Source organism: Parasteatoda tepidariorum, chromosome 8 (genome assembly GCF_982258835.1).
Source record: "Parasteatoda tepidariorum strain Cologne lab strain chromosome 8, Ptep-v5.0, whole genome shotgun sequence".
Classification (NCBI taxonomy): Eukaryota; Metazoa; Arthropoda; class Arachnida; order Araneae; family Theridiidae; genus Parasteatoda; species Parasteatoda tepidariorum.
In genome coordinates this window covers 31,872,897-32,449,612 of record NC_141762.1, presented here as the reverse complement: position 1 = coordinate 32,449,612, position 576,716 = coordinate 31,872,897, and the positions used below count along the sequence as shown (strand labels likewise).

Genomic DNA, 576,716 nt, shown 5'->3' with positions numbered 1-576,716 from the left:
GTAATGGTTTGTAAACATAAGATTATTTATTTTCAGTTGTTACAATCATCCCTTTACTTATTGTTACAATCGTCCCCAAGACGCCATTTCAGCTTCATTTGTTAAAAACAATGCTAGTTAATTAACAAAACTAATATTTTTTAAATGTTAATTAAGGTGTCCACTTACATATTCGGTTAATAATTTTTATTTGTTTAAACAAAATTACTTTGTTACAATATAATATTCTAATACCAAAAAAAGTACTTACGTAGCATGAAAATATCTTTTGTGATGTAACTCTTTCAAAAGTACATAAAAATGGTTGCCAGCAGGGGTGTATTATTAAGTACACCTTGTGCGCCACCTAGGAACCAAATCTAGAACCCGACACTCGAAATTTTTGCTCTGTTACAATCGTACCCTGTTACAATTTACCCCACTCTCCCCTACTATTGAAATTGGAAATTATTATATCATGAAGTTTCAAGGCTATGGGTATTATATAAAGCTTCTTAGCTCTCCTTGGACTATGGTATGGACTATGGTGATTAGAGCATATCCTTCTATGAACCCAAAGTTCCTAGGTTAGAATCATGCAGTCAGCCAATGAACATGTCTCTCACACATTCATCATTCCTCATCAATTTTGAAACTATGCTCAACTATGAGTATATGCTGTTTTAATTTTGAATACATGTGGTTTTCAAATTCGATTATTATTTGCTTCGGAGCTAGTTTGTCACCCATTTTTGCATGATTTTAAGAAACCCTTTTTCTCAGTGCCGTCATTGCTGTCATTTTAATTAAACTTTTTTCATTCCTTGTAATGAATTATTATTTAAATATTTTACCTGTTGCTGAACAAATTATAATTTTCAATTGTATTCATTGAAATATTCAGAACCCAAATACTTTGATAAGGGTATTTATGATTTTTAAAAAAAGTACATAGTGCTAACTATTTTGTTTCAAAAGATCAATACAAAACAATCATATGTCTTTTTAATGCTATACATATCCTCCCAGCGCCTTTGCAAATGTTTTATCGTTGAAGGGATTACTTTCTTACTGTCCGCCTATCCTGAAAACTCCTCCAGACACTAGACTCGTGTGCTGTAGCAATTATGGTATTAAGGTAAATAACTGCAACTAAGCTTGTGAGTGTGACCATTTCAAGTTGGATTAAGCGGTAAAAATCATGATATTTTATCGATTCCTACCAAATAGAAATGGTTTTACTCTTGCTTCCATAACAACACACAATCTCAGATTTTTCGGGGGAGGAGTTCTCATGGTAGCCGAACAGTACGTGTTCCACAATCCTGAAATACTGTGGTGATGTTTTTTTTTTTTTTTTTTGCTTTTTTCAGTATTTTCTTCTTGCTTTGAATCAAACTTCGTTAACATCTTCATCGTGTATTCTCAGCCCAACTTAGCTATTTGCTCATCGTGTATTCTTTCTCTTAGCTGTTTGCTTGTTGACTTAGCTATTAGCTGTTAGCGTTGTGATTTTATACTCAGTCTATATATAGGAAAGAATTCGTCTGAGTGCGTGTGCATCTGTATACATCTACATGTTGGATTGCTGGTATACCGTACGACATTCAGCATGAAGCTAAATTAGTTCGATTGTAAACAAAATACAAAACCTGGCTTTCGATTTTTCTTCCAATTATATTTTAGTTCAGAGACATTTAAAATATGAAATTTCATCATTACTATTGTTTTAAGTCAAACTATAGACGATTCAGTTTTGTCGAATATTTTAAATATAATATCAAAGATCTTTGCTAGCTAAACAATTATGCTCATAATGTGTGACAGAGTGAGATAGTACAAGAGTTACATCACTGGCTTTTTTATCACTGGCAATGGGTTCGGTTCCTGGCTGTGAATGAGTATTGGTTCTCTTCTATATATATATATTTTTTTTCCTCCTGAAATTCTTTGCAGTGAATATTAAGTTTGCAAAGGAATTACTCACTCCAGAATTACCAGTTTTTAAGGTGCAAATTTTCGGAAATATTTTTTACTGAGCACAGGGAATTGAGAGATTTTACTTTGCAACACACAATCTAATATTTTTTGTAGAAAGGAGTTTCTCGTGTTAGCCGAATAGTAAGTGTTTCACAATCCTGAAATACTATGGTAAAGTTTTTTTGTTAATTTCATTATTTTTTTCTTGCTTTAAATCAAACTTAGTTTGCATCTTCATCGCGTATTCTAAATGCAACATAATCTTATTATTTAACATTTTAGTCATTTTTGATACCAATAAATACTAAGCAAAACCGAGTTTTAGGCCTAATTCTAATAAAAGCTGTTACGTTTTCAATAAATCAAGTTATTGTATCTACAATTTCCTATATTGATATTTAAATCTTCATGCATCCTGCAAATGCTTTCAGCACACAACTTGAAAGTTTATTCCATCAATTTAAAATCTGAATATGCATGTGAAAAATTATGAATTCCAAAACTTTAATTCCGCTATAACTTTACCACTTATTCGATTCCAATTTATCTCATCTCAACACAATAATGTCTCTAACTGATTAATTCTACTACATTTGATTTCCATTAAATAACGTTTCAAATATTCAAATGAAGTATTGATAATTTAACGATATTAATCAAATGTTGAGTCCATTTATTTGACTCGGTAATGATTTTACCTTAAAAGATGTATTTAAGCAGATATTTCATTAAATCAGTACTTAATGAAATGCATTTGAATCAATCGATGTTTAATATTTATGTTTAAAATCATAAAAATACAGATAATTTGCATTTCTCATATATAACATTTTAGTTTTTCAACATATATTACCAAATGTTAAATATCCCTAATAAAAACATAAATTTTTTTTAAGGTTAGAATGAGGTTGTGTGTACTGATGTGTTAAGGTTTGTATGAAGTTTATTTGAAATTGATTTCAAAAGCAATATTAAAACAGCAACCTCCTCACGAGGTTTATAAAAGGTGTAGGAAGTTGTTTTATTCACATTTTAGGATGCTTTGAAGTTGATAAAAATCTACCTTAGAACAACCAGCTTAGAGAGATTGTTTTTTACTCAAACGTGTTATTTTTTCGCCACTTTAAGCAAATTAATATGTTTGAGAAGTGAATAATTTCACCAGATTTCGTTATAAAGTATTACAGAGCTATAAATGATTGATGTTGATTTAAAAAGGTATAAATAAGGTTGAAATTGAAATTTATTGATGAGGTTATTTTTGGTGCGAAACATAACCTAATTTTCTACCTTAGGTATATTTTTTTACACCTTTCAACATCAAAACAACAAATGCTTTGTTTTTTTTTTTGTAAGGGATATTTTTGTAAAAAATTTAGATATATAATATTTCGTATCTTTGCGGACAACTCTTCAAGGTAATTTATGCTATCATAGTATTTATACATTTTAATTAAAGTTACTTTACAAAAAGTATACGTAAAGATAACGCAATTTTTATTTTTATTACTTAAGAACTTAAAAACTCCTGTTATAAAAAATCATTTTTTTATTGATCGCAAAACATAACCTAATTTTCTACCTTCGTATATTTTTTCTACACCTTTCAACCTCAAAACAACAAATGGATTTTTTTTCTGTAAGGGACCATTTTGTAAAAAATTTAGATATATAATATTTTGTATCTTTGCGGACAACTCTTCAAGGTAATTTATGCTATCATCATAGTATTTATACATTTTAATTACAGTTACTTTACAAAAAGTATACGTAAAGATAAAGCAATTTTTATATTTATTAGTTAAGTACTTAAAAACACCTGTTATAAAAAAATTATTTTTTATTGATCGCAAAACATAACCTAATTTTCTACCTTCGGTATATTTTTTTACACCTTTCAACCTCAAAACAACAAATGGTTTGTTTTTTTTTTTTTTTTTGCTTTGTAAAAAATTTAGATATATAATATTTTGTATCTTTGCGGACAACTCTTCAAGGTAATTTATGCTATCATCACAGTATTGATACATTTTAATTACTTTACAAAAAAGTATACGTAAAGATAAAGCAATATTTATTTTTATTAGTTAAGTACTTAAAAACTTCTTTTATAAAAAATTAATTTTTTTATTGATCTCGCTTAACTGAGACATGAACCTTAAATTTTCCGCTCCTTGCGATCATGCATTTGCAGAGTTTCTATATATTTAGCGTGTTTAAAACTAAAGACTGTATAGTTCAAAGGTTACGGTAAAGAATGATAGTGGAATAAGTTTCCACTATGTCTCCTTCAAATCTCGCTTTATTACGTAATCAAGTTAACTGTATCGAGTTAAGTTTCGTTTTGTTTATCTGCCAAGAAACACGTTAATATCCCAAAGTCATTTAAGTATATATCTTAAACTTTTAGTACATTTCTAAACTTGTTTAGAAGCAATAATTTACCCAAATACTTACCCAAAAATTTTATGTAAAAATTAGCAGTTCTTTTTGCATATAATAACATACAATAAATGCTTATGGTTTCACTCACCAACTAGATGTCTGGATTTAAGGCTAAAGTGAACTCTTAATAAGTTTTTCTTAAGAAATATGTTGCATTGCTGTAACCTGCAGGGATTGCTTATATTTAGAGAGAGAATATTTAAAAAATAATTTGATACATAATTTCTGCTTTACCATGAAAAATTTAAATTTTTAAAAAAAACTGTCGATTTATTTTTAAATTTAAATAAGCTCCTTGAGGTAAATTTTTCTTAAAATTTAAAGATTATTTGTTAACTTCAACTCGATTTACATTTCTCTTCAAATTGTTGGGAAAAATGTACAAATTTTTCTACGGAGTAAAAAAAGCAAATTTCGTCAAGAAAAAAAACAAAAACAAAAACAAAACAAAAAAGCATGAAAATCATCCTTTTATGAACGTTTAGGAACATTAGAATAACTATAAAATATATTGTGGCACCTTATTTTGAAAATTGTTTCTCTACAAGATTTTTTTTTTTTTAATTTTTTTTTCTTTTCTTTTTTTTTTTTTTTAAATTGATCTGGAGAGTGAGTCAAAAAAGTTTGATGGAATAGTCCAAAAAATTACAGCGCATGGCACTATTTCAATTTCAAGTTCGATGCAAAACTTTTGTTTTGAGAAACACTACACAAAACACTCACATTAACAAGTTTTTGTAATAAAAAAGAAAAATAACTCTAATATGATTTTAATAATTAATCCACTTAATTAATATAAAATGTTCAAAATTAGAAAATCGATTTTTCGAGAGATTCTCACGATTTTGGGAGTTCACTGTAGCCTTAATATGGAATCCAGATCAGAAGGGAGAATGTGGCGTTACTACCACTATAAATATTAAATACCATTTCACTAGTATATAAAACATGTTAACTTGATTCTTTCTTGAGGAACCTTTTGATAGATGAAGGTTGACATAGTTGATAATTAAACTCCTCAAGAAAACAGATGGAGAACATTCCCGGAAATAAAACTCTCACTTTTGATGATTCAGCAATCTTTAAGCTGTATTTCGCTAATTTTGAGTATCCTTTTGTCATGAAATCACGTGATTTGTGATCTAACTCTCAAATATAGAACGAAAATGTTTCTGCGATTTGAACTACGTCATTGTGGGAGATTGTTAACTAGAATTACAAAACTGGAATTTAGACTAGATCATCGAAAATTAAGTGAGAAAACAAGCCGAACGGCCAGGGTGGTGGTTTAGGAGTTGACCTCGTACCAGGAAGATCCCAGGTTCGAATCCCACATCGACTACAAAATTCATCTCTCTGTTTTATTTGTCCTTCTTGTTTTGTTTGGATAACATTGATCCATCTATATGATGTTCTGGATAAAGCAATTTTTCGAAAAGTTAGATACATACGTCAGGCGCTATTTTTTATTTATTTATTTTATTTTTTTTGGAAGAAAATAGAATGACGAAATATTTCTTTAATTTTGACGAAATTTTTTTCTCGGAGCAAATACTATCAAGCAGTTTCGGCAAGAACGAAGAAAAATTCATGAAATTTTAGCATCCATTTTTTACACTGAATCGTATAGGCCGAGATGGCTGTAACATTCCAGAAATATTTCACAAAATGAATTTTTATATCACTCTAAGTTTGAGTACTATACATACTTTGAATAGCTATGTTTAGTTATCGAAGAATGAGAAAGAATGTATTTAAATTATTTTAAGATTCTGTTTTGATCAAGATAACTCGTCGATGCATCCTATTTTAATTCTAAGGGATCATGCGTCCTAAACCTATAAAAGAATTTTAGATGTAGGGACACTACGAATTTTTAAAGTTACTAAACTCAAGTTTAATTTTAAAAAATTTAAATAGCGTCGTTTCATAAATAATTAGAAAAAATATTTTTTTAGGATAGTTATTAATATTTTTGAGTCGGCTGAAATTTTCTAAAATTAAGTAAGCCTTTTTAATAAAACATAAAAGTATGAATTAAGATTTAAATTTTTATATTCTAGCAAACATATATCTGAATATTTCAGCATAAATAGTATAAACTTTACATATAGTTTTTGACATATTGCCACATTATGATATATATTGTTATATTTGATACAATAACTGAAAAAATAATTTAGTTTTTTTACAAAACACTATTTGTATTCCAGTGCTTGTTCTCCATATGTTTCAGACACATTTTCAATTCACTTCCAGCAAATATGTCGATATTTCATTTACTATAGAAAAGAAGTATCGAAAAACAGAATAGTCGATTTTACAATATCAAATATAGTAAAAAAGTTTGTTTTAGTTGCTGTCGTCTAAGAAATATTGAAATACACTTTTCTCTTAACAAATACTAACTAAATATAAAACTACATACCAATAAATATAAAACTACATTAGACTATAACTAAACATGCAAAAAATAAAGTATGAATAAAATTTTATAACATTTTTTCCCTTTTTTTTACCACAATAAATTAGATTCTTATTAATATGATATATGATTTCTTAATATGATTTTTCAACTTTTTTAATCCCAATATCCTGTTGCTATAATAAATGCTCAATTTCTTGATTTCTCTAATACTCTACATTGGCACTTTGATAAATAAAACTCTCACTTATGAAAATTCACGAATATTCGAGCAGTGTTTTGGTATTTTTTTAAAAAAAAAACGAAATCACCTGCTTTTTGACAAAACGTGAGTTTTTAAATTTTTGAAAAAACTTCCTCAATAGTCATACAGCAAGCATGTATGTTTAGTACAACATTAACCCTTTTCAAGGCCGTGGTAAGTATACTTACCACCACGTTTTACTACTTTTAATTTAGGTTTCCATTTTTCAATAACTTCAGCTTTCTTGAAGTGAGTTTGAATAAAATTGGTAACCATTTGTCACTTTTAAAAAACGTATAAAAGTTTTAAATACATAATTCCTTCTGAAGTTTGTAGCATTTAAGGAATTTATTTTATAGATAAAGAAAAATAAAAGTCAGTAAGTTCCTAATAGGTCATGTTAAATATATTTACCACCAAAAAAATGACATTTTTATAAACTAAATGAGTTTTTTTTATATATATCAATTACTGTTCTTAAAACAATTTCAATTCCAAAAATGCTTTAATTTACCTTTACTAGAAATAAAGGGCCCGTTAAAGGGTTAAGCAAACATGTTTGTTTAGTACAATTACTAGACACTCGGTTGCCCGTCAGCTCATTTGTTCGACTGGTATGTTTACTCAATAGCTCATTTTTCTCGACAGGTACGTTTGCCCAACAGTTCATTTTCCCGACATATGCATTTGACAGTGTGCCTGACAGCTCATTTTCTCAACAGTGAAAAGAAAATAAATAAAAAATAGATTTAAAAAACCTGAACAATTAAAATATGCAAAATACAAAAAATACAAAGAGAAGTACAGAAAGAATTTTAAAAAATGATAAAACAAAAAGAAGAAAAAATAAAATGGATTAAAAAATCGAATAAAAAAAGCAAGCAAAAGTAAATAAATCAAAATTTTTAAAAAAAAATAATAAATAAAAAGATTTTTTAAAAAAATAATAAATCAAAGGAATTTTTTTTTTTAAATTAATGCTTCCCGGAATTAAATATAATCCAACACACACACAATTAATCCAACAAACACACAATTAAGTCCAACACACACACGCACGCACATTCGAAAGCTGAGAGAGAGGTTTGGATCATAAAGAATTGCTTCTTAAACAGTCATAAAAAATCGCTTGCTCTTTCTTGCAATAGGTAGCCCAGCCTAAATTATGAGGTTAAACATTAGCCAACAGAGATTCTTATAGTCATTTCCATTACACGCCAATCTTGTTGGACTTGCGTACCAGTCGGTAAGAGGAATAGTCGGGATAATGTCCATGTCGGGCAATTAAATTGTCTGGAGAATATACTGTGATGCCACAATTGGCGTACACATATTTATTTTCTATCTTTTAAAATATCTTTCATTACTTAAGCTGATTTTTTTATTAATAGAATTATATTTAAAATAAATCACAAACTTAATCTTTTTAAAACAAACATAAAATATTTATTTCTTCTCTTCCAGATCAATGTAACGGATACTTTCTTTTTATTTCATTATTATGCAGACATATTAATTCACTGTCGCCTCTAATCGAAAACAAAAATCTATTTATAACTTTTTATTCTAATTTTCCAACGGCTAAATGTTTCGGTTGCATGGTTGTAATATTTCACATAAATTTGTTGGCGACTCGTGATCGCCAAGGTATTCTTTTAAACCCATATTGATATGCTGATTGGCTTTGTTTTGGCTATGCTATATTTTAATAAATCGCCAATTTTGGATCTCCTACCCATGCTTCTGTGTCCTTTGGGAACAAATTACATGTACTTTTTAATTTGGCTTTTGATTAGGCAGGTCGTGGGGATTTGTCTCCCATGGCCTGACCTATTTTAATAGATATTACTATGCAAAACTTATTAAACTGAAATTCTTATGAATGATATTCTGTAACTCGAGCTCTGCAAATATACTAGTAAATAAAAGCCTTTTTTATTAATTCTAATCTGGCTCAACTATTATTTTCATCATCCCCTGATTTCTGCATTAATCTTCAGTTTATCAATATCTCCAACTACTCCTCACCACCTGAATATTCCATCATCACTGAAAATACATCCCAATATAAATGACCCACTGAATCATTCTTTTTCACCAAATATACATATCGGGCAAATATATTGTCGAGAAAATGTAAATGTCAGAAAAATGAATTGTCCAGCAGACGTATTTGTTGGGCAATAGAGCTGTCGGGAAAGCGGAACCGGGCATTTGTGTCCGGCAAATTACTGGGTCCGAGTTTATATTGTTTGTCTCAATTTGATTTCACTTCCAATGAAAATATTACAATAAAATACAATCCCTACAACAATATTTAGCTTTTATTCTGCCGGAATAGTAGCTTAGATTAATGTCCTTAGAAAAATATGATAACTTTTTGTTCATAGGAAAAATATGGTAGCTATTTGTTACTTGCTGGGCAATAGAGCTGTCGGGAAAACGGAATCTGGCATTTCTTTCCTGCAAACGACTGTGTCCGAATTTATATTGTTTGTCTCAATTTGGTTCCATTCGCATTGAAAATATTGCCTCAAAATACAGTCTCTACCACAATATTTAGCTATTAGTATACCGGAATAGTAGATAAGATTAACGTCCTTAGAAGAATATGGTATTTCTTTGTTCTTCCATTATCTTTTCATCCAATCTCGACAAAATCGTTTGTAAAAAAATTTCAAATGTGAACAAAATCTCTTGCACATTGATTCTAATATAAACAAAATCACACAGAGAGATTATCATGTATTAGACATGATTTTGTTATGATGCATCGCTAAGCGGTAACCAAAATATTAAATTATTAATCGTAACGTATTTTTTAATGTTTAATGCAAAAATAATTCTGAAGGAAACTAAGCAAATAGCTTCAAGATAAATCTTAAAATACCAAAATATGAAAAGAGAAGGTCAAGTTTAACTAAAAAATTAATTAATTCAAACTAAAAATAACAGTCATTAAAATCTGTTTCGATATCGTGAAAGTGTAAAAAAATAATTTTACTTCAATTGATATCGAAAATTATCCAGAATATATACAATAGTTTTATTAAATTGGAAATAAAAGTAATGTCTTTTTAATGATCAGGTTAAACTTATTAAATTTTTTGCACTGTAAAGATTTATAAAAAATTCACGTGAATCAAATAGATTTTATTTTCGCATGATTTCTTTTGACGTTGAAATATTTTATGTCTGTTTTCTTTCAATTACTAGATGATTTTATGATTCTCCTCTGAATTCATAGAACGACAAATCCGAACTTTTTTTCAAACTTACTAATTAATTTGTTTTAATTTTTTTTTACCTTGTATTTTATTCTAAAATTCTTCAATTTTCTATTATTTTCTCTTGTGCGAAAAATAACTTTTATTATTCACTCTCTATTATTTTCATCTTAAGGTAGCATAATAAATTTATGTTTGTGTAATCTTTCTATAAATTTAAACTTTCTTTTTGATTAATTAATAACAATAAAACTAAAAGATAAACTAACAGGCTACATTTTATCTTATAATTTATCTAGCATAAAGAGACATAGTTTTAGTTTTATTAGTTGTAGACAAGTTGTAATTTTATTGAAATCTAAACTTTTGAAAAAAATAATTTCCATAATAATAGAAAAACAAATGCTGACACTATGTTACTGTACTAAACTACATAGAAGATGTCCTACACTCGGTGTTTCTTAATGTCTGCCCTTTGTAAATACTTTTTTTTTAAATACTCATAATGAAAGAAGTAAAACACTATGCAATCGATATCACAAAGTAATATTTCTGGAGGGAAAATGTTTCTAAAATTTAACCAGTAAAGGAGGGATTTAAAAGTTCAGAAACCAATTTACTTGTCTACTGAGACTTTAATGCATTCGCGTTTGGCTTAGAACTTCTATCCTTTTTCATTCTTCACAAAAAATCGAAAAATATATATTGCGCTCTAACTCATTATCCGTCTGCCACTTAGAATATTACATGCTTCACTTACTTTTTTTCCTTTCCTCCAGATGTGGACACGTACCTATGTTTGCGAAACCCTTACCCGTATAGTTCACGCCTGGCTACCAGTACAGCTCGCCACAACCCCAGGAGCGAGCCTGATCAGCGGGTATTTATTAAAATAAAATTGCATAATACATAGATAATTTTTTCAATAAAATTTACGACATTGAAAAGTCTTGCAAATGACAAAGATGTGCATCATATTTGTTTAAACATTAAACAATAAATTACGTAAAAAGAACAATTAATGAAACAAATTTTTTTATGTACATAAAATAATTAAAAAAGAGAAATAAAAGGGGAAAAAATGGAAAAAGTGTACATGAATGAAATGTATCATGTAGTGCTTCACTTACTGTGATAATAGGTTCCATTGTTATTGTGGTAAAAGGTATCTAATTAACTAATATCGGGTCTTTAGTAATAGTTATTATACTGCCCGCTGATACAAAATTGTAAAAAAAATTTGCATAAATAAAATGCCTTACATATTGTATACTTTTTATGCATTTACAATTTTACTTTATATCGAGTACCATTACTTATGCAAAACTCGACCTAAGTATACTAATAAGCTAGTAAGCAAACAAAGGGTGCTCATATTACGAAGCGATTTGAAAAATACTGCAACACCAATTCTGGGAGTTAGTGAATTATCAAAATTATCTGCTCTTACGCACTGGGTCGGATTAAGAGGGGGGTACTGGGGATTTAGCCTCAGGTCCCCAAATCTTTTAGGACCCACTAAAAGGGATCTCTAAAGTTCATTAATGTAAAATTAAATTTTGCAATTTTCTAAATTAAATATTAAATCTTTCCGATCAACGAACGACAGTGACAGAGCCGCGGTGGCCTCAGGGATAGAGCGCTCGCCTCCCAATGAGGTAACCCAGGTTCGATCCCAGCGTTGGCTACTCGATTTAAATTCTCCGCCCTGCTTGCTTGTTACTTACATAGACGTATCATGTGTTAGAATCCCCTTGTCGTGGTTTTCTTGGTTTTCCTGTCTATGTAACGCCTGCGGGTTAGTTGCATCATAAAAGTCCTCCCCGAAGGCAAGTTTTTCTCGATGTTTGGCCCAAAAGTTTCCTTTTCTTCTGGCTTGGGTTCAAAACTACAAGGCTATGGAATTGAACATTGATAGTCACTCAGAATCTGATTGGCTGTTCAACTCTGGCTATGAAACAAAAGAAAACAAGAAAGAGAAGCGATTCCAGTAGACAAAGTTTTATAATCTTCCATTAGAATCATTGAAATTTTATTGTATTTCTTAAGTGTAAAATTCGCAGAGTAGAAAAAAATTATATTTGTTCATGTTATTTCCTTCTGCTTCTCACTCAATCTGCAACTATCTACGAAACAGTTTCAATTTCCTTGAATCTTGGTTGGCAAATGTGTAATAAATTTAGTAAGAACGAAAAATTCTAATTTTTTGCTTTTAATTTCTTAAATTTATATGTTTGCTGCTTAAATTTTGTCTGTTGTTCTTACAATTACTTAATATTTATAACTTCATGCTGGAGGTTTTTGCTGACATCGAAACATACTCGATTCTAAATGTTTATTGTAATTATTTTTGTAAAAAATTAAATACTTCGAAAAGTAACTTTCTGAATATAGATATGTTTCGGATAATTTGTTATAGGTTTGACTCCAAGGTTCTCATTGTCCTCGGGCCCCATCAGGCCTTTATCTAACCCTGCCTATACAATCTATTATAGTAATATGGAACATTAAATTTTCCCCGATTTGGAAAAACCAGATCCTTAAAAAAGGAATAAACGAATGACACTGCATTTTTTGATTGCTAGATTATTTTTTTTTCAAATCTCAAAATATTAATGGGCAATTCCATATGTGACGGAATGACATTTTGACTTGCAAAATAACAATTAATTGAAGTTTCTATGTATCTAATTTCAAATATAAAAAAATTCGCATGCATATCACTATTATTGGCATAATGCGCTTCATAAACTAAAAAAACATGATTTTCTATCTTTTTTACTTTTAATTTTACGAACTTCTTATTTGCGTGACGGAATGACATTTTGGCAACCAAGCTTTTGGCATGCCGCTTAGAACTGGTAGTTTCTGCGAATTTTTCAGTTATTATTTTTCTGAACTATTTTATATTTTTAGTATAGTGTGTAAGCAATGAAAAATGTGAATTTAGAAAATTAACCTCAGGTTGGCTAGCAGTTATTAACATCTATTTGCTGTGACGGAATGACCGTGACGGAATGACAAAGAGTTTAGTAGAAGAAAGCCTTCATTTAAAAAATGTTTTATTAATATGTAAATGATAAACAGAATGTAACAGATAAGCAGGATTAATATTTATGTAAGAATTAGTAAAACTTTCATCAGTTTGAAAATTAGGTTGTCTCTGAAGAGGTTTTTTATCTAACTTGCCAATGTCACATTTTATCTTCGTTCTCAGGAAATTTATGCATTATTAAGACATGTGACGGAATGACGTAAAAGAAGTTACATTTATTTTATATATTAAACTTAAAATGTTTACATTTTGTTCTATATGCATATTTTTATCAAAATATTGCAAAAGAAAGATACATTTCTTTTATTTTATAAGTATTTTTCAGGAAAACAATTTGAGCACAAATGTGAACAATTCACTTGTCAGCCATGTGATTACCTTTGAATGCTGCCAGAATCAAAAAATTTAAAATTATCAAAAATGAAACGGCACTATGTAGACTTTGGCTATTTTTGAACATATTTTTAAAATTAAAATATGCAATTCATAAAAAAAAATTTCACTTCAAAAATTTCACTTTCACCTAATATAATAAGTATGAATTTTTGTATGTTAACATTTTCTCTCATTTTCAATCGCGCAACATAATAAATCCAGTTAACAATGTAAACAATGATAAGAACTAAAATAAAAATCTTAATGCACTTAAAATGTATAAAAACCAAATTACATGTAGAGATTATGTTTTACGGGCCAGAAATGTTTTTAATATGAAGACAAATTTAAAAAACAGCTGTGTTTATCTTAAAATGGTTTTAAACGTATTAGAAAATCTAAAAGGAGAGTACTCCAGAAAAAAAAGAGTTTACTAAAGATAAACGAAGTAGCTTTTAAACAAATTAAGCTTCCGATAAAATATTCAGGAAGTAAAAGGAAGTACAGAAATAAATATAAAAAAATGAGTAAGAAAATTATAATAACAAAATTTTCAAAACAACAAACAGGCTTAAACTGAAAAAAAAACTTAAATAAAGTACTATAAACATAAGAAGTGTAAGAACAAAAAAAAGATTAATTAAAAATTCATGAATCAATGAGTGAGAAAAACTTCTTGTTTTTAAAAAATTGTAAGAAAAAAAACATGTATTTTTATCTCTTTTTTACGAATTAAACGAATAATGCTGTTTGGCTGATTATGTGATGTATTTTTTTTTTTTACTAAAAAATAAATAAAACAACGCAATGGCAATTACTCGGAAAAATAAGTTTAACAAGCATTTATATTTTATGCATTAATTAAATGTTAAAGCCATTTACTTAATTTTAACTAATAAATAAAACTAAGTAATTACATCAGATATAAATTAAACTAGTTCAGAATCGTAAAATTTTATTGTATTTTAATAATTACTTATGCTCCGCAGATAAAAAAAAGTGATTGCTTTATGAATAAAAACTTTTAAACGCGTTTTGAATAGGATATAGTGTAATCAAAAAATTTTAAACAGTGCTAACTATTAGAACGATAAATTTAAATAAAAATTTAAATAAGAAGAAAATGTAAAAAATATTGATGTAACTTTATCAAAGTTAATATTTATCAGTCTTCCTTCTTTTCCTTCTTCCTTCAAAATTGCTTTCTAAAGAAATTTAAAAAGAAAGGCGCTTTGAAATAAATTTATGTATTTTATAGAAAGCGAAGAATGATTTACTGCTTGCTTTCATAAATTTTGAGGCGTTGTTTTTGTTTCGAAAATATTGTTTCAATATCAATTTGTTTCAAATAAAATTCAAATATAGCTAGCTCTGTAGTTTTAAAATTGTTTCTAAATTATTTGTTACCTAACCCTAACAAACACCATTTATTTCTTGACAACTTGTTTGAAATAAAGGTATTGTGAAGTAAAAATTTTTAAAAGTGAGCAAATGTTAAATTTCAACATATTTTTAAACTTTATACCTGAGCATTGAGATTTTCATATGAAGTTTTGGAAGATGTATATTATAAATATTTTTCTACTAAACTTAATGAGCAACGAATTTCACATTTTAAAAAAAAACTTCGATCACGATTTGAAAGAATAATTTCGCACTATGCATAAATTTAATATTTAAATATCTTGTAGAAAAGGTTGACCTGACATTTGTTTAGAAAATTCTGATTAATTAGCAGGTTTGTTTTAGTCTGAATTCTTTCTATATACGGTTTCCCGGCATTACTAGGACAAACTTTAGATGGAAATAGAGGACATCATAAACTTCAGCTTTATATAGCAACCCATAATTAGAAATGTCTTCGTTCGCTACTAAGAGGTGTTGCTGACAAGTTAGATTAGGCATAGTGGACTATTTCCCTGGCCACCATGCTCTCCTGATTTAAGCCACGTTGATTTCCTTCTTTAGGGAGCATTTCAAAATTCTGTATACACAGCACCTGTGGATTCCAAGGGGGATCTGGTTGTGAAAATCGTCTACGATGCTGCAGATATCCAACAAAATCCAGGAGTACTTCAGCGAGTCCGTCAATCAATGGCCCGATGTTGTAACGCATATGCAATGCTAGGAATGGTGGAAACTTTGAACATCTTTTGTGGCATTTTAATATATTTATTACAGCACATGTAATATATTTGAACAAAAACTATTTCAGATGGTCTCAGTCTTCCGTCTCTTTGTTTCTTGCACTTATCATATTACTTTTCCATGACGTTTCCGTCCATGAGTTGCTGTGCAATTCTAAATCCTTGCGATGTCCCCCCACTTCCCTTTTTTTTTGTAACCGTCGTTGAACAACCGACCCACAATTTTTGGGCTTACGACTACTAATGTTCAACTCCGTAGACTTGTAATTTTTAACCTAATCCAGAAGACAAGGGAACTCCTGAATTAAGAATTGTGAGAAAATTTGCCTTCGTTGAGGACTTTTTGATGGAACTTACGTAGAGAGGACGAACACGAGAACCTCCAACAGTTAGTCTGACAGCAAAGGGACTTTAAGCCATGATCCGTCTACCATAGAGGATATTTTACGTCAGCACTGTGATCGATGCAAGCCGGATGCCGATTCATATCGACCAGCCATCGCTGGATTCGAACCCTGTTCCCCTTATAGGAAGGCGAACGCTCTATCCCTTGAGCCATCGTGGCTCCGGCAGTTCTCTTTGAAGTTTGTCCCAACAGTCTTGGGACACCCTGTATACTTGTTATTAGATTTTAATTATTTTTCATATTATACTTTTACATCACCTTTTTTTTTGTATGTCTAGTAAACTATGGAACTCTTATTAAATAATAAAGTTGTTAGAATCTAAACATTCTACCTATTAATAGTTACAAGGAATTGAAATTCCTGTTCTAGTTTTACCTCAACTTGCTATTCTTTAAATTTTCCGATTTACTTTTTTCCCTAACTGGATATCTGAATAACCTATAGAAAAATATATATCACCGGAATCTGATTTATGAAACCACCTCAGACAAAAATAAGTCAATTTTGAATGAATTCGATGGACCATTTCTATGAGAGTAGTATTTCACTGAAAAAAAAGAGACTTCTTTTCTTTTGAATCTCAGTTTTGTATTTTTATGCATATAGATCCATCTCTGAATTTCTGCCTTGTATGAAAAATAAAATCTGGAAGAGTATAGGGAAACCTGAGACTGAGAGGATCTAAAAAGGACTAGTTGTGAAAACAACATTTTATTCAAATAAAATATTGCTACTTCTATTCAAATAAAAATTTAGTGCAAATAAAATACCTTGTAAGAGAAGTTTACAGAGAATAAAATATTCTTCCGATGCATATTCTTTTGAAAGATCATGTCCCATACCCTAAATTTCCCGAAATTGTACAGCGCGCAAAGTGAAAAACGGATTCCCCTGAATAGCTTTTGATCCAATGATCGGATCTTCACGTTCTGGAACTCAATCTCGAAGGTTCGAGGGTGTGGCCTCAAATATGCTAAGTAATTAGTGCAGACGATATTTTAAGCTAGGAATCAGACACAAAAAAGTACTTTCTTGGAATAAACATACCTTTTTATTCAATGCATTCAGATTTCTGACTCTCAAAATATAAGGGGTAACTGGTATCTGGAAAACATGGTCGCAATAATTTGATCAGGAGAGCAGTCCAAAGTTTAGAACTCTTAATGTTAGTTTTACTTTTCGTGTATTTTACCATATCTTAACTTTTTAAGCGAAATGCACACAATTATAAAATTCGTTTATCCGAAGATAATTCCGTGTAAAAAATAGCGATTAATGAATAATTATTATGTTTTAATTATTTTATTTATTAATAGTCGAAGCAAAATTTGAATTGTAAGGTATACAATTTTTAACTTCATTTTAGAGGAGGTAATTTTATATGACAAAATGCAGAATTTAAACGAAATCTGTCAAACAGTTCCGGAGAAATCGAAATTTAGAAATACGACTTTTTTAAATACTTTTGAAGATTTTTAAGTATTAAATAGGGAAGTACGACCTATATTTGTACTTATAGTATCAGTAATTCTAATGTTTTCAAGTTGGAGATGAAATAATACCTATTTAAAGTTCAAATAAAATATCAACGCAGCTGAAAACTACTGTTAAGTTATTGATACTTAAAACTTGCATTAGGTAACAACAACTCTGATCTAACGTTAGATTACCGTTTCTAAAAGCTACAATTTGGCTACCGTTACTGAAAGCTACCAATAGGTTAACCGTTACTGGAAGCTACAGTTATGCTACCGTTACTGAAAACTTCCGTAAAGTTACCGTAATTGAAAGATAATTTTCTAAAAATCAAAAGTATAATATAGTAACTAATAAAATGTAATTAAAATATTCTAAATATGTTGCTGTTGTAATAGGCCATTAAGGCAAGAAGCGTGATTTTTCTTGTTTTTCTGTAGCGCCATTTATGGCTAAAAATTCAACTTCTACCGCACCCGCTTATAGGGCAGAACCAATCCATTCATTCATCCTCAGACTGTAATTTTGACCTGAACCAGAGAATGAGCAATCTCCAATTCTATATCCCCAGAGGTGCTGAAATATGCATTCTGAACATGTTCCTTTGCATATATATTTTTCTGCAATGTAAACATTTAGCTATCGCATATCAATATTAAAATATTTTAGGAATTTTGAAGTTTTCGTTTTTTACATCCAATTTAATTGCATAACACATCTTTACTATCAGGTAAGCACACTATCTAATATATATCCAGTAACATTTGCAGTCATGAGTGAGAGGATGAGTTTGATCAGTGATAAGAGGGGATAAATTTGATTACTACAGTGCCGGAAAAAAATATAAAGTCGCTGTAGAAAGAGGTGAAACGTAAACAGAAAGAACATATGGTTTCACTGTTTCATTTTATAATATAGCCATAGATCACAGCATAATAAAATCAAAAGCAAAACGAAATTAATAGCAAAATACATTTCACATTACTTTATGTGTCATAATTAGATTTCCACAAAAGTAAGTTGGAAAAAGAATAAAATGGGTACAATCATTACTTGAGTAAGCAATGTGAGATCCTATGTTTTTCGATTACATTTATCAATCTCTCATTCGGATGGACTCAGAAAGGGTTCGTAAAATGCTGGTATCAATATTGTTCCAAGACATCTTGATTGCGTCAATTAAATCCGACCTGGTCATGAATTATTGGCCAGATCTGTGAACGTGCTTTACTGATGTGCCCTAAAGGTTTTCTTCCGGAATTAGATATGGGTTATGAGATGTACACTCAAGGGATTTAACCTCATTTGTATAGGATTTAATTGGATGTGAAATATGAACTGCCGCATTGTCCTGTTGGAAGGTCCGGTCTCAGATGCTGACGTTATAAAGAGAGCAACAGACAATAAATTATCTCCTAATATATCTTGATACATAATTCATTCCAGTTTGTATAAGTATAATTGAAGTACCACCTGCTGCAAAAGCAGTCCTAACCATAATGGTCACACCACCAAATTGATATTTGGAAAATAAGTGTGATTTAGTCCGTAAGCGAGACCAAAAATATTGACAGCCATCTGATACATCAAATTAAACTTCTTTTCTTCAGCAAAGACCACATCACTGCAATTCGTACCTTTAAGATGTTTCCTTGCGAATGCTAAATACGCACACAAATAAGTTCTTACCGTCCGGTTGTTGCATGGTAACTGCATTTGATTTTTAATTTGTGCAGATGACAGCTTATTACCATGAAGATCAAGCTTCCAGCTTCGTCTTTTTTGCCTTGATCATTTTTTTTGCCATTCAATACGCTGTTTACTTCCATAGTTTTCAGGAATCCTGATGTGCAGCCTTCCTATTTTCCTTACAATTTGAGAACCACTCTAGCTAATTTCTTTCAAAGCTAAAATTCTACCTCGTTCTCCTTCCGTTAAATGAGTTCCTCTTGGCATTGCATTGTACCAAAATCTGCTTTTATACAACTCTGATTTGCTTCTTGTACCGGTGCAAACCGCTTTCTCGTATGTTTTATGCCTGAGAATGACGTTATTAGATTCGATTTTGTACTTTTTTTCTAAGTTGTTTTTCATTGATTATGTCCATTTTGCTGTGATTTAAATAGTATGCGGAATAAAAATAAAATTGTTATACAATGCAAATAAGGCTCTACATTTGCAAGTAGAAAATAAAATTGCTAATTCAGCCATAACAGTGGTATTTTATATTTGGTGACTTTTAGCTCGACTTAATACTTTTTCCAGCACTATTGTACCAGAGGACGAGTTGGATCATTTGTGCTATACAATGATTTTAATGAGTTGTGCTCGGGAGGATAAATTTAGTTTATTGTGAGTCAAAGTAAAAAATTATAAGTATTATAAGTTAGGGAATAAGGGTTAACTACATTTCTTTATTACTTATATATTTATTTTTTATAGAATTAAAAGCAAAAATTGTTTAGAATATTTTTGTTCAAAATATAAAAGAAAAATGATTTGTAAAGATATAAGGAATGCATAAGTCTATCTAGAATAAACAAGAAATGACTTAGATTCCTTGAGAATAATATATTGTAGAAGTTGAACCTAAATTTCTAAGACTATCAGCTTTTCACAAAATACAATATTTTATATTTATTCTGAGCTGTTTTTCTGTAAAGGAGGCATATAAAAATTGCAATATAGGAAACTAGAATTACTCACAAACTCTAGTGGAAAAACATATGTACTTTTCCCACAATCCCTGTGATTCAAAAATGAAAAAAGGAAGTTCTTAGGATGTATATTGCAGTTCGTTGTATTTCGGAATCTTCAAAATTTTAGAACAGAAGTAAGACTAGAATACTGAAAAAAAGCATTACCGATACATATATTTTGTTTGGAATGTATCTATTTATCACTTTGAAATAAGCGAAAATGGATTTAGCGTTGGCAATTTTTCCCTAAAAATTTGTTTTGAACTTTAAAATAAAGTTTATTATTTGCGTTAAAGAACTTTTCGCATATTATTTGCACTTCTTATGTACTTTACTTGATATATTAAAAAATTTAATATCTTTAATTCAGCGTGAAGTATTGTGTATCTTTGTATGTTTTCATTAAAGGATATAAAACATTATTAATCATTTAAATACATTACTCCAAACTGGAATAAGGTAACTAAAAATTGAGTGATATTGAAAATTCGGTGTATCAATAACCATTTTATTTTCAGCATTTTACTAAAAAAAATAACTGTGCAGCATTTTAAAAGTTATATTATAGATAGTATAGTATAGTATAGTATAGTATAGTATAGTATAGTATAGTATAGTATAGTATAGTATAGTATAGTAATAGTTATATTAGATTATATTATATTATATTATATTACATTACATTACATTACATTACATTACATTACATTACATTACATTACATTACATTACATTACATTACATTACATTACATTATATTATATTATATTATAGTTATATTGTATTGTATTCTTTTGTATTATATTATGACGCCCGGTGGCTGAGCGGTAGAGCTTCTCGCTGTCGTGCCACAGGTCCCTGGTTCGATCCTCGGGCCGGGCAATGCTGACTCAGCCTTTCATCCGTTTAGTGGGTCGATAAATGAATACCAAGCATGCTTTATTTCATTTACAACACTGGTGGTTCCACGTTCGGCTAACCACCTGACCGGAACATCTGCTCATGCATCCCAGAGCCCAAGGTCGAGAAGACTGAGATGGGCACAGTAGGCCTTGGCCCTCAAGGGCTGTCGCGCCGCTGAGTTTAGCTTTATATTATATTATATTATATTATATTATATTATATTATATTATATTATATTATATTATATTATATTATATTATATTATATTATATTATATTATATTATATTATATTATATTATATTATATTATATTATATTATATTATATTATATCATATATATTATTTAACAACGAACAAAAAAAATTTGAATTGTAAGGTAGGCAATTTTTTACATCATATTAAGAAAAATAACTTAAATGATAAAATTCTAAATTTGAGCTCAATCAATTTATTTGTTTCGGAGTGATAAATTTTAAAAAAATATATTCAAAATTCAATTCAAGGATATCTATTCTAACGATTTCATTTAATTTTAGTATCTCGTCATATAAAATTACATTATTTAAAATGATGTAAAAAATTTTATATCCCAGAGTTCAAAATATTTTCGACCATTATTAAATAAAATGTTAAAAAATAATTGAAAGTTATATTTTTATGGAATTTCTTTTGGATAAACAAATTTTAGAATTGTGTTCCAAAATTTTTCTACTCATTTAAAAAAAAAATTTGAGATATGGTGAAATGCGCAAAAAGTAAAATAAGCATTTTAGGATCCAAATTTTAGACCGATCTTCTGACCAACTATTTTCCAGATTTGCGGTTAAGGGGTAGCTATGTCTGGAATATGAGAGGGGCTCCTCCATTTTGAGGATCAGAATGCATAAAAAAAAAGTATGTTTATTCAGAAACGGTATGTTTCTGTGTCTGTTTTCGTAACATTTTCCAATTTAAGAACAGAAAAAGTTTTCTTATTGGGAAATATTAACCTTTTTAGCATTAAAGCAAAATAACTTATTTCAATGCAGTACGCTCTACGAATTGATTGATTGATCGTGTTATGATTGTTCAGATGAACATTTGAGAAATTACAGGCTTTGCGTGCAACAACGTAACGTTTGCTCCTAAAAAATTTACTTTAGCATATTTTGCTTAGGATTCAAATATTTTACTATTTTATTTAATGATAAATCTCACTTACCTAAACAACAATAAAATGTAAAAATTTTAGTTATAAAGGTAATATTTAGTTTCTGACAGTCTTACCCGAGAATAATTATGCACTTTTTAAGAAACTCACGGTAGCTATTAAATAATATTCGATTTATTCATGTGCTTTGCTTGAATAGTAAGAACTAGTACTAGGATTATGATGCATGAATTAGAATGCTTACTTGCTAATTTCTTACACTGTTCGAAATTTCTCGGAAAAAAAGTTTAAATTACAATTTATTTAATTGTTATTTTGCCATATTCAAACAAAACAGTCAAGTAACCATAACTAAGATGGTATTCGAACTGTTAACTATGAGGGAAACCGTTTATTGACAGCTTTCACCTAATACGGTTAAGCAACCAGTTGATGCTATAAAGAATCTTATGGCATCAACTAGGCCCTCTTAATGGATACACTTAGTTTCCTTACAGATGGATACATATCATATTATAGAAGAGAGTACTAATCTATCAATTTCATGACCGACAGAACGGAGGTTAGAGTTCCTGTGTAGAAAACTCAATATTCCCTCCATACCCTTAAGCACATGAATTTTCCAGTCTCCCGCACTCCCTAATTCGTGACCCTGGACTATTAGAATACGATACTAGCATACACGTATAGATGGTTGTGCCATACAGCTGCAATAGGTGAAATAACCAGATTTCTTACAATAGGTGAAATAACCAGAAAACTAATTAAACCCCAACTTAACCACAACCTGACTCTAATGTCCTAATGAAATAGCAAACTATAATGACCAGTTAGATTTCTTTTTTTTTTTTTTGGTTTTGAAACCATGTTAGTTGTAAATAGTTAAAAAAAAACGTAAAATTTTGTATTCATAGTATTTTAACCATAGTAATCGTAATCGGTTTCACAAACGTAAAGGTAAAAAATGCTCTTTACCATAAACTTAACGATTATTGGGATGGACAGACTGCTTGCTGCCGGTTCTTTACCGTAACAGTGTAGTTTTGCCATTATATAAAAATGTTCACTTTAAAATCTTTCCTATAATTCTCATCGTCGATATAAAAGTTCCGTCACATTTTTTTTTAAATTAGGTTTGCCACATTTTCTTCTAAATATGTTTTTAAATCTTAGAATATTAAAATTCTATAAATGAACTTTGTTAAATTTTAAAAACGAATGATTTTAATGTATAACTATTCGTAAAAATAATAATAATAATAAATAATAACTACGTAGAAAATTGAAAATCTTTTTTCTTCTATGGTTCTACTACTGATCATTTTGCCATTTCAGTAAAACTTCCTTAGCCTGGAAATCAATACTACCTGTATACCAAGAAAATACTTTAAAACACTCAAATTCTGCTTTTTACGGTTAGTTCAAAATTTGATAAGATTTCATTTTTTAAAAAAACAGGCAAGAGATTCATTTTAGTAATTATTTTAATGAAGATACAGCAACAACATAAATTATACAATATGCAAAGAAAAGTGGTTTACATAATAAGGTCATTAAATGCTTAAAATTTCAAAAGAATTCAAACCACAGAACGATAAAAAAAACAAAGGATCGGCAACAATGAAGAACAAAGGAATGCTGATTCTATCAAAAAGGACTTATATTCCTTTTCTCCTGAATCTCTTCTTTTGTGATCACTTTGACCTGAGAATAAAAATAAATTTCGCTTACTTTAACGCCAACGAGAAAATTAAAGATCAAAGAAAATTTGGAGAAAAATAAAACCACTTATGATAAATCTTATGCACTCTAAAAAAAATTCCAAATCAAATTGCGGTGTAGAGTACCGGCAGTTTAGGCGAATCATCTGCTACCTTAAAATCCATTTTTACCACAGAATATAAAATAGTAATTTTCACAGTAATATTATTTAATTGGTGATCTCAAGGGAATTGTTACTCTAAAAATTACGATATATCATATTTTTTTGCTCTGCAATATATTCCGGTAAAATCAGATTTCAGGGTCGTATCGAATCTTAAGAAATACTTACAACAGGGTGTCACTTTTATTTTGGAATATTCTTATGTTCTTGCTGAAAACAGGAAAAATAGCCTTAAAGGGAGTGTTTCTAATAATGAGAAATTGAGATAAAACTATTTGGAAAATGGAAGATTTCATCTTTAGTAAAAGCTCCTAGTTCTCAGTGTAAGAAATACCCTCTGCTACACTTTAATCCTAATGTTAGGCCTAACCCTAATATTAACCCTAATGATAGGCTCAGCCCATTCACTCACTCTGTGCCTAATGAAATAAATAAATAAAAATAATTACATTTACTCACAAAATTGGTAATACAGGGTGCACCAAGTACTTAAACCAAGATCCAGGTAACTTTAAAAAAAGGATCAGGGAGAATTTAATCATTTCCGAATTGCATAATACAATAACAATTTCATTAGTTCAGACAATTTTTCGTATGAAGATATCAAGACTAATTAAATTTCAGAAAATTCTGTAGTTAAGTGATTCCACAAAAAAAGAGAACAAAACATAAAAAATAAATAAAAATTTCATACAAAGATCTATAACACTTGACAGTTAAAGGTTCAAATGGATAGAACTTCAAGTAGTTTTTCTCTTGAGGGGCAAAAGTGTGTCAAACATTGGTGCTCTGAGAGTCTTAGGATGTTCAGTTGAAACCGTTATTTTAGCATCAAATTTAAGCCTCGAAATTTCATTTTAACCTGTTAATCAACTACACTTTGATCAAGTTACTAACTTTTCTCAGTTTTCTCAGTTTAGTGAAATAGACAGTGTTTTTGTTTAAGAAATAAATAGTTGGTTGCATAAAATAGCTATCCCACACGTGACAGAAAAATAGATTTTTCCCAGTAGCAACTAAATGAAATATCATTATGTTTACAAATTTTATTCTTAAGCATTTTATTGCTTCTATTTTATTCTATAATTGTCGTTGAAGAGCCGAACGAATTTTTAGTTTAAGACTACTAACGTTCAACTCCGTAGCTCTGAAGTTTTGAACCCAATCCAGAGGACAAGTGTACTTCAGGATCAGGTATTGGGGCAAAATTTGTCACAGTGGATGAGTTTTTAATGGCACTATCCCGCAATTGCGTTACATGGAAACAAAAACCACGAAAACTTCCATGGTTAGCTAAACCGCAAGGAAACTCTAACCGATGATACGTCTTCCACTGCTGATATTTTACGGGAGGCACTGTGGTTGGTGCGAGTGAATGTGCATCGACCAGAGAATTTCGTTGAAAATTGGAATATTTTCGAAAACAAACAAAAATTTTGAAAAATGCATTTTGATCGATTGCACAACAACACCAGTGCATGATCCCGCATTTATTATCCGCAAAAGTCATATATCAGGAATATGATTGTGGCTGGAAAAACAAGTTACAAACAATATTTTTTTTCCACACGCCCTTAGTAAGACCATCAGCTCTAACCCAAACCATTTCAACCATTGGCTCTAAGCCTAACAAGACCTTGGTTGTACCTTATACTACACTAATACTTGAAAACTTGTAAAAGATACTAGTTGAAAATTTATAAAAATATCATTGCTTTAAACCTCATAAAAATACTATTGTTTGAAATATCGTAAATACTATTACTTGAAGCCTTATAAAAAGAAATACTACTACTTGAAACCTTCTAAAAATACTATTACTTGAAACCTTATAAAAATACCATAACTTGAAATCGCAAAGCAAAAATTGTAGTTTTAATAGTTGAAGTCTTACAGAAAAATATAGTTACTGATCAATTATACATTTAAAAATTGAAATTTTTATAAAACACTAAAAATTTGGAAACATTTTTCTCATGCCTAGTTCAATTTAATAAATACATGATAAAAAATAAGCAGAATTAAATTAAAATAATAAATAACGCTCGTCTACTAACTGTGTTTATTACGAAATATCGATCTGTTTTCAAACTTTGAAAGTAATATGTCGTAGTAGTAAAGTAATCTTGAATATTACTTTTTTTTAGTAATTTCAAGTTCTTGAAAATAATATTTTTTTTATAATTTAATATAAAAAACGATTTTTAATTATAATTAATGAATTTATTTTTCATTCTTTACAACAGATATATTACAGGCAGGGGCAGATATTAAAAAAAGAAGCAAGGTTTGAAGGAATTAGAGAACAAAGAAAAAAATCCTTAGTTTCCAGAATTAAATAAGAAAGAAATTGAACTTCATGATGGTAAGAACTTTATATTTTCGAAAATGACAATAGTCCTAAAAATTGAAAATTAGTTTCCATTTTATGAAAATTGCTTAAAATTTTTATATTTTAAAGTTTAAAACTTCATTAAGTAATGTTTTATAAAGAAAATACACTAAAATATGTTCACACGTGACCGTGAAATGATCGAGATTATAATATTAATTCACTCTGTCTTCTCATATAACAGGTTGACTGTACAAGAAATCGGTTTATCTTTTTGCATAACAAGTTCACTACACAAAAATTCTGTTTATCTTTCCGTATAACAGGTTTGCTACATAAAAACTGTATTTATCTTTTCACATAACAGATTTACTACAGAATCTCGGTATGAATCAGATGGAACATTTCTAAAAATGTAGTCTGCTTTTTTTATCCAACTCGTTGTATTGTGATTTATTTTGCTTAAGTTAACCTTAGTTTTTTATTACCTTTTTATGAGCATCCGTAAAGTAAGGGAAAAAATCTGCAATCCATGTTACACTTTGTATCAAGGGATAGGAGGACAAATTTGATGACAATTTTTCAAGATATCAAACACTTCTACATTTTTATTTTTTCAAAATGTAATATGTTTCTCGAAATATCTTAACTTGCTTTCCTTTTAACGTTTACAGAGCCATCTGTGAACCAATATTCAAAAGCATTGAATTCCTATTGTTATGCTTTTTTCTGGAAAATCCAAGTCCGTAATAAAAAAAAACGGATTCTTACTGATTGGAGATACTTGGATTCGAGATCATACTTCACTCCCTTATAAGTAGACGATTTTTTATCGGTGTGTATTGAGGTATTTTGGCCATCTGGTCCGTGCTGGGCTTCAAAGTTTAATAATCTTAGTTAGATTTAATCATAAAACCGATTGCCCCAGAATCATTTCGCACTTCACTCTTTCTTAACTTAATTCTATGTTAATGAGTACTTAATTTCAAAAATGTTCTCAATTGAATTCTAATAATCTCAGCAACACCATAAACTTTGAATTCGGCTCTAGTGAAACTATTTTATTATTAATATTTTTTTTGTTCGTCACCTCAATGACGGTGATATATCGGTGATATTTATCAATCGGTGATATTTATCAACATATTGTCATATCACCTCAATGACGGTGATATGACAATATGTTGTTTGTGCTCAAAGTTCAGTATTCAACCAATTAAACCTATAAATAAAATTCATTAGCGGCTAATGTATAAAAGGTGAGCTTCTGAAAATGGCAACGGTATGAAAGTCATTTGCTGAAAAACAGATGAAAATATAAATACGCTGTTTTCTGCGTATCTCTTAGAAAACAATTATATCCTCCACAATCTCAAAGCTTGATACGAAGAAAAAATTCCACCGATTGCACTTCAAATTAAATAAAAACTATTACACAATGTTTTCAAAACTATCACCATTCGGAAAAACAATATGCTGGAGTTGTAGGACAAAAATAAATGAATACATACGCATTTATTCTTGTTGGAGTATTCTGAGATTCTACAGGAAATATTGTTATTTAGTTTGTATAATCAGAACCCTCATCTGCTGATGAAATTCGCAACTAATTTTTAAGTTTGATTAAAACAAGCAAAACTCAGCAAACAGTGCATAATTATAACCTTCTGTTTTATTTTTTTATATATATATTGAAAACAGATAATATGCAAACTCGCCTTCGTTTTTAATCTAAAAACACAAAGAATTCTACTATTTTCTAAACATGTTAAACAGAGATGACACAAAACTTGAGACAAGAAAATTCTTTTGCTGGATGAAAATTACATCGTATGTGATTGCTCCCTGATTTTACTTGCAAATTCCAGACGCGCAATAGCAGCACGTTATTCTAACCCAAGTCTGCAGTCTAGAACTTCCCCAAACAATATTACATTTGCTTTTCTTTTCTGGGCTTCAACTTATTTCTCAGATCATTTTTAAAATTAACCACATATTACTCGAATAATGAAACGATAATCATTAGCAATGTCATTGAAATCATCCCACAGTGCAAGAAGTTTTAACTGCAGCAGTTATTGCAACAATACTGCTTTTACTTTTTTTAAATGCAGAGAACAATTCATATAACAGAATTTATCGATCGCGAACTGGCAACAATCAAAGACAGGAGATTGCTGAATTTGTAGATTTTTTTTCTTCCTCATTTCAGCAGCTTTTCTTTGTGATTGCGTAAGCCTGCATAAAAAGCGATCTTGCGTAAATAAGCGCTAAAGAGAATGATAGAAGAGAAAATCGAGAGGAAAAAAGATTACTTTAAAAATAACAGCCTTGCACAGCTTCACTAGAATCTTTACAGTCTAAAAGGTGCTACAAAATTTCCCAAGAATTTCGCTTTTTGCATTTACAGCAACAAGCTATGAATTTTTTTCCCTTTCAACCTATTTTTCCTTTCGGCAGATTTATTTTACGGTTCTCGTAAAAATTCCAGCATAGCTATTGGATATTTTTTTTTGTTCTTTTGGGAGTTTGCTTTCGTTTTACGGTTGTTGTGTTTACCTGTTAAAGATACAAGGTTAAAAGGAAACAAATATTTTAGCTGACTTATTTGCTCTCTGAAATATACTTTACAATGGTTGAAGATAAGATCCAAGAATGCTTTGCACACGTTTTACCAGTTCTAATCTATGAATTGCTTATCGTAATTATTCGTCTTTTCGCAATTACCTATATTAACTTTTTATTTTTATAAGCATGGAAAATATGATCATTACTAATAACAATTCCTTTCTGATTTTCAGTGTTCCTAACAATATTATTGTTAATTAAACTGCATTAAATCTGCATCATAATTAATTTATTTACCTATTGAATATTTATGCAAAATTTCAAAAGGAAAAAGGATAAGATATAGTCTATGTAAAGATGATTATTCTTTAACGAAGTTTTCTTATTTTGTAAACTTGAATACGAGAATTAAGGTACAAAAAGTTTAGACATAAAATATATTAGTATTTTTTTCCTTATTATTATTATTACTTTGTAATTTAAAAGTTTAGTTTGAATGCCAAAATGATAAAATATACAGGTGACTCATGATATATAGGGGTTCTAAAGATACATTAATTTTCAAAGCATGAACAGAAACTTTAAATTTTCAAAATAGTTTGAAAGTTAAACTATGAACTGTAATTTGAATGGCAATAATGTGTCAAGTTCAATCATGTTCCCGTTCAAGTTGATCTATAGTAATGTGTGATCAAGTTTAAAAAATTTAACTAACTCCAATCATAGTTCAGCAGAAATGACATATGGGAAGATTTAGGTCAGGTCAACTTTATTGCAGACAATATTGGGTAACTATAGATCATCAAAGCTATTTTTAAACAAAAAAATTTGGCTTAATAATTAAATTTTGCCAACTTTATTTCAGACAACACTCAAATCACCATTTATTTTCAGAACAATTTTTAAACAATAACATTTGGCTTACAAATTAAATTTTGGGTCAGGTCAACTTTATTTTAAACAATATTCGGATAACTGTATATCTTCAGAGCAATTTTTAAGCATTAAATTTTGACGTAAACAAAGTATTTTCATAATTAAAAAAAAGATAATATAAAAACAAGTAATACTATAATTAAAAGCGAATGCATATTTTGTTATTATTTACAATGCTATACTAAATCAACATCTTTATCTTTGTCGTAGAAAGTAAATATCTGTACATACGAAAGGGGAATATCTTTTATTAAGTTAACTTTTAGATAATCTAAAGTGATTAAAACTCAACTGGAGCTCTAAGCCTGATGGCAGTAAATATTTTTTTTCCAATTGCTGCGCATGAAACTTTATTAAATCACTCCAATAAAAATTTTGTTTAATAGCCATCGTTAAACAACCGACCGAATATTTTTGGGTTTGCGAAAACTAATGTTCAACTCCAGAGACTTGTAATTCTGATCCCAATCCAGATCTCTTGGATCAAATATTGAGAAAAATTTGCCTTCGTGGAGGACTTTTTGATGAAAATAACCCGCATTTGAGCTTCATGGGGATGAAAACCACGAAAACCTCCCACGGTTAGTCGGGCGGCAAGGGTATTCTAGCCAATGATCAATCAACAACTGGGGATATTTTACGTCAGCACGTCTAGTTGGTGCGAAAAGGGTGCAGAATTCGCATAGACCAGTCATCCATGAGATTCGAACCCAGTTCACCTCATAAAAGACGACTATTCCTTGAGCCACCTTGGCTTCAATCAATATTTTGTCAACTTTTCGAAATTAATAAAGTAACAGGCACAAACTTAAAAGAAGGAAAATAGTTTTTTTCTACATATTAAAAGAGAAGCAGCGGCCATCGTCGTTGCTGCAACCAGTTGTTTCAGAAAATTTTCACAGGAGTGTGTTTCTTACTCTGAAACTCAAAAACTGCTGGATTTAAGAGATGAAAATTTTGCATGCCTTTAAAAATGTTAACAAGCAACAGCGAGAAAAGGGAGCAACCCATGTATAAAAGCTAATATCATGACTTTTTATTCCGTTAAAATAAAAAAAATCTTTATAGTTACGTTTAGATATCTTATTAAATTTTTTATCTATTCTAAATGCCCTTCATATAAATAAAATATTTTAAAGGCAAAATATATTGCTTGGTAAATTTCATAATATTACAATTTATATAATTTATAATTATTCGCAATTTTTATTTTTTGACTATTTTTAATTCTCATTGCGATTATTTGAAATGTTTGTGTCTTGTTGTCTAACTTATACGAATTCATACCTACTATTGGAGCAATTAAATTATTCCTTTAATTTAAGTTTATATTATGGACAAATTTTTTTATGCCTGAACGAAATTTAAATTTCGGTAAAATAAAATATTCATTCATCTATTTTGATATGAAAAGGCAAGAATATATTAAACATTTGAATTTATTTTTATCATACATATCATGTACAAAACAGTATTATTTTTTTATTTCCTATACATTTTACAAAAACAATATCAATATATGCAAATCTTAAAAAGTTTCTTACAAAAATTAATTAAATTAACAATGCACAAAGTCTGCTTTGGGATAGAAATAACTCAATGTGACTTTCATGTAAATAAATAAAGAGTTATTTTGATGACAAAAATAACAAAATATAAATTTATCTTACAAAGTCCAACTTTTATCTACGACAATCAATAAAATAAAACATACATGAATGCAAAAAAAAACAGTTTCAAATAAAATTTTGCCTTAAATTATTTATATCAAATAAAAATTTAAAAGTAAAAACTTTAAAGTATTTTAAATAAAAAGTTAGGACATATGCTTGAGACAGAAACATAATAAATATGACTAGAAAAAAAAGGATACGAGAAAAAGAAGAAACTTTTTTCAATGTGCATTTTGGAAAACATTTAATTAACAATTTTTCAACAAAAAGAAAATTTATTCAACCATGAATAAAACAATTGGTTAAATATATTTTTTATCTATTGTAAGTTTATAAACAACATTTATTTACATGTTAGCTTTAAAAAATGCTCTTAATTGAAAATGATTTTTATTTGTTTCAAACAACTTTAATTAAAAAATATCGAAAGTTAACTCATCTATTAGCTGAATAAACTTACTTTTTATACGACAGTTGTATTTTTAAATTTATTTAATTTACAAATCATTAGCTTTTATCGTGAATCAGACTTTTGAGGAACGGAAACTAAAAGAATTCACTTTATTCTCTTGGCTTAAGAATTCTCTCAAATTATGAAATCATAACATTTAATTTTGTTGTTAGAGCTAAAACCGATGTCTAGTTTTCTTTACGAGACTTTTCTCTTAAATTGTTTGAGGGAATCGAAAAAAGCATACGTTGTTAAGAATCAATTTTATTTCTGTGCTACTTACAAATAATTAAAAATACTAGGTAAACTTCAAAAGGACTTTTTTAATAATGTTTGTTGGCATTTGTCTTATTTAGTTTGTAATTCAATTGTTGATTGCTTGCTTTGTTTACTTTAGTTTGTCTACTGTTACCTTATTTTACTTCATAATTTCCCTTATCATAAAGTAAAATTAAACATTCGAACAAGACATTTTTCTACTAAATTTATCTTACACGGAGAAATAAATATTTTTAAACTTACCAAACTATTATTTCTGTTAAAAAAATTTAAACTTCTGGTTAATAAAACCAATATATGTTGAATAATAAAACCAATATAATAAAACCAATATAATAAAACCAATAATAAAACGAAAGTATGTTGTGAGGATGTGGTTGCTGGAACATCTGGTTTTCAAAATTATAATGCGCACTACCATACATTTAGTAAAAATTACAAAATGCCATTTTAATGCCATGCCCCGATGTATTATGATAAAATGTGCAAATTTAACCACATTTACTAAATTTTATCTAATATAATCAAACCATATGTTAATTTTGCCAAAGCACTTTGGTAAAAATGGCCGATTTTTCTGATGTTTCCATAGAGGCAGAAGTAAGTTTAATTTTACCATATTCTGCTAGTTTTGACCATGCTATTTTCTCAGAGAAGTGAAATTAGAGAATATTCAGCTGTGAAATTAGAGAATATTCAGCAATTAAAGTAGAGTGTTAAATGAAAAAGGCATGAATTAGGGTAAAAGAGAAAGAATTAGAATAAAGGTAAATATAGAGTAAAATGGGGTACTAATATTTTTATACTATTAGTTAAAAAGCATTAAATGAATTTGTATTTGATTGATTGGCATTAGGTTACATTTTCTCTTATTGTGCGTGATACTTAATTTTATGTCAGAATAATATTTATGTTTGGAAAGAAAAAATCTAACTCATTGAACAGTGCATTACAACAGTATTAAAATAAATAAAAAATATTTTAACTCGAAATCTTAAATATTTCATTGAAGAATTCTTAATTTAACATCATAACCACAATGTATGTGCTTTGCGTATTTTAATTAAACTGACTTCATCCCTATCTATTGGTCTCTTTGTTTTAACGGTAACTACACAAAATGACATAATGCTTCATTCAAGTCAATCTAGAAGAGTATTGTGCGGACTGTATTGAAACAAATAAAACAATACATTCTATAAAACTCTTACTTTTTATTTTATTCAACATTATGTAACTATATAATAGCAACATTAAATTTGCTAGCAACAGCTTTACACATTTAATCCTACATAGTATAGTATTGTAGGGACAATTTAAAAAAGAATGCAACAATCCTTTTTACCTCAAAAGAAAATTATTACCGCTGTATTGAAGAAATCATATTTTGGATAATAATTACAGGGTCAATTGTACTTTTTTAACTTCACAAAATGACATCACATTTCCCCCATTTATCCCGACTTAATAGGGGATTATGTAGCACAAATAAATCAAGTAAACAAAAGTTTTTAGACAGATTTGTAAAACTTAGTTATCATTAATTAAACATTATATAATTCAATAATAGTAAATGTTAAAAAAAATAATCCTAATACTAAATCTGTAAGATATTACTTGATTAAAGACTTCATTTTCTTCAAAATTAAACAATTTGGAAATAACAGTTGACATGTGCTCAGGAACAGGAACCTATTTTCAAGACCTTCCACGTGTAAGTGAGAAGAAACAAAGGTAATTTGAAATATAAAACATAAACTTACAAACAAAAATGGAAAAATTAAGGTAAGAAACAAAACTTGAAAAACCACAGTAGCCGAGAGAAGAAAAGGATGAAAAAAAGAACAAGAAAAACCACAGTAGCAGAAAGAGGCAATTCAGAGAAAAATGCATTTCCAAGCTCTATGGAGAGGAATTAATGTTGTTAACAAAGGAATCAGCATTCATGTGGAAAAAAAACATGATTCCAGAGCATTAAGATGAGCTGATGTAACTGGGGTGGAAATAGTTCTGGCATTGTCTAAATTGAATTTGTGCCCGAAATTCCAACAATGTGTCGCAATTGATGATTTTTCAAATTCTTGATAACTGACATATCTATCATGTTCCTTCAGTTAAAATTTTAAATGTTATATTTTTTTAATCAATTAATGTTAAGAATTGTTAGAATCTTCATACTAAAGCTTGACTAATATGCCTTTATAATAAAATATCTCTGAGACCAATTGCAATATTGCAATTTCCATAAGCGAGGCGAACTGTAAAAGTAAATTTATTCCCTTAATTCATAATGATCGATAAAGGGAACGCACTTTAATTGTAATGAATAAAATATATCGTTAAAAAGACTTCGAGAATAAAGATTAATTATTCCGACACTGTTTCGTACTTTTTCATAAAATGCTATGAATAAAGTTCCTTATAAAGAATATTCCTCCTCGATTCTTGAATAGAAAGTCAACTAATTATTCATATGTCTTTTGTTTCCCAGCAATTTCCATATAAATTAGTTTTCAAAAAACGTATCTTTCGTATTATGAAAAACTGCGTTCATAAAATACACCCAAAACTTAATGAAAGAACAGTGAAGAGTGAAAAGCGAATCCAAAATCTAATTTCACGAACCCTAGACAGGAGGAAAACAAAAGATTAGAGCCATAAAAAGACACAAGCAAATTTAACGTCAAGTAAACAAGATTTCGGAAAGCATAACCTTTCCTGAAAATAATAACATAAGACAGTAAATCAGTTGTGTAACTGGGAAAGATTCTATCTAGAGAAAGTTAGAGATTATGGGACTCTAGTTCGCCTCTTATTATTTCAAGATAAGGAAAATTTCTTAAGAATCTTCTAAAGTTGCGATGTAGAAAATATGATTTGTTGTTATTAGTATTTTGTATCATCAAATAATAAAGGATGTTCTAAAAGAAAGCCTTTCTTTTTCCGAAACATGAATTCATTTTAAAATGGAATTTGGGAGAAAATAGATATTAAATTTGTTACTTTACTTGTTGCCGATGTTCAGTTTATTTTTTCAGTATTTTTGAGAATAGCAATAAGAGAAGGTTGCAAATATATTAATATTACTTTCATTTAAATTTTTTTAATTATATTATGATAGACTAATATTAATCCTTTCTTTAAAAATTATAGATTAGAATAAATAGATTAGCAGAAAAATATTATCAGAATACTTTCTTAAGCACAGAATCTTTCCATGTTCACCTTTCATTATTTCACGTTAAGGAAAATTTCTGAAGAATCTTCGCAAGTTGCATAACATTCATTTAAAAAAGTTACTTATATTTTACTTAATTACAACAGATTATCCTAATTAATAATAATTTTTTAAAAAAAATTATAGATTAAAAAAATTAATAAGAAGATGATTAAAACTCTTTTCTGAAAATAATAACATAAGATATTTAAATAGATGTGTAGCTGGAAAAGGTTTTATAACATAACATAAAACAATAAATCAGTTGAGTAACTGAGAAAAATTCTATATAGAGAAAGTTAAAGATTATGGGACTTAAGTTCACCTCTTATTATTTCAAGCTGATGAAAATATCTCAAAAATCTTCTTAAATTGCGCTGTAGAAAATATGATTTGTTGTTATTAGTGTTTTCTGTCATTAAATAATAAAAGATATTTTGAAAGAAGCACTTCCTTTTTCCGAAACAGGAATTCATTTTTAAATGAAAGCTTGTCACAAATTGATACTGAATTCGCTACTTGTTGGCGATGATCAGTTTTATTTTATTCTGTATTTTTGTGAGTGGCAGAAACAGAAGGTAACAAATATTAATGCTAGTTCCAATTATTTTTTTTAATTTTTATTAAGTTATATTAACTTGTTCAAATTTATTATATTTCTTTTTTTATATTATAGATTATAATAAATATAGTAATAAAAAGTATTATTAGAATCCTTTACTGAAGTTCATATCATAAGACAATAAATCAGCTGTGAATCTGAAAAAGATTCTATCCAGATAACGTAAGAGATTATGGGACTTTCTAGTTCCCCTCTTATTATTTAAAGATAAACAAAACTTCTTAAAAATCTTCTTAAGTTACTTTATAGAAAATGTTATTTGTTGTTATTAGTATTTTGTACCTTCAAATAATAAAAGGTACTATAAAAGAAACCCTTTCATTTTTTTCAAAAATGAATTCGTTTTAAAATAAAATCTGAGAACAAATTGGTTCTAAATTTGTAATTTGTTGACAATGTTCAGTTTGTTTTTTCAGTATTTTTGTGAGTAGTAAGAACAGAAAGTTACAAATATTTTTGTAATTTTAATTTAAAAAGTTTATTTATTTTTATTTAATTATGATAGATAGCTCTAATTAATCATAATCTTTTTTTAAAAAATTATAGATTGGAATAAATAGATGTAAAAAAAATATTATTAGAATCCCTTGCTGAAAATAGTAATATAATGTATTAAAATATTTGTGTATATGGGAAAAATTAAATTGATTGAAAGTTAGAGATTAATGGCGCTCTGGTTTCCCTCACATGATTTAAAGATAAGTGACATTTCTTAAGTTTAAGAATTGTCTGAAGTTGCGTTGCAAAAAGTAAGATTTGTTGTAGTTAGTAATTTCTCTAACATCAAATAATAAAACATATTTGAAACGAAACCCTTTCCTTTCTGAAACCTAAGTTATTTTACAATAAAAACAAGAGGCAAATAGATATTAAATTATGAGAGAGTATCATAATTAACCATAATCATTTCCCCAAAAAACAGATTATCATAAATGAATTATCAGAAAAATATTATCTTAATCATTTTCTGAAAATATTATTACAATTCTTTGCTGAAAATAATAACATGATATAGAAAATTAGTTGTGCTATTGAGAAACATTCTATCAAGAGATAGTTACAGGTTTAAAATCTCAAGTTCTCCCCTCATTATTTCAAGATAAGAAAAATTTCTTCGGAATCTTTTGATATTATGTTGTGTTAAGTTTGGTTTATTATTAATATTTTCCATTATAAAATTAGAAAGATACTTCAAAAGAAACCTGGACTTATTATGAAATAAAATTTAAAAGCAAATACATATAAAATTGCCAAACTGCTCCAGATCAAATTACTCCATAAAGTACCAGTCCTTTTGGGTGCATCGTACGAAAACCCATTTTTTTCACTAAAATATTATACTATAATTTTTACAGAAATATTTATTTACTAAGAGTAATTCTCTGATTTTATTGTAATTAATACTTTAATATTAATTCGGTATATCAAAATTTTTTTTCATAATTTTTTTTTCATTTTACGACAAAAAGTACCGGCACCCTGAATGCTTGTAAATTTTTTACGCTCATTTATTCAGTGCACTTGTTTATGATGTTCAGTTTATAGTATATTTGCCTCTAGGAATGACAGAGAAATAAAATGAAAAAAATTTTAAAAATTTATTTTTTACTTCATTTTGATATATTATTTGAAATATCTTTCATAACCATTGGATTCCTTCCAAGCTCTTAATAAGTTATTAAATTTTAAAAGAATAATTAAGATAAAAGCAAAATTGAAAATATATATATACATATATATATACCACACCAGGAAGCAGGAGCAGGGGAGTCATCCCCTCTTATGAGGATCAAAATTGCAATGGCATGTCTTCAGATCCAGCTCACCAATAGCCCATTGTATGATATATATATATATATATATATATATATATATATATATATATATATATATATATATATATATATATATATATATATATATATATATATATATATATATATTCATTTCAGATGGTGAGGAACATTTCCCCCTTTGAGGTGGCGATGTTTTAATATTTGGCGATGCCAATTAATTTTATTTCAAAATAAGATTTGTTAATTCTTATAAACGTTTACCCAATATCTCGCCTCATCCATTTTTTTCATAGGGTTGTTATAGACTCCGCGGTGGCTCAGCAGATAGAGCGTACGCCTCCTAATGAGGTGAACTGTGTTCGAATACCAGCGATGGCTGGTGGATACGAATTCCGCACCCGATTTGCACTGACTACAGTGATGACGTTAAATATCCCCAGAGGTGGACGCATTATGGGTTAGATTCCGCTTGCCGTCATGGGGTTCAGGTTTTCCGGTGGGTCGTGGTTTTCCTCTCTGTGTAACGTAAGTGCGGGTTAGTTCCATCAAAGAGTCTTCTCCACGAAGGCAAATTTCTCCCAATACTTGACCCAGAAATTCCCTTGTCTTGTGGATTGTGTTCAAAATTAAAAGGCTGGAGAGTTGAACATTGGTAGTCGTAACTCAAAAATTGGGTCGGCTGTTCGAGGAGGGTTATAAAGTAAAGGTGTATTATACTCAATTTTCTACTGATACCATGAGTAGCATTTTTACTTACAAAATATTTATCATATATGTGGAAAAACCCAGGTTATAAAAAGCGACTTATTTGATATTTGTCTATTATTTATAAACACTGTCTTTATTAACAATAATCGAATAATCGGATAATAATAACTAATCACGGACCTGTGTGCTATAACCTGATATATCCAATACTTTTTTAAGGTCAAGTGCTATTGCTTTACATCAATTACATGGATGTTTTCCCTAATGCACCATAACTAATAATCATCGTTTATTAATGATAAAAAAGCCAGGAAAAGGAAAATTTCTGCTTCATAAAAATTTTTTTATTGAAGAAAAAAAGTTTTTCAACGCTAACTCAAAGAAAAAATGTGCGCTTGTAAGTCAAAATACAATAAAATAGTAAATTATTAATAACTTGATAGTTTAAATTTTCCTTTACGCTCTTCTAAAGCAACTCAAACAATGTTTTCGTACCAAAGCATTACATGAATTTCGATTTAACACTTAATGGTATTAATACTTATTTTTGAAGTCGTCTTTTTAACAGTTAAATATTATGAAGTTTTATACCCTTTTAAACAAACATTCAAAACAATAAACTATTCTGAATTTTAGCTTATAAAGAATGAATGCTTACTTTTTCCACCAAATATTCAAAACAATATAAATTAAATTTCATTTTGAATAGAACTCACACCCATAAATCATAAAAATTTAAATTTTCTTCGGAATAGTTTAGAACTTAAAGATAGGTTCTAGTTGAGAAGTTTTGCTTAAAGCTTAACTATATTCTTCAGAATATATTTGCATTTACGAATCAGAATAATTTAAAATGAACTGAGCTATTCAAAATGTGAAAACACACATCCCCAATTGAGTACTTCCGAGTTACTAAAATTTAACATCATTGCCAAAATCATAAATATTCCAAATGAAAACTTTAAAAAAAAAGAATTTAGAAACCGATTTTATTTTAGATAAGCAATTTCTGCACTTGCCGCTTCATTATGCAACAAACTCCCACATTATTGTTTACCATTAATAGAGAAAATATTTTTCCCGTTTTCGGTATATGAAATAGAAGAAATTCCTTATCATTCCCTCTTCTCCAATTCTCTTCTTTCTCGACTTTAACGAGGCGGGGCATTTGCCGAAGCATCGATGATCCAAACTGATGATGCTGCACCATCCCAAAGATCATCCCTTTCCTCTTCTTCCTCTTTCCTTTTGAATCTAGAATCGAAAAGAAGTGCAAGAGCAAGAAGGTACTGAGGAGTAACGATGTTAGAGGTGGGGCGGTAGGGGGTAGAAAGGACACGTTTGCTTACGTCAGCAATACAACCAATCGTTGCTTTTTCCAAAGGAAAACTTTGTGCGGGAGGAAGCCAAAAAGAAAGACTTTATTCTTTGCTTTTCTTCCATTGCAAAGACTTGAGGTTGTAGGAAGCTTGTGTGGGGAGGGTCGAACGATAGATTTTGGGGTGGGAAATCTTTTTATCGGTTGCATTTTAATGAGATTGATCAATTAATTAACTGCTTCGGTGACTACGGTGGTGGTAGAGGTAATTACAGAAAATCATTGGATGTTTGAAGTAGGTTATTGTGGAAACATTTTTAGATTGTGGGGCATTTTTGAAATTCATATAGACTCCTTTTTTTAATGTTGTTTATGAAATTAGGCAAAGGTACTCAATTTTGGTGATCAGTGAAATGTGAGATATTCATTTTTAATTTAAAGGTCCGTTGCAAATGAAGTTTGTAAATTTATAGGGTAAAATAAAATTCTGTGGAAATTTTGTCAAACTTTTGCAATTAATTTCCTGTTTATTTTGAACTGCGCCTTTGACGATAGATTTTATTTTCACAGGCATTTTCTTATTTTAAATATATGTGTCGGAGATGAATATATTTCAAATTGTCTTTATCTTCAATTTCGCATCGGTGATAAATTATTTTTTCCTAATAAGCTATATTTTCTGAATGCAAATAATACGATTTTATTTTAACAAATTGAAAAAATTCATGTACTTTGTTGATGAATATGATAGTGATAGAAGAAATAAATTAGGTATAAAACAATTCAAAATTTAATAATCCATTTGAAACACCATACACAAAAAAAAACATAGTTTTAAGAAGTATGAAACTGTTCGGGAAAGCAAAAAGCAATGTCGTCTCAGTGCTTTTCGACATCGGTTCATTTTGTACCTTAAAGTCGTGCCAAGGACACTTCGAGGTTAGATTGACTTGTTGACTCGTAAATAATTTAATCCTCAATTTCGTTTTTACAATTTTTAGTGAAATTGCCAACTAAGACAAGAAGACCTACCTATCCAGTATTATATACTATTTGAATTTCCCAAGAGAAATTTGAAACAGTTGCTAACCATTTCGTTTTAGATGTTTACCCAAGTGCATTAGATATTCGTAAATTTCAGAGTAGGTTGTTTTTTAATACGGCTATTTTGATTCAATAAATCAGGAAGACGAATTCTGTAAGAAATAAGGAATAAATGAATTAGAATGGAAGGTATCACCTCACCCCCTGTACTCGTCTGATATTGCGCCATCAGATTTCTTGTTTCAATCACTATAATATTTTGTAAGTGGTAAAAATATAAGTTTGGGTCATGTCCAAATTTCCATCTTAAGATAATTTAATTGAAAACCAATGTATATCAATCCGGCGTTAATCATTTGTACACTAGATGACAGAAGATTTTTGATAGCGAGAAAGTGTACATTACTTATATTTACCCATCCTTCTCTGTGCTCAGTGGCACATAAGGCCCATAACTTCTTGCAACCGCTCACTAGATCAACAACACAGAATCTCACTTCAGACCAGCTCTACTATCCTGTCTGTTTTCGTTTTTCTCTTACCTGCCTCCTCCATGTTGACATAGGTCTGCCTCTTTTTCTTTTTCCTTCTGGTGCTCACGTTGAGGCTACTGGTGATATTTTTATGGAATTCATTCTTACAATGCGACCAATACATTTCCATTTTTTTATATTAAGGGTGATTGGTTCCTGTTAGATTTTACAGAAGAGGTCTGAATTACATATGATTTGAGGCCAGAATATTTGTAGATTTTTTTAAGCATTTGCTTTAAAACTGTTTAGTTTTTTTTCTGTAGTTTTATTAATTTCCATGTTTCTGATCCATATAATCCGTACCCTTTCCCTTAAATAATAATAAAAAACAAAATAAAACAAACCCTTGAAAAGAATAAAACGCAATCCTAATCTTTGAATATTAATTTTAGTCTTTTAGCATTAAATCATCTATGTCAAACCTTCGTTTACTTTTTGAAGCAATATTGTACTTTCAAAATTCTTGTTCCTGTTTCTGCATCTGTATTCCTCCTGTCCTATTAACTATTGCATCAAGACGCGTAAATTTGTCCACACTTTCTATTTCTCCATTTTCAATTTTAATTCCGTTTAGGGTCTTCCATCTATTTGCATAGCTTAGGTTTTATTTTTATGTATTTTAAATCCAGCATTTCATGTATGTTTTTTTAAATAGTTGTTTTGAATTGCCGATATTCAAATATCCTTGCAAATAAGACATTTCTATGAGCAAAATCTAAATCTTCTAATATTGTATTAAATCCTATCTCTGCAATTTGGCTTGGAAGTCTCATTATCCAATCAATTATTATTATGAACAGTAACCCTAACATCCCAGACCCTTGTTTAACCCCCGTCTCAATGCTACTATCAAACCTAGAGACTCTATCAGATTTCTGGTTACTTCACAAAACTTTGAATCCCTGCAAAATTCTTATATGATATTTATAAATTTGAAATGCCATGTAACTCTAAACTGCACCACCATAATAGCATCTTTCCATAAGCATAATTGAAAGCTTTTTGAGATTAAATAAAATTCGTGTACAATAATGTGTGAAATTAGTGATTTTGTTCAATAATATTCATTAAAGTAAATACTTGTTAAAATGTACCTGAACCATCTAAAAAATGGAACAGGAGGACAGCTTAATTGGTTTAAAATAAAACTTTTTAAAAATTTGTGTTAAAAAAACATCTCTTACAGAGACTTAAGGTATTTTTGAGGTTTATTTGAGTTTGTTTCGCGGTGTCAAGGTTGATGTGAGTTTTAATCGAAGTTGATTTCAAAAGCAATCTTAAAAAATCAACCTCCCAACAAGTATAATCAAGGTGTATGAGGTTGTTTTATTCACAATTGAGGTTGTTTTGAGGTTGATGGAAATCTACTTCAGAGCATCCAGCTTAGGAAGGTTTTTTTGAACTGTACGGATTATTTTTCTACACTTCAAGCAAATACGAATATTTGAGGTTGATTTTGTGAGATGTGAATGAGGTTGAAATTGAGGTTTATTAATGAGGTTATTTTTGCTGAAAAACATAACCTAAATTTTTACCTCATGTGTATTTTTTTTGTATCTGTCAACTTCAAAACAACCTCAAATACACCTTATTTTTTAAGGAATTACTTTTCGGTTCTCTCAATGCCTAAAAAAAAAGTTTTAAGTTTTAAGTCTTAAGATTTGATATACATTTATTGGTGCCCAATCTCATTTTACAGCTGCTTTTTAAGTACTCATTTTACCTAAAGCAATTTGAGTCATTTCTTGAAAAGCAAACTAAAACAAAAACTATACATTTCAGTTTCACAATAATCTGTCTTTTAAACCATTCATAAAATAAAATGCATCATATCATCTCTCCATAAATAGAGTCAAAAGAGTTTTGAAAGTCAAGAAAATTCATGAACTTTGACTTTGAACTTTGTCCTACAACTAGTAAATATTTGTTGAAGTTCTTTTACACTACCTAAAAATTGGAAGAGGGAAAAATAATTTGTTTGAAACAAAAACTTTTAAAAAATTTACATGTTAAAAAAAAACATTATTTTTCGTTTCTCTCAATGTTTAAAAAAGTGATTTTAAACTTTTAAGTCTTAAAACTTGACATACATTTATTGGTGCCCAAACTCATTTTACAACTTTTTTTGGAAATACACGTTTTACCCAAAGCAATTTAAGTCATTACTCGAAAAGCAAACTAAAACTGTCACCATTTCAGTCTTATAATAATCTGTCTTATAAACCATTCATAAAGATATATAATATTTTATTAAATAAAAGGTAGTCAGAAGTACAATATTATTTTAAAGAAAAAAAACTCATAAAATGTTAATGGTATCTTACAGATCTCAAAGCTATGAAGCAAAGAGAGTTTCATAACATTCACACTTACTCATATCACATTTTTTCCTTCCATTTTGCCAAAAAGAAATCTGACACAAAAAAATAACAGTAAACTAGCCAAGCATGTTCACTTAAGCTTTCAAAAACACAAACACAACGTCGCCGTTTTTCGTCCAAAATACAACACTCGGCTCTCTGAAAATGACAGTCTCTTCGTAAAACACTTGTCATGTCCTACATGATTTAAAACTTTAACTTAACGTTAAAGGCAAGGGAAAAGAGAATATAAAAAAAAATCTCAAAGAGAAAAAGTTTGCTTTCATCTAAATATTTTATGCTGCTTCTGAAAGCCTGTTGTTGGCGTACTTTTAAGAAAGTGAAAAGGGATGGGATTTATGCACATTTTTTTCTTCCGATTTTGCTTTTTTTTCGCCAAAGAGAGGCAGTTCTATGTATAATCCATGTTCTTCATAAGAAATGGCATAGAAATTTTCCTCTTGTATGTCCAAACATTAATTCAGAATTATATGTTTTACGCTGGGGTGATGACGGGGCAATATGATGTATGGGAATACGAAGTAGGGGTAAAAGAGACTAATATTTCAAATTTTTTGTTTCCTTTTTTGTCAGATTTGCTGACCGCGCGTACGTGGTACTGTAGCAAATTTATTAATTCTTTTTATTTATTTATTTTTTTTGTTCGCTACATTTTCGAACGTCTTTAGAGGGGGAGGTTATAATTTTTGCATTTATTTCCTGCTTACGGAAGGGTCAGTTCCATAAATAAGTGTGGAATTTAATTGAGTATGGTTATGAGAGTTTCTATTTTATTCATGGGTCTGGATTTTGATTGTTAGGTGATAAATGTTAAGACAGTTTCCCATCGGTTAAATAATTCATGAGGATTCGATTTGGAAGTATGAAAACAAAATAGGCTTCCTTCATACATATTGCATGACAAGAAATTTTAACTTCGGATTTACTTTTTTTTATTTCACAGATGCTTATCATTTCTAGTCTTGGAATTTAGAAATAGTTTTATATAAAAATATTAAGATTGTAATCCAGCATTTGAAGTTTTTAGTCCCTCTTGAGTTTAACATTAAAAAAAACAATTTTTTTTATATATTAAATAGCCTATTGATCGACACTTGCTTTTATTTTTTACTCAGTTTTAGCCATTGGTTTTTCATATCTATCTTTTAGCTACAATAATTTCATTGAATGGTACTTAAGTATTCTCTTCATTGTTGGAAAATTTTGTCAGGTGTATTCGGGGGGAGGGGGGAAGAATAATCAGTTTTTTTTTCCTTTCATCTTACTCGTTATTGATGCAGCTTAACTGTTTGACAGTGAATTTTAATTAATTTCTGATTAATAGTTAACGTTGGATTCATTACTGTTTTCATTATTATACGCGTTGAATTCTGTCTTGGAATATCGATTCCTGAAAAATTACACTTTTTCAATTATTATTATTATTTTCACTTTTTGATTAAAAAAGAGATCAAGTTCATCAGAAAAATTCAAAAAATACTTCATGATTACCAGATTTGAGGAATCAATTGCTTTCAGAAAAAAAGCCATTTTAAACACCATTGTAAGGGACACTTACAGACCCACCTGTAGCTTTTGAAGTTTTTAAGAAAATTGGTTCATGTTTGCAAAAACTTTTTCTTCTGATTTTATTAAATACTATATGTTTTGAAAGAGCCGAATTCGTTAATGAAATTAGAACGCTTGATCCCCATTATTAAAACTTTTTTTGTCATCTATAATATGATTTCATAATATGATATTATAAAGTAGTATTGCAATGAATGGTATAATGATAAAAATTTTAAATATATATTATGCAATATAAATTCTGAAACAAAGAAAAAAGAGTATAAATGTATGTTGCAATAATAAAAATGCTAAATATCTGTTAGAATGATTAAAATTTTAAATATATACCACAATAATAAAAAGACTAACACTAGGGAACAAATTTTTGATGCAAATACTTGATCTTGCCTAATTCGGGTGCAGGAAAATCAATTCTGCTTATAAAGTTACATATTTTTTAAATGACATTTTAAGTCTATTTTTTGCAGACAGAGTGTTATATTAAAATTGCTTTGGAACCCATGACCAGAAATGTCATCATACGCGTCTAACGGTGGTTTCTTATTATAATATGTTCAGAAGCATACGAAGAAACAGTGCATAATAAAAAAGCGCTCGTAGCGGCGTATAACGATATTTTTGGTCATGGATTCCTATGCAATTTTAATCCTGATGATGTGCCAAAACTCTCTTAGTAGTTAGTGGCAACTATTACGCTACCTCTTGTTTTACATGACGATTTTAAACCTATACATTTTAACACAAAAAAACTTTTTTTTTTTAAATTTTATTTAAAAAAGCTGTAGCTTAGTGAGAAAAAACCTAAAGCAAATTTCAAATCACCGACGGAAAAATCTCCAAGATCCGTTAAACAATCGCTTCCAACATAAAACAAACAAAAACTTCCTTCCTCACTGTTAGTAAACACAATAATAAAAGTTTTAAACATACGTGGATTACAATCATTCAAATTCAAAAAGCAAGTTGTAGTAATAAATATTTTATACAAAATTGAAAGATTAAAACATTATATATTAAACATGTTTAAATTTAATGGTCTTTGTACGGGCTATACAGATTGTCTATTTTAAATATTTCAAGTTTCTAGATATAATAATTTAAAATTCACAATGAGAAGACATTATTTAAATCAACTATTAATACAACTCTGTTGAAACTTTATTTCAGAAACACGTAATTCAAACAACCAATACACGAGTTAACTAACTTGTGACCGAATACACAACTCAAACTGAAAGTGACTACATAAACTAAAGCATTCAGCAGCACTCACTCGTTTTCAGCCATGCCAGGCATTTCAAGTTCTGATTTGTAACACAATTGCAGTTTTCCCTAATTCAACCAATATCGGAAAGCATATGCGTCGCGAATCTATTCGAGTGAATGGGTGATGTTGAGATAGCTTGAGGTATGTATCATTTGGCACGAAATGTCAACACCATATCTTTGGTTCATGAGTCCCGACCTGGAAATTGTCACATTAGGCGACAGCGCGACAATCGCATTTATTATTTCAAGTTAGAATATTCCAAGTTTGTTGTGTTGATTGTTTTGGAGATTTTATGTCATGTTTAACTTTTGCCTTGACCTTTATGCATCTACCCTCACTATCTTGAATTTCAAGTTGAAATTAGGTTGTGTTTTCTTGTTATTTTTTGTACTTGAGAAACTTATGATTACATAATATTAGACTGCTCATTGCCTTTCAAAAAATGCAGAAAGTAAAAGTCACTTGATTAGATTCGGTGAAATAGCGCTTGATAATTTTTAGAACTTCTTCCTCAAGAGCAATAAAATAATGCGCTTTGTGGTTTTGAGTTAGTAATTTAAAACTACGCGTTTCTCAGTTTTTATATTTTTAATATCTAATTTCATTACAGATTAAACTGATGAAAACCAATTTGGATGATGCTAAAAATACTTTTAACGTTCATTGCATAAATCCAAAATTTCTTTCCAATATCAAAAAGCTAAAAGCAAGCAACTATGTACTATTTAACTACGCATTCAAAAATTTTGATTGCAGAGTTGCATTAGGCATAATTTTGTCACAAAAAATAGGAAATCTAAAATATCGCACGCTTTATATCTTAAATTGTGTTTGGATGGCAATCTTGAATTTTATATATGTATTTCAAAAGATACTGCCGGTATAGCTTGTTTGACAGAGGGCTGGACTCATGTTTGTGAGAACGGGAGTTGGAATCCATCCGGTCGAAGACTACCCGTCTAGTAAATGGTAACTGTTGCATGTTAAATCTGTCTGGTCAAAAAATATACCTCTGGGGGTGCTGAATTGGAGATTCATCGTTCTCTCGTCAAAATTTTGATCTGTGGATGAATGAGTGGGTGTATAAAGGGTTCGCTCTGTAAACAGGTGTGATGTATGGGTGTGGTAGAAGTCGAATTCTGTGCCATAGATGGCGCCACTGGAAAACAAGAACAATCGCACCCCCTCTGCCTTAATGACCGACAACAACGGTAACAAAAGATACTGCCAAATGAAATAAATATCTATGATGAGCTTATTTGTGAAAATTAAATAAAAAATTATTAAAAGCATATTTAGAATTTTTTCCTTCCATAGAAAGATGAGTTCTATCGGGAGAAGAAGCCTTCTTAAATATAAAGAATAGTTTCTAATTATGAAAAAATGCCTAGGGATTCTTATCTTAAATGTAATTAAATGAATTTGATTGCGTTGGGTATCTTGCATGAAGCAATAGAAATATAATAAAAAGATGAGTATACCAGTGATTCTCAACCTTCTTTGTAACTGAAAACCTATTCACGCCTTATCAAATCAATGGCAGACCACATAGCTAAAATGAAAAGAAATCTGTATAGTCTCTGTTCTATATGCTAATTTAATAGGGTAAATATTAAAGTTACGTTGACCTATATACATACATATTTATGAAAGTAGTAAAATTAAATTACATGTTAAATAAAATGAAATATTGAATATAAAGTATTGTTGACTCACTTCCTCTAATATTATCTTATCGTTGCTTCTGAAAGAGAATGGAAACATCCGTTCATATGAAACTACAATACTCTTTTGAAAAATATTTAAATAAGAACACTCATATTTTATAATTAACAAAGCCAAGTTTTAGGCATTCACAAAGCACATGGAAAATGTTCAACTTATTTTCATCATTACCCTAGAACCTGCATTGGAATGAATTTACCTACGAGAAGGTCATTTTCACAACACACTAACCTAAATAAGTGTTACATGGAGAGGAAAACCATAAAACCCCCACACTATGTCCAACAATCAAGGAATTATAACCAAAGTTTCATCTACAATTAAGAGTATTTTTCTGTGGAGGTGCAGATATGAACGAACCAGCATTATTTGGGTTTCGAATCTGGGTCGTCTCATTTGGGTGGAAAGGGGTGACTGCTTCATCTACTGAGCTATTAAATAAAATTTTATTTAAAATCTCGAAATTAGATAAACTATTTACTAAATAAAAAATATTTTCCGTGTGCAAATTGATCTGTAATGCCTTCTTAATAAATATTTCTATAATTGTAAGATGGGAATCAAAAATTAATCAAATCAAGGATTGCAAAGGGATTACTGTTAAAAAAAACGATGCAGGGATTAAAATCATCAAAAAAACTAGACAGGGTGAAAGCATTTGCTTTTCGTTTAGTTTTTTTTCCTCAAGTAAGCGTTCTGAATATTTTTCAAATGAAGGCAGCATTACGAAAAAAATTTAAAAAAACTCGAATCTTTGAAAAAAAAAAGTATCGAAGCTACCCATGCGTTAAAAAAAATTTTACTCAAACTGAATACAAATTAAAGATCTGCAAACCATTTTTATTTTCTTTTTATGTGTTTGATAAAATAAAAATAAGAAACTCACTTAAATGGATTAACTCTTAACGATTTTATTATTTTCAAGGAAGTCAAAAGTGCCTATTTTATTCAATAAAATTATATAAGAAAGGTGTATGTGCAATATATGTTTTCATTTTTTATTATTTTTTCTTTGCTTGAAATTTTAAACTCTACATGTGCTTTATATGTCCATATAACTCTGACTCCATTTTGTACACAATATTAAAAAATATTTTATCACAGAGCACACAAACCACGTGTATTAACAAAGAGCATAAATAGCTAAGCTAAGAGTACGAAATACAAATACATATATTTGAATAATGCTGACCTCTATTTTAAAATAAACTATCTCCAGTCACATTAAAAATAGTCTTTTGCAGCCATCTAGTGTGTTAAATAAGAAATAAAAATACCAGGGCACAAGAGATGGATATATTTAAAACTTTTTGGTGCATTTCTTTTGAATGCTCCCGCCGGAAATATCACGGGCAAGAGAAATAGAAGACGAGAACTCACCTCATGATCTTGTGGGGAACGAAAGGAGATTAAGATCTAATTAATAATTCTCATTCATCACAAAGATATCCAATATTACAAAATACTCCATTTAAATATTTCCATTTTCGATTCCGTGTTTCATATCATAAAAAGTATACATTTTTAGAAGAAAAAAAAATTAAAAATCATGAAATTTATTTTTAAAAAAATTCTTATTTTTCACAACACGTGGTTTTTTAATTATTAATCCTGATCCTAAAACCATTGTTGTTATATACATTCTTTGGGACAAAAAAAAATATTTTTCAAAACAATGTATTGCAAGAGACATTTTTAATTAAATGAGATAAAATATTTTAATTAACAACTACATAAATGCTTAATACATTATATTTAGTTAAAGAAATATTTTCTAAATACTTAGCTAATACCCGAAAAAAATTATATTTCACCATCAAAAATAAGTTAATTTCTAAGATTATTTTTTTAAGTTTATAGTTCCTTTTTATTAATGTGCCCTTAGTTTGCGATTGTAGTACTACGTGAAATAAATTTTTTCAGTTAAGTATAAGGTCTCATTTTTTAGATGTTGTTACATGATGTATTGAGATAATAAAGCGAAGAATTTTTTTATGGTGCTTTTAAAAACATTGTAAGCACAGTTAATAACATTTTTTTTTACTAAAACATAATTTTATTTTCTTGTGTTTGATCAAAACAGTTTTTTTTTAAAGTCAAAATGTTAGTGCTCTACAATTTGTTGAAAAAAAAAAGTTGACTTTGTTTTAAATAATTACATTGAAGACAATATTTTCCTTCCAATGAATTAGCAGCCAATATTTTTCTATATCAAATTAAAAAAGGTTTGGCGAAGTAAAATAGATTTTAAAAAACCTGCATGCGTACGTTATGTTTTACAAATTGTAATATAAGGTCATGTGAATGAACTTATATTACAATGCCCACGAAGGGAATTTTCGGTTGGGTGTACAAAGCGCAAAAAAAGTGAACCCACTGAGTAACGTTTGATCTAATGATCGGATTTACACGTATATGGACTCAATTTTAATGATTCTATGGCCTAACCTTGGATATGCCAATTTATTATTGCAGACAATAAAAAAGAAGAAATTAACATAAAGGGGTCCAAATGTTTGACTGTCCTCCTGCCTAAACTATTGGGACCATTTTTTCCAGATTTCATCACCCCCCCCCCTCAATATTTTCAAAGTCAAGAAAGTAAATACATGGAAAAAAGGAGTGTTTATTCAGCAGAATTACATTCTTGTGTCTGATTTTATATATTGAAACATCGTCTGTTCTAATTTTTTAGTTCAGTTAAGATAAGCAATCATTAAGATTGAATCCCAGAGCAGTACATGAAATTCAGATTATTTAATTAAAAACTATTCAGGGTATCCGTAATTTTTTTCACACTGCTCATGAAAAAAATGTGAAAAAAACCCTGTCGATATAAAGCATCATCAATTTTATGCAAAAAGTACTTTTGTAGACATTAATGCTGGGGAAAAAAACGCTTCGTACGCGCTTTCTTATGGTTTTCTCTACTATGACAAGACGAAACGTTCTTAGAAGGAAAAAAAAAGTTTAATTTGTTAACCCAAAAATAATATTGATTTCCAAAAATTTCTTTTAAGCTTTGAATATTAAAAATAAAGGTCATTTGTTGTTTATATTTTGAATATCGTATGAACACGCTGCAGTGAAAAAAAAAATCTTATTTAACACACCATAGTGTAACAAAAATCATATCATATTAACACACTACATTGAACAACCAAGTATACGTTTTAACCATCTTGCTTTTAGTATTAATGCACAAAAGGTATATTTGAGTAACAAATAGATGATGCTCTACAGCTTTGTAATACCTTTTTTTCTTAACTTGTACAGTTTTTGGAGTTTTCTGTACGAAAAACACTAACTTCGCAATTTCCCACTAGGTATAAATAGTTTTATCTTATAGCTGCATATTAGGCGTTCATTAAGTCTCCAATATTAGTAAGCTGTATCGGCGTATAACAACTTCAGTACACTACGATGGGTAAGAGAGAATTCCAATTTAAGTAAGCAAGTCACGGTAGCCGATTGATACGAATTCAGCTCCCGGTTCGGATCCACCACGGTGCTGACGCAAAATATCCTTAGCGGCAGACGGATCGTGAATTGAAATCCCTTGCCTTCTGACTAACAGTGGGAACTTTTCTTCGCTTTTTTCTCTGAGTAATGCAAATGTGGATGAGTTCCATAAAAAAGTCCAGCACTTAGGCTAGTTTATCCCAATGCTTGATCTATGAGTTCCCTTGTTTTCTGGGTTAGGTTCAAAATTACAAGGCTGCGGAGATGAATAATAACAATAAACTCAGAATCGGATAGGCGCCGGTTAAAGAACAAAATTTGAGTTTTCACTCTGTATATAGTTACGTAAATAAGGTTAAAATTTATTCATTGGTATAGGAGTATTTTTATTTTTCGCTAAAAAATCTTTAGAAACAGAATAGAAAAGACATATTATAAAATATTTCATAGCATAGATTACGGTTTAAATTACAGTATTTGAGAAATTAGTTACTTGATACCAAATAGGATAATATATACAGTTTAAATCAACTGATTACTTATCCAAAATCATGAAGCATTTGAACGTTGGAACTGGCAGGAAAGTGAAACGGATGCTTTTCAGTGCATGTCATGCATGATTACACAATTATAATTGGTAAACTATGCATGTAATTTGTATTCTATCTCTAAATAGTTTGAATATTTTGGTTTAAAATACGCAAAAATATGTAATATTTCTTTATTGCTACTCACTCGATAAATTTGTAACGTAATTTTAATTTCATGCAACACAAAATGCTATGTTTTACACCGTAAAATTTAATCTTCAATTAAGTATAATATTTTAAAAGCTATTATTTCTAAAACGAAGGTAACAAAGTAAAATTCTTGATTAAATATTACTCATATTTGATGCAAAAATCATTATAAATATTTTTAAACACATAACGCAAATTTATTAGTTTTGGGTTTTCATGCAAATTTTTTTATTCGAGGACATTTACAAATACGTATTTTTTCAACTTATAAACTAAAATGAGAATGCAGAAAATCTTAAAATGTGATTTATAAAAGGACAATTGTCGAGCGGTAAAATATTTCTTGAATAAAGTTGTGTATTTAAACATAATTAAAAGCAAATATGATGCTTTTAACTTTAAATTTAAAAATTATTCGATAGGATTTTAAAATTAGAAAATTAATTACCAACGCGAAAAAAATACATAAACATTTTTCACAAATGAAAGAATTTAAGAATGTTTCCCATCCAGAGACATAAAATTCCAATAAAAATAATAATTTTTAATTAGCACATAATGATGCACTTAATATTTTTTGAAAAAGTAAATGAATTCAAAGAAAATTCTATAATGTACGATTTTATAACTAGTTTTTATTAACTATTATAATTATAACTATAATTTTTTATTTATTGACTTTGATAAGTGTTCAAACAAACAAATAAACTTTAAAAAAAGTTAATGAAGCAAACATTTGAGAAAACAAATGAACGAATGATTTTTATACCAAAAGAAGTATGTTTCTCTTTGTGATGCTTGTAAAATAAAGCTGAGACACCATAAAAAGCATAATCTTTATGACATACACTGTTAAAAAATTTTCATCCTAAAATTATGGTAAAATAAACGGCACCAGTCTGTTCATCCAATTAATAGTAAAGTTTACGATAAAAATTATTTTTTACCTTTACAATTTTGAAACCGTTTAAAATAATTATGGTTAAGAACCATCAATACAAAACTATGCGGTTTTTTTATCATTTACAACTGTCATGATTTCAAAATTACAAAAAAGAAATATAATTGGTTATTGGATTTGGTTATTGGTTATTATTCATAAGGTAGGTATTTGATTTTAGTATGTTTAGAAATAGTAGTTAAAATTCATTATTATGTGTCATTAATAAAACCAATGAAAGATACTAAACGATTTATTTTTTATCGAAACAAAACAATAAAATCTCTTTATTTAAATTGCAATAAAAATACATAATCAAAATTGCAATGATAGTAATGAACATTAAATTGTTTAATGATCGCAAATCCATACGTAGGTGGGGAGAACATTGAACATAGAAACTGTGAAAATTATATATGTTAACTGAGAAACTAAGCATAAGAAAAAAAGTGTTTGGATATATATTTCATATCTATGAATAAGAACTATAAAAATTATGAACATTTTCACAAATATAAATATAAAAATATGAAATAATCATAACATTAAAATAGGAGAACTATAAACATAAAAGTAAGAAAAACATGGACTGGAAAAAAAAGTATAAAATCATTAATTTTATGTATAGGAAAAATGGTTGGAAATTTACAGCCAATTATACGAAGAAAATATTTTATTAAATATATTATTAAATATATAAAAAAGTATGTTTATTCTAAACTTATATGAAACTAAAAGTGCTATAGCTGCAAAAGAATATAAAAAGCTGAATTTCCAAAAACTCAATATATAAAAGTAAACACAGCAGGTGGAAAAAAAAAGATAACAAATCATGTTTTCAAAACATCATATGCAGATAGTGTAATATCCATTTTTATGCATCATCTTATAAAATAAGTTCAGCTTCCAATACATTCTTTCAAAATATTTGTGGACTGAATAAAAAAGATTTTAACTGCATTTCGTTGAACCTCAAATAGCATCAAATCCTGAAATGATGGAAAGTTTTCAATATATATGATTCCTATTTTAAACAAACTACACACAATAGAGTTTTTCTTTCATTTCATTTTATCAATTCACGTTTCACACGTAACGTAAGAGACTGAACCTTATATCACATTTATACACAAACAACTGAACTTTGAGTGACGTGTAATATATAAGCAAGAAAGGGATTTCTTTTGAGGAATACTGATAAAAGAGGGGAAAAAAGTCTTGCCTAACAGGGAAGATTCTTATTTGATGAGGATAAATATTGAATCTTGCGCTGTTTATTGACAAAAGAGAGCTTGCAAGAAAACTTGGACTTTACCAGAAATCTCGCACTATTTGTGTCAACACAGAGAATCAAGCATGAACTAGCTTCTATTTTTGTACAATTTGAAAAGAGTTTTATATAAAAATGTTTCATTCTATCTTATATTAATCCGATCATTAAATAATATGAAATTTAATAGTTTTTATCGATGCTTCAGACGTAATAAGAGAAAAAAAGTTTTTATCTATAATACTTCAGACGTAATAAGAGAAAAATAGTATTTATCGATAATACTTCAGATGTAATAAGAGAAAAATAGTTTTTATCGATAATACTTCAGATGTAATAAGAGAAAAATAGTTTTTATCGATAATACTTAAGACGTAATAAGAGAAAAATAGTTTTTATCGATAATACTCCAGACGTAATAAGAGAAAAATATTTTTTATCGATAATACTTCAGGCGTAATAAGAGAAAAAGATTTTTATCGATATTACCTCAGACGTAATAAGAGAAAAATAGTTTTTATCGATAATACTCCAGACGTAATAAGAGAAAAATAGTTTTTATCGGTAATACTTCAGACGTAAAAAGAGAAAAAATTTTTTCATCGATAATACTTCAGACGTAATAGGAGAAAAATTGTTTTTATCGATAATACTTCAGACGTAATAAGAGAAAAATAGTTTTTATTGATAATACTTCAGACGTAATAAGAGAAAAATAGTTTTTATCGATAATACTTCAGACGTAATAAGAGAAAAATAGTCTTTATCGATAATACTTCAGACGTAATAAGAGAAAAATAGTTTTTATAATTAGAATTGTATTTATTATTATTATTGGTTCTTATTACTGATTATTGATTTGGTTACTTATTATTGTTATTATTTTTTTTTTGCTCCAGCAAATTATATGTCATTACATAAAATAATTAACTAAATTAAAACACAAAATAATTAATATATTGCGATTTCCTGCAGTATTTGAATATTACCTTCTAGATTCAAAAAATAATTTTTTTAATGTATAATTGACTACAGTGAAGGACAAACAATGGGAATGGATAACAGTGGGATAAAAGCTACACAAATACAGAAATATGAGTTCTCGAAACTATAATGAATTTCTTTCTTCAGTGTCAGAACACAGAATGAAAGAGTGAAGCAGATAGATGCTGGAAAATTTTTACACAAAATAAGACAACAAAAAAGAGATTAAACTCTGGTGGTAGCGGATGGTAGGGGGTACAACATTGACACATTTAATCGTTATTTTCACTACCCAAAAGTTGAATCCTTTTTTCCTTGTCATGACTAGTTTCTATTTTCTCCACAATCTCTGTTTATCTCTATTATTCTGTGGTCTGACACTGAATAAGTTGCTTCATTATAGTACAAAAACGATCGTACGTCTTTTTTTATTCATTATTTATACTTTTTTTTTGGTTGTTTTAATTTTATTTACATACGACACTAGTTAGATCTTTTTTAATTGGTTTATCGTACCGATTCAAACTTTTATTGCCAAAATTATCAGTTTATTCTGAAAACTAAAAACGTGAATGCACAGTGCGCAAAATAAAAAAAATGGACCACCCTGATTAATTTTTGATCTAATGAATTCATTAAATTTAAATTCTGGGACTCAATGGTTCGAGGGAGTGACTTCAAATATGCTAATTATTTAGAGCAAACGATATTTTAAGTTATAAAATCAGACACAAAAACGTTTTTTCTCTGAATAAACATACCTTTTTTTCGAGGGATTCGGATTTCTGAACTTCAAAATATAGGGTGTAGCTGCAATCTGGGAAATATGGTCCCCACAGTTTGGTCAAAGCTTGTTCCTTATTTTTATTTCTTATTTCTCTACATCTTGAGAGCATTTTAAGCAAATCCAAAAGTCTTTGCACACAATTATGAAACTCGCTTATCCAAAGTTAATTCGATATAAAATATAACTTTAGGGAAAAATTTATTATGTTTTTATAATTTTATTTATTAGTTGTCAAACTGCGAGGTATACAATTTTTGCATAATTTTCAAGACTGTAATTTCATAAAACAAAGTGCAAAAGTTTAGCAAAACACATCAATTTCGCTCAAATTTTGCTTCAATTTGAAAAAATTACACTACATGAAAATGATGTGAAATTTATCTACTTTAAAGTTCAAAATTTTCCCCTCCATTGTTATATAAAATAATAAAAAGGAATAAATATTTACTAAGAAATTATATTTTATATGGAATTATATTCAGTTAAAGGAATTTTAAAGCTAAGAACAAAAATTTTTCAATTCACTTGAAAAGTTCTCGAGATATGGTGAAATACATAAAAAATAAAATTAACACTAAGGATTCCAAACTTGGAGCGCTCTCTCGATCAAACTATGGGGACCATATTTCCCAGATTGCGGCTATCCCCTGATTTTGAGGGTCATAAATCAGAATCCAGCAGAAAAGAAAGGTATGTTTATTTCGAGAAAGTGTCCATCGTCTCTTGAAAATTTACGTTGCTCGTTAAGAATGAAGCTATGGATTTTAATTTGGATTCCAACATAAAATCTGGTAGCAATAAACCTACATCTTATTCAGGTTTCCATTTGAAAAGTTAATAAATTAGGAAAATGTGTTACCCTCTTAGGCCTTTTTTTATTCGCAGTTCATTTATTTCTTCCTTTTTTCATCTTTTTCTTTCTATTTAGTTCATTTTCCTGTTTCAGTTCATTATTTATTTCCTCCGCTAACTCAATTCCAAACTATCAACTTTTCTTTCTTTCACAGCTAAATGAGAGAAGAAAATACTTTACGAAACGCGAAATTAATGAAAATGATAAATGCGAAACTATGATAATGAAAATCATTAGATTGCTCTATAAGTATGAAACTATGATGGTGCAACCTGATCGTAGAAAACTGTGAAAAGGAAACTGCGAACAGAAACATTATATGCGAATAGAAACATGATATGCGAATAGAAACATGATATGCGAATAGAAACATGACATGACAATGAATATATTATGAAACGATGAATACGAAGCTATGATAATGAAAACCATAAGTATGATCTATAAGAATGAAACTATGATGGCGCAAGCTGGTTATGGAATACTAGTTAAAAGAAAACTTTGAATATAAAGCAATGATAGTGTAAAGTATGAATGCATTATGAATCAAAGAAGACTCCGCATATGAAACTATAAAGCTCGTGAAAATACACACAGAAATAAAAAAAGATAAAAGCTATAACCATTCAACCATGAAAATTAATATTAAAATAATTATGACTAAAAGTATTAAATTAAGATATCCGAAAATTTGAAATTTGGGAAAAATAAACGTGCAAATATGAAATCATATCTAATAAAAAATTATAATATCAAATTCTAATAATTAAAACTATAAACATGAAACTGTGAACTTATTTTATGGTGTGTTTATCAATATATCTACGCATAGTATGATAGATTTATGCATAGAAAATATATCTTTATTATCTATATTATATAAAACGCTAATACGTACGTATGCATCAATAAAACCGATGATATTTCTTTTCTCGCGTTGGCAACAGTTTTCATTTTTAATTGATATGCTTCGGCGTGCAAGAGCACGTAGTGAGCATCATATGGCTAATCTATATTATATAAAACGCTAATACGTTTTAATTGATAGGCTTCGGCGCGCAAGAGCACGTAGTGAGCATCATATGGCTAATCTATATTATATAAAACGCTAATACGTTTTAATTGATAGACTTCGGCACGCAAGAGCACATAGTGAGCATGATATGGCTAATCGGGTGAATTCTCACCGAATTATCAAAATTATCTTCATCGAAGCCGATGCTTTACATCCGGCTTTCAGTACTATTTCATATTGTTTTACAACACATGGTTTTAGCCCTCTGGTGGGAAAGACTTTAAAACAAAACTTACAACAGTTACTTTTCTCAACAACTGAAATTTAGAATAGTGTGATTAAAGAAAAATATGTGAACTGTTTGCAATTTCAAATTAATATTGAAATGCACAGGTTTAGAATTTTCTACAGTGAAAAGTTTTCGGAACTTCAGTGTTCAAAAAAGTATACGAAGGCTAGACGTTAAGAACGTATCTAATGAGCGAGCAAAGCGAGCATCGGATTGCGAAGCAATCCGAAATGAACTGCGAAAGCAGTTCCGGGGGTTGGTGAGCGCCAGCGAGCAGGGGGCGAAGCCTCCTAGTACATAATATATTCTATAATACATTTATGATACAATATATATTACATATAAAATAATTAAGATGCAGTATGTATTATAATATATTTATTATAATATATTTATGACACAATATGTATTTTCTCATTGGTTATACAATTTGTAAATATATAATAAATATCTTAATCACTATGGGTTTTCAAAGTTTAAGCAAATAAGGATGAAAGGAAAGGATGGATGGATGGAAAGGATGAATTTCTTAATTTATGTTTTTATTTAATTAAATATCATTTAAATAAGGATTTAGTTAAAAATCATTAATTTAGTTAAAATGGTTTACAGTTTCAGATTTTCTAATTATCGTGACCTTTTTCTCATTGGCTCATTGGCTTCTGATTATTGAAGTATTATTAAGTACTATGATAACCATTTATTATGCAATTGTACTGTATAATTTTTGTCATGTAATAATTTTTATAATATATTTTCGTTTGGTTCGATCTGGGGTTTCAGTAAATATTGTCACAAGACCGGGATGGTTGGTAGGGTACTGGGCCCATGTCCCAGAGGTCCTGAGTTCGATCCCCACCAGCCGAAGATTCCCCATGTAGTAAACGGTGACTAATGCACATTAAATCTGTCCAGTTTTTCTCCAAGTTCCCTAGACAAATCATACCTCTGGGGGTACTGATCTAAGATTTTCCTTGTCTTCTGGATTGGTTCAAAATTACAAACCTACGGAGTTAAACAGTAGTAGTCGTAAATCCAAAATTGGGTCGGTTATTCAACGAAAGTTATAAAATATATTTTCATGTATTACTTATGTATGAATTTGCATAATTTTTTACTGGTAAATAATTATAATAAGTATATATATTTATTAAATAGTGTGTATAATAAATGGACATCTAAGTGTTGCTCCAGCTTCTTATCTTCAGCATTTGAATTAAATTTAAAATAGTAATTTATAATTTTAAAAATTTGAACTTCAAATTTTGCAACATACAAAAGTGTTTATAAAGCAAAAGTTTATTCCCCTTATCTTGAAAAAAAAAATGAACTGGCATCTAGTCTAGCATGTATTTTCCTGTTTATTATATTTATCTTTTTTGTAAAAGAAGTAAAAAGAAAAAGATCAATAGACTTCAACTTCGAAAAGCGTAAAGGAAATAAAAAATGAACAAATCAAAGTTGGAAATATGAAGCAGCTGCAAAGATCTATTGGAGTGTATATTTTCCCAAATTTTATTTTTTTATCATTTTTTCACTCTCTCGATTTTCCTGTTCCCGTTTTACTGAAGAATCTCTACTGCCAAAAAAGATGAAGAAACGTGACCACCGATTCATAGAATTCCGCATGGATTTCGAAACGGATGCATGAATAGTCTAGAATCATGAATCCCAAAATGCTCCGTCACAACTATGAAATTTTCTTTAGTTTTCAGAGTAACAAAAAACCTTCTTATGTAGAGACTGCTTACATCAGCTTCTAAAGAATGATACACAACGCTTTTGGAGAGCTCTTATTTCTCGAAACAATGCGTTAAATCATCATATCATAATTCTCGTTTACGAAATAACTGCTATTGAGAAATTCCATTATTTATAGCGCGTTTTTAGCTCTTAAACGAAAATATTTCTTCAGTTCTTTTATATATTGAAAGAGCTTTTAAATTGTGTTTGTTTGTTTGTTTTCGAATGCTTATTTTGTTTTAGAGCGAACGATCACGATTCCGTGGGGTTGTTCAAGTTTTCCCCAAGGAGTGTTTTTTACTTACGAAGTAAAACATTTCTTTGAGTTTCATAATATTTATAGCATAAAATAAAACATTCAGTATATTGCAAAATATTATATCATTTCATCATAAATCTCTCTTATTTTGAAAAGAAGAAAAGCTTATTTAATACATTATAAAGTAATCACATGTTACATATTACTTTAAATGCAATATTTTTGAATAAGATATATAGTTATTATCTTACAATTAATTTTACGATTATATATATATATATATATATATATATATATATATATATATATATATATATATATATATATATATATATATATATATATATATATATATATATATATATATATATATATATATATATATATATATATATATATATATATACAAATAACATAAACATAAAATAATATAAAATTGATAACTATTAATGGGAAAAACCAAAAGTCTTCCTCAAGACACATCTTTTGGTATAATTTCATGCGATATTTCTGAATAAAGAACAATTATCCTAAGAAAAATATTATTTTTTGTGGTGACAAAGAAAGTCTTCATTGCTTTTTCATGTCGGCAGTGTGAAAGTTAAATATTGATTTAAATATATATATTTAAATATTAGCTGTCATTGTTTGTCATTTATTTCAATAAAAATTTTTATTACTTCAATTACTTATTTACGTTTTTGCTTTAAACTCGGTTAATAGGTATAACTTATCAATGTCACAAATTTAAATTTGAAATGTTGCGAGCGGGGCCTAGTTTTGCATAACACATAATCATCTCCTCATAAAAATAATATGACACATTTTCATATTGTACCAGAGTTTGAGTATAATGTAATCTAGTAATGAACTGAAGTACATCAAGAGCCTATCCAAAAACAATACGAAGAAATGGCTTATAGTAAAATTTGAAAATATATCGCTTTTACCTGCAAGGATTACATGTATTTCCCAAACCTCTTTCAAAAAAGGGGTTTATTTATTTGAGTACTTTAGGAAAGTGAATAATTCGTATAATTCTTGAATAAGTAACTTGTTTAACAATAAATAACTCGTATAGTTTTCTGTTCATAAAAGAAAAATAATAAAGATCCTTTAATTATAAAAATATAGATAGAATATAAGAAATATAAAGAAAAAAGAATTTAATGTACTTGTTTTAAAAAGGGAGTATATAAGAAGTATAATGAGTAGAAAATGGTTTCCTTACGTAAAAGAATTCTGTATACAAAAGAAATCCTATACCTAAGCAGAATACCGCATATAATCAGAAATTGTATATCTCTGTATACTTACTGTATGCTGTATATCTTTGTATACTTTACTACTATTAGCTGTATACTACTGTATACTTAATATTATAATACTGTAAAGATTTAAAGTGTCAAATTATTTTTTTGTTATTAAATTCTTCTGAAAATTCCACATTTAATCATGCTATTGCTTATCTCATTTAGTATTGCTATCGTTATCAGGAGAAAGAGCATCTTTTAATTAAAATTTTGTAATATTATTATTATTATTTTATTTGCAAAGCACTCACTATTTCGCATATTACATGATATCTTACTCTCGATTAGTTTAGTTACTCTCAACTTATAATTTGTTTTTAATAAATAAGTGCAAAACATATTTAGATTTCTTTTATTTGACTGGAAATTTTCGGGGGAAGTGAAATCCTTTTAATCCATGGCTATACAACAAAAGCCTATTTAAAGCACAATATTTCTCAAAAAAAGATTCACTTTTGATTTTACTATTACGTTTAAAAAGTTTGAATATTATTTATAAAAGTGTATTTAAATCACATTCAACTTATACGTACACTACTGTTACTTTATTTTAACACATCTCTGTAAAACATCTTTTTACTAATAAAACTTACTTCCTTACTAACCAATAAAATATTCCAAATTTATAAAGGTAATAGTTTCTAAAGGGTATTATTTTCAAGACAAAATTCTGTTTTGGTCCTTAAATTATGCAATAAAATATGTGCTTTGTTTGAAAAAATATTACATTCATGCTATAGTTTAATAGCCTGAGCATGTCTCAAAAAACTTAAATAATGAACAGACTAAATTAGTTTAATTAAGTTAATTAGCGAAAGTGTATTCTAAGAAATATAAACCATTTTAACCAAATATATTAATGGCATAAAAACTAACAAAAAATCCCAACAAACGAATTATTTCATTGTGTGCTCTCGGAAAATAAATAGTTAAAGCATGCATTTCTCAATTTTATATATTTTATGAATTCGTGAAAAATTACTAACTTAAAAAATGAAACAACATTATAAGCTAATTTTGGTGCTGAAAAATTAGGAAAATAATGTTGTTAATAATCTGCTATTGCAAAACTTAATTTGAAAAAACATTTTTTTTAAATTATAATGGTTTTTTATATTCTTAAGAAAATAAAAATATCTTCTTAAAAATAAAACAACACCTTAAGTTCATGTGTTGATTGTGGATCAAAAGCAAAAGGTATGAAGATAATATTAATAATAAACTGTTTTTTTTAATTAATTTGAAACACACATTGTATTTCTAAATTTAAAATATTTTGTGTTTTCTTACAAATACTTATATACTAAAAAGAAATAAAGCATTATATACGTAAAAAAAATAAAGCATCATCTGCAAAAAAAAACTGAAAATCTTATAAATTATCTGCTTTAGAAAAAAATAACTCCAAAAATCCATTTTTCTGAATTTAAAATATTTTGTTATACATTTTTAAAGTACCCACTTATGCGAAAATAAAATTGCCTCGTAAGTTATTTTCGGACCAAATTTAACATACACAAGAAGTGAATATTATTAATATTATTTAAAGAACTAGTTTCAGATACGTGTTGTTATAAATAACTTCTAGAAGTTTTTTAACATATGGCAAATGCATATAATTATTTCCAGAAAAATAGCTAAAAGGCTATTTTTCTCTCAACTCAACCAACGTCTACAATTATGCTGTCAAAATCAACTAGCTTGATTAGACATTACATGAGGGGTAAAATCTTAACGCAACAAAGCGCGCTTCCATGAACAAAGAAAAAATACATATTGGAATAACAAATAGAAAAGATGACAAAAAAATTGTCTTCGTAAATTCCGGAGCCTAGCTTCTGATAGTTGCTTCCAAAACTGCAATTACAGTCTGTTGTTTACTAACGCTGACATAGATTAATTCGAAAGCAGAATTGGCCATGCTTCTGCCTATTCAACCCACAAAAGTCGACGTATCGGTTTAATTAAAGGCCGTCGATGTAAGAGATTTGGTAATTTCTGTTTTCTATAAAATGGTTCCACATTTTTCAGTAAGAGATATTTCAATTTTTTTCTATTTTTTCTTTTTTTTTTGCTTTTGAAATTAACTCAAAACGGAAAGAATTTGTAAGATTTTAATTGGTTGCTATTTATTGCCAATTAAATGCTGCTTGTTATTTTTGTCATATTCATATCTGCGAAAAAATACATTATAAATTATCTGCATTAGAGAAAATTGATTATATAAACACAATTTAAAATATTTTTAGTGTATTCTTTATATACTGAATGAAAAATAAAACCACATTATAAGCTAACTTCTAACTCAGTTCAAAATACACAGAAAAGTGAATATTATTAATAATACTTAAAAGAACTAGTTTCAGTGACTTAGTGTTATAAATAACTTCTAGGTAGTTTCTTTAGCTAGTGCATAGAATTATTTCCAGAAAAATTCAAATATTCAACTGAAAAGCTATTTTTCCTTCAATACAACCAACATCTACAACTATGCTGTCAAAATCAACGAGCTTGATTAGGCATAACATAAGGAGTAAAATCTTAACGTAGCAAAGCACGCTTCCATAAACAAAATAAAAAAATACATATCGGAAGAGCAAATAGAAAAGATGAGATAAAAATTTTCTTCTTAAATTCCAGAGCCTAGCCTCCAATACTTGGTTCTAAAACTGCAATTACAGTCTGTTGTTTACTAACGCTGACATAGATTAATTCGAAAACAGAATGGGTTATGCTTCTGCCTATTCAACCCACAAAAGTCGATGTATCGGTTTAATTAAAGGTCGCCGATGTAAAAGATTTGGTAATTTCTGTTTTTACATAAAATGGTTCCACATTTTTTATCACGAAGTATTTGTCTTTTTTTCGCTTTTGAAATTAACTCAAACTGAAAGAGTTTATAAGATTTTTATTGATTGCTATTTTTTGCCAATTAACTGTTGCTTGTTATTTTTGTCACTTTTGGTTTATTTTCTATTCAATTATTTTTTATGTTAGATATAATGTTACATAACGAAGTAGAAATAATTAAGAATAGTGGAGGGAAGGTTTAGTTTAGCAAGATTTAATGAATGCAAAATCGATATATAAGAGAGAATAAAGTTTTATTTTATGTTTATAAAACTTTTTACCTATGTTTAAAAATATTGCTAATAATTATTCAAATTTTATAGTAAATGTTTGCGTATATGGTTTGAAATTTTTTATCGTATTGAATTAAAATATAATTCAAATTTTCTTCGCTCATAAAGTTCTATGTCATTATTACATAGAGAAAAAAAAATTCTTTTTGAATTACCATACTGCAGGGGATGACATTTCTGGTAAAAATCATAATTCTGGAGAATGCAATCAAAATCTGCACTATTTAAACTATTAATTTGGTAATTTTTCCCTGCATTTGGTAACTTTTTGCCGGAATTTCTGATTTTCAAAATTATAGTTCTTATCACGACACATTTAGTAAAAAATGCAAAACTAAAAAGTAAATATGACCAAATAAATAGTATTTATGTCATACTCTAAGGTTTCTTGATAAAAATACCACATATTACCCCATTTACCAAATTTTATCATATATTACGAAATTATATTTTATTGTAAATTTAAATAAAATCATAACCAAAATGCTTCGGTTCCTAACTTTTTGGTGTTCCTATTAGTACAGAAACACGGTAAATTTTACCATTCAGTTTTGACCATATTTTATTTCGCAGTGTATCGTGCTTCTTAAACTTGATTTCACAATACCATAGTTCAACTTAAACAGAAACATGATTCAATTTAGCACCTTATTACAGCAAATTTATATTACCTTTTGGTTCGAGATATCAAAATTATGGTTAAAGCCAAACAGATTTTTTATAGCGCAAAAATAGTTTTCATACTAGTTAAAGTTTGATACTTTAGTTAAATGAAGCTATCTATAGTATACTCATAATTCTCTTCTAGATTATAATTCTCATAATTCTCTTCTAGATTTATAAAGTTTAAAGCAAAAATAAACTATAATGCATAGATGAACATCAGCCCAAAGCTGACACACTGAGAAAAAAAATTATAGTCAAAACTACAAGAATATGATAAAATTTAACATGTTTCTGGCTCAATGGGAAGACCAAAAGGTAATTTTTATTCGATTCATCGATACTTCGATAATTTTTATCGAAGCACTTTTGCTATGATTTTGGTAAAATTGAAAATGAAATATGGTTATATACTGTGTGGTAAAATTTTGTAAATGCGGTAAAATTTCTCAATTTTTTAATGGTACTCAGTGCATGGCACACAAGTCATTTTCCCATTAAATTTACTTTTCCGTTTGTATTTTTTACTAAATGTGTAGTAATAAGAACTGTAATTTTGAAACCAGAATTTTTAATAAACCATTAAAATGTGAACGGCAAAACAACCAAATGAATTTTTTAAATACCGTATATTTTGAGTTTTTATCAGAAATGTTCTTACCATACAATACGGTAAGTTTACCAGAAATTTTTCTCGAAGCAGTGACTATTCCATATTTTTACAAATTTTATAAGTATTCAATATGTGGACAATTGGTCCTCACAAATATTTATTCTCAGCAATAAACATTTGCCACGCTTCTAAAATACACTTATAATTAGCATGAAAATGTATCATGAGCTTAAGTCTGGAAAATATGATGGCCACAGTAGAAGAGGAATAATAGTTTAAGCTGCATGGCCAATCCTGAGATACGGTGAATTTTGGTTGAGATCATTTCTTTTCCGATATCTGCTTTCAATGAATTGTGTATTCTTTTGCGTAAGGATTTACATTATAAGAAGCTACGTTTTTTTTAATTAATGATCTGAACTGAGAATCAAGAATTCACAATCGAATGCATGAGGGACCGGTTAGAAAGACATGACTGGTTGCTATATTTAGTGAAAAGATTAGTTTTGCTGTTATCATTTAGTATTATAATTGGTAGAAGCAATTGTATATATAAGAAAATTTTAAAATTAGAAATATAATTAAAACCTGATGGAATTAACGTAAAGGCTCTCTACAGAATGCATTCCATTACGACAAAGGTATTAATTTATAATAAAAATTACTTTTTATAATGCTCCAATACCTCTAAAAACGAAATAACCATGTAATTGTAAATCAATTTAGAATGAAAGTAGAAAAAAAAAAGTCAATAAACTTACCGCTATAAGGTAAAATAAAAAAATGAGTTAAAAAAGGATGAAAGAAGAAAAAGTAAAGTAAACTAAAAAGTAAAAAAATTAAGTTTGTGTTTTTAGCTGACATTGTATAAAATAATTGGTAAAAATATAGCAATTGAAATTTCTGTGCTGCCACCTATGAAAAAAAAACACTTTAAGAAAAATATTTTAAAAAACTTTACAGACATAAATCCAGAATAAGATAAAGAGTTTATAAAAATCAAAAAAGCATAATATTTAGTAAAAGCCATTCAAAAAAATTTTAATAGCTGAAAAAAACGTTAAATTGTATTTAAAACCATAAAAGAAAAACATATAAATAAAGATAACATACGTAGAAAGCCGTTTAAAGACTTCAATTTTCATTTATACATTCCTTCATAGCAGTCAGTAAAATCTACACACGTTATTTGTACACGCGTTATCGGTAATAATAAATTATTTATAATTTTGTTAAATTTGACTTAAAACAATGAAGAAGAAAAATTATTAATAATTAGATCTGTTTAAAAATTATCAGTCTCCCTTGAAACACATTTTCCCCTAGTATTTTTTCTGTAAAATCTAAGGACTTGATTAGTAATTATATTTAAAAAAACCTTCATAGCTAAGAAAGAATTAAAATCGATACACTTATTAAATGGAAAGTTAAAATCATCTCTCTTGTCAAAAAGTTTAAAGGAAATTGGTTCATCTTCATTAATTTTCGACTTGAGTATGTTTTTTAAGCTAGTTTTCTTAAAATTTTGAACATTAGTTTTGTTAAGTATTATTTCATTTGGATAAATTTGTGCAGCTAAAAATCACAATAATCAAAATTAATGGCCGTAAGTTCATCAATAAACCTGAGAATGAAGTAATTTGTAGGTAGATTAAAACTATCAAATGACTTAACGAGTCTATATTCTTGGAGAAAAAGTATAATATTGAAAACATTAATACTAAAATTATTGCTTACAGGTATGCCATAAATTTGTTAAATAAGATATTCATTAAATAGTATATAATTGAGTTAAAATGATTAAGCTAATATGAATAGGTTAATATAATTAAGTTAATATAATTACATTAGTATAATTACATTAATATAATTACGTTAATATGATTACGATAATATGATTAGGTTAATGTAATTAGGTTAACCTTATTGGAAGGCGAACGCTCTATATCCTGAGGCGCCGCTACTCCATTTATGATATTAGTTATTCATAACTAATTCATAGGCCTGGATAGTCTGGTTGGTAGGGCATAGGGCGCATGTCAAAGATATCGTGAGTTCTGTTCCCGCATGTCGAATACTCCCCGTGTAGTAAATGGTGACTGGTACGCGTTAAATCAATTGGGACACAAAGTGTTCCCATAACAAATCGTACCTCTAGAGGTAATGAATTGAAGATTGATCGCTCTCTGGTTCAGGTCAAAATTTATGAATGAATCTAGCCCTATAAACGAGCTGTGAAGTACGTGCGTCTGAATTCGTGTTCTTGGACATAGATGGCGCCACTGAAGAACAAGAAGCGCACCCTCTGCCTTAAATTCGCTTCGTTTTTACCCAGCAAGCTTGATAGTATTGACAAGTGGTATTCGAAACAATAATAACAGCATAACTAATACATAAATCAAAAATCAGATCAATACTAACTAGCTCTTTTGACAACAACACCCTAAAAAAAGATGCATATACAAAGTCACGGCATCTCAATCATCCTTACTTAAAAATTTAATGTGCGTGCTCAAAACAAAATGATAAAATCTGAGAGTAACAATTTCCTCCAAGCACAGCTTTACTCTCATTTATCAAAAGAAACATAACTCTAAAAAAAAATTTCTTTTCCAGACAACGCTTCCCCCTCAAAACACTCAGTGATTTTTTTTTTTTTTAAGTCATTATAATTTGTTGTTTGAGGGAGAAAGTGAAAATATTGAAGCTTGTTTTTCAGTAACACGCCATTGAAGATGCCGTGCCCTCAAAATTAAACTCATACATCATTTGCTGTTTAAAAGGAAATTCATCTTGAAATGAAAAAAATTACAGGGAAATATTTTTTCCGTTAACTTTACTTTCCTGTCATTTTGATTGGATTACAATAAAGCCTCGATAACAAAAGCCAACAACAACATTTTTTTTCTGAAACTTTCGTAAGCATTTATTATTTAAATTTTGTAATGTTGAATTAAAATATTAACACACTTAATGATCTAATTTTTAAAACATTCCATTCATACTTTAAGAAATAAAAAATTAACCAGATTTTGCCGATTAAGTTGTTAATTACCAATCCTAATCAGTTAACAGACATTTCAACGGACTTATCATCATCTTGTTTTCTTGAAACAGATATTACAGATTAAATTGCGAATTACCAATCCCAGTCAGTTAAAAGACGACATTTCAACGGACATAACATGATCTTGCTTTCTTGAAACGATATTACAGATTAAATTGCGAATTACCAATCCGAGTCAGTTAAAAGACGACATTTCAACGGACATATCATGATCTTGTTTTCTTAAAACAGATATTACAGATTAAATTGTGAATTACAACTTCCAGTCAGTTAAAAGACGACATTTCAACGGACATATCATGATCTTGTTTTCATGAAGCAGATATTACAGATTAAATTGTGAATTACCAATCCTAGTCAGTTAAAAGACGACATTTCAATGGACATATAATGATCTTGTTTTCTTAAAACAGATATTACAGATTAAATTGTGAATTACAATTTCCAGTCAGTTAAAAAACGAAATTTCAACGGACATATCATGATCTTGTTTTCATGAAGCAGATATTACAGATTAAATTGTGAATTACCAATCCTAGTCAGTTAAAAGACGACATTTCAATGGACATATCTTGATCTTGTTTTCTTAAAACAGATATTACAGATTAAATTGTGAATTACCAATCCCAGTCAGTTAAAAGATGACATTTCAACGGACATATCATGATCTTGTTTTCTTAAAACAGATATTACAGATTAAATTGTGAATTACAATTTCCAGTCAGTTAAAAGACGACATTTCAACGGACATATCATGATCTTGTTTTCAGGAAGCAGATATTACAGATTAAATTGTGAATTACCAATCCTAGTCAGTTAAAAGACGACATTTCAATGGACATATCTTGATCTTGTTTTCTTAAAACAGATATTACAGATTAAATTGTGAATTACAATTTCCAGTCAGTTAAAAGACGACATTTCAACGGACATATCATGATCTTGTTTTCAGGAAGCAGATATTACAGATTAAATTGTGAATTACCAATCCTAGTCAGTTAAAAGACGACATTTCAATGGACGTATAATGATCTTGTTTTCTTAAAACATATATTACAGATTAAATTGTGAATTACAATTTCCAGTCAGTTAAAAGACGACATTTCAACGGACATATCATGATCTTGTTTTCTTAAAACAGATATTACAGATTAAATTGTGAATTACAATTTTAAGTCAGTTAAAAGACGACATTTCAACGGACATATCATGATCTTGTTTTCATGAAACAGATATTACAGATTAAATTGTGAATTACCAATCCTAGTCAGTTAAAAGACGACATTTCAATGGACATATCTTGATCTTGTTTTCTTAAAACAGATATTACAGATCAAATTGTGAATTACCAATCCCAGTCAGTTAAAAGACGATATTTCAACGGACATATCATGATCTTGTTTTCTTAAAACAGATATTACAGATTAAATTGTCAATTACAATTTCCAGTCAGTTAAAAGACGACATTTCAACGGACATATCATGATCTTGTTTTCATGAAGCAGATATTACAGATTAAATTGTGAATTACCAATCCTAGTCAGTTAAAAGACGACATTTCAATGGACATATAATGATCTTGTTTTCATGAAGCAGATATTACAGATTAAATTGTGAATTACAATTTCCAGTCAGTTAAAAGACGACATTTCAACGGGCATATCATGATCTTGTTTTCATGAAACAGATATTACAGATTAAATTGTGAATTACCAATCCTAGTCAGTTAAAAGACGACATTTCAATGGACATATCATGATCTTGTTTTCTTAAAACAGATATTACAGATTAAATTGTGAATTACCAATCCCAGTCAGTTAAAAGACGACATTTCAACAAACATATCATGATCTTGCTTTCTTGAAACAGATATTACAGATTAAATTGTGAATTACCAATCCTAGTCAGTCAAAAGACGGCATTTCAATGAGCATATCGTGATCTTGTTTTCTTACTAATCATATTTCATTCAAACATTTAATTTAACTTTTATAAATTTCTCTTTTATTATTTGTGCTACGTAATCAAACTGTGACTATTGTCACTTGTTCAAATTGCGTAATCAAACTGTTATTATTGTCCAATGTGCAAATTACGTATTCGAACTGCCACTGTTGTCACTTGTTAAAATTTCGTATTCAAACTCTGTCGATTTTGACTTGTTCAATTTAACACCTTTTAACTAAGATATAAAAAATATAATACCTATACCCTCTTTGCTCAATATTCTTGCATAATAAATTTTTTTAATGAAATAGAACTTGCAGATTCAAATTCAAAAACACCAAATTTAAATTTATAATGAAATTCATTTCATTCATTTTTTTTTCCTGTTTAACTCTTTTTTACGCCAATTTAGCTCTTTTATCGTTATTGTTGTTTTTCTTCAATTTTGTTTCAAGAATCTTTATCTCATTAAGATTCTAGGTTTAAAAAAATTATTTAAAAAATCCATATAAAAACGTAAATTTGAAGATTTATCTGGAAGAACGGTATACGGCACTCCTATAAATTTGTTGAACTTATTGCAATAAAAACCCATCCGAAAACAGCAGTAAAGAACATTTTGATTTAAAAATGTCACTTTTTGTGAAAGTGCAGCGTGAACGAGTTTAAATGATGCATCATTAAAACTCGTATGATGCATCATTTTACCTGTCTATATCTCGTATGATGCATCATTTTACTCGTCTCATCGAACTAAATTTATAATTTAGTTCGATTTTCTATTAAATATTTGCGTATAGTTTTTCATTCTACTATTTACATCGCTCTTAACATACAAGCAGAAGTTATTTTACGAACTAAGATTAAGTGCAGGTGTTTTTTTTATTAGCAATTTAATTTTTAATAATAAACATAATATTACATGCATTAACTAAACTTGTATAAAAAAAAATAGATATAAATTTCTACAATTATTAACTCTAGTTTTTCCGATGTAACCATGCAAATTTTTAAAAAAAATATTATTACTAAAAAAGATTTAGTATATTTTAATAATCTGAACTCTTATTCATATTCTTTTGAGAGAGAAATCTATCAGCTTCCTTAAATTTTTTAAGAAAAAATGTATTATGAATTATTTTCTAAATGCGTAACATAAACAGAAAATATAATTAAAACCATGAGCACATAGAAGTATCAAAGCAACTAGCTTCTATTCTTGGAATGAAAATAAACGAATAGTTTCAAAAACAATCTCTTCAAAAAGAATTAATTGGTCTAAGCCCTGATTTCTAAAGAAACACTTCAAAAACAGATAAGAAAAAAATAAATTCTTTGTTTGCGAAGAAAGAAATATCGGAAATCTTTGGAAATTCAGTTACTTCTTACGAGAAACAATCGGTCTAAAGCTACTTCTTTTTGTGAAATAGTGGTATCTATTCTAAAGCTTATACAGTTCTTATAAGAGTTTACAAGAAACTAATAAGTTATAACTTACAAGCTATTGTGATTTTTTTGCAGTTTTTTATATGGAGTTCGACAATTCAAAACTTGTTTAACATTTAAAAATGAGAACTAAAATTATACCTTAACAATCTATATTTATATAAACGATTTATCTTACTTTCCCTTTCTTAAAATCACCACAATAATGAGGAGCTTGTTTTAACTGTTACAAAATAAAACTTCCGTAAAGCTTGTATCTGAGCCATGTATTTCGATCTAAGACTCATATTTTGAATTTACGATCTCTTTCTTGGAAGAACTAAAACAATTGTACAATTTTAAATGGGCAGTTCTACAAGATCAAAACTTGTACTTACGTCAACAGTTCAAAAATAATTAAAACTTATATCTGAACCATATATTTTTTATCGAAAATATATATCTTGAAATTTATGTTCAAAACTTTTAATGGCTAGGCCTAATGAGTTAAAATCGTCTTTAGCATTCGCTGTCCTCAGGACCCTTGAATAAATGGTTCTGGATTTGAAACGAGACGTACACTCAGACACGTATCCTCCACCTAGATACATGAACTCTTCCTTTTATTATTATAAATGAGACTCATCAACCCATTTAAGAAACGAGTGTATCCTCCACCAAGATGCATGAACTCTTCCTTTTATTATTATAAATGAGACTCATTAACCCATTTAAGAAACGAGTGTATCCTCCACCTAGATGCATGAACTCTTTCCTTTATTATTATAAATGAGACTCATCAACCCATTTAAGAAACGAGTGTATCCTCCACCTAGACACATGAACTCTTCCTTTTATTATTATAAATGAGACTCATCAACCCATTTAAGAAACGAGTGTATCCTCCACCTAGATGCATGAACTCTTCCTTTTATTATTATAAATGAGACTCATCCACTCATTTAAGAAACGAGTGTATCCTCCACCTAGATACATGATCTCTTCCTTTTATTATTATAAATGAGACTCATCAACCCATTTAAGAAACGAGTGTATCCTCTACCTAGATACATGAACTCTTCCTTTTATTATTATAAATGAGACTCATCAGCCCATTTAAGAAACGAGTGTATCCTCCACCTAGATGCATGAACTCTTCCTTTTATTATTATAAATGAGACTCATCAGCCCATTTAAGAAACGAGTGTATCCTCCACCTAGATGCATGAACTCTTCCTTTTATTATTATAAATGAGACTCATCAACCCATTTAAGAAGCGAGTGTATCCTCCACCTAGATGCATGAACTCTTCCTTTCATTATTATAAATGAGACTCATCCACACATTTAAGAAACGAGTGTATCCTCCACCTAGATACATGAACTCTTCCTTTTATTATTATAAATGAGACTCATCAACCCATTTAAGAAACGAGTGTATCCTCCACCAAGATGCATGAACTCTTCCTTTTATTATTATAAATGAGACTCATCAACCCATTTAAGAAACGAGTGTATCCTCCACCTAGATGCATGAACTCTTCCTTTTATTATTATAAATGAGACTCATCCACACATTTGAGAAACGAGTGTATCCTCCACCTAGATGCATGAACTCTTCCTTTTATTATTATAAATGAGACTCATCAACCCATTTAAAAAACGAGTGTATCCTCCGCCTAGATGCATGAACTCTTCTTTTTATTATTATAAATGAGACTCATCAACCCATTTAAGAAACGAGTGTATCCTCCACCAAGATGCATGAACTCTTCCTTTTATTATTATAAATGAGACTCATCAACCCATTTAAGAAACGAGTGTATCCTCCACCTAGATACATGAACTCTTCCTTTTATTATTATAAATGAGACTCATCAACCCATTTAAGAAACGAGTGTATCCTCCACCTAGATACATGAACTCTTCCTTTTATTATTATAAATGAGACTCATCAGCCCATTTAAGAAACGAGTGTATCCTCCATCTAGATCATGGGTCGCCAAACTTTTTTGATCATCGACCCCTATATAATTTTTCGAAATCTCCATCGACCCCCATAAAAGTAATTTTCTGTTAATTAAGATAAAACTCTATTAGATACTGTGTTTGTACATTCATTTTATGATTTAAACATTTATTAAAGTAATAGTACATTGTGTAAGAATAGTTTTATGAAAAATATATTAATCTTGAAATTTAAATAGTACCTTAATATTTATTAAATAATAAGTAATTATAAATAAGTAGAAATAATAAGTAAAGTAACTACAGATTTATTGCTTCTTAAGCAATGAGATGAGTGTGCCTGGTGTGTTTTTGCAAGGTTCGCTATATTGGGTTCAAAATTGGTCAATTTTAATTTTAAATCCCCTCGTAACTCCACATTTAATTCATTTCTGTACTTAGTTAAAATTAAAATTACGTGACTGAAATCGGCTTCAACCATATAGGAACTTGGAAAAATATAGGATTGGAAAAATATAGGAAATCTTGGATATAAATATTTTTGCATTATATTTATATTTGTTCGAAATTTACTTATTGTTAAATTTTTAAAAAGCGTCTTTGCTTCAAGATCCGATAATAATTCAGCAAACTCATCTTGCAGGTTGATGTCCACGTTTTTGATGATGAGTTTATTAATTTATGTTCTATAAAGAAACTGATATTAAGTCAATTATAAAAAGAAATCAAAAATTTTACATACTCAATTAGATATGTGTGATTTACGTGTTAAGAACTGTTTTTTCTTTGACCCCCAATCGACCCTTCCGATTCGGATCGACCCCCATTCGACCCCCTGGCTCAGATCGACCCCCACTTTTGTTAAATAGACCCCTGGGGGTCTATATAGACCACTTTGGCGACCTCTGATCTAGATGCATGAACTCTTCCTTTTATTATTTTAAATGAGACTCATTAAACCAATGTAAGAAACTGGCATTTTTTAAAAATAATCACAATTTTCTTATCTTTAAACTAAGGTTTTGGTTTTTTTTCTTATTTTAAAGTATTCTAAATTTGCAATTTTTTTCAGAAAAGCTACAATTGAAATCAAATTATACGCACATTTCGTATATTTGATCACCAAATTAAGTCATTTTATATCTATCAATTTTCCAGCAATCAGATTCAAAACACTTAAAGTTATTTCATAATATAGATTTTAAAAAATTCAGATCCAAAAATTGCAACAACATTATCAGTTACTGTTAACAAATAAATATAAAATAATGACTTACATTCCTATTTATTTGGAAGAAAATATAATGAAATATTACACTCTTTTAATGGTGAATTATGATGAATGAATTTAGTGTTTAACTTGTTACAAATAAATGAATGAATTTACTGTTTTACTGAAAAATAATTATGAATGAATTTACTGTTTAATCCATTAATGAATTTATTGATTTTCTTATTTAAACGTTAAATAAAATATGCCGAATGAATTTTCAGTTTCACTGGAGAATAGAATGTGATTAGTAAATTTACTTCTTAAACGGTACATAAATATTTATTTTTTCGAATTTTAGAGGAGAATAAATTATGAATTAATTTATTGTTTCACTGGGGAATAAAATAGGATGAATTTACTATATTTCAAATTAAGAAATTTTAAAAATTAATTTTTTATAAAGAAAGTTATAGATAAAATATTCTAAAAAAATGTCGACAAAATTTTCACTCCGAATATTTCTTACCACACCACAAATCATACTTTTTTGCATAAAAACAGACTTTACATTTTTATATTTTAAACTGCCTTCCTTAAAAATACTAACAAATTTCTATTTTATACATTTATTTTTCTTTCCAAATAAATTAGCTACATTCTACTTGCAGTTAAAGGATTAAAAAGCTATTTTAGAAACTGTATATTTCACTTTCAGAACAACGTACAAAACTCGATAGCATATATAAAAAAAAGAAGCGTAATAGTAAAAAAATATATATATATCTCCCTTATCTTAAATTACTCTTCTTTTTAAAGACATAGAGGATTTCTTTAAGCAGTTAACAATGGCCATCTAACTTTTTTCTACAGTTGATTTATAAGCTTTTAAAGTGGTGAAAAACTATCCTGTCAGATATTAGAACAGAGCAAATTACGTATTAAATCCGCTCGCCAAATTGGCTGGCTTTAATGTCACCAAGAGCCATCTTCAATCGCTTCATCCTATGATCATTAGCCAAAGTGAAACAAAACGAAATGGTTATTGCGTTCGTTAAAGGTATTAAAAATACTCCCCTGTAGAAATTTAAGGCTTCATATTTTCTGACATGTTACCTTTAGTGGATAGAAAAAAGTTCCGTGAATAATTAAATGCTTTAGAGTCTTCACATTTTATAGCACGATTGTTAACACCTTTGGAGTTTTGTAGCTTTTTAAAGAATTTCCAATTAAATTATTTTTGAACTAATTTCGTGAATCGAAAGTAATTTTCCGCTCTTTAAGTTCATTAGCTTCGTCTCCAAAAAGAATGCGAATTTGAATCTGAATTTGTCTCTTTCTTTAATTATTTCGTTAGAAAAAGAGCAATTTCCGTTCGTATCAATTTATTTTCAGTTTTAGAAAGAAAAGAAGATTAATATGTCCAGTTACAGGGCCAAGAAAATTAAGCCTAGTAATTCGTAACATACAACGTCCAGTGACTGAGTGGTAGCTCTTCGCGATCCCATGCCACAGGTCCTGGGTTCGATCCTCGGGCAGGGCAAGGTAGACTTAGCCTTTCATCCCTTCAATGGGTCAATAAAATGAGTATCAAGAATGCTTGGGGATTAAACACATGGGATTCCGAAATTGAGCTAACCACCCATCCTGAACATCTGCTTCTGCACCCAGAGCACGAGGTCATAAAACCTGAAATAGGTGCTGAAGGCCATGGCCCTCCATGGACTGTAGCACTGAGTTTCGTAATTAGTGGCTTAATAATCTACATCAAGAAAATTTATGAGTCGCCTAACAGAAACAATTATCGTATCACATTAGTCTAAAAATTCAAATACAAGATAAATACCAGTTTTTTGAATTGGATGGGGAGAGTAAATAATCAATAATTGCCAGCTTATAAAGGTCAAAATTTACCAATACTGTATTGGTACCTGTATTAGTATATTTGATACCTATTATAACCCCGCCAATTACCACAGTGCCTGTAGTACCTATTACCAAACTTATTTAAGCAAGTGTATATAATAAAATAGCAAGTTTTCATTGTTCCTCTAAACTCTAAACGAATAAGCAACTTTCCTTAAATTATTTTTTTCTTTTCTGTACATTACCTACTTGCTCTATTTCAATTACCGTTGATTTTAAATTATTTAGTTCGATGGAAACATGTTTAAAAGTAAATAAATTAGTACGTGGCTCCAAATAGCTTTAGAAATACTAATTCGGTGACCTAACCTTCCCATGGCATACACGTTGGTTATTTGGGATTACCTAACATAACAAATAAAAAAATATTTGTATATTAAAAAACTTGGGGGAAATTCCATTTTCGATTAAATAAAACTGTAAGCTTGCAAAATCCCTATCATCGTTTAAATATTTGATAAAACAGTATCATATACAGCTTAGTTTGAGAATGGCTAATGCCGAACTAATTTGGCAAGCTAATTTTTAAATGACTTTCAGGATCTGTACAAAATTGCCTGATGCAGGCACTGTTCAGATTTTAAAACGCAAACACAAGCAATTCCAAAATCCACGCAAACTTTCCGTTTGCTAGTATTGATTGCCATCTTACAGCCAGACCAATTTAGGGTTCACGGTATTGTAATTTTGAACCTAACTCAGAAAACTTTTGAACTTTTCGATGGAGCTAACCCGTATTTGCGTTGAAAGGAGAGGAAAGGAGAGAAACCGCCCTTGGTTAGCCTGACGTTAGGAGACTTAAACCCATGATCAGTCTACCACTGAGGATATTTGTCGTCTGCCCAGTAGTCGGTGCGTCTCCATGATTTAATCTAATAATTATAATTGATAAAAGAATTTGTCTTTTGCTTCACTTAATCTAAACCTTTCAGAATATGAAATCTTTGAATGGATTCGAAACGCATTCCAGATGAGTAAGATTTTATAACGAATTTTAACTTGCATACTTTACGAACTGTAAGAATATCTAACTAAAGTTCTCTGCTTATGTTTCTTTTAATATTATTTCATCGGACTTAATTTATATCACCATTTTCTCATCGTTACCTTGAACCGAGCTTATATCTGAATCCTGCTTTTGAGAAAATAATATTTGCTATCAATCCAACCCAATCAGTTATAAATTATAAAATAGAAGCTGCATAATATACACTCAACTTAGTACATAATATACACACAACTTAGAACATAATATGCACTCAACTTGGAGCGTAATATGCACTCAACTTGGAACAAACTAAATCCAAGCATTTTAAAAAAAATATCTTCGTTAATTAAATTAACGGAAGCATAAGAATTAAAAAAAATTCTCTGTGATTTAATCGTCTCTTACTTTAATTGGTAAAGGAATTTGTCTTTTGCTTCACTTATCCTAAACATTACAGAAAATGAAACCTTTGAATGGATTCAAAACGCGTTACAGATGAACAAGCTTTTTTAACGACTTTAAACTTAACAATGCAACAGTAAGAACATATAACTAAAGTTAAATAGATTTAAAAAGAAAAAAAATACCATTCAATGGAAAGAGCTGACGACTGAGCAGCGTTAAAAACAAAAAAATTATTGTTTTCAATTTCCCCTTCATTCCACGCGTTCCATCGATGGTTCTTTAAATAGCATTTATTTTTTTTCCAAATGCTCAGAATTTACCAATTAAATATCTTGCTTAGATAATGAAAGATAAAATGGCGGAGCATGCGACAGTCATTCTATGACTGAAATCGTGACTGAAAGAAAGCTCAATCAGTGGAAACAATTCACACCCCCAAAACAGAAATTCGAATCAATAAATTTTTTATCTCCATGGAAAGGGGGTTGTTTCATTGGGCGAAAAAGTCTCTTTTGTTTAATTAAGCATGGCCACCCAAGTACCGTAAAATTACCCGTAACCGTCACAACCCTAGGAACATTTACAGCCCCCTGCCGAAAGTTAAATGAAAATACAAGGTTTTCGTTGAAAGGTTCTAAATTCACCATCATTATTATCGCTTCTCTTTCCTTACACTTGCGTTTGTAATGAGTCACGTGACTTTGATTCTGAATTGTTACACACACTACGCGGACATAGCTTTAAAGTTTTAAAGCCAGACATTTTATCCTTTTTTCACTTTTATGTATTGGCGGATGTATTTTCTCCCCACACACACTCTCCTACTCTCGCTCCTTGTTTTAAATTGTAAAACTTTGTAAGGCTATTTTTTCCCCCTGCGTAGCTTTTACTTATAACTCCTCCCCCTCTCACCTTCCTCCACTTACATAGCCGGAAATTAAATGTTTTTATCTAGCAAGATTAAATTCCAACACTGCCCGAAAGAGCAGAATTTTTTTTTTCTATTCCTGCTAGAGTTTTAAAAGAAATTGCGGGAATAGCTAAGCGTGTAAAAATGAATTAGAAGGAAAAAAAAAGTTTTTTTCTTTTTTTTTTTTTAGTATTTAGTGCAGCGTGAGGTGCTGCTTTTTTTTTTTTTTTTTTTATCCAGCCAAGAAACCGTTTTTCGAGTTCGATGGTTTCGGGAAATGCAAATACCATGGTCTAATTAACAAATATTGGAGTAAAGGACGGTAAAAAAAAGTTAAAATAGACAGTGAACCACTTTGATGTTATTTTTTTTCTTTGCCGCTGGGTTATAAAACGTGCCTTAATAAGCAGGAACTTTTTAGATGCAGACTATTTCTTTGCTTTATCGTTTAAAGCGCTGGAGAAATCCAGATAATCTACTCAAAGATAAATTCATTTAAATGAATGATTTATTTAAACTCCGTTATTTTTTCTTTGTCGTAATAATTATTGTTTAAGTACTTGATAAAAAAAAGTGGTGTAGCTTTGTTTCAAACAATTAAGAAAATTAAACTGATTGCATCTTTATTTATTTATTTTTTCACAAAATACTTAACATCTCTATACACGAGGAAGAATATTAGTTTTACATTGTTCGAATATTTTTTATAACAAATATTATGTTACTCCAAATATTTTTTTAATATTTTGGAACTTTATATTATTCTAAATATTTTGTTATACCATATGTTTTAATTCAAAATAATTTGTTATTCCAAATATATGGTTGGTCCAAAAAAATTGCTATTCCATACAATATGTTCTTTCAAAGATTTCGCAGTTCTAGATATTTTGTTTTTTCAAAGAGAATGTATTCCAAAAATTTGATAATCCAATTATTTCGTGGTTTCAAGTGCCTTTTTATTCCAAATTTATTCTTATTCCAAATATTTCGTTGTTCCACAGATTTTGATATTCCAAATACTTTTTATTATGCTATTTGAAATTATACTATTCAAATTCAAATTATTATTATTATGCTTTTTCAAACATTGTTTAATTCAAAAATTATGTTATTCTAAATGTTTTGCTTTGATTTTTTTCTTTTTTTCAAAAATTATTTTATTCCAAATAGTTTGGTATTGACACTTCTAATTTTTTCCCTTTGATACCTTTGAGTCATATTGTTTAAAGTGCATATAATATGAGATAAATTTATTTTAATGAATAATTAAGTTTTACTCGTTTATTTCCAGAATAGTTATTATAAATGAATAGAATAGAATAATTATTGTTAGTTTTTAAAATTATTGTTATTAATAAAAAAAAGTTTCTTACATAAAAAAAATCTCAAACGAATAAGCGAGATTTGCGTTTTTTAATTGATTTCGCATTGTTTATTTTTCTTTTTCAAGATATGTTTTGAATGTTCCAACACACTGCTATATACCATTTAAATATTCTTTTTATTTCATACATTATGTTATTCCAAAATTTTGTGGTTCCTAATAATTTATTATTCTAACGCTATTATTTTTAAAAATATAAATTTTTTCCAAATATCTTAATTTATATATTTTTTTCCAAATTTTTTTTGATTCTAAGCATATTGTGGACCCAAATTCTTTGTTTTACCAAATAATTTATAAATGCAAAAAATTCTTATCTTAAGTAATCTATTGTCCTAGAAAATTAGTCATTCTGAATATACATATTAATTCGAGAATCATGCTATTCCTAATATTTTACATTACCAAATATATGTTTTTCCGGATATTTGGTATTCTAAATAATTAGTTGCTTTTAATTTTGTTATTTCAAGTAATGGAATAATGTACGATGAAAAATTAAAATTAGACAATGAGATACTTCAGTATTATATAGTTTTCTTTTCATGGCCATTGGAATCCATAGCGTGCTTTAACAGAGACTTTTTAAGAAAAAGCTTTTATTATGTAATTATATTTTTAAGCAAAAGAACAAGATAATCTTCTCAAAGATAAAGATAAATGAATCATTTATTTATATCTTGCTACTTTTGCATATTAGTTAAAGTACTAGGCTTAAAGAAAAAGTTGTATTTGTTGGTTTCTAACATTTAAGCGAAATTATTTTGGTGTTGCGAACATTGTACTGTTTTGTAATGTTAAATAATTGTTTATATATGCGTATTTAATTCAAATTATTATTTTGCTTAAATTATTCTGTGGAACCAAATACATTGTTTTATCAAATACTTAACTTATTTTATATTTTTCACATATTTCCTTCGGTTTTTTCTGTATCAATAACTATTTCAGAACTATAAAGAAAATAAAAGTGGTGCATTTAAGATCGAACAATTAAAATAAATGGGTTTTAGCCTATTGTTAAAAATATTTTATTATTCCGAACAAATTATTGTTTCGAACAATTTTATTATTTCACATATTTTATTATTTCAACTGGTTAGTTATTCCAAATAATTTATTTAAATTAATATATTTAACATAATTCTTAATTCAAAATTTATTTTAAAATAAAACATTTTGAATAATTATTTAAAACATTATTTAAAATAAATCCTGTTTAAAATATTCAAAATATTTTATTATTCAAGATATTTTGTGTGTTAAGATATTTTTACAGCACATACCTTAAACTATTTCAACACAATTAAGACGTAACGCATTGTGAATGGTTCATATATCACCATTTCTTATAATCTGAAATATTCTCACTACTCAAATTTCTCTCTGAATTTTATAATTTAATTTGTCATTCTAATTGGTGTTCCCGTTTATTAACGTATAAAGCCACAGTAAGTATGCTTACAACCTATTTCATTAGTTTTTAAATGTCAATGGTTATCTATTTTTTCACCTACAATATATCTACGAAGAATAGAAAAAAGAACAAGAAAAAGCATGGAAGAGCTTTGTTTACATAAATTTGGGTAACAGTAAATGGTAGCGCAGCCTTAAGAAGCTTCTATTTTATCCCGGGTGCCCCGCATTCCTTCTAGTATGTATCATTTCTAAAGTTTCCATTTTCTCCTCTGCGTTATACATTCCTTCATTTGATCATTTTTGAAGCATTTATTTTCTCCAGTATATTATGCATTCCGTCATTTGATCATTTATAAAGCTTTTATTTTTCCCCTCTGCGTTATACATTCCTTCATGTTCCCATTTCATCATTTTTTAAGCATTTATTTTCTCCAGTTCATTATGCATTCCTTCATTTGATCATTTTTGAAGCATTTATTTTCTCCAGTATATTATGCCTTCCGTCATTTGATCATTTCTAAAGCTTCTATTTTCCCCCTCTGCGTTATACATTCCTACATTTCATCATTTTTGAAGCATTTATTTTCTCCAATTCATTATGCATTCCTTCATTTGATCATTTTTGAAGCATTTATTTTCTCCAGTATATTATGCACTCCGTCATTTGATCATTTCAGAAGCTTCTATTTTCCCCCTCTGCGTTATACATTCCTTCATTTTATCATTTTTGAAGCATTTATTTTCTCCAGTTCATTATGCATTCCTTCATTTAATCATTTTTGAAGCATTTATTTTCTCCAGTATATTATGCACTCCGTCATTTGATCATTTCTAAAGCTTCTATTTTCCCCCTCTGCGTTAGACATTCCTTCATTTAATCATTTTTGAAGCATTTATTTTCTCCAGTATATTATGCAGTCCGTCATTTGATCATTTCTGAAGCTTCTATTTCCCCACGTGCGTTATGCATTCTGGATCATCTCTCGTCTTGTTAATTTATAGTTATAAACAGAAAATTGATAAATTTGGTAATTTATAATCACCGAAATTAATCTATTACCGATTCTTTACAGTAGGTTAAATTTTTAAAATCAAACCCATCTTCCCACCACTAAAAAGGTCTTAAAAATAAATTTGACTTTGTGTAATAAGCTCAATAAATTTATTTTTATAAAGCAATCTCAATCCAAAAAATATATTAATATAACATCACTGGTTAAAAATGGTCTTATAAAGATTTAAAATAAATCGCATCCTTTAACTGCTATGAATCTAGCTACCAGAAATTCTCTGAGGGCCGGGATAGCCAGGTCGGTAGGGCACTGGAACCATCTCTAAGAGTTCGTGGGTTCGAACCCCGCCGGTCGAAGAATCCCCGTATAGTAAAACAGTGACTGATGCATGCTAAATCTGTCGAGTCGCAAATTCCTCGATGCTCCCAAAAAAAGAAATATTTATGGAAACCCATATATTTATGGGTTATGAAGAAATATTTATGGGTTTCCAAAAAAAGAAAAGATATATTTTCCCGCCCGTTTATAGGGTGTAACAATGTGTCTGTCCTATAAACGTGTGTGACATATGGGTGTGGCAGAAGTCAAATTCTCGGCCATAGATGGCGCCACTGGAAAACAAGAACGCACCCCTTTGCATTAACAGGCATACGTCAACAACAAAACCAGAAATTCCATTCAAATTTGAAAAAAATTTATTTTGCTAAAATAAAAGTCAGCTAAGTTGAAATTATGGTAATACAGTGGAATGTTTCTCACAATTCTAAAGAATCAAAGTTTTTATTTCCTATTCCTAAATTATTCTCCGAACTGTGTATTTCTATTTGAAGATCTTATATGTGCAGCGTTCTCTTTTCAGATGCCTCTATGCCCTTATTTTATCTTTTTATATAATTTATACTTTTAAGCCATCCTTTCAAATATAAGATTGATTCGTATCTTATCATTTCCTCTGATGTGATGTTTTCGGATTACCGAACTTTCTCTCTAAATTCAATCTGTCATTCTCATGGGACATACCGTCCATTCTTGCCCATTGAAAAATGGGCTAAGAAGAAGAAGAAAAAAAATCCATTTGAAACACATCAGAAATAAAAGTTGAAATTTTCTGATGGGAAAAAAAAAACTTTAAAGGCTCTGCAGAAACTTTTTCCCCCCCAAAGATATTCCAAAAAAAACGGAAGAAACTTAGTCGGATTTTCACTCTTCTTTTCATCCCTGTTTTGTTGCATGAAAAGGCCTTCTTTTCACACGTTTTCATTTCAAAGAAAATTTCCAGAGGGAGTAGCTGGGAGGATGTATTTGGCTTCTTTTTTGGAGTTTTTTTTTCCCTCAACACACCCTGAGCAAAAGTTGTATATACCCTTCTTCTCCTGGAAAGTTAGATATATCGATTTGGGACCGGAAAAGTAGTTGAAGACGCTTTGATAGTAGTCTTCTGAAGCTCGTAGTAGTCAGCCTGAGAAGGCCATTGTTTAAAGACAACTGCCAGTCGAAAAGAAAACTTTGTTCTCTACGGGAAAAGGGTCTTCAGTGCCAGAACAATGAATAACTTTTCCTTTTATTTGGCGTTAGTACTTTAGTGTTTCTTTTTCGAGAATAACAATGGACGCCATTTCTCTGAAATAAATCACTTTTGAAAAGGGCAATAGATTGACAAGAAACTATCGATAGCTGGCGGAGAAAAAGAGAGAATTAAACCGAACGCTTTTATTTTCTTAGTACTGGCATTAAAAAGCAACTTTGTGTTTGAACAATGTCGCGAATTTTCTAAACTGTAAAAAATAACGACAAGGCTTCCAAGTAAACAAAATACCAAGAAATGGACAATTGGTAGCAGAAGTTACATTAATTGCTTTTTGTGTCATTTTTTAAAGCCTAGTATCCTTATCTAGACTGCACTTTATTTTTACTTTTACTTTAGTCTTAAGGAAGATACGAATACAGATATAAGAATTAAAAAAAATAAAAGAGCATTTTCATGAACTAAAAAGTTAATGAATATTAAGATGTTAAAATGTAGGGAGGTGCACTATCTGTGAAGAGGTGCCAATGACATGCAAAACTTTTCAGTATATTTTGTTCCTCAGTTTTCGCGTAATGTAGCCAATTCCACATTAAGAAGACAATTCTCGCAAAATTACCGCTTTGTCTGGTAAATACATTGCTGTTTTTTAACAACATACTTCCGATTTTAAAAAATACGTTATATATATCATTCATTTGGTAATTTTTCTGTTGGAATAGTTTTTGCTTACCGGAAATTCTAGTTTTCAGAATTATTACCACACATTTAGTAAAAAATACGAAACTGAAAAGTAAATTTAACAAAATAAATGCTTTTTATGTCGTGTTCCAAATTATCCTTATAAAATTACCAAATTTTACATCATTAAACAAATTTTGTCACAAATTATAAAATTATATTTTATTGTTAAATTTATCAAAGTCATTACCAATGCGCTTCAGTAAAAGTTTTTTGGTGTTTCCAGAAACACATTAAATTTTTCCACGTAGTTTTGACCATTTTTTTTCTTGGTGCTTGATTTATTTCATTTTTTGACCGTTGTTGAGCAGCCAACCCTATTTTGAGTTTGCGACTATCAATCTCCAACTCATCAGTACGGTTCAACTCGGTAGCCTTGTAATTTTGAACCCAATCCAGAAGACAAGGGAACTCCTGGATCGAGTATTGGGAGAAATTTGCCTTCGTGGAGGACTTTCTGATGGAGCTAACCCGCATTTGCGTTACATGGAGAGAAAAAACACGAGAACCTCCCACCGTTAGCCTGACGGCAAGGGGAATGGGAATCTAACCTATGATCCGTCTACCACAGAGGATATTTCACGTCAACACTGCGGTCGGTGCAAACCGGATGCGGAATTATGTGCATGTTTTGTAAAATTAAAATATCTACTCGAATCTGTATAAAGTGGACCCTATTAAAACAATAACATGCATGCAGAAGTGAGGCTTCCCTTTCTCATTGATCGAATTCAAGAACAGAGAACTAAAATGAACTGAAATGAAGAAGCATGAGTTATAACAAATAAATTTGTTTGTTGTTCGTAAAACTTCTTGCATCATTTAATTATAAGACGTAGCTCAGTTCTTAAATGCAATTTGCTTCATAATTTTATAACACTTGTAATATCTAAATTCTATTTATTTTAATGTAAAATAATTAGTCTATATATTTCTCTTATTTATTGACTCGGGTATTATATTCTCGTGTGCTATAAACTCGAGTATTTCTCCATCTATCGGCAGCACTATAGTTATTTTTCATTTTTTTGGCCTAAAGTAATAATATAAATAGTGTTAAAAACTTAGTTATGCATTAAGAATTTATTTAGATTAATTTGTCGGTTGTCTTAAGTAATAATTTATATAGTTTCGAATAGTTAATTATCTATTCAGATTAATTTTATATTCTCATAGAAAAATCTTAGTTTTGAAATAATTATTAAGATTTAGTATTGATCCTTACTAAAAGTGCGTTAGAAATTTTAAACATAAACGGTGCTATGATGCCGCATACTGTTATACCACTAATTGGTGACGAAGCTTGCCTTTCACAGGCAATAGCATATATATATATATATATATATATATATATATATATATATATATATATATATATATATATATATATATATATATATATATATATATATATATATATATATATATATATATATATATATATTATATATATATATATATATATATATATATATATATATATATATATATATATATATATATATATATATATATATATATATATATATATATATATATATATATATATATATATATATATATATATATATATATATATATATATATATATATATATATATATATATATATATAGCATACAGATCCGATCTACGAAGCATTCATCCTACCACGTGATGATATCAAGGACAATACACCTACGTTCTTTTGTTCCTTTACTTTCACACCATATAGTTGGAATATCTGACTCGTGAAGGATGCCAGTGGAAATTGTAGCTAATTTACTTATTTTTGTTAATTCAACATTTTATTAAGTTTAGCACGTCTTCTTTATTTTTTGAAACCCTCTGTTCACCCCCTTTATTCCACACATATATATATATATATATATATATATATATATATATATATATATATATATATATATATATATATATATATATATATATATATATATATATATATATATATATATATATATATATATATATATATATATATATGGGGACGGCAAGAGTGGTCGTCTTTGAAAATAAAAAGAGGCACTGTTCTTTAACAAAAACATATATTGAAGAGAAATTTACATAAACACGGACGATTAACAATCACATAAATAACACAAAAAATAATAAATGAGTAAGAGTTTGTCGTTACGATCTTTCATAATCATAACTCCTCTTTGGAGTCCATATACGTCTTTTTCGCTTAGTTCCAAACCGCGCTCTCATCGGAGGGGAATTGCTTCCTTGTCATGCGCACAGGGATCAGCTTGCGGCTTACATTGACTGGCGGGACTTCACTTCTAGCTTACGGCTTTCAGTGTACAGGAAATGGCACCACATATATATATTATATATACCATGCTCAAGTTATAGGCTCGAAAAACAGATTGAGAAAGTAGTGCAGCTGGTAACAAAGCATTCGGATGAGTTTTATATCTCACGACAGAAATGGAAACAATTTTAATTTCTGCTGCCTACTATGTTGAAATGCCCCTTACTTATTCTTACGATGATTTGCTTGTGTGATTTAATGACTACCGGAGAGATTTTAAATTATTAGTAAAAGTAAAAAATAGAGAAGTGAAGTAACTATTACTACAATTATTAAACATCAATTCACTAGAATATAGCGCATGCTAACTCGACCCAATCTTGGGATATCTTTTGATGGATGAAGGTTGGCATTGACAAAAACTCCCTCCTCACATTGGTGACCAGGACGTGATTCTATCAGAGATAAAATTTTACGTAGGGAATACTGTAGCGTGTATACCACTACGATAATTCAATTCCAAATCATTAATATATAAAACATGTTAACTCGCTTCTTTGATGAGGTACCTTCTGATCGATGAAAGTTGACATTGTCGATTACTCCTCTAACCACAGATATCCTTGACAATATCGCTGATATCTTTTAAAAATAGATAAAATTGAAATTAAAGTACTTCAATTCGATCAAAGCCGCGAGCAACAGCTAGACGGTAAAAAAATTTGTTAATATATTGTTTAAAACTAGTTAAGGTGTGAAGATTGCAGGAGAGGTTGAAAAATTAAAATATTTAAATACAGTTGTGCTGTATATTGGGCCTGGTTACTATTTAAGTTTACTATATAATTCTGACAGGTTGCAATAGCTGATCGTCTGAGGCGGCTAGTCATAAATTAAATTGCAGAAGAGTTAAATTTCTGAAGACAAATTTAGTTGATTACAGTTCGTAAATCCTTTGTTTACCTCTAATCTTTATATTATAAACCCTCAGAATAATTTTATATAATTTTTTTTTTAATTTTAAAATAATTTGCTGTCTGTTACGTGTAAATATATTGAGCCAATCAAATTATTTTTCTAATGTCCAATAATGGTAAAATGTCTTTAACAAAAGAAAACCTTCGGAAATTGAGCATAACTTATTGGAATTACGGTTGCAGTTTTTTAAGCAAAAATAAAAATAAAAATCGAAACTGAAGAAAACTTCTCTTACGTGACAGCACGCAGATCACGCTCGATTCATGAAAATTGCATGAGAAGAAATCCTCTCCTTGGTTCTTAAGAGTTAAAAATCTTCCACGGGTTGTAATCGGAAAATTCAACCAATCCCTGTTCGTTTAAAATTGTAATAGTTATTCACCGCATTTTTTTCTCAGTTGAAATAGTTACAATTTTAGCACCCATAAATTGCAATAAAAAAATGTGGGAATCTAACAGAATGCTGAACTTCAGATCTCCTCTCTTTCGAACGTTTTTCTTCAATCGTCTGCTCTTGAAAAAGGGTTACAGAAATAACGAATTTAAAGCGTTCCTTTTTTCCACGTACATGAAAATAGTGGAATGATGCCAACTGTTTCACCCGAACGGTAACTGATATTGTTTTTTGCATTAGTCTCGTTAAGTTTTTTGTTGTTTTCTTTAGATTCGGAAAGAGAAATAAATGAAAAAACGAAAAGTGTATTAGAGAAACCTTTGAAAAATGGCTTTAAATTTTTTTAAGGTTTATTTCAGGAAAGAAACTCCCAGACGAAAAAATAACTTAATACAAAACGGAATGCTATAATGGTTTTTGAAATAAATTGAAATAATTTCATTTCAAATTTATAGGTGAAAGAGGAAGACGATTACATTAATTTTAAATCGTATGTGAATGTTTTTAAAACAAAATTACATGGAAATGTTGTTTTTAAATTTCCCATATCTTAGATTGTAGAAAGTTTGTTTAATATGTACTATCTATCATCTTTTCATATAAATTCATTATGCTACTGTGATGCTAAATTTTTCTCTGAAAGACACCATAATCATCATTGCATCTTTTAAAAGTTTTTAATAAAAAAATTTAAATCTCGTCTTCTTTATTTATTTAAAAATAATTTAGATCGTTTGATTTAAAAAGTAACAATATGTTGAAATGCTTCAATTATGAAACAACCAAAGTAATTTCGCAAATAATGTTGTTTTTAAATATTTTTAAGTATTAAAAAACTATTTAATGTTATTTAAAAATAGGTTAAACATAACGTTAAGCTTTCATAAAAAAATTATTTTATTGACAAATTTAACCTTATTTTTTTGAGTTAAATAAGATCAATAAAAATTTAATTCTAGCCTTTTATAACTAAAAACAACTAAAAGCAGTCTTGTAACTAAAAACAGTGATAGAAATATAAATAATTAGACGTGACAGCTTTTATAAATAAAAGTTTATGTTGCATTTCCCAAGTTGATCTATGTAAACTCTTCTTATAACTGAATATTTGAATTTCGACTTATTAAAACCATAATAAATTGAATGCAACTGTTACTCGGAACCTCATCGTAGTGACTAGAATGATGAAAATCGAATTAAAACTGGACGATTGAAAATAAGGCGATGGCTTAAGCCGACCTTCGTGTTAGTTAAGAAGTTGGTGTTGTACAAGGAAGTCCACAGATTCGAATCTCGATTCGGGCATGAATGCAGTTTATCTCTCTGTTCTATCTGTCCTTCTTCTGTTGGGGTGTTATTGATGCACCTACGTGGTGCCCACGATAAAATGATTGTCAAAAGAGCTGGAGCAGTATGCGCTGCAATTTTGAATTTTTTTTTTTCGAAAAAAATTATAATGACGAGGAAAAAAATAGCCTGACGAAATTCGTTTTCTCAAAAAAGTGATGATTGTTATTTGGTGATTTTGACGAATTTTTGCTCAAAGCAAACATCAGGCAATAGTTTCGTCAAAATCGAAGTAAGTTTCGTGATATTTGAAGATGCAATTTTTTACAGGGCGTATGTAATTCATATAATTTTCAAAATCCAAATTCGAAAGTATTGTTTCGTCAAAATGACTGTGGTATACTCACCGTTAAAATTCAAAAAAACTACGGGCATAAATTTTTTTCTTTCAGCACTGTTAACATAAGGACTAAAAGAGAAAGAAATGGAAATGAAAGAATAAAAGTAAAGCTTTTTGTGTGTGTTTTTACTTAGATAGTTAAAAATATATATATATATATTTGTTATTTTTTATAATCCTTCCGTTAATTTATATTTGTCTTTATTTCTGTTATTTTATATTCTTATTGTTTTTACATTCGACATTACTAAGAAAAAATTCGATAAAATCAATTTTGTTGATACGTAAATGACTAAATAATCTTCAATTCAACATTTCATCACTGAGTCAATCATGTCTAAACTTATTTAGGTGAGTCAAAAAACGCTAGAGACTACGTATTTAGTGTTGAAAATAAATTTGAATAATTAGATTTTTAAAAAAAAATTTAAAAAACACAATAACGGCATTCTTGAAAAATTATTTAAAAAAATAACTTTTGAGCCTTTTTCTCAAGTCTGGATTGATTGTTTTTTATAAACACTAGTATTTTGTTGCTTAGTTTCTCTATTGAAACATTTTTTTCCTATTAGCTATATAATACACGAATTGAAAATTCTGATAAAATTACCTTACTGTATGGTAAAGATATCTCTGATGAAGAAGCCGTAATTCCGGTAAGTAAAAACAAAATATGCGGTATTTAAACCATTTATTTGGTAATTTTATCGTACATATGATAACGGTTAAACAAAAATTTCGAAATTATAATTCTGATTACCATGCATTTAATAAGAAATATAACTCTGAAAAGTAAATTTTTATGATAAAGTTACCAAATTATATCACCTCTAATAAAACCATATTTTATTGTTAATTTTACCAAAATCATTCCCAAAGTACTTCAGTAAAAATTGCAAACCTTTTTGGTGTTTCCATAGAGTCGGAAACACAGTCAGTTTTACCATATTCTAGTAGTTTTGACTATACTTTTTTCTCAGAGCAGTATCTAATATTTAATATTTAGACTAATCAAATAATTATTTTTTTAAATATTTTCACTTTTTAAAAATATTTATTATATTGAACTATCACTTTTATTGGGGAAGGTATTATGAATAATAAATCGTTAATAAATGTATCGTTAAATATTAAATTATAATTTTAATAATTTAATTTTTAAATAAATTTTATATTTTAGATTACTATTATGCTATATAGAAATTATTGCTGCTTCGTACAAAATGTGGATATAAATTCTCATTACGTTGATATTTTATGCAAGAAACTTTGAAAATATGAACAATAATCGTAAGTTGGGCTGTAGCTTTTAAACATCATAGCGTAACCCTCAAATTTAGATCGTAGAAAAGTGCGACGAGCTCTCTGCTTTAACTTATAGCTTTGTATATCCATTAATGAAACTTATTGTTGACCTCAAATATATATGCATGATTAAATAAAATAGTTTTGATAAAAGCTGCTAAGCAGATTATTTCGTGCCTAGTTTCTGACATCCTACAATCCAAATCGTTTGCAATATTTATTCTTTCTTTTTATGTCATTTTCCCAAAGAATATTAGGCTACAGCTTAGGTGACATTCTATATTAACAAAGCTGAGTTGTTTTTCAACGCTTGCACACATTTATTTATTTTTCTCGTCTAAATTTTTTCAAAAGAATAGTCTTCTTCTAACAGTACACTTCCTTTTTTTAACAAAAAAATTAAAGCCAATGCACTCTCTGGATCTGTTCGATTTTTCGAGTAAAGCTATCTTTCTTGAAAATCCACGGTCCCAGAAAGGATCATCGCAAATCGATAGAAAAATGTCAGCTACACAGTAAAAGAGTTCAATAAAGAGTAGAATGAAATACAATGGCTAGATAGAATGAAAAGAATAATAAAAAAAATTTCTTTCGCGGCGACAGATCGAAAATCAATCCACCGGAAATTTGAATGCATAATTTTGCGTATTATTTTCTTTGTTTACGAAAAAGAAAAGCTGAAAGCTTAGACGTGTAATTAAGTTAAATGAACCAAAAGTAAGGAAATTTAACAATTCACATGATCTCACTTAATAGCTACTCGTGAATAGTTATAAAATCTTTTTCTTCGAAATAGCTTTATTTTATGAAATGAATAGTTTCATTTTATTTCTGCACTATAAACAAATAAAAACTGTTTAAACTATGTTATAAAATTCAGTTAATTAAGTTAAAATAATCGAATGCAAAGAAATTTAACAATTCATGTGATCCCACCTAATACTCACTCACTATTCATTGTACTCGTAAAGAGTTAAGTAAAATCCATTTCTTCTAGATGAATAGCTTTATTTTATTTCTATGGTGCAGGCATACCAGGTTGGATGAAAACTAGCTAAATTGTGTTACAAATTTAAGTTAAATTAACCGAATGCAGATAAATTTAACAATTCATATGATCCCACCTAATACTCAGTATTCATTGTACTCGTAAGGAGTTAAGTAAAACCTATTTCTTCTAGATGAATAGCTTTATTTTATTTCTATGGTGCAGGCATACCAGGTTGGATGAAGACTAACTAAATTGTGTTACAAATTTAAGTTAAATTAACCGAAGGCAGATAAATTTAACAATTCATATGATCCCACCTAATACTCAGTATTCATTGTACTCGTAAGGAGTTAAGTAAAACCTATTTCTTCTAGATGAATAGCTTTATTTTATTTCTATGGTGCAGGCATACCAGGTTGGATGAAGACTAACTAAATTGTGTTACAAATTTAAGTTAAATTAACCGAAGGCAGATAAATTTAACAATTCATATGATCCCACCTAATACTCAGTATTCATTGTACTCGTAAGGAGTTAAGTAAAACCTATTTCTTCTAGATGAATAGCTTTATTTTATTTCTATGGTGCAGGCATACCAGGTTGGATGAAGACTAACTAAATTGTGTTACAAATTTAAGTTAAATTAACCGAAGGCTGATAAATTTAACAATTCATATGATCCCACCTAATACTCAGTATTCATTGTACTCGTAAGGAGCTTAGTAAAATCCATTTCTTTTTTATGAATAGCTTTTTTTTTCTATGATGCAGGCATACCACGTTGGAGGAAAACTATTTAAATCGTGTTATAAAATTAAGTTGAATTAACCTACTATTTACTTTACGCGTGAATAGTTAAGTAAAATCTATTTCTTCTTAATTAATAGCGTAATTTTATTTCTGCACAACAGGCATACCTTGTAAGGTGAAAACTACTTAAATTGCGCTATAAGTTTAAGTTAATTAAATTAAATAAATGGAACTCGAAGAAATTTAACAATTTATATGATCGAGCAGTGATGTCTCAGGTGATAGAGCATTCGTCTATAGAATTTATATGAACACAAGGTTAATTGAAATCTAACAATCAAGATCGTATTTATTCGTAACAAGATTCGATCGTAACAAGATCGTATTTATTATCTACTGGTGCATGACTGTGTTAATTCTTCAAAATAGCTATTTATTTTTTTTTTGCATTGCGAGCATGTTTTTTAGGATGAAAATGATAAGTTTCGTAATATAAAATGAAATATATGAAACTAAATATACTAAGTAAAAAATGACCCAGAAGAAACTTGTTACAAACGTTTTCCTGTCTCTATGAACTACAATAAGTGTGCTCTTATACATTGCTGTTTTATTGCAACACAAAAATACAATCGTATTTTGGATTGTGTACCTATGATTGAAGTTTGTGGTACTTTTTGTTGAGCGAAAAGTTGTTACAAACGTTTTTTTGTCTCTGTGAACTATATTTGTGCTCTTATACCAAAAAACAAATATACATTTGCTTTTTGAATTATGCATCCATATGCGATGTTTATGATATTTCTCGTTTCTCGAAAACTTGTTACAAACGATCACTTGTCTCAATGTGCTACATTACTGCTGGTCTTATACATTGCTCTTATACTAAAAAACAAAAATATATATTTTTTTAATTGTGCATCCATATGTGATTTTTATGATATTTCTTGTTTGTTACGCAAAAACTTGTTACAAACGATCACTTGTCTCTATGAACAACATTACTTGTGCTCTTATACATTGCTCGTATATTGAAAACAATGAACTTTTGTATTTTTTAAATTGTGCATTCATATGTGATGTTTATGGTACTTCTTGTTGCTCGGAAACTTGTTACCAACGATTGCTTGTCTTTATGTGCTACATTACTTGTGCAATTACACATTGCTGTTCGATCGCAACACAATAATACAGTTGGGGTTTCTTTTCGGAGGGGAGGGTGTATCACTGCTTGATGTTATTAGTACGACTTGCTGTGTTGAAACTTAATACAAAATATTTGTTTGTCTATGTGGACTAAATCAATTTTGCTCGTATACATTCTTACACATGTGGATTGTGTACATGTGCTTGATGTTGATGATACTACTGAGATGTGCAAACTTGTCACGAAATATGATCCCCCGCTATTCTTATCTTGTTATTATTATCTTGTTCTCTTATCTTGTTATTCTGCTGCACTCAAATCGTTCTTGGAATTGTTTATTTATATTCACTCAGTTAAAAGAAACAAAAGCTTGCATTATAATTACACAGGGTATATGCTTTTACTTCAACACCTTTTTACAAGCGTATAAGGTTTTCTTTTCTATTTCTTAAGTTAGCTTATCTGTAAACTTCATGCGAAATCAATTAAACAAAAGAAGCTAAAAAATCTGAAAGAAACACATCAAACCTGACGATGTCAAACAGATGTTTCCACTGACGTCACAAAAACTGTTTGCATCACGTGACCACAGAATCTCCGTTGCCAGATATAGACACTGAACCTGAGAGTTATTTTAAGTGTCTCGTTTTTCCATTCGCTTTTTAAGGTGGAGTTTAAGGCGGAATGAGGACTCGAATTACTCACAGACAAATGGAGTGAATGTTTCCAACATATGAACAATGATGAGCTCATATAATTAGCATTTTAATCGTTTCTCTACCTTTTCCTCTTTCATCATACCTCCTGCATTTTTTTTTATGAATTTTTTTTTTACCTATAGTGACTCACTAGGAGAAAAACTCCGTAATTTATCTTATTTCTAGTTCAAGTTCTTCTGAGAATAGAAGCATTTCTTTGCAGGTGATGAGAAAACAAGCAAAATACAAGTTCATTCACTTTTGAGTTATCAAAGATATCAACAAAAGTATATTCTTATCGTTTTAGTATAATTAGTGTATAATTATACTTTTTAACTAGTTTGAAAATCATCCTTTATTTGATAAGATGCATCGATAGTTCTTTCGTTAAAATTTATTTGCATGTAAAATTGATAAAATGAATCAAAGTTACCTACATATGCTCTATTCAATTTGTTTCAAATTAATTATAATTTTCTATTACTTTTACATCATGCTTTAAATTTTGATAAGATACCATTGATTACAAAACTCAATTGGGTATAATATAGCCTACGTCACAGGTTGTGTTGTTCCTACTAAATTTAACCCATGAACGGCATTTTCTGCGAGCCTAACTTCAAGCCACAAATAAACAAACGAAGTGTTCGATCGTTTAAATAGCTGCTCGCCAGATTTTATTGCATTATAAAGAAAAGTTATTGAAACTAAATACAACTAAGTAAACAACAACAACTAAAACAAATAACAACAACTACTAATAACAATAACTAAATAAACAACAACTAAATTCCATTCGTTTAGCATTGCGTCATATGTTGTTCCTACTAAATCGAAGTAGTTGTGTTTTTTTCATATTATACCCAATTAATAATATTAAATATAAACTTTGACTGCATTGTTAAGAAGTACTGGAGAGCTAGAAGCCTAATGACCTAATAGTCAATGGCTGTTATATGTTTAATAAATGATAAATATATATTGATTTGTAATCCACTAAAATTTATGAAATTTAAGCAAAATATCAATAAAAACCTATTTTTTGTTCACATTTCAGATTCCTAAAGAGCTATAAAAAGATACCAAAGCTAGATAGATTATTATTTATTTTACAATGGCTATATTTTTCGACTAGTTTTTAAATCATGTTTTGATTTCTAACCTGCAAAATTAACCTACTTGTATATTTAAATGTACTAAAAAGTGAAACTTATACCGTAAACCGGGGCGAGTCTACCCATTTTTTCAGTTTGTCAACTTTCAAGTGGTCAAACTTTTGTTAATATTAAAGAAAAAAGGCTTTTAATAGGTGTTTCGGAATTGCTATTTATCCCTCTTTAAAGCTGTGAAATCGATTTTAGAAAATATTAACAGTTACGCTGTTATTGTATATTTTTATAGAACTGCTGACAAATCTCTCGCATGGGGCGAGTCTACCCATTCTACTAAAATGAATGTTAATATTGTAAATAATCAAATTTTACTATTAAATTGTTATTTTAGTTACTATATAGGATATTTATGAAGGAAAATTCATAACTTTATTATATATTCCATTTTTTTATTCATAAAATAACACAAATTGAGTATTTGATCGATTATCACATTTTGATCACAGTTTTGTTTTTATAATCATTAACATTATAAAATAACATTTTTTTCTGATTATTGTTGATGAAAATAAATTAAATTTAATATAAATTTACAATTAAATAATTAATAAATAATAATAATTAAAGATTATTAACAAAATCGAAATTCAAACATTGGGAATCATGAAAAATCCTTTTCCCATTCTTTTGGAAGGTGTGATTTTTCATACAATGTTTTCTCGTTGAATGAGCTCTCGTAAAATTGAAATATAAAAATCTTGTAATATAAAAATTGAAAAAATAGGAAAAATAAACATATTTTATATTTACATTTATATTTAACCTATAAATTTTTTTATTAATGATAAATTTATCAGTGCAGAATTAAAATAATATACTCAAATTCATTTAAAATGACTTAATTTTAATATAAACAAAGTTCTAAATTATCTTATTATGCTTTATTAAAACTAAATACGAATGGGTAGACTCGCCCCGCGAATTCTGGCTTTTTGTTTACAACAGCAAAACTTACATTCTTTTTGTTTTTTTTCATATAAAATTAATATAATCTTAGTCTTAGATAAGTTTATCACTTAACCAAAGTGAAAAGAGTAATAATAATAATATACTTACGGAGCACCAACTAAAAGCTTGCTGATTTTCAATACAAATCTCTCAAAAGACGTTTGAACAGGTCGGTTAAAAAGACACCAAATAAATAAAAACGGATCAAACTACTACAGCGCCCTCTTCCTTAGAGTCTGAACTAAGTCCTCCGTCGGTAAAAAATTTTTTATTTGCAATTTAAAATAGTGAAAATTAAATAAAACTGAAATGGGTAGACTCGCTTCTGTATAGGTAGACTCGCCCCGGTTTACGGTACAATAATATCGTATGAGTTCCTTCAAACACTGGTACAAATTTCGAAAATAATTTGAATAAAATTTCGTTCATAAAGATAGATATTAAGCGAACTAGTATGCGCTTGTCACGTGTCTGAAAGTATCTCATTTCGCAAGATCTACACAAGTGTACAAAAAATTATTCAATTATTCAGTGAAATTAATGCACAGAATCGTCAAGATTTCAGTAGGAAGCATTAAAAATAACTCATTTCAACATTAGCTTAAATGAAATTTATAATTAAATTATAACAAAAAGGTTGCAACAAACATGTAAAAATAAGTGTTCTTGAAATTACTGCACGAATTGGGGTAAACGTACAAAAAATATCTCATTTCAGCCTGAACTTAAATGAAAAGCGCAGTTAAATGATAACACAAAAAGGTTGCAGCAAACGAAAAGAAATATTTTTCTTGAAATTAATTTACGAACTTAGTAAGAATTGGCTTAAATGCATGAATCATTTCAATCTCAGTATAAATACAAAGTATAATTGCAAGATTAGGATGATAGATTACAACAAATGAACAAAAAATGCGTTCATTGAAATTAATTCACAAATTCATCCAGATTTCATGTTTTTTATTTCATTTAATTTCATTTTATTCTATTTTATTTTATTTTATTTTATTTTATTTTATAACCGTCATTGAACTACCGACCTAATTTCGAGTTTATGGCTACTAATGTTCAACTCCGTAAACTTCTAATTTTGAACTCAAATTAGAAGACAAGGGAACTCCGGGATTAAGTTTTGGAAGGAATTTGTCTTCATGGAAGACTTTTTGAAGGAACAAACCTGCGTTTACGCTACATGAACAGGAAAACATCGAACATTTTCCCCAGTTAGCTTGATGGCGGCAAGCAGACTCTAACCAATGATTTGTTTACCACTGAGGATATTTTGCATCAGAACTTTGGTCGGTGAGAGTCGGATGCGGAATTCTTAGCAGCCATCGTTGATATTCGAATTCAGGTCACCTCATTGTGAGACGAGCTTTCTGTTCTCTGAACTACCACCGGTGAGATTTCTCGTTTGATCTAATTTCAGCACTAACTTTAAAAAAATGTAACTGAATGCTAACACTATTATTTTTGCTTGAGAGACACAAAATTTTCCAATGTGGATTTTGAAAGATGCATACCAGTATATAGTAATAACTTTGTATTATGGTGTTTACAAAACATAATTCTCTTTTCGTTAATAAAATTTACACAAAATTCTTATATCGTTTGTTTGAAAATTATTAGTGTTGAAAAACTGAAACAAAACCAAATAAGATAAGGTACTGCTGAGAACTACATAAGAAGAAAACTCAACTAAAATGTAACATTTAGGGAAGTGTAAACATTACCAAACAAGCCTGACAAAACAAAAATAATAAAGTAACAAATTGCATAATAACGCCCAGAAACAAATATGTAAACATACATTCATAAAGATAAAAATAAAAAATAAAAAAACTCAAATAATTATTCTATTTAAATCCGTATCCAATACATTGCTAGCTCATTAAAAAGTCCACAGATTTTACCTAAATGGAACATTTCAGAACAACTGCTTCAACAATTTTCAATCAGTGGAAAGTAAGTGAAAAGCATAAATTATCTCGCTTGCAAACTTCTTTCAATTTTGAACTCAAACAAAGCAAACAACTACTCTATTAACGTGTATACATAAAGTTGAAACTAAAGATTGAGTTAAAACCTTTCAAGTTGAAAGGAGGTCGCAAAAATAAATTTTATGAAAGGGTTCTATGAGCGTGTGAAACGAGCAGAAGAGTACTTGTCATATGTCAAAATGCATTTTGTTCTAGAACATGACGAACCGTGACAGATATCTAAAATGTCTCTCAGAAAATAAATGCAGGGAGTGATCAAGGTTTATGGGGGCGTTAAGATGTTGGCTTTCCTATTGTTCCATGGGATAAAACAGAGCATTGCAATTTATTCTACCAGAAAGAATCAAGTGCTTCAGTTTGATTTTTAAGATTACTGAATAAACTCTGAAATTTTCCTCAATGTTAAATATTTCACCCTAATTTTAAAATTTAGGTTTAATTATTTCTGCATGGGTCTGCCAAAATCATAACTATCGATGGGTTAGCTGCAATCAATAGGTACCGTAACGTTTAGATGATTACAAAAATAGAATTGCCATTATTTTCGGGAATTTCGGTTATGCTTGTGGCAATTGCGTTACATGGAGAGGAAAACCACAAGAACTTAGCCAGATGGCAAGGAAATTCTAATCTATAATCTGTCTACCAATGAGGATATTTCACTCCAGCCCTGTGATCTGTGCGAGCTGGGAGCAAAATTCGTATCAACTAGCCACCGTTGGGATTCAAACCTGGGTCAATTCATAGAGAGGTGAACTCTCTATCCCCTTATTAAAAATAATACTGTCATATAGCGAACTTACAACAGTGTGTTTTGTAATCACCACCCTTAAAAGTTATTTTCGAAATCTTAATCAATATGAAGTCAAAAAGTGTACACATTAAAGATCCCCAATTAATATTTAAGCAGGAAATAAATAAATATGCAATTGAAATCTGCATTGGAATAATTAGAAAACGCTGGACGAAAACATCATCAAAACCAGTTTGATTGCCTGTTAAAACTTGGAGGTGTTTCTAATGAACTCCGTTTATTTCATCTCTTTATTTCTTCCACCTACCAAACAGATTTTGATGTTTTTAATTCAGTTTTCCTCAGTGGTGATAGTGCTTTTGTTTTTTCCTTGTATAAATGTTAGTATGCAGCCCCTATATTGTGCATTTTCACTTCAATTTTAAAAGGGTTCCTAGAATATATAAGAGTGATCATCACAGAACGAGTTGTATAGTTTAAATGAATTGGAAATAAAACTGTACAAAATAAATTTGAAAAAAAAAACTGTTTTTTGAATAATGAAATATATTTTGCTATTGAAAGATTGTCACTAACAATAAGAAATATTCAATAGTATCTATTGAGTGTGGATACAGGTTTTAAATGGAAATGTGAGAATTTATAAATAAAAAAAGAGTTTGTCAGCTGTCGGAATTTATTTCGCAATGCTGATGGTAAAGGCTGACAGGCTTCAAAAGAGTATTCTCTGAAATCAGTGAAGGTCACCAGATGTCTGTCAAATGCGAATAAGACATTGTTAAACATATTTTTTGAACAAATATTTCACTTTTTATCACATTTTCCGTATTTGATGTTCGTATACGATATTTTCTTAATTCTATTTTTTTCCAAGTTTAAATAAGTATTATATAAGTTTAAGTATTAAGTTTATTGTTTAGTTAAACTAATTATCATCCCCCGAATAATAACATATTTTAGAAACAGTCGTTCAAATGCAATTACTCTCCTGTAGACATTGCATTAACTAAAAATTGTCTTCTTCTTCTTGGGCACTACAGCCTATGACAGGCCAAGACCGTCCCAATAAGTTTTTGCCATCTTGATCTATTCTGTGCCATGGCCTTCCAGTTAGTTATTCCTATTATCTTTAGGTCCCTCTCAACTGCGTTCAGCCACCTAGTCGGTGGACGACCCCCTTTTCTTGTACCTTCTGGTTTAAAAAGAGTTACTTTTTTGCGAGGTTTTGGTGTTCAGATTCATAAAGGTGTCCCAGCCATCGAATGCGATTAGCCTTAATAGCATGAACTATGTCTGGTTGTTTATACCTTTTATATAACTCATGATTGTAAAGGGTGCACCATTTGTTAAAAAATTGCCTACTCACTGCAATTATTGCTATTGTTGATTTAATTTCTTAATGGAAAAAATACAAAGAAAATGGGAATTAGGTACTTGCAATTTGAGAAGTGAAGTGATTATGCCTAACCATGTGATTTAAATCAGATTTAATTGATTGCTTATAAGCGACGTCACACGTGTGTGCTGAACCTGATTGACTTTTGAATCGACAATTGCCACGATTTGCTTACGATGACGTCACTTGCAGGTATTCAATTATCTGCCTTAACTTGGATATTCAATAGGTCCTTTAAAGATATAAATTAAGTTATGTTGCTGTAAATCGTACAAGTTCAAGACAACTGAGTTTTTTTCGTTCATCGTATCTTTTATGTGATGTTTAATTCAATTTTGTGTGCTAATGTATGAACTTTTAATAGATGATTCAATGTTTTTAATTTCACTTTACTTTCCTGTCTATGGTTCTTTTTTTCTATACTTTTAAATGACCATGATGCGTGGTTATTTGCTCACTTCTGCAGAAATAAAACTTCATATGTTGCTGTATTTTTTGCAAGCAACGTGGCTTTTTTTCTGCAAGAGATAGTTACATGTCAACAAAAATAGGCATTAAAAACTCAGTAAACAGTTTAAAAATAATAAAAATAAAAATAGCATGTAAGAAATAACAAATTAATAAACGCCAAAAAAAACTTGAAAGTAATAAAATTTTAATGAAACATTTCATCTGAATACTAAAAATGTGTAACGAACATGATAAACACATAAACAAGCAGATTTATTCCAAAAAATAAGGTCAGGTAGTGAACTGCTCGTAAAGACGCGTCTTCTAGCAGAACATTGAAGTTGAGCATCATTGGTTGCAGTCAGAGAGTGGATGGATGACCACTTTGATCAGCCTGCCTGCGGTTTGCATGGTATATCGGTCCTCTTTAAACTGCTTTACCCTAAAGTGCTCGACTTTACCCGCAGATCGCCAGGCTGCCGAACAGGGGAGAGAATCCCCTCATCAGAGGATCAAAATTGTGATGGCATATCTTTGAATCATCCTCAGGGATATTTCCTAGACAGTCACCATTATTAGCCCATTGTGCAGGTCTAGTACTACGTAAATTAGCTACTAAAGTGATTTTGATACCAGGTTGGGTGTAATTACGATTTTAGTGTTGTTTTTTTTAAATAGTCCTTTTATAACTTTGTAGAACTGATCAACTACACGTGAACAAACTGCACTAAAGAAAAATATATAAACACTTAAGGCCTGTATATGCGATCAAAGCTCTTAGACGAAGATTGATTGAAATTGATGGAAGCTTGTTTTGCTTGAAGCATGGATCGTGTAAACGATCATACAAATTCTAGGTTCGAGTCCTCAGATGATAGTAGAGCACGTTCTACTTTCCATCCACGTTTTTCTTCCCTTAACCAATCAGCTTCTGAAGTTTTGTGACGCCAACAAGCAAGCATCAGATTATTCCATTTTGTTGTCCGTTTTCATATATTTTAATCCAAATACATTAATCTGTTATGGTCTATTTTTGTCATTATGGTTTTATTTGAATTTATTTAATAATTTTGAATTCATGCAAGTATGATTTTAGAATTTTGAATATGAACAATGCGCATGCGCAGGTTTTTCATCCGACCAATCAGTGACATACAAGAACTTGAATAGTGTCGACGAATCTTTCAATTTCTTGGAGAAAGAAATCCTTCCAAGTTATCGGATTCAAGAACTTGGACCGTGTAAACAGGCCTTAAGTCTCTAAAGTAAATTAATTATTTACAACCAAATCGTCTTTTACCGATTCCACGAGAAGTTGTTTGCCCCGCCTAGTTCATTTCGTATCTGCTTGAATTTTCAATCGAATTCTGCTTGAATTTGAATTTCGAATTTCTCTTCTGTAGGGATGAACTCATATTCGTTTCACAAGCTGCCACGACTACTACTACTCCAAAAACTAAGTGAAAAACTCAGTTAAAAGCACAAAAACAGAAAGGTTAATCTTACATTTACTTTATAAATATGCAGTGAACATCTTGCTCTAGAAGATAAGTTGAAAATATATGAAAGTAAAAAGCCTCTTTGAAAAAGATAACCTTTCATTTACTTTCTAAACAACATGGATTGATTTTTTTAGATTTCTTGTTTACACAACAAAATAAAATAAAAAATATTATGAAATACTCTTTGTTGAAATTTATAAGATTAGAAAACATCTTCTTTTCGTACCCTGAGTTATATTACAGTCTCAGTAGTAAACAGACTCCAGTAAGCAAACACTTTGTTTGAAATTGAGTTTTTAGCTGAAAAAGCTCTGACTTTTTTTTTTCTCATCATGTCCATTGTAGATAAAAAGAAAACATCTTGAACATCCCCAGAGCCCCTATACCTAATCATGATGTCACGTACACTTTCCATTTATCTATTCATACCACGAAAATCCCTTGTTGACCGTTGCTTGATGCGTTGTTATGGCAACGGTCCTATGGAAGAAGCGACGCAGTAATTGATAAGTTTTCTTAGGATTCTTTAGCTATTGTCGCAGAAAGGTTCCATCTGTATCCTGATTTATCGCCCTTTCTGGCTCTAAAGAGAGACAGTAGTTATCGGTTACAGCGAAATTTTTGAGATCTTAAATTAAACTTATCGGTTTTATTTTTAGGAGAGAAAAATGGTTTTTGTTAAGGAATTTTTTTCTTCGTACATTTGAAAAGAATTCTGTTGATTAATTGTTGTTCTTTGTGTAGAAAGCATTTGACTTTTTGAAATAATAACATGGAGAAAGCAGATATGATGCTTATAAAAGAAATGGTGAATATTAATGGAAAATATTCCCTATAATTTTTCATCCGAATTACTTGAACGAAGAAGAAAATAACTAGAAACTTTTTATTTATGTACCTTTTGCTTAAGTTTTAAAAAAAAGTAGTAATGGATCATTGGTATACATACACTATAAATTACATAAAATAATCATTACGAACATAACTTATATAGGTTGGTGGTTCAAATTATTTTAAATATCTTGAAAATATCTTTAGCCTTTTTTTCCTTGCTTTATAATAGTCGCTATATTTGAATAAAAGTATATTTTAGTTATGAAAGATTTAAGGAATCAATTTTTTTTAAACTTTGTACAGAGAAACACATGTATGTGTTTAAAAAAATTTATTTGAAATATTCAAACGAATTAAGTAATTCAGTTTTTTACCAGTTTCAAAATTCCTTTTTTTTCAATTTTTTTCTAGTTATTTATCTTGTTGTTAGTTGTTTACTTTTTTTTTTAATTTATTTTTTTAAATGGAAGAGAAATTGTCGGCATGGATTTTTTTCATAAAATAAAATATAAATCCATAATTATTATAGCCATTAAATGTAAAACTTCTGAAAGTTTTTTAGTAAAAGAATGTTCTACTGATTTATATTCAGTTGTAATGTCTTTAGGATTATACACAAATTATTTGATCATTAGATATTTAAAGTTAAGAATATAAAACCAAAAAATTAATTATTTCATTGACTTATCCAAATAATATCTTTATAACATAATTATAATATACGACACACTCAACTTTTTACTACGTAACTTTTAAGATATTGATTACGAGACACACATGCAGTGGAAATACATTAATTTCATATAAAAAAAAAGATTACCTAGCATAAAGAGCCACAAATAAACAATTAAAAAATGAACTGAAATAAATTTTAAGCGAAACTCACTTTTGATTAAAAAGAACCATAAGTTAGCGAAATTCTCTATAATTACATTTTATAAATGAAGGGAAAAAAATTATTTGCAGTTCAAAAGCTGCAATTTCGTATAATGTTAACAAATAGAAGCATTTGCCTCCCAAAGAGGTAACACAGGTTCGAATTCCGCCCGGTTGCTAGTTGATACGAATTCTGCTTCGGCTCGCACGGACCACAGTGCTAACGTGAAATATCCTCAATGGTAGACCGATCATGGCTTAGAATCCCCTCGACATTGGCTTTCCCTTTCGTGACTTTCCTCTCCGTGTAACGCCAAAGCGAGTTAGTTCCATTAAAAAGTTCTCCACAAAGGTTAGTTTATCCCAAAGCTTGATCCTTGTCTTTTGGGTTGGGTACGAAATTATAAGGGTACGGAGTTGAACTGTAATAGTTGTAAACTCAGAATTGGATCGGCTGTTCAAGAGCGGTTATAAAATATAAAATTATATGAGAAAAATCATTTATCGCATCATTTACTTGAAAGGCATTAATTATAACTTTTAAAAAATGTATGTTTTATAAAATTTTGTGTTTTGTATATTAGCACTAGTGAGATATAAATTTTGTGTGATATATCATACACAATATTTTTCATCGTTTAGCCACATAACATTTTACGTCACATTAATACTATTTTTAATTATAATTATTCCTATGTTTTATATACTCATTTTGGCACAAATTTTAATTTAGTATTCTATTTAAATTTAGTATAAAGAATTTAGTATAAATAAAATATTTCATTAATTGACTTTTTTGTATCACATAAACAAATGTTTGTTATTCCTACTTAATAAGCTTGATTAAATTTGAACAGCAGAAATATTTACATATAAGACACAAAAAGCACTGTCTTTGCTCTGATTAAATAACAAAAAAAAAATCTGACTCTAATTAAATTCTACTATTTCGTTTCTTGTTATTCTTTTTAAAAAATTTTAAAAATAATTGCTAATAACATTTGACATCGTACTGTTTTCCTTTCCATTTTAAAAAATAAAACAAAAAATAATTAATCACAACTGAGAGATGTCGTGAACGCTTCCATTTTAATGTAACAAAAGCAGTGCCCATTTCTAGAAAATCATTAATCATCTTATTTATTTGTTAAACATTTCGCCATTTTGCAATTGACAAGCAAGTCTTGTTTCGTGTTTTTTTGCTAAAGCATTAAATTACTTTTACTTTGAAGATCAAAATTTGTATGTTATTAAAATTAAGAGTCGGATTACTAATTTGGAGTTTGTTACAAAAAAAATTATTTTGTGATGCTAATTCAACTCAGTTCTTTAAATTTATTAATTTTCAGAGATATCTTCTTACGCCAAATGTTTATTCTGTTTAAATCATTCTCTTTATTATGCTATATGAGGGTACAAATTTTATGACTTTAAAATATAATTTTTTAACCAGATAAAATTAAATTTGCTAAACTTAATATATTGAACGCTAATTTTTTTGCGTTCCGTTTGATACTTTTTAATCAAATTAAAACAAGATTATGTAAATGAAGGTTGAATTATTTTGTTTCCTGGTAGGGAAACAGTATTGAAAATTTGATAACTTTATATCATAAGTCACAAAAATTAGTAATCACCTGATTCGTTTTTCCAAAAGAGAAGCATTTTTATGCCCAACATTTTTATAGAGAGATTTTATATTTGCTAAAAAACTTTAAAATGCTGTTATCAAAGTTTTATATTGTAGTATTTATTTCGTCCAAAATTTTTGACGTTGGCAAAACAGCTTAAGGCTGGTTATCACTTTAATTATAAGCGAATTAAAAACTTTCATTCAAATTGTAGTTTTTCCAATAAAGTTTTATTTACCATACTATAACTTTACCATTTATCAAATCATTTTACGGTTATTTTCTATACTTGCACTTCTTTTTAACACTTATTTTATTGTTTCCAACATCTTATGAATGAAACTGTGATTTATTGTAAAATAAATATACTAGTGTTTATTATCTTTCTTTGGATATAATTTTTTAGTAAGTTAAGCAGCCAAACATTTTTAAAGGGATGGGTCCTTATAGTTTTAAACATTTCTACCCTTAAATAAGATTTTAATAGGCTAAGGTAAAAATGGTTTCAGCAAACAGACTTTTCTTCATAACAAGGCACGAAAGTCGTTTTGACTTAGGGGACAGAGTGCATGCTTCCCAATGAAGGGACCCAGGTTCAAATTTCAGCTTTGATTGATCATGCGAATTCTGCTCCTGGCTCGCACCGTGCACGGTGTTGACATAAAGTATCCATATTTGGTGTGAGTACAGATTTACTTCGAAACTTTTGCAACGAAAACTTGTACACATATTGCAGATTTAATTTGCTACTTTTACTGGGTAAAGTTGATTTTCTGTGTTAAAAAATCGTGGTGACTACGGATTTCTTTCCTAACATTTACTGTAAGAACTTGTTTTTGTATGATAAAAAAACATTCTGACTAGGGATTTTCTTTCCAATTTTTACGGTAAAAATTTCAGTGAAAATTGCGAACCACCGTTGTAACTACAGAGTTTTTCTTTACTTTCCAAAAAAAAATTTTTTGGTGTAGTAAAAAGACATTGGACTATTAGCAAACAAAAAAGCAGAGAATAAAACTGATTTGAGATAGTTCAAGTAACTAATTCAAACTAAATTCTTTTAATGACTTAAGTTCAGATTTGTTATTTTTCATCAACAAATAAATATTTGATATTTTTTGACACAATTGTGGCCATTAACATTTCTTCACACTTTTATTCATTGCTGTATAGGTTTTAATATATCTTCAACTACTATTCGTCAAAACTCCTTCATAGGGTATCAAAGGACTCAAAAGGGTAGTTTATAACCTAAAAGGGTAGTTTATAACTTAACAGTATATAGATAGTTTATAAGTATAGTTTATAAACTAACTTAATAATATAATCAAATTATAAATTTTCAAATTATGCCAACTTAAGTAATATCACTATGAATTAAAAATTGTAAATAGCTGTTAAATAAAATCTCCTATGTTTCCTTGCTGCGGGACAATCAGGAGGTTCTTTCAGTTAGGTTCGCCTTGTGATTGCCAGACAATACTTTGTTTCTTTTTGAATTGTCAGAAAATTGAAAATCGTTGTTCATTAGTTGGATAAAATGAGTTGCATGCTTGTAATCAATCAATGAAGATTGTCTATTGTTTTCCATTTCGCATTATTCAATCATATTTATGTAACTTATAAATACAAATATTTTTTGAAACTACAGTTATTAAAAAAAGTACCAACCGTTTACATTTCACCACCAGTTGCAACCTGCTAAATCTAGTTATTTAGATAAATAGCAGTTTCTGAAAGGTTTAACATTGAACGTTAAAAATGTTTTAACAATTTTAAAAAATAAAATTTTTTGTGAAAATGTAAAGTTGATCTTACAAGAAAACAAAACTTTTTAACTCCAGCTTTTTAATTCACTTTGTATTTTATTTTATTTATACTTTATAACCGTAGTTGAACAACCGACCCAATTTCGTGGGTTTACGACGACTAATATTCAAATCCGCATTCTTGTAATTTTGATCCCAATTCTGAAGACAAGTGAACTCCTTTATCAAGTATAGGAAGAAATTTGCCTTCTTGCAGAATTTTTTGATGGAACTAACCTACATTTGCGTTGCATGGAGAGAAAAACCACGAAAACCTCCCACGGTTAGCCTGACGCAAAGGTATTCTAACCCATGATCCATCTACCACTGAGGATATTTTTACTAACTTTCTTTATTCACTTTGTACTTTATTTTATTTATACTTTATAACCGTCGTTGAACAGCAGCCCAATTTTGTGGGTTTACGACGACTAATATTCAAATCCGCATCCTTGCAATTTTGAACCCAATCCTGAAGACAAGTGAACTCCTTTATCAAGTATTGAAAAATATTTGCCTTCGTCTAGGACTTTTTGATGGAACTAACCCACATTTGCGTTGCATGGAGAGGAAAACCACGAAAACCTCTCACGGTTAGCCTGACGCAAAGGGACTCTAACCCATGATCCATCCACCACTGAGGATATTTTACTGGAGCACCGGATGCGGAAAACTAAATTTCGATATTTTTTAAATCCCTATTTGATTAATGAACATTTTTTTAGAAAGTACTCAACACTGCTTCTATATTAGCTATTTTTTTATTTGTGAGCTCATTTGTTGTTAAACAAATATTTTTATTCCTTCCATTTTTTGCATTAAAGTAAAATATTTTACCTTAGGACAATTACAATTTCTAAGAATTTCATGACGGCATTAGCATTATTTTTATTTTTAATTATGGCTTTAGCTAACAGATGATGTCTCAGCAAAATTTAGTTCCCAAAGAATTCAAATAGTGTTTTGGTGAGGAAAAAAAAAACGAAATTTCATCCCTTAAAAGTAGTTTTTTTTATTATTTTACTTACATTTTTCGAATATATATTCATAAAACTATATTATTTAGCAGACCAGATCTTTAAATGTTCTAGTTATCAGAATACAGTGATAGTTCATTTAGAGGGACAATAATTTTGATTTCCTTTAAAATATGTACCTCGGAAAAATAAAGCATGTTGACACTTAAGGACATATTTCGAGGGGAAAAAACACTCTATTTTAAATAAATTAAATATCTTTTGCTACTGGACTATGTATTTTAATTTTTTTCAGTTATTTAAGTAATTAAAATTTTATAGTTCATAATTATTTTTTTAGTTTATTGTACTATTACAGTATTTTTATCACATTATTCAATTTACATAACTTGGATTTCGAAGCAATATATTTGTTCTATGAAATACATTGTTCTATGACATGCATCAAATATCTGTTGTTGTTTTTTTTTTATCAAACAATTAGCTTCCGTAGCCTATAACCAAAAGCTCTCATCAGTTTAAGTAAATATTTAAATAAATTTAATTTATTTAAGAAGTACTTGTAGACAATTTTCATCCTCCTTTCTCTTCACCTCTGAATTATAATTATAAAATATAACTATATTAGTATATCTATATTAACTATATATTATAACTATAGTAACTAAATTATAATAAATAACTTGCTTTTCCAAATAGGTGGCTTGATATTTGGAGGACGTGGTGTTAGCATTAAATATTCCTGAGGAAATAAAGGACATAGGAAATTATACAAAAAAAAATATTTTTGTGCGGTTATAAACAAAATACGTCAAGAAATGCTTCTTTTATGATTCTTTAAATAAGAATTATACATCACATTTTGCTAATTTAGTTCAAAATTTGATTACAATATTTCTATTATTTAATTCAATTGACATATTATGTTTTTCGAAATCATATAGGGAAGAGTCGGGTACCCCCACCCACAGTCAAATTCATATGTATAGAATATTTTTTCAAGTCAATGGGCCATCGGACATTAATTGTTGTGTTAAAGGTTGATTATTTTCAAAGTCTCAAGTATTTATGCAACTGTTAACATGGTAAACAATAGTTTTGAAAATATGTTGAATACAGTAGTCATGGAATTAAGAAAAATTGGTTGAATGTTTTGATTAAACTTCATTTTAATACTAAAAAAATAATTTTTTCTATACATACAGCATTAAAGTATGTAGTCTTAAGTTTAATTTGCACAAAGAAAGAAGTTTGTATGTAAAAAATTGTTCGAGTAATTACAAATTTACAAAAAAAATTGGATTTCGGGTAGCCGCGCTCACATGAATGTCGGGTATCACCGCCCAATTTTATTTCGTCGATAAATGTACGGTTGCAAAGATTATTATTTTATTGCTTCAAATTTGAATGTTATATGCATTTTTAACAACAAATATGTATATGTTTTAATATTATATGAAACATAAATTTATATATTTAAAAATGAAAAATTAAATATTTTTAAAATGTAATTGATATATCCAAATTAAATTTAATATCAGGAAATCATAAATATTATGATAAGCTATTTGCTTACTTATTTATTTTCACTTATTTGTGAATGAATCAATCTACAGAAGCATTTGAATGCAATCAAAATACAAAGTGAATTTGTAATTTTATAAGAAGTATTTTATATTAAGTTTATAAGAAGAGATCAATCAAATAAGTTTATATTGAAAAACAACTATTGTTATTAATTATTGTTACTTAAATTAAATTATTTTCGTTAAATATTTAATATAAATATATATTAATATTATAATATATTAATATACATTAATAATGATAAAAAGTATGACATTTGTTGTTATTAAATGATAGAATTCACTAAAAGTATATAAATATGTAATAAATAAAATAATTTTGAGATAAAAATGATAAATGAGGTTTATCTATTGTCAATACATTGGTCATTCTCATTTACACCTGAAAAAATAGCCAAAAAAACACAAATTTTGTAACTGGGCGGGGCTACCCGACACATTTTGAAAAGAGCTGAAAAACACTATTTTTTTAAGTTTAACTATTCTTTTTTTGGTTTATTCTTTTTGCATTGTTTAATTAGATGATAAAACAATAGAAACATACAAAAATGTTGATTATTACTCAGTATTATACAGAAATATAAGCAATACTCCTTAAGTGAGCGGGGCTACCCGACTCTCCCCTACTTGTTCTGTAAAATACAACTTCAATGCATGGATTTGGCCCAATATCTGTTTTTTTCTTCCTTCAAACGATTAGTTTCTGTAGCCTATATCCAAAAAAAACTATTTAGTTTAAATAGATAGTTTAATAAATTTATTTATTAAAAAATAGGTATTTATAGAAGGTTGCAATTTTCATTTTCCTTTGTCCTCCTCCCTTAAAATATAATAATGAATTTGCATTATAATGCAGGTGACATTGTGCTAACATTAAATATTCATGTGGCAATAAATGATATAGGAAATTATACAAAAAATACTTTTGGACAATAATGAACAAAACACATAAAAATCATTTGTTACAGTTCTTTAATTAAAGATAATACCTTTAATTATTTTCTGCACCACTTAGTAAAATTTCTTTAAAAACATAATGTGTATTATTTAAAAAAAGATACAATTATATTTTATAACAAAATTCGAGAAACAAAAATCTAACCAAAAAGCAATAAATAGGTGTTTGTAAATAATTTTAAAAATAAATAATCCCACAACTTCAAAATTACAAATTAAAGTATTCAAAGCAAAATTTTTGAAAAACTCTGAAGCTATTTTAACACCATATGGTGTAAATGAGTTTGAAATGTTGTTTTATTAATTTTTATCTTTCTAGACATATTTCCTCTTTCTGGTGAAGAGAAAAAAGACAGATGAAAGACAGTTTTCTACAAAAATTCTCTCTTTTCTCTCTGTTCTAATATCAAAAAAAATCAATTAACATATTCATTGGCGTGATGAAATTCAGGAGAAAGAAATTGGAATTAGTTTCTCGCCAAATTTAGTTTATCAACTGTCAAACGATAAGTTTAAAGGAAAAAGCCAGACAAAAGAAAATTTATTTAAAATGAATTATTAGATTTGCAAAACAATTTTGCTTCAAATGAAGTGTGAAATATTCTAGATTCTTTTTTCTTTTTCTTCTTTTTTATTCTCATAAAGTAGTCCCTAGTTGAGTATTATCTATTGAGCTTTGTCTGTAATAAATTAAATTAAATTACTAAATAGAAGCGAGGAAGGTTTTTAAAAATTTGAACTTACATCGCAGTTTGTTTAAGACAGCTTTATATCATAAAATTGTATGGAGCAAATCTTCTAAAAGAATTCTGCTTTAGAAAAAATAAGATTTGGAATGGTTAAATTACGTTTATCACTACAATATTAATATGAAAACACTATAAATTATTTAGTACCATATTTGTGCATTTTTGCTTACCTTAAATTATAGGAAAACGAAAAGAAACTAAACATTCAAAATACCATACATAAGTTCAGGAACGGGTGAAAAAAATAAAAACAAGAAACTAAAAACAAAAAACTAAGATCCTCATAATTACTTACACAATGTTAATGCGATGTATTATCTCATTTGCGATATATTTCTCTTGTTCTAAACAGAAAAAACAAAATAAAAACAACACTGCATAAAATATAAAAGAGCGCACCTTAATAACTTTTGATTTAACAGTCGGATTTTTATATACTTAGACTCAATCTTAATAGTTCGGGGTCGTTAAATGTGCTAATTAATTTGTACAGACGATATTTTAAGTTACAAAAATGAGATTCAAAGTTGTAATTTTTCTGAATGAACACATATTTTTTCTAAATTTTTGGATTTTTTAACCCTCAAAATATGGGGATAGCTGCAATCAGAAAATTATGGTATCAATAGTTTTAGCATGTCAGCTGTCAAAAATTTGGGTCCCTTATTCTTAATATAACTTATTGCATATGTCGTCATATCTCGTGAACTAATTAAGCAAGTAAAAAAAAATTACTCAAAATTATAAAACTTGTTTTTCATCGCATGCCAACCGGCCTGTGTAGGGGTCAGGAAACTAGCCTTTCATCAGAAAGGTTCTGAGTCAGAATCCCGGGCAAGGCATAGGTGTTCTTTCATTCTCTGTACTATCAGTCCTAACTAAGGAGCAACGTTGGCCCACCTAACATGGTGCCCTTGTAAGAGTGGCCAACAAATCTGCCCTTCAGGTAATTCCCCAGGTGGGCATTGGGGAAAAAAAGTTTTTCATCGCATAAATAGTAATTTGTGATCAGTAACGAGTAATTTTTTTCATAAAATACATATTACGGATGATCTATCCAATACAACCAACATATCATCCATAGCTGCAATATGAAATTCACTGACCACACTGTAAATAAAAACTGTAGTATTGCTAAAAAATCTCTAGGAAGATTGGAATTCATGAGTATTTCTAATAATCCACACCGTTTCTTTGTAATTAGTATTACAGGATTAAACTTTGTAAAGAACACATATAAACTTCATTCCAAGCAACTGTTAGTAGCATTACTGACGATTTCCCTCTATGTTTACCAAGAAGCATTCACTAAAGAATCATCAGTAAATACACAAGAAAAGACCTGTAATGCTTCTACGAAACCCTTAGTAGATCCTAAAATACTTCAAATCAAAAATCAGAATAATACTTTGCAAGTTTATTTTATTTATTGCTACACAAACACTTGCAGGTCTAAACACTCAATTACATAAGTACTGCTTATATGCCTTAGTCAAGCTAAACAACAGATTGCACAATCCGAAGAAAGACAGTTCAAAAATAAATCCAGGGTTGCGCCAGGATTCGAACTCACTACCTCCACGCTATAGAGCGTTTGGCAGGCGATACTGCTATACCAGATCAGCCCTGTTAAATCCTGTATTTTAAAAAAACAGAAACTCTTTTAGTTTTTTTGAAATAAAAGTGTAAGTTAAGAATAAGGAGAGGAAAAGTCTTAGATGCGTCATAAAAAAATTTTCATGTCGTAAAAAAAGCAAAAAATGCTGGTTGCCTACATATTGAGTTACAAGCTATTCCGAGATATTATTCGATATTCTAGGAGATAGCTAAGATACGAGTTATCACGAGATAAGATGCGAGATACTACGAGATAAGAATCGAGATACTACGAGATAAGATACAAGCTATTCCAAGATATTGAGTTACAAGCTATTGCGAGACATTCTAGTGACTAATGAGAAATATGCAAAAATACTAAACAATTTCTAAAAAATTGTAAGCAAAATTTTTGTACTGTGCAGTATTTCAGCGTTTTAGCGCTTCATATTTTCAGTTTCAAAGGCGATCAATCATCCTCGTATATCATGTTAACGTTACTGGCAAAATTTATGTTTCTATTTGTTGTCGTTATTGTCGCGGGCCATTAAGGCGCAGGGGATGCGATTGTTCTTGTTTTCCAGTGGCGCCATCTGTGGCCAAGAATTTGACTTCTGTCACACCCGTTTGTTGGGAGGACCCATTCATCCATCCACAGTTCGTAATTTTGACCTGAACCAGAGAACGATCAATCTCCAATCCAGTATCCCCAGAGGTATTATTTGTAGTGGAAACATAGAGGACTTTGTGACCCGAGAGATTTAACGTGCATGTCTAAAGTAAATATAGCAGTACAGAGCAAGGGACTATTTTTTTTAAGTTTTCTAGCTGTAACAAACTTCAATCAATTTACGAAATACGGCACAAATTGTAACAAATGGGAATATTTTCAATTTTATTCCAGTAACGTTTTGATCAAAAAGTTTATTTTAAGTTGAACCGCGTGAGTTTACTATGGGATTTTTCGCTAAACCTGACGGGGTCATTCTTGCAGAAATTTACAAACCAATGACCCATCTTTAGACGTTTCCATTTCAAAAAACGTAGTGATAAAGCTATATTTTACGTTAAATGATCTCTTTTTATTGCCTCCTGCTCTCAACTAACAGAAGATTGTTCTTCAACGTTGTCTAAAAAAACAATATCAGGTCGAATCAAGCTGAAGGACATAGAATTTATTCTCTCACATAGACGAAAAAGTAAAAAGAAACACGAAAAAGCATCGCCACCAGACTGTGCGACAGTTTTAGGCGCCGTAAAGGTCACAAAATGTGGGAACTTGAAATGGTTGAAATTTTATGGATTTAGTATAAAAGTTTCCTTTTTTTTTTAAATATAAAAAAGGAAATGTCCACCTAGATTTTTCCTGAAAGGGGCTCATTCTAAAAAGAACTTTTCTTCCACAAAAGCCGTCACAAAGATTCGACTTCTTGAATCTGATTTCCTGATGGCCGTGATATAGAAGAGATAGGCCATAATACGGCACCATTCTTATTGATGAGTTCGTATTCCAAAAACGATATTTTTATGACTTTCTTTCGGATGTCATTCCTCATCAGAATTTAATATTAACCGTGAATTAAAGAAACTCCGAATCATTCAATGGCTTTGTTCTTTTTAGAATAATTCCATAATGCCATCCTCTCCCTTTTTCTTTTATCTCTTCGGTATGATTCAAGATTCACTATTCTATTACAAAACTTTCAAAACAGTACAGCTTTTCTGTATAGGTTGATTAACAGGGTAAAAGAAAACATCAAATAATTGGATAAGAAAAATAGTTTTCAAATTGCAATTAAGAAATACGTTTACCAAAATACGAGAACATTTAAGGAGACAATGAATAATTTATATTTGCTCGAAAATCTATTTAACCAGTTTGAACTGGTTTGTTGGAAGCAACCGTCTTACTCTCCTCTATGAATTTTCGGTCCTTCTTCCAAAAAACTCCGAAGTTTTCAAATCCCATAAAAATAATTCTGGTGATGATATGTCTGGACTATTAGGTAAAACCCAAGTTCATCTTCAAAGCTAGTAATTTTATTTAATAACCGTCGTTGAAACGAATAATTTGTATTTGCTCGAAATTCTATTTAACCAGTTTGAACTGGTTTGTTGGAAGCAACCGTCTTACTCTCCTCTATGAATTTTCGGTCCTTCTTCCAAAAACTCCGAAGTTTTCAAATCCCATAAAAATTATTCTGATGATGATATGTCTGGACTATTAGGTAAAACCCAAGTTCATCTTCAAAGCTAGTAATTTTATTTAATAACCGTCGTTGAAACGAATAATTTGTATTTGCTCGAAATTCTATTTAACCAGTTTGAACTGGTTTGTTGGAAGCAACCGTCTTACTCTCCTCTATGAATTTTCGGTTCTTCTTCCAAAAACTCCGAAGTTTTCAAATCCCATAAAAATAATTCTGGTGATGATATGTCTGGACTATTAGGTAAAACCCAAGTTCATCTTCAAAGCTAGTAATTTTATTTAATAACCGTCGTTGAAACGAATAATTTGTATTTGCTCGAAATTCTATTCAACGAGTTTGAACTGGTTTGTTGGAAGCAATCGTCTTACTCTCCTCTATGATTTTTTGGTCCTTCTTCCAAAAAACTCCGAAGTTTTCAAATCCCATAAAAATTATTCTGATGATGATATGTCTGGACTATTAGGTAAAACCCAAGTTCATCTTCAAAGCTAGTAATTTTATTTAATAACCGTCGTTGAACAGCAGATCCAAATTAGAGTTTACGACTACCACTGTTCGATTCTATAGCCAATCCAGAAGACAAGAAAACTCCTGTATCAAATATTGGAAGAAAATTGTCTTCATGTAAGAGTTTTTGATAGAACTAACCCGTATTTGCGTTCCATGGAGAAGAAAATCACGAAAACCTCCCAAGGTTAGCCAAACGTCAAGGAGACTCTAACCCGTGATCCATCTACCGCTGAGGATATTTTACGTTATAAAGGCTGTTCATTGAGACACCTTTGCGATAATTTGATTGCCATAGTGACTTATGAAAATGTTAACAATAAATTGAGATAACATTAGGAATTCACTGTATCGACAAATATAAATTCTGTTCCTAAATGCCATCAGCACACAGATTTCACCAGAGAGAGACTTTTTGTGAAAAAAATCCTTGACAGAGAATCTGCTCCTTGCTGCTCGCGATTAGTTTGAATTAAAATTGGCCCATTTTAGCGAGCAAAAAAAGATTACTCTTAAAAAATTACTAGAATCTCTGAATTAGTTTTTTTTTTTTCATGTCCTGTTTGAAAACGTGCTAAATTTAACGCACTTGCTCCAGTTCGACTAAAACTAACCTGAAGAGTTGTTCAGCTAAGAGACTCAGTGTAACATGAAAATTGTCCTGTACATTCGTACTTTCGGTACATTCAGTATCCTAGTATTTTTCAAAATTTCCAAAAAACTTATTTTTAAGTACCTTTGTATAAACCTATTGCTTATAATTTTTTTTCTTTGACTTGTCTAAAAATAATGATTTCTAGCCAATAGATTTTAATAATAATTCTGATAAATAGAAATTAATTTAGTAATAATTCTGAAAAATAAATCTAAAAAATTTTGTTAAATGGAAATTAACAAGTAGTAAATATTATAAAATTCTGAATAAAAATACCAATTTCGAATTCCTTCTACACCAATTAAATCATGTTGGATAGACTGTGAATCGATGGTGATAAAATAAAGAGGAAAAAACAGGAATTGGATTTTCCCAGTATTTTTGTTACTAACAACAACATCCCAACTATTCATATCATTTTTAATGAAATTGTTTTTTTTTCGATAATTCATATTTGAAATATATTTTCTGACAATTTAATTTTTAATTGTTCCTCTAGAAGATATGTAACCAAAATGTTTCAAAAGAGTTACCGTAACATTTCCATCCACTTCCTAAAGCATTGAAATACCATTTTTTATGTAATCCATTCAGGAAACTTAACATGTAAATTTCTTGAACTTATTTTTGCTGCAATAGAAACAATAATATATTCCAAAACAATATTTCATATAGACAAGACATGGTTTTTACAGCAAAAGTATATTCTAAATGCACTAGAAAATACACTATTACATTAAACAATCAAAGCATTAGTAATTGTAGCAAAAACTCTCGAACGGAAAAAAAATTAATTTTGCAGAGTTTATGTTTTTTCTGTTGTTTTCTAATTTTATCGCCATTAAAATTAATTATTTCCAATATTATTTTTTCATCAGTTCCTCTTGCAATAGTAATTGATTTATGAATGGTTCATAATATACTTAATCTGAATATCTAAATTGTTGTATGTGAGCATTATTAATTAAAGCTTGTGACCACATTATTAATAATTTCCATATAGAACTGCCAAATTGGTTTGATATATGTATGTTCCATATCAAATCGATATAATCTCTGCATGTGTTGTAGATCCTGACACAAACAGCTTTAGTTTGAATATTATAATAATGCGCCCTTTGATATAATTATCACTCAATATTTTTTATGATAAACATTTCATTTCTTTACCTAATTAACATTCATTGAAACAATCAAACTTACAACTTAAAAGCAAACGAAATTTTGAACACTACTGCTTGTTTCATCAATATCAGTTCGCTTTGTACGATTAAATTTGTTTTCGCAGGTAGTGTTCGCATGCCTTAAATTAATGAATTAAAATCGAGCACTGCAAGATCAATAAGTTTCTTAAAGATAGTAACAAGCATTCTGATAGTTCCAGCTCAAGTGATGCGTTGTCATGACAACGCAGGAACGGAAAGATTACTTTATTAACCATTTAAGTGCTGATGAACGTACATTTTCCAAATTGCTTCTTAAAACTCTTGTGAAAAGTGGTTCTTTGGGCTAGGTTATGCAAAGAAGAGAATGTTTCAAACAGCAAACAGGTTGATTAAAATTTATTTATTACTTTTCCAGTTCGAAAGAAGCGGGATCTTGGAGAGAAGGTCCTTTGGGGAACGCGAGGAGCCCCCTCGAAAGCTCAAGTTTAATTATTTGCTTGAGAACAAATGTCGTCTGCTGTTGTAAGTGCGAAATGTTCTAAAAGGAAGGATCAGGGCTTCAGAATATTCCACACTAATTGGGTGATTGTCTCATTAAAGCTGATCCCAAACGAAAAGCTATTCTTCTGGGCTGATTAAGAATTGGTCGTGAATGTACGATTTTAAGGCGGTTAATTTTTTTTTTAAATGTTCTAGTTAATTAGAATTTTACTGACAGAAATATCTTAAGCCAATCAAATTGTACTTAAAATGTAAAGGAATTACTTTTAAGATATTACATTTTTTATATTTCGTTTGAAACGTTAATTGCATCAAAGAAATGTGATCAAATCTTTCACAATTAGCCTCATGCTTTTTGATTCATTAGTAATTAAAACATAAGAAATTTACAAGATTATTCAAAAGTTAAATCAGCACCAATCAAAAATCAACAATTGCAAATCAAATATAAAGACACGAGAGAAATTAATTTTTCGGCAATGAATAAATAACTATTTAAAGCAAAAAAAGTGAGAAATATCTGAAAAAAGCTCTTAGAATTGCAATAAGTTTTAAACAAATTGGAATTTTGAAAAAGAAAAAAAAAACCTCATGTTAATTTTATAAATGAAAATTGCAATTTCAGCACGTTACATATTAACTCGATAGTTGTACTTCTACGGTCTGTAGAATGGTTTACGTGGTCTTTTTCACTTCAAATTTAACAGTTTATAATTCACTAACTAACAAGGGAAACTAGGGAAGTGTGACTCGTCAATTTTGAAATTAACTAGTAGGATGTATGCCTTATGAAGAATAATTTTAGGGGGCAACATTCGTTTCGGCCCATAAAGGGTCCTATGAGAGATAAAAAATAATTAAGTATGTAGAAAAATCGGTATTTCATTACTTCAATGCAGACTATTAGTTATTGTAATTATCTTATACTTCAATTAATTTTATGGTGCTTTCACGTACTATATAATGCATATTTATTGTCAAAATTGATTTCGAAAATTTTATATATCTGTAGTTTTTCAGAAAAAAAATTTAAAAAAATTGGCATTTTTAAAAAAAAAAAAAATTTGGCTTCAAACTTTTCAAATTTTTTTTTTCAAAAAATTTTCCAATATTTAAACTAGTAAACAGTAATAAATTTCATTTATATGAGAGTCGAAATATAATACGCATTTTCCCAAACTGATGGAATTTTTTCATATTTAATGTGTATCCAAAAATGTGATTTATAAAAAAAAAATTTTTTTTTCATATTGTTAGATCTTGCAAAAAAATCTGAAATAATTTATGTGATTGCATAAAATTAAATTGCATTTATAAAAATGTTTTCAAATTTGTTTGGCGGGAAATTTGAACTTAAAAAATGTTGAATATTTCAATTCGATTTTTTTCATAAAAGATCAACTGTACTGTATACACAAAATTTGAAGTGATATGTCACTAAGTGGAAAATCCGTTGATATCTATGTCCTGTGAATTGTTCAATATTTTGTCAAAACATTGCTATCTTTATAATATTATTTTTATATCTGATATCCTAGCTAATTTTTGAAATATTTAACTTTAAAAGTTGGCATTAGCTAGGATATCAGGTATAAAGATAATTGTATGAATAATATTTCAAAAATAGCAATGTTTTGACAAAATATTGAACAATTCACAGGACAATTTTTTTTAATAATATTTTAATTTTTTGGCAAAAAATTTAAATTTTTTTGAAACTTTTTTTTTTCTTTCATTTTTTTTACCAGTTGTGCAATAAAAAAAATTAAGAAAAAAAATGTGTCTATTAAAGCGACAAATACTTAAAAATTTTGTTTATATAGTACGGTTGACCTTTCAAGAAAAAAAGAAAATCATTGAAAACTGAAATATTTTTTTAAGTTCAAATTCCCCACCAAACAAATTTGAAAACATTTTTATAAATGCAATTTAATTTTATGCAATCACATAAATTATTTCAGATTTTTTTGCAAGATCTAACAATATGAAATTTTTTTTTTTTTTTATAAATCACATTTTTGGATACACATTAAATATGAAAAAATTCAATCAGTTTGGGAAAATGCGTATTATATTTCGACTCTCATATAAATGAAATTTATTACTGTTTACTAGTTTTAATATTAGAAAAGTTTTTGAAAAAAAAAATTTAAAAAATTTGATGCCAAATTTTTTTTTTTTAAAAATGCCAATTTTTTTTTTTTTTTTTTTTTTTTTTTTTTTTTTTTTTTTTTTTTTTTTAAACTACAGATATATATAATTTTTGAAATCAATTTTGACAATAAATATGCATTATATAGTACGTGAAAGCACCATAAAATTAATTGGAGTATAAGATAATTACAATAACTAATAGTCTGCATTGAAGTAATGAAATACCGATTTTTCTACATACTTAATTATTTTTTATCTCTCATAGGACCCTCTATGGGCCGAAACGAATGTTGCCCCCTAAAATTATTCCTCATAAGGCATACATCCCACTAGCTTAATTCAAAATTGGCGAGTCACACTTCCCTAGTTTCCCTTGTAAGTATCAAATGTTATTTTTTTTCTTTATGCCATCGTTTTCCTGACACATTTTTCTACAGAACATCGTATTTTCTAAGTCTGATAAATCAAATTCTGTGCTATAAAACAAAATATAACGTAAAGAAAAACAGTGTAAAAGAATTTTTTCTAAAGCTTTTAAAATTGAAATAACTTTCGAACAAACTGGAAAACGGAAGAAAAAAAATTGTGTTACGTTTATCAACAAGCATGGCCCTTTCAGCATGCCGAATTTCAAGTCTGTGGTTTAATTCCTGCCGCCAGCTTGGAGTTTTTTTATTTAGCATTTTAATTCAAGAATTAATAAGAATAAATAATTCTCGAACTAATAAGTAAATGTTAAAGTTTCTTATTCTATCGTAATGTCTGCATAATTTTGCATACTTTAGTAATTTCGAATTTCCAAGTCTTATAATTTTTACACAGCAAAAGAAAATGAAACGTTAATTTTACCATTCAAAACAGTGGCGACGATGACCCTTATGATTCTTTGATATAGAAAGACAAAGTAAAATTTAATTAGAAAAATTTCATTATAGATGAATCAACCTACTTAAAATTACATGCATCATTACTTACATTACATGTATACGTTATATACACATTACATGCATACATTATTTACAATCATCAAAGTGAAGAAAATTAAGAGAAAGCTTAAAAAACTTATTTGTTAGTAATGCACTTCAGGAAGAAGATGATATAAAATTCCTTTAAATGGTTTAAAATACGAAGTAAACAAATAAAGTTTCAAAGTTTTGATTTCTAAATATTTAAAATTTAAATTTTATTTGGGAAATCTGTTTTTTGCTCATTGATTTATTCTAACAACTATTTCACTCAAACTCAAAGCAATTTATTCTATATATAGGCAACCATTTTGGATTTCTTTTCAACGCAAGCATGAAATACGAGATTTGCTGTTCGAGTGAGGATTTTTTTTTACGGATTTCATAAGTATATGGTAACATTGATGATTGCATTGAAGTCCAAAACGCTCCTCGCATATCGAAATAACCCCCTTATCACACATAAACATTCTATTACAATATCCTTACCGAACTGTCATAGATTGTTCTCTTTCGCCGAACATTGATCTATCCTCAATGTCGCCTCAGGCTTACAAGCCAAATGAATTCCCAGACGCGGAATTGTTTATTGACGGTGGAATCGCCATTTTTTTCTCTACCCATGCAGAAAAAGGGTAAAGAACAAAGAAAGAGACTCCTGAGAAAGGAATGCATTGAAAGGAAGTTTGGATTCCAAAAAGATAGATGATGGTAAAGAAAGATGATAAAGAAGTCCTGCCGAGGTTGTGTTATGTCTGAATAATACGGCGACTGTTGTGGTCATCCTATTTTTGGAATGTCTAAGATCGATGGAAATACATAGCCACAGGAGTTAGTCATGTACCATAATATTATTTTTATAACCCAGAACTCGGAATAACTTTTCTGGATGCAATAGTCTCCTAGAGATGGATTTATTCAATACGTATTTGTACGAACGATTATTAATTTGAGGTAGACCCATACTTTAATCAACCAACATCAGCTTTTTCTCATTTATAACCAACCAAATCAATAATTACCTACACATTTGTTGGTTAATAATTACTTTATTTAGGTTGTCTAAAACGAAATTCAGTAGGCTGTCTTAAAAATTGTATTACCTTCTCGCAAAAAATCCTACTTCTTTGCCAATTGATTTTGAAACAGTTTTCGTATAAACTAACTGTTTCGTGAAGTTCGGGTGTATATATGTCTCAGTCATAAAATATTGGAATATGAAATCCTAAAAATATAGTTCAGAGCTTTTAAACATGATATTTAGTAGTACTTTATTTACGTCGAGCTAGAGCTGTTCAATGGGCTATTGGTGATGGTCTAAGTACATCCTTAAGGATGACCTGAAGACACGCCATCGCAATTTTGGTCCTCTGCAGAGGGGATGGTTCCTCCGCTCTAGTAGCCTGACGATCTGCGTGCGAAGTTGAGAACAGTAACTGCTGTATAAACTCGTTCAATTTTATTCCATGTTCTTTTTCGTCTTTCTCTTAGTTTGTTGACTGAGAAAGTAAATGAACTGATATATATTGTAACTGATGTGATAGTACTTCAAAGCTCTTTCGTCTTTAAATAAAAAATAAAAGATTAATTTTATTTTTTTAAACTATTTATACTATCTTGCTAAAAAGAATTGCCTGGACTTCAAAGTGAACAAACTGCTTAAGTGTTTGGGGGAAAAAATATGAATGAAACTTTTTTTTAAATCGCAACTATGGCATGATTTTACCACCTAGATGAAAATTATTAGAATCAATGAATAATTCTAAATTTTTGCATATTATATGAGTCTAAACGATATTTACCCAAAACTGAGACTTTTGTTGATGTTAGCATTTTGAGCTATTTTTAAAATTACCATACAGTGTTGTAGATAAAAATAAATAAGACTTAATCTAACAGCTATGAATAACTGTTAAAAACTCACATTAATTATAAAATCAGCATACGATTAGCAATAAAAAATTATTACATATGGTAACAGATCTTTTGAAAATCTGCTTTGGTTCATCACAGTAAACAATAAAATTTTCAGTTTAATAAAGCATTTATTATGGTCAGAAAATAGAAGAATTTATTTTAACTTTGAAGTAATACCATAGAACTAAACGTTTGACGCCTGTGAATCCCAAATAACTTTTTTAAATTACATTAAAATTTTGCTATGCATCTCTCAATGTTTCATATTGTACAGTCGTATAAATTTAAAATGTTCAATAAGCATTTTTCTAAACAACTTTTTCTTCAAAAATCGAGAATGAATTTCTTTCTTTGTCCATCTTTACAACTAATACTCTACATAAAAGGTGAAAAATAAAAAAAATTCACCTTACCGATAAAAAAATTACCCCATACTCATATTTTAAAATTTATTATTTTTTCACAAAATAAAAAATAAATAAAAAATAACGTGACACCATTATCCCCAAAATAGCAATTATCTCTAGATTTAAAATCTTGGTTAACCCTCAATCCCATTTACAAAATAACACTCGAGAGGGAAAGTTTTCCCGACTTCTAATGTGCACAGGGGAAACATATCAGACATTTCAATCCGAGGGATTATTATTCCCCAACCTTTGAAGTGCAGATGACATGAAAAATGGCGACAGCAGAGGAATATCCCAGAATCACAATTAACCAAATCGATTTCATTCCCTTCCAATCCCTTTAGCACAATTCAAATGCAGTCTTTATCTTTCCCCTAACAATACATCGTTACTTCTAACTAAAGGAATATTTCGAGAAACAAGGGCTTTTTCCCATAAAAGCAAGTCAATTAAGAAACTCCGTTAAGCTAAGGACGCAGAGAATCGGGAATTAAATGCCAGACTCTTATTCCGGTAGTTCTTGAAATTCAATGACGTTCTTTATCGCCAAACTCCCTGTTGGTCCATCAGTTGTGTACCAATGGTCATTTAGGCGTAGAACAATGGGATAGAGGCAAGAAATAAATGCTGGAAATGTTGGTATGAAGGCATTGCGGGGGTGGGTTGAAATGGGAAGATTTATGTCGTTGGGCGCCGGGCATTGCTTAGAGAAAATGAAGTGAGGACCACAGCTGGCGAGTTCTAACAATGATTGGCACTCTCCCCGGAGGATGGAAGAGAGAAATCGATGAATATGGCAACCCTGGTTTGATTTCAGAAGAAAAAAGTTGGCTACTCTTTGGCGATATGATGGACCTTTAAATAAATTGCTTTCGCTTTTATTCTTTAATTAATACTTTAATTATGATACTTTTTTATATAATTTATGTATCTTCACAAGGACTCAAAGCTTAATTGTTTAGGATAGGTGTCAGGAATTATAATTATATAAACTAGAAAACATCCAGTTTTTCAAATTACTTTTTAAAAAATCAATCAAAGCACCATATGTTTATAGTATTTCCTATCGGACCAAGTTTTAGTTTAAAGTAAATCAAAATTAAATTCTCAATTTTAAATGCTTGTTACACTTTACCCAAAGAACATTAAACATCTTCACCAAATCTGATGAGGCAACTTTAACGAAAAAAGATAATTGTATTCGGAACCGGAATAGAGCGTGCACGAGTGAGCTTTTTGCTCCAAACTCTACGGGTTTTAATAGGCAGAGAATTCTCAATGGGAATCTTCAATTTTATGATTAACATACTGTGCGGGGAAAAAACGGTTCACTCGGAATAACTTTTGATTTAGTGATTGGATTTTCTCTTACTAGGACTCAATTTTTATGGTTCATGGAAGTGACTTAAAATTATTTAATTATTTAGTGCAGACATTTTAAATACCGAAATCAAACACAAAAACTTACTTTCTCAGGAGAAACATACCTTTTCTTCGACGGAGTTCGATTTCTGACCCTCAAAATATTGAGGATAACCACAATCAGGAAAATATAATCCTAATAATTTGGTCAGGAGAGCAATCTAAAGTTTAAACGCCTTAATCTTAATTTTACTCCTTGCACAGTTGTCATAAATCGAGAACTTTTCCAACGAATCAAAAACTTTCTACACACAGTTATAAAAATCGTTTATCCGAAGAAAATTTTATGAAAAAATAGTTTTTAATAATTATTTTTAATTTTATTTTATTCAATAATGGTGAAAAAAATGTTTTAATTGTTAGGTATACTAATTTTCACATCATTTTAAAGAAGGAAATTTTATAAGGTGAAATGCAAAATTTAAGAGAAAAAGGCAAAATAATTTCTGAGAAATCGAATTTTGAAATTACAACTTTTTAAAAATTCGATTTTTCAGGAACTATTCGACCATCTACTAACTCTTCTTCCTATCTTTGCAGTATCCTATTCCTCGCTTCAGAACCTTAATGCTGCAAGATGAATAAATTCACAATGAATCTGTAAACTTTATGAAATCTAGCAATTTCTTAACAGATTTATATTAAATATAGAACAATGTCATGCTCTGCATACTTTCGAAGGTCTGGAACAATATAATGAAGAGTTCGTTTTTTGGTGAAAAGCATCACGATTTCAATTTGTTAAGCACTATCCTGAAAATGATACTAAAGAACAGTTTGAGGTGAAAATTACGCATTTGTAAAATGTCTGACTAATCACTATTTTCCCTAAGTTCTTAGTATTTTTTCTACGAAATATTATTTACACTGGGGAATAGCTTATTTTCTTGTTGTTGTTTTTTTCCTACTTTATTTTGCATGAGATTTTTCTTATACGATTTTTAATACTTTCGTATAGCTGATTCCAAAACTCCAATCGGTTTTTCTCCAAGCTACAGTTTTTTTTAATAACGTTTTTTGTCTCTTTCTTTTTGTCGAAATTTACAAATTTAAAAATGTTCTCTATAACAGGGGGACGCATAAATGTTGTGACAAAGTACTGCGCGAGTGAGTTAGGGCACATCATCAGGATTGAAATTAGGAAACCCTTGCCCGGAAATGTCATCATACGCCGTTAGGAGTGCTTCCCTACAATGAACTACTTCTTCTGAACAGGTTATAATAGGGAAAAGCTCTTATCCACGTGCGATGACTTTGTGGCGAATAAAATCATCGCCAAGCCGACAACAATAATAATGCAACCCTAGAACAGAACTGCTGAACGTCTTTTGCAGTGTGGCGGCGTGCTCGTATAGAAATATGAATAAAGTTTTGTTTTCTTCCAAGAATGTAATGTTTTCCTTTCAAGAGTAAAATGCTCATTTGATTAAATCCTTGGACGATCTAATATTGATAATTAACTAATTATTCCATAATGGTGACCTGGATGTGATATGAGCTTGCCAACATTGATGGAGGGTCCACATTAAACAGTTGATTTGCTTCAAATTTGTTTGTTTGTAATTTCAGATTTGAAATCCAAACTCACGAATTAGGCAAGATCCAGTATTTATATAAATGCAACAAAAAATTTGTTCCGTTTTTAACCCTAAATCTTGATGATGATACTAAAAATAGTTTTAAATAAGAACGCAAATTATTTAATAGGCCAGTTATTTTAACGTACCATGTAAGTTTTTGTCTTGCAGAAGTATACAAATATGTTTTCTTATAAAGTTATTTCTAACACGAAACTCCGAACAAAAATAAGTGTTCGTCAACAATATGAATTTTCATCTCTGGCATAAAAACATTAAAGGAAAGAAATAAACATTCCAGACCTAAAACTGCATTTGAAGTAAAATGGGTTGATCATAAATGTTGTGTGGTGGAATGGCTTTCACGCTCAAAGAGACAATAACTGGAAAACATCAAGAACATCTGTGGCAGTGAACAGTCAACTCTATTGCCCTTACATTGTTGCCATTTGCATACAAAAAACATAGCGTTTGGTGGCTTCAAAAGTAAGCTGCATAGTGCTATATTTTATGTTATGAGCATGCAAGATCTGAGCACGAAACACAAAAGAAAAGTTTTCAAACTTTTTTATTACATTAGAGATTTTACTGAACATTGCAGGTTTCAAATGCCCCGTGTTAATTTTAATTGAATTGTTGATCACAAAAAAGCAAAAATTTCAAATGATTTAGTTTGTTAAATTTGAGTTGCAGATTCTGAGTGTTTCTACTTCTTCTTCTTTCTTTACGGACTAAAACTTCAAATGTTCTGTATTAGTTCTAATTGTTTTTCTGTTTCTTTTCTTTAACAAAATGGATCGCCATAGTAAATGTTTTGCACAAATTTTAATTGAATTGCTAATTTCTTTTTCCTTTTTCATATTGAGCTATAATTTGAAAAGTTCTTTTTTTCTGTGTGTTTACTCAGTTTATTTGTCTGTTCTTGTCTCGGAAAGCTGCTTTGAAACTCATATAACTGTTAAAGGACATTCCGTTCTAAAATTTGGACCTCGACTACGAGGAGCAATTTTAGTCCCTGATCCAAACAATCATTTAAGAATTTTAATAATTCCATTTGGAAGAAAGATTTGAAAAATGATTTTATTTAACAAAATAGGCCATCATTGTAAATGATTTGCATAAATTTTAATTGATTTGCTATTTTTTTTTTCTTTCTCATATTGAGACAAAATTTGAAAACTTCTTTCCGTTTTTGTGTGTGAGTGTTTGCTCAGTATTTTGTCTGCTCCTGTCTAGGAAAACTGCGAAAAAAATTTATGATTTTTCTTTCTTTAGAGAATAATTATAAGCATTAAAAACATAAACAAGACAACCCTCTTCACCTTTACACATTACAATAACGCACCTATACAGCCCAATTCGTGCACCAGTCGTCCAGATATCTTCCACAGAGTCCAGTAGACCTCATATGGATAAATACTAGACGTTTTTCTATAGATCAAATTAGTATAGTCCAGTAGATCTATAGATCCCATAGTCTATAGATCCCATAGTCTATAGATCCCATAGTCCTGTAGATCTGAGATTATTCATCGTGGTTGAGATAGATAAGGTACGCTGTAAATATTGCAGGACACTGATAAAAGGATCATAAAAAAACATCCAATTGACTGCCATTATTGCATTACGTTGACATGCATACGTCGCATTACATCCATGTATTACGTTGGTTTTTACGTTTTCTACGTTAGTTTTTAAACTATACATAACAAGGAAGTTCATCTTAGCTTAGCATATTTAAAAAGAAACATTAAAATAACTTTTAAATGAAGTTTACCTATACTTTAATTTACGAGAATAATTTCGAACATAAAAATGCACTCTATGAAGTTTCTGTAATAAGTCTCATTACTTTTTATTATCCTTAAAAAAAATAGTGATCGATGAAAAAAAAATTTTCTTGCTAAATATTACTCTAAAATCTCATTTAAATAACTCTAAGGCGTTCTATTCTTAATCTTAAAATTACAAATTATTCACTACTTTCTAAAATTTCTTAGGTTTCTATTTGACACCTTTTAACATGTTATGCTTCAAATAAGAATTTTAAAAAAACTTTTTGAACAAGCTTCATTAAAAACAAATTGTCAAAAAATCTAATATTATGCTTACCTTGTAACAATGTCTAGAAGAGCTTGTTAAGGAACATTTTGTTTGCTGCATCCTGAAACAATTTTTCTCGCCTTAAATCGAGATTTGATGAGAAAAATAAAAATAATATTAAAAAAATATACATCACTCCATCCTGATACTTAACCCCGAACAAAAAGCTTTAGCCTCGGCACTCTTGACATTGATTTATAATCTCTCTGATGATATAGGGCGATTATTGATTTTATAATGGAGTTTCTGACGATAAATTTGATATCTTTTAGGTATCAAAAAACAATTCTTGTAAAATGAACCTAAAGTAACAGCTATTTTTAACCGTGGATTCATTCATATAAAACTGAATCCTTCAATATTTTAATGTGTAAAAAGATTATGATGTTACATAATTAAAAAATTCATATGAATTAGAATTTTTTTTATCATTTAATTGGTCAAAAATAGTATGGAGTTATATAATTAATGAAATTCATATAAAAATGAATTCTTCAATATTTTAACTGTTGAAAACACATACTCCTTACTTTTGACCATAAATTATATTCTTTTTGATAATATATGTGACGATTATTGATTTTATAATGGATTTTCTGACGTTAAATTTAATGATTTTAATGTATCCAAAACATATTTTGTAAAATGAATCTGAAGAAACAATTGTTTTTTACCGCGGATTGATTCATATAAAACTAAACCCTCCAATATTTTAATTTATGAAAATATAATGACGTTACCTAATTTAAAAATTAATATTAAATTGATCCTTTAACATTTTATTTGTTAAAAATAGCGTTATATAATTAAATATTTCGTATGAAAATGAATTCTTTAATATTTTAATTGGTTAAAACACTAATACATACTCCGTACTCTTGAGGTTAATTTTCATTCTTTTTGATAATATAGAGCAGTTATTGATTTTAAAATGGAGTTTCTGACGTTAAATTTAATATATTTTATGTATCGAAAACTACTTCCTGTAAAATGTAGCTAAAGTAACAACTATTTCTAACAGTGGATTTACTCAAATAAAACTGAATTCTTCAAAATTTTAATTCGTAAAAATATTATGACGTTACATAACTGAAAAATTTATAAAAAATAAATTCATATAAAATAAATATATAAAATAAATTCTTTAAGAATTTAATTGGTTAAAATAGTACATTGCATTATTAAAAAATTCATATATAAATGAATTCTTTAATATTTTAATTGGTTAAAACGCTAATACATTCTCCATACTCTTGACAATTTATATTTTTTTTTGATAATATAGGTCTATTAATGATAAATTCGATATCTTTAGTGTAACAAAAAAAGATTTTGTATAATGAACTTAAAGTAAAAACTATTTTTAACCTTCAAATTAATTTTTAACCTAAGATTCATTTGTATAAAACTGGATTTTTCAATATTTCAATTTGTGAAAATGTAATTGAATTAAAAAAATTCGTATAAAAATGAATTCCTTAGTATTTCAACTGTTAAAAATACTACCACATACTCAGTAGGCTTGGCATTGTTTAATAATCTTTTTTGCTAATGTAGCACGATTCTTGATTTCATATTGCAGTTTATGATGATAAGTCATGTTTTTTAAGTGTTAGTAAACAATTTTTAAAAAATAAACTTAAAGTAAACGATATTTTTTTAACCTTTTATTATTTTTATTTTCTTTTTAAACTTAAAAACTTTTAAAAGTCTTCTATTGTTTAAAGAAATTATGCAAATATTTTCCCTCCAAATGATGTAAAAATATGTTTTTCTCCAGATTAGATTTGATTTCGTTCTTGCCATAAATTGAAGTTCAATGGGATGTCGAAACCTTAAAGGCTTTTTCATTTTCTCTGATTTTTACAGCTTTAAAAAAGATTTCTTGTATTTTCTATTAAAATTTAACTATTCGAATTTTGGAATATAAATATTCATATTTTACTTATATTTAAGAAAATTTTAAAACCTATTTAGATTTTTTTATAATATTTATAAAAAAATGACAAGAAGGAAAAATAATAACTTTAAATTTATATTTTTGCAATTTTATTAATCTTTAAAAGCAAAAGCGCTGGAAAAATTTTAAATTTTTGATGCGCTTGGTGCTTTAATTTTAAAACGATATTATCGATTGCACAAGTATGAAATACCCTTTAGATTCAATTCTCTGTTTCCTGCTCAATTCAATAGATGGCAGCACTTAATTTTATTTCTTACTTTAAGAAAAAGAAAGTCAACATTCCATACATGTTGTGTTCTTCTATCTATGCATTCTTAAATTCAATGTTGAATCGTGACTAAAACCTTTTTTAAATTAATATTATTTCTTTTAAGAGCTATATTTAAGTAGATATATTTTAATAATTGCTATCATCTACTTTAAATATATACCACTTTTATTTAATGCCTTTGAGAAGACATTTTGTTGATTCTCTAAAAAGTGTTGATGATTAATAGCAGCCATTTGATCACAAACGGAAACGGTTGATAAGTCTTTTTTTTTTTTTTTTTTTCTTTTTTTTAAGTAATATTTATAAGCTGCTGTAAACCATGTACTACCTAATACATATTTTTTTCAACTTTTTTTTGAAAAAAAAGAACAGTGTCAAACGAAGTGTCATTCTCCAATTTAAATTGATTTTTCATACAAGTAAATAGTATCGATTAGGGTAAGAAGTATTTTTTTATTTTGTCCGTTCATGGAAATATTTGTAATAGAAATATTTCGGTCATTTAGACATTAGTAACAAATATAATTGATCACTAAAATTAATCAACTATAAGATTAATCAACTAATTTAGAGGGGATAATTTATGGATGTTAATTTAATAATATAATTAATCGATTAGCAATCACGATAAAGAAATTTTTTTTTTAATTGTCTATCATATTAAACACCAAATAAGGCATATGAAATTTAATTTAACAAACAAGATACTTTTAATTTTCAAAAAATCTTTACATTTAAAAACATTATTAAATGTTAAAAGAATAATTTCTCTTTGAAAAATAATAATGATTGACAGTGATATCCTCATTGATATTCTTTCTTATCCACTAGAATAAAGTTTATGTGTGGTTTTAAGCAGTCAAAATGTATTCAAGATTTTTTGTATAAAATTGATTTTAATTTGTTTTGAAAAAATTTTTTAACCGTTTGAAAGTGCTCACTGTGCTATTCACTTTACTAAAAATGTAAATGGAATTCATTTTATTTCAAATTGATTGAAGCCTTTACCTTAGGAATTTTAATTAAAGGCGGAATGTTTGGACAAAAAAAAAAGGCAACAAGAACAATACGAGTGAATTTTCCCCCGAAATCAAACGGCGAAACAATGATTAGAAGGTCAAATTCAGCATTTTTCCCCATTTATAGTTATCAAATCGTTTGCACATTTGATTACAAATTAAAAGATGCGAAAAACAAACAAAAGGAAAGCCATTCCAACTTTTTTTCTTTTTTTTTTTTTTTGCTTATTTACGTGTGAAATTTCGTTCTCGATTCAATAATCAATGAATATGTAAGTTAGGTAAGCTTTGATCTCGCAAAGATTTTATGTTCGAAAAGATTCTTTGCTCTACTTCCTAGCACACTTGTATTATGTTTATTATTCAGTTCATTGTTAGATATTTCGATGCAGTTTCTTTTTAAATAAGAGGGTTGCTATTTATATTTCTGGCCTTGGCAACAGTAAGTGTTGCTAGGCGACCGCAGACGATTTTAATCGAAAGTTTGATATTTTTAAACATAAATTCAGCTGACGATTTACCATTATAGCTTCATTTGTGTTGTTGACAGTAAATTGAAAAGTTCTTCTCTTTCAAAAAATGGAATTGAATCGTGAACATTTTCGTGCCATTATTTTTCATAACTTTCGACGTGGATTGTCAAGACAAGAGTGCTTCGATGAACTTAATTCTTTATTCAGCGATAAAGCGCCATCCTACAGCACTGTAAAACATTGGTATAACGAATTTAATCGTGGTCGATGTTCGATCCAGGACGAATCCCGTGCAGGTCGTCCAAAATCCGTTGTTGTGCCAGAAAAGATCGATGCTGTGCGTGAACTGATAAAGCAAGATCGTCATGTGACATACCGTGAGATAGAGGCGTCTTTGGACATTAGTATGGCTAGCATCAATAAGATATTTCATGAACATTTGAGCGTAAAAAAAATTTGTTCGCGTTGGATCCCGCATAATCTGACAAACGCTCAAAAAAAGGCTCGTGTCGATTGGTGCAAGGAAATGGTGGAAAAATAGGTTCAAGGTACATCAAATGCTATGTATAATATCTACACAGGTGACGAATCATGGATCTATACCAGAGTTGGCCGTTGATTACAGTAATCGATTACAACTGTAATTGATTACAGATAATTACAGCTATGTAATCAATTACTTGTAATCACGATTACAAGTAATCAATTACTTGTAATCGTGATTACAACTTTCAAAAAATTTGATTACAGCTGTAATCATGATTACAATTTTGATTACAGTAATCAATTACTTGTAATCACGATTACAAGTAATCAATTACTTGTAATCGTGATTACAACTTTCAAAAAATTTTGATTACAGCTGTAATCATGATTACAATTTTGATTACAGTAATCAATTACTTGTAATCATGATTACAAGTAATTGCGATTACAAGTAATCACAACAAAAACGATTACAAGTAATTATGATTACAAGTAATCAAAATATATGATTACATGTAATCATGATTACATGTAATTTGATTACATGTAATTGTGATTACTTGTAATCAAATTATACGATTACAAGTCATTACGATTGTATACTATAGTCAAATTTTTTATGTAAGTATTCATGTGTTTACATATTTTTATGTACATAGAATGTACGCACGCATGAACGTACAATTTGCGATTCCTATACATACAATGTATGCACAAACGTTGTTTGTACGTACTATATTCATAATTATATTGTAATATACTTAATGCAATGCGCATATGCTTAGTACATATAATTATGCATTTATGATACATGTACGCATGTATGTTAGTTTGTACAAAAAGGCAATATTTTGTATCTTTGTATACATAGACAATGTATGTATGAACGTATATGAAAATAATGTTTATGCGTTTGCATGCTTTTATGCACTTAAGTGCATATATTGTATAAATTTACGATAATAGCACGTATATACAATGTACGTTTGTATATAAAATTGTACGTATTTGCGTACAATATGTAAAAATGTTATTTAAAGGTACAATATATGCACATAGTTGCGTAAATAAAATGCGTACATGTATACATGCATATTTATATGTACATCGATATATGTGCACGCAAAGTATGTACTTATGTACAACTTACGTATGTACTTGTATAACTACATACTTTGTTAATACTTATGCGCATGTAATGCATGGATGTACAAAAAAATAGTTACATGCACAATGTATGCATGTGCATACAACGTATACATGTACATAATTACAAGTTATGTACAAATACGTGTGTACATTTAAATATATGTAATTACAATATACACATACATTGTGCATACATTAAAAAAATTTATATGAGTAAAGTTATTAAAAAAAATTTTAAAATTATTCTAAGGTATATGAAACTCGACCTCATATTTTTTAGAAAGCAAACGATAATTTTATTTGGAATTTCTAAATATTAATTCCACACATAAAATTTACCGTTTTTCTTACCATTTAAAAAATTTCTATGAATCATGCATTATGTTATAAAAAAAATAAATCTGTATTGTCAAACATTTCATAAAAATACCTGAAAATAATTTTTTATTCAGAGAATTTCAAAATGATATAGAACAATTAAAGCTGAAAACTAAATTTAAATATCGTTTGATTTTGTCATTTAACTTGCTTGAGTCATTAAAAGTTAACTTACATGCATTTTATTTATTGCATTGTACACATATTTAGACATAAATGTAATGTACATATGTATACGTGTAATGTATGTACGCATGTACAATGTATGTACATACATTCATGTATTGTACGTGCATATATAGTACATATGGACATGCATACATGGAACATACGTGTATTGTACATGTGTGGATACATTCATTGTACATATATACATTGCACCATATGCATAGATAGGGATAGCATGCATGTACACATGTAAAATTTGTACGAAAGAATTATGCCCAATATATTTATGCACATACGTACTGTATATGTACACACATATGTACATTATATGAACATTATATGTTCATTTCATCATATGTACATTATATGAATATACATCTGTACGCTATATGTATGTACATCTGTACGCTATATGTATATACATCTGTACAATATATGCATCTCAAATGTGTGTACGTACGTTATGCATGTCGAATGCATGTATGAATATATGTGAAATATAAATACGCCCAATGTATGTACAATAGTTCACAAATGTATTATGCATATTTGGATACTTACATTGAGCATGAACATATTATGTACATGTACATAAATACACTGGACATGCATATCATGTACATGTATACATACATATATTGTACATCCTACAGATATACCTATATTGTACATGCATACATATATTGTACTGTTCATAAATAAATTGCACATACATGCATGGGACATGCATTGTACAGACAATGTATGTATGTTCGTACAAACACAAGTACTTGTATATACATGCGTACATGAACATAGATATACATTTTACATACACAAATATTTGCATAAAATGCATATATTCATTGTGTATAAATGTACATGTATACATGTACAGTGTATGTACATGTGTGTGATACTAAAATGTCTGAACATATGCACTAGATAAAATCATATGTACATACATTTCAGTTACATTCATTTGTACGTATACAAATACGTACAAAATGCAGTACATGTTAATACGTGCAAAATGTATCTTTATAAAATACATTCTACTATCTACTGTAAAATATAATCATTTATAAGAATACAATAGTCTTGTAATCGTGTAATTAGATTACATGTAATCATGATTACATGTAATCAAATTACATGTAATCAAATTACATGTAATCAAATTACATGTAATCATATATTTTGATTACTTGTAATCATAATTACTTGTAATCATTTTTGTTGTGATTACTTGTAATCACAATTACTTGGAATCATGATTACAAGTAATTGATTACTGTAATCAAAACTGTAATCATGATTACAGCTGTAATCAAACTTTGTAATCACGATTACAAGTAATTGATTACTGTAATCAATATTGTAATCATGATTACAGCTGTAATCAAAATTTTTGAAAATTGTAATCATGATTACAAGTAATTGATTACTGTAATCAAAAAATGTAATCGATTACATTTTTGGCCAACTCTGATCTATACATATGAGCCGGAAACAAAACAGCAATCAACTTTCTTTCTTTCCTTCCAGACGCGGATACGTACATAGGTTAGTAAAACCCTTACCCGTATAATCCGCGTCTGGCAACTACTTCCAGCCAACCTCAATCAATTTAGAGTTTCAAAAGAAAGGAGGTTAAAATTTTGTTTACAAATATACAGAAATATTACTTTGTTTGCAAATAGACAGAAATATTAATTATAGTTTAAACAATATATATATGACATATAGAAAGTGACAATAAATGAATTTTGGAAAGTAAATTAATATAAGGGAGAAAAAAAAGGGTAATAAAAAAAAATATTTATATATTTAGTTCTCCAACAGCAATCAACTGTATGGATCTTCCAATATGAGGCAAAACCAACAAAAGTTGTTCGAGGAAGAAGCACATTGAAACAAATGATTGCCTGTTTCTTCGGCATTAACGGTCATGTGGCAACAGTGGCGTTAGAGCAACGCAGGACGGTCAATTCTGAATGGTACAAAACCATTTGTTTGCCAGAAGTCATCGGAGAAATTCGAAAAAAGCAGAAGAACAGGCGAATCATTCTTCATCATGACAATGCGAGCTCTCACACATCGACTCAAACAAAGGCATTTCTGACGGAGCGAAAGATCGAACTGATGGGTCATCCGCCGTACATCCCCGATTTGGCACCCAATGACTTCTTTTTATTCCCACATATCAGAAATAAATTACGTGGACAACGATTTTCGACCCCCGAAGAAGCGGTTGATGCATTCAAAACGCATGTTTTGGAGTTACCTCAATCGGACTGGAAAAAGTGCTTTGAAAATTTGTTCAAACGCATGCAAAAGTGTATTGATCATCATGGAGAATATTTTGAAAAACAATAAAACCAATTTCGATCCTACATATTTGTTTTTTCATTATTAGGCCAGAAATATAAATAGCAACCCTCGTATTTGTATTTAATTGATAAGATAAAGAAAAAATCAACAAAAAGAAATTATGCACTCTTTGTTATGAGTACAAAAAAAAATACTTTTTTGATTCTTACGTTTATTTTATTATACAAAATTTTAACTTCCATTCATTATCTAATTTTTTAAAAATGGATATACTTTTTGGCTGCATATTTTTTAACAAAAATTATTATACATATTATTTTTTTTCTAACAGAAAGTGCATTCAAAATGTTTGCCTAATAAATCGTATAAAAATTTTGAACGTTCGAAATTGGACACTTTATACTCCTTCTACATGTTAACTACGCCTGTAAAAAGAAATTTATTTTATTTTAGATTGACTGAAGCATTTACTCAGGGAATTTTAATTAAAGGCGGAATGTTGGAATGAAAGAAAAAAACAGCAACAAAAAACAATAAGAGAGAATTTTCCCTCAAAATCAAAGAGTGTAACATTGATTTCAAAGTCAAATTCAGCTTCTTTTTTTTCACCATTTATATAGCAATCAAATCGTTTCCGCTTTTGATTAAAAATTAAAAGATACGAAAAAGCAACAAAAGGAAAGCCATTTCCTTCATTTGGTTTCTTAGGTGAGTGAAATTTGGTTCTAGATTCAATAATCAAAGAATATGTTAGTAAGGATAGCTTTGATCTCTCAATGATTTTATGTTCAAAAAGATTCTTTGCTTTACTTCATTACACACTTTTGTTTTGTTTAATATTCAGTTTATTGTTAGGTATTTCAACTCTGTTTCGTTTCAATTTTTTGAATATTAATAATGCAAAAAAGAAAATATTAATAAAAAGAAATTAAGCACTGAATGTTATCAGCATAAAAAAAAAAATGCTTTTCTGAATCTTACGTTAATTTTATTATTCAAATTTTTAACATCTATAAATAATCTAATCTTTTAACTATACATTATGCATAGGTATACTTTTTGGATTGCCAATTTTTTGACAAGTATTATTTGTTATCTTTTTCTTTTGGCAAAAAGAGCATTCAAGATTTTTTCTTAATAAGCTGTTTTTTAATTCCGTTTAAGTTTAAAACGTTTAAATTTAAAACTTTCAAAAGTGAGCTTTCCTTTGCAACTATGCATGTAATCTACACATATATTTGGATTTTATTTTATTACCGATTGATTGAAGCATTTACCAAGAGAATTTTAATTAAAGGAGGAATGTTTGGGAAAAAAATGAAAAAAATAGTATTCTAAAACAATTAAAGAGAATTTTCCCTCAAAATCAAAAAGCTGTACTTTGATTAGAAAGTCAAATTCAGTAATTTTTTTCCCATTTTATAACAATAAATCGTTTGCGCGCTTGATTAAAAATTAAAAGATAGGACAAAGCAACAAAAGTAAAGCCATTTCCTTTATTTAGTTATTTACGTGAATGAAATCTCGTTCTTGATTTAATAATCAAAGAATTTGTTAGGAAGACTAGCTTTGATCTCGCAAAGATTTTATGCTCAAAAAGATTCTTTGCTTCACTTCATTACATACTTGTGTTTAATATTCAGTTCATCGATCTCACATTTTATGTATTTCAACGTAGTTTCTTTTCAATTCGCGATCGCAACGAACTATAGGGGGCGTTGTTGTATGAGACTAATACCTGCGATTTCTATATGAACAGTCATTCAGTTACTCTAGAGACGTCGTTAATGTAGCACGTAGCATTACAACGTTCCTTCTTTATTGTGGTTAATTAAATTTAAAAAAGAAAAATGCTTGATATTCTTTCTTATGCAAACGAAAACAAAAGGGTATCTCTTTTTATTAAAAAAGGAATATCCAAAACGCATCGGAAAAATATTTGTACATTAACAGAAAAAAATATGTATATTCTTATAACAGTTAAATTCTTATAACAGTTAATGCCCGAGAAATAGTACTACTAAATTTAATGATATAACATGAAAGGCCCATTTAAACTTTACATTCTATAGTTTTAAGAATCATATTACTTCAAAAATTAAAATGAACGAAAAGTATACATAAGCCTCATAATTTGATGAAATTTAATTTTGTAAACAAAGTTTTTTGACAACAATTTTTATCAAAAAATTTCAAGTTTCAATAAAAATCATTATTTAGAAACTAAGAAACGTAAAATAAAGAATGCTGACGAAACAAAAACAAAAAAACAATTCTTTTTTGTCGCAATTTTTAGCGCTACGAAAATTCGTCTTTGGGATTTGCCAAAAACAAAACAAGATGCAATTTTACTTTTTCAGGAGGGAAATATTTTGCCAAAAAAACGAAAATGTACCAATTCCCACAACATGAAACTTTATCTTGGTAAACGTACGTTTTGGAAATGTTATTTCATTTGGAATCTTATTTATCAGAGTTCATATGGCGATATGATTGTTTTGAATCTATATCGGCTCATTTTCCACCGAAATCCGATTGACTATTTTCATTTTAAATAAAGTGTTTTATTTTATAAATTGTCGCAAAAATTTTAAGTGTAGATTGGCGGCACTTAAAAACCGCCAAATCTGTAGCGGCGGTAGCGTTAATACGTAAGTACCGAATTTTTATTCCATACTTTCCTGAATCATATTACTTCAAACATTGGAATATACAAGAAGTATACATAAACACATAATGTTATACCATTTAATTTTTCAAAAAAAGTATTTTGAGAACAATTTTTATCAAAAAATTATAAACTAAAAAACGAAAAATAAAGAATTCTTAGGATGAAAAAACGATTTTAAGAATTCTTTGCATTGAAATAAAAACTTTCATATTGTTTCTTTTTTTATTATTCTTATAGTTCTTAATCAGACGTAAAAAACCATTCTGTAGAGAACCATCATCAAATGAAAAAAAAATATTTACAAGCAAATTTTTTATTGTAAAAATCACTGCACTTACCTGATTTATAATTCCCGGAGAATTCCAAAATGATAAGTTCCTTGTTTGAAAACTTTATTCTCAAATAATAAATACATAGTTTATCCCTTCATTACTTTTAGACAACATACTACACAGCAAAATTTTATAATTGATATGAATTTGAATATGTAGCTAAAAACAGAATATTTGTAGCTAATAACAGAAAAACAGAATTCTAGTTGAACTTATTCTTTCAAAACTAAAAAATACTTACCAAGAAAACGATTAAAATTAATTAAGAATCAGCACAAATGGCACTATTTCAAGTAACTTGGATAATTTTTTATTGTTGTTTTCCGAATTATATGGATACAGGAATCTATACTATTCTATAACGAAGAAGAATATGCTATAACTATTACAATTCTGTATGTTCTGAATTCATATTTATTCACTGGAATGACGAAAGCAATGTTGACTTCACTTTAATTCGTAATGAATTGAAGACAAAAGAAATGCATTTTACCTTAATACACACATCTGTAACAGTATCCGAAATCGGAAGTCATCAGTTGCAAGTTTGTTGATAATAGAAATTAAAAATTATTGAGGAATTTTTCTTCAAATGTTTGGCGTGTTCTGTTCCTGAAAGATTTACTAATATTCTGGAGATTTTTTTCAAGTTCTTCGGCCTTTTCCTTAGGGAAATTTTGCTTCTTATTTGCTACTAAAAAATGGCGTCTGATTCAGTCAATGATTTCGATGGGACTAAATGAAAGCGTGATAAATTAATGTCTGATATTTACAGGCTCCCGCTAGACGGCGTACTCGAGCGTTGCGATCGCGAATTAAATAAACGTAAATGATACAAAAAATGAAAATACAATAAAAAGAAACGATGCACGCTGCGGTATAAGTAGGAAAGTAAAATTATATTTTTGCATCTTAGGTTTATTTTATGATTTAAATTTTTAATGTCTACAAATAATTTAATTTTTTAAATATACATTATGCACGAATATACTTTTTTGGCTTGCTATTTTTTTAACGAACATTTTTAGTTATATTTTGCTTTTGGCAGATGAATCAAGATTTGATTTTGAAGTGCAATCAAGATTTATTTTTCAGATAAATTGATTTTTAATTTTGTTTAAAAAGTTTAAAACGTTCAAAAGTGTTCTCTGTGCAGCTCCTCTACATGGAATTTATTTTATTTCAAATTGATTGAAGCCTTTACTTAAAGAATTTTAATTAAAGGTAGAATGTCTTTAAAGAAGAACAAAATAGTTACATAAAGCCATGAAAGGAAGTGTTTTAATTTTTTTGTTCACATTCAAAAATTTATCAATAATCAAATTGAGGAAATTTCGATGATGAATAACTGTTTCTCTTAGATCTAAATAACTGCAAATAAGAGCAAATTTTGAAAAATTTTGCTTGGAATTGAACCGTGTTTGGATAACGCAAAAAAAGGCACCCAAGTTTTATTGCTGTATTTCATAACCATAAATTATTAAAATGCAAATTATAATATTTTTCACTTTTTTTTTATGTTAACTACCATTTTTTTTCTTCAGAAAGTCCCTATGGTTTCAGATCTAGCTATACACTATTCTAAATTTCTCGTAAAAAAATGCTGAATAGCAATTTATTTAATTGTTATTTTACCATTTGCAAACAAAACAGTCTAATAACTATAAATAAGATGGTTACAAACTGTTAACTGTGAGAAACACCGTTTATCAACTGCTTTCACCTATTACGGTTAAACAACCAGAATTTTTTATCGCACTAACTAGACCCACCTAATAAAGCCACTTGGTTCCTTGCAGATGGGTACATACTATAGCGGATAGGATTAATCTGACATTCTCATAACCGTCAGAACTAGGGTTATGATCCCAGCGTTGACACCACAATATTTCCTCCATTTCCTTCCCCACATCAAGAATTTCCAGTGTCCTACACTCCTCAATTTGTGACCCTAGGCTGTTTGAACGCGATACTCTCATTACCGCACCATAAAGCTGCTAAACTATCTCCAATGTCTACTTAAATTTCCTTTTTACGATTTTGAAACCATGCTAGTTGTAAATGGTAAAAAAAACGTATAGTTTTGTATTTCTGGTTTTTTTTTAACAATAATAGTTGTAAACGGTTTCAAAACAGTGAAGGTACAAAATGTTCTTTATCGTTAACTTCAAGATTAATTGGATTGGCATACTGCTGCCGGTAATTTAACCATAATTTTAGAATGAAAATTCGAACAGTGTAGATACTTGTATCAATATTTCAAAGTAGGTTAACAAAAACTTTCCTTTGACATATTGCAAGAATGAATACTTGTATCAATATTTCAAAGTGGGTTAAAAAAAATTTGACATATTGCAAGAATGAATACTTGTATCAATATTTCAAAGTAGGTTAAAAAAAAATTTCCTTTGACATATTGCAAGAATGAATACTTGTATCAATATTTCAAAGTAGGTTAAAAAAAACTTTCCTTTGACATATTGCAAGAATGAATACTTGTATCAATATTTCAAAGTAGGTTAACAAAAACTTTCCTTTGACATATTGCAAGAATGAATACTTGTATCAATATTTCAAAGTAGGTTAACAAAAACTTTCCTTTGACATATTGCAAGAATGAATACTTGTATCAATATTTCAAAGTAGGTTAAAAAAAAATTTCCTTTGACATATTGCAAGAATGAATACCTGTATCAATATTTCAAAGTAGGTTAAAAAAAACTTTCCTTTGACATATTGCAAGAATGAATACTTGTATCAATATTTCAAAGTAGGTTAGAAAAAATTATTTTTTACTTTGACATGTTGCAAGAATGGAATAACTATGCTACTAATTTTTATTTTTTTTAATGTTAAATTAAATAGTACCAATTTATTATTCTATCCTCCTTTATTCCATGCTTTGTTGCTAGTGAACTTAAATCTCATTATTCCTTCAAATTTAAAATCACTGAATAAATACAAGATTATACATTATCCTTAAGCTCAAAATAATTCACGATAACTACATACTTTGTTACAAAATTACGAATAAAACTCTCAAAATAAGATGGATTTCAATTTGAAAAAATTATCCCAACTTCTAAACTTACTAAGTGCAATAATCCCTGTTTATGCGTTTCTCTTAGAAACAGAGTTTCGTATGAATAAATAAATGCACGAAACTTTCTTAGGAAAGAAATTTATGAAGACAAATTTCTTTTTTTCCAAAAAAAAAGCTGTAATTGAAAAATTTTAATCTTAAGTTAGACATTGAGAGTTACTTTAGAGTAAAATTTTAAAAATGTTGCTAAAAACTGAACTTAATTTTTTTGATAAAAACTGAATAAATAAGCTTAGCGAGAGAAAAAATTTATATTTTAATTTAAAACATATTTATTTTGAACTAAAAAATAGTTTTTAAACTATATATTTATTATTATCTAAGTAATTAGCTGTACTAATTTTAATTACCTTCGCATAGCTGAGTGAAGAATGAAGTTTTAATGAGCTTTAATGAAGTTCTACAAGATGAGAAATTAAAAGCGATGAATTTGAATGAAATTTAAGTGAAGGTTATGAATTCCAACATTGTTAAAATTATTTGGGTTCCGGGAAATAGAACATTTTCAAATTGTTTAAGAGAGCAATCTTGATAAAAAAACACCGTGATTTCCAAGTAATAATCATTAAAATGATTCGGTGTATTGTACTGCCATCTAGTGAAAGTCCGGGAAACTTTGGCAGCATCTGTTTGCAAACAATAGTAAAGAACAGTTTTATATTAAAAAAAAAGTAACTTTTCAACGCAATGCTCCATGTCTTTATATAGTAAATAAGAAACTTTCTTAAGTAAATAAGAAACTTTCTTAAGTAAATATGCATTGTATAAGAGGAAATGTATTTAAAGACTTTAGCCAGATGCTTTGTAATTTTGAAAACAAAAATAAATTAATAAAAAACTACTGAACGAAGATAAGGGTCACGAACAAATTTTCAAAAAAAAAATTAATAAATAAATAAAAAAAACATATATATATATATATTACAACATAAATATGTAATTTCAAGACCACTCTTTTGTCACGTTAAACATATTTGTGTCACACTTAACACTTTCATCAAAATAACTCATACATGCCATATAATGGTAAGTATTAGGGAGAAATTTTCAACACAAGTTATTGCAATAATTCAGTTTGTTGGAAAAAACGGGAATGGAATGTTTGATAAATTTATAAATTTTTGTAGATGAAACAAACTTTCGGTCACAAGAATCGTTAAAATATATACGCAATTTAGTTACATTTTATATTTTGGTGAAAATACCATTAGTTCTACTGTTTGATTCACAGAAATTTATGATAAATTCCCTTAATTTTAGTAAAACGTATGGTACACTGTTGCAGTAAACTCATGAAAAAAAATGTTTATTATTATTATATATATTTATTTATTCATTCTTTTCAAATTAATTCGCTCTCTTAGATGTAAAAATGTATAAATCATGTAAAAATAACTGTGTTTCTAACAGATGGAGGGGCAACTATCAGAATTATCTCAATAACATCGTATTTTTGTAATAACAAAAAAAAAAAAAAAAAATCATATTAGAACTTGCACTCAGACTCTCTGACTTGAGCACTCTAATTAGTGGAGGGGTAATCATTGTCTAACTAGAGATGACCAGTCAGAGGCTGAACTAGATCAGTGTTCAATTCCTTTATCATTCTATCAATTTCAGTTTGTACTATTCCTATTGAAGATTCATATTCCTGTCCCAATATAAACATATTCCTATTGGTTGCATTTGTAATTGATTGATCATCGATTGATTTCCTGTAGACAGATAAGTGAAGTGACGTCAGCTTACACATCTCTATAGCATAGTATTTTAGCAAAAGAGCAAAAAACTCATATCTAACTTGCAAACAATACCTCAGCTTTCCTCTGGGCTAATTAAATCATCATTTCCAGATTTTAAGCGAAACAACATAAAACTGTGAAAAAGAGAAAAGAATAATAAAATTAATTAATTGAAAAACACTGCTTTAATGAACAAGTAATTGCTTTAATAAAAGTACGTAGATTCAAATTAAATTTAACTTCCATTTAATTGTATACCTCTGCTTTTATAAAAATAAAAGTTCTCGTTTGAAATTCTTGTTGAAAAATACTGCAGTATTCTATATTAATTATGACAAATAATTTTATTATTGCAAAAGTACATCTGAATCGATGAAAGATAATTTTGATTCTAATGGACATTTCCGTTTATTGTAAAAATATATCAATACTAATGAAAATCGCTGTTATTCTAACCAGTGGATGGGTTCGCTATCGGAATCTCATTGTTCTGATTATTAAATTAACTTAAATGAGAGAAGCGAATGATGAGAGATACGTCCTACGACCTCTCTGTGAATCAAAAGTCGATTTAGACTAATTAAATCACATTAACTTTTAAAGTTGATTTCGAAGACGAGCGTTGTTAACTCGACCAAATCGTTTGGCCATTTAATTTGGATGTTCTATAAAGAGGGATGGATGGAGTGAGTGCGAAGCTGGGACGAGCTCATTTGCCATTAATCAAATTGACAGGCACGGCATCATTTTCTCATTAACTTCGCCCCTAGGGAGAGATTTCTGGACGGAATTGAAATGTAATTCCACTCTTTTTGTCAATTCCAGAATGGCAACATGTAGAGAGATTCGATAATGGAATCTTGCTACCCTTCTGCGTAGCAGATTCTAAATGAACATTTGTCGAAAGACAATGTGGTTGGAGGACTTCGTGGGGGTGAGGGCGGAATTTGAATATCAAAAAGAATGATCCCAGAACTCATTTTTACTTTGTCGAAATCGGTATTCTTTAATCTTTAAATTTCTAAGATCTGTTTCATGCAAAAGACACGGTTTAAAAAGGTTAAAAAGCAAGAATGTAATCTATATTTTTTCATAACACGTTTGACTAAATCAAATCAATATACCATAAATCATTTTGCTACATTTTTAGGACTAAAATGAGAAAACTGTTTTGGTGGAATGAAATGGGTGTTTTGAAATTTGTAATTATTTACTAAGCTTATGATTGTAATTATTTACTAAGATTATGATAAGCTCTCGAACTCCTTTTAAAATTTTCTGCATCCTCCACCTGATGATTATAACGACATTCGTAGAAAATATTTAAGTCCAAAAATATTATAATGGTGTTATATTATCTCGTGCAAATTAGATAATGTTTGCTGAATTTGTGATGTTAAACCTTGGCAAACAAAATATACAAATGACTAATCCTTAATTCTGGTGGCCAAGTGCTAAACTGTCCCAGGGTCTGACTGGGAGTTAGGGACGCTGAGGGCACTTGAACTAGGGGTCCCTTGAAACAATGAAAAGTCCTTAATTATTTGAAAATGTCAATAAAGCTTTATTGATTTCATTTAATAACTTGATTTACATAATTTATAGGAAATTTAAAACGTTCGATAATAAGTTGAATATTTTATTTTTAATTAATTACTTTTTAGTCAACATAGTTTATTTTCGAATTTATTAAAAAAAAGGAGTCTTTTAAGATCATAAATTAACTATTTTTAAAAAAATAATATGCATTCATAATATGCTAAATATATAATATAAAGGGAATTTTAGTGATTCTTATTGTCATCAAAATACAAAAACTTTATTACGCTAATGGTCAGCAATATTTTCCATTTATGATTGACATTAAATGAACATGAATTTGAAATGTTTTTTATTATGTTAACTGATAATTTCATCTAATAACAGACAAGTAAATTCATTATTGATAATTAAAAGGATTTTTAATTAATTTAAAAAAGAAGTTCCGAATAAAAATAAATTTATAATTTTTGATCAAAAAAAAAGAAGAGAAAAAACTTTAAAACTAATTACTATAAACTATGCTCGCATTTTGCATTAATAATACTTATTGAAATATTGAAGCAAGCATTAAATTGCGTAAAAATAGGGATTTTTTAGAGAGAGAGAGAGAAAATGAAGAAAAATCTCTATTTCAATAAAGTTTTTTTTCTAAGAAAACTTACTTAATGTTGGGAAATTTACTTAAATGTTCAAAAACCAGGAGAATTTTTGCTATACTGGTAGACAAGGAGAAACTGGCAAAATCCAGTAGTCCAAAACAAGTGAGGAAAAATGCGAATAGGAAGAAAAGAAGAAAGAAATACAAAAGAATTTATTGTTTAGATTTCTCCCCATTTTTAAAAAAAATTTATAAAACATTATAAAATTTACTAACTTTATTAACATTATTTTATTAACATTATTAAACATTTAACATTATTTTCTTAACATTATTATGAAATTTATTAACTTTAAAGTTTTTCTTAAAAATATATATGGGGGGGGGGGTCCATCCTACCTGTATTGTATGAATAACGCAAAATTAGTTGCGAATGATGTAATTTTTTTTTTCAAGAAGTTTAAGCTCATCAATTTTTTTTTAAAAAATTAGAGTTGATAAAGCGGTGTAGATTTTATATTGCATTCAATTTTATGTCTAATATTAAACAGAAATTAATTTTTTTTCCTATGCTCGCCTGGGGAATGACTTACATAATACAGGCATCTAAAGGGCAGATTTGTTGGCCACTTTTCCAGGGGCACCATATTAGGTGGGCCACCGTTGCGCTCTCAGTATAGACAGATAGTACAGAAAATGAAAGAACATTCATGCCTTGCCCGGTATTCTAACCCAGAACCTTTCTGATGCAAGACCAGTTCCCTGACCTTGCTGAACGACTTTTAATGGTGCTCCTTTGTTGCAAGCGTTTTGCAAATGGGATCGCGCTTTTTATACTCACAAGCTTGCTAACTCAGAATTTTATGCACATCATGCCGCAATATTAAGAATGCTTATGTTTCATAATTCATCATGACGAAGTTGAAGTATCATTTTGCTAAGAAGTATTTTTCCTTCTTTCATTTTTAGGTAAGGGGGTGATAAAGGCCCCTTGGTTTCAAACATTTTGCAGGCTGGGTCCCGGTTTGTACAGTGTGACAAAAAAAAAGAAAAAAAACGGACAGTCCCGAATAGTTTTCCATCTAATGATCGAATCTTCATGTTCCAGAACTCAATCTTAATGCTTCGAGAGAGTGGCCAAAAATGCTAATTAATTAGTGCAGACGATATTTTAAGTTACGAAATCGACACAAAAACATACTTTCTCTAAATAAACATACCTTTTTTGAACGGATTCGGGTTTCTGACCCCCAATATATGGGGGCAGTCGCAATCTGGGAAATATGGTCCCCGTAGTTTGGTTTGGAGAGCGATAAAAAGTTTGGACCCTGTAATGTTAATTTTGCATTTTGTGTAGCCATATCTCGAGAACTTTTAAGGCGAATTGTAAAATTGTTTCACGAAATTATAAAATTCGTTCATCCAAAGATGTAAAAGTGTTCATCCAAAATTCATCCATGCAAAAAAATAAATTTCAATAAATATTTAAAAAATTTTATTTAGTAATAGTCGGAAAAAAATTTAATTATAAGGTATACAATTTTTTACATCACTTTAAAGTACGTAATTTTACGTGGCAAAATACATTCCTGAGAAATCGAATTTTAAATATACGACTTTTTTAAAATTTGATTTCTCAGGAACTATTCAACCGATTTCGCTAAATTTTGTGTTTTGCCTTCCAAAATTACAAACTTTAAAATGACGTAAAAAGTTTTATTTATACCTAACAATTCAAAATTTCTTCTACTGTTATTAAATAAAATAATAAAAAATAGTAAATGTTGACGAAAATTTATTTTTTGCATGGAATTATCTTTGAATAAACGAATTTTATATTTGTATGCAAAACATTTTTAATTCGCATAAAGAAATTTTCGAGATCGGCGAACTTAGCGAAAATAACATTAAAGGATTTATTAAGATCCCTATCAGCAAATCAAAAGTTATTCAGGATGGTCGTTTTTTTTCCGCGCACTCTACAACTAAAAACTTGTTAATTCAGAATTTAATGCACATTATGCCGTATTACTAAGTATGTTTTTGTTTCATAATTCATCATTGCAAAGTTGAAGTATCATTTTGGATGGAAGTATTTTTCCTTTTCTCATTTTTAGAGGAGAGGATTTTCTTACATAGACCATTTTTTGCAGTCCGGTATTAACGGGTAAGCTGACCATCTATCTACACTTAAGAACGCACAATATAAATTTATCCTAAGGGCCAAACCATAAGAATCATTATTTAATTTTGGGAAAAAGTCTTTTGTGTCCAACCAACTTTTGAAATTTAATTAAAGTTATTCATCCCGAAAAAAAAATTTTTTTTAAAGCTTTTTTATTTTTTTTACCTTTTCACAAGTTAAGATCATTGACTTATTTGACCTTCTTAAAAAGTCTAAAAGGGTGCCACTGTTTATGAATCAATACGCTCTAATTTTGAATTTGCGCAATTATTCCCAAGGAATGAGAAATATATATACGGAACACCTTTGTAAATGTTGATTAAAGATTTGGACTTTCACGTACTAAGATGGTATTTCAATGATTCCTTAACTATAATAATTAGCTCGTACAAACGTCGGTTTAAGTTACAAAATCAGACTTGGTTCTAAGTTCCAGCAGGAGAAATCAGACTTGGTCCTAATAGTTCCAGCAGGAGAGAGGTTAAAAATTTTAGCCCCTTAAATAATTACATCACTTTTTACACACGGAATAAAATCAAAGTGTCGTATTTTTGAATTTGCATCTCGCAAGAACTTTTTGACCGATTACGTTCAAATTTTTAATTCTCTTCATTAGTTCCGAAGACATGATGGGATACGCTAACAATAAATATACCTTCACTTTCACTTCTCTAAGGCCAAAACTACAGCAACCCTCCATATTTTGAAGGTAAAGAATATGAATTCGACAAAAAAAAGGGCATTTTAAGTCCTACTACGTATAAGCCTTATAATTATCCTAAAAGATTTTTTTTTCATGCTGGCACTGAAAATATCATTAGAGATGCTTATGTTAACCATTAAAATTTTTTGGATTGTCATTTTGTAAGGTTTTTTCTCATTGTAAATTTTCAAAATTGGGTATACTATAGCCTACGTCACAGGATGTGTTATTCCTACTAAATTTAACTAAAAAACAGCATTTTCTGCAAACCTGATTTTTAGCAACAAGTAAACATTACATGAAGTGTGCTGTTATAAGTCGCTACTCGGCAGGTTGGAATTGTATTAGTCTAGTTCCTTTTGAAATATGAATTTAGTAAACATATTTAGAACTCAGCTTATTAATTAAACTAAAAGGTAAATGTTATTCCTAGTAAGTAGAAGTAGTTGTGTTTTTTTCATATTATACCCAATTATCAAAATAAAACCTTAGGAAATGGGCATATTAAAAACTCGTAACCTCGAATCAGATAGATAATGCTCGCAGGTCTTAGTTTCGAAATCCTTATCCTAAAAACTCATACAACAATATTACTTTCCCTTTGAAAATCAATTTGAATCATTTTGAAATCAATTTACGAAGAAAACTTTGTAAATTGCATGAAATAAATAGCAATCACTATAATCATAAACGATATCTTTATAGGAGATTGATGACTTAAAATGTGTGTTAACTTGTGTGTCAGATATGTAGTAGTAAATAAGTAGTAAAAAGTACACAATTTTTAAAATAGAAACTTTTATTGAAAAATCATGAGCAAATGATAAAGAATAAAAATCATACAAACAGTAAAATAATGTGTTTAAATTTAAAATCAAAAAATTTATATGGTATAATATAACAACTATTTTCTACTCCATACAAAACTTGAGTAACACATAAGCAATGAAGTAAAAATAAAAAATAGTAATAAGATAGAAATAGAAAAAAAAATAGTAATAAGACTTACAATTTCTTCGGTGTTATAGGTAAATATTATTGGAATCAGCCAGTTTATAGTAGCACAATAACTTTTTGTTCCAATTTTGTTTTTTTGCGTTAACAAGGTTTTTAACTCCAACTCAAAGAAATCGTACTTTTTAAGCATAAAGCTTATATTTTAATTTTAACCAATAATTATTATTAAACCTTTAATTTTAACCTACCAATAATAATTATAATTAAACCTTTAATTATAATTAATTAAACTTTTAATTATAATTAAAGCTTTAATTATTCGTAAAATTCAATTCAAATGTGATATAGAAAAATTGTCAAATTTGGAAATTAAAATAAGTCTTTGTAGAAATTATTTTACTTCTAAGAACTTTTTTGCTAAAATCTTCAAAAATGTAGAGTTAAAACAAAATTTTTACAAAATATATTATTCATAAATTCGCACTTCTTTATTATTTTTCTTATCGATTTAACAATCTCTTGATAAATGTATTTATTTTATTTTATCGTATGAGCTTTTTTTTTAATTTAAAAATAATATTAAATTTTTATGAACTTTTTTAACAATAAATAAATAAAACTGAAAACTGGTACTAGTTACCAAAATAATCACGAAATCACATTTATAAGTTATTACTGAATTGTGTAGCTAAATTCTGAGCTTACAACTTATATTAAAATCTGGAAATAAAATTTACTGTAGTTAAAGTTAAAAAAGAAAAAAAGTGTATCCAATACTAATGAATGCTTTTGTTAAGAAAAAATTTTTTTTTAATAAAGCCATGCTTTTCTAATGTCATCTGTTAAATAACCAGACCATCAAAAGTGAGAAGGGAGTTGTAAATGCTCTTTGATTTTGGCACATGGTACTATTAGACCAAAATTAAAATGTTTGACCTCTTTATACACCAATGGCCAGCTTATTTGATTTCGGCACATTCGATTATTAATCCTTAACTAGAATCCTTGTCGTTTTAGTACTTCAATGGTCAACCTGATTACATGCTGAAAAATTAACGATAAGAAAAACGTATCCGATAAATGCATTTTGCAGCAAAAAATAAATAAATAAAAACTAATTTTATAAAGTCATGCTTTTCTAATGTTATCTCTTCGGTAACTGGACCATCAAAAATGGGACAAGCCGGGAGTTGCAATGATCTTTGATTTTGGCTCGTGGTATTATTAGACCAAAATTAAAATATTTGATCTCTTTATACACCAATGGCCAGCTTATTTATTTCGGCACATTCGATTATTAATCCATAACTAGAATCCTTGGAGTTTTAGTACTTCAATAGTCAACCTGATTACATGCCGAAAAATTGACGATAAGAAAAACGTATCCCATAAATGCATTTTGCAGCAAAAAAATAAATAAATAAATAAATCTAAACGAATTTTATAAAGTCATGCTTTTCTAATGTCATCTCCTAGGTAACCGGACCATCAAAAACAGGACGAGCCGGGGATCTCTATGATCTTTGATTTTGGCTCGTGGTATTATTAGACCAAAATTAAAATGTTTGATCTCTTTATACACCAATGGCCAACTTATTTGATTTCGGCACATTCGATTATTAATCCTTAACTAGAATCCTTGGCGTTAGTACTACAATAGTCAACCTGACTACATGCTGAAAAATTGACAATGAGAAAAACGTATCCGATAAATGCATTTTGCAGCAAAAAAATAAATAAAAACTAATGTTATAAAGTCATGCTTTTCTAATGTCATCTCTTAGGTAACCGGACCATCAAAAACAGGACGAGCCGGGGGTTGCAATGATCTTTGATATCGGCCCATGGTATTGTTAGACCAAAACTAAAAGATTTGACCTCTTTGTACACCAATGGCCAGCTAGAATACATGCTGAAAATCCATGCACTTTAAATCCACACAAAATTCATGCATAAATATCGAGAACGAGCTGCTAAATACGTGTTGGCATGCCATTAGGTAATCAACGCTCAATATTCAGATTAATCTAACAACTATCTAGTTTAATTTCAGCTACAAGTTAAAAAAACTTTTACATGCATTTTTTAAAGGTACGTATATATATATATATATATATATATATATATATATATATATATATATATATATATATATATATATATATATAAAATAGCTGTAAGCGTTACAATAAACAGGAAAGGTAACTAAGAAATTATACTTTTGGATAGTTCATAAAAAATTAATAGATTATTACATTTTAAAAATAATCAAAGATATTAGGTATAAAAATTTAAACAAATCAATGATAATCAGTCCATCACAATTATTTACACACGAAACACATCTTTAACATAAATTAAAATAACATTAATAAAGCCATATTTTTATTTGAAATCACCTATGTCACACTTATTTATAATAACCTAGATAATATAAAATTTTAAGAAACAATAAAATGACTATCTTTAAAAAACGATATTTAAAAAACGAAAAAAAAAAAAGTATATTAAATTTTTTTTTCATAACAAAATTTTACGAGCACGTAAACGAAAATTTATTTTAAAATTATCTGAATAAATCGAAATCAACATGAAATATTGATATCTAATGTTGTTACCATCTAATTTCCTTCATTTCTAATTAAATAAATATCCTTCCGCATTATAATCCGTACAAATCACTATTCTTAGAGAAAGAAGCATAAATATTTATTATCTAATGCCATAGATTCAGGATTCCTTTCCTCCAGCAGAAAGTGACATATATTGTAACCAACTACTCAATAACTGCCAAATGTAAGTAGTTCCCCATCTTCAAAGCGTGTTTTCATTTTATAGAACACGCCAAACCAAGCCTTCTTTCTAAGAAAAAAAGTTACCACTTTTTTCGTGTTTCGCCAAGCTAATTTTATTAATTTTGTTATATTACTAGCAGGGCATTCTTTTACTTGCCCAAAACACAGTGACACGTAATTAGGAAGAAAGGCCGGGGCGCACGCAAGAGAACAGCTGTAATTAAAACGCATCCATCACCTAGTAAGGGGCGGCGTAAAAACAGGGCGCACACTAAATGCAAACTGTAATTAAGTGCCGGGGCCACCGGACTGATGGGGAACGCGTTAAAACAATAGATGACTTGAAATAGCAAAGAAAAGGGTAAAAAAATAAAAAGAAATAGGGATAATGGGAAAGAGCTACTGTTCCTGTTCTTTTCAGCCTGTTTTACGTGACACATAACTCCTGATTGCTTACAGGCACGTAAGAAATTGAAAGTTAGAGTTTAAGAAAATAATAAGCTGGAAAAATGGTGTAAAAATTGTTTTAAGTTATTAAATACAAATGTTGTAACTTATGAACTGAGGAATTTATCTTCTCTGTTTTAAAAACGGTTCTCAGTAAATTTCGTAAGCAAAGTTTAAAGGAATAAGTTTAGAAAAAAATCGATTTCCAGAATTTTGTATGTTTTTAGGTTAGAAATAAATCTATATTTTAAATGTTATTATTTAATGTCAGCAATAAAATGTTGAAGCAATATCTTGCTGACATTAAATATGTACTTGTATTCAAAATTAAATATTGTATAAGTATTTTTGCGCACGTCTATTTAGCACGCATTTTGTCAGATAAAAAAAGTATTGCAATCGCTTTTTAAAAAAAATTTTGCTCAGTACTAACTCTCTATATAAAAAAGATGATTCTCTAAATTTAAAATAACATTCAATATAGGTAAACCATTGTAACACTCTCCATTTTATATATTGTGATAAATCACTTCGACGTGAATTTTGAACATCCATCTTGAACAGATTATAACCAGTAATTTTTCACTGAACACCCCATAACTAAATAGAAAATATTCTTAGTAATTTGAAAGACTCTCGAATATTTTGAAGAGTAATGTACAGGATGTAAATGCAAAACTCTATAAAACAATAAGTTACCTTGCAATAATTTTTACAAAATGTTCTCTAAACCTTCATCAGTTAGTTACAAAATGTACATATATTGTTCTAGTTTTCTCAAAAATCCGCAAAGACTTTTAATAATAGATAAAATATAAATACTGGATTTCTCAAGGAAGCCAATGGTGTTTTTAATAACCTTCTGTGATGTTGTTCCTAGCACATTTTCTACCTCTTTTATTTTACCAATTACTCAATTAAGCACTTTTACTTGGTTAACTTCTATTGTAATAATTTAATTTTTTTTCTCTATGCAAGCTGTAAGCTAATTCTCTCCTCTTGATACCTTCCGGTTTCATTCTTTGAATGCATCCAGTATTTTCGAGATGTCAACAAACGGAAATATCCGTTTGAAAAATGTACAATATTTTTTTTCCAGAACTTTCTTTTGTTTGACTATAAATAGATGATTGATTTGTCGTTGGAAGAGAGAAATGATTATAAAAATAGATTACAAATGTGATTGGCAGGTTAATGAAACTGTAACAGATGCTGATTGATTTTTTTTAAGTCCTGCTTCTGAATTTGTAAAGCATTGCAACTCCCAGTTAATATTTTTTTTATGCTCATGTGATTAAAAAAAAAATAAAGAAGATTAATATGAAAAGCATCAAAGTCATATGTCAATTTACTACAAATTTTGCATTTTGCGATGTATTTAAAATTTTGTATTTTTATCATCTCTTCGTCTTTTATGGTCTACACATTGCTTGACTACTATTATTCCGTTAGAATTTGATGGTATATAACCTTATATTGAAGTTGCAAAGAAAACAGAATACTTATCCTGACACACAATAACTCCTCTAATACATCCACTTAGTGCGAACAATATAATAATAAAACTTGCATCGTTACTCATCCATTAACTATGAATAATTGAAAAAATTAATTAGACCAATGCCAAGAGCAAGAAAAATAAATCATTTGTCTGTCGGATTGGTGCTCGGGTCTTTCTAATTAATAAACAAACACTATCTTCTTCCAATACGAAATTTTAATTTATTCATAGATTTCTTAGTGGATTATTTTTTTTGTTGTTATTCTTCCTTATTACATAATAAGAAACTGGCAGAAGTTCCTAAATAAAATTGTCAGTTTTCCTTTTAGTCCAACTTCATTCTTTCTTCTTTTTTTTTGTAAATTGCAAGTTTTAATTACCATTACAATACCAGCGAACCATAAAAAGTTCAGATGCTTATTCCAGAAAATGCAATAAAAAGTTAAGTGGTTTTCCGCCAATAGAATAAAAAACAAACCACCAAAATCTAATTTTTGATTGACATTATGGCTTTAACAAAGCAAAACGAAAAAATGCACAAGAAATTTCTTTTTATCTGCTAAGTTGGAAGTTTTTTCGGAGAAATATCAGTAATTGAAATCAGTGGCAAGTAATTACTTTTCGGATATGAGATTAAAATTCTGGAGTCAGTGCTTTTTTCCAATTAAAAGATAAGGAGAGTGAAATTTCTCTTTTTTTTCCTTTGAGAAGTAAAAATAAAACGATACTTTAATTTTCAAAAACATTTTTAATGGGTAAAATGTATTTGATATTCGAATGTTTTTCTTGAATTCGTATTTAAAGTAATACATATATTACACTTCCAGTTTAAGTCTTTTATAATGTGTAATAAAATATTAAACTAAAATTTTATTATAAAGAAAAAAAATTCAATTTCTATCACTAAGTCTTCGAAAGTTTAAACTTTCAGTTAGTAGCCAGTGGCTGGTAGACTCTAATATGTAAGTAGTGTAAGAGCATATATATTGTAAAATAAGAATGGCAACAGTGGTTATGTTTAGTTTGCGATAGAAAAATTTGTAGTACATCGATACGAAATGTACGTGAATGTAGTAAGTTACGAGTACACTTATATTATCAGTAAATATTTGTTTTTGTTTTCAATTGAGAATTTATTATTGTTAAATTAACTACATACTAAGACAACAGTATAAAGTGACCACACGTCCCGATTTTGGCGGGACAGTCCCGCTTTTTGGTGGACTGTCCCGCGTCCCGCCGATTTTTAAACATGTCCCGCTTTTTAGAAAATATCTGAATTTCTTATTTTAAATGTACTGTAAAAATATATTCCTATTATTTATTAAGTATTATGGTGAATATAAAGAAATAAAAAATACATAAAAAACACATAAAATGCTTGCAGAGTGAACTAAATTAGGCAATGTACCAAGTTAGATTTACTCGGTGGTGTGCGATCATCGTTTCGGCTTAATTTAGATAAGTGCGGACTGCCGTTAGACAGTGCGGTTTGTTGTTTTCAATTTGACGTTCGGTTTGACTCATTATTTGATTGACAAAGGTTGAGCAATAGTCGCCACAAAGTAAAGGTCAATAAGGTAAAATTTAATACTCTTTTTTAGCCTTTGTAATAATTTTTTTATTTATTTCTAGTAATTACCCACAAAATAAAAGATGAGTAAAAAAAGAGGATGCAAATTTAATGAAGAGCTAAGCAGAGAATTTCCATTTATTAAAAGTACCAAAATAGATTATATGGTACGGTGTGATAAACGCAATGCTGAATTTTCGGTCTCACATGGTGGAAAAAACGATATTACTAAACATCTAGCGACAAAGAGGCACACAAAAGATTTTTTAATAATGCCGCTTCCTCATCTAAAATGGAACAGTTTTTTCGCAGTGCTAGCTTTAGCAACACGGAAAAACAGCTAGCATTAGCGGAAGGGCTATTTGCTTTCCGCACCGTAAACCACAATCAAAGTTTCAGATCAATGGATTGTACGTCGCAAGTGATCAAAACATTATACGACAAAAAATATGCATGTGCAAGGACAAAAACCGAAGCAATTATTTGTAATGTTTTTTCACCATATCCGTTTTCACAATTGCAGAAAGAATTAGAAAAATGCGCATTTATATCCATATATTCTGATGCTTCCAACCACAAAGATTTAAAATTATTTCCCACAAGTGTTAGATTTTTTGATCCAGAAACAGGAATTAAAATTAGAATATTAGATTTTGTTTCATTGCCTGATGAAACTTCACAAATAATTTTTGATTTAATAAGTACTATTTTAAAAAAGAATAATTTAAACAATAAAATTATTGCCCATTGTGCTGATAACACTAACGTAAATTTTGGTGGAAAAGCTAGAAGAGGCATCAATAACGTTTTTACGAAACTTAACGAACATTTGAAGCAAAAAAATATTGGAGTAGGTTGTGCAGCGCGCATTCTATACCTATATACTATTCAAACAGCATCTGACTTACTTCCAGTTGATGTTGAAAATATTTTTGCAACCATTTATTCGTATTTATATATATATATTGTGCGTGTTGAAAGTTTGACTAAATTGTAATTCTCATTTCATCCCATTTGTCCCGCTTTGTCTCAATAAAAATGTGGTCACTTTACAACAGTAGGCACTTTTTCTCAAACCTAATGAGTCGATGGCCGATATCAATAGCTCCTTTTCATGTAATAGATATAATAGCAACTTTTTACAAACCATACTTTTTTTTCTCAGATTAAATTATATATTTTTTAAAATATTCATATTAGAAATAATTTTCGTCGCTAAAAAGTTATGTAAACAATAAAAAATTAAATAAATATGCGACACATTTTAGTGAAACATATTGAGTTTAAAAAATTTAATGTAAAAATATTAATAGGGGGAGAGCAAAATTATTTAATGTATACAATATAATTTTGAAATATGCGAATTGAAAAAGAACTCTTCTTCCACTTGAATCTTTCCATCAGAAATTAATAGATTCCGAAGGATCGAACTTTTGATTGGAGACATTAGACATTTTAATGAAATTTCTGTTTTCCAGAGTTTTTCTGTATTGATGTACTTTTATCATTAAACTTTTTTTTTAAAGAATGTAACCAGTTGTCTATGTCTATATAATTTATGTCGCCACTTCTTTTTGTTAACTCGCCATGTGGCTACATATCAAATAAGAACCGATACCTGATACAATTAAAAAAAAATTACCGATACACATAAAGAATGTTCATATTGTGCACCTTTTTACTTAATTTGTCTACAAGTTTGCATTGTAATTGTTTAAAACTAGCCTTACTTAAGTTTTAGCGAATAAATCCTCATTATTTTTCAGGAAAATGTTACGACCATTACTGGATTAAAGAAACAAAATGCACATATTTGATTGTCATATACTAGAATAAATAAAAATAAAAGGTAAGAGCTTATGACACAATCTCACATTCGTATCATATCATAAAATAAAAGGTACAATTAATTTAACTACATTCAATTTCGATTATAGTTTTTAAGAACTGATTTCAATTTCGGGAAATTTTAAGAACCGGTTAGGAACAAATGAAATTGGCCGAATTCCATCACTGTACATGAATATACGGTAGTATATACGGTACATGAATATACGGTATGGTAGCAAAAATTTTCTAACAAGAATTAAAATTTAAATTTTTTATTGAAAATACATTTAATACAGCAAATATTATTCATAAAAATAAAACCTTGGAAATTATAATATAACTACCGATTTAGTAAAATTTTGTATAAATGTCACATCTAGTATGCGCCAGCCTTATCAGCTCCCGCGGTTAAGGTTATGGCATTTTCTATGTTCCTTAGTTGCAACAGTTACTTTTTCTAATCGAAGGCAGTCATGGAAAAAAAAATGGAGTTGGAACGATATTTTAGCACGAATTTTGACAATGTTAGACTAAGACAGACATTTGCATTGTATCACTGTTTTTATCTTTCCATTTCGTCGTTAAAGCTCATTCTTGTAAAACTGCGTAGTTAACATACCGAACTTTTATAAAATGTATTTTTCTTTATTCTGTCTAGCGCCACCTTTTATATGCTAAAAGTATTGTCTTAACTCAATTCTAAGTTTTTTATTGTAGTGATCTTACTTCGATGAAAAAAATATAGATTTTTTCCATTTGATAATTTAGAAATTATATAACCAATAAAACCGTATTTATTTTTAATAAGTGCCAATAGTAGTAATCTCTATAATATTTAGAAGCAACGCTTTTCTTCAAGTAATTTATTGCTTTTTAGATTTTTGAGTTTATTTCTTTCATACATCTACTAATTTATTAATATGTAACTACGCAACTCTCACAGATATTAAAAAAAATTAAATATTTTTTTCACATTTATCTGCTTTTAATGTTGGCGGATTTTTTTTCTAATATAATACTTAAGAAAAATATATTACACTAATTTTTTTTAATACTTTCGATAACTGAATTTATCTTTAACTATCATTTCTTTTTTAAATTATACTTATCAATTTTAAATAGTTACATGAAACTTTTTTTAAGCATTTACACTCACTTTATATACAAAAACAACTCTTTTAAGTTTCACATGGTATCTTTTACGACTTTTTTATTCTTCGAAAAACCAAATGCAATGCTTAATTTTCAAAGATAGGAAGCTTTTTTACTCTTCTTTATTGCAACAAATTACGAAAAATTAAAACCTTTATCTAATGTATGCAAATACAAAATCCTTAGATATGTCTTAAAATTTTCAGAAGAGATTTGTAGCCAATTACCATATTTTCCACTTCTTTCTAGAAAAGCCAAATCCTCCTTTGCTTAAATACATTTTATTTATTCATTTATTTACTTTTTTTTTTGCTCCTCCCGCCTATCTGGATTTACTTTTTTTATAAATTAAACTTTTTCTTGTTAACGTCGCCAGCGGAGAATGAGATAAGGAATTTGCATAACATCATCTTGACATTAATTTCGGTTTTTAGAAGGGTAAGGCAAAGGAAAAAGGAGCAAAATTATATATCTACACTTTTCTGCCCGCTTGTATTTCTTGCCCCAGCTTTGGCGGATTTGACGAAATTGGCGAATAAATTATAAGAAACTTCAACGTTGAAACAAGCCGGAGAAAGTAATTGCTGCCGAAAAGAAATTGTTTTTCTGAGTTAATGCTTGTTTTTAGAAGAAATGGGAATAGGATTTTAGAAAGTGGTTCAGCCTTTTTCTGCCTCTTTACGCAGGGAACTATGTATTATAAAAACATTATGAATTCTAGAAGTTTGAGAATCACTTTTGGAAGCGGGGTTTGTTGTTAGTCATATAATCGAACAATTTTTCTTTTTATATATATATATATCAGAAAAGTATAAGTGGAAAAATGAGAAAATTTAATATTTGAAAGAGTAAGATAAATCGAAATTTTGTATTACGTAAGAAAATAAAAATACATCTTCGTAACAAAATATTTACTGAAACTGCACCGGATTTAACATAATAATAAACAATAGTCAATGAAAAAGTTTCATTTTTAATCTACTTCTTCGCTAAAAATCCGAAGGAATGATACAAAAATAATAATTAACAATAGTCAATAAAAAGTTTCATTTTTTAACTACTTCTTCGCTAAAAATCCGAAGGAATGATACAAAAATGATAATTAACAATAGTCAATAAAAAGCTTCATTTTAAACTACTTCTTTGCTAAATATCCGAAGGAATGATACAAAAATTAGATTCTCTGATTAATTTAGACGCAAAAGGTATACTCTAGTTTGAAATGCTTAATTTTTACCAACAATATTAATATGCATTTCCAATTATTTTTATAAAAATACCAATAGTACAAAAATATCAACAATACTAAAACGAAGTTTAAACTGTTTTGAAAGAATTTCATTTTCAGATATGTCTGTTTAAAAAGAATAATTAACACAGGGCTGTATGGAATAGAATCTGTAGAACAAGCCAGGGCCCACTAAGGGCTGTAGAGTAATAGAAGAAGATGTAAACACCATACAATTCCTTTATTTTTGATTTAAAGACTATGAAGAAATAAAAGCAGAAAATTCAGTTTTGCTTTTCATCTACGAGTTGCACACAAAAAGAAAATTTTCTATAAATAGAAAAATGGAATAAACAGAGAAATCTCTGTTACATGAAAAACAGGATACAGAAGACACAGTGCAGGACGTAAGATGGAAATGTAGCATGACAGGAATCAACAGAAAGAGAATCATTCGATGCTAAAACGTCGTAAATAATTATCATCAAGTAATTTTTTCAAGTTAACTTTTTTATAAATTTATATCCAGGAAAAAAGATAAGTTCACTATAACGAACGAAGGAAAAAACAGAAAATAAAAGTAAATTTCAGTTCAACGCAATACGAAAGAAGAAGTGCATGATCTAAGATAAAAAATCAATATTTCAAGATTCCAGCAGATAAACCAAACCAGAACCAGTAGATGAAAAAACAACAATATCAGGAAAAGAGATGAAAAGGCAGTAATATTATTGTGTAAAGTTAACTCTTAAAATATGGGACTAGAAGCCTTACAGTCTTAGGAGCTACGCATAGAGTTTACAAATTATAACATAAAAAATTGTATCCTATTCCTTAAAGTAAAACCACCCAAAATAAAAATTTATGCTAAAGATAAAGTCCTAACTGAAAAACTACATTTTATGTTTTTAAGGGCCAAAAGTGTGATAGAAAAATTTATGCCCCTAAGAAATATATCCTATTTCTTCAAATAAAAGTGCCCAAAATGAAATTCTGCAACATGAAAAATCAGGCACTGAAGAAGTATATCATGTCTTTAAGCAAAAATACCCAAAATTAAACCATGCAACAGGAAAAATCTTGTACTGAAATTGAAAAATTATATCTTTAGTACTCAATTTGAAATTATGCAATAGCAAAACTTTTTATGCGCCAAACGTATGAAAGAAAAAGTAATTCACTAAAAAACCATATTCTAAGTTTTTAAATAAAAGCACCCAAAATAAAATTAAACAGCAGATAAAATCGTGCACTAAAAAACTAAATCATATGGTAATAACGCTGTTTTTCGAAGCTCTGTCGCCAAGGAAAGTAAAAAAAAAAACATGCCTTCTTAAGTGCCTTTCACTTGAAGCAATGCGATGATTTTAAACTATATATAAAATCTTGACGTGAAGTCTGGCTTTAGAACGGACAAATAACTTCAATTGAAAATTTTTATGAGCCCAGGTAATGCAGCATTGGAGTAAGTTTTTAAACATTACACCACAAATGCTTTTCATTTTCACAAAACTGTGACTTTTCTCCTAATTGACATTTTGCGCCATTTTCAAAACAAGCGTAGACAGCGCTGGCTTTAGATAGGCTAAACTTGACCTAACAGTCATAAGTAACAGCTGCAAACTTAAAGCAGTTATAAAAATAGCATATTATTCCCAAAAAAGCATCATTTCATATTACGACGGAGCCTTCGAAAAACAGCCTTAATTAAAAGTACCCAAAATGTAATTATAATTAAGCAGTAGGAAAAAATCTTACGCAATAGCAAAGTAAAACATTTATAGTCGTATAAAAGGATATAAGGTAAACAAAAATAGAAACGTGCATCACAATGGCAACTGATCCGATGATTACTCTGAGGTCAACGCCTTTATTTGTGTATGGATGATGAGGATGAATCACTCCGTCAACACTCCATACTTCTTTACATTCCATACGACTCTTTAAGAAGATATGGGAAGTAAGGAAGCACGGAATCCAGACAGAGGACTTCCAGCTTCTGGAACACAGGACATCTGAAAGAAAAAAAAACATAATGTAGAAAAATATTGTTACTATTTAATATTAAATGTTTTTATTTTAAGCCTTTTGGCCAAAGAAAATAAAAATAAAATAAGCCCTAGTTTAAGTGCCTTACACTTGAGTCTAGCGGCAAAACTATAATTAAAACTATATTTACTATCATGCAGTAAAGAATAATTTTGGCTTTAGAGCCGACTAATTGGTAAAATATAATGAAAAATTCTCAATTTTTGAAAATTTTTAAAAGCCCAACTAATGCAGTGTTAGAAATATTACAACAAATATACATATTTTGTAAAAATTACTAACGCTTTTCATTTTACAAAAATTGTGACTCTTTTTTCACGGTGAAGTTATGCGCCATTTCCGGAATCGGTTAAACTTGACCTAAAAGTCATAACTTAACAGTCGAGTTCAGATCCTAACAGTCAAGTTTTGTTTATCTTAATTATGACTTGCATGGGTCATAACTAAAAAAAACTAATTTTGACCAACAGTCATGAATAGCTTTTACAAACTCGCAGCAATTTTGAAAATACAGCATAATATTTTTTAAAAAAAAAAGTAATTTCCAATTCTGTTCAGATTATAGATACTGATATAATTCAGTTCAAAATAATATCTATCGGATAGAGCCTTCGAAATAGGGCCTTAAAAGGAAAACTTAATAAAAATGATTTACATATGATTAACATCTAAAAATGTTTACTATCACTGTTAGAAATTTACCAAACGCTATGATATCAAACTTACCCGTTGAATATATATATAGATAGATAGATAGATATATAGCAGTTTTCAACAAAATTTTAAAACAAAAATTTTCTAATTATTTTTGAGTTGCTCCAAAAATTTTATCTAACCCTAATATATATAATTCTCTTACGTGGCTCCCAAATTTTGGCTGCATTTCTTTTCCGCCGGTGGCAAAGTTTGCTTTGTTTTGTTTACGTTACTATTTCTCTTACACGGCGAATCGACCAATGATTGCCGCTAAAAATGTCACATGCCAAATCTAGCTGAGGTGGCTCAACAGATAGCGTTTTTAAAAACGGTGACTGAAATAATCAGAGAGCATCAGCTGCAGCAATCTCATACTATTAAGCTAGGCAGAAGTGAGTAGACTTTGTCGATAGATCTCTATTTTAGTATTTTGTCGAAAGCGCTTTTTTTTCGCGAATTCATATATTACGAGTTTATTTGACGATTTTTGATTTATATCACGAATTATACTATAGCACATTTCTAATAGGTTTAACGAATTACAAGTCATTTATTTGAATTCAAATTTATTTTAATGACTTAGTATTTACTAAAAAGATGTAATTTTTTTTAAAAAAAAGTTTTTATATGGATTTGAATGATTGTTTTGAATTCTTAGAATTTTGTGCATTTGCAATGTATCTAAGTTAGTAGCGAGTGAAGCGAACTTGTTTTGCGAAGCAAACCATTTAAGATTGCGTAGCAATTTTCGGGGGTTGGCGAGATATAGCGAACAGGGGGTGCAGCCCACTAGTTTTATTTAATACTTTTAAAGTTATAGCAAAAAAACTTCAGACAAAAAAAAAAAAAAATTTTATAAAATTGTTCATATCTCCATAAATATTTTAACGGAGTTTATAAAATTTTATGCAGTTATTGAAAATAACCCCCAAAGTAACCGATCCATGTTTCAAGCTTATTGCTTGATTTTCTAACATAGGGTGTTCAAAAATACTTGTTTTCTTTCGTAATTTATTGTCTGTCCCTCAAACCTCTTAAAGCTTGAAACCTTATTGCTAAATATGAAAAATCGCATGAATTAAACACCTCCAAAGTTACAAAATAATTTTCGAACTATTTCTTGAGAAATTTAAAAAGTGTCAAAAACTGCAAGTGTCTCTTCCTTTATTGTAGAGATACATATATATAAGTTAAAAATATAGAGAAAAAAAACATGGAAAAATATTTAAAAGAGAAATCTAATTTCTCTTTTAAATGTTTTTTTCCGTGTTCTCTCTATATTTTTTTAACTTATTTTATGAGTTCTATGTACTTGCAGCTTATGCGCAATAAACAATAAAAGCAAATTAGTACTTTTGTTAATTTTCATCGTTTATTTATCTTTTCGTTTATTATTATAATTATTATTACATGTATTTATATAGTCAGGAATTATCTATAAACTATTTGGTGAACCCCCCTTTCAAATATTGTCACCCAGAAACGTGTTTGCCTAAAAGTCAAGAGAATCTGGGATTTTTCCAATAAGATCTCTAAAATTCATAATCGTTTCACAATGACTTTTTTTCTTACAATCATAACTATTTTGTTAGCTTACTTTTTTAAAAAATGAAGCATTCAGATTTAAAAAAAAAAAATAACGTTGAATATTGTTTGTAATGAAAAGTAATAAAACTATGTCCCATCCTATACTCTATACTATACAGTACCATTTGTTAATTGGATTTAAAATCAATTAATCATTGCATAAAAATTAATAAATCAGTAATGTCGGTAAACAAATGTTTTTCAACTCCCAAAGACTTAAATAGGCACGTTTAATTTTTAATAATTAGTGTTTTTTTTTAGGAATTACCGGGTTATACTTATGTTACTTAACTACTCAAAGCATACACTTAATAGAATAATATTAATTTTGAATTATTCAATTTACAGACTAATACCATATCAGCACAAAATCAGAATTTACAGCATTACGGTAATGTAAATAAATCAACTCATTAAAAACCTACACTCTTTTGTCTCAGTAGTCACTTTAGCGAATTTTAGATAAACTATGATGAATGCATGCTAACATAGTTCGCAGTGGACAAACTTATGTGACAAATAAAGGGAAAATCCAAAATACATTATTGTAAAAGGATGGACGAGATTTTAGAATTATTCGAAGTAGACGATGAATCACGTCATTCGTTTTCAAGTCTATTTATAATGGTACCCTTTTAGCATTGTCACTCAGCGCGATTACTTCCGCCCCCCTTTTCTAGTAATCACATGTAGTCTAGTAATCACATGTAAAACTTTTAAAGCTAACATAAAATCGGATGTAACTTTATTTATAATGGAAGAAAAGAGATAGTCATAATTTTAATGGAAGTTACAAATATATAGGCTGTGTAAATGAGTTTTATACGTATAACTAATTTGCACAGCCTATATAAATTCTAAATATCTGTTCGATGATAAATTAAAACAGAAATAATATGTGTTCAGAAAGATCTTGATTCTTATTGTTGTACAAATGGCGCCCTAAACTGTTATGATTTTTATTCAATTCTCATATACCTAGATACATAAAATGTCTGATAAATAGAATTGTCACAGGCAAATAGTCGTTTAAAAAGTTACGTAAAAGAATACGTTGAAAAGCACTAATGTTTTTATACATTCTGTAAAATTTCTCTTCATTTAACATATTTTTACACTAGAAATTTTCCGACTGATTTTGGTATGAATCTGTTACGTTTGTAGTGTGATAAAAAGCGTCACCTACGTTGCGTTTTTGATTTAATTAAAAGCACCCTTTTCATTGTGTTCACTAAGTTTAGTTACCCACTAATGGCAACCTAGTTAGAAAAAGATTAAGTTTTAGTTTAAAAAAAGATGTTTTCTACTATTGAAAAATAAAAGGAGTTTGTAAGGATATTATTGGGATTTCGTTTTGTTATATCAAACTGAAACAACCTAAATACGATGAGGAACAAAACTGAGAAATTATATAAATGACTCAGTAATAAGTAATCAATTCACACTATTGCAAGTTTCAGTCACAAAACACCTACAGAATTCCTATCTATCCATTTTTATAAATCCTTATAAATTCTATACTTAGGGACCAATAATTCCATCGTTTGGACACCAAGTCTATCATACGTCAAAATTTACTATAATAACCAAACAACCAATATACAGTACACTATAATTACAAAAAAAGCTTTTTTTTATTGCCATTAGCGAAAGCGATTGTTTTAAAAATTTTACACTAGAATGTAAAAACAGTGAGTAAAATTAATGCAATTATACTTGCTATGATTTATGAGTTTTGTTATTTCACTAATTAACTTACATATTTTGGCGTTATTTTATGCAATTAAAATATAATTAAATATACTGAGAAAGTTTTAACTAATGACAGATGTGCCGTTTCATATAAGAAATTTCTTTTCGGAATTCTAAAGTTAATAATAATAATAATAAACCTCAAAACTAGACACATTCTGAATTTTAAAAAAATAATAATAAATTGAAACATTCTCGATGTGAACATTTTGCTATTTTTATCATTTTCTAATAAAAATTTTAAAATATCAGTACAGCATTTGACTATGTCAAAATCCAATCTACATTAAAAGATTAATCTTAAACAAAGACACGCCTTGATTTTAATAGTTCGTGGATATTACGTAACATTAGATAAATATTTAGGTGCTTTTGTCGGTATGCAATGTATAAGAAAAGCGTTTCAGTCTGCATTCAATTTTAATTGAAATATCAAAACCGGAAAAACTACACGGCATATCTATTACAATTCAAATGAGCTGTTATAAAAAAAAGTTTTTTTATTTTTATTATTATTATTATTAAAAATTTCATTTGAAAACTTCGGAATCAATGGTCAAAGGGGTGCTAAGCGAGTCAGTTATACTGTCATAAGGGGCAATTCAACCATTTCGAATTAAAATTAATAAGTAAAACTTACAATTTCCTTCAATTAAATTTTCACAATTTTACATTGAAAGAAGCCACAATTGAAATTGTTAAGGTTTTCTTTAGTTCAAAAATGCCCATTACAAATTCTTAAGAAACGAGAAAAACAGAGAATGAAAATGAAACTATGCACTAAAATAATATTTTTCAATGTTGCAAAAGATGCAATCAAGATCACCCCAAATTTAGCCCTCATGTAAATAAATTGTCTGCCTTCTTATCGGTGAAAACCTAACGCCACCCCTTGTTCCAGATATTACTAAACCATACAATCAATCGCATCTTGTTAGACACTCTCTGGATTTCCATTAAATTAATGATCAGATTGACAAATCAGGAAACAATAAATCATTCACACCGTACATCTTCAGTAAATAACACTTAAAGAAAGACCGGATCAGTTGTGAAGAATAAAAAAAAGAAAAATGTTAGCCAATAAGGCCGTCGGGAAACAAACGATCGAAATGACGTCACCTAGTCACATGCATGATCATTTCTAATTACAACCCCAGACCTTAACTCTACCAACTATAATCAATAACACCACAACTCACTCCACTACATTCAAAGATACGAGCCGTACATGTCATCCAAGTACGTGAAAGGAACAATTTGTTACATTGGATCATCTTCGAGTTTGTTGTCATCTTTTATCCCTAACTTTGGCGGGGAATGATTCTAACGGGTAGACGGCGATTTATATGAAGCTTTTCACAACAAAAGATCGCACCAAAAGTTCCAAACGGGGATTTACTAGCGAAAATATCAATCATTTTTGTGGAACACTAGGCTTTCTATCTTTTAAGACAGTTTCACACCAGGAAGATTGGCGAGAAAACTTACCTGCAAAATGAATGTGTTATGCTAGAAAGTTCAGAATATTAGTTATAGAAAAGAAGCTGCATTGCAGGAGAAAAAATTATTGATCTATCATTTTCAGGCAATGAAAAAAAAGTAATATATTTTGCAATGCAGTCACGTTTCTTTTTTAAAAAATCCCCTCAGATTTGAAATCATTTTGAAGACATCTTCAGAAAAATCTATCGCATGCTATCTTTTTTTCCTTAAAATAAATATTTTAAAAAAAAATTATTAAACTTTTGCGATGAAGAAATGTCATATATTTATTTTATCCTTATTTCAATAAATCCGATGTAGACAGAAAGATAGAAATTTGTTTTAAGAAGAAGCAAATTCCTAAATCTGAACTTCGTTCAATTTATTTGAAGTTTAGATTGAATTCAACCAATAAAACTCAAACCAATTATTTTAAATTAGTAATATTTTTAAGAAATAATAAGGTCATTATTATAAGTAATTTACAACTTATATCATTCAAGTAACTGCGCAAAAAGTGAAAAACACATATATTTATTGTTAATATACATTAAAGTATTTTATATTCTAAGAATATATACTAAGAATCAAAAATATCTGATATTCAATCATACTATAGTGTAAGCTAAGAAAGTATATAAAATATTAGATTTTTAAAGCAAGATGAGACTGAGAAAAAAAAAACGGCCAAAACTAGAGTATAATATAATTAACTGGCTCTGTGGGGAAAAAAACGCTCGGTAATTTTTAATAAAGGGCTTTGTAATGATTTTAATAAACTAAACAATAAAATATGGTTTTATAATATGTGATTAAATTTGATATGTGCTAAAATGTGATAATTTTATCACGATACCTTCAATCATGGCATAAACACCATTGATATGGTTAAATTTAATTTTCACCTTAGTATTTTTTACTATATGTGTGCTAATAAAAGCTATAATTTTGAGACACAGAGTTGCAGGTTTCGGTTCATCTGAACGGAAAAATTATCAAATGAATAACTTAAATATCGTATTTTCTAGTTTTTAATTTAAGAATTATGGTTTTTATTAGCAGAAATTGCATTACCATGCAGTGTGGTAATTTTACCAAAACTGTTTTCCCTGAGTATGAATATGCAACTAAAAATAAATAGATAAAATTATTAGAACAAATTCTTTTTCTGTTTTATGTCTTGATAATTTTCAGAGTATTTTTTTACCAAGAATTCGTTGTTTTCAAGCAAAATTTGAGAATTAAATTTTACTGAGTTAGAACTTTATTAAATTATTATAATAATCATTAAAAGCGCTATGAATAATTATTAAAAGCTCTTAAAATTTTTTAAAAGGTAATACAGTTTAGTAAAAACAAGAAGTAAATAATTTTAATTTACTTAAAATTATTAAAATGGTATAATCATAATTAAAAAAATGAAATGATTTTATATAAGTAAAAATAATTTATAAAGAAATTTGTTGTGTCATTCAGCCTTTCTGTAAATTAATTTACCCACTGCCATTACAAAAGGAAAACATCATTTAGGGATTTTTTTTTAAATTATTTTATTTATTTAAAGTAAAAGTAAGTAAATAAAAATTTTTACATTTTTTAATAACTAATTATTTACAATTATCCCTCCGATTTGATTTGAAACCAAATTAAAATTAAATTAATTTAGATTTTTAATTAAAAATTCAAAACTTTATATCATTTTAACAATTGTAAAATACATTTTAATTCACATCTATTTTATGTAACCTTGAAACAAACAGTTATGAAAATAATAAAGTTTTTTTAAGAGATTAAGTAATTTTTTATACCTAATGTATAGCAAAAAAATACACCAGAAATGCAATATCTGAAGAATTTAAAAATTATTAACTGATTTTTTGAATCAATATTATTTATTTTGATAAAAAGTTATTCTCAGTAAGCAAACATAAAATGTTTACATCTTTTAAAACCGAATATTTTTAATTACTCCTCAAATTTGATTTTAAAGTAAAATAAAATTAAAATAATTCAGATTTTATTTAAAAATTTAGAACTCATATCAAACACAAAGTTAAAATTAACAATCGTATTATATAAACTTAATTCCCATGTTCATCAAATAACTTCGAAACTAACAGTTGTGATAATAACTTAGTTAATTTATTTCAATGGTAAAATAAATTTTTCTTAACCCAACTTAACTTGAGAAGCACCAGAAATGTAAGAACTGGAGAAAATAAAAAGTATAATATATTTGATTCTTAAATTATTTTGATCGCTGTATAAACTAATAAAATACTATTAAGTCACGGTGAAATTCATAAAATTGAACATTAAAAATTTACTTCCCCTAAAATTTATCAACGAAAAATGCCATTCACAAAAAAATAAAAAACAATAATAAACTAAAAGGTAATAAAATAGCAAAATTATAGTATAACTGATACATTTTTTATACGAAATATGAAGATTTATATGAATCAATGAAAAAATTAAAAGATGAAGATAACACAAAGGTAATGCATCAATTTTAAAAAGTTATGCAATAAGAGTGCAAAAAAACTGTTTAAACAAATAAAAATCTGAATCAATTTCACACCCTTTATTTAAAATTATTTGTTTTAAGATTTTCTAACATAACTAGTCATACACTATTGTTGGGGGTGTCGGAACTGATCAATATTTATAGGTAAAGAAGAATATTTTAAAAAGTAAAATGTAAAGAAAATTTATGTTACTTATAATATTACTTTAAATAATATTTTATTCTGAAATATTTTGGTCATTTATGAAATAACAAAAGAGAAAGAATTTCTGTACATTTTACTGAATCCTAAATCTTCACAAAATTGAAAATTGTGCTAAGAAATATGCACTGCCACATCAAAAATGCAGTTGCATAAATAAAGCTTGGACAGTCCATAACAAACTCCTTGATACTTGTACAAGCGTTTGATACTTGATTCTTTTATATTATTTTCATTAATTTATTATTTTTAATGTTAGTCTGACATACATATTAAAAAATTTGGAAACACAAAAAATTAAATATTTTTACTATTTTTTAACAAATTTTTAGAAAATGTCTAAGTTAGTATTTCACAAATAATTCCGAAAAAGCATTAGACATAGCCACCAAACCAAGTTTAATATCAGTTCTTGAAATGCTGTTTTTATCTGTTTAAGTGTTATTTATTTCGTTTCAAACATAATACAATAATTTTACTATGAAAGCTGACACTTAACTTCGAAGATATCCAGTGTTTTCATCATAGAAAAAAAATGGGTGAGAATTTCTCACCCTTTCTCAAAAACAGGGTGAGATTTCAGAAAGTTAAGTGAGATTTCTAAAAACTGAAAAAATACAAATAGACTTGGAAAAAAAAATTTTTTTTGTTATAATACATTTTTAACGTCTTCTATTTTTTAAAGCATTGAATATTTTTGCTGCATCATCATAGAAGATTTTGCCTTTACTAGGTATTTGTCCATCTTACATTAGCGCATAAAAAAATTTGAACGTCTTACATGAAAAACCATACCTACAGTAAACACGTGGTTGCAGAGAAATGTGTTCTGAAAGGGGTTCCGTGGTTCGGAGGGGTTGTGTTCTGTTGTTCGAAAAAGTTCTGAACAATGCCTACTGGTAAATAGGGAAGCTGGATAACGGGGCAAGTGTTGAAAATAATGAAGATCCAGGAAGAAAAGTGAAACGGATTTTATTCTAAATGACATAATTCGAAGCTTTTTCCAAAATGCGAGAAATTCGCGAATTTTGAAATTGATTTATAGAATGCGCGAATTTCTCGCGGCAATCATTTTTTAATGCGAGAAAAGAAAAAAATATGCGAGATTCTCGCGTTCTCGCGCTGTAGTGAAAACACTGGATATCTGAAACTTTTAAAAATACTCATCATTCATTTGAAATCGAATGTTTTTATAATACATATTTTTTTTTTCAAATTTAAGCAATAAATAGTATGGCTAGCTGCCTGCAGTTACAATCTTTGTGCTACTGCAATAGACCAACAATACTGCATGCACCCTTTACGAAATTTTTATACATTTTCAATTTCAAAATAAAACACCGCACATTTCGTGAAAACAAAAAAAGATTCGCCAAGTTTTTTTTAACTGATATAATATTCTTTAATCTGATAAAATTTAAAACGTAAAAAGTTAACTTACCGAAAAAAAAGTTATCGAAAAATATCCTATAACTGAGGAACGAGTCCACCAACTCTAAACCTAAGTCCGGATCGCGTTGAGGTACATTACTTGTGAATCCAATGTTTCATAAAGCAAAGACGAGAAACAATCAAGAACCAAACCAGCTCGACACTTCAACCTCGAATCCGGAGCAAAACTGACTATCAGGCTCCGTTTCTTGAACGCATCGGGAACATGAGAACCCATACAGTCCATATATGGAGCCAGACATCAGCCAGTGTAGAAGACGTTCCAGTCTGCAATACGAGATTCCCGGTTGGGGCATGCTACTTTTAGTTACTTCTTGCGAAAAAGTTTCTCTATAAATAACCATCTTTCCGGTCCATCCTCGGCTACAGGAAAACAGAGCATAAGCATTTTCCCCCCATAATGTCTCCAGATGAACCTGCTGCAGGGGATGGGGACCCCTCTCCAGAACCAAAATGGATTTTTACTTAGCACATCTGGTTTCACTTCTTTATTTATCGTCTTTCCCTCAAGATGGAATTCTTTGCGTGGGTGAGGGAGGCCGTGGAAAAAAAAAGTCATAACTGGCCTCATCAAAAACAGCTGGGACTAGCATTTTTTTTTATATCTTCTTCCTTTTTCCTTCTTTTGGGGGAAGAATTTGATGGCAAAAATGGAAAAAGTCGACAAGGGAAAGGCTTCAGATTACAAGAGTTCAACTGGTATCTTCTAAAAAGGAAAGCAGGGGGTACAGAGTCCCCGTTTTTCCCTTTTACAGCTGAAACAGTGAGTCACTCATTTAATGAGTACTCATACAGCATTTGCACCCAAAATAGGTATTATGATTCAAAACTAGAAGTTTTAACTCTTCACTCATGACGTACCTGATAGTTAAAGATAACGTTTAGTACAAGAGGCAGATAAAACATCATTCTATTTTTAAAACCTGCCTATACCTTATCTCAAGTATGATATTTGTCATTCGATACTTCTGTTATCTTCACAAAGTCGATATTTATGTTATCAATACAAAGTAAAATTTTGGTATATTTTAAATCAGTTTACTTTAGTATCAAAATAAGCTAAATACGACAGCACGTGCGTGTAAAACCTTGCCAAGACTAGGTGTATTCTGGTCTTGGCAAGTTCTCTTTAACCTCCTGAGATCGAAGAAACAACATTAATATTAAGTTTTAAAAAAGGGCAGAAAAAACGGGTTTTAGTTGAAAATATATAGTTCAGCAGAAAGTAAACTTATAGATTCGATAAAAAAAACGTTCCTAAAACAATGCAGTTGATTAAATTTAATTGCAGTTTTTCCTATTATTTCTTATGGTTACATTAAAAAAATATCTTTCCATTGTTAGCATTTTTTGCATATGGTAGGTTATTTTTATATTGTATTTCTTCAGATTTCGGACATGAGACAAAAGTTATAAGACTAAAATAATAAAATATATATAAGTGTCGTGAAACTTTCTGAAAAGTTATTTTAATCTAATTTCTTACCTTCCAAATAATTTTTCGTTGTAATTAAAAGCTCCGACCAGCAATGATAAAACCAATTATATTTTTACATAGACAACCGATTTGTGAATGTATAAAAAAAGAAAAAAATCATTAAGTAATATTTCTTAAGCAAAGTTGTCGAATTTAAACCAGACCGAAAAAAAGCCGTAATTTTTTTAGTTAAAAAACACTAAAAAAAATAATAATAAAAGCCGGCTTTGATTAAAACACAATATTTTTCAGAAGCTGAAAAAATAAAGAAAGCGTAATAATGTTAATTGATTACAATCGTGTGAATGGATGATAGGAACAGGATGGTACAGTACTTACAAAACTTACTCGTCAGAAGAAACAATATTAAGTTTTAAACAACTTAAAATTATAATCGATTTCTCAACTTTGACTATAAATATATTTTTAATATTTCAGAAATTAAAGGGAACATAATATTGTTGAATAAATACTGTCGTGGGAATGGATGATAGTAACAAGATGGAATAGTATTTACAAAACTTGTTCGTCTGAGGAAACAACTTTATTACTAATTAAACAACTTAGAATAATAATAAATTACTCAACTTTGACTACCAAATATATTTTTAATATTTCAGAAACTAAAGGGAGCATAATGTTTATTAATTATAGTCGTGTGAATGAATGATAGGAACAAGATGGAACAGTAGTTGCAGAAACAACTTTAATATTAGTTTTTAAACAACTTAGAATTATATTCAATTTCTCCACTTTGATTACCAAATATACTTTTAATATTATTTTGGGCGAATCTTACAGTCGTACATAAAATTATTGATAGAAAGAAGATTTAGCACAATCTTTTGAAAAATGTTTATTCTGGAATAATTTAAAGCATATCTCGGATGTTCTAGAACAAAACTGTAATATATTTAGATTGATTCTGGGTTGGTTCTAATGGGATGAATTGTATCTCTAAAAATACTGACATTTAAGCTAAATATAATAAATGGACCTAGGTAAAAATAGAAAATAAACTTCAATTTCGAAAAAATTTCTAATACAAATTTGAGAAGAAAAATAATCCGTATAAAAAAATTAATCTCTGCAATAAAAGTTTAAACTAGCACAAATATCTTAAATTTTAATTTTAAATTCTTTATTTTTGATGATTCAGCAAATATTTCAGCAGATTTTATAGTTTCAACTAGGACTGTGGTGGCTTAGTCGAAGAAAATTTTGCAGGATTTGGAGTAAGATAAATTTACTCAATTTCGACTGAGGTTGGTTATATTTTATAATTTTATAACTGTCGTTGAACAGCCAACTCAATTTTTATGGGTTTACGACTACTAATGTTCAACTGTAGCCTTGTAATTTTGAACCCAATTCAGAAGACAAGGGAACTCCTAGATCGAGTATTGGGAGAAATTTTGCCTTCATAGAGGACTTTTTGATGGAGCTAACTCGCATTTGCGTTACATGGAGAGGGAGACCACGAGAACCTCTCCCACGGTTTAGCCAGACGACAAGGGGACTCTAGCCCATGATCTGTCTACTACTGAGGATATTTCACGTCAACACTTTGGTCGGTGCAAGCCGGATGCGGAATTCGTACGTTGGGAGGGTCGGGGATTAGCGTGGTTGGTAGGGCGCAAGGCCCATGCGCAAGAAGTCATGTGTTCGATCCCCGCCGGTCGAAGAATCACTGAGTACAAAATGGTGCCCGCTTAATCTGTCAGAGTCACAAAGTCCTCCAATTACCCATTACAAATCAATGCACCAGGAGGTACTGGATCGAAGATTGATTCTGCGGATGGATGGATAGTGTGTGAATGTGTCCTCCCTAAAAAACAGACTGCGACGTATGTCAGTGGCAGAAAACAAATTCTTGATCACAGATGGCGTCACTTGAAAACAAGAAAAAGCTCATCCCACTGACTTAAAATAGACTTGTCAGTATTGACAAATAACATAAAACAACATCATGTTGGGAAAAAGTATAAATTTTTTTTTTTAGATCTAATGAAAATTATTATAACCAAAAATATTATATGAATGAATGTTATGTATTTTTTTTCATTTATCACAAACTTAATTAATTAGCACATTTTTTAGCCCATGTTTAATTGAGCTATTACAGAAGAACCCAGGAAATTATTGAAACTAATAAAATTTCGAAAATAAATAAATTATTAATAACTATAGTTCCATTTTAAATTAAAAGACAAATATAGTTCGATCAGGAGATTCGGTCCTAAGTTTGGACTTTTTAATAATTTTACTTTTTGCGTAATTCGCCATATCTCGGAAATTTTTTAAGCAAATCAAAAAAAATTGAGCACAACTAAATTGAACTCAATATATTATCTAAAGATAATTCCGTGCAAAAATAAATTTTTAATAATTATACATTATTTTTATTATTTCATTTAATAATAGTCAAAAAAATTGTGAATTCTAAAGTACACAAATTATTTAATTTTTTTAAATAATGTAATTTTATAGGGCAAAATACTAAATTGGAACGAAATCGGTCAAGTAATTCCCGAGAAATCGAACTTTCAAAAAAGTTGTACACAAAAAGCAAAACTAACATTAAGGGATCCAAACCTTGGACCGTTCTCCTGACCAAACTATTGAGACTATATTTCCAAGATTGCAGCTTCCCCTTACAGCTTGAGGATCAGAAATTCAAATCCATAGAAAAAGAAAAAAGATATGTTTATTCAGAGAAAGTATTTTCTAGCCATAAACAAAAGATAGAAATATATATTTTAAAATTAACAATTACTTAGCAACAATATTAATAAATTCCTGGATAGTCGAAAATTTAAATAACCGACACCACAGATCTAGTTTCAAAATGATCAACATATATTTAAAACCCAAAAAGGATGGTAAAATCTATTTTTACCGGAGCAGCTACGGATTTTACGAAATAACAAAAGATTTTTCCTGCGGCTAGAAAATTTTATCCATTAATATTTCATTCTTTGTCTAGAAAATTCTATTCTCGCTACTTTTATATCTAAATAATTATCACATACAAATAAAAGAGCAATTAATGAGTTGATATATTTTCATAAATAAAGCGAAATTTTTCAAAAAAATACTGTTACTTTCAAAAATATCTGTTTTAATTCTATACCACTAAAAATTTAATTTCACGAAAAACGTTTAAGTTGGGAGTAGGAATTTTTTTTATTAAACTAGTAATCAAAAATACAAATATTCTTAAAAAAAAGAAAGACAAAAAAAATTATTAATATTCAAAATAAAAATTCCGGAGAGATTTGTCTAATTTGAAGTGATTTTGATAATAAACTACATCGAAAGTCTTGTGAATAAATAAAAACACTATTCATTTTTCTTCAATCATAGAACCACAGTCATTTCAATTATATAAATTTACTTTTCAATAAAAATAGAACTAGTAAAGTAGTCACCGAGATCTGCATTAAAGATAAAAGAATTGGAATATTTATAATTGTCAAAAAAAAAAAAGTAAAAAATTAACAATCACAAAAGTTTATATCAAGACTGAGCTATTATTGCTCTTAGCTATCATTATACAGATCTTTTTAACAACATGAACTTCCATATTGGAGAGGGGACTATTGTCAATCTTACACCCTGGAAAATGATATAATGGCAGCCAAAATCTTACTTTTTTTCTAGATGCGCCCTCCCTACGATACCCGCAAGTATTGGGGATGATAGTTTTTTTTTTTTTTTTAAATATGTTTTTAGTGAATAAAAGTAATTTAATGTGCGCGTCACAACGAAATACCTGACCTAGTAGCATGCGCATCATAGGTTCCCATCTCTGTTCTAAACCCTATAAAAACAAGGTTTGTTGGGTTCATGTTCTTCTGTGGAAACATTCAGAAGAGAATATTTCAGCTTTAAAAATTTTCTGCAAAATGCATTTTGAATCTTCAGTTTACAATAGCAATATACTAATTGAAATCCCAAATAATTTTAAACCATTATTTGTTTCCTGTTTAGAGAACGCGATTTAATTCCTAACTTGAACGATGCACTTTTAAAAAGAAACTCATAAAAATAAGTACCGAAATGTTATTTCACAATGCATGGTAGCTTTAACTTAAGTTTTCAATTAAACAAACAAATATTTTTAAGAATATTAATTATTAAGCATTGTATTAATACAAAACTAAATAACTAAACATTGTATTAATACAGAACTTAATACAAACTAAATTACTTTACTAAATTATTGTAAATTACATTAGTATTTGAGTTAGATCATAATATATTGAAGAGCTTTAACTGTTTGTTTGTTTTTTCCCCTTAATCTTAAATTTAAAACTACATGCACCAACAACTTTTTTGTCAACACATACTGTGGAAGAAAGTATCTAAAATTTGGTCCTCGGCGTATCGTAACTTTTCCAAGATGTTTCAATTTAAAAGACATTTGTATTTTCAGATAAAAGAATGTTTTTAATATTAGCAAAAAATCCTCAATATTAAATTTATGTTTATAAGTAAATTTCCTAGTTGTAATTTTTTAACTTTCATTTAATATGCGGCATTTATAGTGAGGAACTGTATGCAAATGAGCCGTGATAGCACAATCCTTAAGATAATAAGCTGTTGAAGTGTAGCACCGGGGTTCTGTCCTCGGTAACGGCCTAGAGCTTTCCCACGCTGAGAAAAAAAAAGTATGGTCAAAACTACTAGAATATGGTTGAAGCTTACTTACCGTGTTGCTGGCTTTAAGGGAAACACCAAAAAACTCTTTTTTTACAGGAACACTGATAAGGATTTTGGTAAAATAAACAATGAAATATGGTTTTATAAATTTTTGTCCATTTTTAAAGCAAAATTAAATTTGGTAAGTGTAGTAAGATTTAAAATTTTTATCATGATACCTTAGACCATGGCGTAAAAACTATTTAATCATTTACTAACTTTACTTTTCAATTTCGTAGTTTTTACTAAATGTGTGATAATACGAACTATAATTTTTAAAACCCAGCTTTTCGATAAACCGTTACCATATGAATGGAAAAATTACGAAATGAATGTTGAATACAGTATATATTGGTCTTCATTACCAGAATTTTTTCTCCGTGCATCTTTAGATGTATTGTTACCAGGTTGTATGAAAAGTTAATGCGAACCTTCATGCCTATAGTCATGAAATGGGAAGCCTTATCATCCCACTTTCTGTATCGGAATGCTTTACTTTATCAACAAATAATATTAGTTGAATATTTTTTATATAATTCTTTTTTCACAAAACAACAAAAATAAACAAACAACTATATGCAACGCTATGATATTTAAACTTTAGTATAACGCAATGCTATAAATATATGCTGAAACGCAAAGCTGTTTGATAAATCCTTTTTGACAAATAACAACAAGATATCTAATATTTCAAGTCATGACATTTAAAAACTTCCTTACCAAATAAAATAATTAAACTTTTCTAAAAATAAAATTTCTAGGAAAACGGTCTCATACTCGCCCTTTGGCTACTTTTCAAGACGTTCTTGGAAAGTATACAATCAAACTTGGCAAGAAAACAGTTAAAAAGATTGAATGCTGCCCGTCTTTCGAAAATTTGGTGAATTTTATCACTTGTCTGAAGTGCCTATGGAATTCTGTTTAAATAGAAAATGGTTCCGCCATGCAAAAACCAATACAGCTTTTTTTTTTTAAATCGAAAAAGCTTGTAATGTTTGCCAACAAATATATCCCTATGTTTTCTGTCTCACTATGTCATGTTGAGCTTCACCTTCAGAGATGTTGATAGTTGATGGTTTAGAACAAACGTGAAACTTTACCCGGTGATTAGTCTTATCACGCAAAACGTGACAAACCCTTATATAAATAAACATGCTCTCTTCTGGCAAAATAACCTAAATACAAAATAATAGTGAAAACAAAGGTAGGTTTTGATGGAAGAGTAAAGTGTCTGCAAGCCGACAAACGAAAAACAAATGACTCTAAGATAAAACAAAATCATGAATAAGACCAGCAAGCAAAACAAAACTTTACACTGTTCACTTGGCTTAAAACCAAGCATAACGTAACACAGACAATTTGAACCAAATAGTTAGAATTCGAAACGAATTCGTTTAATAAAATCTAACCATTGGAAGGCAACTTTTCATGAAAATGGAGGCTCGTAGGACAAAAGCAGCAATCTAATTAGGTAATAGGTACTGAGTATTCAATTTTTGACGGGGATCAACTTCTCCATCGGCCATCTTGGAATTTAAAGCGGTCTTTTGGAATTGGAATTAATAAATATATTACGAATATCTCAGTTACTAAATAAACCCTAGCAACAATTTCATCTAGGCCCAAGTTTGGTTCAATATGGGTCTTATAAGAATATGCACCGAGGGACCAATATTTGGATGTCTAGATTTTTCCATATTGGTCCTAGAATGTCCTCAGGGGTCTGTTTAGAAGAAATTTGGGTCCGTTAACGGACCCTTCACAAAATATCTTTTCATAAAAACGGACCCTTCACAAAATATTTTAACTTAAAAACGGACCCTTCAAAAAATATTTTAACTTAAAAACGGACCCTTCACAAAATGATTTTTCTTTTAATCGGACCCTTCACAAATTTGTAATTATTCTTCATTATTATTTTGTTAATCGAATAAACCCTTTCCAGGGCAGAAAACAAGAAGGATGGATGTAAACGAATTAAGTTTTGTCTTTGGCAGACGATTCTTCCATTATTCGTTCGAAATTAATATTCTGCGTTCAGCAGTATAGGCTAAATACCAAATATTTGTATGTTGCATCTCTAATTTAGAAGCAGCAACTGTTGTTTATTTTTTTAAATTTTATTTTTTTAATTATAATTTTACAGTGTTAAGCATAATCTTGTATGTCTTTACAATTTAAAAACTCCTCGAAAAAATTTTTTTTTGCAATAACGGACCCTATTTGCACAAATTTGTAAAAGCGGACCCTGGTTGAAAGAATGTGAGTAATTTTTTCACAATTTCACGAAAAACGGACCTTTCACAAAATGTCTGGACAGACCCTTGGTCCTGGATAGGTCGAAAATAGGGCCTATATTGGCTGAACAATGAACGAAAAATATCGAGTGAATCTGACAATTTTGTATCGGACCGATATTGGTTGTAAAATTTTTATGAATTATGGGGTGAATCGGACAATTATATACATAGGACCAATATCGAAAAAAATAACGGCCCTTTGAACCCTTATTTGAGCCAAGATTCGTAAATATTGGTCCGATGAGGACCCAAGATATCTTGCCGCTAGGATACATATTTGTAATCAGAAAATACAAAGACACAATTTTTAAATGTACCTGACTATGCATTGATAGACTTATAAAAGTAACAAACTACATTTTGTGAAAGGTCCGTTTTTCGTGAAATTGTGAAAAAATTACTCACATTCTTTCAACCAGGGTCCGCTTTTACAAATTTGTGCAAATAGGGTCCGTTATTGCAAAAAAAAAATTTTTCGAGGAGTTTTTAAATTGTAAAGATTATGCTCAACACTGTAAAATTATAATTAAAAAAATTAAATTTTAAAAAATAAACAATTGCTGCTTCTAAATTAGAGATGCAACATGCAAATATTTGGTATTTAGCCTATACTGCTGAACGCAGAATATTAATTTCGGACGAATAATGGAAGAATTGTCTGCCGAAGACAAGACTTAATTCGTTTACATCCATCTTTCTTGTTTTCTGCCCTGGAAAGGGTTTATTCGATTAAAAAAATAATAATGAAGATAATCAAATTTGTGAAGGGTCCGATTAAAAGATAAATCATTTTGTGAAGGGTCCGTTTTTAAGTTAAAATATTTTGTGAAGGGTCCGTTTTTAAGTTAAAATATTTTGTGAAGGGTCCGTTTTTATGAAAAGATATTTTGTGAGGTGTCCGTTAACGGACCCAAATTTCTTCTAAACAGACCCCTGCACCAATTAATTGATTAACAAATTTTACAATCGTAAGTTAAAAGATAGTTTTCAATACTAGTACTATTACTAATCATATGTTTTTCATTTGTAAAATATTTAAGCATTCAAAAGATACATGAAAAACAATATATACCATGGATAGCCAATCCACAACACGCGTGCTACAATCTTGTACAGGGAAATTTGAAGATTGGCCCGCAAAAATGTATTGAAAAATAATGAAAAAATGATTAGAAAATTAATGCCGCTTTCAGGAAATTTAACAAAATCCGAAGAAAAAAGAATCAATTACTTAAATGATTTTGGAAATGTGTACCTACAAAATATTTTTCCAAGCTAAGACAACTCGACTACAGCATATTAATTGTGATTGTTTTCTATTATTAACACGATGAAAATTAAAGGATCTCATAAAATTAACTGATATGTACCTAAAATCCAAAATGGTGTTTTTATCCACAAGAACTAATCCTAATTCAAATGACTTGATGAAAAAAATTTCAAAAAAACATGAATTATTTATTGTTTTAACATTATTCAGAACTCGATGTTTTAAATTATTCCTATTTAATTTCTGTAAAACATAATTCATTGAACCTTTTTTATTAACTATAAAAACCCAATTTTATTCTTTGAATTTAGTTATTTTGCTATTTTTTTAATTTAAAACTATGTAGACTTAAATTAAAAAAACGTACAATTTAGGTAAAAAATTCCACAGCCAACTTATAAAGAACATTTTTTTTTCTTCCGAAAGCGGCACTCCCCGGCCTATTAAAGTTGGAAATCAAGCAAATGCATAATTATACATTTAAAATACAAATACAAAATAAAAAAATTTATTTTAAAATCCCATACAAACCATAAACAGGATTATAATCCTGTATATCACGTACAGAATTAAATTAATACACTACTAGAAGAGGAATCTATTCAGGGCTTGCCAAGATTCAGGGACTAATCACTAAGATTCATCATATCAATATTCCGATTAACCTATTAAACTTACAAGTTACGAGAACTCAAAATAGTTAAGAGAAGCCAAAATTTTGAAATTTATAAAAAATTAATTTCAAATTTTTCAGCAAACATTTTTTTTTTAGTGATTATAATAACTCTCTGAATTTAACAGAGTTAATTAATATTTATAACTAAGAGAAACACGTTGGAAAAACTTCTAATTTATGCAGTAACAAAATTGGATTTGTTTAATTCCGAATTTAAAGTGCGAACTTTTTTATTTCATTTGGCGAAAGAACTTGAATAAACAGTCTTAATGTTGAAAAAGTTTAAAAGTAAAAAGTTTTAAAGAAAGAAAATTAATCCTTACTTTTCTTTCCTATGAAACTTTAATTTTCCGGGGTACAAAAAATATTAAACAATTCTTGACAAAAAATATTAAACAATTCCTGATTTCTACCGAAATCTATATATATATTTCTCTTACACAAAAAAAAGCCTCATTACAACTCCCCGAATGGCAACGTTAGAAAATCAACCAATGATTGCCGCTAAATATGTCACGTGTCAAATCTAGCTGAGGTGGTTCAACATATAGCGCTTCTAAAAACGGAAAGTGAAATAACAATTCAGCTCTGGCAATCTCATACTATTAAGCTAGGCAGAAGTGAGTAGTCTTTGTTGATAAATCTCTATTTTAGTATTTTGTCGAAAGCGCTTTTTTTCACGAATTTATATACTATTAGGAATTTATTTGACGTTTTTTTGATTTATATCACGAATTTATTTGTTTTATTATTGTTATTAGTTATTCATTGAAAAATGAGTCTCAGTCAATGAGTCTTTATTTGAATTCAAATTTATTTTAATGACTTAGTACTTACTAAAAAGACAACAACAATTACAAATTTTTTTTTAAAAAAAAGTTGTTACTTGGATTTGAATGATTGTTTTGAATTCTTAGAATTTTGTGCATTTGCAATGTACGTAAGTTAGCAGCGAGCGAAGCGAACTTGGTTTGCGAAGCAAACCATATAAGATTGCGTAGCAATTTTCGGGTGTTGGCGAGCGATAGCGGGCAGGGGGCGCAGCCCACTAGTTTTAAACTAATTCTTTAACAACAAATGTTATCAATCATAAGTTTAAAAATATTATGAAAAATATTATTTCATACGTAAAAATATATATATATATATTTCCCAAAATTTCAATTAACAAATTAGCGAAAGCGTAGTTACAAGATTAACCGAAATCAACTTAATAATATTTATAAACTTATAAGGTACAACTTATACACGTCATAACTATGACTAAATCTGAAATAACACGTAACTTAAATAAATATGATGAGACATAATTGGGAAAATTAGATCAATACTCATTTCCTAACGTATAATAACTTCATTCTCGAAATACTCGCGACATAGCAATTTAATTTCAACATTCGAAAGTAAGGACTGTCATTAACTAAAGGCCAAGTTGTTTATGAAGGTGAAATGCCTGAAAATTATGGTATTAATTTTATAATTATTATGGTAGAACCATTTTTATCGTTTGACTTAGATTTTACGGGGCAAAGTGGTTAATGGGCGTCACCGTAAAAGAAATTATTTACAACATTATTATCGTCTGCCTTAATTAATTACCACAAGTTAATCTTCAAACCACGTTACTTTGCACATAAAAATTTTACCATTAGTTCAAAAGTTATTCAGGGTATAGCTTTTTTAATTTACGTACCATACACCATTTATTTTAATTCCATTCAAAATTACCAACAACCTAGATATAATGCATGAAATAATTCTCCAATTTGTTTTCAAAACAATGAAGCACTTAAGCTCAGGCACTAGAAAGAAATGGTCATCAGGCACAAATGAAATGGTCTCAGCCTGAGAGTCCCAAACGTAAGCTGTAAGGAGTTTTCAAGCTCATGATAAAGTTTACATGAAATTGTTTATTACCTTAAAACTTATCAAATGCATAAAAACTTAAAAGTTTTAAAATTTTAAATAATAGTATCAAGTACATACAATTGAGCTATTAATCGATGTCATGATCCAAAAATTGTTATCTTATACGATGCATTTTATAACTTCACGAGTTTTAGCCTTACATCTTGCAAGAATTGGAACATTATCTGACATTCTAAATCTCCGGCTGGTTCTCAAAATAAATCCTATCGGATCATTTTGAGCTCAGTCCTATTGATTAGCAGGCTAAATAAATCCCGTGAAGCATTTATGTATTTACATTGTAATTATATAAATGCTGTGAATATAATGTGATGAGTGGTTAGTATAAAAAACCTGGCAGATCCTAGGCTTTACCGGTAAAATTTAGGATTCACCTAAGTGGCTTATGAAAGTCAAAAGTATGTTTTTATATGATTCCATTTTGGACTTTTACCCAGCAAGCCATTTTGAACTTATCGAGCTTGAATAAGCTTGCACACACAAATTCCATCGTGACAATTTTCTGTTCCTACCTCTCCTGATTTACGACATTTACAGTCTAGCTTCGAGTGAACTCAAGCAAATATCAATGTGTTAATTGATGGAAAATTTTAAAATAAAAGGGCCTGACATTAATTGATCGAAAATGAATCCAAAATCAGCAGCGGTTAGTACAACGGTTGTTTAGATTGATTTAGTTCTAGCTCTTACGATAGTTCTAAATTTGGTAAATTGAAATCGTTAAATAGAATAAACCAATTTACGTATTGCAAAGAAAATGATTTAAACATCAAATAAGTTGGAACAAAAGAAATCAGTATGCGCGAAGTACTAAAGAACCTTTCTTTAGTCTAGGGACAAGGGCTCAGAAGTATAGTAAGAAAATGTGTTAGTGCAAATCAGCTGATCTACTTTGAAACACAAAATGCCATAACAGTGTACCATAACAATGAGCTCGATGTAACACGTAGTAAGAAGTATTCAAGTAGTAAGTATTAAAAAACATACATTTTTCTTATTTTTTTATATTTCATTTTTTTTTTTCTAAGCTGTAAAATGTAATTTTTTTTAACCATTGCCAACATTATTTTTAAAAATTTTTGATATCTTTTCAGCAGTTATTCAGTAGAGAGAATTATGCCTTAGTTTTGGTTCTTCACATGGGATCTTATTTGTAGAATTTCATAAATATGGCATTGTTTTTTTCATTATTATAATTATTATCTTTTGTACATCGTTGAAAAATAATTACAAGACATTTACATCAACATTATCCTAAATCATACTTTATTTCAATTAGAAAATTAAAATGTGTTTTAACCTTTTTGGGACACAACACACTATACCCACTTTATCTGCGAATGGAAAATCCTATAAGTAATTCCTCGTTTCGGGCTTTTACCAAAAGGAGTTGGTACTTTAAGTTTTACCGCAAAGGCTTAATAAAAGTCCGAAATGGAATCATGATAAAGCATACTGTATATTAATTGGCGGAAAAAATATTCCCCTCCCAGTACAATATAAAACTCTCCTTTGACTTAATATTCAACTCGCACATTTGATTCTTCAAGTTAATAAGTTTGGATTTTGGATTCTATAATTGCCATTGAAGATTTAACTTTATAGTTACATACATATAATATTAATTGTATAATAAATAATATTAGTTATATAATAGTTACATAATATATAACATATAATATTAGTTATTGCTGATAAAGCAGTTCATCAAGAGTCAACAAGTATAAATTAAATTTAACAAATGTTTTATAAAATAAAGATAATAAAATAATGGTATTAAATGATGATTGAAAAAAAAAATAGGTAAACTTTAATAACCTTGCCTGTTATTCAAGTAAAAATTTAGTAGCTTTAAATTAAAAATTAAGAAGAAAAATAAATTTTTTTCCTAACTTACTTGCGAATTCATGGGATAGAAGTTTAATGTACATTTTAACAATCATGGGTACAATTGTGAAATAATCTAGAAATTAATTTATCACTAACAAACTTTCACAACCACGTAATCAATATTCACCAACAGAGGAAGTACGCATCTCGAAAATTACTATTAAAATGATAATCAAATTAAAAATTATACAAAAATTTATTAAATTTATTATTTAAAATTTTTCAATTCACTTAATAAATATTAGCAATAGCAAAAATAAATTTTGTTTCTAAATCATTTGCAAATTTATTGGAGAAACGTTTAATGTACATTTTAACAATCATGGGCCATGGGTACAATTATGAAATTATCTAGAAATTAATTTATCTCTCACAAACTTTCATAACAATACAATCTATATTCACTAACATGGGAATACGCATCTCGGAAATTCTTATTAAAAGGCAAATCAATATAAAATTTTTACAAAAACTTATAAACTTAATATTAAAAATTCATCATAAAAATAAATTTTGTTTCTAAATCATTTGTAAATTCATGGATAAAAGTTCACTTTACATTTTAACAACCGTGAATAAATTGTGAAAGATATTCTAGAAACTAATTTATCACTCACAAACTTTCACAACAACGTAATCAATATTCACTAAAAAGGGAAGTACGCAACTCGAAAGTTCCTATTAAAACAAAGTTAAGCTTACATTAAAGAGCATGTTTGAAAACCTTGGATAAAAATATATATCAGCCACCAGATCTACCTCTAGATTAAAATATATGTCCCAATAAAATTTCAGTCCATTTACTTTTAAACTAACAAAAACTTTCAAGCTGATATGCATTTGTGGTGTAGACTTTTCGTAAAATATTGTGAAATAAAGGCGAGGCAGAAGTTGCTTTCTTCGATTAATTTAACTAATTGGTTTACGACTTCTCAAGCATGCTTTAAAATAAACATTTACCTGAAATGCAGGGACGAATGATTTTAAATTTTCTTTTCTAATAAAAGGTTGATAATTATATAATATGCTTTATTCAGTTTTTAAATTAAATTAATTTTTCTAAATAAATTTTAATTTTTTAAAACAAAAAAATTAGCTGGTATTTATTTTTTTTATTTCGTAATTAAAATAGATGTATAATTTTAAAAATTTAATTTAAATCTAAATTAAAATTCTGCACTTTTTTTTAATTACAAAACAACTAAAATTTTCTTTTTTAACTAAGATATATAGTTTTTAAAAAATATATTGGTAATTTCAAATTTAAATTAAAATTTTGTAATTTTTATAAAAAAAAATAATAATTTAAATAAATAACTTTATTAACTTTTTTTTTAATAGGAATTTTCCAGAATCATACTTTTCTTGTAAGTAGTATATATTAGTATATAGTGGTAGTACTATTAGTGTTTACTAGGAAAGCTGTTCCCAAACGGTATTCCGCGGTACATTAGGGTTCCGTGGAAGGGTCAGTTAGGTTCTGAGGATTAAAACTTTTTTTTTTAAACCAGTAATGAATTTTGAAATTCGCAATTAAATTTATGGACAATAAATAAATAAATTATTTATTTAATGTTATGGTTATTGTTATGGAATGTAAATAAAATGTCAGAGAACAAAGAAATGGTAATTGATAAAAAAAAAATTGAATCAATTATGAAAAAGACGTGCATATTAGTTAAATCTGCACTAGTATTCCGCATCGAACTTTTTAATTCAAAATAAAACAAAGTCATCAGTAACGAAATACACTTTCCTAATTAGCATTCTCTAACATTCATGATAATTATTTTTCTATTTCGAAAACTTAATTAAAAGCTAACTTTAAAAACTAGGGTGACAATTTTTTTTTAAAGATGATAAAGCGATGACAGCTTGAAAATAATTGGATTTAAATTAAATATTTGCGAAATGGTTGGTTGCCATCTTTTAATTAATTTGATGCATAATGCAAGTGAACATCGGGGTTCGCCTAAAGAAGGTCGACAATTTAGGGAACTACAGCCGAAAAAAATTGAGAACTACTAGGAATGCAACGAATATTCGGTTACTATTCGGTCCTGCTTTGGCAAACATTTGGTTTGGGCGTTAGTTATTCTAAAATATCTAAGGTTTATTAATTAAATTTAATTTATTCGTATAATCATGGTAAATTATTTCATCATGAAATATTAGATTTCTTTTAAATTAATTCCTTTTAACTAAATTTTAATAATCTACATAACTGGACATTTTACAAGTACGATTAAAAATAATGCCTAATCGAAGGCCGACAATTCTGTTGTAATTCGGCATCCCGTCAAAATCTCTATTTGGAGCATGCTAAGAGTTTATTAACTAAAAGAAAAATATAATTATTTTCCTGATTTAGCATTAAATTTCAAAATAATACATATTTTCAATCAAATTGTAATTCAAAGACAAAATATTCGTATTTGGAAGTTATACGTCATTTCACGATTTGAAAATCATATCACACGTACGTATCTGTAAAAATTTATCGATAACTTTATCATAAGGCCCGATAAGATTATAAAATATTCACTCCTTCCTCCCAATTGAAAATAATTAAAAAAAATTAAAAAAAGCTCTTACCTTTCTAAAAGAATTTAGATATATCCACGATTTGTGCTGCAAATAGTAACAACTAACGACAGCAGAAAAATTTCCCAGAACATTTTGTTCCATCAGATATATCTAAAAACTGACCTCAAACTACAACTACATGCAACGTCATCCCACAGAGATGAGATGCACAATGATCTTTCTTAACGGTTCTTATGTCCCTCCCAACCTTGACGTTCTTTATTTCGAAATTTGTCCATCCCCCTCCTGATCATTTTTTCTTCTTCCAGAGCATCCCAACGGATGGACAGACATCAACCCGATGTTGTCTGTTTTCACTTCCTCCCTTTCACCCCCCCTTACGTCCAGATGTGACTCTTCCTTCCTGGCACATACCAGCTACTGTGACTCCCAAGATGGTGACCCTTGACCCTTACCCCTGTCCCAGGGTCACGTCTGTCTGTCAACTCTTCTCTGATGTCGTCAAGCTGTTCAGTGTGTCAATATTTGGCATGTTTTCACTAGTTGGCGGAAAGAAAGATTTTGTTTGTTCAATCTTGGAGATCAACATCAATAAATTAGAAATACTTTTGGAATACATATCACTATATCACCAATCCCGAAGTAATGGATAAAAATGAGATAGAGAGTCCAGTAGTTTAATAATTTGCTTCGGTTGGATAAAAATGTAAAATACATATTTTGGTCATCTTATGTACATATTTATAAGTAAAAATATGGTTCTTAAAAAATGAACTGTGCAATTGCAAATATTAATGAATTTATTATTAGCTTTATAATTTATTATTAGCTTAATAATTTATTATAACAAAAAGTACTAAGTTGTTAACTTTTTTTTTCAATGAAAAATAATGGAGAATCAATTTTCAAAATCGAAAAAAATAATTGATATCGAAACTCTCCAAACACGCGATATTTAAGTCGAAATATAGAATGAAAATAGACTATCAAGTTCTGAATCACTGCCCATTATTCGAATCTTACAACTTCAATTCACAAAGGCAAAAGACAAATTACTGTGCAATTGCAAATATTAATGAATTAATTATTAGTTACAAATAGTACTAAGAGGTTAACTTTTTTTTTCAAAGAAAAATGATGGGGAAACAATTTTCAAAATAGAAAAAATAATTGATATCGAAACCCTCTAAACAGGCGATGTTTTAGTAGAAATATAGAATGAAAATAGACAATCAAGTTCTGTATCACGGCCCATTATTTGAACCTCACAACTTCAATTCACAACTGCAAAAGACAACGCTTTTATAATTACCCGTTTTCAAAATGTGCCTAATTTTCAAATTTCGAATTAATTATGCGGAATTAACTGTCAAAATATAAAAAAATAAATGATAACGAAACCCTCTAAACATGGGATATTTAAATCGAAATATAGAATGAGAATAAGACAATCAAGTTCTGTATCATGGCCCATTATTCGAACATTACAACTTCAATTCACAAAGGCAAAAGACAAATCTTTTCTAATTACCTATCCGCATGAAAGAGTTTCCTTTCTTACTTTAATCCATATAATGACTTTATCAAGACGGGTCTTTTCCTGGAAAAAGGAGGCATGTTATAGGGGGGGTAGGCACAAGGACCTCAATCGAACCGCTTTTATCGTCGGCAATGAATAATTAAAACTAATGAGTTCGCTGTTGCTTAATTAAGAAAATGTTCGAAGTTGCAAAAGTACGTCATAAAGGCGCGGAAAGCCACTTATTTCTTCGGGAAATTTATTCCCGAATATGGAGAGAATTTGACAGCCTCAGTTGAAAATATAACTTTTTTCCCCTATCTTTGTTCTATCTTATTGAGAATTTTTTTTAAATATTGTGTAATAAAGGCGATGTAGAAGTTACTTTCTTTGATTAATTTAACTAATTGGTTAGCAATTTTTCAAACATGCTTTTAACAATGTTTATTTAGAAATAAGTAAAACAGAAGATGCTATTGGTTCAAAATACAATAGCAGCAAAATAACTCGGGCTCTCATTGAACCAATATTCACGAATCTTGGCTCAATCATTTTCCGATATGGGCCCTATTTAAAATTGTCTGATTCACCCGATATTTTACATAAAATTTTAAACCAATATCCATACTAAGCAGAGATGATTGTGCTTCGGAAAAAATCCGGATTTTTCGCTAACTGCGATCCGGAGGTTTCCGGAAATCCAATGTCCAGAAGTTTCAAGAAATAACCGATCATATTTTTGTACAAAAATTCTTGTATATTTTATTTAAAAATATTAGAACTAGAATTTATACTTGGCCTCTTTCATTTGTATATATTTTTTCTGGTAGAATAATAAATTTGATTAGATGTAAAAGTAAACTTATACATAATTATTCATTTAAATTGTGCTGCATATAATTTATTTGGAATTTCATGTTTTGAAAATATCAATGATTTAAATTTATAAAGACATTAATTTTTTGAAAGTAAAAGAGAAGGATGCGTCATTAATTATTTTACTCATGAAATTTTCAGGATTTTTGAGTTGGGCTCACAATTACCCCTGATACTATATTTAATAGTCAGATTCACCCTATGTTTTATATTCATTATTCACCAAATATAAGCCATTCTTGGATCAATATTAAAAAATCTAAACATCCCAATATGCATCTTTCGATGCATATTCTTATAAGACCCATATTGAACCCAAGGGGGGTCAAGGTATTGGTTTAAATAATGGAAACTTTCAATCATAAAAAGTAGCGAATGTAACATTGCATATAACATAGATAAAATTATTTTATTAAAACATAAAAAAGTTTTGTAAATATCACAATACCACATAGGATATATTCCCAGTAATAACAGAAATGACTAAAAAGATTCAATTAAAAAACATCAATTCAGCATAGGCTTTAGTGATTGAAAATACAAATCGAATCAACCATTTTTCGAATCTTACTTCCATTCCTTTCAAAAAATTTCAAATCAATGGAAAGTATTCAACTTATTCAACAATTCCGCAGATTAGAGTCTCCAAATATATTAACGAATGTTATTTGAATCAACAGATTAGAAAAATCATTTATTCGAACTAGTGACATAACAGCTTTTATTGGATTAAACAGAATCACGTTTTGTTTGAATGAACGGATAGGAATTACTGATTAGAAAAGAAAAAAAAAACTAATTTGAATTTGACTCATAAAGGAACTACTATTATTTTTCAACGAATCAAAGAGGTCAATTTCTACGGAAGAACAAATACAGAAAATTATGAAATAAGGGCATTGATATAATAATTTTTATAAATTTAGACAGAATAAATTTTACCAGCGCACTTACAACTAGTCCAACACATAAAATTTTCAAACATATACTAATTGGTAGAATAGCTAGAGGACGTCCAAAACTTCGATAACCAGACGTGGATTTCAAAACAATGGGTATTAAACTGGCAAGATCTGGCAACAAGGAAGAATGCATGGAGAAGCGTTATGAAGAAGGCCAAGGCCAGCCCTGTCTGTTGTGCTAACGATAAGGATAGAAACTACTCCCGCGTTTCAAATCACCAGTTTTAATTTTTTTCTTCATCGTTTTAGAGCAATTTATAAATTAACTTTAAATGTACTTTTTTTAAATGCGATTTTTTTATTGAAAAAAGTACCCTTTACATAACATTTTTAAATCCAGCAAAACATTATAGTCAAATATGTAAATTAATGGAAATATGCAATAAATAAGACATATTATTTTTTACACTTAAAATTTAGCCTAATAATGAGACAATTTAGTTTGTAGATAGAATACTTTCTATTTAAAACAAGTTTTTTTTCTTCTTTTTTTATAATTAATGATATAAGGGACATTGTTTTTAAAAAATAAAAATAAAATACAGGTCAATAGCACTATTACGCAATAACATTTTGAAACAATTATAAAACAGAATTTTGAAACAGTTTGAAATATTATCTGTTTATTTATTTTAAATTATTCGGATTCAAACAGCGTTTATGGTAGAAATGAGATTTTTTGGGTGGTCATTAAAAAAAAGTTAGTGAACCAATCTGATTTAAACTTACTTTAAAAAAAAAAAAGAACAAAATAAATTTTTAAAAATTGCTTTTTTTTAAGTAGAATAAAACGAAGAAAATAATTCTATTTTTGTCAGTTCAAAAACGTAAAACGTAGGGCGTAGATAATATCAAATGCTTTAATCATATTCATGGAGGCAATAATCTCCAATGAATTTTAAATAATGAAGCCTGTAAAAAAATTACATTGAAAAAAAAAAAAAAAAAAAACTTCAAGTTCAATTTGTGAATTGTTAGCGACTTGTTTACTTTTTCTGGCAAAAAATTTTTATAGTACCAAAAACGTGCTTGCGTAATATTTGAGCACCGCGTATTATTTGGTAGTTGAGTAATATTATTGAGCAAACTGTGGACAAGTTATGTGAAAAAGACTCTCAGACGAAGGTTTATTGGTGGAGAGGGATGGTCAGAAAGTTCTGTAAGAAATGGTTGGATCGATTATTTTCATTATTTTCTTACGTTGCATGAAATGGAATTTTTTTATACCTAATCTACATTTAAATTGCTTAATAAAAATCTAAATATTAAACTATTAAAAAGCTATAAGAAAAAAAAATTTTAAACGATGAATAAAAAAGAAATTAAATAACTGGAAAAATCGTTCCAAAATGGTAAAGAAAATGGTAAAATGGAATGAAGGAAATTTAATGAAAAATTAATGAAGCCAAAAAGAAGGAAAAAAAAGAAAATCTCATTTAGATATTAGATTTCAGTTAAATGTTTATCAATTAGTCAATAAAAATTTTAATCTATGTAATACTAAATATGCCCTTTTACACTTAGTGCAGTCCCTAAGCAATAGGGTAGTTTCCACCAATGCCTTCTATGGTAAAATGAGTTTTTTTTATTTATTAATTTAACAACGTTGATTTTCTCTTAACTACATTATTTATTGCAATTCTAACAATCATTTACGGATATATGAATTTTTTTAGTTAAATTGTGATCTAATTTTTGATATGTAATAAAAAGATTTATTTTATTGTTTAGTATATTTTTTCGTTGAAATGGGGAAAAAACATGGAATATGTGAAATTTTAATTTTTTCTGCTCGTATTCAGAAAATGTAAAAAATAAAAATGGCTTTTTTATTTAAATACAAAAATTTCAAATGCGCTTCATTGGGCAATGCGAATTTTCTTTCAGATTGTTTGAAAGGAACTGGCTTCTCGTTTTAAAAGATAAAAATACCTTTCTTAAAATACAATATAATATTTTAAAAAAATAATAAACATAAAATTAATAATACATTAAAAAATAAAAAATATCACAATAAATTTTCTATTTCAAAAATTGTTTAAACTCAATCCTAAAATTTATAATCTCATTAATTACTGAAAGGAAAGTAAATAAATTAATTCAATAAGCAGATTTAATGAACAAGTACAGATTAAGTTATTGAATTAAAAAGTGGACATTAAAAAAAATTATATTTTTTAAAAAATTAATTTAATAAAGGAGTATAAAACTTACTTCCTTATGAAAGGTTATAAAATAAAATTATCCTTCCTTTCGAGGTTGCCTTGTGGACCGCAATGTCCATTTAAGTTGAAACAAAGTTTTTGAACTCGTGTTTATAAAATATAATCAAAAGAAAATGGTCCTAAAAAGTTCATCCGATAACATGCAGATTATAACTGTACAGTTTTACGTTAGGGGTAAAGGGCAACGAATGTTACTGTTACCGAATACATGACGTCACTGATGGGTGTCATGTGATCACTTGATCTTAATTGATCATCTCGTCATCGGAATTAATATAGTGTGGTAACCCAACGCTGATTCCGTTGATGAGAAAGACTCACTGTCTGTTCTTTTTTCATTTGATGTTGTTCTCATTATTCTTTTAGTAACAGATAGAATGTAATGTACGCGTAATCTACATTCGTTGGCTGAGAAAAATTGGCGATGTTTGGAAGTGGCAAACCTCTTCCAGAACGCGACTGGAAAAAAAAGAACTAAGAAAAAGTTCTAAGTGGGTGACTCATTGAAATTTTTTATTTTCTTTCCCTTCTGCTTATTTTGTTCTGTTTGGGGGAAAGTGTTTTCTATGAAGGCCTTTGTACACAGGAGGCAACCATTATACACGAAAGGGAAGAGAGTTTATTAGAATTTGTTGAGAACATTTCGGAGGAATAATTGAGCAAATCATTTTTTTGTCTTTATTTTCATTCACCTCAGACATTAAACTCTTAACTATGTGTACCCCTCATTAACACCACACCATTACACCATCATATTAAGAACTCATATAACAGTAAAACACTCAACATATTTCTTAACAAAAAAAGTACGAAGAAATGCATCGAAAATAATAGCATGGATGTATAAAGAACCGGAAAAAAGCACATTCTTAACAATTATGTGAATTTAATATAATTAAATAACTATTCTAATGTAATTAGATACTTTTTTAAAAATCTAGACACAGTTGATGCAATTAGATTTTTTTTTTAAATTTAGACATGCAAATGATAATTGAAATTTTTAATCTCCTACAAAGGTATAATCACATAAAAATATATCTATTAACAATGGTCTAGTGATAATCTAGTAATAAGTTTATACCTTAACAAAAAAGGTGAAGAAATGTCATTTCTAGTAAATCGTGGCATTTGTCGATTCAGAATTCAATCAGGTTCGACACACATGCGTGACGTCAATCACCGGTATCCAATTAAATATGATTTAAATCACGTGGCGGCTAGGCATAATCCTTTATTTTTTTCTCGAGTTGGGTAGGTACTTTATTTACGTCACACTAGAGCTGCATAATGGGCTATTGGCGACGGTCTGGGAGACATCCCTGAGGATGATCCGAAGACATGCCATCGCAATTTTGATCCTATGCAGAGGGGATGGCTCCCCTGCTTTGACACCCCGGAAGTCGAGCACTTTACGGTAGAACAGTTTAACAAATACCGATACCGCGCACTCTCAGTCCCTATGCAGGCTGATCAAAGTGGTCACAAACCCGCTTGCTAACCGCAGCCAGTGATGCACTGGGAACCGTGTCTTTACGATCAATCCACTGCGAAACTTTTCGAGTTGTTCAATTCGGACACTTCACTTTTTTTTAATTAAATTGAAATTTTTAATTATTTAACTTTAAAATGTGGAAAATTCCTTACCAAACACTTCAATGTTATCTTTGTTAAATGATTTCTGAGATAATGTTTAATCACATTCGAATTGCAATTACATTTGAATCGGACTCAGCTCATCTTTTCGATTTTAAAATGAAGATTGCTTTTCCTACTGTTTTTAGGTGGTGTGGGGGGGGAGAGAAAACTTTTCCAGGGTTTTTTTAGATTTTCTTTTTCTTTTTTTTTAATTACGGATACAGCGCAAGCACAATTATCATGTTTTTATTTTTAAAAACTATAGATATTTTCATACACTTCACAGCTCCTTTAGTTTTAATGTGAAAATGTGTTTAGTTTTAATGTATTCTTATCAAAAATTTGAGAGATTTTTCATAGAGTTTTTCTTATATTAACCAGATCGCTAGACTTATTTCTTATTCTTATTTGTAAGTAAATTTTCGAGCTAGCACAAGGATATGGCCATCCGCCATATTTACAAAAATTCATTTTCCCTTATTTATTTCGAAAACACAAATGAAATTATCAACGCATATTACTTTGTTTAAATTTCTATTTTATTTGAAGCAACTGAATTGTAAAGCTCCGAGGATAGGGGAGCAGTAAACGGCAGAGGTCCCAGACTTTAATGTAATTAGAATAAAATATTAAAATAATATCAAAACATAAAAATTGGATTATTGAATAAAACTAAGAGAAAAGAAAGCGAATGAGGCTCTTAAAATTTACGAGAAAAAATAATACGAGAAAAAAAATTAATCCAAACGACGAATTATCAATAGTAATTTTATAATAGTCATATTATTTCATCTGTTTATATACCGGTTTTATATTATTTATTGAATTATTATTACTTATTATGTATATTCAACTGGAAAAATAACGCATTAAGTCACATTTACTTTTTTAAATTCGACCTTTTTAAATTATTCGTTCAGCAAACTTCTTATTTATAAATAATTTGCTATTCTATTTTTTAATTAAAAAAATTTTAACTACTGAAATTATATTTTTATTTTATAGCACGATTTTCGGAATACCTATTTTAGTTACATCCGGTATTCGACGAGATTTACCGATTATTAAATTATGCTTGAAAATTATTATGCGTGACAATTAATGTCTTATGCTGTGAATTAGTTTTTTTTTTCTTCTTTTCTTATGTTAATTTACAAAGGGCTCTTTATTCATTACTTATTATCTAGAATTAAAGTAAAGCATTCCTGCAAAAACCTTAAGTGTCGGGGTTCATAGAAGGCTCCACAATGTGGCGATTGCTGATTGTGATAAAGTAGTCAGCACAGGCAACTTTCACTGCCGCATCTGCTTGACAAGAATAATTAAGTTTAAAGTATGTAGTTAAATCAGTAATATATTAATGGAAAAAATTAACACTGAAAATATTAGCATCAAAGTAATGTTTTATTGATACTAATGAATTACATACTTATTAAAAAGTCAATCAAACTAGAAATTGGCAAGATGGATATTTAGCCCCTCCCAAAATTATAAGTTCGCGGCGCCCCTGATAAGCGATAGAGTTAGGAGAAAAAGTAAGGTTTTGCAGAAGCTCTTATGGGAAGACTGTTAATTCTCACCTAAAATTAATATATGTAACTTAAAAATGTTTATTAATTTTCTAGAGATTCGCAAGTTCGCTTAACGTGAATAAATTATTGAAAGAATCAAATTGAATGAATGAAAATATAGGGCTGAGAAAAATATTAGATTAGAACCCATGAATTCAACACGCAAAGAGAAATAGTTAGATGATGTAACAAATAATCTAACTATAATGGAAATTATAAACTTGAAATGCAAGGCTAAGATAGGTTTGGAATCAATATGTTCAACAAGCCAAGGCACACAGTGGGAGTGCCATAAAAGAAATTATTGAAAAACAATTTTCTTGACTATTGATTGTTATTTTTTTAAAAAATGATTTTTATTTTAATCTTCTGAAATAAACGGAATTCGATACGTATAGTGTGCATACCCGGACAACATTCGAATTTTTTTTTCATAATTATGTTATAAATCGTATTTGATAACTTATGAAAAAAGTCCAATTTGAATATCTTGAAAATTTAAAAAAAAAAAAATATAGCAATTTTCTAAGTTGTTCTTGTTAATTTGTAAAAAAAAGCTTTGAATAATAAGGGTTTTTCTACAAATTTAATTTAGTACTATTAAACAGTACTTGTTAAAAATGGCATCTGAATTATATAGGACATCACCCTATAAAATTATGTTTTATTTCCATATGTCATTACATTTTGTTGCTCGGATCATCATTTTAGGTTATTATCATTTGTCATAAAATTTTGTTATATGACACAAAATGAAATTTGTGAAAAAACCCTTAACATTTCGCACTTTCAATGAAAAAGTACAAAAGCTGGTTAGTAATTTGCTACAAACTCTTTACATTTTCAAGATATTCAAGTCGGACTTTTTTCATAAGTTATCAAACATGGTTCAAAAAATTTTTTTAAAAAAATTTAATTTACACAGAAGAGCCATTACATTATGACCACCCTGCTAGTAACATGTAGGGCCACTTTCAGTCCTCAAAACTGCTAGTACCCGCCGTAGCATTGATTCCACAAAGTTCTGATAGATAGTCTGAGGTATTTGGTACCAAGCGCTCACCAACTGGTCCTGCAATTCCCTCACATTGCGAGGCGGTAGCGTGGCAGCACGAATTTGATTTTCCAAGTAGGACCACAAATGCTCTATTGGATTAAGGTCAGGTGAATTTGGGGGCCAAGACATGACTTGAAAGTCACTGGAATGTTCCTCGACGATTCGACCCTTATGACATGGTACATTATCCTGTTGGTAAACACCATCCCCCGCAAGAAAAACTGTTGCCATGAATGGGTAAATCTGGTCTGCAACTATGTTCAAGTAGCTTACAGACGTCAGGGATTGTTCTTTGAGGATTATGGATCCTAATGTGCCCCATGAAAACATTGTTCCTGGGCGAGAAACCATGAAAATCTGGGCGAGCCCATTGTTATGGATGGAGAGTGTTCATAATGTAATGGCTCTTCGGTGTAAATGTTCTCCGCGCATAATCAACGTAATTGAAATAAGTTAGAAGCTTATCGCGGCATTTTTTGGCCTAGGGTTTTCAAAAACATTATTTTTTTCTTTTGTAATTTATTGCCGGTATCTCAAACCTCTAAAAACTTCAAACTTTATTGTTATGTATGAGAAATTATATGATTTAAACACTTCTAAACTTTTAAAGTAATTCTCTAAGTATTTCTTGAGAAATGTGAAAAAAATGAGTTAGTATAGAAGTGCTTCAATTTTTTTTTTTTTTTTTTTTTTGCCCACCCCCTGTATTTACATATGTAATTGATAATAGTAGAGAGATTTACATTATTTACAATTTGAGAGTAGAGAAAATTGGTGTAGACAATGTTTATTGAAGATATAATATGTAATTGATATGGACCTCCCTTATTCCAAGTTATATTTTACAATTTTTATTATGAAGCTTTCAATTTTTTTATTTTTCAAAATTTAGCTATGTGTGCATTGTAAATTTTCCCTTTTCTTAAAATTATAAGTTGAAAGTCATATAAATGCGGTAAATAAAGAGCAACGTATTTGGCAGGGGTGGCCAAACTGCGGCTCGTGAGCCACATGCGGCTCTTTGAAGGATTATTTATGGCTCTCGATAAATGTTGCCGAATTCCCTTTTCATTTTTGTGCTATTATATTTTAAAAAATTATTATCGTTCCGTATGTGTTTCAAAATGCCTTTTAAATTACTAACAACAGATATGAAAGACTAAGTGCAACGTTGTAACAAGTTGTTTCCGTCCAAGTTAAGAATAATATGACTCATCGAAAACTGCGTGATCGAACATGAGCAGTGGCGTAATTGTCCGTAATCGACCGACTCCAGACCGAGTTCTACGATCTACCAATAATTTATTCCTTTTTTTCTGTAGAAAAAGTAAGCTAGAAGGAATATTGACGGAATTCCGAAATAGATTTCAAGACTTGAAATATTTTAAATCGTCTCTTGATTTTTTTCGGAATCCATTTGAAATTAACATATTTCAAGGTGAGTGTTGTTCATTTCCAATATAATTATGACCCAAATAGCATCTGGAGAATTAGAATTAATAGAGATGCAAGAAGATCAAGCTCTACAATTAAAATATAAGTCGACGTCGATTGCTGAATTTTGGAAATGTGTAACAGAATAGCTGTATCCTGAATTAAAAGAGGCTGCTTGGCGAGTTATTTCAAGATTCGGAACAACGTACTTAAGTGAATAATTTTATTCCACTTTAAAATTCGTGAAATCCAAACACCGATCAGTATTAACTAACTAGCATCTTAAAGAATTACTAAGGAGTGTTGTCCCCAATTATTCACCAAACTTTAAAGAATTATCAAGAGAAGTGAAATAAAAGTGTTTAATTTTTAATACTTAAATTCAATACACATATTTTGTACTTTTATTTATATGTTTTCAATAAATATGATTCCTGTAAAGAAAAAATTTAATACCTTTTTTGCATACCTTTTAAATACGTATTTAATTGCGGCTCGCGGCAAATTTCAAATTTTGAAAAATGGCTCGACTATCAAGGAGCTTAGCCACCCCTGGTATATAGCGTTAAGGTGCCCGCGTGTTCTATCTTTCTAGTTTTCCTTGTGTGGTAAAATTAATAATTTCATTAATGAGTTTAATCTTTGATAATTGTAGGTAAAACTATAGAATTTTAGGTGTTTGGTTAAATGTGCTAGAATTTTTAAAAATTTGTATTAAATTAGTCTAATAAAAAAAAAGAAACAACAACGAAGGAGTTGAGGAGTCTCAGCTCGCAAAGGTCTTTTAAAATATCATTTTCTTTATATACATTGAGTTATTTCATATATAAAACAAAATTTAATAAAAAATAAATATACCGGATATTGCATAAAAGTATCCTTAATCTGAATTTTTAGAATGTCTGCAAAAAAATTAAACAAAAACTGCATGGATTTAGGTTTCCAAATAAATATTTGCTATAATAAATTGTTAGCTACCTTCCGTTTTACATTTCAAATCAATTTTACTTCTCAATCACGTCTGGCAAGTCTTGAAAATGGGCGTCTATTTTTGAGAGCTTGAAACATATCAGTTATTATTTCCAATTTGCATATTTTTGAAAGGAATGAAGTTTTTAACCAAGCAAATAAGAAGGGCTCAAATATTAAATCTTGTATTTTAGACATATATTCTCTCGACCGGCCAAAATAATAAAAATCAAACAAAGAAACCTTTGATTTGAAATGCCATCTTGGAAGATGTGCAAAAAAAACTAATGATAACACTTTTGAAGATAAAATTTCATCCCCCATGCTATCAAAACACCGGAATATCTTTTAATATTTGGTGGGGATCCGTTTTAAGTCAAGAATGATGGAGCAGGAATTCTAAATTAAACGAATGAATGAGTCAGTGACCCTTTCCTGAGCCAAAGGGATGATGAAGGGGTCGAATAAGGTTCTTTCCGTTTCGGATTTCATTCTGAGATCTTCTCTCCTGGGGATGCCTTTCTTGGAGAAAGGAGTTGTATTTTTGGTCTGGTCTATTAATGAGTAAGGAATATGGAGGTGTAAAGAGAGATATGACTCAGACACGGCGCTGTTAGGATCACTGGATCAAGGAACATCATCATAATACTAGAGACAATATTAATAAATTTATTGTTTTAGATTCATCCTGTACTACTCTAATTTATCCTATAGTATTTTTGGTCCGTTTTTTTTTCGTTTTTTTTTAATGAGGGTCGAATGTGGAAGTGTAATGATTTGAGAGGAAAGAGGGAGAGATTTGACTCAGTCATGGCGCCAAAATACAGTTTAGTTCTGGGTACAGTAATAATAAATTTATTATTAATGTACAAAATTATTATTAATGTACAAAATTAATGTAAAAAATTCTATCCATTTTCTGAGTTGTTTTTGTTAATTTGTAAAAAAAGCTTTGAACAATAAGGGGTTTTCCACAAATTTATTCTAGTACTATTAAACAAGATTTATTAAAAATGGCATCAGCATTATATAGGACCTCGCCCTATAAAATTTTGTTTTATTTCCATATACCATCACATTTTGTTGCCCGGATCATCATTTTAGGTTATCATTTTTCATGAAATTTTTTTATGTCATGCAAAATGAAATTTGTGAGGAACCCCTTAACATTTCGAACATTCTATGAAAAAGTACAAAAGCTGCTTAGTAATTTGCTACAAACTATTTACAATTGTTTGATTGAATTTATCATATAATACTTAAATTTTTCGTATACTATTTTTTGTTTGTTTCATTAAAAAGTATAGTGTAAAGGAGAAAGAAAAAGATGGGACTCTGTCCTGGTGCTGTTAGAACTGCTGTAATCTATTTATATATATTTCTCTTATGTAGCACCACGACTTCGGGTATTTCTCTGGCAACACTATACTTATTATTCATTTTGTTAGGCGGTTTTAATAGTTTCAGCAGCGTTAAATAGTTCGTTATACGTTAAGAATTTATTTAGTATGATTTTGCATTTTTATAAAAATAAGACCTTAGTTACGAAACAATTATTAAGATTTATTTTTGATACTTTCTGAAATAGCTGTAGAAGTTGCACACATACACAGTGCCATGGTGCCGCATACAGTCATACCAATTATAGGTGACGAAGCTTTGAGCAACATCATACATATTATACGAAGTTATATGGTTCGAGATTAGGGGGAGGATAGGAGTACAGCAGCACGTAATGGAGTATTGGGATGGGTTTTCTATCTTATTTCACTAAGATTGGAATAATTTTAATACTTTTGCGGCTTATTATGATGGAATGTGTACGGTAGTTTGTGTGATATAATGGTTACCGGACAGATTTTAAACTATTACTAAAATTCAATTCATAAGGAACTTTTACAATATCGCTGACATTTCTTGAAAAGTGAAAATTTAAATCAAAGTACTTTAAGAAATTTGGTTAATATTTCGTTCAAATACGATTTTGTTGCGATATGACTTAATTTCATAAAAAAACACTGTTTACCTATAGTATGTATGTATGTATTACCTATAGTAGTATGTATAGTTCCCTGCTCGTAAGGGAACACCTTCGGTTTTGGAAAAAATTATCACTTTAATGTTAAGTTTGTTGGACTGTTGTGAAGTAAACGCACTAAAAAATAGAATTTATGTCCGAAAACAATAGGTTTCGCAATGCAAATATGTAAAATGAACCTTTGGAGTTTGTTGCCTCATTTTGCTAGAGTGACACTAGTAGATAGTTTTTTTTCTTCTTTTTGCTAGAAACTTATAAATTTATGAAATTAATCTCTAAATTGCCCAAAAGTTTTAGACACTATTTTAAATATCGATTTTTTAAAAAGTTACAATTTGAATGCAAGGTTTTTACTACCATTTTATAAATTTACACACAAATAATTCTTATGTTCGAAAATTTTGACTTTTACTGCCCAAATTGGTAAAATTTTATTTGAAAGTGCCCCCCTTTGACACTATAATTTAATATTCGGTTTCATAAACCACTATTTTGATTACGGATTCTAGAAAAAATAATAGTTCGAATGCGCAGTACAGTTTGTTTTACAATTTCATGGATACACTTGTAAATGGATTTTAATCCGAAAAGCATTGTTTTCAAGGTACTAATTTCAAGGCAACATGTAGGTTTTACATTAAAAAATTGTAAAACGGATTACAAAAGTGTCCTTTTGTGGCATTTAAGTTCAGACGCGTTTTCATAAAACAGCCATATTTTGACTGCAGATTTAGGAAAATGCTGCAATTCAAATGCTATTTTTGTTCAACTATTTTATATATTAACACTTGTAGATAGATTTTCTGCCCGAAATTGATAGGTTTACCCATGCAAATTGGTAAAAGGAATTTATAAAGTGTCCCTTGAAACGATATAAGTTTAAACACTTTTCATTAAAGTACACTTTTTTTACTATTAAATTTGTATATTTTTTGACTAGTAAATAGATTTTACCTCCGAAATTTATCTTGCTAAGCAAATTTCTGGGAAAGTTATAAAATTAGATCCCTTTTCATAAAAGAGCAACATTTTCACTGTCAGTATTGGAAACAGTTACAATTGTAATGTAAAGCTTGTTGAACCATATTATAGATAGACTCTAGTAGAGAGTGATTTTGCGCAAATGATGTAAAATATGTCTCTTATAACGTCATAAATTTCGATTAATAAAAAATAAATTTTAAAAAAATACTATTTTGTTCAACAATTTTGGAAAAAATTACAATTTTAATGCAAATTTTGTGTATTTTACAGACTATATTACTAGTAGATATATCACTTGTAGTTGTTACGTCGTAAAATTGTAGGTTTCATCTGGCAAATTAATAAAATGAATCACAAAATGTACCTTTTAGCGTTTAAAGTTATGACTCACTTTCATAAAAGAGCACTTGGCCGTCGATTTTGGAAGAAAATAATAATTTGAATGCTAAGTATGTAGGGAAGATTTAAAGAGGAACATGTAGACAAATTTTGTGTCTAAAAATTATAGGTTTTGCAATTGTAATTTATAAAAGAAATATCTAATGTGTCCCATGTTTGGCAATAATTTTATACTCGTTTCCATAAAAATATACCAGTTTGATTGTTGATTTCGGAAAAAGTTACAATTTTAATGCAAAGTTTTGTGTATCATTTTGTAGAGGAACACTAGTAGATGTTTCGTTTTAAAATTGTAGATTTAATTGGACAAATTTGTAAAATTAATCTCTAAAATTTACCTTTTAGCATTATAAGTTATGACTCACTTTCACAAAAGAAAAACACTTGGCTGTCGACTCGAATACAAAGTATGTAGAGCAATTTTAACGATAGCACTAGTAGATACATAGATTTTATGTCTAAAAATTATAGGTTTCGCTATGACAATTTGTAAAAGAACTATCTGATATCTTATGGGTAATTATTTTTTACTTGTTTTCATAAAATACACTTTTTTGATTGTTGAATTTGAAAAAAGTTAAATTTTAACGCTAAGCTTGGTGAACCATTTTATAGATGTACTCTAGCAAATAATTTTCATGCCCGAAAATTATTGCTTTCAGGATACAAATTTTTTAAATAAATAACTAAGATATCCCTTGTAACGATATCATTTTAGACTCATGTTTATTAAAGGATACTATTTCGACTGTCGATTTTGATAAAAGTAAAAACTTCCCAAAGCAAGAGGTTATCTAAGGTTATCAGAGCGTTCCAAGTAACCTCTCCGCTGGTACCATAATTTCAGCTATTCATACACATTTTTAAAATACTTTTAAAAAAAGAAGAAAAAAAGGAATATTTAACGATATTTAAGCGAGGGATAAAACATTAATGCTATTAAAATAACACAAAGCACTATTACGGAAAATGGGTGTACCGATCATTGAAACCTGCTTGATTGCCACTAGAAAATTTTTCTAGTAATCATCTCTGGATTACTCTGCAAATCAAGCATGTTTTGGTGTTCCGTATATCTAGTTTCCTCAACTGTTATATTTACAAAAATGAATGTCAAAATCAGAAATTCGAATCCTGATGATTCGTCACTTAATACTTAGAGACCCATAAAGTCTGTGCTTTATTTTTTCGCTAAGAATTCTCAAAAATATACATTAAGGGTAGACTTTAAGGAACACCTGATTCAGCAATTCCACAGACACAGAGTAAGTTCTTGTAAAGAGCTTCGTTTGATCCTACTATAAATAAAATTAATTTTGAATTAATTAGATTAAAGTGGAATTGGACGGGGGACTTGAGATTAAATAGCAAGTTTATGAAGAGATTTGTGAAGCATTGGAAGAAACAAAAAAAGTAATCATTTTCAATTTATACTAGTAGTATACAGGGGGATATGAGGGACGGAAGTGACGTCACAGTCAACCGGAGCTTATTTCTGCCCCAGCCGGAAGTTGCTTATTTCTGCCAGCCCATAAACCGGAAGTGACACATTTCTGCCCGCCCATGAACCGGAAGTTGCTTATTTCTGCCCGCTTGCTTATTTCTGCCCGCCTCAAAATCGAAACTTCGTCTGCAGCGTCATGGGGAGCTTATTTCTTTTTTTCTTAAGCCTAATATATTTTTAGTTTCGGTTTCTGTTTTTAATTTAGTTTCGTTTTTTTAAATATTATTTAATTTATTAGTTTTTTTGAGGGTGGCAACACTTATTATTTTTAATATTAGTTTTTAAGGATGGCAACACTTGTTAACTTTCTTATTTGGGGGAGATATTGTATATTATGAAGTTATGACGTCATCTTTTATGACATAATGAATAAATGATATCTTACTTTTACTCTAGTGGCGCCATCTATGTGAGAATTTTAGAAATAAAATAACTTTAAATCTATTTTAATATTTAATTCTGTTTTTAATATTATTTATTAAATATAATTAAGGCTGAGGATCGAACTCACGCCATCAAAAAGCCTTCGTGGGTCAGTAGTTGGAGATCATAACCACTGACCCACGAAGGCTTTTTGATGGCGTGAGTTCGATCCTCAGCTTTAATTATATTTAATAAATAATATTAAAAACAGAATTAAATATTAAAATAGATTTAAAGTTATTTTATTTCTAAAATTCTCACATAGATGGCGCCACTAGAGTAAAAGTATGATATCATTTATTCATTATGTCATAAAAGATGACGTCATAACTTCATAATATACAATATCTCCCCCAAATAACAAAGTTAACAAGTGTTGCCATCCTTAAAAACTAATATTAAAAATAATAAGTGTTGCCACCCTCAAAAAAACTAATAAATTAAATAATATTTAAAAAAATGAAACTAAATTAAAAACAGAAACCGAAACTAAAAATATATTAGGCTTAAGAAAAAAAGAAATAAGCTCCCCATGACGCTGCAGACGAAGTTTCGATTTTGAGGCGGGCAGAAATAAGCAAGCGGGCAGAAATAAGTCACTTCCGGTTTATGGGCTGGCTGAAATAAGCAACTTCCGGCTGGGGCAGATATAAGCTCCGGTTGACTGTGACGTCACTTCCGTCCCTCATATCCCCCTGTATACTACTGATACTGTCATGAGTTAGGTATTGCTATTACAGACAATAAACAAATATACGTGTAATGATTAAACAAACATTTAAATTTTTAAACAAATAGTGAATATTGTATTAATTGTTGAACATTAAGATGAAACATAATGAAATCATAAATTTGTAGAAGTTATTATGAAATCATAAATTTGTAGAAGTTATTATTTATATTCAATAAAATTGTTTCTTTTCTTAGAACAAGTTTTCGTGCTTTAACATGAAACCGTAGTCACGTTGGGATTCATTGTTAAAAATTTTAACAGTAAATTTTTTTTATTTTATTGCATCTAGAATTAATACTCATTCACTTCCTATTCAAGAGTTATTTGTATTTATGCCTTCACAAACGCACTTACACAAATAAAAAGATAGTGTGATAAATGTGTGCATTTTAATTCTAGAACTCGTGCGAGGAATATAATTTGTTAATTTTTTCGTTAGACTCCTTAAAAAATTAAAACTTTTAATTAATTTATTGATTTGTGTAATTTAAAAATACAAATCGCAATATAGTTGGCAGTTCTTTTCTCAGAGGATGCATACAGTTTCAGTTTCTTCATACAAAAGCATTTAGTTTATCAAAACATTAGAAATATATCAAGTAATTTATAAAATTAAGGAAAATGCGTTACTACTTATAATTAACATTTTTAATTAATTTAATATAAAATGCAAAATTCCTTTGTAAAATATGTATTCCTTCGTAAAATATGCAATTTAAAAAAGCAGCTCTCACTACCTCATATAATGACAATGGAACAAATGAAATATAAAGAAAAAAATTAACTTTTTCTACTGACGACAGTCTTTAGATAGTATTCAGACGAAAGCAGTGAGCTCAATTTTATTGGCTGTCATTAATTTACAGAAAACAATTTTATGGTGCAATACGTTATACTAAAATTTAAGGGAATAACAGCCTATTACATATTGTGCAAGATCTGGGTGTCAGATATTTTTTTATTGAGCGCCAAATATAATTAGCTGTCAGATTCGGTATTACATACCATAATACCAATTTCTTTTTCAGCATAATTGGCAAAACTTTGAGATCCTATTTTTTTTATGATAAAAATATAGTTCTTTTTAACTTTAGTCTCCAAATATTATTTGACTGCTTTCGTGAACTGCTTTTGCTGAATTCTAAATGAAATGGTAATTTCTAAAATAATCTGGCCTCATAATAAATGAACTTAAATACATATTTTTTTCTGTCTTTCTTTTTTTCATTCTTTTTTTTTTTTTAGTTTGAAACTTGTTTATTGGTCACTTAAATTTGGAAAAAAAAGGAAGAAAAAAGTTCTTATGCCTGAATGAATAAACTGAATACAAGGCTAATTAGTGTTACTGAAAAAGAAAAGGAGAGAAAATTATTTTATACATTGTTATTATTTTTTTGCCTGAAAACATCTTTAGGTTGATTAATTTCACAGTTTTGTGTAAAACAGGTTATCAATGTACAATTCTTATGCCTGTATGAATAAAATTGAATACGAGGCCAAAAAAAGGTATTGCTAAAAAAAGGGGGGAAAGAACATTTTATGCATTTTTTTTTCTCCCGAAATTATGTTTAGGTCGACAAGTTTCACATTTCTATAAAAAGCAAGTTATTGATATGTAACTATTATGCCAGTATGAATAAAACTGCATACAAGGCTAATAAGTGCTATTAAAAGAGGGGGGAAAGCATTTTATTTACGTTTATTTTAAAAAAAATTCATTGAATCATCGTTAGGTCGACAAATTAAAAATAAACAGACTATCGAAATGCAACCATAATTAATAACGTAGTAATTGATATCTAATAATATAAAATAGTTATATTTTTCTCTTTTCATTTAGAAATTTATAATAATCTTTTAAATTTAGCGTTAAACTACCTCCGCCTTTAGATTTTTCGCTTCATTTTCATTCTTATTCAAATCCGAATGGAAAAAAAAAGTTCTGTGTGTTATTTGGATAGAAAAAGTTGTACTGCCTAATTTCTTTTTAAGTTGTAAACGAAAGTGGTCATAGTATAACTAATCGTTCTTATTGTGCATTAACTTTTCATGTAACACTTATTTAAAATTTGACTCACATGTCTATGGGTCTCTAATTGTCAAAAGACTAAATTAATGATTAATCTTTCTTGGGCCAAAACTGAAATTTTAGTCACCCGGGCATTCCTTTAAAATGTCACATTTATCCTCCTGTAAACATTCTTTTTTCTATTATCAACCATTTATCTATCCATATTATTATCAACCATCTATCTATCTTATCTACGCATGCTTACCTTTACAGTAGAAAACTCAGGACTAACCAGAGAAGTTGATACCGACGAAGCACGAGGATAAAAGGAGTACTTGCGCTGATCCAAGGCGGAACCGAGATTTTACGGACCCCAGAGTATAAAAAATTTATTGCGAAACTCTCTTAAAATTTTACTAAAAAAAATAATAACTAGTAAACACTATATCTTTTTGTGAGAAATTTTGGTCCGGTCCTAAGCTGCCATGCCCTGAGACAACCCCTTCTTGAGTATGGTCTTGCACTTGTAAAGGAAAATGCACAATAATTTTCTTTCAAATACCCTTAGGTGTTACCAATATTTAGTACAGTCCGCAAGAAAAAAAAGTCGCTCTTAATAACTTGTGTTCTAATGATCATATTTTCATGAACGAAACGAAAATCTTAAGGGTTAAAAGGAGTGATCTCATTTATGTTGATTAATTAATACGGAAGATATTTTAAGCTACGAAATCAGACACAAAAACTTTCTTTATCTGAATAATCATACCTTTTCTTTTCTATTCTTGCTATCAAAATATGGGTTGATACACTCTGAAAAATGAGATTCCAAAAATATTTAGGCAGAATTGTGGCATAAAATTTTGAAGTCCTTATTGCTAATTTCACTTTTTGCGTATATTTCGACATTTCTCGTGAAATTGAGCGAATCTAAAATTTTTTGCACAATGTCTTAAATTTGTTTAGACAAAAATAATCCCTTGCTCACCCTTGAACCATTAAGATTGGCAGTTAGTCAGTGAGAACCTGATCATTAGAACAAACAGATAATACAGTTCAGAAAAAATCGTAAGAACTTCTATATATTTTTAGTTGCCTTAAAAGTTTATGTGAAATTCATTATTCTAAAGTAACTTTTTCTTTTGAATTTTTTAATTATTATTTAGAACTCTAATAAGCGAATTGTTATTTCTAACAATCAGTTGAACAATTTGCCATAACCAGCAGTTATTTTTCCCTGTAAATTTCAGAATTAAAAATATGCATTAAAAAAGACGTTTCAAACTCAGATGACTAATGGGGTTGAGTTCCTTTATTCCACAACTACATTGTAACTATCTCCTAGCAGATGTAATTATAAAATCTGAGGATTTAGTCGCATAAAAATTAATGGACACGTCACTTTGAAAAAAAAATCATCTTATTATGTTACTGACGTTTTACATAAACGAAAGCGATATTTCTTTAGAAGTAAACCACAGTCTTAACTGTGACCAGTGTAGCTCGCTTCAATTCGCAACATTGGTATCGTCTGCGGGATAAACTAAACTAAAATATCACAGAACGCGGCTGTCGCGAAATATAGAACAAGAAGCAACTGTGAAAGACAGATCCAATTTTTACCGCGTTTCCTGTCTGTCGGAATCATCTCTTTTTCCTCCCTCCCCAACAGACCGTTCGACGACCGGATGTTATTTGGGAGAACTTTTCGTCTTATTTTAGATACCCCCAGTCCTCAAAGATGTACAAGAAACATACACATTTAAAGATAATGGAAAAGCACGTGTGTCTTTAAAATTTAAGAATTTTTTTTTTCCTTCCATTTCATCAATTCTTCAAACAAACAGATGATGAACTCTCCCCAACCAATATTATAAGAAAAATGTTTTTAGATTCTTTGATTTTGGCTTTGAGATCTAAGAAAAAATAAGTTTTTAAATAAAAGGAAAGCTCGATTTTAAAGCAAAAAAATAAAAAATAGGTAATTTTTTAAAGACTACGAAAAGGCATGCTTGTTACTTTTAAAGATTTTGATATTATATATTTTATTTAAAAAATATCACTGCTTCAATTAAATCAAAAATGTGTTTCCCGGAGCCGATATTTCAAAAATATTTGATTTTTTTTTTTTTTTTGTCCTTTAATTTTGACCTTGAGATCTAAGAAAAAATTAGCTTTTAAGTAAAGGGAAAGCTCGGTTTCAAAATTTTTAAGCAAATATTTAGAAGAAAAATAATTTATAATTTAAAGACTATGAAAAGGCATATGCGTTTTTAAAGATTTTGATATTAGGTTTAAGTAAAAAATATCATTACTGCTTCAATTAAACCGAAAATGCGTTCCCCAGGATCTTTTTGAATGCTTAAAAATTTGAGTAAATATTATTTACAAAATTAGGGTAAACTAACCAGTGAATGAACACTTAAGCTTTGCTTGCCTTTTAAAAAATCATAATAATTTCAAAATTCGTAATTTTAGTTAAATGACAGTGTCAACATATTTGTTACTAATTGCAAACTATGTAAAAAAATTGTAGAGAACTTAAATAATATTGTTTTAAAGTTTTGGAGGTTCAAATAACAAGTAGTAAGAAGACCAAGTGAAGGAACAGATCTTACCAGTGAATGAACACCCAGTAAGGGAACACTTAATTTTGGTTATTTTTAATGCTCTTTATGAATTCATAAGCCATACAAAAATTTAAAAACGAGTCTATTCTTGAAATTATAACATATCAATACTTGGAAAATGTTAACTTTTTTTCGCAGTCATGAATTGAAAATTAAAGTGTCAACATATTAACACATATTGTTCATTCACTGCGAAATCTATGCCCAGTAAAAGAACATGCCTGTTCCCTCACTGGTTAGAAGTTACTTTTCGTATTTTTAACATACTTTTGATGCGGAACATCACTAAAGGTGCAAGAAAATTAAAGTTTATCTTTTATTTTCATTAACTTAGAAAAAAAAACCAGTAAAGGAACACTTGTTCCTTCACTGGTTTTTCATCGTTTGGTGATCCAGTGAATAAACACCCCCTTATCTCAGTACTTTATTACGTTATGATGCTTAAAAAAAATGAATCGTAACTTCAATAACTATATTTTGAATTCTCTTTTTCACAGTGAGAAAAATAAAACTATTACATGCCATTAATTCCACTTCAAACATATAAATACAAACACTCATCTTATAATTTTTTCAACGAAGCAAGTTGCTGCAGAGATAATAACAAATTCAAAAATTTTTCCAGGGAAGTCTATTTGACCTGGTAATCCAAAGCATTGCTAGATGACTTCCTATTGTTTGGTAGTAAACTATTGTTACCAATCAATCTAAAGAACTTTCAAACTCTTATTTTTAATCAATATATATGAAATGTTCCTTCACTGGATAGTGTTCCTTCACTGGTTAGTTTACCCTACATAAAATAAAAAAATTCAAAATTATATTTTGTTTAATTTCATCATCTCCTGTAGTAAACGGATGATATGCTCTTCCCCAACCGATATAAGGAGTAAGTTTTTTCGATTGTTTTAAGATCTAAGAACAAATTAGTTTTGAATATAAGGAATGTTGGATTTTAAAGCAAATATTTTTTTTAAAAGAAATAACATTTTAAAGATTATGGAAAGGCATACGTGTCGATAAAACTTTTGATAATATATTTTCTATTAAAAAAATTATCACTGCTACAATCAAGGGCGCCGGCAGAACAATATAAAAGGGGGTGCAACCCTCTAGCAAACTACCCCACCCCCAAAAAAAATATTCTGTTATTACATTTTGTTTTGTTATTACATATACTACTTCCATCTGTTAATTTTTTTACGATACATTTCTTCATTGTTAACAAGATATTTAAAAAAAAATTACGAATTTCTTGTGCTTGCAAATTTTGCCATGATAAACTGTATTGATGGCGCTGACATAGCTACTGACTTTGAAACACAAATAACTACAAATAGTAGTTTCGTATACTAACGTGTTTGTGCACGCTTAATATTGATATTTATTGTGTTGATGAAGTTTTACAGTTGTGAGAAGTCAGTTTGTGTCATACACCTTTGTTAAAAAAAATAACTAATAGAAAATAAAATATATTACTTATATTTTAATAAATGAAATTTTAAAATATAGCTTAGATATCTGCCAAGTTTATGCATGCTCAGTGTGCATAAGAAGAGAATTAAAGACGACTCAAAATTCATTGAAAAAGTTATAAACAGATTCGGACAGCAAATAAGACGATTACAATTCTTGTTTGATTAAGCAATTTTTAAATTGTTATGTATCAATGATTACTTAATTATTTGTTTTTGAATAAATATATTTTTAATAAACTTTTTTTATAACAAAATTGTTTTTCTGTATCTCTTTAATTGTTTTTTTCTTCAAAAAAAAGCTAGAGGAGTGCAAGTGCACCCTTTTGCACCCCACTGCCGGCACCCTTGGCTACAATTAAACCGAAAATGTGTATTTCGGAAAATTTAAGTAAATATTAGTTACAAAATTATACTAGAGAAATATTTAAAAATATATGATCATTAATATTAACATTATCATTAACTAAAATAAAATAAAAATTCCCGGAAGTTAAAAAATCTCTTTATTTACATATCTTTAATTTTTCAACTAATTTTCTTCCTTTATTCGGAAATAAGAACTTCAAAAGTAAGAAATCGTGTTATATTTTCGGGTAAAAAATTACCGAAGCATCATAGTTCACAGTCAAATTGTAATATTAAGTGTCAAATTGTTATAAGTTTAGAGTTAGTTTCATGTTACGTAATAAGAAATTATAAGTGTATGTTCCTGAAAAGTCTATAACCTTGAAATTAATATTTCCGGAAATAATTTTGTGTTGTAAATATATTTTTAAGATATTTTTGAAATGTATTTATTTGTATTATAATGCATTTAATTATATTTTTAATCATATTTGTTTAATAGAGAGAATTGACAAAACAAATCTTTTTATTTCAACTTTAAAAAATATAATAATAAATAGAAAGATTTGCTTTATTACAAAAGAAAAGAAACTCCTCTAAAAAATGAAAAATTAAAATTGGGTTTCAAATAATTTGTTTATTTATTTAAAAAAAAAAGTGGCAAGAAGAATTTTGGAATAATTATGTTCGTTGGAACTCGAGCATATATCTAATATTTTAAAACTGATAAATTTATTGTGAAAATAAGATAAAAAAAGAAATAAAATCAAAAATCAACTTCATTCTTTCTCTAGAACGTAAGAGGAACCGTTATCGATTTTGTTGCCATCTAGTGAACACATATTTAACTAAATCTATGTTCCAAAGACGAAGAAGAAATATGAGGAGTTAAAAAAATTATAATTGAATTAATAAATTAGTAAATGTAATCATTAGCAATGTATATCAATCGTGAATAAAACATATTATTATAAACAAAATTTGTTGTTGATAATCAATCCTATTGCGACAAATTTTTATGAAACATATTTTACAACCTTTTTTCATTATTTTTTATTAATTTAGGTCAATATAAGTGAAAAATATTATATTTGGCATTTTAGTAATTTATGGTTATGAAATACTGCTCGAAACACCGGAGTCTTTGGTCTTTTGTTCGTGAAAGATAAAATCTTCCAAACACGGATCATTTCCAAATAATAATTTTTCAATTTGCACTTATTTGTAGCTATTCTGCTCTAAGAAAAAAAATATTCATCATTGAAGTTTCTTTAAAATACAAAACCAATTATCGAAAAATGTTTGAATATGAATTAAATAAAAAAAAGAATTTCAAACTACTTTCTTGGATTTTATATTTTAGAACAAATTTAATTCCGATAATCTAACAGATTAACTATTAAAGGTTAACTATTAATGTTACTCTAAGCTTAAATATTAACTTGGTGATTGATTAATAACCTGAAACGAAAGAAAAATAACGAAATTCTAAATTTTTTTTAAATTTTTTATAATTTTAAACTATTTTTCCAAACTTTGATTATCAAGTATTTCAAAATTATTCTTAATTTTATTTAAATATTTAATCTATTACTGGACAAACTTTACCAAAAAAACTTCACTTTCTCATGAGAACAATCAGTTAAATTCTCAGTTAATTTAGTTAGTTAAAAGTGAGATAAATAATTTTAAATTTATTGTATTAGGATATCGTATTATCATGTCCCATAAAAAAAGAATCAGTATTTGGAATAATTCGAGGAAATCCTGTTTATTTGCGTACTATATTTTTTTCAGAAATTTTTCGACTATCATTTTTTTTACTGCTGGTTGTTTATTATTAAGCAAAGGTATTTATTATTAAAAGGTATAGATTTTTTTTTTATGTGTTTTCTCGTTTTTGCATTTTTTGTTCATGGCAGCATCGCAATCTCCTAGAAATAAAGTATCATGCTCCAAATTATTTTTCAGTTAATAATCACATTTAAGTTCAATTTCTTACCAGAATGTGAGCTAACGTATACCTAAACTAATCACTCTACTACCTAAAAAATGTAATTTTTCGCTCAACCTACAAATAAAACTTGATGGTCTACCAAAAAATTAAAATTTTTCAAAAATCATCGTTACTCAAGTAGCTAAGAAGATTTATGTATTACACATTAAAATTTCGGAACAATACAATGCAAATAAAGTAAGGAATTCTGATTGGTTTACTGATTCTCATTATAGAAAGTTTAAAATAACACCCTTTAATTAAATTCGTTATAAATAATTATATATAATATAATTATATTACTGTTCGTTTAATTGTTATATTATACATTATTTAATCCGTGCTACTGTTCCCACATGGACTTGCGTCTTTACACCAGTTTATCGTCGCCGGCACGTTAGGATATTATGCAAATCCGTTTTATTAAATACTTTTATTAAATTAATTTTCTCAACCAAATTTTAAAAAACTCTTAATCTCTATTTCAGTTATTATTATTTTAATTAGTGAAAGTTAAGTACATAAATTGTTTAGCAAAAGTCAATAAATTAATAAGATTTTACTTGAAATAAAGACTTTGTATTTGTTGAAAAAATTATCCTTAAACAAAATGAGAAAAAAGGTATGGGCCAAAAATATCGCCGAAAGAAAGTTTCAGTTTAGGAAACATAAAAATGCTCGTGTAATTGATTCGACAATGTAAAAGTACTGGGGTCACAAAGTAGCTGAAAAAACCATTAAAAAAGTTAAAGAAAAATAGTTAAGCAAAAAAAAAAAAAAAAATAACATTAATGGAGTCAAATTATTGTTTGGATAAGGGGGCAAGTTATCAAAATTTGACTAATCAGTATTGAGGAAAATGTAATTAAAATCATCGAAATCAGTTTGATTGAAAGATGAAATTTGAAGGAACATGAAAGTTCTTTATTAATCGTCTTTTCCTTCCTCTCAGTTCTTTTCCGTTATCAAATCGGTTTTGATTTTTGTATTCTGAATTTTTTCGTTTATGATTAGTTAAATTTTAATAACTGATTTCTGGTTTCTCCTCTTAAATATCAATGTGATACCCATATTGTATACATATTTCTTACTTCATATTTGTCAAAGGATTTTTAAATACATATTTTAGGAAATGATTTCGGAACACTTTATTCATTTTAAAATTTTTATTAAAATAAACGATTTTGTGGTTTGACTTGAGGACCCCATTATGTTACAAAAAAAAAAAAAAAAAGAGAAGAAGCATGCAACTGTTTTCTTTATGAAAAGTTGAAAGATTAATAATACAGTTAAGATTGCTAAAAATCATCAAACCTTAGACTTCTAAAATAAAAGTTCCAACTGTGGAAAGCTGTTTAAGAAAAAACCTCCTCTTAGTAAGAGATAAAAAACTACTTGACTTGACGAGTTTTGGTGGTACGTTGTAACTGAAATGAAATAACTTAAATATTGATAACTGGACAAATGCGGCGATGTTCTCTGTGTATATTTTTTTTCCCTAAATGGAAATAAAACAAGTTTGAGACGATAACATTTAATCGGTTTTATGCACAAATATTGATTAATTTGTGCAGTGCGTCAAAATAAAAACGGACCACCCTGAATAACTTTTGATCTAATGATCGGATCTTCACGTTCTGGGACTCATTCTGAGTAGATGAAATGGGTGACATCAAATATGCTAATTAATTGATGTAGTCGATATTTTCAGTTGCGAAATCGGGCACAAAAACATACTTTCTCTGAATGAACAGACCATTTTTTTCAACAGATTTTGATTTCAGACACCTAAAATATAGGGAATAGCCACAATCTGGGAAGTATGGTCCTCATGGTTTGGTCAGGAGAGTGATCCAAAGTATCCATATAATATTGATTTTACTTTTTGCATATTTCGTCTTATCTAGATAATTTTTTTAATTTTACACACAGTTATAAAATTCGTTTTTCCAATATAATTCCGTGTAAAAAGTAAATTTTAGTAAGTATTAATTAATTTATTCAATAATAGTAAAAAAAAATTTGAATTGTAAGGTATAAAGTGTTTTACGTCATTTTAAAGTATGTTATTTTGCATGGTTAAATACAAAATTTGGGCAAAATGGGCTGAATAGTCCCTGAGAAACAAAAACTATTCAACCTGTTTTGCCCTAGTAATTATATTTTGCTATGTAAAATTACATACTTTAAAATGGCGTAAAAATTGTATACTTTACAATTCAAAATCTTTCGACTTTTATTTGATTAAATTAAAAATATTTACTAAAATGCATTTCTTGCATGGAAATTACCCTTAAAAAAAACGAGTTTAAGAATTGAGTGCAAAAATTTGAAAACAAGGTATTTTTATTTAGAGAAAGTACGTTTCGGTATCCGATTAAATTAAAAATATTTACTAAAATGCATTTCTTGCATGGAAATTACCTTTAAAAAAAACGAGTTTAAGAATTGCGTGCAAAAATTTGAAAACAAGGTATTTTTATTTAGAGAAAGTACGTTTCGGTATCCGATTAAATTAAAAATATTTACTAAAATGCATTTCTTGCATGGAAATTACCTTTAAAAAAAAACGAGTTTAAGAATTGTGTGCAAAAATTTGAAAACAAGGTATTTTTATTTAGAGAAAGTACGTTTCGGTATCCGATTAAATTAAAAATATTTACTGAAATGCATTTCTTGCATGGAAATTACCTTTAAAAAAAAAATGAGTTTAAGAATTGTGTGCAAAAATTTGAAAACAAGGTATTTTTATTTAGAGAAAGTACGTTTCGGTATCCGATTAAATTAAAAATATTTACTAAAATGCATTTCTTGCATGGAAATTACCTTTAAAAAAAAACGAGTTTAAGAATTGTGTGCAAAATTTTGAAAACAAGGTATTTTTATTTAGAGAAAGTACGTTTCGGTATCCGATTAAATTAAAAATATTTACTAAAATGCATTTCTTGCATGGAAATTACCTTTAAAAAAAAAAAACGAGTTTAAGAATTGTGTGCAAAAATTTGAAAACAAGGTATTTTTATTTAGAGAAAGTACGTTTCGGTATCCGATTAAATTAAAAATATTTACTAAAATGCATTTCTTGCATGGAAATTACCTTTAAAAAAAAACGAGTTTAAGAATTGTGTGCAAAAATTTGAAAACAAGGTATTTTTATTTAGAGAAAGTACGTTTCGGTATCCGATTAAATTAAAAATATTTACTGAAATGCATTTCTTGCATGGAAATTACCTTTAAAAAAAAACGAGTTTAAGAATTGTGTGCAAAAATTTGAAAACAAGGTATTTTTATTTAAAGTACGTTTCGGTATCCGATTTCGTAACTTAAGATATCGTCTGCTCTAATTAAATAGCTTATTTGAAGTCATCCTCTCTATCTATTAAGAATAAATCTTAGAACGTGAAGATCCGAAAGAAAAAGTTATTCCGGGTAGTCCGTTTTTTTGTTTTTTTTTTTTGTTTGGGGGGGGGGTGCACTGTACATTGATTACCTTGTACCTATATATGCATCAAATATTGCTATATGGTGAAATTGTCTAGCATTGCTATATAGTGTTTGCAGTGTATGCTTTCCCTAAATCGTTGGAAGCAAAAATGAGTCAACAGAGCTTTGTCAAGACTTTTTTGTGCAACAAAAAATTCAGTTTTTTTCTCCTTTTTTTAAAAAAAAAATCTCTGACATTGCTATTTTGAGGCTATCTTGACAAGTAAGCCCGTGCTCCACGCATTTTTTTGGTCCCTAAAAACATTTAGATATTGTTTATCTTGTATTTTGTGAATTAAAAGTAAACAAATCCGAGTTGATAAGATAAACAGTTTAGAAAAAAAAAATTATACTTAGCTAAAAGCCAAAAATTCTATTTTTTTATACATAATAAAAGCCATTTTATCATTGCAACTTTTGAGCTCGATTGTCTCGTGTTCGGTATCACTCGATTCAACATTAAAAAATTGTATCAGATACAAAAACATTAAATTGCCATATTTATTTTGCTCTCCCATTCATGTGAATTTGTACAAATTTTTGCAGCTTACTAAGAGAAGGGTGCTTAATTCTTTGAAACAGAGTAGAACGTTTGTTTTTAGAGTCCAGGTTTAAACAATATTTTTATTGTACTGGATAAATATATAATACAAAATGATCGAGTACTTTATCATACATCAACTACCGTAGACCAGGATATCTAAAAAGGTCAACGTTTAATCAATGGGAAAAACTATTCTGGTGATCTAGAGCATTGTGATTATTAGTACTGATTCTAATTTAGAACATAGGCCATGCTTGGAATTCCTTGTATTCTTTTTCTTATCGCTTTTTCTTTTGTTCACGGAAAAAGATCATTTATATCCTGTTTGTTCTTTCATGAAGGATATTGTCTTATCATCAAAGCTTTCGTTTTAGACTCCGTTACTGATAAGTGGAAGCATTTATAAAGAAAAAAAAAGCTTCAAATACTTTTTATAATTACATTTATAATACTTTATTTATCTCTGTTTTTGTTGTACGTTACACGATATTAAATTATAATGAAATAAACTAAATTTGTGTTCTTTTTCTTTCTTTTTTTAAATATTGAAACAGTTTTATCCGTTTCATTATGTAACATAATTCTGCTTTTTCGTTTCTGCAGTTGTATAATTGATTTTCGATTTCTCACAGCTATATTTTATTTTCTAAAAAATTATTTGAAAGTTTATTTTAATAAATTGGAAAAAATATTTAAATCCCCTTTAGATATTAATAAAAATAATCTTTTATGGTACGCTTAAATTCCTTTTTTTTTTTTTTTACCATTATAGCCATCCGAGCGTTATTCAAATAGAAAGTGTTATGTAGAAATGAAGCTTTCGTACAATGCATCAAAACAAGGGAGGAAAAGAAGAAAAGAAAAAACGAACCACTCTGAATAACTTTTGATCTAATGATCGAATATTCATGCTCTGGGACTCAATCTTAATTGTACGAGAGAGTGACCTTAAATATGCTAATTAATTAGTGCAAATTATTTTTTTAAAGTTACGAAATCAGACACGCATTTTCTCTGAATAAACATACCTCTTTTTTCGAACGAATTCAGATTTCTAACTCCCTAGTTATAGGGGTAACAGCAATCTGGGAAATATGATCCCCATAGCTTTGTCAAGACAGCGATTCAAAGTTTGGACCCCTTAATGTTAATTTCATTTTTGCGTTTTTCGCCAAATCTCCAGAATTTTTCGAACGAATTTAAAACATTTTGCACACAACTATAAAATTCGTAAAAAAAAATAAATTTTAGCAAATATTTAGTATTTTTTATTATTTTATTTAATCACGGTAAAAAATTTTTTTATTGTAAAGCATGCGATATCATTGTGCTTGGCCAAGTGCAAAATTTAAGCGAAATAAGTTAAATAGTTCCTGTGAAATCGACTTTTAAAAATGTTGTCTATTTATTGACAGATTTCCTGTCATTAATGCATGTTTCAAATGCAGAATAGAGTTCTAATAATTTCTTCGTTTCTCATTGTCCTTTATTTCATAAATATCAAGTAATTATAAAGAAAATATTTATTAATTTAAACTTCACATCTTTAAAGGAATGCAAAGAAACTGAACGGTAGCGAAAGTGTGTTAATTATAACATTGTTTGAGTTTATTATGCTCTATGAGGTGCAAAATTTTACAGAATTTCCAACTATTTTGGAAAATGAAAAAGCCATGATAAAAAATTTCTTGATAAAAGTCTCATCGTTTTAAATAAGGATGAAGCGGTTTCACACGCTGTTTCCGAGAAAGGCCTACTCTTACTTTATATCTTTCCATTTCCAAAATTGTTTTCTTTCTCAAATCTTTCGGATCACCTGTAATAATTAATGCATTTACTATTCAATAATTTCAAAATAAATTGAAAAAAAATTTCAAGAAAGGAATTGTAAAGAAAAGTAAGTTTAAAATATTTCATTGCAATACTAAACAGCACAAAAATCTAATAACTTAAAATAAACTATGGCAAACTCAATGTTATATTTTAAACTACACAAGATAAAATCTTACCGAAGGCTAAATTTTAACTGCTCTGTAGACTGAATTTGACTCAAAAACAAATAAAAGAAGATGTATTGAGCAACCAGCTAACAGGCATACGCCCACTAAATTAAAAAATAAATTTTAGTAGGTCAAATGAAGTTAGTAGTTTTTAAGTTGGTCTTAAGGGTAGTTCTTGAGGTATATATTTAGTTGGTTCTAAAGGTATGTCCTAAAGAAAATTATAAAATGGTTGAATGAAAATGAAAATCTTTTATCAAAATACTTTTGTGTGGTTTTAGAGGACCAAGGCATTATTATTTCAAAATTGTTCTCAATTTTTTTTTACTCTATAACTGGACAAACTTCACTTTATCATGAGAATAATAATTAAAAAGTCTCATTTTAACTTATGTAGTGAAAAGTGAGATAAATAGTTTTAAATTTATTCTATAAGGATATCGTATTATCATATCAAATAAAAAAAGAATCAGTACTTGGAATAATTCGAGGAAATCCTCCTTTTCTGTGTACTATATTTTTTTAGAAATTTTTCGACCATTATTATCATTTTTACTGATGACTCTTTATTATTAAACAAAGGAAAAGCTTATTGATATGAGTGAAAATAAATGCAAAGAAGCCTTTACGCATTTCTCTGAGCTCAGTAAACTTAATAAACATAAATCAATTAACTTTAAAATCTACTTATTGGTTAACTCCTTATGATTTTTATTGAATTAATTAATGGATGCGAGGGATTTATGACTTTATAAAAATTAAAAAAAGAACAAGATATAATTTTTGTGGTTAACTGTTTTATTTTATCCCATTCAACCCTAAAATGTATTATCAGTAAGTATAGATAAAGTATCGAAATTAAATAAAATATCTTGGCGTCCTAACTAGCAAAAATTTGTAGTTTCTTTCAAATAATCGCAAAATTAAGGTTAATTATTTCATAATTTTAATTTCTAATGACTTAGATGTCGTTGATATTTATAGAGTAAATTACATTCAACAATATAGTAATACTGGTGATTATTTTGCGAAATTTTAATGACTCTTGCTTAAATCATAAAGGATGTATTTAACTTTCATACAACTTTCATAAAAATGTAGTCACAATCAAGTCACTTGGTCAGCAACTGTGAAGGGATGAGAGAATCTGGTTTCAATGCATATTATTTGATAAAATTTTCATTAAACACCTCGAAGTATATCCTTGTAAAAGGTATGAACTTTTAGATAAATAAAATTCGAAAAACATTTCATACTTCATAATTCCTTCAAATAGATATTGTAAACAAAATATGAAACAATGAAATCATAAACTTTGATTTAGCAATAAAAGTAATTGGAAATCATCGATGTACTTTTGATGTAATTAATGTATTTAAAAACATTAACGTATTTTTGACAGCTCTAAAATGTAAGGAAATAGTCCATTCTGTTTTACAGTAAAGCTTATTTCTTTAAATCATGTTGCTCTTTTTAATAAGTAGATCTATTTTTCTGTCAATTTATGATAAAGGGAAAAAATTAAAATCTAGAGCAGAAATTTGCTTTTCACAATGTATTAAGAATTTAGGAAAAAGTTTATAATATTCGTTATCAATCGGTTATTGATACAATCGATTTTACTCTTAGAAAAATCATTGCAAACTTGAACCATAATATTGGTACTTGGGGTATCAAATTATTGAGGAAAGTCACTGTAACCTTAATACGATGATAAGGGGAAGCTTGTTCCCGTTTAGGATACAATACCGTATATATGGAGTATATATGGAATAACTGAGCTGGGATTAACTTATGCAATTATATATGGTTCAATTTAGCATCTTATTTGGCTTGCAGTAAAGTCTCTCAATAGTATATAGCTCCCCAATGCTTATAAAATTTCATCTTAGTAAAAAAAAAAGGAAAAATATATGTCTTTAGGAACCTCAATTCTGATTCCATTAAATTATCAACTTGACCATCTTTGAAAAACAAGTAAATTAAAAGATTAAATTTAAACTTAATTGGAATTAAAAATAAAGGCTTACTATTGGCCACTTCAGCATGGAATGTTTCTTCATCAACTACATTCTTCTGATTAGGCACAAGTTGATCTTCAATAGGTTTTGATCTTGGAGCATCCGAATGAGTAGTAGGCAGGTAAATTTTACCTGGTGAATTAATTGGTTTAATAGCTGAGTCAACAACTGATTCATGTTCATGTTTAGCAAATAAAGCTCTTCTTTTATTTGGTACTGTTGTTAACGGTTTTAAAATTCTGTTGGTTCCAGGATTGCTATTTTTGAAAGTATCAGGATCTTTATTTTCATTATCACTCTTGGCTTGATTTAGCAAAATAAATGCGTTTAAGTCTGCAAATTTCTCAAAGGATTCGTTTAACATATCAGTTTGGCATGCAGCATGCTTCTCTTTAGGTTCTATAACGGAATCTATCATTAATGGATCATTCATTGTCGATTTTTTATTTAAAAAATACTTGGAAGTCTGCGGAAAACTCTGTAGTGATTGAGCTTCAGAAAAATTTGCTATTTCGTATTTTTTGGAGAAGTCAAGCATCTTGTTGAATGGATAGCTTAAATCAGATTTTACTTTCCCAAAACTATGGAGAGACATCGCACTAGAAGACAAGTTATAACACGTGTTCGAAATTACTGAACTTTTTGAAATCATCATTATTAGCGAATTTCTCTCAGTGATTGAATTCTTATTGTTGTTTTTCGATGACATTAATCCAAAATGTAAACTATTTTCTTCATAATGCCTTTTGGAACTTTTGGTTTTTGATTCCGAGACATATGTCTTCTCTAATGAATTAAACCTAGCATTGTTAGAATAGCTTTTGCAGTTACGATTTAATTTAGTTTTGCGGATTTTTGCTTTTTTCTCCATTAGACGGCGATACTTTTTAATTATCTTCTCAGAGAGTAATTTAGCATCATTGCATAATCTACTGATGTTAACTCTTCTATATTTAAAGACTATGTTTCTTCTGTTTAGTTGGAAGGCTAGTAATGAGGTATTACTTTTCATAAGCATTTTTTTATTCGAACTAACAAAGCCTTTAGGATGTTTCATTTGGTTATGACCTGAGCTTGTTTTATCTTCTATTTTTCTGCAGAGAATAAGGGTTTTTTGTGCTGTGGTACCTTTTTGAGGAGTGATATCTTTTTGAGGAGTGGGATCTTTTTGAAGAATGGGATCTTTGCAAGGAGTGCTATCTATTCGAGAAGTGCTATCATGAAAACCGTATTGCTTGCATAGATTTAAATTATGTATTTGTTGACAAAATGCATCTTCAGTAACTTTATTCATAGAAACCTCTTGAAGGCTACTATCTCCACAGCTTCCGTTAAAAAATTTATGCTTTGATATAACTCTGTTTCTGAAAGCGGAATGATAACCTGAGTTTCCTAATTTCATAGAAACTGCGTAATCGAACTTCTTTATTATTGAGTCGTTAAAACATTCAGGTGAATACGTTAATGCTTTTGCATTTTCTATCAAAAAAGTGTTATTTATTGTATTATTGAATATTTTAATTGTTGTAAGTGTTTCTTTTAATTCAACCAATTCAACTCGGAATTTCTTGCAAACAAATGACCCTACAAGCATTTTGCTTAGAGAAAAAAAATTTTCTTTAAAAGGTACATTTTGTGGTAAAACGTTCTTTAACCATAACAAAAAAATTGCAATCAAACTTCGATAATCAAGACAGTAATTCGTAGCTTTTTTAATGTAATTCTTATTTAAATCTAAAATGACATTAAAAGGAGCATCAAACTTTTGTTTATCTTTTGAAAGAATATTGACATTTTCAGAAAAAATATTTTGATTGCTAAAATTATCAAAAAATGGAAAGAGATTTGAAAATATATTTATATTGTCGTTAAAAATTGAAATCTCTTCGTTGCTTGCTTCATTTAAGTCTAATGAAAATATCTGACCATAATTGCCTTTCTGTTTAACTCTAATCATACTTTGATCAGAAATTTTTTCAAATATACTACATACATGTAATGGAACACATTCCAAACTTTGGATTTTAGTTTGAGCATTACTCGACATGTTTTGTGCCAAAGCTAGTAGTTCATTTGAAAAATTTTTCATTTTTTTAATGCTAGGATCAGCACAAATGATGGTGTTACATAGATTTTTATCACTCAAATTATAATTTCTCAACTGGTGGCTTTTCTGGAAAAATGAGTGAAAAAAATTCTGCAATGTTTCCACTTTTAGTTCTTGCAATGGTTTCGAATCACTATTTAGAGTGGACTTCAAATTTATCTCTTTTGAACAAAAATGCATTATACCTTGATGGCTGTCTTGTGAAGTATGGTATATTTTCTGAGAACTATTAATGTTTAATGAAGGACAACTAGGTATTTCTTCAAGTTTCTTTAATAGTTTCAAAAAAAATTGTCTACGCTCTTCGAATTCATTTATGCCAAACAAATTCATTATGTTATTTTATTTTCCTATACAAATAAATGAGAAGTATTATAACCATTTAATGAACTTTATATAAATACACATTGACTATAGGCTATAGATTTCCTCAAGAAGTAAAATAAATTTACAACTCAACTGGATACAATACACATCTTTAATTTTTTTTTTTTAGGTTTAATTCATTTCACATTATTAAATCTCTGTGGAAAAATGTGTTTTATTGAATAATTCCAGATATTCTAATATTTTCCATAATCTATTGAATATTTGATATCATAGAAAGTATTAGAATAGCTTACATTTTATTAGAAAAAAAAAACTATTTTGCCAGAATACTGCATGGTTTTAATGCTGATTTTATCAAACCAGTAAAATGTCACAGGATCTTGCGTTTAGTTTTCAACTGTTAGTTCTTCAACTTCATTTCAAATTCATATATATATATATGTATATATATATATATATAATACATATATCGAACACATTTAATTGTTACTTTTACCAAAATCATTACAAAAGCTCTTCGGTAAAAATTAGCGAACGTTTTGGTGTTCTCATAGTCAGAAAAGCCGTAATTTTTACTACATTCTGATAGTTTTAATCATACTTTTTTTCACAGTGCATCAACCAGAGTTTTAAAATCTGTAGTTTAAATGTTCGACTCTAATTCCGACACTCCTAACTTTTCTAAGAGCCCAGCTCCAATTAATGCTCCATACACCTTGATTATACTCCTTGGAAATTTGATTCTTTAAAGTTGTTTTTGAAGTCAACTACAAATAAGCCTTAAATTTACCCTAACACCTCAAAGAAACTTCAAATGAACGCAAAAACATCTTAAATTTTTCTAAGGGATATTTCCCACATTGCGGCTACCCCTTATACTTTGGAGGTCAGAAATCCGAATCCAAGCAACCAACCAATTAACAACCAAGTAGCTCTTAGGTATACTTTAACAGCCTTGGACGATTTTATTCTATAAAACCTAATTTTTAACTCGCATGATTAGAAAATCATTATTTAACAAAAAATATCGATTTTCTTGTGCTTATACAATTTTTACACGCCTTAAACCAATAGTTCTTACTTAATCTCAATATTTTAAAGTAAGGACTTGTTTAATATTGTACCTAGCAGAGAGGTTGGTGTGGAAAATGATGGGAATGAAAAAAGCAGTCCTTATAAGACTCCAAAAATTTATGACTAGAATCTTTCCCGAAAATACGGGAATTTTCAACACTCAATTACAGCACGACTAACCGGCTACAACAGATGATAGGCCGTGAAGCATCAGAACATTATGGCAGTCACAAACAGACTATAGTTTGTCTAAGCTAAGAACTCCTCCCACCACAAAATCTGAAGCCTTCTGGTGCTATGGAAACAAGTATGGCGTATTTTAGGGACTAACTCTAGGACTAACACAATAGACCGAAGAGATTCCCTTTCTCTCGACGAAACCACTCCAAAACAGTGACCCCGCACCCCTACTTGAAATAGTTATACCTCGTTACCATGCTCACTACCACAGATCCAGACGAATGTCTGGAGGACTTCTTATTTTAAACGAACTATAATGTTCTCTTTACTTCTACAACTAAACTTTCTGTGAAACCCCGGAACTTTCGACATGATTCGACACGATTCTCGCATAACTTCGTGAAAATTGGTCCTATTGCTTGGAAACTCGAATTTTCCAGTACTATAATTTTGTCACCAAAATGTTCTCCAATTATCGCTAAGTCGGCAAATCGGCAAAAATGTCGCCAAACAGAGTTTTTTTTCAATTTTTTTTATATATAAGAAATGCATTAAGCATTATTTTCTCTCTAAATTATGTTAGAATTAACGTGATTTCCTGTCTAATTTTCTAATTAAACTGTTTATTTAGGGTCCGTCTGAGATATTTAGCCTAATAACAAAAGAATATTTACAAAATCATTCACATATTTTCAAATTCGTTACAATATACATTTTTTTCAACATTAATTTTAAGCATGTGAATAAAATCATCATGTCGTTCCTATTTTTTCCGATAGAATATTTTTTGATTTTGAAATATCCTGACACAATGAGATATTTTAAGAAATAGAAAAATCCTTAAATTTCTATATTATTAAAAAGTATTTTTAAAATCTTAATGCATGTATAATAATAATAAATACATATCAGACAAGTATACAAAATATTTTTAAAATATAATTTAACAACTACACGTCAAATGAATACAATTTAATAAATGTTTATAAACTAAATATAATGAAAAGTGAAGGACTCTTTTTAGTTTTTACAAACTTAAGCTGTTAGCTTTTGCATATAACTGCTGGATATTAAATCAATGGTATAATTTCCATCACCTAAAACTAGTTTATAAGATAAAGCATACATACAGTAAAAAGTAAAAGTTGAAAATTATAATCAATCTTCATCAGCATTTATATTCTCTTTATCGAAAACTTTTAATCATTCAAACCATTCACAACTTTATGACAATTTTTACTACGCTTATACAAGACTAATAAAATTCATTTGAGATTTAAGTATTTCGCTTACGTAATAAATGAAAAAGAAAATGCAATGAAATAATTGAAATATAAATCATAAATTTACCTATTTAAAGCAAGAAATTTTCAATTTTGAAAAATGTAGCTACTGTTTAAGTTCTTTTTTGCTTTAAAAATTATCTTCTGCCGCTAAATAAACATTTCTTATAAGTATAATTTTTAAATAAAGATCAAACGATAAAGAAATATCGATATTTTAATTATAACAATATGATTATTTAATTATCGAATTTTTTTATGCATTAAATATGTGTTACTATTTGCATTTCTTGTTTATCACTTAATGTCCATTTCTATTCCAGAGTTTAATCAGTGTTAGAACAAGGTTCAACTAGCTCGTAATTTGAGTGCTTTTAAAACGCTAGTGCTGATAACTTTCACCAACATTTTTGAACCAGTTGTCGTTTGTAAATTCCTAAATTGTTTAAACGTTACATGATTTCAAAAGAACGAATTAAAAGCAGTTTTTTTATAGAAATGATTATCAATGCACAGTTTTTATTATATTTTTTGACAGCAGATTTAATTTAATTTCTTTATCGGAATTTTATTGAGACTTATTGTGATATGTCAATCTCGTTAATTTAAAAAAAATATATAGAAAATAAATTTGTTGTTTCTAATGTTCTATATTCAATGTGCTGAATTAACATGGAATAATAAAGATAAAAGTAAAAACAGAGACCACTTTATCAAAATTTTTAAAATTTAGCTACAAAAACTCAAAATCGATATTTTATAAATGTTACTAGTGTTTTTTAATAGACTTAAAAATTATTTAAAAAGAATAATGAATTTCATAATTAATTGTGTTTACAAACAAAACAAACAACTTGTGTCAAAACAATAAAAGCTATGATTTAAATTGCAATTTTAGCGGCTTGACTTTTAAAAAAAATCTTCCTAGCTCTTATTTATTATAAGCGCTTAGGATTGTTTTTTAAATTTAAAACAGCAATTATTTATAAGAAACTATAGATACTTTCATGAATATAAAGACATATCAATTTATACAGTAGAGTCATGCGTTATTTACTATAGAGCAGTTATGGCATAGAGTAGTTATATTGACCAAAATAATTGTTACAAGTTACAAATTTATTGCTACATAGTTGACGTAGGGGGTTTAAAAACACCATTTTCGGTTTGTACTTTATTGTTGGTCCCTCAAACCTGTGAAAACCCTTAACTTCAATGATAAGTATGAGAAATCGCATATACTAAACATTTCTAAATATTTAAAATGATTCACTAAGTATTTTTTGAGAAAGATCAAAAATTAAGTTAGTATAGAAGTGTTTCCATTATTTTGTCCAACCCGTTGCCTTATAGATTGTTTATTTTTTAAATCCTTTAATAAAAGTTACTGGACAATTTATAAGTTTCGAGTATTTTTTTTTTCAACTGATGTGGTGATCAACAGTTGCTAATGACAAGTCAACTGTAGCTAATGACTTTATGCCTATTTTTTTTTTTTTTTTTTTAAGTATTTTGTGTAGGGAGAGTAATTTATTAAAAAATTTAAATTTATACTGTTACTTGGATTATTTCTCACAAAATTTGCTTAATATTTATGATCAAATATTTGATAATGCAAAGTATTTTTGCTACTTTAATGTGTGTACATACATATAAGTTTCCTTAATTTAGTAAATGTGTTTTTGTATTGAGAAAATAAAGCCCTCATAATTTTAGAGTGACAAAAAATTTATAATTTTCTTTGTATCTTTTCCATTACTTTATTAGAAGAGCATAAATTGAATAAAAAAAAGAGTTAATGGTAAAATAAATAGACCAATTATTCAGTTATAGAATTGAATAAACGAAAGTTATAAAATTGTGAATGGAAAGTTACAAGATGAGCAAGCAATGAAACTAATGAAGCATATCATGAAAGAATAAGTAAAAAGCATTATAAATGATAAAACAAATAATAAAACAAATTAAAAACAGATAAATAATTTCAGATATGCACAAATAACAGTGATGATAGAAAAAGCATAGGAAAATAAAGGAATTTTCCACAAAAAATTTAGAACACATTAAAAATTTTGCCTCCACGGTAACAATTGATGTTATAATAATTGATGTTATAAGAAAATAACTCGCAATAAGAAAATAATTCGAAAATAACTTTCGTGTAGTTAAAAATTAACTACACGAAAACAGTAGTAATTTGTAAATAGTATTGGATTTGTTTCTTTATGTCATGGCTTTATTGAAGAATATTTTTTTTTTTTTAATCTTCATTATAGTTGGCTTCATATAGTTGTACTTGACGAAAACATTTTCCTCATGTTTCTAAGATTTGAGATTAAAATTACTCTTAGGTTATTCCTTAAAAAACATTCTTCCTTCTTTGAAGAGCGACGTATTATTTTCTCGTCATTCGAATTTTTCACATCTAAAACGAGAATAAAATCTTTACCTAACTGAGGTAACAAGCAACTTTTAAAAATGTCCATGATGGCGAAGATTTGTTTACAATTTTTATGAGTGCTAGTGTTATATTGAGGAGGGCAAAGGGTTGCCTCACAGTGAGGATTACCAGATAAGGCTAGGAAACAGTAGCCTAATAAAACCGCATCGAGTAAAAGTGCCCGAGAGTCAACAATGCGGAAAATCGCGAGCGGGCATGGTTTTCGGAACAAAACTCGTCGACTATGGTGTAAAGTTATAGGTTATTGAAGCACTCGTACCTTCATTCACTAATTTTTACGCCATAATTCATGATCTCACTAAGCAAAACATCCTCGAAAAAATATGTATAAGGGTGGGAACAGAATAAAGAAATGTACTGATATTAATGTTAAAGCTAATTTACATAATCAAATAAAATACTTTAGAATGAAACATCTGTCTATCCATCCTTTGAATGAATATGAATCCATCCTTTTTAATATCTAGAATCTAATTAAAAATTAATTATAACTCAAACCAGAGGCAGGGCCTGACTAAGGTGTGTTGAATGCATTAATGAGGATTTCAAAGCTCTGAAAATGAACAACTGAAGCACCTTGACAAGGAGAAGTACAGACTGGAAAAAGATCCCTTGCCCCACGAATGGCAATCGAGTCAATAAAAAGGAAAGAGCCGTGATGGCTCAGGGGATTAAACGTTCGCCTTCTAATGAGGTGAACCGGGTTCAAATCCCAGCGATGACTGGTAGAATACGTATTCCGTATCCGGCTTGCACACACCACAATGCTGGCATGAAATATCCTCAGTGGTGAACTGATCATGATTTAAATAACCTTTGCTGTCAGGCAAACCCTGAGAGGTTTTCGTGGTTTTCCTTTTCATGTAACGCAAACGAGGGTTCATTCCATCAAAAAAGTTTTCCACGAAGACGAATTTCGTCCTATGCTTGATCCATGAGTTCCTTTGTCTTAAGGACTGGGTTCAAAATTACAAGGCTAAGGAGTTGAACACTAGTTGGCTGTTCAACGACGGCTATAAAATAAAAAGGAAGGGGTTTTTTAAGAACATTTTAAAATACTTGCTCTCTTTCTTTTATTATACCCGACTAATATCGTTGCTTTTATTACAAGATTATAGCAATAACCACACATAAACATTTTCAAAAATGTTAGTATTAGTAATGGCAACAACACGTTGGAAATTATACTTAAAATTCAGGATCTTCATCCCATGCCAGCTTCACACACCAGTTTGCACATTTGGAACACAATCATTTGGCTATAGGTAATCTCTTAAGTTAGATATTTTTAAAGATAAAATTTCAAGGCAGAAATATTAATGCAAGATTTTATTTGCTTTTTTTTTATACCAATTTTATATGCTAAATATTTGACTTAAAAATAAAAATAAAACTATTTTTATTGTTTTTAATATTTTTAAAACTATGCTTTTAAATTCGCTGTTTCTCTGCTGGCCGTTCACACCGTTTCTGTTTGATTTACAGGTTTGTTTGTTTGTTTTAAATCATTGTTCTCCAATATCGCAGATTTTAAACTAGTCTTACAAAGTATAGTATAAATTAGTTTAATGAAATATAGCTTGATTGTTTAGTTAGAGTACTTTTTTTTTAATTTGAAGTTTATAATTTAATTTTTTTAGCACTACAGTAACTAGGGATACATTTTAAACATAAAATATACGAATGGGGATTTTATTGCTGAAATTGAGCTTTTTATCCAAAGAGATCCCATTCCTATTACACCATTCCTGATTTGGTTATGTTCTCGAGCATTCTCCGGGCCCCGCATGATAGTCGCATATGCTATTGCATGTCAATGCCAGTCACTCACACGCGAGTAATTATCCTTAGTTAGTTAGTAATTAGCCTTAGTAATTTCTAAACATTCACACTCGTGTCTAGAGCAATCGCATGCAATGTGAATGCACTTTCGCCAGTACTTTCGCAAGTGCATTTTTAGAAGCATACTTACCGAATTCCATGAGCGATAACAGCGCTCCCTGCTTTTACTGCTGCGAATAAAGTTGGTTAATATTTTTTAGCTTTAGCACTGAACTTCTTTAAATTGTGTTGAGTGGCAACAATCAGGTAATAATGCGAGGAAGTTGATTTCGAAATTTGTTTATATTTCTAATATTAAAATTTTTTTAAATATACAATTAAATAATTCAGTCCAATATCAAGAAATTTCAAATTGTTCTATATATTTTTTGTAAGTGAATTGTATAAATTACATACATTTATTTAAAAGCATTTAACTTATTTAGATCCTACGCATACTGATTTAGTTAAATTTGTTATTTATTAGTACCTTTTATTTCAGCTTGAGAGACTATTATTGTGTATCAAAAATGGGGCCTCGAGTAATAGCCAAGACTCAATATTTCGATTTTAATCGAGATAAGCTGTATGGTGATGAACGAATGAAATTTATATTGGTTAAAGACACCACTGATTTTCCAGGATTTAATCTTTTCAAAACAATTTTGAATTTATATTGCAAATCTGATCTAAGTATATCTTTACTATGCCTTGATGGTCCTGCTAAGGATATTATTTCTGGTCTTAATTTCAACCAAGATAAGTTTGTTGTCAATGATGAGTTTTTAACTTTATGGAACAATAAACAACCAATAAGCGTGACATATTTTGATAAGCTTTTAAAGCATGAGGGTTTATTATGTATTTATTCACTAACTTCATTAATTATACAAGAAAGTTCGGATGGAATTTATAGATTCTTATATAAATTGCTGAATGAGAATTCTAAATTGCAAGTTTTGGCGCTGGTGCATGAAGATGTTCATTCTAATAAAGAAATAGCAATTTTTGATAATCTGGCCACATCAGTTATCGATGCAAGTTTTTCGGATGATTACAATAAGTTTTTGATTACTACATCCACTACTAATAAAGCTTATGGTCAAATCATTTATGATTATGAAGTGTCGCCAACAAATTTTACATTTATATCCGTGAATGAAGTCCTGAAACACAGTGCGAAACCTATGGCCAAGAAACCAGATCCAACTGCTAATCTCACATTTAATCTGAACTTAAATGAGAAGGAGAAAAAAGCAAGGGGACAACTTCAAATGCCATATACGAAAACTGAAGTAATGGAAAGTATTACAACTCAAGATTTGGAAGATTTTTATGAAGAAGAAGATCCAGATGATGATTTAGGATATTTAGAAGCTGTGTGAAAATGCATCGAAAATAAAACTTAAGGATGTCTCGAAATATTTATTTTTGAAATATAAAATTGATAATAATTTTAAGAATTAATGTTGACAGCTGTAATATTTTTAATCTATGCTTCCATTATGTAGGTACATATACTCTCATTTAAACTTGGGGAGACTCATAAATTTCAAATGAAATTGAGTGTCAAACAATTTTTTTTGTTAGTTACTGTAATGACTGCTTGACCAATTTAAAATATTGCTTTAAGACTAACAAACATATTTTGTTATGGGGGAAATTTCCGTATCGTGATCTGTGGCAGAATAATCGCTAATTCTTAGCAACTTCCGGGCAGCACCCCCTCGAGAACTGAAGGAAACATCACAAAAAGGGTATAACTCGTAGCTACCCTTGGGCAAGCATCTACATAAAAAAATATTTGCAAGTCTAAAATCTATTTGGTGCCTTGGCGATTGCAGTTAGCGTGACAGATCGCAATGCGGAAATATCCCCTTCTACTGCTAAAATTAGGAATTATACCAAATTTTTAAGGCTTATATCAAAGCAATTCTTTAAATGTGTGTAGCTTTTATAGATTAGAAAAAAATTCTTCCTCTATATATGTCGTTTTTTTATGCTTTACTGAAGAATTATTTTAAATTTTCAAATATAAAGTTGAATTCCAGACTTATTCAAATTATTACTTTATTGTATAACTAGCACTTTTATATATAAAGAAATATATTTTAATTCATTTTTTTTCATTATTTATTTATTGGTGGTCTGTACTTGCTGCTTAGAACCAAGTAGCTAACTATAAATGTGTAACACATAAATTTTTATTTTCAAATCAAAAACATTTTATTTTATTCTTATCTTACACTATCACTTTAAGTTGCATATTTTAGTACATGTATTATTTATTAATGTAAAATCATGGCCTATTTAAAAAGAGTTTTATTTTTCTGTTTGATTTAGCCCTCTTCAGCTTTAGCATTAATACTTTTAATATTCTTGGTAGTTTCTAACAGCAGCTGTTTTTATATGTATATATTTTTTAAAATGAATATTAAAATGAAATTATTTATTTTATATTACTATGCTTTATCTCTTTAAACTTATTCCAACTATCTTTGTTCGATATTCCATTGTACTAAGCAAATTAGAAGCTACTTAGCAAGAAAGACTTAATATTCAGCAATTTAATTCAATTAATATGGTGTTACGTTTAAAGTAATTAAACTCATAGGTTTATTACAAGAAAAAATAATAGCATGATAGTCAATTTGTATCAGCAAACCCATTAAAATGTGGAAATAAATTTGTGGGCTGTGAAAAATAAAATCTGTTAGTGAAACTTACAGGGTTGGGTTTTTGCCGTCAAAAACTGGTTTTTGACATGACAGTGGTAAAAACCGTGTTTTTACCGGTAAAAACCGTCAAAAACCTACTTTTTCTTTAATTTATGGCATATAGCGAACAATATATTATTTTCACTTAATTGCCTTAATAAATGAATGTTGTAAATGATTGCTATTGATTTTGCAACTATATACGTACATGTATTCTTATAGAAGGATATACATTCATACAGAAATATTGTAACATACTTATTGAAAATAGTGATACTTAACTTTTATCATTATAGCTTGATTTGCAAAGGATTCAAAATTTTGCACATCTTAATTGTTAGAAATAAACAAACAAACAAAAATACTTGGAACTATTAATAAATTCAAGAACTAAAAAGAAGAATTTGCAATTTGGCATTTTTTAAATATTAGAAATAAGCTAAACAAAACTTGCAACTTCTAACAAACTCTAAGTCAGGAATGACTTGACATTCCTCAGTAATGTAATATGCCAAACAAAATGATGCTTGGAAATTTTGAAAATTTTGTTTAGTATCCTAATATTTTACTTCAAATAGTATGATTTGATATAATCATGTTGGGAAAATGCAAAAATCTGTTCTTAAATATCTCTTAACAACTTTTTTTCTAATTTTATTGCCCAAAAATGAATTAATTTTAAATCATAAGCAGTTAAACTCAAATTAAAATACAGTTTTATCAAAACAATGGGTTTTTGACAGAGGGGTTTTTGACATGACGGTAAAAACCATGGTAAAAACCGTCATGTGTCAAAAACTTGCCAACCCTGAACTTATGTATTCACCGTTAAGAATTGTATTGTTACTATCAGGGCTCGCGCTAAGGACTTCAAATTAATAGCCAGTAAATTAGCCAAATTTCAAAATTCTTAGCCAATGGCAAATGTTAAAAAAAATTTTATGTTTTTTTTTTTTTTTTTTGTGGGAAACTTCAAATCAACATACAAATTTACTATGAATTGAATTATTTTCTGAAATGCAAATTTAAATCGAGAGTCATTTTGCAGTTGGTGAGAAGTAAATGAGCAATGAATGGGAGAGAGAGAATGAAAAATGCAGGTGTTTTACCGTCTTTGTGATAGATTTGAATTAATTTATGATAATTTATAAGATATGAATAGTAATATAAGGATATACACCTTAAAAACATTAAGTTATTGTCGCATTATTGCATATGTTATTATCAAGAGAAAACATATATTTTCTGCAACAATAGTTGGATGATAATATCTATCTTACTACCATTTAATTACTGTAATCAATTAAAAATACAGTTTTTTTAAAAAATTCTTATTGATGTTTTTTTTTTTTTTTTTTTTTTTTTTACACGGTTGAGGGAAATATATATATATTTGATATATTTGCTGTAGAAAAAAGTCATTCACCAACACTTCTGCCAAACAAAATTTTTTTCGCCGAATTTATAATCTTATCGCGGGCCCTGTTTGTGCATGGAATAACTATTCAGAGATTCCGCTATACTTCAGTCCCTAGGACTACTCGTTATATTCCTGAACAAGAAGAGTTATATTTAGGCAATAATAATTTTGTCTGCATAAATCTGCTGGTGCCTTATTATTTTCTCATACTGAAAAATTACAGTTCCAAATATGGTGCGTAATAATTTATTTTTCACATCCTCTCTAAGATTTTTAGCAGAGTTGATGTGTTATATTGCATAGGTGGAATCACTGCTATTCAGAAGTCATTTATTGAATTGTTTTGTTATATTTCTTATTGATTTAATACCTTCTTTTTTGCATGTTGTTAACCTATATAAATATATGGTTCACTTACAGTTTCCAAATTGTTAAGAAGTTTTTATCTTGTTTCTTTTGCTTTTGTAAAATTTAGTTTGCAATAAACAGATTTTTCAAAAAAATGATTATGTTTTTTAGAGTGTAGTCAGTTATTTTAATTAAGTTCATTTTAAACCCTTTGATGGTCCTGCATGTACGAAGTTGTGTTTTAAAAAGCAGTCTCTCCTGTATAGCAAACTAACCAGTTTTTATCACATAAATGGCTATGGAAAAGTTGTATAAAAGATAAATATTTTCTGAAATTAGTAAAGGTGCCAGAGGGCTATTAATATTTTGATAATTTAATTTTTTTTTTATATATGTAAAACTACTGAGAATACACTCTAAATTGTGACAGAGGCATCCTTTTTAAATGTTTTTTATCAACTGACAAAATGAAATAATTGTGCTAAAAGTAAACTTTGCCTATTATGTAGTATATGCTATTTTATAAAAGAGCTTTTTTCTATTAGTTATTATGCTTTCTGATAGCTTTGTTATTAAATTACTAGAAGCTATTATAATCATATCTAAATGTTGAAAAGAGAATCAATTTAAGCCTGTTTAATTCACTTTGTGTTAATTGTTATATTTTTAAATATAATCATTTTCTAAGAAAAGAAATTTTTATGCATACAAATGCTATTACAAGCATTTCATTTTATATATTAAACATGACATCAAAATTTCATTCCTTTTAAATTAGTTTTTCTTGAATTTTATCTGTGATAATCCTGTATTTTCTACATAGTTTTTTTTTTTTAATATATTATGGATTTGTTAAAATTTCAAGTTAAAGATACGTTTACTTCCTTTTTCCTGATTAGTTTCGTTCTAAACTCAAATATTTTTACAAAAGATTATAAAAAATATTTATATTTTTAAAATTTAGTGCTCTCTCATCTTTAAAAAAAAAGAAAGAAAAGAAATTGTATTTAAGAACTTATGATATAAAAATCTAATTTTGTGTACCATAACTATTAAGTGTAACGTAATTGTCAGAACTATTTCAATATAATAAACATAATTGTTATTACCAACAGTGTTTATTTTTAATAATTTAATATAAAAAAAAGCGCACGAGCCTTGAATAAAAGAAGTTTTTTCATCCTATAGGTAGCATAAGGTGTTATTTCTTATTTGTTTTTAGTTCAATTACAATGGGGTATGATTTTGTAAACCCATAATTGACCCAGTTCAAGTCATGAATAAAACCTTGTAATGTGATCATATCATATAATTATGGCACAGCATAACAATGTGCAAGAGTCGAATAGGTAAAAATATGGGACCATTAAAAATTTTCTCAGTTTTTAACATATTGAGCTAAATAACAATGAAAAAAAGTTCATATACTGTCCTTGTTAATACTTAAAATAGCAGTCTTTTACAGTTTTCTTTATTGTGAAAGCTCTTAAATTACCTGGATAGCGATTAAATTTTATATATCTATATTTTTTATTAACCAAGGAGTGTATTACAGAGAATTTTTTTATTCTCCATCTTAGTTTACAGTACCTATTGATCAGCTTATTTAAATTCTATATGTTATTTAAGTTTTATGTGGCATAACTGATAACTTCTCATTTTCCATTTAAATCCAATATTTAATCAATTTTTTTAATGATGTTTGCCATTTAATTATTTTCTTGAAAATTCTTTCACGTAAGGATTTGAAATGAAAATAATTAAATAATTTTATTTGTTAAAAAATTACCTTTTAAGTTTGTATATTTTTTTTCTTCAAAACTACTGTACTTGAGAAGTTAAAGTCTTCTAGTTATTTTTAAACAAATACTACATTTATGGGTTTTGTGGTGCAATGAGGGGAATAGCTATCTTCTCCAAATCACTTTAAAAATTTATTTTAAACTTAATGACTGTCTTTGTGATTGTTGTTTTTTTATTTTTACTTGTACTGTTCTCAATTGAACTTAAGGTATATTTGCTTATTGAATTTAGTGATAGAAGATACATAGTAATGCACATTTTCTGGTTACTTTAATACCTAAATTCATGCAAGAGCTTCAATAGTTAAAATTATTACTTCTTTATGCATGCATATTTTGAAAAATCTTAGCTAACTTTCCTCTATCTATGACTTTCACTTCTTTAATTCAAATTAATTTTACTATTATGTAATTTGCTTGAATTTTTTTTTTTTTTTTTTTTTTTGTCTCTTTTATATCAATACTTTTTATTTCTTTTGTAGGATTATAAAATCTTGAATGGGAAATCTTCTAAGGTTATTATCACGGGATGATTCTCCAAAGTATGATGTTTTTGTTGACTTCGAAAGTAAGCCAATTTTGTAATAATGAAATTAATCATACAATATTATTGCAGCATGTTTATTATTCAAACAGAATTTCATTTAAGAAGGATTAAAATTCTTTTATGGATCAGTTACGAAATTCTTAATAAAATATTGAAATTAAAAAAAATTTATTAAAAACTGCAATGTTAGACAACTTTTCCCATACCAAATCTTATTTTGCAAAAAGGTCTCGAAGAAAATATTTCTTACAGTATTGAGCATAAATTGAAACATAAAAAAAAGGTTTTGAAACATGAAAAATGTATGCCTCTAATTTAAATTTAAAAAATAAATTGTTTATTTATTTACTTTTTTGAATTGCATTTAAAGATCAAATTTTGTATTTAAAGATTTCTAATTCAAGTACCCAAAATTTTATCCAATTTCAAGGCTGATTGTGCTCCGGATAAAATCCGGTTTTTTCGCTAACAGTGATCCAGAAGTTTCAGAAAATCGAAGGTCCAGACGCTTAAAAAAATCATTAATCACAGAAGTTTCCGGAAATCAAATTTTCAAAGGTGGAACTTAAAAACACAGTTTATTTTATTTGTTTGTAAGGGAGGGCCAGATACTTTATAAGCTTATATTCATGATTAATATTAATTTTTTATCAGTAAATAGTTATTATAATCATAAACTGAAGAAAGTAAGACATTTGTAAATTTTAATTTCTTCTCCTAGTCATCATGGGTATGTATAAATGGTATAGGTGTGTGTAAAATTTTAAACATATTTTAAGTAAACTAAGAAATATTGAGAAAAAGGAAAAAAACCTTGTTTAAATTTTTTTTTTTAATTTTTCAATTTAAATTGTTTTTTTTAACTCAATAAATTTTCCGGAATTTTGACTTGGGCTCACAATTACCCCTCCTATTGTTATGCTAGTTAATTTAAAGACAAAATGAATTAAAATATTTAAAAATAGTTCGATATATGTAAAAGGCATACTCTTCTCTTGAAGTTTTATGATTTATGAAGATTGTTCTGTTCTGCATAATAAATTGCTAAATTTTATTACTAACCAATTTTTAAAAAAAAATTTCTCCTTATGTAGATGCTCAACCGACACAAATGGAAGAGGAAACTTATCGACTAGTTCATGATGTCCTTCAACATTCCAAAAGAATACTTATTGAGCTTCAACTATATCAGGGAGCAGGCAATGCAATTAGAGAGGTTAATTAAATATTTCGTTATTTATTATGTACTTTTATTTAATTGGTATTTCTACATTCTAGGGAACACTTAAAATTAAGCCAAATGTAACATTAAACATTGTAGAAATTGTCACCCAGTTTGTGAATCGAAAAGAAATAGATTGCTAAATAATTGATTACTGTTTATACTTCAGTAATTGCTTATATCTATTGTATAAAACTCCTGATTCTTATGGAAATCTGTAGTTCTCAATCAATTTATTCAGAATTTTGTATTCATGCCATAAGACCTCCCATTCAAAAGCAAATGCCTATTAAAAACAGTTCCTACAAGATTATCATTAAGACCATTGTTCGAATTCAAATTGAATTATTTTTGCTTTCAATTCATTTTTGGTTTATGTTGATAATTTACTAAGTGAAACTCTTTTTCAGAGTCTTTTAATAGATCTAGATTCACATCCCCTTATTGTAATCATTCTGAATGTGAACACTAACACATGACATGTAACTATCTTAATATTAAAATGTGTATCTTATATACTTAAAATTCAGTATTATGAATTCCTTTTTTTCTTTTCTTTCATATTAGCTCTTCTATAATTAAAAAGGAAAATTTATATTAGATTTTGGGAATGGAAGTATAAAAAATTCTGTTTATCACTGAGATGATAAATATCTCTCTTCACAATAAGAAATAGTATAGAAGTGTGATCTAAAATATTAATCAAATAGTATGCATATCAAATCAAACACATACTGGGTGTTCATATTACAATGAATTTTATCCACCTGGAAAAAAATCAGGAAATTTAATTGACCTTTTGAGTGTTAGTTCCCGCTTTTCCCAAACTTTTAAAGCTGCAAGATTAAGTCCATCAAAAAACTGGCTCTTTTCATGTTATACATTGGGAGAGTAGTGCATTGTAAAAAAAATTCCATGCAATTTCATCCAGGGGGTCAACACTTGGAGGGTTAAAATACCCAAAGAGTCAGGGAAAATTAGGTAATTTAATTTTAGGGTACCTTAAAGTCTAGCACCATAAAGGTCAGCACCTTAAAGTATTCTTTAAAAAAAAAATTCCAACAATTTTTAAAAAAAAATTCTTTGTTCTCCTAAAAAGTGTAAGTACAAAGTTCCATATCGGTTTACGAGGAACATCTATTTTCGGGATACATTTTAACTAGCAAAATAAATCTTCAAAAAAAAGTAAAGATTCCATTTTTATTTTGATAAATGCATTTTAAGAGTTGTTATGGGAAAGAAAGAACAGCAAAAAAAGAATAAACTTCATTAAGAGGAATAAACTGAGCATTAATGAAGCTGAATATTTATAATGTTGGAAAGAAACACCTGCACCCAGTCTTTGTTTTAGTTTAAACTATAAATGTAAAAAAGAAAAACAGGAGAAAATGTTTCCTCAATCATAAAAAAGAAACATTGAAACCATGTCCTCCAAAAAAGAAAATTAGTTTTAAAAATAGGAATTAAAGCTGTCATTTACTCCATTTTTCCCACAAAAAAAAAAAGTTTTATTGATGTTCTATTTTAGCAGTAAACTATTTTGTATTAACCCAAATTTCTCCTAAAATATCCCTGAAAAGTAATGCTTTTTGTCAATTTTTGTTGTATGTATTAATCATTTTAGCGCATCAAAAAATTTAATAAATAATACATAACAGTTATAGCAACATTTATGTAGTGTTAATATTGATAACAATTGATTATTGTTAATGAATAAAAGTATATTTTATTAAAAATATTAATAGAACAGCCTACTATGATGTGATAGTATTTCGAGTAGGCATACCACCGTATAAATGAACTCATATATAAAGTATAAATGAACTCATCCTGGGTTACCTCTGACACTGTTATTTTTTTAATGTGTTTTCTATTGTTTATAATTGAATTAATGAGTCTAAAAACAGATCTCTACTGGGAAATTCACTTTAGTTTACCTGTTTTTGAACTCATCAATTCAATTTAATTATTTCTTTAAAGTACAAAATAAGATCTGTTGTTTGCAGGCAATTGCAAAACCTCACAATGAAGAACTTCAATTGAGAGCTTGGGAAGCTGTTATACCATTAGTTCTTAAATTAAGAGAGTTCTATGAGTTTTCTCAAAAATTAGGTAGTTGTTACACTTTTTTTTTTTTTGGTTATTATTATTATTATTATTTGTGTGTTTTAAATATTATTATAAGATAATTAATTTTATATCTCTTACACAAGTTGTTGTATCTTTTTAAACAGAATACTTTTGGCTTTTTAGTTATTGTTTTTCATATTAAAAATTGTCTTTAAATGAAATAAAAATTATAAGCATTTACAGTTTTAATTTTTAGTAATCTTATTAATTTCACTAAAATATATTTAAAAAACATGTAATGAACTTTCACATTTTTATATTACTGGCTATTTATAATAAAATGCTAAGTACGGTAGTTATCGTTGAACATCAAATAATTTGAATGATGTTTGTGTCTTAATGCTATTGAGAACCTATTAACCAATATTTACTATATACAAATTTTCTTTTAACCACAATTTTTATTTAGGGACAAACACATAATTTTGCTTGATTAAAAAATATTCATATAATATTTTAGACATTTTTATGAGAAATTTTCTGTGTAAAATTAAATTTTTAAAATATTGCAAAATGTCTTTTTCTATAATGTTGAGTTTTAAGTAAATACTAATTATTGTAATAATTAATTTTTATTCACACAGCAGAGTTTCATTATTAAGAAAAAAATATTGTAAATGATCTTATAATAGATATGGAATAGCATAATGTGGCTGTACAATTATTACATTAGCTATTTTGAAAATATTTTACATTTTTCAAATTTATTAGCTATATAAAATTTTAAGTGAAAAAGAAGTCTCTTAGAATATTAAAGAGTTTGACTTAGAAATTGAAACATATTGCAGATTCAACTTCTTTGTACAAAATGTTTATTTTGAAGAAAAAAAAAAGCTTTTAATGTTTTTCTTTGTATTTTTGATTTCATTAAAATTTTTATTATTTTCTTTGAAAAATATATATATATCCCAATTTGGTTGCAGTTTCTTATTTAAAAATTTCATCTTCAAGTAAAATTTTTCCTTTTTTGGAAATGCACACCTTTTATATTATGACACGTTACCAGGAACCTGGAGCCAAAAGCAATTTCCCAGGTAATTGTTCTGCTCCCTGATAATAAGTTTAATCTATTTTAATATATATCTAATATATACATTTTTTATTTAATTTTAATGTATATTTATATGCACTTACAAGTTTCAGTTTTTATTTAGAAATTTTTTTTAAAAAAAACATTAACATAGTTATTAGCTTATCCAAAAAATCCAAATTTAATTAAATTTACAGTTGAGTTATTTATTCTTTTTTAAGAAAAGAATTGAATGTAATAAATGCTCCTTTGTATTAAATCATAATTTTATTATAAATGTATTTTAATGCCGAAAATAGTCTTTCTACAGCAACTTGCCTTACAGGCAATGCCTTTAAAATGTGGCAGGCCTCTTGAATATCTGTAGGATACAATGAAATTGCTGAAGCATGGAAAATTTAGAGCTCCAAAGAAAACGCCACTCAGGGTCTCGATTTCTTATTGACAGATGTATCATTTTATTTCACACTACAATTTCTTATTTTTAGAACTATCTTTTTGTCTTTATTTCTCAATTAACCTTTTTTTTTTAACTAAAAGAAATGTGTTGTTCTAGATGCCATAGTTCCTCGTATTTTGTGGGAGCTGAGTTCAGGGCCTTTGACACCCACTGAGCACTTAAAGATGCAGCAAGCACTTGTTAAACAATTTGCTGAAGTTTTGGATTTTGTGCTAACTTTTGATGACCTTAAAGTAATGTAGTATTTATTATTTTGATGTTTGATATTTCTTTTACATTGTGTATTTTTGTCCAATGTTATGAACTTTTTACTTTTCTGAAAACTTAGTCTCGTTATTGGTATTATTTTTGCATCAATTCATCAATTAAAGCATTTTTTATTGTATTATTTATTAAATATTAAGTTGTTTACATTATTTGATTTTACCATTTACTTTTAAAGTAATTCAATTTCCAAACCTTCCACCATCTATCATTAATGATGGCAAAGTTAAAAATTCTTTTAACGTTCAATAAATTAAGGTCTTAATATTACTCTTAAGTCCAAATAAATCTCTTTAAATTTAATAATAAAATGAAATAATTTTTTTTCAGTGTGTAGAAGCTCTTATTTCTAAATTTGTAAACCTTATACAATGGAAATAAAATTATGTGATATAACCTTTTAACTAAAAATTTTTACCCCCCTTGTTAACAACACTGACTGTCAAAAATTAGTGCAAAATCATGCAAAGTAAAATGGGTGATTCATGTCAATTTTTCAATAAAATAAATCCAATTCTTTTGATCTCTCACACCAGTTTTTTCTAATTTTGTCTTTTTTCTGTTGCATAATTTTTAACCTTTGCATAAAATCTTTCTTATTTATATTTTATCAATCTAAAGTAATATTTATACTGTTACAGATGACGAATCCTGCTATTCAAAATGATTTTAGCTATTACAGAAGAACTGTAAACAGGCTTCGTTTAGCTAATCAGGTTTGCATCTTTAACTTAACTAATTTATATTAAAGTTCAGGATAAGATTTTTCTGCTTATTTTATTTTTTTGTTTTTCTGCATATTTATTTGTTATTGTTGTTCTTTACATTTTTTTTCATATTATTTCTTCCTTAACAACATTATTAACTTGTCCCCAGCTATGCTCACAATTGACTCAATATAGGTCCTATAAGAACGTGCACTGAGGGACCAGTATTGAGATATCTAGATTTTTTAATATTGGTCCTTCAATGGTCTATATTGGCTGAATAATGAATATTAAATTTTGAGTGAATCTGACAATTCTGTGTAGAGCAATATTGGTTGTAAAATATCGGATGAATAGGACAATTCTATGTGGGGCCAATATCCTTATTGAGCCAAGATTTGTAAATTTTGGTCATAAAGTTTAAACAATTTAAGAAAACGGATTGCAATTAAACAATTTAAAAACAATTATTTTATTATTGTAAGTTTATTATTTTATTCTCATTAAACTTGCTATTATATTGATTGTTTCCTCGACTTTGTACTGGAAAGTTACAAGCTAACAAATAATTGTTTGTTATATTAATTAAATTTTTTTTATTCTTAAATGCAAAATTTCTGAGGGTATATTTCTCTTCAGTTTTTTATGTTCCAGATAACTGGAAAATTTTTTACATTTTTAGTAATTTAATACACATGTTTGTCTAGTTGTCATAAGAATTTGCAAAAATTGTAGTTAATTGTAAAAATATAGTAGAGGTATTACATTATTAATAATTTAGTACATATATTTACTTTAGACAGCAACAAATTATATGTATTATTTATCAGTCAAACAGAAATTGTCAACTAAATATTTAAATTCAGCAATACATTTTTTTTAGAAATGTTTAATCATTTCTTATTCTTACAATAAATCATTATTCGGTAGTGTGTGCAGGGTGCATACAGATTCCTTATACTCCTTAGAAACTCCTTGAAAATAAAAAAGTCTCCAAGGAGTACTTGGAACTACTTAGATTTCTAAATTAGTTCTTAGAAACTCCTTGGATTATTGCGTTGCATAGATGAACTTACTAAGTCCGCTGATGAATATGCTGTCCAAGCAGGGAAACTAAATGATATGACTTAGCTGTCAAAATCTAATAGTTTAAGAAAAACTTCAAAAGAAGAAAAAATCGAATTGCAAGAGTTAGAAGAAAAAAATAACAGCAAATAATTTTAATTTCGCGTGTTACAAGCGAACTTAATTAATAATTTACTGTGATTTTTTTTTTTTTTTTGTATAAAAGGCCTTAGATTTTCTTGTGTATTCAAATTTAAAAATATAAGATTGGTAGATTTTTATGTTAATCTTTAACATATGTACTTTAACAAAAGTTATTAAAGTATTTGAAACTCAAAAATGTATTTTTAACAAGATTTATTGAAATATTTGAAACTGAAAAATGTATTTATGTGTAAAAGTGATAACTTTATTTATTTTTCTCAATGAAGTTTGAAAAAATCAAAGTTTATTTCAAAAGGGCTAGAAAAAATATGCAAAATATACATTTTTGCATGTTCCTTATAATAACTGCTTTTTAATTTAAAAAAACTGTCTAGTTATCTTTTACACAAAATTTTTAAATTTTTGATAAGTCCTTAAAATTTTGGACTCCTTGGATACTCCTTGGATTTCTTCTTCTGATCTCTGTATGAATATATATATACAGTCGGACCTCTATTTAACGAAGTCGCTAAATCCCGAAAAAAAGTTCGTTATATGGAAAATTCGTTAAATAGAAAATCATCTTTTGAAATACTTACACAACGTGGAATAGGTTTTAAATTCATGGATACTAGAAATAATTAAAATTGCAATTGATGCACCTTTATCTTGTAATTTTTTCTTTAATAGTCAGGCACTTTCGCTTCGACATTTTGCAGCCGTAAGAAAAGCAACAAGCAGCACTCTGATCCGCAATCTTAAAACAGGAGCTCTACCGAGTGAACAACGAGAAAGTTGAAAGTTTTTCTAGAAAGGAAGTGAACAGTGGGGGTGGAGAATAGGATAGGACATTTCAATAAGGGACCAGGGACCACACACTTTGTTGACCCATTCCTTTATCTTCTCTGCTCATTTCCTATTCAAGGAATTTGACCCTTTCCCCCCTTTTCTAGTGGGATTGCATTTCCTGTATGAAATGCAAACAAAAAGGGAAAGGAATTTTACTGCTTTCTCTAAAAGTTAAGGGGATGCGAAAATCAGTTCAAAGTTATTTCCCCCATAAAATGCGTTAACTAGTTAATAATTTTCTCAAATAGTTTGGGACATGGGGAAAGTAGATCCAAAAAAAAAAAAAAAATTCGTTAAATAGAAAATTCACTTCGCTATTTAGAAGTTATTTAACGAAGAAATTTCCAAAATGTTCCAAAATTCCATGAAAAAATTCGCAAAATAGAGAAATTCGTAAAATGGAAGTTCGTTAAGTAGAAGTCCGACTGTAATTCACTTTAATTTTTTCATTTTCCATATATTAATGTTTATTGTGCACTTGTGCGTGTCAAAAGTATTTTATTATGTATAATCTTTAATTACACAGGTTTCTAGAAAATTTGGAGAGTTCTTAGACTTTTTTTTTAAATGTTTCTTTGAGTTTTTAGTTTAAGTAAAGAAAGTAAATTCATAGTTAAGTAAATTATTTTTATTTATTTATAAATTTTTTAAAGCCTTTATAATATAACATGAGAGTTAAATACTTATGAAAGGCATGCATGGGTGCAAAAGTACAAGTTAGTTTTACTGGTTTTTCTAAGCGTCCAGAAATTGTCAAAGAGTGGGGATTTTTTTTTTTACAAAAACCTGATAAGAATATTGTAACAATAAGTTTGTATGATAAAAAAAACCAAAGAAATACAATATTTTACTTTAAATTCTATCTTAGAATTGAATTATAAATGATGATCGAAATATAAATAGTGTGAATGTAAATTGGCACATAAATTTCATTTTATTTCTTATAAATGAAATTCTTCTTCTTAATTATGTGCTATATAATTCATATAGGATCCCACAGATGATGAATTAGAAGTACCAAATGAACTGGCAAATCGAATGTCTTTGTTTTATGCACATGCTACTCCAATGTTAAAAGTATTAAGTGATGCAACCACCAGATTTGTTGCAGAAAATAAAGATTTACCCATTGAAAACACTACTGAAACTCTGGGAACCATGGCAAAAGTTTGCCAAAGAATGATTGAAAATCCGTGAGTTAAAAAATAAGCATATATTGTGGAATTTGATTTGAACTATTCATTATTTGTTTGACCTTTTGTTTATATTTTTAAGCTTAAGACAATCTTATGATAAGTTTTCCAAAATATACATTTTTGCATTAAATTGTTTTTTGATATTTTGTCCAGTTTATATACTCAAGTATCTTGAATTTCTACCACATAACATCACATTACACAAAAACATCTTATTGCGCACATGGAGTGTTGATTTTCACCAGAATCGCCTTCATGAGCAATTGAAATTATAACTTATCATTCTATTTGCCCAAGTTTTTCATTTGTTAGAAAGAATTTTGAAAATATCCAATATCAAGTCAACAAAAAATACAAATGTATTTTGCAATAATAATATTTCATGATCTATTAACAATAATGTTTTATAAAAAATACTGGATTCCCACAGTTCTTAAAAAACCCGTCGAAACTGGTTAATTTTTATTTTAGAAAATAAGGACCCTTGAACTTTCAAACAAACAACTTAACCTTTTCAACAACTTAAATTTTTTGGTTCAAGATTTTTAAAATCCTCAATTTTTAAATATCATTAGTTGATGGAAGAAATTTTTTTAGTCTTATAAAATATTTAAAACAAAAATATCAACGTTCTTTTTGTCTAGAATGAGATTCTGCATGAAGAATAGAGCATTTTAAGAGAGAAGTAGGGGGTGTGAGTAAGGGCCTACCCTGCAAGCAAAGGGACGAAATCCTGTCCTTACTGTTGTCCTTTTATTGAAATATTCTTCTATCTAAAATGAGACTCATGAAATATTAGAATAGGGTGTGGGGGTACTGCAAGTTGAAGACATGCCTTCTTTTTGGCAATTTCGAGGTACCTTTCATTGACCTAAGATATCAAAAGATTTCAGGAAATTCAATCCTACTGGTAGTGCAAGTTATGGAAAAGAAAAAATTTTTGAATTACAGAAAAAATTTTTGAACTCCTGTCCATAACGAAAACAACCATTTCTAAAAAATTCATGGAATATTTCAAGGTGCAAAAATATTAATTTTTAAAAATTAGTAACTTCCCGATTGTGCTAAAACAGTTCCATTATAAATACAATTATATCAGTACTTGCAATAATATTGAAATTGTGTTTAAAAAGCTAAATAATTAGTACTGTCACTGAGGGTATATGCATATTTGATGATAAATAATTATTATTCTATTTTAATCATCCCTAATTGTTTAAAAAAATCATTTTATTTTTTCAACAAGAAACAAAGTCCTTAAAACTCCTTAATTTTTGCTTTGATAAAAGAGTGGAAACTCTTTAAAATAGTTTATTTTGTTAATCTTAGTATTTATTATTTTTTTTTTTTTAATGCTTGTTGTTTCTATATTCCTTTTAGAGAGTTTTGTTCCAGATTTCATCGAGAAGACACGATACTTTTTATTCTTAGAGTCATGGTTGGATTAATTATTCTATATGACCACGTACATCCGGTTGGCGCATTCAGTAGAAATGCTCATATAGATGTAATGTATTAATTTATTTTACTGTGCTTCAATTAAATACATTTTATTAGTTTAAACCTTTGCATTATAATATATTGCAGCAGATAAATGTTTCAAACTCTAATCTTGATAAATTATCAAATTAAACTTATGGGAATGTGTACTGATTTAGCAACTGTATAACCAGTAGTACTGTAAATTTAACTGCGAAAAAAAAAATTTCCTTTATAAAAAAATATATGTATGAATTTATTGACTAAATGTACTTTTTTATTAGGTTTTGGGATTTTTATGTAAAAATTTGTGTCTAGTTATGCAAAACATTAAGTTATGGTTCTAAATTTTATGATTATTTGTTATTAAGTGTTTATAAATACCAAGTTGTAAGTCTTTCTTCTAAGCATAATAATAATCTTATAGTACCCTAATAATAATATTGCAATTATATGTAATTTTATGAAATAATTAATAATAAAGAAAAGAATATTAAATTGTTTATTTACCGAGTCTGAATATTGTATTTAGTTAGAAACAATCCTTTATATTAAACTGAAACATTCTATAAAATTAAATATTCAAGACCAATGCTTAAATCTTTATGAGTCATAGAGTTCAAGCTAAATGTTAAAAATCCTAGACAGTCTTGTTGAAACTTGTTTATCTTGTGTTTTCTTAATGAGTTCAAAGTTGAAAAAGTTTATTATTGTTATCGAAACACTTTATTTCAGGACAAAAATATTTTTATTTATATTTTAATTATACTTTTAGGTTAAGGGATGCATCAAAGTGTTAAAGGATCATCCTACAAATGTTGTTGAAGGTCTTTTGAATGCATTAAGGTAGGTTGGTTTGTTTTTTGCATTTTCTTTGAATTTTCAGGAGTGCAAAAATTGCTATTCCTGTATTAAAACAGTTGCTAATTTTGTTAAAATTCTCAAAAAATATTAAAGCTTTCTAATGCAAAGTAACCTTCTGCTTTAATCACTAATTAAACTTCAAATGCCAATTTTGCTGTTGAAAATTTCATGATGAAATGAAACTAATATTTATTTTTTTTAACCTCATTTCTGTTGCTATTTCATTTTATTTTTATTTTTTCAGAAATAAATTAATTGAAATGTTACCTTTTTCTTATATAACTACTTTATAAAGTTCTGCTAGAACCATTTTTATTTTCAACTTTTTTTTTATCTTGTTATAGACAAAAACAACATTATTTATTGTTTTAATTTTTTAACCAGTAAAATTTTTTTATTGAGTGACTTTTCTCTTATTTATTTTTATTTTTTAAGAGATTAACAAAGAAATAAATAATCTATATTATATAAAACGCTAATACATATGTATCAATAAAACCAATGATATTTCTTTTCTCGCATTGGCAACAGTTTTCATTTTTAATTGATGGGCTTCGGCACGCAAGAGCATGTAGTTAGCATCATATGGCTAATCTATATTATATAAAACGCTAATACATATGTATCAATAAAACCAATGATATTTCTTTTCTCGCATTGGCAACAGTTTTCATTTTTAATTGATGGGCTTCGGCACGCAAGAGCACGTAGTTAGCACCATATGGCTAATCTATATTATATAAAACGCTAATATGTTTTACACAATGAAAAATGTAGCTAGCGAAAATGCAATACTGTCATTTCAGTCTAATACATTTACTTTTTCTGTTAAAAAGTCTTTCTGTATTTAAATTTATCTTAAAATTTTATTCTACTTGTTACTGTGTATTGCTGTAGAATAATTTATAACTCAAAAAGTGTTTTTGCATAACATATTTTAAGCATGAAAAAAATTTCAAATTAAGGATTAGTCATTTGTTAGCTCAAATCTTGTATTTCTTTTCCTCACTGTATTATTTTAATTTATAAAGATATTTCAAATAAAAGATATTACAGAAGAATATCTCCCCCAATATTATATAATAAGGCTGATTAATAAACACTAGTTAGAATTAGTTATTGTTTGAAATACCTAATTTTTTTTTAAAAAAAATGCAATAAACAAATGAGCATTAAAAAAAACTAAGCTTGGGGAAGAATTTTCTATCTAACAATAATTTTTTCCCTCGACCACATAACAATTTTTAATGGTTCGAATTGAGCATTTGAAATATACTATTTGTGATAACCATTAACTAACTAAAAATAAAATCATACTTTCCCTGATTGTTAATAAGTAATATTGTGGGCATATATTTTAAATTTAAATGACCACACACTTTTGTATAGTAAATATCATTACAGTGAAACCTGTGTAAATTGACGATTGTTGTTAATTTTTCCATGAATGATGATAGTGAAACGGGTGATCTATTTATCGAAGAGAATGAATCAGTTTTGTTTAAAATAATTTCTTACATCAGCATTCATATTTCCAATCAAAATATTGATAAATGTAATGAATTTTTTTAATTACTTTAAAACGTTGCTTGCTTTAAAACGTAATTAACTGCTGAAAGAACTACAATTTATTACACAAACTTAATATTAAATTGATATATTAAAAAAAATATGCTTATTTGTTTCTTTAGCATTCCTGTTTTTTATTATCAAGTATTTTTTTTTTTAATATTTAGACACATGAACTTATGGAATTCGAAAACTTAATGTTATATCTTTATTTTATAATTTTAAATTATTTTTGTTTTGCTTACAAAATTAATTTTTTGCAGATGTGGGATCTCGTTACATAAAAATATTTTTCTGGTCAATGTGTGAAAGGCTTACAATAGCATTTTATAATATTTTTACTCATATTTAACTAATTTCTATATTCAACATACAACATCAGATCACTGAGGTTTTACTATCTTTTATTTTATGAAATTTAAATTCTGTTCTTGATTATGGAGGTCACTTTGGATAGGTGATCAACTTACAAAAGTGGCCAATTTGTTTGACAACATTCTATTGCTATGATTAAGCATAGTTTTGTATTCTACTTCATGCCTATTACCCGAAAGTTTGATCAGTGTGAAATGCCTCTAAGCAATTTTATTGTTGAAAATATTAATATTGTAGGTATGTTTGAAAATCCTAACACAGATTTGACGCTTTATCTTTAAATTCTGTTTCCATATGGTACATTTTTTTTTAAAATTTCACCTCATATTTTTTATGTTTAAATTAAATGTCTTTTGTTATTGTCTCTTTTCTAAATTTGCATTATAATGTTTTTTAAATGACATAGGTATACTACAAAGCATTTAAATGATGAGGCAACACCTCGGCATATAAAGAGCTTACTAGTCTGAGGAAAACTCTTTCCCCCTACCCTTTTATGTGATTCCATGTGGATTTTGAAAAGTATTCTACTACTTTAGGAAAAGTATTTACTCACACATTTTAGAATATTAAGTTTATCAGATTTTTAAATTAAAAGGAAGATAATTACTTTGCTTACTGTTTATTCTTTATTATATTTGTGATCATTGCTGTATTTTTTGACTTGTATATTTTTTTTTATGTATTTCATCACTACTTCCAATATATTTCATCATGTATATGTCTCAGAGCTATGTTTTATTTTTTAAGAAAAAAAATCATGATTATAAAACTGACATTTTTTAATAGTCTTACATGAATGAAATATTAATTGAAATTCATCATATTTATCTTCTACTTAAAGGTATTAAGTCATTTGGTACAACTACGAAACTTATGATGCAACACTGATTAGAAGTTAATTTCTCTCTTCATTTAGTTTAAATATAAAAATTGATTATTTAGCACTAGTCTTCTTAGACAAAAAATTTGCCTAAATATGGCATATATTTGGCATAAGTATGGCACTTGTTTGCCTAAGTGTGGCACATTGTCTTTCAAAAAGCATTTGTGATCTATGAATATTCAACCAAAATTAATTTGATTAGTATCTGTCCAAAATTAAAAAAATGTTTGACTTAAATTTTTATTAGTATATACACATTTAGCGTTATTAATTCTAGAATTATTTTTTATCCATTTCTATGGCTTCCTCTTTCTAATTTGTAAAAAATTGTATTTTAATTGTTAATGAAGAAATAGATTTTCAAGAAACGTTTTCCTGTTTACTGATACCGGTGAAATATGAAGTTTGAAGTCATTGTTGTAAAATATATTCCAGATTTAATGAAACTCAGATAAATGGCCATTATTGTATGAAATTAGTAAAATGTCTCTTATGAAGAAATTATATTGTACTCTTTATATATTATGAAGTAATATTGTATTTTTATGAATAATACTTTCCTCAAAATCTGTGTCTAAAGTTTAGTTTTTTATAACTAGAATCAGCTCTTTAAAATCAAAGTTAGTTTAATTCATATCTTTTGCCACGTGTCATTTTTTAAAAAAAATTATAGATGCATTTTAAAGCTTGTACAGGAATAAATACAAAATATTTTTTTTACTATTAGAAATAATAGTTAAATGATTTTGTTGAAAGAGATATAAAACAGTAATAAGCAGTGAAGTTTTTCATTTAATGTGATATTTATGTTTGTTACTTTATATTCTAACTTTAAATTAAAATGTTGTGGTACTATATTGCTTTTTATTGTAATATAACTGTTGAAATTAGGCGAATTTTTTAAAAGAAATTTTTTATTGTTTAACATGAACATTTCTTTTTATAGAAAAAATTTAGTTTTCAGGGCCAATAGTTTAGGTTGAACTGTGTTAAAGATTATTATTTCATTATTCAGCATCTTTCTAGTCATACACAGTTATTGTAAGCAGTAAAGTATAGTAAATTTTTTTAGGAGTGCAAAATATTTTATATAATTTCTTATGTTATTTTTCTTGACTAATATTTTCCATTATAGTTGATTGCTTTATTTTAATTAACTGCCTGAAAATTACTTACGTGTATTTTAAATTATTATGAATAAAAATAATTCTGCAAAACTTTTCTCACATATTTAAACTAAAATAATCCAAACAGGCTTTATCTTAAAACTATTTTTCTTCTTTTATTACTCTTTTAAAAAAATGCATTAAGTGGTGCATTTTACTGCATAAATCGTCACTAAGTGCTTAAGAAATTATTACTACTTTTTTTTTTTTACTGAAATAATCACAAGGTACACTAGTCAGCTAATGATGATTTTGGGAGACTGATTCTAAACGCAATATTTAATCTTGTTTCTTTAAGAAAAATCATAACTAATTTATTTATTGTCTACAAATTTGCTAAGTAAATTCAATCTTATTATTTTGCGATTCTATTGTTTGTTTTCAATTAAAATTAGCAACAAAAAAAAAGACTATTTCTTGTTTTAATAATCATATTTTCATGTATTTATTACTCAGGAGTCTGTCTAGGTTTTTCTGAAAGGTACCTATTTTGTGAAAGTTTAGACATATTTGTGAAAAATTAAAAATTATGTTTCTAAATCAACACAAAAATATGGATTTACTGTTTCTTAAGGGAAACAAAAGTAACATTTTAAGAAAAAGTATTTTGTGAAACTACTGTTTTTCCTCAAATTGAATTTGTGAAACTGCCGTTTTTTCTAAAGTTGAATTTGTGAAGGTACCGCTAAGCGGTAGTAAATTCGGCCTGGACAGACCCCTGTTACTAATGTTAATTGTTTGAAAGACAGACTTCAAATATGTGCTAACCATCTAAATGCTCTAGTTAATTCATGTCATGTAACTAACCATTACTAAGGTTATGAAATCAAACATAAAATATTCTTTCTGTAAACAAACCTTTTTCTGACAAATTTGAGTTTTTGACCATTAAATTATTTGAGTTGCCCCAATATGTTTAAACAGTAATTGTAGAAAATTTGATTCTCTTAATGATAATTTCACTGTTGGCATATTTCTGAAACTTTTTCAGCTATTCAAAAAATTGTTGCTCACTATTAATTGATGGTCAAAAAAAATTTAGATTCTATAGTATATAAATTTCTACATTAAAATATAAGGTTCAAAATACAAAATTTGTGTAAAATTGTCTAATACACTATTTTGTTTAAATTTTGTGTTTAATATAGTTTTAAATGTTTAAATTCATTGTTTAAAATATTACATTATTTAAAATTTGTATACCTTGCTATTCAAAATTTTTTGTATGTGTAAAAGTTTTATAACTATATACACAAAGTTCTCAAGATGTGGCTAAATACATAAAAGCATTAAGTCCTCCAAGCTTGTTTTCTCTGAACTTAAACTTTTGAACCATATCTTCAGTATTGTAGTTACTCTCCATATTTTGATAAGTACTAGTACAAATCTGTTGGAAAAAAATGCAGATTTATTTAGAATGACTGATTTCTTAATTAATAATTTTCAATTAGTTCACTCTAATAAGTTAGCATATTTTAAGTCAAACCTTTGAACCATTAAGATTAGTTTTTATTTCTTGAAAATCTGATCAATGAAACAAATTTATTTTAGATTATTGTTGTTATTATTATTATCTTTTGGTTTACGTTATTTATATTGTAAATAAATAGGTAAATTTTATTTGTATAAAAGAAATGTAAAATTATTAGCACTTTATTATACATTTGTTTTAAGTCAAATAAATATTTTTATGTTTAAATTTTATTTAAAGATCAATTGTTAACTATTTTTTAATTTGAAAATTCAGAGATTATTTTTTGTGTTCCATACTTCTTTTTTTTTATTTCTTGTACAAATCTTATTTAAAAATAATAGGCAACATTTGAAGCCTTGCTGCTAGAAAATTAATTCAATTTGAGACAGAAAAAAAAGAAATTAGGAAAAAAATTAAAAATTTATACATATTTTTTTTTAAAGTTAGTTTTGGTGCAAAGTAACAGTGGAGTTAGTGATATAAAACAGATTTGAAATTGTTTATAGAAAAAATATTAATTTATTTAAAATCGTCTTAACATTTTTTCTCTTCCAATTATAGTACTTTTTTTTTAAGAATTTCTCATAGTCTAAAGTACCTAATTATCTGATATTTTGTGTAATTTAGTCTGGTATTTTTCTAGTAACAAGTCTCCAGTAATTTGTTGTTTTTAGATCATTCTGTATTTAGCAGCTTAATAAAAAAAATCTATATAAAAGTGTATTTATGATATACTTGTTATCTTGTTCAAAAAATTTTTTTTGCGTTGAGGTTTTAATTTAATTGTGATTAAGCCTATTAAATAAATAGTTTTTAAAGAAGCAATAATGTATGCTCATAATGTCAAGTGCTTGTAATGTTTTTATGTTAATTAGCAATATTATTCTGTTTCAAAATAAAAATTATATTAATTATATTTTGAAAACCGAAACTATAAATATCTATATCTTTGTCCTTTAAATTGAAGGGGAAAAAAAATTGTATATATAATTCTAATTATCATTCCAAAATTCATTTTTTTATTCGTTTATTTTAAAAGGACGTTTTGATAAATTTTTTTAAAGCTGTAATTAATTATGGCTCTGATCTCAAGTTAGCAATAGTCTGCTTGAGTGATACAGTAATTTTAATTTAGTTTTACAGTAGATTGCCTAAAAATAATAATTTATGTAAATTGTTTTATTAATTAGTTATTAGCCCTGATGTTCGAAGTTTACCATGCTTTTTGTTCCTCATTCAATAATGAGCATGAAGTAAATATCATGACATCATAAGCAAATCATGACAAATATCATGTAAAATGAATATCAAATAGTTTTATTATTATTAATATTATGATCTTGTGTATTGGAATTAAAATTAGCTTGTACCAATCAAGTATCTTGTGGCTATAAGTCTTAGTAAACTTCATTTAATGCAGTCTTTTCTTAAACTCTAAATTGAAGAAAAAAGCAAATTTTGTAGTTTTTAAAATTATATTGATTATATAAATCTTTTACTTATATAAGATATTATACACAACTACAAGAGTAAAAAAAGTAAATTGAAATATACTTTTTTTTTGTTCATTAAACAAAGATTGTTACTTTTTTCATTATAAACTTGATTATGTCTTAAACTACCATTCATTCATTTGAAAGGTTTGCATTTCACTGTGCAAATGTTACATTGATGCATTGAAAACAACATGTATTACTATGAACATCTGTTATCTCTTTTTATTTTTTATAAAATATATCTATACTTTGTGCCAAATAATTGATAATTTTGTCAGATTTCTATTTAATAGTTTTCAAATTCTTTTCTAAGAGCTTTTTGTTTCTAATCTAGTTTAGGTACAAGTTCTAAGGTTCCAAATAAAAATAGATAGTTACTCATTACAATTTTGAGTATTTCTTATTTAAAACTTTTAATGCTTCTATAGGCGACAAACTCACTTTAATACTTGATCGGATATTTGTTTCCTAACTTAAAAGTTTTTATTTTGAAAATTCTTAATGGCCAGTAATTTTTTTATTTTGAAGTTTATGCATTAAATATTTAGGTTTTTATTTAATTACCTTAAAAAGTGTTTCTTTTTCCTTCCTTCTTTTCTATATAGAAAAAAGATTTTTTTTTCTATTTCTTTTATAAAAAAATGCATGATTTTTAAAACAAAACTATTGTAGTTATTTTTGTGTGATTCCATTTTTCTGTTCAATAACATAAGCTTAAAAGTTTTTGATTTGTTTTCTTCTGCGCTTCCATGTTTTAAAAATCTTATAGAACGAATAATTTAAATCTATGTACAATAATTTCATTTGGTGCAACATTTGGTTTTGTTCATTTCATATAATTTTTTTTTACAAGAGCTCTCTAGCTTATTTTATAATGCCAGTATTATTTAAATCTATGAGCTTACTGTTATTTGACTAAAATCTCTTCAAGAGTTTGATGCATTGCACTTAGATACTCTAAATCTCATTACTATAAATTTTGTCACATATAAATTATTCAATACTTATTTTTACACTTTTTTATGGCAAATATTAGTTAAAAATTCAGTGGTGATTCCAATCACACCAAAGTATTATTCAATGTGATATGCTTCTTAGCCATTCTTATTATTGACAAATTATATAATTTAAGAATCGGAAAGGAAAATATGTGTATTTAGCTCTTAGAATTGCTGTTTATTATTATTATTTAAGTATCGTTTTGCAATAATAACCTTAATAGTAAAGTAACTGACTTTAATAACTTTTATATTAAGATATGTCGTAAAAAGATGTTTCCACTGTAGTTTTACTATTACAAAGTATTCATTCCACTAATTAAGAGTTTGGTAAATGTGTCATTAAAAGTCAATTGCAAAAGTGTTCATTATTTTTTAAATATTAGACTGTTCTTAAAAAGTTAAACCCATATTTATGTTTAGTTTTAAATATATATATTTATGGAGGTTTTTTTAAAAATATTTTATGAAAATTTGACATATTTTGACCATTAAATCACAAAAAAAAATTAGACCCTTTCCTGTGTATGTAATTGAAGTTCTTGCCTTTGTATATTCAACACTTTTGCAGGACATTAACGTTTGAACCCAAATTTAACTCAAGAAAAGCCATTAGAATTGTGGTCATCAAATATGCATGTCCAAAATTAAGCAGTCTTCTTAATAATTAAATGTTTCAAAATTTAAAGTAATTGATTAAAAACTATAATTTAAAAGAAGAACTTACTTTCTGAAAGGGTTGAATAAGACCACCATTAATATAATTTAAAAAAAATATTTTTTTAAATTTATTTCTACAGGAGTTGAATAACTATTCTTGGTATGGGGTAAAAAAAAGTTTTTAAATACATAATTATGTTAAATTTTTTATACATATTTGTTGCTTTTTGCAGTTTAACCATAAGTAATTATAACAGTTTAAGATTAAGAAAATAAGTTTAATTAATAAAAAGAAAGATTAACTTCATTCGGTATTTGGCACTTTAAGTAATACTATTAATCACAACCAACACATAATAGTCAAAATAAACTATAATCAAGAGAGTTTGCACTTTAATACTTGACTTTAATTTTTTTATTTCAATTACTAATGCCTTAGTTATTAATATTTATCAAAGCACATAACAAAAGGGTATTTTTTAAAAAAATAATAATAACATGCGACTTCTGATAGTTTTCTAACTATTTGTTCGGTGACCTTACCCCACATTGATGCCTATGCTAACCTGACAATGAATCAAAAAAACCGTTTTTGATTATGGAGGGCTGAATGCTAGCAGCCACTGCTTATTTTATATTTTAATTAATTGAAGAACTGTAGCTTTCATAATGGTGCTTGATGTTCAACATATGAAAAAAAAATTATGTTTTAAATACCCTTCCGGAATAAATTGAAAATTTTTAGGATCAGTGGTGCTCTTATGCATCTACTTTCCATATTTCAGGGTTCTAGCAGAGACAATTCCAAAGTTATAGGAGAGATGCACACTCACAAACTTTTTATTTTCATTTTCATACATATTTAAGACATTTCACAATGATGCACATGTTTCTCAAATTTAAAATTACATGTTCTAAAAACAGTATATAAGCTTTTTTTATAATTGCAAAGAGACAAAAAAAAAAAACTCTAAATTTAAACAAAAATATCTTATGCAAAACAAAAAAATCTGTTATTATAATGCACACTGTTTTATTTAAAATTATAGTCATGATAATTGAAAATTAAAAAAGTTATTGTGTTTGTATGCATAATTTTTTCCTTCATACTCATGTCAATTCAAAATGTGGTGTATCTTTCATATTTATAAATGTTTTAAGTTATTCTTTTAGTACTATGTTCTAAAATAAACGTAACAGCATTAATGTTAAATTAGGTAAAAATGTTTTTAACAAATCAATTTTTTTAGACTTTTACTGTGCTTTTCTCTCTTATATGAAGATATTTGACGCCTGCATCATATGAGCTGACACTCATAAATGCTCATTAGAATCACATTAGTTTTGTTATCAAACATTATCTGTTATCCTTTTTTATGAAAAAAAATAATAATGTATGCATATGTATTCTAATTGTTTCATTTTCATCCAGTTCCTTTTTAACAATGTGGTTTAATATCAATTTTTTTTTTAAATATTTGCCTTTAAAAACAATTTAATTGCATCTAATCACTTAAAAAATTTTACCTGTTTATGATTTAACATAGGAAAGAAGAGTCAAGGAATTTTTTTCAATAATGGAACTTTGCTACTTAAGACAGTACCAGTATTTTCTTATATGTTTTTCATAAAATTGTTTATACATTTAAATTTTTATCACTTACATACAGAACATTGTTTAAAAAATTTCAAAACCAGATGTCATGTCTTATATTCATTTTAAAACATTGAAAGTTATCAGAACACGTTTTCAAAATATTAAAAGTTATTTATAATGTAGAACATATTTAAAGATTATTAAATTTGTGTTAATATATTCCTAATTATGGTCTTATAAACTAAGAAAGATATTTATTTAACTTGTATGCAATTGGATTGAAATTAGATTTTTTTCCTGTTATTACCGATTTAAAGAGAAATAATTCAATTGTTTAATTAATACACTTTTATTTAAAATATTTGTAAATAACTAAAACCTGTTATGATGCTTCAACTTTATGTAAGACTTCGTAAATATGCTAGAATAGTTAAAAAACACATTCATTGTGGTTTTAAAAGTGGTAGTATAATCTTTTATAACAATGTCTTTTAGTAGTTTACAAACCAGTATTGTTTTTGATAAAGAGGTTTATACAAATTTAATATCACAAGTAGATTCTAGAATTGACATTTTGCTCAACTGTGTAGTTCACACACACATTTCTATAAAGACGTAACACATGACAAATAATGTTTTCAGAATTTTTGTAAGCAAGTAGTTTCATTCTCAAATCCTTTTCTAAGATATCTTTAAAGACCAATGTGAGCCTGCTAAACTCTTAAGCTTATTTTTTCAATTGTTATCAGTTGTTATAAATGAAATTAAATGTATATGTCGACTCAAAAGAAACTGTTTGATTAATTCCCAAATTAACCCACTGGTGGTATAGCAAATGGGTGAAATTGAGGGAATGTTTCTCCCCAATGCACTATTTCCCCATCTAATAAAACCGGTTTTTCTATGTGAGGAAGACTTCACGTTGAAATGAGACTTTTTACGTGCAGAACTGTCAGTGAGTTAATGTAATGATTTTCAAAATGTTGTGTTTTAAAATCTGCAGTTTTTCAGTATTTTATTAAAGTTTAGCAAATTTAATTTTTGCAATGTAAACATTTTTAGTTTCTGCAAAAAAAAAAAAAAAAAAATTTTTTTAATAAGTAAAATTTTTTTTTTAATTGGTGCCAAATTAAAGCTATTTAACTAAGTACCTCCAAAATTTTATGATTTGCCAAAATATTTGCGTACGACCAACAAAAACTGTATGCTGACATATATTATGTTTTCAGGCTTGTGAGTTTTAATTATTTTGAAAAATAATATATATTTTAAGAAAATTTTTTTTGTTTTGAATATTTTTTAAGAAAAGATATTTTTTGATTTCTGCGGAAAAAAAGGGTTTTGTTCATCAATTCAAATACGCCAGTGTGTTTAAAGCAATCATCTCCAAATTTTCTGCGTTTAAAGTTGATTCGCACAAACTCATCAATATATCTTAAAATATATTAATAATTAACATCTCTGTTATTTTATTAATTTTTATTGAAATTCAAAAATACGTCTGATTCTGTAAAAACAAATGAACCTGTAAGGGTCCACTGTCTACTTATGTTACTCTCAAGATTTCATTGTTTTTTTTTAAATAAGAATAAAATACTCAAATTAAAACATTTTTATATTATAAAATGAATGTTTTTGGTATAACTAAATTTATGGAATATTTGTCACAATATTGTGTCTTATCTGTCAGAAAGTCCTAATTGAGCCTTTTCTGACTCGGGGTCTAATAAGTTTTAACTCGAAATACAACTTGCATTTTGTCTGTGCAAGTGAGTCAGAAAGTCTTACTTGAGTCTATCTGACTAAGGCCTGCATAGGTTTTAACTGATAATATAACTTATCCTTTACCGTCGTTCAAAGTGTAATGATGTTCCTTTTAGAATTGCCTGAAGCTTCAACACTGCCTGTTAAAATTTTTGTACAAGATGTCATAATTGTCATGCAGCCTTATTTTTTGTAACCAATCTAGTTTTACAGTGACAATTTATATATTATATTTTAAGCAGTTTTTCCCCCCTTTTAAATTTTTTCATACTGCAATAATATTTTTTATAAGAAAGCATCTGCTTTGCATTTCCCCCACTTTTTTGCATTTCACTGCGAGAAGTTTTTATGAAATGTCATCTTAATCATCTCATGGAGGTGTCTGTTTCAAAACATTCCATTTGTAGATTTTTGTAACAGGTTAGAAGTTACACCAATTGCTTTTGTAAAATGCGTGTATTGATGTTGATATGCATTGCTGTTAAATTAGTCTTTGCCGTTCGCTCAGATATTTGCTGTAATTCCCTATTGATTATGTCTAGTCTTATATCTATTGAACATGTTTTTTGAAAATAAAGATATTTAAATGTATTTCGCAGTTTGGATTACTTTTTTTTCCTTTTGAAAAACCCATTTAAGAGAACCATAATGCAAGGAAACTTTTTCAGTTTTTAAAATTAAAATTTTTAGGAGTTAGGACAAGCTCTTAGAGAAGATAATAGTCTGCCTATCAGTTAGCTTAACAGCTTGTCAGGATGACAAAAGTTGTGTTATAAAAACCTGCAAAGGTTCAACATTCACAATGCGAGTGATGCGAAGCTTCTTAACTGTTTGGGTGAGAATGTAAATGTTTGCCTCATAAGTGAAGTGAGCCCCGCAGCAAGGAAAGAGGTTCTACTATTTCGATTACGTAATAAGCTCTGATTTGTGTATGTTTAAAGAAAGAAAAACCTTGTTACACGCTTCAGAACTAGTTTTTGTTTTTATTCATATCAAGGATCAAGTAGCGTTATTAGGATAATATTTACGTCTCAGCTTTAAGCTCCGTTAACAGTTAACTTAGCTATGTCACAAAATGAAAATTTGACTAGTTGTCCATTCATATGAATTCTAGCTGTTTGCTCAGCATTGCACCTGTACTTCTTCCCCCCTTTTTTTTTGTTAAAAATTTTTGTTTTTCAATATAACTTCATCTAATGCGATTATGATAGTTTCAGCCACTTCTTGGTATCTCATAACTCCAAAATTTGAACTTATTAGATACCCAGTATCCTAGATGACAATTTATTATTTTAATCTACGTATAATATTTGAAAGGCCCCCACTCATTGACTCATCACTAATTTTGCACTTGCCTACAAAATCAACCACATGGCAGTGAGTAGTTGGTGAGATTGAAATCTATATAATGGTCGTTGCACCACTTTTGTCATTTTTGCCGCAAGGGAGTCCTCTTGGAGTGTACGACAGAACCACTCTGACTCGAAGATTTCCCAACAGTAATTTGTTGATTACTTGATTTGAGGAAAACCGCCCATGGCTAGTCTGACAGCAAGAGTAATCTGACCCATGATCTGTCAACCACTGAAGATATTTTACATGCACGATATTTTGAAGATCATGCGGTAAGAGAAAATGTATGGTCGCCTCCGTCTGCAGGACAATTTTTAAAAAAATTGCCAGTCGCCACCAGTTTGCTATTTTTTTGTGCATTTTATTCTTCTATGTGCATTTATTGTTTTATTTATTTTTTTTTTGCAATAAATACAGAATTATGAATATTTTAAAAATTTCTTATTCTTCGCTTGCTCGCACCGACCACAGTGCTAACGTAAAATATTCTCAGTGGTAGACGGTTCATTGGTTAGAGTTTCCTTGCCGTTAGACTAACCGTAGGAGGTTTCGGTGGTTTTCCTCTCCATGTAACGCGATACAGGTTAGATCCATCAAAAAAAGTCCTCCACGAAGGCAAATTTTTCCCAATACTTGATCCAGAAGTTCCCTTGTCTTCTGGATTGGGTTCAAAATTACAAGGTTACGGAGTTGAACATTAGTAGTATACCCAAAAAAATGGGTCGGCTGATCAACGGCGGTTATAAAATTTAACGCTTAGTTTTATATTAGTTAAACGTCTTTTTATATTAGTTGACGCAAAGTTAGTTTGCATTAAATTATTTACTGCACTGCTTCAATCGAGCCTAAAGCTACCTCTTAATAAAAGGAGAAAATATTTTTAAAGAAGTTGTTTTTCCAAAAATAAAAAAAAATGTCAGAGGACAAGGAGCGCGTGAGGGAAAAAAGAAATAACGCCATTTCTTTATAACTGTATACGGATAGGAAAAAGTTGAATTGCACCAATCTTGAACGTAAACAGGATCATCACCTGGAATAGTAAATAAAATTTACTGCGATTGTTCACAAGGTTAAAAATGTCTACTGTCGAGGAAAAATTAGCAAAAGGTAACTTAAAAGTTAACAATCTGTAGTATGACAATTTGTTTTCTTCTCTGCATTAATGTTATGAAATCCTCTTAACTTCCAGGAGAAAAAAGCAAAACTATGAGTCTGAATATAGATTCATTCAACGATTTTACAAAGAAAAATTATATTCGTTAAAAACAAGATGTTGAAATCCTTCACCTATTTAACGATTTTTAAAATGGACGTAAATATCATGTGTTTGAAACGGTTTGTTCCTTACAGCTATTTTTGAATGATACATAATTTCTCTGTTAGTTTTTAGGTTGTTTTATGAGGAAAGTTTCGCTTTAGCGCTACCATCATCATCAAAATGTGAGAAACGTATATGGTGTGTTTTTGAAGTACCCCTTTGAGAGAATTGTCATAATGTTTTAAAAATTAACAAAAATGCTGTCACGCATAAGTAATTCGTATACGATGCATATTATGTGAACCTGCTCTCATATTAGAAAGAACCAAATGTAGCAGGCAAAAAAAATTTCCGTAATAATTTCGGCAGTTTATTAAAAGTGTTGAAAGTATATTTTTTATAGTATATAATTTCAAATAAACTCTAAATTTTGAACTAAATATATAAGTTTATGCCTTGTGTTGGAATATCACCTGACAAACTTGATCATGACTCTTTAAATGGCACTATTTTTTGCCAAGATTGAAATAATTATGGTACTTATATGTTTCGTGGTCATATTCGTGTCTATGGTCATTTCGTGGTTATATGTAAATCTTACTCCCAAAGTACCACCATTAGGTACTTATTAAGAGATACTTGTACGAATATTTTTAAAGATTCAACTACGAACTGTACTCTTCATTTAGTGTTGTTAAACACCATTTATCTTTGTGCAGGTATAATTTTTTTTAAATACGTACTATATTTCAGTTTTTCTGTAGCTTTATCTGACAAATAAAATGCTAGAATTTTTTTTCACAAGGGAAGCTACAATTTTAAAATGTTTTATACGTGTCTGTTAGTCTCGAATAAATTAATATTTAAATTTAGAGACCACATTGAAGAAACTAATTTTTAGCTGTTTGCCTTAATTATCTTAAAAAATTTAATTTATTATTATTTATCATAAAACATGTTTACTTCTGATTATTTTTTGCCCTTTGCATGGTTCGAGGGTAAGGAGCTAATATAACTGGAAATACAGCACTGAAGGTTTAAACATTCCAGCCATTCATACTTACGCTTAAATTTACTTATTAACTTATCCTCTAGATCAGTGTCTCCCAAACTTATGACTTTTGTGTACCCTTTCTAAATTTTTCGTAACGCTGTGCACCACTATTTAAAAATAAATGTATTTTTTACTATAAAAAAATTTCACAAAAGTTAAAAATCACAACTGTCTGTTGACACCACTAATTATTAACTCTGCAGAAAATAGCCAATTGAATAATACGTAATTGTAAATTTTCATGTCTAGCTTTGTTTTTAAATGAAATTTTTGAAATGTTCGTTTATTGCAAGATATCTAGCATAAGAACGCGTACCCCCACTGAACTGCTCCCGCACCCCTGGGGGTACTCGTACCACACTTTGGGAAACACTGCTCTAGTACTCAAATACTCAAAATGCCATTGCATCCATTTAAAATAATGCATACCTTACAAATAAACATAAATTGCATTCTTAGCCGTCATTAAAAAATATATGCGAAAGGCTTCATGCAATGTAACGATAAACCACATTTCAAGATCAAATTACTCTGAGGCGTTTTTGGAGAAAAACATTAAAATTACCAATTGAGCAATAAACTGTACTGTACTAGAGACTTGTAGGTTACCTGGAAACAGTACTAAAAGAAGCGAATTGTAAAAAATCTCACCCTTGGACAAAAGAAATGTGCATTCACTGCATTAATTTATAATCTGTTTCATTTAATTGATTTCAGGTCGATTAGAATTTATGCCGAAAGTATTTGAAGATTCCTTGCGTTCACCGAATTTAACGGAAGGTCCTGCAAACGAGACAAAATCTCAATGTTATTGGCGACGTATGTTTGAGGAATGTTTCTGTGTCAAAAAATGGTAAGTTGGTGCACATGGATACATCAATTAAAAGCGGCAAGCGATTATTAGAACCAGCTTGAAGTTTCATCAAATAATTAAATGAGTTAAGACGTTTTTCAGATTCATTTTACTTTCTTCAAGAGTGATTGAACAAATATTATAACGTTTCTAATTCATTTTCGCTTAAATATTAATGGGTTATCTCTTTTGACTGTTCAAACTTGACTCAATTAACAAGGATTCAAAAACACATAAAAGAGTTTATTACAATCCAAGTACATTGAAGATTCGTTATTTTTTCCCGCTACATTGATATCTCCATTTCATAATTTAAATAAAAGAAAGAAATTTCGTGTAGACTGGGTGGGCAGTTTATTTAAATCCTTAAAAATTAAATTTATTTTAATATACCATGAAGCAGCATGTTAATTTTTAATTAATCATTTTTCCCTTATACCATGGTTAAAGATGATCTGACTCGGGCTCGGCAGTGACGACAAAATTTCTTTCATACGAGTACCTGAGGGGTATAATTGGGTATTTGCACTTCAAGATGAAGATCATGGATGCCCACACATGTGATCTATGACGTCAGCGCCAGCTAATAATTTATAAGAAAAATGTAGTGTTGAAGTCGAGCTAAGTTTTTCCACATAAGTCAGAAGGTTAATTAACTTCTAAGTTAATTAAATGTGCCGTATCGCACATCGAATTTTTAAAAATATAATTTTTTCTCGTCTATGTCTTTTACTAAACTTAGATTTACTATTTGTTTATGCATTTCATTGTAACCGTGATATATTTTTGTTTTGTGTATCTGTCAACTTTGATTCATAATTAGACTGTTTGTGTTCTATAATGCTTCGTGTTAAGTAAGAAATATGTTGTGAAAGAATTGAAATCTTTGTGAAAAATTATGGAATGCGTCACTTAAGAAAATTGATACTTGACGGACTTGGCTTACTCGAAATAAAATGGAAAGAATTGTTACTAACGTAAACAAATGCCACGTTTCAACAACCAATCAGGATCGAGATACCCTCTCTACGTCACTTTCAGGTATCCCATTGCGCTTTATAATCGTGAATTCATTTTATTTACTCGTATATTTTCTTGATGATTGTGTAACGAATGCTCGATTATTGTACCAATTTATCTTTATTTATTGCATTGCTGAGTCGAAAATAACGTTTAAAATAGTTGCTTTGTCTTATGGGCATTTAAAAAATGCTGAGCAAAATGTTTTATATTTATATTTTTGAATTGAACGAATATTTTTAAAACAGTATTCAAATGTTTACTATCATATCGAAAAATTATCATATATACTAATTATTATGTTTTAATTACATCTTGATTTAAAAACAGTATTCAAATGTTTACTATGTTATCTAAAATTTATCATCTTTCTTAATTATTATGTTTAATTACATCTTGATTTTTATTTCGTTATTAATTGAATTTTTAACTAAAATTTTTTTTTCCTTCAACAGAGTTAATGAACTCGTCTAACTAACACGTTCAGTACCAGCAGATTTCTTTGTTATCTAAATGTGATGATAAAAAATTATTTAGTGAAAAAATTATTTTGACCTCGTATTTCAGGAAGAAGAAAGACGAGAACAACGATTTAGTTGCATATAATCCTAATTTCTGTCCCGAATATGGTGAAAATATGAAGCATTGATGCACAAATAAATAAGTTACATACTTTAATATTTTTAAAGGTTGGTCCCGATTGTTGAATAAAATTACTTAGTCTGAAACCTGATTTTCATGATTGTCTTTAACCATTTTCGTTGAAAATTTTTTTATAATGTTATTTTGTTTCGTTGGAAATTTTGTTCGCATATAACACACTTATATAAAAAAATTAATGAATAAAAAAATCATTGTACGCTTTGATTCAATTACTTTTGCAACTTATCTGTTGTGAAATTATTATCCCTTTGATAGGAAATTGTATTGATGGTCAGAACAATTACTGAAAATGAAGGATAATAAAAAAGTGTCAAATTGGCCATCGAAATGCGGTGGCGTAGAGCAGAACTCTCTACCTATGGCAACACTTCGCATGTTTTCACCATTTGCGTGTGGAGAGTCATAGAAGAAGGAAGTACGTTAGCTTCTGTCTTGATTTCTATATAGATTGAAATATTTTAAGCTGGGAAACTATATGAAACTGAAAACTACATTAAACATAATTCTTTCATAATTCATCGTGGAAATTTTAAAAAATATTTTCATCAATTAAAAATGAAAAATATTAAGAAAAGGAAAAAAATATTGTAGTACATGCATATGCAACTGAAAAGAGGAGGTGAGGGAAGGAGGAAGTGCCAAAGGCAAGGAACTGGTTTTATCGCCAGATGGCGTATTCGAGCGTTGCAATCGCCTTTGGATGGGTGGTCTAATGTGAGCAATGGATGGGTGGTCTAATGCAAACAATAACAAGCGCCTTAAGCCTATCCTCTCCTCTTTTACTCAGATGTATGGGAATGTATTACAATGTTTACCCCTTTCATATTTCTTGTTTTGTTTTAGATTGTTAGAAACATTTTTTAAAATTTTCACGACGCCTACTTTAAAAACTATGTTTGAAGCGGTTTAGAATAATGTAAGCATAGTTTTTAAATTTCATAAATAATTAGAAGATTAAAAATTTTCAATATATTAGAAATAAAGAACGAAACTAGCGCACTTCCAACTCTTTCCTATTGTGCAGCTCTAGCGCGACGTAAATTAAGTTCCTACCTACCTAGTACTTCCTACTCCTATAACTATCCACACGACAACCGCAATGATGAAAGCATGCGAGGTGTTACGATAAAGGCCATTTGCATTAGTTAGAAGCCAGTAGTGTTTTTAGGGAAAGTGTAAGACGCCCTGAATACGTCACATACGAAGATAATACACGAAATGCGGAGCAACGCAGAGACTCACCGGCTCTCCTTTGTCCTATTTCATTTTAGTGACATAATTTTTTATGTATGCAATAAATTTCGACACTTAAGTTCATACTTTTAGTTACCTATAAGTTTAACAGCCATTTTTTTAATATATTTGTTAAAAAATCTATTCCTATAATAGGGTGTATCCAGGGTAAATTTACTACTGTATAGCGGTACCTTCACAAATTCAAATTTTGGAAAACCGGTAGTTTCTCAAAATACTTTTAAAAAAGCAAGTTCTCATGCGAACCCCATTCTCGTTGCAATCTATGGAAAAGAGGAGCTTTTTTGCCAGCTGTCTTTCACGAAAAGGTAGCACGTGTTAGGTCAGATAGTGCAATGTGGTACTGGTCACTTACGCTGTATCAAAACGAGATTTCCCTGAGTTTTTTAAATTGAAACAACGAACTTTACAGGATGTCAAAATTCGAACATTATTCTAATTATTTTGCACATTATCTTAAACACTATTGCAAATTTATTCTAACAGACCTTTATTTTTTATGAAATTTTTTTTTCTCTGTATAGCATAAATCATTTTCATATACTTTTGCTATTATTAAGAGTAATTATTTTATAATTATTTCTTCCTTGAATTTTGCTTTAGCAGGAGAAATATGTCAGTAACAAATCAGCTTGTAAACAAAAGATGTTTATCAGAACATACTTTGTTATTGAATTACAAAATTGAATAATATGACGAAAAACCAATCATAACAGTATGCGAATTTACTTAACTTAATTAAAAAATTTAATTAATCCAAAAAGTATAAAAATAATTTTATGAAAAAGTCTAAACAAAACAGATTTTTTAAAAACACCTGACGAAAATGGAAAATTTACTCGAAAGTGGGAATTTTTTGACGTAATGCGTGTTAGACGCATGTTTCTCTAGGCCAATAATGATGACTCTTTCCTTCCGAGATGCCAACATGAACCTGATTGACGGATTTCTAGCAGGCAAATAGATTTTACTAATCAGGTTCTCCCTCACACCTCTGAATTTGCATACGCGATTTTTTCGCATTCACTGTGCTTGATCTTATAGGACAGAAGTTTTGCTGCCTGCCACCTGTAGTCCATTTGATGTAAGGATTGGCGATCGAAACGTGCTACAGGTGGTACAAAGCAGAACCCTCTAACTAAGGCAGCAACACTTTGCAAGCTTTCACCATTAACATACGGAGAGTCATAGCAGAAGAAAGTACGTTAGTTTCTTTCTTGAGTTTCAAAATAGATTAAAAACATTTAAGTTTGGCAACCATATGGAACTAAAAACTAGTATATTGAACATAGTTCTAAAAAAAAGTCAAGAAAATTTAAAAAAATATCTTTCACACTGAAATACGTAAAATATAAGGAAAGAGGAAAATATCGCCGGCGTTCTCATACAACTAAAAAAAGAGGAGGAGAGAGAAAGGGTGAGGACATGGAATTGGTCTTTCTCCCAGATGGCGTACTCGAGCGTTGCGATCGCAAATGTTCCTTCACCCGCGTATAGTGAGAGCAGAGATAGCAACTGCTAATGAATTCTTATTAGTTGCTATAATCATGTGATGCAAAGAAAACCAATGGGAGACTAGATCGCTATTGATATTCAGAAATTAGAACTTTGGTTGGCTAACTTCTTGCAAAGCGCTGCGACGTTTTCTAAATAAGGAAATACAAATAATAGTTATTTTGCTTCTCACTAGAGGACACTGCATGAATGAAGTAATAATTTTTTTTTATCAATCGCGACTGGCTGTTTTGCTCGTAATCAGTGCGAGTGCGAAATCGACTACGAGAATCGTACCGAACCAAACAACTGGGAGGAAAACGAGTATTTTTTTCCGAACTGAACTGTTTAGTGCTCAAGTGTTTATAAATATTTCTATTTAGGATACACATTTCTTCATCGAAAAATTAATAACTTTTAATCGAATCTAGATTGGTAAGTTTCAAGAGTTTTGTTTTGAATTCGTATTAGATTATTTTTGTACTAAACTTAGTTGCCGAATGAACTTCTTTTATTTACGAAATAATTTTGATATATTCGTTGAAATCGGTGTAAAATAACTTATGAAGATGAGTTTGGTTTATCATTTTATTCTTTTTAAAGTAGATAATAATGATAATTGTCCTCCACAGTTATGAAATGAAAAAGAAAACGATTGTTTTTTATTGTCTGTTTTTTGTTTACCTCTGCTACGATCAATGTCAATGCTGAGAGAGCTCTCTTAGGATTTATCCGGAAAGTTTTGTGTTGTGAATTTTTTGTAAATCAATTTTTTTATTTGATATATGAGGTTTACTTTGAGCATTTAAATATAAGGGGAGAATCAAGTTTATAATTGATTCAAATTATTGTTAAAATGTTTAGTAAATTTCTGTCTAAGACTGCTCATTATAATTATGTATTTTTAAATATATATTAGAATTTGAAGATGAAAATAGATAAAATCTTTTGATTTTCGTTTATTTTTTTAAAAATTTATCTAGGTTGTAAGCTATTGTTTGGTGAAACAAATACTTAATTTTACAGGTAAAAAAGATTTTGTGATGCACTCAATTTAAATATAAAGACTTGAAATAGGCTTGATTTTTAAAATTGTCATGCTCATTAATTGTTTGAACACTCTTTAATAAGTTTTAAATACCTTATAAAATCACAGATATCAATTTTGTCAGCATATTTTGATTTTTTAAAATTTATGATTAATGTTTTTTCTTTGTTTGTTGTTGCTTAACGTTCAAGCCCTAAAGTAGTAAACAAGTTGTTAACTTATGTGATTACGGAGCATTAAATAGAATTACTGAAAGCCATAGAAAAAGTGAAAAAATATGGTTCTGTTCTTATCAATCTTTTTTTTTTTTTGGCAAAAATTGAACCCTGTATATAAGAATAATCTTAATGAAAAAATTAAATAAAATCTGAGGTTTTGATTTCTTGCTTTCAGTCAAAACTGGCTAAATATTTTTATTGTATTGTATGAATATTATACAGCAGCGGTTCTTAGCTTTTTTTGGGCTTCGGAACCCTAAATAATCAACTTTCTTTCAGCAGAACCTCTACTTTATAAATAAAGTTTGTTAAGGTTAATATGATTGTTATAATCTATAAAAGATAGTTTTTAAATATTTAACTAAAGGTATTAAGATTTTTAATTGTTTTATCATCGATAATCTTAAATTATGTTGTATGACCAACAGTTGAATTGGCTAATCTTTGCGTTATATTTAAAGGTAGTTATGAATTTGCTTTTGGTGTACATTCATAGGCTGACAGTAAATAAGTAAAGAAAAATTATGGTTTACTTCCAAGTAAAAACTTAAAAGAACTGCGTGTAAATGATTATTTGGGGAAAATATATTTTATTGTTATAGATATTAGTTATTTTATTTTGATTTGAAAAGCGTTATGGGAAATACTAATAAAATATTTTATAAATGCTAGTTTTTTTCATTAATTTTATAATATATTGTTATTAGAAATATTATGTTTTCTTTTAAAATATGCTATTTCTATTTCTTTGGCATTTCATAAAGGGAACCGAAAGTATAAATAAATTATGAATTAAAGGTTGGAATTAAATGTAATCTGAGATGCCAAAGATCATCTCTGATTATAAAAAGTATTAATTTGTGGAATCCAACTTTTCCACGGAATAACTGTGCTCCGCCGAACACCAATTGGAAACATTTGTTGTAGAGGATGTTTAGGGGGGTGGGAGGCTGAAATAATAATAGTGGAAAAATAGGGAATATTTCCGTATCATGATCTGTTGTGCCAACTACAATCGTCAAGGGGCCAAATAGATTTTAAACTTGCAAATTTTTCAAAAAATAAATATGGAAATGTTTTCCCGGGGATGGCTATGAGTTATACCTTTCGAGTTAGTCCCTGTCTGTGTTTTTTTTTTATTTTTTTAGTTTCTCGCAGGTCACTGCCCGGAAGTATCCAAGACTTGGCGATTAATCTGCCGCAGATCACGATATGGAAATCTCCGCGAAAAATAATTTGGAGTGGAAAATTAGCTGGAGGAAAAATGGGAACAGAGCTATGGTAAAGTAAATGATAGGCAATGAGAAACAGGCCATTTGCCTAAGACACTGCATTACTAGGTGTGCAAGTTATATAAAATTACGTTAAAATTGAGACTATTATTTTTAAAAATTATTTTTAGTTAGTGATAATTTTAAAAATTTGTTTTCTAGTTAGAGCATTTATAGATAATTACCTAAACATAGTTCTTGAATTTAGTGGTCTTCATATTTTTAGGAGCCGTGAACAAAATAAAATATTCATAGAAATCAAAAACCTAAAATTAGAAAATAAAATGTATTTAAGTATATTTAGCTGATTATTTAAGAAAGCTCTTTAATGAAAAGATTTCTATTTAGTAGGATCTTGCATCTTATAAATCATTAATACAATTTAAGTGATGATATAAATTTTAAAATAAAAATGCAATAAAAAAAATATTAAGTCTGTTCTTAAGAAGGAAATTAAAGAAGAAAATCCTAAATAAGTAATTTATATGCATAATTTATATCAATTTTTGAAAAAAACAAACGGTTGATTAGTTTTTAGAAAGGAAAGATTGATTGAAGGACTGTGCAATGGCTGTTTTTTATTGATTATTTTTTTCTAATTTAATGCTGTAAATATCCTTAAAAAGTTTTCTGTTTGCATATTATTATTTGTGTATTGGAACTTTTCATTTCTCCAAACTCTCATTAGCAAACTTAGATGAAATGAAAAACTTTCTGCAAGCACTATCTCAATCAAAAAGCTTTCTGTTAGCAATTTATTGACTCTTGTAACTTTCGTTGTTTGTTGCCACCTAGTTTTGAATCACTGATTTTTTTAAAAGTGTTATAAAGCTCTATATTAATAATTACAACAGCAATTATTTTTTTAAATTTAGCAGTTTTCCGAGAATATAAAACTAATTATTGACTTGTCACGTTTTACCTTATACTTAACTTTCTTCATGTATTTAAATTTCAGTTAGAAATATTTCAAAAATGAAAACGTTTGACAAAATATTTTTATATAAATCAACTTTAAATTTTTCTACTATTAAGTAATCTTGCTTTCTTTGCTCTATTCATTTTACAATTACAATATATATTATAGAACAAAAAATATTAATGGTGAATTTTTTTCCACAAGAATGCTAAAGCATTTGTGTTCATACGATTGTGTAGCTATATTATGCATAACTGCTCATATGATATTTATATGGCTTAAATAATTTTTATCCTTTCAATCACATTCTTGGTCATAAAATGATCAAAAAGCGATAAACATTTAGAGGGGGCATACATAGAAAATTGATGGTGGTCAAGAAAATATTCAGAAATATTTTAATAAAATAAATATTTAAGCATCTAACATTAAGTTTGTTAACTGAAACTGTTTTAAAAATTCACAGAAAAATTAAAATTTGTGAAGGTGTTTGTTTCAATAACTTTTTATTGTATTCTTTATTCTACTAAATTTTTTAGTTTAATTAAAAGGAAATTTAACAAAAATGTATTAATAATTAAAAATATTATTCATTTATTTTCTCTGTGGATTAAACAAAATATATAAAACTTAGAGCTTAGATTTTTCTGTTATGTTCTGTTACATGTCATGTAAAAAATTATTTGTTTCCCTACTTGTATACATGAAAAGGGTGTATAATGCTGAATAATTCCTAATGATTTGAATTAATTTATAATTCAAAGCTGTAATTTTTTGTTTATGATTTTTTAAATATTAAACGGAATTGAGGCTAAATAGATATTAAAAACAATCTCTCAATTTGGTTCTTTTTGTTACTAATGAGCCAGCATTGACTATACTACTTCATAAATTGTTGTTGTTGTTCATTTACGTCGCACTAGAGCTGCACAATGGGCTATTGGCGACGGTCTAGGAAACATCCCTGAGGATGATCCGAAGACATGCCATCACAATTTTGATCCTCTGCAGAGAGGATGGCACCCCCTCTTCGGTAGCCCGACGACCTGCACGCGAAGTCGAGCACTTTACGGTAGAACAGTTTAACGAGGACCAATATCGCACACCCTCGATCCCTACGCAGGCTGATCCAAGTGGTCACCCACCTGCACACTGACCGTAGCCAGTGATGCTTGACTTCGGTGATCTGCTGAGAACCGTGTCTTAACGATCAGTCCACTGCGGGACACTTCATAAATGCCAACTTTAATTTTGTTACCATTATGATTTTTAAAATATTCTTAAAAATAATTCATTAACTTTAGAAATATTAATTACTTATTACCCATTGATTAGTTTTTGTAAATTTTAATATACAGATGAGCTAATTAATAAATGCATTTATATTTAAGTATTAAAATTGGTTTTACAACTGGATAATAACCATTTCTTAAATTTATAAAATGTTACATAACAAAATTGGTTTAGATATTGTGTTACCGTTGCAACAATTCTTTAGTATAATAAGTACAGGAGACCACAGTGATTTAGTTAAAATTCGAGGATGAAAAGCTCAGTAAAAGAAAGTTCTAAATCACATTATTAGAAAAATTGAAATTTTATTTTAATCTCATTTAACTAAACAGGATTGAGTCATTAAACTGAGCCATTTAATTGACTGAGTCATAAAATTTCTGTGGATAATTAAGTGTCAGTCTTTGAGTGGAAGACTGCTCCAAGTGCATTTGGCAACTAATAATCAACAATTTTAGAAACCCTGTTTTTTTGTCCTATACTGTAAACATTATGATGCTAATAGTTCATATAAGTTTCCAAGTTTTACATATTTCAAAAAATGGAAGTTTGTAGACAGGCTATAGGTAAAGGTCAAAATATAACCTGCATTTTTTCACACTGAAAACTAAAAATGCACGTTCACAATTCCTCCCAAATATAATGGTCATTTTTAAACCTTTTTTTTATGAAATATTTTTGGCTAAAGCTGTTTAATTTCTTCGTTTTATAATTGAAGAGCTTGATTTACGGCAATATAGGAAAAAGCAATTTTTTTTAAAGGTGAAATTTTTTACATATAATATTTCCTTAGTATTTTTTCCCGATAGGTGCGTAACACATTTCCAAAAGTTTACAATTGACTCCCCCCCCCCCTCAAAAAAGCACAATATACAAAAATATCCTCTCGCCTTTATCTTTGTTTTCCATTCTGAAACTGTTTCGAATAATTTAAGATGTGGATTATTATTGTGTTTCTGGTCTTTCAATTTATTAAAACGTTAATTTTAATCGTATAAATTACCTACCTTTTTTATGAGTGAACGTGTTTATTAATCACATTTCTTTCCGAAAGCGTTAATATAACATCTATATATTCATATATTTAATAGACTGTTGTTATTCTGATACATAATATGTAAATGATTTAGAGAAGTACGTCTAATTTTAAATAGCTCCTCTAAGAGAGCTTTTTTTTGACTAATAGTTATCCTTAAAGGAAATTAACGTCTAGACGTTATGACGCCAGTTCTATCTTGAATATATCTTAGCGGGGGAAAAAAAATTCAATCAAGGAGAATCAATTACTATTACAATGTTGCTATAGGCAAATTATTAACTGTCCGACAAAGACCGATCTTTTGTGTAGTGAAGTGAATAAATAGTCAGCTAATCGAAAACAGAATGTTATTTTACACAGGACACAAAATTAATAGTTTTTCTTAATTTTTATTATTATTTTTTTTAAAATTACTATAATTATCTCATGTCTGAATTATTTTTCTGAGAGAGTTAAAAGTTTGCGACTAATTCAAACGACTCTTAACGCTAACTGAAGGTTTTTATTTTCTGTTCTTGAAATAAATAAACAAATTTATAATATGAAATATTAATTTTTTTTGACACGATTTCTTCATTGACAAGCGCATATAAGTGCTATTGTTGAATCTTATAATATTTTTAAGTGCGACTCTTCATCATCATTAATGAATTGTCAAATTATGTAAAAATTCAATTAAGAATCAGGGGTCTGTTTAGAAGAAATTTGGGTCCGTTAACTGACTTCACAAAATATTTTTACTTAAAAACGGACCCTTTACAAAATAATTTTATCTTTTAATCGGACGCTTCACAAATTTGTTTATCTTCATTATTGTTTTGTTAATCAATAAACCCTTCCCAGGAGGGGGGGGGGGGGAGAAAGACAGATGTAAACGAACTAAATTTCGTCTTCGGCATACGCTTCTTCCTTTATTCGTCCGAAATGAATATTCTACGTTCAGCAGTATAGGCTAAATACCAAATATTTGTATGTTGCATCGCTAATTTAGTAGCTGCAATTGCTGTTTAATTTTTAAATTTTAATTATAATTTTACAGTGTTGAGCATAATCTTGATGTCTTTACAATTTAAAAACTCCTTGAAAAAGTTTTTTTGCAATAACGGACTATTCCTATTTGCACAAATTCACAAAAGCGGACCCTGGTTGAAAGAATGTGACTTAACGTTTATTTTATATTCACAAATTGCGAGTAATTTTTTCACAATTTTACAAAAACGGACCTTTCACAAAATGTCTGGACAGACCCCTGAGAATTTTCTAGGGTTTGATTAGGCTACTGTTTTTTATTTTTACTATATTTACCTTTCTATTGCCGGTGTTGCATAATATACTATAAAAATTTTTTTTGCTGACGAACGTATATGAAGGAAGATTCATAATTTGATTGTAAAAATATGTAATATTTATAATAGTGATTCTTCGTAATGGGAAGATTCCGAAAATGGCTTCATCTAATTACGTTATGTGCCAATTAAGTATTAGTAGTTGATTTTGTTACGTTAAGTAGTAAGTAGTTGATTTTTTTAAAAATCTTTTTATAGTATTCATGTTTCCTTTTTTATTTGATTTTGAAAACATCAAATTTTGTTCTTGTCGAGACAATGGCTTTTTTTTTCGTTGACAAGCGTATATGATGGTTCATAAGAATGTTAAAATACGTGATACTTGTAAATGTAATATTCAATTGTGATTAAATTTCTTCTGTGCATTTATTTCAATCTCTCGGAATTGAGTCCTACTTCTAAGAATGTAAGGGCAATCAAGTTACTTGCAATACGGTAATGTTCGTTATCTTTAAGGCAGATCAAAGGCATGTTTCAGTGTGTATTTTCCTTTTCTTATATTTGCTCTGATAAAAATGGAGTTATATTTGAAGGATTACTTGTAAATAATCAGGGCTTTACTTGTTAATGTAATAAATAATAAAAAAGAATTAGACACTAGCATAATTAAAATAATGTGTTGAATGTTGTCCTGAATAATTATACTTACAATTATAATAGTTAATTTTACGCATTTAATATTTTTCTGCTGGCGTTATTTATTTAAAAATTGAATTTATAGTTATTCGTTATAAAAATTGAATTCAGTGAATTTAATTTTCGGAGTTCAGAATTATTACTTAAACTATGTAAACTAAGTAATTTTTGTTAATAACCCACCCATTCTTGCGCTATTAATGTACGTTGCTATTTTTATAAAAATGGTTGAACATAATTTTTATCATTTTCGAATTTATCGACTAGTTATTTTCAGTTTTGGTGTATAAAATCCGTTGCGAATTGATTCATATATTTTTACAATCGTGTTTATATATATATATATATATATATATATATATATATATATATATATATATATATATATATATATATATATATATATATATATATATATATATATCATTTCCTTTTTTTTTACTCTATAAATTTTTTTCCAGATTCATCCATAATAAAGGTGTTGGTTTCTTCAACTTTTGAATGTTGTATTTTTTTATTCAATTCTGCAAATAACAGCTATTGAATAAGAAAATATCAGTTCGCTGAGAATAAGAAAGTATGCATAACGCATATAAGCTGTGTGTTTATGCATTTCACGTAATAAGATGCGTTCCCCTTTATTAACTCCGGAACGATTATAACTTATGGTTAGCCACACCCTTATTTATCCTCTTACCTGTTGTGTATATTGATTGATGACCTAATTCTGGCCTATCTTTTGAATGAAAAAAAAGAGAAAATAGTATTTTTTTCTTCCTGTCAAGGAGAGCCCTTCTACCTCTTAAAGCGATTATGTCATTTTGAAGAGATTAATAAAGCATGTCCTTTTCCTTTTTTTTTTTCTAAAATTAATGTAGTGAGAGCAGTCAGGTTTAATTGCATATCAAGCAGTATTTTAGCACTTTATATTCTATTTTTTTTAAATGCTTTTTATTTTGTATTGATTTATTAGAAAATAATTTAACCTTCAAGCTGAGGTTAATCGAAAATTCACGTTTCCGGGATATAAAGAGTGCCACCAGGATTTTCTCAATGTGAGGACAAAATTCAATTCAATAATACCCATTTTGCTGTTCTCCCCAAGTAAATGTCTTATTTTTCTCCAAATTTGGTGATGAAAATATATGTTTTTCTTTATTAAATTCCATTTTCCCGGATAGCAAGACCTGCATCCAGGGATCTGTCCAGACATTTTGTGAAAGGTCCGTTTTTCGTGAAATTGTGAAAAAATTACTCACATTCTTTCAACCAGGATCCGCTTTTATGAATTTGTGCAAATAGGGTCCGTTATTGCAAAAAAAAACTTTTTCAAGGAGTTTTTAAATTGTAAAGACATACAAGATTTTGCTCAACACTGTAAAATTATAATTAAAAAAATTTTATTTTAAAAAATAAACAACAATTGCTGCTTCTAAATTAGAGATGCAACATACAAATATTTGGTATTTAGCCTAAACTGCTGAACGCAGAATATTAATTTTGGACGAATAATGGAAGAATCGTCTGCCGAAGACAAAACTTAATTCGTTTGCATCCATCTTTCTTGTTTTCTGCCCTGGAAAGGGTTTATTCGATTAACAAAATAATGAAGGTAAACAAATTTGTGAAGGGTCCGATTAAAAGAAAAATCATTTTGTGAAGGGTCCGTTTTTAAGTTAAAATATTTTGTGAAGGGTCCGTTTTTATGAAAAGATATTTCGTGAAGGGCCCGTTTTTATGAAAAGATATTTTGTGAAGGGTCCGTTAACGGACCCAAATTTCTTCTAAACAGACCCCTGGCATCCATTAGTTTGTGTCGTTTAAGATCTATTTTAAGAAAAGTGATTAAATGTTTGATTTTGATATTGTATAAATTTATAAGGAGAAGGGGGATCAATCTCAATGGGTCCCAAAATTGTTTCTTATGCTATAACCTCAGAGTATTTTGACTGGCGACCCTAATAATTGTTTTGTCGTATACTACACTACCCAAGCCGCAACAATGACTGATTGTTGACGATCTTGCATTGTTTATGAATCATGTGTTCGAGTTTAGAAGAATTCGTGGTTTACATCTTGTTTAAAAACTGGTGTGGTTTAGTTTTAATTGAAAGACTTTTCTTGATTAGTAACATAGGAATTCATTTGTCTTCTGAGATTTTAAAATTCGAAGGAATGTGTGGTGAACATTATTACCTTAAATCAGGGGTCTGTTTAGAAGAAATTTGGGTCCGTTAACGGACCCTTCACAAAATATCTTTTCATAAAAACGGACCCTTCGCAACAAAATATTTTAACTTAAAAACGGACCCTTCACAAAATGATTTTTCTTTTAATCGGACCCTTTTTTATCTTTATTATTGTTTTGTTAATCGAATAAACCGTTCCCAGGGGCGAAAACAAGAAAGACAGATGTAAACGAATTAAGTTTTGTCTTCGGCAGACGCTTCTTCCTTTATTCGTCCGAAATGAACATTTTGCGTTCAGCTGTATAGGCTAAATACCAAATATTTGTATGTTGCATCGCTAATTTTGAAGCAGCAATTGCTGTTTATTTTTGAAAATTTAATTTTTTTTAATTATAATTTTACAGTGCTGAGCATAATCTTGTATCTATTTACAATTTAAAAACTCCTTTAAAAAGTTTTTCGCAATAATCGGACCTTATTTGCACAAATTCATAAAAGCAGGACCCTGGTTGAAAGAATGCGACTTAACGCTTATTTTATATTCACAAATTACGAGTAATTTTTGCGCAATTTTACTAAAACTGGACCTTTTACAAAATGTCTGGACAGACCCCTGCTTAAATTCAACTGCTTAGATACTTTTTCTTCGAAAGTCTGAAAATGGTAATTTATGATGAAATGACATAATTATAAATTTAGCTTTAAATTTGTGATATTGCTCCAATTTTCTTTCTGTGGCTTGGTGAAAATTATAGGTAACTTGGATAACTATAAACGAATTGGTTAAACTTTTTTTTTTACTAAAAATATTTTTGTCAATTGGTTAAAACCGTATGATTTAAAAGATTTTACGGTTACCGTATGATTAAAAGATTACATATTTCTCACTAAAGGGTTTTGAGTTTGAACTTTAACGTGGGATAAATAAACTTCACAAGTTTTTTTTTTTTTTTTTTTTTTTTTTTTGTCATGGAACGCGAATTGTTTTTAATGAAGGAAAAATAGACAGAATCATTAATTTATACAAAGCAAAACGAATGGAACTGTGAATTTTTCTAACGGAAAAATAAATTATGAATTGAATTTTTAAATTTGAATGTGAATTTTGTGAAGGAAATAGTTTATAAAAGTGGGTATAGTTAACTTTTTCAATTTTTCTTTCAATTAACCTTGATTTTTAAATGACAATTTTTTTTAAAAACTAACCAGGGTTTTCATGAGTCTGTAATTCTGATCTAGAAGAAAAAATCTCAAAATCTCCAGAACATTTTTTTCCCTTCCTTTTTTACTATAGGATGCATCTTTAACTTTTAGATTTATAATACGAAGTAGAATTAGATTCGTAATTTTGCGAGTAAAAGTATGTAAAGTTAGTTACTAAATATTGTAAAATTTCAATGTTTTTTTTTTCCTTCAATTTTTCTTACTACCATTAAATTCTAAGACCTTCGGAAACCTACCTATCATTCTGGCAGAAATAGTGCTTAATACAAATAGTTTCTCCTTATATTTAAAAAAAAAATTTTTTTTTTTGAAAAATTAAAAATAAACATATTTTTCATTGCTAGTTCATTGTCGGGTTATGAGCTGTTTTAGCAGAATGTAATTGCATTGTTCGGCTCAATTTAAAGTTTTGAAATAAAACAATGGAGAGCTATAATTTATGCTGTTACATAAATTATCAGGCGAGTAAACTGATCTCTACTACGCACGTCATAAATTCCGAAAATATTCTTCATCTCATTCCCATTTAACAACTTATAACTTGATAAATGTGAGCAGTATGAATCTTTGAGATAAGTTACTTGAAATTCTGATTAAGGAACCCCATAAAAAAAGACCTCGCTGCTTTTATTTTTGATAAGAGATTTGATAGAATGAAAGGAAAGAAAGCCAAAACAGATGTGGTTTTTAGGCTTCAAAAAACTTATTCCTTTAATTGGTTAACAAGGTTGAAATTATTTACAGACAGTTGTCTCTTGTCTGTGTAAAAGTGATAAAATTAGATGTTCAATATATTAGACCTGCGGTTCCAGTTATTTTCGACTATGGAACTGTAAATGAGCGACCTTCATTTTGTGGTACCCCGAGACTTAATGAATACATTTCACTAGCAATATTAAATATATAATAATCAAAGATTGACTGTTAACAGGGGACTCTTCAAAAAATATCTTTTCATAAAAACGGACCCTTCACAAAATAATTTATCTTTTAATCGGACCCTTCACAGATTTGTTTATCTTCATTATTGTTTTGTTAATCGAATAAGCCCTTCTCAGGAAGGGGGGGGGATGAGAAAGACAAATGTAAACGAACTAAATTTTGTCTTCTGCAGACGCTTCTTCCTTTAATCGTTCGAAATGAATATTCTGAGTTCAGCAGTATAGACTGAATACCAAATATTTGTATGTTGCATCGCTAATTTAGTAGCAGCAATTGCTGTTTATTTTTTAAAATTTAATTTTTTTAATTATAATTTTACAGTGTTGACTCCTTGAAAAAGTTTTTTTGCTATAACGGACCCTATTTGCACGAATTGACAAAAGCGAACCTTGGTTGAAAGAATGTGACTTAACGTTTATTTTATATTCACAAATTACGAGTAATTTTTTCACAATTTTACTAAAACGGACCTTTCACAAATGTCTGGACAGACCCTTGGTTAATTATTTTGAAAAAATTTATTGAGAGAAGTTTTATGAATTATTTTGAAAATATTTAATGAATGAATGAAATTTTTTCTTCGTATCGTTCTTACTATTCTTCTAATTGAGTTTCATGTCAGAAAGTTAAGGTTTGAAGCGGCATCTACTCTAGTTCATAATTTGATTTTAGTGTATCCATAAACTGAAAATAAAAGAGCTGAAATATGGTTTTCACTAAAATAAAAACGAAAATTGACAGAAATGAATGTCGTAAATGGTTGTTAACATACTTTTTCAATGTTTTTTTCTATTTGATTTCTATTCATTGTTCATTCAATTTATTGTTACTAGAAGAAAAATTTTTTAAGTGTTACTTTTTTTTTCATAAGTATTTTACTTAAATAACTTAATATAAATAATGGAAATATTAATTAAATAGTGGATGAAAGTGGTAATTAAGTTTGTGGTTATGAACTTTATTGCAACAAATAGTACGTAATACCAAATATGGACGTTAATTTTAACCCTTTCGCGCCTAACGGGACACATACGTCCCAAGCAAATTTCAAAAAAACTCTTTTGGGACTGAAACGCTTCTCTGTCTGATGGGAGACTTTCCCACCAGTCCTGCCAATATTTTTGAAGGTATTTTCATTCACAGAACATGGATGGCTCTACAGTACATAATGCTGCCCTACTCGCAGTTTATGCTACCAAAATTGTTCCGTTGTAAGAAAAAAAAAAAAAAAAAAAAAAAACGTCGCGAAAGGGTTTTTAAGTTAAGAAATAGTGAATGAAAGATTTTATTGTAGAAAAACAGCCTTCAACGAAAATGTAGTTTTTCAATATATTATTATCTTTTTTTCAAGAATTTTGACCAATTCATGTCCATGTTCATTATTGTCTTGAAACGGACCGCCAAGTTTTATGTTTAAATTCCGTTATTTCTCGCTTACCGCTCTATTACAAAATGCTATTCGTAACACATGGATGGGCTCTGTGAATAAACTATGCTAAACGCTTAAAAGGTTTTAACCATTAACCTCACGTGATTTATTTTCCTTTTAATAAATGCTATTGTTTTATATCTTTCATTGTGACTTCCTGTACGAATTCTAAACATTTCGGAAAATCGTTTTAAGACTGACTACTTTTATGCCTTCGTTTGTTTGTCTGAATGTTTAAGACATTTGATAGTCAAACACTCCTTCATTCACAATTTCTTTATGCTAATATTAACTTTCTTATTTCGTACTATTTACTTTCTATTGCTGTGAAGTAGTTCATAACCTCCTCTAAGTTCATAACTCCCCAAGTATTTTGGTATGTTTTATCTTGCATTTGTAATTTTGTTTATCATTTTGTAATTTTGCATTTTAAATTGATTCACGAATAAACAAGTTTTTTAGATTTTGATTGAGATATTTAAATTTTTTTTTAAAGTAAGTTTACGATTACATATTGTATGACGACTACGAATGGATAATACACCGTGCAATATCAATATTATTTAGACGTCGTTATAATGATTGTTGGAAAAAGTATTCTCAAGATATGTCGTGTCTTACTGTGAATGATGTATAGTATCATATTCGACTGCTATAACTATCGAATACGACAATATTGTAGTTATTATCACTAATGATAATTATCGAATAGAATATTATCGCGATAATTATAGACGGCGAATCGAATAAGATGAATGTCATCGATGATTTTACTTGATATTATCCTGAGTGTTGATAAATTTTATTTTTGGTCAAAAAAATTGATAAATTATGGTAAATATTATGTAAATGGAAAACATCATAATTTATCGATGTTTCACATCAATATATTTTGATATTAAAATTCAGATAGTACCTAACATTCATGGAAACATAAATGTTTTTTTGTTCAAAAAAGTTTTTTTTTTTAAATTTAGATTATGGCAACAGTTCGTAAATATTCTCGAGCAGCCTGTTTCTTCCTACTAGAGATGAGTTCGGGCTCGTTTTTGGAGGGCCGAGCTTTAAGATACATAGGATTATTTAGAGCTCGAGCCTGCCCGAACCTGATATATACATCAGATAAAGGGCAAATTTTGCTGTTTCGTCACTTGGCCTTTGATGTCTAAACAAGGGCAATAGCAAATTAAAACTTTTTCTATCGCTAACCTGTAAAAAAAGGAAAAAAAAAAAAAAAAGCATGGAGGAACTAACTGACTGAAATTCCAAGATTACTAAATGGTTGAAAAAGAAAATCAAAATCTTAATCTAAATAAAAGTCATTTGACAATTAGCTCTAGCCTCACAAAGAAAAAGCATCGAACAGAAGTAGCAGATCACAGTAAATTTTTATACCTTATAAATTTTACAATTTTCGTGCTCAATACTTTGTTATAAGTAGTAAAAAGTTTATGAACATTTTATCAGGAATCTGAATCCACCCGAGCCCGAAACCTATTTTCAGCACGGGCTAAACCTATCTCCTCTACTTCCTACTTTTTATTTATTTATTTATCTTTAATATAAAAACGTATTGTTTAAGGTGAAATGCTCGCTTACCACAACCTTAAGTTGAGCAACGAATTTTTTTATTGATACAAAGATTAGAATTCTTAAGCTTAAACATTTATCGTTATAAGATAAAAGTTTTTATGAATCATTGCTCTGGAATTTTTTTATGTTATTCACAATATCTCTTTCATTTTCTTATTTTTGATGTTTTTTAAATTTTTTTTTTTTTTTCACGAAATATTTCTTAACACTTAGTTTTATTTTGAATTGGCGTAGCTTTTGGATTTCCCTTCCTCGCGATTTCATCTTCAATATATCTTCAGACTTAAAAACAAGCCAGTATAATAATCGAAGCATTAAAAATAAATAAATCATTAAAAATAAATAAAACATGAAAAATAATGCCAATTATTTTTATACTAGATATTTTTTGTTGGAATTGCGTTCAATATAATTGCAGCACAGTAGAAACGACCTACTCAGGAAAATTTACAATATTTCCTGCTCAAAAGATATATTGTTCTTTCTAAATTTGTAATTTATTATTATAGTTTTTTTAGTAGTTTATGGTTAATTTTTATTAGAGGTAAAAAAAATTCATAAATAAAGCTGGAATTTTGATGTTTTTAATATACGTATATTTTTTTAAATGATCTTAAAAATAGAATAAAAATGGTCCTAAAAACTTGCTTGAAATACAAAATAATTTCTTATAATTTAACAAAAATTCCAAAATGAAGCTCCACCCCCCCCTCTTTAAATTAATACATACTTATGTAGTAAAAGAAATCGAGACTTAAAAGAATCGAGAATTATGTAGTAAACGAAATCCCTGAGGTTTGAAATTGGTGAAAGTGGGACTAAAAGACTAGAATGAAATAAAATAGTAATGCACGAGGGGATGTTCATTAATAATGTCACATTTCACCCTACTCTTCTTGTTACATATTACATTATGTGTTAAATCATTCTATTTTCCAATAAATGTTCATTTAAACAGTTTTTCATTCCGATACAAAGCACTACGCTGTGTTGGATCATATTTCAAATTTTAAATATGTAGTTTAATTACGTTGCCAAGATTTCCGTATCGTGATCGCGGAATTATCGCGAAGTCTTGATAACTTTCGGGAAGCTGCCCGTGTGGAACTAAGGAAAAAAAAAAACACATTACAGGAGGGACTAACTTGTAAAGTACAACAAGTAGCCCACGCCAGGCAAACCTCTTAAGTTTTATTTATTTTAATGTGCAAGTTCAAATTCCATTTGGCCCTTGTCAATTGTAATTGGCGTGAAAAATGTCGATACTGAAATATCTTCATTACATTTGTAAGCATAACAATAATATTAATGATTACATGTACATTTGTAAGCATAACAGTAATATTAATGATTACATGTACATTTGTAAGCATAACAATAATATTAATGATTGCATGTACATTTGTAAGCATAACAATAATATTGATTACATGTACATTTGTAAGCATAACAGTAATATTAATGATTACATGTGTACTTTTGTGAGGAAAAGTAATGTAATAAGCTTTATAATAATTTTTAATATTCTGATTTTAAATGTTTTTATTCTAACAAAAATCTGTTTGGTCAAATTTCATGTTACACCCTCCTTCCTTATGTTATTATTTCACTAACCCCCTAAAGCGCAACATCATTTGTGGACAGCTTCGTAAGTGTAAAAATTAATTCCGAAATTGTACAAAAATGCCGTAAAACGGAAACAAATACTCTATTCTAAATTGAAGTATCTTAAAATCTCATAAAATACCATGCAAAAAAAAAAAATGCTAATGTCTTGAAAATCTGTTTCTTTGCTTTAATTATACGAAATTCTTCCTGTTGTTTGATAATATATATAATCAAACGAACTAGCTGATTCACAGATGGTCCCAGGCTGGGAATGAGAAATAACATACACAATTTCTCAATTACAATTTTTTTTTATTCCCATTTCTGTGTTCAGCAGGGAAAGAAGAGGACTTTTATTATTTTTAAGAGCAGTTCAAAAGCTTCCTACGTGTGAACTTCAACTCCATAAATGTTGGCGTTTTCTGTTCGTATTTGGATTGAGTGGTGTGCAGCACGGGCTTCGAAGAGTCTGTTCCGCCTTTGTGTGGTAATTTTGACATGGCTGCGCAAAAAAGAACAAAGAAATCATTTGTATGTTATGGTAGCAGTCAGGAACAGCTTTAAACACGTGGACAGGACGCTTTTTTCCTCCACTTTTTTTTATCTCACTTTTTTTTACTGTTTTTATTTTCTGTAAACGTTACCAGCGCGCTCTCTGAGACCGTTAAATCTTCTTGAATCTCTGCTTGTCTTATGCTTCTGTGCGATTGTTATTTTTTTAATGTTTATTTTTTTCCTCTTGGACATCAAGTAATTGTTTAAAGTCTTATTGCAGCTGTTAAGGCTTTCGGGTATTTTTCTTTCCTTTGCGTAGGAAGCCAAACTAATTTACTTCCCCAGTCTCGATTTACTGGTATGGATTCAGTGCCGTTAAGCATAAAATAACTTGTGTACTGTAATTTCCGTAAAAAAAAATACTGCATTTGTTTAAAAAAAAAAAAAAAACTTATCGGTGTTGAAACAGCATTATAAGTTAAATTTTAATGAAGCCTGTTAAGTTTTTCTTAACATTTATTGCATGGTTAGCTTTTCCAATATAATTTTTTTTTCTATAAAGAAAAAGACAAATTAGAATCGATAATTTAATCAAACTTTTTATTTTATGTTTAGTATAATATATATGTTAATATAATATGTTTGATAATGCTTGACTATACGTCAAATACAAATAGGTTAATTTTGAACAGAATATATTTTATATATTTATTTTATGTTTATTATTTAATATGTTTTATTTATTAATATATATTTTTTATATTATAATGAAAATATAACTGTGACTAGAGACAATTACAATATTGACTTTAAGCATTTTAAGATGAATAAGTTTATAATCTTTTCCTTACTTTTTGTTGTAAAATGTAGTTTTGTTGTAAATATTTCCAATTTAATTTTTTTTGTATAAGGAAAAAGACAAATTAAAATCGATAATTGAATCAAACTTTTTATTTTATGTTTAGTATAATATATATGTTAATATAATATGTTTGATAATGCTTGGCTATACAAATAGGTTAATTTTGAACAGAATATATAAAATATATTTATTATATATATATTATTTAATACATTTTATTTATTAATATATATTCTATATATTATAATGAAAATATAACTGTGACTAGAGACAATATTGACTTTAAGCATTTAAAGATGAATAAGTTTATAATCTTTTCCTTACTTTTTGTTGTTGTAAAATCAGTGCTGTTTTATTATTTGCATTTTTTTCTCAAACTTTTTTACTGAAAGATTTTATTCTTACCAAAAGTGGCGTTCGTGCCTTTATTTAAGTAAATATTTATTTTCTTTTTAATAGTTTTTTTTCTTCAAGATGTTACATTTTATTTATTTAATGTTCTTGGTGTGTGCAGGCCTTGGATAGTGCCACTTTCACCTTCCAGCAGTCCTGAATGAGTTAATACATTTAAACATTAAACAATTATTTTACCGTTTTAAATGAATACTATTACTCCTGTTATTTAATACCTTCACTGACTGCATCTTCTTTCTTGTAGTTTTACATAACTCTGATCAAGGCATTAAAAAAAATCATGTTTATTTTTCGGGAGCTTAGATTAAACCAGTTGTCTTAAAATTTACACCTGGAAGCGGTTTAAGCTTTAGTGAACATTTAAAAGTATTTTAATTAGAGCTTATTTTGATATAAATTGAGCTTAAATACTTAGTTTAAATTTTGTAAAAAAGGATTTAAAAAAAAAATACATTCTGTGTTTGTTGTTCTGAGATAGGAATTAGGATTGTTATAACGAATACTAAGCAAAGACTTCTAAAGATTCAATATATATCAACAAGGAATCTTACCTTGTTTCGGCTTCTTGTTCTGCCTTCACCTAGTATTCTCTTCCAAAGGTCTTGGGCTGTAGATAACTAATACACTTAGGCTGAAAAATACTTCGCACAAAACGTTTAAGAATTAAATTTAATAATTAAGCATGATAAAAAAAAGGGAAAGCTATATACAGATGAAAAGAGTTGTACGTTGTTCATAACAAATTCTAAGCTATACCACGCTCGTGGAGAAAAAGTTCGTAATTGAATGTTTCTGTATTTGTCCGCTAGGGGGGGATCGCGGCATTCTCAACACTCCCCTCCTTGAGTTCAGTAGAGTGACTAACTGAACTCAAACAAAAAGTCACAGCATCAGGGTTCAAATCGATCAGGAACACGCACTTGTCTTCCAGCACGAGTTTGCAGAGGCGCACACTGAGGTGGAGCTTGCTTCTTTAGTTGTTCAGTCAATTTTTCTTCAGTTGTTTTGTTGACTTCAAGAGGACAAAGTTTTTTCAAAGGACGGATTATGATTCCGGATTTGGTTCGCAGCTTAGCAGTTCGGGCATGTCCATCTTTACTTGGCAAAATCTTTAAAATACGCCCGAGAGGCCACTGAATTCTGCTTACATTGTCATTCCAAATTATCACTATGTCCCCAACTTGCAGAGCTTCTGAAGTTTTGGTCTTTGAAGAAGTTTCTCGAAGTTGACCAAGATATTCCGTTCTGAATCTCTTTCGAAGATTTTGACAGATTTCATTTCTGTATGCAAGTCGTTTTTTGAATTTTTCTTGATCTAAAATATCGAAATCTGCAACACCCACCTGTCTTATTTCTTGAAGGAACATCATTGGTGTTATTGGTGATAGCTCCTCCGCATCATCGGACACATAAGTCAGAGGGCGTGAATTCATTACACTCTCACAGTCACAGAGAACTGTTACCATTTCCTCGTAATTCAACGATGTTCTACCCAGAACCTTTCTTAGGATTCTCTTCATCATGCCAATTAAACGTTCCCAAAATCCCCCATACCAAGGGGCAGACGGGGGAATGAAATTCCAGGTAATTGATGACAGATTGGATTCAGTCTTTAGCTTTTCCCAATCAATGCTTTTTAGAAGGTTCTGTGTTCCAACGAAATTAGTTCCATTATCTGTGTAGACAACTGACGGTCTTCCCCTTCGTGAGATAAATCTTCGAAGTCCCAAAATTAAGTTTTCAGTAGAGAGGGATGATAAGAGTTCTAAGTGAACAGCCCGAAATATAGCACAAGTCACCATCAAGATCCAAGTTTTTTGACCATCTTTCAGAATGAGGGGACCAGCCAGGTCAGCACCTACAATTTCAAAGATTGCTGCATCCTTCACTCTATCTGCTGGCAAAAGACCATCTGGTACATTGGGAGGTTTAGAATGAAAACGTTTGCAGATGACACAAGATTTTATGGCATTTCTTATAGTTTTTCGACTTTTCAAGATCCAAAATTCTTCACGTAATGTAGACATCAGTAATTGAATTCCACAATGTCCTAATTGCTTATGTTTGCAATAAATCAGATTTTTAACCACAGTATAATCTGAGGGAAGAACTATTGGAAGACGGAAATTAAAATCATCTTCTCTCATAAATACCTTAGTTTTAATTCTGATCAGTCCTTCATCATCAATAATTGTTTTCAAAGAATTCAGTCTCTTATTTCCATCGTTGGCAAAAGCATCCTTTTGGACACATTTCAGAATTATTTTCTCAGCATTTTTCAATTCTTTATTGTTGAGTTCTCCAATGGTTCTGTCATTTTCTCTTTTCTTTGAATTTTCAGTGAATCGAAAAATCCATCCGGTTATTCTCAACAATTTCAAATAAGATGAGTAGGGGAGAGTGGTGTCAATTGTAACATTTTTTACTTAACTATTTTTAACTAACAAAAAATCCAATATATTATTAGTATTAATTGACAGACGAGTAAAGTAGACTATCCTCTACTAGAAAGGAAATTAAATACCTGATTTCAAATATTATTATATTAGTTATTAACAATTTTTGACAGTCGTGCACTTGTTACAATTGTCCCCACTTACGGGGTCAATTGCAACAGTTCATAAATTCAACTAAAACATAGTTAATTATACATATTATCATAGTTGTGATATATTTTATTATTGATCAAAACAGTAGTGATATTTTAGGAGTAAAAATAATAATGAGCAGAGACCTAAAGGGTTAAACTTTTAACTTTAAGGGGTTAAAAATTTTAATTTATGCTGTGAAAGGTGACAAATAAAATAATGCACATGCAACATTATATAAATGCTATAGGAAACTATCGGTGGTTCTTAAAGAGTTAAGTAATAGTTTGTAAACATAAGATTATTTATTTTCAGCTGTTACAATCGTCCCTTTACTTATTGTTACAATTGTCCCCAAGACGCCATTTCAGCTTCATTTGTTAAAAACAATGCTAGTTAATTAGCAAAACTAATCTTTTTTTTTTATTGAAATGTTAATTAAGGTGTCCACTTACATATTCGGTTACTAATTTTTATTTGTTTAAACAAAATTACTTTGTTACAATAAAATATTCTAATACCAAAAAAAGTACTTGCGTGACGTGAAAATATCTTTTGTGATGTAACTCTTTCAAAAGTGTATAAAAATGGTTGCCATCAGGGGTGTACATGTAGATTTGTTAAATACACCTTGTGCACCACCTAGGAACCAAATCTAGAACCCGACACTCGAAATTTTTGCTCTGTTACAATCGTACCCTGTTACAATTGACCCCACTCTCCCCTACTTGTTGTAAAATTTTTCACTCTCCTTTATGTTAGTAGCAGTAACTATAGTCTTTCTTTTTTCTGCATTGATTGTATCGATATTTGGCAATATTTCGCTCTTTGGCCACCTTTCTTCAGGTTCTTTTAGAAAATCAGGACCATTCCACCATTCAGACTGCAGAAGAGTTTTTGCTGAGCAACCACGTGATGGTAAATCAGCGATGTTTTTCTTTCCAGGAACAAATTTCCATGAATTCGGGCAAGATAATCTTCGGATTTCTCTGACTCTATTTTCCACATATGTACCCCATGGTAAGTCAGTTCTAATCCAATATAAGGTATCCATGGAGTCGCTCCAGTAGTGAGTTTCTACATCTTCGAGTTTCAGATCCTTTTTGACGGATTCTGCTAACCTTGCTCCAATGCAACATGCCAAAAGCTCTAGACGAGGGATAGTTATGTTCTTTAACGGAGCTACTCGGGATCGAGCCTGGACTAACTGACAGGTTACATCGCTCTCAACTTTAACTCTAAGGAAAACACAGGTGGCATAGGATTTTTTGCAAGCATTGCAGAAAACATGCAAGGATAAACTTCCTGAATGGAGTATGAACTCACTCAATCTTCGGGGTATTTTCACGTTTTGCAGTTCAAAAAGTTGATTTTTCCACTTATGAAACTCTTTAACAATATTATCAGGCAACTTACAGTCCCATGAAACTTTGATTTTCCAGCACTCTTGTAAAATTATCTTCGGAATCAAGGTTAATGGTGCAGTAAATCCAATTGGATCAAAAGGCTTGTGAGCTAATGAGAGAATACTTCGTTTCGTTACAGGTTCATCCTTAAATTCCAATTTTCTTAAATCACAAGTTAAAGTATCTTCTTCTGTATTCCATAGCAATCCTAGCACAGGTACTTCTTTTATATTCAAAGTTTCAAACGGAAATTCGTCTTTTTCAGCAATGCTAGTGGAATAGCTGTTGTTACACCATCCTCTAAGATCAAATTTGGCTGATGCGAGTAGTTTACAAGATTCATTTCGAAAATAGTCCAGTTCTTGAGGAGAATCGACACTGGTGACGCAGTTGTCCACATACATCGAGTTCTTTAGTTTAGTGGCTAGATCTTTAAGATGCGCAGGGGCTTGTTCTAAGTGATGGTCTAGAGTTGCAGCTAAAAGAAACGGGCTACAGTTTATCCCAAAAACAACCCTGCAATGACGATAAATGATCTCTTTTCTATGATCTCCTTCTTTCCACCATATGAAACGCAAATAGTCTCTGTCCCGCTCATGTAATGATATTTGCAAAAATGCTTTCCGAATATCAGCGATGACTCCTATTTTTCCAACCCTGAAGCGATTCAAAACTGAGGGAATTAATTCAATTAAATTAGGGCCTTTTTCAATACAGTCATTAATGGAAACAGAGTTTCGAGTGCGAGCTGAGCCGTCAAAAACGGGTCTACATTTCGTAGTAGATTGTTCTTTAAATACAGCCCTATGTGGTAAATAACTAACATTCGATGTTGAAGAGGCTTCAGGTTCGCCGACTCTCTCAATAATCCCTTCAGATTCCCATTCATCAAAAACCCTTTCATAATCTTTAAGTTTGTCAATTGATTTTAAAGATCTTATCGTGTTCTTTAATCTTTTTTCTGTCAAGGATTTATTATCGGCAAGAGGTATGTGTCCATCTAACCACGGAAGGCAAACTTTATACCTCCCGTCATGATCCATCGTTACAGTTTCTTTAAAGTGTTTTAGGGCAAGATCCTGTAATTCTTCTCTAGATCGTTTTTCACAAGGATCAACAATTCCCAATGTATCTAAATCCCATAAATCTGTGATTTTTGCATCATTAACATGAAGGGATAGAACCAAAAGCGAACTATCAAATTTATCATGATTGGTTGACTTTCCCATTACAGTCCACCCTAGATTGGTCTTTACTGCCACTAATCCACAAGAGAGATGTTCTATACGATCTGTTATAAGCTTTCTTGCAACGTCGGCCCCCAATAGTAAATGTATTTCGTTCAAATTCCTTTCATGTAAACATTCCTTACTTTTTGGGGAAATATCACTCAAAAATATACCCTTTGACTCTAGATCTTTTAGCAACTCAAAATTATTAGCCCTGGGAATATTCGCACAGATTTTCTTTTGATCCATAGCAACTAACTCACAACTATATTTTCTATCGATACTACTTAACTGCAAAGCGAATCGATTATGCAATTCTGTTGATTGAGATCCTCCAAAAAGTCCATGAGTAATTTCTTCTTCACCCAATTTTTCTAATCCCATTCTTTCAGCTACAAATTTACTAATGTAACTCTTTTGGCTGCCTGAATCATAAATTCCCCGGATAAAGTGTTCTTTACCTTTATTGTGTATACGTACAATCAATGTTTGCAAATATACAGTTTCAGATGATGTTTGATTCGTTAGTACATTATCTTCAGAATTAGGACTATTTTTATCTTTTATATCATGGTCAAATTTAGAAAAGCACAAGACAGTTTGATGTTTACCTTGGCATCTACTGCACACAACCTTAAAACGGCAAAAGCGTGCAATATGGCCTTTATTTTCTAAACATTTAAAACAAATCCCCTTCTTTAACAAAATATCTTTTTTCTCTTCAACGGATAACTTATTATTAGCATATTCACATACGGAACTCTCATGTTTTGAGGAGTCGCAAAAACCGCATAATTTTTTATTCATGTTTTCATTTATTTCAGAAGAGATTAATTCTGAAGCGGAAATGAATTTATTTTTATTTTCTGATTTATTATATTTGAATCGAGTATCGGGAATATTTTGCTTACGGCTGGTAGAAAATGATTCAGAGAAGCGGCGGGGTCGAAGGTCATCCGCTTGATTCATTATTGCAGATCGCTCTCTAGAATTTAACTCTTTGGAGAGAAAGCTCAAAAGTTCTTTTATATCTGATTCAGTTTCACTTTCACGTCTGTTATATTCTAAGACTAAATCAGGCTGTAAAATTTTAATGAGAATGGGGCATAAAACATTTCCGTAATTTTTACAGACTAATCCTAAAGATTCTAAACTTCTTATTTGTGTATTTATGTTATCATAAAATTTTCGGAAAGAAATTACATCTCGTGAGTTCTTTAATGGTTGCATATTTATGATATTATTCATGTGGGCGTTAATAAGAATATCTGTTCGAGCAAATCTTTCTTTTAATAATTTGACTGCCGTGTCATATGTTTCTTCAGAAATAGAAAAACCTTCTATTGTATTCAGAGCAGTTCCACCCAAATGAGCTTTTAAGTAATTAAACTTATCAATTTTATCAAGAGTGTCATTGTTATGAATGGCCGACTCAAAACTGTTCCAAAATGTCAGCCATTGTTTAAACTCGCCGTAAAATTTGGGAATGCTTAATTTTGGGAGTTTAATTCGAATACTTTCTTTTTGTTCACTTTTATAATTTGTAGACTCATCAAGTCCTAAAGACTCCTTATTTTTAGATTTTTCAATCGATATGGTTTCGTTTAATTCCTGAATTTTCTTGGTAGCGCGGAATTTACAACGAACAACTATTTCACTGTACTCTTCCGATTTCAAATATTCGTCTTCAAACTCTTCTGGTGTAAACAAAACTTCTAATTCTTTGTTAATCGATTCAAGTGATTCATTTTTGTTTAGAAGAAAATGCAAACACTCTTCTAAAACACTGATATCTGACACTTCTGTTTTAAGTTCAGTTTCTAATACATTCAGTGCTTTAGTAACAGACGATCTAAGCAAACCTCTTTTTTTCTTTAAAATTGTTACCCGTTCCTCCATTGTTTATTTTTTCAATTTAGTGACAATTTATATTTTTCAGTTCAATTGAATAAGTGTTCAAATTAAAAAAGTTAACTACGTCCCAGCAGGGGATGCCATATAACGAATACTAAGCAAAGACTTCTAAAGATTCAATATATATCAACAAGGAATCTTACCTTGTTTCGGCTTCTTGTTCTGCCTTCACCTAGTATTCTCTTCCAAAGGTCTTGGGCTGTAGATAACTAATACACTTAGGCTGAAAAATACTTCGCACAAAACGTTTAAGAATTAAATTTAATAATTAAGCATGATAAAAAAAAGGGAAAGCTATATACAGATGAAAAGAGTTGTACGTTGTTCATAACAAATTCTAAGCTATACCACGCTCGTGGAGAAAAAGTTCGTAATTGAATGTTTCTGTATTTGTCCGCTAGGGGGGGATCGCGGCATTCTCAACAATTGTGTTTGCTGGTTGGGCATGTGTCTTATTTACTTTCATAACATTTTCATTGTTGATTTTTCAATGCCGAAAATACAGTTATATACCGAAGATTTTTTTGTTGGTAATACGCTTAGTGTATAATTTCTTTTTAATAGTTGATCATATATTAGTAACTTTCTTTCTTTAAACATTAAATTTAACTGTGGTGAAAATAAAATGTGCTTAAAATAAATAAATAAATAGATAAAAAAAAATTAAATATTTTTTTTTTTTAATGAAGCTTTAAAAGTATTCTTTTTATTTTATAATTTCTTTACTTTCTTTGCAAAATTTTATTTTACTTAAAAAAAAAGAAAAAAAGAAAAGAGTCCGACTTGTGTGATAAGCCTCTTTTTTTGTGTGTATGTTTTGGATAAACGTAAAGCAGTTAATTCAAGGGGTGACAACCTTGTTATGTAGCTGATGAGTCAGTAAGCGTCGACGGCAAGAGATGAAATCAATTAAGGGGTCATTGAGGTGAACAATTAAGGAAAAAAATCGTTTACTACAAAAGTTCTCAGTGCTAAGTACTTAAATCTTTAATGAATTATTTAATAAGTCCGAACAAGAAATTTTTTATTTTAAGGATTTTTTAAAACTAGGAAAACAATTGGTGTTATTTATTGAACACGAATATTTGAAATCGTAATTTTCATAAATTGTTACTTGGGTGAAATGAAGTAAATAATGCCGAGAAACTGAAGCGGCGTAGATATTACTTGATTAAAAACTTCATTTGCTTCAAGAATATACAAAGTGGAAATAACAATCGGCTTGTTTAAAGTACTCAAAAACCGGCACTGTGGCCCTTGCTAGATCTCGGGGGGTTTAAAATAAGGGAAAAAGCTTAGTGCCAAATATTTTATTAGTACACATATAGCACACGGACAAACAAACATAAATTTAATTAATTAAGAAAAGAGAAATAAAAGGAAGGTCCATTCAGTTCGATGTCTGAGCATCCACTGCCTTGTACATGGTGGCGCTGTTGTAGCTTAGTTATGCGGTTGCTACAGTCTCCCCCTCTGGCTCCGACGACGTCCCGGCGAGGAGACAGAAAGAGCAACACTTGGGTTTGGATTTTGGGAAAGGGTATTAATTTGGGGTCTTTTTGGTCGACCTCGCTTACGAAGCGGATATATTGGCTGAGTGTCAGTATCAGGAGTTTGAACGTAAGGACTCAAGGAAGAGGTATGATAAGTTCCGACACAAACATTGGGTTCATTAGGAGTTGAAACTTCATAACTTGTTGGTGAACGTTGGGAAAGTATAATATAAGGACCGTCACGACGAGGTGCAAATTTAGCTGATTTTTTGTTTAGCTTTGTTACTTACAGGGTGTGAAGCAACCCACACGCGATCACCAGGTGCATATTGAGCAACTTGTCTTTTTCTTTTATCGGCATATATTTTTCTTCGATCTTGCTTCTTTTCAATAAAATCCTTAATTTGTGTCGAATATTTCGAAAATCTTTTTAAGTATGGTGTAATTTCTGCAACAAAATTGTCATTGTGAATAACTGGTCTAAGGTCATGTTTTATGTCATCGAGAGTTCGTAGTTCTCTGCCGAACTGCAGAAATGCTGCAGTTTGTCCTGTAGTTTCGCACTTTGTAGTATTAAGCGCAAAACGTATGATAGGAAGTTTCTCTGACCACATGGCATGATCATCACCCACAAGAATAGAAAGTCTGGGTTTCAAATCTCGATTCTTGCGTTCAACTGGATTGGCTTGTGGATAATATACAGGAGTTAGTATTTGTGTAATGTCAAGTAAATAACAAAGTTGTTGGAGTACGGCACTTACGAACTGAGTTCCATTATCACTAATAAGTCTACGGGGAAGGCCATAGCGTAGAAAAACTTCTTCTAAAAGTGTCATGGCACATTCTCGAGCAGTGGCAGATTTGAGAGAAAATAGTTCAACCCATTTTGTAGTTGGGTCTTCGATAATGAAAATCCATTTTTTACCGTCAGCGGTTTCAGGCAAGGGACCGAAAAGATCGATCGACAATGTTTCGAATCTTTGGGAATAAATTGGAGTTCTTAGAAGACCGGCTGGTTTTTGGTTACTTGGTTTGTATCTATTGCAATCTTTACAGTTTTTAACATAATCCGTGATGTACTTGCGCATTCCAGGAAAGTAATATCTGGTTGAAATTCTGTGAAATGTGCCCTCTGCACCATAGTGTCCTGCGGTTGGGGCATCATGATGTTCCTTCATCACTCTTTCTCGTTCGTGAATGGGGACGACTAACTGCGCTTCTTCTGAATCAGAATCTGGAGCGTAACGGTATAAGACACCTTGGTTCATGACATAACCTCTTTGAGTCCAATTTGCAAAATTTTCGTCTCTTGAACCACTTTCAAAGCTGTCTATTATTTTCTTCACATCTTCATCCTTCAACTGTTCTGCTCGAACATCACTGGCTCTTTTAGATGGTAAGTCCACGATGATTGTACAGATTTCACAGGTCGCTTTTTCATGCACACAATTAGGACGGGAAAGCATATCCGCAATGACATTCGCTTTACCAGGGATGTATTCAACTTTTAAGTTGTAGGATTGTAGCTGTAATGCCCATCTTGCAAGACGACCTGTAGGGGATTTAAGGCTCAGAAGCCATTTCAAGGGTTGGTGATCAGATGCCACAGTAACTTCCGCTCCTTCGATATATCCTCTAAACTTTTCGAGTGCCCAGACCACAGCAAGTGCTTCCCTTTCAGTTGTGGAATAATTTCGTTCTGCTGGGGTTAGCAAACGGCTTGCATACTCTAACGGATGCTCATCTGGACCGTGTCCCTGAAGAAGAACAGCACCTAATGCATAATTGGATGCATCGGATCGTATGACAAAAGGTTGTGACTCATCAAGTTGCTTGAGAACTGGTGGAGAAATTAAACATTTCTTAAGGAATTCAAATGCAGACTGTTCCTCTTTACCCCACTTCCACGTGGTCCGCTTTTTGGTAAGATTGCTCAAAGGACAAGAAATCGCAGCAAATTGAGGAATGAATCTTCGATACCAGCTGCATGTTTGCAAAAAGGATTGAATCTGTTTCACATTCTTTGGTGGCGGGATACTAGCAATGGCCTCAACTTTGGCAGGGTCTACTTCGATACCGGAGTTGGTAATATAATGTCCGAGGTATTTGACTTTGGAACAAGAGAAATTGCACTTTTCTCGGTTAGCATACAAGTTGAATTGTTGAAGACGTTCAAACACTAAACGTAGATCTTCGAGATGATCTTCAAGTGTGGGTGACATTACTATGATATCATCTAAATAAGCAAGGGTGTTTACCTTTAAGCCATTTCGAAAAATGTCCATAAGCCTCTGAAATGTTGCAGGGGCATTCTTTAGACCAAAGGGCATTCTTTTGAATCGGAAAACCCCAAACTGGCATACAAAGGCAGTTTTATCTTTGTCTGGTTGATGCATGTTTATCTGATAGTAACCGGAACTCAAGTCAATAGTTGACATGTATGATGTATGTTTGGCTTTATGGAGAAGGTCGTCCATACGAGGTAATGGGTATGGATCTGCTTTGGTGACCGCATTAAGCTTGCGGTAATCGATGCAGAAACGGAATTCTCCATTTGGTTTTGGAATGAGAACTGCAGGTGAGGCATATGGAGAGTCACATTCCTCGATAACTCCTGTAGCAAGGAGTTTTTCAATTTCTTTTCTTAAGATTTCTTTTCTGGCAGGAGAGAGTCTATAGGGTGTCGATGCAACTGGAGCTGCATTTCCTGTTTCGATTCGGTGTTCGATATATGGTGTAGCATCTCCCCCTGGACGGAAGATATGCTCGTAGTCATTCAATAAAGCATTGAGTCGTCTTCTCTGGTTAGAGTTAAGATTTTTCCCTTCATGTGGTTGAAGAAAAGTAGAATTCTTTGCCTTACTGGTCTCAACAGAGTCGGTACACTGTTCTGTAACCCCTGTTTGGAGTGGAAAACTTCCTGCTGGTATAGCGTTATTCGTAACTTCATAGAAATGGTCTTCAGCTTCTGGCAGACTTTTGCAGAGATTCGCAGGGGTAGCGTCATCCACAATTCCAGATGGATGATTTTTGACTTCCGGTTGAAGTACATCGGGATTTTCTGAAATATCGAGTTTCACAAATGGGAAAGTTTTATATGGCCTATTACTGAAGTACCACGAGTGTTGTTTGAGATTTAGAACAATTCCTGCTTTTTCTATAAAGTCAATTCCAAGCAGAGTATTATTTCTTTGGGCCTCCGGAATGGCGAAAATTGGCATTGAAAATCTTCTTCTTTCCAGATAGATATTTACATAGGTTTTGAAAACTTCCTTTTTTGGCTGGCTACCGTCGGCCAGAGTCATGGTAAGGTTTAACTTTTCGAAACGAGTCCCTTGTTCTCTAAGGAGGTGATAGAGGCTTTCACCAGCTATGGTATGAGTTGCAGCAGTATCTGCGTATGCTGTACCCCACATTCCATTGATGTTTACTTCGAGGATTGCCATCTGGCTGGATGTTAACAGACTGTTCAGCTGAATGCTATGGAAACGAGTTGAAATCTTCTTTTCAGTTTTAGGACAATTTGGACAGTTCGACTTGATAAATCCTGGCGTGCCACAATTATAGCAGTAAACAGAGGAGTGTTCTTCTTGCTTGGGCTTCTCGAATTTTCTGACCAAGACCTCTTTCTTCGCAGAGTTGAATCTGGGATAGTCTTCTCTTGCTTTTGTGAATGGTCTCTTAGTGGTAACCACTGGTCCTTCTCTTTTTGTTTTATGACGAAGATTGTCGTATGCGTCTAATTTTTCAACAAGTTCAATTGGCGAGATGATTTCACTCCAATCATCCAAAAAATGTTCCTTGAAGTCTGGTGGACATTTCTTTTTTATCTGATCAGTTATTATGAGTTCTTTTAGCTTTTCAAACGTATTAACTTTAACCTCCTTAATCCAATTTTCGAAATAGCTTCGAAGTTCAAAATAAAAATCATTCCATGTGCAATCAGGGTTTTTCTTATGAGTTGCAAATGACTGTCGAAAACGCTCGGCACTTAACTTGAATCTTTTCAGTAAGATATCTTTTATAAAGTTGTAATCTTGAGCTTTTTCATCTGGTTCTCGAGCGATGATCTTTGCAACGTCACTGGGCAGGACTCCTACCAAATATGCAACCCACTGATTTTCTGGAACTTTTAGAAACTTTAGTTGCCTTTCAAAGAGATTGAGAAACAATGACATGTCATCCTCTTTTGCATTAAAGTTGGGGATCAACTTTTTCAATTCAAGTTTTGGTGAATCGGCGTTCAGAACGGGTGATGCCGGTGAAAGTGAAGACAACTTTTGAGCTTCAAGTTGCAGCTTAAGAGTTTCAAGTTCATGAGCTCTTGCTTTTTCTATTCTCTCATCTTCAATTTCTTTTTCTTTGACGATTCGCTCCTGCTCCATTTCCCTTTGTTTAGAGATTTGAGCTTGCTCATTTGCCTTTTGTGTAGCGATATCTTGTAATTCAGATGCCTTTTCAAAGGAAATTCTCTCTTCTATTAAAGTGGTTAATAAATTTTTTGTTAACTCTTCGTCGTATCCCTCAGACTCGACAATTAAGTCCTTTAGTTGGATGACTTTTAGATTTTCACCTACATTCAAACCCAATTCTTGTGCCAATCGTCGTAAGTCTTCCTTTCGACCTTTCGCAAGGTAAGCCATTTTGTAGAATAGTTCGAAATTTTCGTAATAGTTGTAATGTCTATTAAAGTTTCATATTCTAAATAACAGTTTGTAAAAGTTCGTGTTTTTATAGTGTCCTATAAATCCTAATATAAGTACCACCTATTTATTTTAAAATCAGTTAAAATACCTCAAATTAAATTTACCTTCACTTCCAATTTGATATAGGAAATTTTAATATGAAAACATGTAATAAATTCACATTGTCTGAAGAGTTTTAAAATTGCAAAAATGTTTAAAAAATATTGTATTTACCACATAAAATACTACCACATAAAATATTCAATGATAGAAATAACTTACAACGATGAATTAAAATTCTATGATGAATAATATTATTCTAAAATGAATAACATTATTTTTAACTGTAGTAACAAATCAACCTTCACTTTTATGAACGAATACTGATTCAAGATAATTTATTATAAAATTATTCATTCTTAAACACAGAAAACACTACTATACGAAAATAAAACTAAAATAAAAGTTCTAATAATCTTCTTTAAAAGCTAAACAAGATTGCAAAATAATAAATCTCTATTCTGAAGATTCAAAAAAAAATAATCATTAAAAGAAGCAATAGAGAACATGGCTTGAAAACCAAATCATAATACTTCAACTGTTTTATAAAATTTATAACTTTTGAAACATACTACACTTACTTATTTTGTAAAAATTAAACAGTGTGTAAATATGTAAAATATCTTTGTTCAAAAAAATATAAAGTTCAATTTAATAGATGACACTAAATGTTTACATCATAACACGTATCTTTTTTTCTTATAATTATTAAATATAAGCACAAAAAAAATACAGAACTGATTTTTTCTTTTAATACTTTTGAGGAATCAAAATATCCAATTTATTTCAACAAATGTTACGAGAGCTTAGCATTAGTGACATCTTAAACCACCAAATAAAATAAAATAAAATACTCATTTTATAAACGTTCTATTGGGATAACATTTTTTCAAAACACATAAATAAGCTATTCTCATTTATCCATGAATTAAATAGTATTTTTAATCCACAACTTCCTGGTTGGAATGAATTACTAATATACTTTTTAAGAATGATTGCGTAGGCGATTGAAAGTGAAACTTTCTAACTTTACGTCGCCATCTTTAATAAACATTCAATAAATATAAAAATGTTTTATAAAACTAAATATTTGCTTTTATCACTTTCATGAAACAAAATAAATCAGTTGTTACCTAACTTAACTAAAATTATAGAATTCGGGGTGAATTCTTAAATACTTTTTATGATTAAAATAATGCACTTATATTCAGAAATACGTAAACAAATCTCAATCGTGCAAAAGCAACTGTGCAATAACAACAAAATAAAGCTCGGATGAGCTTTCGCAATTTACTATCTTATTTTTCTTCAAAGTAATACACATATTATAGAGCTTTGGATAAGCTCTTTAGAAAGTACTAAATATCAGGGTTGTAAAAAACCCGGGTTTTTGTAGAAAAACCCAACCCGGGTGGGTTTTTCTGGGTTTTATTGGGCTTTTCTGGGTTCTATTGGGCTTTTCTGGGTTTTTCATGTTTTTATGATAGGGTTTTCAAAAGAGAGGGCAGGGATAAGTACCTTATTTTAAAAAAACTTATTTTAATATTAATAATTAAGTTTAATTTATAAATTGACTTCATATAGATAATTAATATAAATAAATTGATGTGAAAGTCTGAAAAAAGTTTCTTCATATATCATGATACAAAATGTTATATGTACTCACATACGTCACACATTTGAAACTTATTTTAACACAGGATTACTTTTTTTTATATTTTAATCTTAAAAAATGTTAGGGGAAATTTTTTTATTTGCATAGAAAGCGAATCAATGGCCATACAGTCAAATCTAGCCAGCAAGGTGACTCTCCAGTCTCCAACACAATCAGTTTCTTCACTGTAGATTAATTATTTTTTAGGCTAGATTACATATATATTTCAATAGAATAGCTCTTTCATATAACAGGGGATGAAAAAAGAAATCAATCTTAGAAAAACCCGGTAAAACCCACTTTAGGGTGGGTTTTACCGGGTTTTTCAGAGTGGGTTATACCCAGTAAAACCCGGGCGGGTTTTATTGGGCAGGTGGGTTTTTTGCAACCCTGCTAAATATATATAATTCAAATAAGACATTAGTTTTTTGATAATCATCAACATAAGTTTCCCTTACGATAACATTGTATAAACACTCTTTTATGAAGAAAAATTCAATGCTTAAATATTGAGAATGCAGTTTCTAAGCTTTTGCACAATATATACACTTTAAAACATAACACTAATATTTTCATTAAGTTTCAATAGTTTGTAAATATTTAACTTAATATTTTACTGTAAAAAGTATACTTATCAACGGATGCGGGACTCCGTACAGTATCTTTATGAAAACCAGTACCACTGGTACATATCAAATCGTATGATTTCTTGCAGGAAAAGGATTTTCCAAAAACAATGATGAACGGGAAAGGGTTTCCCTGGTTTTCTACCTGAAAAATTATTGAGCAGACGCTCAGACTATTTCGAACAGAAGACGTTGGGCGCCAGTGTGGCCCTTGCTAGATCTCGGGGGGTTTAAAATAAGGGAAAAAGCTTAGTGCCAAATATTTTATTAGTACACATATAGCACACGGACAAACAAACATAAATTTAATTAATTAAGAAAAGAGAAATAAAAGGAAGGTCCATTCAGTTCGATGTCTGAGCATCCACTGCCTTGTACATGGTGGCGCTGTTGTAGCTTAGTTATGCGGTTGCTACAGCACTCATTTTCAAGACTTGTCAGACTTGAAGAAAAAGTTATTTGAAATATAAAATGTTTCATATATTTCTAATCATTTTTGTTTTTTCTCATTCACGTTTGGCAAATCTTGAAAAACGGCTCCTGTTTTTTGAGTGCTTGAAACACGTCGACTGTTATTTCCAATTTGTATATTTTTGAATGTTGCCTTGGAGTGTTGCTCATGTATTATTAACGTTACTTCATTTATTCATTAACAATGTTACTTCATTAACAAAATATAGAATTTTCAAAGTATAGATTTTAAAAAATGTTTTAATTTACAAAAAGCTTTTTGTTGCTGTTTCGACAAATATTTCAGCAATTTATTTTTTAAATCGTTTTTGCTGTTCATTTATGCATTTTAATTATGAAAGAAATTGTTGCCTGGCATGTCATTGTTTCTTAAAAACTCTTTAATTTCTCTTTTGTTGATCTTTTTAAAAAAAAGCATAAAATTAAACCTTTCTTTTTTAATTTTGATCTCATTCTCAAATTCTAATGCTTTATTATGAACTACTATGATGTGTTATTGGCCAAAAAGGAGAGTGGGGGGGGGATTCGCACCTTTGAAGCGGAGCCAATTTGATGTGGTTATTAATTATTTAAGATAGCTAATCACTGTGTCAAGTAAAATTTCCCTACACAAACAAGGGAATCTCCTTTGTTTTTAACTTTTTTTCCCCTCCTTACTTATAACTACCTCTACGCGCCCAAGTGACATTTTTGAATCAGATTCCTAGGCATTTTGCCCGCTTTCTCACCTATCTGTTGAACAATCGTGTTGTGACGGTTTTGCTGTGTGTCACTGTGTATGTTTTCTTTTTTAACGGTAAGATTAAGAAGGCAGTTGATCTTTATCTATTGGAAACAGCAAATGTGAAGTTTCAGGTAGCTTCAAAACATTCGTCCAAAATTTATTTGTTTTTCGATTTTTTTATTTTTTTATTATTTATTTTTCTCCTTATATATATGCAAAATACTGTTTTACTATTATAGCATTATTTGCCAATTTAAAAATTTCTAATTTTAAAATAATGTTTTCTAACTCTTAGCGGCATTTGATAACTTTGGACAAAATAAGCCATTCGCAAACCCTCTCCTATTTTAGGTGCTAGGTAATATTTGAACTACGTCATTTAAATAATTGTTTAAATATTTAATAATTTAACATATTTTAACTCCTTCTCATTTTTAATATTTTTTTTTACATTTAATGAATAATCAGAGGTCTGTTTTGAAGAAATTTGGGTCTGTTAACGGACCTTTCAGAAAATATCTTTTCATAAAAACGGACCCTTCACAAAACAATTTATCTTTTAATCGAACCCTTCACAAATTTGTTTATCTTCATTATTGTTTTGTTGATCGAATAAACCCTTCCCGGGGGGGGGGTGAAGAAAGACGGTTCCAGACAAACTAAGTTTCCCGAAGTTTAAATTCCAAATGTAGTATTCTAAGAAAATATTCCTACTTTTAAAAACATCGTGTGCGCATTCTTATTAATATTAAATCATATTTTTTTATAAATAAATAATTGATCAATTTATATTTATTCATAAAATTAATTAATTAAACATTATGCAAATAAAAATTAATTTCTGGCAATTTTTTAAATAAAATATTATAAGTTTAAAAATTGTTTAAGTTTACTTAATGCGTAACACATTAAAAGTGAGTATAGGCTAAATACCAAATATTTGTATGTTGTATCTCTAATTTAGTATCAGCAATTGCTGTTTATTTTTGAAAATTTAATTTTTTTAATTATAGTTTTACAGTGTTGAGCATAATCTTGTATCCATTTACAATTTAAAAACTCCTTGAATAAGTTTTTTGCAATAACCGGACCCTATTTGCACAAATTCACAAAAGAGGACCCTGGTTGAAAGAATGTGACTTAACGTTTATTTTATATATTCACAAATTACGCGTAATTTTTTCACAATTTTACAAAAACGGACCTTTCACAAAATGTCTGGACAGACCCCTGCTATTCAAAATTTCTCCTATTTTAAAATTATTGCTCTCTTCTTTTATATGTTGAATCGTAACTACTGTGAAGTGTACCATAACCCACGAAAATTAGTCCAAACCCCATACGCCTAATTATATTGTTACTATTGGCATTGAAGTTCATAACGTGGGATGTGTTGATCATTGTGCTTTATGCGGTCAAGGGGCAACAATCATTCTGCATGCACGAGCGATTGAACTACATCTCTGCTGCAGAAGTCAAGGACGGTCAAAGAACAGAATTCGTGATTTTTACTTGTTAAGATGTTTTTCTGCCCACTCCTTCTATTTTAAAATATTGAATAGGAAAAATTGTTGATGAATCAATGCCATCTGTTTTTTTATTATTTGCATTTCCCTGATGAGTCTGGTCGTGTACGTTTTCTTTCTTGGTTTGTTTCGATGAGAGCATTGTTATGTCATACGTTATTTTTAAGTCTACGTTTTCTTAAATTTATTTACTCGGTTTTTATAAGTGCATTAGACAAAGAGATTCCTCGCGTTCTTGAGTATCATATCCTGTTTTATCTTTTGTTGTTGTATTGCGAATCTGATTGTTTAATTTTCTTTAAAAAATATTGTATACATAAAATTAAGAGTATGAATATATTTTATTTATTTATTTATTATTTTTTTTTTGCTTTGCCTTTTCTATTTTTTTTTGAAACGTTTACCTGTGTTATTCAAGCTTGAATTTACTTGTTTAACATAAGACAAAAATATTGTAGTTGAAAATATGAATATTTATTTTTTATTTTTTGAAACATTGCGTTCTGTTTATTAAACCACATTTTATAGATTTAAGGATAAACATATCAAAACAATTAATTACAGCAACATTCATTAATAAAATTAATAATAAGAAAAAAGGCGATTTACTTATCCTCCACCTTATTTAAATAAGTTTACTGCCGCAGAGGTGCGCTCGTAGTGACCTTGTATAAGCTTGGGAGAGAAACTTAGTTTTTATCCCATGCTTTGAGCGAAAAAAAAAAAATTCACATTCTGTGAAATTTACAAACATTATTGCTGTACAGCAATTTTAACTCAGAAACTATATTGATATCTTATTTTTTTTCTTCTTCAAAAATGGTACTAAAAGTTCTGAAGTTTGAGAAAACGATTCTATTAAGTAAATTTTTACAGAATCGTTTTCTATTTTAAATTTTTGTTTTGGTATAAATAAGGCACTTGAAGTGTCTTTATTGCTGTTATAATTTTTTTTTAATTGATCGCTTAAGTTCATCGCTTAGAAAATGATAGTAAAATTTTTAGCATGTTACTTAAGGAAAATATAAAAAAAGATTTCCTTTCCCAAGACTTTAACTTAAATATGAGACAACAGCTTTTATTTAATCGTTTTCTCAAATGCAGTATAAATTGATATAAATATATTCGTCCAGACATAGAACTCAAACTATTTTACGAACGTTCACTAATAGCTCTGTCTCGTTATAATAACTTCTCCAATATTGATATCTTCTTAAAATTTCGTGCTCTGTTAGCTCAGTGACTGATTAAGTGCATTAAGAAAGTGCAAGTGTATTTTTTTATCTTGTTGTTCGTAATGAAAATGAATTTTCAGTCTCTGAATGTGCTCCGTGAAATTAATTTCCGTTGAGGAGTTCTTATTTTAGCTCCGTCGTGATAAGCATGAAAAAGAGCCGGTTTGTGTTACTTCATATCTTGAATAAATGCATTCATTCCATTTCTTTTGAAGAACAGCTAGTGTTCTTTCACTCATATGGTCGCTTTTTAATTTATTTTTTATTATGAATGCTTGGCTTTAAAATTATGTTTTACTATAAAATTGTATTTGCTTTGGTATTAAGTGAAATTAAAATATTGTTTTTGAAATAGATGTAGTGATACTATGATATTTAGAAAACAGAATTTGTGTTTTCAATTTAAATTATTAATAAAATACAACTGGACGGTTTTTTGTTTATTTTATAATAATTCATGATATTTATTGAAATATGAGAAATTTTCGTATTTAAATTTATTGAAAAAGGTTATAATGCGTCTGTTCTGCGACACGGTGCTTTTAAGCGCGCTTGAAGTTTCCTCAACGTTTGAGAAGTTAATCATTTAACGGCTAACGGTTTACTGGCTTAACGGTTGCGACATTTTTTAGTTTATGATAATTCTTTTATCAATATTGTAAATATTTCTTTCAGAAAATTAAACTACAATAAAAGAGTTAATCTTAATGAATAATAAAATGCAAGTCTTAATGAATAATAAAATGCAATTCACGTCTTAAACAAACTTAAGGAACATTCCTATTGTGTGTGGTTTAATTGTTCTAATTTTAATGCACCAATCAAATTATTAATTTCTAAGTGTATAATTTATATGAATTTTTATTTTGATGAAAAAGTGACAAATCTTTTGTCAGTGCAACGTTGGAAAATATTTTGTATTAAAATGAAAAGTTTGTTACTAAGTCATGAGTTTTACGCAAAATCGTTTAATTAAAGCAAAAAGAGAAGCCAAGAATATTTTCACTCCTCTGTTAAAATGAAAACCGATTGAACTTTTTAATTAGTTTTCGAACAGCAACATTAAAACAATTTGGAGCAGTCTCCATAAGTTCCGTTTTTTAATTATTTCTGTTTGTCACCAGCTGAATGATAGCAGTCTTTTATAATACTGCCTAAACGTTAGGGAAAAAAAATAATTTTTTTTCTCTCAATTATGAAATATTAAATTCTTTTGTTATTTAACAGCAATCCTGTGATAATTATTATGTGGCTCGATTTTTGCTTAATCTGTGTGATCAATTTCTAGACGATTAAAGTTGAAGCAACAACTGAGTAGCTTATCTTGTAAAATTTTGCTTAGCAACATAAACTTTCATACATTTGTAATTAAGTAATCTTTTGTATTACAACATAATTTTGTAATATTTTTTCAATTTATTGGGAGATAAAATAAATTCATAAGATAACATATTTTCAGTTTCTTTTCCTTAGATAAGGAATAATGGCTGCGTTGGAACTTTTCTGATATCAGAGCAATTTATGTGATGTGTGGTTTTTGAAATATTCCCTAATCTCGCTCTTAAAACCTATATATATATATTTTGTTTTGTTTCTATCATACGAATTTTTTTCTACGCTTTGAGACTCGGTTATCATTCTGTCGGGGTTGCATTCCGTGTGAAACGTTTGTTTTTAATATGGTTTGAGCTTAGAAGGAAAATAGTAATTTTCCACATATCTCCTTAGATTTTTCCGAAAATTGACTAAATAGGGTTTCAAGTCTAAAAATTTTTTTATCTTAATTTTTGTATTAAAATTTTTAATTAGAAGTTTAGTGCTTTTAATTGAAATAGTATGAAAATATCTGAATCTAAAAAAACCTATTTGTAGTATTTTCTATACTGTGCGCTATTTCAAATCCTCTATGTGATGAAAAATAAAGCAGTTTTATTTGTTTTTACTGCTAATAATAAAATAACACTACAAAAATTCGTAAGATAGTAAAAATTTTTAAAACATTTCTTTCATTAGTAATATTAGTTGACTTTAAAGCTAAACTGATGAAAGACTGCATTGGGGGAGAAAAGGGTTTGTAATAGTTAAATTTTTTTCCCAGTGACACTTAAGGAAATATATTTTTCAGTTTAACTGCTTATCAAAACTTGATTAATTTCCATGTTAAAAAGTCATTGTTACGTGATATCTTTTAAATGCAATTTAAAAATAATAAACTATTTTATTGTTTCACGCAATTCTACTTATTCTTTTATTTTCTAGATATTAATAATTATCTGTTTCAACTAAATACACCATATCCTATTATAGTATTTATTAACTTTGCTTTTTTCCCCCCAAAGCTGTTTCTCCTAGAAAAATTGGTTTTGAAAGAAGCCACGGCCCAAAAATAAACTCGAAGCAGCTATACTTTTGAACTGTATGCATCATTTTGCCTGGGTCTCTAAACGGACAAATAGCGTAAATATTGAAATTAAAATTAAAAAAAAATTGCGATATTTTTTTTATTTTGATGAAAATTAATAAAATCAATGAATCATTTCTGCAAATTTTTATGAGACCAGACAATAGAGTGACTTTTCAAACATCAAAATATCAGAAAACAAGTTTTTCAGTTTCACAAAACTGCGGGTTTTCTTCATTAGCTTGCGCCACTTTCATAAATACTTTAAAGAGCGCTGGTTAAAAATTAACACAACCTAACCTAACAGTCACGAGTAACAGTTGCAAATTCTCAACAGTTTTAAAATAGCATATTATACTTTAAAAAGTGTTGTTACACTAGGCCAGTGTTTTCCAAACTTAAGACTATACCCTTTCTAAATTTTTCGTAACGCTTTGTACCACTAATTAAAAAATGAATACATTTTTTACTATAAAAAAAATTGCACAAAAGTAAAAATCACAACTGGCTGTTGACATAGCTAATTATTAACTGTTAACTCTGCAAAAAATAGCCAATAGAAAAATACGTAATCGTAAATTTTCATTGCTAGCTTTGTTTCTAAGTAATTTTTTTTTTGAAATTTTCGTTTGTTGCAAGATATTTCGCATAAGAACGCGTACCCCCTCTAAACTATTCCCGTACCCCTGGGGGTACGCGTACCAAACTTTGGGAAACACTGCACTAGGTGATAGAGCCTTTGAAGAACACTGTTCATTTAAAATGTATGAATGATATTAATAAATGAATGAAAATGAATTCTGAAATTTATTTTATGTAGGATTTTTTAAACTTCTTTAGTAGGATAGTAAGAATAAATATAATACGATGAAAGCATGGTATAAATTTTGTAATAGTGATATTTTTCATCTGTATAGTTAGGCCGAAGTTACTTATCTGTGTATTTGACGTTCCTAGATGCCAGACGACTCATTGTCACTGATTTGATATTTGAATAGACAGCAGAATGAAATGAGAAACATCTCGTAATTAGGGTTATTACAGAGATTTGTTAAAAAAAAAAAAATATTCATTTAAAATTCTGCATTTTATTCACGTGAAAAGCTAACGATTTTGATGACGATAATTAACCAACCACTCTCTGTTATTTAATTTAAATTATGATTAAATGTGACATGTTATTGTGTTGCTGAAACCGGAAATAATAGCGTGAATAGCAATTAGGAATTACACTTCTTAAATTGTAATGGTAGCAGACAGTTTAATTTCTTCCTTATAAAAAACTGGCACAAGTGCTTCAATTTCTGAGGAGTCATCTTTCGAGGCTTCTTTTTTCCCTCTTATTTTTATTCCTATTTTTTTTTTTAATTTTCTTTTTTTTAATATATTTTTTTTTGAAAATAAAACTCAATCACATCTCTGGGGCTGTGTAAATATTGCGCAAGCATCTAGGGAGTTGGCGAATTTTTCTCAAGGGATGAAGATAAATACGATCGATGTTTTCGAATGACATTAAAATCACCTTGTTTTCAGATTTTTTTTTTTTTTAAAAGTATGAAAAAAATTTGGAAAACAATTACACTTAGAAAAATTTTAATTTAGAAGTATAAGTTAAATTTGAGAAGTCCAGCATTTCAGAAGTCAAGAGTTAAAAAAAGATTTCTAAAGAATATTCTACGTAAAATTTTATGAACTCAAATAAAACGTAAATTTTGTTTTTAAGTAAAGTAATTTTTTTTTGAAAAAATTAATTCCTGAAATTGGATTAATATTGTGAAAATCGAAGTTAAAACGAAAAACAAGGATTGCGATTTTCTTAGGAAGGCATTGAAATGGTTTTGCCATTTGCTTATTTTTTAATTTTTTTATTTTTACTCGGGGGGGGGGGGAGGGGTCCACAATCGCCAAAAACATTGCTTGTATATATTTTATATTGTGGATTTTAAATTTGATTTATGTAAAAATAAATAAATATATGTAACAATAAATAAATAAAGCATCTGGGCACGTGGAGCAACATCTCGAAGACAAATATTGGTTTTCAGACTTCGTCTTATTTGCTAGGGAAGTGTTTTTAAAAGGTTAAAATATTAAATTTATATCTTTGGGGATAGGTACTATAATTGCTAAAAATTATCCCCTTCCCCAATTTTTTTCTGTTTTAAATTATATCCTCTTTTTATTTTACGACTTAATTCCAAAAAATACTTGACAATTTAATTTACTGGTCCTGATTTACCTATATTTTGATTTAAATTATTCCAGAAAAATAAATATTCCTCTATTTCTCAACCTCGATCAGTTCTGTTTTAAAATACACACTTACATTTGAATCGAATGACATTTCGATTTATGTTCTAAAAATAACGTCATCTCTTCTCGGCAATAAATGAATTGCGTCTGTGCTTACGTAAAAGAATGGAAAAAAGATTTCTGAGGTGTTTCATAAAAAATAATCTTATCTTTTTATTGAACAAATATGTCAGTTTATCCTTTTATTTTCAAACATACAGCTGCAAGACAGGTTTAGTGAAGTCGCTTTTCGAAATGGTGCAATTTTCAACTTTTCTGTTTTTTTATTATTCCAAAGCGTTGATGCCCTTATTAAGGGATACTATTTCCAGTGTTGATACTCACCTGTAACAGCTTATCTGCTACTTTTATTACCTGTAACGATATCAAACAAGCTGTCATGTTTATCGAGGTTTAGAATTTTTCCTTTTCTTATCTCTATGTTTTCGTCTTTAGTTTAGAAATTTTTTTTTAGATATGAAAGTCTAATGACTGATATCTGAAATTTTTTTTCTAATTTTCTTTTAGGTTAAAAACTATTTGTGTTAATAGTAGTTAATTATTTTTTCCCTTAGAAAACAGATTTAAGTTCACTTAATGGTGATATATAGTGGTAGTATTAAGCCCTTGTTTATTTTTCTTAAAATTAGCACCAACTTTTTCTCTTTTGTTATATAACTGTCCATTACAAAAAAAAAAGAAAAAAAAAGTTTTGATATTATTTAACGTTTTAACTAAGTTTACTTTAAAATTTTTGTTATTTTGCAAGCTATTGCTTTGAAATAATTGCTACAAGTTATATCGTGGCAAAAAGTTAATAAAATTAATTTTAACAAAAATGAAAGAAATTTCATTAAAATATTTTAGTATAATTCATTTCTTGAAAGTCGTGAAGAAGTCCAGAATTTAAAGTCATGATCGCGTGCTTTAGGCTATTATCAAAATTTTCTTCAGACACGTTCATATTTGCTGTTGAATACATTCTCAATGTGAAAAATTCGATTCTATGCAATCTCATGTAAGTTAGATGAACACCTTCTTTTCAGTTGGACGAGGTTGGAAAATATATATTTTTTAAAAAAAAGCGATTAAAGTTCGAAGATTCATTTGTGCTTGGATGTTGTTGAAGTCTATATTGGTCGCTATAACTGCTCTCAAAGTTAGCCTGTTTTTCGAAACATAACGCATTCTCTTTCTCACCATATGCTTTTGGAAAATGGAAAAAAAGAAGTATTTTTTGGAAAAGTTGTGGTTATCCATGGTGCGTAGCCTTTTTAAAAAGTGCTTGAAGGTGCTTTTTTCATTGGGTATTTTTAAGAAGTGCTTGATATTCCGAAAAAGAGATTTTTTTTCTTTACCATGTCGATTTTCAGCACGTATTATCCAAAAGCGTGGTTTTCACTTAGTTCTAATAAACGTTTTCACAATTCATTCGACCACAATCCATTTCTGCCTATCGTCGGTTCAAAGCGCATGAAAGCGCCTATCATTTTACATGTTTGATGAAATACTTGCGAGTCCGCATATGCGTCTACTGAGCCGAGTTTGGTGAGAGTTTGTTAATCTATATAGTGCTTAAAAATAATTTTTAAGTGCTTAAAAAGTACTTCAAAGGTGCTTATTTTTTGTTGAAATATTTGGCTACGAACCCTGGTTATCGTTTACATGACTCTCGAACCGTTATCAAAATTTTCTACGGACACGCTCAAGTTTGCTGCTTATTTGTTGACCAATATGGAGAATTTGATCTAAAATTTTGTAAAACCCAAAAGGAAACTAAAAGAATAGTTTCTTACTGAGAGATCAGTCGTACAAGGTTAGAATTGATGGGAAGAGCTTGCGAAGAATTGTTGGGAAGATCCTGAAGAACGCGATTAGTTTAAACTTGATTTTTCAAAACTCTTTCAAAAAAAAAGAAAAAAAAAGCCCGTTTTGAGTACCTTACACTTAGAATTTAGAACAAAGCTATCATTTTACTCTATATATGTCGTCTTGCCTTGAAGAATGATGTGGGCTTTAGAACGGATAAAATACTTAAATATTTTAAAGTTATTAAACTTAAAAAAAGAATAATTTGGCGACATTTTTCCACCGAAATAAAGTCAAAATCACTGCTTTATTTTCGGTTTTACAAATTTCTTCGAGTCCAAATAACACAGCATTGGAGTAAGTTTTTAAATATTAAAAATTTAGGCGTTTCTTCGCAATGACATTTTACGCCATTTTCAGTATAAGCATTAATGCTGTTTTTCGAAGCTGTGTCACCAAAGAAAATAAAAAAGCTATAGTTTAAGTGCCCTACACTTGAAGCAATACCATGATTTTAAACTATCTACATAATTTTGCCTTAAAGAATTATCTGAGCTTTAGAACAGCCAAATAACTTGAATATTTTAAAAGTAATTAAACTTTTATAAAATTCGCTTATTTGGTGACATAATACATTTGGTTATGCAGCATTGGAGTAAGTTATTAAAAATTAGACCTAACGCTTTTCATTTTCACAAAGCTGTACCTTTTTTCCATATTGACGTTTTGTGCCATTTTCAAAACAAGCGTAAGCTACGCTGCCTATAGATAGGCTAAATTTGATCTAACAGTCATGAGTACAGTTGCATGGAGGAGTTATAAAAGTAGCATATTATTCGCAAAAAAGCACAATTACATATTACGACGGAGTAATATGTAATGACAATTACATATTACTGTAGATAGGCTAAACTTGACGTAACAGTCATGAGCAACTGTTGGAAGCTCACAGCAGTTTTGAAAATAGCATGTTGCAAAAAAGCACAATTTCATATGACGACTGAGCCTTCGAAAAACAGCCTAGATTCGCATGTGCTTGGATGATAAACAAGTCGGTTGCTGTAACTCTTCATAAGTTCGAATTTGGAAAATAATTTTAATGTCTTATTTTACATACTTTGTTTTTAGAAAATGCAAAAATGGAAATTCAGTTTTTAATGTCTGCCTTCTTTTTAACTATGCAATATTTCAAGTCTCTCTCTCTTTTTATTTCCAGTTGGCGATGCATTTAGTCTGCATAAAATGAAAATTAGTTTGATATGTTCTTAGCATATTGGTTGCATTTGGCCTTTTCTTTTTCTTCTCTTGTTTTATGTAGCTTTTCTTTGTGGGAGGGAGAAAAAAAATCTTCTGTAGTTTTTATGCTGTAATTTTCTGCACCAAAAACAAGTCACATTGCCTACTTTACTCACTCTGTATGCTTTCCAAACATTAAAAGAGAAGAAAATTTCTGTTTTCTTTCACATTTCCTTCACCCTTTCACGCTCTTTATTTCTCAATTTCGCTTCCTCCTCAAAAGAATGCGGCAACATAGTGACACTCTCTACCTTGTTAATTGGAAATTATGTACGCAAGAAGCTATAAATCTCACTCTTTTTTAACTTTCTTAACCCTGAGATCGTATTTACTCTGCCCTATTCTTAGATCTGGGTGATTGTAGATTTCAAAAAATTAGAAATTATGATTATGATGAAAGTCGTAAAAGAATGAATAAGAGCATGCTTGCGAGATAGGAATAACATCAAATTACCTTATTAAAAATGGTAATGAAAAGACGTTGAATTGATTTAGATCAAATTTGCATAAGGTTAATTGATTTTTTTTAACCTCTTTATCTCTGGAGACGAAGTTATTTGGCACCTTGCCATGAGATGTGATTCAACTGTCTAAAATGTATTCAATTTGCAGTAATAATGACATTTTTTAAGGATTAAACTGATCTTAAATTTTCTAGGTTCAGAATATAGTTGTGTTTTTTGCCTTAAAATTTAAATAAATAAATAAATAAAAAAAAAACTGAAATTGAGTTATGTGAATTTTTTTTACTATCACTGTAGTATTGCCATTGGGAAAACCAATGACCATGAATCTTGATTAGTCTAGGTTCTATTAAAATGAGCATAATAATTTTAATTCTAATTTTCAACTTTGACTTTTCTTGTTGTCTTAAACTTCTTTTTATTTCCTGAATTTTTTTAAAAAAAATTTACTCATTTTTTTAATTATGAAAATAATTTTTTCTCATCTGAGGATTAAGTGCAAAACGAGAGATTTCTTGTTTTTTAAATTTATTCCTTTTTTTTTCCTCCAAAAGAAAAACCCATTTTGATTCTTTCATACCTCTGGCATCTTAAGCTATTACTTTTATTTTTTAGCAAATTTGCCTTAATTTCTGAAATAGGTTTCTGTTGTGACGCAAGTGGGGACCTCGCTAATAAACAATTTACGATAATTAGACACTTCGAAAGATATTCGTCCTTGGCCAATCTTTTTATTTATCTGATTAGTTTTTTATTGCTTTTTTTATTTAAAGGTTTGCGTCAAACCGTCGTTTCTGTTTGCAAGGGAGAGATTTATTTGAAATTTAACCAGTAATGTAGCAATTATAGTGAGGGGCATAAGTCAAGTTGTGAGATTATGAGTATTATTCGACACAAAATAATACATAATTATATCAGATTGGTAACTTACTTTGCTGCAACATGTAGTTCGAAAGAACATATAATTAAATCATAAATGAAATTTCATTTTTGCAGATGAAACCAATAACATTACATGGGAAAATGAAACTGTAGCATCAAAATGAAACAGCAAATATTCTACATATATGAAACAGCATCTATCATTTTCTGTATGAAACTGCAAAATACAAAACAAATGGTACATATAAAAATGTAAAACTTTCTATTTATAGGATGAACAATATACGATAATTATGAAAAAACGAAACGCTTTCAAAAGTAGGCAATTGCAAAACAAGAAGTAATACAACATTTGAAAATGAAAGAAATTAGGCATGTTAAAATAGATTCTAAAATAAAAACTTGTGTGTTGTGATCCAAGCAACATTCAGAGGTTGATGAAAATAATGGAAAAAACTTCCATACTTATTCTATGTAAACCATTTTTCTTTTAGCTACGAATGTTTCGGATGATTTTACATGGAAAAGCTGTTATATCAATTTGAAAGGCCATGCTTAAAGCTTTTAGAAATGGTGTCCTTTTTACCCATGCAAAAATTAGAGCGGCCAAAATGAGCTTAGAAAGTTAAAAGCTGATTTCCGTTTTCAATACCACTATATTTAAAAAAAAAGCATTCTTATAAATATTGCAATCCTATAAAATGATTTCAGAACTACTGATATTAAAGCTAGAAAGTTATTGAATTGGGAAGCTATTAGCTTCCAACGCTCATCTGGTTGATCTTATCTTAGCATGGGTAAAAATGCCATCATTTCTAAAAGTTAAAGCATGATCTTTCGATTTGATCCAACAGTTTTGCCATGTAAAATCTTCCGAAACATTCGTTGCTAAAAGAAAAATGGTTTAGATAGAATTTGTATTGAAGTGTTTCCATTATTTTGATCTATACCTGTAACTCAAGGCCCTGAAAGCCTAGTTGGTAGGGCACTGGGCTCATGTTCAAGAGGTCGTGGGTTCGATCCCCGCCGGCTGAAGACATTTGTGATGGTGACTGATGCACGTTGAATCTGTCAAGTCACTAAGTCCTCCATGTTGCCATAACAAATCATACCTCTGGGGGTACTGACTGGTCCAGGAGTATTTCCTGTCTTCTGGACTGGTTCAAAATTACAAGGGTACGGAGTTGAATAATAGTTGACGTAAACCCAAAATTGGCTCTGCTGTTCAATGGCGGTTATAAAATAAAAATACCTGTAACTGATCTATTATTATTATTATTATGTTTTGAATCTCTTCGAGTTAGTTTACGTTTTCCACCTTTAATTAGATATGAACTCAAAGCTCTCCATGATCTTTGTTTTGTTTGATTTCCCTATTATTTCTGTGTTTTACTCAATTTATAATGTTGGATTTCGTTACATTGTTTATACTATAATAATTTTGTGCTTGAATTGGGGCTGTTTAGACACCTCCATTAAATATTAATTCCATTTTCAAGAATTCACTGTATCGTGCACATAATAACATTTGTGTTTGAATTTGCTTTGTATAGTCTCTTCCATTAAATATTACTTCTATTTTTAATCGTAATTTTTTTTTTAGATGTTCTTGCATTTCAAAGTTGAACCTATAATTGTCATATACTATGAATTTAATTATTGATTTTATACATGGTGCAAAAATTTACAATATTACAATTATGAATAATCGTAAAGGCTGTTGTCATGTATTAATTGTTTTCAAAAAAATCTAATACATATAAAAAAAATTAAATATTGATTATTTTTTTTAACAATTGCTTGTAAAACATACATAAGCATAAGATTTGATAGCGTAATTTATATTTTATGCAATTTCCCCCTTATTCTGCAAACCGTACTATCTTAGAGCTACTTTAACTCATCTCCTCATAGCAATGTTTGTTCATGTTACCCTTATAATTAAGTTATTAGCAATCAGAAATCAGTCAAGGGTGTAAATAGTCATCACCACCTACCTATCAAGGCAGGCAACACGAGTTAAATTGAGTTTATTCAAGTCCCCACTGTAATGGTACGTTGCTATTTTTTTCAATTTTAAGAAAGTTCTTTCGCCGAAAGCCAAGAACATTTATATTTTCAGATAGGAATGAATCTTAAAGCTCTTATATTGAAACGTGATGTAGTACCTGCATTAGAAATAAAGAGTTGACTGGATGAAGATTCTAAGTGATATTTTAATAGTTCTCATATTGAAAATTTAAGTTCTTGTATTGAGGTGCAATGTACTTCTGCATTAGAAATTAATGAAGAGCTGTGCAGATGAAGATTCTCAGTGATATTTTAATAAATTAACTTTAAATTAATACGTTGACTGACAATAGGAAATAAAGATTATGCCTTGCCTTTGTATTTTTAATTTTTACAATAGACAATTCCTTGTTTTTGCTGCAAAATGCACAAACTCTCTGACATTCTGAAAACACTTTTAAGATTTTCTTTTCTGTATTGAGTATGAAATTGAGCGAAGTGTATGAAATTTATACACTTCGCTAAGTACGTAATATTATGTAGTTATATAATACTAAAATATGATCTTTTCCCGAGAAATCTCTATTTTTTTTTTCTTTCGAAAATGCTACTTAGTTTCTTCATACACGAAGCTCTTTAATTGTGAATTATTGCAACTATTTTTTTTATAAAGTCTATTAATAAATCTCCCCACCCCTCAATTTTTTTTCTCCAGAAAATATATTTTATTTCTATTCATTACAGTTTGTAAAATACCTGAATTTGAGTATCCCGCAAACTTCTGCAAAGGGAGTATGTTTCACTGGCAAAAAATATAATATTGAAACGTGTGCTGAATAATGATATTAAACAGAGTTGTTATGTTAAATAATGATATTAAACAGAGTTAAATATTTTTTTTAATGGGAAGCAACATGTAGACCTTCAATGCTATTCTATATGGATTGATGACTCACATATATAACCAGGAATGAATAAAAAGGATGTTTTTGTATGTTAGTTTTCTTGAAAACGCTTTTAAAAATGCTTTAGTATGCGGTTATCAATAATATAAAAAAAAGCCTCTTTTCATCCTCGTCACTGCTTTCGCATAATGGTTCGTTTAAAACAGTATAAAGAATGCTAAGTAGCGTGGGGAAGATGTATTTCATCAGTTAAATAAATCCATTTCCTTCTTCCTAAGGAGTTTGAATTTTCAAAGCAAGTTTTGCTAAGATAAAAACAAAATATTTCTTAAAAATAATTATGTAGTATTTCGTAAAAGGTTGAGGCAAATGGACGTTGAACTCCCGCTTACTGAGAATAAATCAACGCTCTATTTTCTAAAATAAACAACCGCTTTATCTTAATGAACGTTTATTGAAATTTTTTTAAATATTTTTATTGATTAAAATGCTTCACAAATGTATTTATAATGTTGATTTTTGATTAGATTATATTCCACGTTTTAAAAATGAGAATAAATATTTAGGTAATTAATAAGATACATTATATGAATCAGAATATCTATGTGCTAATCAAAATATGGGTGCATTTTGAGTTTGTGTTATCTTTTCTTATTACTTTTTAATAGTTATATATTTTTTCAAAATATTGCCAAAATATATTTATTACTGGAACTTGTAACAGTCATTTCTAACAATCTTATACACACAGCAGCGACATCTTGTTGGTATCATTGTCAGACAACAAATCTTAAAACAAATATTACCCATAAGTCCTACTTATAACCATAACTATTTTTTTCATGTTTACAGTAATGCGATTAGAAAAAAGTGTTACCAACAATTATTCTTTCATCCATTAACTCTCTGAAATCTTGTTGCTTCAGATAATAATTAATTTTCACGATTATCAACTGGCGGCCCGCGAAACCTTTTTTTATGGCCCGCGAACTAAAATATATTCGTTGTCGTTTTTTTGCGGACAATTTTCGTAAAAAATCTATATCGATTTAAAAAAATGCTTTTCTTTCGTTTAAGAATACCTAATTTAAGAATACCTGCAAAAAAATTTATCTCTCAGGTTTTGCACCCAAGAAAATATTTATTTTGATACAAAAATAATCGTGCATGTTGCTCTTTCTAATTTCGTTTTTCTTTTCTATTTTGTGAATATAATTCATCATGTGCGTATCAGAAATTTTCTCGAAGGAATTCTCCCATTTAACTTTTTGAAACTACTCATTTTGGACGAAATTATTAACATTTTTAAATTTTAAAAAAGCATAAAAAGAGGGAAAGAATATCTTGTTTTATTTAAATTCCTTGAATTGAATATCGCATGAGCAGAAAGAAAAAAAAAATAATTTCAGGTGCTCGAGAATTTTTTTGTTGTTGCTATAATTCCTAATAAGTCGAAAAAAAACTGTTAATTAGTCACAGAATTGAATTTAAAAGAAAAAAAAATCTTGTCACTAAGTTTCTGATTAAGAAAAGATTCAAAATGATACGTAACAAGCATTATTTGTAATTCTTGTTATTTCGCTTTTTGACATTAAAAAAACTTTGATAAAAATCTGACAGTAATATTTAATGTTCCTTCAAACATAAGAGTCCGATATAAAATTTTAAAAATGTTGCGGCCCGCCATTTGACTGGTGTTTTTAATTGCGGTTCCCGGCCGCATGTAAGTTGGAAACCACTGCTTTAGATTGTAAGCTATCTGGCCATAAGTTTTCGGGCACTTATGGCCAGATAGGTGGTGTGGGGTCGTTTTTTACGGTTTGGCCTGAATACCTTTGTTTCTGTGCTTGCTTTTGTTTGCACATGAAATCTGAGATATGTGTGTGTGGACATGGCTGCTTTTTCCTAGATAACTGCTCCATTCACTCTTCGAAACTTGTGCAGCCATGGTTTATGAAAAGAGTCCACTAACTAGAGTGCCTCGATTTTAATTACATAGAACACTTATGGGACAAATTAGAACTCAGATTACGTAGACAGTCAAATCGACTCTACTCACTGTCGGCACTCACTTCAGATGTGATGGTTATTTAATTCTATGGCCACCTATAAAAAAAATAGTAGATAGTAAAGATGAGACGGGCTCAGCCTGAGTCCGAACCCTGGCTCGTTTACCCAAAAAAGAGGTTTCGGGCAAGCTCGGATTCATGATAAAATATTCATTAATTTTTTTTTACAACTTTTAAACTAACTTTTGTTTTTGTTATTAAACATTACACAATTTATAATTTATAAGGTATAAAAATTGCAACGATCTGCTTATTTTATGCGTTACTTTTTCTTAGTGAGGCTAACTGTGAAATGACTTTCATTTAGCTTAATATTTTGATTTTCTTTTTTAATTTTTGTTTTAGTCATCTTGAATTTTCAGTTAGTTCAGTTTTTCTCTTCACGTTTCCTTTCACAGATTAGTGATAGAAAAGTTTTTAATTAACTAATTTCCTTGTGTTTAGACATCAAAAGCCGAGTGACGAGATAGCAACATTTGACCTTTATCCAAAGTATATCTCTTTCTTAATCAGGTGGGCTCCGCCTCTAAGTAATCCTATGTATCTCAGGATCAGGTGAATTCCGTCTCTAAGTAACCCTATGTATTTCGGGATCAGGTGAATTCCTCCGCTAAGTAAACCTATGTATCTCGGGATCCAATTAAAATTCTTCGGGCATGGGCGGACTCGAACCTCCAAATCGAACCTGAGCTTATCTCTAGTAGGTAGTCTATCCAGACGTGTGCAGGCCTGTCATGGATGCAAAAGAGGGTCCAACGTTATATTAATATATGCTATAGTACTCTCAGAGTTCGGACCACAGGTTGTCCGTGCAATTTTGGCTAGATAGTGTATTTCGTGCTACGATGTTAGTTGTTTACATGCCTACTTAAGTAATTCTGATTTTTCTAAACGTGATTTTGTAAGAAAAAAAGTATTGCATAGAAGGCATATTTTTGAAACACACTTTGTCGCTTTAACTTAATCTATAATAAAATATTTAAACAGAAAAGTTTCTTTAAAATTTTTTTTTGATTAACTGTCAAAATATGTACAGTAGATCACCGATTATACGGAACAGTGTGGAGGGACTTAAGCCGACGCGACCCTGATAATTGGACAGCTTTAAAAAATGGCTATTAGATTGCTTTTAAGTAATTTCCCGTCACACTTTTTCCAGGCTCACTAGGAAGGAACTATCATTTTCGTAGTTAAGTTACCCTTTTCCGTGTTATTGTTTCTTGTAATAAATTGAATACTCTGTAATCTTAACACTGACTCATCAAGTTTCTTTCGTTTACACTTAAAAAGAGAGAGAGTGTGGAATGAGTGGAAACATGTTGGGGTCAGGAAACTTCGGATAGATGGTTACTGTGGTCTACCATTATGATCGAATTGCCTGTTCTCAAATTTCTTATTTTTTTGTCTTTTCTAAAGCTTTCTAATGTATATCTTAGCGCCATTAACATTTCGAAGGGGAAAAGATTGCTAATAATAAATGTATTTTTGTACCAAGGACATTTATTTTTCAACTACATGTCTACTAATTATTCTTGATATATTAGTGTGAAGAAAAAATATTAAACATTTAAATTGAATTTTCAATTTTGCAACTACTTTTATCAACTAATGCAGGAATGGGCAAACTTTTTTGGTCGAGGGGCCAAAAATCAAGAAAAAAAAATGTTTGGTGGGCCAAGTAAAAACTTCAAAATTTAAGAAAAAAAGGTGACATACAAGTTTTAATTTAAATATTTAGTGAGATGAAGGAAATTGCGATTTCATTTTTAAAAGTTCCTTACATTAAGGTTGGAAGTGAGATGTGCTTATTTTAAGGAACAAGGCTAAATGCTTTGCTGTTATTCTACTTCTGAAATGATTTTTTCTAAGGTTCATAGTTGAAAAGTCTTGCTCACATATATAAGATTAAGCAAACATGCACTGATTTTCTGAGCATGAAATACTAAATTTCGGAAACTAGCTTTTGGTAATGATTTGTAAAACTTTGGAATACTATTTAGAAACGACTGCTTCAGATGATTGTCCGCTTCAGATGATTGTCAGATGGATTGTCCGCTCTTTGGAGCGTAAAATGCGCAGTCTGCCAAATGTGAAGTGCAATTTAACTATATTAGATTCCATAAGTCAGCTCCTCGAGAGAGACAAGCGCTAGTTGGAGCCAATCTACGGCTATTCTATAAAGAACTTTTGCTTTCAACATTTTACAATTGAAGCTGTCTGAGCTAACTATTTCCATCAATTTATGTTTTGTAGAACAAAAATAGAGAACGCAAAAACTTCATCAGTACTTTGTTGAAAAAGGAAAAATAGAAATAATTTTAAACATAGTCGACAAGAAAATGGATGTATATTGTTTATATTTGCCACTGATCGGCAAATAAAAATTCTATCCGCTGGCCGGTTAAAATCTTCCAGAGGGCCACAGTTGGCCCGCGGACCGTAGTTTGCCCATCCCTGAACTAATGTCTAGCTCGCAGTTTTTCAATTGTATTTTGTTTACAAATATCAAATATTTCAAACTCCAATAGAAAATCATATTGAAAAAGTAAAGTTACAAAATTTTTGGTCATAATTTTAAGAAAATATGAGATTCCAAGTAAAAGCATTTTTGCAGTTGCATAATTGGATTTTCAAGCGTGGCATTTTTTCTTCTTCTGGATACTGCAAAAAAAAAAAAAAAAAAAAAAAAGAAAAAGAAAAAGAAAAACATTGAAAAATATAGACCTGGAAATTTTAATTATCAGTTAATAGCCATTGGCTGGTTGACTCAAATAATTTAATAGCCACTTTTTCCTCAAAAGTAATGAATCATTGACTGATACAAATAAGTTCTTTTCATTTCATGACCTCTTTTTGCTTTGTGTTGCTTAGATTACATTTTATTATTTAAAAAAAAAAAAAAAAACTATTCTAGAAATAATCTACGGCTATAAAAAGTTACTTCAACAATAAAAATAATATAAGTATGTTACAAAATTTAGTTAAACATACTGATTTGATTTCATCGTGCAAGAAAATTTGTACAAATAAAAAAAAATTGAAATAAAGAGGGAGAGAAAAAAAAAAGAAACGATGGGAAAAAGTGACCGGCTGTTTATTTAATTTAAGTCGCCACTTTTTTTTGTTGACTTGCCACGTAGCGAGTGGCAAGTGATTATTTTCAGGTATATCCGCGTGGTCATTAATTAAGTTTTACAGAAAGAAATTATTTATAACTAAAAAATAACAATTCCGCCAATTTTATGATGCATTTTTTTTTAATCCTTATGAAAAACAGTTCGGCATTAATGAATTTTTAAAAAATTTCTTCTTCCTTTTTTTTCACTTTTTACTGCATAATGTAACTTTTAATTTATCCCTCTATATATTTTTGTTTCCTTCTGGCCGTTTCCTATAAGTGAGATTTATGTTTTAATAGTTTTTTTTTTCAATAAAGAAATAATTATTCTCAGAATTTAAATTTTTTTGCATTGAAAACAGAGAATAAAGGGTCAAAATTTTTTCTTTTGAATATCAGGAAAAAAAAAAAAAAATTCGGTGGACATTTTTAATAATAAAAGTGTATTTCCACGTATTTCAAGATATTTTATTTACATTTGTTATTTTCTACATTGTAGTAAAGGTATTGTCGCCACTTTTCAACTTGAAGGATTCTATCCTTAGTGGCGACTTGAATCCACGCAGCTTCAGATCGATGGGTATCAGCTTGTATGGGAAGTAAAGGCGGTCTGTGCGCAATGCTAATCATATTACTCAATCATGCCGCTAGACATGAAATAGTGGAGTTTTTACTTCCAAAAACCCTGACCCCCTTTGGCTGTTGTGGGAATGCCTTACTTATAATGTAAATTAAAAATTTATTTTTGTGAAAGTTAACCCTCAACTATTTTATTTTTTAATGTTCGTCTTTTAAAAGGAATATGTTAAGTAATTTTTCCCCTCACCAAATGTTATTATGTATCATGTGGTATATCCAGCAATTTGTATTCGCTCTGTTAATGTCCAGGTGTTTAGAATAGAATGATCGCTTTCACGCATTTCTGATTATGATACATATAAAAAAAATTCATTGGTGCGAATAATTTGCAGGAACTAGGGCAAGAATACTTACAATAAAAATGTTATGCGAATAGTTTCCAAAAGAGTTGTGCAGTTTGGGGAGTTAAAATAATAGTCCGCTGTCATTTGTTTCCTGCTGGCTGTCGTCAGTTTCCGGTAATCAATAGATCCCTCTTATTTTTTGCTTTCTTCGCATTTTTCTGGCTGCTGGAATAGTCGGTCTTTTATCAGCATTTAAACTGTACGTGATCCTGCGGGATATATTTGATTTCAAGCGATTGCCTGAAAGCTATAGAACTTTCTGCTGTACAAATTGTTTTGTTGAGTAGCGTCAACTGTCGTCTGCTATTTCTTATATTACTAGAGTTTAGTTGGTGATAATTTAAGTTCGTAAGTTAACTGTGGACCGAATATTTTTTTACTGCATATTTACTAAGATGTTTTTTCTTGCTATGAGAGATCTGTTTTTAATCTTCATTAGTTTTATTTATATTAATTTATGTATCTAAAAAAATATTTTATGATCCTAAAGTTTTTTCTAAATAAATCGTTTTTTAAAAATTTTTTTTTTTATAAATTGTAATTATATTTTTAAAAATATTTAACTTTATATTACATTAGTTAAAGCGATTTTTCTGTTATTTATTTGATTAGCTTAGAAAACAGTTTCAGTTCTAGAATGAGTCTGAAACGATACTTCTTTTGCTTGAAATATAAATGATAAATTTGGAAAAATATTATTTATAGAACTTTAACAACAATAATAAAAAAAAGTACATTAAATAAAAAGAGTTATTTCTTCTGAATAAAAAGATGTTTTTTTCTTCCCACTTATATCTGATTTCATTTTTTTATTCTTTATTATTTTTATTTTGGAAATTTTTTTTTATTTTGCTGATTCTCATTTAAAAAATGCATTTTAAATTCTTGGATGTCGTAGGAGTGCAATTTGCAAATTAAAATACTGAATCGCAATAGCTCTAAGAATTTTCCCTCATAAGAAAAAAAAAAATATCGTGTCTGCTAAATATTTGGAGAATGATTGATTATTTTTTTTCTCTTTCGTGATTTTAACTTTGCTGAATTTAAATGGATGATGATTCATAAAAGTTTCCTTTATTAGCCCGGAATATTGAGCGGGACTTTCACAGAGAGTTCTAATTATTGAAAGGGACATACGTACACCCCCTTCCCTGGCAAACAACGCCCATGTCTAAATTAGAAAGCTAGAAGAACTATTGCTTAATTATTGCTTATTATTAAAATTGCTTAAGGTTTAAGCTGCACCACAGATTCTATATATTTTATCCTTGTTCTTTTAGATTATTTAAGTGCCATATAAAGTTAAAATTTTAAATTGTTGGAATATATATTTTATTGTTTTTTGTAGGTTGGAGTGAATAATTAACTCAAGATGAAAATATGACCTCTCTAGGTGTTTGGAAGGTGTCAAATCCCTTTCCTCTTACTTTACCTAAACCTGGATTTGAAAATAGAAGTTTTATTGATGTAGCTTCCACCTCCAAAGTGAGCATTTAGCACTAAATTTTATTTAATCTTTTTTTATGCATGTCGTCTTATTCTAGATAGGTATAGCCTTCAGAACTGACAGTTTTTTACTGATGAAGGAAGGCATAATCCACAATAGTTTAATAAAAATAACAAAATATATTTCTAAATATTGAATTCATAATTCTACATAAGCTGTTAGTAATTAGTGTGAAATAAATTACAGCAATGGCATTATAAGAAGTTTTTATTTTTATGGATTTTTTTGAATGCAAATTAAGAAGAAAGGGAAAATTTAGTGCAATTATTTTATATGGATTTTTTAATTGAAAAAATCGATCTGTAAAATTAATTTTTAGATTTTTTTTTAGTCTATTATTCAGTAGTTTTTTTTTTTTTTTTTTTTTTTGCAAGGAATTTGATTCATACCTTTGCCTCATTTTAGTGCATTAAAAAGTTTAAAATATGTTATGATTTATTTTGAATAACATTTCAGTTATAATTATATTTATAAAATTTAACTATTTATAAACTGTAGTTCTTGAAGCATCTTTAAAAATGTGAATAAAATAAGAAAATATCATTTGAATAAAAAAAATTTTTTGGTAAAAAAAAAAAAAAAAAAATCAAAATTCTTGTAATTTTTAAATAAATGCTTAAATTGTATTTGTTTAGAAAACATTTAGGTTAAAGAAATTTTAATTTATAAAAAATTAAAATGTTGATAGATTAAATTACTTTTGACACCTCTAAATTTTAGTTATAATTTGAAATTAGTTGGAAAATCTTTTATTTAATTTCTTCCAACTTATGGTTTCAAGGCACAGTTGTCAGCATTTGGTGCCTATGGGTTGCGGGTAGTGCACCATTGCCATTGAAATATTTGGTAGTTCTTTCTTCACAAAGAAAAAGGCATAATATATTAATTAAAAAAAACATTCACAATCTATTGGATAAATATTCTTTAGTGATAACCACCAAGATGTCAGAGTTACATTAACCTCAGCAAAATCTGTAAACTTAATATAATTTCATCAAACATATCAAGAAAAAAAAACCTCAACATATACTTTAATTGAAGTGACCAAACCTGTCTATTATGTGGTTACATTCTAAATGTGTGTGTGTGTGTATAACAATATGAAAAGCTAGTTTTATTTCGACCCGTTTGAAACAATTTTTGAACTGGTTCGAAAATAAAGTGGATTTTTGCCTGTCCTGAAAAACATATATATTTTCAGATTTGAAGCTTATTGTTAATGATTTTCTTTATTTGAAACTGATTTTGTGCATCAATGTTTTATCTGTTATTAGGATGCTCTGGCTATCTCTGAAAGTGGAGGCTCACTAAAAGTACAAACTGATGGTCCTCATCTTGTCAGTTTAGGTAGTGGAAGACTTAGTACAGCAGTAACTATTCATCCTTTACCTGAAGGTGAGTGAATACTCAATCCTAATCACTTTAAAAACTAACTATGCTGAAATTAAAACTATTTCTTTTTGGAACAAAGACTTCTGTTAATCTAAGTTAATTAAAGTGCTTGGTAGAAGAACATGCTAAGTTATGTCAATAAAACAGTTTTCAATGGACCACCAAATTAATGATGCCTCTATATATTCTAAAGCTAATTTTCTCGATTGAATTCAACATGCTGTGTTCGACAATTATGTTATCGTTGAGGTTTTAATTAGAATATTCTCTAATTTGTTTTAAACATTTAGAGATTTCAAATCCCAGATAAACGAACTTGTCTCAAATTGACCCCTTACATGTTTTGCAAAGTCTGGATGTTGCTATAAAACTTTTATGTCTTTAAACATTACAAATATAAATTTAATGATGTAACCATGTTTTAATGAAAGTTTAGAAGTATTTAACTTTTGCTATTCTGATTGTTTGCTAAACATATTATTACTATTTTTGAAGCAAGAAATAAAAAGGTTTGCTAATTTATTTTTTTATAAAATAAAATTTTTTACATATTTCTAAATTTTTCTGTTGAAAAATAATTTTTTATTACTTTATATGGACTACTTACATCTTTTATTTTTAAATAAATAGTTTAATTACAGGATGGTTTTAAAATTTTTTAGCTAAAAACTTTTTTATTCTTTTTACACTATGAGCATTAGTATAGGTTCTTTCTAAACATTCAGCTGGTGATTTTCTGCTTCAATATACTACCCATGTTATTTAATCTGAAAGTGAATTTAAATTTAAATTTAGCATAAAATTTTCGTACATTTTTACCCAACTTTTCAACAATTAAAGGAAAAAAAAATTAGAAAATGCAAAAGAGTTGAATTTTTTGATACTCAAATTGGAGCTTCTGCATTTTTGAATTTCAATGCTTTATTATCTATATTTTCATGACAAGTATATTGATCTTAGTTTTGAAGAACAATTATGCATTTTCCTATGCAAGTTGTGTAGTTTCATCACATTATTTTTTCGCCAATATCAAAGGTTAACCATTAACCATTCTAGGCTCTATGTGTTCATCATTAATTAAATGTCAAACCCTTTAAGAGAAGCAACTTGTTAGATTTGCAGTTGTAATATGAATTAAGGTAAAACAGAGTATCAGCGAAGAGTACATCTTCTGCTTTGTGAATCATTTATATTGTCCCTCTGTGAGGAAGTTAAACCCATTGTTTGTTATTCCATACTGTGAAGGCAATAAAATCATTTTCACAATTTGGTTTAACAATTTAAGTTTATGGGTTATCTTTTTAATTAATAAAAAGCTACGTGCACTATTAAAGGAAAATTAATCTAATTTTAAATGTTTGAATGCTACTTCATGTATTTGCATTGTACTGAAATAAAACTAATGATTACAGGGCGTGTTTATGTTGGCTGTCCTGATGTACATCCTCCGAAAGATGTTGTCATCAATGGTTTTGGTATAGAAAAAGACCATTGTTTTATTGACAACAACAATGGGCTTGTGACAATATATCCTCAAGATGGAGAAGTTTCTATTGATGGTGTCGTTGTTAACAAACCCACTTGTCTTTCTCAAGGTAAATAATCAAGAAAGCTCATTTTGCAGAAATTTTTTTTTTTAATAAAAAGTTTGCAGTATAAGACTTTTAAAACCCTTAATATGTGATTATTTTTTTGTAACTAGGAATTTTTTCTTACAGATTTCTGGTTCTTAAAATGTACATTTTTTATCTTTCAATTATGTTTTTGCTTATTGTGTTCTGTGAAAAAATTGTTGCATGCTATTTAATGTCTGTGAGATGAAGATTAAAAATTCTTCAGAAGTTCTTTTTTTTCTCTTCATTTGAGTACAATACTTGTTTTTAAACTTTAAAACCAATTTAAATAATATGTGTGATGGTTTTTATATCCACATTAAACAAAATAATTTTTTTTTTCCTAAGTCAGTCAGTACTTACAAACACATAAATATTTTCATTTAAATGTCATTACCAATTGATTAAAAAAACTTTTGTGAAATATATTTAATTATACTTATGATGCTTTAGTTTCTAAATCTGTTACTTATTTCTAATTATTTTATTGTTATTACATTGTGAAAGTGGGAAAAATTCTAAATATTAAACTAGTTGACTTCATAAGGATAATATTTCCCTTACGTAATATTCAAAGAACATGTTTTGAATTTTAATTATTTAATCAATGTCCCCCAATAATTAAGCATTCCATTCTTTTGGTTTAAATCTTTTTTTTTTTTTCTTTCTGCATGTCATAATTAAAAAAAAAAATGCAATTTTAGATCTTGTGCAGATTTTATAAAAATGTATACTTAACTAGAAATTTTACCATAAGAAAATTTTTTCTAAACTTAACATTATACTCATAATTTGTTTTCAAAGTATTGATAAAGCTAAGATAATCTCAATTTCTTAAAATTGCATATGCATTTTTAGTGAAGGGAGGTCATTATTTTTATTAATATTATATTTTTATATATTTATTATTTTCTTTTAGTTAAAAATATTTTAAAATCTGAAACCTTGAGCAAAGTATTACTTTTATACAGTATTTTTTTAGCAGCTCACATTTAAAGTGTTATAAAGAAAGAAAATAAAATCAGAATAATAACTGTCTGTATCAGAATAATAACACTTTGAATTCTGCTGCTAACCTATAATCATATTCTACTCATTTTTCTTCATTTTAATAATGTATTTCTTTCTCCCTCCTTTTTTTTAAAAAAAAAGGAAAGAAAGGAAGAAAAAAAACTGAGATCAAATGAAATTTTGTGCTATTCTTAATTTACATTTAAAATAAAAATCTACCTTTAAATTGTTAGAACAGTTAATGAAATAAATAATTATTAGTACAATTGAACAAATAGAAAAATATATGCAAGAGTAATAATTTAAAACATCTTTATGACAAACGAAGTTAGTGCATGAGTGCAAAATGTGGATTAAAAAAGTTTCTTTTAATCATTTATTTGTGGTTTCAAATTAGCTTTTTGGTATAATTTCATTCTATTTTAAGTATAACAATAATATTTGTTTTATAGGATGTATGCTTTGTCTAGGACGTTCAAATTTTTTTCGGTTTAATAATCCTAAAGAAGCTCATTTAATGAAGCAGGCTTCGCCAACACCAAGAAAACTACAAGTTTCATCTGGATTTGTTCCTGGTAAATACTATTGCATGTTGTTGTAAAATTTACTTTAATCATGCGAATAATAATATTTTAAACCATTGTAGAATTAATTTTTATTGTGCTAGTAATAATATGTACTTCTTGTTTATTTGTCATTTTTTAAGATTGCAAATGTAATCTTTATGCTTAAACATTTTAATTTAAATTTAACTAAACTATTTTTGTTTGTAAAATCAAGGCTTCAATAATGTAATGGTTTGCTATATGTTTATATAATATTAATATTTCCGAATTTTTAAAAATATATTTAAGTAAACAATGTGTAAAAAGGAAAAGCAATGTTATAAATTATTATATGTGATATTTAACTTGGTACATCTTCTTTCAAACAATGCATGGATTATTTAGCATTTCTTTTTTTTAATTGGATTTTTATTGTGGATTTGTTTTATAAGTCTTAAGCATACATGTAACAGTTAATTTACTTTGCATAAATACTCATAATTTGCAATATGTATTTTTTCTAATAACCATTAAATTTTAAAAATATGATAAATATTGTATATTTATCAAATTTACTAGTTTATGTTTATATTCGCCGTAAATTATTAATGAATTTGATAAAAACATGTGACTGAAACAAAATGTGTCTAGTGTTAACATCCTCTAGGTATTGTACTGTTAGCTCAGAGTTTTCCCTAAGTGTTTTTTGAAGGGCAGCTCGCCTTTCTGTCCTATGATGCTCCCTATTAGCCCTTTTTGTAAAAATAAGCTGCCATCCTATAAAAACACAGCCTTTTTTTCAGTAAAAAACAATTTATTGTTTAAATAATACTTACAAGCATTGTTTAAATAATACTTAATTCTGATTACTATTACAAATATTTATTTTGTCAGAATTATTTTCAACTGGTTAAATTTTTATAGGTTTCTCTTTCAAGGTATACTAGAGAATTAAGTGACTTTAAAATTTTTTAATTATTATTAAATATTTTTTTTTAAATAAAGGATGTCTTGAAATTTTTATTTTCTCATAATTTTTTGCTTAAATTTAAGAAAAAAACTTTCAAGTTATTTATCAAGAGTCATTTCTTTTTTAGTTAACTTGTTTTGACAAAAATTTGTGCATAGTGATTACCTTTTAACATGCCTTTAAGTATTTTTATAGACTGCAAATTTTTCTCTTATTTTAATAATTAGTGAGAATCACTTTTTGAAATACTGGCATGAAATAGTATAGGAAGGTAATTTAAAAATTGCTAAGTATCAAATTCGGTTATTACATAATATTACACATTTTGATAAATTTTTATGATGTTAAGTGAGTGCCCTTTTCTGTGAGAAAACGCCCTGCCCTTTTTATTCCTGGGGAGAACACTGGATTGTGTGAAACTGGATGGTAAAGTATGAAATAATTGTTATTTCAATTTACTTTGCATAAGCATTCTGTAATGCATTTGAAAATTATATACAATAACCATGTAATTATACACATGGTGCCTAGCGTGTTAAAAAAGTTGTTAAAGGTGCTTATTTTTGATTTTTAAAAGCCCTTAAAGGTGCTTTTTTCATTTGGTGTTTTTAAAAAGTGCTTAATTTTCCCCTTTTCAAAATGAAATTTTACCATGTTGATTTTCGCTATGAATTATGCAAAAAGACACAGTTCACATTGTTTTTAACCTTTTCACAATTAATTCAACCCCAATCGATTTCAATGTATTGTCAGTCCATAACGTATGAAAACGCCATTCGTTTTACATGATTCAAAATTTCATGATTTTTGACAATTGTCAAAAACAATGCCGAAAGGGTGTTTTTTTTTTACATGACGGTTAAAACAAAATAAAACTGTCAATTGTCAAAAGCTTTCCTACCCTGCCTAATTATGATATTTTTTAAAGTGCTTAAAAATATTTTTTGAGTGCTTGAAAAGTGCTTAAAAGTGCTTCTTTTTTGTTGCATCACTTTATTGCATTTACTGGAACTTATAAGTACATAAAAAAAATTGTCTATTTTATGGTTGCTATTGCTTTTTAATTGTTTTATTTATATAATTTGAAAAAAAAGTCCAATGCCATTATTATAATTCCTATTTTACTGTATCCCATTTAATTTTTTTTTCAAAATTAAAATTCATAATTTATGATAAACTTTTAAAAGTATTTATATTTATTTGTAAGAACTCTCCATTGTAAGTAATATTTTTTTGCTTAACTCTTTTAAGGGGTTCAAGTGTGTGTAACAGTTCTAAAAATAGATGATCTGATTATGATTATGTAATACAAATTTAAATTGTGCATGGATAGGAGTGTATAAATGTAATTTTAAAATCTACAAAAATTTTAATTAAAAAAATTTTGGGCACTAAATTGTGCACTATGCTTTATGTGAATTCTTTCTCTCGAAATGTGCATTCAATGAAAGAGGTTAAGCCATCAATTTTCGTTGAAAATATAAAGAACTAATAATTTTCTTTTCATTTACAAAATCAATGAACATGATAAATGAACCACATCAATGAGCATCAATGAATATTTTCAATGAACACAATTATTAAGTAATTTTTTTGAATAAAGTTTCCAAGCTTAAATCTTTAAAAACAGTTCTTACTTTAATCTGTATATTGATGCCTGTAAATTTTTAAAAACAGCTTTACATTAAAAAAAAATCAATTAGATGTGTAATTTTTAATTAGTCCTTTGAGTTAAAAAAATTTGGATATGACTAAAATCCTAGGGCCGTTATTGTGTGCTGGTTTGTGAGCATCTATTTTTCTGTATCTTTCTTAATTTTTGTTATATCAATATAATATTTATGATTTATTATTTTGGATAGGTAAGAAATTTTATATATATAAGTAAGAAATTTTTTTTAATGTCTATATTTATATTTATTTTACACACATATCCCCTCCTAAAATTTAAGATTAAAATCTCTAATACTACTTTTAGAACAAATGCCTTATGCTGATTTTATCTTGTTACTGTTATTATTTTTAGAGTTTCAGTTTTGCTGACTTTTCTCATTGTTAAAGTCTTGTGTTTAAAGATTAAATCATTTTTGACAGGTTTCTCTCAGTGTGACAATGAATATCTTTCAAAAATGGATTTGTTGGAAGTTTTCCAATTTTTTTTTTAAACTTTTAAATTACTAATTATTGGTGAACTTTATGAACACACAAGTTTAAGTTGTTGGATCGTTTTTATGGGATCCTTTTTACAAAGACATTAATTGAATTGGATGTTAAAAATTTTGTTTTATATTTTTCTCTTAGTTGAATTCCTTACTTTGTTGTATCAAGTAAAGTATATTATAGAGAGAGATTTCTGCCTCATAAGAAAAGGAAAAATCATGGACAATTTTTTAGAAAGTTTTGTTATTTTTTCCCCAAAATTTTGAGCCCATCATTCTAATAATATTTATGCAAAGTTAGAAATTTTCATTCCATATTTTTAAATAATTCAAAGTTTTAGTGCTTTAAATTTCTTCTAAAAAATTATCTAGAAATATTTTTAATCTGGAATTTTTAAAAAAAATTTGAAATGAGCAAATATGTTAATTTTTATTTAAGAATTGAATAGAGTTTACTCTATATGAAGCAGCAAAAGTTAATATCATGTATCTGTGTTTGAATTTATGTCTTTCACAATTACTATAAATCTTTTTTTACATTAATTCTATTATTTTTCAGTGGAATCAGTTTCTAATCAGTTACCTTCATTCAACGGAAACCGTTCCCTTGTTGACCAGTACATTGATAGTATAGATTACGTTGAAAAAGTATCAAAGTTTGAATATATGTCACACAGTCAACCACCTGCCATAACATCACAAGACACTCCAAAGTACTTTGTTAAAGAGGGAATTCGAATCCTCCACTCTGCACCTCCTGTAATGCGGATGCATAAAAACTTCTCTTCTGAAAACAGCATCAAAAATCCTAGTCCCGTATCTAGAATCTACAGTCCTCTGTTAACAAAGCCTGGTTTTTCTACTCCTCCTCCATATCCGCCTCGTTCAACTCCTAAAGTGACTATGTCTCCTAAAACCAAGAGATTATATTCCAAAACTCCTGATCCTGTCATGATGGGTCGGGATTCTCCAGCTACTGTCTGGTCTGGGCGTTGTACTCCTACATCTCCTGGATGTAGGAGCCATCATGTTAGTGTGGAAAACTTAAAGGCATGTGAAATTGAGCTGCAAGAACAACATCGTAAGGTAATAATTTTAATTTAAAATTTTCCACTTTTTGTTAGTTTTCAGTCATATGCAGTGGTTGGAAAAACTACATTATTTTTGTAGTTTATTTCAACTACAGTTACTTTGTTACAAATGTAGTTAACTATAACTACTTTTTTTTAAAAAATGTAGTGACTATTTGCTTACTTTTGAAATGTAGTAAGTACTCCATTACTTTTGGAAGACAATCTTTGTTGAAGAAATTAATTAGCACGTATTATTCGAAAAAGAGTAACTGAAATAAAATTAAAATTTTTTACTATTCAAAATAATGAAATTATGAATTTTTGAACGTAACATAATAAAAAATTAAATCTATTTAAGAATTTAAATAACGAAACATACCATAAATAAAACTAATTTCAATTTATTGAAATTTGTGGCTGTTTGTGCCATAATGTTTTAGAATTTCATTTTTATTTATTTAATATAGAAAAATCCTAAAATTTTCTATACATGTAACATAGAAAGATTGCACAATATTATGTATACAATTTCTATTATTCTAAAATAAACTTTTTTTTTTTTAACTTTCTTATTGGCAGTTATGCAAAAATATTTTATCTTCAAATATTTGCCAAAAATTGATGAAAAAGGGCGTAAATTCAGGCATTAAAAGTATTAAAATTGATAGTTATATGCATTCTGACATCCCTGTGAGTGAAGATAAATTTCACTAACCAATTTGAATCTTGGATTCTTGCAATTTTGAATATATATAATTTATTTTATGAGACTAAAGTATTTTTCTATTGTTATTTTTATGCAATAATTATTTTCAGTGTTCTGTTATAATTACTTTTGTGAAAGTTTTAATTTCAAAATCCTCATGTTACAAATTTCAACAAATTTGTTAAAAATCGTTATAAAAATTTGATTTTCACTAAAATTTTTTGTTTTTACAGCATTTAAAAATTCAATTTTTGTTAATGAAGAAAAAAATTAATGCCATACAACTACAATTTTTTAAAAATTTACTTTTCTTTTTTTTCTTCATAAATGTTTGTGTTTGCTGAGTGCAATATTTTTTAATATCATGACTCTCAATTAACTCTTTTGAGGTTTAAATTTTCTTCCTCTTTGTATTTTCTATTATGACAATTTTAAGAAACCTTTATTTATTTTTTTTTTTTTTGCCCTCCTTACTTTGTTTTATTGTTTTGAACGAAATACAAAATTGATTAATATATTATTACATTTTTTCGTATTTAAACCCCCTATTTCTTTTTTATTATTTATTTATTTATTTTTTTGCTCAATGCTTAGGATATATTTTTCAAAATCCATATAAAATAAATGAAACTATGCTTGAATTTTTTCTGAGAATTGTTTATTTTTTTAGGCTGTTCAAGAGAGGCTTAGAGATCAAGAACAGGAAAAGCAAGAAAGGTTGCGCTTAGAAGAAATTTTGAATCTGTGTGCTGAGTACGAAGAACAGTCACAGCGAGAAAGAAACTCTAAACTAAAAGGTCACATTGACAATAAAGAGGCAGCTTCTTCATCTTCATCAGGAGAATTTAGCTCAGTGTCAACTGATTCATCAGTTCCTGCTTCTACCAATTCTTCTAACAATTCCCATGCTCCCAGTTCTAAGTCAGACTCTAATGTTGAAGGTTATTCTTCAGAAGATTCTAGATACAATGGTGCTCCAAAATATCCTACCCTTCCTTCTCCAAGGATCCAGAACCAATCTACACCTATTAGCCTAAACCTAAAAAATGTTCCCATTTATGCTCCATCAAGTGGCTATCACACTGTACCAAACAGAATTAAGACCAATGGATCATTGCCACGTGATCGTGGTAAAAATCAAATTTCTCCTACCAGTGATTCTTCGACATATGTTGCCAATAGCTCTTTAGACTGTGTTAATGGTAGTAATGGTGCCACTTTGTTTGTCAATCATAAAGCTTTGAATTCTGCCTCATCGGAAGATGAGCTATGTGCTATATTGGGGAACAGTTCTATGACTAAGCAAAGTCCTAGTAATGAGCATGGTCCTAGCAGCCCATGCATGGGTACTACCTTTCTTACATATCCACATTCACCAAGAAATCGTATTAAAACTGTTGCAGGCCACCATGAAAAGCCACCCGAAGTTTACGAGAATAAGCATGCAGTTAACAGTCTTGCTGCTAGGAAAGATTTGACTTTGACTCTTCCTTCTACGGAACCTCTTCCTCAGAATCTTATTCATTCAGGAACTTATACTAATGCCAATTTTCAGTCTCAGAGTCATGTGAGTATTTTATTTATTAGCAGTTTATTTATTAGTTTATTCATTTTTGATTTATTTGTTTTTATTGTAAGATTTCGGTGTGAATTAAAGGTGGCAAGTAAAATTCCAACGTAAATAAATAAATTAAAAACGAAACTAATCATCAACAACGTTTTATAAAAATACAAAGACATAAATTTACGTACCTACATCATGAAGTCAAATTAGAAGAATGTAAATTTTATGCGACTCATCCATTAACTATTTGTTGTTAGTAATTAAACTGCTCATTTGCGAATTGTTAAATTTTTTTTTCTTTTTGCATTATGAAGTAAAATATTTTTTAATGGAATTCTTTTTAAAATATGATTTGTCCTGATTATTTCCTTTATTATAAGTTATAAAATACAAATTTTAGTATAATAATGTAATGTTCTGTTTGTCATAACATATTTACATCAAATTTTGATCCTTTTAACTATTTTAATTTTTATCTTATTGCTTTTAAAAAATATAAGAACTTTAATTAATCACCTCTCTTAAAGTAGGTTATTTGTCAAAAAATTGATTATTGGCAAGATTTCAATGTATTTACATGTTTAAGAAAAATTGTCAACAAATATGATCAATCTGCTTATTCTTCATATGTGATATTAATAAAATTTTCTGATATATTTGTAATTTAAAATTTTTAAATGAAATTTTAAAATTTTTCCTGTCTTAGAATTTTTTTTAAAAATTATAGTAATGTTAATATTTGCTTTATAATTAAAATCTGATATTCTTTTTCTTTGCAGATGGGTATAGACATAGACGAAGAAATCAATAAGCTTCACAAAGAGAAACAAGGTTGCTTGCAAAATGTTAATGGCATCAAACATAAAGTCTCCGATTTGAAAGAATGCAAGAATGAAGTACTTAATGGGGTAATACACACCTTAACACTTTTATTTAATTCAAGAAATATTTTAAATTTTACTGCATATTTTTTTAAAATTATTGATTGATTTGGAAAGCGGAATGAAAATTTTTAATATGAAGTTATAGTTATTAAAAAAATAATAATAAAATAAAGTGTTGAACAGGATATTAGAGAGCGATAGATATGTTTCTAAATTGCTTAATTAGATTGTATTTAAATTATTGCCTGCATTAAGGAAAAAAAGTCTTATTAATAATGTTTACTAATCAGAAATATCTACCGATAGAGCCTAGTGCATGATTTAAGTGGGAAAAGGTGTTAAATTGTGTTCATCAAACATTTTGTGCTGAATCATTTTCCTTGCTAAAAATTAGTTTAAATAGACCATTGACTCAGATTGTAAGTTAATTGTGTAATTTGATGAAAGGTATAGTAGCTTTAGAAATTTTATTTGGTTTTTCATTTAGCAAGAGAAAGAAATTTCATTGAATTTTATATTGATGAATTTTAACTGAGGATGTACTTTTTACTTAATAAAATTTTTGTTGACAGTTATGCTGTTAATAATGCGGAGTAGTTCTTGAGATTGAAAACTATACTTTGATGCATACCTATTTTATATTAGAATTTAAATATATACTGGATAATTTATAGTACTTAAATAAATTTTAAATGCCTTAATTTTTAATTTTTTTAATGTTAATTCATGTACTAAAGCATATTAGAGACTTTCATTTTATTCCTCAAATGTTTTCATTTCATTTGTAAGGCAATTTTATTCCTGCATGCAAGTCAAAATCAAATTTTTGATTTTTTTTTTCTTTTTTTTTTTAAATTTAGTGTAATATTATGAAACACAGAATGTGTTTTAAATTTTTTTTTAGAAAGGGAAAAATCTTTTATGTCTTAAATATCGTTCCATTATTATATTTATTTTTATTTTCATTATTTTGAAATTGTTATTTCATAATAATATATAAGAACTATGATTTTTTTTCAAAAATATATTCAAAATATATTTCTCAAATTCATTATATTATTATTGTTATATTATTATCTATAGGTACATTTGAATGTTTTCGTTCAGTTAATATTAAACATTGTTATTAACTTGTTTAGTTAATATCAAGATATATCTATTTTAAATACTTAAATGTAATTTGATTTCTATGTAAAATTAATTTTTTGTTTCTAAGAATCTTCTTATTGATAAAATATTTCAACCATGTCTAAATTAAAATTTTAAATTTTATTATAACATTTCAGCTTCAGTTAGAGTTTGATTTACTTGCTGGGGAGTTAAAAGATAAAGAGATAATGCAAATATCAGAAGGAACTAAGCTTGCTGACTTTCAAAATCAAAAGTTAATAATGGAAAAGAAATGTGAAATTGCACAACAAGAAGTAAGATCTTTTTGTTTCATTTTCTATTATGGGTTTGTTTTTAGGCATGTAAATAATAAAATAAAATGAAAGTTTTAAAAACCACTCTATTAAAAAAAGAATGAGGAGCAAATTCTTTTTGACAGACAGAAAAACATAGAACAGTTTTGAAGATGAGAAAATTTTGATGTTTAAAGAAGTTAATTATAAAAGTGCTACATTCCACCTTTTTTTCCTCAAAGCTGACTTAAAATTTTTTTCAAAAATTTATAAATTGTATCTATTAAATTTTTCATTTTATATAATTTTTTCGTTTCAGTTTTATGACAATTAATTTATGGACAAAAGTGGAAAGTGCTCTAAACTTTGTTTCTAGATAAGTCTTGCTTGTAGCACTCATTAAACAATTATAATTTATATTGACCTTTGGCACAGATCTCAAGTTCAAATTTGAGCTAACTTGTCTGAAAGTGGCAAAAAATTTCATTTGACTCTAAATTTCTATTTGTTATAATATAATGGATAAGTTTTGCATATAGTAATTGTCAGAAAATGATTGAAACTTGTATTGTCACCAGACACAGAGCTCCAGTGAAGATTTGAGCACTCAAGTTACTCAAAAAGTAATCAGAGTTTTGAGTACAAGATAAGATTTCACCTTCACAAAAACAAAAAATTTGTATAGTATATACAAGATTGTATATAAAGTAACATAAGACAAAGTAATAAGGAAGTCAGATTATACTTTTTATATGGTGTCTATTTTCCTAAAGTGTTGATATTATGCATACTGTTGAATTTTTTAAAGACACCAATGTTTAACCCAAATTTTCGCTTGTAAGAATGAAAACAGATTCCTTTTCATGATATCTTGAGAATGATAATTTTATTTCTTAATTTGAACACAAAAACAAACTTCTTCCATTTAAGTTGAAATAAATATTGCACCTAAGGAAAACAAATTCCCTATAGTGATCTTTGCAATGACCGTCCTCCGTGTAAAAAGTTTATTGCTTTTCTGAAACTGAACAAGAGAGGGTAGTACGTTTGTTCTTGATGCTGAAGTAGGGGTAGCCTATGGTTCATATCTATCTGCAATTAGTAATATCACCAACTGAGAATATGAGAGGGCATAAACCATTGATTGTGCAGTGAGTGGTGCTGTCCTAGAGAGTAACCGAGGGGTAGAAGAAGAGAATAACATTCTTTCCTTGCTGATAGTGAAATATTTTTGCAGTTATCATTCTTTTATAAGTGCTTCATTTGATTGCTAACTTGTTTTGGTTCTAGATGAGTATTATAATAATATTATAACTATAATCATTGTTGAACAGCCAACCCAATTTTATGGGTTTACGACTTCTAATGCTCAACTCCATATCCTTGTAATTTTGAACCCAATCCAGAAGACAAGGGAACTCCTGGATCGAGTATTGGGAGAAATTTGCCTACGTGGAGGACTTTTTGATGGAGCTAACCCGCATTTGTGTTACATGGAGAGGAAGACCTCGAGAACCTCCCACAGTTAGTCTGACGGCAAGGGGACTATAACCCATGATCCGTCTACCACTGAGGATATTACGCATCAGCACTTTGGTCGGTGCAAGCCGCATGCAGAATTCGTATCAATTGGGATTCGAACCCGGTTCGCCTCTTTGGAAGGCGAACACTCTATCCCCTGAGCCATCGCAGCTCTGTGAAGATGAGTAGTGAAAAGTCTATTAGTTTTAAAATCAAAAAGATTTTATATGATGTTAGTGATGGAATTTGTTTTTAAAAAAAATTATAATTTCAGCAAAGTAAAGACTTGTATAATCAATCAATTCAAGTAAAATCAATTTTGAACGAATGTTAAAGAGGTAGATCAGTATGCTTACTATATCAGCTGTGTATCTCTGTGAGTATGGGATTGTGTGTTTGTAAGGTGATTTACATCTTTGTATAAAAATACTGATTAACTGAAATGACCATAATTTTTTTTTCTGTACAGATATCATTTCAGTTATGTGATATCTTTGCTTTGTTGGTTTATGCTTATATTGGTTAATATATAAGGTTAAGAAGGCTCAAGCTAAAAACAGACTATTAACTAACCTAATATTTATGAATTTCTATCTCTCATCAGCTGCCATAACCACATCACATTTATTTTGTTATGTGATGTTCTTAGACACTAGTTATAATGAATAAAAAATTATGACAATATTTTATTAACTTCTCTGTTATGTGTTGTTACTAAATACTAGAGTGCATTTTTTGAAATTAACGCAGTTATAGTTATGTTATTTTAAATGGTGACATGGAAAATTATTTTGACACGCTCAAATTTTTACCTTAATCTTATTTTAATATTATTAATTTTTGTCACCATTCCAAGACAAATATTATTTAAATTCTTAATGTTAATTTTGTCAATACATCTGATGTTTTTTTTTTCTATTTTGCAGTTGGAGTCTGCTAAATCAAAAGTGAGACAACAAGAAAAACTGGTTGAAGATTTACAGAATGAACTGTTGTGTATTCAGCACAAGTCCTTGCATGAGTCAGAAATAAGTTCAAAATTAAATGAATTGAAAGCTCAGTCAGAGCTATTAGATATTGAAAGAAAAGCATTTGAAGACTTGGAATTTCAGCAACTTGAATCCCAAGCTCATGAAGAAGATGAACGAGAACTATTGAACCAAGAACTTGAGTGTTGTAAAGAAACTATTGCTCAAAGACAAGTATGCAATTTACTAAAACATGTTTCTTTGATGTACTTTTCATTTGATTTATAGGCTTTTTGAAAATATATGCATTTTTTTATATTCTATAAGGTTAAACTATTCATTGTTTTATGACAGCTAATTTATTAATTTTATTGATTGATATCTAAACAATGAGTGATATTTAACACAAGGATTACTCCGAAACGTAGTTCTTCTCTTTATTTAGCATATAAGTTCTGTGCATGATAGTTTTTTTTGAATTACATTATTTTCATATTGCCTTTCAAACTTGCTTCTAAAAATCTATTTTGTGCTAATTGAATAAACAAAAAAGGTTTCTCCAGAGATAAATTAAAGAAGTGAATGTGGCAAGCTTTTTAAAACTCTAATAAAGCTGTAGTTTCTTTTGTCAGAAGTTTATCAAAATGTGTTGGTAGGAATAAATACTGTGAAAAAATTAGTAATCAGTAAAATAAATTATTATTTTGTCAAGAAAGTTTTCTTTTACACAATTTAACTTTGAAATACACTTGAATTGAAGGCTGGGACACTTTGTGCAAGTGTTGCTTTTTAATTTATACTTTTTCAAAATCATATTTCAGTTTTAGCAGTAATTTATTTGAACGATTTTTTTATTAACAAATAAAGTTACTTTTATAGTTTAATCTTTTTCCTTAAAAAATATATATTGCATATTGGCAAGGTCTTACAAGTTGTTTCTCCATTTTTTCCCCAACTTTCTTGGCCTGATATTTAAAATGCATTTTTGACATTATGATTATTATATTTTAGATTGAGCTTAGTGAAATATCAAAACAAATGCAAGCTATATCATCTCAAATAGAAGAGGAAAAATTAAAATGTGAGAATCAATTGAAAATATTTACTGATGAGCTTCGACAGGTAAGCAAAAAACTAAGTTCTGTTAGATTAAGCTTTTTTTGTGTTTAATTTTTGTAGAAGAGGTGTAAACGAGAGGTATTGACAACTGATTAAAGAATCAATCTTGAAATAAGTTATGTCTGCCTGAATGTAAAATAAAGGACACTTCTCAAAAATCAGTTGTAATTAATGTGATAATTTTAAAACTGGTTTTTCATTGTATCTGTAGTTTTATGTGGGACTCTACACATTTCTGTAGAAACCTTATTTTCACTGGATACAACAGCCCTTAAAAATTTTATTACTTAGAGCGTACGGCATATCGAGTTGACGAAAGAACTGATTTAGAGGACGGATCAAAAGTCGTTTGTAGACGAATCTCACATAAGCACAAATAGCTTATCTATGTTATTAATGTTAATAATAACATATATAAGCCTGTATATAATTTTTATTTCATAATTTCTTTCCTTATTTAAACTTAAGTGTATTATTATTTATCATGTTTTATTATTTCTAAAACTATTTCAAAATAATTTTTTAGTTTCGTTTTGTAAACATTAAAAAAACAGCATTTTGTAGCGATTCAGAAAACCGGAAAAATCAGTTATCCGGAATCGCGATGGTCCCGATCGTTCCGGATAATCGGTTCTCTACTGTATAAGTCATTGTTATTCTGAAATATATTTAGCTTTTAATTTTTTTCACTTTCTATGGTTAGTACTAAATTAATCATGAAATTGGTACTGATACTAATCGAATAATTTAGATAGCTTCAATCATAAAATTTTAAAAATATGCCTGCAGCGAAACAGCAAAACTTTTCAGTTTGTTGTATGGGTTGGAAATCCTTTTTTTCATTGAGGTAAAACTAGTTTGCTCAAACTTTTCTCGCATTTAATTAAACAACTTACACAATTTTTTGACTTGATAATAAGCATAAAAAGTGCTTTTTTTGGCAGAAAAGAAAAGGTAAAAAAAACTTAATGAGTTTATAAATCACATAGAACTTTTATTTTTTGAAATCACTCTATTTACAGATTTCACTTTCTCAGAAATGAATTGAAAACAAAGCTGGTGCTTCATTTATTAAACCTTTAATCATGATAGTACTAATTAATACTGATTACTCTTATTATATTTATAATTAGATAATAATGATTACTCTTATTATAATATAATAATGATTACTCTTATTATAATATAATAATGATTACTCTTATTATATTTTTAATTAAAATAACATTAAAATTTTATTTCAGATATATTAAGATATTTTTTAAAAGAAATTTCTTGGTTAATGTAAATTATAAATAGTTTTTATAATCCTACAATTATAAAAATGATGTAGTTTAATTTTCACTATTTTAGTTATATTAAATGAACATATTGAAATAAATAATAAATTCTGCTTTTTTTTCCGAATAAGATTGTTACATAATTTGAGTACAAATAAATTGAGTCATTTCCAAAATTTGTGAGTGGGATTCTTAAAAGTTGCCTATTAATAAATTAAAGTTTATTCTTTATTAAGGTTGCAATTACAATTACACCCTGTATGAATTAACCTGAAACTCTAGTTTATGCTGTCATTCTTCTATTTTCACACAGAAGGTTTAATTATTGTTTTACTTTCAATAATTTTTTGAATTAAACGTTAACATTATTTATTATTAGTTTCTTTTCTTTACATATTTTATAATTATTTTTTACAAATTTTCTGTGTCCTTTTAGGAGGTGATGAATTTGGAGCTTATAAATAGCAAATTGAAAGCTTTAGCTGATATGAAGCCTAGTGCTACTCCTTTTTCTAGTCCAGGTAGTAGTCCCCGAACTTCAGACTCAGAAATTGAGGTAATTTTGATCATAATGTGTTATTTTATTTTTATCAAAAAAATTGTTTTATATTCTTCTATCATAATGTAATTGTAACTAGGGATCAATTTCTGTTCCATTTTTGTTTGAAAAATACATTTGTGTTTAGTTTCAATTCAGTTTGACTAATAAGTGAAATGTATTCTTTAAAAAAATTTCCTTTTTAATTTATTGTATTATAATGTTTACTTTTTGCAACATATGTTTAAACTCTTTTTTGTTTTCTGATTAAGTTTCTTATATTTATGCATTGTTTTTGGGCTGTAAAAATTATTTCATCTTTTCTTTTCTCAACTTAAGCTGTATACTGTTAGGAACTCCAGTTTTACCATTTTCATTATTTTTTATTGTAGCTCATTCATTAAATGTATACAGTCAAACGTCAGTCCATGATTCTTCCATCTTTTGTTTATTGAATGCATCATTTTGTGTTATCGCTCCCTCCACAAATCCTTATAACGTTAATACTTCTGATTAGATCGTTTTTTAAACTAGAAAATTTCCGCATCTATCGATCAAAAATTTGACTGATAGTTGAAAAAAAAAAGGTTATTTTATTTGAAAATCATCATACATTCCAGTGTGTATAGTCTTGTTTAACTGGTACCATCACAAATATTAATCTAAGAGTGTTAATAATGCCCGCTTAGATCATTTTTGAAACTTGAAGATTCCGGCATCTATCATTCAGAAATTTGATTGACATTAAAAATATTGAAGTTAGTTCATTTTGAGAAGAAAGAAGGAAAGTTTTGGTGATTAATAATGAAGAAAATGAGGATGTGTTACAATCTAGAAAAAATGCTTCTAACATTATGTTAGATGTTTATGCATCAGTTAATGAAAATGTAGTATTGTGATGTTGGTTAAAAAAATTGCCACAGAAAGTGCAAAATAATGAAAATGAATTTAGTTGAGCAGAACCACAACTAGTGACTTTAAAAAAAAGTCTAAAGTTTTTTAAACAATGAGAAACTTAAACTGTATTCTCACTAATTTGAAGAAAATCAACAGCAATCTGTTACAAGCGTCAGATATGTTTTGTTTGCGTTGTTAAGAAACGGGTGTGTTTGAAGCAATATTCCTAAGAAAATAAATGTTTCTTCATCTTCTTTTGACATGAATGGCAAGCATCTGTGAAACTGTTCTGCTCTCCAAGGGGTGCACACTTTTTCATATACCATGACCCTCTCCACCCCTCTTTTTTGTATTAGATTGCAAGATTTATTGTGTTTGGTAAAGCAAAAATATGGACATAATAATTTTTTTTTTGCGTTAATATTTTTATAATACATAATATTTTTAATTATTAATTTTTTTAAATATTTTTATTATACATACATAAATTTTCAATTAATTACACCTAAGCAGTTTTGATATAAAATTTGTCTCATACTGAATTTCATTTGATATACCATTTATAAGTTTTTCATTTAGTGTTGGTTCTGACAATTTCTCTAAGATTCAAAATAGCTTGGAACATGTATAACACAAAAATGTTTGTTAAAAATGAATTAAAGTTGACATAAGAAGAAAGGCTTATCAGATCTGTAATTCGTGAAAGAAAGTAATAAGTATAAATAAGACTTTTATGTTCTAATATATATATACAGTGGAACCTGTCTAAATTGACCACCCTCGGGACCAAGTCAAATGGTCACTATATAGAGGTGGTCACTTTACGAAGACTCTTTAAAAAGGACTCTTGAAATAAAACTGGTAGAAAATGGTCACCTTACTCAGGCGTTCACTTTACCCAGGTGGTCACTTTTACAGGTTCCACTGTATATATATATATATATATATATATATATATATATATATATATATATATATATATATATATATATATATATATATTACTAGAGAAAATCAGAAATTAAATTTTTATATTTCAAGAGTTCTTATTTAATTTAGAGGTTATACATTAAATGCTTATACATTTTTCCCCAAATACCTTTTGAATTAAATATTTAAAATAATTAAAGAGCTAACATTGCTTGTTACGATTATCAATTGGTTATAATTTTTACTTCGTTATGAATTAAATGCCCTTATATTTTTCATTATTTGCTATTAATCTCTGAAATTTAATATCTATTCCTCTTAATTAAAATTAGTTTGTATTTTTTTTATCATGTAAATTTTTATTGCGTTGAAGACTTTTAAATTCCCATTTTAATAATTCTAAGACTGTTCATTGTTTATACTATTATACGGTGATATATTGAAATTATCTTTTTAAAATAGAAAATGCCCCCTATGAGTCTATATAATTTTTATTATCATAAATTTATATTTTGGTTACTTAATTTTTGGTACAGTAGTCTCCGCTTAATACAATTGCTTTGAAACACAATGATTTTGATAATATTAACCAATTGATAACAATAAGGAAAATTAGATCAATTTATGAATTTTATATTAATGAAAACAGTATTTTTCCATGTCCTGCAATGCTGAAAGCAACCAATTCTTGCAGCATATTCTTTGCCCATTTGAACCCGCTAAATTTTTAACTTTTTGTTGCATAAGCCTTCCATTTTCTGGAGCCTTCTTGAACATTTTTGAACTGCTGTATAAGATCCTTTTTGAACTTGTTTTGACAATTAAAACAATTTTTGAAAATAAATGAAAGCATTGATGACCTTAAACGATATATTGATCTCACAAAGCAATGATTTTAACATACAAATAAATAGAGAAAATTCAGGCAGTGATTTTGATAGCAGTAACTGATTGATAACATTATCTACCATGACATTAAGCTGAGACTACTGCATATAGTTTTACTATTGGAAGTTATATTGCTTTACTAAAACTTATAACTGTTTTGCATTGGAAGTGTAATGTAAGTGAAAATTAAAAATTTTCTTTAGAATTGCTATAAAAATTCTATGTTTTGCATTTATAGATTTCATTTTTTTCAAGTGTGTAATTTTATTATATGAATGTATTATTTTACAGGGCCAAAGAAATGGGGTTTATAATATGCAGTCTCACCTAACTATAGAAGGTAAAATGTTTTTTTTTTTAAGCATCTTGTTAAGAAAAACTGTAAGAAAATTAAGAATTTCAAAATATTTCTTTTTAAATAAAATTTTTACCATTATTATTTTTCTTGTGCATTAAATTAACAAAAATAAAGTAAAATAAATAAGTTTTAATTTAGTTACTCCGAAACAGATATGAAATCCAAACAAAGTTAGATGTATTTCACACCTTCAGATGTAAAAGTGCACCACTGAAAAAAATCACTATGCTAGTAATTTTCATTATAATAGATTACCTAACACAAAAGAAGTTTCAAATTTGGCATACAATTGCTCATAAACTAATATTTGCATCAGTAAAAATTTGAACAGAATGTTCTTTTATTTTTATAAGTAAATGAAAATTTCATACTGCTTTATTGAATGATATTTGCATTATGAGAGCAAAAATCACATAAATTAGAAATTTCTAAAACTGCAATTACAGTTACTTATTATTTTTTTAAAAATATAGATAGAATTGTTTTTAAAATTGCTGTTATGAGAGAGAGAAAAAAATAAATCTATGACATTTATTTTTATTTTTGCGATTTTCACATTTTTGATACACATACAATTGGATTCATTTTGAATCATATTTCTAATAAGTTTATTATTATTTAATTGACATTATTTTGTGAAGCTTAGATTTTATTATTTATTAACAAATTTTGCTTTAAAAATTTTAGTTTTTACTAACATTTAGCGATTAAAAGAATTTATTTAATTATAATTGATTTTAAATTCTCAGTATTAATTCTATTTTTGTTAATTCAATATTAAATTTTTGTACATTTCTTCTAGATAACAGTTTAACAAGACGACAGTCAGATCGCAGTGATAATTGTAATAGCTTTCATAGCTTTGAATCTGAATCATCTAGTCTCACAAGTTCTGACACTGGGGGAGAGAAGTATGTTGAATTTTAATGTCCTCTTTTATACATTAAGATATAATTTTTTTTAATAAATTGCATCAAAATTTGTCAATAATAATAATATGTCAATAATAATAATCTGTATGTAGAAAGAGCTAACATAATCGTTAAAAAAAAAGGGCTGAACATGTTAAATTCTCATAGAAACAATAATGAAATACAACAAAAATTTTAGTAATTCATGTAATGAAAATGGTATATTACACTCAACAAATTTGTCCAACAAATAAAGTTCAAAGAGCATGTCTTGAAGTGGCAATGTAATCCTGTTTTAATTGCTTTGGCAGTGGATAAAAGTATATTTAAATATTTAAATAAATGTTACAAATTTAATTAGTTGTAGATTTATAATCATTTCCTTTTATTCAAACAACCAAAATACAGATTGTTGGTGCGCTTTTTATTTTGGACCTAACTCAAAATCCATATTTAAGCGTATGCATATTTAAGTGTTTTATATATATTTACTATCATTCATGTGCTTAACGCTTCTTGCATTTTTTAAAATTTAGTCTTCTATCAAAAGACTTTAAAGGTCTACTTTGTCTTTATATGCAAGATAGCCTTTTGCAGGCCTAAGTTGCTTTAACTACATGCAATAATATCCCATGTTTCCTATCCATGGCGAGTGGTCTCCTATTTTTTTACTTTCACAGACACTTAAGTTTTTTAAAGTGTCATCTAGTTGGCGATCTTCTGGCCTGAGATCCCATAGGATTTTTTAAAATGGCTATTTTAACTGCATTACTTTCTGGTCTTCTCCTGGTATGGCCAAGCCATCTTAACCTAATGCTAAGTATTCTACAGTTCTTTTTAAATGGTTGCCTTGGGTCTTATAAATTTATAATTGTGGTTGTAAATATGAGTTAATGCTTGTATCATTTCTCATTTTTTAAATACCATTTAATTGCTTAGAGATATGAATGCGAAAAGATCATCTGAAACTTTAAATTTGTGTTATGGTTTTTTTTAATGAGAATTCTGAACTTAACTAATAAGTAATGACATAGTTATAGTTATATTGTTTAACTCAGGTAAACTGAGGTTTCTATAGTAAGTTTTGTCACCTTATATTTTATATTTGTATTCTTTGTTTTATTTTTAAATAGTAATATAATTTGATGCAATATTTTGTTGCTAACATTTCTACTTTCCAAAAACATTTTTCAAATGATTTGTTTTTTGACATGTAAATATCAATATTATCAAAAAATCAATCCTCTTGTCAAATTTTAAAAAAAACTTTCATTTAAATAAAAAAAATGCATTTTTTAATAAATTTGCTTCCCATAAAAATGCGTTCTTAATTCTATTTTAAATACATTTTTTAAAAATTTCCCTTTAACTCCTTCTGTTCCCTAGTTTTCTTCTTTAATATGCTACTACTAAAAGCTTAAAAAGTTAAATATGAGAAACACTTTAATAACTCTAAGTAGTACTTGAAGCAGAAAAAAAAAAAAGGAATATATATATCTATACATATACACCCCTAGTTATCAAAATTTCAATAAATTGAAAGTACTTTCTATATGTGGGCTTTGTTTAAATAGTGGATTAGTTCCATTTTAGCTCATTTTGAGATGCCGAGTCTTGAAGTCTAATAAGTGCATTGTTTTCCCTTCTTTTTTCTGATTTATGATGCTCTGTGTTTGGTAGCAGAAATAAATATTTGCTATACTAATTTTAAAATAAGTTAGAAAGTACAGGAATGAAAATAAATATTAGGCTAACTCCTTTCTTTATTAATAAGTAAAGTTGGATTACAATTAAAACAAGGCATTTATTTACACGAGAAACTAAATCTTCAATAATAATAATAAATTTTTTTCTTAAGTAATGTACTATAAGCATATTTTACAAATTTTATTAAAAATAAACACAAAATGTAAATTTTTATACAGTAATGAGAAAATCATGTTATTTACTTAGAATAAAGTGTTTAAATTAGAAAAAAATACATGAATGGGGGCCCCCTGACAGAATTAAGGTGACACAGCGACATTGTTGCAGAACGTTACAGAGTTCTTTTCTGCAGACATAATAAATTTTTTTTCTCTAAATTTATATTTAAAATATGCCTTTTTCGCACATAAGAGGGGAAAGAAATGTTCATGATTTTTCTATTCTTATTTGTGAAAAAGAAAGAATAATGGAGTAAAAAATTTCTTTTCTGCAGAAATGTTTGTAAGATTTTTTTCTCCGTAATTATATTCAAAAGGTGCCTTTTTCGCGCATCAGAGGGGAAGGAAATAAAGATATTTAGGAATATGAAAAATAAGGAATGAAGTAAAAAAATGTTGGCTTGCTTTTCTACCAAAATTTTCACAAGATTTTTTTCCCTCCAAAACTATTATATAACAAAAATTTCTCTTAAATTTTCAAAAGATTCCTTTTACACGTATCAGAGAGAAAAGAAATGTCTTTGTAACATGTATATTTGTCATTATGATAAGTATCTTACAGTAAGATATTAGTGCTAGAGAGGTTTGTCGCAGAAAGCCCAAAAAAATTCTGCCACTGGGTATGGGGGTAAATTTTTTATGTAGAAAATGTCTAGAGGACTAAGTAACTTCTGGTGATTATCATTGTATTCCTAAATATTATTTAAATCCTTTGTTTACAATGATAATCTGATAGAAAATTAAAAAATAAATGAATATTTTCATTTATTTTTTAAATTTGCATTTGAATTATTGAAATAAACAAAACATTAATAAACTTAACAGAATTTCAACGTAAATTTTTTTTTCAATGTCAATGTTATTACACAGTGAAGGATTTTAATATTATCCTAAGCTATTAAAAAATAAATTGTAAACATCTTGGTTATAATTTTTTTTTCTGGAATTTTACTTTATTTAGAATTTAGAAAAAGAAAACTATCAATGTGGTATGTTTCCCCCCCCCCCCCCCCCACAAATTTAATCAGAAAGTGCCTGTGGATTCTTCATTTCTCGTATTTATCTTTGTTAAATCAATCATGAAAGGATATATTACAAACAAGCTTATATAATTTTTTTATTTTATTTTTGTTTTGTTTTTTGTGTTGCATTGTTATTTATGTCATACTTTGTGAGCCAAAACTGGTGTTTCTCCAAGCAGCAAAAAAATTAGTCTTTAAATGTGAAATTTAATGTTAATTTATTGCAAATACTCCCTGAAATGGAAATACTGCAAAAATTCAGCTAGTCAGATCAAACTAGTCAAAGAAAGTTATTTTAACTAGAAGGATCTAGATTGCTGCTTGTCCAAATTTTAAAATATTAAAAATTTTCACTAACATTGAAAGTTTTCTAATGTTACATTAAAGGGATTGAGAGATCAATGCTATGATTTAATAAATTTTTTTAGTAATGATTGAGAAATCAACTGAACTTGTTAAATTAATATACATATTTGCAAACAACGGAAGACAACCAGTTTCAAAATGCCTCACTCAAGCTCTAAGAATTGTTTAAAAATTTTAGCAAAGAATTGGGAAGAAAAAAAAAGCAAGCATGTTTATATTGTGATAATTAAAATTTTTTTGATATGTTTTGCAATTGCCTTTCTTTTTCATTTTATTTATTATTATTATTATTTTTGGTTGAAAGTTAGGCTTCTCCTAAGAAATCTGAAATGATCTAAATTCGGATATCTTAGGATCTATTTGTTGAGGGTAAAGGGATACTGTTTTTTTAGGGAAAAAAATTAAAAAAGAGTGAAAAAATTCCAGTTAAAGAGAAAAGTCTGTACCTTTAGAATAATTTAGTAGTAACATATCTTTTCTAAGTTATCAGAATGAATTGGTAGTGTACATACCTTTTCTAAGTCCTTAATGTCAGAAGATCTCTAATTAAAGTTAATTTTATTTGCTGTACTTAAAGAATTTTGAAATTTTCTATATCTAACTATTGATGAACTATTTATCTTAATTGTGGATTTCAGGCAATATCATACTTTTAATATTTCATTTTTGGAAGAAATCATCCAATTAATTGAAAAAAATCTGTTTTGCCTATACAATGTTTAAAACCAGTTTACGATAAAAACAATCTAGTTGTAGCTGCCATTATCTTAAGCTGCCATTACCTAAGTGCTCAAATTTGATTTTGTTGGGGTGGAAACTAGAATGCTAAATTATTGATTATATCAGGGATGAGATTCTTCCGCGGATTCGCGGATTTCCGCTTTTTTTTCCAGATTTTTCCATTTTTCCAGCTAATTTCCGCTGAAATATTTTTTTGCACAAGTTAAAATATTTTATGAGGAATTTAATTTTCCGCGGATCGAAATTATTGAAGTTTTCATTCCTCCCTCTGAAATTTCTCTAAAAATCAATTCCTTGGGATAAAACTGGTTGACCTTTATACAGGGATGAGATTTTTTTCCCTTTTGTCTCTCGAATTTCAGCCTTTTTATCACCCGAAATTCAGCCTTTTTTTTACCCGCTTTTTTGTGAAAATTCAGTCGTTGAAGTAAAATAATTATATTTATTTTCGATTTTCAAAGAGAAACAGAAAATTCAAACTACGTCCTAGCTGCTAACCCTTCCGCATTTTTACTTATATTAGCTATTTTCTCCGATTTCATGCACAGAAAATAAGATTTTCCGTATTTTTTATCCGTCGGCGGGATAGCTCGTATTTTCGTAATTCAGACGTCACTGCTTCTTGTATTCTGGAATGAAAGCAAACAAAAAAAGAGAAAAAAAAAGTAGAGGTGGATTTGCAGTGAAAATATTTATTTGCTCATTCAATTGATCTTGTAAATTTTTATTTATTAAGTCTAAACAAAAAACAATACAAACAAGCCTTTTAGAAATCCCAAGTCCAGACTCTGCAAATATTTCGATTTTTATTCACGCGATTTTAATATCAATCATCGATTTTCGTATGTACCTGATTTAAAAGTTGCACATTGCAGTTCTTATTTACGCTTTTTAAATATCGTACATTATGACTCGTATTTATGAGATTTAAAAATCCAATATCGTGTTTTGTATTTATGCATTTTTAAAATTGCGATTTTATTATCAAACATCGATTTTCGTATTTACCTGATTTAAAACCAATATTCAAGCGATTCCAGCGATTCGTATTCAGGCGATTTAAATATTGTACATTGCGATTCTTATTTACGAGATTTAAAAAACCAATATCGCGATTTGTATTTACGAGCTTTTAAAACCTTATGTAGCTACGCGAGCTTAAAATCCAATGTCGTGATTCGTTTTTGCGGTTGTAATATCGCGCGATTTTAAAATTATGCATCGTGATCTAAAAATTACGCATCATGATTTGTATTTTCGAATTTTTTAAATTCGATGTAGAGTTTCATATTCTCGTGATTTAAAAACCTCATATCAGGATTTATAATCACATGGTTTACAAGTTTAAAAATCGCACTTTTTTGTCAAATTTTCGTATGTATATATATATATTCTAGGATTTCCTCCTTTTTACTTTCTGACTACTCTCATCCCTGTTATATGAGGGAATAAAAAACTCAAATGTTCTATAAGTAGTTTGAGATTACTAATTTGATTAACTTGTCTTAAAATTTGCCTCTTGGGATGCTCTGTTGCATACAGGAAGGAGATTAGAATGTTCAATTATTGAATCCTCAGAATTTGTGTGGTATGTTTCTTCTTCTAAATTGCTTCAAATTCAATACTTTTAAATTGATCTTTTAATTGAATCAATTACCATAACCATCATTTCACAAGAAATTAAGCGAACTCACTTTTTATTGATGCTGAAAGGTAAAAAATGTATGTTGCCCTATTATTGTTCAAGGTAACTTAAATTTTTAGTTTTTATGACAATTTGGCAAAAAAAAAAATTTTATTTTTGAATGGTTGTAATCCTTTGTTAAATTTAGCATTACCGAAAAAGTTATTAATAAAAAAGAAATTATCTTATAAAAAAAGCAATAATATTTAAAATATATTAAATGATTTTCGTGTTTCCTGGTGTATAAGTCAAAATTTCAAGTGTCCAAAAGTTGCAAAAATCAGGGGGTTAACTTATACACCATTAATAAAGGTGGATATTTGTTGATCGTGAATTTTGGATGCATTATAAACAAAGAGATAGATATGATCTGTATCAATTTACCCCTTTAAAAAATTATATTTAATATGTTATGTACAATTAATTTTGCATTTTCTCTCATGTTTTTTTGATTTATAAAGGTTTCTATTAGAAACAGTTCTTAAAATTACATTCAGAAAAAATAAGAAAAGTTAAGATAATTTATTCAAGATTATTTCAATATTTTTAACTGGAGAAATTATCTTAGACTTAACAATTTTTAAAGTTTTTTTTTACTGATTGACTTACGCATGATATACCAGAAATTTGCTATCTTGTAGTCAAAAATAGGGGATTGACTTTGTACTGGTTTGTTGGGTAAATATTTAAAAAAAGTTAAACATACAATTGAAGCAAAAAAAAAAAAAAAAAAAAAAAGTCATACAGCAATTTAAATAATAAAAAAATCATTAACCAGCTATTCATTGAGTCATTAGCTCTCGTATAATATATTTTGTAATTACCAATAAATCTGATCCTAGGTTTTTGCATCTGGATACATGAACTAGTTCATGTATCCAATTGTATTATGCAATAGAGTTCTGAGTTGCATGTGGACATTCTGGACAATTTTGCTCTTCTATCTCTGGCAATGTTTAGGGAATGGCCTGTTCCTTTTCCAGCAGAACTCCGCATCATTCACACATCGAGGCTTGCACAATCATGGTTTCACAAAATGGGTGTACAAAAACTAAATTGTCTTTCTCAGAACTTTAAAAAGTAGCTACGCTTTGATCTAAATTCCATAAAACACCTTTGGGTCGAATTAGAACGCAGATTATAACTACGCACTTCAGCTGCTATGGACACCTAGAAATCAATTTCTATGACTATCTATCTAACACTGATAGAAATTTTTGCCAGGCTATTATCGATGCAAAAAAGAGACCAGCTTCACATTAAAATATGCCTAAAGATTCCCTAAGTTCAAATTTGATGTTCAGTTGGCTATGTAGTGTAACTGTGCGTTAAAAAGCAACTTTTTATTCATTTATTCTTTTTTTTTACCCCCAGCTTACGGAATTATAATTTAGTTGTAGTAAGTTAAAAAAGAATTCTGACGTCAATTACCTGGCTCAAATGCTAAGAGTGAGAACAAATTATGTGCTTAGATAAAATTACTATGTTGTTAATGGTTGTTTTATTGGACGACAGTTAAACTTTGTAAAACGAACATCAAAAATAATAAATCTATCATTCAGAAACCTGGTTCATGGACGCACATAAAAACCGACCAGCTATCTTTAAAAGAAAAGTTTTGATAAGTATTCTGGATACAGTGAATGTCAATGGTACATAAACTTGATATAATAGGGAACTGTGCAAGCTTTATAGAAAGGCAGATATTATTAATCACCTTAACCCTTTGACGCAGAATATTTTTCATACTATTTTCATTTTTTTGTATTAACTAAAGTCTAAAAAGTAAAAAATATTATATTTACCATTTTAATAATTTATGGTTATGAAATACAGCATGAAACACCAGTGTTTTTCTTTGTAGAATCTTCCAAATACGGCTCACTTCCAAAGAATAATTTTTTCAAATTTGCACTTGTTTGCAGTTATTTGGATCTAAGAGAAACAAATATTCACCATTGAAATTTCTTTAATTTGAAATATCAGTTATTGATAAATTTTTGATTATGAATGAAAATTTTTTTTTCAAACTACTTTTTTTTTTCGATGTATGTTTTAGTTCAAGTGTAATTCCGATAATCACATTTTTTTACTAACTATTAGATGAGTTTTTAAAAATAAAAAATACCAAAATGTATTTTTGCTTGTAGTTAGAGCTTCCGAAAATATATATACATAAGGGACATCAGTGTCCCATCTACGTCATAGGCTTTAAGTAAAGCGCATCAAATTTGCTAGACGCATCTGACGAATACATCCATCAACCTTAACCTCCAGAATTTCTAATTTTAAACAATTTAGGAACCCAATTTAAGGCATGTTTAAACTGAGGTGAGTAGACTACATTAATGAGGATTTAAAAGCACTAAGAGTAAACAAACTGGAACATGCTAGCAAGGGGAAGAGTATAACGGCCACAAAGGACTGTCGAGTCAATTAAAAAGAAAAATTGATTTTTGAAAAAAATTTTAAGATTACTTACTCTTTGTTTTTTTTCACCCGACTATAATCGTTGTTTTTAATGCAAGATTATAGTTACAAGGACCTATAAACTTCCTCAAAAAGTTTATTGTTGGCAATAACACGTTGGAAATTATTTTAAAGTCCCCTGCTTGTTTCACTCATCACCTTCCACTTTTGTAACGTAATCATTTGTCTGTGGATAATCTCTTAACTAAAATGTCTTAAAATAGATGCATAAAATTGTAAGGCTGGAATATTAATGTTCTAAGATTTAGTTTGCTTGTCTTCAATTCCAGTTTTATGCGCCGGGGAAAAAAAAAGAAAACTGCACGTATCTTAATAGTTGAAATGCAAAAATATTCTGAGAAAGGCTTTGACCCACAAAGGGCTGTCAAATCACTAAAGAAGTTAATTAAAACATTCAGTTAATAGATATTTTAGTCATTAATGTAACCTAAAAAAAAGAGGAAAGTGCAATTAAACTGTTTTTTTAAGCAATTGTAATATGCAGCTTTTTTTAAAAACTTTTTAGTTATTTTTTACTATTTAATAATGCTCATATTCCCTAAATTTAAACTCAGTGTAAATTAGGGGTTATTAATTAAGGTAACAATAAAAAACTGTAATAAAATTAGTTTATTTAAAATTAAAAAAAAGACGTTTCTACCAAAAGGAAACTACTATTTCGCTAATAAAATATACATTATTTTGTCAGTAAATGTTTCCTGAAATAATATCGACGTTTATTACAAAAAAAAAAGTTATCTAAGAAATATTTCACTTCCTACTCAACTGTGAAATTGGATTCTCGTTTTATGTTCCATTGAATCCTTAATTTCTCTTTTCCATTTCGGCTAGATCGTATGATAACATAATCTGAACCCTTCCCATATTTTTTTTCTCCCTTTCATAGCACCAGAAAATGTTAGGTGCTTATGATTTTTTTCTTCTTCTCCTTTCTTGTTTTAATCCAGGGGTCCCTATAAAGTTCAGTTGATAAAGCAATGCCTCATTTATATAAGTTATTACGTCTCTCTCATATCTGGAAAAAACAGAGTTTGGGTTTCTTCTTTAGATAATGCAATATTTCGGTGTTAAATATTCTTAAAAACGTTACACAGTATATATATTTTTTTGTTTTGTTCAAGTATTGCAAAATAGATGATAAAATTAGATATAATAAAATAAATGTTAAGTCTTGCTTAAGTGGTGATAAAGAAGATTTAAGATATCATTTAAGTAATGTAAGATTTCTCAAAGCGTTATTGTTTTTAAAATAAAATAGTTTTTGCTATATTTTAACTAGTTATAAAATGAAATGAAAAGTAATGAATTAAAAGTAACGGAAAACATAATTTTATAGTATTTGTTTTATTTTATTATTTATTGGCTTATTGTATTGTAATTAAGATATTTTTTATTTATGAAATACAAGATCGATAAAATTCAATAAATTAGAAATTAAAGTATAATTCCGTACCGTGTAAAATTGTTTCCGCTCTTTTGAGTAAGACTAGCAATTGCCAATTTTTTTCAGCCACGCTCAATTCCCAATAAGGTGACCTAGATTAGAATCCCAGCAATGACTGTTGAATACAGATTCTGCACCCGGTTCGCACCGAGCACAGTGCTGACATAAAATATCCTCAGTGGTAAACGGATCATGGGTTAGAGTCCCTTTGCTGTCAGGCTAACCGTAGTAGATTTTAAGGGTTTTCCTCTATGAAAATGAGGGTTAATTCCATTAAAAGTTCAATGCAAATTTTTCTCAATACTTGATCCAAGTGCTCCCTTGTCTTCTGGATTGAGCTCAAAATAACACGGCTACGTAGTTGATTTTAGGTAGCCGCAGGGATACCGACTGCTCCGCTTTCTGCAAAAGTTATAATAAATTGGTAGCAAATTAAGCAATAAAACTTGTAGAGTAAGAGTAAATGCGCCTACTCTTTCAAAGTGTCGCAGCAATTAAGTTGCATTTCATATCATACTTTGAATCTTTGATACGTAGTGGTGGAAAAATTACTTAAAATAAAAAATACTAAATTAAAAATAATTTAAATTTCGTTACGATTAGAAAATATTTTTTTACAGAGCGAGCAAGTTGGCATCGCTCTAGCCATAATCTCAAAAATTGGGTCGGCTGTTTAACGTTGGTTATTAAATAAAATGTTAATTGCCCGGGATACACTTGCCCGAAATTTCCTTTGGTTGCTTTTTTTATTATTGTAAAGTGAAATTACCCGGTATTCCTTATGCAGACATTTTTCTTAGCGGGAAATTCGTAGCCACTTCTGTTTACTTTAATGAATGTTCCAATTGAATGAATGTTATTAAAAAAAAAGTACTGTAGTGACAAATACTTTTTTTAATGAATTTTGTTTTTAGAAACATGTTTTATTTTCAATTTATAGTTCTGAAATTTGAAAAATAAATTGCACCTACTGTGTTTTTGTCTCTGAAAAATGCAAGCATAGTGCATGCTGTACTTTCCCCCATCTGCAAAATGAATGAAAAATCCACTCCCGTTGGAAGTAATCCTGTAATTGAAGGGTCAAACTTAAAACGATGCTGGTTATGGAATAAAGCATTACATTTCAGTTATTTTAAAATGTTGTTTACTTAATGCGTGACAGACTAATTTTGTAATATTTTAAATTAATTGAAACATTGATATGCCACTCTTATAAGTCATTCTAAATCGGTGGAATGACGAAAAGAATGAGATTAAAAATTGAGCATTTTACTCATTTTAAAATAAAAATACTGTGGTTTTTCTAATTCATGATAGATCAATTGGGCAATTGATTATTATTAACTTTCTTTTGTTTTCTCTTGGTTTATTTTGTTACTACCATTTTTAAATTATTTTGAAATTTTTACTTTTTAATCTTCAATCCACTGAGGTCATATGACAGACCAACGGCAATTACCTACTGACTATATATTGAAAATATTATAAATAATAATGACGCTATCTCTCACAAATAATTTTTAACCGATTTCTTAATTTTAATTTAGCATTAAGAAAATTCATAGATAATGTTATGATTTTTGAAATTTTTTTTTTAAGTTAAAGCTTATAAAATAAAGTAATTAAGATATTTATGAATGTTTTGAATAAAACTGAGTTATTTTGATAACGAATTTTAATTTTAATTTATTATTAAGTTCTTCTCTTTAACCATTTGAAGTACTAACAGGTTGTGAATATTCTTAAATCACATAAATATTTGATTTTTAATAAATTCCATCGTGCTCACAATTCATTAACTTCTTTCAATACACCTGCATTTTTTAGTCACGATTTATTCGATAAAATCTATCATACATCAAAACGCTTTTTATCGTGATGGGAACCTTATCAGAACCACCTGTTGTCGTGAATAGTGTTTCCTTTATTTATTAAGTATTTTAAAAGAACAAAAAATTTTCGTTTTAATGCATAATAATGATTTAATGTTTTGTTTGTTCTGATTAAATGTTTTGTTTAGATTTATATTCCACATAGCAGTCATGTTGTTCAATATTTTAAAATTCTCTGAACGCTTCAAATGTTTATGTTCTTGTTATATTTTAGTTAATTTGGAGTACACAACCTCTTTTGCAAGAGGGCCGGATGAAAAAAAAAAAAGGAAGTTTTTCGTGCCGTAAAGAATTTAGCTTTTATTACAATTAATGAGAACTAAACTATTCCTAAGTGCAAATAAAAACAATATCTATTGATGTTAAGAGTAAGTAAATATTAAGTCTTGCAAACTTTGAAATAAAATCAAAATGTAACTAGGTTTTCAACTTCCTCTGAGGAAAAATTAATTTTACTATAATTTTTACAGTGTAATACAATTAACTTATATGTTCAGTTTTTAAACAAGTATTTGAAATGTATTTAGTTGGGTCATGTTTTAATTCTTAAAAATGCCTTAAGAAAAAAAATCTGTTAAAAATTCTAGTTTTTTTGATTTTTTAAATAAGACATTTGAATTTTTTAAAGTTATTTTTTTTAAAATTTTGAAGCAGTTTGAAAGACATTTATAATGTTTCTCATAGTAATTATGTAATTTTTTTCAATAAGTTTTTAGTTGAAAACAGGGGCCCGTATTGACCATTCAAAGGTTTGCATTTGGCCCCCGGAATGTAGCTTTGGCACACCTATATTAAGTATTACGTCATTAATTTTACTATGCATTTATTTGTTTATTTTTTAAAGTTAATCCGTATCATTTGAAAACTTGTCAGAGTTTGATCCAGATGAAATTCAGATAATACTAATTTAAATAAATAATTTGGCATAAGTGGATTTTATAACACAAAATGTTCATGGCTGTAAAAGAGGAGGATATAAATTTGTTTGTGAAGAAAGTGTTGACGCAATTTCTATATTTATATTAAAAATAAAGGACAATGATTATGTCAATTAAGAAAATGACTTTCATCAACACGTCGCTGTGACACTTCATGAGTACGCTGAGGTCAAAACCCATCTGATCGTCATTAAGTCTTTTATTTAAGGCCCACATAATAAGGAAGTTACTTAAATTTAAGCTGATTCAGGACATAAGCATCATCAGTATTACGTGTTGTAAATGAAAGACACGCAAACAAGAAAAAAGAAAGTAATTATAATTGTTGTTTTTATAAATTTTTTTTAAATTTTTTTATTATTATTGAATTTTCGTGTTTCTTTATCGAAATTCTCTTTACACATATATTATTTAAAAAACAATCCAAGGAATAAAATTGTGTGTTATGTTCTATTAAATTTGTAATTATTATACAGGACGCATAATAATTACAAATTTTCTACGGGTACCGTCGAAAATTAAATACTCTCACTATTAAAAATATATATTATTTTTTATGACGATTAATCTTACTTTACCATCAAAAATTGCAAAAAAGAAATAAATAAAAAATAAAATAAATCAAATAAATAAATAAACTTCTATTAATTAATTATTAAATTATGTATAAAGCCTTTACAATGACACAAAAATTATTTTACATATGAAATTATCGCATTACATTTAAACAGCGTGTGAAATAACTTTTTCTGCAGGACTTACATGTTGACCCTTAATGGACAAATGCCGCCTTACAGTCGACACTGTACTATTACTTACTGGGTTCAATGTCGCCTATATCACGGCAGTCTCTCACTTGCATTGTTATAATAACAATTAACTTGTAATTAGTTTTATAATTGATATTGTAGTTTTACCCAATTATTGATATTTACTGATAATTATTTAATGGATAATTGATATTGTAATTGGGAATAACTACTATATCAATTACAGTTATGTGAACTTAAGTTATTACTTCCGGAGACCGTTAAGGGTTAATAGTTATGCTTCAATCTCTGCAGAACATAAATTATAAATAGTTCTGAGACTTTCGTCCAAGTTATGAGCAATTTCTGCTTTGGGGGTACTATGATTTTTTTAAATCTAAATGACGCTAAAAAATTGAGCCAAAGGATTGGTTTGTCAAAACGAGAAACTAGTAATGATTAAAAATATTTAAGCTTTTTTATGGTTTTGTTTATGAATAATAAATTTTTTTGGAAATTTTTTTAATTAATTTTAAAATTATTAATTAATTTTTTAAACTTCAAGTCATCATAGAATTTTTATATTTACAAATTTGTCAATAAAATTTAAGCTTCATTAATGATAAATGAAGTAATGAGTAGAATTTGAAAATGTGTAAATGATTATTATTTCTATTTCTTTTAAAATTGCCTTAGTTACTAAAATGTAATGAATAAGAAACATTTTTTTTTTATAATATAAAATATTAATAATAAACTTAAAATTACTTAGTAGTATTTATAGTTATCTCGTTATATTTGTTTTTAGATTGTGAAAGCATTTGTGATGATATAGTTTGAGAAAAAATTTTTTTGATAAAATTACAAGATTATGAAATTTATTAGATTTATCTTTATTTCGACTTAGAGGAAGTAAATTATCGATGCGATATTTTAAATTTTCATTTCTCAAATTTATATAGAATGTGTATGTTGATTTCTCATTTTAAAAAGATTTTATAAAATGTTTTATGAATAAGCGCATTCCATTATCTTTTTATTTTTCTAGTTTATGTGTTGTATTGTAATTTATTTCAAAAGTTGTGAGTCAGAACTGAAATTTCTGCCAACAACTAAAGAAAATGTGTTTAAGGCCTTTAATGAACAAGGTTGTTGTCATTTTACGTGTAGCAAACAAATTATTTGTCAAACTGACCTTTATTAAATGGAACTTACTTTTATTTGACCTAGACATCGTTGAATGTTTTCATTTTCAGTTTTATTTGTTTCATGAATGTTATACCTGCAATAATTCCTATTTTTCTGTTTCTATATTGAACTATTTCCATTTTAAGCCTTTATTTAGCTTTCTTTTTAAGTATAAAATTATATTTATCCACCTAAATAGTTTAATTTTTATCGATTAAAAATATTAAAATTTATTTCTGTTTGTATGCGTTTTCAAAGCGATTGTCTGAGTTAAATTATAATTGGATTCGCTCTCAATGGTCAGAGTTTTTAATTGCAATGGAAAATTGTTAGAAAGATAAGAAATTTTATTCAAGTAAATTTTGTTCATTTTTATGACATGAAAGTGTTCTGGATTTTGTTTCATAATCAGAATGTGAAGAAAATACTTTTAAGAAAATATCCTACAATGTACAAAAAAATGCTAAAAATTAAAATTCAGAATTTTTTGTGTGATAAAATTAAGAATAACTGAAAAAAAGTAATTGAATTTAATTAGTTGGATTTTTTTTATTGAAAATATTTTATCGCATTTGTGAGTTCACTTTCTTCGAAACTACATATTTCTAAGTAGAAATCGCATTTTTCTGCCACTATTTAAAGTGCGAGTCTCAAGAGGTTAATACGGAAAATAAAATAAGCTGTGAATGATGGTATTTTTAATGGCGAAAGCAAAATCGCATTTCTGACTTTTTTTTAAAATTTTTTCGTTTTATCCATTTTAACAGTGCTTAGTTTCAAGTGGTTGAAGTGCGTTTAAAAATGGCGTGTTTGACATTTTGATGTATTGTGTAAAAAAGTGCTTTTGATTGATACTCTGTGGTTGCTTGTTCGGTTTACGGAAAGTGAAAAATAAAAATGCAGAAGTAAAAATCATATTGGTTTTACTGTTATTTTCATCTTTATCAGCTCTTAAAGATTAATCCTTTCCTTATTAAGAAATTATTTTTTTTATTTTTTTGAACACTGCTGAAATAATTGAAGCTGTGAAATTGTTTCCTTTAATTTCAGTTAAATTACATAATTCTTCGTTCGTTATTGTACTTTTTTAAACCGTTAATTATATATAATCATATTTTCTTGAATTAAATTAACTTTTAAATTGTACGTATGAGTAATTAAATGTTGCTGTAAAAATTATTTGTTTCTCCTTAAAGTGTGTTGGTGTGTTTAATTTTATTTAAAAGTAAAATTAAAATAATATTCTTGAATGTTAGAAAAGGACTTCCTAAGTGAGTTGGTTCCCATAGCATTTTTTTATTATTTAGAATTAAAAGAAAATAATTTTGATAGTTCGAAAATGATTTTATAAGTACGTTGGTGCATTGTATTTTATTAAAAAAAAATAATTTTAAGTTACAGAAATTAGAAAATGATTCAATCATTTATAATCAATTGTCTGATTTTTGTCCTCTCCTTTTTCTTTTAATTTCTAAGTTGATGGCATGCAATTAGCTTAAAAATAGTTGTTTGAGAAGAATTTGTGAAAAAAAAGTATTATAAAGTGTTGGCAATCTTATATTTTATCTATAAAAAAAAAAAAATAAATAAAAAAAAAATTCAAAAATGGTTTCTTAAGTGCATTTGTATGTTATATTTTGTTAAAAAAAATAAATATTTAAATTTAAGAATTAGAAAACGTGCCGTTTAAACGTTATTTAAAATATGTGCCGTTTATAGAATTTTATTTCTGCATTTTTTCCTCTTTGTTTTGATGTATTATTATTTTTTATTTAAAAAAGTTAACATTCGCCCAGACGTTTTTTTTACTAAGCATTGCATTATCAAACCCGAATTAAACATATCACAGAAAATCTTAGAAGTTTTTCTAATCATTCAAGTTCTTATTTGAAAATTTTAGATTAAGAATGTTTATCACTTTGAAGTGAAGTAATTGCGCAAACCGGCACTTTCAATCTCACCCATTTCTTTTATTTCAATTGTACTGAAATAAATAAGATTTTATTTGTTTAAAATTTTTTTTTCTTGTTATTTATTTCTGTTATCACTTATCATTATTTTGCGAATTTCTGCACCCTGGATTTGGGTGCAATGTGCTCATGTTTTTTTTAAGTCAAAAATTTCTAAACTAAATATTTTTTTCTTAATTTTTTCTATTGTTTTTTAATTGTGTATTGGGTAGACGTTTCAAGTTAAAAAGCTTTTTGTTTCCTGAAGTACTTTCATCTTGGCATTCTTGTAACTCGCGTCTATTCTCACTATTCTTCGGCTTAAAACGCCTGCTGACATATCATTTTCATCCGAAATCACGACCTTCAACTTCTCTTTTATAACTTCCCTGTTCTTATGAGTGACCACTTGAGATCTTAATTATTTCCTTCTTTCTATCCACGCTCCCCGACTCAAACAACATCCCCTCCCTCTTACATCTAATACTTACTAATATAGCTAGAATAACACTACTTAGTGCTATAGATGGTTCAGATTTATGATATTCAGCATCCTCTTCAGAAATTGAACGAGATAATGAACTCTTTCACAAAGCCTTTTCAATGTCACTTATTGTAGTTAAATTTCTGAATGATATTAACAAAGAAAACTATTTCAACCGGTTTAGTTTTTTTTCTTTTTTAAATAATTGTGAGATTAGTTCAGAAATTGAAGAATGCATGTTATTGTACCCTTCCAATTGTTTCCCATCCCTCCCTTCCCTGCGGCAGGGGTGGCCACGGATTAGAATTACTTGAAGTGACGGGTGTTTCTAGCCGCGCCAGCCGCTTAGGGTGGGCCATTTTTAATGGGATCCGAGTTGCTTTTCCGTCCTCTTGGTGATTTACTAACTTGAATATTTCAAGCTGTGACTTCGTTCGGAAAAGGTGGGTGTTTGTGGAGGCTGTTGGTGTTGAATGATGTGTGCGATTCTGTTATTGTTGGTGTAGTGTTTTTGTTTTATACTGACTATGACTCTCTTGTGTTGCAGTGGACGAAGAACGGAAGATAAAATTAAAACTAGTGATAGGACAATTGAACCGAATAAGGTAAGTTTTTTATTTTTTTTAAAAAATACTGTTTTTAATTTTTGTTTTACAATGATTGATGTTTGAACAAGTTTTTGAAAACTCTTTCTTTTTAACTTTTTATTTTAATAACGAAAAAAAAAAAAATACTATTTACCGGACTTTAACGAATCTTTAGGAGAACTGATATTTCGGGTTCAAAGGGCAATTATTGCTTTCAAGTTTATTTTGTACTCTCGCACGTATTATTTTAAATTAGGCTTAATTCAGTATCTAAAATATAATAAACTAGAAAAAAAAGTTTAAAAAAATGTCATGTTTTTATATTTCTTTTTATTTTATCCAGGAAATTTTTCCAGGGGTTAAAACCCTTTTTGTAAATTATTTTTACGTTGTTTCATTGCATAAAAATTTTAATATTTGGTTTAAATATTAGTCACACCTTCTGTAAAAGAAGTATGCTTTCTATGCTCTGGCTGTATATGGACTTATGAGTTGTCTGTAAACGCCATTTATTTACATTAAATGAAAACAACTGATCTAACAGAAGCTATTTTCGCTTTCCATAAAAAGAAATAGATACTACCTATAACACAAATAAGATAATATTAAAAACATAAGCTAATATAAAGATATAAGAAGATGTAAAGAACATAAATTATCGAATTTATAAGATTCGAAATTTTCATTTGAATTATCTGCTTTTAAAAAAAAGATTGTTATTCTATTTAAATTTGTCGACAAATGTATTAAAAATCTTGCAGTTATACTTGTTTAACTGGATAAAAAAAATTAAATTTGAAAAATTTAGATTTAAATTTGAAGTTGATTTCGTCAAAAAATAGTAATATTTTATTAAAACAAATGTAATTTAGTCTATTAAATAAGTCAGTGGAATTGACTGGTCAATTTTGTTTATCATTAAATGTTACAAAACTTGGTATTATTAACTCTTTCACACAAAATTCTGAAATTAAAAAAAATATGTAAAATTACGTCCGGAATTTAAATTATTAGAACTTGTTCCGACATTTTGTATAATCAATAATTGCCTAAAGGTAAAAAATTTGACTTAATGAGCTTTAGTGTCACCCTCAACATATAGAATTTGGGAAGGACTGTGACTATATTCAGCATTCTCTGTTGAAAACAATTTTATATTTATTTAAGTATAAATCGATATTTAATTTCAATTTTTTAATTGAGCGCAGTTCAGTTTTGTCAATTAGTTTATTGTAAGTTTATTGCTTGATCGATATCAAAAAAGTACAAGGATGGTAATTCCACTTTTAAAATATAGTGAGTGCATTGGAAAGAAAACAATTTTTTACATCGGGGGGAGGAGAAAGTTACATCTATCTTGTGCTTTTCACGACAACCACTTATAAAGTCGTCTTCACGAAATATATGACTTACAGAAAGAAAGAAAAATTGTATTGGCCATGAATTTATCTTAAAAAAACTTTGGCATCATATTTTGTTACTTTGCATTTTAGTAATACACATTGCCAAAAAAAATAGAAAAAAAGAAAAAAGCAAAACTTGACATAAATTTTATTTTTCTATTGTCTGCAAAGTTATCGGTTGATAGTCCCCTTCCGTAAATCATCTTGGCGATCGAATGACAGCTTGCAGTTTCTGATATCCTTAAGTCTGGAAAAGAGGGTTCTGTAATAACAAGTGGTTGCGCCATGACTCATTTCGTCCAGGATGATTTGACATACGGTTATCGAGGTTCACGCATGGCATCTACGTATGGTTCCCATGGCAACGCGGTGGAACAGGAAGATCTTTATAGGATAGACTTCCCATCCTTTTGGGATGATTTCAAAGGGAACGAGAGATGGGTATCGGTTTTGGGGACCATGAAAGCGAAGCCATATTTGTGAATACAGTTATGATGGACGTCTAATATCGTCTCGTAGGGTGATGATATTGAATATTTGTGATCGTATTATTATTGCATGTCTGGTTGGTAGCTTTCCAAAAAAGGGATGGGTGGGTGTTTGTTTATTATTTTGTTGAAGAAATTATCCTTCCGCTCCTTAATTTCAATACATCTATTTTTTAAATTTTTATTTTATTTTGAATGAACACACAAAGTTATTAACTCTCACAGAACATTATTTTTATCCAAGCTAAATAAAATTCAGAATTTTCTGTGAAATCTCCCCTTGATCAAAATAATCTCTTTTATTTTATAACCGCCGTTGAACAGTCTACGCAATTTTGGATTACGACTGCTAATGTTCAAGTCCTTAGCCTTGTGATTTTGAATCCTATCCAGAAGACAAGGATACTCCTGGATCAAGTAATGGGCCGAAATTTGCCTTCGTGGAGGACTTTTCGATGGAACTAACTCGCATTTTCGTTTCATGGATAGGAAAATCTCCCACGGTTAACCTGACGGCTAGGGGGGCTCGATCCGATTACCACTGAGGATATTTTAAGTCAGCATCGACCAGCCATCCCTTCGATTCGAACCATGTTCGTTCACTTCATTGGAAAGCGAACGCCCTATTCCCTGAGCCAAAAGTGATCCCACTTTGTTCGTTGTGATTTGTTTGCTCAAAGTTTTGGATCCTATGTTATTCAAGTTGCACTGAATCATCCCCCTCTCAAGATTTAGCTTGTAACGTCTCTTTTTCGACTGATTTACGTATTATCATGTGTATTTTACATAATAGGATGCATTAATCATTTTTTGGACAAAGGGCTAAAATATATTTTTTAATATTTTTCTTACGGCCAATGTTTAATACAGAAATGAATAAAAGTAGTTTACCAAGCAAGTGTTAATGTATAGTAGTTTACCAAGCAAGTGTATATTGTATTATTTTGCATTGCATGTTTTTGATGAAAAATTGAGAAAAAAAAAGTGTTGAGAATAATAAGCGGCAGTGTAAGCATTAAACTAAGGATATTTTCGGAAGCATGTAATCAACTGAATGTTTAAAAAAACAGCGTTTGAGAATTCTTTTTTTTAGTCATTATATCGTCGCAGATATTTTTGTTATAAAAATTGGGATTTTTTAATAAAAATATAAAATATTTTTCTTCAATTAAAAGAATAATGATGATTATATTCTTTCAAATTACATCGTTAATGCATAAAGCGTGTGCTTTTTATTAACTCTTAAAAAAGTCACGTAATTTTCATTTCCTAAATAGATACAATAGATATGGGTGTTTCAACATTTTAAACACAACGATCATTTTTTTCGAATTTGAGTCAATGTAGTAACCCAATTTATACTCGCCATTTTTTCATGGATTTGACTGCTCACTTTCTTTCCAAAAGGAGTTATGAGTTATAATGAACAATTAAATATTAAAAAAAGTTATGAAATAATAACGAACATATTATTAATAATAAAAACAGCAGTGTCTTTGTATGAATGTGATTATTTACACTAGATGATTCATATCGACCATCTTTAATATATATATATATATATATATATATATATATATATATATATATATATATATATATATGGGTTCAAAATTATTTTTAAACAAGTTAAAAGCAAAAGCGATGTTATTACCTGACAAATGACAGAAAGGCGGGAAAACATAAAAATCAATGTTATTATCGGTGATAACTTGAAAGTGTTTCCAGCAATAAATTTTTAATCCTGTTTCTTGCGGCAATCAAACTAGTTTTGAGCCATGGTGGCTCAGGGGATAGAGCGCTCGCCCCCCAATGAGGTGACCCGGGTTCGATCCCGGCGATAACTGTTCGATTTGAATTCTGCACCCGGCTCGCATCGACCACAGTGCCGACGTAAAATATCCTCAGTGGTAGACGGATCATGGGTTAGAGTCCCCTTCCCGACAAGCTAACCGTGAGCGGTTTTCGTGATTATCCTCTCCATGTAACGCGAATGCGGGTTAGTTCCATCAAAAAGTCCTCCATGAAGGCAGAATTTTTCCTAATGCTTGATCCAGGAGTTAATCTCAATACTAATCTCAATACTTGTCTTCCGGATGGGGCTCAAAATTACAAGGTCACGGAGTTGAACATTAGTAGCCGTAAACCTAAATTGGGTCGACTGTTCAGCGACGGTTATAAAATAAAATAAAACTAATTTAGGTGTGTCGTGCACCCCCTTTCATAACTGTGCATTCGTAAAATTTTAATTGCGTTTTTGATTTTTCCTGGCATTAATATAATATTAACTTGCGACTTTCATGAGTCATATTTTTTTTTTTTTTTTTTTTTTTGGTATTTAACAAAAATTCAAAATTATACATTAAGTGTAATCTGTTATTTTTAGATACCAAAGAGTTATTAAAATACCTCTATCAGAGGATTTGTTTTTCTCAGATAAACACAACACCCACGATTAAATTTAAAGATTTTTTTGAATGAAATTATGATTATATTTTATACCTTATACCACCTGACAAAATATTTCTAAAATTTTTTTTTATTTTTTTTATTATCATTGTAAAATTTTTGTTTTGTCATGCATATTATTTTCAATCTTAAAACTGCAATTGTTTGTTTGGAGTTTACACTTCGTTGAATTGGCAGGCTTTTAAGTTTCTTTTCACACTTCATTGAATTAACAGACTTATAATTTTTTTTTATCTTGTTCGGATAAGTCCAGATATTTCGAAGTAAAAGCAATTACGATACAAATTTCGAAATAACAAAAAAGAAACCGCTGCCAATGACGCTGTTTTCGGTGTTCAATTTAACGTTACATTTTGCATTGTTGCGCTATAACTAAAAGACTTAGAATTTTGAAATTACTAAGGTGTGTAGGAAAGTGTATAAGAATAAAAAAGAATAACATTCGATAATTTGTTCGAGAATTAACTAACTCGTTGAAAAAAATACCATACGGTCCGCTCTACAGGTCGCAGGAATGCATCTACAGACTTGAAATTTGTCACGTTGAAAGAGCCACGATTTAAACTAAACACGGAGTTTGTTTTTCAAAATTCTAATTTGTTCGAAAGTTATTAAAATTTTAAATGCTGTTTTGTGAATTTTTTTTTATCATTTGTTTTTTTTACGGTACATTTTGCTTTGCTGCTCGAAATCTATAAGGCTTAGAAACTTGAAATTACGACGATGTGTCGAAAAGTGTATAATGAGTCCGGTGGAATAAAAAAATAAATTACGATTTGATTATTGGTTCAAGAATATTAATTGTTAAACTTGTAGTATAAAAAATAATAAAAAAAATCTTAGTTTACTGTCCGTTGAAATTCAACTACAGTTGAGTTGTTGATATAGGACCATTTCGTATTATAATTTTATCAGAGTTTTTTTTTTTAAAAAAAAATTCCCATTTGTTCGAAAGTTATTGCATGTTTAATGTCAATCAAAAGTAGCAAGGAAAAAAAAAAAGTACGTTTTTTTCTCCCCCCCCCCCCCAGATATAAATCTTATCATTTATAATGAAATTTTCCCAAATAAAATGAAAATAAGAACCTAAGAGCGATAAGAACTATTTCCTTTCAGAATTGTTTAAAGTTTCGTCAACGAGTAAAATTCCATTTCCTTTATTTCTTCTTTTTGAGTCACACAATCTATGTTCTTAAGGTTTACTTTTTATTTTTTTTTTTCAAATTCAGGGAATTGTTTATTTAGTAATCATTAATATATTTACAAAATGTTCTTACAGAAAGCTAAAATAATTGTGTATTTTGAAACCTAAGTGTTGTTCGGTGTTTATGTGGAAAATATTGATGTTTAAGAAGAAATAAACAATCATGAATGAGATTCAATTACATGGGTGGCTACTGGATTTTTCCAGTTTCTACTGGTTTAATTAAAATTCTCCTGGTTTTTGTCCATTTTAGAATGTTCCCTAAAATTGAGTGTGTTTCTTAAAAAAATCCCAATTGAAATAGAATTTTTGTACAGATTATTGCTTGCTTGCTTTAATATTTAAATAAGTTTTACTAATATATAACGAAGCGAACCTCATTTATAGAAATCAGTTCAATTCTTTTTTTGTTTGTTTGTTATAAATTGTTCAGTTTATTTTTATTCAGAGCTCTCTCTTTAAATTAATTAAAAAAAATCAACTATCTTTGATGAATTAAATGCCTTTCAATATTCGAAATTATGAGTATACATAATACATAACAATTCAAGTATGTTTAATGTCAATCATAACTGGAAAATATTGCAATTTTTCTATTTTAATGACTGCAAAAATCCCTTAAATTCTCTATGCGTTAAATATTTAGAACATTATGCAACAATTATCATGAAATTTATGTTTCGTTAAATATAACCTATCCATGTTGTCATATGATACTAGGAAAGAAGTATATCTTTATTGGAAAAGGACATTTTATTTCTTTGAGAATAACGACTACGCGGTAATCTTCTGCTTACGTAAATGTATAGTTAAAAATGGGGGATGGTGTTTGCGGATGATGGTTAAGTAGGGTTTTATGTCATCATTTAAACCTCACCCTTATCACTCTTGGATATAAGTTTTAATATCCGCGTAAGTCTTTTTAATGAAAAAAATAAAATGAATTAAGCACATTTTTGCTTGGTCATCAATATTAACCACTTGACATTGACGAGGAAAGGGAGACATTTTGGATTTCATCCAAAGTTTAATCCAGTTTTACTCTTAACTTTGGGGTGTTATTACTTTCGATTTCTTTAAAAAACTCTTAATGAAAAGATTAAATAATGTTTTCGTTTGCAGTTAGTTTTGAAACTATGTATTATATCTCGAAATCTGCATGATTTCGGGTAAGTCATTTGGTATACGACTTAATTCGTTTTGTGTTAGTGATAAAGTGAAATTAATGCGATTTTCAGAAAGTGTTAATTAAAAACAAGAATATATATACATAAAAATGTTTGAAGCATTTTAAAGTAAAATCTGACTGCGTTGTTTTAATAAAATGCATTTCAAAAAACAAAAATTATTTAAAAATTATTTAAAGAGGTCCTAAACTTAACTTTTTACCGTCACTGTACTATTGATTAAAATATAATATTGCTGTATCGTAAAAAATGCATTTTCATTTAATTTTTATTATTTATAATTGCCGTTTCTTGCAAATACCAAATTTAGAATAGTCAGTGTCGGATCCATCGGGGGGGGGGGTAATAGGGGTCACGACCCCCCCCCCAAAAAAATTGATTTTTTTTAAAAAAAAAAAATTGAATTTTTTTTTAATAGTTTACGAAAGAAATAAAATATTTAAAAAAATTATTTAAGGGGGTATAAGGGGGAATCTGAGTCTTTGACCCCCCTCCCCCCCGAGGAAAGATTTCTGTATCCGCTCTTGAGAATAGTATACGTTTTATGGTGTCATAGTCTTCATAATTCAGATTTGCAAAATCGTTTATTATAAATTTCGCCTGTTGTAGATATTTCTTAACCATTCTAGGGGAAATAGTATGAATTTTAATTACATTAACTCTTTAAAAATAAAATAAAGATTTTAATAAATAAATAATTGAATTTTATTGTGGTTAGGTTAAAAATTGTTTTTGAGTGAGAAAACTCGTTATACTTCATTCAATAAAGCGAGAAAACGCGTTATACTTCATTCGTTTTTATTTCGCAAAATTGTAGGTCGCTTTTCCTTGTTGTTAAAATTACCTCAGTTGTTTACATACGTCACATCCGTACAACCTTGAAGGTTTTAAAGATTAAATAATAGCTTTATGAAATCCTGAAAGAGGAAAATGAAATATAAAAAAACAACAACTTTAAAATCGTTTCAACTTCTCGCCTATGTCCTTATCACTTTTTATTTTCTACTCACTCTTTCTTCCAGAGAATTTATTTTTAACCTTCATAGATTTCAACTCGCCAGAATCACGCATTTAGTGATCGTTGCAGGTGTAGTTACTCGAACTTCACTAAACTTTCTCGTAATAAAATCGATAAAAATTTATGTCTATTAACTCTCTTATTGATTGAATGAAACAGTAACATACTTTTTGTTCAAACGTTGGCTGATTTAGAGTAGGAAATATGCCAAGTGAACGTATGGATGTTTCAGTCTGTTACGTAAATCAAGACTCAATTATTTGGACTTCGTACTTAGTGTGGGATGTGTGTTAGCCTTTTTTGATTGAGTCCTTTGAAGAGTTAGGATGAATAATGTATTGTGATCATATGTGTTTATTTTTGAAGCAGCAGGTGTGTTGGAACATTTTATAAAAATATTGTTTGTAGATGTAGATTTTCTTTTGTAGAATTGTTAAATTTTTTTTAATAAGTTTATCCCTATAAATATATATTATCTTCCATTTCTTGTTTGTTTCGCATTTTATTTTAATTATCATAATTTGTTCCACCGGCATTCTTTTAATGTATATCATCACTATTTCTGAGTGATGTTATTTATAAAAAATTATTTTGTAGAATTAAATTCCATTTTATCATATTTGGAAATTAAATTTATGTTAATTTGCATTTTTTTTTCTTTTTTCTAAAATTTTTTCTTCATATTTGAAAACGGGTATAGGCGGTATCAACGCTTAAACGTTCCTTCACAGTGCTTATTTTGTTTTTAGGTTATTGTCAAAAGTTGTTTATTATTTTTTAAAAAAATATTTTTTGTAGTATTCTTGGATTTTATCAATTCTGCTTAAATTGTGAAATTAAGTGCTTTATTATTGAGTCAAGATCAGTGTTTTATAATTTTATAGTTAAATTGTTGAATAGTGTGTGTCATATTGCTATACTTTTTTATTTACTGGCTAATTTTTTTTATTGGAGATTTTATTTTAGATCTGCAGGTCTAGATTATCATTTCGTTAGTTTTTTTTATCCGATAACAATATTATTCATTTTATTCTAAAGAAACATCGTCTCATGCACTCTTATTTATGTCAGTATTTACTTGAATTATGAAATCGATTAATAATTTTTTCCACTTCACTTTGAAATCAGTTTCTTTTGTAACAATTTTATTTTCTGCTTTATATATATTTTTGTAACAAAGTTTTACATAAAAGTAATCTATAGATATTTATTTTTATAGCGTTTTACAGTCTTGTTATACTGTTTAATAATTTGGTATATTTTTTTTAAAGCTTCACCTAATTAATAAATTGTATGTTTCTATAATGATTAAAATATTTAAAAATTTATTGTTTCACTGTTGACAGAATTTAGATTTTAATAATTTTTTCATTTTTTACTGTTGTGTTAGAATTTGAAAATTTGGATACTTCAAAAGTTTCATCGTATTATTTTTTAAAAATTTAAATTGTTTAAAATAGGTTGTTTCATGAATGAATAAATCAGTTTAGACTGTTTTGTCTTTTAAATGAAGGATATAAGTGTTTAGCAACGCCTTTACAATAAACTACCAATTAGTTAGTAATTATTTACAATATTTTTAATAATTTCCTTTCCTTTAACTGTTAAGTTACATCCCTAAATGTTTATAGAACTTTCCTGTCTGAGATTTCCCTCCTTTACCGCAGATTGATTTCTAAGTAAACCAGTTTATTTGGCTGAAAAGCAAACTATATCCAACTTTCAAAACTTTTCACAGAAGGTAGTTGCAAAGAAGGGAATTTGGCTTTCAGAGGCTGCGGAGAATTAAGTTTTTATAAGGATTGATAATAATTATTTTTGTTGTAATTAGAACAATATTAAAAGAGATTCAAAAATTTTAAAACCTAAGCATGTTAAATGATGACAAGCGCTGTTCACACTGAGCGTTCGGTTTATGAGTCATAGCTGCTCTTCTTTATTTTGCTGAAGCTTTCTGCAGTTACATCCCCTTATTAATGTTTTTTGAAGAAAAAGAAATTCTAAAGTTTTGCACATTGTTTCTTTTAATAAAATTATACTATACTAGGTTTTCAACATCCTCTAGGATAATTTTACTGTTTTTATTGTAATTGTACTTAAATTATTCGTACATCTCTTAATTTTTTTATATAATTTTTTTATAATTCATAAACATTCGTTTTCTGCATGTTTTAGAGAAAATTTTCATTAAGAAAGTAAATATTATTGAAATGGTGTAAATCTTTTGACACCTTAATTTAGTATTTTTAACCCTTTCTTTTTACAATTTAGTTTTCCCCCCAAAGTTTTTTGATATTTGTTTGAAAAGCTTTTATAAAATTTCTTTTGTTACTAATGCCAGTTGCCAGTACCAGCAAGCCTGTTACGGACGATTCAAGCGATTTTAAGGCAGAGGATACGTTTTTTTGTTTTTCAGTGGCATAATATATGGACAGGAATACAACTTCAGCCACACACACATCACAGCCCGTTTTATAGGGATTACCCATTCATTCATACACAGATTGTAATTTTGTCCTGAACCAGAGAACGATCAATCTCCAATTTAGTACCCCCTGAGGTATTGATTTGTTGTGGGAACTGGGAAAATTCTGTGACCCCGCCGGATTTAACGTGCCCCAGTCACCATTTAAAACACGACCAGCGGGATTTGAACTCATAGTATCACGAACATAAGCCAAGCCTCCTACTAACCTAAATTTCTGATGCTATTTTACAATCAAGCACAGTATTCAGCTGCTAGCTATGGTTGTACACCCCAATCCCTAAACTATCCTAAACTAAGGTCCTATCCAGAATTCTGATTCGGCTAAAATCTAGTTTCCTATCTAAACAATTAAAAATCCAGGCAGTTAAAACTTTATTTGCTTATACATTTTAAAATGATTGTTGTTTCTATGGCAGAATCTATTTAAACTGTTTTGCTTTTTAAATTTATAATATGCTATGATATGTTTAATTATGTTCTAACAGAATTTATCTTTTAATGTACATTTGCAATTATTGATTATATCGAATTATATAATATTGAATAAGTTTATAACTATATTTTAAAGGTCCTTCAGAGAGAACGTGCCATACAAGCAACATTTCAAGAACAAACACTTTTAGTTAATCATCACCATCAAAATGGAAACTTTGAAGTCAAGTTAAGAGATAAACCTAGGTCCCAGGTAGGTTTAAAAAATATATATGTATATTTTCCTCGTTTTCTTGCTTGAAGAATCAATCAAATTCCTTTAAGCACTGGCAAATCTTGGAAGCAATTACTTAGCCTTTTGAAAATGTAATTTTCCATTAATTTTTGAGTAATGCTGCCAGTATCTTTATGTATAATTGTGCATTAATATCTCAAAATATGCTATAAAATTGGCATCTCTATTTCCATTTGAGTATTTTTCTTTCTGATTGAGTCACATGTTTGCCTCTTATATACAATAACTTATACTCATTTTATATTTCTGTTTTCGAAATAAAATTGAATATTGATGTAAAAATGAAGTATTGTTTCATAAAATTGTAACTTTTTTATTACCTAAAAATTTATTACCTATGTTTACACAGACTCTATAAAATTAATACAATATTTCTTTTTATTTTATTGATTTTTTTAGCCCTCAACAAAGAATAATTATGTTAATTTACATGATCTTTTTAATATGAAGTTATATCTTTATTTTACTTCATACTGTATAAGTTAAGAAATATTACTAATACTATTTATATTCATCTTTTTAGATGCATCACATTTATATGCACACAAAAATATGTATAATATAGGTCTACTTTCAAGATGTCAAGTTCTATATTCTGATATGTCTTATACAACTTCTAAATAATTTTTTAAGTTTTTATTTGTACCCTACTACCAATAAGAGGAAAAAAAAGAAAACTTTGTATGCTTGCTAATGCTGATAATTTAAAAAAAAGTTTTTTTTTTTAAGGTACAATAGTAAAATTGTTTTTATCCTTAATTTTGGCAATTTGTGCCTAGTTACGCAAACCTGTAACCAAAAAAGTGTTCAGAAAGGTATAACTTTTTGGTGGATATTATTTAAGGGAAAAACTTAATGTTTTTATCTTGACTATGAAGTATCGTTTCTAATGTGTTTTATTGCGTTGAAATGATCGAAGTCCAAAGGAGACTATCTAAATGTTTTGAAGTTATTAATGTTTTATGTACTAGAAAACAGAGTTGTACTCATCTGACATTGCCACCTAAACAAATGAGGAATTGTTTCTTATGTACTTTTTTATGTTAAGTCAAATAAAATCAAAATTAAGAGCAAGTTTTTTTAAACGTAAGGGGAAACTTGACATTTTTTTATTTTTTTGAGTACACTAACCATTTTGTGTTCCACTACTTCCACTCTAATTATTAGGACTTTATTATTAGAACTTTCAGTTGACTTAGCATGGAAGAGATTAAAAGCCATTCAAAAATATTCGAAATAAGACTATTTTTTTTCTTTCAATTTCTGGTTATTGTGTTGATCGAGTAATAGTTTAAAGCAGAGATTCTTAAATTGTGGGTCATGATCCCAAATGAGGTCACCAAAAAATTACAGAGATTCTGATATTTTTTTTAACTCAACTAGTGACCTTTTAAGTGGCTACACTTTATGGACAGACTATAGTTAATGTTAGAATTTATTTTTATAATTGTATTATTTTTAAAAGTCCATAACTTATTTTTAATTTTTACACTGATCCATGTCTTGAAATTAAAGTTAATGTCATAAAATTGCATTATTATACTACGGTGCAAACAGTTTCCCTTCTGCGAATATCGGATTTGTGCAATGCTTATGGAGTTTCACAAAATTTTCATAAATATTATGGATTCCTCACAACAAAAAGTTTAAGAAACCATAGTCAGGGGTCTGTCCTGGGCAAATTTACTACCGTTTAGCACTACTTTCACAAATTCAACTTTGGGAAAAATGGTAGTTTCATAAAATGCTTTTAAAAAAGCAAGTTCTATGATTCTCTTCCCCACCTCTTAAAATTTTATTTTTGTATCCCTCTTAAAATTTTATTTATTAAATGATGACAAGTTCCTACTCGCACTGAGTGTTTGTTCAGTTCATGGGTCATAGCTCCCAACTCTGCTCTTGTAATGTATCATTTACTGCATTATGATTCAAATCTTCTGTATTTTGAAACTTATGTATATATATATGTATGTATATATATATGTATGTATATATATATGTATGTATATATATATGTATGTATATATATATGTATGTATATATATATGTATGTATATATATATATGTATGTATATACACTGGTTATCATAAATTAAGGAAAAATCACAAAAATAGCGATAACTCTTTCAAAAGTAAGCCAAACCGTGCAAAATTTGCATATGTTGTCCACTAAGAGTAGCTGAGTAAAATTGCAATATGCAAATTAGTGGCGCTGCACTCGGCTTACGTCATCTGCCTGGAGCATAAAAGTCCAAGTTTGAGAGAAAGCACACAAATTTTACTGTGATTGCGACATTGAAAATCTGAGATAGCCAATTCGTAATAATGACCTCTAGGCATCATTTGCCTGAAGAACTACGATGGAGAGCCATCGGGAGACTAGAGGCAGGGCAGAGTCAATCAGAAGTGGCCAGATGGCTAAATGTGAGTCCATCTGTGGTTCATAGACTTTGGAGGCAATTTCAAACCACAGATTCGGCATCTAGGAGGTTCAGTCAAGGACGGCCAACTGTTACGACCAGTGCCGATGACCGATATTTGACATTAAGTGCACGCAGGAATAGAACCGCTACTCCGACACATCTTAGATCCTCTCTTGCTGCAGCCACCGGAAGGTTGGTGTCAACGTCAACTGTGCGCAGAAGGCTCCACGAAGGTGGTCTGTATGCGAGACGACCAGCCATTTGCGTGCCGCTCACATCACGCCATAGGAGAGACCGTTTGCAGTGGGCCCGACAACATGTCCACTGGACGTCAGATCAATGGAGGCCTGTTCTCTTTACGGATGAGTCCAGGTTTAGTCTAGAAAGTGACAGTAGACGTTATTTGATATGGAGAGAACCTGGGACCCGTTATCATCCATCAAACATCCGTGAAAGAGATGCATACGGAAGAGGCAGTGTCTGTGTTTGGGGAGGCATATCCTTAGGAGGGCGCACATACCTCCATGTCTTTCCAAGGGGAACCGTGAATGCTCAGGTTTATCGAGACAACATCCTTGATGCTTATGTGCGCCCATATGCCGGGGCAATTGGTGATTGCTTCCTGTTACAGGACGATAATGCAAGACCACACAGAGCTCGCATTGTTGATGATTATCTTCAACAGGAAACAATTACTCGCATGGAGTGGCCAGCTCGATCCCCGGACTTGAATCCTATCGAGCACGTTTGGGATGCTCTAGGGAGGCGTGTATCTGCCATCAATCCGCCCCCTCAGACCCTTGCCACGCTTGCAACTGCTTTACAAGAGCAATGGCTCTCACTTCCTATTGAACTGATAGACCGCATAATTGAAAGCATCACACATCGCTGTTTGTGCTGTATTGCTTCTAGAGGCAATCATATTCCATATTAAAGGTACTTTTTCTATTGCAAACCGATACTTCCAATTTGTTTATTTTATACATGTGCTAATTTCTATACTACTATTAATGTCTGATAATTTCTTTTTATGTTGTTTAATACCTTACTATGTGTTGTATATTGTGGGTAAGTTTCATAAAATTCCATGTGTAATTTCTTGAGTTATCGCGATTTTTGTGAATTTTCCTTAATTTATGATAACCAGTGTATATATGTATGTATCTTTAGATGGAGTATTGCAAACATTATGAGTGGGATATTTACATCAGGTTTCCCCCTTTGCAGGGATTGTTTGGGGTCGGCCCAGCTTTATCTAGCCATTGAAAATATGAAAAAGACCCGCAATTTTGCCTGTCCTGAGTTTTTAAAATGAGATTCTGAGAGGGCGTGGTTGCAAGTATCTTCTTATCTGAATGAAACGTCATTCAATTTATAAAATTTAGAGGTTTTGATTCGCTAAAAGTATCTCGCCACTCTGACGGTGGGAACTTTCTGGGACTATCTTCATTTGACGAATTATTACCCATTAACTTCAGAAAATATCTTTTATTTGGCCTTATCTGGTTCATCTTGACTTTTTATGGCTCTTTGTGAGAGACCGACTTCTACATCTTAAACTTGATAAGAAACATATGTTTTCAGCTTACCAGTTAATATAGAATGACTCGTATATATATATGTATGTATATATATATATATATATATATATATATATATATATATATATATATATATATATACTTTTGTTACTCTCCTCTACCTCACTCAAATAATGACCCCTTGAATTTTTGCTGTGCATCAGCCTAATTTATGTTGTAGAGTCACAAATTAATGCAAAATATAAGACATTAAGCAACTGTATGCACAAGGGATCACAATCACATTTCTTACTATTTTGGATTTATTTGAAACATTTGTGTTAAAACTTTTATGTTTCATTTGTAAAATACAATATTCCAATAACCGTATTGTTGATTCTTCGAATAAAAATTGTAAATGCATAAAACTTCTGCAACTTTGTAGCAAAACCAAACACGGATTAACTGGACATTTCCTGTATTTTAAGAAATGGGGCTGGCAGATACGATGAGTGTTCAGTAAACTGATAGTAATGTAGTTACAAAATAAATAAGAGCAAGTTAGTACGTTGCCAATTAATGTCGTAATTATATATGTAGAAAATATTTTTGAATTAATCACTACTTTGACTGTAATTTTTATTGCTTATGTTTTTATCCTATTTTAATCTGTGAATATTTGTTTCTCTTTCTTAGCGTCCACTTACTCGTTATCTTCCTATAAGAAATTCTGAATTTGATTTGCGCCAGCATATAGAAACAGCTGGACATCAAATTGAACTTTGTATCCATATTCACTTAACATCCACTTCTTGTCATGGTTATCTTCATAAGTTAGGTGGAACCTGGAAAACCTGGCGAAAGCGATGGTTTGTCTTTGACCGCATTCAAAAGGCTTTGTTATATTATAGTGACAAGGGCGAGACTAAACTTAAAGGAGGTGTTAATTTTCAAGTAAGTGCAAAATATAATTTTTTTTGTTAGTTTAAATATTTTTGCTAAAATATTTGGCAAAGAAGTTTGTTGTCTTAATGATTCTTTTTAAAAATTCAATCTATTTTTGTTTCTTAAAATATTGCAAGATTGTTATAACTTATTAACAGGTGTACCTGTTTTTGGATTTTTCATATAATCTTTCTGTGTTAAAAATCTAGGATGATTTTTTTCGCAAATATTGCGGAATACCAGGAATCAAAAATGTATAAACCGCCGAAATTTTCATTGAGTTCTGAAATCTAAAATGTATATTTCTAAACTTTTTTTTTGTGTTGGTAGATTATTGCTGGTATCCGCTAACATTGCGATTCTTATTCACACGATTTTAATTTCAAAAATCTATTTTAGTATTTACGTTTCATATTCACACTTTTTTTTAAAACTCAATATCGCGTTTCGTATTCACACATTTGTAATATCAAACATCTATTTTCATCTGTGATTTAAAAGCTGCGCATTGTTAGTCATATTATGTTTTATTGCCCAGTTATCTAATTTGAACTAAATTATTTGATTCCAGGTTATTTAAAAATATACGCATGCAATGTGAATTTAGGCAAACTTCTCAATTTCTTTACATTTTGTTTGTAAACTTAACATTGGATACCTTTTCAGTTTAAAAATCAGTTTATCAAGTTTAAAAATCTGCCCAAAAACTAATGAGCTTATAATGATAGAATTAATACCGTTATTGTTGTGTTAACTCTAAATTATTGAATTTTTAGGCTATTGAGGAAGTATATGTGGATCATTTACATTCGGTAAAAAGTCCAAATCCTCAATCTACATTTTGTGTTAAAACTTACGATAGAGTTTATTATTTGATGGCTCCAACTCCTGAAGCAATGAGAATCTGGGTCGATGTTATTTTTACTGGAGCTGAAGGTTATCATGATTTTCTTGGAGAAATTGAATGAACATGAAAAAGTACCAAGATTTTTTTTAAATAAAAGGTAAGAGAGTTATTATTTAAAAAAAATATATTTTGTTCTTCTCTTTAGAAATGTGAAATGATACACTTGGTATGGCCCAACCAATCATTAAATAACGAAAGATATATATATATATATATATATATATATATATATATATATATATATATATATATATATATATAATACATTCAACATTTTATACTAATGTCAAGCTTCAGAAACTTTCAATAAGTCTATAAAATGATATTGCTCTAAATGTTCAATCACTCTAGATTTACATTACGTAAGTTAGACCTAGCATAATATGTGACTTAATGATTGTATTTGTTAAAAACTAAGTGGCAATCTTTGTGATTTGAGAGGCCCATATTACATAAATTGCTCCGAGGAACAAAGTTTTTGTTTTAATTATACAAATGCTTGATCTTGCCTGATTCAAGTGTCGTGATTTCAAATCTGAAGTTAGTTTTGCTCCTGAACCTACAGATTCTTTTTTTAAAATGAAATTTCTAGTCTTAATTTTTGTCTAAATGTACAAGTATAAAATTGTTATATGTAACGTAAATGTTGCAACACATATCTAAGAGAATTAGGGAATATCATCAGAATTAAAATTGCAGGAGAGAACCCCATGACTAAATATGTAGTCATATGCGGATAGGGATGCTTCTCTATTATGACATGATCGGAAGCATTCAAAGAAACTGTTTATAATAGAAAGTGCCTCCAGCGGCCTATGACAATATACTTTTTCGACCAATTTTCTTCGACTAAACTATTTGACCAATTTTGTATTTTGCCATTTAAAACTGCATTTTTTAAAATGAGGTAAAAAAATAACCTACCATAAAATTTAATTTTTTTCACTATTATTAAATTAAATTAAAAATAATAAATATATATTAAGAGCTATATTTTGGGATCAAAATCCATCGCAAGAAAAAGCCATGTTTATTCATCTGCACTAAATAATTAACATATATGAGATCACCCCTTCGACCCATTAGGATTGAGTCCCAGAATGCGGAAATTTGAATCTCCCTGTGTGGTAAATGGTGCATGTTAAATCTGTGGGGTTGCTAAGTCCTCCACACTCCCATAACAAATTATACCTCCAGGGATACTGAATTTGAGATTGATCGTTCTTTAGTTTTGGTCAAAATTACGATCTGTTGATGAATGAATGTGTCTGCCCTATGAATGGGCTATGATGTGCGTGTGTGGCTGAAGTCTTATTTTTGGCCATAGATGGCTCCACTAAAAAACAAGAAACATACCCTCTGTGCTAAATTTGCTTGATTTCATCAAGCAGTCTTGCTAGCATTGGCAAGTGGTATTAGAAACAGCACAAAAACAGATGTTTAGGCATATCTGTTTATTTCCAGGGTTTAATCTAAGACACAAAAAACTGGAGTAGCAAGTGAGCATATTAAACTGACAAAAGGTTTTGCCTCTCAAATTTTCCATTTGAGTAGCATTTCACTATTTCTTCAAAAAAGTGTATTTTGAGTCATTAAATCAATAATGGTTATTAAACATTTTGTTAATTATTAAAACAGCACTTTACTGGATTAGGTAGAATGAAATTTTACCACTTTACATAAGCTTTGTATGTATGCTTTTTATGATGCTCTGAGTCAAATTTTAGCTGTCTTGAGCCAACAAAACTGAGCCTGCCTAATTTAATTTGAAATAATGTTATTGTATATGAAGGCTTATGTAATTCCCTTCAAAAATGTGCTTGCAACTTTCTAAGCCTTTTGAAAGAATTAGAACATTAACATTTCTCTTGCTTGAAAGTGATTTCTTTTAAATTTAAAAGTTTATAATTTCTAAACAATAACGGATAAAATTTTAAGAATTAGATCTGAATTGAGGATGCCAAAACATTTAAATTGTTAGGAGTGCCTTGTTAGTGTGATGTAAATAGTCCAGGAAAAGAAATAATATATTCATATGAATACTACTTTGAAAATATTATTCATGAGCATTTTTAGATAAATTTTTTCATAGTGTGAATTCATGAAAGGGATTTTCCTTATCTTCAGATTTGTGTTTACATCATTAATGGGGTAAGCACTTAATGGTAAATTTCTTTGAGGATTTAGGATTGGTCAATTTATAAGCCCAATTTATAAATCTGTGTAATGTTATTAGACTATATTTTTTTCAATAAAAAGTTTTTGCTAACTCATAAATAAGCAAGGATAGCTAATTCCTACGTACATTAGTAAGTAGTACATTATTTATGTCGCACTAGAGCTGCATGATGGGCTATTGTGGACAGTCTGGGAAACATCCCTAAATTTGATCTGAGGAATGCCATCACAATTTTAATCCTCTACAGCGAGGGGATGGTTCTCCTGTAGTCAGTAGAGCCCTTTACGGTAAAACAGTTTAACAAGAATGGGTAATGTTTACCCTAGGTCCCTCTGCACATTGACCGTTGCCAGTGATGCTAGACTTCTGTGATGTATGGGGAACCATGTTTTAACAATCAGTTCATTGTGGGACAATTAAGGATATTTTGAAGTCAGCATTTGGTCAGTGTTGGATGAGAGCACAATTTGTATCCACAAGTCACCACTGGGATTTGAACCTGGCTCAATCCCCTCAGCCATCTCAGCTTGATATTTTATAAGTGCTCAATAATTTGGTTTTGGAAGTCTACAATTGTGTAATAATTTTTTTATTATAATATGTTATTAATACACATGTATTCACACGTGAGTTTACACATTATTTGATTTTTGTTTTTGACTTGAAATGAAATTTTTTAGTCAAGGCAGTTTTTAATGCTAATTTCATTTATTACTTTTTTACAGGAGCAACATTAAGCTTGATTATATTCAAGTAAGTGGATGTAATTGATTCTTACGCTATGATATAATGAATCTTGCGGTGTCATTCAGGTGAAGTGTTTTGAAAATGGTGTGAAAAATGTTCCTTTGAGTGCTCGTTCTTGTTGATGTTGCAAAAACAAAGATGTATCAGTGTTGTTTATGTTGTACAGTTTGTTTCCAAAATTAATGTCAGTTATACATAATTCCTCTAAATACATTCATTTATTTCCTTCCTTAATAATCCTATGTTTGTTTTTAACAATTGTTTTTGTGTAAAAAACAGTAGTTAAGCATTTGCATGAAGTTATATGTATTCTTTTACTTATTTAAACTAAATATATCTTAATTTTAATAGTATATTTATCCTCTAAGTGTTGTATCAGTTAAGTAGTTGTTAAAAGCATTATGGTGCATATTTTAAAATAGTGATATTTACTATGAATATTGAACATTTTTTTTATCATATAATTTTTCAAAATTATCTACGAAATATTGTTTATTTTATTTTATATAAATCATTGAAGCATTTCCGTTAAGGTTAAATTATTATAGATTGTTAAGATCATTACATATGTGTATTCAGATTTTTTCTATTAAAAAAATACCTGAATCTTTTAAATTTGGAATGTAATTTCAGTTATGTTAGTAATGTCGATAAAAAGAGCAATTAATGTGTAACTAAATTTATAGTAAATTGAAATCTTCTACAAGTTTTTAATGACGGAATTTTTAAGCTACTTATTGCAATGTAAAGAGATAAATAATCAAAAAATACTTTTAAATTTTAACTAAAAAAAGGAAATTTCTAACTGTATAATTTTAGGATCTAAGAATATTTTCTAAAATAATAATTGTATATATTTTGTATGCTTGTTATAGTTTAACGTTTATTTCAATGTCTTGCCAGTATGTTTCTCCTAATTTTTACAGGAAACTATTCTGTAAAAGTTGATTTTTTTAAATTTGTTTATGGGGAAGAAGGACACTTATTTTTATTTCTTGAGGCATTATTATTTGTATATTTATAATATACACCATTAATAAAAAAACATAAAAACTAATTTATAATTGAAAATGCAGAATAAATTATGAAATAAATTCTGACAACTGCGTGTAATATTTCAGTATATTTCTTTTTGTTACAATTATAAACACGCAAGCATGTTAATTTTAAACTGTAATTCTTGTCATTTTAAAATTTTTGATTTTGAATAACAAAATACTGTTTGAAAAATAGTATATGCTTTCAGTACGTTAAATCATTCTAATAATGATTGATATTTTAACAGTTTTTACATTTTAACAATTTTTTCATATTTAAATTTTGTGAATTTTTTTTATCTCCTAAAAATATAATTATAGAAAGTATAAAACATCTTATAAAATTCATATTTTTTGTAACAAGTTTGTAAATTGGAACTCATTGTAAAAAAATTTCATAAATACTTACAATTTAATCTATAAAATGTATGTAATTTGTTTATTGTTATTTTCACCATCAGGAAGAAGAAAATTCCATAACAGTTGTTACAATTTTTACAATATTACCGAAACTCTAACTTGAAAAATGTTAATATATGAGAAGAAATCACTAGTAAATCTTCATGTTTGTAATTATCTATGAAATAATGCCACTAGTAAATCTCTATGACATCAATTATAACGTGCAAAGTCGCTATTAAATTTCTGTGTTTATAATTCAATAAGGGATAAAGGCACTAGTAAATTTTGATGTTTATAATTCAATAAAGGATTAAAGCACTAGTAAATTTCTATGTTTATAGTTCAGTATGGGAAAAAAAGTCACTTGTAAATCAAATTTGTTCAAAGTGACAATCTGTTTAGCAACAGTGGAATATTGCTTGACGAGTTTTTAGAATTAAGTGTGTATATAGTGTAGAGTATTAAAAGAGCTTGGCTATGATAATGACATATCATTTGATTTTTTTTCTCAAAGCTCAATGCACTTTTTCAATATTGTGAAAAATTAGTAAAATTTTCACTGCCTTTTTCATTCTTGTATTTTTATAATGTTAAAATATGATGGATTTCATAATTTGAAATATGCATAGGTGCTAAATGAAGAAACTGAAAACATCTTATTGTTTAAATTCCTGCATAGTTATGCAGTATGTTTAAATAGAGCACTAGTTTGTGAGTGATAGTTTTTTAGAGAAATGTTTCTAATTTTTGTTTCTGATCACTGAAAAATCGGAGGTGTTAAAATTGCTTAAATAGTAATTTAAATGATCAAATTGTGCCTAGATGAATAAAAGTTTTATATGGGCTACATTAATTTACTCAGTACTTCTGGTAATGACCTAAATATTTTTAATCTCTAAATTTTTATTATGCCAATTCAAGGTTTTAATTTTGCTAATACTTTCATTAATCAAATTTATACTGTGAAGCTGAAATTTTATGGAAAGATAACTTGGAATGTTAATATTAAAAAGATTTAGTTTATTTTGTGTTTTATTAATTACCAATAATAAACATTATACAATGTGATATGAAATAACCCATATTGTTGGCCATTTTTTATACTAATATTTTTAATTTGCTATGTTTCCTACTGTCACCACATTTTTCTAAGCATTTTTTTTATTATTATCTTTCCTTCAAATATTTTTGATAGAAAGTGACCATTCTCTTATAATTCCACTGATAATTTTTGCACGTCTTATTCACAGATTAAAGAAATAAAGTGTGCTATTATAGCTGTAGTTATTTTGTTATGATTGAAGTTGTTTATAACTATATGTAAATGTTTTTTTCGAAACCCACATCATTTAAGTCTCAAGCTGTTACCATTTATAAATTTAACTTAAATATCTTAAATTTATATTTGAAATCAATGTTTGAACTTTTTTTTTCTATCTTGTTTTTAATTTAGTTAGTTTTGAAATTTTGTATTAGTTTGTATTACATTTTAATTTGACCTTTTAATGCAATGTATTTTATTCCTTTGAAAATCTCTCAGTATTTCATTTTTTCTAGTGCTTTTTCTCTATAAATTCGAATTTTATTAGCTAATATGTACATATTGTGTCTTAGCCACCAATTGTATCTGATATTAATTTGAATGTATTACTGTATTGAAGTGTATATAATAATTATAATGTTCAGTCTGTTACGTAGTATATTTTTGAAATAAAAGATACACTGTGTTGTGTACTGTTGGTTATAAATAATTATATGAGAAGATAACTTTGGGAAAGTTTAAAAAAAATTAACTTTTTTTAATGTCTTTTGTCCATTTTGACGCATCTGTTTAATTTTCTAATAATGTGTTCTATTATTTCTCATTTTTTTAAATATCTAAATATGTTTCTTTAAATAATTGCTTTAGTTTAAAATTAAACAAGAAAAAAAATCTGGTAAATTCTATTGGTGCAAGTAAAAAATAGCCAAAATTAAATCTTAAAATAAAGATCAATTGAATATTACTGCAATAGAATAAAATTTAGCATTTAATTTTGTCTAGATGTTTGATCTAAGTTTTCTGTCATATTTATGAGTGCCAGCAGTAGTTTTGTATTTCTTATGTGCAAAAAAACAAATTTGATGGAATTTGTAGTTGAAATATGTAACTCAGACTTCACACTGCTGAATTCTATTTTGTTGCAGAGGAAATTTTCATCTATAAATATTTTTTTAAAAATTATTGCATAATTTGAATTCTTTTAAAAAATGAATAAAATATTTTGTGTGCACTTGAGTGCTAATTCTAAGTCATTGAAATATATAATTTCAAAATTTTAGAAGACCAGTATTCTTCTTTTCACATGTTATTCATTTAATCAGTGCAGCTGTATTCATTATGTATGTGTCACTGTTTACATCATTCATTTCCATTTGTAGCATTTTTTTTGTTTTGTTTTTATTGAAATAAACAAGTCTGAAATAACTTTTTCTATTTAGTCTTTATTTCATAAACAATTTTGTATAAAAATAAAATAGAATTTCCTCCTTTTTTTCTCTTCCAAATAGAAGAATATTTTATAGATGATGTATGTTTTTCTAATGTTATGAGTCAGGAGGCTTCGGAATCAGTGCATCTTTTGGGTGAAAAAGATGCCCCATTGTTAGTGTGAAATTCAGGGGAACTCTTGATCCTAAAGTTTCATCTAGTTCCTAAAAATATGTGGTCAATGTTGATTTAAAAGATTTTGGGTATATTCAGTTGAGGTAAAAGGATTAAATATCTTGTGTTGAGCATGATCTAATAATAATATAAAGGTACTACTTGATTTCCACATTGATCACTGTTAAAACGACGTCAAGAATAAAGCCAAGAATTATTCGCATTTAGTTTGCACCTTCTATATCTCCGCTATTGTTTTCAATATTAAATCAAAAGGCTTGTCTTTCCCATAGGATTTTCGCTAAATGAATTTCGCAAGATAAGACTAGGAGATGAACTCTTTATCGTTTGTTCCCAACATAAAAAAGGCCCCTTTTTTTATTGACAACTTTTCACATTGCACTCCCATAAACTTTCCTCAAGTTTCGTTTTGTGTCCATTTATGCATACCTCTCTTTCCCGGAAAAACGAAATGGAATCTTTCTCAGTCCTCGCTAAATTAAAAATCGTTCAAATTTTTCTCCAATGTTTAAATTGGAACAAAAAATAAATTATATCACGTAGTTTGAATTGTGAGCCTAAATGGAAGTGAAAGTGTGTATGGTTACTGTTAATTTGGCTACTTTTGACTTTTAAAAAAATTTTTTTTTTACATGATTTGTTAGTTTATCTTGGCCACCATGAAAATCAAGTAGTATCTATATGAATAATTTTGCATATCTACATAATAGGGAAGAACATTTTAAGTAATATGAGTTAGCTCTATGTTAATGGAACAGAAACTCGTTTGATATAGTCATAGTATTTAAACGTATCTAATTTGTATCCCTTTTGGATTTATTTAAATTTATTTTTTCTTTTACATTATTTGGTAGTTAATCGCGGTCGCAATGAAAATCGAGTTCTAGTACCTATATAAATAATTTTGCTCATTTATGTATTTGAGAACATTTTAAATGATATGAGTTACTCTATGTTAAAAGGACAAACTCTTTCGATATAGTTGTAGTACTTAAAAGAATCTTGAATGCATAGCCCTTTTGGCTGTTTAAAAAAAAAAAATTTTTTTTTTAAATATGATTTAATAATTTATCGCGGTCGCCAAGAAAATCAAGTTGAACCTATATAAATAATTTTGCAAATTTACATATTTGGGAAGAACATTTTAAGTGATATGAGTTACTCTATGTTAACGGTACAGAAACTCTTTTGTTATAGTTGTATTTAATAGAATCTTTAATGTGTAGAACTTGAAAAAAAAATCATTTTGAAAAGAACTTTAAGTGATTTGTGTGTTTTAGCTCATGCTATGATTCTGAGATGAATAATAATGTATATCTTCATAAGATTATAGAAAAAAAATATTTTGTAATTAAACCCCTATTTATTTAATTTTACTTAATTTCTGTGCACTAAGTTAAAATTTTAGTTTAAAAAAATTTTGATAATTATTATAGAAGATTAGATTTAGATAGATTAAAAGTTTTTATTAAAGGTTAAAAAAAAATAAATAAATGTGAATAGTGGTGAAAATGAGAATAACAAGCCTGAAGTGAATGACATTTCACTACTCTCATAATTTTTTTGCTCACTATAAGCTTATTAAAAATCACAATTATCCTATTTGTTCACTATTCCTCTATTTATAAGACCGTTGTTCCGTTAAAATCATCCAAATACAGCTCAAAAAATTCGGTGAAATTATCTATAACTATTTAATACATTTTATAAAGATGTATAAAAACATTTTATTTTATTATACTTGTGAAAATAAACGGGTAAACAAATTTAGAAAAAAGCTTTACAATATATATTTGAAATTAATTAATTTAATTTAAATTTATCAAGAGATAATTAGCAAATTTATCTAAAATTTGCATCTTAAAAAAGGTAACTGCCAATTTATAATAATTATCAAATAGTCTTACCTCAACACTGGTTATTGTTGATTTTCTCATACCATGCACCAAACACAAGCCCCTGTAACTAATGTCTTTTATGTCTATCCATCCATCAATGGTACGAGAATGGTATTGGTACTTTTCTTGTCTTAGCAAAATTAGTACCACTCTTGGTCGTGATTCTGGTTCATCCTAAAAAGAATTTTAAAACATTCATTTTATTTTGTATATGTGCCAAATCCCTATATTAAAATTGAGTGAAATTACAAATTCCAGTTTATTAGATAACTATGGCAGTTTCCAACCCACCACACAATTAAAATTCGTAGTGCTAGTTTTTATTTTGAAACTAAAGTGTTTAGTTTCACATTAGGATACTTTTCACCAAAGTTAATGCTTATATATTTAGATCAGGGCTCGGAAAAACTCAGAAATTTTGCCCGTCCCCGAGGACGGCTTGTCCAACAATGCACCCGTCATCCGTTGAAACTAACCCGTCGCTTTTAAATAAATAAAAATGTAATTTTCTTCTATTTATTACAAACATTTATATAAATTGCACAATGAATTAGTCGTTACTAGGATTACACTATACAGTAATAAAGGAAATACTAGGTTACTAATAGTAACCTAGTATTTCTTTTATGAAATAATTAAATGACAAGGGTCAAGTTATCCGAGGGTACTGCGTTTTTTAAATGAATCAAATATGACGTTTGCCAGTTGCACAATCAAGCCAATGATTTACAGGGGTTTCTGAACAAAAATCTGAAATGGGTTTTCCATTTAGGTGGTTGTTCATAATTGCTTTTAAAGCTTCTTTTTTAAGACCAGTACGTATTGTGTTTTTTTTTGTAAGTTTATTGCTGCAAAGCCCCTTTCAACCGCTGCAGTACTCCCAGACAGAGAAAACATCAATATATGCGCAGTATGTTGCTGTATTGTGGGTCATTTTGCTGCCTTGTAACTTACAAGACTCTTGTAAGATAACAAAAATTGAAAATGTATCACGAACATTAACGGGAAAATGGCCGTCCGCGCGGACGTCGGATTCGAGAAATTCGTTGTCCTCGGAGAATTTTTGACCGTCGAGGACGGGCTGTTTTTCGAGCCCTGATTTAGATGCCTGTAAAATTATACTATTATTGACTTCCATTTTTGGAAAAAAATTACAATTAAAAACAAATGCAAGGCCATAATCTGAGAGAAAAGATTTTTTTCCCACCTTAATGTTAGCAAAAACACGAGTAGTTTTTCTCAATGCACTATTAAATGGCAACACTCGCCCAAATGGTTAGTACATTTTAAACGGTTAATTAGGACTTATTTTAAAAATTTTAATTTCTAACTATTTTCCTTGAACATTGAATGAAACACAATAATGATTTAAATACATATTTATATAAATGACATTCACCATTGATCCTTTTCAACTAATAAATGAATAAATACGTGTACGCTAATGTAATTATATAGATTATTAATATAGATTATTTTCTATGTTTACGGTAAATTTCATATGACATCAAATAACAGGAGTAAATAAAAATATGTCAGAAACAATTTTTACGAATGATAGAACTAAATATAATATTTGGAATTGATTAGAAAATTTCATGTTTCGCTACAAATACACAATGGGAAAATATTTCAAAACATTATCATAAATTCATGCAATACAGTCTTCGTTCACTAATTTTCATTGAAATGAAGTAGAAAAACTTAATTTTAAAGCTGTGACTTACTAAGATTTGATATTTATTCATACTACAAATGTAATCGTACAAAAAAAAAAGGTAGATACATTAAATTATGAATCGAATAGTGTCAAATTTACTGTACAAAATCAAATGTATGTTCTTTAAGATAGAGGTCGCAAGGGCCTGCTGGGCTAAGAGAAACGTTTAGAATATAATTGTGATGGCGTCAGAGTGGTTTGTTCTTAAGCATTATAGTTCATGATTACATCTTAAAAATGAACTTAAAGAAATATTTATCTATTAAAAAAAAAAAAAATTATCGTACATTTAAATATAGGCCATTTTTTACTCCAAACAAAATAGTTTGAAACTCAGAAGCAAAATATATATATAATTTTAAAGTTGGACATGAATATAAAATATTTTTGAAAGTAATATTTATAGTCTGCATATTTTTTAAACGAATTTTCAAGTCTCTATTGTTATTACATAGTATGCCACTTTCTCCCAGAAGTGAATTCTTTAATTTTGACATTAACTGCTGTTTTTAGAGACATTTACTCGAGAATTTTTATTTATTTATTTTAATAAATGATTACATTTATATGCCATAAAGTTTATTTACAGATTCCTTGTTGCTTGGAATACTAAGCCCGGAATATTGATCTTTGGATTACCGCTTCCGGCTCGCATCGACAACAGTACCAATGTCAAAATTACGGAGGTCACGGTTAGAATCCCCGTTCATTATCTATATAGCCGCAAATCCTATATATAGTAGGATTTTATATACAGTAGGATTATTGTAGGATTTCATAAGTGGCGTATATTTACGATTCATGCCTGAAGCAGCTATTCACAAACCAAGATAAATATTTCTTTCAAATAGCTTATTTTCAATGTACCGGGTGTTCCATTACTAACGCCCGCAATATTTATTTTCCGAATTCTTTTTTAAATATATTATTTAAAAAGAGAAAAAAAATTTACAAATTCTGATCAATCACTAACTGTTCAAAATAAGTGAAAGAGGGAAAAAACAAACCTCCAAATAAAATCAGTTTATCTGAAAATTAAACAAATGATGAAAAAGGGTTGTATGTTGTATCGGATTTATTTTTCTTTACCTTAACAATGATTAATCATAATTTGTAAGAGTTTTTTCTTATTCTAGAAATCAGTTAATAGGCAAATCTGTATGTTCATAGTTCTTTTTAAGATTCTCTTAACTCTAAATTGCTAAGATAACAAGATTCTCACAACTATTTACTCTCCGGCACAATTCATATTAGACCATGGCTTCCTCAATTATTCGACTCCAAAAAAGTTTAGTTTCCGAATTTCTTATTTTTAAGGCCTTGTCCATCAATCATTTTTCTGGTCTGTTTTCGCTAACGAGGATCAAAGATCTTTTTTTCACATAGGTTTTTATTCTTTTTCTCCATTCTTTTTCTCTTTCTGTCAGTTTGATTATCTTTTGTTATACATAGTTTATTATGTATTTTTCCTTACACAGTTTTGAAATTTTATTATTGAATTACTTCTGCCAAACATTATTTTCTCTGACTGGTTCAAAAATAACCATCTCTCTCAGTGGTAATCTTCTCTAATCCTCTCTCGGATGACATCCTTCTCCTCTTTTTATTGTTTTGTGTCAAAGTCCAAGGCTCTGACTCTTAGATAACGGTCTGACAACGATATTTCTCATTTGGGGGTTTCGTTTCCCATGCAATTACTTTAGATCTTATTAATTTCAACTATATATTAGGCTATAAGATAAGAAAAATATTAAACTCAGTCGTTCACAATCTGTGTAAACCAAGCGGTTAATAATATTAAGTAATTTCAAAAGAATTTTCTATAACTGTTCTCCTTAAAGCGAAATGGGTTTAGATCTTTTCTAGAATATTAAAACCTTATAAGTTTAAATCTATTCACTTGAAGAAGCTTTGCAAACTCGTTTGTTAAAAATACAGAGTAGGAAGACAAATAAGTTATTTCTCGAATAACATTACCATACATTACCCTCTCTGTCTGACTGTACCAAAAATTGTAATTATTAACATATTTTCATGATTTGGCTTATATATAGATATATATAGGCTCTGTCTCATAAACAGTCATTTTATGGTCGAAAGAAAACCAATAAAAGGGTTTATTCCTACGTTTGTATATTAAGCTCTCCAAGAATTTCCCACCGCAATTTTTTTTTTTTAAATGGTTTTACAAATTAAATACTTTATTTTCATTAATTTATTTTATGGGTTCTGTTGCTTAAATTTTTCAATTATTATTATTATTAAAGAGCTTTTTTATAGATGACAGCGCTGAAATGTAATTTGTTTACACATTTGTTACCAATTATTTTAGAAGATAAAGCTGGAAGTATATTCATTATATTTTTTCTTTTAAGCAATTTGTTAACTGTTGGATTAGTATATCTAATTTTTAACACATTTTTGTTCCATTTTACTTCATATTGGTAGGCTTTTTTTCTGCTTTTCTTCTTTCCTGTTAAGCTCATTTACAATTACAATATTTTAATTTTTTAGAATCTTAGAAGCATTATAAATGATTATTTTTATCTTGAGATAATTATTCTTTATTTTGAAATGTCTATCGCTGTCGTAAAGGAATGCGACCTAAAAGTAAGTATATATATATATATATATATATATATATATATATATATATATATATATATATATATATATATATATATATATATATATATATATATATATATATATATATATATATATATATATATATATATATATATATATATATATATATATATATATATATATATATATATATATATATATATATATATATATATATATATATATATATATATATATATATATATATATATATATATATATATATATATATATATATATATATATATATATATATATATATATATATATATATATATATATATATATATATATATATTACTGAAAGGGTGCTGCTCTTACAATAAAATGTATTTTGATCTTCTTTAGTATATCACAAATCTTAAAAGTTCGAAATCCTTTAACGTCCCTAAGTTTGAAAAAGCTTAGCAAACACGCTTGCCAAAAATAGAGTCGGGCGAAAATAAATGAGTCCTATCGAATAACTATGAGAAATGAGAAATACGACTATCTTTTGCTTAGAAGTATTTGAAATCTTGACAAACATATACTTGACTAAAAAGTATCAAACAGAATGAATGATACTCACTAGCAGTGACAGTAATCTGACGTCACTTGGAATATATACTGGTCCAGTGTAAATAACATCTGTTGTGGTATCCATTATTTTTCCTTGAACTAATACCATATCCGCTATTACTGGATGGACTTCAAAACTTTCAACGTTTTCCATGTCTGGAAACAGTCCTTCGTCTAAACGAATCTTAATCTTTTCGTCAGTCCAATACTGTAAGGTAGAACGGAATATTTTTAGACCCTCAAGATAACAATTTGGAAAATGTACTCATTTTTTTTTCTCATTCTACTAATTTATTTTTTTTAGGCTCCGCATTCTGACGTAATAAATATGAAAATCCGATCACTAGATAAAGAGTTAATTTTGAAGATAAATTAATTCGAACATTGAAGTACAGCTTGCAAAATAAAAATCGTACTACCATGAATAACTTTTGATTTAATGATCGGATTTTCACGTTCGAGGATTCTATCTTAAAGGTTCGAAGGGGTGAAATCAAGTATGTAAATTAATTATTGCAGACGTTATTTTAATTTACAATATCAGACACAAAAGCATACTCTGTTTGAATTAGTATACCTTTTTTTTCCGATGTATTCGGATTTATCGGGCTGTACATAGCCAAGTATTTGTAACAAAACCCTGTTTAAAACATATTATTCAAAAATATTCTAGATTAGGTGAAAAAGTTTCAAGGAACTAAAATGCTCATTTAACAGAAAAGAAATTTCAATAACAATTATGTGCAAAAACTACGCAAAGAGATTTTTAAAAAGTTAACTTTTCAAAAAAGTTAAATGAAATAAGCAATATTAAATCATATATAGAGTTAAGTCCTCAGGCAATGCATATTTTAGAGTTTTTGTCGTAGAATAAATTAAATTGGTCCCACATCATACGATTTCTGAAATAAATGTATAAATAAGAAGCTGAAAGCATTTTTAAAATCTGATAAATAATTAATTTAAAACTTAGAAAGGTGAAGCACATTCATATTAAGCGACAGGTGGAAATAAAACAGCGCTCTCATGAATTTCAATTCATTGAAATAACTAAGAAAAAAGAAGCAACTGATGCTTATAAATTTCAGATTTTAAATTAGTTTCAAATTAATTCTAAATTGTAGATTTATGTTCTGGATCTTTAGTCCATAAAATTGTTTCTGAATATCTCGAGGCGAGGACTATTAATTTCTTTCAAAAATAGTTCCAAAATATGAGTCAAATAGTGCGTCAATTTGAGAATGCATAAAATTCCAGCAAATGTTGAGTTCGTTAAAAAAGTGAATTTTATTTAAATTTTATCAATAACTCTTTTTTTTTTTAAAAAAAAGCTTCAGTTTTATTTTGTTAGTTTATAAATTTATAAGAAAATTTGGCTTATTTAATTTTTTTTAAACTTTCGTTTGGAACGTTTTTTTGCAGGCTATTTCCTCGTATGAATTAGAACCTTTTAGCGAATAATATGCCATTTTACCATACACATACCTCGCGCGTGTTCGTAACATATTAATAACAGATTAAGTAGACCCTAGTTCTGAAAATGGCACACAATTTCATCATGAAAAAAGTAATTTTTTTTGTTGAAAATTATTAGCATTTGCAATGCAATTTTTGAATATTTGAAAAGTTACTGGCTATTTAATTTCACTTGATGCAAAACTTACGATAACCATATCTACTACCCAATTTTTTTTATATTTTTAAGTTTTTCAGCTTTTACGCGTTGACGCAGATCGGTGTTCCTTTTACATATATATATATATATATATATATATATATATATATATATATATATATATATATATATATATATATATATATATATATATATATATATATATATATATATATATATATATATATATATTTTGATGCTCTAATTACAATAAAAAATATATTTTGGCATTTTTTAATTATAAAAAAAATCAGTCTAATAGTTTCTAAGGAATGTGTTAGATTATCGGAATTATATTTGTATTTTTATATTAAAATATAAATCAGAAAAAAATATTTCGAATAATTATTTTTTCATTCATTTTCAAAAATTTATCAATAATTTATTTTATAAATTAAAGAAATTGCAATGATGAATAACTGTTTCCCTTAGATCTAAATAACTGCAAAAAACTACAAATTTGAAAAATTATTGTTTGGAGCCGTATGTCTAAGATTTCACTTTCAAAGCAGGAAAAAAAGCACCGATTTTTTCCCCCTGTATTTCATAACCACTAATTATTAAAATGCGAAATATAATATTTTTAATTTATTTTGACCTAAACTAACACAGAATAATAAAGTATGAAAATATGTTTGATGAAAATGCTGTGTCAAATAGTTAAAAAGCTTTAAAATATTAAACTCCAATTCGTTTCATTATTCAGCTTTCAAAATTTAGTGAAGCTTTATTGATCTCGTATGGTTGAATAACCATACAAGTAATAAATTATTTTCGAACCATTTTTATTTGTATGGGTTAATTAACTTTGAGTCTATCACTTAGACTGTCACATTGTTCTCGTAAAAAATTAAAGTCATATTTATATTAAGGGTTTAACGGATTGTCCTGCCAACGCAATTTTGTCAAGTTTCTAAAACCACATGATTTATTGCTTTAAATTTGTCAACCGTTTTAAGTTATTTTGGGACGCAGTGTTATTAGTGGGAGGGAAAAAAAACGTGAAAAATCACTTTAACTGTAAATATTGAAACTTTTAAAAATGATTGAATACTTCTTGATACTTTTTTACAAAATAAGTTTTAAATGAATTATTCATTCGGGATATTATTTGAAATATGCATTCAATTCTTTGAAATTTTTCCATAAAAGATTACAAACATCTGTAATCTTTTATGGAAAAATTGGTTTTTATTTATTAGGAATTGCTGAATTATTTTTAAAAACGCTGACGTACATTATTATAGTTGGATAGTTTTATATTAAGTAATTATGAGAAAATAATATGTAAATAATTAAAGTAAGAAATTTGCAATAGAAAGGCTTGGGAATAATATGATATGATTATTAGCGATATTTTTAAATTGTTCAAAAGAGTGTTTTCATATGAAAACCACGTGGTTTTCATATATGCAATAAGGATGTTTAAAATGACACTTTTAGAAAAATATGACTTTTTATTTTGGCCAACCAATTATGAAGTTTATTGTAATTTTTATTGCTAATTACACTAGGGAAAATTTTTTGTTTTGTTTTTTGTTGTATGGGATTTTTTTAAAACAGATCTTAGATATTTTTAAATCGCTGACTTCAAGTCTGCAATCGGTTTCTGTCACCAAGCTACAGTTTTGTTTTTTAAATGTCATTTTTAGTCTATTTTCTTTCGAAATGTACAAGCTTAAAAACATCATGTCTAACTGGAGCTCGCATAAATGTTTTGACAAACTTTTTGTGTCCATCATCAGGATTAAATGTTCTTAGGATCTTATGCCCGAAAGTGTCATACGCCGCTGGAAGTTGTAAACATTCATGCGACCCCCTGTCGTATATAACTTCTTTAAACGTGGTCTATCTGTCTGTCTGTATCTATCTATTATATATATATATATATATATATATATATATATATATATATATATATATATATATATATATATATATATATATATATATATATATATATATATATATATATATATATATATATATATATATATATATATATATATATATATATATATATATATATATATATATATAAAAAAATATATATATATTGAATATGTATATTGTATATGTATATAAACAAATAAAAATAGTTTGCTACTAAGATAAAAAATCAAACATTTCATCACATCAACCAACCACTTTGTTTAGTAAGTATTACGCATTGCCTGTTTAATTTATGAAATAAGAGTACAAAGTTGAAAACTTGAATATAAATTCACCAAAATGTAAGTTTAAAAGTTAAGAAGGAGATAACTTACGGTATAAGTTTCTTCTTGTGATAACACAATGTGAGCAATTTCAAGAGCAGTTGGTTTCCACATAGCAAAAGAGAGATCCCCATATAATTCCTCCATTTTTTGCAAAGTTTCGTAACTAATATTGGCCAACTGAAACAAATTAAGTCGTGAATATGGATTTGCATAAGACAAAAGCCTTAAAGAAAATAGATTTTTTAAGTTTCCAAAAGAGTGAGTAGCAAATCTACGTAAGTTTTGGATTCTGAGACACTTGAGCGATTAAACGTTGTTAAAGAAAAGGAAAAGAATGCTATTTCATAGCATAACATTGGCAATGTAATTGTAGGTCTTTTTTTAAGGATTTTTAAAACGTAAAGTTTCTTAGGAGAAGTCGCTTTTTTTAAGAAATGTGTGCAAACTATGAATTCCGAAAATATTGATTTTAATATATCTCAAATGCTTAAAACTGAAAAATGTTTTAATTATTTCAATATATTTTTCAGATTGTCTTAAGAATCTAGATGGGAATTTTGTATATGTTCTATGGAATACACAAAAATTAAATCACAAATTCTTACAATACGCAAAACTTCTTAGCAAAAAACTTAAAATTTCCTGAATTAGAGATCGAAAATAATTTATTGTCAAAATGTAAGGAATTATATTGCTCTTCTGATCTCTGATTGATCGCCAAGACACTTTTCCAGCAGATCACCGAAGTCAAGCATCACTGGCTGCGGTCAGTGTGTGGGTGGGTGACCACTTGGATCAGTCTGCGTAGGGACCGAGGGTGTGCGGTATTGGTCCTCGTTAAACTGTTCTACCGTAAAGTGCTCGACTTCGCGTGCAGGTCGTCTGACTACTGAAGCGGGGGTGTCATCCCCTCTGCAGAGGATCAAAATTGTGATGGCATGTCTTCGGATCATCATCAGGGATGTTTCCCAGACCGTCGCCAATAGCCCATTGTGCAGCTCTAGTGCGACGTAAATGAACTACAATTACAATATTGCTCTTCTTAATAGGAATCAGAGTCCTTGGGAGAGAATGAAAATCCTATTTCCTAGGGAATCTTTTCGTTATTTCAATCTTTTGTTAGTTATAGTAGTATAAAGGGTATAGATGCATTCAAAATAAAAAAGGGTGTAGAGAATTTAGTTATTTTTAGTATATTCCAGGTTTTTGATTTTTAATGTTCATATGAAACAGTGGCTATTAACAGTAAAAGTTAAAACTGTTATAAAACAATAATTTAAAAAAATTATATTATTATATTATGTTATAAAATTATATTATAATTTTATTATTTTAAAAATAATTATGTAGTTTCGAAATATGTCATTTTTCTTTTTTTGTTTTTAAAAAGTGAACAGATTAATTTTGAAACCCGGTGGCAAAAAATAAAAATTTATTGCTAATAAAATTATTAACGCAAATCGCAATATTATGTAGTTTCGAGATATTATAGAAATGATTGCGATAATGTTAGTTTATCAAAAAAAAGCTAATACAAAATGGAAATGCAATATATTTTTTTTAATTTCAATTTTTTTCTCTAAAATGTAAATTCTTTTTAGCATAAAAGACCTTTTTTCATTTTTCAAAAAAATGTTAAATAAAGCTATACCGATAAGTTAAAGTTGAGCATTAAATTCATTACTTGAGCGTCTTTCATGCAAGTAGCTGTAGTAACAGAATCTTTTCTTAGCAAATATCCTAAAATTCCCAAGGAGTCTGGAGGGATAAGGTAAGAGCAAAACGTTCCTGTTTTCAGGAAATAATATAAAGAATCTGTATTTGGTAGACTTGGACCTTTCTCACCTTCATTTTGTCCAGTCACCTATGAGATATGATTTTGAGTCATTTAGTATAAAATATTGCAACATTCAGATAATAAATTAAGAGCAAATCAAGAGTTGCGACGGCGAAATTTTTATGTGGCAGAGATCTGAAAATGAGTCTCATTTCTCTATTGCAAGCGTATAAACTTTATAGATAATGCGTTGCCTTTATTTCTTTACCACAAGCTTCCGATTGGTGAATTCTATAAATGTATTAAAATGTTCGAATAACAGCTCCCGTAACTATTCTTGACGTTCCTGTTGTTAAAAAAGTGGCTAGGCACTCGTCAACTGTTTTTTTCCAAATACACTTTGATCTTTCTTCTACAACGAAATCACTCCAAGATTATTATTTAGTGAGATCTGAGATCTAAAAAAACTTAACAACATGAACTATTTATTTTGTTTTACAACCGGTGTCAAACAACTGACCAGATTCTGAGTTAACGACTACAAATGTTCATTTCCGTAACCTTGTAATTTTGATACCACCCCAGAAGACGAGGGAACTCCTGTATAAGATCTGGGACAGACTGGCTTTCGCGAAGGACTTTTTATGGAACCAATTCGCATTTACTTTAACTGCCCCCCCCCAGTTAGACCGACTGCTAAGTGATTCTACCCACGATCCATCCACCATATAGAATATTTTATGTCAGCACTGTTATCAATACGAGCCGATAGCAGTTGCATAAATCAGCCACCGCTGAGATTTGAACATGGGTCACCTCATCGAGAAGCGAACGCTTTATCCCCTGAGCTACTGCAAAATGAACTAATGCTGTATAGAGATGAATGAATGATGTTGTTATGAGATTAAAATACGATTTTGCTTTGAGAAATTTTAATTTATTCAAAAAGAAACTTGGTGACTCAAGGGACAGAGATCTCGCTTTCATATGAGATGCCCCGAATTCGAATCCCAGAGACGGCTCGGCGATAAAAATTCCACACCGACCACAGTGCTGACCTGAAATATGCTCACTTTTCGACGGATTATGACGCCCGGTGGCTGAGCGGTAGCGCTTCGCGTTGTCGTGCTACAGGTCCCTGATTCGATCCTCGGGCCGGGCAAGGTTGACTCATCCCTTCAGTGGGTCGATAAATGAGTACCAAGCATGCTTGGGAACTAAACACTGGGGTTCCGCGTTCGGCTGACCACCTGACCAGAACATCTGCTCCTGCACCCCAGAGCCCAAGGTCAAGAAAACTGAGATGGGCACAGTGGGCCTTGGCCCTCAAGGGTTGTGGCGCCGCTGAGTTTAGTTTAGTTTAGTTTTCGACGGATTATGGGTTAGAGTTCACTTGCCATCAGGCTAACCGAGGGAGGTTTTCGTGGTTTTCTTCTCCATGTAACTCAAATACAGCTTGGCTCCCGCAAAAAGTCCTGCACGAAAGCAAATTTCTCACAATACTTGATCACTAATCTTCTGGATAAAGTTCAAAATTATAAGGATATGAAGTTGAACATTGGTTGTCGTAAACTCATAATTGGATCTGCTGTTCAACGACGTTTATAAAATTGATTCAAAAATGGCTCCTGGAACTTTCTTCTTTTCCAGTATTCTTTATTTTATTCTTCTACTCTAGTTCTTCAACAGTAAAAGGGTAATTGAGGTGCGTGGTTTGAAGCAGTATCAATTTAATATGAGGAGTGAGAGAATTTTCAAATAGAGACATTTGAATTCGAGTAAATGTTATCAGGAAGGTCTTACTGTTCCTTGTTTTGATTGTTTTAAAGACAGCTTTTATTATCCCGAAATAAGACTTAATCATCGAATCATAATCCCGAATCATAATCTCGAAACAAAAACTCAAATGCATTTGAGCTAAGTTGGCAAAATTCACAATTAAAAAAAAAATTGGATTTGTTTTAGACCAGATTATTTTGATTTAAATCAGTTTTTTCAAATTTTTTTTATGCTTAACAGTCAGATTACCTGATAAAATATATTAACAGTACTTAATATTATTTAAAAACAACAATTAAAATATTTGATATTTTTGACTTAAATGTTGTAAAAATTATTATTTAAATGTTACAGACTAATCACTGAATAAAAATCACGGTTACTTTGTTCAAACTAAACATCATAAAATTATAAAGACAAGGGAGGTAACTAATCAGTTAGATATTAAATGAAGTGTAAATTATTTTAGATCAGTATAGATAAAAGAAAAAAAAAGTGATTGTCAATTTCTTTGGGCAGAGCAAGTCTTTCTTCAATATTAGTAAACACTAACTACATATTTGATAGATTTTAAAAGCACTTAAAGTATTCAAATAGACACATTTGAATTTGTTAATTGAAATTAGCAAATTGAAATTTGTTGTAATGAAAATATGTTCATAACCTGCAAATCATTTTATATACAGCTAATGGAAAATTATAATGTAACAGTGTAATGGCTTATTAAAAAAATTTGGTATAAATAAATAATTTTTTCAAAAATTCGCAGTTGATTCAAATCAATGGTTGTTTTCTAAAAATCAAAGGATTTAAATCATTATTTGTTTAGATATCATAATCACAAAATCATAGTCTCTAGCTATTAAGAGTCAACAATAAGAAGTATTTAATAGTTTATTTAAATTTTTTTTAAAAGTTGCTGTAATTGCCAATCAACCAAAGCATTTTATTTGAACCCCATGCTTTGGGTAGACATGGTTGCTACTAAATTATTGAAATAATTATGTTCTGAATTATGCGAGCCATAATAAACAAAATTCTACTTTTTAGGAAAAAAAGATGCTTTGTTTGATTTTTTTCAATAATTGCCAATCTCAGTTACTAATAAAATTACGGAAATTATTCCTCTATATAAATTTACATTTTCTGTGAAAAATTTATTTTAAATTTGCTATGGTAAAATCTTCGTATCTAAATACTTCGATTTAATTCATTATAAGCCAAGCGCTTCTAGTACAAAATGTTTATCTTTTTTTATTTTTTGGAAAAAAGGAGTACTGCAGAAAAAGAAGCAGATAAATAAACCAAAATAGCAGAACAGGAATTCAAAGCAAAACTTTTATTGGACATTTAAAAAATGGATTTTGATCAAGATGATTTTAGTTATTAGCCAATTTTGCTAGAAAAAAAAGCATTCGTATCTGTCATCTCTTCTATGCGAGTTTTATTTCTTAAAAATAAAGAAATACAGAAAAACACTTAAAAAAGGTTGAAAAATTATTTTACATTTTATTATTAAAAATAGGTATTTTCTTCATTATTTTTATCTACTTATTTTTTTTTTTGCTAAGCAAAATGTTAAGTTTTGGTTAAAATCTGTTTGCAACGAAAAGAGCTCAAATAAATTAAAAGAAGTAAAAGGTTTGTCTCTTTTACAGTGTTCGATAGATTACTTTGATTCGAAAAGTTTTCGTTTTTATCAAAAAGCTTTTTAAAGAGCCTGAAAAAGGTACAATTTATTTTCATCAAGGTTCGAGTAAATAAAAGGAAACAAATGATCAGTAAATTTTGATAGATGAATCTTTGTTTTTAGCTGTTTGTTGATAAGGGGAACCTAACATGATGCAATTGCTTTAAACTATAAATGTAAACTAAAAACAGACGTTTTAAATATATAAAGAAATCAAACAAAAACAATCACTACATAATTAGTTATTCTAAACAAAATACCTGTTATTAAAAGCTCAACGATCCAAGGTGGTGGTTTCATTTGAACGACACAATAAAGTCGAATGTATGAGATCTAGATCGTAGAAACTCAGATCTTCTGACAGCGGAAACTAGCGGCTCAAATTCAAAAAGCAAACAAACAAGCCGATTTAGAATCTTTCAGCGCAGGCGCATAGAAATATACGTAATTATATACGTAATGATACGTAATAATAATCTGAAAGTCAATATACGTATAATTTCTGCACAGAAACAAAGTTTTCAATTTTAACTAGATTCTACCTTATTTATAGCGGAATTAGTATTTTCAAATTTTTTTTAAAATAGTTATTTGCTTTAAAATAGCAAAATTATTTAAAAATATTTTTCCAAAATCATCGTATATTTTATATATTTATAATTATATGGATTCATATATATATGCCTCAAAAGTAATTTGTGAGACCTTAGAACCATGGCAGTTCTGTCTACTATATATTGAAAAATTATTTCTTTTCTATATATATTAAAAATATATGTATTTAGATTTAGAGTCAAAGCACAATGCCTTTTCAAAATTAAAGTGATAAAAATTTATTATACACTATTTTTTTCATTTTGTGTACGTAGTTGGGTATTACTGAATTCATATTTTTTGAAATTAGAAAGATAATTGTAATTCGTAAATTTAAATTTTAAATACCTGAACAATACCAGCTGATATCAGATTTACGTCCTTGTGCTTATTTCCAGCGGTTTGGATTGTTTCTCCTGTCACATAAGAACTTACACTGTAATTATTCTGTAATAAAAGAAATCTTTTAATTCTCTTTTTTAGATGATTCAAAGTCTTTATTCACTGTAATTATTGATATATATTCATAATTATTTCCATGTTTCTCTTTACTCACTTTCACGTTTATGACGGTGGAATCCTGCTATTGAAAATTTGAAAATTTTCCAGAACCATGTCAAAAAAAATTTTTTTTTTCAATTTCAAAACTGTAGTTCCGTGTTTGATGGCAATGCAAGTTTTAATCATTTTCAAACAGACGCATGCAAAATTTATCATAATTTTATCATCGAATCAAATTTTCAGCTGAAACATTATCGTCCATCAAATTTCTGACAACTTTAAGGTTAACCTGAACACTCCAATGTTAGCTGGAGCTATGTGCTAGACGACAATACAAGTTTCTATCGGACAAGCAATAGAACCAGAACATGTTCCATTATTATCGACAAAAAGAATTTATCGTCTAAATTCCGACCATTTTCCGATAATCAAATGAACATAAATTTTAACTTCACCTCTGAGTTTGATGACAATGTTGGTTTTAATTATTTTCTGATCACTGTTAGCAGAATTTATCGCCATAAGGAATCATTGTCTTTTTAAATTTTAATCATTTTTCTATCAGCTAATAAGGTCAAATTTTAATTGACTTAGTGTGACTGTTAATAATTCAAGTTTCATTAGTTTTCTAAGATTGTTTAATTTTCACTTGGAGTTCTGCGTCTAATGATAATACAATATTAATTTTTTGTGAACAATTCAAGGGAAAATTATCGCCAACTAGATTTTATCGCTAATCAAAATTTCGACGTGCTTGAATTCTCAAATATCACTTGGAGCTCTGTGACTAATAAAAAGTACAAGTTTTAATCGTTTTTGATCACTTTTAGTAGAGTTTATGATCTAATTACCGAGCATTTTCAGACTTACTGAAGTGCTTAAATCTACATTGTTGCTATGGGTCTGATGGCAAGAGAAATTTTAATATTTATTAAACTGCTTTACTCTGAATGAATTATCAATCCGAATTTCGAACACTTCTTGAATAGTACAGTCCTAAATTTTAACTGGAGCTCTTCTCTCAAAGACAATACAACTTTAAATCATTTTATTTCTACTTCCAGAAAATTTCTATCAGAAAATAGAATTTTTATTCAAGCAAAATTTTGACCTATTTCCAACTACCTGAAGTGCTCAATTTAAAACTGACGCTCTGTGCTTGATGCCAATACTAGTTACGATTGTTTCTTAAATGGTATCAGTAAAATTTATGGATGATCGAAATTTCGACCATTTTTCGACGCAAACTAACAGCCACATAATTAAGGAGGTGGAATTAATAAAATTAAATTAAGCAATGTAGATTTAAAAACACAAGATAGATTAAAAGACTAAATGTAGATTTAAAAAAAAATCACAATGCTATGGTTTTTTCCTTCTTAAAGAAAAGTAATCATCATTTTTCTAACCAACTTAATAATCTTCATTTTTAATCGAATTGCAATTGTTTTTAGCTAGCATAACAACGTTGAACCGTGTTAGAATGGTTAAGTCACTGAGCTGTCATTGTGAGGAACTGAAGTGCTAATTCGATAGTAGCTTCGGTGGTGGATGAGCGAACCTAATTTTAGCTTGTCACAGACCTAAAGATGACAACTCTGCCGTCATCTTGTAGTTGGTCACGGAATTATGAAGTTTAAACCTCGACGATATCCCCATCTCCTAAACGGGCTATTGCGGTAGTGCCTCAATTTAAATTAACTTTCATTTTCCATCTAAGCCAAGCATTACCACCATTTACTGAACCGTAACTAATAATTTCAGTTTCTACATGGTACTTACGTTTAATTTTGAGAAGCTAAAGATAACTTTTAATCAAGAGTATTATCTTCCTTTCCTAACTAGGCATAATAAGTACCATTTTCTAATAAAACGTTATATCTTGAAAATTGAATATGATAATATCGGATAATTTATTATAATCAGATACTAATTATGGAGTAAAATTAAACCATATTATGGATGGTTGACTTAATGTAAACAATAACAAGTTTTCTAAAACCGGAAGAAATTTAGAAAAATTCCGGTGTATCCTTCCGCTTATGTTATGCTTACGAGGTGATATGTGAACAGGCTTAATATTCCAGGAAATTTTATTATTGTGATTTGTGTTTAAATTTACGCGTAAGAGTTTTTTGCAATTTATGAATTCTACCAGGTCGTGACCCCAAAGCAAACTTAACAAAATTAATATTACAGCATAAAAAAAGTGCAAGGTTAGCTATGTTTTGAGTGTTATCCCTGATTTGGCTATATTTGTGTAAAATAGCACAATCTGTTATTTTTTGGGTAGCATCATAGCAAGCTTGCGGAGTCTTCCGAATTCATTTGTTGTTTGTTTCGTTGAAAGTTCGATTGAAAGAACGCGTTATATTGAAAACACTACTAGTATAATAGTTTTGGATGGTGCGTTTTTCTAAGTTTAGGCTTGAAAATCAGTCGGTAGTTGTAACAAGAAAGCTTAACGTCAAATTTTAACCCCAACCGCCATTTGCGCTTAAGGCAGGACGCCGTCAGCTGGAAATCAGCGCTAACCTCTGATTGGTCCATTTGTGAGTTTGATAGTATACGTCATCGAACGCTCATCTTGATCTACAATTGCCGTCCAACTCAACTGCAGTTGGATTAAAACGTGACGTTAACCACAGAAGCAGTGGCGGTTGTTCAACTAGGAAAAACGGTGCAAGTTAGCACATTAAGAGGTAATTCACGATAATATGGTTTAAAGTGACGAAACTAAGGATCAACGATGAGCAGATTTTTTTTTTAGTGTTGTGCAACGTCAACAAAGGGAACAAATTCTCATACTAATACTCAAAAAGCTGTTATCTCTTCATGTGACAGAAAGGTAGAATGAATTTACCCAAACAGGAAACCCGAAGAATTAGCCAATTTGTATACAATTCGTTTGACACACTGTTTAAAATTGACAGCAGCTTGCAAATCTTTTGCAATCTTACGATATCAAGTTGAACCATATTATCATACAAATTAAACTGGATTACGATGCCATGGTTCAATTTTAGCGGAAACCCAGTTCAGTTTAACACATTATTAAGATATCATCAATAATTTTGGGTGATATTATGGTTCAATTTTGAACCAAGTGTTCTAAGAATATTTCATAGCAATCTAATGTACTTGGTGTTTAAAATATGATGGCTTCGAATCAGCACAGTTTCACTCAAATTCGTTTGATAATTGAAATGAAAGCAAAAAAGATATTTTACTTACTAAAATCTCTTTCAACATAGCGTCATCCATTATCCAGTGAACATTCTTTAAAATGTGGTTCAGTCCTCCCTTTCCTGGTAAATATCGGGGCGCACAGAGTGTATCTTTAATTTTTAAATCTAAAATCTATTAAAACACAAAAATATATTTTGTTTTGAACAAGTTTTTTTTTTACACAAAAAATTATACTAAAAAGAATTTTTTGAAGAAATTACTTTTTCAAGAAGCTGTGCATGGCTGTCGTCTAAAATATAAATGCTTCTCATTTCTTCTATGATGTTTTTCATATCTCGCAAGACATATACTGTTGCTCTATGAGTTTTCCAAGCATTTACGACATCAAAATATTCTTTCTCCAGATCATCCACGTAGCATAACATCTAAAATGGAGCGTTTGTAAAAAGAGCAGTTTCATGCATAAATATTTGATAATAATAAAAAAAGCATAAGAATTTTTTTAAAATAAGAAATAGATTGCTGTTGTGATACATAATATTCTGACGTACTTAATTTACTTTCACTTTATTTCCACTCTTAAAAAAAAACCTTTAATTTTTATATACCCACAATATTTCAGCATATTTAATTAAATCACTTTTCTCCATTCATGATCTAAAAATCAGTTTAATTTCTTATCTTCTCAATCATCATCCATTGAAATCTATGTTTTCCATTTTGGACTAATAATTTAACTTCGATCTTAGAATCAAAATCTCACCAATTCCACTCATAGACGCAAAAAATATCGCCATTTGGCGTTGTTTAATTTAGACATGTTCAAACGGGAAGGAAAACTCGATAGAACGCTCTTTAAAAAGATACCCTTTTAATATGTATTGAATTAAATGATTTAATTTTTCTTTTGCTACCATTGAGTGATCCAAAAAAATACTGCTACTTTGAGTAATATTTAGAGTGATATACTTATTTGCTCTTCTTTATGAGACAGAAGTAGCAAAAAGTATATCTTATATAATTGCAGCCGTAATTAAATAAAAATTCTTTTATAATTTCTTGTACATTTTTCAACTATATGTAAGGAAAATCCTTAGAAATTAGATTCAATGGCTGTAGCTGCCATTAAAATTCTCTCAATAGGTTTAATCCTAGCACACTTCTGGAAATTCACGGATGGCTACATACAGCAGTTATCAACTGTTGAAATAAAGTTTTATTTGCTATGAACCAACATGAGGAATTATGATACACAGTGTGCAAAAAAAGAACCACGCTGAATAATTTTTGATTTGAATGAAGGATCTTCAAGTTCTAGGACTCTATCTTAAAGGTTCAAGGGAGCGACCTCAAATAAGCTAATTAATTAGTTAGTGGCTGACGATGTTTTAAGTTACAAAATCAGACACAAAAACGTACTTTCTTACACACCTTATTTTCCGATGAATTTAGATTTCTGATCCTTAAAATATAGAGGATAGACGCAATCTGGAAAATATGGTCACAATAGTTTGTACTTCTTAATGTTTGTTTTATTTTTTGCATATTTCATCGCTTAGAGAATTTTTTAGGGGAATTGAAAATTTTTTGCACACAATTATAAAATTAATTTACTCAAAGATAAATGATGACTGAAGCATACAAAAGATAAATGAACCTTGCAAAAGATAACTTTTAATGAATATTTATTTTTTTTTATTATTTTTTTTTCATAATAGTCCAAAAACTTTTGAATTGTAAGGGCAAAAAGGCAAAGTACAAAAAGGCAAAAAGGGCAAAATACAAAATCTGAGCGAAATCGGTCGAATAGTTTCTGAGAAATCGAATTTTAAGGAAGTCGTATTTTAAAAGTTCGGTTTCTCAAAAATTGTTATAAAAGTTTCAAAAGTTTTAAATAGGTAAAGGAATAATATGTACATAACGGTATTTATTATACATAAATCTTTTATAACATTTAAATTATTAGTTAATAATTGATGCGTTCTTATCAATTGTTAAGAAAAATATTTTATCAATACTTCACTTGCTTGAGTTCTATTGCCGAAATACATATGAATCAGAATGTGATCTTTCTAATTAAAACTTATATAACTTTTTAACTATTAACTATATTGATTAGGGTGCGGTTTCATTCAATTCCGCGTAAAACATTGCCCCGGAAACATCGTATCGCTTGCCTACGAGATCAGAGTATATTTTGCCTCCGTTTGCACAAGGTCAATTTTAAGGTCACACCAAATGTATACCGTAAAAGGTGATTTTTGTAAGTACGCATTCATATGTATTCACCGAAATATAGACTTTTGTAATTCATTGTACCACACACATACATTCCAAAAGCAGAATATGATGGTCAAAGTCTAAAAATAGACCGATTTCAAAGATTTTGAATGACTTTTGACCTACGATGCAATGATGCACTGAAAGTATTTATTCCTTAAAAGTTAGTGTGAAAGAATCAGAATATGAAATAATGCTCATTACCGTCATTGACTCATTGCACTAAAAGTATTACAACATGTAAACAGATGTTTTTGTCAAAATTCCTGACGGTCTCCAGAACCCCGAAATTTTTTTCTCCGTAAAAATAAATAAATGAATGAACAAAAACACTTTTTGAAGTTATACTTCTTATGCGACTTCCAACAAAGTTGCGTTAAACGTTTAACGCTACATTTTTATTGGCCGGGAAATCATGTGGTAGGATCCAGTTTTCCCTCATTCATTTCCATATTGTTTTGGTTCTCACTAGCATAAAAAATAATAAAAATCATAAAAGTATTGTTTTTCTATAAATATTTTTTTAGTTTGTTTTGATACACATATAATTTAATAGGGTAGTATTTTTTATTTTTCAAATTTAGTGGATAACAAATGTAAAAAATGAGTGAAAACAATACCACGGACAACGCGACGGATTTAAGGTTATGTCAAGGTACGTCTCTTGTGAATAACAATTGATTGTTAGGTTTTCTCTTCTGAAATTACATTATGACGCATTCACATACATTATTAATTCAAATACATTTTCCAGGGCGAGACGATGAGGCAACCACAAGCACTTCCACTGGTTCAAGAGATCCACGAGGGAAAAATGCACAATATTATCGTGATTACAGAGCACGGAAGCGAGCGGAGCAGGAAAAAGAGTCTTTGAATAGAACTAGTGATCCTTCTACGACTGCTAATTTTTCTACAATTAAAGGTTGTGAAGTTTAACTTCTTCCGCGTGGAGGGACTCCATGCACTATTTTTTTAATAGTTATATATAAAGAACATATCCTGAATATTTCAACAAAACCAATTATTTTATAACGAGCTTTTAAAATTGGAAGTAGCAAACATCTATTTCACTATAAATAAATAAGTAAATACATAATAAATAAATAAATAAGTAAATAAATAAGTAAATAAATAAATAAATAAATAAATAAATAAATAAATAAATAAATAACATTAAATAAATGAACAGAAACACTTTTTTGATAGTTTTACCTAAAGAACATATCCTGAATATTTCAACAAAATCAATTATTTTGTAACGAGCTTTTAAAATTGGAAGAAGCAAGCATTTATTTTATTATAAATAAATAAATAAATAAATAATATTAAATAAATAAACAGAAACAATTTTTTGATAGTTTTGCCTAAGGAACTTATCCTGAATATTTCAACAAAATCAATTATTTTATAACGAGCTTTTAAAATTGGAAGAAGCAAGCATTTATATCATTATAAATAAATAAATAATATTAAATAAGTAAACAGAAACACTTTTTTGATAGCTTTACATAAAGAACATATCCTGAATATTTTAACAAAATCAATTATTTTATAACGATCTTTTAAAATTGGAAGAAGCAAACATTTATTTCATTATTTTTTCTGAAATACTTTTCAACTTTAATCCTAAGAAATGTACTAACAAGAATTGCTGGATGTAATTCCTTATGGAAACATTTGTATTTCCCAGCTTCATAAAAACCATTATTTTTATTGCTTTGTGGCAACAATAATAACAAGCTGTTTGAGATAAATTGTTAAAAAAAAACTCCATTTTAAAGCCCTTTGAAAATAACATTTTCTGAAGTTTTTATTTTTCCCTTGAATAACTTGATTTAGTGTTTTAAAGTGTGCAGAGAAAATACAATTAGCTGTTTGGGACAAATAAATTGTCTGGTTTAAATTTTTTAACGGTTGAATTGTTGTTCTCTATTAAATGGATCTAATTAGTTAAAAGTCAAAGGGAGCTTGAATTAATAGTTATAGTTAGATTAAGGAAAGTTCGAGGAAAAAAAATGAAGTTGCATTTTTGAGGTTTTGCGAAAAATCGGTTTTAAACTGTATAGAAACATGAGGAATATGCAAAATAAATGCAATGCACGAAAATATGGGATATATGATTTGGAAACATTTTAAGAAATGGAATAAAAACATTCTAATATTTGGGTAGTGAACTAATACGTGAAAGTGAATAAGAGAACATTATCAAATCCGACGAATCGTTATTTCAGAAGGCGGTATTAAAAACATCGTTACTAGCTTGCTCGACAAAATTGGAATTTCTGATGGTTTAGAATAAATTTTTCTCATCTTTTTCTAATTTTATCTGACAACCAAACTGGTTTTGATATTTTTAATTTTGTTTTCTTGAACCAGTACAGCGGAAGACGAAACTTTCTAGGATAAAAAAAAACTAACAAAAGCAACACAACAAACAAAGCCACCAGAAAAGTAAAACTTGCAAAACAAAATGTAAAATATAAACAAACAAAGAAAACAAAAAACAAGCTAGCAAACAAACAAAACGAAGCAACCGAGCAAGCAAGCAAACAAATATAAAACCCTTGCTTTTTGTGACTCAGCACTGACTCATTTTTTGCTGTTCATAGAAACTGATCATTACTGTGCTACTAGTCCAAGAAAATTTATTTTCTCAACTAAAAGACTGGCTCATTCTTAATAACTATTTATTTATAAGGGCTAGTCAAAGGGAGATAGGTATACAGAGAAAATGGGCATACGCTCACAATTTCTAATTGACATATTAAGTGGAAACATAGCAGTCGAAAAAAAGAAGATATGCTGCACATGCTTCTTCAACTCTCCAGGGAAAACAAAATGCGAATTAAAATAAACTCCATCCATGTTATTAAATTAAAATGATATTAGTTTAGGTATAGAGCAATTGTTCCCAAGTGTTCCTGACTACGGAACCCTAATGATCAACCTCCTTTTGGCCAAACCCTGATTTGAGATCATCGTATATATTGACCAAAAAGCCAACTTCACAGGCCACCATCGAACAATATAGTTTACTATGAATCACGGATTTAGAAATTAGTTGTGTAACATTCTAGAGCACCTCTCTTCACAGCTTCTTTTCGTACGCAAAGAACTATTTCTTTTTTTTTGTTTTTTCCAATGCCCACCTTTTAGAATGACCCACCTGGGCATCATACAGGCATCTGAAGGGCAGATTTGTTGGCCAATCTCTCAGGGGCACCATACTAGGTGGGCCAACGTTGCTCCCACAGTAAGCACAGATAGTACAGAGAAGGAAAGAACACCCATACTTTGCCCGGGATTCGAACACAGAACCTTTCTGATGCAAGGGCAGCTCCTAACCCCTACACAGGCCGGTCGGCACTATTTCCACCTTTTAGAATGACCCACCTGGGCATCACACAGGCATATGAAGGGCAGATTTGTTGGCCACTCTCTCAGGGGCACCACATTAGGTGGGCCAACGTTGCTCCCACAGTAAGGATAGATAGTACAGAAAAGGAAAGAACACCCATACTTTGCCCGGGATTCGATCTCAGAACCTTTCTGATGCAAGGGCAGTTCCCTAACTCCTACACAGGCCGGTCGGCACTATTTCTGTCATACGTATTCTAATAAAGTTTTCAGTCCATAAACCCCTGAACTCCTTTCTCGGAACCCTTGGGTTCCGTGGAACAACATTTGGGAGCCACTGATATAGACGACAGTGTAATTCAACAAACGAAGTGTTATATGGGGCATCAGTCATTTCGGAATCAAAGCCTTATTTTACATGCTTGCTGACAATCAAGAGTTAACATGCTTACTGGCAATCAAGAGTTTGCTTACTGGCAGTCAAGAGTTAACATGCTTACTGGCAATCAAGAGTTTACATGCTTGCTGGCAGTCAAGAGTTAACATGCTTGCTGGCAATCAAGAGTTTACTTGTTTGTTGGCAACTGTAGTTTGAATTCACAATGAGTTCAAAACACTACATAATAAGTCCAAAACCACCGTTTGGGAAAGATGAGCACTGTACAGTCTGGATATAATGAGTCGTGTCAGTCTTCTCCGAAGAAGATTCTATTTTACTGTAACATGCATTGCAGCATCCTATTTGCACGAAAGAGAACAAAATCCCTAGACTAACAGGAGTCATTGGTGTATTAAAAGAAATAAAATAAAAAATGTCAATTAAACATTTGAAAGCATTTTTTTAAATAAAAAATAAACATTTAATTTGCGTGCCTGAAATGTCATCTTTCAAAATTAGTTGCTTGGAAATCAATAATACCATAATAAATACAAAAATGTGGCTATTTATTATTGTTTTAACTTTTTTGCAGCCATCTTTGGTTTATTGCGAAAAAAGGGGGTATAGAAAATGCTCGATTTCTTGGTATAGACAGAAAACTGATGTAAGTGTCCTTTGATAAGTCCTGACAGATGAAAATTTAATTAACTGGCCTTCCTTCTCACTACAACATGAACGAAAGTAAAGATAAACAGACAGCAGGAAGGAAGGTGGATTGAATACCAAACCTGCAGTGTTTATTCGTTCGATAAATCGTGTGCTGAGAACCAACGTCACAAGAACTTTAGCTCTATAATATGAGTACCTATGTGTGTGGCCGTTTTCTCAATGTGCCAAACTCATTTTCTCTCCACACTAAAAATCGTCAGAAATGCTTTTATATCCCAGTACATAAATTGAATTTCTTTTTATAGTACTCAAAACAATGTACAGTGGTAAAAAAATAAGTAAATAAATGAACCTCAAATATGCTATTTTTTGAGTGCTTTCGATATTTTAAGTTATGAAATTAGACATAAAAACATACTTTCTCTAACTAAACATACCTTCTTATAGACAGACTCGGATTTATGACTTCAAAATATAGGGGGTGTCAGTAATTCGGGGAATAAGGGTCTTAATACTTTGGTCAGGAGAGCACTCTTAAGTTTGGACCCCTTAATGTTAATTTTACTTTTTGCGCATTTCAAAATATTTCGAGAACTTTTTAAGCGAATCGAAAAAATTTAAAGACGATTCCATGCAAAATCTAACTTTAGGCAAATATTTTTATTATCTTATTTATCAATAGTCAATAAAAATTTGAATTGTAAGGTATACGACTTTAAACATCATTTTAATGACTGTTATTGCAAATGGCAAAATAAAAAAAATTCAGGAAATCGCTCGACTAGTTAAAGAGAAATCGAACTTCAAAAATACGACTTTTTCAAAATTAGATTTCTCAGGAACTATTCGACCAATTGTAGACATAGCATTTGTTACGGTTCAAAGATTTTCATTGTTATTTTGTAGCATTTTTTTTTGAAAATATACTAAACTATGGCTATCTTCCACCTTACTTTAAACAGACTATTGATAATTACCTGAAGTATGTTGTTTTCAGCCGTAGACTGAGCTGAGTCAGCACTTGGTCCATAATTGACAATTTTTTGCGCAGTTTTAGAGATTTCTTCATTGGCAACAATGAATGATATGGCTAAATCATACGCATTGTAAATAACAGAACACGCTTCGTCCATAATATTTTGAAATATGCCAACAAGGAGAACCTGCAATAGGAAAAACAATTTGAAATATGAAAGAATGAAATGAAATGTGAAATATGATGGGATTCTGCTATTTGACAGTTCAAAAGATATCCTTTCGCCAATTTTAATATAGTTAAACCGTTTGTCTGTACTATTTAGAAAAGGAATTCTGCTATTTGGCAGCCTTAAAGATATCCTTGCGTTAATTTTCTTTCATCATTACACCTGAAAAATCTGTAGAATTCTGCTATTTGATAGCTTAGGAAATATCTTTCTGCCAATTTCAATACTGTTTGACTATCTACCTGTAGAATGATATTTTTTGATAGTGCAAGAGCCATCCCTTCGTAAATTTTAAATAAAATTGTTTTTTATTCTAGGATAAATAAATTTTGAAAAAAGTTATACTACCCAGTTAGCAAAATTATTCCAAATTAAGATCATGTGGTATTAAAAAAAGTACCGGTATTAAATTCCAACACTGATCTAATTACCCCTGAAAATAATATGTGAATTACAGTCTTATTTAATGTGTTTTAAAGTCACAGTTTTCTCATTCTGCCTAATTTCATTATGAAATTTGAATACTTAATAAATATTGTTCCTTCTCATAAAAATTAATATAAGATTATCATATTTTATATTTAGTGATACATTAGTATAATTTAATTTAATCTATGAAGGCGATGCAGAGAAACATAAAGAGTAGTGGTTCCCATAGCGAGAGCTTTGGCGCTTCCATGAAAATGGGTGACGTGAATATTGAGCATCATCTTACGTGACCAGGCAGAATCAGGAGTCTCAGGGGCGTGGAGAATTAGGCAGACCATATTGGAATGGCAAAACTTGTATAGAGATATCCAAGCCAAAGGTTGAACTATATCACTCGAGTGGAATAAATCAATCAATTGTGAAAATGTTATTCCTATTGGACGATTCTTATTCCCAACACAAAGTAACGTATGTATTCCTATTTGTTGCTATCTGTAACTGATTACTCAATAATGGATTGTTAGTGCACAAGTAAATGAAGTGACGTCATCTTAGCCATCTTTATAAATTCTATATGATCGAAATTCACTCTTTTTTTTCTTGTTCCTTTGAATTTTCTTTAATCTATTCTTTTGCTCCATTCTATTTCTTTATTATTTTTATTTGCCGACCGGCCTGTGCAGGGGTTAGGGAACTGCCCTTGCATCAGAAAGGTTCTGGGTTCGAATCCCGGGCAAGGTATGGATGTTCTTTCCTTCTCTGTACTATCTGTTCTCACTGTGGGAGCAACGTTGACCCACCTGATATGGTGCCCCTAAAGGAATGGTCAACAAATCTGTCCTGCAGATACCTGTATGACCTAGGTCATTCTCCAGGTGGACATTGGAAGGAAAATTCTTTTTATTTTATTCGTTTTATTTTAATTTATTATGATTGTGCTTTTTGTGATGAATCTACCTGATTGGTATGAACTCTGATTCTAAATTAAATTCATAAGTAAGAACAACAATTGAGTTATATCCTGTACAAAGTATTCACATTCTCAAAATTAGGACTGAATAGTAGTGCATCAAAGTTTAAATAAATTTATTCATAACAAAAATATAGCCTAAACGTAGAAATTATAAAATTCTTGTCCAAAAACAACTTACTCTAAAAATTCTTATGACTCTCAGCACAGCTAGAACAACAATTACATACATGATATCGATAGAAAAGATGTTTCTATAAGCGGTAAAGAGCACAACAGCAACAATCAACTGGCAGAAAGTTCCCAAAGTTATGAAAAAATCAATTATATTTCCAGGAAAGGCAAAGTAATTTCGGAAGCCAAGTCCAATGATCTAAAATATAAACTTAGATTTTAGTTTGATGTAACTAAAATGAGTATGATATTTGCTGGATTCTTTTGTAGGATATTTGTTTTGAAAAAGTGCAAAGGTCATAGAGAGTTGCAGTTCTACCATGGATTATGCAGAATCTCGAACAACGAACCCAAATGTATTTCAATCAACTAAGGAAAGGATGAATACCGTTCGGATTTTCGATTAATTTTTAAATTATCTTTTATCGTATTTTTTTCAACATACATTTACTGATAGATAATGTTCTGCAGATCAATGTCTGAAGATCACTATCACCTTACAGATTTCTGCAAATAAATACATAAAAAGGTGAGAAATGAAAGTATGCGTTTAATGGGATTGGAAAAAACTGTGCTGGGTAACTCTTAGAGTTTCAAATGGATTTTAACACTGATTTTCAAAGGAATAATTTTTCGTGATTTTTAGTAGAGATTTTAAATTGTATTTTAAATTTTAAAAATTTACTTTTTTAAAAATTATTTTTAAACTGATTTGGATGTATCAGAATTTTTTTAAGGCATAAATACTAAACTATCTTTCAAAAAATGCTGGATTCAGAATTTATTTTTTAGCAAAATTATTTTTTTTAAAATATAGATTAAAGTTCCAAAATATCACATGCTTTGTTACTCCAAATTTTATTGGACAATGATCTATTTTATGTTTCTACCGAAAAAAGGTGAATAGCAATTTTTCATTTATTTGTTAGAACTAAATACCAATGGTTATGATTAAAGGCATATTTAACTTTTCCCTTTCCGTCCACACATTTTGACTTTTAAATTCAAATGTCAAAAAAAAAAAAGTGTCTTTTGAAATTTAATCTGTTTCCTTTTAATAACAGATGCATATCTTTTCACTGCACACAATGCGTGAGAGAATTACAATTAACTACCTTGCTTTAAGTTAAGTTTATCTAAATAAAGTAAAAACATTTAGTCATTTGCAATTTCATTTATTCAAGGATTTACAGCAAAAATAAGGCACATCGCTCTATAGACTTTTTCTCTGAGTTCTGAAAAGTTAATGAACTGGTAAAATAAATTAATGTTGCGCAATTAAAAAAGTATAAAACAGCGAAAAATCTCATTTTGCATTATATTCTTCCACTAGCAAGGGAAGTAAACATCTTGAAAACTCGTATTAAAACAAAGAAAATTTTAAATTAAGGAGTATACTTGGAAACTTTGGACAGAGTTCGAATGAACTACCAGATCTGTAGGGTGTAATATGCTCCATTAAAGTTTCAGTTTATAACAAAAACTGTTTCTAACAAAATAGTTTACATCAGTTTTGTTCGAAAAAACTGTTTCATTCAGCAACAAAAACTTTCCAGCTGATGTGTATTCGTGATGTTCTAGGTTGTCCGCTTTCCGTAATGGATGTCTGTGGTTCAAATTCAAGCTGGAACGATTGAATTTTATTTCTAATTTTCTCTTCTTAAAAGGTTGATAACTATTTTATATGTTTTATTCAGTGCACACAATTATCATTTTTTAACATAAATATTTTTTTCAAAAATTAAGTTTTTAAGAACAAAAAAATTTAATATACATATTTATGTAATTTTTTCGAAAAATTATATGGAATATTTAAAAAAATTAGTAATATAAAATTTAAATTGAAATGCTGTAATTGTTTTTAAATAATCCATATATTTTAACCTCTTGCTTACTGCTGGTACAACATGTAGACCACCTATGATGGTATAAAGCAAATGGTTAAATTAAAAATGTTCTTATTATTGTTTATATATATATGAACAAGAAAAAAATGGGGCCAGGATAGCCTGGTTGGAAGAAAGCTGGACTCACGTTCGTAAGAATGGAAGATTGAAAACAGTCGATCGAAGATTTGCCCCTGTAGTAAATGGTGACTGGTGCGCGTTAAATCTGTCGGGTCACAAAGTCCTTCATGTTCCCATAACTTATTATACCTCTGAGAGTACTGAATTGGAGATTGATTATTCTCTGGGTTCAGGTCAAAATTACGATCTGTGGATGAATAAATGTATGTATGAATAGGTCCGCCCTATAAACGGGTGTGACGTATGGGTGTGGCAGAAGTCGAATAATTTGCCATAGTCGAATTATTTGCATATTTTACTCTGTAGTATTATTCTTAATCGATAATGAATTGATTAAGCAAGATGATTATAAATCAATTCTTGTATGCTGGATGGCAACAGTCTGAATGAAAAATAGAACAGCTATGGTGAATAAATATTTGCTAACCTTCTGAATAAGTCACTCTTGTATTAAAGTGATAAAACAACACTTCAACTCTATAGCGAGATCTCGTAGCTAATTTGTCCCCATTCAAAGTTTTCAACCATACTTATCTATTCAAGCTTAACTTTATTTAAGTAAGAATCTTCGAGATGAATAAAACTTTATTCTAATTTTTTTTAATAATGTGATGATTTAAATGAATACAACTACAGATATTGGGGATCTCTAATAAACTTCATCCGGCACTTTTAAATTCTTTTCATCGACTCTATTTCTCATCACATCTAAATATGTTGACGAACAAGCTGAACGAAATCACGTCAAGAACAAAACATTTATTAGTTTTTACATCTAGAAAATTCGAAATGGAACTTCATGCAGAAACTTTCTCCGCAGATATTCATAACTGCCTCCACCCATCCGCTTCAATCTGTCACAAGTAAAAGCCACTTCATTCTCAAGGATTACAGTACTGACTTGAAGGATGAATTTAAAAGATTAAGTAGCCTATAGACTTCGTCTGGGCGATTTTACCCCATTGAAGCAACCTTTCTTTATTCAAAACTGACAGCTTTCTTAGAAGCGTTTAAGTAGGATTGATTATGGGGAACGCAGTGAGAGCAGCAAGTCTGGGTCTGCTTTTAAGGGAATTACTTAATCGGAAATTGCTATTAGCGATCAAAACAGTAGCTGATAGACTGCGTGTTCTAAAAATTGGATGGGGGAGTTTACAAACAAAAAGTCTTTTGATATCAAATAATAATGTATAAGCGAAACGGGAATTCTTTAATCTCAGTTTCCGAGAACGTGTTTCACTTGAAGAATTTTTATGGTTTTACTCTCCAACTTAGGTTAAATATTTGGTTCTAAAATTATATCTGACAGCTTTGTTTTTATGTTATAGTCCTTTCAATAAGACTTTGTAGTAAAGATTTATGAACAATATGAGTAATAAATGGGGAAATGTATAGCATCTGATGATTGAAATTAAATTAGTGATTTACAACTTTATCTATCAGTTAAAAAATGATAATTACTTTGATATTTATATTTAAGACAATAAGCCTCAAAGTTATGGAATACCTAGGATTATCCAAATTAATTCAACCACACTCACGAGATATAAACAACTGAACAACTGGATAATTGGAGCATGGAAAAAAAAGTTATTTCGTCAGAGAAAAAACGGAAATCAATTATAAGTTAAGGGTTTTTAGGAATTTTTATTTTAAAAAATTGACGTTTGCCATTTTTTTAAAATTTTTTTAATTAAATATAATTGCCCATCTATTAAATCATTAAGACATTGCATGGAGAGATTTTCCACAATTGTAACATGAATACCTTATTAATTATTGCACTTTACTAAGATCTTATTATTATATCATTAATAAAACAGTCACAAGAATTGTTCATTGTATTTGAATATAAAGTTTTAATAGTGGTTTAGTTAAAATTCAAGTTTTATTGCTAAATGAAAGGAGATTTGGCGCTCTTCATCATCCATTTATCAATTCCCTGTCACTAAACTAAAGCTGTGACTGACCCTAGCCGCGTCATGGATATTCAACTGTGAAAGTTATTGAGTCTAAGTTCGAGGGCTTTCACCCATTCATATGATGGGATGGAAAGAATATGAGGTCATAGATAAAATCCTATTGTAAATTGTAGATAATTAAATAATCTACTGTTAGAGCTCAGTAGAACTGCTTAGAGCTAACTTATGAGCTCCATACTCACAGTTTTGAAGATATCTTTGGCCTTCGTGAGACCATATAGATTTTTGATGAAGGCAGTCAAGCGGTGAGTAAGGAACCAGTTTTATTATATTACGAGTTCCGCTTGTTAACGTGTGAGTTAGAAAATCTTATCCCCTATCCAATGGTATAAAATGATTTCATAGATCGAATAAGTTTGAAAATATTTTTCATGTCGTGGCCATAAGCAGTTAACTTTTTTTTATCACGAAATAAAAACGAAAAAAAAGAGTTTTTTATTATTTGTCGGATGGCACAGCTTTTAAAATCTCGTTGGGATCATAAGACTTAGTTCTTAGGTAGTACCCATGTTTACTGATACATCTTATTTCAACTTAAAATTAATAAGAGTTTTATTTAAACATATAAAATGTTTCGAAAAGCTATTGAAAACAACCTTTATAATTATTATCATTCACATTAAATAATGATAAATGTTAAGAAATGCAAACTTACACCAATAGTTGCATCAAAAATGTAGAACAATGCTAACACTCCATTGATTATTTCAAAAGCCATAACCTCGTATTGAAGATAATTCATCTTGTATTGAGAACTGTCTCTAAGCCAAAGAGTTACAACTTCGCCTGTTATCGGAACAAGATTCAGAACTAGCACCCAGTAAATGATCAGATTAAAGCGCCGACTGGTAAAAGTTGAGAGGCACCATTTTCTATATCCAGATAAATTTTTAGCCTTGTTGTACCAGAACATTTCTATTTCATTCATTCGGTTAGTTATGCAGAGTTTCGTCAGGATAACTGACATGATGGTTCTCTGAAAGGTTTTATAACAATTAAAACATATCTCAATTGAAAACATAGAATGTTATAAAATATGTCAGACGTATGTAATTGATGAAAACGTGGTGAAAAGCACACAAGCTTACTTCGCCTGTTGAAACTTAAAGGTTGCCATAACAAATTCAATAGGGTCTCCTATAATTTGGGAATATCAGGGAGGCACCCTGACATCTTTGAAACGAAAGGCGGAGATCTGGAAGACCTGTGTAAGATTGTCTACAGAAGCGGTGGTTCACCAGTTTTTTTATAGATGAATATACACTTCCACATACAGTATGGTCCACATGTGGGCCGAGAAATACAATGAAACCGAAGATATTTAGAGGATGTAGTGATGCTCAAGATCTCCAGACCTAAACCTCACCTAGAGTGTGGGGCCTGCGCTTTGCAGAACTATAGCAGATTCTCCTATTATACAAGAGCTCCCAGGAATGCTCTGGGATTTAAAATTTCCTTAATAGTTAAGTTTGATTTACTGTCTGAAGACCTCGTTTATTAAAAAATTTGTTAATCTCGTTAACAGCGTGAGACTTGCATTACCCTCATGGGACTATCAAAACCCATATTAAATCAACACGCCGATTACTGTCAGTTCTGCGAATTTCAGATATTCCCGTTGAGCTCACACTACATCACTCACAGTACCTTCATAACTGCTATCCGAATATGAGAAGTATGGCTGTGCACTTACTACTTTTCGTTAAGCTCTCACTATATCATTCACAGTTATTTCATAATTGTTATCCGAATATGAGAAGTATGGCTGTACACTTATTACTTTTCGTTAAGCTCTCACTATATCAATCACAGTTATTTCATAATTGTTATCCAAATATGAGAAGTATGGCTGTACACTTATTAGTTTTCGTTGAGCTCACACTGTATCACTCACAGTTATTTCATAATTGTTATCCGGATATGAGAAGTATGGCTGTACACTTATTACTTTTCGTTGAACTCTCACTATATCACTCACAGTTATTTCATAATTGTTATCCGAATATGAGAAACATGGCTGTACGCTTATTAATTTTCGTTCAGCTCACACTGTATCACTCATAGTACCTTCATAATTGTTATGCGAATTTGAGAAGCGTGGCTGTACACTTATTAATTTTCGTTGAGTTTGCACTGCATCACTTACAGTACCTTCATAACTGCCATCCGAATATGAGAAGCATGACTGCACACTTGATACTTATCAAGATTTGCTGTAACCTTTGTCTAACAGATGAATGTGTATTTCCTTTAAAATATTTACTTCTATATTTTGAATAATAAAAAGCCCACAGAAGACACGATTAAAAAGGGGCGAGCAAACGCAGAATGATAAAATGTTCATGGAACTATTGCAAAAAGGCAATTAGTAGAGATCACATTTTTAACATCTGCCAAGAGTGGAAAAATAATTTTACCATGCTTATATTTTTTAATGATTAGTTACATTATTATTACATATCAACACTAAGTTTAGTTATCTATGGTTAATATGCATCGAAAATAAAAAATAAAAACAAAAAATGTGCAGATTGGAGGCAGCAAATAAATACTCACTTTCTTAAATATATATTTTTGTAATATTTTGCAATTTAAAAATAAAAAAAAACTTTGTAACTGTCCAAATAATACAATACTACACAATGTAAAAGAAAATTATTTCCATTCAAACTTAAGTTGCTAGATAAAATATTTAAGAAAATAATAACGTTTAAATCAGTATAATGTATACAGGGTGATTCTGTATAGTGATTATAAACTTGAAGGGGAGGTAAAGCACATCATAAGAATTAAGGACTGGATACTTGCAACTCTTGAAGAATAACTGATTAGACACAACCATGTGATTTAAATCAGATTCAATTTGATACTTGTAAGCGACGTTACGCGTGAGTGACGAAACTAATTGGCTTCTAAATCAACAAATGCCACGATTTGCTTACGATGACGTTCCTTGCAGGTATCCAATTGTATAGCAAACAACTCATGACCAGAAATTTCATCGTAGGCGTTTCTCTATTACGTACTTTCCGTTCATGAGCTTTTGAACTAGTAGATTTATTCATCTAAATTATCTGAATATCATGATAATTTTATGTGTTCTAATAATTATTGAAAACATTTGCATTCAAATAAGCTTATAAATAGCTGTTTGTATCGAAGTTAAATGATTTGGAGAGCTCGGCAAACTAGTATATTTTGCCTCTGCTGAGACATTTGAAAAGAACAGAAGTTAGAAATACGAGAAAACTATTAGGTTTAAAAATAAAAAGTAACTTACCACTGCTTTGGAGAAACGGCTAATATGTAGATACTGTTTAATGACGTCTTCTGCTAATAGCTTCCTAAAAGAGAAAATAAATCATAATTACTCAGGTATTTGTTCAGTAAAATTTATCAGTCGGATTATTCCTAATTTTTTACAAAATTTTTTCTTGTTGCACAACCGGTTTTTACTTATTTTAAATTAACTGTTTTTAAATCTTAAACTAATCTAGAAAAAATTTAATCTTTTAGCTCAATTTTTTAATTTTTAACTTCACTTAGTCTAACTGTATGAAAACAATAACTGGAGAAGGAGATTCAACTTTGAACTGTACAAGATTTACAAACAACCTGATATTATTAAATACATAAAAATAGATAGAATGAATTGGATGGCCCACGTGATTCGAATGAGTGATGACAATACAATAAAAAAGATACTGCTTTATAGACCCGCTGGAACAAGAAAGCGGGGAAGGTCGCGGTTGAGATGGGCTGACTCAGTGGAGTCTGATTTTCTCGCAATTAATTGAAAAGAATTGGTGATCAAAGGTGAATCGGAAGTCATCATGGAAAAATCTTCAGAGGAAGGCATTGGCTCACATTGGGATGTCTGACCAACTATGATGATGATGAGTCTAACTTCAAAGTCTTGTATTTGGATGATGGGACTGATAGAATCTACTATAAATAGGATGTTAAAACTTGATAAAATAATTCATTTAACTGCTTACAAATACTGCTAAATAATAATTAATTGCAGGCACTGTGTAACGGCATTGTGCTTTTGTAAATTGAGTCTCATTGTAAACATGCATACTTGACAAACTGTTAGGTTTAAGTCGTTGTTATTTTTTGCTTATTTTATGAAATTTTTTTATGTTTTATGTAATTAAAGTTAAATGCAGAGATGGTGGCATAGCAGGTCACCCGGCCCCATAAGCCAGTGGTTCTCCTCACGCAAGGACTATCAAGCGACAAGTATAATGTCCTAATATATCCTGCTCCGAGAAGGCTAGTAAACTATATTAATTACCCAGGTTAATAAATTGTGCCAGAACCACCCCTTCAATAAATATATACTTTTCCAAGTGTTGTCGAAAATGAAATAAAAAGCAAACAAGAAAAAACAAAAACGATGTTGTAAGCTAACGAATCACTACTGTGGAAGGCGGGACTCTTTCCCATGTCCCCTTCCCTACTAGCGATTCAAATGATTTTTAAAGTGCTTTTGTTTTCTTCCGCCTCTGTTTAATATTAATTCGCAAGCCCTAAAGTTGATATTTTTTTGCTTCTTTTTCGACAATGATCATAAAAATACAAAATGAGGATGTTGATTAAAGAACACAAGATAAATGTAACCGTTAAACAAAGTAATTAAGTCCAAGATTGAGAACCTTTCCTTGATTTTGTACAAAAAGATTTAATATGCTAAATATGCACAAGGCACGTAAATTTAAAGAACTATTTCTAAGTCCGTGACAAATAACTACGCAAAAAGTAAAAAAGTCATAATACTTAGGACCAAAAAATAGTTTCGTGAGTTACTAATTTGTGTGAATACAGTTCTTTTTTCAACTAACAGGGTAACTTTGCTTTTCTGTTGACTAAACTTTTTTCACTCTGGTTTTCACCCTCATTTGATCATGAAATAGTAAAAATCCTTTTGTTTTCTTCATGAAAACATTATTTGGAGATAGGTTTGTACAGATGAAATTTAAACTTTATTACAAATATAGAAAAGAGATTATAATAAGAAAAAAAAGTAAATTCGTAATGATAAATTACAGAAAAAAAAACAGAGGGACCCTGGGTGAGCACTGTTCTTGGCAATTTGGTCGAACTGATAAGCAATATGTTTAAATGAAATAAAAGAGAAAACTTTTATTAATAAAATAAAAGGGAAAATTTTTCTACTTTGTAACAGAAAATGAAGTATGTTTATTTGTGAAAAAAATAGAAAAATAATGAAATGGATAAAATTTTTAAAATTTTTTAAATTGTGATATGCCGATTGCTTTACTACATATTATAGGTTTATGAAATTTTATTTAAACATTTACAAATTGAGAAACTGATTCACCCATTCTCTACTACGTTGATTCTTGGATTCATTAATTCGTAGATTCGCTTCATTACTTTCCTCAATCCATTTTACCTTTTTTCACTTGGTATAGACAATAATTTCTAGCAACTGCAGCAACGTGCTAGACATATTAAGTGATTATTGCTAAAATTTGTTTATTCTTGCTGCAAATAAATTTTTATTGGCTTATAAAAATAAAATCCATGTAAATTTTTGATTAGGACAAAATTATAAAAGCACGTGAAGAAAAGAGGTAACTGTGCATAAAATACTTTCTAGTATTTTTGCGAAAAAAAATTGATTTTCACGAAAGTCTGTTTTAAATCATACTATAAAATTTGAATTTGAGCTGCAATTTATGCTAGAAATAGCAGTTAAACATTTTTTTTTATGTAAATGGGTACAAAATCTTGACTCATTGTGATTTTAGAACGTTTTTAATATTTCATTTTAAAGTCTTTTATTTTTAGCTTTTATTATTCATCAATTCTTCAAAACTTTATGTAAATCACGAATTCACTTCCGATTTGAATTTTTTTTTTAAATGCAGTTGAACCACGGGTTTTGTTTTCTATGATTTAAAATTGTTTTAAAAATTTCAACAGACAGTTTTCAAATCAATTTTTAGGAATTTTATGAGCAGGAATGCTTTTTACGAGAATAATTCCTAATTCTGCCATGCCATTACTTATATCTTGGATTTGGGCTATATGTCGTTTCAGAAATGGAAATAACATAAAAGAATTCTACATCTTTAATTATTTGATGCGAATCTGAATAATTTTTTCGCTCCCAAAGGGGCATTTTAGAAAATTCTACGTGTTTGAATCTCAAAGCTTATTATGTTTGGGCTGAAATATTTTTTTATAAAATTGTTTTTTATGAAATGAAGTCATAGAGAAATTGATATTTAAATGCTTTGAACTAAACTCGACTTGGATATTTAGAAACTAATCTTTCAAAATTACAACGTTGAAACTATAAAGTTTCCATAAAAATATTTTGTAAAATGGAGATTTGCATTGTATATGATTTTTAGTTGTTCTTCTAATTACAATTTGTGTATACAAATCACAAGACTGCTTTTAAAATTTTCTACATAAGACAACTGTTTTTTAAAAAAAATATGTTTAAGATAATTGCACTTTTTGAAAAGTCATTCTTCTGTAAAATAGCCACAATTTCTTTCGATGCATTCTGCAATCAAATTCGATTGGAGCAATGTAAATAAATTGAATGGTCTATTGAAACTAACTTTTTAGTCATTTCAAAAAATTTTATGAATAATTTCAGTCATTTGCAGTGACTTTTTGGGAAATTTCTTGTAATTTTTGAAGTTATAAGACCTTTTTGTTTTAGATATTGTAAAGACCACTCAAACGATTGTACATGTATGCAAGTGTCTTATACTTTTCTGTTCTTTCAACCGCATTCTCTGCTGCTAGAGTCAAGTATCTGAAGGTTCTTCGTAAAATTCCAAAACGACTGCACTGTTGCCATATTGAACCCTGCAAAAATAAAAAAAAAATTATATGAAGTCTAGAGTAAAAACAGTTTGCTATAATATACAGACATAGTCGACGAGATAGAAAACTAGTTTATGAGTTTTAATTATTCTAATTTATATTCAAAAGGTCATTTGTTTAAAATCATACGATTTTGAAAGAAGTCAGTTGGAATGTTCAAAAGAGAATATTATTTCATTCAAATTTTTTTTCCATCAAATAAAAAAGTTCGAAAAAAAAGCGTTTGACAAGGAACATTAATTAAAGGATTTTTATCTCTGTTTCTGACACGAAATTGATATTAAAATAGTTGACATTTAACATTCGGTTGGCTTTATTGGCAGTCTGTTTAACGTTTGGTTCGGTATAGAAAGCAAATTTGAATTAATTTTATTTGGACATAATATTTTTCTCAGAAAAATAGATTTGATAAAAACTTCGATAATACTTTTTTTCCAAAATTAAAACATACTTATGAACGTAGAAGATAATTAGTCTTTTAATATTTTTTATATTTTTCTCGAATATTACTTAGATTTTCTAATATTCATTAATTTTATAAAAAAAAATTCTGGTGGCTGAAATTAAATAAAAGAATACTTTTTTGAACAATAAACTGAAGAGCTTAAAAGTGCATTTGAATGATGTTTTAAAAATAATAAAGTTTCTATGCTTAAAAACACACTATAGTATCAAATTATATTGCGACACATACTATTGTAGTGTGAAGCAATAATTCATTCTTTCGGAGAAGGCTGTTTTTCAATTAAAAAAAAAAGACATCCTGTAAATAGAGAGATTTAACATTTTCATATAGCATCCTGCACATTTATGTATGTATGTTCTACGCCTGAGAACAGAGGTTGTTCGATAGTAATTGCGCTGCATAGTACATAAATACATAAACTTGCAGAAAGCTACGTGAAAATGTAAAATCTCTCTAATAATTACTGTTTTAAAATAGGACCATTTGATTTTCTTCAAATTTATGTCACTAACACGTTTTTCAAAAAGGTTTATTGATAATTTTTGTAATAATCTTCTTATATTTTAGAATTCATTATGCATTTAGGAATTTTTGCATATTTATAGAATTTTTGCATATTTATGGAATTTAAGCAAAGCTAAAATTAAAATAGTTTTAATTTTTGACTGTATTTAAAAGCACAGGTGATAATTTTTAATTGGCGGGAGGAAACATATTTAATTAAATATTTGATACATTATTGGTGAGTGGAAAGATAAAAACAGGTGGTCTTGAGCTGAGAAAAAGGGTAACAGAATTTGTTTATTAATTATTAGAGTGAGAACAGTTATCAAAGTGGACACAAAATCGTTGTGCAATGAAAGTTAGGGAAAATCTTTCAAAGTAAATCCGTAAAATGTTTCCTTTTAGGGAATCAGGGAAAACTTAGTAATTGTTATTGGTTTGTTAAATGGGTCCAGGGAAGAAGTCTTTCCCATGAATTAGAGGAATATTCTCCAAAGTGGTAATTAATGCATACTGAAAAATAGATTAAAAGACAGGTTGTGGATTTTAAAGCAGGAGGGAGAAAGAGCGTCTCGATTTGAATAATAAATTAAGAAAAGGATTTACAGAAAAGGAATAACATGGAAAGATTAATTGAAGCTTCTTATGTTTCATACATATATGTATATACAACGAAGAGCCATTTCATTATGACCACCCTCCATCTGTAACAATGGGCTCGCCCAGGTTTTCATGGTTTCTCGCCCAGGAACAATGCTTTCATGGGGCACATTAGGACCCATAAACCTCATAGAACAATCCCTGACGTTTGTAAGCTACTTGAACATAGTTGCAGACCACGTTCACCCATTCATGGCAACAGCTTTTCCAGCGGGGGATGGTGTTTACCAACAAAATAATGCACCAGGTAATAAGGGTCGAATCGTCATGGATTGGTTCGAGGAACATTCCAGTGACTTTCAAGTCACGCCTTGGCCTTCAAATTCACCTGACCTTAATCCAATAGAGCATTTGTGGTCCTACTTGGAGAACCAATTTCGTGCTGCCACGCTACCCCCGCGCAATGTGAGGGAATTGCAGGACCAGTTGGTGAGTGCTTGGTACCAGATGCCTCAGACTACCTATCAGCACCTTGTGGAATCGATGGCACGTCGGGTACTAGCAGTTTTGAGGGCTAAAGGTGGTCCTACATGTTATTAGCAGGGTGGTCATAATGTAATGGCTCTTCGGTGTATATGTAAACAGCTGCTTTACTGGGTTTGTATTGTAAAATCGGAATTAGATGTCTGATCCATTGCAGTCTATTGCATTTTACGACATTAACAATACTATCAGGTTGTTTATACTTCGAATAAATTTCAAAGTTAAACAAGAATCTATAGCTATTATTTTTATGATCTGCTTCAAATATCTTTCTCAGGAATTTCTGTCCAAAGGACAATAATTTAGTTTCATGTAATTTGATTATTACCCATAAAGCAGAATAGGTCGAATAAATGTTAAGTTTTATTTTTAAACTTAGAAAATCGAGATTTTAGATGGTTTTTGAGACCTTGATAGCATTTATTTGTCATGACAAGCCTGTTGTTTAACTCGACGCTCTAATAATTGAACATTGTAAGTAGTGATGATGGTTCCAAGTTGTTTGAACTTGTGGGGAGAGCAGTATTCGACCATGTCAACCGTCTTCTAAGAAAAGGTACCCCGACATAGAGTCGAGTTAACATGTCTTATATACTAGTGAATTGTAGTTGTAATTTTGTAGTGGTAGATACGCTACAGTACTCCCGCACCAGAATTATATCTGTGATAGAATTCGATGAACGAATACCACTAGTTGATTCATTGCTGTTTTGTGAGTAGCCGGGAGAGCTGTATTAAGATCACCGTATTTTTTGATTGCTGAATGTGAGAGGTGTATTAACTTCACGGTCGTAGTCGCTCCTCTGTTGCCGTTAGCAGTCGAGTAATCACAAGTATGCAAGCCGACGTTGTGCGTGATCGAGACGAGACTGAGTAGCAACAGTGCGAGGAGGTGGATAATGTCGCAGTCACAAGTAGCAAATCAACTGTTCAATGTGGATCATTCATCGAAGTAGGCGTTACTGCCAAGGTAGGCGTGTTCACATCACGTCCGAAGGTCACCAATGTGGGGAGAGCAGTATTCGACCATGTCAACCGTCATCTATGAAAAGGTACCCCGACATAGAGTCGAGTTAACATGTCTTATATACTAGTGAATTGTGTTGTAATTTTGTAGTGGTAGATACGCTACAAACTCTTTCAAAAGTGTAATTCTTCACTGTAAATGACTGTGTGTTAGGCGTATTATGGAAAGTCTCCATGGATTTTGTTTTATCGTTGTTTATTTTTAGACCTAATTCAGTCAAATCTATCATCGATCTGTGAATAGTTAAAATAAGTAAAAATAAGAAATTAAAATAAAGTAATTGTGCAAACATTTAATTTATTTGACTACTTAATATCTTAAACTTTATCAGATTTGTTATTTTATTTTTGACTATTTGTAATAAATTTAGTTTCAAATTATAATCTTCACATCTTTCTGGTCTTCTATATTTAAGTTGATGATTGAATTTGTCTGAAAAATGTCTCTTTAATTTCTTGAAAGTCAAGGCTTAATATTTTGGACATTTAGTACAATTTTATCACGTATAAAAGCGGTTTTTCTCTCTGTATGCCTTTACAAAGCGATTGTATATGTAAAAATAATTGGATTTATCCTTGCTATTTGGAGTTTGTAATTAAAAAATCGTAAGAAATGTAAGAAATTTAGTTCGACTTTCGGGCAGTTTTATGGCATATAAATTTAAATCTTGCCTTACAAGGAATTTAGATTAGATTTTAATCACTAAAGAAATCTTATTAGTTAAATCTATCGGAGTTTTATTTATGATCCAAGTGTGGAAAGAAAATATTTAATGTGGAAAAAATTCAAAATATGTGATAGTAAAAAAATAAAAAATATGTAATATGGAAAAAATAAAAAATGTGCAATTTGGAAAAAATGAAAAAAATTCTTTTATGTAATAATTAAGAATAACTAAAAAAAGGTAATTAAGTTTAGTAAATTGAATTCTTTTTTCCAAAAATATTTTATTGTATTTATGAGCTTATTTTCTTCAAAACTATATAATTCTACAAAAATCGGTCTCAGGAAGTTAAGTAAATAAGGCACTTTTCCAAACCTAAATATTTGATTTTGTGTTGAATATTTTTTTGAAAACTATAACTGTATTGAAAGGCAGCACATGCACATTTTTAATCAATTAACACGCTGTTCACCTGAAGTTTTTAAATTGTTACTATAAAATGAAAATAAAAACATACTTGAAATGCGCGTAAAACTTGAATTCTAGATTCCTCTTCAAGTCCTCGAACTTCATCTTCATTTGGAGTTAATTTTATTTCCTTTTTACACTCTTGGCACTGCCCTCTATCGAAATCAAATGCAATAGGAAGTTCCTCCGGTTTCTGAAACAAAATTTATAGTAACTTCCAGAAATAAGATAAAAGATGTTTCCAAATTACAGGTTTTTTAATAAATATTTCCAGAATCCTTGTCAGAAACGAAGTCATGAAGAATATGAACTGGCTGGTGCAAATTCATATTCAGTGAGGAAAAAATGAAAACTGCATTGAAATTAAAAGCACTCCTACGAAAGGAAGAAATTATCGAAACGTGCTTGGTTAGGCCATGGTGGCTCAGAGAAAAGAATGCTTGCCTCCCAATGAGGTGATCCATTTCGTGTATATATATATATATATATATATATATATATATATATATATATATATATATATATATATATATATATATATATATATATATATATATATATATATATATATATATATATATATATATATATATATATATATATATATATATATATAGCACAATAAAGACAAAAGTGGAAAAAATAAATATTAATAAAAAGAGAAGAAGAAAAATTATTTATATTAAATATTTAAATTTAAAAAATATATATATATTAAAAAGTCGGAAAACAAAATAAAATGAAAAAAATATAATCTCACTCGATTATATTTTTTAACAGGAGTGTTTTATCTGGATTAGGAGAGATTATATCTTTTCCTTTTTTTGTTTTCCGGGTTTTTAATATAAATTTTTTTAAGTAGAAATTTTTCGTAATTTTAGTAATTTTTCTTTACCTCTTTCAACTAGTCTTTTTTATTTTCCATGTTTTCTCTAGATTTTTATCTTATATACACTGCTCGAAGCAATTAAAGGATATTGTAAATCTTGCATAAAATAACGATATAAATTTTTTTCTTCTTCGTAAAATGGAAGAAGAGATTATCAAATGAAATTTTTTCCTATTTTCAAACTTCGCAATATGCAAATTTTGAGTTTGACATCGAAAACGAAGGTTTAGCGGATACGAATTTGTGTTTGGCTTTTAACTTAATGAAAGACAAAGCGGAAAAGAATGATCAACATTCAGTAAGCGTGTTGCTTCGATGAGTGAGATGTCTCAACAAAGTCATTTAAACGAATTAGAAGCTTGGAGAATTGTTGGCTGGTTAGAGTGGGGCCAAAAACAAGCCGAAGTAGCAGAATCCATTGGGGTTTCACAAATTGCACTTTTCGGGATCTGGAACCGTTTTTTGGAGGCTGGAAATGCAGGCCGAAGAATAGGGCACGGGCAAAGACGTGAACAACTCCCAATGGAGACTCTTATTTAACACTTAAGGTTTGGTGACACCAAAATATGAATGTCACATTTCTTGAACAACACTTTCACTCGGTTACTGACACCACAGCTTCGACACAAACTGTCCGAAACCGTCCTTACTGTGTAGGTCTGTATATTCTCTGACCAATGGTGTGTGTTACGTTAACGGCAAGACACCATCACGCCCGCAGGGAGTGGACAACAGAGTATGTCAACTGGAAAAGAAATGAATGGCGCAATGTTCTTTTCTCTGATGAGTCCCGTTTTTCTGTTCATCCTGATAATAGACGTATTTTCATCTGGAGGGAACATGGCACTGGAAACAAGCTTGCGTTCGAGCACGAAAGTGTAAGATTTGGTGGTGGGCGAGTGGTGGTCTATACTAGCATCTCCATTGATGTGCGCACCGATCTCCATATCATTCGAAATTGAGCTCTGACCGTTCGCTGATAAAGGGATGAGATCCTGAGACCTATTGTATTTCCTAACCCTGCAGCAATTGGAGATGACTACATGTTAATGGACGGCAATTGCAGTCCAAATTGTGCAAACTTAGTGAATGATTACCTTCTGGAAGAAGGAATCATATGAATGGATTGACTAGCTTGTTCTCTGGACATGAACCCAATCGAGCATGTTTGGGACATTCTAGGCAGACGAATTGCTGGACGCCTACTACCCCCACAAACTCTCCAAGAAAGGGATAGAATACCCCATAACCTCTGATTGACTCGATAATTCTCATTGATAACCTCTCATTGACTCGATGCCTCAATCAACAAGAAAATGATTTGTGTAAAAATATTGTAATTTTTGCCTGAAAAGTTATTTTTATGATATATGATTTCTTTCAAGATAGTTTAATTTGCAGGCGCTTATGGATGTGGAGCTGAATACAAAGGTTAATTTAAGCCAATTTGATTACCGCTAGAACTTGAGTGAAGAGGAAACGAGATAAATAGCTCCCTTTTTCCCCACAGTCTTCCACAAAAGAGCTTCACTAGATTACAGAGGTGTTTTGTTTTCTTTGAAGCATTGATATGCGATTCCCAATGTATAAACTTTTTGAAGTTTATTTTTTATATGGATTGTAAAATTATATAAAATGTCTTGAATCTATTTTAAAACAACTGACAAGGAGTGTTTAGCGATTGACGTGGATTTCAAAAACATGCAATGTTTTTGGAATCCTTGTCAAGATTAATTTCAAAACACTCTGTAGAAATTTTTCTTTTAAAAAAAGAGAACCTTTTAGGTTAGCGTTGAATTATAAAGTATCATAATTTTGGAGGAAATATTTACTGTTATATACAATTCTAGTTTTTTTAAGGATTGTACCATGGGAAGGAATATAAATTATTTAATTATGTTGAATGGTAGGTAATGCCTCTATAGAAATATGCATATAAAAAAAAACTATCTTTTTTTTTGTATTTAATGACATAATTAGATTAACATTGCTCCAAACAATTAAAATTCCTTCGATAATGGCGTTTAAATTTTGAAGTTGAAATATTAATATTAGTTATAAATAGATTTACGCTCATGTATTTCAGAATGCTAATCTATCATCATGGCTTAACCCCTTCTCTGTCGGCATCGCATCTCATACGTTAGTCGTTTTGGGTCCGTAGGATTGGTGTCGTATGCTGTGCGACGAAGAGAAAAATTGCTTCATTGAAATTTAATTCGTCTCTTCTTACACGTCTCTTTAAATCCCGAGATTAATTTTACATTTATGAATATTGTTTAGAGATAGCGTAACTAGTCCCAAATAGTTTGTAGCCGTTATTTCCGCTCTTAAATCGATATCAAAATCCTTTTGTACTTTCTGTAATTTCACTTTCATTATTGTTAAAATTAATCATCGTTATTAAAATTATTTCATTTCATTTGTATTAAATTAATTATTAATTATTAATGATATCAAAATAATTTTGTACTTTCTGTAATTTTGCTTTCATCATTGTTAAAATTGTATTTCATCAGTATTAAAATTATTTCATTTCATTAATATTAAGTTAATTATCATTAATTACTTACTGGTATTGATTAATTATGTTTAATTATTTTATTAGAAATGCATTATTTTCCAAAATAATATCCACCTAATTTTATTAATTATTTTATGCACATATTGATCTTAAACACATTAAAGCAATACAGTTAATGAATAAGCGTTATGTATTTTTTAAGACAAAATTTGGATCAAGCAAAAATATGCTTGCTGACAAAAATATTTAGAATTTTAGTTTAGGATAGAACATATGTTAATTTTGAGCAATAAAAATTTGGGTCGGAAATTGAAAAAAAATGCGACAAAGAAGGTCCTTTAAAAGCTCCTTTGTAAGCTAGAATAAAAATTCAAATCTTTGATCTATAAAATGTTAAAAAAAGCTTATATAAAAAAAGATGTTTTTTTTCGATTGAGAGATAAATTAGTTTTTAGTATATTTTTACACATAACCCAATTATATCTATTACAGTATTAAATTAATATTAAAAAAGAAATATTCAAGTTACTGAACGCTGTGCGACTGTTTTAATGCACGGAATGACAAATTGTAATGCTTTATTCACATCCATATTTACTCTCTTACATTTGCAAACTTTTTTACCAAACAGATTTACTTCGATGACATCTGACGTGATGATTATAGATTTAATGTAATATATTTATTTACTAAAATTAAGCCCAATCTTAGATAAGTGTTCTATCTTAGCCATTACATGCTGCGTGTACTGGCTCCTTTTTCTGTCAATTTCATTCGTAATATTACTATATTTTTTTTAGCAACAATTATGCATGTTAATAATAAAGCGCATTAATGTTACTGTATTTAACTAGTAATTAAGTAAACCCAAGGACTTTTATGGCATTTTAACAACATTTAGGAAATCTGTGCATTCATTGTACATTTTTAACGTGACCCCTGTTTAAGGTAGCTAGTTAAACAGAATATGTTAGAAATGTTTTAGAAATATTTGTGGCAGCGCTTATATCGAACTAAGTTGAACCATACTATCGTACTTCTTAAACTTGATTACACCATAATGTGGTTCAACGTGAATCAAACTCGATACCTATTCGAAGTAGTAGCTAATTTCGGTACTACGTTTAAAATATCAACATTATGGCTCTATGTTGAACCAATATTTCTGAGAGTGTGTTCTGATATCAGAACCTAGTCGAATTATCCTGCATTGAGTTCTAAGGTAAACAAATCAGATTCAGAAACATAGCAATACTGACAGACAAAGACTCAAATATTTTTAAGAAACGTAATTATGGCTATGGTAGCATTAAAATTAGCTGCATTTATAACCCAGTGAAGGATTAGATACAAGAAAAAGTATTTACAACGTACCATCATTCCTTCGTATGGATTTCTTATGTGAGTCACCTCTTGAATCCACATCCAGTCCACCCCTACCAGGTATTTATTGCTTTTAGAAACTTTTTCGGTATCTTTAACAACTTTTCTGAGTAGCGTCACTGTTTTCTTCATTGATTTGAATTCTTTGGTTGTTATTTTAGTAACACCTGCGAAAAGAATACGTAACTAATGAAACTCATTAGTATAAGTTATATCAATTACGTTTTTTAAAATGGAAAAAAAATCGGTTAATAGTTATATTTTATATGACAGTGTATGACTAAGTGCAACTAAGCGTTATCAGAAAAATATTTTGAAATGGAAAAAAAACTAAATGTTATCGTTTTTTATCCTTTCCGACGCAGTGTTGCCAGTTTGGCTAAACTTAATCCAAAAATGTTACAAACTACTAGAAATGTAATAATATTTCCTTCTGAACGTTATCTAATTTTAGCTACCACTAATCTTTAAGCAGCAAAGAGATTAAGTTTGCCTCTTCAATAGGAATGCACTGTTAGGGCATAACAGTTTGGTAACACTTAATCCAAAAATGTTGCAAACTAATAGAAATATAACACTTTTTGCTTCTAAACGTTTATCAATTTTAGCTACCACTAATCTTTAAGCAGAGACGAGATTAAGTATGCCTCTTCAATAAAAATACACAGTCAGAGGCATACCAGTTTGGTAACACCTAATTCAAAAATATTACAAACTAATAGAAATGTAATAATATTTGCTTCTAAACGTCATCAATTTTTAGCTACCACTAATCTTTAAGCAACGACGAGATTAAGTATGCCTCTTCAATAAGAATACACTATTAGAGGCTTACCAGTTTGATAACACTTAATCCAAAAATATTACAAACTAATAGAAATGTAATAATATTTGCTTCTAAACGTCATCAAGTTTTAGCTACCACTAATCTTTAAGCAACGACGAGATTAAGTATGCCTCTTCAATAAGAATACACTATTAGAGGCTTACCAGTTTGATAACACTTAATCCAAAAATATTACAAACTAATAGAAATGTAATAATATTTGCTTCTAAACGTCATCAAGTTTTAGCTACCACTAATCTTTAAGCAACGACGAGATTAAGTATGCCTCTTCAATAAGAATACACTATTAGAGGCTTACCAGTTTGATAACACTTAATCCAAAAATATTACAAACTAATAGAAATGTAATAATATTTGCTTCTAAACGTCATCAAGTTTTAGCTACCACTAATCTTTAAGCAACGACGAGATTAAGTATGCCTCTTCAATAAGAATACACTATTAGAGGCTTACCAGTTTGATAACTAACTAACTAACTCAGTGGCGCGACAGCCCATTAAGAGGGCCAAGGCCGACTGTGCCCATCTCAGTTTTCTTGACCTTGGGCTCTGGGGTGCAGGAGCATATGTTCCGGTCGGGTGGTCAGCCGAACGCGGAACCCCCAGTGTTAGTTCCCAAGCATGCTTGGTACTCATTTTATCGACCCACTGAAGGGATGAAAGGCTGAGTTTGATAACACTTAATCCAAAAATATTACAAACTAATAGAAATGTAATAATATTTGCTTCTAAACGTCATCAAGTTTTAGCTACCACTAATCTTTAAGCAACGACGAGATTAAGTATGCCTCTTCAATAAGAATACACTATTAGAGGCTTACCAGTTTGATAACACTTAATCCAAAAATATTACAAACTAATAGAAATGTAATAATATTTGCTTCTAAACGTCATCAAGTTTTAGCTACCACTAATCTTTAAGCAACGACGAGATTAAGTATGCCTCTTCAATAAGAATACACTATTAGAGGCTTACCAGTTTGATAACACTTAATCCAAAAATATTACAAACTAATAGAAATGTAATAATATTTGCTTCTAAACGTCATCAAGTTTTAGCTACCACTAATCTTTAAGCAACGACGAGATTAAGTATGCCTCTTCAATAAGAATACACTATTAGAGGCTTACCAGTTTGATAACACTTAATCCAAAAATATTACAAACTAATAGAAATGTAATAATATTTGCTTCTAAACGTCATCAATTTTTAGCTACCACTAATCTTTAAGCAACGACGAGATTAAGTATGCCTCTTCAATAAGAATACACTATTAGAGGCTTACCAGTTTGATAACACTTAATCCAAAAATATTACAAACTAATAGAAATGTAATAATATTTGCTTCTAAACGTCATTAGTTTTAGCTACCACTTATCTTTAAGCAACGACGAGATTAAGTATGCCTCTTCAATAAGAATACACTATTAGAGGCTTACCAGTTTGATAACACTTAATCCAAAAATATTACAAACTAATAGAAATGTAATAATATTTGCTTCTAAACGTCATCAAGTTTTAGCTACCACTAATCTTTAAGCAACGACGAGATTAAGTATGCCTCTTCAATAAGAATACACTATTAGAGGCTTACCAGTTTGATAACACTTAATCCAAAAATATTACAAACTAATAGAAATGTAATAATATTTGCTTCTAAACGTCATCAATTTTTAGCTACCACTAATCTTTAAGCAACGACGAGATTAAGTATGCCTCTTCAATAAGAATACACTATTAGAGGCTTACCAGTTTGATAACACTTAATCCAAAAATATTACAAACTAATAGAAATGTAATAATATTTGCTTCTAAACGTCATCAAGTTTTAGCTACCACTAATCTTTAAGCAACGACGAGATTAAGTATGCCTCTTCAATAAGAATACACTATTAGAGGCTTACCAGTTTGATAACACTTAATCCAAAAATATTACAAACTAATAGAAATGTAATAATATTTGCTTCTAAACGTCATCAAGTTTTAGCTACCACTAATCTTTAAGCAACGACGAGATTAAGTATGCCTCTTCAATAAGAATACACTATTAGAGGCTTACCAGTTTGATAACACTTAATCCAAAAATATTACAAACTAATAGAAATGTAATAATATTTGCTTCTAAACGTCATCAATTTTTAGCTACCACTAATCTTTAAGCAACGACGAGATTAAGTATGCCTCTTCAATAAGAATACACTATTAGAGGCTTACCAGTTTGATAACACTTAATCCAAAAATATTACAAACTAATAGAAATGTAATAATATTTGCTTCTAAACGTCATTAGTTTTAGCTACCACTTATCTTTAAGCAACGACGAGATTAAGTATGCCTCTTCAATAAGAATACACTATTAGAGGCTTACCAGTTTGATAACACTTAATCCAAAAATATTACAAACTAATAGAAATGTAATAATATTTGCTTCTAAACGTCATCAAGTTTTAGCTACCACTAATCTTTAAGCAACGACGAGATTAAGTATGCCTCTTCAATAAGAATACACTATTAGAGGCTTACCAGTTTGATAACACTTAATCCAAAAATATTACAAACTAATAGAAATGTAATAATATTTGCTTCTAAACGTCATCAATTTTTAGCTACCACTAATCTTTAAGCAACGACGAGATTAAGTATGCCTCTTCAATAAGAATACACTATTAAAGGCTTACCAGTTTGATAACACTTAATCCAAAAATATTACAAACTAATAGAAATGTAATAATTTTGCTTCTAAACGTCATCAAGTTTTAGCTACCACTAATCTTTAAGCAACGACGAGATTAAGTATGCCTCTTCAATAAGAATACACTATTAGAGGCTTACCAGTTTGATAACACTTAATCCAAAAATATTACAAACTAATAGAAATGTAATAATATTTGCTTATAAACGTCATCAAGTTTTAGCTACCACTAATCTTTAAGCAACGACGAGATTAAGTATGCCTCTTCAATAAGAATACACTATTAGAGGCTTACCAGTTTGATAACACTTAATCCAAAAATATTACAAACTAATAGAAATGTAATAATATTTGCTTCTAAACGTCATCAAGTTTTAGCTACCACTAATCTTTAAGCAACGACGAGATTAAGTATGCCTCTTCAATAAGAATACACTATTAGAGGCTTACCAGTTTGATAACACTTAATCCAAAAATATTACAAACTAATAGAAATGTAATAATATTTGCTTCTAAACGTCATCAAGTTTTAGCTACCACTAATCTTTAAGCAACGACGAGATTAAGTATGCCTCTTCAATAAGAATACACTATTAGAGGCTTACCAGTTTGATAACACTTAATCCAAAAATATTACAAACTAATAGAAATGTAATAATATTTGCTTCTAAACGTCATCAAGTTTTAGCTACCACTAATCTTTAAGCAACGACGAGATTAAGTATGCCTCTTCAATAAGAATACACTATTAGAGGCTTACCAGTTTGATAACACTTAATCCAAAAATATTACAAACTAATAGAAATGTAATAATATTTGCTTCTAAACGTCATCAATTTTTAGCTACCACTAATCTTTAAGCAACGACGAGATTAAGTATGCCTCTTCAATAAGAATACACTATTAGAGGCTTACCAGTTTGATAACACTTAATCCAAAAATATTACAAACTAATAGAAATGTAATAATATTTGCTTCTAAACGTCATTAGTTTTAGCTACCACTTATCTTTAAGCAACGACGAGATTAAGTATGCCTCTTCAATAAGAATACACTATTAGAGGCTTACCAGTTTGATAACACTTAATCCAAAAATATTACAAACTAATAGAAATGTAATAATATTTGCTTCTAAACGTCATCAAGTTTTAGCTACCACTAATCTTTAAGCAACGACGAGATTAAGTATGCCTCTTCAATAAGAATACACTATTAGAGGCTTACCAGTTTGATAACACTTAATCCAAAAATATTACAAACTAATAGAAATGTAATAATATTTGCTTCTAAACGTCATCAATTTTTAGCTACCACTAATCTTTAAGCAACGACGAGATTAAGTATGCCTCTTCAATAAGAATACACTATTAAAGGCTTACCAGTTTGATAACACTTAATCCAAAAATATTACAAACTAATAGAAATGTAATAATATTTGCTTCTAAACGTCATCAAGTTTTAGCTACCACTAATCTTTAAGCAACGACGAGATTAAGTATGCCTCTTCAATAAGAATACACTATTAGAGGCTTACCAGTTTGATAACACTTAATCCAAAAATATTACAAACTAATAGAAATGTAATAATATTTGCTTCTAAACGTCATCAAGTTTTAGCTACCACTAATCTTTAAGCAACGACGAGATTAAGTATGCCTCTTCAATAAGAATACACTATTAGAGGCTTACCAGTTTGATAACACTTAATCCAAAAATATTACAAACTAATAGAAATGTAATAATATTTGCTTCTAAACGTCATCAATTTTTAGCTACCACTAATCTTTAAGCAACGACGAGATTAAGTATGCCTCTTCAATAAGAATACACTATTAGAGGCTTACCAGTTTGATAACACTTAATCCAAAAATATTACAAACTAATAGAAATGTAATAATATTTGCTTCTAAACGTCATTAGTTTTAGCTACCACTTATCTTTAAGCAACGACGAGATTAAGTATGCCTCTTCAATAAGAATACACTATTAGAGGCTTACCAGTTTGATAACACTTAATCCAAAAATATTACAAACTAATAGAAATGTAATAATATTTGCTTCTAAACGTCATCAAGTTTTAGCTACCACTAATCTTTAAGCAACGACGAGATTAAGTATGCCTCTTCAATAAGAATACACTATTAGAGGCTTACCAGTTTGATAACACTTAATCCAAAAATATTACAAACTAATAGAAATGTAATAATATTTGCTTCTAAACGTCATCAATTTTTAGCTACCACTAATCTTTAAGCAACGACGAGATTAAGTATGCCTCTTCAATAAGAATACACTATTAGAGGCTTACCAGTTTGATAACACTTAATCCAAAAATATTACAAACTAATAGAAATGTAATAATATTTGCTTCTAAACGTCATCAAGTTTTAGCTACCACTAATCTTTAAGCAACGACGAGATTAAGTATGCCTCTTCAATAAGAATACACTATTAGAGGCTTACCAGTTTGATAACACTTAATCCAAAAATATTACAAACTAATAGAAATGTAATAATATTTGCTTCTAAACGTCATCAAGTTTTAGCTACCACTAATCTTTAAGCAACGACGAGATTAAGTATGCCTCTTCAATAAGAATACACTATTAGAGGCTTACCAGTTTGATAACACTTAATCCAAAAATATTACAAACTAATAGAAATGTAATAATATTTGCTTCTAAACGTCATCAATTTTTAGCTACCACTAATCTTTAAGCAACGACGAGATTAAGTATGCCTCTTCAATAAGAATACACTATTAGAGGCTTACCAGTTTGATAACACTTAATCCAAAAATATTACAAACTAATAGAAATGTAATAATATTTGCTTCTAAACGTCATTAGTTTTAGCTACCACTTATCTTTAAGCAACGACGAGATTAAGTATGCCTCTTCAATAAGAATACACTATTAGAGGCTTACCAGTTTGATAACACTTAATCCAAAAATATTACAAACTAATAGAAATGTAATAATATTTGCTTCTAAACGTCATCAAGTTTTAGCTACCACTAATCTTTAAGCAACGACGAGATTAAGTATGCCTCTTCAATAAGAATACACTATTAGAGGCTTACCAGTTTGATAACACTTAATCCAAAAATATTACAAACTAATAGAAATGTAATAATATTTGCTTCTAAACGTCATCAATTTTTAGCTACCACTAATCTTTAAGCAACGACGAGATTAAGTATGCCTCTTCAATAAGAATACACTATTAAAGGCTTACCAGTTTGATAACACTTAATCCAAAAATATTACAAACTAATAGAAATGTAATAATTTTGCTTCTAAACGTCATCAAGTTTTAGCTACCACTAATCTTTAAGCAACGACGAGATTAAGTATGCCTCTTCAATAAGAATACACTATTAGAGGCTTACCAGTTTGATAACACTTAATCCAAAAATATTACAAACTAATAGAAATGTAATAATATTTGCTTATAAACGTCATCAAGTTTTAGCTACCACTAATCTTTAAGCAACGACGAGATTAAGTATGCCTCTTCAATAAGAATACACTATTAGAGGCTTACCAGTTTGATAACACTTAATCCAAAAATATTACAAACTAATAGAAATGTAATAATATTTGCTTCTAAACGTCATCAAGTTTTAGCTACCACTAATCTTTAAGCAACGACGAGATTAAGTATGCCTCTTCAATAAGAATACACTATTAGAGGCTTACCAGTTTGATAACACTTAATCCAAAAATATTACAAACTAATAGAAATGTAATAATATTTGCTTCTAAACGTCATCAAGTTTTAGCTACCACTAATCTTTAAGCAACGACGAGATTAAGTATGCCTCTTCAATAAGAATACACTATTAGAGGCTTACCAGTTTGATAACACTTAATCCAAAAATATTACAAACTAATAGAAATGTAATAATATTTGCTTCTAAACGTCATCAAGTTTTAGCTACCACTAATCTTTAAGCAACGACGAGATTAAGTATGCCTCTTCAATAAGAATACACTATTAGAGGCTTACCAGTTTGATAACACTTAATCCAAAAATATTACAAACTAATAGAAATGTAATAATATTTGCTTCTAAACGTCATCAATTTTTAGCTACCACTAATCTTTAAGCAACGACGAGATTAAGTATGCCTCTTCAATAAGAATACACTATTAGAGGCTTACCAGTTTGATAACACTTAATCCAAAAATATTACAAACTAATAGAAATGTAATAATATTTGCTTCTAAACGTCATTAGTTTTAGCTACCACTTATCTTTAAGCAACGACGAGATTAAGTATGCCTCTTCAATAAGAATACACTATTAGAGGCTTACCAGTTTGATAACACTTAATCCAAAAATATTACAAACTAATAGAAATGTAATAATATTTGCTTCTAAACGTCATCAAGTTTTAGCTACCACTAATCTTTAAGCAACGACGAGATTAAGTATGCCTCTTCAATAAGAATACACTATTAGAGGCTTACCAGTTTGATAACACTTAATCCAAAAATATTACAAACTAATAGAAATGTAATAATATTTGCTTCTAAACGTCATCAATTTTTAGCTACCACTAATCTTTAAGCAACGACGAGATTAAGTATGCCTCTTCAATAAGAATACACTATTAAAGGCTTACCAGTTTGATAACACTTAATCCAAAAATATTACAAACTAATAGAAATGTAATAATATTTGCTTCTAAACGTCATCAAGTTTTAGCTACCACTAATCTTTAAGCAACGACGAGATTAAGTATGCCTGTTCAATAAGAATACACTATTAGAGGCTTACCAGTTTGATAACACTTAATCCAAAAATATTACAAACTAATAGAAATGTAATAATATTTGCTTCTAAACGTCATCAAGTTTTAGCTACCACTAATCTTTAAGCAACGACGAGATTAAGTATGCCTCTTCAATAAGAATACACTATTAGAGGCTTACCAGTTTGATAACACTTAATCCAAAAATATTACAAACTAATAGAAATGTAATAATATTTGCTTCTAAACGTCATCAAGTTTTAGCTACCACTAATCTTTAAGCAACGACGAGATTAAGTATGCCTCTTCAATAAGAATACACTATTAGAGGCTTACCAGTTTGATAACACTTAATCCAAAAATATTACAAACTAATAGAAATGTAATAATATTTGCTTCTAAACGTCATCAATTTTTAGCTACCACTAATCTTTAAGCAACGACGAGATTAAGTATGCCTCTTCAATAAGAATACACTATTAGAGGCTTACCAGTTTGATAAGACTTAATCCAAAAATATTACAAACTAATAGAAATGTAATAATATTTGCTTCTAAACGTCATCAAGTTTTAGCTACCACTAATCTTTAAGCAACGACGAGATTAAGTATGCCTCTTCAATAAGAATACACTATTAGAGGCTTACCAGTTTGATAACACGTAATCCAAAAATATTACAAACTAATAGAAATGTAATAATATTTGCTTCTAAACGTCATCAAGTTTTAGCTACCACTAATCTTTAAGCAACGACGAGATTAAGTATGCCTCTTCAATAAGAATACACTATTAGAGGCTTACCAGTTTGATAACACTTAATCCAAAAATATTACAAACTAATAGAAATGTAATAATATTTGCTTCTAAACGTCATCAAGTTTTAGCTACCACTAATCTTTAAGCAACGACGAGATTAAGTATGCCTCTTCAATAAGAATACACTATTAGAGGCTTACCAGTTTGATAACACTTAATCCAAAAATATTACAAACTAATAGAAATGTAATAATATTTGCTTCTAAACGTCATCAATTTTTAGCTACCACTAATCTTTAAGCAACGACGAGATTAAGTATGCCTCTTCAATAAGAATACACTATTAGAGGCTTACCAGTTTGATAACACTTAATCCAAAAATATTACAAACTAATAGAAATGTAATAATATTTGCTTCTAAACGTCATCAAGTTTTAACTACCACTAATCTTTAAGCAACGACGAGATTAAGTATGCCTCTTCAATAAGAATACACTATTAGAGGCTTACCAGTTTGATAACACTTAATCCAAAAATATTACAAACTAATAGAAATGTAATAATATTTGCTTCTAAACGTCATCAAGTTTTAGCTACCACTAATCTTTAAGCAACAAAGAGATTAAGTATGCCTCTTCAATAATATACACTGTCAGAGACATACCAGTTTGGTAACACCTAATCCAAAAATGTTACAAACTAATAGAAATGTAATACTATTTGCTTCTAAACGTCTATCAATTTTAGCTACCACTAATCTTTAAACAACAAAGAGATTAAGTATGCCTCTTTAATAAGAACTCACTGCTATTGTCAGAAGTCGCAGTTTCTAAAATGTTGCCTGATTAATGAAATTTGATTTACTTGAAATTTACTTGAAATTTGCTGAGAAACTTGCTGAGGAATTACTGAAATTCTGCATTAAATGAATAATACAAAAAAACTTGTAATACGAGATAGTTTTCATGCTATTGATGCAGTTTTCATGATGTCATTTCTAAAGATAGTACTCATGATACTAAGGATAGTATAGATAGTAAAGATAGTAAAGTAAAGATAGTTTTTAAAAAAAAGTTTTGCATTACTTCAATCTATTATTTGAACTTATCTTTCTAACTTACTACTATTACCTGCTTATGATGTTTAAAAAGAATTATACAATGATTTTTATGTTTCTTTAGGAAAGAAACACATATTTTTTTCAATATTTCTTTAGTCGAATTTTTCATCTTATTTTATAAAAAGAATAAACCAATTTCATTTTCTATTCAGACATGCTTCCTATTTTTTTAATAAACTTCCATCCATCCTGCTCATTTCCTTCACCAACCCCCATGATCGCTTCTCATTCATCACTGTTTTTTCCATTTTGAAGTCGAAATTTTCCCAATATATACGGAATATAGACAGAAAAGAAAAAAAAGTCTATAGAAATAATAGAATTGTATAATCTTTTCATCAGCCCACACGATTATATCCGCAAAAAAGAGTGCTTTCTGATATTATATCAATATAGCCAAAGCAAAATATATTAATACAATAGTGTGAAGAGCACTCAAAATTTTTTTTACAAAAATTACGACAAATAAAATAGAACACAATATGTAAACATAAGTAAAAATAACATGTAAAAACAGAAAATGAAATAAAAGAAAAAGAAAAAACAGTATAAAACATAGACTTTAAATCGAGTAGTGAAATCAGATGTACATACATGGACGGGAAATTTTTCAAGAATGATTTAAAAATGCTTTCGCAACATGATTGCCAGATTACAAAATATGAAAACAAAAGCGCAAATTGACGATAACTAGAGAGTTTTAATATATATATATATATATATATATATATATATATATATATATATATATATATATATATATATATATATATATATATATATATATATATATATATATATATATATATATATATATAATAATAATAATTGATAACAATCCCAAAATGTAACACAAAGAGGAACTCTCAAACCAACGTTGGTGTCAATTAAGATATTTCAATATAGTGAGATAAAAAGTTACCAATAGGGCTAATATCACAACAGAAGAATAAGATATCAGGGAAGCCGTTGCTACATTATTTGGTAAGACAGAAAAGAAAGAAGTCTTAAAATTAAAAAAATATCAGTATTTTTTGAAAAAATAAATAAACGAGAGTTAAATAGCTTAAAAATAACTCTTGATTACAAAGGGTTTAACACTTATTAAACTTACTTTTTTGTTATTTTTGAATCTACATACTTGTATGCTTAAAATCTCATTTGTCAAACATAAAAGTTTGTTTCAAGTACCAGATTTAGCCATAATTATTGAAAAAAAAATTTGATGCAAAACGTAGTGGCAAAGGATTTTAAATAAAAATAATTTTAATTTTGCCTTTAGGCTTGTCATCCTTTTGACATTATTATCTTTTTAAAAAGATAATCTTATTTCTGCATCTCATTAAGACTTGAGAGCTTCAATGATATAATAATTTAATGCCTTTATACGTAACGTTTTTAATTTGAATTTGTGTTATGAAATAAAATGTCACTCCCAGTTTAAGAGTTTCATTAAAGGGAACTTAATAGCATATAAAATAAGCAAAATTATTTTTAAAGAGAAAATGTTGCGAACAAAAATGAGAAAACTAATTACTTTAGTTTAAAAATTAAGAGCATGCTTTCCTTTTATGAGTGAAAAATTATTTTTATAAAAATTGTTCCATTGTGTGTGTAGGCGTGTTTAATTATTTAAATAATGAATTTTACTTGCTCCTCGATTTCTCGCGTGTTGCTAACACTCTTATAAAGTTTAAGTGCTGTAATTATGTCATATCAACCTACATTGGGCTTTTAATTTGATTATTTTGTTATGAAACAGGAAAACTCAGGCATTTTCACTGATTTTCTATTTTTCAATTAATAAATTAAGTTAAGAAATTTAAAATTACTTCTTTAAAAATTTGCTTTGATCTATAAATATTTGTAAAAGCATTATTTTAGAAATCAGGAATTAAACGCAAACTGAAAAAAAAAATTCAAATTTTCGAAAACTAATTGTAGTGTTTGAAACAACTTAGTAATTGTTAGCACTTTGTAAATGGTAGAATTTAATAAGTATTTTGTTTATCTTCCATAGAATGTTAATAAATAATGTCCTAATGAATTAAAAATCCAAATAACTAAATTAAAAATATTAAATTAATTAAAAACACATTTTTTGAAATGATACTTGAAAGCGCTTAGGTAATATAATAACTATAGATATTTTTCTTAGTATTGTTTTCAGATGGGTTCTGGATTTTTCTAGATTTTGCATTGGATTTTTATTCAGTTGAGAAGTTCTAGATTTCCGCTCTATAATAATATTATACTCAGAATACACACATAGCATAATACATAGAAGATAAGGGGGCACTTCGGAAACTAACAATAACTAGCAATATTGTTTTCATTATGCAAAAGTTTGTGAATTTATTTAATAAAGTGCTGCTTTTCACTTTAAAAGTGTTAAAGGAACATTTGATTAAATAACTGGAATATTATCTATTCTAAACGTGTAGACAAATCTTTATAGGAAGAAAATCTACAATTGAGTAAAATTTCCGACACTCTCATAAACGTCCTGGAAATATAGGTTTAGTGATGCAAATTAGGAAAATCAACTTCTAAATTGTGCCTTCTAGCATTAAAAGTTTGTAAAAACTTTTCTATTTTTGATTTTTTTTAAAATTTCTAATTTTGAAAATTTTAATAACTTGAAATGAACTTAAATGGTTCCATTTTATAAATGATGACAGTTGGTTTTTGAAATTTGGCTTCGTCGTGCAAATTTTCAAAATTAATTTCTAAAGTGTCCCTTGTTACGTTAAAATTTTAGAATTGTATGCTAAATAAATAAACCCTAAAATTTATGATTAACCTTAAATATTTAGTTTTTCTCTAAATACGGTAGTTTTATTTGCTTCCATATGTATCTTTGATTATATTCAAATTCAAATAAATAAATTGTTTTAAATCTGTTATGTCTTTTTTTGAAAAAAATATCGTTTAATAACCTTATATTTAACTGCAGCATGCAATTTAATTCACGTGATTTTATTACCGTATATTATTTCAACATGCTCACAAAACTCTTCAAAAATTATTCGAAGAATTTTTATTTTCTTCCAGATAATGGTTACGTGGTATAAAGCATTTGCAAATCAGCAATCTATTTTTTAGTTCAAAATGTTTTTATCTACGCATATATGATGGTATATGATAAAATAATTCTTCTATCCATGGAATGTCTATAAAAGCGAGAGAGTTAAGATTTCATTTAAGAAAAATGCTTTTGTGTCGCAATATTTATATAATCGAGATTCAATATTGTTTTCTTATTTTATTATGAAAATCTACAAATACATAAAAAAACAAAACAAGGTTATGAAAGTAATATGAAATTAATAATTGGTATTTTATATGTGCTATTATTTGAGGGGTGTAACTTTAAATCAAAACAAATAGGTTTTCACTTTTATAATAGGTAATTTTCGCAAACTTTACTTGTTGATTGTTGGAAATAGGTTTTAAGACTAAAGGTAAGTGTTAGAACAGGTATTAAACTGTTGGAAACAGTTGCGCTTTAAAATTTTTTTACGGAATTCAAATGTAAGCATTAAATTGAAAATTATGATATGTAAAGGGTCGACCAATTGTGATATATACATCTGAGACATAGTCTATTACAGAGTAAAAAAATACGGATCAAGCTACAGTATAAAGTACCTGCGCTTTATGTGTTTCATCTGCAAACTCCATTTTCATCGTAAAATGTTATACAGTAAATTTTGCAGAAATATTTATTTAATTAGAGTGATTCAGTGACTTTACGGTAATTATCACAGTAAAAATTACAGTATATCAGTTTCGTCCTTAACATGTTCCAGGAGGAAGTTCTCTGTGAGTTAGTAACATGTTCCGGTACTTTGAGTGCCGATTTTCTTTACCGTAATTTGATCAGAATTTTTTTTCCAGTGTAAAATAGATTATGTTATTTTAAAAATATGGGAAGAAAATTTACCTGAATATTTTTGACATGGACATTGGAGAAAGACAACAAATAAAAAGATTTATGGTAAATATAAGGAACCATGTATAGAACCATGTAAGAAACCATTATAAGAATGAAAAAAAAATCTAAGGATTTGGATACATCTTGAAGAAGGTTGCGAAAAGAAGCGTTAAAGATTTTTGGAGGGAAAGCCAGGATGGTCAAGATTTAGAGGAAGGATAGAATGGATATGAAATTACCAAAAACGACTAAAAGAAAGTAAATACCCACAATTTTAAAGGAGGCCACGGTCTGAAAGAGCTGCAGAGCCAATATGATGATGATATTTGGAGAAATATTTTTGTAGTGAATGAGCATTATCTGTTCAATTGAGGAAACACTTCATGGCGTCGTTAATATTAAGTTGAAATGGATAAAAAATTTAAATATTTGTTTGTAAATATTTTAATTGTTAAAGAAAATCCTTTTTAAAAATTAATAAAGAATTAATAGACTCACAATAACGAATAAGTCGTCGAAGATAATTTTTTGTTTATTAACAAAAAATTAATCTATTTTGTTTTAAATGGGCCATTTAAGTTATTTAAATAATAATAATATTTACTTAAAGTAAACAAATCACCGTTACATATCTAAGAGATCAGTTGACTGTTACTTGATTAAAAACCTTATTGACTTCACAAATATTTTTGAAGTCAATGAGTTTTTTTTAACCAAGTGACATCTTAACATTTTGGATTATTTATTTAACAATAGACTGTATCAATGCAAAAACAAAATTAATTTTTTTCGAGTTTCATAATGCTGCCTATTTAGAAAGATTCAAAATATATACCTAAAACTTGTTCATTCTACGAAAAAATATGGAACTTTTAATAGATTTAAAAAAAAATTAGTATTCTCAAGGAATCAACTTACATTAAAGAGAAATTTTATTTTTCAAATTTGTTTGCATTTTAACTGCTTTCTCGTATAGTTTACTAGATATAATATCAACTTTGTCTTGTCATTCCGCCAAGCGCTCTGTAGGGTGAAGGTAGCGGGTTCGAATCCCCCCGTAACATTGAATGTATTTTGTGCTGTCCTTCAACTTGCGCTATCGGTTCTTTAACTTGACCTGGACTTATACGCCGTTGTACTGAGCATATAAGTCTGCATTTGTACGTGTAACAAAATAAATGAATAAGTAAAGGCTAACTCTGAATAAAACCACTACGTGATATTTTGCAAGCTGTCTCATTTAAAGTAGTATATCTAATTTACAAAGAGAGTATATTTCAGTTACAAAGAGAGTATATTTCAGTTACACTTATTGTGATTAAAGATAGTTTCTTCCCACAATTTGTATGGATATATTTAATAAGTTAATAAACGTTCTTCACTTAATGCTCTCTCCATGATTAAAGATAGTTTGCTAAGAAATAATCACGGAGAAAGTCAATACCTTGTTTCATCTTAGCATTAGGACACTTGTAGTTTTTCTAGAAATTCATCTCTAATCTCGTTTAAAACTTTTCCCCCTTAATTTCTTGATTATTTCGCAGTTTTAGCAAATAATTTTCTTAATGTCTTAAGATAATTCAATATATTCTGATACATCATTAATTAATTCAATTCGGGATGAACTCTTTAGCCGGATGAAGACCATTTTTCATATTTAAATTTAATTACTCGAGTCATTTTATCAAAGTATGTTACTAAGCCTGCGAGTAAAAACGTTAATATTTAAGTATTAAATTCTCCAAAGCAAGGGGATTTTAGGTACTGTTTTGAATATTTTTTAAAGTAAAATATCGTTTGGATCTCTCTCTGTATATTATATATATATATATATATATATATATATATATATATATATATATATATATATATATATATATATATATATATATATATATATATATATATATATATATATATATATATATATATATATATATATATATATATATATATATATATATATATATATATATATATTTATATAGTATATATATATATATATATATATATATATATATATATATATATATATGTAGTATATATATATATATATAGTATATATATAAACTGCTGTTTGTAGAAAATGCAACACCATGAAGGAATCATCAGAATCAAATGAAATTCGCAGCAAATGTCAATTATAGGATATTATGCAAATTAATAAAGTTTCAGAGCCATCGCGCGTGCGTGGCGTGCGCAGCGCCCTCTGAATTGATGCTGAAAGCGTATAAATAAAGTGCTGTAGCGGGACGTTGAAAATAGTCTATGATTATTTGTTAGTGGCAAACGTTTAGTGAGACCTGAGTATGCCTCCACGACGGAAGAATAAGAAATTCAAGCAACTTACGGAGTTTGAACGAGGGAGGATAATCGGCCTTCGAGAAGGAGGATTTTCCTATCGCGCAATAGCAGCTCGTATGCAGCGGAACAGTTCCACAGTGATGCGAGTTTGGAAGCAGTGGACCGACGAGCACCGAACAACTCGAAAAACAGGCACTGGACGACAGAAGGTGACGTCAGAGCGCGATGATCGACACCTGCTCCGCATGGCGGTGAATGATCGCACAGCTTCCTCCAGGCAGCTGGCAGCACATTGGTCTACTGCTACAGGTGTACAATTGTCGGCTTCGTCAATTCGTCGTCGTCTGCTGCGCCGTGGATTGCGTGCAAGGGTGCCATTATACAGGATTCCCCTCACGGCGGATCATCGACGGCTGCGTCGGCAGTGGGCTCTTGAGCACAGAGACTGGCGAGCTGATTGGCACCAAGTTGTCTTTTCAGATGAATCACGCTTCAATTTGTGGACCCATGATGGCCGTGTTCGTGTTAGACGTTATGCCGGTCAACGCTGCCTTCCTGAGTGTATTATTGAACGACATAGTGGTCGAACACCCGGAGTTATGGTCTGGGGTGCGATTTCGTATCATGGACGATCCAATTTGATACGAATTGAGGGTAATCTCAATAGCAACAGATACGTCCGTGAAGTGCTACAGCCCGAAGTCGTTCCTTTCCTTCAAGGCATCCCTGGAGCTATCTTTCAGCAGGATAATGCACGCCCACATGTTGCGCGGACTGTTAGAGACTTCTGTTCAGCACAACGCATGCAACTTCTTCCTTGGCCTGCTTATTCGCCGGATATGTCGCCTATTGAGCACGTGTGGGATATGGTTGGTCGGCGTCTCACTCGTGATCCGCGTCCTGCAGTTTCCAAAGACGAACTTTGGTTGCGCATACAAGCGATATGGAATTCTCTTCCTCAAGCAGATATTCAACATCTGTTTGACTCCATGCCACGTCGTATAGCAGCACTTATTGCAGCGCGTGGTGGCTGCACCAAATACTGATTTCGGACGCTTAATTTGTTTCTTTTGTTTTGAAAATTTCATCATTTATTTGTATCAGTACAAGTCGTTTCTGCATTAAATTTCATTTGATTCTGATGATTCTTTCATGGTGTTGCATTTTCTACAAACAGCAGTTATATATATACAGTTATATAATATATACAGTTATATATATATATATACAGTTATATAAACAGCATATATATATATAACAGCATATATATAATAATATATATATAATAATATATATAATAATATATAGCATATAATAATATATATATAACAGCATATATAAACAGCATATATATATATATATATATATATATATATATATATATATATATATATATATATATATATATATATATATATAGTATATATATATAGTATATATATATTACTAACTCAGTGGCGCGACAGCCCATTAAGAGGGCCAAGGCCGACTGTGCCCATCTCAGTTTTCTTGACCTTGGGCTCTGGGGTGCAGGAGCATATGTTCCGGTCAGGTGGTCAGCCGAACGCGGAACCCCCAGTGTTAGTTCCCAAGCATGCTTGGTACTCATTTTATCGACCCACTGAAGGGATGAAAGGCTGAGTCGACCTTGCCCGGCCCAAGGATCGAACCAAGGACCTGTGGCACGACAGCGCGAAGCGCTACCGCTCAGCCACCGGGCGTCAGTATATATATATAGCATATATATATATATATATATATATATATATATATATATATATATATATATATATATATATATATATATATATATATATATATATATATATAGTATATATATATATAGTATATATATATATAGTATATATATATATATAGTATATATATATATATAGTATAAATAAATTAAAAGATATGAACCTTACAGTTCTTAAATTAAGAGGAATTATAAAAAGCTCCCGCTAAAAACATGAAGCCTGCAGTTAACATAAAGAGCCTGCATATAATATAAAGGCTTGTACACAATATATAGGCTTGTATATAATATGCGGGTTCTGTATATAATATGTGGACCCTGTATATAATAAGTAAGCATTTTGTTTATAATGTGTAGGATACTTTGCATATAGCTATAAAATGTGAAGGTGAGTTTATAAATTTAATTAAAAGAAATTTTATCACCAAATGATGATTTTTTACAGATTTAGAGTTTTCCAGACGTGTTTTTTTCATTTCAAAAAATTAATTAAAATTATTTTTTTTTTAAATCTAAAAACTATTGAAAGCATTATTATACTTCTTTTTATATCTGAAAAGGGGGAAAATGCCTCTAAATGTTTCCGTTTTTCAATATCGTGGGCACTGAATATGAGTTGTTACGCAACTGCAAAAGCGTTGTCAAATCATTAATGACGTAGAAAGATCAAAGACATCAAAAGCTGTTTAATTCCCGGCGAAAGCAGAGAGGAGGTATGAGGCTTAGTTTTAGAAATGGCTTTAGGCCTCATCAGACAATCAAATGGTTTTTATTTTATAACCGTCGTTGAACAGCCGACCCAATTTTTGGGTTTGCGACTATTAATGCTCCACCTCGTAGCCTTGTAATTTTGAACCCAATCCAGAAGACAAGGGAACTCCTGGATCAAGTATTGGGCGAAATTTGCACTCGTGGAGGACTTTTTGATGGAACTAACCCGCATTTGCGTTGCATGGAGAAAAACGAAAATCACCCACGGTTTCGCGACAGCACAGTGGTCGGTACAAGCCGGATGCAGAATTCATATCGACCAGCCATCGCTGGGATTCGAACCCGTTTCACCTCATTGGAATGCAACCGCTCTATCTCCTGAGCCATCGCGGCTCACGCAATTGTTTTGGCTGTTCAATGCGGATTTAATATAGGTTCATTATATTTTTATAAAGTTTTTTTTCATAATTAGATATTAATTGGCAGCCGCTAATGAATACACAAGGACTTGGAACCAATAGTGATACAAATTAACATAGCTGGAACTGTTAAAGTTACAAAAAGTATTTTTATTGAAGTTTCATACGAGGTAAAAAATTAAATACGAGGCAGTAAAAAGAATACTGAACTTCTTCATAATCAGACGTACTAAATATAATGATATTACTGAATAAATACTCAATTTATTTATTCATGATAGCTAAAAACTTATTTTTTATAGTTTTTAGCTATTACTCTAGATAATATCTGTATGAATATTAAACGTCACAAAAAACATTGATTGTAGTGATTTATTATGAAGAACTATATCCTCAATTTAATTTCTTCGTCTCAGAAAATTGATTAGATGTAGGTTATAAATACTTATCGATTGAGATCACCCATTAAAGAGCGATATCAAGTTTAGCCAGCTTATCTTAAGCTATTGGATATTAGTTGGTTCGGTATGCATACTAATGTCTTGTGTCTGCCAAGTAACTATCCACTTCCTAATTAAATCTATTCTATTAGGGAGAATGATATGTTCTTAAGTGTTATTTAGGCAATATCCAATAACCTCTAATCAAATTTGCACTTAAACGAGAAATTGTGAGATTAAGGTAATAAGTTACAACAAATAAAGCAAATTAATTTTTTTTTATCAGGAATGATAAGCAATTTAAATAAGTACTTAGTATTCAAGATATAATACTTTTAACATTTGGAAAAAAATGTGGTAAAATTGCTGTCCTGTATGGTAATGATATTTCTAGTTTAAAAAACTGTAATTGTGGTTAATAAAATCAAACGATACTGTAATTGAACCATTCATTTGGTAATTTTTCAACTCATATGATATTGGTTTACAGAAAAATTATGGGCTTCAAAACTATAATTCTTATTACCACAATTAAAAAATACTAAGCTGAAGAGTACATTTAACCGAGTAAATGGTTTTTATACCATGCTCTTAGAAACCATGATAAAATTACTAAATTTAATCACATATTGATAAAACCATACATTATTGATAATTTTGCCAATATCATTAGTAAAGAGCTTCGATAGAAATTACTGAGCTTTATGGTGTTCTAAAAGAGCCAGAAACACGGTAAATTTTACTATATTCTTTTAATATTTACCCTTTTTTTTCAGTTGCTTTTTTTCTACTATGCATAAATAGCAGATTTTGATTTAAATAATGTCATAAATGTTTTGATGGATTTCGTAAATATTCTAAAGTAAAAATTTAAAGATGCATAAATTTAAAAAAGAAATTAAAATTTATTTTCAATTAATTAAAGAAAAATTAAATTATAATTTGGTTATTCAGCATGTTAAAGTGATTAACATACTGAATAACTTGACAATAATCTACTACATACAATAATAACCATGCATTAAAGCTTTAAATTTTTTTTCTGTCAGAGAAAACAAATTAAAATTTTTTAGATATGAACATTTTTGGCCATTCTAGACATAAATGATTATAAAATTAGTCACTATTTATTTTATGAGGAAGTTTCCTTTCAAACCTTTTTTAAGACCACAATCATTTCAGCGAATCAGATGGCAAAGCTATGTTTTCTATATCGTATTAGAGATACATTATTTTGTAATGATTTTACTCTTATGTTCCTGCTATTATTTTATTGGGTAACTGGCAATAATAGATCAGGATGGGTTTTAGAAAAGAGGACTATATATCAAGCATAACGTATGAAACATGCTTAGTTTTTTTAAGAGTAATTATAGCCTTTGCATAAGCTATAATCAATACTGCTATAAATACGATGTGTGTGTGTAATTTCTCAGTTCGATAGTTTTATCATCTATATAAGGTTGTGTTTTTTAAGATTGTGGGTAAAATAAATTTATCTGGTATCTTTACTATTTGCATAAGGTTGAGTTCTTTACAGATGAGTGAGCAAAGATAATTTGTCTGGTGTCTTTATTATCAACATAAGGTTATCTTCTTTTTAGGGATGTGAGTAAGAATAATTTTGGTTCCATTTTTATTTTTGAACTAAAATACATAGGGGGCCTAAACATATATTTTTATGGGCTTATATATTTTTGAACTAAAATCTATAATTTATTTTAAATTAAAATTATAACTTTTTTTAAGACAAATCAAGGGTTACAATTATTGTACTATCATAACTTTTATATGAATTTAGTAAAATACATTTTACGAACTTTATTGTAGATTGTTCATAATTTTATAGTAGATTGATTATGCAATTACATTATAACCAATTATTATGATGCAAGATTTTAGAGATAGACCAAAACTATTAGGTTCATTTCCTTAAATATGTAACGTGTTTTTTGATCTAGAATTCCTATATATTTATAAAATCCTTTTAAGAAATGAAGTAAAAATTTTTATTATGGGGGTCGCAAATTACTATTTAAAGATTAATGATCAGGACAAGGTGAAAATTTAGCACTAGAAACACAATCAAATTTTACCAGGCACAATCAAAAATTGTTTGATTTTTTAATCTCAAGTTCCTCAATAATCATTCGTAATAGTTTGATAACGGTTTCTACTGACACCTTAGATGTGAATATTTATTTTACTTTATTTTTTTTAAAAGGTTGCTAAAAATCTGCATTGAAGGGCGGTGAATACGGAACACTCTGTCAAGACGTTTGTGTCTAACGCAAAAAAAAAAAAAAAATTAACACAAATTTCAAGAGCATTAACATTATAATAACAGTCCATAATTTAACGCATCTCTCCTTCAGAAAAACAATTCAATACAAGAGTTTAAAACAGAATTTTAATAATAAACTATCATACTTTAGAAACATTGTCTAATAATTCATTGTCAAGTATGTCTTTATATCGAACATACATCTCCTTTCAAAATTCCTTTTCGTGCCAAGTTGGTTGTAAGTACTGGTGTTGGCAGACTTACATTCTCTTTTAATTAACTACACATGCTCGTCTCTCTAAATAATAATAATGACTGCTTAAATGTAATGTTAGAGACATTTAATAAAGGAGACGGGCTATTGAATATTTCTCATCTGGGGACTTTGATGTCGGATTAATATTTACCGTTTGTAACAATCGCTCTCTTTGCGTTAACGAGAATTCTACGAGCTTCGTAATTTGGTGGTAGGGGAAACAATGATGGTTCTTACAGCTTAATCACAATAAAATATTTAATGCAGTTTACACGAAATATACAGGTTAAGGTTGAAATTAAATAACATTTTACTGACGTTTTATAAAAAAATATAATACATTCCAATTAATTCGGAAAGGATTAATTCCTTTAAAGTATCCATTTTAGTTAATTAATGAATATTTAAAGTATGAGAATTATTGAAATAATGGAAGAGAAATAGTGATTCAAAAGATGTAGTGAAGATTTAACAATACTAGAATTAACTACCAATCTTTTTTTCTTCTTCTTTTACATTGTTTCTTTTGATATCAACTCAAGCATGGACTTATGAAATAAAGATCTCGAGAACGACCAAGAATTTTTCTTACAACAATTTACAAATAGGTGTTGTTTGGATAAAAAAGTGATAAATTTTTGCGAAAAACCCACTTAAAATTGCAATTACTTTCGGATAAATAGGAATTTTTAAAAAACCCGGTTTAAGTTTAGAAATGAAAACGGACCTGTTTAAAGCATTTCAAATTTCACTGGTCATTAGATAGGCTTATATACTTCTAGAACTAATTACCGAACCATAAATTTTTCTTGTGTGAATACAGAATGGCTCTTGGAGCATGTAAAATCTCAACTCTGCCGAGCCAGCGATTTACAGAACAGCCGGCCTGCTATTTTTTACTACAAGTTCAACAGCTAATAGTTATCCAACTAATTATGAAATGACATATTTTTTACTTTTCCTCTTCATTTTACAATACTACAATGTAGTTTTACTTAAAAATGAGAAAAAAATTTCCTAAAAAGTCACTTCAAATTGCAATTCAAACGGAAAAGAACTTGAATAACTCAAGTTCTTAAATAAAAGCAGTCCTTTATCATAACAAATTTCAACTCTGCAACTTCATTTTTGTGGGCTGCAGAGCAACCCACTGAATATTTCCCCCCACATATTTTAATGTTAATAATTCTAGAATAGAATGATATGTTTTTTTTTATTCCCTCGTGTTTCCTTTACACACCTTCGTAGTTTCAAGTTTCTATATTTTAACGCTTTTGTGATCCAAAGCAAAAAGAAACGCATTGTTGAACACCTAAAACAGTGGTTGAAGCGTTGCTTTTTAATTTTTTAATATCGAGGAATATATGCACTTTAAAATTATAGCAAAAGGTATCAGAGTAGAATGCCATAGTACGTGCAAATTATTTTAATAACATCCTGAGTTCCGAAAACTAGCAAAGCAGCGAAACCATTGTTAGAGAACTTTCAAAATAAGTGCCTGGCATTCATATTTGAATTTTTTAATCAGAAAAAATAGCCAAAAAAAGTCTTTAAAAATCAGAACCGAAGAAATTAATTATTGAATTTACCAGAGAAGATAGAACAGTTCATTGAATAATTAAATAAAATGTATTGCTATTAATGTTATGTAATTAAATAAAATGTATCTTGGTTTCGTTTCGTGAATGCCTACTATCTAAACACGATTTGTCATCCTTATTTGGTCTCCTCTAAAGAAACAAATCCAAGTAGGAGATCCAAACTAAAGCAGAGAAGAATAGTTTTGAATGAGTTTTGAGCAGAATGACATGGCCGGAAGCAAGATCGATTGTAGAGGATAAGAGCGTTTGGAGAAATATACTCGAGCAAGTGCATGAAGCGGTTATGCAACTATAAGGACTTTGAAACGCAATAACTCTTTAAAGAAAAAGTATAACTGATTCGTTCTTGCACAGATCCCATTGATAGATACTTTATTTTTTTTAAAGACTTCCTCATCAGCACACGGAATTCTTAAATTAGCTTACATAAACAAATAAAATGTAACACGTAACAAAAATTAGGAACGTAACAAGTAACAAAAATTAGTTCTTTTATAATGCGTATTTCAGAGAAGCAACATGAGCTCCTTTTACGTTTACAAAACTTACAATTATACCTTAAGGGAAATACAAAAATGGTCAATATACAGTCTTAGAAAAAGCGCTCAAAGCCGAATCATAGTATCGATACCTTGAACCAATTAGATAAACAACTAATATTTCACAAGTTTAGCTCAACCTGTTAAATTTAAAACCTTGAATCCGTTTTAAAATTATTCTACACTCTCAGATTTTTCAACGTTGAATCATAATATCTGTATTTCGTACCATAATAAGCTGCAAATCTGTTACAACCTTAAAAAATGTTTAATCAAACAATATTTCGGTTTAAATTAAATCATAATATAGTGTAATCACGTTTAAGTAATACAGTGCGGTAAAGCTCAGCCCCATATTAATTTCAGTCCCATATTATAAATCATTCTTCAAATTTGAATGATATTATAGTTTAACTAACACCAAAATTGTATCGTTATTTTATGTTATGTTAGAGAACACAAACACTATAGGTAAAAACTAATTACAGGGTGTACAAAGTGGAAAAAAAGCACGTCATTTCAACAATATAACATTTGAACGTGATTTTTTAGAATCAGTAAAATATTTATTAAAATATCAAAGTTTTAAGAACGTTAGTAAAATATTATTAATTATGTATAAAGAAATTTTCTAATGTAATTATATTTTCAAAATGAGCTTACAAATGGTTTTTCATTGGATACATTGTGACTATTTACAGAAAACAAAATAATATTTAAAATATCAGAATAATTAATTATATTATCAAGAATTTTATTAAAAAATAACTTACAACACAAATCTAACAATCCAAGACAATCAAATGAGGGAACGAAAAAATATTTTGCAATGAAGAAACAGGAAGATTATAAGGATATTGCTCATTTGTTCTATATTATAGCAAAGCATAAAAAATTATTTTGAGCTCCTGTGGTACAGTGCTTTTTATTATTATATAGTAGGGTCTTCAAATAATGCTGCAATATTCTAAAGTTTAACGAATGTAAGTGAAATAAAGAATTTTTAAGGTTTTTCTTTTGTGAAGTAACAATGAACGGTTTTCTTCAATTACATACATTATATAAGTTATTTAGGTCATGCTGCAAAATAATTGCATCCAAATTTGTATTTATAAATTTAAAACTTTTCAAATCAAGTGCAAATTGAAAAAATTCCGAATTTTTAAAAGCTAAACAAAGATAATTTATAAATGAAATGAAAAGCACATGTCAAAGATTTTGTCCTGCGGCACTCCAGAACAAGTAGTAAACTTACCAGAAATTGCTTTTCCGAAATATATATACAAAAATGTATTACATAAATAAGAAAATGACCATCCAGAGAGATTTTTCGTGAGAACCAAGCTCAACCAATTTATTTAACAAAATATCAAAATCAATAGAATTAAAAGCTTTAGAAAAAACCGTGTAAGCCACACCAAGCTGGGACTCATGTCGTAATTCGGGCTTATTTTCATAATAAGCATGACATAATTCGGATTTATTGTTTAAAATAAGTCAGTCACTATTCGGATTTATTGTTAAAAATCAGCCAGACACAAATCAGATTTATTGTGCAAAATGAGTTACTCATAATTTGGATTTATTGTTAAAAATAAGTTTTCCATGCAAATCGGATTTATTGTTTAAAATCAATCTTACATAATTCGAATTTATTGTTTAAAATAAGAAAATTAGTCACATGTAATTCGGATTTATTGTTTTAAATAAGTCATACATAATTCGGATTTATTGCTTAAAATATGTCAGACATAATTTGGATTTATTGCTTAAAATAAATCACATGTAATTCGGATTTATTGTTTAAAATAAGTCAGACATAAACAAATTCATGAAAATTGGTAAAAAATGTACTCACCCAGGAGCTTTAGTAATGGTTTCATTGTAGAAGCATTAATAATCAAAGTTAAGAAAATAGTACCAGAAACTTGAAAGAGTAGCTGGAAAATAAAAGTAACTTTGTATATTAAATATTTAAAATGAAAAATTGCGTGAAACAAGCAGAAGAATCCCTTTAAAATAGCTAGACATTTTGGAGCATGTCTAAACATAAAATCCTTGTTCTCATTTGATGCAACCATATGATGAGTTGATTTGTATTGCCATCGTTATTAAAATTTATTTCACCATACTATGGTTTCAACGTAAACAGAAGCATAGTTAAACTGAACATCTTGTTTAAGTAGAAGTAAACTTGCGCTTAACTATAGTTCAATGCTAATCGAAGTTTTCCTGATAGTGTAGGATGATTGTTAAAATTTAATCATGGTTTTAAGTTTAACTGTTTTAACTAAAACTTGTGAGACATAAACTGTTAATCTCAATTTAACTTGCAGACACCTGCATGCATAATACTAAGAATGTACAATGGCAATAATTTTTTATTTTACATTTGTGTTTTTTTAAATCGGCAATGTCGACTGATTGATTAATATTTTGGACGAAAAGGCAATTCCAGGCAAAAGTCTTTTGGTAATTATTAACTATTTTTAACATTTATTGTAAAACTGGTCTGAAATAAATTGATATTTTAAGGTACGTCAAATTTTACATTATTAAAATTTTTGTAAGTTTAGGCAACAAAATAAAAAATTTGTTCGAATTCTGTACTCTTAAGAAATAAAAAAAACAAAACATGATTTTTGAAATTTTTTAACTCAAAAACTAATTAGCACATTTACGAAGCCAAAATCACTTGTTTTGAACTATCGACTTATTCTCCAAAAAAATAATAAAAATATTAATATCTCTAGTTCATTATTTGAAATAGTTATTATGCTTATGATGGTAATCCTATATTAGTAATATAACTAGGTTTTTTCAACGTTTTAAATTTCTAAAAAAATGCACAGCTTTCAAAAGTTACATTTTTGGATTAAAAAGAGAAAAATATTAATTTTGTCACACTTGTCACAAAAGAAGAAAAAAAAATATTGCTGCAAGAGTTAAGTGGTGACAGAAGTATAATTCGAAAAAAGTGCCCCCTAATTCTTATTTTATTTACACCGAAAATTTTTTTCAAAGCTCTTTTTCCTTTAACAAATTATTTCCCCCCCCCCCCGTTAAAAATAAAAACTTTTAAATTCATTTTTATCATTTTCGTTGCGTTAGTTTGTGTTATTTATTTATGTCAGAAAGTCATTGTAATTTTGACTGGTTTGAAGGGATGAAATGGCAGCTAAAATCACTGAGATTGGTTAGAAACGGTTGAAACCTCTATTGGCACCAAGCACAAAATTTTAGCTAATTTTCTAGCTAATCGGTGAGTGATCTAAATTAAGATTGTAAGATTTCACTCTAGCTGAAACAAAACTGATTTATGCGGAAGTTATAAAATAGAGATTATAAAAGAGGTCTTAATCGAAAAAAAAATTTCCAAAGAGAGTTCCGTTAAAAGTTATTCGTCTTTTTATTTTATTTTATAGCAGTCGTTAAGGGCTTACGATTACTAATGTTCAACTCCGTAACCTTGTAATTTTAAACCCAATCCAGAAGACAAGGGAACTCTTGGATCATGTATTGAACGAAATTTGCTTTCACGAAGGACTTCTTGATGAAACTAACGAGCATTCGCTTTACCCGGAGAGGAAAACCACAAAATCCTCCTACGGTTAGCCTGATGGCAAGTAGATTCTAAGCCATGATCCGTTTACCATGGAGGATATTTTAAGCTAGCACTGTGGTCGGTGCGAGCCGGGTGCGGAATTTGTATCGACTAGCCATCGCTGGCATTTGAAATCAGTTCACCTCATTGGAAGGCGAACGCTCTATCTCTTAATGGCTGTAAAAGTTGTTTATCGTAGAATTTTTTGGTTGTTGAATAAAATCGCATCTTACTTGATTGGTAACGGGTTCTTTTAACCATTCCCGAGCAATCAATAACAGTGCGAGCTCAACTGATCCTCGTAAACCGCTCCAAGTTAATATGATTCCATAATTCCAACTAAAACCATAACCAGTTTTCCGTAGGCAAGCACTTAACACAAAGATCATCAAGCCCCTTTAAACAGAAAAAAAAATCTTTTAACAAATTTATTTTTTGTTAATTTACTGCTTTTTTTAAAATTCTTTTAACTATTTAAACAACACTATTTTAATAAGTAATTAATAAAACTACTTTCTATGTCACTCATTTTTGAAATTCCTGCTGCCTCTAAATAGAATGTTGGAAGCTGTTGGTAATTTAAGCTTTTAAGGCGTAGGATTTAATCTTCTTTTACATGATGGTGGAAATTTCCATCATAACATTTAGTGAACAAAAAATTGTACTCAAAGCAGGTGTACTGTAAATTGATTGTTGCTGGCAACTTTTTTCACGACTTTTGCTTAATAAGAAACGTAACTGTCGAAAAAAAAAGAAAAATCAAATGTCACAAACATATTAGCGGGTTTGAACTTGTCATTTCTCTGTCTGGAGTGGTTGGAAGAAGCGTGCGATTTCCTGTATATTTTTTTATAACTAATCTGAGATTTTTCTTCTAATAAAAGTGATAATGAATGGAAAAAAGATTTTTTTACTGTGTTTCTGTTATTTTCTGAGCAATTTATATCAAATATCCCAAATAATCCTCCTAAAATCATGTGACAGAAACTTACACCATTATGCAGTTCCTTCACTTTTAATCTTGGATGAAAATGTTTCTTACTATACGTTTGTTTCTGTTATTTTTGTAAAGAAATTAAAAAGAAGAGAGTGAAGAGTACTTGGATAAGGACTTGGACCAATTAGAAGGAGATTAGCAATCAGAAGATGGTCTTTATGACGAGAATTCTCACGACGAGTATCGTGATGCAGATGAAATAATAAGAGTGTTGCAAAAGGAGAATAATAATTGATTTTTTTAAATTATCATCGGGAATAAAATTCTGATGAAGAGTACAATGATGCTGATGAGATTAAACGAGTGTTGCAAGAGGAGAATAATGATTGTTTTTTTAATTATCATCAGGAATAAAAATGATACAAAGATAAATATTTTTTTAAATTTATTTTGTGCTGAGTTTAACATGTAAATTTGCATGGTGATGGATATTTCCATCCGCTATTTTTCATTTATTTTATATTACATTTTTATACTAAGATTTTTTAAAAACCTTTTTCCCTTTGCCCAGAGCATGAACTATATCACCCTGATTTATTCCCCCCCCCAAAAAAAAACAGTCAAAGAAAGGATAAATGTAGTGTTTGATGGCACATAATCCAAAACAGGCTACGTGGACTAAGCGTGGTCCACATTGCACAAACTGAATAACTTATCAAACACTTTAACCAAGTTTAGTGTAAAATAAAAAAGGATAACTGGTATTCTTCTGTGCGTTGCTCAGGAGAGACAGAACAGAGGAGAGTTTTAAGCACGAGCTATCATTAAAATAAGTTACAAAGGTATTTACTTCAAAGCCGACAGAAAATATTTCCATAATATACAGCTTTACTCTTTTTTTTAAGAACAAGTATATTTTACATTTTGATTAACTCAGGAATGAGTTCATAAACCTAGACTCCTAACTAGAGATGCTAGTCGTATTTTAATCAGTTATTCTCCCTATAATAGTTTCAGATTATATAAAAATATAAAAAGACAATTGTCGTTTTACTGTTGTGTGCATTTTAACTGGGCAAAAACAATCATGATACGACCATGAATAAGCAAATATCTAGAAATCTCTTGCTGTCATCAACAATAATTTAACAAAAAATACAACGGTGTTTATTGGTTAATTATTTATTTCTTATTTAGCTGTAAGCGTAAAAATAAATTAATACCTAATAGTCATTATTGCAACGTAAGTTGCAATAACTAATCCAATGTCGTTTGTAATCAGGTCAGTTTTAATCGAAGATGCAATTACATTGCCAACAATTGTTAATATGAGTGTGTTTGCCCAAAAGTTCAAAGATTCCCAAAACCTGAAATTAACAATAAGTTAGTTAGGACATGTGATTATTTAGCCACTAAATTAGAGGTTTCCAATGTTGTTTTCCGCTATGGAACCATAAATAATCAACATTCTTTCGGCGGAACTCTAACTTCATAAACTTAATTGAGAACATTAAAATCTGAATTAAGCTGAAAATGATTAAAGGAAAAAAGCAGGATTTCAGTTTAATTTGAATGGAAAAAATTGCTATGAACGCTGAAAATGATAACTATGGAAACATATGTCTTCATTAAGGAATTTAGCTATTTTGATTTGTAAAGTGGGATAGGAAATATTTAATAAATGATTGATTTTTTTCCACAATTCGTTCAATTTACTGTTATTGGAAATATATTTTCTTCCCTTAAATTTCTATTTCACGGGCATTTTACTTCGAATAATTTTATAAAGGTAAAGATTAAATAAATTATGAATTAGAGGTTGGGTCTGAATATAATCATAAGTTTGAAAACTCATCACCGATTATAAAAAGTACTAACTCGCGGAACCTCTTTAATTCTTCCGCAGAGCTAAAGGATTCCGCGGAAGAACACCATTTGTGAAGGACTGCTCTAAACACTATGTGATACACTATTAAACAACATACAATGCAAATTTGCGGCTACTTAAATGGGGTGTTAAATCAATTCTGATTTTCGATTCCAGTTGACCAAAAGCATGCAGTAAACAAGGAAGGAAAGCATGATAATATTGTGCAACTCAGTACATAATCAAGTTTAAGTAGTATGGAAATATGGTTTAAATCAGCAACAAATTAAGGATATTGCAAATTTGAACCAAATTTTAATTCCAGCTTCAAAAATATCTTAGAAACTAAAATAACTTCATAGAGTAACTTATAATTTTATTGATACTATTCTCCGAATATTACAATTATCAATCGATTATTATCAATTCTATTATATCGATTAATCAATTGATTAATGTATTATTAAGGTAACTAAGAAAAGGAGAAGAGATTAAATTATTAGATTAAAAATTTCCAATATTTTTTTCGAGGGAGCTTTATTCCGCCTTATTAAGAAATAAAAACAATAGAAATAAAATTTTTTATGCCTATAACAATGCATTTTGTAAACTTTTCACCATGAAATTTAATCAAATGAGTAATTTAGTTGAGAGGCTTAAGAATAGACAGGATTTATTATGGTCTTCGAAATTTACAACCATGAATTTAATGAGGGCTGCTTGTCTCACACAAAACGTGAATAGTTAGTGGCAATGATCTATTATTTCTGAAGTAAATTGAGATCGATATTATGTAGTATGACTGTTATTGATAACTTGACATCAGATCATAGATTAATACATTCTGCACAAATTTAAACTATGTATTAAATTAATGAATGCTTAAATGATAGCTGGCAAAAATGAATGGTTGGTTTGTGTGGTCAATTTTCATTTCAATTTATTAAGCATCACAGCACCATTGCGACGACTGATACTTTGCAGTTTTACGGATAATATTTTGTAAAATTTTGATTTATAATTAAAAATACATATAGTTTGTATCAATATGGTTTTATTGCAATAATAGGTGAGAATAAATAAAGAACCATTTAAAAATATTGCAGAATCGAAATTTTCCGATTTCGTGTTCTCTTTTTTTTATTTTACTTACAATAAAATAAATTAATTAAATTTTATTTTCAATTTTTTAATAATTTAAACTACAAAAGCTTTTATACGTTGATGTAAGTTAAGAAAGAATGATTATAAACTACTTATATAACACAATAAAAACCTCCATAGGGAACATCGTATTTCTTATCACCAAAAATGGTGGCAACTATCTTACACCAAAGTGATGTTCCACTACACTAAGAATGTTCTATTACACTACTAGGTGTAAAGTTGCCACCTCCTTTTATTATATTAAGTAACATAAAAATTTATAATAGTAAAATAAGAGTCAGTAAAATTATTATTACGATACATCAGTCAATGAATCAGTAATTTAGAATGAAATATAGACTAATTTTCAAAATTAAATTAGTTAGTAAATCAAACCTACGAATAGCACAGAAATAGCATAAAGAAGAAATCAGCTAGGTTTTACAGAATAGAAGCCAATAGAAATTATGCATGTTAAAACCACTTTACACAATTCACAAAGACTTGAAAAATAAAATACAAATATCCTTATTACACAATTAAAAACAGGCATATCTATTTCAACGGCAAACAACAATCAAATCCAACTACTCATAAACGACAACAAACTCTCAATTGGGCACTTGCGCTTCAAAAAGAATTAGACATCCCATACCCACTCATGTGATCTATGACGTCAGCTCCAGCTGATGTTTATGAGGAAAATGGCGCATTAAAGTTGAGCTAAGTTTCTCTATATAAGTTGGAATGTTAATTAACGAAAAGTTAATCAAATACAGAACCGTATCGCAATTCGAATTAGTAGTTGAAATATTATTCTTTCTCATCTACTTCTTTCACTTAACTTAGATTTATTATTCGTTTATGTATTTTATTGTAACTGTGATATATTTTTGCTTCGCGCACCTGGCAACTTCGATGCATAATTAGTTTGTTTATGCTCCACGTGTCTTCATGTCCTTCTTTGTGTTAAGTCTCTTTATAAATATATAGCGGAAGAATTGAAGTACTTGACAAAGAATCCTTGTGAAAGAATGTGTCAAGAGAATTGATACTTAACGGGCTTGTCTTGCTCGAAATAGAATGGAAAGAACAGTTGCTAACGTAAGCAAATACCACGTTTCAATAACCAATCAGAATCGAGATCCCACACTACGTCACTTGCAGGTATCTCAGTGCAAACGCAACTTAGGCGATAAAAAAATGCACGCCAACACATCGGTATTTTTGGAAGAGAAAATAATTCTCTTTTTACATTGAATGAGTGAGAATGCGGTGAAAGTTAATTATATTATAAATGTTGAGATTTAAATTACACCCTTTAAATCGTGCATGAATGCTCGATTTGGTGTTAACCCGGAATAAAGTGTTTCTTCAATGATTTTTTTGGGTTGTTCAACATCACATTCAGAGAGATATTATCCCGCAGTTTTTACATCCAAAATTCAGTATCCGGAGAAAGTTTTGCCGATTTTTTTTGCCTCTAAATTTTCCGCCTTTTATTACTACTAACTACAAAGTAGAAATAAATACTACAATAGATTTTTTAAAGTTGATACTAATAGCTTTTATTGTGCAAGTTCAGAAAAGATCTTTAGGGTAGACGAATTGCGCAGTTATTCAGGATAAAGGTTAATCATTTATATAAATAAAATTTTTTTCTTAAAATTTAGTATTTATGAATCGAATTATAAATCTACACGAATTCAGTAATCAGCTTTAAGAAATTAACATTTCATATTAAATTGATAGTATACTTACAGATCAGTAGTGCTTCTTCTGTCAGCTGGACTATTTACTATGCTATTGTAATAATAGTTTACCATTACTCCCAAAACAAAGACAGACAAAACTCCAGAAACTTCTAGACTTATTTTGCTGGCAAAGTAGGTAATGTAAGTCATACAGAATGTAAAATTCACCTCCATGTAAGTATCAAGCTCCACCCTTCTCAACATGGCTATAGTTGCTATTGCAATTAAGTATCCGACCAAAACAGAAACTCCACAATCGTAGGCGAAGTGAGCAATTATACTTCTTACTGAAATATTTTGTAGATGTTTTGTTACCCTTAATTAAAAACATGAGATAATTACAATATACGTTAAATATTTATGCATTTTTCTATTTATATGAACCGCAAAGCTTGTCTCTTAATATCGTTTATCTTCGAAGTAACCGACGATTACTTTGACGATTGCCGGGCTAGTCTGGTTGGCAGGGTGCTGGACTCAAGTTTTTGAGAACAGGAGTTCGAATCCAGGTGACTGAAAACTCCCCGTGTACTTAATGGTGCACGTTAAATCTGTCGGGTCACAAAGTCCTCCATCTTCCCATAACAAATTAATACTCCTGGGGGTACTGAATTGGAGATTGATCGTTCAGGTTCAGGTCAAAACTATGATCTGTGAGTGAATGAATATGAGTATGAGTGGGCCTGTCCTATAAACGGGTGTGACGCATGGGTGTGACAGAATTTGAATTCTTGGCCATGGATGATACCACTGGAAAACAAAAACAATAGCACTTCCTCTACCTTAATGGACGACAACAGCCGACGATTTGAAAAATCAATTTAGGAAAAACGGGAAGGGAGGGGTTGCGAAGTTCTGCTAAGAAAACAAGTATTTGTTCGAAAACTTTCAAATTTGATTGAACAGACTCAAATTTCTTACATTTGACTCAACAGATGGCGTTGCAAACCAGGAAAGACTATTGAACAATGTTTTTATTATAACCACTATTTCCATGAAAAATGTGGCTCATACTGAAGAATAATATACATTCGCCATACGAATGTTTCCGCTAGAATGGTCTTACTGTCATTCTTTTTATGATAATGTCTATTTCTTTTAATGCCTGCTGCCTGCTATCATAAGAAAATTAACAGTAGAAACCGTTCTCTTCAATTTTAATTTTAAGTATTGGAATTATGTTCTTCTTCTTCTTTTTTTTTGTTGCTTTTTCAATGAACTACAGTTGCCATTTGGCCAAACTATGAGTTCCTGTAGCCACTTCTTTAAGAGATTGTTAAGGATGTAGATTTCCCATGTCCCTATCAAAAATTTATGAAACTTTTGCCCCATGTCTAAAGGCATCAATTTTGTATTTTCAAAATACCATAGCAATGATGTCTTTTATGCTAAGCCTATTTAGGGTTAACATATAATGATTAAGAACTAGTTTAATATTTATTCTGCATATAGTCTCAAAGCTCTAGATAAATCATTAAGCAAATTTAAATTTATTAATTGAAATTAATATTTATTCTACCACGTGGCATAAATTGAGCATAATATCGAGAAAAACGAAAATTTTTTTGCTTTAGATTAAATTATACCTAACATATTTGATTAGCATGGCCACGTGGAGTCAAAAATAATTTACACCAATTAAAAATAATTTTTCTTGCAGTATTAAAAACAAGTTTATTTTATTGTTTTAGAGTTCATTCAAACAGGAATTTTATAAAATGAAATCGTTATTTCGTTTGAGATAACATTAACGTTCTACAACATAAATATAATTCCCAACAAAATATATTTTTAGTTTGAAAAAGGAAGCAAGGATGGAAGAAACAAGAACAGGCGAAACTCTAAGACTTGTTTCTATCTACCTAGAAAGTTTAAAGCGCAGTTTTATATCTTGTTATTGCTTTTTCATTTTGCAAACGTCGACTTTCAACATGCTCTGACTGTAGTTGTAAGTGAGAAATAAAGACAACAATTTTTTTAAAACTCAGTCCAGCCGACATTCACCAACAGTAGATGATGAATGACAGTACTTGCTGGGAATAAGAAAGAAACAAACAATATTTTTTCTTATTTAGCCGTCACCAATGCAGATGGCGGGATGCCGATATTTTCTGGAATAAATGGGAAATAACTTTATTCAATACAAAGGGTTTTTCTCCATGCTCACTCACATTCGACAACCCTCAATATTACTTTCTAAAAAATTCTTATAAATTATATCTAAAGAAATTTATAAACCAAAAAAGATTATTTAATTAAACTTAAATCATTTCTCTCAGTTATCATGCAGATTAATCTACAAACTTGTTTTTTAAATTCCTATTTAATTTTTGGTAGCTGTAAAAACTCGTTAAATGCTTTTCCCAAAACAGAACATTCAGTAATCGTTTTAAAAAGGAAATTAATTCGTAATCAATTATGTAATAATTTCAAATGACTGTATTCTCGGTTTACAGTTTTACTTAAAATTCATGTAAATAAAGCAGAATGTTTTTATATGTAAGTGAGTATATATACTTGTGTGTACTTTATACAAATTTGTAATTCTGAAAATAACAGCTCCAAATTTAATGCACAAACGTTTGATATTTCAGTAAAATTCCATATTTTTTTAATTCTTATCAAACAATAGTAATTAGAAAAAAACATGTTTTAGTTTTTTTTCCAATTTTTTTTATTAACGAACTTACTAGTAGAATATTTATGAACACTTACGAATAGGATATTTCTAAACCTTAATTTGTTTTAAGTTTTCATGTCATGATTATAACTATAACTATAAACTCAAGGATTATTGTCTCGGATCATGCAGTGGATGAACTTATTACCATTTATATTAAATTATATCAAGTTCATATGAAATGTTTATATAATGCCTTAATGCTTTTTATGTATATATATATATATATATATATATATATATATATATATATATATATATATATATATATATATATATATATATATATATATATATATATATATATATATATATATATATATATATATATATATATATATATATATATATATATATATATATATATATATATATATACTAGCAAACCATATTCAATTGAATGCATCTACATGAACAAATTGGCATATCCTGATTATATAGCCCATGTAAGACACTGGGAAGGGCAACAAATAATAAATAGAAAAATGTATTATATTAGCTTAACTAATTGTGTCAGCAAATTTTTTTCAGTTTTGGACATGGTTTCGTAGTTTTGATTATATCAGACTTATTGGTTATTTACTTTCTTTCAACCCATGCGAACCAGTTCGTCCATGGGTAACCAGTTCGTAAAATATAGAATTAAATAAACTTTTCTAAATCTATCTAAATCACTATGCCACATATGAAATTGTCGAGATATTCGGTAATTTGAAATTTTCACACATCACGATAAGTAGTATTGTGTTCCATAGGTTCGATAAAATTAAATGAAAAGTTAAATTGTTCGTATTTGCTTTATGTATCACCAAGTGGTTAATTCCAATGGAGTAGAAATTGAAAAAACCGTTGTGTTGAACTGCAAGACATTTGTAGTAGTTGTCTTTTACTTCCATCTGGCAACCAAACTTTTTTTTTGCTTCCAAGTTTGCTTTAATTTAATGATTGTCAGTCTGACATTGATAATGATTCGTCATATTTTAACAACGTTTTCGTTCTTCTTAACTATTGAATTCGTTTGCCATCGCATTTTTTTCATTTAACTTTTGATAAAGATTTTGAATACATTGCTGAATACACTGTGCATTAATACTGGCACTTATAATGCTTTCAATTACATAATTTTGAAGTCTAAAAAAATACTTGCTCGCTCAATCTTAATTCTGGAAGTTGCAATAACTTTGAATTTCTTACTAAAAGGAAATAAATATTTTCTGAGAAATTTTCGACCTACTAACTTAAGAAATAAATAAATAAATAAATATTTACTTTCAAAGGTTACAGGGTTTATGTATGCTTGCAGAAATATCTCCAGTAACAGAATGGACATGACTTGGTTAATTGACGATTCACCTTCAATGATTGTTATAACGGGAGAGTACATTCCTATATAAATAAATAAATACAGTCACTTACATGATAACATCGTTCTAAACTTTAAACTCAGTGGCGCAACAGCACATAGAGGGCCAATGTCTACTGTGCCCATCTCAGTTTTCTTGACCTTAGGCTCTGGGGAGCAGGAGCAGATGTTCCGATCAGGTGGTCAGCCGAAAGCGGAACTCCCAGTGTTTAGTTACCACGCATGCTTGGTACTCATTTATCGACCCACTGAAGGGATGAAAGGCTGAGTCAACCTTGCCCGGCCCGAGGCTTGAACCCAGGACCTGTGGCACGGGAGAAAGAAGAGCTACCACTCAGCCACCAAGTGTCATAACATTGTTCTAGTCATTGGCTATTTAGGTAAAATTCAATTTAGGCTCTGGGTGAAATAACAAGTTAAAGAGACAGAAATTGCAAAAAGGCAAATGTCAATTTGGAGCTTAAATAAGAAACAACTTGCAACATAAAAACTTATATTTTTAAGAACTAAATGATTTTTTTATGAATTTGAATTTTTAAAATTATCCAACAAACTTTGCATTCGAAATACTGCTTTTTCTCGAAAATTGTGAGCATGATATAAATGATACTGTTTTCCAGAAATAGCTGTTAATAACGTGTCTTGATTTTGTCTAATATACAAGTGATTATTTAAATTTTTTTCTCAAATAATTTATAATTTTGTATTTTTAATGCTTTAATATTTTCTAGAGGTATAGATCTAAAAAATGGTGCTTCGAAAGAATAATATCCGAATTCATTTTTTTTTCATAAATAGTTATCGAATTGTTTTGGGGAAATAAGTAACAGAAATTGGAAGACTGGTGAACGAACAAGGCAAGTCCAATTTTTTTCAATGTATTGTAACAATACAGCTGCTTAGATTAGAGCAAGAACCAGGTATGCACGTAGAATCAGTACACTGGTGTTCAAAATTAAAAGAATTTTCTTATTTTGTCAATTATCTCCAGAACTACAGGACATATTTAAATGAGATTTGGTTTGAACAAACATTGATCTAATACAAAAATAATGACCATTCAACAGTTATAATACACACTCATGCTCGTGGGAAACACCCATCACAGTCAGATGGTAACAAGGAGTGGTCACATAATTGAATAAAATTTTTTTTAATGAAAGGTATGGCCCCCTTTTACAGGGCAATATATGAGTTCCTGAGGCAGTTTGTTCATCTCGTCCAGTAATGCTGTTTTAAGACGCTGGATGGTTTTCGAAAAGAGATTATGTGTTGCAATTTTCCCCTCCAAAGCCATTTCCCTGACATGCTCTATAGGGTTGATGTCTGGAGATCTGACTGGCCAATCCATGCAACGAATATATTCTTTTTCCGAAAAATGGTAGGTCAGAAGTGCTATGTGTGGTATCAGTGTGTTAACCATTAAAATAAAAACAGGACCCACTACACCCCTGAAAAGGCGAACTAGGACTTAAAGATCTCATCCCTACACCTCATATCAGTCACAGTATCTCACAGTAACAGAAAAAAAAAACAGAGCGAGAGAGAGAGAGAGAGAGTTATTGCTTTTTATTGGGAAATTAATTATTGATTTTTATTCATCATGCTCGTTGATTTTCCATAGCTCACGTAAGTGATTACGGTGTAAGTTGATAAAATAGAAATTCTAAACTGGCAAACTAATTCTTACCACTTTCTTTTAGCATGTTTGCAACAGTGGCTGGAGCAGTAGAGCTCAGAATTGTTCCAAAAATAAAACAAACATTCCAGTTCCATTTAAATGGCCTAAGAATATATTTTGCAAATACAGCCGTCAGCGATGTGCAAAGAACTACAAAATGAAAATCAATCAGTTAAAAAGACAGAAATATTCCCTCATTAACCGTCATCACTTTTTTGGATGACCTTAATACCTTTTTTCGATCGATTCGGGTTCTTTACCTCTAAAAGTGTCTTAAGTTGCAATTTTAGATCTTTATTTTTCGAAGAATAATCAGCTAATTTTCGTATTATTTTGGATTTTGTCATCAAAGACTTCAACAATTAAAATAAATTGTAAAATATAAAAATAAATTTTAATAAATTAAAATAAATTACAAAAAATATAAAAATTGTAAGTGTTTTTTCACCGCATAGAGCCATCTTTCGATAAGAGTACTTTAGAATTGTATGAAAAAGGTTTTGATTCGCTTCTCATAAGTTCCGGGGATATCATATGACAATCCGACCATTAGATCATAAGTTATTTTAGATGTTCGCGCTTTCAGTCTGTGCACTTTACAGTTCACAGAAAAAAAAATTAACCACCTTGAATAACTTTTGATCTAATGATCTTCACGTTCTGGAACTCAATCTTAATGGCTGAAGCGGGTGACCTTAAATATGCTAATTAATAAGGGCAAGAGATATTTTAAGTTACGAAATCAGCCACAAAAACGTACTTTCTCTGAATAAACTGAACTTTTTTTTCCCACGGATTCGAATTTTTGACCCCCGAAATATAGGGGTTAGCCGTAATCTGGGAAATATAGCTCCAAGGATTTTTTCGGGAGAACGATCCGTAGCTTGGATCCCCTAATATTAATTTTTGCGTGTTTCGCTATATCTCGAGAACTTTTTAGGTGAATTGAAATTTTTTTGCACACAATTATAAAATTAGTTCATCCAAAGATAATTTCCTGCGAAAAAATTTTTTTAGTAAATATTTTTCATTTTTTATTATTGTATTTAATTATGTTTGAAATTTTTTTTTGAATTGTATGGTATACGAATTTTTTGCATTATTTTAAAGAATGTAATTTTACATGGCAAAATATTAAATATTAGCAAAATCGGTCGAATAGTTCTTGAGAAATTTGATTTTAAATATCTGACGCTTTTTAATGCTTATTCAGAGAAAGTACGTTTCTCTGTTTGATTTTGTTATTTAAATTATCGTCTGAACTCATTAATTAGCATTTTTGAGGCCACCCCCACGAGTCATTGAGTCCTAGATGGTGAAAATTTTATCATTAGATCCGAAGGTCAGTTTTTTTTGGCTCACTGTACTTCAATCCACGCAAAATTAGTTCTTTACTAAAAAAATATTACGATAAGCAATTTACGCGTTATTAAAATTAAGTACTGCGATGCTTAATAACGCGTTAACTGTACCATGTTACAGTTTAAGTCGAACCACAGTATTTAAAAATTCCTAATCTGCACGAACATATGGTTCAACTTGGCACGGTATTATCACTCAAAATTTCTAACAGTGCAAAACTACAAAAATAAGAAAAAAAATTCAAATGTATGCATAAAAATGAAAACTGAAATAACTATTTACAGAAAATTCTGAATTTCCGTTATTAAATCAAAACTTTAAATTCAGTATCATAATTTATACTACATTCTGCTTAAGGGCTAAGAATTAAAATATTCCTTATTACCATATACACAAACCCTTCTCGTTATGTGGGAAAGATAATGAAAGTATGAGATGGTTTCTATTTCCCATTTACAATAATTTTATTGTTTATCTGAGGGTTTATACATGCATCATTGCAACGCTAATAAATGCGTAATCATAAGCTTTTGCAACATAGTCATAAAGAGTAAAAGCAGCAGCTTTAAATTCTAGGGTATAGTTCAGCAAGGGCGTGAAGATAATGTAACTTTCATTAGATTCTGCATTAAAGTTCATTAATTTGCATTACATGCGATGCAAAATTAAATAAGATTTCACATTTAAATAAAACATCAGAGCATAAAAGCATTGAGGCTTTAATGAAAATGAAGGATCTGGGAAAGTAATCCTTATTTTGCGTTGAACTTTGAAAATTTTGCGATAAAAGATTATGTTATGGAAAACAATTTATTTGCAATTATGTTACTGAAATTGACGATGCTACTTTATTAAAATGTAACGCAAACAAATGTGAAGATGTTTAGGAATAATTACTGCAGTTATTTAAGGTATCTTTAGAAAGAAAAGCTTGTTCCAATTTTTTTCATATCAAATTAAGCACGAAGTTCCTGCCGTTTTTTATTATTTTTTTTTGTCTCACCATTCCGTTTAGTGTTGTAGACCATTCCAAAAATGATATTTTTTTACCGATAATATTTTTTGCTCGGGTCAATTTGTTATTTTTTAAGTCATTAAAATGGAATATAAAATTGAGAAAAATGAGCATTTTTAACACTTTTTTATTTTACTTTTATTCAAGGTTTTAAGGAAATAAAAGCTGCTTTTGACATTTGCGTTGTGTATGGAGAGGGTGCCATAACTGAAAGAATCGCTCGTGATGCGTATGCCAAGTTTAAACGTGGAAAAATTGACCTTAAAGACGTTCCACGACACACACACGAGCACGCACGCACACAAATATTATATATATAAGTAAGTTCAAAATGTAGAGAAAACATGGAAAAATTACAGAACAATGAAAAAAGGGAAAAAGAAAACTAATAACAAAAAATTAAAAATGAGAAGAAAAAAAAATTGATAATCATTTCAGCAGCTCACACGATTATATCCGCGAAAAGGTGTGCTTTCTAAATAATAAATTTTTTATTTTATTATTTTTTTCCGGATTTTTTAATTTTTTATTATTATCATTTTTCTTTTCCCCTTTTTTCACTGTTCTGTAATTTTTCCATGTTTTCTCTAGATTTTGAATAGATTTTATGAGTTCTATTTACTTCCAGCTTATGCCCAGTAAATAAAACTTATTGTTTTTCTTAATTTTCTTCATTTTTTTTTCCTTTTGTCCTTTTTGTATTTATCTATTATGATATATATATATATATATATATATATACAGGGTGGTCCCGAATTCATGGTACAAACTTTAATGGTAGGTACAGGACATTGTAACAATGATTTATTGTATAGGAATGTATAGTCGCAAGTGACGTGGTGAGGCGTAAACAGGGGAAATAAAAGGAAAGAGAAATGGAGTGATCGATTGGTATCATAGCCGGTAGAGGGCAGTAGATGTCTAGCCGCCGTTGAAAATGATGCATCGCAGCAGGGAAAGCGCCATTCACAATTGTGCTGCCGTAGACGATGGGTGACTTTACGTATGCAGAAAAAGCAGACATGCATTACATGTACGGCCGTGCAAATGGTAACGGCAGAGCTGCGTTACGAATGTATTGCGTGGAGTATCCTGATCAACGAATGCCGGATCATGGAATTTTTCAACGGTTACATCGTCAACTTTGTGAAACAGGTGCGTTCGACGTCAACAGACATGACGCTGGTCGATTAAGAGCTGTCCGCACTCCAAGGCTGGAAGAAAGCATCTTGAACATTGCGGCTGATAGACCCGAGTCAAGCACAAGAACTGTTGCGCGTGACGTAGGTGTGAGTCATCAGACTGTATGCAGAAAGTTAAACGAAAATCGCTTACACCCCTTCCATTTTCAGAAAGTACAAGCATTGAATCCAGCAGATTATCCTCTCCACGTGAACTTCTGCCTGTGGGTGATGCAATAATGTGCGTTGCAGCCGGATTTCGTAGGTGATGTGCTATTTACAGATGAAGCGACATTTTCACGCGAGGGTGTCTTTAATGCGCACAATTCTCATGTGTGGGCAACCGATAATCCACATGCAACGCGTCCACATGCGTTTCAACAACGTTTCTGTATTAATGTATGGGCTGGTATTGTGAACGACTTTTTGATTGGCCCATACTGACTACCCACGCGACTCAGTGGCGGAAGCTATCTTATTTTTCTGAAAGAAGTGTTACCACAACTGCTGCATGATGTTCCTATCGCCATTCGTAACCGCATGTGGTTTCAGCACGATGGGGCGCCAGCACACTTCAGCATTGATGTACGGAATTACCTGAATGCCACGTTTGGTGCTCGATGGATTGGGCGTGGTGGACCAATCCCTTGGCCACCCCGATCTCCCGATTTATCGAGCCTCGATTACTTTTTATGTGGACATCTAAAGCATCTTGTTTATGAGACTCCAGTTGACTCAGATGAGGATCTCGTCGCTCGCATATCTGTAGCTGCTGCAGGTGTGCGTGAAATACCAGGCATCTTTGAACGTGTACGCCAATCGCTCCACCGACGCTGTCAATCAAGCATGTATCGCTTCTGGTGAACGCAATTTTGAACACTTACTGTAAACATGACACTTGTCAACAACGCTTTCAATAAAATCTTTGTTCTTCCTTTCGGCCGTTATTTCTCCTGTTTACGCCTCACCGCGTCACTTGCGACTATACATTCCTATACAATAAATCATTGTTACAATGTCCTGTACCTACCATTGAAGTTTGCACCATGAATTCGGGACCACCCTGTATATATATATATATATATATATATATATATATATATATATATATATATATATATATATATATATATATATATATATATATATATATATATATATATATATATATATATAAGTTCAAAATGAGGAATAAAACAAAGAAAAATTATAGACATATGAAAAAAAGGGGGGTGGGAAATAATAAGTAAAAAAATAACAAACAACAGTTTATTAAAAAAAAAAATATTAATTAAAAAACCGGAAAAAAAGATATAATCTTTTCTTCAGCCCACACGATTATATCCGCAAAGCAGAGTGCTTTCTGATATTGTATCAATAAAGTCAAAGCAAAATATATTAATACAATAGTGTGAGGAGCACTCAAAAATTTTTTTTATAAAAATAACAACAAATAAAATAGATCACAAAAATTAAAAATAAGTAAAAATAACATGCAAAAACAGATAATAAAATAAAATAAAAAGGAGAAACATTAAAAAGGGGGGACTATAAAGCGAGTAGCAAAATCATAACAACTTACATGGACGGATATTTTTCAAGAATGATTTAAAAATGTTTTCGCATAAAGATTGCCAGATTACAAAATATGAAAACAAAAGATGAAAAAAAAGCGGAAATTGAGTGTAACAAGAGGGTTTCAAAGTGTCGCTCTTACTGCACTTACTACACTGTTGTTTTATTCTTCATTTTGAACTTATCTAATGAGTGCTGTTTACTTGCAGCTTAAGCGAAATAAATGAAACTTATTGTTTTTCTTAACTTTCTTAGTGTTTTCTTGTATTTATTTATTTATTTATTATATATATATATATATATATATATATATATATATATATATATATATATATATATATATATATATATATATATATATATATATATATATATATATATATATATATATATATATATATATATATATATATATATATATATATATATATATATATATATATAAAAGAAAGTCGTGTTAGTTACTTCACTTATAACTCAAGAACGGCTGAACCGATTTAGCTGAAAATTGGCAGGGAGGTAGTTTAGAGCCAGGAGAAGGACATAGGATACTTTTTATCCCGTTCGACATCATTCCCGTGTGACTTGACATGTAACGTCAGTCACTATAAAACGTGGTATTAAATATCTATTATTACCATTAATCTATTATTACTATTAAATATCTACCATTAAATATCTATTATTAATATATAACTCAGAAGTTTAAGTTTCTGACTTGAGAAAACAAAAGCTAATTATAAGTAAATATATTTTCGACTATATAAGGTCATTATTATGAAACAAATGTTTACATGTTTATTTAGTACGATTTATTAGATTTTTTAGGTGATTACATTGAAGTAGTAAACAAAAATAAAATTCTCGCGCTATGATAAATAATTTCTAAAATAAATATTCTCTGCTTAAGTTAACGAACGTATTCATTTATATATGTAATTCTCACGCGAATTAAATACTTGTATTGCTCTTTAAGTAAATAAGACTTAACTGTGCACTTAAACAGTACCACTTTGTTTTGCATTTCGCTTATAAAGTTATTTACATACATTTTTTATGCAGCTTTCATACATCCTTAAAGTAACGAAATAATTCATTTCGTTTAAATGCTCTTTGTATTGTTTGAAATGTCGTTTTACATATATATATAAGTAAATTCAAATTCAGCTTCATCGCCAAAATAGAAATTCTCGAAAGATGAAATAAGATGAGATAGAAATTATCTAGGTTAGTGTATTAGAATATTAAAAAAGACTAAAAAAGCGAAATACTGTGCAAGAACATACTAAATCTTAGTAGTAAATATTCTAAATCTTTAAATTTTAGTAGATAAAATTTTTTACATAATTGGAAATGATACATGTATAAATGAAAATTTAAAACTTTAGCTTTGTCGATTTATTGAGCACTAATATCATAGCTTCATAAATTAATACGTATAGTTCAACTATATTTTTAATTTATTTATCAATAGATGGTGTCCAAAGGGTCTATTAAAGGTACTTACGTATTAACGCAACAAGGCCAAAATTCGCATAAATTGCCAAATTTGGCGACCCTACTTACGGCAACCCTACGTGCTATACGTGGTTTTTCGTAATACCTTATCGAATTTATATGGCGCCAAGCTCAAGCTGTTAATGGCGAAGACGGTTTTCAATCAGTGCTAAAAGCAATAGCCAAAAGATTTCCGCCGAAAAAATATCCGCCGAAAGAATATCCGCCGAAAGAATAACTTACTTTATCTATTGGTACCTATGTAGTATATTTGCTAATTCTGAACTCTACTCTCCCACCGAAAAAAGTGTTTATAACCCAGTTAATACTGTCTGGTTTTTATTTTGTAGATACAAGGACAGATTCATCATCGAATTGGATCATTAATAATTAATAATGCCGCGACCAAGACGATCGAATCTTTCCCGACAAAGCCGTGATGCAAGAAGAATACGAAATACTGCAAATGAAAGGACTGAAGAAGAACAAGAAATTGCACGTGAACAGCGCCGCGATAGTATGGCTCGACTTCGTGCTTCTCAATCACGAGAGCAAAGTGAAGCAGCCCGTGAAACAGCTCGGTTGGCAATGCAGAATCGTCGAGCGAACAACAGAGGTCAACAAATAGATAATTTGCGACGCAGAACAAGATATTTATCAAGTGCTGATTTGAATCGAGCAGCGTTTCAATACGATTGCAGCAATGATTACAGCTTGCATACTAGCGTTTGCATTGGGCAAATGGACGTAGTTTGCGAGTATTGTGGTGCATTAAAGTTTTCCGGAGAAACGCCTGGATTATGCTGCCTTAATGGTAAAGTGAAATTGCCATTGTTGACTCCGCCACCTGAGCCATTGTATTCATTGCTTTGTGGCGAAACACAAGAATCACGCCACTTTCTTGCAAATACTCAAAAATACAATGGTTGTTTCCAGATGACGTCATTTGGGGCAGATATTATCGAAGAACGGGGATTTAATCCGACATTTAAGGTATTTATTTTTGTACTTATATAGAATGTAGTTAAAGAATAACTTACTTTATCTATTGGTACCTATGTAGTATATTTGCTAATTCTGAACTCTACTCTCCCACCGAAAAAAGTGTTTATAACCCAGTTAATACTGTCTGGTTTTTATTTTGTAGATACAAGGACAGATTCATCATCGAATTGGATCATTACTACCTTTCGAGGATACACAGAATAAATTTTTACAAATATATTTCATGGGCAACATGGAAGAACAACTTGATCGACGCCTAGAGATCAATGCAGGAATGAAGCGAGCAATTCTTCAAGACTTGCAGTGTCTGCTTCATGAACATCATGCGTTGGTCAGGTTGTTTAAAAGTGCTTTAGAGCGCATGCCAAGTGATGACTATAAAGTTGTTATCAAAGCAGATAAACGACTATCTGGAACACACGAAAGGACATTTAATGCTCCAACAGTAGACGAAGTTGCCATCCTGATTGTTGGTGAACAATTGGAAAAACGCGATATTGTGCTTACACGTCGCGATACTGGGCAACTGCAACAAATATCTGAAACTCATCGATCATATGACACATTGCAATACCCGCTGATGTTTTGGCAAGGAGAAGATGGATATTATTTTAATATTAAAATGAAAAATCCATTGAATGGTGAGTATCAGTATCATAATTTATTTCATTTATTTGTGAAAGACACTGATTTAAAATAATGTTTATTAAAAAAATGGTTAATGTCTGTATTGTTTGCCTTTAAAATTTGCCTTTGAAATGGTTAATTATCAAATTTTTAATTTCAGGTGAAGAAACTACAAAGAAAGTTAGCTCAATGAATTATTACGCATGTTGAGAATGCCTCAATCCCCCCTAGCGGATAAATACAGAAACATTCAATTACGAACTTTTTCTCCACGAGCGTGGTATAGCTTAGAATTTGTCATGCAACGTACAACTCTTTTCATCTGTATATAGCTTTCCCTTTTTTATCATGCTTAATTATTAAATTTAATTCTTAAACGTTTTGTGCGAAGTATTTTTCAGCCTAAGTGTAATTAGTTATCTACAGCCCAAGACCTTGGAAGAGAATACTAAGTGAAGGAACCACAAGAAGCCGAAACAAGGTAAGATTCCTTGTTGATATATATTGAATCATTAGAAGTCTTTGTTTAGTATTCGTTATATGGCATCCCCTGCTGGGACGTAGTTAACTTTTTTAATTTGAACACTTATTCAATTGAACTGAAAAATATAAATTAGCACTAAATTGAAAAAATAAACAATGGAGGAACGGGTAACAATTTTAAAGAAAAAAAGAGGTTTGCTTAGATCGTCTGTTACTAAAGCACTGAATGTATTAGAAAATGAACTTAAAACAGAAGTGTCAGATATCAGTGTTTTAGAAGAGTGTTTGCATTTTCTTCTGAACAAAAATGAATCACTTGAATCGATTAACAAAGAATTAGAAGTTTTGTTTACACCAGATGAGTTTGAAGACGAATTTTCGAAATCAGAAGAGTACAGTGAAAAAGTTGTTCGTTGTAAATTCCGCGCTACCAAGAAAATTCAGGAATTAAACGAAAACATGTCGAATGAAAAATCTAAAAATAAGAAATCCTTAGGACTTGATGAGTCTACAAATTATAAAAGTGAACAAAAAGAAAGTATTCGAATTAAACTCCCCAAATTAAGCATTCCCAAATTTTACGGCGAGTTTAAACAATGGCTGACATTTTGGAACAGTTTTGAGTCGGCCATTCATAAAAATGACACTCTCGATAAAATTGATAAGTTTAATTACTTAAAAGCTCATTTGGGTGGAACTGCCCTGAATACAATAGAAGGTTTTTCTATTTCTGAAGAAACATATGACACGGCAGTCAAATTATTGAAAGAAAGATTTGCCCGAACAGATATTCTTATTAACGCCCATATGAATCATATCATAAATATGCAACCATTAAAGAACTCACGAGATGTAATTTCTTTCCGAAAATTTTATAAATACCCAAATAAGAAGTTTAGAATCCTTAGGATTAGTCTGTAAAAATTACGGAAATGTTTTATGCCCCATTCTCATTAAAATTTTACCGCCTGATTTAGTCTTAGAATATAACAGACGTGAAAGTGAAACTGAATCAGATATAAAAGAACTTTTGAGCTTTCTCTCCAAGGAGTTAAATTCTAGAGAACGATCTGCAATAATGAATCACGCGGATGACCTTCGACCCCGCCGCTTCTCTGAATCATTTTCTACCAGCCGTAAGCAAAATATTCCCGATACTCGAATCAAATATAATAAATCAGAAAATAAAAATAAATTCATTTCCGCTTCAGAATTAATCTCTTCTGAAATAAATGAAAACATGAATAAAAAATTATGCGGTTTTTGCGACTCCTCAAAACATGAGAGTTCCGTATGTGAATATGCTAATGATTTATCCGTTGAAGAGAAAAAAGATATTTTGTTAAAGAAGGGGATTTGTTTTAAATGTTTAGAAAATAAAGGCCATATTGCACGCTTTTGCCGTTTTAAGGTTGTGTGCAGTAGATGCCAAGGTAAACATCAAACTGTCTTGTGCTTTTCTAAATTTGACCATGATATTAAAGATAAAAATAGTCCTAATTCTGAAGATAACGTACTAACGAATCAAACATCGTCTGAAACTGTATATTTGCAAACATTGATTGTTCGTATACACAATAAAGGTAAAGAACACTTTATCCGGGGAATTTATGATTCAGGCAGCCAAAGGAGTTACATTAGTAAATTTGTAGCTGAAAGAATGGGATTAGAAAAATTGGGTGAGGAAGAAATTACTCATGGACTTTTTGGAGGATCTCAATCAACAGAATTGCATAATCGATTTGCTTTGCAGTTAAGTAGTATCGATAGAAAATATAGTTGTGAGTTAGTTGCTATGGATCAAAAGAAAATCTGTACGAATATTCCCAGGGCTAATAATTTTGAGTTGCTAAAAGATCTAGAGTCAAAGGGTATATTTTTGAGTGATATTTCCCCAAAAAGTAAGGAATGTTTACATGAAAGGAATTTGAACGAAATACATTTACTATTGGGGGCCGACGTTTCAAGAAAGCTTATAACAGATCGTATAGAACATCTCTCTTGTGGATTAGTGGCAGTAAAGACCAATCTAGGGTGGACTGTAATGGGAAAGTCAACCAATCATGATAAATTTGATAGTTCGCTTTTGGTTCTATCCCTTCATGTTAATGATGCAAAAATCACAGATTTATGGGATTTAGATACATTGGGAATAGTTGATCCTTGTGAAAAACGATCTAGAGAAGAATTGCAGGATCTTGCCCTAAAACACTTTAAAGAAACTGTAACGATGGATCATGACGGGAGGTATAAAGTTTGCCTTCCATGGTTAGATGGACACATACCTCTTGCAGATAATAAATCCTTGACAGAAAAAAGATTAAAGAACACGATAAGGTCTTTAAAATCAATTGACAAACTTAAAGATTATGAAAGGGTTTTTGATGAATGGGAATCTGAAGGGATTATTGAGAGAGTTGGCGAACCTGAAGCCTCTTCAACATTGAATGTTAGTTATTTACCACATAGGGCTGTATTTAAAGAACAATCTACTACGAAATGTAGACCCGTTTTTGACGGCTCAGCTCGCACTCGAAACTCTGTTTCCATTAATGACTGTATTGAAAAAGGCCCTAATTTAATTGAATTAATTCCCTCAGTTTTGAATCGCTTCAGGGTTGGAAAAATAGGAGTAATCGCTGATATTCGGAAAGCATTTTTGCAAATATCATTACATGAGCGGGACAGAGACTATTTGCGTTTCATATGGTGGAAAGAAGGAGATCATAGAAAAGAGATCATTTATCGTCATTGCAGGGTTGTTTTTGGGATAAACTGTAGCCCGTTTCTTTTAGCTGCAACTCTAGACCATCACTTAGAACAAGCCCCTGCGCATCTTAAAGATCTAGCCACTAAACTAAAGAACTCGATGTATGTGGACAACTGCGTCACCAGTGTCGATTCTCCTCAAGAACTGGACTATTTTCGAAATGAATCTTGTAAACTACTCGCATCAGCCAAATTTGATCTTAGAGGATGGTGTAACAACAGCTATTCCACTAGCATTGCTGAAAAAGACGAATTTCCATTTGAATCTTTGAATATAAAAGAAGTACCTGTACTAGGATTGCTATGGAATACAGAAGAAGATACTTTAACTTGTGATTTAAGAAAATTGGAATTTAGGGATGAACCTGTAACGAAAAGAAGTATTCTCTCATTAACTCACAAGCTTTTTGATCCAATTGGATTTACTGCACCATTAACCTTGATTCCGAAGATAATTTTACAAGAGTGCTGGAAAATCAAAGTTTCATGGGACTGTAAGTTGCCTGATAATATTGTTAAAGAGTTTCATAAGTGGAAAAATCAACTTTTTGAACTGCAAAACGTGAAAATACCCAGAAGATTGAGTGAGTTCACACTCCATTCAGGAAGTTTATCTTTGCATGTTTTCTGCGATGCTTGCAAAAAATCTTATGCCACCTGTGTTTTCCTTAGAGTTAAAGTTGAGAGCGATGTAACCTGCCAGTTAGTCCAGGCTCGATCCCGAGTAGCTCCGTTAAAGAACATAACTATACCTCGTCTAGAGCTTTTGGCATGTTGCATTGGAGCAAGGTTAGCAGAATCCGTCAAAAAAGATCTGAATCTCGAAGATGTAGAAACTCACTACTGGACCGACTCCATGGATACCTTATATTGGATTAGAACTGACGTATCATGGGGTACATTTGTGGAAAATAGAGTCAGAGAAATCCGAAGATTATCTTGCCCGAATTCATGGAAATTTGTTCCTGGAAATAAAAACATCGCTGACTTACCATCACGTGGTTGCTCAGCAAAAACTCTTCTGCAGTCTGAATGGTGGAATGGTCCTGATTTTCTAAAAGAACCTGAAGAAAAGTGGCCGAAGAGCGAAATATTTCCAAATATCGATACAATCAATGCAGAAAAAAGAAAGACTATAGTTACTGCTACTAACGTAAAGGAGAGTGAAAAATTTTACAACAAGTACTCATCTTATTTGAAATTGTTGAGAATAACCGGATGGATTTTTCGATTCACTGAAAATTCAAAGAAAAGAGAAAATGACAGAACCACTGGAGAACTCAACAATAAAGAATTGAAAAATGCTGAGAAAATAATTCTGAAATGTGTCCAAAAGGATGCTTTTGCCATCGATGGAAATAAGAGACTGAATTCTTTGAAAACAATTATTGATGATGAAGGACTGATCAGAATTAAAACTAAGGTATTTATGAGAGAAGATGATTTTAATTTTCGTCTTCCAATAGTTCTTCCCTCAGATTATACTGTGATTAAAAATCTGATTTATTGGAAGCATAAGCAATTAGGACATTGTGGAATTCAATTACTGATGTCCACATTACGTGAGGATTTTTGGATCTTGAAAAGTCGAAAAACTATAAGAAATGCCATAAAATCTTGTTTCATTTGCAAACGTTTTCATTCTAAACCTCCCAATGTACCAGATGGTCTTTTGCCAGCAGATAGAGTGAAGGATGCAGCTATCTTTGAAATTGTAGGTGCTGACCTGGCTGGTCCCCTCATTCTGAAAGATGGTCAAAAAACTTGGATCTTGATGGTGACTTGTGCTATATTTCGGGCTGTTCACTTAGAACTCTTATCATCCCTCTCTACTGAAAACTTAATTTTGGGACTTCGAAGATTTATCTCACGAAGGGGAAGACCGTCAGTTGTCTACACAGATAATGGAACTAATTTCGTTGGAACACAGAACCTTCTAAAAAGCATTGATTGGGAAAAGCTAAAGACTGAATCCAATCTGTCATCAATTACCTGGAATTTCATTCCCCCGTCTGCCCCTTGGTATGGGGGATTTTGGGAACGTTTAATTGGCATGATGAAGAAAATCCTAAGAAAGGTTCTGGGTAGAACATCATTGAATTACGAGGAAATGGTAACAGTTCTCTGTGACTGTGAAAGTGTAATGAATTCACGCCCCCTGACTTATGTGTCCGATGATGCGGAGGAGCTATCACCAATAACACCTATGATGTTCCTACAAGAAATAAGACAGGTGGGTGTTGCAGATTTCGATATTTTAGATCAAGAAAAATTTAAAAAACGGTTTGCATACAGAAATGAAATCTGTCAAAATCTTCGAAAGAGATTCAGAACGGAATATCTTGGTCAACTTCGAGAAACTTCTTCAAAGACCAAAACTTCAGAAGCTCTGCAAGTTGGGGACATTGTGATAATTTGGAATGACAATGTAAACAGAATTCAGTGGCCTCTCGGGCGTATTTTAAAGATTTTGCCAAGTAAAGATGGACATGCCCGAACTGCTAAGTTGCAAACCAAATCCGGAATCATAATCCGTCCTTTGAAAAAACTTTGTCCTCTTGAAGTCAACAAAACAACTGAAGAAAAATTGACTGAACAACTAAAGAAGCAATCTCCTCATCAGTGTGCGCCTCTGCAAACTCGTGCTGGAAGACAAGTGCGTGTACCGGATCGATTTGAACCCTGATGCTGTGACTTTTTTTTGAGTTCAGTTAGTCACTCTACTGAACTCAAGGAGGGGAGTGTTGAGAATGCCTCAATCCCCCCTAGCGGATAAATACAGAAACATTCAATTACGAACTTTTTCTCCACGAGCGTGGTATAGCTTAGAATTTGTCATGCAACGTACAACTCTTTTCATCTGTATATAGCTTTCCCTTTTTTATCATGCTTAATTATTAAATTTAATTCTTAAACGTTTTGTGCGAAGTATTTTTCAGCCTAAGTGTAATTAGTTATCTACAGCCCAAGACCTTGGAAGAGAATACTAAGTGAAGGAACCACAAGAAGCCGAAACAAGGTAAGATTCCTTGTTGATATATATTGAATCATTAGAAGTCTTTGTTTAGTATTCGTTATAACGCATATCGTTTGATGATTCGTCAAAATGCTGACAACTATTTGCTGCGGTTTCGTCGATTGTTTCAGCAGTATTGCGTTGACATGTATGTAAAAATAGAAACGGAACGTTTAACATTCATTAGGTTGAACCAAGCCAAACTGCGTTCTGATGAGTACATCCATTTACGTGATGCAGTTAGTACTGAAGGAAATGCAGCTAATATTGGTCGATTAACTATTCTGCCGGCGACATACATTGGTAGTCCACGTCATATGCATGAATATGCACAAGATGCAATGACATATGTTCGTCATTACGGTCGGCCCGATCTCTTTATTACTTTTACCTGTAATCCAAAATGGATAGAAATTACTCAATTGCTGCTTCCCGGACAAACATCAAGTGATAGACACGACATCACAGCACGTATATTCAGGCAAAAAATTCGGTCCCTGATGAACTTTATTGTTAAACAACGCGTCTTTGGAGATACTCGATGCTGGATGTATTCAATCGAATGGCAAAAGCGAGGCCTGCCGCACGCACACATTCTTATTTGGTTAGTGGAAAGAATTCAGCCTGACCAAATAGATGATATCATATGTGCTGAGATTCCTGATTATGAAGTCGATCCAGACCTACATGATGTTGTTACTACTAATATGATTCATGGACCGTGTGGTGCCATCAATCCCCAATCACCTTGCATGGTCGATGGAAAGTGCTCTAAACGATATCCACGGAAATTAACGGCGGAGACTGTCACTGGCAATGATGGTTATCCGCTGTATCGGCGTCGATCACCAGATGACAACGGTCGAACTGTCACAACGAAAGTGAAAAGAATGGATTTCGTTGTCGACAACAGTTGGATTGTTCCATATTCGCCACTTATTTCTAAATCGTTCAAGACACATTGCAACGTTGAATACTGCAATTCAGTTAAGTCCATAAAATATATTTGCAAATATGTCACGAAAGGCAGTGATATGGCGGTTTTTGGATTGCAATCCTCGAATACCAACGATGAAATTTCACGCTATCAAGTTGGTCGTTATGTGAACTGTAATGAAGCGATTTGGCGTATATTCGCATTTCCCATTCACGAACGTCATCCTACTGTTACGCATTTGGCGGTGCATCTGGAGAATGGTCAACGAGTATATTTCACGGCTTCGAATGCTACGCAACGTGCTGAAACACCTCCAGCAACTACATTGACCAGTTTTTTTGCAATCTGCCAAAGCGATCAGTTTGCACGAACTTTGCTTTACTCGGAGATGCCACGTTATTATACTTGGAATGCTTCATCGAAGAATTTTCAAAGACGGAAGCAAGGCGATGCGGTTCCTGGGTATCCAGATGTGCGTTCTACTGATGCTCTTGGTCGTATGTATACAGTTCATCCAAAGAATAATGAATGTTTCTATTTGCGGTTGTTGCTGGTAAATGTGCGTGGGCCAACGTCATTTGAGTCACTACGAACTGTTAATGGTGTAATATTCCCAACATATCGTGCTGCATGTGAAGAATTGAAGTTATTAGAAAACGATAGTCATTGGGATACGACAATCGCTGAAGCCATTATCTCTGCATCTCCAAGTCAGATACGCACATTATTCGCTATCATAATTTCGACATGTTTTCCATCAAACCCATGTAACCTGTGGCACAAATACAAGGATAATATGTCAGAAGATATTTTACATCAAATTCGCGTCAGTTCCAGAAATCACGATATTGAGATGAATGAGGAGATACATAATCGTGCTTTACTATTGATCGAAGATATGTGTTACCTCATGTGCGGTAATTTATTAATCAGGTTAGGAATGCCAGCACCATATCGTGAAATGAATGACGCATTTAATCGAGAATTGGAACGGGAACGTGAATATGATCACCAGGAATTAGATTTAGTAGTTCAAACGAATGTACCCCTGTTGAATTACCAACAAAAGGAAGTTTATGATACTTTAATGAAGGCAATCGATAATGAATATGGTGGTTTATATTTCCTAGATGCCCCTGGTGGAACTGGCAAGACATTCCTCATGTCATTAGTTTTAGCAACTGTTCGGGCGAGATCTAACATAGCGGTTGCAGTTGCTTCTTCTGGAATAGCAGCCACATTGTTAGAAGGATGCCGTACGGCTCATTCAGCATTCAAATTACCGTTAAATCTTCAAACTATTGAAGAACCAACGTGTAATATTGCAAAACACTCAGCAATGGCCAAAGTTTTAGCGGTATCGAAAATCATCATCTGGGACGAATGCACAATGGCGCATAAACGTGCATTAGAAGCACTTAACCGAACATTAAAAGATTTACGCAATGACTCGAGATGTTTTGGAGGAGCAATGATTTTACTTTCTGGCGATTTCCGCCAAATACTGCCAGTAATTCCAAGATCTACGGCTGCCGACGAAATAAACGCTTGCCTCAAATCGTCAAATCTATGGCGCCATGTGAAGAAACTGCAACTGACAACAAACATGAGAGTTACATTGCTTAATGATACATCTGCTGAAGATTTCTCGGAGCAATTGCTGACTATCGGTAATGGTCAAGTACCTGTCGATGAATCGAGCGGATTAATATCATTTCCAAATAATTTCTGTAATTTTGTCTCATCAAAAGACGAACTTATCAACAATGTACTTCCAGAAATTATTTCTAACTACAAAAATTATGAATGGATAAGTGAGCGAGCAATTTTAGCGGCTAAGAATGAAGATGTAGATGACCTAAACTACATAATTCAAAATAAGATCATTGGAACAATGCATTCATTCAAATCTATTGACTGCGTCACAAATGAAGATGAAGCCACCAACTATCCAATTGAATTTTTAAACTCTTTGGACGTGCCTGGCTTACCACCGCACAATTTACGCCTAAAGGTTGGCTCCGTAGTAATCATGCTTCGAAACATAAACCAACCAAAACTGTGCAACGGTACGCGTTTGGTGGTTAGAAAATTGATGAACAATGTAATTTACGCTACGATAATGATAGGAAAATTCAAAGGTGAGGAAGTTCTCATTCCGAGGATACCGATGATCCCAACCGATATGCCGTTTGAATTTAAAAGACTTCAATTTCCGATACGTCTTGCATTTGCCATGACCATCAACAAATCACAAGGCCAATCCTTAAAAGTTTGTGGTTTAAATCTAGAACATTCATGTTTTTCCCATGGTCAATTATACGTGGCATGTTCACGGGTCGGAAGACCATCTGCGTTGTTTGTTTTTGCGCCTGATAATAAAACAAAAAATGTCGTGTATCACAAGGTACTTAAATGAAGAGCAACCTATGTACTAAAATACAGAAATAATTATGAATGATTGATGTAGAAATTTAATTTTTTTTGTATTTTTTCCAATAAAAAAAAATCTGCTTATTTATTGACATTAAGGCGGAACAAAGTTCGCCGGGTCAGCTAGTATATATATATATATATATATATATATATATATATATATATATATATATATATATATATATATATATATATATATATATATATATATATATATATATATGTGCGTGTGTGTGTTAGTACAGTGGAACTCCGGGTTCATGTTTCGTACATCATCCTGCATTTTACTAAACCTTTTTTCAAGAAAATCCCGCTTTATACGTTTTTCTAACAGAAAAAAATAATTTTTTCTCTGCAAAGCTCGCACAAACTTTATCGGAGTTTTCTCACTCTTCTTTTCTTTTCTAAAAGAAAAAGAGACTTGTTTACTAACTTTCTCCACATTCTTTCTGCTTTATCTTATTGTCCTTTTGTCTGTGAGATTGTAAAATTTGAGAGTCGAATTTTTTCAAGCAAATTTCAACCTTAAAACCTTTTAATTACTAAACATTGAGAGAACGTTAAACTAAGGAATTGGCTAGGCAATAATTTCTTTTTCTTCATTTCGATGACCTCACAGATGCTTCGAACGCAAAAATAAGAGTTCTAGAAGCAAAAAGAAATGTTTTGAATTTGATTTCCTCTGCGTTGGATGCTGTCAATTCAAATGAATTACAAATGGGTTTAATAAATCTTCTCTGAGTTAATAAAATTGCATGTCGGAATTAAATTGCGTATCTGAAGATCTTCCGAAGTCAATGGCCCGTATATCAACTGAAATACGCATTCTATTACTTTTAAATTCTTTCAATATCTGATTTAATGCTTGTCCTCGACGAAAGCGATGAAAACGAGGAGGATTAGCAAAATATATTGGAAGATATACCCATTTCTAATATACACTTTGAAAGCAAATTCTAAAGCATTTTCTAATGTAAACCATAAAGCAAATATTGAGAGCGATATTGTTAAAATTGTATACAAAGATAAAAATATGTAAAGATAGCACATTTTTCTAGTAGTACATCTTGTAAGTTTTAATTTTTGAAAAATATACTTAAATTTCTTTCTTATCTCTATTTCACCTAATCCTGCTTCGTTATTACCTAAAATATACTATTAAAATTAAAATAAAAATAAAAATTTAAGTATGTAAAATATACTCAATTTTTTTTATATCGACTTTACTTATTGTCGTATAAATTCGCGCACCAGTAAGAGATGTCAGAATGAAACGAAATTCGATATTTGCGAGAAGGCCAGGGAAGTATGATAGTGTGGCGGATGCGATCCTGTGACCTTTGTTTGTAGCAAAAAGGTCTTATGAGTCCTACATTGAGTGGCAATACGTGTGATTGAAGGACATCACAAACGTACCCCGAACTTTTCATAGAGCCGGGGATCAGTATTAAGAGTCATGATATGTCGTACGCAAAGGCACCTCAAACTATTACACAGTTGTAGGAGCGGTATAGCTCCACAAACGTATACGATTGTCATCACTATCTTATTTCAAACTGGATTCATCGCTGAAAACAATCTGGTTCCATTCATTCGCAATCCATCTCGTCGAGCGCGACACTACTTCAAACAGAGGCAGCGGTAGAAGTTAAAAATATAGAGAAAACGTGGAAAATAATAAAGATTTATGAAAAGAGAGTGAAAAAAATTATTAAAATAAAATATTTGAAAGAAACTTTTTTTTAAAAGAAGAAAAACATTAAGAAATATATATATTAAAAAGCAGGAAAACAAAGAAAGAAAATATATAATCTCTACATCAGCTCACACGATTGCATCCGCAAAAAGGAGTGCTTTCTAATATTGTATCTATATAGCCAAAGCAAAATATATCAATACAATAGTGTGAGGAGCACTAAAATTGAGTATAAGTTGTTAGAGAAAATGGTGCCAGGTTTAGTTAGTTAAGTATTCGACCCACATGCAATTGTTCTAAATTCTATAGGACTTTTAGGAAATTTTAGACTTATAATTGAGTAAGGAAATTGTATTTTACTAATTTTAATTTTCAACTTTCTATATAAAGCTAAAATTTTTTTAATGATAATATTATTATTGAAATCACTAAGCTTAAAATGTTTAAAATTTTTTGACAAGTATTTAAATATTTAATAGAGAATTTTTTGCGAATTGATTGCATGATATTAATATATATATTTTGCATTATTTTAAAACATATTTTTAAATTTTTTTAAAAAAAATGTTTTTTAAAAATATTTTATTTTAATAATTTTTCTTCTTCTCTTTTCATAACACTTTTTTTTTCATAATCTCATAACAAGGGCATTTGGCATAACAAGGTTTTCGAGTAGAAGTTCGAGACATCGAAAGTATATATAACGCAGAGGGAGCTGCAGATTAGTCTGCTGCTCCCTGCGCGTGCTGGATAGTTTCTACTACCAAGAATATAGCATGCTTTCTAACTTATATAATAAAATGTAACTTATGTATTAAAGTTAAAATAGACTCACACATTCCAGGGACAGCTAGAATAATGCACTGCCACAAAGCCATCGTAAACATATACGGATTCATAGAGAATGCTGCATGATATATAATTGTTGGGAAGAATACGTGCATTAAAAGTTGAGCATTAGACTTGGAGACATTCGTGAAAATGTTCAATTCTTTCACATTGAGATCTATTATACCCAAAACCAATCCATAAATGAAGATTATTGCTGTATACGGGACTGGCAGGTTTTTCAAAAATTCTCGACAGATAACTAAAATAATAAAGAATTCGGTATAAAAATGTACAAGATTATCTCAGTGTTGAAACATATTTTCAGATGAGTTCAAGTACTTAATAAGGAATGGAACTTCCGAAGCAACCCATGACCGAAATCGTGAGGTAAAAGTGATAACAGAGACATATATCTTGTAGGACACAAGACAGGGATTGAACTTTTACATTCATATATCAACTCTCAGCCAAAGCTTTTTCATCATTACAATCCTATATATGGTCTTATTCACCAAAACCAAAAACCATACTCACAATATTGATCAACACGGCTTACTTAAGTCGATATGATTTGGAAATGCAAAAAATTAAAAATATTGTTTTACAAATTGTGTTGTAAGTGCAATATAGCTTTTGTCCTTTTGAAATAATAATTATTTTTTCTTCACTATTATTCTGCCAAGTATTCATATTCGTCCAAAAAATATAAATTAAAAATTTCAACAAGTATGGAAGTTAAGCATCATTTCAAGCGACTGATATGGGTTAATTGAAAACCTTAATGGAGTACAAATTGTGTATTAGAGAAAAACAGTTTATAATCCTGAAAAAATTTATTGGGTTGGTAATATCTAACCTAACTCTGCATTTAAGATCTTGCAAGCTAGTAAGGATAAAGGACATGTAGATTCAATTCTTTTCAAAACTACGAAAAATATAAATTGGAAATTTCGGAGGCCAACTGAGAAAGGCCTTCTTGGCTCTGTTTGGCCCCAAGTCAAAATTCGTGATAGTCCCAGCAAAAGATTTTGATGGTTAATGTTGGTTTCAGTACGATTCATGATGGTCCAACATCATTTGATGGTCACCATCATCCAACATTTTCCTTTATGAGTTCAGGTTTTCGACATGACAGTAGCATTTTCCATCATTTCAAGATGAAAAATGCTACTTTAATACTATGATGGCTAAGTTTGATTCTCATGGACCAGCAATCAATGATGATCCGTGATTGTCTACGATGGATCCCACTATACATTTCTATGATGATTAAATGGGAATTCTTGTCTGTTCTCTGGAATATACCATAAAAACAATTTGTTTTTTTCATGATTGTCCATCATAAATCTGTCCGAATTCCTACATTGGGATGATGGTTGTTCATGATATTTTAAGCATTTGATTTCTAAGAAACTATGATGGAAATTTCTGATGGTTTAACATGAACAAACATCAAAACAAGTTGCTATTCTAATGTTGGACCATCATAAGCAAGCCCGAATTCCTACATTGGGGTGATGGTTACTTATGTTAGTTGCCATCAAAAATATAATTGTTCATGATGGAATTATGGATAGTTACCATCAAGATTATGTTGGTCCATCAATGGAATTTCAACTTAGGGCTGTGAGTATATAATCTTCAGTATATAAGCTTCAGCTCGGACAAGTTGGTAGGGACAAAAGGCATTCGTAGACTAGATTTATTACAGAAGTACAAAATAAATAAATAAGCAGGAGATCCTAGAGGACAGCGGAGAAAAGTATGTTCATCTGGTTTAAGAAGATTAATCCAGCGGTTAGAGAAGTACAGCCATTATTGTACAAATCTATGACACCGAGGAGTTAGGGAAATAGCAATGTATGGAACACTTCCAAATAAATCACTTCTGAAACGCGAACATTAAAAAATACATCAAATTGAAAGGTCACTCATGCCTATACGCTCACTCATGCGTATAATTAAAGCTGAAATTATAAAACTTGTCTTTCAATATCAAATTGATGTTATTAAAAAAAGTCAAATTGCTTACATCCTGTATGATGATTGAAATCTGCCTAAATTCTATTTATTTTATTATTATTATACAATTTATATGGGAATACTAGTTAAATTTCTCATTATACTTACCAGCTACGAAAAGTGAAACACAAACAAAAGCGATTCCAGGCATGAAATAGTTCTCGTCATGGCGAACATACGTTTCATTGGTTTTATTGCCAAAAACTTGCTCGATTAGAGAAACAACAAATGAATTACCATTCACCACCATCTTGATATAGGTTTGTCTTGATATGTGATCGATGTCAGTTCTATTGAATGAAGAAGAAATGAATCAAACATTCTCTCTTATATTTGTGCAAAAGACTAAAATTAATATACCGTTGCAAGTATTGGCATTTGTTGAACCATAATATTGTTCCTATTTGGCGCAATTGTGGCAAAGTGTAAACTGTAATATCCAAATAATTTCTAGCGTCTTAATATACAATACATGTTTCAGCTGGATAACATGATTCAAGCGAGCACCATTTCATTCTGTTGCAGTTGTATTATAAATGATGTTAACCATTGTGGTTAAGTGGTTAACGTGTTAACCACTTAACTTTCTCAATTTATTCTCCCTTTGGTAAAAAAGGCGTTTGATTTTTAAAATCAAAAGTCTAATTCTCCGAATTTTTTTTATTTTTTTATTTTTACCACATTTATACTACTGTGTAATGCTTTGTAATGTTTTTATTATTTCCAATGAGCTGCACAAGTGCGCACATGAGCAGACCTAGTGCGTTCTCAAGAAGTGGTATCCACTCTTTCAGGACCACCACAATAGGTGAGATACCGTTGACCATGTTAATTTGGACGTCTAGTTTCTGCCACTCTAGATGGCAGCACCGACTCTTATTTGGATGCTAAAGTGCACTAGGAATTCAATTTTGCCGGAAATGCCGAGAACCAATAAGGCACTCCAGGGATCTTTTACATGCCGCATAATCATACGACATGGCCGCTGAGGATTTTCTACATTCCGAAAATCCGCTGTCTGGGCCAATGTATTTTATGAATATTTTATGGCTGGGTAATGTTTCTCATGAAAAAAAATCTAACATTGATTTAATTATTTCAAAGCGAATTTTAATGAATCTATTTTATGAATTTGAAATCAATCGCATTTTCAACTTTCGCTTTTATTTTGAATAAAAAGTGACTCAAATACGTTATTTTTTTTAAATCACACTTTGTATTTTACCACACTTTATATCATTTTTTATAAAATATTATTACGTTCCTTTGTTTTTCTTCAGAAGTTATGAAAATTGTTTTGTTTCTCGGAAGAATCTACGAATTTCATAAAAATTAGATAAAGAAAAATGTCAGTGTAGGAAGTACCGGGCAATGGCTTTTATTCTTAAGAAATCAGTGTAAGATCAAGATCAGTGAAGACCAGACAAAAGCACTTTACCTAAAAATACACCAATTTTGGAAAGAGTGGTTAATAATCCTTAAACTTAAAAATAAAACATTAAAAAAAACCCATCAGTGTAAGTAAAACCAGGCAAGTTTACACCGATCAATGGCACTATAACTCCATAATTAATAGTGATAGGAATATGAATCATTTTTCAATTACTAAACTTGCAAAAGAAAGACAAACATCCACTTTGCGTAGGTAAAATAGCACTGCATGCCTTCAATTTAAAAATTTTGTATACCAGGCATTACTTTTAGAATGGTACAACCTAATTATCATCCGTATCATAAGCTTTTTGTTCTATGGACAGGACTCTTTCTTTTTAATTTACAATTTGGAATTTTCCGGTGGACAACAGCAAATAATTTATAGTTTAATTATTTTTATCATTAATTTTTTAAACAAGCCATTTAAAAAAAAAATTGTAGTTACGTGAGTTTGAGTCAAATAAAAGCTTCACTATTTTGTGCTTTATAGTCTCGATTAATTTATAATAAATTGACTATAAAACATTTTCCAGATTTAAGACAGTTTTACAGAATTTACCAGTTTTCATCTGGAAGTCCAGTAAACTCCAAACAAATCGTCCCAGAATTAATGAAATTAGTTGAAAGAGATATTTATACAGTTATAAACTAAAGGAAAATAAATAACTATTAACTAAAGTAATAAATATTTCATTAAATGATTTCAGTGTTTCAGTGGCAGGTGCTTTGATATTAGAAGCTCTGAAATATGTGTTCGTATCTGGATATAAATAATCAGCAATATTTACCAAACAAAGGGGAAAAACATCAACAAAGAAACTAGTTCTCATTTGGATTGGCGTGACTCGATCGAAAAATTAGTTTCATAGCATTTTCAGGCGTTCGCAGTAAACTTCAACCTATCTTTTTTATTTATTTCACGGATCCAAGATCACGGGTCACGAGCTTAACAGTTACCATAGCGACAGGTTTTTAGTATAAATTTGAAAATTTTCAGTCGTAATGAAATAGACCTTAGTACAAATAGAAAATCACAGTTTCAAAATCTAATCATTAATAAAATTAATAAGATTTGAAGATATGGCAGATTTTAGTAAAATTCCTGGCGCCGATCAAATTTCCGATCTCTCAAGCTGGGAAATAGCCTTGATTATCGGGATAGGTGCTGCAGCTCTTCTTGGTGTCGCTTACTGGTATATCAACAAAAGTGATAACCCTCAATTATAATATAATGGAAGATAGGTAAGTTACAGATATTTATTAATAACTTAGAATTGAGGATTTTAATATGATTCGCGCAGTGTTAAACCAATACTATAATTGGGAAGATTTGTACAGTTGCTGACTAATATTTCGATTTTATTTGAAACTTGGTACATTAGTTATGTACTTAGCTCTTCAAGTAATTTATTGATATGAATGTAGAACTCGTAACCCCATGAAATGGATATAATACTTAAGAAGTGGTACTGCATATAAAATCTTCCAATTTCCTAATAATTCTATTTTGATTATTTACAGTTAGAAAATCTAGCTCTTAAGCCATTTTGGTTAAAGTGTAGAATCGGGGCATCTGAGATTTGGCGAATTGAAAACATGCCTATTATACATATGAAAATAAACCAAGAATCAATCACATAACGGTAAGTAGAAATAGTGGTAACCTGATGCTAACGTTACTGAAAGCATAGACAGCAAGAAAAGAATATCATGGTAATTACAAACTGAGTTTCAGCAAAATTTTATAATTGGAATTTGTCCCCAAACCAAGAGGGCCCCTAATTTCATACTTTATACAAAATGTCTTAAAAGCAAAGTGAAGAATTTAATAAACTATTTGTATGTCATAAAGTACTCCCAAAATTTGTGTATTAATTTGAATTTTTGGTAATGGTAATTTGCGAGATAAAATATCGCCAAGAATAATAAAGTAAAATAAAGCGCTATACGAAAGAATAAAAAGTTTTCATTGTTGATATACATTTCAAAATATTTAGTTTTTCTTGGGTTTAATGATCAGAATTGACCATCTAGATCATGCAAATTAGTGCTGCTCAATTAGTGCTAAATTATGTACATAAATAATTAATATTATTTTATTTAAAAAAGGTAATAGTTACAATAAAAAGATGGAATTAATTTCGGAAGACAAAATAAATCAACTTGTAATCAGAGTACACGAATAGCTTTTAAATAGCTAATTAAAGACCATTAATAAACTATTTGTTAAGCTTAGATTGATTTAAGTTCACAATTGTTGATGTTTTCTTAGAGAAAATTAGCACTGCATCAAATTTCAGCGCCATTTATGCAAATATGTTGTTGAAGTTTTCGACAAAATTAGGCGAGGTACTCTAAATTGTTCACTTTATGACTCATTAATAAATTAACAATTTAGAATTAAAACTACTCGTTTTCTATCAAATTTACTAATTTTGCGAGATTTTAGGTACCCTGTGTACCTGTAATAACATGAAGAAAAATTATGCAATTAAAAATATTCAATAAAGTTATTCAAAGTTCATAAGGTTGTCAAAGTAGTTACCAAAAGTGTTACTCACCAACAATAAACATTGAAACATTTATCCAATATAGCAAAGAGAAACAAAAAAGTCTCGTTTATTTACAGAGAAACAAAGTTATGGTAAAATTACGGTAATGATACTTCTGGTAAAAAACTCCATTAATTTGGTAATAAAACCAAAATATCTGGTATTTAAACCATTCACTTGGTAATTGTTTTGTTCATAACATAACTGTTTATCGGAAATTTTGGTTTTCAAAATTGTTGCTCTTATTACCATACATATATTTCAAATAGAAAACTGAAAAGTGAATTTAGTCGAATAGATGGTTTTTATGTCCTTCTCTAGGACGTCATGATAATATTACCGAATTTTACCATATTTTTAATTAAACATCATAGTAATAAAACCATATTTTGTGGTTAATTTTTCAAAAAGTCATTACGAAACCACTTTGCTAAATTTTACCACATTTGGTAGCGTACATACTTTTTCCCTTCTCAGTGCTTACTTCTAGTTAATACTTTTAAGAGTAACTGTGAAAGAAAGTTACTCTGTCAAAGATAGTACAGTAAGTAAAGGTACTAACCTAAAAATAACGTGTAAAATATAGTTTATTTTTAGTTGAAGCGATGTTCTATTGGGTCTTAGATCTCCATTTGCAATATGAAAGTATGCTATGTGTTTCATCATTCTAACAATAAATATATTTATCCATTTTCAAAAGATATATGACTTATAACTTATTAACCATCGTTTTAAATTTACCAGATATTTCATACATTGCCAAGATAAGTAGACTTGAACAGTCGGTCGAGTATTTTTGATACTACACCGTTTCGGAGGGCCGTAAAAGATCTGAAATCTAGGTCCTAACTTTGGGATATTAGTTGAAAAGGTGAATGCTCCATAGCATCCATTTTCTGAAAGAAAAAAAGGCAGTTTTTCTTATTCATTCTCAGCCTAAAGTCGTACAAAACACAAAAGGATTCACATCAGTAATAGTTTGACAATTTTTTCGGCCTTTCAAAATAGAGTTTAAAATTGTTTTTTTATAATATTTGGAATTTCAAAATCTGCATTAAAATCTAGATGGTTCATACAATTTTTCACTTTACTAATACAATTATCATCATTCATTTTCTAAATTACAAGTGAGTCGCCAAAAGTTCTACTAGTTTACTGCAATTCGTATTTATGGATTCATGTGTTTTTCATCGGAAAGGAATGTGAAGGACACCATTCACCATTCAGAATGACATTCAAGAAAGACATGTTTCTTAAAAAAAGATAGATGTCAATAAATTCTTCAAATATATGTTTCAAAACTTCGAACTTAACGTATTGTTAGGGTGGCTTTTATATGTTCAATTCAAAGAACTAAACATCAAAATAAAGAAATAAAAAAACTTCAAATAACATTCCTCCAATTACGATTTTTTTTAGTTTTTATTAATTACTTTAGATATAAAATTTTGAAAAAATATTAATTTTTAAAGGATATTAATAAAGTATGTATTAATTTTCATAATTATTAATAGAAGATTATTAAAATTTTAATATAGTTTATATTTCTGAAAAATTTGTAAACTCGATCACAAAAGCTTTCTCTCTATTTGTCCCTACCCATATAATTTTTAAGAATAATTATTAAATACTTATGAAAAAAAAAGTTTAAAATGAGTAAAAGTTTCAAATTTTATCGCTCAAAAGATTTTTTTATTGCGTAATTATATTATTAAAAAAAACCTTTATTTTAAGCAACAGCTTTTACACATAATTTTTACAGAGGAGCATCGTCACTAAATGTTATTTCTCATAAAGAATATCACAGCAGTGAAAATAATAATTTTCTTTAGTTAAACTGTATTTGCATGCAAAAACCAGCATAAATGAAGAGTAATGTTTTGTACATTCTAATTGAGAGGTATCTTATCTTTCTTCCACTTATACATAGCTGAAGTTTCTCTCAAAATGTTTGATTAACTTTTGACTTAACATTTGAAAACATAAAAATATTGACTCATTTTTAGCTGCTAGTAATTTGTGTAAATTTTCTTTACAGTCTTGATGAAATTATTCAAGTACACAATTTAAAATTGTCATTGATAATCAGATAGCGTGATTTGAATAATAAATAATCTAAAGCATTTAGTTAAGCAATTGACGATATTTTACATCTTTTTTTCTATTCTTCGTTTACTTTTTCCGAAAACCTAAGGGAGTTTTCTGTAACAAAATAAATCCAATATGAAAGTTTTATTATGTATTTTTCACGTAAAGTATATGATTTATTCAAAGATCCAAGGCTAAAAAAAATTGGAAACTTTGTTGCAGTCAATTTTAATGTGTGTGGCAAACTTTGAAACGCGAAATATTCGTATGTTTGAAAATTTGCTTAGGAATTTTAAAAGGAGTTCCGCAGAATATTTAGTCTGAAATAGAAGTCTCTTAACTGAAATTATGTGATTCGTATCGATGAGTATTATTAGCACGATGAACACACTTAAAACAAAGATGATATAAAATGATTTTTATTAAACGTAGCTTTAGACAGTAAAATGTAGTGTTTTAACTTTCAATTTTGTTTTTCTCGTGGTTTCTCTAAGTAAATGAGATTTTTTTCAATGTTAAAAAAGTACACCAGTAACAAAGTTACAGAATGATTTGTATTGTATTAAATTCATTCAAATTTTATTGATATTTCCTCAATAATATAATAAATGTCTGGATTTTTTGTTACATAGTTAGCCTTCATATTCTAGCATACGCAAAGTCCTTGTGATTTTCATCTTACTATACTTCTGGTTTTCCAATACATGGGTTCGTATAATCCAAATTTTTTTTTTGTGTGCATTAGTGAATCTTGATCACTGAACGGAAGATATTTTCTCGGTAAAGTATAAAAACATTTAATACGAGGTTCTTGTTTAATGCACCACTTATGTGTTGGCGACAATGTTTAAAGCAAAAGTTTCCCGCCAAGGCCATTTGGTTGAATTTTAAGCAATAGGGTATTAAAAAATTCAAGAAGAAGAAGATCACGGATACCCACACATGTGACATATGACGTTATTGTCAGCTGGTCATTTATAAGCAAAACGGAATTTTTAAGTTGAGCTAAGTTTCTCCATATAAGTTAGGTTATTAATTAACGTGAAGTTAATTAAATACAAATCCGAATCGAACTGTTTCTCGTCAAAGTCTTCTACTCTACTTAGACTTATTATTTGTTTGTGTATTTTAATATAACCAGGATATATTTTTGCTTTGTGTACCTGACAACTTCGATGCATAATTAGTTTATGTTCTCCATGACTTCATTACTGTGTGTTAAGTAAGAAATATATAGTGAAGGAATAGAAATATTTGTTAAAGAATATAGAAGGTGTCACTTAAGAGAATTGATATTTAGCGGGCTTGGCTTACTCGAAATGGAATGGGAAGAACAGTTGCTAACGTCAACAACTAATCAGGATCGAGATATCCACACATGTCACTTGCAGGTATCTCATTAACTTAATGAAGCTAATTTGACATAAATATGTATTTCTCGTGAAAAACTACTGCGGTAACTAAAATAACTGAAATTATTCAGGAATTTTTAAAGCTAGTTAAAAGTCACTAAGATGGATCATCTGATACAGAAATGACATTTACATCTTTCTATGCATAAGAATGGTGATATGGTGTATCCATTCAGCACTTGGAGGAACATTGAAAGATGACTTAGATCATTTTATCAATGTGCTGTAATGTGTAAATTGCACGAATAGAAGCTTTGGAATTCATGATGTATCCGTTCATTATGATTATTTTAATAAATTTTAAGATCTTACATCACGAAATTAAAGATATAATTTCGTTTTATAATGTTTCGAGAATTGAGGTAACAACTTACATTCTTGCAGTCATTGTTTTGAAATGTTTTATTTAAGACCATTTTTATGTATTTTTGTTTTTATGGCAAATAAAAGGATTTTTTTAAACCTTAAAAACATTTTGTTAACACAAACAAACTTCTACACATGCAAATTTGAAGTAATACTTTTTCTACTTGAAATTTGATTTTAAAACATAAATAGAATTAAAAATGCATGCATGGTGAAAAATTTTGGTGTATAGTTGCTACCATTTTTGGTATTGCTGTAAACTAAATACATAAACATACAAAGAACATTAAAATTCTAAATTAAAACTATTTTATTTCGAATCCCAATAGAAGAAATGACATATGACACATTCATCAACATACACAACATGACATTTCATCAAAAACCATAAAATTATAAAATTTGGTAAGTAAAACTAAACTAGGAGCCCGTTTGCAATTTGTTAAATAATCTATTTATTTTTCTATTGTCAGAAAGGTTTTAATACACCAATGACACGCAAATTGACATAATTTAAGAATTTAATAAGGGAAACATTACATAAAAATAATTAAACAAAAAATAATTAAGCAGAAAAAATATTAAATCAGGAACGATTAATCGTAAAATAATTAAACACGATTTGCTAGTAAATCTTTCTAACCATTTATTGTCAGGCAGCAGGGATTCAAAAACCTACTTTGGATCTTCGTGATATAAAATTATTTTTTCAGTGTAGTAAGCTAAAACAGAATTGTTTGAAACTAACATAAACAAACTTAACTTAAACATTCGTGTATGTAATTTTATTTATATCTGTTTAGATTAGTTGTGTTTGTGGTGAACAAAATTCAATTTATTCTAATTTAATTAAATATAAATTGTTACCATTGCTACCATTAATAAAACTTTCTTTCTGAAACTGCGGATAGTCCTACAGTAGTTGGAGATAATGTTGCACACCAGTAAATGTCTAAATGTATAAGAGGTTAAAAGAATCCCAATAATCTGTGTGTCTAGCTAAAATTGATTTTTATTAAAAGACAAATTTTCAAATTTCCATCTGTTAAGTTATTTAGTAAAAATTTCTTTTATACGTTACTCGAATCGAGGGAAAACACGTAAGCATAAACAAAAGTTTATCTTAACCGAAGATAGGAAAAAAAAATTATTGCTTATTTATATATTAATTATTATAAAATTATTGCTTATATTTCTAAAAAATTGAGTGCTTCGTGATGATTACCCGAAAGGGTGATTAGAAACCAGTAATTAAAAAAAATGATAATGGCCCCTAAAATGGATTTTTAACATCAACAAACGAAAGCAAAAAGCCGAAATAAAGCAAAGGAAATCCAGCACGCATACGCATTCGAGGTTTAATACTGATATCTAAAACAAGGGAAAAATTAAAACTCTATCGCAATCAATCGAAATCGAGGAAGGAAGATCGGAGGAAAAAGATCTAAACCAGATTGATTATTCCATATATTTTAGGTGTTTCTGACCCACCGGTGTTACCTTCTGTTTCTTCCATCAATAATGCGTTTCTTTTAGTACTAAAAATAGTTTTTTTTTGTTTTCAATATGCCTTCGTCAGCACTTTTTCACTAGATTTAAAATGCGTTTATTTTTCTTTCCTGGCAAAAATATGGATTTGCGATCCTCAATATATAGACTTTTTAACTTCATTTTTTACAAGGACTTTAAAATTATGCATAATATCGCTTGATTTTGAATCTTCATTATTACAGTATCTGCGATTTACTTTTAACAGTGGAAGAGAGTTATTTTCTCTCTCTAAGCAATTTCAGCAATGGATTGAGTAATTTTCGATTCATAATACTTTATATCTAAATAACGTATAGTATAAATTTCTTATTGAACTATTTTCTTTCAGGTTTTGAGGATGATACCGGTTTAGTTGTCTTTAATCCTAAATTCTGTCCTGAATAGGATGAAAATATGAAGTGGTTTTGTAAAAGACTTATACCTGATAAATTTTTAAGTTGATTATAGTTGTTAAATAAAAGTAATTTTCTTGATTGAAAATTCTTGTTATTGATTTATTGCCATTGAAAATGACAACAATAATATTAACTATGCTACATTAATGGTTATTGTTAAGCAAAGCGAATTAAAATGAATAATATAGTCGCTAAAAAAGCCTTTTTTTAGTTTGAAATATAATTTCGCATGCATATGAATGCAAACAGATACTAAAATATAATTCTGAACTTAGTTACTGTTTAATAAATAATATGCACATTAAGCTTAGGAAAACTGTAATTTTGAATAAAAAAAGTCTTTAAAATAGTTTAATAAAAAAATTTTCGCGGCTTTTTTTATGGAAAACGAAAGCGAACAATATTGATATTTGACCAATCGCTTTTCTTTCTACACATAAAAGTGAAAGTCAGTCTAGACTTTCGCTAGTAAGTGAAAGCTGAAGCACTGACTTGAATCATGCTATGTTTACCCAGGGCTAAAGAGAATAGAAGGGCTGGTTCACTCCTTTGAAGTAGCTCTCGCCGCGCCAATCCTCCGATTTTCTCCAGTGACGTCACTTTGGCGCAAAGCTCGCACTTTTACTTCAAGAACGGAGTGTTCGGCCTTACTAGCTCTAACTAATATTGGAGCATTTCTTTTTGCGAGATATTCTAAGACATTTGTTATTTTCTACAATGACTTTCCTCAGTTTTTGCAGTGAATTTACAAGAATTTAAAACTATTATCGAAATGCCAGCTTGCGCGATTGCAACTTGAAAAAATTTTGATAGAAAAACAAAAGGAAAAAATATAATTTTCCGCGTGTTCCCTAAAGTAAATGAACAACTATGTAAAGAATGGATTCCGAAATGACACAGTTAATATAAAACAGTAATACGTTTATTCTGTCGTTAAGAACTTTTATAAAAATTCATTATCTAAATAGAAACCGCCTCGTTACTTCAAAAAGAAAGGCAGGTGAAAAAAATTAAAAAATGGATAAAGTCAAAGAAAATTAAAATGTAAGTAAAAAGTATAAATAAAATATATAGTTGGAATTCTCCTAATTTCATAACATGTTTTTTAATGTAGTTATTCTAAATATTTATGATTTTTTTTAAAAATCATATTTTCTTAAATTTAAATATCTATAAATTATATCATCGTAAATTTAAATATCTATAAACAATTGTATAATTTCTAATCTCATTATGAACCTAAATTATTATTTTGTTTCAGTAATTAGCATTTAAGGTTGATGTTTCCTAATGATTAAGTATGAACAAATTGCTATTAACGGCATATTTTAAAATCAGGGATTCTAAATTTAACTCAACGTATTGTTATAAAAGAATATGTAGATAAAAAAGTGTCGATATATGCTTTCATTTTTCTTAATAATTAAAGTTAAAACTGAACTTTTTAAAATAAAGTATTTATAGTGTCATTTTCATCAACTAGTTAATTATTTTTATAAGTTTAAAATGGTATTTTTTTTAATATAATGGCCAAGAAAGTTTTTTTGAACTTTGTTTATGAACGGAAATAATGTGTTAATTACGTAATGTTTGGAAGCTAATAACCAGAAAAAGTCTAAACTTATTTCTACAAAGAGAAAGGTGCAAAGTTATCATAATATCTTTGCTTGCGATCTCCGAGATCTGTGGACACAGTGACGTCATGAGGAGGGAAATCATAGCTTCAGCTCTAAGAGCGGAGTGAACTAGCCCTTCTATTCTCTTTAGCCCTGATGTTTACCTGTCTGCAAATTTTCAAGTAATGGCTTGTAAAGAATCCTGTCTTTCTGGCGTTATGTGGATCGAGTACAGTATCGGAAATACAGAATTTCATTGGTAAAAGTTATAGCTGTAGATTAAAACGTGCGCTGTCATGGAGACAGCATTTTTACAAATTATTTAAAAAAAAGAGGAAGACGAAACTATTAGAAAGAATGAAATATGCTTAAAGCTCGCTGAACTTACAGAAGTAAAGCGTGCTAGAAACAAGCATGTAAGTTGACATATTCCTTACTCTTATTCGTTCAATCTGTGTTTCAATTTAAAAACTTTTAAATTTATTAAATTCTAATAGAAATGTTAAATTCATATCCCTATAGAAACGTATTCCTATTGGTGGTAAAATCCTAGAATAGCCCACTTCTTGGCGACTTTTTGAAATCTCGCTAAGTTGGCGATTATTACTTGGATTGACATTGCTTTTTGATTATTTAAAAAACAAAAAATTATTCGTCAATTTGCTCGCCATTTTCTACCGATACCGCAAAAAGGAAATAAATAACAATAAATAAAATAATAACGATGACTCAAACAGCAAGAGATCAGAAGCATAAATGGCGGAAAAATAAACCATTTTACTTCTTTTCTAACGAAATCCAACTTTCACGCTGGTAGACATATCAAATAACCAATCAGGTTAAAAACATGTACGGCGAGATTTAAAAAAATCGCCAATGGGTGGGCTATTCAAGGATCCACCCCTTATTGGTTGCTATCTGTAACTGAGTGGTCATTGATGAATTCCAGTGGATTAGTAAGTGAAGTGATGTCAGTTTAGACATCTCTATAATAAAATATTTTAATTCCAACTATTAATAATAATTAATTAATCACATCTTTTTTGATCGCGAATTTTAAACTCTGAAACTTTATATTATCATCTGTGGCGACCGCCATATATCGTTAAATACTTTCACTGCGCTGAAACCGACTACCAGTTGTCGCGTGCAATCATTATCTAGCCACACGCTTGCTTTTTATAAAAAAAACATTATCGTTCTTTTTCTTGCCATATTTTTACAGATCTGTTATATTTAATAATAAAACTTGTTAAGGTTGTTTGTTATGTGAATTCGTAATTATTGATAAGTTAATTCACCTTCTGATCCATACTTACCACTTACTACACGAATTTACACATCCTTTAAATGAAAATATTATAAATTCCTAAAAAAACAGTACTTATCGGTTATTGGTATCATACTGTCAAGCTCGCCAACAGGAAGAACAGTGATAATCTCTGATTTTCCCAGGTCACCGGCTATCGACAGTATCGTGAATATTATATTATGCGATAATTATTGTTTTAAGTATTGGTGTGAATATAGATAAAATGTATTTGGGTAACAAAAATATTTACACCAATGTAGAAAGTAGATTAATTAAGTAAATATTACTGTATGTATTTGGAAATACATCCAGATTTGTACACATTAGTCATGGGTGTTAATATTTGCGAGTGTGACAAATTGAAAAAGCAGTAGCCAACACTTGGTCTGATAAGTAGAAGATGAAAGCTTCGATGACACCAATAAGTAGATGATGATAGGTTGGAGACCAATATCGGTCTTGATTTTGTACGACTTGAATTCGCAAAAAAACTTGAAATTCTACTTATTTAAAAAGGCAGAACAGCTGGTCTCCGAAGGCGGCGAGTAGTTTACAAAATTTCTATTGCTTTTATTTACTTCAGCTGTTCTTTAGGTAAATAAGTTGCTTAGGTTTAGGTAAATATGGTCAATTTTTATAGTATTAACTGTCTGAATTCTAACACATGTGAATTACAATAAAAAAGTGAGAAAGTAAAAGAGAGAATAATGCTTTTTTTGGAACACAGCGTAACTTTAGTATAACCGCTTGTGCAAATACTTAAAACTCATTACCAAATTTTAAAAGGACGGAACATCTTAAGTCTAATGAATCCAGAGTGCCTTAAAAAACAGACTACCTTAAGAAAATAGACTAATAATTTACATTAGATAACAAACCAAATTTCTAGATAAAGAAATGTGTTCTAGTTTTCTTGGTAATGAAAGTATAAGATAAAACATGTTTGAGTACTTAATATTTATGTAGGCATAAATAAATAAGGTATATTAAATAATTAATTTAGGTATTAAATGATAGATGATTTAGTTATTTAATGAAACAAAAATTATTCAAAAATATAAATTAGTTACTGAATAAATAAAGAAATTCTGGATAGAAAACTCTCCAAAAGTAATATTCTTTCTCTTCCCGAATAGTAACCTTAAATGAGATTTTGATGCTGTTAAGAGCAATTGTATTTTTGGGCTGCTCTCTTATGAGAAAAAGATTATTGTCTAGACGATGTAATAAATACATATCATCATAAGTATTAATATCTTACTGGAATTGAAAAAATGTTCTTTGATGTTCTAAAGAACTTTATTGCGTCTTTGAAACTGTTCAATAAAATAAGAGATTTTAAATAAAGCGATATTAGTTTTTAATTACACTAATTATTCTTAGGGATTTTATTGATGGAATTCTTATAATAGAGAAGTATGAGTGCATAAGAATATATTTAACATATAGAACATATTTTATATATAAATAGCATCAAAAGTATGGGATTTTTATCCGTAATTTGGAACACATGGACGTGATAAATCATGTTTTGTTCTTTAAAATAATTTAAAAACAACTTCTTTTTTATAAGTTCGCCGTGTCAATTAGAGCAAATTGATTAAACTCAGCAGGCAGCTCAAACTATGTTTACATAGAGGGCGTTACCTACCTATCAGTAGCATCATTGTTTTTGTTACTATTCAGTATAATGAGACAGCATTTAATGTAACAATTAAGTTGCAAATTGAGTTCAGTCTTGGTTTGAATTTGACTTGATAATCTAGTTAGTTTTAGTTAGATTTTCTATATCTAATTTTATTATACATATTTGTTTGATGTTAATATCTAACTAAAGTTAGATAAATAAACTCCAGTTTCAGTCATTCATATATATATATATATATATATATATATATATATATACATACAGGGTAATTCCAAAGAGATGGGAAAAATTTTAGGAAGTGATAGTACACACCCAGACAAACAATTTTTATCAAAGAATGCATGGTCGGAAACAGAACCCAAAACCGCTAGAGGGCGTCAAAGTTTATGTTCTTATATGAGGCAAAAACACACAAAGAACGATGAAGTTAAGTTATAAAAGCAAATTTAATGGCATGTGATTACAATAAGTGTTCAAAACAGTGGCCGGCAGCGGCTATGCTGGTACAACGGCGAAAAAAAGAGAGGCGAACTTTCCTTGCAGCGGTCGAAAGCTTGGCAACAAATAACGTAGCGCAGTAACTCGCAATAGGAAAGGAGCTTTCTCGCTTGCATGAAAAAACTTTCCAAATGCGCCCGCCAGCACCTTTGCGTTTTGTTTTCGACCATGCATTCTTTGATAAAAATTGTTTATCTGGGTGTGTACTATCACTTCCTAAAATTTTCCCCATCTTTTTAGAATCACCCTGTGTGTATATATATATATATATATATATATATATATATATATATATATATATATATATATATATATATATATATATATATATATATATATATATATATATATATATATATATATATATATATATATATATATAAGTTCAAAATGAAGAATAAAACAAAGAAAAATTATAGACATATGAAAAAAAGGGGGTGGGAAATAATAAGTAAAAAAAATAACAAACAACATTTTATTAAAAAAAAAAAAATGAAATGTTAATTAAAAAACCGGAAATAATCTTTTCTTCAGCCCACACGATTATATCCGTATCTTTCTGCGAAAACATTTTTAAATCGTTCTTGAAAAATATCCGTCCAAGTAAGTTGTTATGATTTTGCTACTCGCTTTATAGTCCCCCCTTTTTAATGTTTTTACTTTTTATTTTATTTTATGATCTATTTCTACATGTTATTTTTACTTTTTATGATCTATTTTTATGTAGTTATTTTCTAAAAAAATTTTTTGAGTGCTCCTCACACTATTGTATTAATATATTTTGCTTTGGCTTTATTGATACAATATCAGAAAGCACTCTGTTTTGCGGATATAATCGTGTGGGCTGAAGAAAAGATTATATCTTTTTTTTCCGGCTTTTTTTCCGGTTTTTTTAATTAACATTTAATTTTTTTTTTTTTTTTTTTTTTTTTTTTTTTTTTTTAAATAAAATGTTGTTTGTTATTTTTTTTACTTATTATTTCCCACCCCCTTTTTTTCATATGTCTATAATTTTTCTTTGTTTTATTCTTCATTTTGAACTTATCTAATGAGTGCTGTTTACTTGCAGCTTAAGCGCAATAAATGAAACTTATTGTTTTTCTTAACTTTCCTAGTGTTTTCTTGTATTTATTTATTTATATATATATATATATATATATATATATATATATATATATATATATATATATATATATATATATATATATATATATATATATATATATATATATATATATATATATATATATATATATATATATATATAAGTTAAAATATTGAGAAAATATGGAAAATAATAAAAAATAATGTCAAGAGAAGAAAATTATTAAAAATAATTTCTTCAAGAGTATTTAAAAAAATATAATATTTGATATTTAAAAAAAAAAGAAAGAAATTAAAAATCCGGAAAACAAAACAAAAAAAGATATAGTCTCCTCATCAGCTCACACGATTATTTCCGCAAAAAGGAGTGCTTTCTATATATATAATAAAGGATATGTACCTTAAAGTTTTTAAGTTAATAAGAATTATAAAAGGCTCTCAGTAAAAACAGGAAGTTTGCAAGTAACATAAAGAGCCTGCATATTATATATGTGTATATATATATATCTGTGTTTGCGTTTGTGTAGAAAGTTTCCAATCGTGTGTAAGAACACGTAAGTAAAGATATGTCATGCATTTTTTTAAAGTACGACAAAATGGTAATACTATCGCCAAAATACCTTCTGTCCCATGCTGCTACTACACTCCTTGTAATTAAAATTGGCGTCTAAAGGTCACATTTAATATCAGTGCGGCTTTGGTAAGGATGTAACAGGTAGTAACGTTAGTCTTTATTTGCACGGGAGTTAGGAATTTGTAAATTATAACTGCATATTATTAAAATATTTTTTTAAAATGTTTTTATAAGAATAGCGTTCTGACGTGGTGAAAAAGGTGGATTCGGATACCATGGTAACGTAGGGGGAAAAGTGAGGAAATCACGTAGCCCTGAAATGTCTAGTCTATTTGCAGACTATAGTTAGATTGATGAGCTTATCAGTTTTTTTATTGTTATTATTTTCAAGTGAATTTAAGAAGTTAATAGTAATCGTTTTGCTGTTTTATTTTGATTTTATAAAATGCTTTGATGCTAATTTTTTAAGAATATAAAATTTTCTTATCTGTTAGCTGGTGTAACAGATGGAAATAATTGCTCCAAGAATATTGCTAAAGTGATTTCTTTACAGTTTTTATTGATAAAGTGATTTCTTTACAGTTTTTGAATAAGAAATTTTAAATTTCATGCATGCTGAGTAAATTTTTTTTCAATATTACTATTCAGTTGTATCCATGTAAATTAAATGAAATTAAAAATGAAAGTTCACCAGGGATGAATAAATACCAAAGGCTACTATTCATTAACAACGTTTTCTGTCCTACAGTTAACAGTTAAAATTTATCTGAAAAAAAATCAATCGTAAATAATTAGTTGTTACAACATCATAAAAGGCAAAATTAGGACACTTGACTTAATGATCTAGTTTAGCCTTAATTAAAATTTGTTTATATTACAAATCACTTGTTCACGTGCATGGAATTCACCCGATTCTTTTTCGCTTTAAAATTAATGCCTGTTAGTCAGAATAGAAATTAGTTCAAGAAAATCAATCAGAATAATCATTATATAAAATGGCAGATTTAAGAGAGATTCCAGGAGTCGAAGAACTTTCCAACCTTCCAATCTGGGAGATAGCTGTTGTTATTGGGATAGGTGCTGCAGTTGCTCTTTGTATTGGTTACTGGTACTTTACATAAAGCATCAGACCTTAGTCGAAGAAAGATCAAGTAAGTTAAGGGCGTATATTTTCTTAGTAGTTAGACTAGAGTTTTAAAGTTTTAGAAAATTTAAATCACCTACATATTTGTGCTCACAAATATTTCATGCGCATGTTATGAAAGCCCTACTGTTTGGTACTTCAATTGTGTATTTAAAAATGATTTTTAAAAATTACTGCATCATCATATAATAGAGCATAAAAACGTAAGTAAGTTGCAGTAAGAGTACTAATATTTCATAATTTCAAGTAAAAATATTATAAAGAAGGTTTTTAAATTCTAAATCTTTATTAAAATGTGGAAAATCTATTTAATTCTAATAATATTTTATTTTGCTATGCTAAACATCCATCTCCATTTAGGTTTCAAATTAGGCAAAGAGGTTACCAAAAGTGCATATCACGAATCACAATTGAAATTGTTACATTTTATCTCTAAGAATTGAATAATATTTTGCAGCTGGCGTCTATGCTCCTTTGTGTGCACTTTTCGGTTATCCAGGCTAAGGAAAAAAGTTGCCAAATAAACTAAACCTGCGCCAAAATAATATTAAAAAATTCTACAAGTTTTTTTTAAATAATAAAGAAATTATTTTTTTGTCTCACGTTGTTTTGCTTTAATTTTAAAAATTTTCAGTAAAATGAAATTTTTTTTTTGTAACAATGGAAAATTAAATGCAAAAAATTTGTCTTAAAATTCGAAAAAAGTTAGCTTAAAACTACACAAGATAGAAGTAATTAAAGTAGTTCTTTTATACTAATCATGCGCTAAAAAATGAAAAATGTTTTCTCATGATTTTGTACGGAATCTTATTTGGCAGCTAATGAAAAAAGTCTTAATTGAATAACTTAAAGACGAAAAAAGTTTCGAGCAATTTTCTATGTTGTTTTTGAACTTTTTAAAATAAAGCTGAAAATGATCAGAGGTTTTCCTCAAAGTTAAATTTGGTCTTGCTGTCTGGTTTTAAAGTAGTGTCATTCGCGAAACTACAAAATAAAATTTGTGGAAATCCATTTTGTTAAATTATGCACTATGTATGTTATCAGTTTAAACTTGTTGGAAATAGGTATTATTGATTCTACTGCGACATTTGCAACCTATTCAACTGAGTAGTTTTTGATTCATATCGTTTTTAAACGAAACTATACTATCTTTTATTAATTAATCTCTTGTATTTCAGGCTGAGAGAACGTGACACCAATTTCCTTGTCTTTATCCTAAATTTATGGTTCGAATAGGGTTGAACTATGCAACACTGAAGTATTTTTGTATGAGATACTATATAATAATTTTTGAAAATAGATTACAGTTGATAAATTAAATTATGATATCTGATGTGAGTTTCTTTGATGATTCTTTTCCAACTTTACCTTTAATAATTTAGAAATGAATTTTTTACTAGTTTACACTTTAAATATTGCGAAAACGTTTTAATATAGTCGTGATTATAAACTTTATTCGCTGTTAATAAGCATGGCGGAAAAATTTGATATAGTGGCAGATGGCTGAACTGGATTGTCGGACTAATGAAGGAGGGATACTGCAGGTATCTTGAGGTATTATGAAGCATTTTTAAGTTAACAAATGTGGCCACACTAATATTTTATTCTATAACCATCGGTGAACAGAAGACCCAATTTTTGGGTTTACGACTACTAATGTTTAACTCAGTAACCTTGTAGTTTTGAACCCTATCCAACTCCTGGATCAAGTACTGTGAGATCAAGTTTCGTGGTGGACTTTTTGATGGAACAAACCCGCATTTGCGTTACATGGAGAGTAAAACAACGAAAACCTACTGAGGTTCGCCTAAAGGCAAGGGTACTCTAACCCATGATGCGTCTACCACTGAAGATATTTTACGTCATCACTGTGGTCGGTGCAAGTCGGGTGCAGAATTCGCCCCAATGCTGAATATTTTAGTATCGTTGTTGAATAGCTGACTCAATTTTCGTATCGACCAGCCCTCGCTGGGATTCGAACTCGGAGTAAAATATCTCTCTCGCAAAAAACATATAATAAAATGTAAAGAAAAAACAGAACAAAACACAAAACGAAATTTATAAAGCGAGTAGCAAATTCAAATGAACTTACATGTACCGGAATCTTTCAAGAATGATTTAAAATATTTTCGTAATAAGATTGCAGATTACAAAATATGAATACAGAAGCGCAAATGGAGTTAAAAGAATAAGTAGAGGGTTTTATTTTATGGTGATTTCTTACTACAGCGCGTTTGATTTGTTAGTTACCAAGGATTGGATAAAAATGGATGTGCGCAAGGTAATAATATTATCCTGATAATTTAAAAAAGTTTATAATTAATAATGTTAATAAATATTTATAATTGATAGTTGTATGTGATAGTTGGTATTAATTACTTTTTAATATATATATATATTTTTTATATATATAATATTTATAAAAACTGACATAAATTTACCTTAAAAAATTAATTTTCTTAAATCCTAAATATTTAGCTAACTTTATGTTTATTATTATAACAAGAGTCATTGGAAAAACAAGCTAACAGATTTCTTAAAAATCAGCCTTGATTGAATTCTTTAATCACTGTTTGTTTTAGTTTTTCTGATTTCTTTAGAACTTAAAATAATGCAATTTAGTGCCTTCACTACATTTTTTTCTTTTCGAGAATCTGTATGCTTTTAAGAAGAAAAAAAAATTCAACTAGAAATATCCTGATAAGACAAAAAATTCAATAACTTCATTAGAGTTGAAAATGTTTTAATTAGTTTTTAATGGATTCCAGATTTAGGAAAAGATAAGAAAATGAAGACGTCGTTTAAAACTCTAGATACTTAAGATTATCTTACAAATACACGAATATCTCTCTTCCTTTAATTAATCTGAAAATAAGATTTTTTTGTTGTGTCTTCCTTTTTAAAAATTAATTACTTTTCTTGGTTTTTCTTTTTTTTCTCGTCTTTGTACTTTGCAAATTTGAGCATAATATCATTTAAAGTGAATAAAGAAATAAATTGTCTTAACTTGTTAATTGATATCATGCCGTTCTAATATTTTTTTTTTAAATGTACTCTGTGTGTTTTGTAGTTATAAATTAATCAAAATATTTGTAAACTCTAGGTATTTTGAGAAAACTAATAAAATATTACACAAGCTTCATATTTTATTTATCATTTGTTTCTTAATTCACCAATTACGACTAAAATTTAAAAAGAAATTAGGCGTTTTTTTCCCTAAATTTTGTTTCATATACACAATTTTATGATTCACTTGGTTATGTTTATAACGCATATTCCTTAGCACGACTAGGCTTTGACTTTAAAAGCACTAACGTGAATCGGTGAATCAGTGAATCGGTCGGTTTCCAACCGTAATATCCTTTTAACAAGATGGGAACACAGGATTTTCTACCGCTGCAAAAATCAACTTTTTTTAAAAAAAATTGTTTAAATATCAAATAAATTTTAACTTTTAGTCACATGAACACCAAACACATCGACAAAAATAAGCAACAAAATCCGTAAAACACCCACGTCTACTAATCATGTAGCGTGAAAACACAAATAATGATGCCACTTCAAATATCAATCACTTTCAAATTGACTTATGAAGTATATAAAAAATTGAAATCGATAAGTGTTCATTGTCCAATAATTTCTCACACATAACAAAAATAAATATTCAGAGAAAGACTACATCTCTTCACGCAAATGTATGAACAGTGAGGATAAAGAAAAATGTATCACAAAGAATAACTTTTGGTCTAATGATCGGATCTTCACATTTCAGAACTCCATCTTAATGGTTCAAGGGGAAGAATTCAAATATGCTAATTAATTAATGCAGAAAATATTTTAAGTTACATAATCACACAAAAAAAGTAACTTTCTCTAAATAACTTATTTAGATTTCTGACTGCCGAAATATCGGAGGTAACCGAAATTTGGAAAATTTGGTCCCCACAGTTTCATCAGGGGAATGATCGAAGTTTATATCCTTAATGTTAATTTTACTTTTTACGTATTTCGCCGTATCTTAAAAACTTTTTAAACTAGTTGAAAATTTTTCCACACAATTGCAAAATTTCTTTATGCAAAGATAACAGAGCAAAATACAAAATTTGGGCGAAATAGGTTGAATAGTACCTCAAAAATCGAATTTTAAATAAGTCTTCTTCGTATTCAAAAAGAGCATGAAAATTCTTTAAATTTACATTATGAAAAACTGGTGGAAGTAGAAATGAAAACATTCTTGATTCGGCGAAACTTCAAATCTCGGTACAGGGAACTCGGAACACCTGGCATAACCCATAGGTTTCAGAAATTTTTGTTGTAACCCTTATTTATATTTTTGCCATTATAATGGGTGCATCTGATAGGTGCTATCTAGTAAAAAATAAACATTTAAGCTTTATTTCTTCCAAAAATGTCTAATTGAAGACGTTAGATGAATAATGGTTTTTATTATTGTTTTATTCACTGTGTATGTTGGCGCGATATTTGTGTGACAAAAGAGCATACACACAAAGAAAATTTTCTCACTTGATTCATAACTTTATTACAAGCTATTTATTGCCATTTCAGTTTCACTAATTTTCAGAACTAATAATTACTAAATAAAATTTGTACTTTATAAACCTTAAATATGTAAATTAATTAGTGCGGATGATATTTTAAATTACGAAATCAGGCACAAAAATGAATTTCTCTGAATTAACATACCTTTTTTCCAACGGATTCCGATATCTGACCCCCAAAATATGGGAGGTAACTGCAATTTAAGAAATATGGTTCCCTAAGGTAGATCAAGAGAGCGATCAGAAGTTTATACCCCTTAATGTTAATTTCACTTTTTACGCATTTCGCCATATCTGAAGAACTTTTAAAGCAAATTGAAAGATGTTTGCACACAATAATAAAATTTATTTATCCGAAGAATATTCCATACAAATATATCTTTCATTCAGACATTGTGGCAGAATTTTATGAATCCAAGCAATGGAGCGGTGGATAAATTTTTGAAATCTCATTTTCTTACAACTGTAGCATTTCTTAATAATGACTTTTTTCACCATTTTTAATATCAAAAGAGAGCTGGCATGGTATAGGGAAAACGTAATTTAGCAGAAATGAATAACTGTAAAACACTCTCTACAGTTACAAAAATAGCAAAAATATGATATTTTTGTATTATATAAATCATTACCATTATATATCATTATCAGAATACAGAGCTAGCTGCAGATAGGCAAAACAAAATTTCTCAAAAAAGAATTTCTCAAAAAAGAGTATTGGAAGTTTTAAGAATTTTAAAATACTACAGTTTTTTAAAAAATGTTTATTAAAATACCACTGTTTTAAAAATGATAATTTTACAGTTTTAAAAATATTAATTTTACAGTTTTAAAAATAATAATTCTACAGTTCTAAAAATATGCTAAAAAGCTATATTTTTATAACGGAAAAACCTTCTAGCGGAGTTTTTAGGGTCAAGAGAGTTTCAAAAGACCTTCGAGAGGAGTTTTTAGGGTCAAGAGAGTTTCAAGAGACCTTCGAGAGGAGTTTTTAGGGTCAAAAGAGTTTCAAGAGACCTTCGAGAGGAGTTTTTAGGGTCAAGAGAGTTTCAAGAGACCTTCGAGAGGAGTTTTTATTATTCAAAGAAAATATGTTTTTGTGTTTAAAATATTTGTGAGTCCTGTAAGTCCTGTCAGTGTGTGAGTCCTGTGAGTGTGTAATTTGCATTTATATTTATTTCTATTAAACTCTTAAAACTGCTTGTTAGTATATGAAAAACAAAGATGTTCGATTTTTTAGCGTACTTTCCTTGGAAGTTTTAAACTTCATTGTTTTTTTTAATTACTAAAATAAAACTTTTATAAGTATTTTCTGTCAACAACTTCCAACCCATTCTACGTCTGAATGGCAACTATTAATGAGTTTACTAAAGGCTAAAGCTCATTACCTTATAGTTTCTATAAATAGTCGGATTCCTTTCTGCTACACAAAAGTGTTCAAGTAATTTAATTTCTAAAAATAGAGCAACAAATGTGTAAGAATCGTCGACAATAGATGGCGCTGCGAGATACGAAAAAACTTAAGAAAAAAAAAGAAGCTGGGGGCTGTTCTCTAGCTTGGTGTGAGAAGACTGGAATGTTCTATGATGGAGCGCGAAGTTTCATTGATTATGTGATTAATTACTATTATTTTCTATATACTTCATGTTTGTGCCGTGGCATAAGAATGCATCTAAATAAAATCGTTTATGCCAAGAAAGGTTTATGGTGAAATCATTTCACATTGAAAAATCTGAAAAAGAACCTGCGAAATATTACTGGCGCAGCCGCCGAAGATGATGCAGAACCTGCGAAATATTACTGGGACTTGTAAGAATCGTCGACAATAGATGGCGCTGCGAGATACGAAAAAACTTAAGAAAAAAAAAGAAGCTGGGGGCTGTTCTCTAGCTTGGTGTGAGAAGACTGGAATGTTCTATGATGGAGCGCGAAGTTTCATTGATTATGTGATTAATTACTATTATTTTCTATATACTTCATGTTTGTGCCGTGGCATAAGAATGCATCTAAATAAAATCGTTTATGCCAAGAAAGGTTTATGGTGAAATCATTTCACATTGAAAAATCTGAAAAAGAACCTGCGAAATATTATTAAATGCAAATTTGTTGTCACTCTTGAAGTCTAATTTGTAAGAGGATTACTTGACACGAGTAAATGTCAATGCGTTTCAATCAAGCAAAACTCTTTACTTCTGCATTATTTTATAATCCTGAATTTTTCATAGAACCAAATCATAAGAATTTTAATATTATCAACGAAAAAAAATAGCTAAATAAATAAATTGCACACATTTTTTTATTTAAAAATTACTTTTATATACTTTACAAAGTTTCATTACAGAGAAAATATTGTAATCCGTTATTCTCAACAACTTTCTCAATGAAAAAATAATAAAATAAAGTAGTTTTTACAATTTAAAAACTATTTGTGCTAGGGTCTTGAAAGTCAGACAGCGAGTGAAAAGGACAATTTGAGCATTTAATAGAAAATAATCTAAAAATTTAATTAGTCTGCTCGGAATGGGAGTGAAAAAACCAAATTTCTCTTTTGAATTTAACATTGATCATTACTGCAAATTTAAGCACTGATTCTATTATTTCAGAGATAGTTCAGTTTTTGTCATTCAGTGATTCAGTCAAAAATCAGTGTTGTTAGACAGTCTACTAAGCAATTTCATGAAAAAAAATGAGTTGCACTGAGAGGTTATTGCACATTCTTGAATGATTATTTATGCCAGGCAAGCTTAAGTAAACTAAACATGCTAAGCCACCTGAAACCATATATCATTCTTAGTTACAATTTTGAGGTGTGTTTCTGTAGATAATTTTAACTGATATAACGTCAACGGTAATTCAAATAAGAAAGTTATGCACTAAGGTACAAAATTAATGGGGAAAAGTGCTTGATTGTAGTAAATTGTGACTACGATTTGTTGACTATTATTAATATCCTATTTGGTATCGAATGATACTGAGTAGTTAATCTTTATTTTGATCAGTTAAACTTCCAAAAACATGTTATGTTAATTACGTAAAGTCGCCGAGAAGGTTAACAAATTATAAAATATTGGAGCAATTTTTAATAGTTCAATTGTCTAGATTTATGCCTTTCCCTTTGGTGCATGATTACTTGGAGTTGATTAATAGTAATTTGATATTTTTTTTACTATTTTATCCTGTCTACAGAATGCGTATTCAGCTACTTTTATCTAAAATTTTACTCCTTGTAGGCATCAAAATACGAATAAACAAGCGCCTAAATAAATAAAAGTTACATTTCCGAAAAATTTGTCAAAATTTTTGAATAAAGCATATTTCTTGCAAATGTTTTTGGGATCCTATTTTTCATATAACTAGGAAAGATTGTTTTTCATTTTATTCTAAAAGAAACTTGACAGAATTGTATCGATAAAAAAACTTAAGTTATCCTTCTCTTGATTACTGAATTGAATTTTGTTTCAATAAAAAAATTTCTTTGTACATATATTTTCACTTATTTTCTCGGTGCAATAAAAATACCTGCCCTTACATTATTTTTTTTACAATTCATTTCTTTTCTACCGTACAAAAAAAAATGCCTAACGGTATATTTTGAGAAAAGTGGTTTTATAATTATTTTCCTTCTATTTCAAACGCTACGAATGCTAAAAGAGTTTAAATGAATGATAAAACAAAATTTAATTAAAAAAAATCTTTTGCAATAAAAGTAGCTTATCATGCAAAAATAGTAAATATGTAAAAATCTCAATTTTGATTTTTCTTTTGCACAGCAGTAGAGACGTCCGTTATGTAAAGCAGCTATGATGGACAATTGTAACTTTGTTATTCTTATTCATTTTTTCAAATTTAGTTTTTTAATTTTTTTTTAAAACTTTTTTATTCATGTTCAGTCACTTTGTTAATCGAATTTAATATTTCAATTTAGACAAAATTTTAATCTTCAAAATTTTTTTTAAAAAAATCAAAAAGTTTTACTTAAAATTTTTGTTTTTAAGTAGAATAAGATGATTAAGGCTCTTTTGCTGTATAAAAAGAAGCCTTATAGCAAAAAATGCTATTTTTAAAATTTTAAGTTCCATGTTTATTTTATACTGATAATGTAAGCAGCGTAAAATAACAATCTGAAGGAAAACCTCCCATTATTTAAAATAAAAATAGTTTTTCATCAAATTTTGTTATGTTTAAAAAACAGTTACTGTATTATTGGAGATCATATATGTATGCAAAAAGCGTTTTTTTTTTGTTCATTACAATAATACTTAATAAGGGCGAAAAATCTCACCAAATTGTCATACAGTCGAACTCGTTTATAACGAGCACAAAGGGACCGTAACATGTACTCGTTAAATCCGAGTGCTCGTAATAAACGGGTCCTTAAGGCAGGCGTGCAACCAGAAGAGGGGTGGGGGGTTGGAAGGTCAAATTATTGAGTTTACATAAAATTTAATTAATACTTACTTACTTTAATTAATTTAATTAAATGCTTTTCTTAATTTAATGATAACTATCCCCCCCAACCAGCAAAAAATTTCTAGTTGCGCTACAGTCTTAAAGGAAAGAAGCAATAAACGGAAAGAAAAATAAAGGAAAAGATTCTTACCAAAACATTTATTTTTTTCAATAATCTACATATTTAAAATAGTAGTTTGTTAGCTTACTTTGAAGTTTCAGTTCGCGGTTTTTTTTTTATTTCGCGCGCATTTCTTATCATTTTGAAAAAAAGATTGCAAGACAGAAAAATATTGCTCGCTAAAACCAGGTCTTGCTCGTTAAAAGCGACTTCTGTTCCATAGACTTAACATTGATCCAACCAAATATTCTCGTTTCCCTGGGTAAATCCGAGTTCTCGTTAAATCCGAGCTCGTTATAAACGAGTTCGACTGTATTTGAAATTGTTTAATATCATTCTTTATCATTAGAAAATATCGACAGTTTCAGTCCATTCAATTCTTTTCGGCAGTCTCTTAGAATCCAATTGCATTGAAGCATTATTTTACATAATTTTGCTACAGCTTCAATTAGGAATTAAATATTAACCTCAGATCCGTTGAAATTAAACCATAGTATCGAGTAATGAAGTTCACGATTGTTATAATTTGTACGGTGATATAGTTGTACTGTATTTAAGTAGAAATAAAATTACATGAAATTTTAATTCAACGCTTATGTATAGTATAAAATTAAAGCCTTGTGTTATCAAACTATAATATTTTATATTTTCTCCTGAAAAACTTAACAATAGAAACTTAATAAATCTAAATGTGTAAATGAAAATAGTTAAAACTTAACAGAAAACTGACATATTATATCTAAAATGCTAGTCCTTCAGGAAGTTACGGTGCATGAAAGATAAGCTGATTTAATGGAAACACAAAGAATTACTGGAAATTGCAAACCAGCAGGAAAAATAATCGATAGAAAGAAGAGTCGCATTCAGACTATTTCTGTCTACTCATTAACTTAGCCGTTTCTCCAATATTCTGAACTGAAACAAATTGTAAGCAAATTAGCATACTTTCCTGAGGAATTTGATCTTACTTTGTTGTATTATTACGCATGGGACTTAAAATGAACATTATTTGAAAGATGAAACCATTTCTCAAATGTTATTCGACAATTTGTTTCTAGAAAAGAAGATTTATTAAACAGTGTAATACCCTATTAAAAATTGGAAAATGAACTACAATATCGTATTCATTTATTAGGACTTTAACAAGGTGCTAATGTGAATCATATGACCACCAAAGTTAAACCATTTTAAATTTCATTACTCGATACTGTGGTTCAACTAAGACATGTCTCAATTTTACATCTTTCTAATGCTGCAAGCAGCAAAATTGATTCATTATGAATCGTATTGCCTTGAACTATTGAATTTATTATGAATCGTATTCATGTGATTTAAAAATCCTACATGACGTGCATCGCGATTCATATTTACGCGATTCATAAACCCAATAATTCGATATGTATTTTTCGCGTTCTTAAAATTAAATATTGTGATTTTTAAATCCAATATAGTGATTCTTGTAAGAACTAAGTCTTTTCTTAAATTAGTTATTATAAAAGTGTGATATTCTTTATTTATAAGTAATGTAATTATAAAAAAAAATGTATTATCAATGAATAGTATATAAATTGATATCTTATCGAGTTTTTACGCATAAATTTTTCAGGGTTTTTCAGTTTTTGTCACAATCACCCCTGAATTCTCTACTTTGAAAAAAGTATTTTTCGACCAAGAAAAAATTTTGATTATTAATTGATTAAAAAAGCGGAATTTAAATCAAAAGTTTTGCATTGTACTAATGTTTTACTAATTAAACTAAAAATTACCTTCTGCTTTTAATACAGAAAAAGAAATTAAAATTTCATTTCTCCACGTAAACTTGCTGGTGTGCTTATTTTGCTTTTAATGTTACATTTATTTTGTGATGGGAATATATACATATCCCAGAGCAGTGCAATAGTTTTTTTTACCTATTGGAAAAATGGGTTTTGGTTTTGAAGGAGTGCGCACCTTATTTGGACGTCTTCACACTTTTCAACTGTGATCAAGAGCAATTGTAAACAGTGCGCATGCGTCGTCATTTCATGCGTTGCTATGGCGACCGCTGCTGTTTTACAATCAATTGGCTCAAGGTAACAATTTTATTGTTCAACGTTTAACATCATATTTAAATCTCATTACATTTACAAAAAATGTAGTTTAGTTCATTGTCTCAGCACAATATTTTGGAGCTTTCTACTTTGACCACAGTACGCTGTTAGGCAACGCTTCTTTAACAAAATGTATATGTTGCATACATTTTAGATCTTCATTTTCTCTTCATACATAACAATACAAGACTAAAATACTTAGTATTCAAGGAGCGAGCGAAGCTATCTTTATTTGCGAATTAATCTGAAGGAAATACATAAGCATTTACAGGAGGCATAGCAAGCGCAGAAAGTGGGAGCTGACGCTACATAGCATATAATGAGCTAAGTGATTCAATGAGTAGTAACTAAAGAAAAAAATAGTTACCTTAGACAGAAAATTGTGTGCCGCTTGAAGATAAAGCTCCATGGTAATACATAGAGCCACATCCTTATTGAGCCGTCGGCTTTCGCTCACGAACCTGTAAAAAAGTACACTCTTAAAATTTCAGTTGCGTGTGAACCTTAACAAAGTTCTTAATTGTACCACATTATCATATCTTAAAATTGATTACAAAATACTGTATTTCATCTTGAACAGAGAGATAAACTTAAGGGCATTTTACAGAAGGGTTAATGAGAAGTCTACATGCATTCTATCGAGAGACTACTGAAAAACCTTCAGACATTCTACAGAATGACTAATGAAAAACTTACAAGTATTCTACAGAAAATCTAACATAACACTTAATAGGCATTCTATATAATACCAGTAATTTTTATCTGTGTGTTGTAAGCTTTCCTATGAACTTACAGGCATTGTGTGCATTGTATGAAATGAATAATAAAAAAGCTAATTGCATTCCACAGAATGGCTAATGAAAACGTTACAGGCATTCTATGCAAAGTCTAGCAATATATATAATAATTCTCATTTCTCATATTTTCTCTTGAATTACCAGGCATCCTATACAATGCCTAGGCATTCTATAGATTATGAAACACATATTTCCATACCTTTCGTGAACTATCAGTCAAATAATTAGTATCACTATTTTATGGTTTTTAGTCTAGACTTAAGCAAGTTGTGTGTTTCAAAACATTTTGAATACTTCTTACACGAAACGAAAAAATATTCTTGAAAGGGTCAGATTTTGGTTGCTATACTTTTCAATCCAATCCTGTCTCTCCCCTCTGTCGGAACAATTTGCCCTTCGGGAATCTACTCTATGTGAGTGGCCGGTTATAGTCGCTTTATAAAACTTCGAACGTGGGAAAAAGTAATGCATAAAGACATCCATCAAGTGGTATTGCAGTTCTCGAGGGGCCATAGAAATCTCCTTTGGGTTTATCGATAGTAGACTGGTTATGTCTTCCTTTCTTTTTCTGGCAAACTATTCTTTTGAAGACGATTCAAAAAATATCACCCTCTTTTACCCGATATATATTTTCCAGACCAGCTCAATTTCTTCGTCCTTAATGCCATAAAGTGCTTTTGAAGAGCCACCAAAAATCTTACTTCGTAAGTTCTTCAAATGACTCCTCTCCGATAAATAATTTCTTATTTTTGATATAACTGATAGGGTCGAATTCAAAATTTCTTTTTTTAAAATTTGGCTTTTAGGTAATGTTTAATAGATTAAGTTGCTTCTCATAATGTTCGTAGTTTATTTCTACTTATGAAATTCTGCAGAAAAAATCACTTTATGGCATGAAGACTTGTGATAATTGAAAAATAATTGAAAAATTAATGAATAATTGAAAAAATGTGTGATAATTGAAAAAAAAGATAACTATTGTTCTAATATTCACACAAGATTTGAATAATTCAGAATTTGGACAATAAAGGCTGCCAACGAAAAGAATAAGACAACAGGAGAGCTGACTGTTTAGGATCATTAAAAATAAAATGCTATATAATGGTATAATATGGTTATATTGGTAACTAATATATTAAATATTGTTGATTCATTCTCTAGTTGTGTAATTTTCCGTTTTCATGATCAGAATCTAAAGTTCAGGCCGATAAGTTTGTAACTAAACCGTCTTAAAGAAATTAAGCTCTGTCTCAGCCACATTTCTACTCATGTGATGATTTGTATTGTTCATGGAAAGTTTGAAAAACATTGTGCATGTCTGAACAGCATTACCTTGGAGGTCATGTATGCATATTTGTCATAACGATGTATAAATAAATAAAAATATTTTAATTTATGTTATGATTTATTTAACGTTAAATTTATCGCCAGCCAAACTCTCTCTAGTGTGCAGGTAGCGGGTTCGAATCCCCCTTACCCTGGATTTATCTTTGTGCCGTTCTTCTCTGAATTGTACTGTCTGTCATTTAGCTTGACAACTGCTTATAAGCCTTACTTATGCATTTTGAGCACACAAGCCTGGTGTTTGCGTATCAATAAATTAAATCGGATAAAAAGATGACAACCTGATGTTTGTAATCGCTGACGAGTAGGTAAAAGAGTAATGCTAGTAAAGAGATGTATGCAAATTATTATTAACTTAAGTTAAATAAAAAATAGTACACTTTTAGGATTTTTCGTTGCAATATATTCAACAAAAAAATTAATCAAATCACACCACTACAATGATTGAAATTTATACGTATAAAAACATATCACGATATAAGTCATTACATTTAAGGAGATTTTTTATTATAAACTGAAGTCTGATCTTAAAATTAAATTCTTTACGAAGCAGATTTGGGTAGGAATATATTTTTTTCTAAAACGAAATTTTTCACGGAAAATAAATTTCTGCTACCCTCTAAAAACCAATATTATAGCAGGTAATTCTAAGATATCGATCAGGAATTTCAGTATTTGTTGTTAATTCAAATGCAAATTGTTACTTGGAACAACTTATCACACCTGGAAGAGGATTTCATTCAATAATCTGTGAAGCAGCAGAACGACGTAGCATAATCTGGAGGTGTTTGATCGGTTACAGAAACAGATTCATCATTAAAACGGTAAGAGAGCTAATTTAATCCGATTCAATAATCGAAACTTTATTGAGTAAATTATTCCGAAGTAGAAATGAGATTCATGAAACATGCCTAGCAAATTTGGTTTTGAAGCATAGCTTCCAGAATCCAATATTTGCTCGACTTTGGAGTTTTCAGTAATTTGCATTATGTGTTAAGTATATTTCTTAAGTTCTTTTTGGGGATTTTTTCATATAAAACTAGAAAAACTACATGGAAGAAATTTCTAGGATCATTTTAGTGAATTCGAACCAATTACCCTTAAAGTTTGAGGGGTTTTAAGGATGCTTCAGACCAAAATTTTAAATATTTTTAAAAAAAAGTAAATTATTGTTTTGTAAAAATTAATTCTGATTAAATTGACACAAAAATTTTGTAGACATTTCAAAAATTTCTGGAAATATTAATTTTCCTCTTATTCTCTGAATCTAACCGATCCGTAAACTTGGAACTCATTTTTCTTGTAAATGCTTACATTATGATAAGTTTATTTTGATTAAAGTAAAAATTAAGAAATATAGTTAGATTTTGATAATATTTAGTTTAAAATATATTATTTATACAGACATTTTGAAGTTTAAGAGGTAAAAAACAAGCAATATTTAATTTTTTAATGTGTAAAATTTAAATCTTTTGAAAAAAAAGGCATGTTTATTTCCAATTCAGTGTCTATTTCTATGACTTATATATTAGTTAGTAAACTGCTGTTTGTAGAAAATGCAACACCATGAAAGAATCATCAGAATCAAATGAAATTTAATGCAGAAACGACTTGTACTGATACAAATAAATGATGAAATTTTCAAAACAAAAGAAACAAATTAAGCGTCCGAAATCAGTATTTGGTGCAGCCACCACGCGCTGCAATAAGTGCTGCTATACGACGTGGCATGGAGTCAAACAGATGTTGAATATCTGCTTGAGGAAGAGAATTCCATATCGCTTGTATGCGCAACCAAAGTTCGTCTTTGGAAACTGCAGGACGCGGATCACGAGTGAGACGCCGACCAACCATATCCCACACGTGCTCAATAGGCGACATATCCGGCGAATAAGCAGGCCAAGGAAGAAGTTGCATGCGTTGTGCTGAACAGAAGTCTCTAACAGTCCGCGCAACATGTGGGCGTGCATTATCCTGCTGAAAGATAGCTCCAGGGATGCCTTGAAGGAAAGGAACGACTTCGGGCTGTAGCACTTCACGGACGTATCTGTTGCTATTGAGATTACCCTCAATTCGTATCAAATTGGATCGTCCATGATACGAAATCGCACCCCAGACCATAACTCCGGGTGTTCGACCACTATGTCGTTCAATAATACACTCAGGAAGGCAGCGTTGACCGGCATAACGTCTAACACGAACACGGCCATCATGGGTCCACAAATTGAAGCGTGATTCATCTGAAAAGACAACTTGGTGCCAATCAGCTCGCCAGTCTCTGTGCTCAAGAGCCCACTGCCGACGCAGCCGTCGATGATCCGCCGTGAGGGGAATCCTGTATAATGGCACCCTTGCACGCAATCCACGGCGCAGCAGACGACGACGAATTGACGAAGCCGAAAATTGTACACCTGTAGCAGTAGACCAATGTGCTGCCAGCTGCCTGGAGGAAGCTGTGCGATCATTCACCGCCATGCGGAGCAGGTGTCGATCATCGCGCTCTGACGTCACCTTCTGTCGTCCAGTGCCTGTTTTTCGAGTTGTTCGGTGCTCGTCGGTCCACTGCTTCCAAACTCGCATCACTGTGGAACTGTTCCGCTGCATACGAGCTGCTATTGCGCGATAGGAAAATCCTCCTTCTCGAAGGCCGATTATCCTCCCTCGTTCAAACTCCGTAAGTTGCTTGAATTTCTTATTCTTCCGTCGTGGAGGCATACTCAGGTCTCACTAAACGTTTGCCACTAACAAATAATCATAGACTATTTTCAACGTCCCGCTACAGCACTTTATTTATACGCTTTCAGCATCAATTCAGAGGGCGCTGCGCGCGCCACGCACGCGCGATGGCTCTGAAACTTTATTAATTTGCATAATATCCTATAATTGACATTTGCTGCGAATTTCATTTGATTCTGATGATTCCTTCATGGTGTTGCATTTTCTACAAACAGCAGTTTATTTAGTAATATGTACATTTGAAGTCACCCTAATAAACCACTACGATTGTCACTTAGTTTGTAAAGGCTCGATAGTTAGAACAAAATTGTTTAAGATTATATATGTTTTTAATTTACGCAATGTACGTCAATTCTTTCAAACTAATATCTCAAAGAAAAAAAATTGCATTAAAATCAACTAAAAAATTTACCTAAAATGTTGGAATCCTTAGCGTTAAAAAATCATCAATACAACATCGTTAATTAAAGTGTGAGCAACAATAAATATTATCAGTTGACACAGCTCACGGAATCTAGTTACCATTTGTCTAAAGAGTAGTCGCTATAGAGACCATTCGGAAAGGAGCAAGATTCGGAAAGGAGCGTGACTAAATTTTTCCGAAGAGCGAGTAGTAGCGTTTAGTGGAAACTCTGTGGTACTAACTGTCCATATTACGTGATGAGCCAGTTACAGAGACTGGCTTTTATTCCGAAAACTCCATAATGAGGCCTCTGCGCAAGTAGCAATGAATGAAATTAGAAAAAATGTGATGAGTTTTGCTATGCACTGCACCCACACTCTTTACTAGAATTTTTAGAAGTGCACACTTTGGCGTATCATGCTTTTTCGAACTTTTCTTGGAGGAGTTTTTTTTTTGTATTTCTAATGGTAAGGAAAATATACAAACAAATAACTAAACAAAAAACTAGTAAAAATACAATTAAAGAGATGACAAAATAGAATTGTCGAAGTCATTGCCTTAAAGTTTCTCTAGTCTACCAATAAAGCGCCGTTTCTTAGTCGCCTTTGAAAACTGTCCATTTATGGAGGTGGTGTCTATCCATAGGGTATATTAGATTTACAAAATGGACACCAAGCACGTAAAAAGATTCGAATTCGGTGTAGGTGTTCTGCCAGACAGTCACGTCTAGTTAGTAGACAGAATTGGGCTACATCGTGCCGTCGCCGGACTGCTGGGAATTTTAAAAAGATCTTCAGCCCTCCAGCATTTCTATTTTATTCAGTCATGAATTTGTGATTTGAAATGCTTATTTATTGTTTGCTTCATATATAGTTTTATGGAATGGAGGGATGGTGGAGAGGATCTCATTTGAGGAAGTATCTCGAGCCTCCTTTTGCGAGATCGTCAACCTGCCGGTTCCCAAATATGCCACAATGGCCTGATATCCACTGAAGTATAACACGTTTGATTTTTAGACACGCGCCTCGCAAATGTTTCTTTCGATGACGGTGGCTAAGGTGAACTGATCGTCTGAATTGCGGCTTGGGCATTAGAAAATACGACTACTTGACGAAATTTGTCTTTAAAAATCAAGTTGGAAAAAACTTAAGAAGGAAAACTATTGTTACTGCAGAGTTAGATTTTTGTAAAAGGTGCCATCTGTGTAAGTATGTAATCATTCATATTCTGGGTACCACTTGTCAATAATATCTAGAGCATAAGACCTTAACACATCCGAAGAGTTGTTTCTCTTAAGAAGTCTGCATGAAAGACACAAGCTTTGTTCTGTAATAGTAGATTTTGAATTTGAAAACGAACAGTAGATAACAGTTACGAAACACATATTCTCAATATGGAAATAGCGATGTTTTATTTACAGGAAAATACTTTCAAGATTATCATTTGAAAAAATTGCAAGGTTCAACGTCCTTGAGAGATTAGGATTTAAAACAATCCTCTTCATTTTTAATTTTAAAACTTTTTTTATTAAGCTTAAGTTTTTTATTTCTAAAAAAGTAAATAAATTAAATAAATAAGTAAATATTCAAATTTAAATAATTATTTTTTTGCCTTACAAAATAAGCTCACTGTTTGTTACAAAATAAGCTCACTGCAGAATTTTCATTCTAAAATTACGGTGATGGTAAAATAACAGGCAGTAGTCCGTCCATTCAATTAACCGTAAGTTTACGGTGAAGAACATTTTTTTCCTATACGGTTTTAAAAACTGTTTACAACTAGTGTGGTTATAGTACCATGCATACGCAAATCTATACGATTCAATAACCATTTACAACTAGCATGGTTTCGAAACCGTAAAATAGAATTTAGCTGGACAATGAAGCCACGCTCTTTATTAGGTATTGGGCATTGAAGAGTGCAGGAAACTGGAAACACTTCATGTGTTGAAAAGAATGGAAGAAAATTGTGGTGTCAACGCTGGGACTCAAACCCCAGTACTCTCGGTCATGAGACAGACAGATCAGCCCTCTCGGCTACAATATGTAACCCAGCTGCACAGAACTAAGTAGCTTCATTATGTGGGCTTAGTTGGTGCGATACAATTCTGGTTGTTTAACCATGTTAGGTGAAAGCAGTTATTAAATGGTTTTTCTCATTGTAAACACTTTAAGTACATTGTATTTATAGTTATTGACTGTTTGTTTAAATATGTTAAAATAACAAATAATTTAATCAATACCTCTGGGGGTACTGGATCGTTCTCTGATCCAGGTAAAAAATTACGATCTGTGGATGAATAATGGATGTATGAATGGGTCCGCCCTATGAACGGGTGTGACGTGTGTGTGACTGAAGACGAATTCTTGGCCGAAGATGGCGCCACTGAAAAACAAGCAACGCACCCTCTGCCTTAAATTTGCTCGGTTTCACCAAGCAGGCTCGCTAGTGTGGCAGGTAGCATTAGAAACAGCAACAACAACATAATTGTTATTTAACTATTTTTTTGGAGAAATTTCTAGCAGTGAAGTTATTGTTTTGTTTTCCTTTTTAAGTGAACGGAGTCTGGTTATCATTTACCCGTTTTGGTAACGTTTTTAATTAGTAATCGTTGTTGACTAATTATTTATAGCACCCAAGCTGGATCGATGATAAATACTTTTTCGTTTGAATAAGAACTAAAATGTTCTTGATTATCTGAACTATCTCTTGATAATCATGCTGTTAAGTTCTTTCTTAAATACCAATCAAGACATCTGCTTAAATTCAATTACCCGGGGGATGAATTTTTCGCATGTGTCGTGAAATTTCTAAAAAAGAGTCAAACTTGTTTTGAAATCAAAAACTTTAAAGGTTGGAAATGGTAATGTGATTGTAATGAAAAAAAAGTGGCATATTTCAAGAATATTATGTATATTTTTTTAAAAGTTTTCCAATTCAGGAATAAATTTCTATAATTATAATTTTTTATGTTTTTCATATGAATAAAATAAATTTTTCGTTGTAAAAAACATATTTTCTCTTCTTTTATAAAATCTTTTGTTTCCAAGTGTAGCGCTAATTGCTTAAAAAATTAAAATGAAGCAATAAAATGCTTTTGTTTCTCTTTCGTTCTTAAAAAAAAAGAAAGATGAATGATTAATTATGAATAATTTTTCGATAATTAGTATTTTATAAACATGGGAAACAAAGTAAACTATTTTTAGTATAAAGCTGCATTTTTCTTCCTTAGATTGGATTTTCTTTCAAACTGTAAAGGATAATGTTTGTTAACATTTACCTTAAACAAATTTATTATTGAAAATTATTTTTTGAAAACTTTGAATGCCGTAAAAATAGTTATTAAAAGAAAAAGAAAAAAAAAACTTTTTATTTTATTTTCGTCAGAAATTAGTTTTTTTTTTTTAAATTTGTTTAAATACATTTGTTGAACAATGTTGGCTAATGCACCAAACTGGCCTAAAAAGTCTCCAGCCCTTTCTAATTAGCCTGAAGTATTTTAGGCTTATTACAATCAGCCTACATGACTTTAAGGTCAATTAAGAAATGTGAGAAGAAGTCCGTTGGCTATTAGCATTTAACCTTAAGTAACGTTACTTATGATAAGCTTTCACTTTTCCTGGTGTATGGCAAACTGCCTAAACTAAGTTTTTTTAATTAAAAGAATGGTATATTTTCTAATTACCATTGTAATTGCCATAATTTTTTAAAAAATCATTATAGCACTATAAATCCATGGTGGCTCAGGGGATAGAGTGTTCTCTTTCCATTGAGGTGAGCCGGCTTCGAATCCGTATTCGATGGCTAGTCATACGAATTTCACATCTGGCTTGCACTGACCACAGTGCAGATGTTAAATATCCTCAGTGGTAGATGGATCATGGGTTAGAGTCCCCGTGCCATTAGGCCAACCGTTGGAGATTTCGTGACTTTTCTTTCCATGTAACGCAAATGCGGGTTAGTTCCATCAAAAATTCCTCTACGAGGACAAGTTTCTCCCAATACTTAATCTAGGAGTTCCCTTGTCTTCTGGTTTGGGTTCAAAATTACAAGGCTACGGAGTTGAACATTAGTAGTCGTACACCCAAAAAATGGGTCCGATATTCAACGGCTATAAAATAAAATAAAATTATAGCATTATAATATCATTTTTTTTATTTATAAGAATTATCAAATCCTTAGCTGATTCCTAACACACATCTTCTAGATTAAAAAACCGTTAAAGACGCTACCTCCGCCGCTCTGTATATTATATTTTGTTTTGCTGCGCAAAAACAATAAGACTTAGAAATTTGAATTTATGAATGCATATAGAAAATTGTACACAGATTACGTTGGAATAATAAAATAACACTCAATAATTAGTTCGAGAACTATTAGCTGTTAAACTTCTAATAAAAACTACCAAGTGGGCCGCTCTGTAGCCCTCAGAAATGCAGCTGAATAATGAAATTTCATAAGCTGAAATGGGATATTCTTAAGAGTTTATTAAAACACCAAAGTGTTTTTTTTCTTCCAAATTCCAATTTTTTCAAAAAGCTTTGCAATTTCAAGAACTTTCTTGCGATAGTTGTCTTTCGCTATTTTTGCTTTAAATAACAACTATTTATCCTTTGCTGCAAAAAAAAAAACTTATTTATTTTCTTCAAAATCTTTATTTTATAATCTCGCGCTTTAGTTGATGTCGAAAGTCGCAAAAACAGAGAAAAAGATAGAGAAGGGGAGAGAGAGATGGAGAGGGAGAGAGAGATAGAGAGGGAGAGAGAAAGAGAAAGAGAGAGAAAGAGAAGGAGAGAGAAAGAGAAGGAGATTTAGAATTGCTGTTGTGATATAAGTCATGTTAACAAACTAAAATTACTTCCCATTTAATTCTTCTTATTAAGTCTCACAATCTGTATTTCTTTGGTTAAATTATTTTAATGATGTCTCATTTCCAGGTAATCGTTTATTTTGCGCAATTAACTTCTTAAAAAATGCTATAATTATATATATTTTATTAAAAAATTTTTTTTTTCATATATGCTTTTTTTCATACATTGTTTTCTTATAATAATGAGTTTCAGTTCATAGATGAAAAATATTGATTTTTAAGAAAAAATTAAGGGGTTGGAGAGGGGGTTCTCAGTGTAAATATAAATGAAGTGAAATTTATCATGAAATTTTGCCAGTAGCCAACGCATACGTTGAATGTAATAATAGATAAAATATTTAAGCACATTGTATTTAGAAAACTACTGAAACAATATAAATCTAAGTATCGTATAGCATGCATGAAACATAGGCAAAGTCTACCGCTTTTCAATCGTAACACATGTTTCTAAATGTGTCATATAATTATTATTAACAATGACTCTGTTACTGATTGCTTTAAGCAGATGTCTTAAATCACATTTTTAGCTAATTTGGCGAAGAGAAAGCCATTAAGCGCACTGAAGATTTCACATCTACTATAATGTATATTTATGTAAATGGATTTAATTACGGTAATTCGTATTTTAAGAAAATTGCATGTAAGATATTTATTGTTTCTGGAGTAGATTTTAACATTTTGTTTTGTAACCCGGGATTACCGTGCGTTATTTTAATATTATTTTTGGAAGAAAAATATAAAATTAAATGATAGAATGTAAAATTTGATTTGAAAATTGTTTCTCGATGAAAGTATGAAAGTTTTAAAGCTTTATTTTCTGATTTCTTGTTCTGAATATTTTTTTAGTCATAAGCAAAGCCTTTTGTATTTTATTTTACTGAAACATTATTGTCACAAATTCTCATAATAAGAAAGTTTTTAAATTTACTTTAAAATTTTACGGTATTTAATTTCACGATAATTTTTTTTCTTCTTTTTTTCATCTGTTTTGAATGTTCGAGAAAACAAAAGTGAAAAAAGTTTAAACTAAAGTCGTTAGTAACTTTAACTCACGTCAATTATTTTTGATATTATTAACGATCGTTTTTTTCTTACTTTAGTTTTTTTGGTTGATTAATATGGTTTTTTTTTCAAATGAAAACAAAATCATGCTTTTGACTCCTAAAGAAATAAATATATTGGTATTTTTTTACTATATTATTTTACAATGCACTAACCACATAATACAAACTTTAAGCAACCTATATGTTTTAAGCCTTTGCAAGGTACCAAGAAAAGTTTCTTTGTTCAGAAAGATTTTTAGCAATCTTTAACGCGTAAACTTACGCCTCAACAATTTAACGTTAACTTACACCTCCAAAGTTTTTCATAACCATTTCCAAAATTTTAAAAATAGTTCAATATGTTTAGGCGTAAAAATAATCTCAATTTATTACAAATTGATTTATTACTGGGAATTTACTTTCTAGTTTTGTACTTTTACTAAATGTGTTATGACAAGCACTATAATTTTGAAAACCATAATTTCGTATAAACCATTACATTTACAAACCGAAAATTTAGCAAAGGAGTGATTTAAATACAACAAATTTTGGTGTTAATCACCAGAATTATCATTTTTTGGAAATGCCTTTACTATATAGGTATGTGTGTTTTTGACAGAACTTTCTTCAAAAAGTTATTTTAATAAAGTATAAGGTAGGACTTAAAGAATTGCTTTTTTTTAAATCATTAAGTTGTAAAATCAATGAAATGTTAAAATTTTTTTCAGTTTAACGTACTAATTACTTTAAGTTTTGTTTTTTTAAATTATAATCTTGTTATTTTCTCGAATTGTATTCTACGAAAAAAACTAAATCCGTCATTTCTTTACTTCATAAAGTGTTCACAAATAACACTTGAAATGTTTTCATTTTCTTGGATATATTATAAAATATATGCATGTATTTAAAGTTTGCTCTACATGTTCACAACATAAGTTTCTAACTTTTTATGCAATAAACCTATAATTCTGAAAGAAATAATTGATATAAGCTTATCACAAAAATTGTTTAAAGTTTTGACATGATCTTCAAAGTTTTGTGTGATTTAAAAATTTTGAAGACAATGCGTTGATAATAATAATAAAATTTTTTTTTTTATGAAAATCATTTTTCCTTATTTTACGCATCTTTTCAGCTTTTTTTCATAGATATTTTTACATAGACACCAAGTTTTGTGTGATTTAAAATTTTTCAAGACAATGCGTTGATAATAATAATTAAAAAAACTGTTATGAAAAATCATTTTTTTGCTTATTTTAAGCTTTTTTTCAAATTTTTTTTATAGAATTTTTTACATGGACACATATAGTTATATATACTACATATATTCTGTATTAATGCATGGCCTTATATCTCCCCTTAATATTGACCCATAATTATATTACAGGGTACTATTTTACTCTATCAGAGGAAATAATTATAGGCCTATTAGCGAAAAAAATATTCAAAGTACTTTTGAACCACCCATGTAAAAATTTCTAAACTTCTAAAAAATGCATTCAAAGCATAAAGGTTAAACTAAAGGAATTAATTTCAATTACTTAGAAGGAAAAGTAATTTAATTAAATGCTTTTATTTTTATTTTAAGAATAAAATTGTGTTATTACTTCATAAACGTAACAGATGTAATTGTCATATTATTTGATGTTATTGTATCACTTCTGACGATGTGTATCTGTTGATTATAGTGACTATTTAGGAGGACTTTCATTAACCAAACAATTTGCTTATAATAAGAGCTGCTCAGTTTGTCAATGATCCAATTCAGTAGGCCATAGTTTCCAAAAGCCGACGCTTAGTTTGTTGGTAATGAGCCACAAGCTATTTGAACGCAGAAATTCATTTAATTGGACTCCATCCAATATTACGCAATGCAGACTACTGCAAATAGCTCCAACTATTATCTATTGATAACTTATCTATATGCATTTTATTTACATATTTACTATTTTATATCAATAAAAAATATTTGTAAACCTGAGCAAAACTCAATTTATTCGTAATTTTGTCTGTAATATTAAATAGAAAATATTTTTGTTGGTCTTGAAGTAAAATCTCGAAGGTAAGAAAAAAAAATGAAGATTATTTGTTCTTTAATGAGTTTGAAATCATAGGTTTGAATACAAAAACAATAAATTAATAAGCTTTCTATGAGAAATCGAAGATAGCGAAATAATTTAACATTATTTGCTGCTTATAAGTAAAATAGAAAAAAATAATTATTTTGAAGAAAAAATAGATTTCATAATTTAATATAACAAATATTTTTAGATTAAGCTATAGAGCAAAATTAATTGGTCCTAAAATTTAATTGCTATAAAAAATAGATAATACGTTTGCTTGTTAAGTAAAATAAATATAACGAAATCGTTTTACATTATTTATTGTTTATAATTAGAAGAAAATAAATTTATTATTTTAATTCATGCGCAGGTTTAAATATCTGTTAACCAAGCGTTTAAGCAAAAATTAATTTGTTTTTAATTTATTCGCAATTTTAAATAAAAAAAATATCCGGAAGGTAAGAAAAAAATGTATTTTATTCGTTGCTTAAAAGCGTGCTTCATATAACTTTATTAGGAAATCAATCCATACAAATCTGACATGGGGAGTAGAAAATAGAACAGAGAAACAATAAAAGTTTAACAATTCAACAATTTAGATTAAATAAACAGCAAACATTTGAACGTTAGTAAAAAGTAGAATTCGAGCAATCGTAGGCTTCTCGACAAAATAAATCAATAGCTTTCCATGAGAGATTTTGATAGATAAATGTAATTTTTAAGGAGGGAATAAACTATTGCATTTATTTTAGTAAATATAATGACAGATGTGTTCAAAGTCATATATGTATATAGATAAAATATCGAGAATTATCTCATAATTGCCAACTGCTCATAAGAGAAAAATTTGCCAAGACTCATTATCTCATTATTTTAAGATTCAAACAACTGGTTGGCCTTAATTTACAATTAGTTTTCATGCCACATGGAAGTTTACAAGATTTTAACTACTTGAATCAATATATGAGCATTTCAAACAAATTTTAATTGACAATTATCTCTCTGATTCAGTTTTACTTAGTATTTCATTTGAAACTTTAGTTGAAAGTAGATTATGTTATTCAGTACTTTTGAGGGATATGATATGCTGAAATGGAAAAAAAAGTTTTCTTTCCTTTGAAGTAGAAGTTTATAATGCACATTGGCTGAGTACTTGTATCATAAAAAATGGATGCTTTCTTAATAAACGATGACTGTTTATAGTGCTACATACAAAAAAGTTATGTAACAATTTGCTGCTTGCATCGAAGTAAAGAAAAAACGTTCTTATTTTCAACAAGATGAGGTAATAACTTATGCATGGTGTCCCGTAACTAATATCTCTTAATATGTATTTAGAGGAACCTTGTCAAAAAGGGAGTAAAATAATTTACTCTTATGATTAATTCGTATTTTTCGAGAAAAAAAAACGAAATCGCTATCAAAATCTAACGAATGTCTTCTGAGAAACCTGTTTATTTCTTAGAGGAAACTGTGAAGATTGAAAGATGATTAAAATCATAAAGCATTTCGAAGTTTTCTCAGGCAATCGAAGAGGTTTTTATACATTAAATCCTATCTTTCTTAATATTGATTCATCAAATATCGATAGTTCTTTTAAATATTAATTTTCTACCTCTGATATAGACAGTTTTTGGATGTAATTTTATGCAAGAATTAATTACAGGCTTTTGAGGTAGGATAGGATAATTTAACAAATTATGATTATGCTTCAAGTTTTTTTTAGCGAACCATTCATCTCAAGAAATCTTTAATGTCATTGTTCCTTTGATTTGAGCACAGCTGATTGCTCTCTGCGGTAGTATTTAAATATTAGTATGCATTAAATAAAGGGTGACAATTATTGAACTATATAAAATGAAAAGCTAATTATTTAGAAAGTACTGAGTGCACAGCTCGTCTGATCCTTGACTCGTTTGAAACACAGGGCGTGTCTTCTCGATGTTTTCAGGGGTTTGTCGACATTGTAGATTGACAGTTCTCTCACACTTGTGAATCAAATTCTTGATTATTAGCACACTTGGACCGGTTGTATTCAGCTTATACTCGGTTGCAAACTTCCTTTGAGCCGCAATCGCGCTGTTATAGCTCGCATAGCGATATACGCTCAGATACGCTTTACCGTGATGTTTACAACTGCAAATGGCCGACAACAACAAGTTGCGTGTGCATACGCATGCTAATTCCCATGATGACCTGTGGCCAATCGCGAAGTTTAAACTTCATCACGCAAATCGTTCAGAAGTTACGACGGTTTTATTTCATGTAGTTCAATAATTGTTAACTTGTATAAAAGGATTATATGTAGAATGCTATATGTGAAAGGTGTTGGGCGAGTCGACAATACCGACCTTCATCCCTCTCAAGATAGAATCGAGTTAACACGTCTTATATACTAGAAAATTTATGTTTAATAATCGTGGTGGTAATTACGCCACTATACTCCTCCACTAGAATTTTATCAGGCATAGAATTTGGTGAACGGATTCCACTAGTTGCCGTATTTGTGAAAGACCTGGAGAGCTGTATTAAGTTTACCTGATTTTAAGTGCTTGTGGTGAGATATATATTAAGTTCACCGAGTTTTGAACGTTTGTCGTGAGAGCTGTATTAAGTTCACACTTGTGTGTGTGGTCTCTCCTGTGTTGCTATTAGCAGTCGAGTGTGCGCAGGATACCGCTGTGCGTAAATGAGACTGAAATGCAACAGCGTGAGGAGGACAATGTCACAGTCACAAGTAGCAAGTGAGCTGTTCAATGTGGACCATCCATCGAAAAAGGCGTAACTGCCGAGGTAGGAGAGTTCACATCACGTCCGCAGGTCATCAGTGTGAGGGGAGGAGTTATCGACCATGCCAACCTTCATTAAAGGTACCTCAAAACAGAATCGAGTTAACGCGTTTTATATACTAGTGAATTTATGTTTAATAATCCTAGTGGTAGTTACGCCACAAAGGTATGACAAATTTTATCCAGATAATCATCAAGGAAAATAGATTATCTTAAAAATTACTATTCCTCAAAGATACACGAACTCACATACTTCCATTGTCTTGGGAAATCAATCGATCTTCAAATGGAAGAGCTAACAAATTTAGGTTTCACTTTCCTTGTAAATATAAACTTAAATTTGCTTTATCTGCTTCGAAATATTTTCAATAATTCAAGGTTGAAGCCATATTTTTTTAATATTTATTATACTTATAGATCACAATTAATAATGTTAATTATACTTATAAAATAAATTAACAAATCATCTGTACGAAAAATTTATTTTCATGGCATTTATAATTTACTAATAGGATAGTAAATTTACAGCTGTTGCCATTTGTTAAGTCATTTTTTATCGTTGTGAAATTTAATGCACCGTTATTTCTAATTCTTAACACACTCAGGCAGCATGAAGTCAGGAATTTCATTTAAAGCAATTTTTTTCAAATAAAAATAAAGTTCTCACGTAAAACTAATTCAAAGAAAAATTCCTATCATTTCAAACAACTTTTTTGGTCTGTCTCCAACTGCTTTCGATTAATTTAATTACGTTTGAAATATGACACTCAACATTTTACGATTTTTAATCTTTTCTTTTTGATCTGATGAAATCATGTTTCATTGTTCAGTAAAAAAAAAAATCAAACTTTTAGAAAAAAAAAAGAGTAAATGATGTTTTTTTAATCCTAAATAAAAAGATTTGCTTCTGATTTTTTCCAAAGACTGAAATGGAAAGATTTCCTAACATTGTAAACATGAAAATTTAAATGCTTAAAATTTCTTTTGAATGTAATCAAATACAAGTAAATACAAACATTTAAAATACCTGACACTACCCTTTTCCTATTTCAAAAGTGGAAGTAATGACAATGCGTGTTGAAATGTTTCGTTTAAATGAGCATGTACCAAAATAATTATAATACTGATCTTTTAAAAGGAAATATTTAAATTTTTGTCTACAGGATGTGCAATAATTCATACAAGATTTATATTTTGCATATTTTTTTAACAACGCTTTTTCATACTTGCACAACATTTTGATCATTGTTGATCCATTTACTGGCTATATAACATGCCGTTCTGCTGATCAGAGTTGACTAACCAGACCATGCAATTTGCCACGATTGAATTTTCTTGAAGTCCAACGTTGTCAAAGTTGTCGAAGTCTAAAGTTAAGTTGAAATAGATATTTTTCAAAAATGGAAATAAAACAAATAAATAATTTTATGTAAGAGCATTTTGATATATGTCAGTAATATAGCAAATCTATAGTCAGTGATATAGTAAAGAAATCAATGATTACATGAATTTGAAAAATTATCAACTGTGCTTAACTATAAATCTAGTTAAGAAAAACAAAATGTGTAGCACAATATGAGAAATACGATAGTATATATGGGTCGTTCTCAAAAAAACTTTGTCCCCAGTATATTTTATGTTTGTTTTACAGCTTACGAAAAAAAAAATTCAGGGAAAGTGTCCTTCAGAATGCAAGCTAACAAAAGAATAAGAATAAAATTATCAATTTTTATTTTTTATTTATTTTAGGTAATTAAAATATACCAATATGTCATTCCCTCACTTGTCCCCACTGCTGATTTAAAAAAAGAGAAAAATTGTTTCCGAAATAAATTTTTTTTTTTCAAATTCGTTTTTTTATTTCAGAATACTGAAATATAGAATTCAGAAAATCAATCTTAAATTTAATTTCTGATAAAAATATTAACACAGCACTATTTTAAACTTTGTCCCCAGTGTTTCGCGTCATTCCCTCACAACAATGTTCTTATCACCTGCAATCTTCTTAGAATAAAAATATTTAAATAAAAACTTCAGAAGTTAACAACTGGCATCAAAGAACTAATTTACAGTATGTTTCCATCTTCAACTTAAAGAAGCTTTGCTGTGGAATAAATTTGAATGAATCAAACCAGGTAAAATTTTTTACATTTGTCATTCCCTCATGTCATTTTTTAGAGTAAAATAAAATACAACTTCATCGAGAAAGTGGATAATTATATGTTGCTTTCTTGTATGAATATAATTGTATGTGATTGACTTCAGAAATTAATTAGGCCTAACTGTAATTTTTAAATTTTATTGAATTCGTCATTCCCTCACTAGTGTATAAAGTGAGGGAATGACGCTGAAGTGAGGGAATGATTCAAGATGAGTATATTATCAAATTTTTTTTTGTTCAATCGTGCCAGCCAATTTTATTGCCCAAACCTGTAAAAACTATTAAATATATAAGACTAAATTATTATAAATATTAGATATACTTAGTATGTTATAATTTTCAAACTTTAGGTAGATGTAACTTAGATAAAAACATGTATTACAATAAAATATCATTCCCTCACTATTAGTGTCATTCCCTCACTTTTTAAATAGTGAAAAAAATTAATTTACTTATTAATTAATTTGAAAAATAAATTAAAAAATTAATAAATTAATTTATTAAATTAATTAATTTATTTATTAAATTAATTAATAAATTATTAATTATTATAAATTAATTAATTATAAAAAATTATTATTTAAAAAATTAATTAATTTAAATATTAAGTATAATTTATAGGATATATACTTTCTTTATAATGCCATTGCATATTTCTATTAATATAACAAGTTTCAGAGCTTTTTATTCACTTTACTTTTTTGGGATTTTATGAACTGAAAAATGACAGTTTTCGTGAGAATGACCCATATAAAGATGGCCTTATACATATTTCCGTCACATTAATGTGACCACCTGTGAAAAGCCAGAATTACTCTCGTTCGCACATCAGATTTGTTGCGAGATGAGCAGGAAGAAAGTCCATTAGATTCTTGAAGGTTGGGATGTTCAGTGAGGCCAACTCCAGTGCCATGGCCAACGGGGCTCGGTTTCGTGGCTTAGGATCCATGACGCAAGCAACCCGATAGTGCTGGTGAGACAGATTTTAAACTGGGCTTAACTCTGGGGAGTTAGGTGGCCGTAAACTAATCTTGATGTTCCCTGCATAACACTTACACTGCAAGCTGTATGGCACATCACATTGTACTGCTGTAGATGCATAGGTGATAGGCGTTTGCTGCGGAGGTACATGCTCACCAATTTTTACTGAGCCAACGTTGAGACACTGTTGGTAGCCCCTTGGTTCATCTGGGAGGTCGGTTCCTCGTCTATTCACCAGAAAGCATCACCCCAGCCATCGTTTGCTTCTATCATCTATGTCCCAAGGAGCAGAGTATTTGTCTAGTCGCTGATTTTGGTTAGTGCCCTTTTGCTATGCAGGACATACTTTTATCACAGCGGTGCGCTAAGTGTTTACAAAATTAGACGTTTCGGAAATGCTTCAACCCTTGGTCCGAAAGTTAATAATCATGCCTTTTTGGATGTCGGATAACTCTCTCTGTTTCTGCATAGCGTTAATGATGGCAAAGTTATCAAATTACTTCTGTGATTGGCTATTTCTGTTTAGATGGTGATTACATTAATGTGATCGGACTGTGTATTATAATAACAGTTTAAATTGGCAACAGTTTTTATCTCTATTTTACTATTTTTTTTATAAATTTTAAAATTTTCGATAAATTTTATTCAGGCAACATCTATTCTCTTTCCCAATATCTTTGTTACTTTCGATACCGACTAAAGCGTGAGCATACTAAATAAAGCTCTCGAGCCAAGTAAATACAATTTTCTTAAACAATGGATAGATAGTCCTTATTTAAAGCAAAAATAATGGGAAAGAATTTATTAAAACTGCAATTTAGAAAAAAAAACGTGTTAAGTTAATTAATAAGAATGGGAAATTTTAATTCTTTAAGTATTTCAAAAAGCTTCAGAGCAATCCTCATTGTATTTTTTACTACGAGTTTAACTATGTAGATTTTTTGAACTAATTATGAAGTGTTAAATTATTTTCTGTTATTCCATTGTAGACCTTGTAAATTTTTTTTTACATTCCTTCGCAATTTATGGTTTTTAAATTTTATAGTTTTTGATCAGAAAAGCAAAATGTAAGGTAAAGTTGAACAACCAGAATAACGACTATCGCTTTTTATGTTTTAACATTCGGAGGTAAAAACTCTGAAGAATACTGATGATACATAATTTAAATATCACTATATGAATAATTTAAAAAAAATCAAAACGCGTCAATTTAATGCAAATAATTCTTACACATAAATTTAGCCATATTATATTAAATTCTTTTAAGGGAACTGAAGACAACATTTTTTTGTTTCACTGCTTAATATTTTTTTTCGCGTAGTAAATGTAATTGAAACTTGTTTCTAAAATCTTGTTTTCCTTAGATTATTTTTTAAACTTTTATAAAGGGTGATTTCAATAAAATAAATGAAACACAAGCTTATCTCTGAGTCTGAAAACACATCTGTGACAGTAATTCAATAAACTTTGAAGTTCTGAGGATTTAAGGGGACACGGGACCTTTAAAATGAATTTTAAAAAAAGAGAAAAAATTGGACTTTTATTTAATGTTTTTAACATGTTTATACCTCTCTTTGCCAAATATTTAAATAAATATTTTCAAAAATGATTTTTTTTTCATAAAATCCCTAAAAATAGGGGAAATATGAGAAATTTCGAAAAACACAAAAATTGAGGTTCGCGTCTCAAAAATCCTCCAAACAACTCAAAAAATTTTTTTTATATAGTTGGCAGTATTATAAATGTTCATAAGGATCAGTTAGTTTTTAACTGTAGTAGATTTTTGTAAAAAAAAAAAATCTCTTTTTTTCAAGCTTTTTTCTGAAAAACGAGCATTTAGGAGTTTTCAAAGTACAATAAAAAATTGAAAAAGTAATATTTCACAAAACTAATCCTTGAGTACCTTTATAATACAAATATGAAGCACAGGGAAAAATATTTTTCAAATAAGTTAAAAATTGAGACGCGCACCACAAAACGAAACTGGAAAATTCACAAAAAAACTAACTGGAGAAAAAGGTATATTTTTGTGAAAATCTACTCTAAACTGATAATTTTCATAAATGCTTACATAAAATCAAATTTAAAGTTCATAAATGATTTTATAGTTGTAAAATGTTCCTTGTTTATTTATATATTGTATAATTATTTGATATTTATACACAAAAATTTTTTTTCGTAAATATTGAAAAATGAAACAAAAATATAAAAAAAAACACAACAAATACTTTATGCTTTCTAATAGTACCCATATTACCTAAAACTTCAATTACATATATATATATATATATATGTATATATATTATGATATTAAAATTGCTTGAAATTAATATTTATAATATATTTTATCAGTTTTTTTTCATTTACTTTTCACATTTTTTTTCATAAATATGCTGATATTTTTGTGACACTTGAATCAAATTTATAATCTCCTATAAAAAAGTAACAACTAAGTGATCTTGTAGTAAATAAAAATCACTTTTGAATCAAAACTAAAAAATCATAATTTATTTTGCCAAAATATAGTTTTGCGATGAAATATACATAAAGCATGCGAATCGTCTCATCAACCAAAATTTCCATAACCATAATCAAAACTTATATTGAGTACAATATATTTTGTTTATTTTATACATATAAACATTTATCAATTATGTATGAAGAGAAAGTGCAGACAAATATCAAGCAGTATAAACCAAATAATAAAATACAGTTCAAAATACACCAGCCAAAACAGTCCAAAATGCAAAATATACAGTTCAAAATGCACCAGCACCATATGTGTTGCCCTCAATTGCTTTTATTTTTTTGTCTGCTTTCTTATCAGAAAATTTCTTTTCTTTTGCTGCCTTTTTATAGGTAGCTGTCTGTCGCCTTTTACTCTGCCTTATACGTCGCTCATCAATGCGGCGAGCTACATTATTTGAGCCCTTGTCATTTTTCAGAGCAGTTGTCACAACACTACCCATATTAAAGTTGCTCACTGCTGTTGTAGCTGCCATCTCCAACCGCCTCTTCGAAACGAAAACATTTTTGGAGCACATACTCCAAATTGCACTATGCAGACTTTCGTTTGCATTTTGAGTCTTTGCAGATGTGCATCGCTTCAAAAGTTCATCACAAGCAAGTCTCTGGTAAATAGGAAGCACTTTTGCGACAATAGCATCACTTATCGTAACTTTCATAGTCGTGTGACTTGGTACTTTTCTACCAAGTGCCTTGGCACGATTGAAAAAGCACCAAGAATCACCTCCTATAGGACACTTGAAATGCTTAGGGTGGGCATCTGTTGAAGAACAGTGATAAAGAGATGCAAATATTGCTGTCTTCATTGCGGTGAGATCTGGAGCATTTTTGACAATTGCACTTCTGTAGTAATTTTGGAGCCTAGTTATTATGTTGTTCGTCAAATGTCCCTTCTTTTTGCCACCGATACAATCCCCTTTCACTTTGAATTCCTTTACCTTGTTACGAAGGGCTGTGCCAAGCCTCTTCGCAACGTGATTGACACACTCCTCTTTCTGTAAAGCCACATCTTTATAAACTTTTAAATTTTGTAAATGAACAAATGTTTTAGAGTCTCCATCTGAAAGAAGTACAGTATACCGCATTTGGCACTGTTCAATGGAACGCTGCCACAAAATGCTGGCAGCGAACATTTCCATTGCATTTGAAGATCCGTCATAGTTCTTTTCACACATGCCGGAACTTCTATGACCCTCGTGCCATATGTGAAATTCAGGCGAGGAAGCGTCAAGTTCTTTTGCCGTAACTTCACATAAGTGGCAATACTTCGACACTATAGTGAAGTCCAAGACAATGCCAGTGAAAATGTCAATGACACAGCCAATCCCATACAAAGAACAATGGCCACGTTTCATCCACGTTCCGTCATATGACACTCCAATATTCAAAATCCCTTCGTCATCTTCACAGGAACTGTTATATTTTCTGTATTCGTCTCTCACTTTCATTCTGCACTTTTGGAGAACTTCATTTTTGAATGCTTTATTCTCTTCTGCTAGGTGAAGAACATATTTATCAAATGTTTTTCTATCCATTGGTTTCAGTCCCATTGTCGCAGAGAATTTTTCCAAAGCAAAATGGCCTTTGCCTACATTCAGAAAGGCTGCAACCACATCTTTGTTGACGACAAACTTTTTACTGTCAGGCATTCTTGTACTTGAAAAAGTACTGCTAAAAGCATTATTGCAAGCTTGGCAATAGATTTGCAATTTAGCTGAAAGACCATATTCAGTTGATTTTTTAACATCAAGGCAGTGCTGTTCACAACTAGAGCATTTTAGCTCTTTCAAAAGAGAAGGCCAAACCTCATCAGCAATAATTGTGCTTGATGACACTGGCATATCAGTAACATTACAATATTCATCTGAGAAAAGCTGTAATTTCTTTTCACTTCTAGATGTATTGAGATCATCTGGAACAGGTTCAGCAGAAGAAACATTTTCAATGTTTTTATTCCATCTAGCTTTATTTCTAGCTTCAGCTAGTCGGCGTTTTTTAGATGGATGTGATTTTGGAGCATGCCATCTGGAGTTAATTTTATGCATTTTTAGCAAAAAATAAATGTAAAAAAGTAATAATAAACGTAACGAAACAAAAAATAAACGTAATAAGTAACAAAAAATCAATAAATAACAATCAAAATAAGTAATTTTAGACGTGTTCAAAATGATAACAAACGACGCCAAAAAAAAACATAAACAAATGCAAGAATGTAAACAATACCACAGTTAAAGTTAATATTATGTGTTGCCAGATTTGTTTCATTATATTATTAATTATTATAATCATCAATAATTATAAAATTAAATAAAAACGTAAAAATATTTTTGACATCTGTTGCAAAACGGAATTTGACAGCTGTCACGTAATGTAAACAAACTCTGGAGGCCACGCCCACTTTTTTTAAAATCGCCATAAAATCGAAAATATTTGACGGATCGAAAAAATTTTAACGGCAAATGATAAAGACTGATTTATGAAACATTTTTAGCCGAAAAAAATTTTTTCAAAAATTTGATCATTTTAAGGTCCCATGTCCCCTTAAAAAGAAAACAAGATAGTATTGATAGAAGAAAATTGATTTTGTTTGAAGTTTTTATTTTGGATATTTTTGAAAGAAACCGATAATATTTTACTCTGACAAAATAATATATATTCATGAAATGGCAAAGAACAAAATAAATATTGTAAAAATGCCTTTGGATATTTATTTTAAAATAATTTTGGAATATAAAATTTAAAATATAAACTTCAAATTATGAATTTATGAAAAGCTTCTGTGATTTACCCTTTTAAATATGTTTATAATTTCGTTATTTTTAAAATAATACTTTTCTTAACACAAAATTAAAGTTTAATTCATTTTGTTTTGTATATTTCCATCCATGTCAAAGAATTACAATAACATTTCGAAAAATGTGCTACCACTTCTTTTATATTGATTCGACAGGCATTTGTGGGCCAAGCCCTTCTTAGAGTTTTTTTTTATTTTGCTTTCTTCTTCATTGGATGCTCCAGCTAGAGACATACCAAGTACTAAAAGTTTGTACCCTGTACTCGTCAAAAACAATCTTATTCAAAGTCATTCCGAGTACGTGGCAAAAGTTCCATAGTTATGTACTCCATCAGTTTCGGATATCTGTCAAAAATAAGATTTATTTTTTGGACAGTTTCGGGTACTTGATGAGGTAATAAATCGAATTTATACCTGAAAAAATTTGATTTAATAAATGCAATTTAGAAGTATCTTACAACATGCAGTTGTAAGTAAATTTAATTGTGCGTATGCAAGTAAAAGTATCTAATTTTACGAGTTTATTTTAACGTTTTTCAACATGATATAAACTTTGAGATGTTTTTAGAAAATCTGGATAAATGGGCGAGTGTAGAATGATTGATGTAAGACTTTGCTGATAAGCATCTAATGATCATTAAATGCATAGTAATTTTTCATCCAATTTACTTAAATTTCAGTAATATTTACTTAACTTCCATTAAACGTGGGATGTTTCTCAAATATTTTTATTTAAATGGCAGTATATCGAGAAAAATTGTTTTAGTTGTCAAGGTACATTTAGAAAAAAGTACAGTAAAAATTACCTAAGCGACCGCGATAAAATTAATCCTATTTTCTGGCCCCGAGGGAACATCAGAAAGTAGGTAATTTTTACCCTTTCGCAACTTCCTTTGGTAAAATTAACCGCAAAATATGATTTTAGTATCATGCTGTTTGATAGTAAATGAGTTAAAATTTGGTAATTTTGCCAAAATAGTTTGCAATTTTAACATTATTTGAAATTACGCGTAAGTGTTCTGTTTGATAATCTCTATTTTGTTAAATAAACGCTTAATAATTTTGTTTTTAATCTTTTAGTTGTTTTCATTTCTATGTAAGATATCATATAACATCTAAAAGCTTTAAAACTATAAAAAAATACGTACTTGTAAATACTCATAGCTAAAGTAACTTAAATGTGACGGATCAGGCGGTCCCAACATTTTAAAATGGAAGAGGGGAGGTGGAGAGTTTAAATTCAACCACAATCCTGGATGAATCTATTTATTTATTGTTTCAGATGCATTTTCTGTTTATTGTTTTATTACAAAATGCCGCTTATTATCCTGGGTCAAGTCCAAGAACAGATAGCATAAGATAGAGAAAGACATCGTAAAGATACTTCCAGGAATACGGTGAAAGTCGATCCCGTTACCTCCACGTTACGTCTTTGTAATGTCCTTCTGTAATCTCTAATATCTGTTTTCCAACTTATCAAGGGCCTTAAATAAATCGTACTTTGTCATGAGCACACAAGCTAGCATATGAGAAACAATGAATAAAGAAATAAATAATTAGATTGGTTATGTCCATCAAATGCATTAAAAATAGAGGTAGATGGTTCGAATCAAACGGTAACCCTAAGGTGTGTAGTAATAAATAAATTTAGTTTAGATACATATGCAAGCTTGTGCTCTTAATGAATGGGTTGTCTCTTGTCGAACTGAGAAGCAGATAGCAAAAAAATTATAACCATAGCACAAAGCTATTGAACTTGCAACCTCTATACCTTAGAGCCTTTGGTGGGAGGACAATTCTTCACAGCAACCAGGGCCTTAATAATGTATCGTTGTTTTACTAGTAATAAATTCCAGATACCTTCCTCGCCTTGCGATATTGCTGTTCTGCTACCTGCTCTGAAGTGTGGATGTAGTAGGTTCGATTCTCGCAATAACACTGGATATATATACCTTCTGTTTCTGTTAACCTGGTGCTATCCATTTTTCAAATTAAAAATAATTCAGTGGTTTTTTTATATTTGCAAAGAAACCCATATATATATATATATATGAATAAATTAATAGATCCCACTACCGATATAAAAGATAGATATAACAGATATCGTATTTTGATATATCTAAGTTTAGTACCTTCATGTTTGATGCAGTAAACACTTTAATTAAACATATGAAGCTATCATTATTGTACCTTTTCCCCTCCTTATAAATAAGAAATATATAGGGAAAAGAAATAATTAATAGTCACTTAACTACTACCAACAATTTATAAAAACCGCTTTTTTTAAGCAAAACATAAAAAAGCTACTGATTGCTAAATTTACGCATATATATAAATATTCAATTTAAGTATGTCCCGCAGTGACAGATCGTCAAGACACAGTTCCCAGTAGATCACCGAAGTCAAGCATCACTGGTTGTGGGTGGGTGACCACTTGGATCAGTCTACGTAGGAACCGAGAGTGTGCGGTATTGGTCCTCGTTAAACTGTTCTACAGTAAAGTCCTCGACTTCGCGTGCAGGTACCCCTTCTGCAGAGGATCGAAATTGCGATGGTATGTCTTCAGTTCATCCTCAGGGATGTTTCACAAACTGTCGCGAATAGCCCATTGCGCATCTCTAGTGCGACGTAAATGAACTACAAAAGCAACGGATCATTCTCAGGGTTGTTTCCCAGACTGTCGCCAATATATTCATTGTGCAGTTCTACTACGACTACAACAATTTAAGTATAAACCAGGTTGTACTGAAAATATAATAAAGTGTTTCCAATAAACTTATAAAAATAAAATGTAAAATATATAAAAATAAAATGTGTTTGAAATAAAAAAAAGTTATTTTTAACTTCTTTTTTTAATATAAGCACTACCTTCTCCGCTTGCCGAATTTATTTAGAAATGAAAGCTGTTGTCTCGGATTTAACGTAAACTTTATTTACAAGGAATTTAATTTAGAAACAATATCAGAAAAATTAATGTAACATTTGTGAGAAAATATTTGTTTTGTTTGTAACTTCTTCTTTCTCTTAACTTCTTTAAGGTTTCTTTTTCTTTCTCTTGACTTTTAAGAATTGTTTACAATTTATTTTCTAATAATACATGTCTTTGACTTAACTCGTTTTGTTCAACTCTTAACATTGTTTTAAACTTGTCACTTGAATAAATGAAAATGCAGATTTTCTTTTTTTTTACATTTTGTGACTAACTACTATTTTTTTAACGGTCATTATTTGTGAATTATGGTAACAAGGATACACTGTCTCAGATTAAAACTTATTCCAAGTCTTGCTACTTTAATGTATTATCATTAACCAAAATGATAATATCTTAAAATATTTTTGACAAAAGATAGGTGAATGGAAAATAGCTTGAATCTCCTGTTTTTTGTGCTGTAATCATCATTAATATCGGCAATTTTCTTGTTTAATCAATGCATTTGTTAAACAGAAATTTGTATTTTTTATTTTATTTTTGAAAAAATGTTTTTTAAAATACTAAACTGACGTTTAAAAAAATGTCAGTGGTTTTAAAAATAATTATTTGAAACATTTCTCAGGAAGTAGGAAAGATATGTTTGGCAAAAGAGTTAGAGAGTTTCAAATTTTATTTATTGAGGTGGAAGATTGTGTTTATTGCGATAATTTATTTAAGAAGATAATTTTTGGAGTAACAAAAATAAGTATTTCACGAACTTTAAAAAAAGATTTACGGATTTTTTATTAAAAAAAATGTCGTGTGTAAATATTAATAATAGTTTATGATTCAAACAGATCGCGTGTTTACTAGTTATCACTAAAATAAAAATTAATTAATAAAATTTTTTTAAAAATATTTTGGTTTTAAATGATGTGATAATTGACACACAGGTTATCACAGGGATTAAAAAAATTCTATTAAAATTGCCATAATGTGTAGTAATAACTTTTCTGGTAGAAAAAGCCATAACTCTGGTCAATTAAACCAAAACAAATTGTCGTTTTAAAAATTATAGTTCTTATTATCTCACAATTAGTAATAAATACAAAACTAAGTGAATTTTATCAAATAGATGATTTTTACGCCATGTTCGTTTTGAACAGCAACGCTCAACACGCATCTAATCATTTATATATCTTATCAGCGTTGTCATGTGACAAACGAGTTTGAGAACTCAAAATTTGCATGCGCATAACAGGTTTTATTGTATATCGCACTCATGCTAATTTTCACATTTTCCTTTCTTCTAATTTTGTGGTTGCTATTATCAACCGTTCTTAGCAATTGTCCAGCAGTGTCCATTCTACTTTGCATAAACTTTCATATTAAGTTAAATTAATCCGTCTTAGTGTTTTTCTTTATGTATCTTGATAACACGACAATAAGATTCAACTTCACCGGAAGCATAATTTGAACTTCTGACTAAAGTTCTGATTAAAGTCTCCCTCGACATCAAGGAAGCTTTTGACTGCGTTCTGTGGAAAAGTCTCATCAATGAATTGAATACATTGAATTGCAGTTTCACTCCAACGAACTTAATTAGAAGCTTCTTAAATAATAGACCTGTGAGCTACTCCATACAGAAAACAGAGATTTTACAAAACGTTACTATTGGAGTGACGCAGGATTCGAGCCTTGGTCCCATCCTGTGGCTACTCATCGCCTATATAAAACTAAAAGAATACAGGAAAATGAATGAACATTTTTTTTGCTTTTGTTGACGATTTCTTTGTAATGATTTAGGGATCAATGTTAAATCGACTGGTCCCGCAAATGACTACCGTACTAGAAAATTGTTAGAAATGGACAAAAACACAAGACCTCAAATTTAGTCTAGCAAAAACACAAGCCATAGTCTTTTCAAAATTTAACAAGATCAGTAGAAAACAAACTGTAAAGCTGGGTGGACAGAATATATCCATAATCCCAACCGAAACTTACATTTCGTTCCAACTGAATTGTCACCTCTTCTGGTTGCCCCATTTTGATAAGCTTTACAATAAAATCTCCCAAGCTGAACTGAGCAGACTCTCTGGAGTTGACTGGGGTATGAGCCAACGCGCTAAAAAATTCTTTTTCCAAAATAGTACACAAAAATTTATCACTTATGGATCCGAAATCTGGAACAATAATCAAGTCAGAACTATTAACAGACTTTGAAAAGTAGAACAAATTCATCTTCTCTCCATAACGAAAGCCTACAGAACAACCTCGACAGAGGCACTTCATGTTTAGGCGGGTCAGTACCAGTAGATTTAATTATTAATACAGAAGAAAAAAAGGCGAATATTTATTTCCATAAAAGCGATGAAGATCCATACGTACCTCTATCAGACTTCCCACTAATACATCCCGCAGAACTAAAATCCATAAATTTTGACTACAATTTACCAACAAAAGAGGAAATTGAGATATTCACGGACGGTTCCAGGCTAATTTATAACGGCGAATACAAAGTAGGATGTGCATTCGTAATATATGTCGATGGTGGTCTCGTAGAGTTTCAAAACTTCAAACTTACAGATTATTCAACGTTTTTCAAAGCAGAATTACGGACGATACTTCAGCCACTCCACTGGATGCACCAAAATAATATCAATATCGAGACAAGCATCTATTCTGAACTCACACTCCAGTCTTCAAGCCCTTAGCAACACAAACACGAATGATTACCTACTTCAAATGATAAAAAATACTTACAACAATATTACTAAATTCTACTGGATTAAAGCCCACAACGGATATGAGGGCAATGAGGAAGCTGATAGATAGGCCAAATTATCTTGTCAAAAATCAACAATAGTTCTATATGACATACCATCAAAACAGACAACAAGAACAGAACTTAACCTTTCAACATGGCAGCAAAGAGGGGATAATAATAATACAAAAGGCCGACGCACTTATCAATTTACCCCAAAAATCAGTATTTGAAAAATCTACTCCAACTTCTATATTAATCAATTTCTAACTAACCATGGAGCGTAGGGTAGTTATCAGTCAAAATTGTTCGGGAAAGACCCAAACTGTAAAGTTTGCAAGAGTTATGAAAATATCGAACTCGTACTTACTGTCTGTCCAGTTTATGATGATTTAAGAATTAAATTTTCACCGAGAAATTCCATCTTTGATACCATTAAAAGAAACTGGAACCAAAAGAAAATAAATAAAGGAATTGAAGAGACTTTTTAAAGACTTTTTGAAAACAGAATTGAAGTTCTGGCCTAAACTGGTCCTTCAATAGTATTCCCTGGATGCCCCGAATGGGGTGCAGGACAGGGTTAAAGCCGAGCTACTGGGAAACGTTGAAAAAAATAGAAATTAGGTAAATGTATCATCGATTTTTTTATGTATTGAGTCAACCAATTGCAATTATTGAATATTTTACCTATAAAAATGCTCAAAATGTCTAAATAACTTTCTAATTAAGCAATTAAATAAAACTAGCTTTACGGTAAACTAAAATTTTTGGGTTTAAAATCATATAATCGTTCAAATACCTGTTAGAACCTTATGTAGATTCTTTAACATCAGCTTATAAAATTAATAAGAGTTTGTAAAATATAGAAAAAAAAATTTAAACAGTACCAGTATTTTTAGTACCTTTTAATCTGGTAGGAAATAAAATTGTTTATATAGCTCTAAAAAAACGTATACTGTTAATGTTAACCTATAACTCTAAAGTAAACATGTATGATTAATGTATGGATAAAATAAATATTTATGGTAAACAAACAAGTAAGATTAACGATAAACGTTTAAACAAATTCGAATTGTATTATGGTTCAACATTGGACAGGAGGAAAAATGCTTTTCTGAGAAAGCATATATTATGTGCAGATGTTATTTAGATGATGTTTCTTATTTAAATTTACGTAGTGCATATAAAACAAAGGATAAAATTATACATTAAATATTTCTTTCTGTGTTGATGTGATCTAATTAAAATGAGTTTTAAAAAAATAAAATATAAAATTTTGAAAACAATTTCTTTTACCAGAGGAAAATTAAATAACTTTCTCCTACTAAGTCAATTATTTTTCTAAGCTAGAAGGAACTTACAGTGGCAGTCAAAAGTATTCGTACACTTAAATTACTAACTTCAAAAGTGAATAAAAATTGAAATTGCGCAAAAATTAATTGAAATTTTCAAAAAATCTTTATGTTTTTCAAGTTGTTGCATGAATAATTTGAATTTTTAAGAGGAAATTTTTAAATTTGGTCATAAAGAGCTCCTCGATAGAGTGAGAATTTGAATCTCACCACTAAACCTCGTGCTTCAAAAGTATTCGTACATTCACATTTTAAGTTGTAAAATAATAAAATTAAGACAATTTGTTCGCCAAATATCGTTTGTGGGAATATATTTGGCGAGATTTTATATTATTCTTACTTTTACCGCTTTATCTGTTTCATTCTTATGTTTACTAGCTTTGAAACTCGCATTTTTTGTTGTCAATCATACAGCTTTAAATTGAGATGGCTCGGAAAGGAAAAGAAACTTCTCTCGCTGAAAGAAAACTGATAATGAAACTACATAATAACTGTAAATCTTTAAGAAAGATATCACTTGCTATTGGAAGACCCCGATCTACAGTGCAGAGTGTTATAGATCGACATTGCCAACGCAATTCTGTTGAAAATATTCCACGAAGTGGACGCCCAAAAATTCTCAGCATTAAGCACAGACTCTTACTCGTAAGATTGATTAAGAAAAATCCAAAATTGAGTGCCCCGACAGTAAAAGTCCTCAAACAGGGAATTTCGCTCTCGGTAAGTACTATACGCCGCACTTTTAACGAATCAGGATTCCATGGTCGAGTATCTCGAAAAAGTTTTTTGTGTCGGAAGTTAATAGAAAGAAACGAATGTCTTTCGCCAAACAGCATGTTAATAAAAATCCTGATTTCTGGAACAGGGTTATATTCTCGGATGAGAGCAAGTTTAACGTGTTTGGATCTGATGGTAGACAAATTGTGTGGCGTAAAAAGAATACAGAGCTACAACCAAAAAATTTGAGTGTGACAGTAAAGCATGGCGGTGGTAACATTCTAGTTTGGGGATGTATGAGCGCACATGGAGTGGGCAAATTGCACATCTTTGATGGGATTATGGATCACAAAAAGTACATTGACATTCTAAAAAGTAATTTAAATTCTAGCGCTTCACAAATGGGTCTTCAAACTAACTATATATTTCAACAAGACAACGACCCTAAGCATACAGCTTATAATGCTAAGCTCTGGGTATTATATAACACTCCCGAAAGACTCAACACACCTCCACAATCACCAGACATGAATCCTATTGAGCATTTGTGGAGTATTTTAGACGACAAAATCAAAAATCGAGGAGTAAAAAATAAAAATCAGCTGAAAACCGCCATATTGGGCATCAATTACACCAGATATTACAAAGAAGTTGGTAGATTCAATGCCAAGTCGAATGAAAGCAATAATTAAGGCGAAAGGGTATCCTTCTAAGTATTAAACTGTGATATACTATATAATTTTAGGGAAATTTCTTAAGTGTACGAATACTTTTGACACAAAAGTTTTGATAATTAATTTCTATTTTTTATATTTTTTTTCTGTAATTGTTTTACAAGAAAACTTCTTTTGATTAAATTGCTCAAAAATAAAGGATACAAGGCCTGGTATCTGTGTTTAATGACGTAGTATAATTAATAAAATACTATGAAGCGATGAGCACTTCAAAATTCATTGTACGAATACTTTTGACTGCCACTGTATAAAACAAAAATCATCGAGATTCAAGATCGACTCAAAGAGAATATTTTCTCTGCCAGTATAAATTTTAAAAACACTTCAATCTAACTGAATTCTCAAAGTTCAAACATTCATTTTTGTCTCTAGTTTAAGTGGAAATAAACATTTCTTTAATTTCTACTCGAATATAAATTACCTATCAGCCAACAATTTTTGTAGCTTTCAACGATGATTTGTTACAATCATTTATCAGTTTAACGAATGAATCTTTTCCTTTTCAATGATATCTTTGTTGTTTAAATTCATTTGACGTATTACACACACAGATATATATATATATATATATATATATATATATATATATATATATATATATATATATATATATATATATATATATATATATATTGTACCTGCATACAGCTGTTTGAAGGAGTTAGTGACAACATATGACGAAAAGTGTGCTTATAAATATACATACTTATTTCAATAAATAATATCGTTACAAAATCTATTCTTATTTTATACTTAAAACATAAAATGTATTGATTAGTGATTATAAAAAAAATATAAAGTGATTGAGTTATGCCGGTTTTACGTAAACGTTTATTGTGTTAGTATACATTATTTTTCATGCCATACCAATAGTTTTTAATTGTTTTTTAATTGTTTTCACATCAAATTAATATAAAATATCTAAAGTTTACATAATTTATTGCCATTGTTTAAAGTAAAGAAAAGCTACAATTCATGCTTTTTTTTTATTTCATACTTATTCTTTAATTAAAATACCGTAGGCCGGAATAGCTTGGTTGGCAGGGCGCTGGACTCATGCTCGTGAGAACGGGAGTTCGAATCCAGCCGGACGAGGACTACCCGCGTAGTAAATGGTGACTGGTGTACGTTTAATCCGTTGGGTCACAAAGTTCTTCATGTTCCCATAGTAAATTATACCTCTGGGGGCATTGGATTAGAGATTGATCGTTCTCTGGTTTAGGTCAAAATTACGCTGTGTGGATGAATGAAGGGATGTATCAATAGGTCCCCCGCAAAACGGGTGGGATGTATGGTAGCGGCTGAAGTCGAATTCCAGGCTACAAATAGCGCCACTTGAAAACAAGAACAATCGCACTCCTTTCCTTGATGGCCTACGGCGATAACAATGAGAATTAAAAACCATAGCAGTTTTGTTATGAAGCTTTCATTTTTTTGACGGTATGTAAATGAAACGTTTTGTTTTTATTGCAGTATTTTTTTGTTTCTTTGTTTATGAAATTCTTATAAATCATCGATAGCTGATTACAATTGCAAAGTTTTGCAACTTTAGAAATTAAATACGAGGGCAAACGAAAAAGTAAGAATCTCTTATTAATATTCTTTGTTATTTTTCTTAAATACACAGAAAAAAATTATTTTCCGGATAGAGCGTTTTTTGTAGATGCTGTTTTCTCGGAATAGGAGAATTCCATCTTTAACGTCGTCACCCGCTAAACTGTCTTTTTCTAGCAATAATTAAAGTAGAAAAGGATTATATCCCCAAATTAACAGTTTTGGTTCCCCAGTCTATAGTTCCTACGCTACAGTTGGCACCCAGTAATTCTACTTTCTAAGCTGAAAGAATTTTTAATCGGAGAGTGACAAAGCACCGATGAGATGTGAGAGGTTTAATGCAAAAATATGGTATCCAACCCTTACGAAATTTTAAGGCAATTTAACTTTCCAAAAATTATAGTTAAAGAAATATAATAACCTAGTAGAGTACCAATTTGACAGTAAAATCGAATAGAAGTTTTATTGGGGTACCTGTAAGTCACGTAGTGTATTTCAATCCTGATTGGCTGTTCAAACGTGGCATTTGTTAACGTTAGCAACTGTTCTTTACATTCTACTTCGAGTACGTTAAGCCCACAAAGTATCAGTTTTCTTAAGTGACACATTTTAGAATCTTTCACAAGGAATTTATTTCTTGCACTATAAAACAAAAAAAAATCGACGCACCAAGAAGCAATCATCCAATTGCTTTGAAATTTCGTATGCATGAATGTTTTGAACAGATCAGGCTGGAATGACGCCGACTGGGGACGTATAGTTTTTAGCGACGAATCCCGCTTCCAACTGTGTCCTGACGATCATCGAAGACGTGTTTGGAGACGCACAGGGCAGAGGGGGGGGGATCCAGCCTTCACTATTGCACGTCACACCGGCTCTCAACAAGGCATTATGGTTTGGGGTGCCATTCCCTTTGACAGCCGGACCCCTTTGGTCGTCATTAGAGGTACACTTACTGCACAGCGGTACGTTGACGACATCCTAAGACCTGTTTTGCTACCGTTCCTTTTGCAGCACCCAGGGTTTGTTTTTCAGCAGGACAATGCGACATACGGCACGTGTTGCTATGAACTGTCTGCAAGCTTGTCAAATTCGTCCTTGGCCTGCAAGATCACCAGATCCTTCTCCCATCGAGCATGTCTGGGATATGATGGGAAGGCGATTGCATCTGTCACGGAATGTTGATAACCTCATTCGACAATTGGATCGAATTTGGCAGGAAATACCGCAAGAGACCATCCAGGAGCTTTATCGGTCTATGCCACGCCGTGTGGCAGCTTGTATCCAGGCTAGAAGCGGGTCAACACCTTATTGAACTTGTTACTGTAACTCTGCAATAAATTATTCAATTGTTCTGAAATTTTAATCATTTACTATTTTGTACATTGTCTTCCTATCCACCAATTTTCGTTTCAGTCGTACAACTCCTTCTTGGTGAGTCGATTTCTTTGTTATAGAGTGTATTTCTTATCTAACACAAAGACTGGCGTGAAACCCATAGGACATAAATAAACCAATTATGCATTGAAGTTGCCAAGTACACAAAACAAAAATATGACGCAGTTACAATAAAATACATAAGCAAATAATAAATCTAAATTAAGTAAAAGATGTAAGCGAGAAAGAACTATAGCTTAAATTCGATATGCGATACGGCGCTGTATTAAATTAACTTCACGTTAATTAACATTCTAACTTATGTAGAGGAACTTAGCTCAACTTTAACACGCTACTTTGCTTATAAACTATCAGCTGGTCAAACTGACGTCATAGGTCACATGTGGGTGTATCTATGATCTTCTTCCTCTTAAAGTGCAAGTATCCAATTTTATGACTTTCAAAAGCTTAAAATAAGAGCAAGTGTAGAAAACTACCGTGAAGTGGTTTTAAAAAAAGTAGAAATGTCATGCGGTAAACAAAACTGCATGGTAAAAACTAGAATTCGATAATAAGGTTTTAATCCATTTTTGAGTAAGATGAAAAGTAGAAAAAAAGCTTTTTTTCAGCAAAATAGTGTTAAACCACCAAATATACAGAGAATTTTGTAAAAAGAAAGATAATTTTTAACTGTGTATAGTCAGCATAAACAGAAATATGTTTTAATTTAACATCTTAATTAATGTTAAATTGAATTTAATTGAGATTATGCTTCTGGCTACAGGTGCTACCCCGGTTATTTATTAGTATGGTGCTTAACGTGCTTTGATAAAAGTTTACCTATTGTAGAAAAAAAATGTGATTTTTGGCATGAGAATGATTTTGTAAAAGTTCAAATGGAAGTTTAAAAAAAAAATAAAAATAGAATGCCTTACTTTTGCGACGATTCTGTAAAATAATCAGTAATATTTAAAATGTAAATTGACACCGAAAACAAAATTCCATAAATTAACTTAGAATTACCCTATGTTTTTGCGGCGTTAATACTTTTATCTCATATTCGTGAAGTAATGCGAGAAAACTGTTTAAGCATATAATATTTAATGCTAAAAAAGTTAGGTCAAAACTGAAATTGAATTAAAAATGAAGAAAACCATATTTCCATACAGCTTATAAGATAGAAATAAAGTAGAGAAAATGTCTACCGCAAATTGAGAATCTATGCAGAAGGATTTTTAGAGCTTAATAAATTTTCTTAGTAAGCTTTGGACCCAAGCCAAAGGGAATTTCTGCTTTTATAAATCTCGTATCTAAATTTTTTATGTTTAGAATTAATATTTTATTCCCGTAAGTGAGCCATTTTTGCTCAGTAAATCAGTAAATAAAAGATTAATAATAGATTATAATATATTTTTTGTTTAAAACCTGAATATATCAATACAGATGAACAATTATCTATAAATATATTCGTATTTTCAATGGAGAAAAGTTTTTGTGCGATTTTTTTTCTTTTCATAATTGCATATTTTAGTTAATGCTGTGCTGAATTTTTTTTTAAACTCTTGTGTAGTGATTATTATGAATGCATTTATTATTATAAAATAATTATCTTAACTACGTATGAACGCGATTAGTTTAATGCATGGTAAGAAAATTTATAAATAAAATATTCCAAAGCATAGTGATTATTCTTGAATAAGCAATAAATTTAGACACGATTTTGTGCATAAAAAAGTGTATTTCTTGTTACCACACATTTAGTGAAAAATACAAAACTGAGAAGTAACTTTAATCATGTAGATGGCTTTTCTGCCAATCTCCAATGTATCTTGATAAAATTGTCAAATTATAACACATTTATGAAATTTTATCCCATATTATAAAACCATATTTAATTGTTAATTTTACCAAAACCATTACCAAAGCACTTCGGTATAAATTATCGAGCTGAATTATTTTTGGTGTTCCCATGCAGACACACGATAAATGTTAACGTATTCTAATAGTTGTGACAATATTTTTTTTCCAGTGTTTAATTGGGAAGAAAGATGAGAAATTAAAGTTAAAGTGCAAGAACGGTGTAATAGACAAAAGGTGTACTCGTACGAAAGGTATAATCATGCTACAGGGAAAGGTGTAATCATAATGTACCCCAGAGTAGTATCGAGTTAGCTTGTTATATATTCTATTGAATTGGTAATTAATAATTGTAGTGGT

The 576,716-nt window shown here is 29.3% G+C and overlaps 11 protein-coding genes and 2 long non-coding RNA genes across 16 annotated transcripts; 7 read left to right on the top strand and 6 right to left on the bottom strand.

Annotated features, from left to right (window-relative positions):
* Window positions 1-225,368: 225,368 nt before the first annotated feature.
* On the bottom strand, window positions 225,369-230,273 carry LOC107438517 (uncharacterized). The gene is made up of 2 exons (XM_016050823.4): window positions 227,826-230,273; window positions 225,369-225,611 (listed from the first exon to the last, which is right to left on the bottom strand). Exons 1-2 carry the CDS (start codon window positions 230,254-230,256, stop codon window positions 225,496-225,498), a joined length of 2,547 nt encoding a protein of 848 aa, XP_015906309.3. The 5' UTR covers window positions 230,257-230,273; the 3' UTR covers window positions 225,369-225,495.
* A 7,054-nt stretch (window positions 230,274-237,327) lies between these two features.
* Elp5 (Elongator complex protein 5) lies at window positions 237,328-238,494 on the top strand. Its single transcript, XM_087150095.1, has 2 exons — window positions 237,328-237,463; window positions 237,575-238,494. Exon 2 carries the CDS (start codon window positions 237,603-237,605, stop codon window positions 238,455-238,457), a length of 855 nt encoding a protein of 284 aa, XP_087006221.1. The 5' UTR covers window positions 237,328-237,463; window positions 237,575-237,602; the 3' UTR covers window positions 238,458-238,494.
* Window positions 237,330-259,720, top strand: LOC107438519 (CYFIP-related Rac1 interactor B). The gene is made up of 10 exons (XM_043046474.3): window positions 237,330-237,463; window positions 243,842-243,927; window positions 245,001-245,122; window positions 247,135-247,240; window positions 248,845-248,981; window positions 249,654-249,728; window positions 252,768-252,970; window positions 254,354-254,480; window positions 255,228-255,298; window positions 257,667-259,720. Exons 2-10 carry the CDS (start codon window positions 243,858-243,860, stop codon window positions 257,728-257,730), a joined length of 975 nt encoding a protein of 324 aa, XP_042902408.1. The 5' UTR covers window positions 237,330-237,463; window positions 243,842-243,857; the 3' UTR covers window positions 257,731-259,720.
* A 9,526-nt stretch (window positions 259,721-269,246) lies between these two features.
* On the top strand, window positions 269,247-273,701 carry LOC147806051 (uncharacterized). Its single transcript, XR_015428698.1, has 3 exons — window positions 269,247-269,761; window positions 271,684-271,819; window positions 273,407-273,701. It is a non-coding gene; the product is annotated as an uncharacterized LOC147806051 (long non-coding RNA).
* Window positions 273,702-276,484: 2,783 nt separating this feature from the next.
* LOC107438520 (uncharacterized) lies at window positions 276,485-397,924 on the top strand. Of its 3 annotated transcripts, none has more exons than XM_016050826.5 (19): window positions 276,485-276,685; window positions 333,965-334,101; window positions 335,398-335,518; window positions 336,928-337,110; window positions 338,592-338,714; window positions 342,373-342,899; window positions 344,263-345,159; window positions 345,936-346,064; window positions 347,327-347,464; window positions 349,891-350,166; window positions 350,944-351,054; window positions 352,768-352,887; window positions 355,876-355,924; window positions 356,745-356,853; window positions 374,273-374,330; window positions 385,138-385,254; window positions 389,936-390,193; window positions 390,961-391,188; window positions 393,996-397,924. In XM_016050826.5, exons 2-18 carry the CDS (start codon window positions 333,997-333,999, stop codon window positions 391,150-391,152), a joined length of 3,513 nt encoding a protein of 1,170 aa, XP_015906312.2. In that variant the 5' UTR covers window positions 276,485-276,685; window positions 333,965-333,996; the 3' UTR covers window positions 391,153-391,188; window positions 393,996-397,924. The 3 variants fall into 3 exon arrangements, with proteins under 3 accessions (XP_015906312.2, XP_071037648.2, XP_071037647.2); XM_071181547.2 differs by lacking the exon at window positions 276,485-276,685 and adding an exon at window positions 278,665-278,856; XM_071181546.2 differs by lacking the exon at window positions 276,485-276,685 and adding an exon at window positions 332,789-332,964.
* On the bottom strand, window positions 295,667-296,923 carry LOC147806050 (uncharacterized). The gene has a single exon (XM_087149513.1). The coding sequence runs from the start codon at window positions 296,921-296,923 to the stop codon at window positions 295,667-295,669; it is 1,257 nt and encodes a 418-aa protein (XP_087005639.1).
* LOC147806049 (uncharacterized) lies at window positions 298,089-301,898 on the bottom strand. The gene is made up of 2 exons (XM_087149512.1): window positions 300,911-301,898; window positions 298,089-300,670 (listed from the first exon to the last, which is right to left on the bottom strand). The coding sequence occupies exons 1-2, from the start codon at window positions 301,896-301,898 to the stop codon at window positions 298,089-298,091; spliced, it is 3,570 nt and encodes a 1,189-aa protein (XP_087005638.1).
* LOC147806048 (sperm-specific sodium:proton exchanger-like) lies at window positions 364,385-418,519 on the bottom strand. Of its 2 annotated transcripts, none has more exons than XM_087150097.1 (7): window positions 418,395-418,519; window positions 415,008-415,106; window positions 410,504-410,683; window positions 408,868-408,996; window positions 404,936-405,133; window positions 400,029-400,193; window positions 364,385-364,526 (listed from the first exon to the last, which is right to left on the bottom strand). In XM_087150097.1, exons 1-7 carry the CDS (start codon window positions 418,422-418,424, stop codon window positions 364,473-364,475), a joined length of 855 nt encoding a protein of 284 aa, XP_087006223.1. In that variant the 5' UTR covers window positions 418,425-418,519; the 3' UTR covers window positions 364,385-364,472. The 2 variants fall into 2 exon arrangements, with proteins under 2 accessions (XP_087006223.1, XP_087006222.1); XM_087150096.1 differs by lacking the exon at window positions 364,385-364,526 and adding an exon at window positions 397,931-398,150.
* Window positions 418,520-418,582: 63 nt separating this feature from the next.
* Window positions 418,583-489,611, bottom strand: LOC107438514 (sperm-specific sodium:proton exchanger). The gene is made up of 15 exons (XM_087149511.1): window positions 489,587-489,611; window positions 487,231-487,371; window positions 485,447-485,563; window positions 481,505-481,784; window positions 477,954-478,097; window positions 476,027-476,189; window positions 474,048-474,129; window positions 447,760-447,935; window positions 443,022-443,165; window positions 438,585-438,682; window positions 435,105-435,168; window positions 432,480-432,800; window positions 427,823-428,014; window positions 426,015-426,200; window positions 418,583-418,774 (listed from the first exon to the last, which is right to left on the bottom strand). Exons 1-15 carry the CDS (start codon window positions 489,609-489,611, stop codon window positions 418,583-418,585), a joined length of 2,325 nt encoding a protein of 774 aa, XP_087005637.1.
* A 6,511-nt stretch (window positions 489,612-496,122) lies between these two features.
* On the top strand, window positions 496,123-501,421 carry LOC122273094 (uncharacterized). The gene is made up of 2 exons (XM_087149510.1): window positions 496,123-496,818; window positions 497,378-501,421. The coding sequence occupies exons 1-2, from the start codon at window positions 496,123-496,125 to the stop codon at window positions 501,419-501,421; spliced, it is 4,740 nt and encodes a 1,579-aa protein (XP_087005636.1).
* Window positions 501,422-501,897: 476 nt separating this feature from the next.
* Window positions 501,898-505,107, top strand: LOC147806047 (uncharacterized). The gene has a single exon (XM_087149509.1). The coding sequence runs from the start codon at window positions 501,898-501,900 to the stop codon at window positions 505,105-505,107; it is 3,210 nt and encodes a 1,069-aa protein (XP_087005635.1).
* A 7,007-nt stretch (window positions 505,108-512,114) lies between these two features.
* LOC147806046 (uncharacterized) lies at window positions 512,115-519,556 on the top strand. The gene is made up of 2 exons (XR_015428540.1): window positions 512,115-512,349; window positions 519,405-519,556. It is a non-coding gene; the product is annotated as an uncharacterized LOC147806046 (long non-coding RNA).
* A 40,749-nt stretch (window positions 519,557-560,305) lies between these two features.
* On the bottom strand, window positions 560,306-561,817 carry LOC147806045 (uncharacterized). The gene has a single exon (XM_087149508.1). The coding sequence runs from the start codon at window positions 561,742-561,744 to the stop codon at window positions 560,530-560,532; it is 1,215 nt and encodes a 404-aa protein (XP_087005634.1). The 5' UTR covers window positions 561,745-561,817; the 3' UTR covers window positions 560,306-560,529.
* Between the last annotated feature and the right edge of the window lie 14,899 nt (window positions 561,818-576,716).

What these genes read in the sequence shown, in the direction of transcription:
- LOC107438517 (XM_016050823.4), bottom strand. Translation starts at nt 230,256, where the DNA reads ATGAATTTGTTTGGCATAAATGAATTCGAAGAGCGTAGACAATTTTTT. An exon ending in CCATGCTGAAGTGGCCAATA is followed by an intron (nt 225,612 to 227,825) that starts GTAAGCCTTTAT and finishes TAATTATTACAG; the next exon opens with GTGATCCGAAAGATTTGAGA.
- Elp5 (XM_087150095.1), top strand. Translation starts at nt 237,603, where the DNA reads ATGGGGCCTCGAGTAATAGCCAAGACTCAATATTTCGATTTTAATCGA.
- LOC107438519 (XM_043046474.3), top strand. Translation starts at nt 243,858, where the DNA reads ATGGGAAATCTTCTAAGGTTATTATCACGGGATGATTCTCCAAAGTAT. An exon ending in TGTTTTTGTTGACTTCGAAA is followed by an intron (nt 243,928 to 245,000) that starts GTAAGCCAATTT and finishes CTCCTTATGTAG; the next exon opens with ATGCTCAACCGACACAAATG. An exon ending in CAAAGAATGATTGAAAATCC is followed by an intron (nt 252,971 to 254,353) that starts GTGAGTTAAAAA and finishes TATTCCTTTTAG; the next exon opens with AGAGTTTTGTTCCAGATTTC.
- LOC147806050 (XM_087149513.1), bottom strand. Translation starts at nt 296,923, where the DNA reads ATGAGAGAAGATGATTTTAATTTCCGTCTTCCAATAGTTCTTCCCTCA.
- LOC147806049 (XM_087149512.1), bottom strand. Translation starts at nt 301,898, where the DNA reads ATGGAGGAACGGGTAACAATTTTAAAGAAAAAAAGAGGTTTGCTTAGA. An exon ending in TGAATCATTTTCTACCAGCC is followed by an intron (nt 300,671 to 300,910) that starts GTAAGCAAAATA and finishes TTAAATGTTTAG; the next exon opens with AAAATAAAGGCCATATTGCA.
- LOC107438520 (XM_016050826.5), top strand. Translation starts at nt 333,997, where the DNA reads ATGACCTCTCTAGGTGTTTGGAAGGTGTCAAATCCCTTTCCTCTTACT. An exon ending in ATTTTCAGTCTCAGAGTCAT is followed by an intron (nt 345,160 to 345,935) that starts GTGAGTATTTTA and finishes TTTTCTTTGCAG; the next exon opens with ATGGGTATAGACATAGACGA. An exon ending in GGACAATTGAACCGAATAAG is followed by an intron (nt 374,331 to 385,137) that starts GTAAGTTTTTTA and finishes TATATTTTAAAG; the next exon opens with GTCCTTCAGAGAGAACGTGC.
- LOC147806048 (XM_087150096.1), bottom strand. Translation starts at nt 418,424, where the DNA reads ATGGATGACGCTATGTTGAAAGAGATTTTA. An exon ending in TATCAGCTGGTATTGTTCAG is followed by an intron (nt 410,684 to 415,007) that starts GTATTTAAAATT and finishes CATATCTCATAG; the next exon opens with GTGACTGGACAAAATGAAGG. An exon ending in CACAAGAAGAAACTTATACC is followed by an intron (nt 405,134 to 408,867) that starts GTAAGTTATCTC and finishes TCTACCTTACAG; the next exon opens with TATTGGACTGACGAAAAGAT.
- LOC107438514 (XM_087149511.1), bottom strand. Translation starts at nt 489,611, where the DNA reads ATGGTCTACAACACTAAACGGAATG. An exon ending in CTACAACACTAAACGGAATG is followed by an intron (nt 487,372 to 489,586) that starts GTGAGACAAAAA and finishes TTCATTTTGTAG; the next exon opens with TTCTTTGCACATCGCTGACG. An exon ending in AGAAGAAGCACTACTGATCT is followed by an intron (nt 478,098 to 481,504) that starts GTAAGTATACTA and finishes TGTTAATTTCAG; the next exon opens with GTTTTGGGAATCTTTGAACT.
- LOC122273094 (XM_087149510.1), top strand. Translation starts at nt 496,123, where the DNA reads ATGGAGGAACGGGTAACAATTTTAAAGAAAAAAAGAGGTTTGCTTAGA. An exon ending in CATTAAAGAACTCACGAGAT is followed by an intron (nt 496,819 to 497,377) that starts GTAATTTCTTTC and finishes TGCCGTTTTAAG; the next exon opens with GTTGTGTGCAGTAGATGCCA.
- LOC147806047 (XM_087149509.1), top strand. Translation starts at nt 501,898, where the DNA reads ATGTATGTAAAAATAGAAACGGAACGTTTAACATTCATTAGGTTGAAC.
- LOC147806045 (XM_087149508.1), bottom strand. Translation starts at nt 561,744, where the DNA reads ATGAAAGTGAGAGACGAATACAGAAAATATAACAGTTCCTGTGAAGAT.